This window comes from Calliphora vicina, chromosome 3 (genome assembly GCF_958450345.1).
Source record: "Calliphora vicina chromosome 3, idCalVici1.1, whole genome shotgun sequence".
Classification (NCBI taxonomy): domain Eukaryota; kingdom Metazoa; phylum Arthropoda; class Insecta; order Diptera; family Calliphoridae; genus Calliphora; species Calliphora vicina.
In genome coordinates this window covers 79,802,554-80,379,269 of record NC_088782.1, presented here as the reverse complement: position 1 = coordinate 80,379,269, position 576,716 = coordinate 79,802,554, and the positions used below count along the sequence as shown (strand labels likewise).

General features: G+C 31.2%; 7 protein-coding genes and 1 long non-coding RNA gene across 10 annotated transcripts; 3 read left to right on the top strand and 5 right to left on the bottom strand.

Moving 5' to 3' along the window:
- Window positions 1-2,164: 2,164 nt before the first annotated feature.
- On the bottom strand, window positions 2,165-2,677 carry LOC135953087 (myb-like protein D; the record flags this gene model as incomplete). The annotated part of the gene is made up of 1 exon (XM_065502754.1): window positions 2,165-2,677. A coding segment is annotated over one exon (513 nt), but the record flags the coding sequence as incomplete, so codon positions are not given.
- A 26,900-nt stretch (window positions 2,678-29,577) lies between these two features.
- On the bottom strand, window positions 29,578-39,175 carry LOC135955564 (uncharacterized). The gene is made up of 3 exons (XM_065505916.1): window positions 34,908-39,175; window positions 32,482-32,696; window positions 29,578-30,143 (listed from the first exon to the last, which is right to left on the bottom strand). The coding sequence occupies exons 1-3, from the start codon at window positions 39,173-39,175 to the stop codon at window positions 29,578-29,580; spliced, it is 5,049 nt and encodes a 1,682-aa protein (XP_065361988.1).
- A 181-nt stretch (window positions 39,176-39,356) lies between these two features.
- Window positions 39,357-40,300, top strand: LOC135955563 (protein no-on-transient A-like). The gene is made up of 3 exons (XM_065505915.1): window positions 39,357-39,362; window positions 39,413-39,475; window positions 39,533-40,300. Exons 1-3 carry the CDS (start codon window positions 39,357-39,359, stop codon window positions 40,283-40,285), a joined length of 822 nt encoding a protein of 273 aa, XP_065361987.1. The 3' UTR covers window positions 40,286-40,300.
- A 49,261-nt stretch (window positions 40,301-89,561) lies between these two features.
- Window positions 89,562-371,994, bottom strand: DIP2 (disco-interacting protein 2). 2 transcript variants are annotated; one of them, XM_065505424.1, is made up of 17 exons: window positions 371,618-371,994; window positions 314,236-314,310; window positions 313,877-314,161; window positions 313,624-313,752; window positions 294,747-294,940; window positions 283,084-283,177; window positions 223,578-224,127; window positions 195,806-196,143; window positions 193,139-194,452; window positions 182,492-182,601; window positions 175,071-175,152; window positions 113,381-113,485; window positions 112,936-113,305; window positions 112,210-112,870; window positions 93,862-94,286; window positions 93,642-93,790; window positions 89,562-89,835 (listed from the first exon to the last, which is right to left on the bottom strand). In XM_065505424.1, exons 1-17 carry the CDS (start codon window positions 371,706-371,708, stop codon window positions 89,732-89,734), a joined length of 5,076 nt encoding a protein of 1,691 aa, XP_065361496.1. In that variant the 5' UTR covers window positions 371,709-371,994; the 3' UTR covers window positions 89,562-89,731. The 2 variants fall into 2 exon arrangements, with proteins under 2 accessions (XP_065361496.1, XP_065361494.1); XM_065505422.1 differs by having other exon boundaries at window positions 182,492-182,649; window positions 371,618-371,992.
- Window positions 371,995-422,023: 50,029 nt separating this feature from the next.
- LOC135955562 (ABC transporter G family member 7-like) lies at window positions 422,024-424,140 on the bottom strand. The gene is made up of 2 exons (XM_065505914.1): window positions 422,709-424,140; window positions 422,024-422,588 (listed from the first exon to the last, which is right to left on the bottom strand). Exons 1-2 carry the CDS (start codon window positions 423,365-423,367, stop codon window positions 422,024-422,026), a joined length of 1,224 nt encoding a protein of 407 aa, XP_065361986.1. The 5' UTR covers window positions 423,368-424,140.
- A 12,261-nt stretch (window positions 424,141-436,401) lies between these two features.
- Window positions 436,402-473,910, top strand: fax (failed axon connections). 2 transcript variants are annotated; one of them, XM_065503799.1, is made up of 5 exons: window positions 436,402-436,867; window positions 444,281-444,619; window positions 450,871-451,214; window positions 461,753-461,849; window positions 472,985-473,910. In XM_065503799.1, the coding sequence occupies exons 1-5, from the start codon at window positions 436,502-436,504 to the stop codon at window positions 473,036-473,038; spliced, it is 1,200 nt and encodes a 399-aa protein (XP_065359871.1). In that variant the 5' UTR covers window positions 436,402-436,501; the 3' UTR covers window positions 473,039-473,910. The 2 variants fall into 2 exon arrangements, with proteins under 2 accessions (XP_065359871.1, XP_065359872.1); XM_065503800.1 differs by having other exon boundaries at window positions 436,408-436,867; window positions 450,880-451,214.
- Window positions 473,911-510,504: 36,594 nt separating this feature from the next.
- Window positions 510,505-557,058, top strand: LOC135955561 (uncharacterized). Its single transcript, XM_065505912.1, has 5 exons — window positions 510,505-511,292; window positions 555,896-556,215; window positions 556,268-556,368; window positions 556,427-556,571; window positions 556,652-557,058. The coding sequence occupies exons 1-5, from the start codon at window positions 510,505-510,507 to the stop codon at window positions 557,035-557,037; spliced, it is 1,740 nt and encodes a 579-aa protein (XP_065361984.1). The 3' UTR covers window positions 557,038-557,058.
- Window positions 557,059-557,093: 35 nt separating this feature from the next.
- Window positions 557,094-558,020, bottom strand: LOC135954768 (uncharacterized). The gene is made up of 2 exons (XR_010576268.1): window positions 557,859-558,020; window positions 557,094-557,800 (listed from the first exon to the last, which is right to left on the bottom strand). It is a non-coding gene; the product is annotated as an uncharacterized LOC135954768 (long non-coding RNA).
- Window positions 558,021-576,716: the final 18,696 nt, after the last annotated feature.

Below are 576,716 nucleotides of genomic sequence, written 5' to 3'. Positions count from 1 at the left end.
TATTATTATTATTATTATTATTATTATTATTATTATTATTATTATTATTATTATTATTATTATTATTATTATTATTATTATTATTATTATTATTATTATTATTATTATTATTATTATTATTATTATTATTATTATTATTATTATTATTATTATTATTATTATTATTATTATTATTATTATTATTATTATTATTATTATTATTATTATTATTATTATTATTATTATTATTATTATTATTATTATTATTATTATTATTATTATTATTATTATTATTATTATTATTATTATTATTATTATTATTATTATTATTATTATTATTATTATTATTATTATTATTATTATTATTATTATTATTATTATTATTATTATTATTATTATTATTATTATTATTATTATTATTATTATTATTATTATTATTATTATTATTATTATTATTATTATTATTATTATTATTATTATTATTATTATTATTATTATTATTATTATTATTATTATTATTATTATTATTATTATTATTATTATTATTATTATTATTATTATTATTATTATTATTATTATTATTATTATTATTATTATTATTATTATTATTATTATTATTATTATTATTATTATTATTATTATTATTATTATTATTATTATTATTATTATTATTATTATTATTATTATTATTATTATTATTATTATTATTATTATTATTATTATTATTATTATTATTATTATTATTATTATTATTATTATTATTATTATTATTATTATTATTATTATTATTATTATTATTATTATTATTATTATTATTATTATTATTATTATTATTATTATTATTATTATTATTATTATTATTATTATTATTATTATTATTATTATTATTATTATTATTATTATTATTATTATTATTATTATTATTATTATTATTATTATTATTATTATTATTATTATTATTATTATTATTATTATTATTATTATTATTATTATTATTATTATTATTATTATTATTATTATTATTATTATTATTATTATTATTATTATTATTATTATTATTATTATTATTATTATTATTATTATTATTATTATTATTATTATTATTATTATTATTATTATTATTATTATTATTATTATTATTATTATTATTATTATTATTATTATTATTATTATTATTATTATTATTATTATTATTATTATTATTATTATTATTATTATTATTATTATTATTATTATTATTATTATTATTATTATTATTATTATTATTATTATTATTATTATTATTATTATTATTATTATTATTATTATTATTATTATTATTATTATTATTATTATTATTATTATTATTATTATTATTATTATTATTATTATTATTATTATTATTATTATTATTATTATTATTATTATTATTATTATTATTATTATTATTATTATTATTATTATTATTATTATTATTATTATTATTATTATTATTATTATTATTATTATTATTATTATTATTATTATTATTATTATTATTATTATTATTATTATTATTATTATTATTATTATTATTATTATTATTATTATTATTATTATTATTATTATTATTATTATTATTATTATTATTATTATTATTATTATTATTATTATTATTATTATTATTATTATTATTATTATTATTATTATTATTATTATTATTATTATTATTATTATTATTATTATTATTATTATTATTATTATTATTATTATTATTATTATTATTATTATTATTATTATTATTATTATTATTATTATTATTATTATTATTATTATTATTATTATTATTATTATTATTATTATTATTATTATTATTATTATTATTATTATTATTATTATTATTATTATTATTATTATTATTATTATTATTATTATTATTATTATTATTATTATTATTATTATTATTATTATTATTATTATTATTATTATTATTATTATTATTATTATTATTATTATTATTATTATTATTATTATTATTATTATTATTATTATTATTATTATTATTATTATTATTATTATTATTATTATTATTATTATTATTATTATTATTATTATTATTATTATTATTATTATTATTATTATTATTATTATTATTATTATTATTATTATTATTATTATTATTATTATTATTATTATTATTATTATTATTATTATTATTATTATTATTATTATTATTATTATTATTATTATTATTATTATTATTATTATTATTATTATTATTATTATTATTATTATTATTATTATTATTATTATTATTATTATTATTATTATTATTATTATTATTATTATTATTATTATTATTATTATTATTATTATTATTATTATTATTATTATTATTATTATTATTATTATTATTATTATTATTATTATTATTATTATTATTATTATTATTATTATTATTATTATTATTATTATTATTATTATTATTATTATTATTATTATTATTATTATTATTATTATTATTATTATTATTATTATTATTATTATTATTATTATTATTATTATTATTATTATTATTATTATTATTATTATTATTATTATTATTATTATTATTATTATTATTATTATTATTATTATTATTATTATTATTATTATTATTATTATTATTATTATTATTATTATTATTATTATTATTATTATTATTATTATTATTATTATTATTATTATTATTATTATTATTATTATTATTATTATTATTATTATTATTATTATTATTATTATTATTATTATTATTATTATTATTATTATTATTATTATTATTATTATTATTATTATTATTATTATTATTATTATTATTATTATTATTATTATTATTATTATTATTATTATTATTATTATTATTATTATTATTATTATTATTATTATTATTATTATTATTATTATTATTATTATTATTATTATTATTATTATTATTATTATTATTATTATTATTATTATTATTATTATTATTATTATTATTATTATTATTATTATTATTATTATTATTATTATTATTATTATTATTATTATTATTATTATTATTATTATTATTATTATTATTATTATTATTATTATTATTATTATTATTATTATTATTATTATTATTATTATTATTATTATTATTATTATTATTATTATTATTATTATTATTATTATTATTATTATTATTATTATTATTATTATTATTATTATTATTATTATTATTATTATTATTATTATTATTATTATTATTATTATTATTATTATTATTATTATTATTATTATTATTATTATTATTATTATTATTATTATTATTATTATTATTATTATTATTATTATTATTATTATTATTATTATTATTATTATTATTATTATTATTATTATTATTATTATTATTATTATTATTATTATTATTATTATTATTATTATTATTATTATTATTATTATTATTATTATTATTATTATTATTATTATTATTATTATTATTATTATTATTATTATTATTATTATTATTATTATTATTATTATTATTATTATTATTATATATATTAAATTAATTATTATTACAAATGAATAACAAAATTAAATTATTCAACATTTCCATAGAAAAAAAAGTGATTTTTATTCCTGAGGTTAACATATTATGGGTATTACAGTATCGAGGCTATGAAATTTTAGTTGGGTATGTTACATACCATCGGAAAGGCTAATGTGTCTAGTTTCTCTGCGTAAGTTTAATTTTTAAGGTTTACACACAAATATGAAAAAAATTAAAATAGTGCAAATTTAAAAACCTTTGTCTTGAGTTACAAAACATTTATTTTGATAGATATCCCACTCGCATCCCACTAAGCGACCAAAAAGGTTTTAAAGGAAAAGACCTAAGCTTTCTTTTGAGAAAAAAAAATTAATAAAAAAAGAGTCCATTTTGGAAAAAAAAAGTCAAAAATTTTAAATCTTGAGTTACAAAATATTTTTTTTGATAGATATCCCACTCGCATCCCACTAAGCGACCATATAGGTCGCTTAGGAAAAGACCTAAGCTTTCTTAAAAAAATAAAAAAAAAATAAAAAGGGCCCATTTTGAAAAAAAAAGTCAAAAATATTTTTGATTTAAAAAAAATCAAAAATATTTTATTAAATTTTTTTAATTTTTTTTTTCGAAAGATTGCATAAATAGCTATCTAAACTATTTGAGACACATTTTGCTAAGAATAATAGGTAATAAGTTATATGGATAAGAACTCAGAGAGTTCTTGACCGATCTTGTTGAAAAATGGTGTCCGAATTACTATCCAATAGAACTAACATTGGTGCAAATTTCATCGCGATCGGAAGACATCGATTTCAAAAGTTGGTTCACTTGACGTGAAATGCCGCATATATAGATTTACATATATTAGCATACACTACAAAAAATGCAAGTGCAATATTTTTTTTAACAATCTAAAAAGTCGACTTTTATCGACTATTCGACTTTTTTCGACTTTTATCGACTATTGAGATAACATAATCGATTGTTCGACTTTTTTCCGACCAAAAAGTCGATTTCGACTTTTCGACTTTATTCAGGAAATAATCGATTGTTCGAACAATCGACTTATAGAACCCTACCAAAAAGGCGATCTCGACTTTTCGACTTTTTTCAGCAAAAAGTCGATTGTTCGAACAATCGACTTATAGAACCCTAATTCTTACTGTTACATTTTAGCAGAACACGTATTTACATATTAATTTTTTTATACAAATACCCTAAAAATTGTTTAATTGAGTTTTCTACATATTTCGATAAATTAGGGAAAAAGTGCTATTAATTATTTATTTGATTTTCATAATCTGAGAAATGGAACGTAACAGGAATAGTTGGAAGTGTCCCTTATTTTTTGTTTTGTGTGATTCGAAATACATATAATATATTGCCAACCTATGCAGATCTGAGTGGACCAGTCATTGCCTTACATATGAGAGGGAAACTAAAAAAGAGCCAACATATAAAGAAATGGAAGCCAAACAAGTAACAGAGCTATATTCGGCTGTGCCGAATCTAATAATCACCAAAGTATACCATAATATAAATAATAAACACAAGCCCATATTTCAAAACCCGATATATCGATTCATCGATTTTTATTTACGAGTATCGTTTTGGTTACTTTTTTCGATACTTTTAAGAGCTCTATAAATTTTAGCCGTTTTTCAATTGTACTGGCATCACTGCATGCGTCATATGTTTTATAACGGGATTTTTCAATATTTTAGTGTGGTTTTGGTATGTATGAAAGAAGTTTGTTTAAATAAAAAATATGTCGTCTGTGTGGAAATTTTTCAAAAAAAAAGAAAATAACGAATTTGCTTCCTGTAATTTGTGTGGTAAAATATATAAAACGTGTGGAAACACCACAAATTTGGCTACACACCTTAAAAGGAAACATTATTTTGCTTATTTGAAACTTACGAAAACAAAAAAATCGGACAATGAGACGGAAAAAGATGCGCCGATAAATATAGATGAAAGTAGTGGTGAAGTAAGTTTTAAAAATTACACTTTTGGACTTGTCTTATGCTTTTTTATTTTCTTAATTTAAAGGCTACCTCTTCGAACTTGATAAGCAAAGATTCCCAGCTGATGCAAGAAGTTGTGGTTGTTTCTACAGATTCAGCTGGTGGCCAAGAAACCAAAAAAAGAAAGCAGCCCATCCTAGTTAGTTGTTTAGAGCGAAGTTCAAGCTTTGAAGGTAAGTTGTTGCTGCAGTTGCAAAATAATTTCTTTTACCATAAATTTTCTAAATATTTATCTTTTGGTTTTTTTCAGATGGTGGACAAAAGCATATCGAAATTACAAAGGTATTGATTTACATGATATGTAAGGATAATATGCCAATATCATGTGTTGAAAAAAGGGTTTCAAAAATTTGTTCGTGTGGCTTGTCCCCTCTTTAAAATACCTTCCAGAAAAACAGTGCGTTTTTACAAATTATTATTCATTATTCCTTTATGGTCTTATTCATAAACAAATTTAGTTTATAAAAAACTCATTAAACGATTAATATATTATAATTTGACTTATTAAATTTTAATAAACAAGAAATATTTTTTATGAATAAGGCCTTAAAGGCAGTCTTTCAGGGGTGCCCACAAGTTCCTTATGGAAGAGTAAACACCAATACATTTAAAGAAAAACTACTTTTTATTCAATATTTTTTGTTGTTAAAACCAATTCATACAAAGAAAAAAGAAAAAAAAACTCACTTTCAAAACACACATTTTTAAAATATCATACGATAAACAAAAACAAAATCTACATTGATTATCGCAGTCGTCAATGTTTACCAGCAAAGCATACGAAAGTGTTGTTGCTTTGAAGAACGACAAAAAAATAATAAGGCAAAGTTGTTTGTGTATTTTGTATTGCTAGTGCTGAGTGCTCTAGTGAGTATACAAAAAACACAGCCTATAGCTAAGAGCATTTACAAAAACAAATGAGCACCAAGAGTATAGGGCTTGGGCATGACTGGTGTAAATAAAGAAAATTTAATGATATTAAAATTCTGAATACAATTTCTATAAAATTAAATCCAGAGTTTAACAACTGATATTTTTAGGTAACCCGATTAGTGGAAGGTAGATATGACACTACAAAGCAAATTTTCATAAAATCTTTAACTCAAGCTCTCCTGCTGTGGGTAGTCACCTTGAGTCTTCGGGCACGGTGCAGGGGCTTAAGCATCCTAAGGATGTGATCTAAGAACTACCCTCCCCATACCTCATAGCGTCTGTCCTCTATGTTAAGAGCGGCTGTAGGGTAAATGACCATCTTCGGTCGCCTAGCGATCACGACTTCAATTGGTAGCGTCTGTTCCCTTAGTTAGGGCGGATACCAATTTTCTCTGTCTGCATTTTTGATGTCGGTCCGGGACTGTGGTTGGGTTACCTAGGCAACATAACCGTACCATCTGGCGTCTGTTCCCTATGTTAAGGGCGGCTGGAAAGTACGATCTGGTTCTGTCAGTCCGAATGATTTTGGTAAAAAAAACTCAAATCCAGGATGCGTCTGACTCACATTGAGCGGCATCCTGGTCTGCGTCTGACTCCTGCGGCAGTGTCTTTTTTCTTACCTATGGTAGAGGTATAAACTGCCAAAACACCCCCCCCCCATTAAATGTCAAACAATAAAGACGGCCTTATGTCCTTGGTCGAGGGTGCTAAAATCTCCAAGGGTAACGTGAGTACTCAGGCGGAAGCCACAGGTCTGAGTGCCACTGGAGCTACTGTGACTGCGACGAATCAGACGAATATCTCGGGTCTGGTAGTCGGTGATGCTACTGGGATTAACGACAGACCGAACAGTTTTTTGACAAGACAGGAAAGAGTGGCTTTCGACGACAGTGACGACAACCTCTCAGGTCTGAAAGGATTAAACCTTTATGGGACTGATGAGGAGGACTTACTCATGGTGTCCTCCGAGCCGCTAAAAGCGAAGGACGACGTACACAATCCGGAGGCCCATGACCCTGCAAAGGGAGACACAGAACAGAAAAACAAGAAACAGGACTCAGAACAGGACGAACGGAAAAGGTTGGCGGGCTACAAACGCTCTCTCCGGTATGTCAGGACGTTGAACTCACGAGATCCCGCGTCCTTGACCACCAGAGAAAAGCGTTTACGGCGTAAACATACCTACCACATACAGAAGTATGAGGCTATGCTAAATACTACTGTTGTGGAGGTCAGGCCAGTCAAGACTACGACCGAACCAAACCAGAGCAGGCAGGTGATCACATCTAAGCATGTGCCCCATGCCAGCACTGGACCGAACACGATCACTGTCTCGGAGGATCTTGACGTACGCCCATCTACATCAAAGAGGGCCACGTCGGGACCAAAGAGAGGTGATGACCAATGCGGCACGACGAAGTCTGCTAGCACAATACCCAAGGTGACGATTACCAAAGGTCCAGCTAGCAGGCCTAGTATTAAGCGGCAAAGGTCAGGTGAAACGCAGGTGTCTGAGGGTAAGCGGCTGAAACCATCAACTAGCTTATCATCAGCACCTGAGCTACAAGTAGCCATCATTGATCGTAGTCAACCTGATGGGAAAATGACTACGGACAGATGGCTGCTTCTGGAGGAGAAGATCTTGCGGGCACACTAGTTGACGAACTCGCATGCAGTGAGGATGATTCCTTCACTGCATTCGACGGCGCCAAATGGTTAATGGGTGTCAAGATCATCGGGTGTGGTAACGAGAAGGCTCTAGGCTTTCTCAGAAACTGTATCTGATGAGGTGAACTCTGGTCCAATGCAAGAATCGAAATCGTCCCACTGGATCAAGTACCTTTTCGTACGACGGTGAGAGTGTGGGTTCCTCCTCCTCTTTTGGAGGACGAAGACACGCTAACACTTATAAAGCACAGATGACTGGACAATCGAACGAGGACGCTCGAGGGACAAAGGAGAAGGCAAGGATCTCTGGATCAAAATCGGTTCAGATTCCCTCCGACTCCTGCGTTCTTCGCAAGGCGTCATTAAGTACGGGCTAAACCAACTCCGGTTAATCTTGCCCGCGGTGAAGCGCAGTGATGAACCCAAGCGGCCTGAGAATGGTACAGATTAATCTGCACCACTCCGAAGCAGCATCGGACGTGGAAGCTATCCACGTGGCCTTAATCCAAGAACCCTGGCTTGTAGCCAGTAAAGTTCGAGGCGTCCGGTGACGAAACTATGTGCTCCTCTCTCCGACCCCTGAAGGTTAAGTAAGGAACTGTATTTTGGTCAGGAAAGACATTAAGGTTTTCCTTCTATCTAATTACAGTTCTGGTGATTTAACGGTAGTTGCACTAGAGCGACAAGGGTTACCAACCCTAATCATATCATCTGCGTACCTACCATACGAGGAAGTTAATCCGCCCTCACGTGCCGTACGCACACTTGTAGACTGGTGTAACACAAGGGGCCATGATCTCATCATAGGATGCGATGCAAATGCCCATCATACTCTGTGGGGGAGCTCGGATATAAATGACAGGGGTGAGTGTTTACTTCAATACCTTCTATCTACTAACCTAAGTGTTTGCAATAGGGGTAATAGACCAACGTTCTTCAATAGGATCAGGGAGCAGGTCATTGATATTACTTTGGTAGGGAACACTGACTCAGTTAGAATTCTTGATTGGAGAGTTTCACTCGAGTGCTCATTCTACTACTATGCTTCGTGTAGGGAGCGGCAGGGACCTAGGAAATTCCGGCTACCATGGTGGAATCCTAGACTAATGCAGCTAAGGAAGGAATGTAGAAAACTTTTTAATAAAGCGAAGAGGGACCAAGACTTGTTGAGCTGTGACACCATACCACTTAGTGACACCATACCACCTACAGCAATGGATGGGCTAAATGGTACACGGGACTTGGACGACTCGGTAGAGTTTCTATCCAGGTCATTAAGGGAAGCCTACTATGCTTCGTGTAGGGAGCGGCAGGGACCTAGGAAATTCCGGCTACCATGGTGGAATCCTAGACTAATGCAGCTAAGGAAGGAATGTAGAAAACTTTTTAATAAAGCGAAGAGGGACCAAGACTTGTTGAGCTGGGACGATTATCGTCAAAGCTTCAACACTTTCAAAAGGGCAACCAGACGGGCAAAGAAGGAATCTTGGGAGCGTTTCTGTGAGGAACTGGAGAATACCACGGAGGCATCGCGTCTACGAAAGGTACTATCCAAAGATCCAGGTACGCCTGGATTCCTGATGAAACCAGATGGTAACTTTACTGAAAGTAGTACCGAAACTATGGAAATACTTATGGAGACACACTTTCCGGGTTGCAGGAATGATGAAAATGAGGGCTCCGTTTCGGAGCACCTTGCAGCTTCTCAAATCCACATAAGTGAATAAGTGAATTAGTTAGCTCCATTGTTAGCGTGGAGAAAATTTCGTGGGCGGTGTCATCTTTTATGCCCTATAAATCTCCAGGGCCAGATGGAATATTCCCAGGGTTACTCCAAAAATCGATTTTAACCATCATGCCATGGCTTATAATAATATTTAGGTACAGCCTGGAAACAGGATACATTCCTAAAGAATGGAGAGAGGTTACAGTGGTATTTATCCCCAAAGCGGGAAAGGTAAACCACAGTACCGTCAAGGACTATAGACCGATCAGTCTGTCATCGTTTTTATTGAAAACACTGGAAAGATTGGTCGATATCCATGTCAGGAACATCCTCTCCTCTGATAATTTCTGTAGGGCACAGCACGCATATCTTAAGGGAGGTCGGTGGAGACTGCCTTGCACGACGTTGTCGGAACTATAGAGGGGACACTTGACAAAAAGGAGTATGTTATAGCATCTTTCTTGGATATAGAGGGTGCGTTTAATAATGTGAACATATCCGCAATAGTTGATGCATTGTGTGACCTAGGTGTTGATCAGCGGATAAGAAATTGGACAGAAAATATGCTTAGGAGCAGGGCCATTAACTCTAATATGGGCATTGGTAGGACAAGGAAAGTTGTGACAAGAGGCAAACCACAAGGTGGTGTCATCTCTCCACTTCTGTGGAATCTTGTCGTAAATAAAATCCTTTTCAGGCTCAGCAGGATAGGTACCAAAGTAGTCGCATATGCTGACGACGTTGTGCTTCTTATTCAGGGTAAGTTTCTTCCCACAATAAGTGAACTTATGGAATCAGCTCTCAGCGTTCTGCTATCATGGGCCAAGGAAAACGGTCTAGGTGTTAATCCTGCCAAGACCGAACTGGTTCTTTTCACCAGGAGATATAAAACTCCAGAATTCAGACCTCCACGACTGGATGGTACTTTTCTGAAGATTTCAAGCGAATCCAAATATCTTGGCGTAATTTTGGACTCTAAGCTCTCGTGGAAACGTAATGCTGAGAGTCGAATGAAGAAGGCTTTATGTGCCTTCTATATATGTAAGAAAATCTTTGGGAAGAGATGGGGTCTTAAACCATACATTGTACACTGGAGGTACACCGCAGACATAAGACCTATTTTGACCTATGGGGCTCTTGTTTGGTGGACATTGGTAGTCACTAAGACTCACCTTTCTATTCTAAACAATGTGCAAAGATTAGCATGTCTTTCAATTACTGGCTCTATGAATTCTACCCCTCAGGCCAGTCTAGAGACGATGCTAAATATAACTCCCCTTGATATATATATCAAATGCATTTCTGCTAAGTCTGCTCTATGACTTAAACAGTCGAGCGGACTAAAGCATGATCGTATTGGTCATGGCACCATCCTACAAAAGATAGGCAGGCCAATCATAGGGCGGGAAACGGACTACATAATACCTACACCGAATTTTGACAGAACTTTTAAGACCAGAATACCGACAAGGGATGATTGGGCCGCGAACTCTGTCCTAAGGGATGACGTGATCTCAATCTACACTGATGGTTCAAAGACAGAAAGAGGCACGGGCTCGGGAATCTTCTCAGATGAACTGGACCTTTTGATGTCTATGCGATTACCCGATACCTGCACGGTTTTCCAGGCAGAGATTTATGCCATCGATACAGCCGCGAGAAGAATCCGGGAACTGAATCTCGAAAATTCGACTATACATATCTACTTGGACAGCCTTGCAGCAATCAAGCCTCTTAAATCCAACGTGATCAGGTCGAAATGTCTTCTCAATTGTATCAAATCACTGGCACAACGGACACAACATCACGTCGAGTTGATATGGGTTCCAGGACACGAGGGCATCCGGGGAAATGAAGTATCTGATGAATGCGCAACCAACGGGTCGTCCCTGGACGTATCTCTAGCGCAAAGGGATATTCACACTCCCCTGGTGACATTATCGAGATTGATAGATGAATGGGCTTTGAGCGAGACGGAACTAAGGTGGGCAAATATCATCACTTGTAGAATATTCAGAATGCTCTGGCCCAATCTGACAGAGGATAGAACTAGGACTCTTTTGTATCTTAGCAGGAATTCGATTAGGCTTCTTACGGGTATAATTACTGGGCACTGTATATTGGACATATGTCGGCAAATATGGGTTACCCACGTTATAGCTACTGTAGAAGTTGTTTAGACGAAGAGGAGGAGGAATCGGTACAGCACCTTCTATGTGAATGCCCAGCCTTACAAGAGCATAGACTACTTGGTAGAGCTCTTTTTCATGATCTGGACTGTCTCAGAGATGTGTCACTAGTAAATATGATCAGGTTTATTAGAAGTACCGGTTGGTTCCCACGGGGACCACAGGAATTACATAGTCAACGAAATTAGGAAGGGAAACTATTCTCACTTTATGTACGAATTTTCAGCATAAGGGAATAGTATTTCTAAGGGTATCACAATGGGCTATAAGTCCTCCGAGTGAACTCGTTTTTTAGTGTTAATGGTTCACTTTATTGACACCATAAACGGATCGCCTGTTCTTCAGAGCGTAAGCCTATGTGCTCAAAAACTATCTAAGGTACATACTAGGGTATTCGAATTATTCGATTTTTCTCTTGTTCGAATAAAACGAATAATTCGAATAAGAGATTTTAACTTGTTCGAATAATTCGATCACATGTTTAAAATTAATCGAATTATTCGAATAATTATTTTTTTTTTAAAAAAAGTAAAGAATGAAGTTTTGATGTAGGTTTTTAAATATTTTATTGTTAAACGAAAACAAAAAATAACGTTAAAGTTAAAAATTCAAGTACTGATAATGTTAAAAAACATTCAAAAACAATGCCCATTATTAAATTTTCATCAGAAATATTTTGATCAGATTCCCTCCCGAAAAATCTAGAAAACAATTGACTAGCAAACATTTTAGTTTCCGTTTTGTAGCTATGCTTTAAAAAATTTTAGCTAGTTGGACATGATCCTGAATTCAAATACAATATAAAAGTATTAAGAACTTTTTTATGTCGTCCATTAATTCGGGTTTTAAATTGAGTAACTAATTCTTTAGTAAACAAATCATTCACTATTTCTAAATTATTTATAAAAAATTGTATTATACATCAAGCTCTATCAACGTTGCCGAATCTTTGCTTAATAAAGTGGTGTTGGGGAATTACATAATAAAGGGAATCTGTCCTAAGTTTGATATCATTGTCAGTGAACGTGGCTAATTTGAAGTCAGGCAGTGCATGATTGACGCATTTACAAATACGCAAAAAGTTTATTACCATGTTAGACAAAGATGTTCAAAATCATGTATAAGACGAACTAACGTTTTGTTGCAAGAAAATCATGGATTCTTGCAACAAAACGTTAGTTTGCAACATTTGTGTTTATGATTCAATTTATGAAATATTTTGCAACACTTACGTACGAGGTTAATAACATCACTTATAAACATATATTTTAAGATCATGGTATTCATCTATTTCAATTTAATCATTATAAATGTCATTCTCAATATCACTTTCGACGGCCGTTTCAAAATCACATTCTCCATCACATTCAACTCCACTTTAATCTAAGTTAAAATTTTGATTATTAATTGCGAATCTTTTAATATTTCGCCAGCTAAATAACAAATATTTTATTCCGTACCTTTTATTTTCATTGGTTCAAGTCCTAAGTTAAAAATTTTGAAAGATTTGTTTTAAGAATTGTAACTTCTTGCAGTAATATTTATATATTTATAGAAGGAGCTATCGGAACACTCATCTACAGTGATCAAAAGTCCCTTTGTCTTTAGTTATTTGTCGAATTTCAGAAACAATAAAATTTTTGAGAGTCATTATTACTTATTTAAATTTGGAATTATGAAAAATTTTAAGCAATTTTATAAATTTAAATATATATGAACATTTATTCGTTTTATTCGATTATTCTACATAAAATTGTTCGAATTATTCGTTATTCGAAAATGGCCATTTTTAAGTTGTTCGGATAATTATTCGTAAGAAATTATTCGATTAATCGAACGATCATTATTCGAATGAATACCCTAGTACATACATATATAATTAACTTTGAAATGCATATATTTTTAATATAAACCTTTTATTTCAGTCACATTCATCACAGTACATCAAAGAAAGTTGGACAGAAGTTTGTGAAGAATTTAAAATTGACCAAAACAAAATCGTTTCTATAACCACTGATGGGGGCGCAAATATGGTAGCGGCAGTGCGATTGTTTTTAGGTGATGATCGTAGGATTCCCTGTATGGCTCACTGCATGAATCTTGTAGTTGACGGGTACTGATTGAAGTTCTGGAATTTTCTGTAATTTGTGATCGCGTCAAAAGCATTGTGACGTTTTTTAAACAATCGGTTAATGCTATGGATCAATTGCGATCGGAACAAGAAGCATCTGGAAAAAAAGAAGGCGATGTATTGACGTTAATATAAGCTGTCAGCACTAGATGGAACTCGTGCTTTGATATGTTGGAGCGATTTGTAAAATTGTATTCAATTGTAGCTAAAATTTTAGCTACAAGAAGCCAGACAAACAAGAATACGCCAGATATGATAACAACTTCACAGCTTAATGTTATACGCGACCTAATTGCTCTCCTTGGTCCTTTTAAAGAAGCAACTGAAGATATAAGTGGTTCAGACTATGTGACGTCAAGCTTAGCAATTCCTGTTTTAAATTTTAAACGTTAGGGATTATTGTAAAAGACGCTTTGCTGAAAAAAAGTTGAAGAAAAACTGGCGCCTTTAGAAAATAACTGTCTATAGCCACCATATTGGACCCAGGTTCAAGCGTATTCACTTTACTTCTATAACAGCTGCCTCAAATGCTATATTGAAAATAAGCGATATTATTCGCTCGGAACATAGCAGCAGGGAACAAATTTCTACCGCTTCAAGGTCTACTCAAAGAACACTAGAAGAAAGTAGTGTCTCTTCTATCTGGTGTAGACACGAACAACTATTAACCTCCAATACAAGTATGCCACAGTTCCAAGTTCTGGTTCTGTTCCCAATGAGCTTAAGCAGTATTTGGACCAACCACTTTTAGAAAGGAAATCAGATCCTGTTAATTTTTGGATAAATTGCAAACATTTCACGCCTGTTCTTTCCAAAGTTGCTTTAAAATTTTTGATCTGTTAGGCATCTTCAGTATCATCCGAAAGAGTTGCTTCTACTGTAAATTTAGTAGTCCGTGTTAAAAGAAGCAGATTGACAGGGGAACACATAAAGCAATGAGTACTCCTGATGTCCATATCCGATGAGTACTGGCTTGACTAAGATATAAGGGTAAAATTAAGCTCTTGTAACTTATTTAATGTCATTTAAAACTTAGTCATTTATTTTTTATAGCTTTAATATGAACTGACAATTTTTGTGTTCCTACTTTGTTTTTATTGATTTTTTTATTTTTATTGTTTTTATTGAATAATTTATTTTGAATTAAAAATTCATATAACATGTTTCTACACATGTTGGTATGTGTATTTAATTTTGGAATATTTGAACAAAATTTTTAGGTAACTACGTTTCGATATAACGAAATATCGATGTTTTTAAAAAATATATATCGATACTGTTCAAAAGTATCGATACGATATATATCGATACATTTGCCCATCTCTACTGCTCAGTGAAAACTAACCAAATAAACAAAACAAGTCTTGCACAATTGCATGTTGAAAAAAAATAAAAACAACAAAAATAATAAAAATAAACGAAACACACTCAAATATGTACATACATATTATGCATTCGTGTGTTTGATTTGTAATTCTCATTTCATCTCTTCCACATCGTAGAATGTTGTTGTTGTGTGTTTGTTCTCATATGAGAACTCATTATAAACAACTCTCTCTAGTTGGATGTTTATATTTCATAAAAACTTGTGTTTTCTTTTTATGTTATTATATATGTTATTATATACATGATTTCATGAAACACTAACAAAATATATGGTCTATTTGGTTTTTTGCTTATATCTCAGCCATTTGTGGACCGATTTTCTCGATTTCAAATAGCAACGGAGCCGGAAGAATTCTGGAGATATTGATGTATCAATCATGTTTGTAAGTTATTTAGGGGATTTGGAAAGTTGATTTCAACATACAGACGGACAGGCGGACATGGCTATATCGACTCCGCTATCTATAACGATCCAGAATATACACAAAAAGAAAAAAACACTTCTAAATTTAAGTTTATTTTACTCAAATTTAGCCAGAATTGTACTTAAAAATTTAAGTACTATTCATACTCATTTGTATAAACGGGATTGATTACAAAAATCAAGCGGAAATTTTCTTAAAACAAGAACGAAATTCTTGAATTAAGTAAGAAAATCTTGTTTTAAGTACAAGTGAGAAGTTGAATCAAGTAGTTAATTCTTAAACTTCAAATTAAGAGTAAGATAACTGGAAATAAGAAAAAAATTCTTATATTGATCCATAATAGAAAAAGAACGGTATAAAATTTACTCTCTGAGCTGTTCTCAAAGTAATTTTCTACTCGCGCTACTACACTTAATTTTTCTAAACAAGCAATTTCATCAGTCTGTTTTGTGCGCTCCGAGTTCCGTGTTGTTCTGTATTGTTTTCGGTCTTTTGTGTTTTTTTGTGTTGTGTGAAAAAAATAAGTGGTTCCGGACAAAGAAGACACCCTCCTGCTCCAGCTTCTCCAGGAGTTTAGTTTCATCAGCACAGTGTTTATGGTTATTTAAAAGGTAAGCCTATAATTTATTTATTATTGTGATTTATTATACCCTTCAGCTTCTTGAGAAGGGTATATATAAGTTTGTCATTCCGTTTGTAATTTCTACATTTTTCATTTCCGACCCTATAAAGTATATATCTTCTGGATCCTTATAGATAGCGGAGTCGATTAAGCCATGTCCGTCTGTCTGTCTGTTGAAATCAATTTTCTGAAGGCCCCAGATATCTCCGGGATCCAAATCTTCAACAATTCTGTCAGTCATACTTTCGAGAATTTTTCTATTTAAAATCAGCAAAATCCGTCCATAAATAACGGAGATATGAGCAAAAATCCGAGACAACCTCTGAAAATTTCATCAAAAAACACAATGTATTGCATGCTTTGACAAAAAAGCAACAAAACGTATGTTTTTGGATGTGCATGCTTTGCGTATTTTGTTTTTTTGTGCTTTGTTTCTTTTGGCGTTGTTGTTGTTTTTTATACAACTAAACGTTTGTTTGGTTGTGTGTTGGTTTTTTTGACAAAAAAGCAAAAAAACGTATGTTTTTGGATGTGCATGCTTTGCGTATTTTGTTTTTTTTGTGTTTTGTTTCTTTTGGCGTTGTTGTTGTTTTTTATACAACTAAACGTTTGTTTGGTTGTGTGTTGGTGTTTTTGACAAAACAGCAACAAATCGTATGTTTGGATGTGCATGCTTTGCGTATTTTGTTTTTCTTTTGTGTTTTGTTTCTTTTGGCGTTGTTGTTTTTTATACAATTAAACGTATGTTTGGATGTGTTGGTTGTTGGATGTTGGTTTCATTGGCTTGCGTATTTTGTTTTTGTTTTTTCTTTTGGTGTTTTGTTTCGTTTGGCGTTGTTGTTTTTTATGTTCTTGATAAATTTAGGATGCTGTACGCTGAAAGTGGGCAATGTACATACATATATACTAATTATAAAAAATAATAATGCATCCACAACAAAGGTGAAGGGTATATAAGATTCGGCATAGCCGAATATAGCACTCTTACTTGTTTTTAAATAATACAGTTACTCTATTTATAAAACATAATACAGCAAGTCAATCGAAAACTTTGGATAAGTTTCTTTTTACATGTTTTCTTTTGGCTTACTATATTATCTATATATATAAAAGAGTAACGTTACTGACTGACTGATTCATCATCCCACAGCCCAAACGGCTGAAGCTAGAATCACGAAATAAGAAGGGATTTTTGGAAATTCGAACGTTTAGGGGGTAAAAAAGGGTAACCTTATATCTTCAAAACTAATAAAGCTACAAAAAAACTTAAAATAGCATGTTACTCCATTTAAAAAATAAGCTGACAGGTGTTTCGTACTTTTTGGAAATTCGAAACTTTTAGGGGAGAAAACGGGTAAAAACTGTATTTTGGTACTTTTTTGCACCCTATATATATTTTAAACCAATAAACATAGAAACAAATTTTAAATCATTTTCTTTAATTAACAAAAAATAAAAAAATACAAGTTTGGTACTTTTTGGAAATTCGAACCTTTAAGGGATAAAAATTGTGTTTATTTTTGGTACTTTTTCATAAAATATGTTTTTCTATAATTTGACATAGACATACGAATATTTTATTCGCACCACGATACAGAAATTTATTTGAATTAAATTTTACCAAAGCAATGGGGATAAAAAAGGTACCAAAAAGGGGATAAAATCGGGAAAATACATTTTATTGAAATTATTAAGCCAATTTTGATAATTTTTTAACATTGGTTCCTGGATTCGTACAAAAATTAACTAACAGGGTGTTATTTGAAACTCGAATGCCAAGGTGTATATTGGGCCAAATCCGGGTAAACAGTTTGGTACTTTTTTTAAAACTTATTTTTTCTTGGGCACATTAACACAGATTTTAATATTTTGAGACATGTCTGTAGCATAAACAATTTTGGCAAAATGGAATATTTTTAAAGTTCGAACTTGATTGTTTCAAGGAAGAAAAGGGAAATTGGTACTTTTCTCCTAATGGTACTTTTTTTAATATTTTAAATGATTTCACTTATCGACATTACAGTTAGCTGATATGTATCTGAGTGAAGTTTGTGTTAGGAATAGGGTACAATATTTAGGTACCAAAATGTGAAAACTAAACTATAGGTACTTTTTTATTCATCTAATGGTAATTTTTGAATTTTATATGACAATGGACTTAGAAACATGAAATTAAGCATATATGGTCCTAAGTGAGTGAGAATTATAGGGGGAGACTTTTTGGTACTTTTTCTTTATTCGAATGGTACTTTTTGTAATTTCTTCACCAATGAACCTAAAAACATGAAATTAAGCTTATATGGACCGGAGTGAGTGGGAATCTACAAGTGACTGCTTTTTGGATTTTTTTTTTTGTATATTCGAATGGTACTTTTTTGAATTTTCTATAACAATGAACTTAGAAACATGAAATTAGACTTTTTGGTACTTTTTCTTTATTGGAATGGTACTTTTTGTAATTTTTTCACCAATGAACCTAGAAATATGAAATAAAGCTTATATGGAACCGAGTGAGTGGGAAACTACAAATGGGTGCATTTTGGTACTTTTTCTATATTCGAATGGTACTTTTTGAATTTTCTATAATAATGGACCTAGAAACATGAAATTAAGCGTATATGGTCCTATGTGAGTGAAAATTCAAGCGGATACTTCATGGTACTTTTTTATTATAATGGTCATTTTTTTAATTTTCTAGAACAATGGACTTAGACACATGAAATTAAGCATACACGGTCCTATGTCAGTGAGAATTCTAGGGGGAGACTTTTTGGTACTTTTTCTTTAATCGAATGGTACTTTTTGTAATTTCTTCACCAATGAACCTAGAAACATGAAATAAAGCTTACATGGGCCAGAGTTGGTGGACATCTACAAGTGACTGCTTTTTGGTACTTTTTCTATATTCGAATGGTACTTTTTGAATTTTCTATAATAATGGACCTAGAAATATGTAATTAAGCGTATATGGTCCTATGTGAGTAAAAATTCAAGCGGATACTTCATGGTACTTTTTCTTTATTATAATGGTACTTTTTTTAATATTGTATAACAATGGACTTAGAAACATGAAATTAAGCATACTCGGTCCTAAGTCAGTGAGAATTGTAGGGGAGACTTTTTGGTACTTTTTCTTTAATCGAATGGTACTTTTTGTAATTTCTTCACCAATGAACCTAGAAACATGAAATAAAGCTTATATGGACCGGAGTGAGTGGGAATCCACAAGTGTCTGCTATTTGGTACTTTTTATATATTGTAGCGGTACTTTTTTGAATTTTCTGTAATAATGGACATAAAATATGAAATTAATCGTATATGTTCTAAAGTGAGTGAGAATTCTAGGGGGAGACTTTTTGGTACTTTTTCTTTATTCGACTTTTTGTAATTTCTTCACCAATTAACCTAAAACCATGAAATTAAGCTTATATGGGAGTGAGTGGGAAACCACAAGTGGGGGCTTTTTGGTACTTTTTATATATTCTAATGGTACTTTTTTTCTGCAATAATGTACATAGAAATATGAAATTAGGCGTCTATGGTCCCAAGTGAGTGAAAATTCAAGGCCATACTTCTTGGTACTTATTCTTTGTTCTCATAGGTACTTTTTTGAATTTACTATAATAACGGACCTAGAGTTTCCAAAAAACCGGTTTTGTGATAATTTGTAAATATTAATTGTTATAAAAACAAAATTAGTTGATAATATAGGAAAGGCTATACAAATTTAAAATTCAAACTTGACGGGTTATGGTTTAGTGAGTGCGAATTCAAAAGTGATAATCAATGGTACTATTTGTTTTTGTTGCAATGGTACTTTTTGAATATTTTATAATAATAAACCTAAAAATTTAAAATTAGGCACACATGATTCTGAATGAATTTGAATTCACAAAAGGTGTCTTTAGTGGTAACTTTCTTTTGCATTTTTTATAATAATGGACCCAGAAATATGAAATTAGACATTTACAATCAGATACACAAAGGGAAACTTAATAGTACTATTTCACTCTTCTAATTGGGGTGGCGAAGCGCACCGGGTCAGCTAGTGTTTTATAGACTGTTGGTTTTGCAACAAATTACAAATACAAATTTTTTCATTTGTACTAACACATACATATGTAGTTGCGCATATCGTTTAGAAACAGGTTTTTTAAGACGCAAACAAAAAAATTGCACTTGTAAACAAATAATACAAGCATTTTGTTCTTAGTTTAAGAATTCTCGTGTTTGATGTTTGTGTGTCTATAATATAGACTCTATATTATAGGCACACAAACACCTATATATGTATTTACATGTGCACAATTTGTTAACATACAACAGCTTGTAATGGTGAAAACATTAAGGAAGCAATACCTCGTCTTGGTCTTCGAATCGAATTTAGGAAGAAGCTTTTAAGTGGACAAAATTCAGGTAAGAATTTAATAATACAGATTTTTGCAAATATAACTTAACAAATCTTATTCTATAGTTTGGCGTCGATGACGACACAATTTCTGTTGAATCCAAAGTTGACAACTGGCTAATTGAAGAAGATGACTTCCGTGGCAAACGAGTTTTAACCAAGGTAATAATTGTTAAATTGTATTAAATTTAAATTAAAAGAAAACAAAATAAAATTCATTAAAAATAAAAAAATAATGTGTTTATCTTAAATCAATTTTAGTTTGGCTTACATCAAGTACGAATTCGGGCTTAAAACAATCCTATTTTTGGATTATTTCAAGTACGAATTCGTGCTTAAATCTAGTTCAGAATTCTTGAAACAAGCTCATTTTGTGATTAATTCAATCTCGGACATTCTTAAATCAATCCGATTTTTGAATTATATCAAGTATGAATTCGTGCTTAAAACAAGTTTAGAATTCTTGAAGCAAGCTCATTTTAAGATTAATTCAATCTCGGCCGTACTTAGGGAGAGCTAAAATTAAGATTTTTGGGCTCGATGAATCCGTACTTGAATCAAGTATTATGTACTCGGTTTAAGAAAATCCGTACTTACCGTACTATTGACACCGCTCCGGATTGATTTAAGTACTGATTACTCAATTTTTTTCATGAGTGTATATACTTTATGGGGTCGCAAATGAAAAATGTAGAAATTACAAACGGAATGACAAACTTATATATACCGTTGCCACTCATGGCGAAGGGTATAAAAATACCTGCTGGAGAACGAATTTTGATAATATACCAGAGAACGGTTACACAAATGGCTATAAGTAGCCAGATATATTGAGCAGTGCATCTGAACTTGAATATGATCAGTCGGATTGTGAAAAAACAATTACGAACATTACAAACTTTTGCTTGGGTACGGGTATATCACTATATTTTTTAATTACATATTTGTTTACTAGAAAAACGATTGGGTAGACCCTAATTGTATATCATATGTATGTTGCATATGAATGAACTGACATTCAGATAGCTGTTTAAACATATTGATGGTGGCAAATCAAGATCACAGACATTTTTAGGAAAAATTGCAAAGAACTTGAAAACTTTGAAAAAAGACCAATACTGAAGTTTAAATCAATTCCCACGAACTTACCAGAGCTTTGCGTTGAATATATAAGTGCAGATCTTCCTCTATATATTTCAGTTGAGTACAAATCTAACAACTCTTGCAATATATATTGTAAATGTTTACGCTCCAGTTTGGTTTTCTATAAAAACTCATCCCAGCTGTAAAGAAGGACCTCGACAATTTTTGTAACTAATCAAACTTAGCAGATATTAACAACTTTGAAGGTTTGTGGGCCCAGTGATTCAAAGAAACAGCACATCCTGAAAACTTATTAATTGTAATGTTAACAGATTCCCAACAACATATTCGTGAATTAGCTGTCCATCAATTTTTAAAAATTGATCCACAACGTCAAATACATTACGGCTGTTTCAGATTTTGAAATTGTATGAAAATATTACTGAATCACCTATATAAAATCTGTAGATGAAAAAAATCTTCTTCTGTTTATTGAAGAAGGAAAACATACTCAAGCGGTAAAGAGAGCAGTCAAGAAGAGAAAGATTCATCAAAGCTCCGATAGAATCGAGAAAATCAATACCAAAATGTTATAGCCATGGTAAGCGTTCATATTGTTCAGGTTACGATGATTTTCGTCAAACAACCCGAATGTGAACAAAAGAGCGTAATAGAGCGTAAAAATGCACACATTTCATTCATTTGCTTGATGTTGCGAATATTTTATTTTTTACCCAAATTAAATGCCTCTATTTGCCTACCAATGTTTTATAGCAATAAGAATTTTGTTGATAAATGAACACTTCATTATTATTTTGATTATCATTTTTTTCACTTCTGTAAACATTTGTGTAATACTTTTTTCTCTAAATATTTAATATATTAAGGTATTTATAGACGGCAATACTGAGTATTAATATTTGTCAAAAACTCAAGTATAAATGATACTTGAGTGTTGCCAAAACTTTAAGACCATATCCCACCAGATTGCACTTAAAATAACGCCAAAAACCACTAAATCTTTAAATAAAACCGCTAAATTTGTATTAAAAGAGTTATCAAGCAAAACTATTTTAAAAACAAAAATAATTAAATTTTAAATTAAAATGTGTGCCAAAAACGTTATATACTAAAATTAATTAATTAAGATCAATCCATTAGAAATTATCATTTTGAGTATATTTCTGAGGTACCAACCAAATTTAAAAACTTTCATGAGACTTCATAATCGTAGCAGCACTTTTCATTTCAACGAAGGCAATTTTTAATAAAAATTAATTTGATTAAATTAAAATACTTATACTTTACTTTCAAAATTCCATTAACCATCTGAGATTGCAAACAATTCTTAAGTTTGATTTTTCAATATTAAGCTGACTAAAAACTCGCTCTACTTCCGCATTTGACCTTGGCATACAAATAATTTGTAAAGTAAAATCAGCTAGTTCTTTGAAAATATTATTTTCTGCGGAATCCTGAAACTGCAAAAGCTTAAACCAAAACGATGTAGTATTTGAGCACCTAATAATGTAGATGTTACTGAAAATTGTCTGGACAACCAAATTGTTCCAAATATAGAATAACATCTTTTTTTCATTGGAATACATTATTTATTAAAAAACTATCTATTTTGACAAAATGTCTCGGTTTTTAGAAGCAAAAAGTAAAAAAATTACCTTAGAATCAATTGCTTCAGCAGCGATATACAAAAATGTACAACACATCGTTGTTTTATTTCTGATTCCTTTTCAGACATATTTCCATTCCATTTGTATTTTCGTATTTCAGTTTCAAACTGATAACCTAAATAACTATTAAGCTTAATGTAATTTTCAAAACTTTCGATTTGGATTATACCTATCCAACTCTATCAGTGTCCCGCCAGCTTTCAGTATTGGCCATAAGGCCGTGGACACTTTGCAATCTGATCTACTGCCCCAGGATTGATTTGTATAGTCATGGAATTTTTAGTAAATTAACCTATAGTAGTAACAAATGGGTGGTTTAACATTCCGTTCCCTAGTATCATGATCCATATCAGAACAATGTCTAGCCAGTTCATCTGCTACCTCATTTCCCTGTATATCACAGTGCCCTGGTACCCAACACAATCTTACTGAGTAGTGTACCAATAGCTCCTCTAGAGCTCTCCTACAGTCCCCTACTAGGGACATGCACACCTTTGAGCTTTATTGAGTATAGCCCTGTAGCTACGTTTCCTCATTGCCTCCCACCACACTGTGCAACCATAAGTAATAACACTATGCAACAAATGAAGACTTTTGGAAAAACACAAGATCATGACAGTATAGGTTCGACTCTACTACCAAAGGGTAGTAAAACCCTATACTCAGTTTGTCCATTTTGGTGACAGATTTTTTTTATGGGCCCCCAAAGTTTCTGAAAATCAGCGGGGCCTCTAAAAAAGGTGTCATCATTTTTTGGTTAACAGCTAATTCAGACTTTGTGATACGGCTTAACTTTATATGGCAATAATACAGCTAAGAGTCCACCAAATAAATTTTGTTAAAATTTTTTTCCAAAAAATAGCTTTTTCGTGCACTTTTGATGAAAAAATATAGGAAGAAAAATTGTTTTTTTACTTTTTTTTTAAAATAACTTCCAGGGACTCCTAATTTTTCAATAACAATATTTTGCAAAGTTGTAGCAACGGTAAATCTAAATAACTCTTGTCAACATATCAATGCAATCCGAACATATCTAGACATTCTAAATAGCTGTCAAAAATCACTTTGTAGCTTAACAATTTTAGTTTTTTACTATTTTTTACTATTTTTTGACTCTAAAACAAACATTTTTTGTTAAAAATGTATGTTGGAGTGTATACTTCTCTATTGTGCTGGAATAACGAAGAATGGCCAAATCATTATCGGTATGATCCGCGCGCATCACTTTATCCAATCTTGATCACGCAAGACCGGCTTGATGCAAGATATGAAAAAACATAAAAATTTTATAAAGTGGCAAAGTGTGGAGCTCCTGAAGAGAAAATATAAGCTTTTTATATAAGTTTTTGATATCGGTGGAAACCTTATGACTTGAAGATTGACATTTTAGTGAAATGAATTAATTTTGTGTTCCTTCGTACGTATTTTACCTTAAAAACTAACAATATTATAAAATGGTGATTTTTCATCAAGAAAAATAAAAACTTTGAATTAATGTAAAATTTGAACAGTTACAGATATCACAATAAAATTTGGAAGTAATATAGATCTAAATGTTCTTAAGTCAATGGCATCTCTAATGTTGCCATTCTTTGTTTTCAAACATCGAAATTCCTAAAACGGGGAAAATGTGTTCCAAAAACTGAGTTTATTTTAGAAAATATCCCACTTTGACGTTATTCACAGTATGATAGTAAAAATGTTTTGTATGTATATAAACAACTTATAGGGCTATACAAATATGACAAGTTTTTGAGGATCGGTGCTTTGCGTTTTTAGAATTTTTTACTCAAACCTAAAATTTTGTTTCAAAATTGGTCAAGTTTGGATAGGGCTGGGGGGTACAATGTCCGCTTAAGTTAGTAAAATTTTTCTTTATACGTTTTTGCATTAAGTTCTCTTTCCAGATCATAAAAAAATTTATATAGCCACGAAGAAAATTAGTTTTTTATAAAACTGACTCACTGATCCCCATTCCGAACACCTCAGCCGAGAAAATAATACAGCACAACATAGAAGTGTGGACTTGATCATACTATTTTAACAAAAAATCTTTGTTTTAGCGTCGAAAAATAGTAAAAACGAAAATTGTTAACGTTCAAAGTGATCTTTATGTCCTATTTAGAGTGACTAGACACGTTTAGAATGCATTGATATGTTCTCAAGAGTTGTTCAACTTTACCGTAGTTACAACTTTGCTAAATATTGTTAGTGAAAAATTAGGAGACTCTGGAAGTTATTCTAAAAAAAGTAAAAAAAAAAATTTTCTTCCTATATTTTTTCAACAAAAGTGCACGAAAAAGCTATTTTTTGAAAAAAACATTTTAACAAAAATTATTTGGCGGACTCTTAACTATATTATTGCCATATAAAGTTAAGCGGTATCACAAAGTCTGAATTAGCTGTTAACCAAAAACTAATGACACCTTTTTTAGAGGCCCCGCTGATTTTCAGAAACTTTGGAGGCCCATAAAAAAAAATCTGTCACCAAAATGGACAAACTGAGTATAGGGTTTTACTACCCTTTGGTAGTAGAGTCGAACCTATGTAGTCATGATCGTGTGTTTTTTTCACAGTTGCACTGTGTAATAGGTCTAACAACAGAAGTGTAGATGCAATTTATCATATTAGGTCGCAAGCCCCAGTTCTTACCAATTGAGTTCCTGCATGTATAGTAGGCATTGAGGCCCTTTTTTAATCTCTCCTGTGTATTTATTTTCCACGACAGTTTATTGTCAAGGAAGGTTCCTAAATACTTGGCTCCCCCTGATAAACTCAGCTCAACACCTTGTATTTCCTAGTAAATAACACCAATTCCGTCTTTGTTGGGTTTACCCCCAGCCCGTTAGTTTTCACCCAGGACGAGAGATCGCCAAACGATTCCTGCATGATGTCACTGATAGTTGAGAGAAATTTTCCCTTGATCAGGATCACCACATCATCCGCATAGGCGACTATCTTCCTACCCTTAGATTCGAAGGTCCTAAGAATATAATTAACCGCCAGTAACCACAAAAGAGGAGAAAGCACTCCACCTTGTGGTGTTGCTCTGGTAACCCGTTTTGTAATCACATCGTCCCCTAGGGTTGAGTTAATAATTCTGCTTTCCAGCATTAAGATTATCCAACTCACTAGGAAGTCGTTAACCCTAAGTTCTACTAACGAGTCCCTAATTGCCTCTGTCCTAATGTTATTAAAGGCGCCTTCTATATCAAGAAACGCAGCTAAAGTATATTCCCTATGCTTCAGACTGTGCTCTATACAACCGACCACCTCATGAAGACAGACTTACCCTTGAGGTAGGCATGCTGAGCGTTGCTAATGAGGTGAGTATCTATATTGCTCCTTATATGTAGATCTATCAGTCGTTCTAATGTCTTCAGAAGAAAAGACGATATGCTAATAGGTCTAAAATCCTTCGGTTTCGAGTGGCTGGCCTTACCGGCCTTAGTTATGAAGACAACCTTGACCTCCCTCCAACCGTACGGTAGATACTTCCTACTGAGACAACTCTTGAAGATATCCGCCAAAAGGAATAGTGCTGTGTCCGGGATATTACATACCATCGCCGGAAATACTCCATCCGGACCCGATTATTTGTACGGGTCAAAAGTTTTTACCGCCCAGGCTAGTTTTTCCCTAGTGACTATTTCCTCAATTTGAATAGAGTCATGACTAGTACCCTCAGGCATATTAACCCAATGATCGTCAGCCCTAGTGCCTATACCTTCACAACCAGGAAAATGCGTTTCCATAAGCAGGGAGAGTGTTTCCGAGCTGCATTCCGTCCATGAGTTGTCAGCTCTTTGAATGTACCTATGACCTTTGGGTCTTTGGATAAAATTCTCCGAAACCTTGACAGCTCATTGACGCTATCAACAGATTCACAATAATTCCTACATGAACTCCGCTTCTCTCTTTTCAGATCTCCCTTGTATTTATTGAAGCACACCTTGTAGTTGTTCCAGTCTCCCTGTAATCCAGTGAGCTTCGCCCTATTGGCTGTTTACGCCTCCCGGGAAATTTTAGTGGGCATTATGATTCATAGCTCTCATTTAGTAAACGAGTGAAATTGTTCACCGTATGTTTCAAATTGGATGGTATCAGTTCACATGAAGTAGACTGTTCCAACCCAATACGAACCTTGTCATGAAAGGTTCCCCAATTTGTCCGCCTAGGATCCCTAAATGGTACCCTTGCAGACGAGTTAAAGTACAAGGCGAAGGTAATCCTACTATGATCCGAAAAGGAACAGTCCGTGGATACCCTCCAATCTCTAACGAAATTATCATTATGGTTCGTCAATGTAATATCTATAACCGCCTGCCTATCCTTGTTCCTAAACGTGGGCATGTTGCCTTTGTTACAAATAACTAGATTATTGACAGTTATGAAATCATAGACGCACTCACCTCTTTTATTAATATCAGCACTGCCCCACTGACTATCATGAGCATTTGCATCACATCCCATCACCAGGATAGCACCTCTCCTTTTTGCATACGCCGTTAGCTCCAGCACCTCGTTGCCTGGTGGATCTGCTGCCTCATACGGCATATAAACCGAAGCCAATGTCAGCGTCCGCTCATCCCTGGTTTCTCTGTTGACGACAGTGATGTCACCGCACCTAAAAGAATGAGAAATTATTAGTTTCAGTTCTCTCCTTGCCAGGATACACGTTCTTACCTTGTACTCAGTGGACGGGATAAATAACGTGTATCTCGCTATCCCCAACCCGCAAACCTTATTTTGATTGATCCAAGGTTCTTGGATCAGGGCCACGTCGGTTTGGGATTTGGTGAGAAAGTTTGTCAATTCTGTCGAGGCCGCTTCACAATGATGCAGGTTTATCTGCACTACTCAGCCTCTTTGGTAGTGTCATGTTTTGAGTACCGAAACCTGACAGTGCCAAATCCAAAATTGACAACCCCTTTCACCTTATCCAGAATCTCGAGGGATTTGCGATCCACTGCGAAGCGGATCGCGGTTGTTCACCTTGCACACCATCGAGGCTACAGCCTTCCATTGGTCTATAGGGAGATCAACGTTCTGTTTCTTCAATAATGCCAGTATGGTTTCCACCGGTCTTACGGGTGGAGGAATCCATACTGTCACTATTGACCTTAATGGTAGCTCCGAAGCGCTACCAAAACTTCTAGTTTTAAAGCTGGATTTAGGTCGCCAAGTTTCCCAACCACGGTCCTTAAAAACTCAAAGGAGTTTTTATTTCCGCAGTTTATTACTGTTGGGCAAGGGTTTTTGTCCAAATCGAAAATAATAGCCAAAAGAAATCGTTGTTTTTTCGATAATAAAATTCCTTGAATTTTATTTATTTATTTGTACAAATATTAAATACAATTCAAAGGTATGTAAATTCAAGTTCAAAAATACAAATACTTGTTGTTTGCAAATTATTTAAATACGCGGGTTATAAAAAATGAGATCCTTGCTCGATGGTTGTTAAAAAACGAATTAATAAAAAAGTGTATGTATTTGATTTATGCTAATTCTTCTTCATTCTCTAGAAAAGAAGTCAAAAGAAAATTAGCATAAGTCAAATCATAAAGATGGCTAATTCAGCACTATTAGCGCGAAAATTTAAATTTACACTGATCAAAATTTGCGACCACAAGTATAAACGTATAAATTTATACAATTAAAAATTTATAAAAAATACTAAATACTAAATATATATAATATTACAAAATTTCATAAAAAAAATCAAAAAAATACATGAAATTAAAGATTTCATTTAACACCGGCCCCCTTGCACGGCTGCTGATACAGGCTGCAACAATTCATTAGCACGACAATTCATTTTCATCCAGCACTGGTAAGGGAGCAAGTTTATGAATGGGCCTTCTAAAAACGCCGTTTTTGGTTTTGACCTGAACAACCCGACTCTTGCCGTCCGTGCCCGTTTCTACAGCAACAACTCTGCCCAGTAGCCACGTTTGCGGTGGAAGATTGTCGTCGTGTACGGTTACGACGGTTCCGACCTCGACGTTTTTTTCTGCTTTGTCCCACTTCACCTTCTGTTGCTGCTGGAGCACGTAGTCCGTTTGCCATGCAGACCAGAAACGTTCCTTCAGGCACGATAGCGCTCGAAACCGCTTCAAGCAGTTGAGCTTGCCTGTCGTCGAGCTGGGATCGGGCAGTGCCTTGATAGAGGACCCTATTATCAAGTGGCCCCGTCGCACGGGTCGCTCGACAGCGGTGCTAGTGGTCGGGAGTTCAGCATTGCCTCTACGTTCACTAGAACGGTATCTAGCTCTTCGAGAGTCAGTCCAGCGCTTCCGACGGTTCTTAGCAAGTGGTGCTTGGCACTTTTCACAGCAGCCTCCCACAGCCCCCGAAGTGAGGAGCTCTGGGAGGTATGAACTGGAACTCTACTCCTTTCTCGGCCATGGCTGCTTCTATTTTCCGTCGCTCTTTCTCTACGGCGGCCTTCGGACTCAGGCGATTTGCGGCACCGACGAAATTTGTGCCGTTGTCGCACCACATCTTGCTCGGCAGTCCTCTCCTCCCCACGAACCTGGACAAGGAAGATAAAAAAGAATCTGTCATTAAATCAGAAACAGCTTCTAAATGAACAGCCTTTGTGGCGAAGCACACAAAGACCACAATGTAGGTTTTTACTGGGGGCCTACCCCGAATTCTAGTGGAAGTATAAACCGGTCCACAAAGATCTACACCACACACCCAAAATGGCCTAACCGCAGTTAGTCGATCTTTCGGCAAATTACCCATAATTTGGGTTAGAAGCTTCGGTTTATACCTACAACACACAATACAATTGCGAACTGTCCTTCTGGCTACTTCTCGAGCATTTACTAACCAAACTCTCTCTCTCATAAGAGCAACTAGCATTTTTGGGCCAGCATGAGAGTTAGTTTTATGTAAGTGTTCCAAATACACTTTCACAAAATGCGAGCCTTTCCCCAGAAGCAATGGATATTTCGTATCCTCCTTTATAGGAGCATTCAACAAGCGTCCACCTACGCGAAGCAAATTGAACGAAACACCGTGTTTTTCATATTCTTGAATAAACGGACTCAAAGAGCGAATATAAGATTTTGGAACAAGTCCCTTTCGAATTAATTTCAATTCATCAGAAAATTCATATTTCTGTAACAGCTCAGCAATTTTTAGAAATGAGGAATTTAACTCTTTAACAGATAATGTAACCTGACTTTGATTAAAACTCTTCCCTTTAAATTTCCTTATTGCTCTCAGCACATAAGCGAACACTCTCAAAATTTTAGATTCGAAGGTCCTAAGAATATAATTAACCGCCAGTAACCACAAAAGAGGAGAAAGCACTCCACCTTGTGGTGTTGCTCTGGTAACCCGTTTTGTAATCACATCGTCCCCTAGGGTTGAGTTAATAATTCTGCTTTCCAGCATTAAGATTATCCAACTCACTAGGAAGTCGTTAACCCTAAGTTCTACTAACGAGTCCCTAATTGCCTCTGTCCTAATGTTATTAAAGGCGCCTTCTATATCAAGAAACGCAGCTAAAGTATATTCCCTATGCTTCAGACTGTGCTCTATACAACCGACCACCTCATGAAGACAGACTTACCCTTGAGGTAGGCATGCTGAGCGTTGCTAATGAGGTGAGTATCTATATTGCTCCTTATATGTAGATCTATCAGTCGTTCTAATGTCTTCAGAAGAAAAGACGATATGCTAATAGGTCTAAAATCCTTCGGTTTCGAGTGGCTGGCCTTACCGGCCTTAGTTATGAAGACAACCTTGACCTCCCTCCAACCGTACGGTAGATACTTCCTACTGAGACAACTCTTGAAGATATCCGCCAAAAGGAATAGTGCTGTGTCCGGGATATTACATACCATCGCCGGAAATACTCCATCCGGACCCGATTATTTGTACGGGTCAAAAGTTTTTACCGCCCAGGCTAGTTTTTCCCTAGTGACTATTTCCTCAATTTGAATAGAGTCATGACTAGTACCCTCAGGCATATTAACCCAATGATCGTCAGCCCTAGTGCCTATACCTTCACAACCAGGAAAATGCGTTTCCATAAGCAGGGAGAGTGTTTCCGAGCTGCATTCCGTCCATGAGTTGTCAGCTCTTTGAATGTACCTATGACCTTTGGGTCTTTGGATAAAATTCTCCGAAACCTTGACAGCTCATTGACGCTATCAACAGATTCACAATAATTCCTACATGAACTCCGCTTCTCTCTTTTCAGATCTCCCTTGTATTTATTGAAGCACACCTTGTAGTTGTTCCAGTCTCCCTGTAATCCAGTGAGCTTCGCCCTATTGGCTGTTTACGCCTCCCGGGAAATTTTAGTGGGCATTATGATTCATAGCTCTCATTTAGTAAACGAGTGAAATTGTTCACCGTATGTTTCAAATTGGATGGTATCAGTTCACATGAAGTAGACTGTTCCAACCCAATACGAACCTTGTCATGAAAGGTTCCCCAATTTGTCCGCCTAGGATCCCTAAATGGTACCCTTGCAGACGAGTTAAAGTACAAGGCGAAGGTAATCCTACTATGATCCGAAAAGGAACAGTCCGTGGATACCCTCCAATCTCTAACGAAATTATCATTATGGTTCGTCAATGTAATATCTATAACCGCCTGCCTATCCTTGTTCCTAAACGTGGGCATGTTGCCTTTGTTACAAATAACTAGATTATTGACAGTTATGAAATCATAGACGCACTCACCTCTTTTATTAATATCAGCACTGCCCCACTGACTATCATGAGCATTTGCATCACATCCCATCACCAGGATAGCACCTCTCCTTTTTGCATACGCCGTTAGCTCCAGCACCTCGTTGCCTGGTGGATCTGCTGCCTCATACGGCATATAAACCGAAGCCAATGTCAGCGTCCGCTCATCCCTGGTTTCTCTGTTGACGACAGTGATGTCACCGCACCTAAAAGAATGAGAAATTATTAGTTTCAGTTCTCTCCTTGCCAGGATACACGTTCTTACCTTGTACTCAGTGGACGGGATAAATAACGTGTATCTCGCTATCCCCAACCCGCAAACCTTATTTTGATTGATCCAAGGTTCTTGGATCAGGGCCACGTCGGTTTGGGATTTGGTGAGAAAGTTTGTCAATTCTGTCGAGGCCGCTTCACAATGATGCAGGTTTATCTGCACTACTCAGCCTCTTTGGTAGTGTCATGTTTTGAGTACCGAAACCTGACAGTGCCAAATCCAAAATTGACAACCCCTTTCACCTTATCCAGAATCTCGAGGGATTTGCGATCCACTGCGAAGCGGATCGCGGTTGTTCACCTTGCACACCATCGAGGCTACAGCCTTCCATTGGTCTATAGGGAGATCAACGTTCTGTTTCTTCAATAATGCCAGTATGGTTTCCACCGGTCTTACGGGTGGAGGAATCCATACTGTCACTATTGACCTTAATGGTAGCTCCGAAGCGCTACCAAAACTTCTAGTTTTAAAGCTGGATTTAGGTCGCCAAGTTTCCCAACCACGGTCCTTAAAAACTCAAAGGAGTTTTTATTTCCGCAGTTTATTACTGTTGGGCAAGGGTTTTTGTCCAAATCGAAAATAATAGCCAAAAGAAATCGTTGTTTTTTCGATAATAAAATTCCTTGAATTTTATTTATTTATTTGTACAAATATTAAATACAATTCAAAGGTATGTAAATTCAAGTTCAAAAATACAAATACTTGTTGTTTGCAAATTATTTAAATACGCGGGTTATAAAAAATGAGATCCTTGCTCGATGGTTGTTAAAAAACGAATTAATAAAAAAGTGTATGTATTTGATTTATGCTAATTCTTCTTCATTCTCTAGAAAAGAAGTCAAAAGAAAATTAGCATAAGTCAAATCATAAAGATGGCTAATTCAGCACTATTAGCGCGAAAATTTAAATTTACACTGATCAAAATTTGCGACCACAAGTATAAACGTATAAATTTATACAATTAAAAATTTATAAAAAATACTAAATACTAAATATATATAATATTACAAAATTTCATAAAAAAAATCAAAAAAATACATGAAATTAAAGATTTCATTTAACACCGGCCCCCTTGCACGGCTGCTGATACAGGCTGCAACAATTCATTAGCACGACAATTCATTTTCATCCAGCACTGGTAAGGGAGCAAGTTTATGAATGGGCCTTCTAAAAACGCCGTTTTTGGTTTTGACCTGAACAACCCGACTCTTGCCGTCCGTGCCCGTTTCTACAGCAACAACTCTGCCCAGTAGCCACGTTTGCGGTGGAAGATTGTCGTCGTGTACGGTTACGACGGTTCCGACCTCGACGTTTTTTTCTGCTTTGTCCCACTTCACCTTCTGTTGCTGCTGGAGCACGTAGTCCGTTTGCCATGCAGACCAGAAACGTTCCTTCAGGCACGATAGCGCTCGAAACCGCTTCAAGCAGTTGAGCTTGCCTGTCGTCGAGCTGGGATCGGGCAGTGCCTTGATAGAGGACCCTATTATCAAGTGGCCCCGTCGCACGGGTCGCTCGACAGCGGTGCTAGTGGTCGGGAGTTCAGCATTGCCTCTACGTTCACTAGAACGGTATCTAGCTCTTCGAGAGTCAGTCCAGCGCTTCCGACGGTTCTTAGCAAGTGGTGCTTGGCACTTTTCACAGCAGCCTCCCACAGCCCCCGAAGTGAGGAGCTCTGGGAGGTATGAACTGGAACTCTACTCCTTTCTCGGCCATGGCTGCTTCTATTTTCCGTCGCTCTTTCTCTACGGCGGCCTTCGGACTCAGGCGATTTGCGGCACCGACGAAATTTGTGCCGTTGTCGCACCACATCTTGCTCGGCAGTCCTCTCCTCCCCACGAACCTGGACAAGGAAGATAAAAAAGAATCTGTCATTAAATCAGAAACAGCTTCTAAATGAACAGCCTTTGTGGCGAAGCACACAAAGACCACAATGTAGGTTTTTACTGGGGGCCTACCCCGAATTCTAGTGGAAGTATAAACCGGTCCACAAAGATCTACACCACACACCCAAAATGGCCTAACCGCAGTTAGTCGATCTTTCGGCAAATTACCCATAATTTGGGTTAGAAGCTTCGGTTTATACCTACAACACACAATACAATTGCGAACTGTCCTTCTGGCTACTTCTCGAGCATTTACTAACCAAACTCTCTCTCTCATAAGAGCAACTAGCATTTTTGGGCCAGCATGAGAGTTAGTTTTATGTAAGTGTTCCAAATACACTTTCACAAAATGCGAGCCTTTCCCCAGAAGCAATGGATATTTCGTATCCTCCTTTATAGGAGCATTCAACAAGCGTCCACCTACGCGAAGCAAATTGAACGAAACACCGTGTTTTTCATATTCTTGAATAAACGGACTCAAAGAGCGAATATAAGATTTTGGAACAAGTCCCTTTCGAATTAATTTCAATTCATCAGAAAATTCATATTTCTGTAACAGCTCAGCAATTTTTAGAAATGAGGAATTTAACTCTTTAACAGATAATGTAACCTGACTTTGATTAAAACTCTTCCCTTTAAATTTCCTTATTGCTCTCAGCACATAAGCGAACACTCTCAAAATTTTCGTGTATGAAGAGAAACGATTCAGAAACTGTATCAAACCATTTTCAACTGTTTCAGTTACCACCATGGCAATTTTTGATTTTCTCTTCTCTAAGGATGCTAACTCAGGGGTTAAATCAAAATGTAAATTTTTTGGCCATTTATCTGGCGGAAGGTACAAAAAACTTGGGCCTGTAAACCAAATAGATTCCGTCAAACCATCAACATCACTCCCACGTGACACAATGTCAGCAGGATTATCTTTAGAAGGCACATGCTGCCAAAAACGAGCATCTGTCCATTCTTGGATTTCACTTATTCGATTTCCAACAAATGTGGATAGTGATGACGGATGGCTTTGCAACCAATGCAGAACTATCTCGGAATCTGACCAAAACATTACATTTTTAATGAAATGTGGTAGCAGAGGTTTTACAGTACGCCAAAGCTTCGCCAGTAGATGTGCAGCACAAAGTTCAAGTCGTGGCAGTGACTTTACTTTTAATGGGGCAACTTTAGATTTAGCTGTCAACAATCTACACGTTATACCGTCAGGGTGCTCGGTTCTTATATAAATGCAACAACCATATGCATTATTAGAAGCATCCGAAAAACCATGCACTTCACAATTGACTGTAGAACATGAGTCTACAAACCGTGGTATAACTATTTTATGGCTATCTGCTAAAGAATTCTTTATCTGTGACCATGTGGTGTCTACAGACTGGGGCACAGATTCATCCCAGTCGAGCTTTCTTTTCCACAATTCTTGTAGAAGAATTTTAGCTCTTATTATTATCGGAGATAACAGTCCCAAAGGGTCAAAAAGTCTGGACGAAATCGACAAAATATTTCGCTTTGTAGTTGGCAAGTGACCAAAATTGTCCTCCAACTTAAATGTAAATAAATCTCTCCCGGTACTCCAAATAAGTCCAAGAGCTCTTCTGACATCCCAATCGTCGAAGTCAAGATTCATCTCCGATAATCCATCGGTATACGAAGGGTGGTTGGAGAACCACTTCGCTAAATCAAAACCACATGATTTCAAAATTTCAGTTACTTCGAAACGTAACTTTTCCAATTCCTCAAAATTATCAGCGCCTGATAATAAATCGTCAACGTAAAAATCATTTATAATCGTGGAGGACCCCAAAGGATACACAGACTCAAAAAGTGTACCTATTTCCTTTAAACATCTAACCGCTGCAAAAGGAGCCGAAGACGTACCATACGTCACCGTATTCAACTTATATATTTGAATCGGTTGCTCAATACTTTCGCGCCATAGAACAAGTTGAAACTTGGCATCACTTTCATGGACCAATACCTGTCGGTACATTTTTGTGACATTGGCGGTTATAGCGTATCTGTGAAGGCGAAATCTCAAAAGAGTGGAAAACAGATCGCTTTGTATTGTGGGTCCTACCATCAGAATATCATTTAAAGAGATTTGTGTGGAGGTCTTACATGAAGCATCGAACACCACTCTCAACTTCGTAGTTGAACTGTGGGGCCTCAACACACACTGATGGGGAATTACATAATGAGGTCCAAACAAGACCTCATCATTTACTGGGGACATATGTCCAAGATGCAAATATTCCCTCATAAATTCATTATACATCTCTTTAATGTTTAGATTTTTACCTAACTTGCGCTCAAGGGCTAAAAATCTTCTCCGAGCCGTGTCATACGATAACCCCAATTTGGACGGGTTTGACTTAAATGGTAATTTTACTTGAAATCTACCATTTGGCAATCGGAGGGTATTTGCATTATAGTGCTCCTCACAATTTTTCTGCTCCTCCGTTAAAAGAGAGCGCTGAGGAATCTCTTCTAGTTCCCAGAACCGGCGAACTACCGAATCCAAAGTGTCATCCGAATAATGACTTTCAGTAACTACGTTACAAATTTTCGAAACATTTTCCGGGGAGTCACTTTCGCACTTCCCAGAAACTATCCACCCTAACAGCGTTTTTTGTAGGGTAGGCAATGATGGACCTAACTTTATTTGACCCACCGATAAAAGGTCCAAAAAGTATTCACATCCCAACAACAAATCTATTTTTTCAGGTCTATCAAAGGAAGGGTCAGCTAGCTGAATATTCGATGGAATAGAGAACTTATCTCTCGAAATAGCATATTCAGGCTGATTACCCGAGACTGTATGTACAACACAGAAATCTACAAAAAATTCAAAGTTGGCAACTCTTGATTTCACAAAAGTGCCTATTTTGTGTTTAACTGGGGTATTTGTACCACCAACACCAATTATATTAAGAGAACAACGTTCTCGTTTCAAATTTAATTTCTGAGCAAAATCTTCAGTCATTAAATTAACTTGCGAACACGAATCTAACAAAGCTCTAGCTAGGTAATACTGACTGAATTTGTTCTTTACTAAAACCACAGCAGTGGCAAGAACCATTTGGTGGGAGTGCAAACTCATATGCATACTCTGGGCATTGCCGACAATAGAATGCGATAAGACAGGCGCTACTGAGTTTGCTGCAGCATGACTGCAGTGTGGTCCATCATTTGCAGAAACATAATCACCTCTATTTGTGTTTCTATTATTTCCCATATCTTGTTGTCCATTTTGAACAACGGATTGAGGAGCACTGTTTGCATGCAAACTAGGCTGACTAGCTTCATACCGATGCAAAAGCTCATGATGTGCTCTACTACAAATTTTACATTTGGGCCCATTACACCTTGACACCATGTGTCCCTTTTTTAGACAATTTATGCAAATACCTGATTTTTTGACATGGGAAAATCTTCGTGGCACTGGTAAAGCGCAAAATTCCCTACAATTTTCCAAAGTGTGTCCATTTTTTGAACAATATAAACAACCTTCGGTTTTAGCCCGAGTGCAAGAAAACGACGATCGAGTATTACGTTTCTCATTCTTATGTACGTTACTCGTGACTTCTTGACTGCCTTTTTTATCATCATTCAACTCTAAAAATTGGCATCTGCGAATGAGAACAGACGCACATGCATCCCACTTGGGCAACTCTTTCAAATCTTGCCCCTCGTCCCATTTGGTCCTAGAGGTATTGTCAACTTTTGACATAACCAAGTGAATGACCAGGGCATGCATTATGTCCTTGTCTGAACCCAGATGAGACAATGAATCAAGAATAGCCGATACATTGTCAACTACTTGACGAAGAGCCGCAGCACTCGGTTTGACAATTTTTTCCATATTGAAAAGTGCATTGATATGGTCTTGAAAAATCAAACACTTATTGTCAAACCGGTCTGCTAGCCTGTCTAAAGCACTCTGGTAATTTTCCTCTGTTACCTGGAAGGCCTTTACCGTCCTAAGTGCATCATCTGTAAGACAAGCTATGAGGTGGTTAAATTTCTCTATAGTTGCTTTCGTTATGTTGCTTTCGTTATGTACTAAACTGTTGAAAGACGAAATGAAATTTTTATATTCCGCATATTTTCCACTAAACTTCGGAATTTTCAAGGCAGGAAGTCTATGCGGATTTGTGGTGAAACCACCGAGGGTCTGGTTGGCAAAACTTTCACGCCTAGTACCGCCCAACATTGATTTTAACAAGGAATTTGTACTTATACAAAGTTTTTCCAAGTCACCGCGTTTGTCATCGGTAGGGTCTAACCTTTCAATGTCCGTCTGGAATGTCATTAAATTCTTTATATATGAATTAACCAGCTCTAACCAACCCTCTATATCTAATCCTGAAAGAGTGCCCCTCTTTTTCTCAAGATTGGATTTAATCTTTAAAATATTAGCCTCTGTGGTCGTTCGTTGTTGCCTATAGGTTTCCAACAAACTTGAGCTTTCATTAGTAGCAGTAGCTGCAGCAGCTGGCACATTTTTAGGAGGCATGGTGAATTTTCAAAATAAATTCCACCGACAAAAAATTTAATTTAGTTATAAAAACTAAACTGAAACCCAACTAGTGTTTTCCCGTAAAAAAAAAAGCAAATTAAATTCAATTATTTAATGAATTTAATAAGTTGCAACCAACTAAAACAATTGGAAAAGTGTTTTTTCCGTACCCAACAAAATGCAAGTTGAGTCAACTATTGAATTTTTTGATAATTTGTTGTATAAATTGTATAGGATACAATACAATGGGATCCTCCCACACGAAAAACACAATTTCATTATCAGATTCGCGCTTGCGTAATTCTTGTCTGAGAAGTTCTGTCTCGTGCTCATACCGAGCATATTCCATTTGAGTTTGCCAAAAAATCATCGGCCAATGTCTGCTTGCGTTTCTGCAGTGAAAAGTGTTTCTTCCTCACTGCCTCCCTGAGGCCATGTGTGGTTGAGCCGTTGGAAGCAAATGAAGATACTGACGGGTTACCCGATAAGTCTTTAAATAAAAAATTACCAGAATTCAACCACGAACGTAATGTTGGTCCACGGTTTGCTGAAGTCGGTAGTTTTGAACACGAATACGGCACCAGGTGGAAGCAATTGCATGAATTGTTCAAGACCAAACAGGAGGCATTGAAACGCGAATTAAAAATGGAGGAAGAAAAATTGGAAGCTCAAATGGAATATGCTCGGTATGAGCACGAGACAGAACTTCTCAGACAAGAATTACGCAAGCGCGAATCTGATAATGAACGCAAGAAAATGGAATGGGAAATGCGTGAGAAACAAGCCGAGGAATTACGCAAACGTGATGAAGAGCAAATGCATCGCCAGCAAACTGAAATGCAAACCCGCATGTTGCGCCAAGAGGAGGAAATGCGTCGCCGCCAACAAGAAAATACTTTGTTTATGCAAGCCCAACAATTGAATTCGTTGTTGGATCAACAAGAGGGTGGCTTCAGTGGAAATTGTAGCAATTTCGATAACTTTGGCGGTGGCAACAACTCGCCTTTCGATTTCCGCGGCAACAATGCTGGTAATAGCGGCAATAATGGTCCCAACGGACCTAATAACCAACAGAGGGTTACTTCAAAACATCAACTGCGGTGCTGACTGTCTGAAACATGAAAAATGCTGTTCAAATGAAAACACTGAAATAATGATATCAAAGGGTTTTAAGGCCTTTGACCATGTGACAAAAAAACTGCTTTATCACAAAAGTTTCTTCATCTTGCCATAGACGATTATCAGAGAACAAAACACTTGGATACATTATATTTTAAATGTATCGTATGCAGCTACATTTCAATAAGAATTGGGACAACTGCATTTAAATATCAGATGAAAGCTGTTTGAATGCGGTTTATTACATTTCAAAGCCTACAATTGAATAGAGCAACGATATTGTACTTTACATCTATATAAAAATATTCAGATGAAAACGATTTGAATGTGGTTTATTAAATCCAAAGCCCACAATTATGTTTTACTTGTCATCTGCATTAAAATACTCAGATAATTTGTTGTATAAATTGTATAGGATACAATACAATGGGATCCTCCCACACGAAAAACACAATTTTTTCAAAAAACACAATAAATTTTAATAAAATATAGCAAATTTTAGACAAATCGCCTGATTTGTCTAAAATTTGATGAAACAGTCTGATTTTCCCACACGAAAACCCACAATTTTCTAAAATTGCAATTAAAATTCAAATGAAATATTGAAAGTTTGAAATAAGTTGCATAAACAACAAAAAAAAATGATTTTTCAAAAAAAAGAAACTAAATTTTAGCAAAAAATTCAATTAAATTCAATAAAATTGAAAACTTAAAATATTTGCTTACAAAACGGAAATAAGGTTTCCACGTACTAATTTTTCATAGGGGATGATATGATACACAAAATTTTATTTTGAACACAAAAATCTTACCTCCTTGTAACGACCTCAACTAAAGCTTGCCAATGTGGTTTTCATACACACAAAAATCTCCAGGCGTTCAAAACCAAGTCACTACCAATTTCAAAGAGCCGGGCTGGGCTGTTGTATAATAAAGTACAGATTAAACAATCAGATTGTACTATCAGCACACTAATTCCAATACTGCAAATAAAATTAATTGTGTATTCAAATTTTGTGTATATCTGAAAAATCTCATAAGATACACGGTTCACAGTACAAACCAGTTTTCCACAGATCTTGTGGCAATTTCCAAAAGGTTTCCCTTTTGACGAAATCGTTTTATGAAAAATTTTTTCACTTTTTTAAAAGAAAATTTCACCGGTTTTGTGAACTGCGTACTCTTCCTTGTCCAAAATATAGTACCAACCACCAAGGTTTTCCGCTTAATAATTATAAATTAATTATTAACACAATTTGTAAATTAATTTGAATTTTATTCACAATTTATTTGCACAGAAAATTCTAATAAGAATTTTAATAAAAATCGCTCTTAATTTTTTCACTGCAAAATGTAAACAAACCGTGTAAAGAAAACTAATAATTTGACAGTTTCTTTTACTCAATGCATACATTAGCTGGGTGCTATGAAAAAATAAACATATAAATGTTTTCTGATTGCTCTGAAATTACAGCAAATGGGATCGTGACTTAGCTAGAATCCTACAAATCATTCACAATAGTCAACGAAATTTAGAAAAACCACAAACCAATATGAAAATACTACACTACTGAAGAGCTTCCACTACTGTGCACCAGAGGGCAGATTATCAATCATATGACAAGAAACATATGAAAGAAAATTTGATAAACAAACAAATTTGACAATTGGTTGCAAACAAATTCGTGTAAAATTTATAAATTTTGTAAAATTAATTAAAATTTGTAAGATTTGTTAATTTTCTTTCAATAAATTAAACTTGTACCAATTGTTCACTTTTAAATCTCAATCATTACTTCACCTGTGAGTTTCCAGTGTTGGTGTTAGACATTTACACAAAAAATGTCAATCACTGAGTTTCTAAATACCATGTGTACAAAATCCACCGCACAGATGAGACTTCACAAGCAAACGAATTTTCTTCCGGCTGGCCAGGAGTACGTGTGCTGGATGACAACGGATGGAAGTCCAATTTCCTCAGTAGAACCACTTCCAAGTCACTGTTGTATGACTACAGCATATATTACTTCCAGGTAACAACTATTGGGACTACCAACTTCCACACTTAAACTAATGGGGAACAGCAATTATTTCTCCTTCGACACGGCTGGTAAGTTACCAATTATGTTTAGCAGCTAGTCCCTGCTCGGGCGCCAAAATGTTGGGCAAGGGTTTTTGTCCAAATCGAAAATGTAATAGCCAAAAGAAATCGTTGTTTTTTCGATAATAAAATTCCTTGAATTTTATTTATTTATTTGTACAAATATTAAATACAATTCAAAGGTATGTAAATTCTAGTTCAAAAATACAAATACTTGTTGTTTGCAAATTATTTAAATACGCGGGTTATGAAAAATGAGATCCTTGCTCGATGGTTGTTAAAAAACGAATTAATAAAAAAGTGTATGTATTTGATTTATGCTAATTCTTCTTCATTCTCTAGAAAAGAAGTCAAAAGAAAATTAGCATAAGTAAAATCATAAAGATGGCTAATTCAGCACTATTAGCGCGAAAATTTAAATTTACACTGATCAAAATTTGCGACCACAAGTATAAACGTATAAATTTATACAATTAAAAATTTATAAAAAATACTAAATACTAAATATATATAATATTACAAAATTTCATAAAAAAATCAAAAAAATACATGAAATTAAAGATTTCATTTAACAATTACCTTGACTCCCTTAGCCCAGTCAGCACCTTTGAAAGATACGTCTTCAGAGCTACCACTATAGAAGGCCATCTCGTCAAGGTGTCTAGCTTCAAGCAGCTACCATTGGTCGGTACTGATCTTCCCATCCGGATCATTCCGATCAATTATGGCTGCCTGAAGATATACATCCTGACTCAAGGACTTCTTAACCTTCTTTGTTGACGAGGTAGGCTGGTCGTCACCAGATCTAGCCCTCTTAATGGTCTCCTTTTGGGTGCTCTTAAGAGTTCTAAATGGGGTTACACCAGCATTTCCCGCAACCTTGATGTTTCCTGTTGTCTTTGATGACGAGGGTTGAGGACCACCGGATCCGTTTCCCTTAATGTTACCCATACGGGCACCCTTAGGTGGATCGGCCGGAGGATTTTTCACTCCCTTCGCACCTGACACCTTTATGGGTGGTTTCTTGCCACTATCCACAGATATATCCGAGGCACCGATTTGTAGGATAGTGGAAGAGCCCCCCTCCTTAGAATTTACCGCACTGCTAGTGGTTGGAGCTGTCGACCTTATACCCTTTTGAGTATCAGCCAGATCGACAGTAGCTACCACATGCTGCTCAACAGGAGAAGACTCTCCCAAGAGTACACTTACAGGGCCGTAGATTCTTTCAAATCTGGCGACGTCCTGTCTGTGCTTCTTGAGAAGGTACTTCTCCTTTGCAGTTAATGACCCAGGATCCCTCTTTCCCATCTTTGTCAGAAAGGCTAGAGATTTCCTGGTGCCATTTTTTGCCCTATTTTCATGTCACCAAACTTAGTGACATGAAAATATTTATAATTTGGCACATTTTTGTCACCGTGCCCATAAAAAAACTTAAACAAAATTTTTCTTCATACACGGGTGACCCACCCTAGTGTGCACCAATGATATTTTTAGAAATAAAGCTTGAGTGTCTGTAATTCTCAAACACTCTATAGTTTTATTTGTATAATATCTTTGGTTTTTCTAAAGCCTTTTGTGAAAAGGTTTCCTGATGATCTGGCCTAAGCAAGCAGTGAAATGCGCATAGGAACTAGCTTATCTCCCAACAATAAATTTCAGTGAATTTATCAAATTAAAAATTGGGAATTTAGCATAAAACAATTTTACTAAAATACTAATTTTGTATTCCCGAATTACCTTTTAACGATAAATTAGCAAGTTGCTTGTGCATTAAGACTAAACTGGCAACTCGCTTTATTTTGATTTTCTTGTGAAAACTATAAAGCAAGTTGTTTTTATTTTTTTGTTTTTTCTTTACTCACATATACACTACAGTTTTTGTCAGCAAGAAACCAACCAATTGTAGTAAGGAAATGTAAGAAAAGATAAATCACGGTTTTTTACAAATAATGCTTGAGTGTCTGTAATTCTCAAACACTCTATAGTTTTATTTGTATAATATCTATAGTTTTTCTAAAGCCTTCTGTGAAAAGGTTTCCTGATGATCTGGCCTAAGCAACCAGTGAAATGCGCATAGGAACAAGCTTATCTCCCAACAATAAATTTCAGTGAATTTATCAAATTAAAAATTGGGAATTTAGCATAAAACAATTTTACTAAAATACTAATTTTATATTCCCGAATAACATTTTAACGAAAGCGTTTGTCACTTCCACAAGAAGTTCTAGAACTTTTAAGCTGTGAAATTTCTCCAGAGGCTACAATATATGAAGATAATGAAAATATTGATTACTAAAGCTGATGACATTGAAGCAGAAACAGAAGAAATTGATCTTCTGTTATTATTAATTAAAAATTTTGTTTTCAAAATTTTTATTGGTCACAAAAGGGTTAACAAGTGCTAAAATATATTTCAACCTCTCACTTATTAGCATTCAATTAATTTTCAAAGTTAAAAATAAAGTATATGGTTTTGGCCAAAAAATCTCTACTTCAGACCTATATGCACCTATATGTGTGAAAAAGGAGTAATTTGTCCCCTCTCCTTCCGTTCCATGCCCAAGGCGAATTTATATACAAGGTGGTGTCGGTGGCGAATTCAGGAAAATACAAGCGAATTCATTAATTTTTATGTATGGAGTTTGACATTTGAAACCACTCTCTTATTGTTTCGAATGTCAAACTCAATATATAAAAAATTAATGAATTCGCCTTGTATATAAATTCACCTTGTTCCATGCCTTTATTTCAGGCAGTGTGACCATTTTGCAGCTAGATTTAGCATTTTTTATTTTGATTTAGCTGCAAATTTTCGATTTAGCATTTGGCATTTTTTAATAATTTTTTTAGCTTTTTCTAACTTCAATTTATTTTTCATTTGTACCCCTGTTACAATTAAAATTTGATTGATAGTACATAGTGTAATGCAAGGCGTATTAACAGGTGAGTGCGTCCCGGCAACAAATACAACAATGCAAAAACAACAGGCAATTTGTTTTTGTTAAAATGTACGGTAAATGTCAAAATCAAGGCGAATTTAAATATTACTATGTTATTTACAATAACAAATGTAAACATAAACAAAGTTTGACATATAGTGTACATAAAACCACAGCTAATTAAGAAACAGCTGATTTTATGCACTCACCTTGTTAATACGCCTTAGTTTAATGGTAACCACGAAAACGATGAAAAGATAAAAAATAAAACAGAAATCTGGCATCATAGTAACAAACCGCCACAAGGGAATAATTATAACAAGATTATAACATAAACACACTGACCCCTATTTTCTCAATCTCTGGTTATTTTTTATCGTGACGATAACTGACAGTTCTCATACACAAAATGTAAATTGGAGGTTTATCGTTACGAAAAACGATAACCAGATATTGAGAAAATGGGGGTGAGTTTTCGATTTTGAATGTTTTAAAGAAATTTAATTTAAATATTTCGTACATGGTGGGTTTAGGTACAGACTAGGGTTCTATAGCTGACACAAAAAGTCGACTTTTCGATCTTTCGACTTTTTCCGATTTTTAAAAAGTCGACTTTTCGAACTTTCGACTTTTAGTAGTTTATGAAAAGTCGACTTTTCGAACTTTCGCGTTTTTAGTTAATCGACTTTTTTCGACTTTTTTCGACTTTTTTCGACTATTTTCGACTTTCCGACTATTTTCAACTTTTTACCATTTCTTGTAAAAAATACATGAGCGGTATTCACTGTTAAATGCGAATGGTCTAGCATCATTGCAAAATTTTACCGTAATCCAATAACAAAATACACACAAAAACCTTTACAATTTTGCAATGATGCAATACCATTCGCACTTAACAGTGAATACCGCCACGGTTTCTACATTTATTGATGCGCCTTTTGTAATGTTAAGCAATAAAAATGAAATTTATCAAGGCGATAATAGTTAGAATAATGTTGTAAGAATTTTGTGTAGAAAAAGCTTTATTTTATAAACATTTATTTATTTATTTGGTCAATTCACAAGGTCTCTTATCATGTCATATTGTGTTAATGTTCTAATATTTCACAATGGTTTAAAAATGTTATTGTTGCCATTCAAGCAAAAAATGTCCTAAACTATTACTACTCTGTTAGCTATGTTTATTGTGCTGTCGTAACCAACCAGCAGAGACCTGCGCCGAACCCTAATAGCCGCATACGCCGAGCCGCCGAGTCGCTGATAATATTCGGGAGCCGACACTGAGAATCGCAGTCAAAAAGTTATAGTCTGGAAAAATTATGCAAAGCCGCCATACCATTTTTCACAAGCCGCCGCCACCGATAAAAGTGTTCGACACAGGTCTCTGATAATCAGCTGTTTTTGTTTACAATTATTTTTTGAACAAAATTTGTTTTCGTAAAAGTGTAAAAGTGGTTGCAGAATAATATGCAAACAAATTTAAGATAATCTTTATTTACTTGAGTCAGCCATTACCACCTCGAAAATGTATTTTTCGCACAAACCGGATATTATTTTAGATTTCTCACTTGGCATTGTTAAAGAAAATTTTTGTTATTGTTTTATTTTGTATCTGTCTTTTATATCAGCTGATTTAGATTTGAAATAGCACACTTAGTTATGAGGGGTTGTTCACAACAGTCGTATTTTTTCTTGTTATTATTTTAGTACTTCTGAAATTAGGACACCTTGTGAATTAGCTTATTATTTACATATATTAGCATACACTACAAAAAATGCAAGTGCAATATTTTTTTTAACAATCTATAAAGTCGACTTTTATCGACTATTCGACTTTTGAGATAACATAATCGATTGTTCGACTTTTTTCCGACCAAAAAGTCGATTTCGACTTTTCGAAATTTTTCAGGAAATAGTCGATTGTTCGAACAATCGACTTATAGAACCCTAGTACAGACAATGACAGGTATTAATCGTTGTGTTATCGCCAATTTAAAAGAAAAACATTGTATTAGTACTAGGGTGATCGATTCTTCGACATTTTTTAGAAACCGATTTTCGGTTTCTTCGAAAAATTGCAATTTAATATAAACCGGTTTCGGTTTTTTAATAATAACCGGTTAACCGTTTTTTAGAAAAAAAATTAAAACGCCAAAATATAAGAAGAATAAAAGTTTTATTTATTAAAATAATAGTTATTAAAACAAAAACAGTTCATGAAAAAACATAACAGAACAAAAAAGAGATCATATAATTGGTGCCGTGAAATAAGGCCATAGGTAATAATATGGCCTTATTGCACATTGCGTTGAGAAATAAGACCATATGGCTTTATTACCACCGAGGTAGTGAAATAAAGCCATTATGGCATTATTGCATCATAGAAAATTTCAGTGTAAAATTGCCTGTTACAATTACATAAATATGTATAGTTATTTCAGTGTGACAGGCAGTGCAGCAATAAAAAAAATATTTTATAATCATTTGCAAGAAAGGCTTCATTTAGCGAAGCCGCCTGCCGCGTTCTATGGAGGAGAAAACCCCTAAGAGCCATATTCAATTATTGGTCGAAGTGGAAATAAAGCCATATCAGTGTAAAATTGCCTGTTACAATTACATAAATATGTATAGTTATTTCAGCGTGACAGGCAGTGCAGCAATAAAAAAAATATTTTATAATCATTTGCAAGAAAGGCTTCATTTAGCGAAGCCGCCTGCCGCGTTCTATGGAGGAGAAAACCCCTAAGAGCGGCCGCAGGCCGCCAAGAAGAAAAACCTTTTTTTGCGAAGACATGTAGCGTGATGAGCAACTATTCGGTATCGCAGAAAAAGGTTTTTCTTCTTGGCGGCCTGCGGCCGCTCTTAGGGGTTTTCTCCTCCATAGAACGCGGCAGGCGGCTTCGCTAAATGAAGCCTTTCTTGCAAATGATTATAAAATATTTTTTTATTGCTGCACTGCCTGTCACGCTGAAATAACTATACATATTTATGTAATTGTAACAGGCAATTTTACACTGATATGGCTTTATTTCCACTTCGACCAATAATTGAATATGGCTTTATTTCACTACCTCGGTGGTAATAAAGCCATATGGTCTTATTTCTCAACGCAATGTGTAATAAGGCCATATGGTCTTATTGCCTATGGCATTATTTCACTGCACCCATATAATTATTATAAAGAATATACATGTATTTTAATAAAAAAAATAAGCATTTTTAAAACGCTTAAATACTTTTTAAATCTAATTTTGATTACTTCTTTTAACGTTCACAAGTCTTCGTGTCAAATTTGACCCATTTTGAAAATAAAATTGAATTTTTTCTAAAAGTGCGTGGTTGATATTTTCGATATTTTATGAATTTAATTTCAAATGTCAACAACTACGTTAGGTTTTTTTTTAATAAAAAATTGGCAAAAAAATATATATTTTCTATTTGAGTTAAATTTGACCCGAAGATAGTTAACCTTATGAAAGTTAAAATAATCTCTTAGGAATAATACACAGTTTAAATGCTTTGGAGTATATGGATTTTTTTCTTTTGGGTTTATAAAGCTAAACATTGAAAATGATCTTTCACTCAGTCTACTTGCAGGATATTGCAAGCATTGAGTAAGTTTTCAAGCTTTCCAGATCGCTTGTGACATTTGTCTAAATATAAAAAGTCTTATAAAATAGTAAGAGTATTTGTTTTAAAAAAGTTTTATGGATTTTGAATATTTTTTAAAGTTTTTATTTTATTATTTCAAAATAACCGAAACCGACTTAACCAAAAAAACCGGTTATTAAAAACCGGGCCGATCACCATAATTAGTACCCTGTGTTTGCCACTCGATACAATTGTCAGTGTCTTCCGCATCGAAACCTCTACCAGAAGAGATAGATTATTTGGTGCCGGAAACCTACAACTGGTTTTCAAAATCAACAATTAGACAAACAAAAATTATAAACGCATTTACGCTGCAATAAATGACGTATTCAACCATTAAAAATAGTAATAGCTTGTGGCACCAGGTGGATGTCAATTGAAACAGCTGTAAATCGTATAGAAACTCAATGGCTGGAGCTAAAAACCCATTTTGAAATTGCTGCCTCTTCCGAAGCTTGTCATAAAGCTAAAAGAGTTATATACAGATACAAATTTATTGTATTTATTATACGATTATCAGATATACAAAAAGTAAATAAAATGTTTGAAAGTAACGACGCCGATCCAATACTCTTATTCTCAGACTTACACATTCTTTTAAAATAGTTTTTCTCAAATAGTTTTCATCTCAAATAGTTTTAAAATCTGAATATTTTGATCCTTTTACTTCATCTTTAGACAATTTTTATATACCTACACCATATTTTAATTATGATTTTGAAAATTTTTTGAAAACAAGAACAAATATAAATTCTGAAACTGAAAAAGAAATTAGAATAATATGTAGAAATTGCATAGCAAAAATTTGTTAAGTTTAAAAAATATTAACTTTTTTGCTGTTGACAATATGTAGTTTAAAAATAAATCAAAGTAAATTATATGAAAATTTCAAAGAAGAAATGATAAATTTTTCAAATGATGAAATTACAACTTTAGAATTACAATGGCAAAATCAGAAGACAACTATTGAGTTTTGGATACAAGTTTATGAATACAGGAATGCAGTGCATGAAAATCATTTCAAGGAATTGTCCGATTTTGTTATGAAATTTTTAGTTTTGCCATTTAGTTATGCAGAAGTTGAACGTGTATTTAGCGGAATGAATCTTTTAAAAAATAAAATAAGAAATAGAATGATATTAAATACAATAAATTCACTCCTCTATATAAGATGTGAATTGAAAAGAATGAATAAATGCTGCCAAAGTTTTCAAATAACTAAAGAATTAATCCAAAAATGTGATACAAATACTGTGAGCGTCAAAACAAACTGTACACCTTAAAATATTATATTTACAACTTTTTTTCCTAATGTTACGTCGCACAGTGGCTCATTTTCGTTTTTCATCGGCCAAAACTCTGTAACTTTTGAACCGATAGAGATATTTCAGAAAATTTTCTGACGGACAGATATCTTCTTGAATTTTCTTCAGTTTTAATTTCATGATAATCGGTTCAACAGTTGTTGAGAAATTTAAAGCTAAAGTTGAACTTTTAATTTTATATAGCATTTAGTATGAAAATGCGGATTTTTTTATTTTTTGCATCAGTTTTACTTATAAAAAAAAGTTGTAAGCTGATAAAAACAAGTAAGGAAGTATGTTCGGTCAAGCTTGACCATATAATACCCTACATTATAATTTATTTTCGTGAATGATTTTCGGAAGAGGGCATTATATGGGAGCTATGACTAATTATGGACCGATCGCCATGAAATTAAGTCGTGTGATTTATGTCTATTTTTGTTGAATTTTATGTTTATAACAACATTTTTAAGAGATTTATGCTCGTTAAAGTGATTTTCGGAAGCGGGCCTTATATGGGAGCTATGACTAAATATGGACCGATCGAAATGAAACTAGGTTGTGTGATCTACGTTCATATGAAGTTTATTTCTGTTGAATTTTATGTTTAAACCAACATTTTTAAGAGATTTATGCTCGTTAGAGTGATTTTTGAAAGCGGGCATTATATGGGAGCTATGACTACTTATGGACAGATCATCATAAAATTAGGTGAAATTAATTCAGTTTATATAAAACGTATTCGGAGCAAAGTTTGTGTAGATACGGGTATTCATTCGACTAATGATCGTTCGATTAATCGAATAATTTCTTACGAATAATTATTCGAACAATTTAAAAATGGCCATTTTCGAATAAAGAATAATTCGGACAATTTTATGTAGAATAATCGAATAAAACGAATAAATGTTCATATATAATAATAAATTTATTAAATTGCTTAAAATTGTTCATAATTTCAAATTTAAATAAGTAATAATGACTCACAAAAATTGTATTGTTTCTGAAATTCGACAAATAACTAAAGACAAAAGGGACTTTCGATCACTGTAGATAAGTGTTCCGATAGCCCCTTCTATAAATATATAAATATTACTACAAGAAGTTACAATTCTAAAAACAAATCTTTCAAAATGTTTAACTTAGGACTTGAACCAATGAAAATAAAAGGTACGGAATAAAATATTTGTTATTTAGCTGGCGAAATATTAGAAGAATCGCAATTAATAATCAAATTTTAAATTAGATTAAAGTGGAGTTGAATGTGATGTATAATGTGATTTTGAAACGGTCGTCGAATGTGATATTAAGGATGACATTTTTAATGATTACATTGAAATAGACGAAGGCCATGATCTTAAAATATATGTACAGTGCCGGACTTAAATATTCACACAGCATACAGATTAATCTTTAATCTTCCATATTTTTTAAACGAAGGCCACAACTTTCGTACGGCTTTCAAAAAAAATATTTATTTACGTATAAATTATTGAAATATATGGAAAAACTAAACATAAGTTGGCACATTTCAGAATAAAAATGTATCTAATGTTTCGAAGTTCGATTTTAAGGGGACAAAAATATTCACACAGTTTCTAATTTTTAATAGGAAAATAGTTTTTTTTAATAGTTTAATATTTTGTGGAGTAGCCTATCTTTTTAATGACTTCTTTTAATCGTATTGGCATTGAATCGACCAATTGTTGGTGACGTCAGCTCCAATATTTTGCCATTCTTGTAACAGGACTTCTTTAAGTTGGGTCTTACTAATAATATGGTTGGCAATGTTTTTACGTAATTTTAATACAGTGTTGTAATTTCATTCAAAACTATTCGAAAAAAGATAATTATTTAAAAAAGTAAAATTATGAATGAAATTACGATACGTATTAAATTTTATGCGAGCCTGGTGGAATAAAAAGTCTGAATATAGTGTATAGGACCGGAAGATGAGATATAGGGGGAATTTCTTTTAAATTTTGTATTATTAATATATATGTATACTAGTTGTCCCTGCAAACGTTGTTCTGCCATAGCTCACACAAAGTTTGAAGACTCCCACTATAATAGTATCCCAGATATGTAATAATAATTTTTTACTTTGTATGGGAGGTGCCATGCCCATTGTTCCTATATAGGTCAATTGTGAATCTAAACCATCCAGGGACCCACTCAAACACACACAAAAAAAATTCATCGAAATCGGCCCAGCCGTTAAGGAGGAGTTCAGTTACTAACACACGTACAGAAGAATTATATATATAAAAAATATTAAATTTAATGGCGGATTGTGGAAATGTTTTTAAATATATATATTTACTTTTCGATTTCGCGGTAAGAAAATTGGCAACAAGCGATATTCCAATATATGGTAGTTAACCCGCGAAAAAAGTAAATGAGACAAAAATAATTATTTAAAGGATGAAGAATTGGAAAATGAGAGAAGAAGCGAAATTTAAGTTCAATAGTGTGGTTATAGTGATGGTGCGAAGTTGATTTATTGAAACTTTATTAAATTTTCCAAGTTTATTTTTTTATCAAACATAAGGCATTGATCAGGCTAAGAAAAAGACATGGAAATATCAGAATTTAAAAATGAAAACAAAGAAAATATAAACTTCTTAAATAATAAAAAGATTGAAAATATGAAATTAAAAAACAAGAATATATTAAGTTTAAGTTAAGATTAAGTGTAGGTGTGATTGTGTGATTAACATTTATAAGTGTAACATTAGTCCCTCGATCGCCGTAAATACAAATATTAATGAAAAATTTACAAATGTTAAATATTATCTAGAGCTCAAGTATAGAGCGGGAATTAGAAATAAGACTGTGTAATGGCAGTCCAATAGTATACAATTCAGTTCGCGAAAACTTCAGAAATAAATCAAAATTTTTGAGCACTAGAATAAAAGAAAAGAGATATAGTAACATTTATAAAATAGATAATAAAAGTAAAGAGAAACATCTAAAAATAAAAGTAACGGCTAAAGGAAAATTTGAAGAGGTGATGTTAAATAAAATATTTGTGTTTATTGATTACATATGTTTATTTTATATATTCTTGTTTAGGGTTAAGAAAATTATTAATAAAAATATGTACATAGTAACTTTATAATTAATTTCTTTGGATTTAGCAAGGTACAGGCAGTGATGGAGAGGTAAGTGGTCATGTGGTCAATTGTAGAAATATGTGAGCGGATGCTCCTACGACATGGTTGGGAGGGCTAGAGAGACGAACAGCTTGTCTCTGGACATTCTTCGTGTGGTATAGTGAGTGTAGTGTCAGTTTTGTGTAGTTTAGTGTTTATCATTTTTTGTTTACTGTGCGGATTCGCGGCTGGTGAGAGGTTGGGACCTCCCTGAGGTCAACACATGCCAGGAGCTAGTTGGAAACCTCGCCAGTCCAACCGGACCGTAACAAAGTGGCTTAAGTTTCGAACAGTAATATATTGAGTTAATTTTGTTTTGGTTTTAATATTGCTTTCCATGAAATGGAATTCAACTTTTGTTCTTATTATTAGAATGTAGGTACATTGTACAATATACATTAAATATCTTATATTAAATAAAACAATTTAAAAATAATACATACAACTTTGATTGTTTTATACGGAAAAGTTGCTTAGGTTTCGAACAATACTGTATCTTTAACGCGAATGGACGCGAAAAGATATTTAAATAGATAAAACAAATATTGAAGTGCAATTAAAACTTCTTCTGTGCTGGTGTTTGTTTTTCTCCACCTATAAAGAGTGCAAGTGCAATAAGATAAACAGAGATTACTCTTTATGAGTTTCTCAAATACAAATTGTACTGAGCAGAGGCTTAGTTTAAACGGCGTATGTGTCTGTGAATGTATCAAAAAAACAAATAAGAGTGCTATATTCGGCTATGCCGAATCTTATATACTGTAACGACACGTTTTCCGCTGGTTGCTGGGGTAAGTTCAGCGGAGTCCAGGGTCGTCTAAATAAAACACTTTATTTCACACAACGTTATAAAGCGTACTTTTATTTAAAACAAAACACTTAACATTAAACTTGACACTATAAAACTGCTGTTGATAAGGTTGGCGAAGAACTATTTTGTTCTAAGATTGAGTATTTGGAGATTTAATCTCCGTATACACAACCAGGCGCAGTTTAAAGAACAATTTAGAGATGCCACAATCTTTGAAGGTTAACTTCATTGAATTTTTAAGCTAGGTACTCTGTTCATATTTGCGAAAAATCATGGTTTTTTCATGCGAAAAATTGTATATGCTGTTTGACAGCTAGCTGTTGCTTTTAATTTCGTGCGAAAGAAGTGCTGCGTATGTTATTTCGTGTGGAAAAATAAGGTTGCCAGATGTATTTCACATGTTTTCCACAATAAAAACAGAGTACAACTTTTGCGAAATTATTTCGCATATATTTCATTCCAAATATTTTATATGTAGTTTGACAGCATTTCGCACGAAATTTTGAACAGAGTACCTAGCTTTAGGCAGAAATATAGTGAACAAATTAGAAGTTTAACTTCTGTATGCATCACTACTCTCTCACTATTTGTCTTTAAGCACCCAATAAGAAAATATTTGGGGAGAGTTAATCTCCTCACCAAAATTTGTTCTTACCGCTTGGTCACTTCCTTACAGACTGATCGATGTTCAGCAAATGCACGCCTTTTATACCCTAGAAGCAAGGCGAATTCATACAAGTTGGTGTCAGTTCTACAAAAACAACAATTGGTCTTAACAAATGTCAAAAAACCAAAATGAAAAATTAAACGAATAAGTACAAAGTAAATTAATAAAGTAGCGACAGTACTACAACAAATACAACATTTACAAAAACCACAAGCAATTTTGTTTTTGGTTTAAGGTCTGAGCTGTCAAAGTTGCATGTTGTTGTTTTTGCTTTTGGGCTTGTTGTATTTTTCGCCACAACAACCACAAGTGAATTGACAGTTCAGACCAAAGTAAAAAAAATAGTCAGCTGTTCTACTGAGTCTACTTTATTAATTTACTTTGAATAAGTATTTAAACTTAATGTTATCGCTGGCTGCGATGGTTGTCCATAACACCCCGTCTACAACAGGCATGAAATGCTAAACATTAACACTAACATGATGTTAGTGTTAGGTATAGAGCCATCATGTTAGTGTTTTTCTCATGTTTTAACATGGTTGTTAAAACATGTGTTTTAACAACTCTATTATAACATGAAATGACGTTTAAGCTTGACAACAGCCATTGTGTTGCTTTTTTTTCATTTACAATTTTCATTCGACAAACAAACAAATAAAAGCTGTAAAATAATGTGGAAAATTGTGTAATAATTGATTGGCTTTGTAATACTTTGTAATACACACACGATTTTATAGAATTTGCTTCGCTGACAATCAAAAAATAATGAAATATCTTAACATTGACATGAGTACGATACTCCACCATTAACATATTAATAATTTAACATGAAGTCTTAACATCATGTTTTAACAGCATTTCATGCCTGTTGTAGACGGGGTGTAAGGGGCGAATTTAACTACACCAATAAGACACAAACAATTTTAAATTATTTGCAGTAATGTGCGATACGATGCGTACAACACTGTGTGCGTTTATTTCTATTAAAATTAAATAAAAGAAATACAAATAATGTTCAACTACAACCCGCAGTGCTTTTCCCTTATGAACTGACTTTACTTTAAATTATTATTTTATTTGGACCACTAGTTATTTATGTGTATAACACATTAAAAATAACGGTACCAACTTAACGAAACAAAAGCACTGCAGTGAGATCAATGTAAAAAAGAACAATAACTAATACATAATCTTCACTAACAAATAGGTAAATAAGACAAATAAACGTAACATTAAGGTGCTCACAGGACGCCATATAACTTCAAATAAATATTTTAAATGAATTACAAAATTATACAAAGACAAATAATAAAGTCGAATAAATAAAAACAATTAATAACATTTCTGCTCGATTATGAGCCATTCGGCGACACTTAATATAGTCTCGATAATTGAATAGTGAGGGCTTTACTTATTTATGTAAACAATAAATATTTTGTTAATAAGCTTAGAATATATAGATATTTAAATATAAAAACAAGCTCTGACAATTGTTAGAACCAAAAAGCGAAACAAAATGATCAGCTGTTTGACTGACTCCACCTTGTATAAATTCGCCTTGCCCTAGAACACTATTAGTGTTTATAAAAAACCGACTTTTTAAAAAACCGGTTTGTCGGTTAACCGAAAATTGGGCTTTTTTAGAAAACCGGGTTTTCGGTTAACCGACATCGAAAAAACCGGTTAAACCGGTTAACCGTCATATATATGTAGAAAACATAAAATGTCCAATAAAGTATATACAATTTTAAAATTTGTAGTTTTTAGTAGTCAGGAATGGTTAATATTACTATGAATATACAAAAGTGCTAAGTCCATTTTATTTTGTAAAAATTTCAAAATTACTATCTCAGTCAAATGGAATTGAGTCTAAATATGTTACTAAATATATAATATACTTGTTTTAATTATTGGTTTATTCATTAAATTTTTCTGATATGGAACAGAAAATGTAGCAAGTCCCAAAAAAGGACCTATAAGATGCAAACGCACTTCTTCTTAGCTGTGATTATTTGTCATTATAAATCATACCAAATAATTAATAAAACTCCATATCAGATTTCAGAATATTTCAAATTATGGATTTTGGAACGTTGTTATTTCTGAAAAGGAATTTGTACACTAAGCGAAATGAATAATAAAATAAAATTTTAAGAACAAAACACACTAATGAAGTCAAATTGTAAGTATGCACATCAATGCTTAACTTCTAGAATTCTGCGGAATTTAATTTTTATATTTTGATTATGTGCAATTTATTCTGAAAAAGTTTTTAAATAAACTCATCGTCCTCTACTATTTAGAATCATTGTAATTCTTAAAATATCAATCTAAATAGGTTTATATTGTAAATCAGCAGTTTAGGTTTCAAATCAGACCAATAATGTTTGTACAATGAATATAAAAAATGCACAAAACCATGAGATTTCTTAATTTTAAACCTAAATTTTAAAAACCGGTTAACCGTGTGATAAAAACCGGTTAACCGAAAATCAACATTTTCAATTAACCGGTTCTCAAAAAACCGAGATTTCGAAGAAAAACCGGTTTTTCGGTTAACCGGTTTATAAACACTATACACCAGAGATGCGCAAAACTACTTACTCTCACCAACACATTCAATTCATTATTTTATTCAGTGCACCTACAAACACAAATACAAAAACTGAAAAAATAAAGAAAAAGTCATACACCAGTCCTCATGCTTATTCCTAGTTGTCTCGATGAGTGGACAACGACTACTAAAATGTAAGAGCATAAAGGCTCTGAATGCTGTTATATTGTAGCAGTGATGTTAACCGTACGTAATTACCGTATTGTACGGTAATTTAGACCTTCGTACGGTAGGCAGGTAATTTCTACATTTGTACGGTAATTTTAAAAAGTTTAAATTTTTAAGAATTATATCCCAAAAGTAATATTTCCATAATGGGTCTACATATGATATACATACATATTTCTCATTAAAATAATCATAAAATTTTGAGGATGATGATAACCAACTACCGCTATACAAAATATATCTAGGCGGTAAAGTAATCGCAAGTTTTCCAGGAATGGATATTTCAACATACAAATTAGTATTAAAAACTGATTGCAAACATTTATTTGAATCAAATGCAATCATTAAAAACATTGACGTAATAAATCCCCAATTGTTCGATACCAATATTTCTGTAATTCAATTAGTTTTGCTTTTCCCAGAAGATGTTCAAATGAATAAATTTAATGAAATTGATAAGGAATTTATGCTTATAAGGCAAATAAAAGATGATAAAAATGGGATTCTGCTGTTTTACAAACTTGGTCCTATATTCAAAAACCTCTATCTTTGATATTCACGAAAATTACTTTTTGATGGTAAAATGTTCAATAAAACAGCCCTCATCTATGGTGTGAATTTCTTACAAACATACTGTGTTTTGCTTTGTGTCTACTTTTAAAGTGTTATTTATCTTATGTTGTATAATTAGCCATTATCTTAAATAAATCACGTTAATAACTGACAGATGGTATAAATGAAATCAAAATAATTTAATTCTATTAAAATGCAAAACCCTTTATCTTATCATTTGTATACATACACATTATATGTGAGATTCAGTAGTTGCTTTAAAATAATAATTGTAGCATACCGAATTTTAATAACTCAAGTAATACGCGAAAAAAACAGTTTTTTGGCTTTCCTGAAAAGTTGTGTTTTTTAAGATAGAGAGTTTTGAATATAGGCCCTCGATATATTGAATTATAAAAATACACCTGTTTCAATAAGAAAATATTATTATTTCTGTACAAAACTTTGGATACGGTAATTTTAAAAAGTTAACATCACTGTATTGTAGTTAGTTTTTCCGTAAGATCGTATCAGCTGTTTTTAAAATAATAACCAAAAAACCATCTTGGTGATTTTGTTACTATTTTTAGTATTTTTTGTATTTAGACCTTCAACATATTATTGTGAAGATTTTTATAAATACATACATATATTTTTTGTTAATGATTTAATTTAAACTCATTTTTTTACATACATAGTACATACATTAAAAGAAATTTATATTTATTTTATTAAATTTCAATGTTTTTTTGAAAATATTATATTTTTTATTCTTTTGTTAATTGAAATTTAATAAAATAAATATAAATTTCTTTTAATGTATGTACTATGTATGTAAAAAAATTAGTTTAAATTAAATCATTAACAAAAATCGATTTTTTGTATAAAAACTCACAATATCTAAAATCGCTAATATCTTGGCCAATAAGCGTTTAATCAAGAAAAGCTGCTTGATCTGTGATCACTCATATTTCTAAACAAAAATCGATTTTTTATATAAAAACTCAAAATATCTAAATTCGCTAATAATTTGCGCAAGAAGTGTTTAATCAAGAAAAAGGGCTCGATCTGTGATCACATCTATAAAATATTCTCTTTGATTGGTGTGAGGAGAACCCCATAACAAAGAATGCGAATTAACATCTCCTAATATTAATTCCGCAGTAGGTAATCTTTCTGAAGGATTTAAATAGAGTGAATAGATTTTTAGTTTAAATCCTAAGAATAAATCAATAGCCGTATGAAAATTGCTCGTTGATGATATATTGTATTTTAAATTGTTTTTAAAAAACAGAGCTGCACCTCCATTTCTGTTGGATCTAGAGTTAGATAACGAAGCTTTATATCCATTTAACTGTATATAGGGATGCCAATCCCGATCCCGAAAATCCCGGGATTTTTCAGGATCGGGATTTCCCGAATCCCGGGATTTGTGAAAAACAATCCCGGGATTTTTCGGGAACAAATCCCGAAAATTACGAGATTTTTTAATATTTTAATTTTAGTACTCTGTTCATATTTGCGAAAAATTATGGTTTTTTCATGCGAAAAATTTTACATGCTGTTTGACAGCTAGCTTTTCATGCGAAAGAAGTGCAGCGTATGTTATTTCGTGTGGAAAAATAAGGTTGCCAGATGTATTTCACATGTTTTCCACAATAAAAACAGAGTACTGCTTTTGCGAAATTATTTCGCATATATTTCATTCCAACTATTTTATATGTAGTTTGACAGCATTTCGCACGAAATTTTGAACAGAGATTTACATTTCTAAAATCCCGAATCCCGGGATTTGTAAAACCCAGTCCCGTTTGGCATCCCTAACTGTATATGATTAAGCCCATGGTGGGTTTTCTGAAGAGCTATTATATCAGGAGAATTGATTTGAATTAAAATTTGTAATTCACGTAGATTATTGTATAAACCATTAATATTCCGCTGTAGAATTTGAATAGCCATATTGTTTTTCATGCGAAAGAAGTGCAGCGTATGTTATTTCGTGTGGAAAAATAAGGTTGCCAGATGTATTTCACATGTTTTCCACAATAAAAACAGAGTACTGCTTTTGCGAAATTATTTCGCATATATTTCATTCCAACTATTTTATATGTAGTTTGACAGCATTTCGCACGAAATTTTGAACAGAGAAAAATCCCGGGATCCCGGGATTTACATTTCTAAAATCCCGAATCCCGGGATTTGTAAAACCCAGTCCCGTTTGGCATCCCTAACTGTATATGATTAAGCCCATGGTGGGTTTTCTGAAGAGCTATTATATCAGGAGAATTGATTTGAATTAAAATTTGTAATTCACGTAGATTATTGTATAAACCATTAATATTCCGCTGTAGAATTTGAATAGCCATATTGTTTGGTAAATAATATATTTAAATCTCCATATCTGAGAGTGAGGAGTCTAATTCAGGTCTATTATCAGTAATTTTACATGGGTTATATGAATTTTGCATATGTAAAGATATTGTCTTTGGTAAATTAGTAGATCTTTCGGATAAATTATCTATCGAAGGTTTATCTTCAATTTGTTGTTTATTGCTTTTGATGGTAAGTATTGTTGTATTTTTGTTATTGTTTTGGTTCAATGTAGTTGGTGCTTGTGTTTGATGTTGGTTTGTAGATGTTGTAGGTTTGACATTAGTACGATTTAAAATTGTATCAATATTTGTAAGAGGAGTTTTTGTTGATGTTTCTTGTGTTTTTGTTAAATCTATTTGAGTCATTTTTTCAGTGCTGATGTTTGTTTTTGTTAAATTTGATTCTGCTGAGGAATTTTTGTTAACGGGTATGTTTGAATTTGTTATTTTTTATTTATTTTTTCTTTCTTCAATAACTTTTTTTAGGTCCTCTGTTGGAATGTCGTATGAATGCGTGTTGTTTATTTGTTGTGAAGCTTCTTTGTATGAGCAATTGTTCAGTGTTTTTATTTTTAGTATTTCTGGACAGTTTTTATTTGTAGAGCGGTGAGGGTTATTGCAGTTAACGCATTGTATTTTTGTGCAAGGTGTTGGATCATGTATGACTGCGGCACAGATGTCACAGTTTTCAATCCCATTACAATACTTCCTGGTATGACCTAATTTGAAACATTTGATAGGGTTTGGAATATAGGGTTCCATTTTGCAATTTAAAAATCCTATTTTAATTTCATTTGGTAATTTATAAAGATTAAAGTTTAGTATATGTAGGTTAGAGTGTCCCTTAGAATTAAATTTTTTGAAATGTTGAAACGGTACCCGCTGAAAACTTTCGTAATGACCTAAAATACCACCAAACAAATTTTTAGGTTGTTCTAAGAAGGGCAACCCGTGCTGACTTTCGATTTAGTTTTGAGGTGCATATACAAGGGGAAAAATGCATTTTTTTTAATTTTGCCATTAAATAATTACTTCTGCAATTTAATTTAAAAGAATCGAAATGTGTACGTAATTGTCGTTCTAATAAGATATAAAATGCAAAAATTGGTTAAAAAATGTTAAATTGGTTAAAAAATGTTATATATTAAAAATATGAAAAAAGTATGTCAATACCTCTTATAGTTTTTCCGTACCTGCGATATAAATTTTGCGATTTTCGAGAAAAACGAATTTTTTGGCCATATTTTGGCGAATAAGCCCTATTTCCTTACTGCTATTAATTTTAAGTAAAATCTGTTCAGAATATTATAGTCCAGGTAATTTAAAATATAGTCTGAAAGTTTTACTAAAATCGGAAAACGTTTACCCTTAAACCGTGAAGGTCAAAATTTTCAATATTTGGAATTTCTAATGGAAAGATAGCGAAATGTTATATATTTTTTGAAACTTTGATGAAACTTAAGAAAAATATAAAATGAAGTCTAGTATTTACAATAACAGCACAAAAATGGAAATTAACCCTTAAGAGCACTTAAACAGTACTTTTAGCTTACACATACTTTTTCATATTTTTATTCCCTATTATGTTGTAAATAAATCCCCATGTGATGATCAAAAAATTCTGAAATTTGTTTAACAAAATTTTTAAAAATTTGAAATTGGTTATACCTGCGAATAGGTTAACTGTATCCTATGAAGATAAAAACTCATATACAAGTAAATATGGATATATTAAAAGTAAGAATAAACTTTTGTTTTAATATTTCTCAAAAACTGAAAAAATGCATTTTTTCCCCTGGTAAATTCACCTCAAAACTAAATCGAAAGTCGGCAGGGGATGCCCTTCTTAGAACAAACTAAAAATTTTTTTGGTGGTATTTTAGGTCATTACGAAAGTTTTCAGCGGGTACCGTTTCTACATTTTAGTGTTAGTGAATGAATATTGTTATTTTTTTGCATTCGAAGACACCTTGATCTTTTAAACCTTCAACGATTTCATCCTCCTGCAGATTTTTCAGGGTTGGTGCAAAAATCACTCCTTTGATAATATTAAGTGTAGGGTGTAAAAAAGTTTCAATTTGACAAACACCAGGTAAGTTAGTAGTTTTTAGAAATTTGTTTGTTTGGGCTTAATTTTTAGTGAGTATTAGCAATTTACCATCTTTGGTAAAAGTAGTTTTTTGGGGTGGCTCGTTGGATATGCCCTCCAAAGCCTTTGAAACAAGAAATTTTGGGCACTGTTGTTTTGAAATGTTATTGTTTTTTCTCCTATTTTAGGGAAATCTATAGTATTGTTAATGTTAATTTGATTAATTTTTTTTGGCGTTTTGGTGATAGAGTTCTTTTTTGTTTATCCGGGTCCAGTATCGAAAAAGGATTTCCTCCCGAGCAGGACGACATGTATAACACAATTCAAATTCGAATAACTTATAAAATTCGCGAAAAGTAAAAGCGTCAAAAAAACAAATTTAAATGTATTAGAGAATCAAACACAAGTGTTTTATCTTTTACAAAAGTTTATTAAAGCAAGCGAGAGTATTAAAGTCAACCGTATTCAATGAGAACTTGATGTCAACTGGCCATCTTAAATAAACCATGAACTGTATGAAAATATGTTTCTGGAATGCAAACGGCATACGCCAACACAAAAACGAACTCGAATATTTTTTAAGAAACCAACAAATTGATGTATTGCAGGTTTCCGAAACTCATTTGACGTCCAGAAGTTCATTTCGAATAAATGGATACGTATTACGTAATATATGATACCAAAAATCCCAGAGGTAGAGCATGTGAAGGCTCTGCAATTTTAATACATTCTGGGGATAGCGACTGATTACCCCTAAAGATAGTGTTTTGTTTGATACAATTTCTAAAATGGGTTTGAATGTGATTTCGAGCGGCCAGCCTACTGATCCACGAAAAATACCGGATGTTATTGATTTTTGCGCGACAAAAAATATCCCTAGTGTAAGCGCAAAAGCCGGCAACACTGGTCAAATAGGAAAATTAAAGGAAAAGGAGAAAAAGTAAAAGAAAAACCAAAAACGACAGTTGATGCTGAGCAAATATTAAACAACTAAAAGATCTAATAAATTATATGAGTGAATTATGTTGAATAAATGAAATAATTAATAAAATGAATTAAATAAAATCGTTGTATCATAAATTTATTATTCCTTATAGTTCAGAAGTGGGATAAACGCTCGCCAAATGCGTGATTAAAAAAACAAGTGCCAAATATAAAAAATATGTGTATAAAAAATAATACCGTTCGATTTTAAATTAAAAAAATTAAAGCATTCCAAAAGAAATTCTATTTTACATGCGTTTATAATTGCAGTCGAGATTAATGATCATTATTAGTATTGATCATGAAGTTTGCGTATGCGTGACGGTGAAAACGAAACTAATGATCATTGAAAGCAGGGTTGACAGATTTTTTTACCTCCATTGCCAAAAGCTAAACGAAAAATCGCCAAAAGTCGCCAAAAATATTTTGTTTGAGTTCTTTATTGTAACATACATACTTATTTTATGTATTATAAAGTCAATTTATTTCGGTTTAAATCTAGTGCATTAGTTATTTATATTAAATTGATATCAAAAGTATTTTTTTTTCTTTTCAAAAATTAATTGCATAAATCAATAATATACCGCATTCTCTGAAGTTTCATTATCACTACTTTGTATATCATACATTGTATTATAATTAAACTTTTTTAACATTTGATCTGTAGGCTGAAATGAATTGCAACAAAATTTATTAAGATTCCTATAACTTATTTTTCTTATCAATGAATCTTAAAGTTCATATTGAATTTTATTACACAAGATATTGGTATAAGCCTTAATAGATAAGTCTTAATATCTTTTCTACGCAAGCATTGCTGGTTGGTAAAATTTACATATTGAGAACGGTCAATGCCAAGTCTTTAAAATTAAATGTTCCTGCTGCATAGCAATAATTGTAAACTGCTGGCTAAAAATCTAAAAATTTTTTTGGAATTTCACCTTTAAATATCTAAGTCCAATTGATATATGCTAATTTTGACCATTGCAATTCATATTCCACCCCAGATGAAGCCATCCAACCCCAAACAATAACGTTACCTCCTCCATGCTTTACGGTTAGCGTCAAATGCTTCGGATTCGTTTCAGTATTTGGCTTTCTCCATAACATTTCTCTTCCATCAGAACCAAAAACATTCAATTTACTTTCATCGCTAAAAATAACTCGATCCCAAAATAAACAAGTAAGAAAGTATGGTCGGTCAAGCCCGACCATATAATACCCTACACTAAGTAAAAGAGCAAAACATTTTTCATTTAAAATTTCAATAATTTATATTTTTGAGTGATTTTCGGAAGTGGGCCTTATATGGGGGCTATGACCAATTATGGACCGATCACCATAAAATTAGGTAGTGTGATTTATGTCTATATGAAAGTTTACTATGTTGAATTTTGTGAGTATACCAACATTTTTAAGCGATTTATGCACGTTAAAGTGATTTTCGGAAGCGGGTCTATATGGGAGCTATGACGAATTATGGACCGATTGTAACAAAATTTGGTGACATGAATTTTGTGTATATAAAACTTAGTTGGAGCTCAATTTGTGGAGATACACTTATAAATTAAACATTTATGACCGATAAAGTACAATTTGATCGAAATATCTTGAAAATTGCGATCTGTACTCTGCGCATGGACAGCCAGCCAAACAAACGGACGGACATCGTTTAATCGACTCAGAAAGTGATTCCAAGTCGATCGGTATAATTTAAGGTGGGTGTTAGACTAATATTTTTGGGCGTTACAAACATCTGCACAAACGCATAATACCCTCTCCACTATGGTGGCGTAATCCAATCTCTTTTTCATGTTCACTTTTCGAACAAGGGGCTTCTTACGGCTTACTCGACCATTGTATCCATTTAGTTTAAGAGCGTTTCTTCCAGTTTGGGGGTTTGCCGTCATCACTAGTTTTCAAGTTTCCTTCAATTACATATGCATCAATTTTTGGATTACCTTCTACAAATCGTACAATTCTTCTCTCTAAGTGGTGGTCTATTTTTCTTGGATGGTCAGTTCTTTGTTTATTTGCCATTGTTCCGCTTTTTTTTAACTGTTGAATAACGTACTGAATAGAAGAGCGTGGTCTTTTTATATCCTTGATTTCGGTTAGATTTTTTCCTTCATTTTGCAAGTTAATAATAATTTTTTTCTATCCATTAAAATTTGCTTATTTTTAGATTCCCTGACAACAACAAAGCTGGTCCATTCCATGCACATCCATTAAAATGAAGCAATTGCTCAGAATGCAATTGAGTTTAATATTGGTATTCCTTGCCTTAAAATAGTTAACTGTACGGAGACTTTTTTGGTAATACTTTTCGTACAATTATTGAATTTATGTAAATTTTTATGATTTTAAAGAAAATGTTTGTATTTTTTTATGTTGATTTCTAGTTTATAAGATTTTTTTTAAATGAATTGAAAAAAGGTTTAAATATGTATTGATATTGAAAAGTGACCATAAATTACTGGTTTATATTATGTGTATATCTGTACGGAGACTTAATTGATTCAGTGTAAGTACTTTGAAAAGAGTTATATTTTCTGGTAACCATTTAGCATTTGTTTTAAAGGCTTTTTAAGTACAAAAAACTAATTTCTTTTAAAATTTCCTGTGCCTAAATAGAGGAGGTGTCGATAAGTTTAAGTTTTGAATTTGGGCTTAAACAACCAAGGGGGGGCCGAGCCACAATGCCCCAAAGTGGGGCACCTCGGGTATATCAAAAATTAAAAATGATGCCAAATTTTTGTTTGCGATCCGATTTGAAAGATTTTTATATATATAGAATGTACTAGACGAGATCTACAAAAAACATTGCTTTAGCCATATATTATCTCTTATAGTTTACGAGTTATTCGCATTTGAAAAGTAAAATTTTATTTTTTTGCCTACCTTGGTCTGCCATTTTGCTAATAACGGATCCAATTCTTTCCCGATTTTATTGAAGTATCTTTTTTTGAATTAACAACAAATTTATTAATAATCTTAAGAAAGAATTGTTAAAAAATATCTACTGAGTCAAAAGTTATGTGCATCCAAACTTAAAAAAAATAAAAAAGTCGTTTTTTCGCCATTTTTTTTCGAAAAAAGTACCTACATTAATTTTAAATTATACAGAAAATGAGAAAAAGATAAATAATGTGTTTATATTTTTCTGAAAGATAACATTTCGGGAAATATTATAAAAGCAAAATAATATCAAAATTCATATTATTGCGTGGTCCAGAGCCTTCCGAAGCAGACCTATTTTTTATGTAAATTTCAACTTTAGACAACATATTCTAAAATCGCATACATAGCTGCTTTCAAAAAATTAAGACCAGTTTTGTATGTCCCAATCTGTTCTTCAATATCATGCAAAGGGATTTCATAGCCCCGAGCTTGGTACCTTCAATAGATCCAAAAATCAAAAAAATCCCAATTTTGGGATTTTTGGAAAGTTTTTTGGGAATTGTGGGATTGTCATTAACAATTCACAAATATCTTTTTCACTTTTGGATTTGCATCGAACGTTTCTATATAAGTGTAAAATTTCATTAAAAACGAGTCATAAACAAAACTTTTATTGCATTTTAAAGTTTTAAATTTTCCAAAAAAATCAGCTATAATTTTTTATTCGCATATTTTTGAAAAAAGTCTTCAATATTTTTTTTAATTCTTAAAATTTAAATTTTCCAAAAAAATCAGCTATAATTTTTTATTCGCATATTTTTGAAAAAAGTCTTCAATATTTTTTTTAATTCTTAAAAATTTTGTACATTTTTGAAAAGAGGACATAATTTCCTACACGCTGATATATAATATGATATAATAAAATCGTTTTTTCGCCATTTTTTTTTCGAAAAAAGTACCTACATTAATTTTAAATTATACAGAAAATGAGAAAAAGATAAATAATGTGTTTATATTTTTCTGAAAGATAACATTTCGGGAAATATTATAAAAGCAAAATAATATCAAAATTCATATTATTGCGTGGTCCAGAGCCTTCCGAAGCAGACCTATTTTTTATGTAAATTTCAACTTTAGACAACATATTCTAAAATCGCATACATAGCTGCTTTCAAAAAATTAAGACCAGTTTTGTATGTCCCAATCTGTTCTTCAATATCATGCAAAGGGATTTCATAGCCCAGAGCTTGGTACCTTCAATAGATCCAAAAATCTAAAAAATCCCAATTTTGGGATTTTTGGAAAGTTTTTTGGGAATTGTGGGATTGTCATTAACAATTCACAAATATCTTTTTCACTTTTGGATTTGCATCGAACGTTTCTATATAAGTGTAAAATTTCATTAAAAACGAGTCATAAACAAAACTTTTATTGCATTTTAAAGTTTTAAATTTTCCAAAAAAATCAGCTATAATTTTTTATTCGCATATTTTTGAAAAAAGTCTTCAATATTTTTTTTAATTCTTAAAAATTTTGTACATTTTTGAAAAGAGGACATAATTTCCTACACGCTGATATACACGCTGATATATAATATGTATATCTTTTCTTTTCCGCTAGTCAAATTTATGGATTCAAAATCAACAATAAACAGAAAATTATAAAATCTTGCCGTTTTGTAATACAATTTATTGCACTGCCTTGCCGACTGCTGCATAACCAAATACCGGTGAACACTACAAGATGAAGCTAATTACTGTGAGTTATCTATTTTGAAGCCATTAATGAGACTAGCGGAAAAGAAAAGATTTTCCTCTAAAAAAGAGGACGTATGGTCACCTTATATTAGATAACTTTTTTAGACTAACACGCAATTTACATGATGATTTTTTTTCATGTTTGCCCAGACGTCTGTTTTCATGTTTGTCGATGATTGGTGGTGCGCGGGGTAGACAAGAATGGGGGGTAAGAAAACAAACATGATTTCGGTTTTTCATGTTTCTTTTTGACATTCCTCTTTACACTCATTCGTATTATTCTTATTATGTTTTATAATTTTTCGTTTGTTGAAGTGAAAACATCATTTATATTAAAAGAGCATTTTTTTTTAAAGTTAAATCAAACATTTCTTCAATTATTTCATCACATATTTTGAATTTACTTTTAAAAAACAATTTAAAAAATTGTCCTATTTATTTTCCACAATCAAATAAGATGTTTTCGTTTAAAACAAATATTACGAATAAACAACTAAAGAGAATCAATAATTAAATGTCAAAAACAATGAACCTAGAAACATGAAATAATGGTTATATGGACCAGAGTGAGTGGGAATGCACAAGTGACAGCTTTTTGATACTTTTTCTATATTCTAATGGTACTTTTTTGAATTTTCTATAATATAATGGACCTAGAAATATGAAATTAAACATATATGGTCCTAAGTGAGTGAGAATTCTAAGGGGAGACTTTTTGGTACTTTTTGAATTTTCTATAATATAATGGACCTAGAAATATGAAATTAAGTGTATATGGTCCTAAGAGATTGAAAATTCAAGCGGATACCTCATGGTACTTTTTGTTTATTCTAATGGTACTTTTTTAATTTTCTATAGCAATGAACTTAAAAACATGAAATTAAGCATACATGGTCCTAAGTGAGTTAGAATTCTAGGGGGATACTTTTTCTTTATTCGAATGGTACTTTTTGTAATTTCTTCACCAATGAACCTAAAGCCATGAAATTAAGCTTATATGGACCCAAGTGAGTGGGAAACCACAAGTGGGGGATTTTTGGTACTTTTTATATATTCTAATGGTACTTTTTTGAATTTCCTATAATAATGGACCTAGAGTTTCCAAAAAATCGAAGAATTTCAAAACCGCGGTTTCGGTTTTAAAAAATTAAAAACCGATCGGTTTCGGTTTTGTGATAATTTATTAAATATTAAGTATTATAGAAACAAAATTAATTGATAATATAGGAAATGATATACAAATCTAAAATTCAAACTTGACGGGTTATGGTTTAGTGAATGCGAATTTAAAAGTGATAATCAATGATACTATTTCCTTATTGCAATGGTACTTTTTGAATATTTTATAATAATAAACCTAAAAATTTTAAGTTATTAACACATTTTGCATTTTCTATAATAATGGACCCAGAAATATGAAATTAGACATTTACAATTAGATTCATAAAGTGAGACTTGATAGTACTATTTCTTTCTTCTAATTGGCGTGGCGAAGCGCACCGGTTCAGCTAGTATTTCATAAAATCTTTAAATCTGAGCCCCAAAAATTGGTATAAAATCTTTTATTATTGAGTCGTGTAAACGCTTGACCCCAGAGTGGTTTGCCGACGTTTGTTCTCAACACAGAATAGAAGTTTTGGACTTTCTACTATTAGTACTCCTCCGAAAGAATTGCTCTTGGTCTTTAGAAAAAGGAAGTTCCAAGAAAAGAAAAATACAAATTTTATCAAACGAATGATTTAATTTACTAAAATATAATAACTTTTTTAATTTTACTAATTAATTTTACATATAATTTATAAAACTCTGCTGCCTGTAGAAAATTTAAAAGTTACCAACACATGTGTAATTTTGTTACTCACACATGTTTAGAGTTAGGTACTTTTTCACTAACACATGTATAGAGTTAGGTACTGTTGTCAAAGAGTTGGACTACTTGTTATACTTTGGTACATACATTAAAAGAAATTTATATTTATTTTATTAAATTTCAATGTTCTTTTGAAAATATTATATTTTTTATTATTTTGTTAATAATAAATATTTCCCTTTCAAAAATGTTGGCACCACTGCTTTCATATTGTTGGCATTTTTGTGTATATATAATATCAGCTGTTTTAGCTGTCACTTAACGTTGCGGACAAAATTCTGTTTTCAACAGATTCATCCGCAACAGAACGGCAACGTTACAGAAAAACTAACGACATACACAACTTTCCCTATGCTAAAAACAAAACAGCTGATTCGGAACGGAACGCACAACCTAACTAGGCCTTAAGTGACAGCTAAAACAGCTGATATCATATATACACAAAAATGCCAACAATATGAAAGCAGTGGTGCCAACATTTTTGAAAGGGAAATATTTATTATTAACAAAAGAATAAAAAATATAATATTTAAAAAAAAAACATTGAAATTTAATAAAATAAATATAAATTTCTTTTAATGTATGTAAAAAAATTAGTTTAAATTAAATCATTAACAAAAATATATGTATTGTTACGAAATGGTATTGAATTCAAATATAACGATTTTAAGGGCTGATTTAAAAGTAGCATAATGCTTTCAAATAACAGTGCTGTAATGGCAGACTGTAACATATCTGTGGGCATTGTTAAATAAAAGCATTCAGTTGATTTGATCATAAGTTGGCAACGCTGTATTCGAATATTCAGTTAAAGAACATTGTAGAAAGTACACCACAGATGGCGTATGATCTAGAATATTCGAACTTTGACAGTTAAACAGCTTTCTAGATGGTAATGCAGTGTTATAAATAGTGGCAGAGGTTGCAGTCGTGAGTGAGTTTATCAGAGACGTTTTTCGAATAAACATCATCTAAGTGCCTTAAAGTGTGTTGTGTTTTTCAAGTAAACGTGTATAAAAAAACATTGAGTGGCTATTTAATTGTGTTGTTGTTGTACATTTTAAAGAAATAAAGAGTTGTTACAATTTTTAAACTACTAAACGGCTTTTATTTGCAATCAAAAGTATCCGGTTTATTTAAAGGAAATAAACCAGCGTTTTGAAAAGGTTAAAACGTAACAATTGGTGCCAGAAGTGGGATTGCAAAATAATAAGCATGAAGTTTGAGGAACTAAAAGTTGAACAACTCAAGAAAGAATTGAGTAAGTTGGAGTTACCAACAGCAGGTAATAAGGCGGAATTGCAGAAGAGGCTGATAGACGAATTCAAGCGGCGTGATATTGACATCGGTGCTAACGAATTCGATTATAAGGAAGAAATGGAAGTTTCTACACGTTCAGCAACAAGCAGCATGGATTTAAGCACTATGTTTGCTGCTAATGGATGCTAAATTTGATGGAAAAATTCAAAGAAACAAATGAGAAATTTGCTGAAGTTCAAGAAACTTCTAAAGTAAACAACGAGAACCTAGAAGCGAAATTGAACGAAAATTCTAGAACCATCTTAGAAACTTCTAAGGTAAACAACGAGAAACTTCTTGCTGAAGTTAAAGAATAAAATAAAATAATTGAAATGAAATTTGTAGAAACTTCTAGAGTCAACAATGAAAGATTATTAGCTGAAGTTCAAGTCAACAACGAGAAACTCCTAGCTGAAATGGAAGCGAAATTTCAAGAATCATCTAGAGTCACAGATGAGAAAATTCAGGAAATGTCTGAAGCTTTTAACAGCAGAGTGGATGGTATTGACAAGAAGGTGTCAGATTTAGAAAATGGTGTTGATCAAAAACTGCATGACCTAGAAACAAAGGTTAATAATCTTCAATGCCAAGATGGACCGGTGCGAGTTATTTCAGAAACATCGAGTAGAATAAAGGCCCCTAGTTTTGATGGCAGCACACCATTTAATGTTTTCAAGTTCCAGTTTGATACAGTTGCCATTAGAAACATGTGGAACAATGAAGAAAAAGCCATAGAATTGATATTGGCCTTAAAAGGGAATGCAGCAGTAGTTCTTGAAAGCGTGCCAGCAAGCAACAGAAATTGTTATGATGACATAATGGATGCGCTACAACGTAAGTACGGTCATAAAAAAGAATTATACCGAATGGAATTGCGTGGCAGAGTACAGAAGGCTAATGAGACACTACAAGATTTTGCGTTGGAAATCGAGCGTTTGCTACAGCTCACTTATCCAGGGGAAAACAATCCATTTTTGGACCATATCAAGATAGAGGCATTCGTTAATGGCATTCGCGATCCTGAAATAAAACATGCGGTTTGTGCTACACATAAACCATCATTTGCTGAAACAGTCTCATTTGCACTGGCGCAAGAAACGGCGAAAATAATTTAAAAGCCGCAGATATGCAGGGTGCGCAATATCGAGGTTGTTGCTGAAGACGAGAGAAATATAGTCGATGAGTTAAAAAAGGTCTTGGAGGCGTTTAATGATAAGAATAGCAAAGCCAGAGTAAAATGTTATAATTGCGGTAAATCTGGTCATATTCAACGAAACTGCAAAGCACCGAGAAAACGAACCAGATCTGTTTCGCCTCCAAGAAACAACCAGCCGTCAAATCATCAATCGTCACAAGAATCACCTTTAAACTAAAACGAGCTAGCACTATGGGGCAAGAGCTAGCTCCCACATATGAGGGCCCCACAATCTCCATATCAGTAATGCAGCAGAAAAATAGCAATCTTACGGCTAGTGGATACATCAACGGTCAGAAGCACATTTTTACTATAGACACAGGAGCGTCGCAGTCCATAGTCAAGCCCGATTTAGTCAAAAACACAATTGAACCATTACGTGGGGTAAGTCTGCGCACAGCTACTGGGGAACCAGCCACTGTCTATGGTAAAGTAAATGTGAAAGTAACCATTGCCAATGTTAGCGTCAATCATGTATTTATTGTTGCCGATATTGTGGACAAAGTAATCATTGGTGCTGATTTCATGATTACTCACGGCATTACTTTGGATATGGGACAAAAACTTATGATTTGGCGAAATGTGGAAATACCCCTTGACGTCGGATATGAAAATAGGACTCAAATAAGAAAGCTAGTTACCGTCGAGCATCAGAGACTACCACCACAGTCAGAAACTTTAGTATGGGCCTGTATGGAGGGAGATTGTGAGGACAACAGTTTGTGGGTGGTAGAACCAGCAGAAATAAAAAGTGATCTTATAACAGCAAAAGCCCTCGTTAAACCCTGCAACAACAAAATAGTTCCTGTAAGAGTGCTTAACCTGTCCAGCTCTGTAAAAATCGTTAAGCCAAATTCCGAAATAGGTCGATGCACTTCAGCAGAGGCAGTAATCAATTGCGAGAAAAACCCGGAACATGCCAATAAATCCACCAAGGAACACGAGCTACTAGCGGAATATGTGGGGAAATGGGTAGGAGGATTAGCGCCGCCCGATAGAAATAAGGCCAAACAGCTTCTGAAGAAACATACCTCGGTCTTCGCCTTAAAAAGTCAAAACCAAGGTAGAACGGCAATTGTAAAGCATCAAATAAATACTGGCAAAGCGAGGCCCATAAAGCAGGCGCCCAGAAGTATTCCTCTAACAAAACGAAGTGAGGTGAAGGAGTTGGTTAACGAAATGGAGCGGGATGGAGTAATCGAACCATCTTCAAGTCCTTGGAGCTCGCCTGTTGTGTTAGTTAAAAAGAAAGACGGCAGCACTAGGTTTTGCGTCGATTATAGAAAGCTGAACGACGTTACCAAAAAAGACAGCTACCCGCTACCAAGAATTGACGACACCCTGGACACATTAGCTGGAACAAAATGGTTCTCCACATTGGACTTGCAAAGTGGTTATTGGCAGGTAGAGATTGCAGAAAAAGACAAAGAGAAAACTGCGTTTAGTGCTAGTGATGGATTATGGCAGTTTAATGTGATGCCCTTTGGACTCTGCAATGCTCCAGCCACATTCGAGCGTTTAATGGAACATGTGTTGAAAGGACTTCACTGGAAGACATGTTTGGTGTACCTCGATGACATAATTGTCATGGGGAAGTCTTTCGATGAACACTTGAAAAACCTTGAAGAAGTCCTTAAACGAATAGCTGCGGCTGGATTAAAACTTAGCGTAAAGAAATGTGCATTGTTCCAGAAAGAAGTTAAGTATTTAGGGCATCGCGTAACAGCAGACGGCATATCAACAGATGAGGATAAAATACGAGCCGTAAAGGACTGGCCGCGTCCGAGAAATCTTCACGAATTGCGCAGTTTTCTAGGCCTTTGCACGTACTACCGACGATTTGTACCGAATTTTGCCAGTGTTGCCGCAAGCCTACATGAGCTAACGCAGAAGTCGCGAGCGTTCCTGTTGAGTGAATCTCAAGAACAGGCATTCCTTCAGTTAAAGGAATTGTTGTGTACAGCCCCAATTTTGGCATATCCCATCCCAGGGGCGAAGTTTGTGCTAGACAGCGATGCGAGTGGATACGGAATAGGCGGTGTGCTTTCGCAGGTGATCAACGGGACGGAAAAGGTCATAGGCTACTACAGCCGAATACTTTCCAAGCCTGAGAGAAATTACTGCGTAACGCGACGTGAACTCCTGGCAGTATTGGAGTGTGTGAAGCATTTCCACAAGTATTTTTATGGTCAGCACTTCCAACTGAGAACCGATCATTCTGCCCTCAGGTGGTTGTTGCAATTTAAACAACCTGAAGGGCAACTGGCTCGTTGGATTGAGCGGCTTCAGAGCTATGACTTTAGCATCGAGCACCGGAAGGCTTTGAAACACGGCAATGCGGACGCGCTCTCAAGACGGCCTTGCAACGTGGAATGCAAGCATTGCGCAAAAGCCGAGAGAAAGGAATGTGTCATTGACGTTCGACTAATGCATATAGAGTCCAGTGCAGATTGGTCTGTATCGCACAGAAATGACCCCATTCTGTCAAAAATAATATCGGCAAAAGAAGAAGGCAGAAGGCCAACTCGCAATGAAATATCGGCCGAAAGTTCACTGATGAAATCATATTGGGCCCTATGGAATAGTCTACAATTGTTAAATGGCTGCTTATACCGCATATGGGAAAGTGCTGACGGTAAAACAGTGACAAATCTAATTGTTGTAAGATCCTCTAAAATAAACGAAGTAATGAAAGGGTTTCATGACGGTACCAGTGATGGTCATCTTGGTGTGACAAAAACCTTAGAGAAGCTAAAACAACGTTTTTATTGGGTGGGTTGTCAGCAAGCAGTAGCCGATTGGGTAGCCAATTGTCCACAATGTATAGCAGCGAAGGGCCCAGTAAGAAGAAGTCGTGGACAACTTCAGCAGTATAACTCAGGTGCGCCATTCGAGCGGATTGCGATGAATGTAGCAGGCCCTTTCCCTGTCAGTGATGCTGGAAACCGTTACGTTCTAGTGGTTATGGATTATTTCAGCAAATGGCCAGAGGTATATGCAATACCCAATCAAGTAGCTAAAACGGTTATAAGCGTATTTGTGAACAACTGGGTGTGTCGATATGGTGTTCCACTGGAGTTGCACTCGGATCAGGGTAGAAATTTTGAATCCGCCGTATTCAAGGAAATGTGCAATTTATACGGAATAAGAAAAACTAGAACAACGCCACTGCATCCTCAATCTGATGGCATGGTCGAAAGATTCAATCGCACCCTGGAGGAATATTTAAGAAAAGTGGTCAGTGCACACCAGAAGGACTGGGATGAACACATACCAAAATTTCTATTGGCATACAGGTCAGCTGTTCATGACTCGACCTCTCGAACACCTGCAAAAATTGTCTTCGGGGCAGAACTCAAGTTGCCTGGCGATTTAGAATTCGGTATTAAGCCCTCATCAAATAATGAAAACACTTCCCAAGAGCAAGATGACCTTAACGAACTTCACGAATTCGTACGCAGACGAATAAAAATGACCAGCGACAAAATGAAAGCCAGATACGATCGAGCAGCGAATTCTGAGGGATTTAATGAAGGCCAACTTGTACTGCTGTATAACCCACAACGCAAGAAAGGACTGTCTCCCAAACTACAAACCCATTGGGATGGACCATACAAGGTGATTAAGAAATTAAACGATGTGGTGTACAGAATACAGAAAGAAAAGAGCCCGAGATCTAAAATGAAGGTCGTACATCTAGAACGACTAGCTGCCTATGGGAGAAGTGAATCTATGCCTATTCGGGACGAACAGGCTTAAGCGGGGGGCAGTGTTACGAAATGGTACTTGAATTCAAATATAACGATTTTAAGGGCTGATTTAAAAGTAGCATAATGCTTTCAAATAACAGTGCTGTAATGGCAGACTGTAACATATCTGTGGGCATTGTTAAATAAAAGCTTTCAGTTGATTTGATCGTAAGTTGGCAACGCTGTATTCGAATATTCAGTTAAAGAACATTGTAGAAAGTACACCACAGATGGCGTATGATCTAGAATATTCGAACTTTGACAGTTAAAGAGCTTTCTAGATGGTAATGCAGTGTTATAAATAGTGGCAGAGGTTGCAGTCGTGAGTGAGTTTATCAGAGACGCTTTTCGAATAAACATCATCTAAGTGCCTTAAAGTGTGTTGTGTTTTTCAAGTAAATTCGTGTACATTATAAATTGTGTCTGTAATTCTGAGAATTTATAAACGTGTATAAAAAACATTGAGTGGCTATTTAATTCTGTTGTTGTTGTACATTTTAAAGAAATAAATAGTTGTTACAATTTTCAAACTACTAAACGGCTTTTATTTGCAATCAAAAGTATCCGGTTTATTTAAAGGAAATAAACCAGCGTTTTGAAAAGGTTAAAACGTAACACTATGTATTTATAAAAATGTTCACAATAATATGTTGAAGGTCTAAATACAAAAAACACTAAAAATAGTAACAAAATCACCAAGATGGTTTTTTGGTTATTATTTTAAAAACAGCTGATACGATCTTACGGAAAAACTAACTACAATATAACAGCATTCAGAACGGCACAGAACAGAAACGTTACAGAACGCAAAGACTAATGGAGCCTTTAGTGTAAATTGCGCCTAAAGCTAGGTACTCTGTTCAAAATTTCGTGCGAAATGCTGTCAAACTACATATAAAATATTTGGAATGAAATATATGCGAAATAATTTCGCAAAAGTAGTACTCTGTTTTTATGTGAAATAAATCTGGCAACCTTATTTTTCCACACGAAATAACATATGCAGCACTTCTTTCGCACGAAATTAAAACCAACAGCTAGCTGTCAAACAGCATGTAAAATTTTTCGCATGAAAAAACCATAATTTTTCGCAAATATGAACAGAGTACTAGGCTTAACTATAAGCTAACTACAGTGCTGCCAACTTTTTTTTGGAGAAATCATCAATTTAAAAAAAAATCGTCAAAAAGAAAAAAATCGTCAAGACAAAAATACGTTAAAAATACCAAAAACATATTTTTATTAACTTTTTATTTTTATTTTATTAAAGTTTTTATTTAATAAAAAAAATAATATAATTTTGGTATTATGTGACTTTACTCTGGTACATTTCTGTGTGACATTTTTTAATAAGTCATTTTTAATTGCTATATTAAAACACTCAGAATAATTTAACTTAAGATAATCTTTTGAAAACAATATTCCTTGTAATGTTGAAGAATCCAAAGCATTTCAGATTTTTGTTTTATTCAAATTTACAATATTAAAAATTCTTTCAACGTTGACCGACGAATGTGGTAGTGCCACTAAACTCGAAATAAATTGTGTAGGCCTTTGCATTATTGACTCTCTTTAAATTAGAAACATTTTTCCAATGTTTCGAGTTCGGTGAATTTCATATTACGTAATTATACATTTTCTTTTGTTAAATAAACCACCTGGACGCTTTTATTTTAATAATATTATTAAATAAAAAAATCAAAACAACAACTAAAAGACAAATAAGTAAAGAAAATTCTTTATATTTTTTTTTAACCTTTTTTGTGCATTGACTATTAAATAAAGATCAAGAGTGTTAACGAAAGTAATTACAAATACTCTTTAATGAGTCTCTTTAACGAAAACAGTGAGCGAAGGCTAAGTGTAAACTAGGGTTCTATAAGTCGATTGTTCGAACAGTCGATAAAAGTCGAAAAAAGTCGAATAGTCGATAAAAGTCGAAAAAGTCGAATAGTCGATAAAAGTCGACTTTTTAGAATGTTAAAAAAATATTTAATTGCAACATTATACTAAAACTATTGCAATTTGGTACACTTGCATTTTTTGTAGTGTATGCTAATATAAATAATAAATAAATGTTTATAAATTAAAGCTTTTTTCTACACAACATTCTTTTAACTATTATCGCCTTGATAAATTTCATTTTTATTGCTAAACATTACAAAAGGCGCATCAATAAATGTAGAAACTATGTATTTGTTACAAGAAATGGTAAAAAGTTGAAAATAGTGGAAAAGTCGAAAATAGTCTAAAAAAGTCGAAAATAGTCTAAAAAAGTCGAAAATAGTCTAAAAAAGTCGAAAAAAGTCGATTTAACTAAAAAGTCGAAAGTTCGAAAAGTCGACTTTTATAAATTACTAAAAGTCGAAAGTTCGAAAAGTCGACTTTTTAAAAAACGGAAAAAGTCGAAATGTCGAAAAGTCGACTTTTTGTTTCAGCTATAGAACCCTAGTGTAAACGGCAGAAATGCATACGTTACAGTTAATGTAGATGAAAAAAATATAAACAAAACAAACAGAAGAATAGATGACAGCTTGTTTTTAACCGCCAAGCCTGTTAACCGTGCTCGTTCTTGTTCCCCCACATTGTCAACAACTAATGTTTGTCAAACAAAAGAAAACCCAACAGCTGTTAATCTGGAGTTACCAAAAAATACAAATACTTTATTTACGCCTGAAAGTATGCTAGCAATATCAGCTTTAGAAACGAAATCCACCACACCGACAACAATTAAAATTAACCCATTAAGCGGCGCTATACCCAAGATTAGTCAACCATTAAATAAAGATAATAAATCCCAAATACAGGTTGGAATGGACCGTTTGAATCGTTTTTCTATTCTGGAATGTGAAACAGATGAACCAGTAAATAAAATTACCTCTACAAAACCACCCCCCAACCAGAGAAAATAATTCAAATTCACTGGTTCAGAGCCTGATCTCATTAATAGGAGACAACTCTTTTTACGTTATCCCGATCAAGAAAGGCACGATTCAAGAAACTAAAATACAGGTCAATAGTGAAAACGATTATATACTACGTTTATACGCACGACTTATTCGCAAACAAATATATCGAAAGTAGACAAATTAGCCGTATAAACAGTGAATTAATTTTTTATTTGCAAATAGCTAACTCACGACAACAATTTCTGATTAACGACACTATTTGCAAATAAGATTTTAAACATTGACCTATTTTTAAACGTTTTTAGTTTTTCTTTCGTTTTTTAAATATTTCATTGCGTTTTTGCATTAATTGGATTGCAAGACAAACAAGAATTATTAATTCTTTAATTTTTGCATTTAAAAAAATAAGAATTTTCAGTAACCAAAGTGACATATAAACAGAGGTTAGTTAATTGCAAATTATTTTTATTTGCGAATAGGCTACGTATAAACGTAGTAATAGAAAGGTTGTAACATATTTTGAAACTCAAAATAAAAGTTTTTACACTTATCAGCTGAAAGGAAGCAAGGATCTACAAGTTGTAATAAAGGCTATTGACTGTAATGTTGAACCACTCGAAATATTTTTTTTTTTTTTTATTTCATATTTTATTTATTGTATCTTCACAAAATAATGTGAACTATCAATAATTTGTTCAAATCTTAAATCTAAATATTATTTTTTATTTACGTCCCACCACAGTTGGACGAAAAATTTTGTTTAATTTATAGATCCTATCATTATCGCAGGTCTGTTGGATTCCTTCTTCTTAGTCGGATGTAGCCATTACTTCTCATTAATGTTCGTGCAAGTGGGTTTGGGTGAACTTCTAACTTTTTAAAATATGACTCCGCTTGTTTTTTTATTTAATTTTTCACCAGGGAGACACCTAGGTCCTTATGAATGTTAATATTTCTCACATACCAAGGCGCTGCTGTTATCATTCGTAATATTTTATTTTGGAATCTTTGAATTTTTTCAATATTAGAAGCTGAGGCCGTGCCCCATAATTGAATTCCATAGCGCCATATGGGTTTTATTATTGAGCTGTACAGCAAAAGTTTGCAATCTAAACTCAATCTCGAGTTTTTACCAATTAGCCAGTAAATTTGTAGTAATTTTAACTTCATTTGAGTCAATTTCGTATCTATATGCTTTTTCCAGGTAAGACGTCGGTCTAGATGCAGACCTAGATATTTAACTTCAGTTTGTTGAGGTATTATATGATTATTTATTAGGATTGGAGGGCACGATTCTCTACGCAATGTGAATGTAAGATGTATACATTTTTGCTCGTTTACTTTAATTCTCCATTGCACGATGGGGCCAATGACAGGTTTTGAGGCAAAAAGTCCATTTTTCAAGTCAACCATTTAAAAAAAATAATAACGGTATTTTATATTTAACACTTTGAAATACTCAAATATTAAAAAATTAAAGTCAGGTGGCAACTCATGGCGTCATGCCGAGCTGCCAAAGTTGCCAAGTTTTGCTTTGCTACATTTTTCGACATTCAATCATAATGAAACAACAAAGAAATTTTAGTCGTCAAACAAAAACTTTTAAGATTATAAAAATTTTGTAAAATGGAAAACACTTGTAAAGGTGTGTAAATTAAAATGTCATTAAAAATTTCAAAAAAAAGTTAGATGTAGTAAATAATTTTTTGTGTCAACTTGTGTTGTCTTTTTTGTGAAGCTTTTGCTGTCGTCCATATATTCTTTGGAATAGAACTTTGTTTATCCGAGCGTATCCGTGAAAAAATATATGTGTGGGGAAAGGTAATAATGTGTACTATAATTTCTTGGAAAAATCATCTGCCGCCATTTGCCGCTGTTTATAATTTTTATAAAATTTATTTCCAGATAGCGTATAACTTAAAAATTTGGATATTTATACCCTAAACCTCCATAGTGGGGAGGGTATATTGGGTTAGTGCTGATGTTTATAACGAGCAAAAATATTGTTCCAACACCCACCTTATGGTGTACCAATCTGCTCAGGATCACTTTCTGAGTCGATTAACCGATGTCCGTCCGTCCGTCTGTCATTCTGTCAATATAAACCTTTTAATCAAACTACAGGTTCCAATTTTAAAGAAAATTCTACACAATTTGGTACAAGCTTTTCTCTTGTCCCAGGGACAAAGCCTGTTGAATTTTGTTAGAATCGGTCCATTATTTCTCCTAGCCCCCATACGATTGCCCTATCTGAAAATAGTTAAGCTCTCATAAAAATCTTATTTATATAGATATCCGAACCAAATTCAGCACAAATAAGTTTTATATAAGCCGAAATCGCACCACCAAATTTTGTGTCGATCGGTCTTTAATTAGACATAGCTCCCATATAAAGCCCACTTCCGAAAATCACTTTTATAACGATCCACGATGGGGTCAATTACAGGTTTTTGAGGCAAAAATTACTTTTTTAAAGTCAACCATTTAAGAAAAAAATAATAAAATAAGTAATTTTCTTAAATGTATTAATATGAATTATTTTGTTTATTTAAAGTAAGTTTCTAAATAAATGTATCTTGAACAGACTGATGCAATTATCGTTTAATTTCAAGATCCGCCTATAGCCATGCATATATTTCCTGTCACTAGAGGTGGGTATGACAGTAGGCGGATTGACTTGAAATGATTACTAAAGTCTTAGGTGAGCATTTATGTGACCTATTTGAAACTCAGAAACTTATTATTTCCCGGTGATCATCAACCGCAGTAGTACTTTAATCCACCTACTGGAAATGGGCGTGGCACTGCCCGATTGACTTGATTTTTTTTACTGAAGACTTAAAAGCTCATTATTATCATCTGTACGGAATTTGAAAGGTCTAGCTGTTTCCTGTGATTTATTGCCTCAAAAACTGGTCATTGGCCCCATCGTGCATTGTTTTAACCACCTTTCTATGTCGAGTATATGGTCTTGTAACAGTACAGATGCTTCTTGGGGGTTTTCATGAATGGCTAGTATAGCTGTGTCATCAGCAAAAGTAGATATGTGGGTTCGACTGTTTGTAGGCATATCACAAGTATATAGCAAATATAGGAAGGGACCCAGTATACTTCCTTGGGGTACGCCTGCTTCAATAGGCTGTGGTGAACTTATGAAGTCTCCCTCTTTAAGAACGAACTTTCGATGACTTAAATAACTTTCTAGAAGCTTGTGTGTGTTCACTGGTAAATATTGTTTTATTTTTATCGATAATCCTTCATGCCATACTTTGTCGAAGGCTTGCGAAACGTCGATGAAGAGTGCAGAACAATATTGTTTTTCTTCAAATGTCTTGGATATGATTTTTACCAACCTGTGAGTTTGTTCTATGGTGTTATGTTTTTCCGAATTGATGAGTTGGAATACAATCAAAATGATTCACTATCGGATTTAACTTGTGCATTAACAGTTTTTCGAATAGCTTTGATATATTTGACAATAGGCTAATGGGTCTATATGATTCTACTTTACTGTGATCTTTTCACGGCTTAGGTATCATTGTAACTAAAGAAACCTTCCATTCTGGTGGATAATATTCAAGGCGTAATATAGCATTAAAAATAAATAGGATTATTCTTAATGCAATTTGGGGTAGCTCGAGGAGCATCTTGTTACTGATTTTATCAATACCAGGTGATTTTTTGGAGTTTAAATCAACAATAGCCTTGTTAATCTCTGAAATCTCAAAACGAAGTGGTTCAGCTGCAGTAATATGAGATAATGTAGGTGGTAACTCTATTATGTCGTTTGACTCGTTTGGGGAAAATACATTCATAACAAACAGGTTTCCTTTTTCGCCCAGCCTCCACTAGAATTACGTAGAGGAGGTCTGCTCATAACAGGTCTTTTTATTTTTTTTGTAGCTCGCCATAGAGAGTAGTTTGAGTACTGGGTGGCATCTAAGTTCTCCAGATATTTATTAATCGATTCAGTTTTGCGTTTGTGAAGAAGCATACTGAGGCGTTTGCGACATTTTCTAAGCTCCGTTTTAAGTTGTGGGGATCTATAGAGTTGCCACTCTCGACGAACTCTTCTTTTTTCAGCTAATAACTGTTCAATGTCTGCAGAATAGAGTCTATTGTATCTTATTTGTTGGGTTATTTGAGTGGCGTGTTCAACAGCAAGTTTTAAGTTTTGTTCAAAATTTTTGAGTGAGATATCGATATCTTCTGGTGTTCTTAGAGATATATTTTCTGTACTGTGTGTGCTAATATATTTTCTATATTTCAACCAATTTATTTTCGTGCTTGATATTGCAGAGTGACCAGTCGGGGATACTATTTCTAGGGGGTTCAATAGAGTAACGAAGGTGGGTGAGTGATCCGAGGATAATTCTAATGAAGATTTAACCTGCATTAGTTCCATTGGTCCGCATTCCGCTCGACAGCACATTCAAATTCAATTTAGAAATTGTATTAAACAAAGCGCGACCTTTCGGGGTTACAAGTCTTGATCCCCAGTGACTATGCTTAGCATTATAATCGCCAGCTGCCAGGAATCGCGGTCCTAGTGATTCGTAAAAATGTTCATATTTGTTTTCAGTAATCGAAAACCTTGGAGGTGAATATATCGACGAAATTAATAGGTTTCTGTAGCAATCTTCCAAACAGATTGTCGTAGGTTGAAGATAATCTTCACAAATATCACACATTGAATGGTGTTTAATACGGGTTTTAATTAAAATTCCAGAGCCTCCACATGCTCTATCTCTTGGATCATTTGTGCCATAAAAAACATATCCATTTATCTTAAATAAACTTCTAGACGTCAAATGGGTTTCCGAAACTAACATTATATCAACTTCATGACTTTTTAGAAAATACTCGAGTTCGTTTTTATGTTGGCGAATGCCGTTTGCTTTCCAAAAACATATTCTTAGGCAGTTCATGGTCTGTTAAGCACAGCCTGCAATAACATTGATTAAGCATTTCTTGCATCATGTTACTCATTGAGTTTGTAAAGTTATTTACCGATTGCACAAGAGTTTCTATTGTAGATTCTAGTCTGGTAAAATTGAAAATTGGCGTTTGCTCTCTTACCTCTGGGTTCATATTTTGGTTTTGTGGTTGACGGACTTGCGTCTGAGTTTGGTTGTTTCTTAGTACATTTGCATATGTTTCTTTGTTGTCATATGTCTGTTGCAACGGGGGGTATTTAAAATTGATTGATTTTAACTACCCCCCGTTGCAACAGACATATGACAACAAAGTAACATATTGTTACGTTTTAACCTTTTCAAAACGTTAGTTTATTTCCTTTAAATAAACCGGATACTTTTGATTGCAAATAAAAGCCGTTTAGTAGTTTGAAAATTGTAACAACTCTTTATTTATTTAAAATGTACAACAACAGAATTAAATAGTCATTCAATATTTTTTTTATACACGTTTATAAATTCTCAGAAATACAGACACTTTATGATGTATACGAACAGAGTATGAAAACAAACAAAACATTTCGCAAACGTTTGCAAAATGTACAAAACAAATCAAAATTTGTATATTGTATTGTACATGAGCAAAAACCAAACAAAAACTTTTCAAGTGACAAAGAGAAAACGAAACGATTAGCTTTTCACTCATCTTCATTATTTAATTTACCGTTACAATCGTACATTTGAGTACAAAACAGATAGAGAAACGTTTTTGTTATTCGTTTTGTTTCTTATTGTACTGTGTTCTTTATTATAATGAGTAAATCAATTACCAAACGTTTGTTAAACATTTTTTATCAGAATGTTTCAATATTGTTCTTACTCTTTTCTTTTATAGCTGCGTACGTTTATATCAGGGATTGTCATTTCATAGCACAATTGTGCAGACGAACAACACATATATTCTTATTCTCTTTAAAAGAGCATAACAAATGCCTCATTTTTTCAGAAATTCATTAAGCATTGTTGTTGGTTGGTTTTTGGACGAAGCATAGCAAACACACGCGTTTCAATTACAATTGAACACAAAACAACAAAGTCAGAAATAAATAAAAAAAATTGAGAGAATTTCGGCCGTAGAATGTATATTTTTTTATTTCCTTAAAATTTAAATTACATTCATTTAATAAATTGGTTATATCTGGCAAAAATTCTAAATCTAAACATTCTTTATTTTGTTCTTATTTTAAGTGTATGACATTATGTTTGCTGGGTAGCTCTCTCACCAATACAATGACAGTTTTAGTTTTGGTAATCCCTGGTTTATATTAATGTACAGTTTGCGCTCATGAGCAAAAACAATACAAAACAAAAAGGGGATCATTCTCATTGTTTTTGTTTTATTCACTGCAAAGAACAAAACAAAACGATAGAAAAGTTCCGATTTGTTTATTTCGGTACTCTGTATACGAATTCACTTGAAAAATACAGCACACTTTAAGGCACTCAGTTGATGTTTATTCAAATAGCGTCTCTGATAAACTGACTCACGACTGCAACCTCTGCCACGACTGCAACCACTGCCATCTGCACTCGAATATTCTAGATCTTACTAATCTGCACTCGTATATTCTAGATCTTACTAATACATACGCCATCTGTGGTGTACTTTCTACAATGTTCTTTAACTGAATATTCGAATTCGAATACAGCGTTGCCAACTTACGATCAAATCAACTGAAAGCTTTTATTTAATAATGCCCACAGATATGTTACAGTTTGCTATTACAGCACTGTTATTTGAAAGCATTATGCTACTTTTAAATCAGCCCTTAAAATCGTTATATTTGAATTCAAGTACAATTTCGTAACAATATGCAAATGTATTTAGAAACAACCAAACTCAGACGCAAGTCCGTCAACTCCAAAACGAAAATGTGAACCCAGAGGTAAGAGAGCAAACACCAATTTTCAATTTTACCCGACTAGAATCTACAATAGAAACTCTTGCGGAGTTCACTATTAAGAGCGAATGGTCTTGCATCATTGCAAATGCAAAATTTTACCGTAATCCAATAACAAAATATACACGAAAACCTATAAAATTTTGCATTTGCAGTGATGCAAGACCATTCGTACTTAATATTGAACTCCGCTAATGAGTAACATGATGCAAGAAATGCTTAAGATGCAATCAATGTTATTGCTGGCTGTTCTTAACAGACCATGAACTGCCTAAGAATATGTTTTTGGAATGCAAACGGCATACGCCAACACAAAAACGAACTCGAATATTTTTTAAGAAACCTACAAATTGATGTAATGCTGGTTTCTGAAACTCATTTGACGTCCAGAAGTTCATTTCGAATAAATGGATATGTAATATATGACATTGATTTCATCGGTATACTCACCCCCTAGATTTTCAATTACAGAATGTCAATATAATAGATGTTTTAAATCACTAGGCCCCCGTTTTCTGACTGCTGGCGATTATAATGCTAAACACACATTCTGGGGATCACGACTGATTTCTAAAATGGATTTGAATGTGCTTTCGAGCGGCCAACCTACTTACTGGCCTACTGACCCACGAAAAATACCGGATGTTATAGATTTTAGCGTGATGAAAAATATCCCTAGAGAAATGATTCAAATTGAATCCTCGCTGGAACTATCTTCAGATCACTCACCCACTATTGTTACTTTATTGAGCCCCCTAGAAATTGTGTCCCCGATGGCAGGCACAATAATAAATTGGCTCAAATATAAAAAATACCTCAGTATACATTGCTCGGAAAACATACTGCTAAGAACACCAGAAAACATCGATCACTCTCTTATCAATTTCGATAAAAATCTCAAACTGGTATGGACAAGATCAGCAACAAGATGCTTATGGTGCTACCCCGGATAGCAATAAAAATAATTCTTTTTATTTTTAATGCTATATTACGACTTGAATATTATCCTCCAGAATGGAAAGTTTCACTGGTTACCATGATACCCAAGCCGGGAAAAGATCACACAAAGGTGGAATCATACAGACCCATCAGCCTATTGTCTAATATATCAAAGCTATTTGAGAAGATACTTATGAACAAGTTGTACCCGATGTTAACTGAAAACAATTGTATTCCGAATCATCAATTACAAACCCAACGAACAAACCCATATACTTGTAAATATGGTGAGAAAAGCGTTTGAAGAAAAGAAATACTGTTCCGCACTCTTCATCGATATCGCTCAAGCGTTTGATAAGGTATGGCATGCTGGATTAATATACAAACTGAGTCAAAATTTACCCGAAATGAAATTGAAATCAATTCAAATTAATTGGCTCATTGGCAGAAACTCTACGCTTAGTTTAGATTGTAAACTTCTACTTTATAACATGATCATGATATGGCATACAGTTATGGGGCACGGCCACAGCGTCAAATGTAGAAAAGATCCAAAGACGCCAAAACAAGTTTCTAAGAATGATTACAGTTGCCCCCTGGTATATCAAAAACGCGAATATACACAATGATCTAATACATTGTAAAAACTGAAATCTCGAAAAATGTACAAAAATATTTAAAAAAAACTTGAAGTTCACCCAAACCCGCTGGCCCACAGCATATTAGATAACCGTGGCCACACTCGATTAAGAAGGAGGGACACAGCAGACCTAATATAGAAGGAAGAATGCCAATTTAACCAAAACAACCATTAATACAAAATTTTTTCGTCCGGCACTGGCTGGACTAATTAAATAATAATTATTAGATATAAGATTTGAACCACTTATTGTTAGTTCATTAAATAATGAAGATACAATAAATAAATGATGAGAAAAAAAAACGTAATTGTCGAACTTCATTATCAAGTTCTTGATATTCTTTTCCATTTAATACATTTGGAATAAGTTTGGCCAATTGTAAAATTGAATAATTTTTTTTGTTCATAAAACGTTTTAAAATTTGTGAAACCAATTCAATATAAAATTGAACGTTATCTGCTTTTCAATTTGTACATTGCAAAAGGGGACTTACAAAATTTTAATTTTAGGAAAAAAGGTTACCATATGTTTTGCTTTTAAATAATCGTAATTTTTGCTCGCGGGAAAAATGAAAAATCGTTAATCGTCATTTTAATAAATTTGACTTAAAAAATTGTCAAAATGACGATAAATCATCAAAGTTGGCAGCGCTGGCTAACTACAATGTTATGCAGAACTCCCCCAAATACAATATGTGTATATATTGTTGAGAGCTTGTTGTTTGTAAGATTTGTTCTCTCTCTGTTCTCTCTTTTACAAGATCTGACTTTTGATGATTTTTTTTCGGCTAATTATAAACTAACTACAATGTTATGCAGAATTTCCCCAAACTTTTAAACGTTTTTGCTTTATGTTGATAAAATGGTTTTTACAATTGCACATTTTGTGAACTATTTTTAGATTAACTATAAGCTAATTGCAATGTTATGCAGAATTTATTTAAAATGAAACCGTTAGTTTTTTATTCTCTATTTTTACTATTTGCAATTTTGTGTTACATTATGAAATTAAAATCAGTCCTGTGCCTGATTTTAAGTGATATCGTGTTTATAAGAATTTATATATTGTTTTATTTTTTAAAATGTACCACTCATAAAAGTAAAAGAAATTTAAAAATACTTTTGTAATTTACTAACAGTTTAATTCAAAAGTGGACATATTGCTAATAAAATTATAATTCTTCTATAAATAACTATAGACCTGTTAAAAATTATCAACCTTTAAGTTAACTTTTAAATAACTAACTTTAAGTTAGCTAAAAATTAGTCAACTTAAAGTTAACATTTAAATAACTAACTTTAAGTTACATGACAATTAGCCAACTGTAAGCTAACCTTTGAATAACCAACTTTAAATTAGTTAAAAAATAGCTAACTTTAAGCTAACTATTACATAACTAACTTTAAGTTAGTTGAAAAGTTATGCAGAGTCGGACAATTGACTACTGCCAATGACACCCCATGTTAAAATAGTCAGTTGGCTTCATTGAAAATAATCTAAGAGTCAACCACAACTAGCTGAGAAAAAGCTAACTTATAATGCATTAAAAGTTACTTGAGTTGCTTGCAGGGTAACGATAGAAGCTTTGAAAATTATTAGGAAAACTGAAGTTTAGTTACGGACCCCCATTTGGTAATGCTTTATGGGATCGCAAATGAATATTTTATAAATTACAAACGGAATAACAAACAAACTTAAAGGGTATAAAAATACGACGTTTTTAAACTAAGTTTTTCTTTTAATTTTTATTGCATCGTATAAATATGCTGGCATATTTAATAATTTATAATTTGTTAATTTATTAGTACGTATATATGTATGTATGCATTTTTTGTTGTAAATTATATAAATAATGGAATTACAATATAAATGTATAAGAAATTTTATTTACATATTATAAGCAACATATATAGGATCTAATTGATCTGCTAAAAATCCGTCCCGTAGGTGCATTCGTTGCTTTTCTCCCCTGCTGTTTATTGGTACAACACCTAAAATTAGAAACAGAAATACATAATTAATATAGGCACTTTAAATGTATACTTATTTAACCATGTAAATCTTATCTTATAAGCAGGGCATGTTTTTCAAGCAAGTTTTTAGGAAAAAAACACATCGACTATAATTTCATTAAAGAAAATATTGGTTTTGAGTATTTTACCCACAACCAAACCTCGAATATTGGTTTCGAGAATCCTTATAAAACTTAAAGACGATCTATTAATGTCCGTCGGTTTGATTTTTTTTAATAATTTTTTTTATGTAACAAATAAAGATAACTTAAACAATTTGTAAAAAATGGCTATTACAATAAAATTAATTTATACTCTTATTTTTGATTTTTCCTGCAAGAATTCAGCATATTTTTATGTTTTTTGAGCTATTTTGCTTGCTTATATTAATTTTTTGTCATATTTAATCTTACCCAGCTTATAAGTATTTTAATGTTAAAAACAAGTATTAATGTCCTTTTTTTAATTTTCGTACTAGTTTGCATTACAGATCAGAGATCAGCAATGGGTAGTGAAAAAGTGAATAGAGTTGAATCATGACTCAAAATGTCTTGTACTTATACGCATTCATATTTATTACAATCACAGAAAAAAGAAATTCATAAATGGAATGAATTTTGTAATAAATATTATTAATCGAACATGACTTTTTTTTCCCAAACTTTTTTCATTCAGAATACGAACATGTTCATAAATATTAAAAAATTGTTCTTGATGGACGGAAAAATATGTACCATTAAACATAATAAATCATCCACAAACATAAAGCATATCATCCTCTTAAAGAAATTGAATAAATTTCGGGCATATTTTCTCATTTTGTAGCTAAAAATTATAAACAAATAAAAAAATTTCCAAGGAAAATTTTAAACATTTTTGAACAACATAAAAATATAAATGAAATTATATTTGTCAAGCCTTCTAGATTTGATTTGAAAACATTGAATATGAACAAAATCATACTATTTAAGAAATTTTTTATAAATGTTATGAAATAAAATCAATGAAATCAAATCATAATATTTACATATGTTGAAACTTTTTTCTGTGATGTTGTCGAGACTCATATCTACTCGTAAAGTTTGAGGTAATCATCATACTCATACTTAACAATATTTATGACGTTGTTGATTTCGACTCTACTTAACTCAATTTGTATAGACGATGCAAAATAAGTATGATTCAAATGCGAACATTAAAATGCTCATTATGAGGTTGTGTGTTTCAATGTTGCCGAATTCTGTATAATTACACAAAAATGGGTTAAAATAAACAAGAAACAAATATTTATGGTAATACTGTTTTAACACTAAAATTAAACATGCATGAGTTGAATCAATAGTAAGTAACTTGAGTATTTTCCTAAAATTATAAGTCAGGCTGAGGTTAATTATGAATCAAACAGATTTGAGTTCGTATGATGTCGACGTGCGTATACTTTTTTTGTTTAAACTGGTTTTGTTGTTAGGTAGTTGTAGTATAACTTTTTAACTGAATCACTAAAAAAGAGTGTTTAGCGAGCGACACTAATCTAGCTCGCGTATTTCCATGCTGGTAAACAAAATTTTTGTTTTCACAATCATTAACTGTTATGGAAAAAATTTGTATTTATTATATATTAATACTTTTTCCATGATGCTATTGAGTAAAATTTGGAGTTAATCTAGTAAGAAATTATAAAGAGCTAGTTTTAGGGATTAAGTTTTGTTTGGCTTTATTAATATCAATAAAATAAAATTTTTAATATCCATTTTATTTACTTTACTTTTTTTACAAAGTTTAAATTAACAAACGGTAAGTGATATACCTCGCATACCGAGATTAATCCCAGTCATTCCGGAGGAACCGCATGACCCTGAGGAGGTCCTTGCGCACATTCAGAGTGGGAATCCTGACTTACCGACCCATAACTGGAAAGTGGTCAAGCTCCTGAAGGAACAATTACGAAGGTGCTCGTTGTCCTGAATAATGAAGCATTGGCGCCACTGCGAGAGAAGCAAAGCCGAATTTGCTACGGCTTTGATAGTATTAAAAGCTTTACTCCTCCACATTCCAATAAGGAAACCACTTCTAATTATTTAGAAAGTATAATGGCCCATAATCATAGTAAAAAATAAAGTACATTTTAAGAGAATTAAACTCGACTTTACTTAAGAGTGGACTTTAGGTCTATCATAGACAAGTTAAAGTATACTCATATACTTCTGACGCTGAAGTCGACTCTAAATCAGTGATGTTCAAAAATATAAATGAAGATGTATTGGTGAGAGAGCTACCCAGTAAACATAATGTCAAACACTTAAAATAAGAACAAAATAAAGAATGTTTAGATTTAGAATTTTTGCCAGATATAACCGATTTATTAAATGAATGTAATTTAAATTTTAAGGAAATAAAAGAATACACATTATACGACCGAAATTCTCTAAAATTTTTTATTTATTTCTGACTTTGTTGTTTTGTGTTCATTTGTAATTGAAACGCGTGTGTTTGCTTTGCTTCGTCCAAAAACCAACCAACAACAATGCTTAATGAATTTCTGAAAAAATGAGACATTTGTTACGCTCTTTTAAAGAGAACAAGAATATGTGTGTTGTTACTCAGCGCGAAAGCACAATGAAATGAACATCATTCGTCACAAAGCAAAAAATGTTTAAGTTACAAGATATTGGTAGAGATTTTGCAATTATTGAACAGTTATCAATAAAATTATCGTAATTATGATATTAATCTTATCTTTTCTATTTTTCCACAACAAACAACATTCTTTCTTTAGATGTCCCGGTTACTTTTATTGTTTACGTTTTTTTGGATTTTTTTTTTAATTTTGTATGTCAGCTGTTCAGCGTTGCCACTTTTGTTGTATATTGTATGAAAACCAGAGTACGGAAATAAACAAATCGAAACGTTTGCTATCGTTTTGTTTTGTTCTTTGCAGTGAGTAAAACAAAAACCAAACATAAACAATGAGAATGATTGTCCCATTTTGTTTTGTATTGTTTTTGCTCATGATCGCAAACTGTACATTAATATAAACGTACGCAGCTAGAAAAGAAAAGAGTAAGAACAATATTGAAACATTCTGATAAAAAACGTTTAACAAACGTTTGGTAAATGATTTACGCATTATAATAGAGAACACAGTACAAAAAAAAACAAAACGAATAAAAAATACGTTTCTCTATCTGTTTTGTACTCAAATGTACGATTGTAACGGTAAATTAAATAATGCAGATGAGTGAAAAGCCAATCGTTTCGTTTTCTCTCTTTGTCACTTGAAAAGTTTTTGTTTTGTTTTTGCTCATGTACAATGCAATATAAAAATTTTGATTTGTTTTGTACAATTTGCAAACGTTTGCGAAATATTTTGTTTGTTTTCATACTCTGATGAAAACATTTTCTACATTTGGGAGGCACCCAGTTAAAGTCAGTTCAACTTGAAATATACTTTAATTTTGACTATAGTTGCAAATTAATAAAAAACAGGTTTTTATTTTAAAGTTGTTTTTAAAAAGAACCGACTTTAGTGTTTGACTATGATTATGGGCCAATATTTCTAAACTAAAGTATATTTTATAATTCTCGAAAAATTACGCCGTCGAAAAAAGGCCGACATGTATTAGCTTCAAATTTTACTCCATTGCACAATGTAAATTGTTATCATTTTGCAAAATACCAAATATTTTTCACACAATAACTATTTGCTTTTTATTTCCCGACACAATCAGCAAATAAGTAAAAAGTGACATTATAGGACTGTGTTAATATGATAATTTTATGATTACCAGGATCTACGACAACTACTACTCCAACTATTAATTGATGCTCTTCTAATACAGTATTTGTGACAAGAGGAACTAGATCTAGAGCTTCTGATTCATTTCCATCCAGTTCCACGACAACTACCAGTAAATTTGTCCATGTAAACACAGCGCTAAAATTATGATGAGATAATAATAAATTTTTATAAAAAAGAAAAAAATTAGAAAAAATTGTTTATAATACCATTCTGCTATTTTTTTGTGGCATCTTAAAACTGAATTCTCAACGTCAATGGGATGATAATTCATTCCACGCAATGCTATAACTTCATCTAGTGCTCCCACTACATATACTGCATCATGTTGTTCTTGATCATTTGATTGCTGATCTCCTAATTGAATCGCATTTGATGCCAAATTAACATGTGACTGATTTAAAGAATTCAGTGAATCATTATCACTATCGCGACTTGCTATGCTTGGAGTAGTTTCATCTAAAATAGAAGCAGATTGCGAACACTCGGTTCGTCTTAAAAATCCCAAATATCCAGTCCTCGCATAAACTTCAGTTGTTGCTCCAGTCACAAGTTTCGCATTGAAGTGGTCGTTGTAATCTGTCTCATCGCCATATATAGTGTAGTAGCCATTAGCATTATGAGGTGATTGCACCTAAAAATATAAAATTTTTAACAATTTTTATTCACTAAATAAAAAATAAAATTATTAAAATAATTCAGTAAACCGTACAAGCAATATTCCTTGAACATTTTTTTTTTTTTAATTCAGTAAACCGTACAAGCAATATTCCTTGAACATTTTTTTTTTTTATTTTCATAAATTTTTTATTTTCATAAATTCAAAACCAAGCCAAATTCTTTCTATTCTATATTCTACTCAATAATAATGATATCTACCTACAAATATTTTCTATTTTTGTATCAAAACGTTAGTGCGTAATGGAAAAAATAAGTATAATTTTTATTGAATTGAATTTTACTCTAATGCTATCATCTTTATCTATCTCTATTGAAGGGAATCACAATGGACCTCAAGGTCTCTGGGTGGAAGTACACTCAATGTACACCCTTCCTAACCTAACCTTTATTGAATGAAATCGTAAAACCAAAGAAAAATTTAGTAATGTATATAATATATAAATATGTATGTGCACAGAAAAGATCACATAATAGTGGTTTTACTACAGTGATCACCATACTCTCTTTTCAATCTCTCTTATACATTTCTCATTATGTATCAACTCAGTGTAAAACAACTGGAGAAATAAAGTAACTGTTTTTTGAATTTGTTCTTACTAAATAAGCTAGGCATATTTACATAGGGCTGTCAACTCAGCAATCACTGCTGCTACAACAACAACAACGAAACTACTACAATAAGTGTGTTCGCGTACTTTCCAGTAAAAATTATCCAGTAACTTTAATTTAGAGCGTAAAAATACATTTACTCTCAATCTAAAAAAATATCAAAAAAGTACGCGAACAACAATTTGTAAAAATAAGTTGTATTTTACTATAAATTAATTTAAAACGTTTGTTTTGTGTTATTTTACTTCTTTTTTTTGCAAGACTTTTAAATTATGTTAATTTTCAACTTGATTGTTTTGTTTACATTTGCAACAATTTGTTTTAAACATATTTTTCATGTTGATATTTTTTACTGGACAAAAATTGTCCAGTAAAAAATATCATGTTCTCTATCTGTCACCTTTAACTCTCTCGTTGCAAGTTTTTTAAAGTAAACGAACGGAATCTTGTAACATTCAGTGATAATTTGCAAATTATTACAAATTATCAAGTACGCGGACACAACTAATGAATACAACAGAAATTGGAGATTCCCCTACTACGTTGACGACCTTTGGCACACGAAAACGGATAAAAATTGGACAATGGAACGTAAGAACGCTTAAAGAAACATTAAGGCCCTAATTTTATAAAACGCAACGCCTCCATTTTCTTTGCGTTGCATTAAATTACAGTTTGCAAATCACTGCGTTCAAGCAAGTGACGGCTCGCGTTGTAAAATCTGATTCTTACGTTATTGTGATTGCAGTTGTTTGAAATTGTACATTTTATACAACGCAACGCTTACTTTTTTTGTCACTTTGATTGTCAAATTTAACGCTTCAATTTTCTTGGCGCTAGTTTAAAAAGTGGTCAAATATTCTTAAAAAAATAACAAATATTTAAACATTTTTAAATATAATTGTTTCTGAAATAAACATACTTATGTAACTACTTTAGGTTTGGACTAGCATCAAATGTCTGCCCAGTACCGCAATTATGTAAGTTTTTATATATATTCCTACCGATGTCGTTAAGTAACGAAAAATATCGGTTGCTCTAACGAATTTAATATTCAGTATTTGAAGTTAACGATTTTTCTCGGTAATACATATTAACGACGAATATAGTTAAAAATATAAATTTCAATATTTTTAAAATTAAAAAAATCATTTTTATTTATTAAATTGTTCACTGTATTTTCGTGTTCGTAGAAAAAATTGTAGTCGTGTGAATAAATAATCGCATTTATATTTAAAAATCAAACACCAGCTCCCCCAAATACATACATACATACATATATTCGCGAAACCTACTGAAAACAGAAGAACAAGAGTTTTTTTCTAAAAATCAAACTAACCCAGTGTAATCCATATGTCTATGCCACCACAAGTGATCATTGATTCAGAATTTAGATATTTGTTGTTGTTGGACCGTCGAAAAATTCAGATGAATTTCCTTCTAAGAAAATGGTCTTAAAAACGATTTTTTAGCTTTTATATAATTTTATGCTCGTATCACATCGCTAAATAAATTGCTCACTAGGAAATTTGAATATAGGGATAAACATTATACACTCCAGAAATGTGTTAAATAAGGATATTATGCCCCATATAAAAGTTGCTCTTACAATTCGAATACTATTTTTTAAAAGCAAATGATAATTAAGGCAAGTTAATTTGTATATTTAAAACTCAAATCAGTCTGTATCTAACAAACACAAAAAGGTTGACCAATCGTACTTTCAAAGAACGGCTTATTTCAAATATTTATGTTACAAAACTAACTTCTTAACAATTATCGTTATGGCTTAACTGGAACATTTTATTTGTTGTTAACCTGACAAATGTGGTTATTTACCGACTATTTTTAACGAAAATAATCCGTATAATTCAATTCGGAGTATCTCTTAACGATAAGTATTGTTAACTTATAAATTTTGTCGTTAAAAAGTTACAGAATTCCGGTACTGAGCTTCCACAAGTATCGTTCTCTACCCCAGCAGAAAACTTCACTTTTATGTTTTTAATATTTATTTTTACTACGTTTATACGCACGGCTTATTCGCAAATAAAAATATTGCAATTAGAAAAAAATGCCACATAAACAGTGAATTAATTTTTTATTTGCGAATAGCTAACTCACGAAAACAATTCCTGATTAACGACACTATTTGCAAATAAGATTTTAAGCATTGCCATATGTTTTAACGCTTTTAGTTTATTAAGACGTTTTTTAAATATTTCATTGCGTTTTTGAATTACTTGGATTGCAAGACGGACAAGAATTTTTGATTCTATAATTTTTACATTTAAAAAAATAAAAAAATGTATCATATTTTATTCAATAAAAGAGCTACCAAATAATTAAATTTTACCATCCGGCATCTCATAAAAACAAGAATTTTCCGTAACCAATGTGACATATAAATAGTGAGTTAATTGCAAATAATTTTTATTTGTGAATAGGCTACGTATAAACGTAGTATTTGTTATATTTTTGTGTCTTCTTGAACAAATATTTTATGGACTCAAAAGTAAATAAACGCCATACAGCTGTTTGGCTTACAGCATTGCCAACACGATATAAGTACATCTTTTTGTATGTTTTTATTTTAAATTTTAGTATCAACTTATACAATGGCAACCACGGCTACGTAGAGATTTGACAATAGAAGTGACATCGTAATATTTCGCCGTTGGCTAAACGCAATGCCATATTGATTTATAAAATTTTATATTTTTTGTTACGCGTTCACAACAGCGTTGGTGAAGCGTTTAACGCAAGTGATTTACACAATTAGGGCCTAAGACTCGCACAATTAGAGTCACAAGTGGTTAAATTTAATGTTTCTGGCTTGGGTATAAGTTAAATGCGGTGGTGTGGTAGTGGTGAAATAATATCTGCAAAATGTAACGTTGTGATATACAGTGGGAAAGAAAACAGGAGCGAAAGTGGAGTAGCTTTTATAATCTCGAACCATATACGAAAATTCCTAAACTCATGGAGTCCTATCTCCGATCGTATAATAACTGCCCGTTTCTCCAGTAAGGTCGGAAAATACATCACAGTCGTCCAATGCTACACACCAACGGAGGATGCTGAGGCAAAATACCAAATCGTGATATTCTCTTGATGACGAGATTTTAACGCAAAGATTGGTAGTGGCAACCATGGTCTATCTCACATCATGGGAACACATGGCTGTATTCCTCGAAAGTGGAGAGGAACATTAGTGAACGTGCGCTATAAAAGAGGCGCTGATATGGACAGCGACCACGAGCTAGTGGTAGCCACAATGAAAATTAAACTTAAAAGTATATACAGGAAAAATACACAGCAAACACATATACGCTTAAGGCTGGGTTAGCCGACCGTTGATGTAATGTAACCGTAATGTTGACTTAACGTAACACTTTAGTGCGATTATAGAACATTAAAAAAGTGTCATATGTTTTTGACATAAACAAATAAATTTAAACAGCTGTTTGAAAGTGTTATCAACACAATTGTTTTAAATACTGTTCAAGCGATTTTATAATTTTTTTCTGCGATTTTAGAAAAAAATTATTAAACTTTTTTGGTAATAGTACTTACATATAAACCGTATATTTTTACACATAATGTATTCATCATCATTGTGAAGTGCTTCGAAGTGACTTCATATATGTTTATATTAACCCATTAGGAGACAATTATAAATATTATTTATTATTGTCATACAGACTTTATTTATTAAAGGTCCGATAACTTAAAAATTAATTAATATTGTATTGTACTTTATACTAAGGGCCATTATTACAACTTGCCTTTATGTTCGCAATAGTAATAGTTAACTTTAAGGGTACCTTTTCCTATTGCTTAAATTTTCACCTTTCACTATTTCGAACATAAAGGCAAGTTGTAATAATGGCCCTAATTTGTTAATTTAATTTGTCTATACAAAATATTAATTTAATATTTTCAAACTTATTACTTTCGACTATTATTAGTATACATTTTATAAATGCTTGTGCAGTGTTGCCATTTTAGCACTTTCAGTGGTAGATTTAGCATTTTGTTTCTTGAAAATGCATTGAAATTTTTAAAAATTATGCTAAATGCTTTTTAGCATAATTTGCTTGATAAAAAAAAATTTTCTCGAACAAATTTTTACTTCCAAAAAATATTTTACTCCATAAAATGCTTTTGGAGAAATAAAAAATAAGTTTTATTAATATTTCAACTAAATGAAATATTAATAAATGAACACAACGCACAAATTTACTTCCTTTTTTTATAACTATGTAATGTGTTACGCATTTTTACAACTGTTTTATATCAGTAGTTTAAAGAAATTAAAAACAAAAGTGAAAATAATAACAGTTATTTTTTTTGAAACATTAATAGTAAGATTCTTCTCATGAATTTTTACTTCCATCGCCGTATTTAGGATATGAATTTGTAAATTTAATAAAGCAAGCGATTAGCTTAAAAAAAATTCAATTGAATATTAGAAGAAAATTCGAAATATTTGCATTTTATTTTTAAAAGAACCTGTTAATTAACTAAGAAATCTTTTGCTTTACAATATTAAAAAATATTTCCATGTTTTCTATACAAAATACCCTAAATCATGTAAAGAGCCCAATAACAAACATTTTAGAAGAGTTCAAGTATAGTTTAACTGATATAAATATTATTCAAAATCAGTGTTCTTATATCTCAAAAAAAGATTGGGATGAAAAATCTGATAAAATGATTTTTTGGATTCAAGTATATAATTTTAAAAATTCTGTCGGTGAAAATGTACTTAAAGAATTGTCTATTTTTCTATTGTCATTACTCATTTCACCATTTTCTAATGCCGAAGTTGAAAGACTTTTTAGTTTAATGGCTTTAATTAAAAATAAAATTCGTAATCGAATTAAACCAGAATTGTTAAGTTCAATAATACAAATTCGAGAAGGATTAAAAATCGAAAATGCATGTTGTTACACTTACAATATAACTAATGATATTGCAAATAAAATAAGATCATCATTCAATTAATTATTTTGTATAATCAGTAGGTATTCTAATAGCTTTTGTATCGAATAATATTGATAAATGTATTAATAAATTAAAAATCTTATTTCATTAAAACATGGAAGTTATAAAAAATATTTGTTATTTTATTCTTTAAAACAAAAACAGAAATTCAATATAAAAGTATATTTAAAAAAACTATATATGTATATTTAATGTGAAATACATATATAAAAGAATATTAAATTCTGAATATAATATATTTTTTAAAAATTAAAATATTTATTTAAATATGTTTGTACTACATTTTATAAAATAACCTACAATTTCTTATTCCCAATTTATTTTCAGAAAAATGTTTGAATTAATAATTCGATACCTTAATATAGAAACGCCCTAACTCGTTTTTTTTCCAAAATTTAGTTTTTTGCATACTTCGATAGATAATCCCGTAATACACCATTAATAAAATAAAGTGTCACAACATTAAATTGGATGAAGACCTTCATAAAATTTTGTGTTAAAAAAAATCGTAACTACAGAAATTTAAGTTTTATTAAGTTGTTTTCTTCTCCTGTACATTAATGAAAATGTTAGTTAGGGCCTTTCTATATTAAGGTAGCGATATGAAATGTAATCTATTAAAACAAGTCAACAATTGTTATGAACAAAATTAGAAAAAACTTTAATTTATATTTGTAACATTTGAAATAAAAATGGTATTGTTACATTGAAAAAATTTAGCACTTTTTTTTCATCTGTAGAACATTTTAGCACTTAGTTTTTCAAGTTTTAGCATATTTTGAAATTCATTTTCTGGCAACACTGTGCTTGTGTGAACTAATTTGTATAATAAGTAAATATCACTGACATTTATTGTTGTGGGATATGCTAGTTCCTTTGTCCCCTTTTACAATGCAGAAATTGAAAGGCAGACATTTTTCTCATTCTCTTTTGAACTAACCTAAACCTTTGTAATACACACTGTACCTCTTCAACACCTCGACTTCAAACTTCGTCTGTCTACCTTTCAATTTCTGCATTGTAACTATGCGCATGTCACTGGTTGCTTAGGCCAGATCATCAGGAAACCTTTTCCCAAAAGGCTTTAGAAAAACTAAAGATATTATACAAATCAAACTATAGAGTGAATGAGAATTACAGACACTCAAGCTTTATTTGTAAAAATATCAAAGCTTAAACAAAAAATCAACAATAAACAGTGAGTTTATTTTTTCTTACATTTTGTTTTTTATTTATGTATTTATATTATTGAAATATTTACAACATTTTTAGAACATTGAAAATATTGTTAAGCGTTCTGAGCATAAGTATTTTTTATACAAGACTTTTAAAATCAACAAGTTGACAACACCGTTAGTAAATGTCACGTTGAAACGTAAAGAAATTCTGTTTTTAACAGGTTCAGACGCTACAGTTACGTTACATTTTGTCACTATAACTGCTTTAACTACTTTACACACAATAGAAACGATCAGCTGTTCCGTTCCGTTAAGGTTACATTACATTACAGTCGGCTAATCCACCCTTTAGATGTCACCAAGCTACGTGATAAAACTAAGAATGATAGAGTTGGAGAATTGTTAAGATATGTAACGGAACATGCGAGGAAACAAGCAACCTGCTTAGAAATTTAGCAAAGGACGTAATAGAATACAAATGTAAGCAAAATAGAAAGTATGGAAATCGGACAAAACCTGGAATTTAATACAGGAAATAAATCGCTTAAAACAACAGAAATTGGATGACCCAACTCTAAAACCACGATACAACACCGTAGCAAAGGCCGTAAAGACAACAGTCCGAAGAGACAAAAGAAAATACCTCGAAAACACAGCCATTGAAGCAGAAGCAGCTGCAGGAGCGAATAATATGAAAGAGCTCCACCAACTAATATGCCGACTTTCGAATCAAAATATGAGCCGTAAAAGATACAAATGGTCAGCTACTTACCAACCTAGAAGATCAAACTCGTCGATGGAAACAACATTTCGAAAGAATTAGTAACATTAGACAACAGTGTAGAAAACCCCTCATCTTCTTTCGTAGCAACTACAATCTGATGATGATCCCAGCTTCGATGAAATTAGTCATCATTAAGCTTCCAAAGAAAAACGATTTGACGAATTGCGATAATTGCTCTAATAATAAATAGTAGACTGCAGTGTCTTAAGCAGACATTGAGAGACGAACAGGCAGGTTTTCGGCCACATCGGAATTGTTTAGATCAGACAAATACTCTTCGTGTCATAACACTATACAACAAAATCAATTTTTTTCCAAAATTACAAGGTCCGACCAATAAATTTTGATAGAGGAGACAAAAAAAAAGACATGTGCGTTTTGAAAGTTTACATCTGAATTTCATTTGAGGGTAACCCCCCCCCAACTCTGGGACTTATTGTTAATCGTCATAAGAAACCATGTGATCCTTACATTTTAGGTATATAATGTGTTCAGCAAAGCTATGTAAAATGTTACGGAGAATATTTTTGTAGAATATGTTAACCCACTAAATCCTCATGGGATGGGTCTTTTTTGTCCTTCTTTTAAAAAAGTGCAAAAATCACCATTAAAACAGGGATTTAAGGGGTTTAAATGTTCTGGAAAAAAATTATACGTGAAATTTTACTATAAGTCCCTGAATACATCAAAACGGAAAATTCAACCAGAAAGTCAGAAATAAGACATAACAAAAGAGAGCCTCGGGTTAATTTCGCATTTATTAAGAATTTTATTTTAAAGAACATTTTAGGTATAAAATGTATTCAGCAAATTTATGTAAAATTTCATCGAAATATCTTCAAATAGCGACCTGCACTTTGCGAACAAGGTTTACATTAGGGTTGCCAGATAACAAAAGTCAAATAACTGGACAATAAGAAAAATTTACATGGACTTTTTAAAAATAACTGGACAATTTAAAAATGCGCTTACAGTTCAAAAAGTTAAATTTTTTTTACAAAAATAAAAAAATAACAACATTAAAAATAAAGAAACGTTAAATACAGTTTGATTTGTTTTTTATCATTTACAAAATGATTTGAAACACATTGACTCAATCCTATTCGCAATAAATTTAAATTGAAGACAATTTTAATCATTCAAAATATTTTATGAAGCTAATTTGTAATGAATTTGAATTAATGAAAACTTGAATGATTCAATACGAAATGAATCAATAACACTGTACAACACCAAAAAAATTAAGAGGTCCGACCAATAAATTTTGATAGATGAGACAAAAAAAAGACACGTGTATCGGCGTTTTGAAAGTTTAAATCTGAATCTGAATTTCATTTGAATTTTCATTAAAGTTTCCTAAATCTGGCACATTCTTATTGTTAATCGTCATAAGAAACCATGTGATCCTTACATTTTAGGTATAAAATGTGTTCAGCAATGTTATGTAAAATGTTAAGGAGAATATTTTTATGGAATATGTTAACCCTCTAAATCCTCAAGGCATGGGTCTTTTTTGTCCTTCTATTAAAAATAGTATCCGTAAAATTTTACTATAAGTCCCTAAATACACCAAAATGGAAAATTCAACCAGAAAGTCAGAAATAAGACATAACAAAAGAGAACATAGGGTTAATTTCGCATTTATTAAGAACTAGCTGACCCGACAGACGTTGTCCTGTCCAAGCAACAACAGCATACATGTAAATCAATGAACATATTTTGAGTTTTTATATAAGTAATAGAATTTTGGTCTGAAATATGAGTGATCACAGATCTAGCACTTTTTCTTGATTAAACGCTTATTGGACAAGTTATTAGCGAATTTAGATATTTTGAGTTTTTATATAAAAATTTGAGTTTTGTTCAGAAATATGAGTGATCATCACAGATCGACTTGCTTTTCTTCAGTAAACGCTTATTGGCCAAGTTATTAGCGATTAGAAATATTGCGATAGAAAATATCTAAATTCGCTATTAACTTGGCCAATAAGCGTTTAATCAAGAAAAGGAACTCGATCTGTGATCACTCATATTTCAGAACAAAAATGGATTTTTTATATAAAAACTCACAATATTTCTAATCGCTAATAACTTGGCCAATAAGCGTTTAATCAAGAAAAGCTGCTCGATCTGTGATCACTCATATTTCTGAACAAAAATCGATTATATAAAACTCAAAATATCTAATTTCGCTAATAACTTGGCCAATAAGCGTTTAATCAAGAAAATGAACTCGATCTGTGATCACTCATATTTCTGAACAAAAATCGATTTTTTATATAAAAACTCACCATATCTTAAATCGCTAATAATATCGCCAATAAGGGTTTAATCAAGAAAAGCTTCTCGATCTGTGATCACTCATAATTCTTAACAAAAATCGATTTTTTATATAAAACTCAAAATATCAAAATTCGCTAATAACTTGGCCAATAAGCGTTTAATCAAGAAAAGGAGCTTCATCTGTGATCACTCTATTTCTGTGCCAATAATGGTTTAATCAAGAAAAGCTACTCGATCTGTGATCAAGCATATTTCTGGCCAAAAATCGATTTTTTATATAAAACTCAAAATATCAAAATTCGCTAATAACTTGGCCAATAAGCGTTTAATCAAGAAGAGGAGCTTCATCTGTGATCACTCATATTTCTGAACAAAAATCGATTTTTTATATAAAACTCAAAATTCGCTAATAACTTGGCGTTTAATCAAGAAAAGGAGCACGATCTGTGATCACTCATATTTCAGACCAAAATTCGATTACTTATATAAAAACTCAAAATATGTACATTGGTATATATGTATGCTGTTGGTGCTTCGACAAGACAACGCACAGTGGGGGATCTGAAAAAAAAAGTGGAAATAAATCTGTAACTTCTAAACGAATAGCCCGATTTTAATAAAATTTCCCATGGCTATAGAGGAGGTGTCGATAAGTTTAAGTTTTGAATTTGGGCTTAAACAACCAAGGGGGGGCCGAGCCACAATGCCCCAAAGTGGGGCACCTCGGGTATATCAAAAATTAAAAATGATGCCAAATTTTTGTTTGCGATCCGATTTGAAAGATTTTTATATATATGGAATGTACTAGACGAGATCTACAAAAATTTTGCTTTAGCCATATATTATCTCTTATAGTTTACGAGTTATTCGCATTTGAAAAGTAAAATTTTATTTTTTTGCCTACCTTGGTCTGCCATTTTGCTAATAACGGATCCAATTCTTTCCCGATTTTCTTGAAGTATCTTTTTTTGAATTAACAACAAATTTATTAATAATCTTAAGAAAGAATTGTTAAAAAATATCTACTGAGTCAAAAGTTATGTGCATTCAAACTCGAAAAAAGTACCTACATTAATTTTAAATTATACAGAAAATGAGAAAAAATAAATAATGTGTTTATATTTTTCTGAAAGATAACATTTCGGGAAATATTATAAAAGCAAAATAATATCAAAATTCGTGGTCCATTGCGTGGTCCAGAGCCTTCCGAAGTAGACCTATTTTTTATGTAAATTTCAACTTTAGTAACATATTCTAAAATCGCATACATAGCTGCTTTCAAAAAATTAAGACCAGTTTTGTATGTCCCAATCTGTTCTTCAATATCATGCAAAGGGATTTCATAGCCCCGAGCTTGGTACCTTCAATAGATCCAAAAATCAAAAAAAAAAACAATTTTGGGATTTTTGGAAAGTTTTTTGGGAATTGTGGGATTATCATTAACAATTCACAAATATCTTTTTCACTTTTGGATTTGCATCGAACGTTTCTATATAAGTGTAAAATTTCATTAAAAACAAAACTTTTATTGCATTTTAAAATTTTAAATTTTCCAAAAAAATCAGCTATAATTTTTTATTCGCATATTTTTGAAAAAAGTCTTCAATAATTTTTTTAATTCTTAAAAATTTTGTACATTTTTGAAAAGAGGACATAATTTCCTACACGCTGATATATAATATGTATATATTTTCTTTTCCGCTAGTCAAATTTATGGATTCAAAATCAACAACAAACAGAAAATTATAAAATCTTGCCGTTTTGTAATACAATTTATTGCACTGCCTTGCCGACTGCTGCATAACCAAATACCGGTGAACACTACAAGATGAAGCTAATTACTGTGAGTTATCTATTTTGAAGCCATTAATGAGACTAGCGGAAAAGAAAAGATATACATATTCTTAATCTGTGATCACTCATAATTCTTAACAAAAATCGATTTTTTATATAAAACTCAAAATATCAAAATTCGCTAATAACTTGACCAATAAGCGTTTAATCAAGAAAAGGAGCTTCATCTGTGATCACTCATATTTCTGAACAAAAATCGATTTTTTATATAAAACTCAAAATATCAAAATTCGCTAATAACTTATTGGCCAAGTTATTAGCGAAATCAGATATTTGGAGTTTTTATATAATCAATTTTTGTTCAGAAATATGAGTGATCACAGATCGAGTTACTTTTCTTGATTAAACGCTTATTGGCCAAGTTAATAGCGATTTTAGATATTTTGAGTTTATATATAAAAAATACATTTTTGTTCTGAAATATGAGAGATCACAGATCGCGCTCCATTTCTTGATTAAACGCTTATTGGCCAAGTTATTAACGAATTTAGATATTTTGCGTTTTTATATAAAAAATCCATTTTTGTTCAGAAATATGAGTGATCACAGATCGAGTTCCTTTTCTTGATTAAAAGCTTATTGGCCAAGTTATTAACGATTTTAGATATATTGTGTTTTTATATAAAAAAATCGATTTTTGTTCAGAAATATGAGTGATTACAGATCGAGCTCCTTTTCTTGATTAAACGCTAATTGGCAGAGTTATTAACGAATTTAGATATTTTGAGTTTTTATATAAAAAATCGAATATTGGCCAGAAATATGAGTCATTACAGATCGAGCTCCTTTTCTTGATTAAAAGCTTATTGGCCAAGATATTAACGATTTTAGATATATTGAGTTTTTATATAAAAAATCGATTTTTGTTCAGAAATATGAGTGATCACAGATCGAGTTCCTTTTCCTGATTAAACGCTTATTGACCAAGTTAGTATTTAGATATTTTGAGTTTTTATATAAGCGATTTTTGTTCAGAAATATGAGTGATCACAGATCGATGTATTTAATAAGTGGACGTAGACAAATTTTATTTCTGTAAAAACTATTGTGGACTATTGTGAACATTAAAAAAAATTTACCAAATCGGTATATAATCGATTTTTGTTCAGAAATATGAGTGATCACAGATCGATGTATTTTGCAGATGTACTTAATAAGTGGACGTAGACAAATTTTATTTCTGTAATAACTTTTGCGGACTATTGTGAACATTAAAAAAAAATTTACCCAATCGGTCCAGCCGTACTGCGATTTTGGATACACCGAAAAAAATTGGCGTGGTCAATTTTTCTTTCAGTAAAAACTTACTATGAACATTTAAACAAAAAATTAGCCAAATCGGTACAGCCGTTTTCCGATTTTGGATAAATCGAAAAAAGAAAGAAATTTCAAATGATGCAATTACCAACGAACGACATTTGATTTTTATTTATATAGATAGATTTCAGATATCGCTTATTGGCGAAGTTATTAGCGATTTTAGATATGGTGAGTTTTTATATAAAAAATCGTTTTTTGTTCAGAAATATGAGCAGCTTTTCTTAATTAAACGCTTATTGGCCAAGTTATTAGCGATTTTAGATATTGTGAGTTTTTATATAAAAAATCGATTTTTGGACAACGCAAATACTTAGAAGCACTCATCGTTTCTCGGATGGACCTAATGCGTGGTTGGAAAATAAATGGGGGAAACCTCACATATTTAAAACATTTGATAAGTGGTCCTACTATTTGGCGTAAAAAACTTGCGAACATTTAAAAAAACAGCCAAATCGGTCCAGGCGTTCTGCAATTTTAGATATATCGAAAGATTTTAGATAAATCGAAAAAAGTGGGCGTAAAAGTGGGCATTGTCAATTTTTCGTTCCGTAAAAACCTAAAAACCTACTATGACCAACATTTACGAAAAAAAATTGTCTAAATCGGTCCGGCCGTTCTCAACTGATGCAATTACAGCCGAACGACAAATGATTTTTATTTATATAGATTTTATTTTAAAGAACATTTTAGGTATAAAATGTATTCAGCAAATTTATGTAAAATGTTACGAAGAACATTTTTGTATATGTTAACACTCTAAATAAATACGAAATTAACCGTAAGCTTTCTTTTGTTGTGTCTTATTTCTGACTTTCTGGTTTAATTTTCCATTTTGGTGTATTTAGGGACTTTGACGGATAATATTTTTGCGGAACAGTTTAACCCCTTAAATCCCTGTTTTAATGGTGTTTGTTGCTCTTTTTTAAAAGAAGGACAAAAAAGACCCATGCCTTGGAGATTTAGAGGGTTAACATATCGACCCCTTATTTTTATCGTATGTGAAATTTAATTTAATAAATCGGTTATTGTATCGGATTTAAAATTTGGTATTGATGATACCAGCCAAAGCAAAGAAATTCAATAATAATGACGCTCTCCTGTAAAATTTGGTTTTTGTAACATACGATAATTTCGCGCAAAGGGGTTGATATTATACAAAAATGTTCTTCGTAATATTTTACATAAATTTGCTGAATACATTTTATACCTAAAATGTTCTTTAAAATAAAATTCTTAATAAATGCGAAATTAACCCTATGCTCTCTTTATTTATGTCTTATTTCTGACTTTCTGGTTGAATTTTCCATTTTGATGTATTCAGATACTTATAGTAAAATTTCACGTATAATTTTTTTGCAGAATATTTTAACCCCTTAAATCCCTGTTTTAATGGTGGTTTTTGCACTTTTTTAAAAGAAGGACAAAAAAGACCCATGCCTTGAGTATTTAGAATGTTAACATATTCTATAAAAATATTCTCCGTAACATTTTACATAACATTGCTGAACATATTTTATACCTAAAATGTAAGCATCATATGGTTTCTTATGAAGATTAACAATAAGAATGTGCCAGCGTTGGGAAAATTTAACCCCCTCTCAAATGAAATTCAGATGTAAACTTTCAAAACGCCGATACACGTGTCTTTTTTTTTGTCTCCTCTATCAAAATTTATTGGTCAGACCTTGTAATTTTGGAAAAAATTTGATTTTGTTGTATAGTGTAATTTGGTATAATATGCGCCAGAAAGAATCATCTATATATAGATGATATAAAAGAGTAACGTTACTGACTCACTGACTGACTGACTGATTCATCATCGCACAGCCCAAACGACTGAAGCTAGAATCATGAAATTTTAACTGTGGGTTCCTCCCTCCCCAAAACGATCCGATAAGAAGGGATTTTTGGAAATTCGAACGTTTAGGGGGTAAAAAAGGGTAAAAACGGGTAAATTCGGTAACCTTATATCTTAAAAACTAATAAAGATACAAAAAAACTTAAAATTGCATGTTACTCCATTTAAAAAATAAGCTGACAGGTGTTTCGTACTTTTTGGAAATTCGAAACTTTTAGGGGAGAAAACGGGTAAAAACTGTATATTGGTACTTTTTTGGCACCATATGTATCTTTTAAACCAATAAACATAGAATCAAATTTTAAATTGTATTCTTTACTTATCAAAAAAATAAAAATATAAGTTTGGTACTTTTTGGAAATTCTTAAGGGATAAAAATTGTGTTTATTTTTGGTACTTTTTCATAAAATATGTTTTTCTATAATTTGACATAGACATACGAATATTTTATTATGAGCTCCCACCACGTTACAGAAATTTATTTGAATAAAATTGTACCACCTCAATGGGGATAAAAAAGGTACCAAAAAGGGTATAAAATCGGGAAAATACATTATATTTGAAATTATTAAGCCAATTTTGATAATTTTTTTAACGTTGGTTCCTGGATTCATACAAAAATTAACTAACAGGGTGTTATTTGGAACTCGAGTACCATGGTGTATATTGGGCCAAATCCGGGTAAACAGTTTGGTACTTTTTTTAAACCATATTTATTCTTAGGCACATTAACACAGATTTTAATATTTTGAGACATGACTGTGGCATAAACAATTTTGGCAAAATGGAATATTTTTAAATTTCAAACTTGAGGGGTGTTCAAGGAAGAAAAGGGAAATTGGTTCTTTTCTCCTAATGGTACTTTTTTAACATTTTAAATTATTTCAGTTATCGACATTAAAGTTAGCTGATATGTATCTGAGTGAAGTTAGTGTTAGGAATAGGGGATAATAATTAGGTACCAAAATGTGTGAACTGAACTATAGGTACTTTTTTGTTCTTCTAATGGTACTTTTTTGAAATTTCTTCACCAATGAACCTAGAAACATGAAATAAAGCTTATATATAAACCGTGTGAGTGGGAAACCACAAGTGTGGGTTTTTTGGTACTTTTTCTATATTCTAATGGTACTTTTTTGAATTTTCTTTAACAATGGACTTAGAGACATGAAATTAAGCATATATGGTCCTAAGTGAGTGAGAATTCTAGGGGGAGACTTTTTGGTACTTTATCTTTATTCGAATGGTACTTTTTGTAATTTCTTCACCAATGAACCTAAAAACATGAAATTAAGCTTATATGGACCGGAGTGAGTGGGAATCTACAAGTGACTGCTTTTTGGAATTTTTTTGTATATTCTAATGGTACTTTTTGAATTTTCTGTAATAATGGACATAGAAATATGAAGTTAAGCATATATGGTCCTAAGTGAGTGAGAATTCTACTGGGAGACTTTTTGGTACTTTTTGTTTATTCTAATGGTACTTTTTTGAATTTTCTATAACAATGAACTTAGAAACATGCAATTAGACTTTTTGGTACTTTTTCTTTATTGGAATGGTACTTTTTGTAATTTCTTCACCAATGAACCTAGAAATATGAAATAAAGCTTAACCGAGTGAGTGGGAAACTACAAATGGGTGCATTTTGGTACTTTTTCTATACTCGAATGGTACTTTTTGAATTTTCTATAATATAATGGACCTAGAAATATGAAATTAAGTGTTATAATCCTATGTGATTGAAAATTCAAGCGGATGGTACTTTTTGTTTATTCTAATGGTACTTTTTTTAATTTTCTATAGCAATGGACTTAAAAACATGAAATTAAGCATACATGGTCCTAAGTGAGTTAGAATTCTTAGGGCGACTTTTTGGTACTTTTTCTTTATTCGAATGGTACTTTTTTGAATTTTCTATAACAATGAACTTAGAAACATGAAATTAAGCATATATGGTCCTAAGTAAGTGAGAATTCTAGGGGGAGACTTTGTGGTACTTTTTCTTTATTCGATTGGTACTTTTTGTAATTTCTTCACCAATGAACCTAGAAACATGAAATAAAGCTTATATGGAACCGAGTGAGTGGGAAACTACAAGTGGTTGCTTTTTGGTACTTTTTCTTTATTCGATTGGTACTTTTTGTAATTTCTTCACCAAACCTAGAATCATGAAATAAAGCTTATATGAACCCGAGTGAGTGGGAAACCACAAGTGGGGGATTTTTGGTACTTTTTATATATTCTAATGGTACTTTTTTGAATTTCCTATAATAATGGACCTAGAGTTTTCAAAAAATCGAAGAATTTCAAAACTGCGGTTTCGGTTTTAAAAAATTAAAAACTGATCGGTTTCGGTTTTGTGATAATTTATTAAATATTAAGTATTATAGAAACAAAATTAGTTGATAATATAGGAAATGATATACAAATCTAAAATTCAAACTTGACGGGTTATGGTTTAGTGAATGCGAATTTAAAAGTGATAATCAATGGTACTATTTCCTTATTGCAATGATACTTTTTGAATATTTTATAATAATAAACCTAAAAATTTAAAATTAGGATCACATTTTGCATTTTCTATAATAATGGACCCAGAAATATGAAATTAGATTCACAAAGTGAGACTTGATAGTGCTATTTCTTTCTTCTAATTGGCGTGGCGAAGCGCACCGGGTCAGCTAGTCATTAATAAAAATAAAAAGTCGAACACACAACGAATTACGTCTAACATGATATTTGTATCAAAATTCACATATCTGCGTAATAATGTCTTTATTTTAATTTATGTGTTCAATTATTTTCATTATAAATTCGGTTTTTGGCGGGACTCTGTAGGCTGTAGTTGGTAAACATAGTGGAAAGAATTCCACAGATTTGGATAATGTTTTTGAATTTTGCCTACATATATTTAAGGTCTATTCAGGAAAATATTTCAATGATTCCGATTACGAGGATAGTGTTTTTATAAACTTACCCAAATTTCGCCCAAATGAGAATCGCCACAATGCCCTTTTGTTTCAGGATTTGCAATAATTACTTTTACTCCAGGTAGTAACTTCCCAGATTCTATAAGACAAAGTGAGTTTGGAGCTCCACGTTCCACAAGTGCAACTCTGTTGTTTCTAAGAGCTCGTAAGTCAACATAAACCTGTGCGCTTTCTGCTGAACTAGCTCCTTGTACACATATGGCTGGGTTAACTCGACAACCAAATGAGGTTGATACACATCGTGTGTTCAAACCCAAGGCCTGAAACAATTTGCAAAACTGTTGAGTTAATTGTACACGGGGTCTTTCCTCTGCTACGACTACGCAAGTACGAACACATCTTAAGTCAATATTTCTCTGCTTCAATAGTGGAATGGAATTACTTAGAGCTTTTGTACACAACTCTATTACACCATAAGAACAAAAGGTATCGCGCACTCTGTGCTGTGAAAGAGTTGAGAGCCAAAGACTAGGATTAGATTCCACTTCATAAGGGGCGATTAGTATGGAATGATGGCCACTGTAAACTCCGATTAGTGTCCACATTGCAAACCCTAGCCCACAGTATGGATCTAAACATAGAGCTACATGTCGCGATGGATATAGCTCACACGCCAATTTTAAACTGGCGCAAAGGCTAGAAAGAGATCTTTAAAAAACGTTTATTGGAAATCAATAAAATAAATAATGTAATTGTAATGTTCTGCGTAATACCGATGACTGATATTCACTCCACTCAATCTGCCACAAGTAGATACACTAAAATCCAAATACGCCGTAGAATCCAAAGGAGAATTTGCAATACATGATAACTTTCGCTTTGGATTATCATCAATGTCTAGAATTGGAGGCCATGTTTTAGGATCTATGGAAACTGCAGCTTCTCGAGATTTTAAAAGCTTAATAATGGATTGAATAGAGAGAACAATGACACTTTTTGAAACATCGACTATCATTCTAACAGTTGGAAGAGTCGTAATCAGATTTTGAGGATGTGGTGGTCTAATGGTAATTGGTACAGCACCTAAATAAAGACATCCATAAAACGCGCACAGTAAATCCAATCCTGGAGGAAAAATCAGTGCTGCGTGAAAAAAAAAATATATTTATTACATATTTATGGACGAATTCGCCTTATTATGTATGTTAACGTCCTTACCAACATGATCATTTGGTTCAATTTTCCCTTTTTCTTGCAAAAGAGCTGCTATTTTTTCTGCCCGCTTATGCAATTCTGAACATGTAAGCGTTTTTGCGATTGAACCTTAAAAAGAAAACATAAGTTTTATAAAGTTTATATCATATTTAAATTAACGATTAAATACGAACAAAATAAAAACAACAAATTTTTCAGATTCTTAAGAAAAATAAATAACGTCCCCTTAATAAAACAATAGTGTATAATTTTTTTGCCATTTCGAAATAATTGAGTTTAAAATTTTTGTGTTAGTAGACATCTAGAACAAAAGTAATATTTCAATTGATCTTTTGACCCACATTGTGGAGGTATAATTTCACCAAATTTTGACCACATATAGAATCAGTTATGTAGATTCTTATTATGCAATAAAAAAAATAATGGTGTATATTATTATTATTATTAATTCCTTTAGTTCCTATAAGGAACATAGCGATTTCCAATCGTTTCTGTTTGATGCTAGGTTCTTGATTTCATTCCAGCTTTTTCCTGCTCGCGAAGCCTCTATGTCTAACTGTCTTCTCCAAGTGTGGGCAGGCCGTCCTCTCCTTCTACTACCTTGCTGATTCCAGTCAATGACATTGCGGGTTGCATCTCCGGGTGGTCTTCGTAGTGCGTCGCCTATCCATCGCCATTTACTTCTCAAAACTTCGGAATGTATTTGCCTTTGATTTGTGACTGTCCAGAGGTGTGTGTTTGATATTCTGTTAGGCCAGTAGATTTTTAGTATTCTTCTTAAAGGGGGGTCACACCGCATGTATTGCTTGTGTTTTGTGCCATGTATTGGGACATTTTTCCACATGTAAACATACACATACCGTGTGATCCATATGAAACTTTGTGTATGTAAAATACATGTGTATTACTCGTGACATTTTTGGCAATTAGAGCATGTTCTATTTTCGTGTGTATAACAGTGTTGTATTTTGAAATACATCACTGTGTGAGTGCAAAATAATAAAAAAACAAAACAAAAATAGTAAAGAAAAATCATAACAAAATAAGTTTCATTGCTTTAAATATATTTATTGTGATTAAAAAATGTTTTAAATAAATATATTGTTAAAAACAACAAACATATAAACTAATAGAGGTTATGCCACATGCAATTACATATGTACGTTTAAACGAGGAAATTATGAATCGTAGGTATAACGGATATTTTGACATACACATGGAATTTCATATGTATCGAATACATGTCCAAATACACATGCAATACATGCCGTCTGACCCCCCTATTAGGCATTTGTTGGTGAAAACTTGCAAAGTGTTTATGTTTCTAGCCGCCATATTCCACGTTTCACAGCCATAAAGGAGCACAGACTTAACACACGAATTGAAAATTGTTAGCTTAGTGCGGGTGGAGATTGATGGTGATTTCCAAACTGTGCTTAGTTGTCCGAAAGCTTGCCGAGCTCTCATGGTGCGATTTGAGACATCATCAGAAGAGCCTCCAGTCGATGTTATGATGCTACCCAAGTAGCAAAAGTGGTGCACGTCCTGTAGTTGGATGTCTTGGATAGAATGGTGTATATTAGAGTGGATAAATTTTTTTCTGGACAAAGCGGTTATCAAAATCGTAATCTACGATGAATTCTAAGAAGTTTTGCCGAAGAAACCATGGGTCAAAAATCAAAATGGAGCTTCCCATTTTTAACGCGAAAATTGCTTTCGTATTTTATATTTTTGTTTAAATATACTAACATTTTATTGAACCTTTTAAGAAACTTGACTATGTTTGGGCTTTTTTAAAAGAAAATAAAGTCAAAAAGGATGAATCTTTGCAAATGGAGAAGATTAACAATAAACTTCACCCGAGGATGGTTACAAGATCTCATATTGTGGTTGTGCGAGAACCAAAAACCGATATTTTGGGCCACAGTGGGGGAAATGAAAAATAAAAAAGGTGCAAATAAATTTGTAAGTTCCAAACCGATAATCCGATTTTAACAAAATTTCTCACGACTATAGAGGAGTTGTAACTGAGCTTAAGTTTTAAATTCGGACTATCAACATTAAATTAGGGTGTCTCGGGTATATTAAAAATTAAAAATGATGCCAAATTTTTGTTCTCTATCCGATTTAAAAGATTTGTACATATGTAGAATCTACAAGAAGAGAGCTACAAAACATAACTATATTATAGTATATATTTTATAGTTTACGAGATATTCACCATAGAAATCTAAAATTTTATGTTTTTTACTAACCTTGGTCTGTATTTTTGCAAATAGCGGATCGAAATCTCTCCCAATTTTTTTCAAATATATATTTTTTAATTAACAACTAATTTATTAGTATTATAAGGAAAAAAATATTTCAAAATCGATACCAAGTCAATAGTTATTGACGATATTCAGATTTTGTTTGCATCGAATAACCGTGATGTGTTGGAGAATAATGTTAATTTTTACTTAGGACTGATCAATAAATAATCCGACTATTTTCAAAGATTACTTTTGATTATTTTAGATTATTTTCCACAATTTTTGCATTTACATAATTTTTCATAAAAAATATACGTATATTAATTTTAATAATAACACAAACAATAACAATTTTTGTAATTCCCGACTCAACATAAAGGGAAAAATACATGAATAAAATAATAAAGAAAAACAAATACATTCAGTGTACATTAAATCATTTTACAAAAAAGGGATATAATTTACAAATAATTTGCAAATATGTATTGCAATTGGCCTTCATAACAATTAATTTTTCAAATGAAAAATCAGTCAATGATTACCACCTTGCACTGTTGACGATCCCGGCAAAAGAAAACAGTGGTTCAACTGGAGCTGAAGATGTTAAGGGCGTGTTAAAAAAATAAATGCATCCCTTAGCAAATCATATTTTTGCCAAATCTCATCAGTACTTGAATTATTTTTTAAATAACTGAAGAACCCTCAAATTCAGAAGTTATTCTAAAATAACCGTTTTCAGCAGTGTTGCCAATTTAGCCCTTTTTGGGCTAAATTTAGCCCTTTTCAATCTTGTTTAGCCACAAAAAAATTAATTTAGCCATTAGCCATTTTTTTTTAGCCTTTTTTATTTTCATTTAGCCATATATATTTACTCTAATGAAAATTATATATTTACTCTAATGATCTGAAATTTTTGCTGTTGAAAATTAGTAAAATCAGTTCAAAAAATTTGGCAGGGATATTATGACAAAAATTAACTAAAAATATTGAACCAGTAAACAATTTAGCACATACAAATTGTTGGGCCTTCCATACATTAAAAAAATGTCATAACTAATATAGAGAAAATGGACGTTATTTGAATAAAAATTGTTAATAAATATGTTAATATAATATATAGGGTTAAAGAGAATACTTTTAACTTTATCTGGGCGATAAATACTTTAACAAATATTTTATAACACATGCCATGTAGTATACCGTTTTCAAAGACTACAATCCAACCAATTTAGAAAGAAAAATTCAGTTCATTATCGATAATAATTTAGCTATGATCATTTTTATCTGATCAAATATAGAAAATTAACTTTTTTCCAAAATTAAATTAAATATTTATGTTTACATATTTTGGCTATCTTAGTTTTGATATGTTTACTAACTAATGCCAAAATTTATGTTTTTGCCAATGAAAATCAATTCTGTCCGGCGATGTGTATAATTTTTAGAATATTTTTTTTCTGCATTACATGAGAGGCATATTTGCCATATTCTCTTATCAAAATATTCTCCATCGAAGTTATCACAAAGGATTACTTTATACATAATTTGTCTTTCATATAAAAAAATTTGCCTAGGAGCATTTTGCAGGCCAGGTGACAAATACGAGGCTTTAAAAACATCGGCTTATGATATACGTGTGGCCCCATATTACGTTATTTTTAAAGTTAAGGATCAATATACAGGAATAAATATTCTTATTTTCTTGCATTTGAACGTGTGTTATATTCATACATTTTTGTTTTTCTATTCGGCTTAGCCAAATGTAACATTCTAAGTTGTTTTTTGTGTCAAATGTATGTATTTTTTTAATTAAAAATGTTAGACATTTTTTAGCCACTTTTTAGCCCTTTTTTAGTCTTTTTTTTCTAAGTATTTAGCCCTTTTTGTTCACCATGAATTGGCAACACTGGTTTTCAGTGATGTTCGTCAACTTATCGACCTGTAACTCAGTCAGTTTTTTTTTCGGCTTCAAATTTGTTTACGGGTTTGGAAAGAAACCTGATCACTCTTTCAAATGTCTCTTTAAAATTTAAAGTTTAAATGATACATTTGTATGTTATGAATATTGTTTTTGTTCAGGTTGTAAAAGTTATTAAACTTTTCATTAACACCATTTTTAGTATTTCTCCGCAGCGGATATGAATAATAAACAAATAACAGAGAATGAATTGTACTCGGCTATAAGGTAAAGATTTTTGTTGGAAAAAATTTTTGTTTGAAAAAAATTTATTTGAAAAAATCTTGTGTATCATAATATTTTGATTTTCTTATCTGTCCGTGTGTAAAACACGCCCACGTGTTTTACTATTGTCCTAAGAAGTTTGGTGTTGAAAATCAGCTAAATTAATAGTACCAAATTTATGAACCAAAATGTGATACAACTTAAAAAAACTAATTTTAATTTTCACATATTTCTCGTTATTTGTGTAAATATATTGCAGATAATACCAATACATTTTACACTCGTTACTTTTATGATAAATGGACTAACTCTGCTGAAAATGATAAGAATCGCTCCATGATTTCTCATAGCCCCCATACTAATATGGTTCTATGGTCTATAAATGCCTACAGAATTGCAGTATCCACACAAAATTCAGGAAAAATAAGTTTCGTGCTAAAAGAAATCACAACACTAAATTTTTCGTGAATCCGCCCATATTTGACCACTGCCCCCATATAAAGTTCATTTCTGAAAATCACCTAAACATGCATAAATTTCTTAAAAATATAGCTATCAAGTTGAAATTAGAAACAAAAAATTTCAATATATGTATTTATATAAAATCGCTGTACCAAATTTTTGATGATCGGCCCATAATTGGTCATAGCCTGCATGTAAAAACCACATTAACCTACACAAATATCCAAAAAAAAAAAATATGTACTGAACCAAAATTTTACACCGATCTGTAATTTGTATTCAAGAATCATACTACAGACTTTTTAAATATCGGTCCATAATTCCATAACTCCCATATATGGTCCACTCTTGATAATACCGTTGTTTAAATTAAATTCCACAAAATTAGCCCTCAAATACTTAGAAATCACGTTCCACTTGCGATAATATCTAGAATACTCATGTTTTATTGTAAAGATTATAAAGATTAAATTATTAAAATAAATACACATCACGTAAAAATATTTTATGACAATCGAATCACAATAGCTCCCATATAGTGCCACGATGCAGAAATATATTAACTATATGCGTTAATAATATCGATAAAAAATTCCACAGAAATTAGTTTCAAGTAGACAGAAATCATATGGCTTGATTTTTTGACTATGGGTTCATAATCTATATATATAAAAATGGATGTTTGTATGTGGGTTTGTATGTATGTATGTATGTATGTATGTATGTATGTATGTATGTATGTATGTATGTATGTATGTATGTATGTATGTATGTATGTATGTATGTATGTATGTATGTATGTATGTATGTATGTATGTATGTATGTATGTATGTATGTATGTATGTATGTATGTATGTATGTATGTATGTATGTATGTATGTATGTATGTATGTATGTATGTATGTATGTATGTATGTATGTATGTATGTATGTATGTATGTATGTATGTATGTATGTATGTATGTATGTATGTATGTATGTATGTATGTATGTATGTATGTATGTATGTATGTATGTATGTATGTATGTATGTATGTATGTATGTATGTATGTATGTATGTATGTATGGATGTATGTATGTATGTATGTATGTATGTATGTATGTATGTATGTATGTAAAAAACTTCTGGACCGATTTTGATGAAATTTTCAGGGAATCTTAAGAATAACCCAGCGGGTAACATTGTAAAGTCAGATTTTTGATATTCGGTCTGTGGGCGGAGAGGTGTGTAAAAATCTAATTTTTACATTATACCGTTAATGCCATTATATATAAAAACAGATGAAACGGCTAGACCGATTTTGATAAAATGTTCACGGAATCTTCAGAAAAGCATAGCGGGTAACCCTGTAAAGTCATATACATAAATACTTTTTTTTATTTCCAACGTTCAAACAATGACAATTTTCATTTTGTTGCTTAACATCATTCTAAAAATTAATGGTTTGGTGTAAGCGAAAAAAGGAACACATTCCAACACATGTCCGGTACTATAGAAGTTCTATTATATTATCAATCGATGATAAACAATTTTGTTTACTCTTGCAAATTAGGTGCATGATTAAAAAAATTCCATATGAAATCTATTAAAAAAATAATATTTTGAATAACTCTTAGCGTATCACTTTTAATAAAAAATAACGGTTTTATTCAAATAAAATTTGTTTTCAAAAGGGCATCTACGTCTAGAGTCGTAGAAACGAAAAGAGAACGAGAATCAGGGCTTCAGCAAATGCGTCGCAGTGCTTCTTCATCGAATGCTGCAGAAACACCTCAACAGCATATAGTTGTTCGCTCCCCAATGGCTCGACCAAGAGAAATAATCGATTTAAAGTTGCCCGGATTTTATTACAATAAGTATGATGACTGCAGGAATCACAAGGATGTACTAATTGGCGCAATGAACAAACATTACTTATATTGCAGCATTTTGAAGTTCCCTAAGGAATCCCCGGGAATGTGCTGTTCGAACGGTAAAGTTATTCTGCCACCAGTTATTGAGCCGTCTGAGCTTCTACTAAGTTACATTTCCGGCACCAATCCTATTTCCAAAACTACCTTCAAAATATCCAAAAGTACAACACATGCTTTGAAATGACGTCGGCTTCACCTTTAAATTTCAAGGCCAAATGTACCACAGATTTGGATCATTGCTCACGCTTCCCAATGACGATACGAAAAATTCCAATTGATCCCTCCACAAATGAGATTTCATTTCCGGACTTCTGCCAAATGCAAATGAATATTCAAGACGTTGTCGACAAAGTATTCCCAAGTCTTACAACGAACTACAACAATTCGGATTGTCTGTGGGAACATGCAATTTTGTTACCAACAAATTATGATCTTAACAAGATCAATAAGCAATTGCAATTGAAACTGCCTGGCAAAACAATAAAATACAAATAGATTGACACAGTAATGAACGAAGAACAAGCCTTTGATTATCCTACTGAATTCATTGGATCACCGACTTTGAAACTGTATATTTAAATCGAGATGTAATATAAAACAGATGTTTTCTAAGGGCCAGCAACGCGGACCGGGTTCAGCTAGTAATATATAAGGCTCATATCAGGAAAATTCATTAGTCTCGAATAGATATTAAAATTGTATGATATAACTCATTTCCATATGCAAAATTTTTGGAAAATAATCTAAAATAATTAAAAGTAATCTTTGAAAATAGTCAAAGACCGGGTTCAGCTAGTAATATATAAGGCTCATATCAGGAAAATTCATTAGTCTCGAATAGATATTAAAATTGTATGATATAACTCATTTCCATATGCAAAATTTTTGGAAAATAATCTAAAATAATTAAAAGTAATCTTTGAAAATAGTCAGATTAGTTTTTGATTACTTTTTATTATTTACTCGTAATCGCAAGTAATCTTGATTATTTTTTGATTATTTGTAATCGTAATCAATTAGTAATTGTGCTAATCTGAATATAATCGTAATTTAATCATTACATCACCTTTCGAAAAAAAAGAAATCTAATTACTAATTATTATGATTAGTAATCATTATTTAACAGCTATGTTGTGGATGAAATGAAGTGCTTGGGGGTTCATTTAGACCGAGGACGGAACTTTTCGAAACATATTGATTATGTTTGTGCCATCAGAACCATCAGAAGATTATATTCACTTGATCGGTACCTTCCATTTCGTATTAGGAGGGTTGTTGCAAATGCTCTCCTAATGTCACAATTGATGTATGCCTTGGAGATATATTCAGGCACCAACAGTACTAGGGTATTCATTCGACTAATGATCGTTTGATTAATCGAATAATTTCTTACGAATAATTATTCGAACAATTTAAAAATGGCCATTTTCGAATACCGAATAATTCGTTATAATTAAATTTATTAAATTGCTTAAAATTTTTCATAACTCCAAATTTAAATAAGTAATAATGACTCTCAAAAATTGTATTGTTTCTGAAATTCGACAAATAACTAAACACAAAGGGACTTTCGATCACTGTAGATGAGTGTACCGATAGCCCCTTCTATAAATATATAAATATTACTGCAAGAAGTTACAATTCTAAAAACAAATATTTCAAAATTTTAACTTAAACTTGAACCAATGAAAATAAAAAGTACGGAATAAAATATTTGTTATTTAGCTGGCGAAATAGTAGAAGAATCGCAATTAATAATCAAAATATTAACTTAGATTAAAGTGGAGTTGAATTTGATTTTGAAACGGTCGACGAAAGTGATATTGCGGATGACATTTATAATGATTACATTGAAATAGATGAAGGTCATGATCTTAAAATATATGTATATAAGTGATGTTATTAACCGCGTACGTAAGTGTTGCAAAATATTTAATAAATCGAATGATAAACACAAATATTGCAAAATAACGTTTTGTTGCAAGAAAAGCATGGAGTTCGTCTTATACATAATTTGAACATCGTTGAACATCTTTGTCTAACATGATAATAAACTTTTTGAGTATTTGTAAATGCGTCAATCATGCACTGTCTGACTTGACAGATTAGCCACGTTCACTGACAATGATATCAAACTTTGGATATCTTTGTGTAATTTCCCAAGACCACTTTATTAAACAAAGATTCGGCAACGCACAGTGGCATGAGAATAAAAATAGAGGGAAATAAATCTGTAACTTAAACCCTTACGCCGTTTTGAGTGAAATTTCACATGCGCAAAGAGGAAGTGTAGTCGAGTTTAAGTTTTGAATTTGGACCTCATGACCCCACCAGGAACGGAACCAGGGGTTCCCAAAGTAGGACACCTCGGGTATGTTCAATTTTTAAAATTATCCTATTTCTTCGTTTGTGTTCCGATTTAAAAAAAATTACACATACAGAATCTCCTCGTCGAGCACTACATAAAACCTATCAATTATCTCTTATAGCTTAGGAGATATTCGCATTTGAAAATTTAATTTTCAACATTTTTACCCACCCTACACCAGTTTTTTGGTGACCGCGGTTCCAAATATTCTCCGATTTTATCCATTTTTCTTTTATAGGATTAACAATAGATCTGTATATCAAATAGAGAAAGAAGTGTTTAAAAATCATGACTGAGTCCAAAGTTACATGCATTTGAATATAAAAAAATTAAAAAAGCCGATTTTTCGCAATTTTTTTGGGAAAAAAGTACTTTTATTCTTTTTAAGTCATCTAAAAATTTTCTAAGAGGATGTATAATGAATTTGTACTTTTTGAAAAGCTAACTTTACGCCAAATATTTTAAATGAAAAAAACATTTATAATTTTTGATACCGAAGGGATCAGGACCATTCAAAAAATGACTATTTTTTATGTAAAATTCAACTTTAGGGCAAAAATTCTCAAATCGCATACTCGATATCAAAATATAGTAACCTATTTTAGATGGCCCAATAAGTTCTTAATTATCTTGTAAAGGGTTCCGATAACCCTGCCCCTATTATGGATATTATAATAATAAAAATAAAAACAAAAAATAAAGTTAAAGTTAACAATTCACGTATTGATAATGTTTAAAAACATTCGAAAACAAAGTCCATCATTAAATTTTCAACATAAATATTCTGATCAGATTAACTCCCGAACAATCTACAAAACAATTGACTAGTTTCCGTTTTAGAGCGATGCTTTAAAAAATTTGAGCTAGTTGGGCATGATTCTGAAGTATTAAGTACTTTTTTATGTCGTTCATTAATTCGGGTTTTAATTGAGTAACTAATTCTTTAGTAAATTAATTATTCACTATTTCTAAATTATTTATAACAAATTGTATTATACATCAAGCTCTATCAACGTTGCACAGTGCACTATAGGTTAAACGGCTACCAAAACTGTGCTAAAGTCCAATTTTTCAAATGCAAATATTGCACTTTTTTTAATGCCATTTTGTAACCAATACTCCAAATTAACTAAGTCAGCTTTTTGTTTTTGGTAAATATTAAATTCCATTTGACAACACGCAGTCAAAGACATTGCATCGTAATTACTTAATAAATTTTGTTGAAAAGCCTATATTGCTTTCAAATTTTCAATTGCATGTTTAAATAATTTCGCGAGTTATAAATAAGAAAGTGAAAATGGAGAACAATAAACTAAGTAAGTAAGTAATGTTTTTTGTTAAACAATGTGATAAAATTGTTTAACGTGCTTGAAATAAATCCACTTTTTTTAACATCTTATATATAAATAGGCCACACGTTTTTTTGCGGTACACTTTTTAGTATGTTATTGTCCACCAATATTGATGAAACATAAATGGTTTAAAAGGTTTTTTTCTCTAGATGTGCACAATATAAAAAAATATTTAAAAATTCTTTCCATAAAAGTGGTAAAAAGCGTTTTAAAAGTGGTCGAATTTCGGCCACCAGGCGATCCTAGTAACCTTAAAAGTGCTGCGATTGTTTTCAAAATGTAACTTCGTGAAAGCTTTTAAAATTTCGGCAAAGTTCGGCCGATTAAATGAAATCAGAAATGAATATATTGAAATGTTATAAACCAATTTTCATTTACATATAGAGTAACTTCGGGTATTGTGGACTATGCGTCTAATGTGGACCAGTGTCTTTTTTCAGAAACTATTGAAGGTATGATAAAACTGATTTGTCGTACATTTTACAATTTGTTTGAAACGACAATTGCACATTTGCTTTCATGAGTTATTGATATGTTGACTTTTTATTATTGTATTGAAATTAATGCGCCTGCTCAATATTTTTTTCGGCTCAAGTAAGAAACAAAATTTGGTACAGTTACTTGGTAGAATTTAATGTTTGGTTGTTTTATATAGTTAAAGTGGACACGTAGTTTTGCATATATTTGGTAAGAATTTAAGCACATTTAGATTATTAGGTAAAAATAACTTTTTACCACTGTAACCCAAGTTCGTGTAATGTGGACCACTTAAATTACTTGATTATGTACTACTGGTCCATATTACCCGACAATAACTATGTACTTTGTAAGCTATCTATCTAAGCCAAGAACGCGACTTTTTAGTTTGTATTAATAAAAATATATTGAAATTAAATTTTTTAATCATTCATGATTAGCTGGTTCATGAATTTTATGTATTAAATACTAGTCCACATTACCCTCATATAGTGGTCCATATTACCCTCCAATTTTTTTAATGCTGATTTTTGGGTTCCTTACAATATTTTCACATAAATTTTTTATCCTTTAACGGAAAAAATTTTCAACTGCAAAAACCATTAGAGAATACATTAGCTAATTTATTGCTTCACAACTCTTTTAATATCCATATATATTGTAACCAAAATTTAGAAAAAACAAAACGGTAGTCCACATTACCCGAAGTTACTCTAATAGCCATTTTTAGCCGTTTTCGAATAATACTATATTTTTTAGGTTATTGTTTGAAATTTGGCTTAACGAAAATTCAAAAAAAAAAAATTGTATGCCGTTTTCAAACATGCAGTGGACAAAATTGAAGTAAACATATTTTCAGATGAAGTGGAGAAGCATATAACGAAAACAATAAATTTGTTATACCCTACACCACCATAGTGGGGGAGGGTATAATGCGTTTGTGCAGATGTTTGTAATGTCCAATAATATTAGTCTAACACCCACCTTAATATGGTACATATAATTTTTTTGGCCCAAGGACGAAGCCTATTTAAATTGGGTGAAATCGGTCCATTATACCACCTAGCCCTCATACAAATTTCCTCCCGTAATTGGACTTTACCGGTCATTAATGTATAATTTATATAGGTATCTACTAGGGTATTCAATTAATCGGGTTTCTGGTTTAATCGGTTAATCGAGCAAATAATTAATCGAGGTCTAGATTTATTCGGTTAATAATCGGTTAATTTAAAATTATTCGATTAACCGAATAATTTCTATTTTCATTTTAAATTGAAAATACAACAATGAATTTTGTGTACAAAAACATTAAAAACAGCAAATAAGGTATTTGAGATAATTTTTGTAAACATATCGCCTATTTGCTGCAACAACGTTATAACTCAAAATCCGTGTTTTATGAACTGAGTACTACAAAATACGCGCTGTTCTTAATTTAATTTTTTGTATGAGTGTTTTTTTTATAGTTGTAAACATCAAAATTAAAATTCATGTTTTCTCGTATATTTGATAAGTAAAAATTTGGCTTAAATACAGATTAGAAAGATATTAACATCTACTATTTATATTTCTGAAATCGCATGATTTGTTGGAAATTTATTTAAGAAATAGTAAAATGTCATAAAATATTCAAAAAGGTTTTTCTCGAAACGAATTTTTTTTTAAATTATGACGTTGTTGCAGCAAATGAGCGATGTGTGAGTTTTTTAGGGTCTTAGTGAGATCTTCTGAAATAATCTTTTATAAAAAGAATATAATTTAAACGATTTTTTTCTTTAGATTTAATAAAACTTTTCATGGAAAAAACTCTCGCTGATTGTATATGTATGTTGAAGAAATCAAAAGCATGATAAATAATATTCCTTTTTGGATTGTTTTAGATTTTGATTAATTTAATACTATTAAATTAAATTAATAGTTTCGTTTAGTTATGATAAAAGACTAATTTAAAAAAAAGTTTCGTCTATACATGTAAATACAAAGTTTCAAATACATGTACATTAAATATGTCAGTTATTATACATACTCACTAATCATATATATTGGATGTTCAAAAAAAATCCAATTTTAATTTGAATTGAAATGGCAAAATAAATACAAAAAAATGTTTAAAGTGCAAAAAAAAAGAATTTCGGTTAATCGGTTAATCGACGCAAATTAATCGGTTTATTTGTTATTTGAAAATCGGCAATTTCAAATTATTCGAACAGTTAACCGTACAAAATTAATCGGTTAACCGATTAACGGTTAATCGATTGAATACCCTAGTATCTACACAAATTTTGCTCCAAATAAGTTTTATATATACGAATTCATGTCAGCTAATTTTATGGTGATCGGTCCTTAATTAGTCATAGCTCCCATATAATACCCGCTTCCGAAAAATTCAACAGAAAATTCAACTCTCATAAATAAAATAATCACACGACCTAATTTCATGACGATCGGTCCATAATTGGTCATAACACCCATATAACCCACTTCCGAAAATCACTCACGAATGTAAATTATTGAAATTTTAAAAGTAAATGAGACTCTTGACAAAGTTTCTTTGCAATCTATTTTACTTCATATTGCTGATAAATTTTTGAGATGCAAAAAGACGCTGTAATGGAAGCGGAAAAGACATATTTTTTAAGCTCCGAATTAATATCAATATTAAGCTGTACCTCAGATCCATTAATTTCCACATCATTTTTAGATATGCGCTTACAAAACCGGAAACGTTCCTCACTTCAACCAGAAGTAATTCAACTGTTATGTTGCAGTGAACCCATGGAAGAATTTCACTTTAGCCATCAAGACAATGAAATTAATGAAAGCGAAGAGGACCTTTTTGATTTAAATTTACAAAATGAATTAGATTAAAGCTATTACTAAAAGATTTAGTATAATTAAAATAAATTAATGTATTAAGTTTGCATTAATGATTGTAAATGGGTTAATTTTTGGTCATTAGTGGGTTAAATTCCATTTTTTTAATAGAATTATTCTTACTTTCGAAATTCCTTAAGGTTTTGGTTTGAATACCATGATTTTGTAGTCGTTATTAATTTAGCACAGAAAAAGTAGTCATTTAACCTATAGTGCAGTGGTATGAGAATAAAAAAAGAGGGAAATAAATCTGTAACTTCTAAACCCTTACGCCGATTTGAATGAAATTTCACATGCGCAAAGAGGAAGTGTAGTCGAGTTTAATTTGGACCTCAGTAGGTTCCCAAAGTAGGACACTTCGGGTATGTTCAATTTTTAAAATGATCCTATTTCTTCGTTTGTGTTCCGATTTAAAAAAATTGCACATACAGAATGTCCTCGTCGAGCACTCCACTGACTCCACCTTGTATAAATTCGCTTTGCCCTAGAACACTATACACCAGAGATGCGCAAAACTACTTACTCTCACCAACACATTCAATTCTTTATTTTATTCAGTGCACCTACAAACACAAATACAACAACTGAAAAAATAAAGAAAAAGTCATACACCAGTGCTCATGCGTATTCCTAGTAGTCTCGTTGAGTGGACAACGACTACTAAAATGTAAGAGCATAAAGGCTCTGAATGCTGTTATATTGTTAGTTTTTCCGTAAGATCGTATCAGCTGTTTTTAAAATAATAACCAAAAAACCATCTTGGTGATTTTGTTACTATTTTTTGTGTTTTTTGTATTTAGACCTTCAACATATTATTGTGAACATTTTTATAAATACATACATATATTTTTTGTTAATGATTTAATTTAAACTAATTTTTTTACATACATAGTACATACATTAAAAGAAATTTATATTTATTTTATTAAATTTCAATGTTTTTTTGAAAATATTATATTTTTTATTCTTTTGTTAATAATCAATATTTCCCTTTCAAAAATGTTGGCACCACTGCTTTCATATTGTTGGCACTTTTGTGTATATATGATATCAGCTGTTTTAGCTGTCACTTAACGTTGCGGACAAAATTCTGTTTTCCACAGATTCATCCGCGACAGAACGGCAACGTTACAGAAAAACTAACGACATACACAACTTTCCTTATGCTAAAATCAAAACAGCTGATTCGGAACGGAAGTACAAACTAACTAGGCCTTAAGAATACGTGTGATTTGATCTTACACAATTGTGCTATGGGCTGCGCATGAATGTAATTAGTCCAAAAAACAATTCATCAAAAGTCTAATGTTATAAAATAGAGAACAGAGAGAGATAAAATCTTACAAACAACAATCTCTCAGCAATAAATACACGTTTTGTATTTGGGGGAATTCTGCATAACATTGTAGTCAGCTTATAGTTAGTCTAAAAAAGTTATCTAATAGTGTGTTATTTTCGTAGTCGAACACCAAATTTTTCGGCAGTGCTGCATTATATTGCAGTCAGCTTATAGTCAGTCTAAAAAAGTTAACTAAAAGTGGATTATTTTAGTAGTCGACTACAAAATTGCTTGCAGGGTGGTTAGACCATATTTTATAGTTGACAGGATGACACTGCGAAAAATATTTATTGATGTATTGGGATGAGAGTTACCAATTTTACCAACTATGCATATTAATATATATTAATTCGTTTTGTTAGCGTTTTTTTAATATGATCTAAATGCGAAGACCAGGTGAAACTGCAGTTGAAAATTAAACCAAGAATTTTTAATGTCTTGGGGATAATGGGGACCCTTGAGGGTCTGTCATGTATGTCAGTACCTCCTATAGTTTTTCCGTACCTGCGATTTAAATTTTGCGATTTTCGAGAAAAACTAATTTGTTGGCCATATTTTGGCGAATGAACCCAATTTCCTTACTGTTATTAATTTTAAGTAAAATCTGTTCAGAATATAATAGTCCAGATAATTTTAAATATAGTCTGAAAGTTTTCCTAAAATCGGAAAACGTTAACCTTTAAATCGTAAAGGTCAAAATTTTCAATATTTGGATAACTCATGGAAAGATAGCGAAATGTTATATATTTTTGGGCCGATTTTAATCAAACTTAAGAAAAATATAACATGAAGTCTAGTATTTATAATAACAGCACAAAAAATAAAATTAACCCTTAATATCACTTGGGGTTAAAATGACCCCAAACTTCTAAAACCATAAAATAATTGTTAATTTCAATAGTGCTAATAAAAATTTGATTTTTATAGGAAACAAACTTTAAAATATTATATTATGTATTAGAAAATAGCATTACTAATCCATTCTGAAAAATTTTGTTCAATTTTGACCATACATTTATCAAACGGCAAAATATTGTATTTATACCTGATTTTTGCTTTAATAACGTAATTAATATTTTATTGCGGATTTTTGAATAATAAAATTAATTTTAACCCTTTAGTGCACTTTCGATTTATTAAATTTAAAAAATAACTTAAATGATTCAGTTTATTTAATTCTGAAAAACATTAAAGTTAGCACCATTGATATTGAATGTGTTTTTCGTGATTTTAAAAGATCAGAGTCATTTGGACCCCAAGAGCTATTAAGGGTTAATTTCCATTTTGTGCTGTTATTGTAAATACTAGACTTCATGTTATATTTTTCTAAAGTTTCATCAAAATCGGCACAAAAATATATAACATTTCGCTATCTTTCCATTAGAAATTCCAAATATTGAAAAATTTGACCTTTGACCTTCACGATTTAAGGGTTAACGTTTTCCGATTTTAGGAAAACTTTCAGACTATATTTAAAATTATTATATTCTGAACAGATTTTACTTAAAATTAATAACAGTAAGGAAATTGGGATCATTCGCCAAAATATGGCCAAAAAATTAGTTTTTATCGAAAATCGCAAAATTTAAATCGCAGGTACGGAAAAACTATAGGAGGTATTGACATACTTTTTTCAAATTTTTATTCCCTATTATGTTCTCAATAAATCCCAATGTGATGATCAGCTAATTCTGAAATTTGTTTAACAAAATTTTTAAAAATTTGAAATTGGAGTTTTGAAACTGCCGTTTGGTCATACCTGCGAATAGGTTAACGGTATCCTATGAGGACAAAAACTCATTTACAAGTAAATATGGATATATTTTAAGTAAAAACAAGCTTTTATTTTAATATTTCTCAAAATATGTTAATTTTGTTCATAAATGTCTTGTTCTAGAGGCCTGAGACACGTTAATGGCCTGGCGATTTTTTAATAACTTTAACATTTTTTAACCGATTTTTGTCTTTTATATCTTATTATAACGACAATTACGTGCACATTTCGATTCTTTTAAATTAAATTGTAAAAGTCATTATTTAATGGCAAAATTTTTACAAAAACTGAAGAAATTGCATTTTTTCCCCTGGTAAATGCACCTCAAAACTTCAGCGTCGTTGCGCCACCAGTTAACATTATCCTATCATCCTAATATTTTACACAACGTGTTTCTACAATACATAGAACAATTCTAGAGGGGGGGTCTTCCTGTACCTAGAAATTTTTTTTCGCCCATACAATCTTGGACCATTTTGTGCTGTTATTGTAAATACTAGACTTCATGTTATATTTTTCTAAAGTTTCATCAAAATCGGCACAAAAATATATAACATTTCGCTATCTTTCCATTAGAAATTCCAAATATTGAAAAATTTTACCTTTGACCTTCACGATTTAAGGGTTAACGTTTTCCGATTTTAGGAAAACTTTCAGACTATATTTAAAATTATTATATTCTGAACAGATTTTACTTAAAATTAATATCAGTAAGGAAATTGGGCTCATTCGCCAAAATAGTGCCAAAAAATTAGTTTTTTATCGAAAATCGCAAAATTTAAATCGCAGGTACGGAAAAACTATAGGAGGTATTGACATACTTTTTTCAAATTTTTATTCCCTATTATGTTCTCAATAAATCCCAATGTGATGATCAGCTAATTCTGAAATTTGTTTAACAAAATTTTTAAAAATTTGAAATTGGAGTTTTGAAACTGCCGTTTGGTCATACCTGCGAATAGGTTAACGGTATCCTATGACGACAAAAACTCATTTACAAGTAAATATGGATATATTTTAAGTAAAACCAAGCTTTTATTTTAATATTTCTCAAAATATGTTAATTTTGTTCATAAATGTCTTGTTCTAGAGGCCTGAGACACGTTAATGGCCTGGCGATTTTTTAATAACTTTAACATTTTTTAACCGATTTTTGTCTTTTATATCTTATTATAATGACAATTACGTGCACATTTAGATTCTTTTAAATTAAATTGTAAAAGTCATTATTTAATGGCAAAATTTTTACAAAAACTGAAAAAATTGCATTTTTTCCCCTTGTAAATGCACCTCAAAACTTCAGCGTCGTTGCGCCACCAGTTAACATTATCCTATCATCCTAATATTTTACACAACGTGTTTCTACAATACATAGAACAATTCTAGAGGGGGGGGGGGCTTCCTGTACCTAGAAATTTTTTTTCGCCCATACAATCTTGGACCACTCTAGTGACTATGATGTGTAAGCGCGGAAGCTGTTAAATGGTCAATATAAATACTAGACTTCATGTTATATTTCTCTTAAGTTTCATCAAAATCGACCCAAAAATAAATAACATTCCGCTATCTTAAAATTAGAAATTCCAAATATTGAAAAATTTGACCTTTGACCTTCACGACTTAAGGTTTAATGTTTTCCAATTCTAATAAAACTTTCAGAGTCTATTTATAATTATTTGGGCTATAATATTCTGAATAGGTTTTCTTAAAATTCATAACAGTAATGAAATAGAGCACATTCGCCAAAAAATGGCCATATAATTGGTTTTTCTCCAAAAATTACAACATTTAAATCGCAGGTACGGAAAAACTGTAAGAGATATTTTCATAATTTTTTCATATTTTTATTCCCTTTATGTTCTCAATAAATCCCAATGAAATCAAAAAATTCTGAAATTTGTTTAACAAAATTTTTAAAAATTTGAAAATGGAGTTTTGAAACTGCCGTTTAAAAATTTTTATTTTTTTGGCCAGATCTGCGAATAGGTTAACGGTATCCTACGAAGATAAAAACTCATATACAAGTAAATATGTACATATTTTAAGTAAAAATAAGCTTTTATTTTAATATTTATCTAAATATGTTAATTTTGTTCCTACATTTCTGGTTCTAGTTGCCTGAGACACGTTAATGGCCTGGCGAATTTTTAATAACTTTAACATTTTTTGACCAATTTCGGTTTTTTATGTCTCATTAGAACGACAATTACGTACACATTTCTATTCTTTTAAATTAAATTGCAAAAGTAATTTTTTAATGGCAAAATTTTTACAAAAACTGAAAAAAATGCATTTTTCCCCTTGTAGATGCATCTCAAAAATTTTTTCAGGATGATTTTTTTATTCACCAAACTAGGGGGTGAGAATGGCCAAAATCCAACTTTCGTTTATTAAGGGCCACCCTAATGTACATTAGGCCGCGTCGATTTGTATGGACGATCAAAAATCGTATAGCAGAAACGCAATCTACGGAAGAAAGAAAGTTACCCCAAGAAACCATAGGTCTAAAATCAATCTATCTTGCTCATTTCGTCTTTTATCCAATAAAAAAAATTTATACTGAAATATCATTTGATAAAAGACGAAATGCGCAAGATAAGATTTGATTTCAGGCCTCTGGTTTCTTGGGGAAAATTTCTTAGAACTTTCCGTAGATTGCGTTTCTGCTATATGATTTTTCGTGAAAAAAATTCGACCCACCCTTATGTATACTGTTAAAAAACAGTACCTTAGTAAAACAAATAGTGTTTATTTTAAATAGCATCTTAAGAATACTATTCCATCTATGGTTTCATCTGCCATTCTGGAACGAATTTTGTTTCCGACATATGCTGCTGCCGAAAAACATCTATCACATTCCATCTTTCACATTGGGAAACCCATTTGCAAATACTTTTATATTTATCAATAATGGCCCATAATCATAGTCAAAAATAAAGAATACTTTAAGAGAATTAAACTCGACTTTACTTAAGAGTGGACTTTAGGTCTATCATAGACAAGTTAAAGTATACTACCGCAAGGTTCCGTTCTTTCTCCTACTCTATTTCTTATCTTTATAAACGACCTTCTACGTCAAACTTCCAATCCTATCTACTCTTTTGCAGATGACAGCAACATTTGCCATTCATATGCATTCAATTATAGACCAAGCCTGTCGGAGATTGGGGCAATGAGGCAAAACATGAATGATACGCTTAACCAAGATCTTGTGACAATCTCTGAATGGGGTTGTGCGAATAGAGTCGATTTCAACGCACGCAAGACTCAATGTTGTATGTTAACACAGAAACGCACAACAGATCATGTTGCTCCATCTGTTTTCATGGGTGGTGTAAATATTAAGGAATCAGAAGCTCTTGATGTTCTAGGCATGAGTATTCAATGCGATGTCCGCTGGACAAAACACATTTTTCGAGTGAAAAAAGCAGGAGAGGGCGAAGGTGCTTATCGGTGACAGTAGGGTATCCAGCTCTATTGACTCACTGGAACATCGTCGCAATGTGAGTTGTGTTTCACTGTTCTACCGATACTACAATGGTATGTGCTCTGCAGAAATTAGGGAACTTGTTTCCGAAACCCGTAGTTTTTTACGCAACACACGTTCTTCGGCAAGGGCTCACCAATTCGTTGTCGACTGGACAGTGGATCGCACAACACATTACAGAGAAAATTCGCTCTTTAGCCGTACTGTCCGTATGTGGAATAATCTTCCTCCTGAAGTCTTTCCTGCCACTTTCAATATAGGAAAATTCAAATATAATGTCCACAAACACTACTCCCTCTATCCTCCCTCCCATAACCTATTTTCCTAGTTCCAACACAATGCTTTGCATGAGTAGGGGTCATCCCCTGAGTGCTGGTCCAAGAAAAAAAAAACAAAAATACCGTTTTCCTTCATTAACTATATTGTAGCAGGAGTTGAGCTTAACAACTTTGCTGAACATCACTTTGCGATATTCGGTCATGTAGAATGTCAAAATGCATGAAAAAGGCACACAAAAATGACAATTTCCCCTATTTATTTATAAAAAACGGGATTTGGAAAATCCCGAAAACCCCGGGATTTTCGGGAACGGGATTCCCCGTTTGGCATATCTAGTTACTATATTTTGATATCGAGTATGCGATTTGAGAATTTTTTCCCTAAAGTTGAATTTTAGATCAAAAATAGGCGTTTTTTGGATGGACCAGGTCCCCTCGGTATCAACATTTTTAAATTTTTTTCATTTAAAAAATTTAATGTAAAGTTAGCTTTTCAAAAAGTATAAATTCCTAATACACCCTTTTAGAAATTTTTTAGATAACTTAAAAAGAAAAAAGTACTTTTTTCCTAAAAACTGGCGAAAAATCGCAATTTTTTAAATTCAAATGTATATAACTTCAGTCAGTCACTTCTTTTTTTGTTTCACATAAACATTTGTTGTTAGTCCAATAAAAGAAAAAATGGAGAAAATCGGGAAATTTTTGGACCGGCTGTTATTAAAAAACTGGAGTAGGGTGGGTAAAAATTTTGAAAATTTAATTTTCAAATGCGAATATCTCCTAAGTTATAAGAGATAATTGATAGCTACGACGAGGTTTTTTGTAGTGCTCGATGAGGAGATTCTATAAATCGGAATACAGCCGAAGAAATAGGATCGTTTTAAAAATTGAACATACCCGAGGTGTCCTACTTTGGGGAACCCTGACCGCTCCCTTGGTGGGCCCATGCGGTCGAAATTCAAAACTTAAACTCAACTACCCTTCTTCTGTGCGCATGTCAAATTTTATTCCAATCGGACTAAGGGTTCAGAAGTTACAGATTTATTTCCGTCTTTTTTTTCTCATACCACTGTGCGTAACTATTTGCAGAATTTATTTAATTTAGCCATTCATTTAATTAGCCATAAAAATATCACAATTAATTTTTTACTGGCTAAATAAGATTGTAAAGGTTAAATTTAGGCACAAAATGATTTTTAGACTAACTATACATTTCAAATTAAAATAGAGAAAATCCAAATATATATTGAGAAAAATATAAATTGGGAATATACAAATTTAATATGAGAAATCCAATTTAATATTGTGGATAATTCATCACAAAGCGGACAAAAAACAGCACTTTTCGAATTCCTAATCTCCGATTTGAAGTATTTATCAAATCATAGACTTTTTGACTCGAAATCCTTTCCGCTTCAAAAATATGACGTTTTGAAAATTTAAAACTTTTACAAATGTGTACATATCGTCCCTTCAATCAAACATATTGAAGATATGGCAACCCCATACAATGTGTACGTTGTTCTGTTTTTTGCTTTTGACACTTTGCAATTGCGTATTGTGTAAGAGTCAATCACTCTCATTTTAGAATTCCTTTAGTTAATACAAAAAATATTCTTTAATAATAAACTGAACATTGAATTTAATAAGTAAATAAAAGTGCTTTCATTCCAATTAGGATTATCAGGTTATAGGCCCAGGTGCCTAAATTGTGTGAATTAGTGTGTTCTTTATTTTTGCAATAAAACGAAATTTAAAGATTAACAATGAGTGCACCAGTGATGCAAATAGAGAAGTTGGATGACAACAACTACGACAGTTGGTCCATTCACATGAAGCGTGCTCATCCACAGGCATCAATATGTTTGGGAGTGAAACCAACATAGTTGGGTTACATAAAAAAATGTAAATCTTCCCATGAGGCTTGGATGAAGTTGCAACAGGTTCATATGCCTAGGGGACCGTTGCAGAAAGTTGCTTTATACAAGAGATTAGTGAATCTATCCATGACTGACGATGGAAATGTGCTGCAACACTTGAATGAGTTTGCTGAAGTTTCAGAGAAACTAGCAGGAAGTGGCATTCAAATTCAGGAGGAGCTCTTGGTGATCATGCTGTTGTCCAGTCGAGGGAAACGAGGGATGAATTGGCAAATTTTCCGTTACTGAAGCAGAAACTTCTAGAAGAGGACAAAAGGAGAAAGGAAAAATACAACAGTAATGAGCAAGCATCATCAATTTCACAACAACAATCATTTAAGCAAAAACAACGAACACAAAGAAGAACAGAAAATTCAACGACAAGAAATTCAAAGGCAAGTGTTTTTTGTGTGGTGTAGCAGGTCACTATGCCAATAAATGTGAAGGAAAAAACAAAAACAACAGGGCACAAGCAATGACAATGTTGGCGGCAGCGGAAACAAATTTGTTAAATACCATGAATTGGTATGTCGACAGCGGCGCTACATCGCATATCCCAGCAGTTCTAGCAGACAGTACCGAGCTAGTGATTTTACCCATCATTTAGGGTGGGAGCTAGTTACTTCAATAGCCACGTGACTAGTCATTTTAACACGGGCATGTCCTAAGCAGGGGGTCAATTGTCCCTTTATGATTACAATGGGACTGTCTAATAGCTGGTCCAAAGTAGGCAACGCATTGGCTTCACATACTGGTTACATAGCGTCAGTTACCTTACTAGCTTTGTAACTGGTTAGTTATTTTAACACGTGCATGTCCTAAGCTGGATAGCTGATTGTAAGTAGTAAACGCTTCTGGTGGGTAAAATAAAGTGCAGTACAAAAAAAAGTTGGAAGTGACTTCACCATAGGCTACTAAGAGACACTAAAGTGACTATTGACTTCATGCTATGTTACATGGGATATCAGTATACTTAAGCAAAAATAAAAATAAACTGTATGAGAATTATGGGTGTGTTCGTAAATTCAGTATGATTGCATCACTGCAGCAAATTAAAAGTTTAGCGTTCGAAAAAGCATATTTGCGATTATTGCATTTTTAATGCAAATTGTTGGCAGTGATGCCTCAAATTTGTGCAAGCAATGCATCATTAAGTTATATGTTGCAAAAGTTTGCAGGTCGTGGCATCCGTGATGCACAAATTTACTGCATTTAAGAACACACCCTATATCACCACAATTTGTATAAAACGAGCTTGTACGAATTACTCACAAAACGTTTAGTAGTCACTTACATTCCAGATTACTTAGAGACACTTAACCCTTAATAGCCTGATTTTTTTTTGAGCTGAAAAAAATTAATGTTATAAAACTCGCGTTTCTGAACAACTTTTGTTCTACGACTTTGTTCATAGGTGTTTTTTACCTGAGCTAGGTAAGAAAAACCTGGTTGGTTCTTTGCGGAACCTCTAGGCACCCGGAGATAACAAATTTTGAAGGTGCAATTTCTATCAGAGACATTTTTTTAAACAAAAATAAACATATTTTATTCAGGTAATTCAAAAAAGTTACAAAAACAATAAAGATTTAATAACATTATGATATCAGCAATGGCATTTAGTTTTGGTGAAACTCATCAAAACGTCGAAAAACACAAATGTTTACCACATTTTTGGCATCGAACTTTTGCTCGTGATGTACATTTCGGATTTTTGCATCGCGGTTACCCTTCCTTGACATATTCTGGTAAATGGCCAACGTTATCAAGGCGAATGTCACGCGGCGGCATCGGAGCAGACATTGGGCGATGACGTTTCGCAACAATTTCAACTTCGAGACCTTTCGTCGTGACTTTATGCGGATATGACTACGGCGGAGTGACGAATCTAAAAGGTCAACACCTGCCATGTATTTGTTATGTTCCTGAAGTATGTTTGGACATGGAATGCATTCCATTACCTTTTTCTTTTTATTATATCGCTCAATGGTTGCTGCATTATCAGGCGTTTGACTATCGGCCAAAATATATGGCTTCATTCCAACCATTGTTTATGCCATATTTACAATCTTATTGTCACTCCATGAAACTGTTGTGACGTCGATTTCATGAAACGTTCCCACGTATTCTTCGCAGTCACCTCTATTGGCGGATTTCTGTGGTAATTTGCATAATGGATGTCGTTAACGGCGATCTGTTTCAAGCGAATAGATGCCTTGTGTAAGCAAATATGCATGCCATCAAGGGAATCGATGTGTAGTAATTATGGAGTGATTTATGAATCGAGGAACACAGCGAGGCAATCGCACCACAACTTTCGCAGATGCACCCAAATTCGGTTAATTTTCCTCACGATGGTCGTCGTCGCCGGAATAAATTTCAAACGAATAGCAAAATCCGGAATCATCGCACATAAGAAACAATTTGTCAACCCATGGGTTCAGTGTATTGTTTCATATAGTGTTTAGTAGGGTATTCAATTAATCGGGTTTCTGATTTAATCGGTTAATCGAGCAAATAATTAATCGGGGTTTAGATTTAATCGGTTAATAATCGGATAATTTTAAATTATTCGATTAACCGAATAATTTCTATTTAAATATTAAACTGAAACTAAATCATGAATTTTGTGTACTTATTGAAGTATTTTATTAATAAAAAGAACAAAAACATAAAAAATAAACCAAAACAACAATTCAACCAAAAAGTAAATAATTTTCTTTAGTTTTAATAAAACTCGACTTGGAAAAAACTCTCTCGCTAATTGTAGATGTTGGAGAAATCGAAAGTAAGACGTGATAAATAATATCCAATTTGTCAGTTATTTTTTTAGATTTTTCTAAGCATATAAAATCTTCCATTATACCATAGGAGTCCTTTTAGATTTTAAATACTTTTAATAATTTCGATAAGTTCTGATAAAAACTCGTTTCAGTAGTGTCTCCAGTTTCGCCTATTATCATGTTCTCATCCGACAATTACAAGTAAATTAAATATATGTATCAGTTATTAAGGTACGGTCAGACACAGCTAATATTTGAAGTTTTTCGTCAAATATTTCATTGCTTGAATCCGACCACAAATAAAATTTAGAGCAAACAACAAAACAGATGATTTTAGTCAAACAAAATTATTTGTCGGCAAACCAAATATTTTCTTAATGTGAACATAGTGTGACCACTAGGTATATAAATACCTAAAAAATTTATAATTTGATCTTGCACATCTTTTTAAAGTTAAAGCACTTATCTCAAATTGTAAAACAATTATTTGAATAAAGTTTGGTTTGGTTCTTTGCGGAACCTCTAGGCACCCGGAGATAACAAATTTTGAAGGTGCGGATATGACTACGGCGGAGTGACGAATCTAAAAGGTCAACACCTGCCATGTATTTGTTATGTTCCTGAAGTATGTTTGGACATGGAATGCATTCCATTACCTTTTTCTTTTTATTATATCGCTCAATGGTTGCTGCATTATCAGGCGTTTGACTATCGGCCAAAATATATGGCTTCATTCCAACCATTGTTTATGCCATATTTACAATCTTATTGTCACTCCATGAAATTGTTGTGACGTCGATTTCATGAAACGTTCCCACGTATTCTTCGCAGTCACCTCTATTGGCGGATTTCTGTGGTAATTTGCATAATGGATGTCGTTAACGGCGATCTGTTTCAAGCGAATAGATGCCTTGTGTAAGCAAATATGCATGCCATCAAGGGAATCGATGTGTAGTAATTATGGAGTGATTTATGAATCGAGGAACACAGCGAGGCAATCGCACCACAACTTTCGCAGATGCACCCAAATTCGGTTAATTTTCCTCACGATGGTCGTCGTCGCCGGAATAAATTTCAAACGAATAGCAAAATCCGGAATCATCGCACATAAGAAACAATTTGTCAACCCATGGGTTCAGTGTATTGTTTCATATAGTGTTTAGTAGGGTATTCAATTAATCGGGTTTCTGATTTAATCGGTTAATCGAGCAAATAATTAATCGGGGTTTAGATTTAATCGGTTAATAATCGGATAATTTTAAATTATTCGATTAACCGAATAATTTCTATTTAAATATTAAACTGAAACTAAATCATGAATTTTGTGTACTTATTGAAGTATTTTATTAATAAAAAGAACAAAAACATAAAAAATAAACCAAAACAACAATTCAACCAAAAAGTAAATAATTTTCTTTAGTTTTAATAAAACTCGACTTGGAAAAAACTCTCTCGCTAATTGTAGATGTTGGAGAAATCGAAAGTAAGACGTGATAAATAATATCCAATTTGTCAGTTATTTTTTTAGATTTTTCTAAGCATATAAAATCTTCCATTATACCATAGGAGTCCTTTTAGATTTTAAATACTTTTAATAATTTCGATAAGTTCTGATAAAAACTCGTTTCAGTAGTGTCTCCAGTTTCGCCTATTATCATGTTCTCATCCGACAATTACAAGTAAATTAAATATATGTATCAGTTATTAAGGTACGGTCAGACACAGCTAATATTTGAAGTTTTTCGTCAAATATTTCATTGCTTGAATCCGACCACAAATAAAATTTAGAGCAAACAACAAAACAGATGATTTTAGTCAAACAAAATTATTTGTCGGCAAACCAAATATTTTCTTAATGTGAACATAGTGTGACCACTAGGTATATAAATACCTAAAAAATTTATAATTTGATCTTGCACATCTTTTTAAAGTTAAAGCACTTATCTCAAATTGTAAAACAATTATTTGAATAAAGTTTTGTTGAATTTTGTTGTCATATACTGAATTTAATTTTTCACTTTTTGTTTGACCAAACTGCTGCGAAAAAGAATCATTAAATGTATTTGCCGTGTGGTCACACTATATCAAATATTTTCATCAAATAATTGTTTGATCAAATAGAGAAAAAACAGAAATTATTTGCTCAGCATGGCAGAAAAATAAATGGAGAATATTTAAGTATTTTTGGTACTAAATTAAAGAGACAATTTCACTATTTTTTTTTAAACATAAATACATATTCAATATTTCTTGAACAATTGTTATTTAAACAATTTTCACTAAAAAATGCATCAATAAATGAAGTCTTCTTCTTCACATAAAAGTCATTCAGCCTACAATGACATACTGGGAGAAAAACTAATTGAAGACATGTAGTCTATGTTGCGATTTTTGTATTTTTAAGCGATTTATATTTTTATACGTTTCACATAGTCTGCTCAAATGTATTGAATATTTATTGTATTTGTACAGATTGAATTTAAAATCAAAGAAAATAGTTTAAACATACATAAATAGTATGATTTGATTGTTAATTGTTAAACAGTATGATCTGTTTATTTTTTTTACTGCAGAAGAATATAAAAATTGTTATTCTAAATCTTAAGATAATACAATTGAATTGCAATTAATTAAAAATTTTTGTAAAAAAGGTAAACATTTCGTAAAATTTTATAATATTTGTGAACATGTTCCTATTCTGAATGAATAATGTTTGGAAAAACTCATGTTCGATTAATATTATTAAAAAAAAACTCATTTCAATTATGATTTTCTTTTTAATACTTTAACACACAGAATTTTATAATTTTGTTTTACACTTCTAGTACATTTTCATTTCTGAAACACGTCCAATTTGCAGAATCTAAAAAAACATTTTTTTATTAATTTTATTGTGTTTGTGGTAGAATTTTAACTATTTAACAGAGTTTCAATTTTCCGTATTGAAAATCATATAAAATTCAAACAAATTACAATTTAAAACATTTCTATGAAGCTCTGTGTGGCTGGTAAAAATATACATCTTTGTTACAAACACAAATATAGAGTTAGGTACTGCTGTCAAAGAGCCTGACTATTTGTATATACTTTGGTTTCAACATTTTAAAAATATTTTTTTCTTTTTCACAGTTCACTTATTTGATTATTGTTAGTTTTGAATAAAGCGATTTTTAGTTCAAAACCCAAAGCCAAAACAAATACAATAAAATTCCAAAATAGTTTATTATATGTATTAGGGATATTTTGCATACTTTAAGTAAAATTATACCTACATATGCACTAATTTTATTACGTTGATAGTTATATAATTTAATAAATAAACATTTAATAATTATATTATTAAATTTTTCAAGCTTGAGTTCTTTTCCACGATTTTTTTTCATTATGTAGCGATTTTTAATTTAAGATATAGCAACACTTGCAAATGAATTGCAAGATCAAATAAAAAATTACCCAAAATGCAGGGAAATATTTGCTGATTAGTGGTCACACATTGGTCACATTACAAGATAGTTTTGTTGTCGGCAAATAAATTTGTTTGACCAAATTCAGATGTTTTCTTGTTTGCCGTGAAAAATATTTTCTGTTCAAACTAGAAACATAAAATATTTGACGTTTAAATAAAAGTACTGAAATTTCACAATTTTTTTAATTGCAAAGAAAAATCTAGTAATATTTTAATTTCTAGAAATGTCTTCTTTATTGATGAAAGGAATTAAAGTTTTTTTGAAGCTTTATTTAATAATTATTTAGAAAAAATATTACCATTAATGTGACCACAAGACAAATATATTTTCCCCTTCGTGTGTTTGATAGTATTTTTGTGTAGTTTGATTAAACAAATATGGCAAATAAATGTGTACAGTGTGACCACAAAATCAACCCATGGATTATATGATGTAGTTTTGATCAAACACATGAAACATTTTGTGTCAAATAATTTGCGTAATCTGACCTTACCTTTATACTCCCTAAACATATTTCTTGAATGTTCGAAAAAATATGAAATTTTACTTTGACATTTGTATTTGAATTAAAATGGAAAATTAAAAACAAAAAAAATATGTTAAAGTGCAAAAAAAAATAATTTCGGTTAATCGGTTAACCGACACAAATTAATCGGTTTATTCGTTATTTGAAAATCGGCAATTTTGAATTATTCGAACAGTTAACCGACCAAAATTAATCGGTTAACCGATTGAATACCCTAGTGTTTAGTCTTTGTCTCACAAATTTGTTCATCAACACACAATCTTGCTCGCTTTGCTACTTTTTGAAAGTAGCGGTTCAATGCGGCAATTATCGGACGTATTTTGTACAGACGATCGTAGCCTGGATCGTATAGCTGAATCAATATCGAAATATGGGTCATAATCACTGTCGTCACGTTCCGACCATGCAACCGAATTAACAAACTCGCAAAGCTCTCCTTCTGTTCTAAAATCACGAATTCTAATCGACATTTCTAATCAACAAACTGAAAAAAAAACGTTACAAAAACTTTGATATATAATTTTATATTTGGTAAATTTCGAAGTCCCGGTTCTTGACGGTTCCGTAAGGGACCAACCAAAAATTTTAAAAAATCCACTAAAATAAAAATTATTATTTTAAACACTAACAATAGCTTCTAGGCACTATAAGGATCTCGCAAATATTTTTTTAAGCTTAAATTTTTACGTATTTAACACCAATTACGCAATTTAGCAAAAGTTGTTTTTTCGAGGTTTCGACACCTTATTGAACATACGTGAGTCAAATAAAGTCGGTTTCAAGTGGCAATCGGCGCAAACTGTGGCGCTCGTATCAAGAAATATCCTTAAAGTCGCAGCGGGAAGTTTAAACAAAAATCGTTGAACAAAATTTTAATTTTTTTGGTTGGTTCCTGGCGGTACCAGTGGGATATTAAGGGTTAAGTGTCAATTGTCTTCACGCTAGATTACTTGGGATGTATAAAGTAACCAATTGTCTTCTCTCTGCACTACAAAGTGCACACACGTGTCAAATGACCAAAATATATAAATTGGAGTCAGGCAGGTGATAAGACATTTATGACAATTACTGTCTTTAAGGGATACATTGACTACTTGCTTAACTGGTGAAATGTGAAACGACAGAGAGATGTTTATTACTTCTGAAGATCATAATGAAGTTATTGCGTTGGCTGGCAATAAACACATAGACGCCAGTGGAAAAGGTGATGTATCAATTTACAATAAAAATTTTGAGATTTTACTTCAAAATGTTTTGTTCTGCAGGCAAATTTTATCTCAGAAGGCAGTTATAAAAAGAGCAGATGGTACCGTTGTTCTGAAAGCAGAACGCAGAGACAACATGTTTGTTGCAAAAAATGACCACACAGAACAAAGAGTTTGTGCAGTTAGTAACATGAATTCTGTTTGGCACAACAGGTACGGCCAGATTTGTCAAACAGGCAAATGGTAAGGGAAATGAATGTTGACAACATGAATGATCAGAGAAGCTTACCATTTCCCAAGGAGAGTAGTACACAGACGAAAGAGCTATTGGAAGTTATACATTCTGATGTTTGCGGTCCGTTTAGAGTGAAGTCTGTTAGTTGCGCCAGATATTTTGTAACATTTATTGACGACAGATCACGCAGAATTTTTGTTTACTCCATAAGGATGAATTCTTTGAGAGATTTAAGACGTTTAAGGCGCACGTTGAAAAGCAGACTGGTTTTAAAATATAAACATTGAGAACAGACAACGGTGGCGAATTTGTAAACTCGCAATTTAATTCTTTTCTGTCGAATGCCACACCGCAGAATGGTGTGGCAGAAAGAGATAATCGTACTCTCATTGAAATGGCGAGACCTATGGTGAGAGGCTGTAAATACGGCAGCATACATAAGAAACCGATGTCCTACGAAACTATTAAAGAATGAAACACCATATGAATTGTGGTTCGGTAGGAAACCAAGTGTACAGCATTTTAAGACATTTGGTGCCTATGCTGTAAGTCTTGATAAATCAACACGTAAATCGAAGTTTGGGGCCAAAGGCACACCTTATATTATGGTTGGATACTCGATGACGTCGCAATCTTATCGTGTTTTTGATACGACATCTCGTAATGTAGTAGAGCAACGAGATGTTCTCTTTGATGAAGATTTGTTTAATGTTAAGAACTTTGACAACAACAATGATGATGTAACACCTAATGCCGAAGATTATTTGACATTTTGTTTTGGTGATAATGGTGACAGTGCAGATGTTGTTGACAACGATTGCCAACCTTCTGTGCAAGTAGCTGATTGTGAGGAACATTTTGACACGGCTGATGATGATAGCGATTCTGAGATATCAGCGAACAACAAGTAGCGGTAAACCTGGTCGGCCGAGGAAACAATATAATACAATTAAGGAGGATGATAATGAATTGTGTATGGCAGTTGCAGAAAATATACCACAATCTATTGAGCATCTTCGCTTGAAAGCGTCTAATGCTTGTAACTGGAAAAAGGCTATGAAGGAAGAGTTTCTAGCTTTGAGGAAAAATGAAACATGGTCTTTAGCAGATTTACCTGATGGTCACAGGGCCATTCCTTGTAAATGGGTTTTTACATTAAAACGAAATGTTTCTGGTGAAATCGAACGGTTCAAAGTACGGCTAGTTGCCAAGGGCTGCAATCAACAATTTGGTGTCAATTATAAGGACACATTTTCTCCGGTTGTGCGGTATTCGACTATACGTTTAGTTCTGGCATTGGCGGTTCAGGAGAAAATGCACCTACACCAAGTCGATGTCAGCACTGCATATTTAAATAGTAATCTTCAACATGAAATTTATATGCAACAACCAACACATTTTATCGATGGAAGTTCGCCTACGATTGCACAAGGCAATTTATGGACTGAAGCAAAGCGGCAGAGAGTGGAACAGTAAGTTAGACAGTGTTTTACGGGAGATGAATTTTGTTCCCTGCAACAACGAACCATGTTTATATAAGGCGAAAATGAAAAACAATCTTGTGTTGATAGCGGTATATGTAGACGACTTGATCATTGGTTGCAAGGACATATCAGTTGTTCGAGAAGTCAAGAAACTAATTTTCGAGCATTTTGAGCTGATTGATAATGGTGTTTTAAACCATTTTCTGGGAATGAAGGTGGAACGTGAAGGCGAAACGGACAGTATTAAATTAAGCCAGACCCAATAAATACGTGATATTTTGGAGCAATATGGTATGGAAAAGTGTAAATCAGTGGCGGTACTTTTGGAAGCTAATCAACATGATTACTAATCGCTTATTGGTATACTTATGTATCTCGCAATATCTACTCGTCCAGATATATTGCACTCGGTGACCAAGATGGCTCAGCGTAACTCCGACCCACACATTGAACATATGACGAAACTGAAGCACATATTAAGATACCTTTCTGGTACAAGAAATTTGAAGATGATTTATGAATCTGGTGATAGTGGTCTCAAAGGGTTCGTAGATGCTGACTGGGGTGGTAACGTGTTGGATAGAAAATCTTATACTGGTTTTGTGTTTTTCTATAACGGTTGTCCAGTTTCTTGGCTGTCAAGAAAGCAGTCTTCAGTCGCTCTTAGCAGCACAGAGGCTGAATATATGGCAGCTTCAGATGCTCAAAAGAGGCTATTTATTTGAAGAGATTATTGATGGAAGTCAACGCATGTGGTGTAGAACCCATCTTATTGACCATCTATAATCAAGGAGCTCAGAAGTTAGCTGAAAATCCAGTTTTCCATAAACGCAGCAAGCATATTGATATAAGATTTCATCACATCAGGGAGCTGGTACAGAAGGAGGTGGAACTTTTATATTGTCCAACGGCCGATATGATTGCTGATATTTTGACAAAGAATTTGCCAAAGATTAAACATTGTAGTTTTGTAGAATAAATCAGATTAAATTAGTTTTAATAACTTAAAGGTTGGACACATTAATGCACAGAGTCTTTGTCCCTCTGAAAGATCATGCAAGCTTGATGAATTATCCTTGATTATGGGAAATACACCTTTAGATATTATTTGCGTTTCAGAGACATGGTTAGACAATACTGTTCATGACTGTGCTGTATTAATTCCGGGATATACAGTATGTAGAAGCGAACGTCCTTATGGTTGTAGAGGTGGTGGCGTGGCTATGTATATTAAAAATAATATAAAGTTCAAACCTGTTTATAGATGCGATGTGTATTTCATATTTGAGGGTTTATTTGTTGAGATTTATCTTGGAGCTGTCAATATATTGATTGGTGTTACTTACCTTCCTAGAGGGAATTTGGACATATTTGATCAATATTTTGGAGATATTTTTGTTCGTCATGATAACATTATTTTAGTAGGTAACTTTAACAATGATCTTTTTAATTTATCTAAGTCTGAAGATATTCACATACTTTGCTCAAGATATGGTCTTATATGTTGGCATAATTCAATTCCCACCCATTATGACTCTTATCATCAATCAACTTCTCTCATTGATTACTTTCTTGTTAGTCAAAATATGTCTGTTGGTACCTCAGCTCAATTTCAGCTACCCTTCATTTCTCATCATTCATTGATATGTGCTTACTTTCACACTCCTGTAATATATATGATTGATACAACCTATTTTAGGGACTATAAGCATATTGACGTTGCACATTGGGGCATACCTATATGGATCTTGGCGATAATTAAACGGCTGAGGTTTGGTATGAATTATTGGTATCACTGAAAAGGTAATTTTGTATAGATTTTCAATATATAAAAAAAATTAGTTTTACCTACCAAAAAATCGTAAAATTACAAAAATATTTTATACACAAGTAAATAATTATACATTTTTTTATATAATAGTAAATATTTTATGTTTTTAAGCAAAAAATATTTATTAAGTAAAATTAAAATTGCTAATATAATGTAAATAAAAAAATTAATTTAAAAATTTTGGATGTAAATTGTAGTTTATTATTTAGGAGGAATTTTCATCAGAGCTATTATCATCATTTGCTGAATCACACGAGGCACTTTCAAAATCAGATGTTATTTCACTTGGTATTGCTATAAACTCTTTCACTTCTTGGGGTAGTTCCAACAATTAAAACATAATTTCTAAAAAAAATCGACCTTGAAATACGAATATATTACCTACAAAATATTTTTTATTATTTACTTTTAACGAATTGTATATTTTTGTTGAGCACTATTGGTGCATTATTTCGATTATTATTTAAATATTTAAAGAAAATATATCAATAAACTGAATGGTATCTTTGTTTAATTTTAAAATTGAATTCAAAAATCCAAAATCTAAGTGATTTTGCTAGACATTCCAATAGTTTTTATTTGCAAATTTGGCAACTCTGGCGAAAAGAAAATGTTTAATCTTTATTCTGAATAACTTCAAAGGTTTTTATTTATAAAGAACTTTCTTATATGATATAATACCTCCATTTGTTTATTTTATACAAACTATTAAATTTTATGTAATTCAATTTCAGTATGGAATGACGTATTTTTTGGTCCGCCTGTGTCCCAATAGGCAACTTGTGGCAACCTTTAAAACCATAATCTATTTGAAAACATTTCACCCAGTATTTTGTATAAGAAATTTATGGAGAATTCGGGAAAATTTCATACTTTTTTTACATCTAAACTTTTAAATAATAATACAAAATCCAAAAATATATAAATTTTCTTTAAATTATGATTCTGGCCAAGTATTCTTCTGAATTAAGTCTAAAATGTTATCTGTTTATTCGCGACATATTTTTGTATTGGAATAGAAACAAATTTTATTTTTTTCCTGGTTTTAATACATAAATTTGCATTAATTTCTGGTGTATGAAAAAAGTATATTAATAAAAACTATTTCATGACAATTTTTTTCTTAACTTTGAGAAGACATAGCGGTTCATTGAAATCCGACTGAAAAAATCAGATTACGGTTTCATATAGAGAAAAATATCAGCTTACCGCCGATATAATTTTTTCGCAGAAAAAACAGTTTTCGTTTTCGAATTATCGCCAAATGTCTCCATATGCCTGCCCCAACGTGCATTGCTTCTATTGAAGAACATTTACTTCATGTGGATTTTACTGAGTTATATCGAACTAATGATATTAATGAGCAACTTGATTTCTTTAATTCCCTTCTTAATGATCTATTAAGTCATGTGCCTTTAAGGAAAAATTCGCATATTATGAGCAAAGAGTTTAAATTTTCTCATGAAATTAAATACTTAAGATACTTTAAGGGATATGGCTTTAATAAACTGTTTTAATGACAAGAGTGATTTAAGATGGGAAACTTATAAAAGATTTCGTAATCGGACTAAGGCAGAAATTACGAAATTTAAAGTAAATTATGGCAAACGAATTTTTAATTTGAGTAATACCAGGCAGATGTGGAATGTTTTGCGTAATGCTGGAGCGTTAAATGATCGCTCTGTGCATTCAGATATTGATGTCAACAGTATCAAAAAAATTTTAAAGTTATTAAGAATTCGCCAGGCCATTAACGTGTCCCAGGCAACTAGAACAAGAGATGTAGGAACAAAATTAACATATTTTGATAAATATTAAAATAAAATCTAATTTTTACTTAAAATATATCCATATTTACTTGTATATGAGTTTTTGTCTTCGTAGGATACCGTTAACCTATTCGCAGATATGACCAAAAAAATAATATTTTTTAACGGCAGTTTCGAAGCTCCATTTTCAAAATTTTAAAAATTTTGTTAAACAAATTTAAGAATTTTTTGATCATCTCATTGGGATTTATTGAGACTATAATAAGGAATAAAAATATGAAAAAATTATATCTTTTATAGTTTTTCCGTACCTGCGATTTAAATTTTGATATTTGAAATGAGCTTTTTACAAAAACTGAAAAAAATGCATTTTTCCCCCTTGTAAATGCATCTCAAAACTTCAGAGGCTTGCGGCACGTCTTAACCCCAACCGATTTACCTAAAATTTTTTTCAGGATGATTTTTTTTACTAATGTTCACCAAACTGAGGGGGTGAGAATGGCCAAAATCCAACTTTCGTTTATTAAGGGACACCCTAATGTGACTATGTCTAGGGGTTATAATTGATGACAGGTTATCATTTGGACCACACATTGATGTCTGTACTAGTGTCTGTCTGACATTACGTAGGCTATATCACCTGAATCTGTCCCTACATTTACAAGTCAAGCGGACTGTTGCACATTCCTTGCTTATATCACAAGATAATTATTGTGTTGAGGTTTATTCGGGTTGTAATATGACGAATAAAAAGAAGATAAAATTTATTGTGCACAAAATTGTAAGATTTTATGGGCTTAGGTTTAGGGCTCATGTCTCCATTCATCTAAAAAATTATTTGAATCTAAATTTTGATGATTACCCTAAATTTCGATTGTTAATTTATCTTTATAAAATTGTAAAATTTCAAAAACCGGCGCATTTTGTACAACAATTGTCATTTACAAGATCTCTTAGAAATCCCCAAATTATTATATCTTGTATACATAACTCAATATATGAACAATCATTTGTTTAGAGTGATCAAATATTCGACATATACAAAAAACCGGTTTTCGAATAATTCGAAAAAGCGTAAATTTTAAAAACCGGCTTACAGTTCTTTCTCTCAAAAACCGGTTCGAATAACCGGGTTTTTCAATTCAATTTTTATTAATTCAGGTATAAATTAAGCTTAAATACCTTTATTTATTAAAACTAATTAAAAAATCGTTCATTCAGTCTTTTAAAAATTAATTTAACATAACCTTAATTTATTTAACATAACTTTAAATTTGTTTTTGATTAAAAAATAAACAGAAATAACACGTTCAGTTTAAGTGGGATAAACTGTTAAAATTGTATTGTATAAAGATTTAATTTATTTTAACTTTTTGAAAATTTTTCCAAATAATCAAAATCTTTTTTTAAGTAGGTAGTGGTTGCAATATTAGATCTTTTATGTGGATTTTAAACATCTTAATGTTAAACTGAGCTGAGCTTCTAAATTTTGCGAGTCACTTTCAACATATTCCAAATCAGATGAACTTTCATTTAGTTCTGACTGTTTAAAATTTTCAAAAACTCTATTAAAAAGTTTTTCTGCATACTGTATAACAAGGCGAATTCATTACATAACTCGAAAACCGGCCTTTTGAAAAAACCGGTTTAAAAAAACCGGAAAATTGGAAAAAACCGGTTTTTCGAATAATTCGAAAACCGTTTGACCACTCTACATTTGTTGTACAAGCTGCGCGTTTTTGGAATTTATTGTCTAGAAATATGCGCTCTTTTACAATGGCAGTTGTTACTTTTAAGCGTAAACTTATTGGTTTTTTTTTAATTTGAATGATATTTGACTTTATACTGATAATTAGGGTTATTAAAATCTTATCTCATTTTTTTTAATTGAACATATATTTGTAGGAGTCGTCAGGATGTATGGATGTTCTCATAGATAATAAGAGTACCTGTAATATAATTTGTTATTGGCCAAATGGATACTTATATTACAATTGAATAAATAAAAATAAAAAATGAAATAAATATAGTACAAGCGTGAGTGCGTGAGAGTTAAATTGTTAAAATCCAGCGTGCTATTCATTCACGATTAGAAACTCAACGTATGAAAAACTATGCTAAACTGAAATAAAGAAAAGTAATTGGTAAAAGTTTATTATTGTTTATCTCATTATAATACAAGAATATAGCCACGTCCAGGCTTGTCTCACACGAGACTCTCGTATTATTAATAACAACATTTGAACATCTATCTATATATATATAAATGAATGTGTGTCTGTATGTATGTTTATTAATATTAGTTTAGGTTCTATAGACGCTAAACGGCTGAACCGATTTGCTTGAAATTTTGACAGTATATTACTGTATATCTGGAAGGAGATATAGGCTACTTTACAAATATTTAGGAAACTATATATACCTATAGTCCTCAAATTTAGCTTGAGCAATTCCACCGTTTGTATAAATTTTTGAGGCAAAAAGTAGTAGCCACAGTGGGCGTGGCACTTCCCATATGATGATTATTTTATAAAAATCTAATATATGGGATACAATAAGATATACATAAAATCCATTAATTTTGTACGGTTATTCTACCATCAATATTTAGGACAAGAATTGGCGGACTAAAATAGTGGGCTTGCCACCTCCCAAACAATCTAAATACTAAAATTCATATCCATCTGTATAATTGTAGTATGTAAAGCGTTAAAATTTTGTATGAACTGCTTATTTAGGCCAAAATTGGGCAAAATAGCAATAGTGGGCGTGGCACCTCCCATAGATGTGATGAAAAATTATATATAGGGAAAGCTATATCAGCTATCAATATTAATATTTAGTACAGAAATGCGCGGACTACCAAAAATATTAAGTAAATGTTATAATTTGTATGTATACATTTGAAACCCTTATACAAGGTGCCGCAAAAATAATCCTGCTATCAGAAAATGCTATAAATTTTGCGATTGACCCCTAATGTCAGTTCTGTTTTGACATTTGTGTAGTAAAGACATGCGAAATACACGTTAATAAACAATGTTACGCTACACTGCTCCAGAACGCGAAATATTGCTGACTATTTATTTGACCAATAATCGGTCGGTTTTTTCATCAAAAATAATCATGAGTGATGGGGCCCATTTCCATCTAAGCGGGTACGTAAATAAGCAAAATTTACGCTTCTGGGGCACTGAAAATCCGCGTGTAACCCACGAAGAGCCATTACACCCGCTCAAAGTCACTGTATGGTGTGCTGTTTTCGCTGGAGGAATCATCGGACCTTTTTTCTTCGAAGACGTCGCGGGCCAAAAGGTTAGTGTGAATGGTGAGCGCTACAGAGCAATGATCAACGAGTTCTTTTTGCCGCAACTTGATGAATTGGGATTGGAAAACATATGGTTCCAACAGGACGGTGCAACGCCACACACTGCACGTGGCACAACCGATATGCTGAAGGATGCATTTCCCGGGTGCCTAATCTCTTGTTTTGGCGATTTGCACTGGCCAGCAAGATCGCCTGATTTGAACGCTCCAGACTTCTTTTTGTGGGGCTTTTTGAAGTCGCGGGTTTATGTCAACAAGCCTCAGACTCTTGCAGCTCTTAAAGACAATATCCGTCAAGAATGAGAGGACCTATCGCCGGAAGTTTTGGCCAAAGTGATGAAAATTGCCATAAAAACGACTCAAATGACAATCAACTGTGGCGGCGGCCATTTACATGACATCATATTCTGGACTTGATGTAAAAAAATTAAAAGACCAAGTAAAAATAATCCACAAGAAGAATCAAAGTTTTCATACTTTTTTTTAATTACAGCCCAAAAAACATCGGAAGTTTACTTTTGCGTCACCTTGAATATATATATAAAAGTCAATGTGTGTTTGTTTGTATGATTTTTTGCGTATTTGTAATGACAGTGACATACAGTAAGGAAATTAATGAACAATCTAATCGGGGCGACTTTTATAAGTGGGAAGTATAAATCGACAGATGTATTGCTGCACGTATTCCGATTATAACTTCGAAAATGCCGTTGATTTTAATCAATTGCAGTTTCCTATTTGCTTAGCATTTGCAATGTCAATTGATAAAGCTCAAGGTCAGTCTTTGCAAGTTTGCGCACTAAGTCTAGAAAATCCATGTTTTTCACATGAACAGTTTTCAGTTGCATGTTCGCGAGTAAGAAAACCCAAAGACTTATAGGTCTATGAACCAGATGGAGAAACCAAAAATATTGTATATCCTAAGGCATTGGAACAATAAATAATTAATACAAAATTGTATATACTACTGTATATATTTTTTTTATCATTTATTTATTGTATCTTCATTATTTAATGAACTAACAATAAGTGGTTAAAATCTTATATCTAATAATTATTATTTAATTAGTCCAGCCAGTGCCGGACGAAAAAAAATTGTATTCATGGTTGTTTTGGTTAAATTGACATTCTTCCTTCTAGATTAGGTCTGCTGTGTTCCTCGGGTTTAGGTGAACTTCAAGTTTTTTTAAATATTTTTGTACATTTTTCGAGATTTCAGTTTTTACAATGGGCACGTTTAGATCTTTGTGTGTATTCGCGTTTTTGATATACCAGGGGGCAACTGTGATCATTCTTAGAAACTTGTTTTGGCGTCTTTGGATCTTTTCTACATTTGACGCTGAGGCCGTGCCCCATAACTGTATGCCATAACACCATATCGGTTTTATGATCATGTTATAAAGAAGAAGTTTACAATCTAAACTAAGCATGGAGTTTCTGCCATGCCAATTAATTTGAATTGATTTCAATTTCATTTGAGTCAACTTTGCATCTATATGACTTTTCCATGAAAAGGCGACGATCGAGATGTATTCCTAGGTATTTGACTTCCGATTGTTGAATTATTGTTTGGTTATTGATATGAATAGGGGGCATAATTTTCTACGCAATGTAAATGTTATGTGTGTACATTTTTGCTCGTTGACTTTAATATTCCATTGTTTTAACCATTTTTCTAATTCAAATATGTGGTTTTGTAAGTAAAGCCTAGTACTCTGTTCATATCTGCGAAAAACTATGGTTTTTTCATGCGAAAAATTTTACATGCTGTTTGACAGCTAGCTGTTCGTGCGAAAGAAGTGCTGCGTATGTTATTTCGTGTGGAAAAATAAGGTTGCCAGATGTATTTCACATGTTTTCCACAATAAAAACAGATTACTGCTTTTGCGAAATTATTTCGCATATATTTAATTCCAAATATTTTATATGTAGTTTGACAGCATTTCGCACGAAATTTTGAACAGAGTACCTAGCTTACGGAGACGCTTCTTGAGGGTTTTCATGAATGCTTAGAATAGCAGTATCATCAGCAAATGTTGATGTATGAGTGCGATTGTTAGTTGGCATATCAGACGAATACATCAAATATAAAAAAGGTCCCAGGATACTGCCTTGGTGGACTCCAGCTTCAATGGGTTGTGCAGTACTTACAAAGTTTCCTCTTTAACCTTAAATGTTCGACCAGTTAAATAGCTTTCCAACAGCTTATGTGTGTTTGCCGGTAAATTTTGACTCAATTTGTATATTAATCCAGCATGCCATACCTTATCAAACGCTTGAGAGATGTCGATGAAGAGTGCGGAACAGTATTTCTTTTCTTCAAACGCTTTTCTCACCATATTTACAAGTCTATGGGTTTGTTCGATAGTACTGTGTTTTCTTCTAAATCCAAATTGATGATTCGGAATACAATTGTTTTCAGTTAACATCGGGTACAACTTGTTCATAAGTATCTTTTCAAATAGCTTTGATATATTAGACAATAGGCTGATGGGTCTGTATGATTCCACCTTTGTGTGATCTTTTCCCGGCTTGGGTATCATGGTAACCAGTGAAACTTTCCATTCTGGAGGATAATATTCAAGTCGTAATATAGCATTAAAAATAAAAAGAATTATTTTAATTGCTATGCGGGGTAGCTCCATAAGCATCTTGTTGCTGATCTTGTCCATACCAGGCGCTTTCTTGGGATTTAAATCAACAATAGCATTTTCGATCTCTCGAATCTCAAAACGTAGGGGTACGGCTGCTCCAAAATGGGGTGCACCAGGTGGCAACTCAATTGCTTCGTTTGATGTGTTCGGTGTAAATACTTTTTTTAAATGATTAACAAACAGATTCCCTTTTTCAGTATCATTTCTTGCCCAACCGCCACTTCAATTTCGCAAGGGGGACTTACATATAACGGGTCTTTTAAGACTTTTTGTTGCTCGCCATAATGAGTAATCCGATTGCGGGGTTGCGTCCAGGCTTTCTAAATATTTATTCAATGATTCCATTTTTCGAAATTCCAAGAGCTTTTTAAGTCAGCCAGGAAACGGGGGCCTAGTGATTTAAAAAATCTATTATATTGACTTTCTGTAATTGAGAATCTAGGGGGTGAGTATATCGATGAAATCACTAAGTTTCGATGAAAATCTTCAAGACTTGAAGATAATCTTCGCAAAAATCACACATTAAGTAGTGTTTGATTCGAGCTTTTATTAAAATTGCCGAGCCTCCGCATGCTCTACCTCTGGGATCTTTCATGTCATATATTACATATCCATTTATTCGAAAGGAACTTCTGGACGTCAAATGAGTTTCAGAAACCAGCATTACATCAATTTGTTGGTTTCTTAAAAAATATTCGAGTTCGTTTTTGTGTTGGCGTATGCCGTTTGCATTATTACCAGGGCAACCAAAAATATGCTCTAAAAAAAGTGTTTTATGCGCATAAAATATGCACTTAAAAACGAAAAATATGCTCTTAAAATATAAAAAATATGCACTTAAAAATAGTTGATTATTGTTTGATTTCAATGTTTTATTAAAAATAATATAAGAAGTAAATAAAAATTTGTTTAGCAATTAGTTGCATAATATTGTAGGGAGAGAATATTAAGAATTTCTCGAAATGTTTCTATTCTACATAAAGCTTTAAAATCTACTTTTTTATCATTTGAATTATGTTTCCAAATCGCTATAGAGAGCGTTTGTATTTGTTTGGTAAAAAATTGCAGTGGATTTTGGAGCATTTTTTTTTTTTTTTTTTCTTGGACCAGCACTCAGGGGATGACCCCTACTCATGCAAAGCATTGTGTTGGAACTAGGAAAATAGGTTATGGGTGGGAGGATAGAGGGAGTAGTGTTTGTGGACATTAGATTTGAATTTTCCTATATTGAAAGTGACAGGAAAGACTTCAGGAGGAAGATTATTCCACATACGGACAGTACGGCTAAAGAACGAATTTTCTCTGTAATGTGTTGTGCGATCCACTGTCCAGTCGACAACGAATTGGTGAGCCCTTGCCGAAGAACGTGTGTTGCGTAAAAAACTACGGGTTTCGGGAACAAGTTCCCTAATTTCTGCAGAGCACATACCATTGTAGTATCGGTAGAACAGTGAAACACAACCCACATTGCGACGATGTTCCAGTGAGTCAATAGAGCTGGATACCCTACTGTCACCGATAAGCACCTTCGCCCTCTCCTGTACGCGGTCGAGTAACTCCAAAATAGACTTCGAAGCACCGGCCCACACATGAGAGTTGTATTCCATTTTAGGTCGGATATAAGTGGTGTAAATAGTAAGGAGATCAGTTGGAGTGAAGTAATTCTTACACCGTTTAAGGAAACCAAGGCACTTGAATGCTTCTTTCGACACTCGAAAAATGTGTTTTGTCCAGCGGACATCGCACTGAATACTCATGCCTAGAACATCAAGAGCTTCTGATTCCTTAATATTTACACCACCCATGAAAACAGATGGAGCAACATGATCTGTTGTGCGTTTGTGTGTTAACATACAACATTGAGTCTTGCGTGCGTTGAAATCGACTCTATTCGCACAACCCCATTCAGAGATTGTCACAAGATCTTGGTTAAGCGTGTCATTCATGTTTTGCCTCATTTTTATTATTGGAACTCAAAATACCGTGACATTTCCTATGTTTCTTCCTTTCTCATCAATTGATTATTTTTTAATGATTTCCTAATATCTTTGTTACAATTTGTAATAAACGTGATATTTTCGATATTTTTGAACATGATATTTTCGATGGATCTTAATATTCTGAACATTTGCTGAAAAGTTGTTTAATTTTACATTAGTGGTAAACTGTTAATGCCCAACCATAACTGTCTCAAGCAACCTTAAGTTTTTTTTTTTAAATGTATCCAAGAAATGTATAAGAAGTTGCCCATTTTCTTTTCTTTTATTTTTTTTATGTATTTTTTACTATTTGTTAAATTTCGATATTTGTGTGTGAATATTTTTAATTTAATTCAAATATATGGAAACTAATATCCCTTAAGTCGATGAAAATTTAATGAAGATAAGTCGATTATGGATACTCTATTTTTTTCTTTAAGTAGCTTAGGCCTTAACAAAATTGTAAAATATAGAAATGAAAAATTACTATACAAGCAATAAAATTATATTTAGAAAACAAAATAATGGAAATAAAGAAAATATGCAACAAAAATATGCAGTTATGAGTTAAATATGCAAAAATATGCAGTAAAGACCAAAATATGCAAAAATATGCACTAACAAATCGATGCCAAAATTCTTATAATTGTCTGAAACGGATAAATAACTAACTCATATGTTTATACGACGCACAGCAAAAAATATGATATTGCATATTTTTGGTTGCCCTGATTATTACATTAAATACAAATATTTTTGGTTCTAAAATTTTCTATTTTATTACAATCCACATTAAGGTTAGAAAATTTGAAATAAATGTTAGATAGACTAAGTTATTGTAAATCATTACCATACGGGTAGCGAAGCACATCGGGTTTTAGCTAGTCTCTTATAAAACAAAAAAACAATGACAATGACAATAACAACGACAGCGATAAAACGTTTATCAGAATCGCAAAGTGCTTTTTGTTGGTAGACTTAACGGGAGAAGCTGTTACTAATTTACGTAAATATAATTTATGAGGCGCAGCGATGCGCAACCTAATTTTTTCTGAAACAACGCTTAACTGTCCAGGCTTTTAAATTATATTAAATTCTCTGCCCAGCTGAGCCCAGCTAATAACTTTATGTCCATTTGAACTGTTAATATCCATTTTTTTTTTGCACTTCCAATTTGAAACCTAATAACAAAGCCACTTTCGCAAATAATTCGAATTTAAATTTAACCAAAACATATCAATAAATACCTGTACTTGATGGTTGCATAATTAGATTTGTTAATTTTTTGAAATTACCTATTACAAATAGTATTTATTTCCGCAATTTTTTATTTTTTTTAGGTTTTTTCTCAAAACATGTAATTTCAACACTTGAAACATTGTTAAAACCGATGTCTTCCGATCGGGATGAAATATGCAGCAAGGTTATTCTAATTGGATAGTAATTTATATAAAAGTTTTCAACAGGATCGGCCAATAACTCCCAGAGTTGAAGGGGTCAAAATTTGATATTTTGGCCAAACAGGTTTTTACTATCCATGTAACTTATTACCTATTGCAAAATTTGTTCAAAATTGTTTAGATAGCTATTTCTTTAATCTTTCGAAAAAAAAATTGAGAATAAAAAAATTTTAGAAATTTTTTTGCAAATTTAAAAAAAGAAAAAAATTTTGATTTTGCAAAAAAAAAGTCAAATATTTTTTATTTTTATTTTTTTCGAATAATTAAAGAAAAAAAGCTATCTAAACTATTTGTGACAAATTTTGCTATATATAAAATTGAATAACGTTGATTAAACTCGTTTGATATTAATAAACTTAATTATAAAAAAACAGATTCGGTGTACTATTTATTACTTTTACGATTAATTCCTTATTTTTGTCAGAATTTTATCACAGATACCTCTTTTGAAAGGTTTTGAAATTATCTATTTTTCTGTTTCACCAATTCTTGTAAAAAATGGCAGCAAGGTGGTGGTAATGACATTTTTCTTATAAATTTAAGAAAATAACACTTATTTAGATTTTTTTCGATGTTGGTACATTCAGAAAAAATGTAGACCTAACACTGTTAATATCTGGATAAATTTGCGGAACAGTGTCAAGCCTAATTTTTTGGTTTTAAGGATCAAAAAGGCGATTTTCGGGGGTAACATAAAAATAACGGTATCTTTTCAAAAAATTCAGACATAAAAAAACTCGTGGGACAAACATTGTTTCTGATACCCAAAGATAAATTTTCTACAATAAAAAAGTTATTTTTCGCAAAAAGTCGATTTTGAGATATTGCTAGGTAGGTATATCACACAATTTTTTTATTGCATATTCGATTACTAGAAATGAATGATTGTGAATGAATTGACGTACATGTTAAAAGTTGTACTGTACACAAGTTTAACTTAACATATTGGTATTGTTTGGAAACAATCTGAAATGAAATTACGAAAATAGTTCATTTTCTTACAATTAGTTATAGAAATATAACTATGTAGATAGATAGCTTTTTCGTGCACTTTTGTTGAAAAAATATAGAAAGAAAAATTTTTTTTTTTACTTTTTTTAGAATTACTTCCATGGTCTTTTTTTTCACTAACAATGTTTAGCAAATTTGTAGCTACGGTAAAGTTGAACAACTCTTGAGAACATATCAATGCATTCTGAATGTGTCTAGTCACTCTAAATAGCACATAAAGATCACTTTGTACCTTAACAATTTTCGTTTTTACTATTTTTTGACGCTAAAACAAAGATTTTTTGTTAAAATAGTATGATCAAGTCCACACTTCTATGTTGTGCTGTATTATTTACTCGGCTGAGGTGTTCGGAATGGGGATCAGTGGGTGGACCCTCAATGTCACACATTTTAAAAAAAAATCGCCAAAAAGCGATTTATGCTCCGAATGAGCTGAAATTTAAAATATAGATAGTCCTTTATAAGGTCTACAAAAAATATGCTTTTATCTTTTAGTTGAAGAGCTATTTAGTTTTAATTTTTTTTTTAAATTTTGCTCGATCTATTTTCGTATTTTATATATGATGGGCCTACGAAAGGTCGAAATTTTTTTTATATATGACGTATATTCTAAAGAAAATAAAACAAACCAGATAACAATTATTTCGTCCCTATAAAAAGTTACACGTATCCAAAGTTGAAGCATCTTTTTAAATATTTCAACTTTGTATGCGTATGTTTTTTAAGTTTTTTCCCAAAAAAGTCCCCATATTTTTTATTTTATAAAAAACTAATTTTCTACGGGACTATATACATTTTTTTATGATCTGGAAAGAGAACTTAAGGCAAAAACGTATAAAGTAAAATTTGACTAACTTAAGCGGACATTGTACCCCGCAGCCCTATCCAAACTTGGCCAATTTTGAACAAAATTTTAGGTTTTAAATATTTCAACTTTGTATGCGTATGTTTTTTAAGTTTTTTCCCAAAAAAGTCCCCATATTTTTTATTTTATAAAAAATTAATTTTCTACGGGACTATATACATTTTTTTATGATCTGGAAAGAGAACTTAAGGCAGAAACGTATAAAGTAAAATTTGACTAACTTAAGCGGACATTGTACCCCGCAGCCCTATCCAAACTTGGCCAATTTTGAACAAAATTTTAGGTTTGAGTAAAAAATTCTAAAAACGCAAAGCACCGATCCTCAAAAACTCATCACATTTGTATAGCCCTATATGTTGTTTATATACATACAAAACGTTTTTACTATCATACTGTAAATAATGTCAAAGTGGGCTATTTTCTAAAAAAAAATCAGTTTTTGGAACACATTTTCCCCGTTTTATGAATTTCGGTGTTTGAAAACATAGAATGGCAAAATTAGTGATGCCATTGACTTAAGAACATTTATATCTATATTACTTTAAAATTTTATTCTGATGTCTGTAAGTGTTCAAATTTTACATTAATTCAAAGTTTTTATTGACTTAAGAACATTTATATCTATATTACTTTAAAATTTTATTCTGATGTCTGTAAGTGTTCAAATTTTACATTAATTCAAAGTTTTTATTTTTCTTGATGGAAAATCACCATCTTAAAATATTGTTAATTTTTAAGGTAAATGACGTCCGAAAAAACACAAAATAAATTCATTTCACTAAAATGACAATCTTCAAGTCATAAGGTTTCCACCGATATCAAAAACGTATATAAAAAGCTTATATTTACTCTTCAGAAGGTCTACAATCCTTGCCCACTTTCAAAATTTTTAAAGTTTTTTCATATCTTGCATCAAGCCGGTCTTGTGTGATCAATATTGGATAAAGTGATGCACCCGGATCATACCGATAATGATTTGCATTCTTCGTTATTGCAGCACAATAGAGAAGTATACACTCGAACATCAATTTTTAACAACAAATTTTTGTTTTAGAGTCAAAAAATAATAAAAAAAACTAACATTTGTATGCTACAAAGTGATTTTTGACAGCTATTTAGAGTGCCTAGATATGTTCAGATTGCATTGATATGTTCAGATTTTGGTTGTAACAGATTTTGAAACTCAAAAGAAAAGTTTTTACACTTATCAGCTGAAAGGAAGCAAGGGTCTACAGGTTGTAATAAAGGTATTGACTGTAATGTTGAACCACTCGAAATAAAGCAAACCTTAGAAGATAAAGGTTTTAAGACAAAAAATGTGATAACATTAGAAATCGCGAAAAAAAAAACCCAACCACTCTTCCGTGTTGAACTTGAACCTGACATAAACCTGAAAAAAATGAAACACATCCCATATATAACCTGAAGTACTTATTGCATCATAAAATTACGGTAGAGGAACCACATAAACGATTTGGCCCCGTCCAATGTATGAATTGCCAAGAATATGGACACACCAAGGCATATTGCAAATTGCCACCCGTATGTGTTATTTGTGGAGAGTTGCATAACACATCCCAATGTAACAAATCCAAGGATGATCCTAACATGAAAAAATGCAGCAATTGCGGAGGTAACCACACAGCGAACTACAGGGGTTGTCCTGTCTACTCAATTGTTAAAAAAATTACAAAGCCATAAACCGAAGATTTTCCCCGCTCAGCCATTAAATAACAATTTTAACTACCCCCCGTTGCAACAGACATATGACAACAAAGAAACATATGGAATTGTACTAAGAAACAACCAAACTCAGACGCAAGTCCGTCAACCACAAAACCAAAATATGAACCCAGAGGTAAGAGAGCAAACGCCAATTTTCAATTTTACCAGACTAGAATCTACAATAGAAACTCATGTGCAATCGGTAAATAACTTTACAAACTCAATGAGTAACATGATGCAAGAAATGCTTAAGATGCAATCAATGTTATTGCAGGCTGTGCTTAACAGACCATGAACTGCCGAAGAATATGTTTTTGGAACGCAAACGGCATTCGCCAACATAAAAACGAACTCGAGTATTTTCTAAAAAGTCATGAAGTTGATATAATGTTAGTTTCGGAAACCCATTTGACGTCTAGAAGTTTATTTAAGATAAATGGATATGTTTTTTATGGCACAAATGATCCAAGAGATAGAGCATTGGAGGCTCTGGCATTTTAATTAAAACTCGTATCAAACACCATTCAATGTGTGATATTTGTGAAGATTATCTTCAAGCTACGACAATCTGTTTGGATGATTGCTACATAAACCTATTAATTTCGTCGATATATTAGCCTCCAAGGTTTTCGATTACTGAAAACAAATATGAGCATTTTTACGAATCACTAGGACCCCGATTCCTGGCAGCTGGTGATTATAATGCTAAGCATACTCACTGGGGATCAAGACTTGTAACCCCGAAAGCTCGCGCTTTGTTTAATACAATTTCTAAATTGAATTTGAATGTGCTGTCGAGCGGAGAACGAACATACTGGCTTACTGACCCAAGCAAAATACCCGATGTCATTGATTTTGCAGTTACAAAAAATTTACCAATGGAACTAATGCAGGTTAAATCTTCATTAGAATTATCCTCGGATCACTCAACCACCTTCGTTACTCTATTGAACCCCCGAGAAATAGTATCCCCGACTGGTCACTCTGCAATATCAAGCGCGAAAATAAATTGGTTGAAATATAGAAAATATATTAGCACACACAGTACAGAAAATATATCGCTAAGAACACCAGAAGATATCGATATCTCACTCAAAAATTTTGAACAAAATATAAAACTTGCTGTTGAACACGCCACTCAAATAACCCAACAAATAAGATACAATAGACTCTGTTCTACAGACATTGAACAGTTATTAGCTGAAAAAAGAAGAGTTCGTCGAGAGTGGCAACTCTACAGATCCCCTCAACTTAAAACGGAGCTTAGAAAATGTCGCAAACGCCTCAGTATGCTTCTTCACAAACGCAAAACTGACTCAATTAATAAATATCTGGAGAACTTAGATGCCACCCAGTACTCAAATTACTCTCTATGGCGAGCTACAAAAAAATTAAAAAGACCTGTTATGATCAGACCCCCTCTACGTAATTCCAGTGGAGGCTGGGCGAGAAACGATACTGAAAAAGGAAACCTGATTGTTAGTCATCTAAAGAATGTATTTTCCCCAAACGAGTTAATCGACATAATAGAGTTACCATATACTTTACCCCATATTACTGCAGCTGAACCACTTCGTTTCAGAGATTGTCAAGGCTATTGTTGATTTAAACTCCAAAAAATCACCTGGTATTGATAAAATCAGTAACAAGATGCTCCTCGATCTACTCCAAATTGCATTAAGAATAATCCTATTTATTTTTAATGCTATATTACGCCTTGAATATTATCCACCAGAATGGAAGGTTTCTTTAGTTACAATGATACCTAAGCCGGGAAAAGATCACAGTAAAGTAGAATCATATAGACCCATTAGCCTATTGTCAAATATATCAAAGCTATTCGAAAAACTGTTATTGCACAAGTTAAAGCCGATATTGAATCATTTTGATTGTATTCCAACTCATCAATTCGGATTTCGAGAAAAACATAACACCATAGAACAAACTCACAGGTTGGTAGAAATCATATCCAAGACATTTGAAGAAAAAAATATTGTTCTGCACTCTCATCGACGTGTCGCAAGCCTTCGGAAAAAGCATATACATACGAAATTGACTCAAATGAAGTTAAAATTACTACAAATTTACTGGCTAATTGGTAAAAACTCGATATTGAGTTTAGATTGCAAAATTTTGCTGTACAGCTCAATAATAAAACCCATATGGTGCTATGGAATTCAATTATGGGGCACGGCCTCAGCTTCTAATATTGAAAAAATTCAAAGATTCCAAAATAAAATATTACGAATGATAACAGCAGCGCCTTGGTATGTAAGAAATATTAACATTCATAAGGACCTAGGTGTCTCCCTGGTGAAAAATGAAATAAAAAAACAAGCGGAGTCATATTTGAAAAAGTTAGAAGTTCATCCAAACCCTCTTGCACGAACATTAAGAAGTAATGGCTACATCCGACTAATGTCCGTAATTTCAACAAATACATATCTATTAGTGCTTAGTTACTTATGGAGTAAAAATATTTAGTAATTTTATCCAGTAGATATTGATTTGAAATCAATGTCAAGTTACCGTTTAGGTAAATTTGTCTACTGGTTATTTTACACCGTAGATACCTATGTGTTGAAATTACGGACATAAGAAGAAGGAATCCAAAAAACCTGCGCTAATGATAGGATCTATAAATTAAACATAATTTTTCGTCCAACTGTGGGGGGACGTAAATAAAAAATAATATTTAGATTTAAGATTTGAACAAATTACTGATAGTTCACATTATTTTGTGAAGATACAATAAATAAAATATGAAATAAAAAAATAAAAAATTTCATGTAAATTTACTCCATTTATAGTAGGTAACTTTTCATGCTTTAGACTACAATATGACAAAGATCTGATTTATTGTTAGATGACTTACATTCAGATACTGTATGATTTCCAGCAGTAATTTTTCGTAAATTTTGTTAACTTTTGCCAATTTTATTTTTTTAATTATTTGTTTGTTTGTAAAGAATTTCAAAGACTTTTCAAAAAATAAAATAATAAATTTTGACAATTTCTACATTATTGTTTTGAAATAATTACGATTACACACTTTATTAAATTTTTTGTATGAAATTATCTAATACATATTATAAGAAGTAATTTTACAGCCATCTATGCATCTGAAGTCATCCAATTTTACAATAAAACTAAAGGAGGCGTTGATACGGGAAAAACATGAGTCTCAATTAGGGTTTGGGGTCCGGGAATTCCCGCCCGGGAAATTTAAAATTAATTAAAAATACTTTAATAGATTTAAATATAACATCTCTGTTTGATGAATGGCTTGTTTCAAATATTAGTGGAGGCTTTAATTCCCATTAAGGATACAGTAGAATCATTAAGCCGATATTTTGGAATGATGAACACTCTTTATGAACAGCTGTTATCTAAAAATTCTACGATTTCTCAAAAAATGGTTCTTGCAATAAAATGTAAAGTTAATAAACAATATAACAGCAGACTTATGTAAATTTCCTTATAACTTCACAACATAATAAGCTAAATTATAATACAAAAATACAATGTTCATACATATGCCTATGTGACAGCAATGTTCCCTCATCAGTTCAAAGCGATGATGATGATGTTTCCGAAATACAAATGGAGCAAAATTTTAAAAACGAATTAGATTATTCCATCAATATTGAAAAAAAAAATCCTAAACATTTAAAATCAAATGCTGAAAGTCGAAAGTCGCAATCGGAGAAAAAATTTAGATTGTCTTTATAATGCTTTATTAACGATAAAACCACAACCTGTTTAAAGCGAAACAGTATTTACACTTTTTAAACTATGTATATGAGGTAATTTTTGTTTTGAAAATGAATTAAATTTTATTTTAAAATATATGTATTTTATAAAAAAAATATAATAAAAAATATAACAGAAAAATTAAAAGAAAGAAGCTAAAAACTGCATTACAAATGCAATTAACATATTGATCGACAGCGAATTATAAAGGTTCTTTTTCTCTATTACCAAGACAAGAGCTCTACATCATAAATATCGCTAATATTTAATTTTATAGTAACAAATGATCTCCAAATATTTTAACCAACTTTTTTTTGTTTTATGTTAGTAGAATTGTAATGTATTGTTTTTCGTTTTCTTTTAATAAAATTACACAATTTTGTAAAATAATTTTCTTTTTTACTTATTTTTCTAGTTGAAAAAAATACCGGGATTCCCGTTTCCCGGGAAATAAAATTATCCGGGAAACCCCAAACCCTAGTCTCAATATCCAACCAAAAGAGCAACAATACGTTGGCCTGTGGAGATTTTTTTCAATTCATTGGATTCTTCAGCTATAGCAGCTTAAAGTATATGACAATAACAACACACAAAGTACGGAAATACATTACTCTGGACGTAGATTACTCTTGAATTCCTTGGGTACAAATCTTTGCATCGCACAAATAAATCTCGAGCCGAAAATACGATGGTGTTTTTTAACAAGACAGCAATTGAATGTATTTAAGATAAGCTTTTGAATAATTTTTGATGATAGTATAAAGTAAAGCTAATTAAGTAATAAAACCAATATAAATTATCATTAATTTGAATATATCTACCACGGTATATCTTATATATAAATAGGCCACACGTTTTCTTGTGGTACACTTTTATGATGTTATTGTCCACCAATATTGATGAAACATATATGGTTTAAAAGGTTTTTTTCTGTAGATGTGCACAATATAAAAAAAATATTTAAAAATTCTTTCCATAAAGGTGGTAAAAAGCGTTTTAAAAGTGGTCGAATTTCGGCCACCAGGCGATCCTAGTATTCATAAACCCGTATACACAAAAATATAAAATATAAAAAAACTTCTATAATCTTACTTTAATTTTTTATATTTGTTTGTTTTCTAAAAATTCGGCAAATTTTGATAACTGAGCTGAAAGCAATTTCAAAGTGGATAAAAACTGTGTAAGTTATTAACAACTGAATATCCAAATATCTACCTCGGTAGATACTATGAAAGCGAAGGTTAAGCACAATATGTGTAATTATAAAGATAACATGTCTATTATATTATAAACATGTTGATCAATATTTAAAATACTTAATTTTGAATGTATTTTTGCATTCAAAAGTATGTAATAAATTTGTATAAGCATATTGTGCCTAAATTTAAGCACTTTCTGTAATTTTACATGAAAACTTACTCAATTCATTGTAGTAATTTTACATGCATTTTTTAGAGTGTATATGTAACTAAGATATTTATGAGAGCTTAACTATTTTCAGATACTGCAATCGTATGGGGGCTAGGAGAAATAATGGACCGATTCTAAGCAAATTCAAAAGGCTTCGTCCTTGAGTCCATACAAGAGCTTGTACCAAATTCTGTCGAATTATCTTTGAAATTGCGACCTGTAGTTTAGTTAGTTCAGGAGTTACAAAGAAAAGCGTTATTAAAAGTACACTTTTTCATATTCATACTTATGGGCAATTATGTGTATATACTTTCAGAAAATTTTAACATATTTTTCAGTTTTCAGATCGCGATATTTTTGAACTGGAATGGGATTCCAAAGAAAAATTCGTCGATTTCAGGAAGCCCTTTAAACCATAATATTTGTGGTAAATTCCATTAAAATCGAAGATGTCAAATCATTGGTAAAAAAATCATCCTGAACAAATTTTATGTAAAACGGTTGGGGTTAAGACGTGCCGCAAGCCCTCTGAAGTTTTGAGATGCATTTACAAGGGGAAAAAATATTTTTTTTTCAGTTTTTGTAAAAATTTTGCCATTAAAAAATTACTTTTGCAATTTAATTTAAAATAATCGAAATATGTACGTAATTGTCGTTCTAATGAGTCATAAAAAACACAAATTTGTCAAAAAATTTTAAAGTTATTAAAAATTCTCCAGGCCATTAACGTGTCTCAGGTAGAGATGCTAATCGGGACTGATTTTTGAAAATCCCGGGGTTCGGGATTTGGTAAAGAATCCCGAAATCATGACCCGAGGTAAATTTTTTATTTAACAATTAATTTTTCTTAGACACTAAAAAGCATAAAATACTTGCATGAGTACATTGTATAAAAAGAAATAACAATAAAGTATGTACATTAGGGTGGGTCGATTTGTTTCACGAAAAATCGTATATCAGAAACTCATTCTACGGAAAATTCTAAGAAATTTTCCCCAATTTCCTCAAGAAACCATAGGTTTAAAATCAAATCCTATCTTGCGCATTTCATTTTTTATCCAATGATATTTCGGTATATACATTAGGGTGGCCCTTAATAAACTTCTAAAACCATAAACAAATTATGATTTTAAAAGTTTGGGGTCATTTTAACACCAAGTGCTATATAGGGTTAATTTTTCTATTGTTTTTGTAAATATTAGGCTTTGTGTTATATTTTTGTTAAATTTCATCAAAATCGGGCCAAAATAATACAACATTTCGAACATTTCGAAATCTTTCCAAGAGAAATTCCAAATATTGAAAAATTTGACCTTTGACCTTCACGATTTAAGGGTTAGCATTTTCCGATTTCAGTAAAAGTTTCAGAATATATTTAGAATTATCTGGACTATAATATTCGGAATAAGTTTTGCTTAAAATTCACAAGAGTAAGGAAATAGAGCTCATTCGCCTAAAAATTGCCAAATAAATGGTTTTTCTCGAAAATTTCAAAATTTAAATCACAGGTACGGAAAAACTATAAGAGATATTTTCATAATTTTTTCACATTTTTATTCCCTATTATATTCTTAATAAATCCCAATGACATGATCAAAAATTTCTGAAATTTGTTTAACAAAATTTTTAAAAATTTGAAAATGGAGTTTTGAAACTGCCGTTAAAAAAATTTTATTTTTTTGTTCATTCCTAAGAATAGGTTAACGGTATCCTACGAAGACAAAAACTCATATACAAGTATATATGGACATATTTTAAGTAAAAATGAGCTTTTATTTTAATATTTATCAAAATATGTTAATTTTGTTCCTACATTTCTTGTTCTAGCGGCCTGAGACACGTTAATGGCCTGGCGAATTTTTAATAACTTTAACATTTTTTGACCGATTTCTGTTTTTTATGTCTCAATAGAACGACAATTACGTACACCTTTCGATTCTTTTAAATTAAATTAGAAAAGTAATTTTTTAATGGCAAAATTTTTACAAAAACTGAAAAAATGAATTTTTTTCCCCTTGTAAGGAGTGAGATCGAAAAATTCTTAACACACGTTTTTCATTACATTTTTTAACCCAAGTATTATTTGAATTTTTTTTTGATCAAGTTACCTTTGAAAAACATGTCAGTTATTATGTGTAATGTCAATTATATTAATTTTTTTGTTAATCTGATTAAAATGAGTGACCAGAAAAAAGTGCGTACTGAAATTATTAAATATTTTCAACAAAACCCAACTTGGTCTTACAAAAAGTTGGCCAAGCATACAAAGGTCTGCCGTCAAACTGTTTCCAATGTTATTAAACAGTACCGGGAGAACTTGTCAGTTGATAGAAAACCTGGTTCAGGTAGAAGGAATGGTCCACATGATGTTTCTAAAGCCAAAAAAATAGAACGCATTTTCAAAAGAGCTCCCAACACATCCGGTAGGAAAGCAGCCCGGTTAGCTCAGTGCTCGGACTATTTGGTACGAAAAGTTAAAGCTAATGCAGGTTTAAAAACATACAAGGCTCAAAAAGTTCCTGACAGGAACGCTACTAAAAATTTAGAGGCCAAAAACAGAGCACGGAAATTGAAGTCAAGTTTTATAAAAAAATATTCTTGCTGCATAATGGATGACGAAACGTATGTTCTGGCAGATTTTTCGCAACTTCCAGGTCAAAAATTTTATGTTGCTGATGCTCGAGGGAATGTTGAAGAAAAGTTTAGGACCCAAAAGCAGACAAAATTTCCCAGAAAGTTCTTGGTATGGCAAGCAATATGCAGTTGCGGCAAAAGAAGCCACTCATTTGTTACAACGGGCTCTATAAATACCGAAATTTACATCAAGGAATGTTTACAAAAAAGGCTGCTTCCATTCATAAGACTTCATAATGTGTCCACTTATTTTTGGCCTGACTTGGCATCCTGTCACTATGGCAAACAAGCCCTTGAGTGGTACAAGAACAATAATGTGGTATTTGTACCAAGAGAGGCAAATCCTCCAAACTGCCCGGAGCTAAGGCCAGTGGAGAGATATTGGGCTCTTGTTAAAAGAGAATTGAAGAGTACAAAAAAGGTGTCCAAAAGTGTGGTAGATTTTAAACGGAGATGGACTACATGTTCGAGCAAAGTGACAGAAAGCACTATAAAAACGTTAATGGAAGGGTTTCCGAAAAAGGTTCAAAATTTCATCACTAGTGATTAAAACTATAAAAATAATTTTTTTTGTAAATTGTAATAATAATTTCAATCAAATAAAAAAAAATTAAAGCTGTAAGTTTAGTGGTTTCTTTTTTATAAACATATATGTATGTTAAGAATTTTTCGATCTCACTCCTTAAATGCATCTCAAAACTTAACCCCAACCGATTTACCTAAAATTTTTTCAGGATGATTTTTTTTACTAATGTTCACCAAACTGGAGGGTGAGAATGGCCAAAATCCAACTTTCGTTTATTAAGGGCCACCCTAATATACATATTTTTTTATTTTAATAATTTATTGGATAAAAGTCGAAATGCACCAGATTTGATTTTAGACCTATGGTTTCTTGAGGAAACTTTCTTAGAATTTTCCGTAGATTTCGTTTCTTCTATACGATTTTTTACTTTTTGATCGTCCATACAAATCGACCCAGCCTAATGTACATACTAAACCTTTACATGAATGGATTTGTTGTTAAGTAGTACACGTGTACTTGTAAAGTTTGTACACTTACTCGAACTATACATATTTTTGAGAACAACAAAATTACCGAGTACATAAAGAAATAAACACAGATGGCGACATGGCTCTCTTAAAAAAATTCTCTTAAGTTCAGTGACGTCAACAGTGACCCAAACTGATTGCATTATATGAAAATTGTATGTGATTTAGAATGGAAAAGTCAATAATTATGTTTAAAAGGTATTTATGTTTAATAAAATAAAATGTAGTTTAGGTTTTATGTTATTAGACATATTTTACTTTATTAATTTTCAATATTTTTGCTATATTTTAGTTCACGACTTTGATTTTTTATTATTATCTTATATATAAATAGGCCACACGTTTTTTTGTGGTACACTTTTAAGTATGTTATTGTCCACCAATATTGATGAAACATATATGGTTTAAAATGTTATTTTCTCTAGATTTGCAGAACATAATAAAGAAAGAAATTCTTTCCATAAAAGTGGTAAAAAGCGTTTAAAAGTGGTCGAATTGCGGCCACCGGGCGATTCTAGTTATTATTATTGTAATTTTTGACTGCACACCACATTTTAATTTTTAATTAATTTTTTTATTTATTTTTCACTATTTGTTTTGAAATTTCATATAAAAAATAAGTATTTTACATTCAAAACATAAGAAAAGGGTCACTGTTGACGTCACGAAAAAAAAGAGTAAAAGAGTACACTAAAATAACGGAATTGTCGATGTCCCAATCTTGTTTATTTCATTCATGTACCGAGTATGTATTTGTTGTTACTCGTCTTTATGTTTACTAGTCAAGTATGTACAAGTTTGTTTTACGCTCGCACTCTCAACATACATGAAGAGAACATATCGAGTATCAAGCGACAACCAAAATTCAAGCGGTACTTGCAGTACTACGTGAAGTTTGGCAAAAACAATTTAAATTTAATATATTCTTCTTAATAAAAAAAGGAAATAAATGAGGCAAGTTTATAATATATTTTGTTATTTATTCACTTATGCATATTTTAAAATGGTTATTTATTAAAATTATAGAAATATATTCTTAAATCTGTATTATTTTTTATTTGCATATACTTGCAGTACAACATGAAGAGAACATGCATTTTTAGGTACTTCTTTTTTTCTTGTTCACATTTCATGTGTTCTTTTTTTTCGGTACTCTATTAACTTCGTCTACTTACTTGTTCGTATTTAATAGCAAACATTCTCTTCACTTCCCTACTTGTGCTCTGATTATGGGTACATGAGGAAAAAAAACTAAAGGCCCAACTATAATATGCATACACTAGCTTAAGTCAGCTTAAGCAACTGTGCGAATACATATAAAATGTATGTGACAAACTATAATGTACTTAAGAGAGTTTCGTCAAATTTTATTTGCTTAAGCAAAGTGCGAAGCTGGTCGCACATTCCGTACGGAATCAGCTTTTTAATAGCTTCTTAGGACTACTATTGCATCTATGGTTTCATTTGCCATTCTGGAAAAAATTTTGTTTCCGACATATGCTGCTGCCGAAAAACATCTTTCACATTGGCAAACCCGTTTGCAAATACTGCAAGTATTTTACTCTTGTTCCTTCAGAAATAAAATTATCTATTTCTTTTGCAAGTTGCAAATCTACATTATAATTTGGTTTCGTTATTTTTATTTGGGTTTTTTACATTTATAAATAATATCTTTTAGCCTTTTAGCAATCGAAATATTTTCATTTTGTTCGAGCTCCTCATCTAAGATAAAATAAATTTAGTTTGAAGAGGATTTAAATTCGGTTTTCGGGATTTAGGAAATCCCGAAAACCCCGGTATCATAGGATACCGTTAACCTATTCGCAGGTATGACCAAAAGAAATAAATTTTTTTAACGGTAGTTTGAAAACTCCATTTTCAAATTTTTAAAAGTTTTATTAAACAAATTTCAGAATTTGTTGATCATCTCATTGGGATTTATTGAGAATATAATAGGCAATAAAAATATGAAAACATCCATTATAGTTTTTCCGTACCTGCGATTTAAATTTTTAAATTTTCGAGATAAAAAAATAATTGGCCATTTTTTGGCGAATGAAAGTTTTACTAAAATTGGAAAACGTTAAACCTTAAATTGTGAAGGCAAAGGTAAATATTTCAATATTTGGAATTTCTAAATTAAAGATAGCGAAATGTTATATATTTTTGGGCCGATTTTGATGAAACTCATCATGCTCTATTGTTATTTTTAATTACATTTTTGAAAAATTCAACATGAAACCTGAGGCAGAAAATTATTTTAGACTGCAGCCAAACTTAGTGACATGAAAATATTTATAATTTGGCACATTTTTGTCACCGTGTCCATAAAAAAACTTCATTCACGGGTGACCCACCCTAATACATACTAAAATTAAACATGCATGAGTCGAATGAGTTGAATCAATAGTAAGTACCTAAAATTATAAGTCAGGCTGAGGTTATTTATGAATCAAACAGATTTAAGTTCGTATGAGTATTATGTCGACGTCGCGACGCTTCGGATTCATACTTAATGCTACGCATACTTATAAATCAATTTTATCGAGAGTATGAGTACGTCATAATAGTTTAATTTCAATGATGGCTACTCACTTATACTTATAATTTCATAAGTGCATATTAATAGCATCCATACGCATTATGCGTTAGATCCATTCAGATTATGACCGTTATGTGTATTTCCATAATTTTCATTTGCGACCCCATAAAGAAAATTAATATGTATATACTTTGAAGTCTTAGATAAACTTTTTCACAAACTTTTGCTGCTTACCTTTTAAGGGCAAAATCAATTCTAGAGCTTTTTCATCATTGTTCCATAAGTTCCTCTTGGCAACAGTATTAAAAAGGAACTTGAAAATACCAAATGGTGTGCTGCCATCAAAAGTAGGGGCCTTTGTTTCTAGAATTTTTTGCACCGGTTTGGCATATAAGATTATTCACCTCGTTTTCTGGATACTGCAATTTTCCGAATGTTTTTTTTTTTTTAAATATATAAGCGAAAAACTGTAAAACAATAGAGTTCTACCTACATATGTAGTTTCGTCAGCTTATAATTCCCGGAATTCCCGACTAAAACTGGCGAAAATCGGGTAGATGTCCTACTTTGGGGACCCTGGCCGCGCCCATGAAGTCCAAATTGAAAACATAAACTTAGCGCATGTCAAATTTCATTCAAATCGGTCTAACCGTTTAGAAGTTAAAAATTTATTTCCCACTTGTTTTGTCTATACCACTGTGCGATGGCGTTTTCATTAATCTTCCGATACCCTCGATAAGTTCAGACAACCCGTTAATTTTAAACATTTTGTAAAGTGGTGAAAAAAAATAAGGTATCGGAAATATAGCCATGTCAGTTCCAATATGACGTAAATATTTTGAATCTGAATAACACACAGTTAGAGCCTTCAAAATTTGTATTAGTTACTATTTAATATATAAGGACAAAATAATGGCTAGATCGGAACTATAACCACGCCTGAACAGTTTTATATTGCTGGGGTTAACATCGTGAAGAAGGTAGACATAGCTAGTTTTAAATAAAACTATGAATTTGTAATATTTTAAAAATTGTTATTCCCGAGAATTTCCAAACTCAAATATAGGTAATAAAGGTATTTATTTCAAAAAAAGGGAAAATTACGCTCTGATTTTTTTACACTTTTAAGCAACAAAAACATGAACAAAATACCACAAAAAAAAATATAACTTTTTTTGGGATTTTTTTATTGTGTTTGTTGTGTAAAAAAATAAGAGTGTAATTTTCCATTTTTTTGAAATGAATACCCTCAATATAGTTTTTAAAGTTTAAAAATAAAATTAGTAATTGTTATGCTTACCTTTGGAATTTAAGAGAGTGAACAAAACATGATCTGGTGAGGTAGTCGCTCTCCACCGTAAAACACTAGTAATCAGTTGATGCTAAAAATAAAAAAATAAATAAATAAAAAGCTTACATAATCATATTTGGCATCAAATTACGTTTTAAATATATATAAATACAAATGCTCCAGGGGGCTCGATATGGGGGCTCAAATTATGGTACCTTCGACATGTATAATTTTAAAACACGTGCCATTTTTTGTTTCCTATCCGATTTCAAAGATTTTAATATTTTTGAAAAGCGGTCGGCTAGGTCTTCAATATGCTTGCGTGTACTATTTATCTCTTCTAATTTTCGAGTTATACCCATTATCTTGGTTGGCGTAGGCGTATTTAGACGACTGCCGTATTTGTAGGCGTATTTAAAATTCAATTGTATCGTGAAAAATGTTCGACTACGCCAGCAAAGTAAAAGAATCATATTGTAACAGATTACCTAATTTTATTTGATTCTGAAGCAGCCTGTTATAACAACTGTCAAAAATCACAGCTGTTTACAAAAATTCATTTAAATTTTATTAATGCGGCATAAATAAAAATTAATTTATTTTTTAAATAAATATGTTGAGTGTGCGCTTTTATTCATCTTTAGAAGAAGATGACGATTTTTTAAAAGTAACACTAGAACTTATTTTACGCCTTTTAGCAGCAGTTTCATCGTTTTCTTCGATTAAAATAATATCGAACATTTGTATAAGCGAGATATTTTGCTTTGGAGAAACACGGTCGCTTAAAACCTAATGGTGATAATATAAACTGTTTCAAATTTCCACTACCTGTTGCATGACTTTCGTTTTCCATTATTTTAACCATTATTTTAACCAACTTAAAATATTGTGCTTTCGTCGAAATTTTTAATCTAAAACGTTTGAAAATCATCTGAAAAAAAATTGATGTAAAATTTATTACTTGTTTCTACTCTTGTCGTGAGTAAATTTTCTAACGACAGTTTTTTTCTGTTTTGGCAGGCAAATACGCCAAACACGATACCGTTTTAACGGGTAGTTTGTAATAGATTTGTATACAGAGTCGTATTTACTGGCGTTTTCGCCAACCACGATACCATTTTATAAAAACGCTCAAAAAACGACACAAAAACGCCAACTACGATAAGGGTGATAGCCACTTAAAAATTTTAATTTTAAAATTTGGCCATACCTTGGCCCATTCTTTTAAAAATATAGGGCATAATTTTGGACCGAATGGAATTTTTTTTGTTAGTTAGAAAACTAAATTAGTAATAATATACAAAATATTTGAGGTCAATATCTATTATGGATCCAAACATAAACGATTTTCAATTTAAATATTAAAAAATTGTAGATTTTTGCTGTTTTTTGGGCGAAAAGGTGACTTAACTCTTTTTTTATTAAAAAAACTTTCTTTAAGAACATATAACAATTTTATGTTTTTCTGTAAGGTATCTTTACGGAGAACATTTCGGTATAAAAAACATGTAAAATTTTTCAAATATGTCGCCCCTACGGCTTTCGGAATTTGACCTATTTTTTATCAAAAATTCAAATTTGGGCCACATTTTCTAAAATCCCAAAGCTGAGATCAGAAAACAAAAAGCAGCTTTGGAAACCTTGATATGTTCCCTATTCATCACCAAAGTATTTTCCCAGCCCCGAAGGAAATGTGGACCCTAAAGCAAAATTGTAAAAATACCATTTTTGAGAGCTTTCCAAAAATATAAAAAATCATTGAAATCTGATAGGAAACAAAAAAATGGCACGTGTTTAAAAATTTTACTTGTCGAAGGTACCCTACTGTGAGCCCCAATAACGCCGCCCTGGATCATTTGTATGGCCCATTTTAATATCTTAAACTCGAATAATCCTTGGCTACACCCACGTAAAATTTTAGCCGTTTAGAAATGCCAGATTTATTGCCAAAAAAATTTGATTCTGCCTCACTGTGGAGACCTTGAAATTTGATTTAGCATGCCCCAAATTAAAATTGAACGCTATATAGAAAATCATTTTTGCACCGAATCGTACATGAAGCCCGACCCACCAGCCGAATCCACACCAATGCAAATGGCGCTTTGGCGGGTATGACAAAACTTCAAGACCACTTCATTCTTTCAGAGCATTATTTGGTGGGAGCAAAAGGGCAATTATGAGCTGCTGAAATCTTTCCAAACCATATCATGGTAATTGTACGGAACACCACTGATTTGTTTGAATCGAACATTTGCCGAAAAACTCCCAGAATATGCGGCCAGAAATGAAATCGTAATATTCCATCATGACAATGCTCGGCCATATTATGCAATACATGTTAAAAACTATTTAGAATGAAGTGGTCTTGAAGTTTTGTCATACCCGCCAGACCTTCCCCCGTCAGACTACTATTTGTTTCGATAGATGCAGATCGCTCACTCTGGGACACGCTGCACTTTGGAACAGAGTATCCGATATTGGCTTGATCCCTTCTTGGCCTCAAAAGATGAACAATCCTTTTGCCTCGGATTCCATATGTTGCCAGAAAGATGGGAAAAGGTCATAGCCAACAATGACCAATACTTTGCATAAATTTATTTTGTAAAAATTTTTCAAAATAAAAGCTAAAAATTTTAAAAAATCTCGCATTTTTAAGCCAACTTGTGTCTAAATTTTCAGTATTTTTTAAATAATGGAAACAATATTACGGAGACTTCCACTAAAATTAAATCGTTTGAATTTTCTAATCACACAATTATTTCTGTTCATACAGAATCTATCGTCTATTACGAAATCATTTACAAAACCTAAAATTTCCTTTTTTTTGTTTTACTTTTTATTAAATTAATATTTAAAATCATATATATTGTTTTTACTAATTGTGTTTTGGACATAATTCTCTATATCTTTCTTATATATGATCAGTCAAGCTATTATTAAATGAGCAAAAAACATTTTTCATTTAAAATTTCAACAATTTATTTATGTAGGTGATTTTCTGAAATAGTCTTATATGCGAGCTATGAGCAATTATGTACCGATCGGTATGAAATTAGGCCGTGTGATATCTATTTGAAAACATTTCTATTTGAAACATTTGGATTCCAAAATTTTTAAGAGATTTATGTTCGATAAAGTGATTTAGGAAGTGGGCCTTATATGGAGTCTATGACCAATTATGGACCCATCGTCTATACGAAAGTTATTTCGGCTGAACGCCTATGTGGATACCAACATTTTTAAGAAATTTATTTAAATTAAAAAAGGATTTTTGTACTTGTATTCTACACAAAATTATATTTTCTTTGACATCAACTTTGTTGATCTAAATTCCAGGTGAGATCGCAAAGATGTTGAACATTTTATAAAAAGGAATCTAACCGTATTGAACGGATCCAAAAAAAATTTGTAAATTTAGCTTTTACATTATTATATTGGCCTCTGGTCCTTCTTATGTATGATGTGTGTTCTTATGTGTCGAAATTTGTGAACATTTTACATTATTTAATCCACCAAGTGATATGAAGAGAAACCGCATTTTTGAGGATACTTTGCATAGGGCAAATTATGCTTTAAATGAGCCTATTACAAGATGCCTGAAATTATGTAATAGTATTTCTCCTTTATTAAATTTGAATGTCAGCTTGAATAGATTTAAATTAAACTTATTTATGTTGTACAATTATTTAATTAAATTGAAGTAATCTGTAAGAGTTATCTGTAGATGAAATAAATAAAATTAACTTTTTTCAGATTTATCCTTTCAACATTTTTTCACGATATACAATAAAAACATATCATAATTTATATAAACAAATTTAAAATTCGCTGAAAATATACTAAACTATTTGGCACATAACTCGAAGTTTTACAATATTATGCATATGTTTTTCGTATTAAAAACATTATACAAATGTTCGTAACTTGAATGTTTAACTCTTACATGATTATGCTTAAACTAAAGATTTATTTTTTTTTAGCGTGATCATAAAATAAATATAATTTCTTCCTAATATGTTTTGTTACATTTGTGGCGAATATATGTTAAAAGCCAATTGTATTTAACTTACTTTGGTATTAAAATTCGCAACTTAGACAATTCCTGGATATATAATGTAGAAATAAATCTATATGTATGTTATAAAATAACATAGTGTTTATGATAAAAGGATTAAGAAATTTTCACCAAAAACGCTGTTTCATTTTGGCCACTATCGAAAAAAGGCCCTTGAGTGGTATTCAAACAGTAATGTCACCCAACTGTTCGGAACTTCGGCCTATAGAAAGGTATTGTGCTCTTGTAAAAAAGAAGAATTCATGAACACAGCAAAGATATCCTAGGTCATGTCCGATTTTAATCGTAAGTGAACCTCCTCGCCTAAAAAGGTAACGCAAGCAACTATAAAAATTCTAATGGGATGATTTCCGGAAAAAGTGAATAAATTTAGAAATACCGAGTAATATGCCAATATTTCAATGTTTAATGAATATATACAATCTTCTATATAAATTGTCAAATGATCGTCATAGTTCAACTTAGGTTTTTACGGAAAGAAAAATTAACCATGCCCATTTTTACGCCCACTTTTTTCAATTTATATATAATCGGAAAACGGCTGCACCTATATGGCTAACAAAAGTGTTTTACAGAAAGAAAAATTGTCCACGCCCACTAATACGCCAACTTATCAAATACATCTGCAAATGTGTAACCAAAGGCAGTGACATGGCTGAGTTAGCGTGGATAATTCCGCCATCTACAACATTGACCAGATGTTTTGAAATGCGCCGAAATGATGAATTTGCCCGAACGCTGGTATACTTCGAATGCCAAGATATTACTTGGAATCAATCGTCAAAGAAATTTCAATGGCGGAAACAAGAAAATCCAATTCCAGGTTCCCCCTATTTATTTTCAAACGATGCATTAGGTCTCTTTTACACAGTCCATCCAAGAAACGATGAGTGTTTCTATTTGCGTTTGCTATTAGTCAACGTTCGTGGCATTTTCGTGATATTTTGCATCAGATGCGTATTAGAACATCAAATCCAAATTTGCAACTGAGCGAGAAAATTTACAACGAGGCTTTGATATTAATTGAGGGCATGTGCTTGATGATATCGAACAAGGTATTATCCGATGCACGAAGTATTTAACCAAGATTTGCGACGAGAAAGACTATGTGATTTAGGGAATCAGTTCAAACAAACGTACCACTGTTGAATTGACAAAAAAAAAATATGCGTACGACACTCTTTTGAATGTTGTGAAAGATGGAATGAATGAAATCAATGAAAATCCAACAGTGCGATGGCCAAACTTTGGGATGAGTGTACAATGGCGAATATAAAAGTCTTGAGAGGCATTAGATTCTGATAGCAGGTGATATTCGGCAAACATTGCCAGTGATTCCACGGTCAACACCAGCCGGTGAACGGACAAGTTCAACCGTTTTGTGGAAAAACGTCAAGAAACTCAAATTGACTGTGAACATGCGTGTCGAGCTGCAGAACGATCAATCTGGAGAAATATTTTCCAAACAGTTGCTGGACATTGACAACTGAAAAATCCCGGTTGATATTTCGACCGGCTGCATTCAATTTCCCGTCGCTTTCTGCCAGTTCACCGAATCAAAATCCTAACTCATCCGAAAGGTATTTCCAAACGTTGCAAAAAATTACAAAAATCCTGATTGGTTGAGCGAAAGTGCTATATTGGCTGCGAAAAACATTGATGTTGACGAATTGAATTTTAAGATTCAACGTGAAATTGGTGACGTACAAATCGGTGGATTCCGTTACTTCCCAAAATGATGTCGTCAAATATTAAACCGAGTTTTTAAACTCACTAGAATTACCCGCATTACCACCTCACAATATCCAACTGAAAGTCGGATTGGCAATCATAATGTTACGAAACATAAACCAACCACGTCTTTGTAATGGCACCCGAATTGCGGTACAAAACCTGATGCATAAGCAACAATACATAAAGGAATGTACAAAGGAGAAGACGCTTTGATACCAATGGCCTGTTTCCGTTTCGGAACACCATCAGCATTATTTGTTTACGCCCCAGACAACAAAACAAAAACATCGTCTGTCTGGTCAGCTAGTATTTGAATAAATTAACATATTGTTACGAAATTGTACTTGAATTCAAATATAACGATTTTAACGGCTGATTTAAAAGTAGCATAATGCTTTCAAATAGCAGTGCTGTAATAACAAACTGTAACATATCTGTGGGCATTATTAAATAAAAGCTTTCAGTTGACCATTGATAGTAAGTTGGCAACGCTGTTTGAATTCGAATATTCAGTTAAAGAACATTGTAGAAAGTACACCACAGATGGCGTATGATCTAGAATATTCGAACTTTGACAGTTAAAGAGCAATCTAGAGTGGAGATGGCAGTGTTATAAATAGTGGCAGAGGTTGCAGTCGTTAGTTGAGTTTATCAGAGACGCTTTTCGAATAAACATCAAATGAGTGTGCTGTATTTTTCAAGTGAATTCGTGTACATTATAAAGTGTGTATGTATTTCTGCGAATTTATAAACGTGTATAAAAAACATTGAGTGACTATTTAATTCTGTTGTTGTACATTTTAAATAAATAAAGAGTTGTTACAATTTTCAAACTACTAAACGGCTTTTATTTGCAATCAAAAGTATCCGGTTTATTTAAAGGAAATAAACCAACGTTTTGAAAAGGTTAAAACGTAACAATATTTTTGAGAAATTTTTATTTGAACGGATTAAGGCCCTAATTTTGTAAATCACGTCACAAAGTGATATTTATATGGAAAGCAAAAACAAAATTTCAAAAATTTTAAAAATATGTTTTTGTTTTATATACAAATTCTTAACAGAACAAACGCACCAAATTTCAAGCGTTCATTTGCCTTTCATAATTTGAAAATTTTGTATATAAAACAAAAACAAATTTTTAAAATTTTGTTTTTGCTTTCCATATAAATATCACTTTGGTGACGTGATTTACAAAATTAGGACCTAAGTTTTATTTTACTTAATACAAGTATACGTTTTTGTTTTTTGGCTCACTCTTTATAAAAAACTTATTACCTATAAAGTCTTATTTTGGGAGAACATTTGTATGGGGGTTTGGTGAAATAATGAACCGATTTCAGCCAGTTTCAATAGACTTCGTCCTTCAAGACGTCATAAAAAATGGTGAAGTAATTACCTTAATATATGTGGTCAATTTCATTGAAATCGAAAATGACAAATCAGAAATTAGAGATTTTCTGTTCGGTTTGGAATGTGATTTTTTAACCACATTGTTATTTAAGAATATTGGATAAGAATAATCTTTTTTCAATCAGACCTCGCGTTAACAAAAAAAATAAATAAAAAATTGATAGTAAATTTAGTGCAAACAGTGTTAAATGATGTATGTCATAAATACCTTTCTTTCGTTATCCTCTGATAATCCAAGATCACGTCCATGAGCAATAGCAAGTCGGTTTCCTTGCACTAAATTTCCAACCATGACTGAAGCAGGTCCCACGGAAGTGTCTGTAATACCACATCCAGATGAACTTAGTTTTGCGGTAGATTGCACACCTTTTTATGATGTTAGTATTAGAATGTAAATTTCCAACCAATTAAGCACATTATGATACAGAGTAGGTGTTATTATGGTAGTAGAATATGTATGAAATATGTAAGTGTGAATAAATAAATTAGGATGCTAAGTGATAAATATTATGTCTTAAATAAATATGTTATATGTAGATACGTACTAGATTGTTCGATGTAAAGCAAAATGGATTACGGAGGTTGTACATAAACTTATGTATGTACTAGGGTATTCAATAGATTAACCGTTAATCGGTTAACCGATTAATTTTGGTCGGTTAACTGTACGAATGATTTAAAATTGACGATTTTCAAATAACAAATAAACCGATTAATTTGTGTCGATTAACGGATTAACCGAAATTTAATTTTTTTTGCACTTTATATAGAAATATAGTTTAATACACACAAATTTTATTTCTGAACTCGAACATTTCCTTCTAGCAATAGTTTATTTGAAGTATTGTACGAAAACTGAAACTAAAGAATTTGGAAATGACCTTTTTTCTAGAATGTTTCTATGATGAACTTTGTCCTAATGAGTCCGACGGCGACATGGTATTAGACGAAACAGAAGACATTACTGAAACGAGTCTTTTATCAGAACTTGGCGTAACTAATAAAGTATTCGTAATCTACAAAAATCCAAAAAGAACTCCAATGGAATGATGGAGGATTTTATATGCTTAGAGAAAACTTGAAACATAACTGAGAAATTGGATATTCTTTATCATGCCTTACTTTCGATTTCTACAATCAGTGGGAAAGTTTTGTCAAGTCAAGTTTTATTAAAAAGTAAAAAAAAATCGTTTCAAAGGATAGCATTTAAATTATATTCTTTTTTTAAAAGTTTTTTTCAGAAGATTCCCTATTTATTGTTTTATTGAATTGTTATATTTTGTTTGGTTTTTATGTTTTTTTTTTATTAACAAAATACTTATTAATGTACAAAAAATTAAAATACAAATTATTCGGTTAATCGAATAATTTAAAATTAAATATAAACCCCGATTAATTATTTGCTCGATTAACCGATTAAACCAGGAATCCGATTAATTGAATACCCTAGTATGTACATTAGGGCTATAAGCAAATTTTGGCCCTAGCATCACGCGATGTCAAATGTTGTGTTATTTACGATAACATTTTTTAGGGTCATTTTGGAATAAAAACCTCACCCACATAATCGATTTTTTAAAGTCATAATTTTCTCAAATTTTTATTACTTTTTTTTATTTTTTTATAGTAAAACAGCAGATTTTTTCCCGTAACCGCAAATTTTAAATATAGAGCAAGGTTGATAAAAAAAACAATTTTCGTTTTTTGGACAAAAAAAAAAATAAAACAAATTATCTCCAAACTTTAGCGCGTTTTGTGGTGACAACCGCGAAAAAGTAATACCATTTTTTAAAATAACTTTCAATGGTCTAATCGACTATGCTAGGGCCATTTTGATATTGCCCTAATGTACATTAGACAAGCCCCTAAAAAAATGGATTTGCTTTGGATGGGTCTTATTTTGTTCATTAGTAGCTAAAACTAACTACTGAAAAATTTATAACTGCAATCGGATAACTAGAACACGTGCCGGAAAACGATTGAAAGTAGTAAAATTGGGTAAATAATGGTACTTTTTTCGATATCTTAAAAAAATTCCATATCGAAATACTGTTTTTTAAATATTTGCAATAAACCTAAACTTCTTGAAAAAATTATCTTTCTAACAAGGTAAACAACTGTCCGCTAAAAAACACAAGTCAACCACGTAAAAGAGGTGCTCTGGTAAATCATGGTATAAAATTAAGATAATTCAATTATTTCAGAAATTGCTAGTACATTAAAAAAAAATTCGGTTTGTTTGGATTTGCCGAAACATAATTTTTGGTATCGGTCCGATTTCAATAATATTATCGTTTGGGGCTGTTTTTCAGTACAAGGTATTCCATTTCATATCATAAAATATACGATGACTAGAATCGAATACAAATTAATTTTAGACGATGTTTCGAGTATGTATCTAAGAAAATTCACCCACCAAACACAATAAAGTTTTTCATTAAATATTTTGAAATACAATCGATTTTATTCCTTCCTTAAGGTATTTTTATAAATAATAATAAAAAATTGCAATTATTTATAAAAATGTTCATAGAAGTTTATACATATTTTAAAGAAATTTATACTTAAAAAATAAAATATGTAATAATAAAATGACTTTAGAAACTTTTCAATTAGAACGAATTTGTAATTTTTTTTTAAAACAAACACAAACTGCGAAGCGTTTTGCTTGTCTGCAGTTACTTCATCACTTTCTGTATTTGTAATGAGTATCCGATAAACAATTCCTTTTTGCCATTTCGTAGGACTCGTAGGACACACTGTCCTCACGACACAGTGCATATATTTAATTGTCCCAACTATCGATATCGTAATTATAACAAAATGTACTAAATTTCATGCTCGAATGCCGTAATCTCAAATCAAAAAATTACGATCGAATTTACTCGATATCTAATGCGGTAATTCGGCCCCAGATCTACAAATTTGCGCCTCATAGACCTATGGTTAAGACCAACTGAGGTGGCGCTACTTCTCCAGCTCCCACTACCACCTACAGACATCAACACAAATAATTAAAACTATATATTTTTATAATTTCAGGAAAGAACAGTCAGTCAAAATCGAACTGTCACAACAACTGGCAGCATCGTAAATTCCAATATTGACGTTTTAGAAGATATTACGCAAAATAATGATGTGACCCCAGCATCTTATTTGCTCAAAGTGCCTTGGCAGTCAATGTGTTAAAAAAAATAAAAAGTTTGCACTTGACTGATTTCTGAACAAACAACTAGAGTTGGGTTGTTCTAGAACAAGTTCAAGTGAACAGTGCCAAGTTTTTCGCTTTTAATCACTTTATTCTTTTTGATCGTTTGACATTTCTGTAGATGTTTGAAACATATATTTTGAAATTATTTTAAATGACATTTGATTTGTTTGAATTTTATTAAATCATCTTTTTGTTTTTTTCATTATTAAAATTCCTGCCAAATTTGTTTCCAAAAGCAGTTGTCAGCTGTTCGTTTTGTACACTATCTGCAAATCGTTCAATCACTTAGTTCAGTCAAACGCCGCAGAATAAAAATGAACAACTGAACAAAAAGAACAAACTTGTCAATTTATTTGTTCTGAACAGAAACTAATTCTGCAAACAACCATCACTATTGTAAATATCATATGAAATATTCTAATTCTATTAAGCATTACAAAAGTAAAATGAGAAATGAACTTTTTAAAGAGTTTAACATCAAATTCATATATACATATTTGTTCTGAAATAACTTTCGAACTTTCCGAATGCGAATGGGATAAAACCAATTGCAAATGAATTATCCATAACAAAACCTTCAAGGTTTTTTTTAGTTCAGTGCGAGATTTTTTTTACACGCATTTGAAGTTGGTGATTTTGGAACCCTAACAAGATAAGATCATTGAAAATTTGATAAAATAATGCTTATTTATTTGTATTATCCTGGAAAATCGTGGCATCTTACTGTTTTTTGGGGTCGAGGAATTAATTTTTGTTTTTTTTTTATCTTAAACTCACGATAGATGATGATGATTAACGCTTTCGGGGCGGAGTTTTATTTTGAGAACCAAAATATATATGGTAGAAATGTTTGCATATTCTAAAAGATGAGGAAAAAATATTTTTTATTCTGGGACATATAATCCCAATAAGCATTTTGCGTGGGACATATAATCCCATGAATTCTGATGAATTAATAAATCATCAGAATATTATTAAATTTAGATTTGCTTATTTGCAGCATTTTATAAATGTAATTAGGAATTTAATTTGTAGAATGGTCCAAAACACTTCTAACACAAAGCGTTGTTGCAGCCTGAGCATATCATCTTTGTAGACTTTTCGATACCAAGTGAATACCAGTATGCTCTACTGGCATACTGGTCTAATAAAATAAAAATGGAGAAATTTGGGAAATATTTGGACCCTCTGATATTAAAAACTGGAGCAAGGTGGGTAAAAATGTTGAAAAATTAATTTTCAAATACGAAATCCTAAGCTATAAGAGATAATTGATAGATACGATAGGATTTTTATAGTGCTTGACGAGGAGATTGTTTATTTGTAATTTTTTTGAAATCGGAATCCAAACGAGGGGATCCCAAAGTGACCTGACTCAAAACTTGAACTGGACAAGACTTCCTCTTTCCACATGTCAAATTTCATTATAATTGGACCAAGTGTTTAGAAGTTATAGATTTATTTCCCTCTGCTAAAATTTCAACAATGTTGTGAAATTTATTTTCAAGCTGCATGAATGCGCTGATGTTCCGTTATGTTTTTATTCAATTATTATAATGAACTCTTAAACATGGTTTAGATGAGAAATTGCATTTGAAAATTGCTGGGATGTATTATCCCAATAGTCCCGAAAGGGTTAAGCGGATACAAATAAGATAAAATCTTTTCAATAAAAAAGTTTTTGTAATAAAAAAAAAATAATTATTTCCAATAAAAAACACTATTTTTCCATAAAAATTGCATGTATGTAATGAGAATAATAAAATGTACTTCGTACAATGAAGCCAACATCAACCGTTTTTTCTATGAAAATCTACAAGAAATAGTACCATTTGTATGACAGCGGCATAAAATATAGAAAGTGATGCATAAAAAGTTGTCAACAAATAAATAATATGGCTCACAATCAATCTGCTGTAACTTTCTAATTTGAAATTTGTTGAATTAGATTAGACCGCCAATTCTAATTAAAATATAAAATAATGTGTACAGTAGGGTGGCCCTTAATAAACGAAAGTTGGATTTTGGCCATTCTCACCCTCCAGTTTGGTGAACATTAGCAAAAAAATCATCCTGAAAAAATTTTAGGTAAATCGGTTGGGGTTAAGACGTGCCGCAAGCCCTCTGAAGTTTTGAGATGCATTTACAAGGGGAAAAAATGTATTTTTTTCAGTTTTTGTAAAAATTTTGCCATTAAAAAATTACTTTTGTAATTTAATTTAAAAGAATCGAAATGTGTACGTAATTGTCGTTCTAATGAGACATAAAAAACAGAAATCGGTCAAAAAATGTTAAAGTTATTAAAAATTCGCCAGGCCATTAACGTGTCTCAGGCCACTAGAACATGAAATGTAGGAACAAAATTAACATATTTTGAGAAATATTAAAATAAAAGCTCATTTTTACTTAAAATATGTCCATATTTACTTGTATATGAGTTTTTGTCTTCGTAGGATACCGTTAACCTATTCTTAGGTATGAACAAAAAAATTTAATTTTTTTAACGGCAGTTTCAAAACTCCATTTTCAAATTTTTAAAAATTTTGTTAAACAAATTTCAGAATTTTTTGATCATCTCATTGGGATTTATTAAGAGTATAATAGGGAATAAAAATGTGAAAAAATTATGAAAATATCTCTTATAGTTTTTCCGTACCTGCGATTTAAATTTTGAAATTTTCGAGAAAAACCAATTATTTGGCAATTTTTAGGCCAATGAGCTCTATTTCCTTACTCTTATGAATTTTAAGTAAAACCTATTCAGAATATTATAGTCCAGATAATTCAAAATATACTCTGAAACTTCTACTAAAATCGGAAGACGTTAACCCTTAAATCGTGAAGGTCAAAGGTAAAATTTTTCAATATTTGGAATTTCTCTTGGAAAGATTTCGAAATGATCGAAATGTTGTATATTTTTGGGCCGATTTTGATGAAATTTAACAAAAATATAACATAAACTCTAGGGTTTATAATAACAGCACAAGAATGGAAATTAACGCTTAATGGCACTTGGGGTTAAAATGACACCAAACTTTTAAAATCATAATTTTTTATGGTTTTAGAAGTTTGGGGTCATTTTAACACCAAGTGCTATATAGGGTTAATTTTAATTTTTCTGCTGCTTTTGTAAATACTAGGCTTTGTGTTATATTTTTGTTAAATTTCATCAAAATCGGCCCAAAAATATACAACATTTCGAACATTTCAAAATCTTTCCAAGAGAAATTCCAAATATTGAAAAATTTGACCTTTGACCTTCACGATTAAAGGGTTAACGTTTTTTGATTTCAGTAAAAGTTTCAGAGTATATTTAGAATTATCTGGACTATAATATTCTAATTAAGTTTTGCTTAAAATTCATAAGAGTAAGAAAATAGAGCTCATTGGCCTAAAAATTGCCAAATAATTGTTTTTTCTCGAAAATTTCAAAATTTAAATCGCAGGTACGGAAAAACTATAAGAGATATTTTCATAATTTTTTCACGATTTAATTCCCTATTATACTCTTAATAAATCCCAATGAGATGATCAAAAAATTCTGAAATTTGTTTAACAAAATTTTTAAAAATTTGAAAATGGAGTTTTGAAACTGCCGTTAAAAAAATTAATTTTTTTTGTTCATACCTAAGAATAGGTTAACGGTGTCCTACGAAGACAAAAACTCATATACAAGTAAATATGGACATATTTTAAGTAAAAATGAGCTTTTATTTTAATATTTCTCAAAATATGTTAATTTTGTTCCAACATTTCTTGTTCTAGTGGCCTGAGACACGTTAATGGCCTGGCGAATTTTTAATAACTTTAAAATTTTTTAACCGATTTCTGTTTTTTATGTCTCATTAGAACGACAATTACGTACACATTTCGATTCTTTTAAATTGAATTACAAAAGTAATTTTTTAATGGCAAAATTTTTACAAAAACTGAAAAAAATGAATTTTTTCCCCTTGTAAATGCATCTCAAAACTTCAGAGGGCTTGCGGCACGTCTTAACCCCAATCGATTTACCTAAAATTTTTTCAGGATGATTTTTTTACTAATGTTCACCAAACTGGGGGGTGAGAATGGCCAAAATCCAACTTTCGTTTATTAAGGGCCACCCTAGTGTACAGACGTGAATAATTTCATAAAAACAAACATTAAAGATTATTTTTTTTTAAAGAAAGTCCTTCTTAAATGTTCGATAATCCAACTGTCACGCCCTGACGATTTTGGTCTTTCAATAGCCTTCATATTTCAATCATTTATAAAGTGAAAGAAAGTCTCAATATTTTTTAATTGAGACGAATTACTGAAAAAAGTGCAAACATCGGAATTTTAAACTAAGTCCTGTGGATTTATGGACTCATCCAGTCGAAGTAGCACAATTCCTTGGACATGAACAACATGTAAAACCCCCTAATTAAATATTGTAAAATTGTTTATGCTGATACAACAACATACATACATAGGTGGTGTATGATATAAACATGTGTTCACTAATAATGGCAGTTAATGGCCACAGGACGTTAAGCTAAAATAGAATCAGTCATTCGAGATATAATATGTTTTATGTATTTATATACAGTCAAGGACTAAAATCTACATACAACCTACAATTTAATCATAAAAAGATAATGGTAAGAGCTAAGCTAACTTTTTTTCTTCTGTGGTAAGGACATTTTTGATTAATATTAATTACAGCAAAAAAAATTATCTGGTGGTATAAAATTGAAATTATTAGCACTAACATCAGTCAATAGTCAGTAATTGAAGGGACAAAAGTTTACTGAAGCCATTAATGGCTACAGATGCAACAGAGTCCTAAACGAACACCCCCCTGCGATATCGGATTGTGAGAGACAATTACCAAGGCATACAAGAACTATATTAGCACAATTAAGAGCCGGTTGGTGCAGTTTCCTCAACTGCTACCGAGAACGTATCGTTCCTGGCACTTTAAACCGTTGCCCCGCCTGTCATCAAAGTCCTCACGATACAATGCACTTATTTAATTGTCCCACCAGGTCTACAAATGTGCGATCCATAGACCTGTGGTTAAGACCAACTGAGGTGGCGGAGTTTCTCCAGCTCCCACTACCACCTACTGACATCAACACAAATAATTAAAATATTTACTCTTATAATTTCAGGAAAGAACAATCGGTCACAGTCGAACTGTTACAACAACAACAGAAGTTTACATACAACACAAAACTAGTTTTATAGTGCAATCAATAACATAGGAACCTTTGAAGCTTTTCTTATTATTTTACGTAAACTTGCATAAGAGATGCACAAAGAATCTATGTTAATTTAAAAATGTGTATTTTTATGTAATTGGTTGCAATAATAATGCAAAATAGAAAGGAGATTGAAGTTTCAATTAGAAACCTTGTAATAAATCTCAGAAATGAGCAGAAGTCCTAGGGAGAAATTTCAAAAATAGTAAAACTAAGCCGTAGTACTATCCAAACACTACATGAAAACGGATTCAAGAGTTGAGTGGCACTAAAGAAAACTGATTTCAGGAAAAAACTGTAAATTGCGGTTAGAATTCGTAAAAACTCACTTGGGAAAAAGAATTGACTTTTAGAAACGGGTCCTCTTACTGATGAAGGTGAGTACAATATTTTCGTTAGTGTTGGTCAGTCCAAAGTTTGGAGAAAAGCAAATACAGCATTAGATCCCAAAAATATTGTACCAACTGTAAAATATGTTTTTTTTTTCGTTATGGTTTAGGGGGCAATGGCGTCATCGGGTATGTGTCGTTTAGTTTTCATTGACGAAAATATGGACCGCCATATGTATAAGAGTATACTGGAAGATAATTTGATGACATTTGTAGAAAGCTTGGGTCTTGTAAATGACTGTAGAATAACGACCCTAAGCATACAGCTCATACAGTTCGAGATTGGCTACTATAACGTATGGTGAATAAAATACGAACAAGTAAAACACTCTATTTAAAAATGACACATGACATTAACAAAAAAAATTACATACGGTAAATTCAAGAGTACTGTCTTTTTATTTATCGGATCAATTTAATATTTGTTTCGAAAATGGCACTAAACGAACTGAACGGCCGAAAATTAATTGTTAAATTTTGTGAAAAAAACCCAAATAAAACCAAAAATGAAATTTTTTGCACTTTAAGGACATGGGAATCAAAAAAACCTTTATCTACAAGACAAAACTTATATGAGAACAATATGCCAATTGAAAGAAAAAGTGGATCTGGTCGAAAATGCAGTTAACAAGACTCCAAACTACGCTCTAAATTAAAAAATGAAGTATTAGGTGCCAGTGCAAAATCGTATCGCCAATTGGGTAGGAAATATAATTGTGACAAAAACGCAATTAAGAGATATTTAGAATCCATGGGAGTACAGAAAATGAAGAAAAGAACAGCAGCACCGAAGCTCAACAAAAGGTTATTAAACATAGACTACGGGAGCTTTCCAGAAATTACTTTTCTTGCTCATCGGAGTACAAATGTGTAATGGACGACGAGACATATTTTACCGTTGAAGGAAATGAATGGCAACCAAAACATTATTTTGAGTCTTCTAGTCACACCGCCACCGAAAAAGTTAAATTTATTCGTAAGACAAAGTTCCCAGGAAAAGTTTTGTTATGGTTAGCCATAAGTGAAAGTGGTATCAGTGAACCAGTTTTTTTAAAGGTGGATTAGCTGTAAAGGCCCAAGTTTACAATGAAAAATGTGTGCCAGTATTGGCGCTCTCTCACTATGCGAAATCCACAATAGAAAACCTGAAAAATAAAAAAAAAGAATTTGTCCCAAAGGAAATGAACCCTCCAAATGTTCCACAATTGCGACCTATTGAAACTTTTTGGGCTAATTTGAAACGAAAAGTTTATGAAAGAGGATACAGAGCCAAAAATGTTGATTCCCTAATTCTGAAAATAAAAAAGGAACTGAAAAGTATAAATACAGAAGGAATTCAGGCTTCAATGAGTAATCTTCCCAAAAAAATAAGAAAAGAAGCTTAAACATTAATTACAATTTGAATTTTAATAATTTTTTTTTCAACTGTTTTCGTTAATTTTATATTTGTTCGTATTTCTTTCACCATACGTTATTATGGTACCAGGCAGTTCAAAACGTCTCCTCAATCCCCCGACATAAATCCAATTCTGCATATCTGGGATGTTTTGGAAAAAAAATTAAGAAAATATGAAATCAGTAGACGTGAAAGCCTTAAAACTGCAATTTATAGTGGTTGGGCCGAAATTACATCCGCGATGACGAAAACGTCACGTCGACTACAAGCAGTCCTTGATGCTAAGTAGTGACCAATAAAATATTAATATCGTATTTTAAGCAAAGACTTTTGATTATTTATCTCTTTAATACAGGTGTATGTTAACTTTTGTCCTTTGTATTTTACACTTTTTGTTGTTGTTGTTGTTTTTGTTAATTATACTATCAATATCCTTTTGTACCAAATAAACTTTATTGAATTCCGTTACACATTGTAATATTTTTTTTTCATATCCTTATATCTTTGCTAATATTAGCAAATTATATAGTGTATGTAAATTTTAGTCCTTGACTGTATATATTTGTATGTATCCATGTGTGCCATAATATAGTTATTTAAAATATACAATGGTCAATAATATATAATTTACCTTGATGAATTTCTCTAGGTTTGGGCAAATTTGTTACACACGTATGTGGGCACATCAGAACGTTTGCGGGATGCAAAGTACCATCTAAAAACCTTCGTCGTGCCTCACAAAGATTTATTCCGCCTAGTGGGGTCTTAGGCAAGTGATTGGGAGGAACCAGTGCTAAACAATATATGCCAACTTGATGTATTGAGTCCACTGCCTGTAAAACTCTAGACATCCATTGAAAACTTTCCTCTTCTGAACAGTCGGGTCGTTGTTCTGCTATTACGCAAACTCGTTCATCTCTTAATACTTTGATGCTAAACACTGCTATTCTTCCTCTATATATAAAGCGCATTGGTTCTACAGCCAAAACAGTTGCAATTATATCGTCAGCATTGTGCTTACGTCCAGTTACCGTCATCAACCCATCACGAGATCCACAAACGAACACAAGACCACCCGGTCCCAAAAATCCTAAGAGACCCGAACGAACATAATAATCTTCACTGATTGGTTTAATTTTACCAACGACACCATCCTTTTCGGGTTCAGGTTCATCTATAAGTGGCTGCACCTTGAATGTGGCATTTGTTAATCCTTCTAAACCGAAGTAGCTAGTGCCTGTTGATCCGCTCGTAACACATATTTCCCCAACCTGATCTGTTTTACAAAGAACAGGATTTCCATCAGATCGCACCACTACCATAGTTGCTGTAGGCATTACTTGTCCACAATCCTGCAGTGTTAGAGATGTCAAGGAATCCTCACTATCCACTCGGACCACTCCGTGCGACAAAGCTGCCATAGAAAGTACACCCCTTCCAGTTGCCGACTGATTAAATCCACTTGAAGACCTCCCAGGCCGACGAAGAGACACCGTAAATACTTCTGAACTACTAGCACAAGGACAAATGGCATCTGCTCTCAAACCTTTTGTTTGGAAAACATTTAAAAACTGATCACACGACGACAGAGACCAAGGGTTTGCCCCATCAGCAACAAGAAGCATTCGCAGTGATGATAGCGATATATCCTTGTGATCTTTCGTTGCCAAGAGACCCCAATGTAAATCTCTGCTTTTGACTAGACAGCATGAGGCTCTATGCTTTGTAATTAATTGCATCCACGAGGATGGTCTAAGTTTCATTAATGCGTACGGTATAAACAATACATGCATTCCATTTAAAACTGATGTAAAAACAGCATGCCAAAGACCAACTTCACGTTTAAAATCTAAAACACATACCATTGTTTCACCTTCTGTGTAATGACATGCCATGGTGAGAGCTCGGCAGTGATTCATCATCGCCAATCTTGTAACGCTTACGCCTGCAATTAAAAATAATACAAATAAATATTTTTTTTAATATTTTAACACCATTTTTTGACACTTGATATTTTACAATATAGATAATTAATTCTTCTGCAATATAAAAGAATATTGAAAAGATATTAGTTATTTATCAGGTTTAAAAGAATAAATTCCTCAAACTTAATCAAATTACCAAAAAATCTTTAATGAAAACTTCTAATCTTAATGTTTGATATTGTAGTAGAACAAAATGTCCGACGTTTATAGACATTTAAAACACAATAGGGCCTAAACGAGGAGACCTAGAGAACTAAAATTTGACACAAGCAGTTATGAAAAACTTTTCTCGTAATAGAAAATTATCTCTTTAAACTCCATTAACACGAAGTCTGGTTGTGCCTTAACTAATAGCTATACTGTCGGTTAAAATTAGTTTTGTATGAAAACTGTCAGTATAACTATTATAAATCATATGATTTATATTCTTTGCTATTAGTTTACCCTTTGACGACCACGGGGACACCGGTGTCCCAAAACGAAAATATTGAATAACTAAACAACGAAAAAAAGAATGGGTGCCATTTTAATTTCAATAAGTTCGTAAAAGTGTCTCTAATTAATGTGTTTAGATTAAAACAAGTTCGGTTATAGCATTTATTTTTTATTGACTTTGAAAATTGACAGTTTTATTTTGGTACTGTGTTCAAGTATATGGTACTGTGTCAAAGATTTTTTAAATTTTATATTGCGATATATATGTATTTGTCTTGGTAAGTGCGTTGTTGTTACAAAAAGTTATAAAATCATTATTCATGTTGCGTGCATTGATATATAGTCAATAAATATGAGTATGGGGAACGAAAATTTCCACTTTACGGCCAAAATTCCAGTAAATCCGTTAAACATTTTTTTGTTTTAATTTCAAAATATGTTTTTAAATAGTCAAAATGATTACTTTTATCCAAATAGTCCTATGGTCATGAAAGGGTTAAAACATAACCAGGCTTCGTGTTAGTCGTTAGCATAATAAACATAAGAATATTGAGAAATTAACTATTGACGTTTTATATAGTAGATGCACGTTGACATGTCCTTAAACAATAGATTTGCTTTGGATGGTTTGCAGTTTGTTCTTTAGTATATATAACTAACTGATGGCAATCGGTTAACGAGAACACGTGCTGGAAATCGATTGAAAGTTCTCAAATTAAACTACTGATTTACACATATTTTGCGGGTTCTTGTTATCCGATTACCCCAAACTTTTCATTAGTTAGTTTTAGATACTAAAGAATAAAATAAGTCCGATTCAAGATAAATCGTTTTTTAATGACTGGTCTAATGTACATATGTATGTAAGTAGTATTTACCCATAACACTCCCTTCCTTATCAGTGGTATACTCTATGTATGCAGTCGCAGTGTCTTCTACACGCATGTTTCCAACAGTAAAATCTTTTGGCGGCTTCGGTAAATGCTCTGTAACAAACCACTGCAAACGAGGCCATCCTTTAAGTTTAGCTATTTCTCCGGTACTTGATTTGGGTAGACCTTTTAAGCATGCTTCCGAAGTTAGGGCCACAGTAATACCACATGAACTTAAAAGAAATCCGACTTGTTGCGGTGGGGTATCTGAACTTGATAATGGTAGTTCAATGGGAAGTGGAACTAGTCCCCGAAACATGCAACCGTACCATGCTGTTATAAAACTGGAATGAAAGAATATTGTATATATCAGAACTAAACAGTTCATTTGTCAACGTTTTCAAAGAATATTTTATAGGAAACATATTTTCAGTGTTGATAAAAATACCTTTCGAAAAAAATTAATGCTTACAAAACTATATCTACTAAAACTAATAATTTGGTAAATACATTTCCATAAACCTTAAAAAAAATTATGAAAATCGTGTCAGTTTTTCCGTGTGGCTCCGATATAAACTTACCTTTTGCAAAAACAGCATTAAAGGTTAACTATCACTATAGAACTTACTGTATAGCCTTTTATGAATTAAGAAAATATTAAAAAATTTCCTTTTTATTGACCCCCATTTAAAAAACATTTAATGAGACTAATAATTATTATTTTTAACCCTCCGCAACTGATCTAGTTGATACAGCAACATTTTTTTTATTGTAAATTTGTTTAAACACCCTAAGTTTTAAGCTATTTTTTGATAAAAATATATTTATTAGAGTGGGTCAATTTGTATGGAGCCAAAAAAATGTAACAAGCGGTTATATATTTGCCGAAGAAACCATGGGTCTAAAATCAAAACCGAGCTTCCCATTTTTAACGCAAAAATTTTCCTTTTGTATTTTATATTTTTGTTTAAATATACAAACATTTTATTAAGCCTTTTAAGAAACTTGACTATGTTTGGGATTGTTCGAAAGGAAAGAATGGCAAAAAAGATGAATCTTTGCAAATGGAGGAGATTAACAATATACTACACACGAGTATGGTTACAAAATCTCAAATTGTGGTTGTGCGAGAATCTAAAACCGATATTTTGGGTCACAGTGGGGGAAATGAAAAATAAAAAAAGGTGCAAATAAACTTGTAAGTTCTAAACCGATAATCCGATGTTAATAAAATTTCCCACGACTATAGAGGAGGTGTTGCTAAGCTTATCCGATTTGAAATGTTTGTATATATGTGGAATCTACTAGAAGAGAGCTACACAAAATATTACCATATTATTATTTTATCTTTTATAGTTTACGATATATTCACCATTGAAAATTAAAATTTTATGTTTTTTACTTACCTTGGTCTGTATTTTTGCAAATTACGGATCCAAATCTCTCCCGATTTTTTGAAATATATATCCTTTAATTAACAATAAATTTATTAGTATTATAAAGAAAGAATTATTTCAAAATCGATACCAAGTCAAAAGTTATGTGTACTTAAATTAAAAAAAATTAAAAAGTTGTTTTTTCGCGATTTATTTTACGAAAAAAGTACCTACATTAACCTTTAGTTATACAGAAAATAAAAACAAAATAAATAATGCGTTTATATTTTTCTCAACGGTAAGATTTTGGGAACATGACACATAACTTTTGACTTGGTATCGATTTTGAAATAATTGTTTCCTTATAATACTAATAAATTAGTTGTTAATTAAAAAATATATATATATATTCAAATATATTTGAAAAAAATCAGGAGAGATTTAGATTCGCTATTTGCAAAAATACAGACCAATGTGGGTAAAACACATAAAATTTTAAATTTCAATGGCGAATATCTCGTAAACTTTAAAAGATAAAATATAGTTATAGTAATATGTTTTGTAGCTCTCTTCTTTTAGATTTTACACATGTACAAATCTTTCAAATCGGATAGAGGACAAAAATTTGTCATGATTTTTAATTTTTAATATACCCGAGACACCCCAATTTGGGGCCTTGAGGCTCCGCCCCACCTTAGTGCTGAAATTTAAAACTTAAGCTCAGTAACAACTCCTGAGAAATCGTGAGAAATTTTATTAAAATCGGATTATCTGTTTGGAACTTACAAATTTATTTGCACCTTTTTTATTTTTCGTTTCCCCCACTGTGACCCAAAAGATCGGTTTTAGGTTCTCGCACAACCACAATATGAGATTTTGTAACCATCCTCGGGTGAAATTTATTGTTAATCTTCTCCATTTGCAAAGATTCATCTTTTTTGCCTTTCTTTCCTTTTGAAAAAGCCTAAACATAGTCAAGTTTCTTAAAAGGCTCAATAAAATGTTAGCATATTTAAACAAAAATATGAAATACGAAAGGAAAAGTTTCGCGTTAAAAATATTTTTATGAATGATTATCTTTTGTCCCCTGTAAACTCGTCATTCCCCTGTAAAATCGTATATTTGATAAAATTTAAATTTTCAAAGCATTCTTGCAATAATTCTACTGCGTATAAACATGGCAGGATTTAAATGTTTAAAAATATATTTGTTTTAGGTAAACAAAATTTAAATTTTCTTTTTTTCAAAATTGTTTTTTTCGAAATTGTTTTTTAATTTTTTTAAAAAAGGTTTTTCCAATTTTTTTTTTTAATTTTTTCGAAATTTTTTTTTTTGGAAGAGAATTTAGACAACAAATTTTTTTCGATGAAAAAAATTCGGGTTAAATATTTTTCGCATTTTTGGCCCAATATACTATAGCCTTATATACATCGTTGCAATGGATTCTGAAATATCTATCATTAGATATCCATATTGTCTATATTAATGACTTAGTAATCCAGATATACAGTGGTGGCCAACAATTTAAGACAAATACTTGAATTTTTGTCTATATTAATGACTTAGTAATCCAGATATACATAGATAAAAAATAGGTAAAAATCGAGGTTGTTCCCGTTTTTTCTTCGTATGAGTGGGTCGATTTTAAATAGCAACCAAGCGGTAGAATTCTCGATATATTGATGTATGAATCATGTATGCAAGTTATTTGGGAGCTACGGAAAGTTGATTTCAAAATACAGACGGACATGGCTATATCGCCTTCGCTATCTATAACGATCCAGAATATATTTTATGGATCGCAAATGAAAAATGTAGAAATTACAAACGGAATGACAAACTTATATATCGTCTAGGGTATTCAATCGATTAACGGTTAATCGATTAACCGATTAATTTTGGACGGTTAACTGTTCGAATAATTTGAAATTGCCGATTTTCAAATAACAAATAAACCGATTAATTTCTGTCGATTAACCGAAATTAATTTTTTTTGCACTTTAAACAATTTTTTTGTATTTATTTTTCCCTTTCAATTCAAATACAAATTTCAAATTAAAAATAGATATTTTTTGAACATGATTAGTGAGTATGTATAACAACTGACATATTTAATTTACATGTATTTGAAACTTTGTTTGTATTTACATGGTATAGGCGAAACTTTTTTTGAAATGAGTTTTTTATCATAAATAAACGAAACTATTAAATTAATCAAAATCTAAAACATTCCAATATTCGATATTGTCAGTTTTTATAAAAAAATCGAGTTTTTGTCAGAAATATGAGTGATCACAGATCGAGCTGCTTTTCTTGATTAAACGCTTATTGGCCAAGATATTAGCGATTTTAGATATGGTGAGTTTTTATATAAAAAATCTATTTTTGTTCAGAAATATGAGTGATCACAGATCGAGCAGCTTTTCTTGATTAAATGCTTATTGGCCAAGATATTAGCATTTTAGATATTGTGTGTTTTTATATAAAAAATATATTTTTGGCCAGAAATGTGAGTGATCACAGATCGAGTCGAGCTGCTTTTCTTGATTAAACGCTTATTGGCCAAGTTATTAGCAAATTTTGATATTTTGAGTTTTTATATAAAAAAATCGATTTTTGTTAAGAAATATGAGTAATCACTAGAGTGCTCCAAAAAAATAAAATTGCGAATTTTGACCGTCCCCCCCTCTAGAATTGTTCTATGTATTGTAGAAACACGTTGTGTAAAATATTAGGATGATAGGATAACGTTAACTGGTGGCGCAACGACGCTGAAGTTTTGAGGTGCATTTACAAGGGGAAAATATGCAATTTTTTCAGTTTTTGTAAAAATTTTGCCATTAAATAATGACTTTTACAATTTAATTTAAAAGAATCGAAATGTGTACGTAATTGTCGTTATAATAAGATATAAAATACAATTCAATTTTTTCAATATTTGGAATTTCTCATGGAAAGATAGCGAAATGTTATATATTTTTGGGCCGATTTTGATGAAACTTAAGAAAAATATAAAATGAAGTCTAGTATTCACAATAACAGTATAAAAATGGAAATTAACCCTTAAGAGTACTTGGGGTCAAAATGAATCTGTTATTCGTGATTTTAAAAGTTGAGGGTCATTTGGACCCCAAGTGCTATTAAGGGTTAATTTCCATTTTTGTACTGTTATTGTGAATACTAGACTTCATTTTATATTTTTCTTAAGTTTCATCAAAATCGGCCCAAAAATATATAACATTTCGCTATCTTTCCATGAGAAATTCCAAATATTGAAAAAATTGACCTTTGACCTTCACGATTTAAGGGTTAAAGTTTTCCGATTTTAGTAAAACTTTCAGACTATATTTAAAATTACCTGGACTATATTATTCTGAATAGCTTTTACTTAAAAATCATTACAGTAAGGAAATTCTGGTCATTCCCAAAAATATGGCCAACAAATTAGTTTTTCTCGAAAATCGCACAATTTATATCGCAGGTACGGAAAAACTATAGGAGGTATTAACATACTTTTTTCACATTTTTATTCCCTATTATGTTGTCAATAAATCCCCATGTGATGATCAAATAATTCTGAAATTTGTTTAACAAAATTTTTAAAAATTTTAAATTGGAGTTTTGAAACTGCCGTTAAAAAAAATTAATTTTTTTGGTCATACCTGCGAATAGGTTAACGGTATCCTACGAGGACAAAAACTCATATAGAAGTAAATATGGATATATTTTAAGTAAAAATAAGCTTTTATTTTAATATTTCTCAAAATATGTTAATTTTGTTCATAAATTTCTTATTCTAGTGGCCTGAGACACGTTAATGGCCTGGCGATTTTTTAATAACTTTAACATTCGTTGCGCCACCAGTTATCGTTATCCTATCATCCTAATATTTTACACAACGTGTTTCTACAATACATAGAACAATTCTAGAGGGGGGGACGGCCTGTACCTAGAAAGTTTTTTTCGTCCATACAATATTGGAGCGCTCTAGTGATCACAGATCGAGCAGCTTTTCTTGATTAAAAAATCGATTTTTCTTAAGAAATATGAGTGATCACAGATCGAGCTCCTTTTATTGATTGGCCAAGTTATTAGCGATTTTAGATATTGTGAGTTTTTATACAAAAAATCGATTTTTGGCCAACGCAAATAGAAACACTCATCGTTTCTTGGATGGACCTAATGTGTCGTTAGAAAATAAATGGGGGAAACCTGGAACTGGAATGCCTTGTTTTCGTCGTTGAAATTTCTTTAACGATTGATTCCAAGTACATATTCCAAGGATTATAGCAGCGTTCGGCCAAATTTATCATTCCGGCACATATCAAAAAATCTGGTCAATGTTGTAGATGGCGGTCGATCAACCATTTTTCAGATGCCATATTACTACCTTTGGCCACATATTTACAGCATTTGATAAGTGGGCGTATTATTGGGCGTAAAAAACTTTTGTGGACTATTGCGAACATTTAAAAGAAAATAGCCAAATCGGTCCAGGTGTTCTGCGATTTTAGATATATCGAAAAAAAGTGCGCGTGGTAAATTTTTCTTACGAATTTTACTACGAACATTTAAAAACAAATTAGCCAAATAGTCGTTTTCCGATTTTAGATAAATCGAAAAAAGTGGGCGTCAGTAAAAACTTAAGTTGGATAACTACGAACATTTAAACTAAAAATTAGCCAAATCGGTGTAGCCGTTTTCCGATTTTAGATAAATAGAAAAACGTGGGCGTAGTCAATTTTTCATTCCGTAAAAACCTAAGTTGGACTATGACCAACATTTAAAAAAAAAATAAAAGAATCCTTCCAGACGTTAGGAAAATTACAACTCTTTATTGATTTGTTAAATAAATACGTAAGAGGGATAGCAATATTGTCAGCACAATTGATTAAAATACTGCTGGGGATTTTATCAGGACCAAAATTATGCGAAAATTTTAGTTTCTTTAATTCCATGGTTATATTACAAACATCGATAAAGTGTATAGATACTGATTGATTTGAAGATATCGTATATGGGTAGTCAGCAGAATCATTATAAGTTGCATTTGAATAAGTTGTTGAGAAAAAATCCGCAAATAGATTGCTTATAACTGCATCATCACTAGATTCATTTTGGTTAAACTTCATAGATGAGGGGAAGCCAGTTGATTTTCTTTTGGAGTTGACAAATTTGAAAAACGATTTAGGATTACGTTTAAAATTGTATTTAACTTTGTTTATATAATTATTGTAACACGATTTACTGAGCAGAGTGTACTCAGCTCGACAAACGGAGTACTTGAGGTAAAAAAGATGAGAACCAGTTTGTTTAAATTTTTTGTAAAATTTATTTTTCTTATTTTTAACTTGAACCAGCTGTTTATTATTCCACGGTGGACCAGACAGATTTGTATATATTTGTTTTGGAACACATAAATCCAAGAATGAATTTAATTTATTGTAAAAAGCTTCAGTCATTTGCTCAACATCTGTATAGTACGAAAATATATTGTACCAGTTTGTATTGTTAAGGAGTTCATTCAACATATTATAATTGGTACGATTGAACGAAAAAACCTTTTTACTTTCATCAGGTGAAGTCAAGAGCGATTTATATATTACTAGCAGACCCGGTGCGCTTCGCCACCCCAATTAGAAGAATGAAATAGTACTATTAAGTCTCCCTTTGTGAATCTAATTGTAAATGTCTAATTTCATATTTCTGGGTCCATTATTATAGAAAATGCAAAAGAAAGTTACCACTAAAGTCACCTTTTGTGAATTCAAATTCATTTAAAATCATGTGTGCCTAAAATTATTATAAAATATTCAAAAAGTATCATTGCAATAAACAAATAGTACCATTGATTATCACTTCTGAATTCGCATTCACTAAACCATAACCCGTCAATTTTGAATTTAAAATTTGTATAGCCTTTCCTATATTATCAACTAATTTTGTTTCTATAACAATTAATATTTAAAAATTATCACAAAACCCAAAAATAAAACGAAACCGCGGTAAAGTACCATTAGAATATATAAAAAGTACCAAAAAGCCCCCACTTGTGGTTTCCCACTCACTCCCATATAAGCTTAATTTCATGGTTTTAGGTTAATTGGTGAAGAAATTACAAAAAGTACCATTCGAATAAAGAAAAAGTACCAAAAAGTCTATCCCTAGAATTCTCACTTACTTTAGAACATATACGATTAATATCATGTTTCTAAGTTCATTGTTATAAAAAATTCAAAAAAGTACCATTAGAATAAAGAAAAAGTACCAAAAAGTCTCCCCCTGGAATTCTCACTCACTTTAGAACATATACGATTAATTTCATATTTTTATGGCCATTATTACAGAAAATTCAAAAAGTACCGCTACAATATACAAAAAGTACCAAAAATCAGGCACTTGTGGATTCCCACTCACTCCGGTCCATATAAGGTTCATTGGTGAAGAAATTACAAAAAGTACCATTCGAATAGAGAAAAAGTACCAAAAAGTCTCCCCCTAGAATTCTCATTGACTTAGGACCGTGTATGCTTAATTTCATGTTTCTAAGTCCATTGTTATACAAAATTAAAAAAAGTACCATTATAATAAAGAAAAAGTACCATGAAGTATCCGCTAAATTTTCAATCACATAGGACCATATACGCTTAATTACATATTTCTAGGTCCAAGTACCATTATAATATAGAAAAAGTACCAAAAAGTCCAAGTACCATTATAATATAGAAAAAGTACCAAAAAGCAGTCACTTGTAGATGCCCACCCACTCTGGCCCATGTAAGCTTTATTTCATGTTTCTAGGTTCATTGGTGAAGAAATTACAAAAAGTACCATTCGATTAAAAAAAAGTACCAAAAATCTCTCCCTAGAATTCTCACTGACTTAGGACCGTGTATGCTTAATTTCATGTTTCTAAGTCCATTATTATAGAAATTTCAAAAAAGTACCATTATAATAAAAAAAAGTACCATGAAGTATCCGCTTGAATTTTCACTCACATAGGACCATATACGCTTAATTTCATGTTTCTAGGTCCTTTATTGTAGAAAATTCAAAAAGTACCATTATAATATAGAAAAAGTACCAAAAAGCAACCACGTGTGGATTCCCACCCACTCGGGCCCATGTAAGCTTTATTTCATGTTACTAGGTTCATTGGTGAAGAAATTACAAAAAGTACCATTCGATTAAAGAAAAAGTACCAAAAAGTCTCCCCCTAGAATTCCCACTTACTTAGGACCATATATGCTTAGTTTCATGTTTCTAAGTTCATTGTTATAGAAAATTCAAAAAAGTACCATTAGAATAAACAAAAAGTACCAAAAACCCCACAATTGTGGTTTCCCACTCACTCGGTTCCATATAAGCTTTATTTCATGTTTCTAGGTTCATTGGTGAAAAAATTACAAAAAGTACCAATCGAATAAAGAAAAAGTACCAAAAAGTCTCCCCCTAGAATTCTCACTTACTTGGGACCATATATGCTTAATTTCATGTTCGAATTTCCAAAAAGTACCAAACTTATATTTTTTATTTTTTGTTAATTAAAGAATACGATTTAAAATTTGTTTCTATGTTTATTGGTTTAAAAGATACATAGGGTGCAAAAAAAGTACCAAAATACAGTTTTTACCCGTTTTCTCCCCTAAAAGTTTCGAATATCCAAAAAGTACGAAACACCTGTCAGCTTATTTTTTAAATGGAGTAACATGCTATTTTAAGTTTTTTTGTATCTTTATTAGTTTTGAAGATATAAGGTTACCGAATTTACCCGTTTTTACCCTTTTTTACCCCCTAAACGTTCGAATTTCCAAAAATCCCTTCTTATCGGATCGTTTTGGGGAGGGAGGAACCCACAGATAAAATTTCGTGATTCTAGCTTCAGCCGTTTGGGCTGTGCGATGATGAATCAGTCAGTCAGTCAGTCAGTCAGTCAGTAACGTTACTCTTTTATATATATAGATTGGCGTTCTTAGCTCAATTGTAGGATGGTAGCAATCTTCTGGAGTTGTAATTGGGGATGAGCGATTGATGAATGAATTAGTCACATCGTTTACGAATATTAGGTCCAACATTTTTGAATATTTATTTGTAATGCCATTAATTTGAAATAGACTTGAGTCATATAATATATTAAACAACTCATCAAACTTCGAATTTTGCCTTGTTTGGACAAAATATTTATCATCTGGCAAATAATTCCAAGCTACTGATGGCAGATTAAAGTCTCCAAAGACAAAAATAGCGTCGTTATTATGAAGGGAGCGGCCAATAGAACTAATAATTTCAGCATGTTTGATGTATGTTATTTGTGGAGAAGATGGCGGAATGTAGGAACATGTAATAAATATTTTATATCCATTTACTTTTACTGATACTGATATAAATTCTATGTCTTGTGGAAATTCGAAATCTACAAGTTCAGATGAAAAATTAGAAGAAACTGCGATAAGGACACCACCACCTGTGGACTTGCTGCCACGATCACGACGAAAAATATTAAATTTGTTACAAAGTATTTCGGTATTTAAAAAATTTTTATTGAGCCATGTTTCTGTTAATACTAAAATATGTTGATCAATGTTAAAGCTTTCTATATAAAGGGATGATAGTTTTGTTCTCAAACCACGAACATTTTGATAAACGATAGACATGAAGTCATTAGTTGGAATTAGTTTTTTGGAGCAACAAATTTACGTTGTGGAAGTACCGCGATATTTTGTGGCCTAGGTCTGTAAATATATTCACGAACAAGTGTATTTATAGGCCAGAAATTCGGATCAACTAAGGTTTTAAAAATATCAATGGAAACAGTAATTTTAAATGATGAGATAGATATGGGTTGGGGAAAGTTAAACTTTTGTATTGAAATATCAGCTTCATTTCCAATTATATTTTTCACGTAGTAGTCAACAGATTCAGTTGTAGTATCGTTTGCCAAGCGGGAAATAAATATTGTTTTTTTTAGGAGGCATTGCTCGTAGAGCAATACGGACGTTTTCATTATTTAGCAGTTGTGGAGGATTGTAAGAAGTATTATTGTTGTTGCAATTACCAACGAACGACAATTAATTTTTATTTATATAGAAGATAGATAGATAGGTAGATAGATAGATAGAGCCCGCAAGGGTATTCTCAGGAGAGGATAACGGGAGTAACGACCCCGCGGACCCTAGTTTTGGCAGGTATGGAGGGCGTACTAAAAAGGTGCTTGTGCCCAATGAAGTACTGTGACAGGGCGAGTGGATACCGCCCTTAAATAGGTAGCCGACCACAGGGGTGCCCTCTAGAGAGGCGTAGTTAGAAGGATGACGACTTCGTGGTTTCCCCAGTCCTTACCCATGGAATATGACAATTTTATGGGTATATTTTCCCGCCGAAAGGCATTAAGATCAAGCCCAGTACGGTCTTAATTATGGTATTTCTGGACAAATGGATATGAATGTGATATAACCCCGAGACGACTTCCGCCGTAAGGTATTAAGACCAAGCCCAGTACGGTTTTAATTATGGTATTCCTGGAAACATATTTGATTCTGACGCTCCCTTTGGCTGACAGCTGTGGTATTCTAGGACTTCAGTAGGTGGAAGTGAAATTCCACTGAAATGGCTCCTAGGTTAATGTCTCAGCTGCCTCCGTCTCGTTAAAATTTAGCGAGTCTTGGAGTACGTTCGATGTTTGTCACCATTGAGTTGGTGGTGTAGGTTCAGATGCATTTTCCTGATTAGCACGGATCTGGCTCTGACATAGGACCCCATAAGGTTTCTATGTCAACCCTCGCATGGCCTCCCTGCTTGCATAGATAACCATGGGATCTATACGTGACTACACTTCAAATGGAGATAGCGGCTTCGAGTTGAGACCCAATAAAGACATGGCAAGTAATTACAGCAACCAAAAGCAAACAACCGCAAACAAGGATGAAAATCCCTTTAAAAGAAGCCTTGTGATAGTAAGATCACCAGAAGAAACTGTGATGGAAGAATTACTAAACCGGAATAGTTTGAGTGATAATAATGTGGATACAATAAGAGATGCTATGAACACACCGGTGAATGCACTTAAATCAAATAGATTCGCAGAGGAGGTGAGACATCTTAATCACCTCAGACAATCGGAGGAGAGAGCATTTATTGAATTAGGCAGTAAACTAAGTGCGGCAAATGTTGTTCTTTCCAGTGCAAAGAATATACACAAGTCACTACGAGATAATATTAACTGTGCTCTTGCACTGTACCAGCAGTTAAGGGAATACAAGGAAGCGATAGGCATTAATCCAGTTGTTGTGAATGACACATGCAAGCAAATGGAGACGAAGGCCACTCAAGTAGACCCAACTTCACCGCCCCAAGAAAGAAAACGGAAGATCGCGAAAACACCCGCAACGGTCAAAGCCCTACAAGCCAATGATGAAATAAATAAACAAGAGAAGCACAAGACCTTATGATACAAAAGACGACAGAAGATAATACTGACATATTGTTGATAAGCGAACCATTTAGAAACCCACCATCCCATGTTTGGTATGAGGACAAAAATCAACGTGCGGCCATCATGGTGAGAAACAGGAGACTAATTGTGAGCGAAGTTGATGAAACTAACACTGGCTTTGTATATGCAACAATTGGGAAAATTAGAGTATATAGTTGCTACTATTCACCAAATATGGACTATAATGGTGATGCAGAGGTTCTTAACAAACTCGATGATTCTATCAGATCCTCAAAATATAAAGTGGTCATTGTTGGTGATTTTAATAGTAAATCCCCAGAATGGTTCTCGAATACACTTGATCGTAGAGGTAATTCAGTGTGTGAGATGATTGCTAGTATAGGTCTAACAGTATTCAATATCGGAGACAAATTTACCTTTAGGAGAGGAGCTAGTGGTAGTATTATTGATATTACCTTTGGAACACCAAATTTTTGTAATGAGAAAATGAATTGGAAAGAGCTGGAAGATCTTACGTTAAGTGACCATCAGTATATTTCGTTTAATATAGATAACCATCCAAATTTAGATCAGGTTCAGGTAGACCTTCCAAGATGGAATGTCAGAAAACGTAATGATGAGAAACTGCTTCAATATATCACACGGGCTAAGGAAAGAAATATGAGAAATCAAACCGAAATTACAAATGTAGAGAATGCAGCTGAAATACTGACGAGAACACTCACAAGAGCTTGTAATGTTGCAATGCCAAAAATACAAGGATACAACAACAAACGACCCGTCTACTGGTGGAATAATGAAATACGTGAGCTGAGAGCGAAATGCCTCGCAGCACGCCGAGCATCGACGTAATCATGATAATGAAATCTTATAATGAAATGAGTACAAGAAATCACGTAAAACTCTAAGAAAGGCCATAAAAGAGAGTAAGAGATGTTGGACGGAGCTATGCAATGAAATAGATTCGGACCCTTGGGGAAAGCCATACCGAATTGCGATGAAAAAGCTGGGTGGAACCAAACCTATACCTGGTATTAAAGAACCAATGTGGGCAACAAGAATTGTGGAAACATTATTTCCATATGATGAAGATGGGCTGACTAGTGCACCAAGGCTACATGTCGACAATTTCATCCCAATAAACGTAGATGAGGTTAAACGTGCAGGCAATAAACTGAGTATTGGAAAGAGCCCAGGACCAGACGGTATACCAAACGAACTCATAAAACTGGTATGTGACATATGGCCTGAATCCTTAGTTAAAGTCTTCAACTTATGTCTAGAGACCGGGATTTTCCCCGCTAAATGGAAGATACAAAAATTAGTTTTATTACGAAAGGTAAATAAACCATTGAGCGAACCTAGTTCATATAGACCACTGTGCATGCTGGACTCACTGGGAAAACTCTTAGAATGTGTACTATTAAAACGCCTAGAAGATTGTATAGATGACCTTGGAGGTTTGTCTCCTATGCAACATGGTTTCCGTAAAGGGAAAAGTACAGTAGATGCCATTAGTAAAGTTTACAATAAAGCGATACAAGCCAAAACAACAGGAGAATACTGCGCAATAATAACACTCGATGTGAAAAATGCATTTAACACAGTAAAGTGGAAAGTAGTACTAGACGCATTCAAAAACAGGGGAGTAGACAACTATCTCTACAACATAGTATCAGACTATCTGGACAATAGAATACTATTATACGAGACGGAAAATGGTATACACGAATACCAAATAACAGCCGGAGTACCTCAAGGATCCGTACTAGGACCATTCCTCTGGAATGTGATGTACGATGGCTTATTGAACTTCGACCTACCAGAAGGAGCAAAATAATAGGTTATGCGGATGACATCGCTCTCGTCATAAACCAACAAACTGCCGAATTGATCGAGATACTTGCAAATGATAGCTTATGTCGTTGTAACAGATGGTTATGGAGAAACGACTGCAGCTGGCAGTGCCAAAAACGGAGCTTTTACTAGTGACTGATCGAAGAGTCCCGCAGATTAGACTTCAAGCTAGTGAAATATCCTTAAAACGCAACTTATGCTATTTAGGTGTACAATTGGATGACAATCTCAGCTTCAAACAACACGTGCTAAACATTCGTAACAAAGCCATGCGAACAGCAACCTCACTGGCCAGAATAATGCCCAACTGTGGCGGCCCAAAACCGCAAATAAGGAAATTAATAAATAGCGTAGTGCACTCCCAACTTCTATATGCTGCCCCTACATTTACCAGAGCATTGCAGTTAAAGTATAACATAAAGGAATTACAGAAACCACAGAGAGTTAGTGCTCTCCGCATCACATCAGCGTACCGTACAGTATCCACAAGTGCGGCTTTAGTGCTTGCAGGTCTACCTCCCATAGACCTATTAATACTGGAAAGAGAGGAAATATATATCCAAACAAGACACATATATAGGAACAATACTAGTCCAGCAGAGCGGACGAAAAAATGTCTGAAATGAGGAAAGGCGCTAGGGATAATATAATAAGCAAATGGTAAGAACGTTGGAACCAAGAAGAGAATGGAAGATGGACATATAACCTGATTCCAAATATAAGAGTCTGGATCGAAAGAAAACATGGAAACGCAAGTGATGACCAACCACGGCAGTTTTAATAAATATCTACATAGATTTAAATTGAAGGACATAAGCAGTTGTGACGCATGCGGAGCAGCAGAGGAAGATGCAAGGCATATACTTTTTGAATGTGAAAAATGGCTGGAACAGAGAGAAACTTTGCAAAATAACCTAGGTGTGACCTTAACAACCGAAAATATTGTGAACATAATGTTACATTCTGCAAATCAATGGAAATAGGATAATGAAGGAAAGGTGCTCAGCAGTTCCGAACCTCCTTACATAGAATGTAAGGAAGACGTAGGAATGATACTGAAATTAAACTACCCGCCCTGATGAAATGCTGACGTAGTCCCAGGGTGGAGTTGGTGGAGTTATCGTAGGGCCACTAGTTGATAGCACGCTATCACTACGTCCAACAAAAAAAAAAAGATAGATAGATAGATGTCATTTCCATTATCGTTTAACCTTCGCTTTACCAAAGGTTTTTTATATACATGGTTTACCAATACCCACCCGGTGGTACAGTGAGACTTAATTTCATTTAAATCGAAACAAAATTAAAAAACTTATTAAACTAGTATAAACGAAGAGGTCACCAGGCCGTAATTTTTTCGCTGTATTCGAGGATTGCGTTTCATTCGCATTGGTTAATGGTTATCGTCGTCTAACTGTACAGCGTTACGGTTTCTCGAAGTTTTTCACAATCGTGTTGTTTATAATTTATAACCTAAAATTTGTTTTGCATATTTATTTTTTCCTGTTTTATATGTAAACATACTTTTAAAATTCTGCATAATACGGTTAAATAATAAGAAATTTATGTGTACCTTAGGGTGGCCCTTAATAAACGAAAGTTGGATTTTGGCCATTCTCACCCCCCAAGTTTGTTGAAAATTAGTAAAAAAATCATCCTGAAAAATTTTTAGGTAAATCGGTTGGGGTTAAGACGTGCCGCAAGCCCTCTGAAGTTTTGAGATGCATTTACAAGGGGAAAAAAGGCATTTTTTTCAGTTTTTGTAAAAATTTTGCCATTAAAAAATTACTTTTGTAATTTAATTTCAAAGAATCGAAATGTGTACGTAATTGTCGTTCTGCCAGGCCATTAACGTGTCTCAGGCAACTAGAACAAGAAATGTAGGAACAAAATTAACATATTTTGATAAATATTAAAATAAAAGCTCATTTTTACTTAAAATATGCCCATATATACTTGTATATGAGTTTTTGTCTTCGTAGGATACCGTTAACCTATTCTTCGGTATGAATAAAAAAATAACGGCAGTTTCAAAACTCCAATTTCAAATTTTTAAAAATTTTGTTAAACAAATTTCAGAATTTTTTGATCATCTCATTGGGATTTATTAAGAATATAATAGGGAATTAAATCGTGAAAAAATTATGAAAATATCTCTTATAGTTTTTCCGTACCTGTGATTTAAATTTTGAAATTTTCGAGAAAAACCATTTATTTGGCAATTTTTAGGCGCATGAGCTCTATTTCCTTACTCTTGTGAATTTTAAGCAAAACTTATTTCGAATATTATAGTCCAGATAATTCTAAATATATTCTGAAACTTTTACTGAAATCGGAAAATGCTAACCCTTAAATCGTGAAGGTCAAAGGTCAAATTTTTCAATATTTGGAATTTCTCTTGGAAAGATTTCGAAATCTTGTATATTTTTGGGCCGATTTTGATGAAATTGAACAAAAATATAACACAAAGCCTAGTATTTACAAAAACAGCAGAATTTTTAATAACTTTAACATTTTTTGACCGATTTCTGTTTTTTATGTTTCATTAGAAAGACAATTACGTACATATTTCGAATCTTTTAAATTAAATTGCAAAAGTAATTTTTTAATGGCAAAATTTGTACAAAAACTGAAAAAAATGCATTTTTTCCCCTTGTAAATGCATCTCAAAACTTCAGAGGGCTTGCGGCACGTCTTATCCCCAACCGATTTACCTAAAATTTTTTCAGGATGATTTTTTTACTAATGTTCACCAAACTGGAGGGTGAGAATGGCCAAAATCCAACTTTCGTTTATTAAGGGCCACCCTAGTGTACCTACGATAATTGATTAACTATTATTATTATTATTTTTTTTTTTCATTTTCATTTATTTGTTGTATCTTCATTATTTAATGAACTAACAATAAGTGCTACAAATCATATATCTAATAATTATTATTTAATAAGTCCAGCCAGTGCCGGACGAAAAATTTTGTATTCATGGTTGTTTTGGTTAAATTGACATTCTTCCTTCTAGATTAGGTCTGTTGTGTCCCTCCTTCTTAATCGAGTGTGGCCACGGTTAACTACTATGTTGCGTGCCAATGGGTTTGGCTGAACTTCAAGTTTTTTAAATATTTTTGTACATTTTTCGAGATTTCAGTTTTTACAATGGGCACGTTAAGATCTATGTGTATATTCGCGTTTTTTATATACCAGGGGACAACTGTGAGCATTCTTAGAAACTTGTTTTGGCGTCTTTGGATATTTTCTACATTTGACGCTGAGGCCGTGCCCCATTACTGTATGCCATAACACCATATCGGTTTTATGATCATGCTATGAAGTAGAAGTTTACAATCTAAACTAAGCGTAGAGTTTCTGCCAATAAGCCAATTAATTTGAATTGAATTGATTTCAATTTCAATTGAGTCAACTTTGCATCTATATGACTTTTCCATGTAAGGCGACGATCGAGATGTATTCCGAGGTATTTCACTTCCGATTGTTGAATTATTGTTTGGTTATTGATGTGAATAGGGGGCATGATTCTCTACGCAATGTAAATGTTATGTGTGTACATTTACATCTAATTCAAATATGTGATTTTGTAAGTAACGAGACGCTTCTTGAGGGTTTTCATGAATGCTTAGAATAGCAGTATCATCAGCAAATGTTGATGTATGAGTGTGATTGTTAGTTGGCATATCAGACGAATATATCAAATATAAAAAAAGTCCCATGCTACTGCCTTGGGGGACTCCAGCTTCAATGGGTTGTGCAGTACTTAAAAAGTTTCCCTCTTTAACCTTAAATGTTCGACCAGTTAAATAGCTTTCCAACAGCTTATGTGTGTTTGCGGGTAAATTTTGACTCAATTTGTATATTAATCCAGCATACTATACCTTATCAAACGCTTGAGAGATGTCGATGAAGAGTGCGGAACAGTATTTCTTTTCTTCAAACGCTTTTCTCACCTTATTTCCAAGTCTATGGGTTTGTTCGATAGTATTGTGTTTTCTTCTAATCTCGAATCTCAAAACGTAGGGGTACGGCTGCTCCAAAATGGGGTGCAACAGGTGGCAACTCAATTGCTTCGTTTGATGTGTTCGGTGTAAATACTTTTTGTAAATGATTAACAAACAGATTCCCTTTTTCAGTATCATTTCTTGCCCAACCGCCACTTGAATTTCGCAAGGGGGACTTACATATAACGGGTCTTTTAAGACTTTTTGTTGCTCGCCAGTAATCCGATTGCGGGGTTGCGTCCAGGCTTTCTAAATATTTATTCAATTTTATACAATCTTTAAGCTTCGATTTTAGTTGGGGGATCTGTGCAATTGCCACTCTCTTCGAAATCTTCTTTTTTCATTTAAGAGCCGTTCGACATCTGCAGAATTAATTCTATTATATCTGAATTGTCGGGGGTTTGGGCAGCATGTTGAGCAGCCAATTTGAGATTTTTATCGAAATTGATAAGAGAGTGATCGATGTTTTCTGGTGTTCTCAGCGGTATGTTTTCCGAGCAATGTGTACTGAGGTATTTTTTATATTTGAGCCAATTTATTCTTGTGCCTGCCATCGCTAAATTACCAGTCGGGGATACAATTTCTAGGGGCTCGATAAAGTAATAATAGTGGGTGAGTGATCTGAAGATAGTTCCAGCGAGGATTCAATTTGAATCATTTCTCTAGGGATATTTTTCATCACGCTAAAATCAATAACATCCGGTATTTTTCGTGGGTCAGTAGGCCAGTAAGTAGGTTGGCCGCTCGAAAGCACATGCAAACCCATTTTAGAAATTGAGTCGAACAAAACACGACCTTTAGGGGTAATCAGTCGTGATCCCCAGAATGTGTGCTTAGCATTATAATCGCCAGCAGCCAGGAAACGGGGGCCTAGTGATTTAAAAAATCTATTATATTGACTTTCTGTAATTGAGAATCTAGGGGTTCAGTATATCGATGAAATCACTAAGTTTCGATGATAATCTTCAAGACAGATTGTAGTAGCTTGAAGATAATCTTCGCAAAAATCACACATTAAGTAGTGTTTTATTCGAGCTTTTATTAAAATTGCCGAGCCTCCGCATGCTCTACCTCTGGGATCTTTGGTGTCATATATTACATATCCATTTATTCGAAATGATCTTCTGGACGTCAAATGAGTTTCAGAAACCAGCATTACATCAATTTGTTGGTTTCTTAAAAAATATTCGAGTTCGTTTTTGTGTTGGCGTATGCCGTTTGCATTCCAAAAACATATTCTTAGGCAGTTCATGGTCTGTTAAGCACAGCCTGCAATAACATTGATTGCATCTTAAGCATTTCTTGCATCATGTTACTCATTGAGTTTGTAAAGTTATTTACCGATTGCACAAGAGTTTCTATTGTAGATTCTAGTCGGGTAAAATTGAAAATTGGCGTTTGTTCTCTTACCTCTGGGTTCACATTTTCGTTTTGGAGTTGACGGACTTGCGTCTGAGTTTGGTTGTTTCTAAGTACATTTGCATATGTTACTTTGTTGTCATATGTCTGTTGCAACGGGGGGTAGTTAAAATTGATGTTATTTAATGGCTGAGCGGGGAAAATCTTTGGTTTGCTGCGTGGTTACCTCCGGATCATCTTTGGATTTGTTACATTGGGATGTGTTATGCAACTCCCCGCAAATAACACATACTGGTGGCAATTTGCAATATGCCTTGGTATGTCCATATTCTTGGCAATTCATACATTGGACGGGGCCAAATCGTTTGTGTGGTTCTTCTACCGTAATTTTACGATGCAATAAGTACATCAGGTTATATATGGAATGTGTTTCATTTTTTTCAGGTTTATGTCACCTGGTTCAAGTTCAACACGGAAGAGTGGTTGGGTTTTTTTTTTGGCGATTTCTAATATTTATCACATTCTTTGTCCTAAAGCCTTTATCTTCTAAGCTTTGCTTTATTTCGAGTGGTTTAACATTACAGTCAATACCCTTTATTACAACTTGTAGACCCTTACTTTCTTTCAGCTGATAAGTGTAAAAACTTTTCTTTTGAGTTTCAAAATATGTTACAACCTTTCTATAATCATTTTCGCTATTGACCTGTATTTTAGTTTCGTGAATCGTGCGTTTCTTGATTGGGATAACGTAAAAAGAGTTCTCTCCTATTAATGAGATCACGCTCTGAACCAGTGAATTCGAATTATTTTCTCTTTAGTAAATGGGGGGTGGTTTTGTAGAGTGGATTTTATTTACTGGTTCGTCTGTTTCACATTCCAGAATAGAAAAACGATTTTCATTGTTTAGTCTATCAGGTTCACTATCCTTATATAATTTAGCCAAGGGTGCCGCTTTCGAAGACTTGGGACTTCGTGCCCGTTTCAATACTGTTTCCATTCAAACCTGTATTTGGGATTTATTATCTTTATTTAATGGTTGACCAATCTTGGGTATAGCGCCGCTTAATGGGTTAATATTATATGTAGTCAGTGTGTTGGATTTCGTATCTGAAGCTGATATAGCCAGCATACTTTCAGTCATAAGTAAAAGATTGTTATTTTCTGGAACAGCTGTTGAATTTTCTTTTGTTTGACAATTATTTGTTGTTGTCGAACGAAGGATTAAAGTTACATATTACAAATACTTAATTCTGCAAAAAAACTTCAATGCCAAAAATCATGTCGAAATTAGCCTGTAATCTCAGAATCACCCATATACATATGGGGCAATGTTAGTTCTATTGGATAGTAATTCGGACACCATTTTTCAACAAGATCGGTCAAGAACTCTCTGAGTTATAGGAGGTCAAAATTTGACATTTTGGCCAAACAGGTGTTTTTTCGAAAAAAAAAAATTAAAAAAATTTAATAAAATATTTTTTATTTTTTTTTTTTAAATCAAAAATATTTTTGACTTTTTTTTTAAGAAAGCTTAGGTCTTTTCATAAGCGACCTATATGGTCGCTTAGTGGGATGCGAGTGGGATATCTATCAAAAAAAATATTTTGTAACTCAAGATTTAAAATTTTTGAATTTTTTTGCAAAATCAAAAACTTTGTTGACTTTTTTTAAAAAAATGGACCCATTTTTTAATTTTTTTTTTTGCTCAGAAGAAAGCTTATGTGTTTTCCTTTAACACCCTTTTTGTCGCTTAGTGGGATGCGAGTGGGATATCTATAAAAAAAATGTTTTGTAACTCAAGACATACAATTTTTTACTTTTTTTTGAAAAATCAAAAACCTTTTTGACTTTTTTTTCCAAAATGGACTCTTTTTTATTAATTTTTTTTCTCAAAAGAAAGCTTAGGTCTTTTCCTTTAAAACCTTTTTGGTCGCTTAGTGGGATGCGAGTGGGATATCTATCAAAATAAATGTTTTGTAACTCAAGACAAAGGTTTTTAAATTTGCACTATTTTTTCATATTTGTGTGTAAACCTTAAAAATTAAACTTACGCAGAGAAACTAGACACATTAGCTTTTCCGATGGTATGTAACATACCCAACTAAAATTTCATAGCCTCGATACTGTAATACCCATAATATGTTAACCTCAGGAATAAAAATCACTTTTTTTGTCAATCCTTTCTTGGCGTTATTAGATTCATCTACTGATTTCGCTGTTGGCTTCTTTTTTGGCTTTGGAAAGAAATCGCATTGAGTAGATGCAGAAAACTTTTTTAATTTGAGTCTTCCATCGACAAGCGGTATGAAAGCATGGTATTGAGCAGTGCCATCGATTGTTACCGCAGCATCGAATCTGCTCTTTAGTGTTTTCAATGTTTCCTCATGATCCTCTTTGCTACTAAAAACTATTTTAGTTTCTTTACAATAATTCTTTGCCCAATGGAATAAAGCAGTCGCATCTAAGATGCGATCTTGATGAGAGCACTGGAGGCTATACTTCGCTGCATTTCTTTTGAGGTTTGCTCCAATACCATCACATGCTCCTTTACCATGAGCAGTATGATGAAAATGCCACTCAGCTGGCATTCCAAAATCTTTTTCATGAGCTGTAAGATTTGCGAAGCTACTTTTGTTTTTAAAATGTTGACGAGCTCCGTCCGAAACGTAGTATACCTTTTCTACTGTAAATTTTGATTTTAGATAATTTAGTATTATCTTCTGGTACTCATAAACTGCAACGGTGTCATGTTTTAAATCGTCGGATATGATTGCCATACTTTTGTGTTCCAGGTTTTCTTCTTTCATGTAGTAAATAACTACTGTGAATATAGTTGCTTGGTCGTTATTGAAGTGGAATGCTTGTATGGAATCCTGAAGAACATATTTATAGTTCTCTGCGAAATCAAATGAAATAATGAATTCACCAGACTTCAAATGTGTTTTCAAGTCCTTAAAGAATGACCACTGCTCTTTGACTAAAAAGTCATGGGTTCTCAAATTTAGCAATCCTCTACACAGTTCTTCCACAAAATCATCCACATTTAAAATTATGGTTTTCAGTGTGCATCTTTCAGTCTGAAGCCAAGATTCAAATTTTAACTCCTCAATACATTCTCGATCAAAAGAGTTGATTAAATTTTCTTTGATGGATGTGGTTTCCGGGCAATTCGAACATTCACCTAAGTGGCAAGAAGTTGTAGCATTAGGGCACATAGTCAATTTAAGGCAATCGCGGTAATGGTGTAAATCTTCTGATGAATCATCTTTTAAGTAATTTAAGTTGATTTCCTTCAACATCAATTTAACATTTTCATGGTAAATACAAACACATACTGTGTGAGTTCCGCTGCTTCCTGCCAAAACGCAATGTTTTGGCCTCAGTTGTGTAAATTTTGTGAATCCAATTTTGACATCCTCGTATTCAGATTTAAATGTTGCGAATAATTCATTCAGGTTACAGAGAACCATTCTCTTCTGCATTTGAACTTTCTTGCCATCGATTCGTACATACATCCAGTCTTTCATGCCTGCCATCAGGCGACTCATATCATCTCGCTGATATAACTGAGTTATTAGAGATTTAGTATCGCACTCCAAAGTTTTTCCCTTCTTTTTGTTTGGGAGTGTGAGAATCCCATGCTCAGCAACCAATTGTTTATCAATTCTTGCTTTTCGTTGAGACGTTCCAAACTCAGTCATTGTTTTTGCAGAACTCCATGTTCTTGGAGCAAGCGTGAGAAGTTGAATTCTTTCAGCTTCACTCTGTGACGTTTTGTATTTCTCTTTTATTTGTTCAAGAACTTCTACTGCATCCTTATGGTATTGGTTTCGACACTCATTCGTTGAATTTGAAAAGTTAGAATAACCATCATCATCAACAGTTCTGTCTTCATTCTCGGAATTACTTTTGTCTTCATCTGGAATAACTTCAACGCAAGGCTCATTACTATTCAAATTCGGAAATTCGTTCAACTTTCCGAGCTCTTTCCTGCATGATCCACAAATTTTCAATCGTTTTGACAGCGTAGGGAATTTTTTTAATAAGCCGTCGGAAATATTTCGCATATCTGATGATCTGTGCTTCATTTTGTTAAAGGGATTAAAACAAAAAGACGAATAAATTTCATTTTCAACCTTAGCCTTTTTAGAAGTCGTAGACATTTTGAATTTTGTAAGTATTTATGTAAATAACACACGTCTTAACTTTAACGCTGTTTCTAAAAAACTGATATGTCTTCAGAATGACAATAAATAGTTTTTTAGGATCATATAGGTAGTACGTTTTAATGAATGAGTCTAAAATCTTTTATTAGGGTCAAGAAGGGCTTACATACTAAAGTACCTAGTTTAACCAAATGTTACAAATAATAATAAAAATAAACCACCATATAAATAACCTACCTGTCAACTTCTACCTCTCCACCCACTTCTTAAAGTCAAATGTCATAAAATAATAAATAAACTGGTACTTCGGAGAAGGGCCATAAAATATTTCCACTTGATTCCAAAAATTTGTTTCTGGGGCACCTGATATTTTAACAATGAAAATCACGTGTGCTGAAAACTACCTCTAGGATTGACTAAAAAAGCCGCAAGATACAAAACTCAGACAAATTTTGGGGGTGGAAAATTAATAGCGGTCGGCCTCATATTGCACCCCTCCAGTGGCTATTATCGGTCAGTTGTTGTGGTTTTTATTTTTAAGGTTTTAGAAACACTTACACACAAATATGAAAAAAAACAATTTAAAAACATTTGTCTTGAGTTACAAAACATTTATTTTGATAGATATCCCACTCGCATCCCACTAAGCGACCAAAAAGGTTTTAAAGGAAAAGACCTAAGCATTCTTTTGAGAAAAAAAAATTAATAAAAAAAGAGTCCATTTTGGAAAAAAAAAAGTCAAAAAGGTTTTTGATTTTTCAAAAAAAAGTAAAAAATTGTATGTCTTGAGTTACAAAACATTTTTTTTATAGATATCCCACTCGCATCCCACTAAGCGACAAAAAGGGTGTTAAAGGAAAACACATAAACTTTCTTCTGAGCAAAAAAAAAATTAAAAAATGGGTCCATTTTTTTTAAAAAAAGTCAACAAAGTTTTTGATTTTGCAAAAGGAAAAGACCTAAGCTTTCTTAAAAAAAAATAAAAAAAATAAATAAAAGGGCCCATTTTGAAAAAAAAGTCAAAAATATTTTTGATTTAAAAAAAAAACATCAAAAATATTTTATTAAATTTTTTTAATTTTTTTTTTCCAAAGATTGCATAAATAGCTATCTAAACTATTTGGGACACATTTTGCTAAGAACAATAGGTAATATGTTATATGGATAAAAAAAAACACCTGTTTGGCCAAAATGTCAAATTTTGACCTCCTATAACTCAGAGAGTTCTTGACCGATCTTGTTGAAAAATGGTGTCCGAATTACTATCCGATAGAACTAACATTGGTGCAAATTTCATCGCGATCGGAAGACATCGATTTCAAAAGTTGGTTCACTTGACGTGAAATGCCCCATATATATTTAGCATGAAACATCGGAAATTACCAAATTATTTAATTAGCAAATAAAGAATTTTGCATTTAAAATCCGGTCGCACTTAAACTTTAATATCTGCTTAAAGAAAAATGCGATTTCATAATGTTCAACCATAAATTTTATATTATTTATTAACAGATATGAATATGCAAAAAACTAGTAATAAAAATTCTAGCTTTTGACTTGATGGTACCCATTAACTTTTGCACAACTTTTCGGTCCACCTGTGCTGCATATTTATTCCAAGCAGATTACATTTTTTATTGTCGATAATAGCGCTTCCATTCTTCTTTAATTTAGCTTTGTTGACAATAGCCCAATATTTTTCATATGTTTTGGTATTACATAGACAGCTTTGGAATAGTGACAGGAGGTCAAATCGGGCCAAAACTTTAATGAAAAATGGTGTTGTCTAATAAAGGGTAGCAAACGTTTTTAAAGACATTCTTTGATGGAAATATCCGAAGTCATAGTTGTAGAGGTTACAAACGGAGCACTCTTACGACCGCAACTGAAAATACCTTGCCACAACATTACCTTCTTCTTAAATTTATCCATTTTTGTATATTTATATTTTTGATTGACACTCCCGCAGGGTTGGGGGTAGTGCATTAAATATTTAGTGCACTAAGGTTTCCACTAAATCCCACTATAGTGACAACATTGTGATTTTCCACTATTTTTCATCACTATAGTCGTAGTGAAAAATATTTTAACTACCACTAAAAAAATTAGTGGTAGTGAAAATTTTTCCACTAATTTATAAACAGGTGTAATTTATATTTATTTTCCGAAAGAATCGTTAAAATAACAAATTAACTCGGAGTAAAAATAAAACACGTCCAGTTTCAATCACGAACAATTTAACAATTTTTTTCAATTTGAATCAATAAATTTCATCACTTTTAAAGATGTCCAAGGGAACTTTTTTGTCCGATCAAGAAAAGATTCCAATTAAATTTTTTCACGACCAAGGATGTTCCAATAGAGAAATTGGACGTAAAATCGATCGTTCGGAAAGTGTGATGCGAAATTTCTTCAAGAAAGGTCAAAATTATGGAGTTCGCAGACCTACAAAGGGAAATACAAAACTAACAAGAAGACAACATTATCTAATAAAACAAGAAGCAACCCGCAACAAATTGAATTCCACACAAATAAAGAATAAATTGAATCTTCCAGTGACTTCCAAACACGTTGCACACATTTTACGAAACGATGAAAACATAAAATGGAAAAAGCCGAAATGTAAACCAATGCTAAAAAGCTCCATAAAGAAAATCGTCTAAAATTCGCAAGAAAATATATGAAATGGACAGATGAGTGCAAAAAAAGTAATTTTCTCAGACGAAAAAAAAAATAATTTAGACGATCCTGACTCATACTCATGATTTTGGCACGATTTGAGATCAAACGATGTTCGGATGTCAAAACGTAATTTCGGTGGTGGCAGTGTTATGGTTTGGGCAGCGTTTTCTGCAGTTGGCAAGTCGAAAATATGTTTTGTTCCGACAAAAATGAATAGTGCGATTTATAATGAACTGTTGGAAGATGCTCTTCTTTCATTTATGGATGAAAAAATGGATGAAGATTGTATATTCCAACAAGATAATGCTGCAATCCAGGTTTCTAAGCAATCTAAATCTTGGTTTAATGAACATAACATTGCTCTGTTGGACTGGCCGGCTTGTAGTCCGGACTTAAACCCAATGGAGAACTTGTGGGGATACATGGCCGTAAAGTTTATGCAAATAATGCCCAGAATGAAAGCATAATGACTGTGACAGAGCTGAAACAAAGAATTAAACAAGTCTGGTAGGAAATTGATTCCGATCTGCTTAAAAAATTAGTGGAATCAATGCCAGACCGTATTTTTGAAACAATCCATAACAAAGGATCATCCACACATTATTAATAATGCTACAGTGGACCATAAATTAAAGTGCGTTTGTAGGAAAATACCCTTAAAAGCTGTTAATCTCGAAAATTAAGTAAAAAAATAAAGTACAAATGAATTTTTTTTGTAAACAATATTTTAAGTAAAGTCTTAACTAATTTAATAAAAAAATTTGTAGCCCCCTAAATATGTTCTTGTTTAATTATTAAAATTTTTTTTAAAAAAAGTATTGTGCGTTTATAGGAATATGCACCAGTGTATTATTATTGATTTTATAAAGTTTTTTGCTTCTCCTGTAAAAAAAATAAAAGTGTAATTACGTCCGTTTGCATTTAAGGTGACGATATGTGGATTCGATTTACAGAACACATAAATATGTGAATTCATTTAAAGGAGCAATTAAAAAAAATGCATTTGATAAATTTAAAAATGCAACTTTTATAAGGTTTTGTAAATCAATAACAACTTTTGGATAATGGTTTATTTATATTTGAAAGAGGACGTTTTCTTAAGTAAATGGTTTTTTGTATGAAGAAAAGTGTTGGTGTTAAATATAAAAATATATTGGCTAAACAATTTTGTTGTTTAGCCAATTTAACATTTTTGAAGATTATTTGAAACAATTTAAGGACATTTCAGATGCATGTGCATCATGAATGGATTTTTTTAATTATGTAGTCTGTATTATCTAATAATTATCTTTCAAATGCATCTTAAATCAATAAAACCTAACGTCAGCTTCATAAGATACGAATTTATAATTATACACATTTATACTCATTATACTCAATTTTTTTAATTTTTCCAAAAATTAAAATTGCAAGTTCTTCGAAATTAAAATAAATAAAAATGGAAATGTCCGAATATGATCAAAATAGGAAGGTGAATTTGTTTGTGGTTTCTTATGGAATTGATGATATATAACAATGTATAATGACACTACTGAACAGTAAAAAAGGGCTTCGCTTGCAAAACATATATTTTATTTTAATACGACTTTGGTACGCTGATCAAAAATATATGTGAACAGTTTTAAAACCGCAATAACGTGGAATTTTAATGTCAAGTGTTAAAAACTGAACATGATTTTAAAATCTGCGGAAGGTAAACAATTAATTGAGTACAATTTGTTATAAGCAATTGAAAAATTCTTATTTTTCAATACGATTTTTAAATTTTTGGCACGAGGAGCTCTTATCAAAAAATTGTATTTGTGCAGTAGTGTCATTGGGATAAAATTAAGAATAACAACCTTATTAGCTTAAAAAAGGTGTAATTTATATTTACCTTAATGGATCATTATTAGGATACACCAGAGCAACTCTGTCACCGGGCTTTAAAGTCACTTGTTCAGGACCTTTACTGAATATTTTCGTCGACAAAGCATATGCAATCTTTTGAGCTCTAGATAAAAGTTTGCCATATGTTAATGTAGTCGTTATCTTTCCATTGGGATCAACAACGGTAGCCATAGGAGACTTAAAGGAGTTTATGCCAAAGCGTTGGACTGCTGCCTCTAGAGAACGAGGCAAACTTGCTGACACTGATAACTGTTCGCCTTGGACAGAACTCATTGTACTACCTTCTGGTTTTGGGGCATTTGGATCTTTAGGATTTGCGGCTATTTCAAGTTCGATGTCATTGTCTTCATAAAATTCAGGAAGTGGCCGTCGTTTGGGTCGTTTAAGTGTGTTGAGCAATTGTTGAATTTTAGCTGAAACTTTCCATTTCCCATTGCCGTCTTCATTGACATCAGTTTGAGATATATTGACATATCGAGTTACCCGATCCGCAGCTCGACGAGTATTGTTAAACTGTGTTATATCTGGAGCAGCATCTGTAACAAAGAAATTAACGATATTTATAATTGTTTTATATCCTACAAGTATTGCTTTTGACTAGGTTTTAAGATTTTTCGGACTTTTCAACATTATTTAAATGTATACCATCTAAATAACTAGTTTTATTTCTAATATTATTGTTTTATTAAAAACTTTAATGGTCTTAATCTTTACATATCGAGCTTACTGCTTTTATTTATACATTCATTCGATTCAATGAAACTCCTTTTCACTTCTGTATTAATCAATAAGATGTTAATGTACATATACAGTAGAAGACAAAATCGTTCACCAAAAGTCCATAAAATTTTGTATTACAGAAGAATTTTATTATTCACTATTTATATGAAAAATATTAATTAATTTTAAAAGAGGATCAATTTACTAGCATAAACAATACACAAAAACTAAATTAAATACAATATACTACTTTAAAAACAAAAGTCGGTGTGAACAGTTTTGTCCCTTGTTTCAAAAACAGAGTAATTGTAAAATTGTTATTTTGTATGACCGCCACGTGACTTTGATTTGACAAACTATTTACAAGATTTTCGGAAATGTTTGGGCTTATATTTCGCCCAAATTTCCATTTCAAATGGTGTTATGGCATACAGCTATGGGGCACGGCCTCAGCGTCAAATGTAGAAAAGATCCAAAGACGTCAAAACAAGTTTTTAAGAATGATCATAGTTGCCCCATGGTATATCAAAAACGCGAATATACACAAAGATCTAAACGTGCCCCTTGTAAAAACTGAGATCACGAAGAATGCAGAAAAATATTTAAAAAAGCTTTAAATTCACCCAAACCCATTGGCCCGCAACATATTAGTTAACCGTGGCCACACTCGATTAAGAAGGAGGGACACAGACCTAATCAAAAGACTAGAAGGAAGAATGTCAATTTAATAAAAGCTAAATGAATAAACAATTTTTCGTCCGGCTCTGGATGGACTAATTAAATTATAATTATTAGATATACGATTTGAAATACTTGTTGTTAGTTCATTAAGTAATGAAGATTCAATAAATAAAAAATGAAATAAAAAAAATTGTCCTAATATTCGCGATAGGGTTTAAATGAGTGGACTGGGAAGGCAATTCGAGCAGTTTGATTTCGTTATCAACAAACCATTTTTTTTTTTTGGTATTTTCGCTGTGTTCTTAGGATCATTGTCCTGCATAATTATTTCTTGTTGACTATGTTCAACACCGAAAATATCCAGACTCGGGAGATAAAAGTTCTCCAATATGGTAATATAGTCTGTGGCACTTATACTACACTTATACTGATACGCAGTACAGTGTTGCTAATTTTGAGATAGCGGCCAAGTCTTTTGTTTTGCCGCCAATTTTTAATTTTAAATACTCATATTAAAGCTAACACCTGAGAACCTCAGAAGCCAAAAATTCAGGTCTCTATGTAAACATTTAAACAGGGTGATTCAATATGCACCTTTTTATTATCTGACTGAAAAGTAGGATTTTGTAATAAATTTTGAAAATTCAATCACTTATAACTTTTTATTTACAAAAGGAGTTTTTATGAAATAAACGGTTTTCGTTAAAATCGTTTCATAGCTTTAATATCAATGCAGATGTATGTATGTTTCCACCAATTTTGAAATCGCTTTTATAATATTTTTAAAGATGTGTTAAATTTTACATAAATTTAAGGTTTGATGGAATAGAACCTTAGGGAATTCCTAATATTTCGTAAAGAAACCTAGTACCATTTTAAAGTACGTACTCTCTCCTTTATTCACATACCCATTTCGTTTTGTGTTTTTTTGCTCTTTTTGAGCTTGATAAATTTTTTTGACTTAAGTCTGATGTTTGTACTCTATACCACCATACATGTTGTATAGTATAAATGCATCCTTGTAAACAAAGTACAAAAGCAATTTTGAAGATATTTCGACAGAATTTGATACATACAATTTTTTTGGACCAAGGACGAAGCCTATTGAAACTGGCTGAAATCGGTCCATTATTTTACCTAGCCTACCTAATTAGGGTTCTATAGCTGAAAGAAAAAGTCGACTTTTCGACTTTTTCCGTTTTTTAAAAAGTCGACTCCTCGAACTTTCGACTTTTGGTAGTTTATGAAAAGTCGACTTTTCGAACTTTCGACTTTTTAGTTAATCGACTTTTTTCGACTATTTTCGACTTTCCGACTATTTTCGACTTTTTCGACTATTTTCAACTTTTTACCATTTTTTGTAAAAAAATACATGGTTTCTACATTTATTGATGCGCCTTTTGTAATATTTAGCAATAAAAATAAAATTTATCAGGCGATAATAGTTAGAATAATGTTGTAAGAATTTTGTGTGGAAAAAAAGCTTTATTTTATAAACATTTATTTATTTATTATTTACATATACTAGCATACACTACAAAAAATGCAAGTGCAATATTTTGTTTAACAATCTAAAAAGTCGACTTTTATCGACTATTCGACTTTTATCGACTATTTTCGACTTTTATCGACTATTTTCGAATATTCGACTTTTGAGATAACATAATCGATTTTTCGACTTTTTTCCGACCAAAAAGTCGATTTCGACTTTTCGACTTTTTTCAGGAAATAGTCGATTGTTCGAACAATCGACTTATAGAACCCTAATACAAATGCCTCCCGAAATTGGACTTTATCCGTCATAAATGTAAATATAGGTATCTACACAGAAAAAAAATTCATAATTGGAATGAATTTTGTAATAAATATTATTAATCGAACTTGACTTTTTTTTCCCAAACTTATTTCATTCAAAATAAGAACATGTTCATAAATATTATAAAATTTTACATGACGGAAATTTTTGCTTTTTTTACTTAATTTTTTTAATAAATTGCATTATAATTGTATTATATAATGAATTAGTGCAAGAATATTTGCATAATAGCCATATATTGGCCAATATTTTAAGATAAAAAGGAGAATATCTGAAATTTAAAAATTATCATTAAACATAATAAAACATTCATAAATATAAAAGCATTTCATCCTCTTAAATCAATTTAATCATTTTCGCGCTTTTTATATCATTTTGCATCTGAAAATCATAAAAAAACTAAAAATTTTCCATGAAAAATTTCAAACATTTTTGAACAACATAAAAATAAAAATGAAATTGAAATTATATTTTTCCAGCCTTCTAGATTTTATTTCAAAACATAAAATATTAAAAAAATCATACTATTTAAGAAATTATTTATAAATGTTATGAATTGAAATCAATGAATTCGAATCATAATATTTATGTTGAAACTTTTTTCTGTGTACACAAAATTCCGAAAATCATTCATGAAAATAAATTATTGAAATTTTAAAGAAAAATGATTTTGCTCATTTTCTTAGTTTAGGTTATTATATCGTCGGGCATGACCGACCATACTTTCATACTTGTTATTATTATAACTCCTTACTACTATTATTCAATTTTATTGGAAAATAAAATATTTCTAATAATAAACTTTTCTAAAAAATTCAACATTTTATTTAAATTTTTTTTAATTATTCGACAAAAAGATACAATACAATAAATACTCAATTTTTTGTAATATATTTTATATGCAAATTGCAAAAAAAATTGCTTACTTAAATTATGGCTAATAATTCTTAAGAAAATAACTATAAATTTTCTAGACATCGTAACTACGTTCCGCCACAACAAAATATACAAACTAAGTCACCTATCAAACAAAAAAAAACCGCATTAAAGAATTCCGCCTGTGTCAAAAGTTATACAGTTTTTGCCGCCTATTTTAAATTTGCCACACTGTGCGCCGAAGTACACTTAGCTCATTGCCACGAAAACATCCCCAAACTATGATTGATCCAACCCCCAAATTTCATAGTTTGACATATGTTGAGATCTTGTACCTCAACGCGTTTAACAACCCATGTCCATGTGTGTCCATCTGACACCACCCGATTAATTTTAGTTTCATCAGACAAATTAACTTGTTTTCAATCGTCAATGGTGAAGTTTCCATACGATTTAGAGAACTTTAATCGAGCCTTATAAAGTTAAACACCTAAAGTTAAAACCTGGTTTTAATGTTAAAACCTTAATTAGCTAATTCTGCGTTCACACTGTTAGTTTTTATATATCTGGTTTTAACATTTATTGGAGAAACTGTATAACAGCTGTTTTTTTTATCAGCTGTTTTCAACATTTTGATGTTGGTAGCTCTGTTTTTTTTGTCACGGACGTTGACCCTATTGGCCTCTCTAAGCACTTAATTAGTTTCCACCGCAGTATCTGTGACTCCAGAAATGATTAAGATTATTTTGTTTTTTTTATCTTATTAGCCAGAATTGTACTTCAAAATTTAAGTACGATTCATACTCATTTGTACTTAGAAAAAGTATAAACGGGATTGATAAAAAAAATCAAGCGGAAATTTTCTTAAAACTGGAACGAAATTCTTGAATTAAGTAAGAAAATCTTGTTTTAAGTACAAGTGAGAAGTTAAATTAGTTAATTCTTAAACTTCAAATTAAGAATAAGATAACTAGAAATAGGAAAAAAATGATATTGATTCATACTAGAAAAAGAGCGGTATAAAATTTACTCTCTGAGCTGTTCTCAAAGTAATTTTCTACTCGCGCTGTCGCACAGTGGGAGAAAACCCTAATTTAGTGGAATTAAATTCGTATCTTCTAAACGCTTGGCCAAATTAATTTCATTTATATGGAAATATTGCAGGCAAGGGGGTAAGCTAATAAAGTAATGCAAAGTGGGTACTGTTACTTAAGTAGAATGAGCGGGAGAGGCTGCTAAACTACACTACCTCGGAAGAAATTCTATACTATTTTTAATTGTATGAAATTGTTTTAATATATCTTTCAAAAAATTTAAATTTTATAAGTAATTTTTTTTATAGCAAGTAACTATTTAAATCTATAGATTTTGGACATTTACCCTATTGTCGGCATAGGTCGAAATATTCATATGAAATTAAACTTTTTTTAATTTTATAAATAAGTTTATTTTTAAAAACGAATAACAATTACACTGTGCAACAACCAAAATCGGAATGGAGAAAATCGGGAAATATTAGGACCCGCTGTTATCAAAAAACTGGAGTCTGATGAATCACTAGGAAGTAATGGATCCAACAAAAGATGCATAACATCTTTCGATAACGGTTCCACTTTTGAATAACTTACAGAAGAAGTTCTGGACAATGTGGATATAACACAGCGTTAAAACAAATATATTAATATTGACATAAAACGCTTTGCAAATGTTATATTTTTATACCCTTCAGCTTCGTGAGAAGGGTATATATACAGTCAGCGTCAAAAGAAAGTGTACAACTTGTTTTTACATTTAAAACGTTTTATTTACATATTAAAAAACATTTTTTTCGCCAGTTCTAGTATATTTAACAAAACACTTAATTGTTCTCTTGCAATATATAAACAAAAAACTAAACTATTTCAACTGCAACAAAAACAGTAACAACAAAACCAAAAATACTCCATTGTTAACGCGTCAGAAAAAAGTGTACACATTTAGAATTGCAATAAGATTTTTCTAGCTACATAAAAAAATATATTGTTATTCTTTATTTTTGCCTAGATTATAATTTTTTGTGGATCTTGCTGCTAGTCTCATGAGATTTTAAGATAGTAGCTTTTCTTGTTTGATCGCGAGAACTTTAAAACCAAAATGGGAAAACAAACTGCAATTGAAACAAGAAATTAAGTCATAAAATTTAAAAATGAAGGCAAATCGTCACGTGAAATCTCCTCTATAATAGGAAGAAGCCATAATACTGTAAACAAATTATAGACAAACAAAAAAACAAAACGCCTTAACAACCTTGAAATACGATCGATTGTGAGAGCAGTGAAGAAAGTATTCACAGTAAGTGCAGTAAAATTATGCGAAGAATTAACAGATTCGTCTGGAGTGAGAGTTAGTAACAGTACGGTTCGCCGATCGCTACACCCAAATGCTCTATATGGTGGAGTTCCGAGAGAATAACCCCACATTTCCAAACGAAATAAAGAGCGACTTCGAGAATTCGCAAACAGGTATAAAAACCAAGAAAATTGTTTTGGAATAATGTGCTGTTTACGGACGAAAGCAAGTTTGAGATTTTCGGGAGTAAAAAAAAGAGTAAAATTTGGAGAAGCAAAAATCAAGAGTTCGACCAAAAAATGTACTATCCACCGTAAAGCATGGTGGTGGTTAGGTGATGGTGTGGGGGTGTATGGCGGCAAGTGGCATGGGAAAACTCATATTTATTGATGTTTGATGGACAAAACCGATTACCTAAACATTCTTATAGAAAATATGGAACCCATCATTAGAAAATAAAATCTAGACCGAACCTGGATCTTCCAACAGGACAACTATCCGAAACATACTTCTTAACTTGTTAAAGAATGGTTGTTGTATCATACACCGAAACAACTGGAACAACCCCCACAGTCACCGAACATTAATCCCATTGAACATCTGTGGTAGCATTTGGACAGACAGATCAGAAAATGAAATATTACCAGCAATGACTCTCTACACGAAATCCTGCAGGAAGAGTGGTTCAACATTCCAACATCGGTGACATCAAAATTGGTAGAAACAATGCCAAGGAGGCTTGAAACTGTTTTAAAACCCAAAAGATGTCAAATAAAATACTAAACACGTTTTTTCTTCTAATTCCCCTAAACTGTACACTTTCTTTTGACGCGTTAAAAATGGAGTATTTTTGGTTTTGTTGTTACTGTTTTTGTTGCAGTTGAACTAGTTTAGTTTTTTGTTTATATATTGCAAGAGAACAATTAAATGTTTTGTTAAATATACTAGAACTGGAGAACAAATAGTTTTTTAATATGTAAATAAAATGTTTTAAATGTAAAAACAAGTTGTACACTTTCTTTAGACGCTGACTGTAAGTTTGTCATTCCGTTTGTAATTTCTACATTTTTCATTTCCGACCCTATAAAGTATATATATTCTGGATCCTTATAGATAGCGGAGTCGATTAAGCCATGTCCGTCTGTCTGTCTGTCTGTCTATTGAAATCAATTTTCTGAAGGCCCCAGATATCTCCGGGATCCAAATCTTCAACAATTCTGTCAGACATACTTTCGAGAATTTTGCTATTTAAAATCAGCAAAATCCGTCCATAAATAACGGAGATATGAGCAAAAATCCGAGACAACCTCTGAAAATTTCATCAAAAAACACAATGTATTGCATGCTTTGACAAAAAAGCAACAAAATGTATGGTTGGATATGCAAGCTTTGCGTATTTTGTTTTTTTTTGTGTTTTGTTTCTTTTGGCGTTGTTGTTGTTTTTATACAACTAAACGTTTGTTTGGTTGTGTGTTGGTTTTTTGACAAAAAAACAACAAAACGTATGTTTGGATGTGCAAGCTTTGCGTATTTTGTTTTTTTTTGTGTTTTGTTTCTTTTGGCGTTGTTGTTGTTTTTTTTTTTATACAACTACACTTTTGTTTGGTTGTGTGTTGGTTTTTTTGACAAAAAATCAACAAATCGTATGTATTTTGTTTTTCTTTTCTTTTGTGTTTTGTTTCTTTTGGCGTTGTTGTTGTTTTTTATACAATTAAACGTATGTTTGGATGTGTGTTGGTTTCATTGCCTTGCGTATTTTGTTTTTTCTTTTGGTGTTCTGTTTCGTTTGGCGTTGTTGTTGTTTTTTGTGTTCTTGATAAAATTAGGATGCTGTACGCTGAAAGTGGGCAATGTACATACATACCTACATATATACTAATTATAAAAAATAATAATGCATCCACAACAAAGGTGAAGGGTATATAAGATTCGGCATAGCCGAATATAGCACTCTTACTTGTTTTTAAATAATACAGTTACTCTATTTATAAAACATAATACAGCAAGTCAATCGAAAACTTTGGATAAGTTTCTTTTTACATGTTTTCTTTTACTATATTATCTATATATAGATAATATAGTTGGTTCACTTGACGTGAAATGCCCCATATATATAAAAGAGTAACGTTACTGACTGACTGATTCATCATCCCACAGCCCAAACGGCTGAAGCTAGAATCACGAAATAAGAAGGGATTTTTGGAAATACGAACGTTTAGGGGGTAAAAAAGCCGAATATAGCTCTCTTACTTGTTAATCTAAATAAAGCACTACCATATTTAAAAGGACTCATAATTTTATGACAAATTTGGTATATTGGCATTTGTTTTTAGCAACTTCTAAGTAGTTAGAATTACATAAATTTCATTTTTCTATAATGTAATTACCAATAGCACTTCTTATATACAATCTTAAAAAAATAAGGAACAATTTAGTACGAGATTTTACATTTTACGTAGATGATTCCATCTACATAAAAAAAAGTAAAAATAAAACTTAAAGAAAACCTTGTACTATCCTGCTTAATAACAACTTTGAAAACAATTCTTCATAAAAAAAATTTCTGAAACATTTTTTACATTGTTGTCAATACCATACCACTGAAGTTATTAATAAATGTTAAATAGTTTTAAGTACAGCAACAACTATAGATTGAAACTACATAACAATAAATCAAATATGTCAAAGTTTTTTTTTATTTATTTTGCGCCACTAAATTGTTGATTTCTCCTACAGTGTGTCGGTTAGTTACATGAATAAACAAGCAATTTGCATCAGTCTGTTTTGTACGTTCCGTGTTGTTCTGTATTGTTTTCGGTCTTTTGTGTTGTATGAAAAAAATATGAGCGAGGCAGAAGTGGTTCCGGACAAAGAAGACACCCTCCTGCTTCTCAGGTAAGACCCCTTTCACACTAGGCAATTTAGTTGCGCAATTCTCTTGCCCAACAACAAAATAGCATTAAAAATTTTCGTCTCTTTAACCCGACATTACCTCTGGCATCGACAAACACAAGAGACTTGCGCAACTAAATTGCCTAGTGTGAAAGGGGTCTAACATACAATAGCTTGCAATATATGAAAGGTGAAAACATTAAGGAAGCAATACCTCCTCTTGGTCTTCGAATCGAATTTAGGAAGAAGCTTTTAAGTGGAAATAATTCAGGTAAGCATTTCGTGATTTTTGCAAATATAATTTAACATATCTTAATCTATAGTTTGGCATGACGACACAATTTCTGTCCAATCCAAAGTTGATAACTGGATAATTGAAGAAAATGACTTCCGTGGCAAACGAGTTTTAAGTAAGGTAATACTATAGATAAATTGTATATGTATTTCTTTTTTATCTCATATTGCAAGTATTATTATATATTAAATTAGCTTACATAAATAAATTAGCTTACATCAAGTACGAATTCGAGCTTAAATCAATCCTATTTTTGGATTATATCAAGTGCGAATTCGAGCTTAAATCTAGTTCAGAATTCTTGAAACAAGCTCATTTTGGGATTAATTCAATCTCGGACATTCTTAAATCAATCCGATTTTTGGATTATATCAAGTATGAATTCGTGCTTAAATCAAGTTTAGAATTCTTGAAACAAGCTCATTTTAAGATTAATTCAATCTCGGCCGTACTTAGGGAGAGCTAAAATTAAGATATTTGGACTTGATGAATAAGTACTTGAATCAAGTATTTTGTACTCGGTTTAAGAAAATCCGTACTTACCCTACTATTGACACCTCTCCGGATTGATTTAAGTACGGATTACTCAATTTTTTTATGAGTGTAGAAACTTTGTATTTTTCGCAATTAATCGGTACGAAACGCAATTTTTTTATATCTTCTAGGGTGTTTTTCCTTTAAAACATAATTTATAGCTTTACACATTATAAAGTAACTGAAAAGTTATTGAAGTGCTTTATTTTCAGTTTTTTTTTGTAATAAAGAAATATTCACTTAATTTCTTCCATGTAATATCAGAATTTAACATAATTTTTCACAACATCTATTAGGGGACAATACTGTTCACATGTAACTTTGTTCAGCTATGATTTAAAAAACGTATAAAAGTTTCATTAGTTTCAGAGTGAGATACCAGATAATAGTAAATAGAGTGCTTAACATTTTACAAAAGGAAAATGTTATCGGACCTGTTGTTATGTACAAGAAATAATCTGTAAACTAAAATTTCATGTAATCGTGAACATTTTTGTCTTCTACTGTATAAGTCTTCTTTTTGTCTTCTACAGTAGAAGACAAAACTGTGGTCGTATTTGAGAAAATTTAGATAGCTCCAAAAATAGAAAGTGCGTTTCATTTACTATCACTCTGTCAGATCGAAATTTTGATATAGTTTCTCATTTAAAAGTAATTTTAATGTAGAAACTAGTTAACTCCATGCATTTTTTGACAAAAACAAGGTAACACCATAGTTTCTTAAAAACATAAAAATTATAACTTTAAAACGACGTTGTTTCAAAAACTAAGAGAGAAAGAGCTAAATAGAACAAATTCGGGCAGTGATGTTAACCGTACGGTAATTACCGTATTGTACGGTAATTTAGACCTCCGTACGGTAGGCAGGTAATTTCTACATTTGTACGGTAATTTTAAAAAAATTTGAATTTTTAAAAATTATATCCTAAACGTTATATTTCCATAATGTGTCTACATATAATGTACATATTTCTCATTAAAATAATCATAAAACTTTGAGGATGATGATTACCAATTACCACTAGACAAAATATATCTACGCGGTAAAATAATCGCAAGTCTTTCAAGTATGAATATTTCAACATACAAATTAGTATTAAAAACTGATCGTAATAAATCCCCAATTGTTTTGCATTTCCCAGAAGCTGTTGAAATGGATGAATTTAAATAAATAGATACGGAATTTATATTATAAGGCAAATAAATGATGTTGATAAAAATGGCATTCTGCTGTTTTACAAACATGGTCCTATATTCAAAACCCACTATCTTTGATATTCACGAAAATTACTTTTTGATAGTAAAATGTTCAGTAAAACAGCCCTCATCTATGGTGTGAATTCCTTACAACCTATTGTCTTTTGCTGTTTTATTTGCATTTTTGTTATTTCTCTATGTTATACAATTATTTTTTTCCGAATGCAAAAGCCTCTATCTTTTCAAATAATTTTCAAATATTTTTTTGGAATAATTTCTTCTTGCAATTCATGTTTTCCTACTAATTTTTGAATGCTGAACATGAATTTTACATTTTTCAATCATTTAAAAAAATGAATTACCATGAAAATATTTTACCATTTTGTTTTTGGAAAATATAATTTCCATGGCATAACAATTAATGGTTAAAGTTGGAGTTTGCTTAAAAAGTGTCTACTTTTAAAGTTTTTTTTATCTTATGTTGTATTATTAGCCGTTATCTTAAATAAATCACGTTAAAAACTGACAGATGGCATAAATGAAATCAAAATAATTTAATTCTATTAAAATGCAAAATCCTCTATCTTTTCATTTTAATATACACATTGAATATTTTGAGAAGAAAAACCCTCTAGCATACCGAATTTTAATAACTCAAGTAATACGCGACAAAAAACATTTTTTTTGGCTTTCCTGAAAAGTTGTTTTTTAAGATAGAGAGTTTTGAATATAGACCCTCGATATATTGAATTATAAAAATAAACCTGTTTCAATAAGAAAATATTATTATTTTTGTACTAAACTTTGGATACGGTAATTTTACTTAAAAAACGGTAATTTTTTTAGGGCTGTACGGTAATCGAAATTAAAAAGTTAACATCACTGAATTCGGGTCACAAGCTCTTTGCGTCAAAATTTTGAACCTAAAAAAGAAAAAACGGCAAATTATTGAGTGACAATCAGTTGTATGGAAAAAAATTTTTGTTAAAATTTTGAAGAGTGCCGGGTGGAATATTGTGACACTAGGCCTAAAAGTTAAGTGCTGAAAATTTTAAGCCAATCGGACAACGATTTCTGGACGCGCATCGAGGTCAGAGTTCAGATATATGCTAAATTTTACTATTTATATGGAATAAATAGGTGAAACTCGTTAACTTTCTGCATTGTTTTCTAGAAATATGTAGATTTATTTATATTAATGAATATTACATTAAAAAAGATTTTGTAAATTAACCCTGTATCTCCTTTGTGTCAAAATGACCTTTTTCAGTTTTTGTAAAAATTTTGCTACTAAATAACTACTTTTGCAATTGAATGCAAAAGAGTCGAAATGTGTACTTAAGTATCGTTGTAATGAGATATAAATGACAAAATTTGGTTAAAAAATGATAAAGTTATTACAAATTCGCCAGACCATTAACATGTCTCAGGCCACATGAACAAGAAATTTAAGAAAAAAAAAATTAACATATTTCGAGAAAAATTAATGTAAAAGCTAATTTTTATTTAAAACTAGTTGACCGCACCGGCTTCGCCCGGTAGCATTTATTAATATTAGTTCGTCAAGTTTCTCCAACCCTGCCTGTTCTTATTTATTTGCAAATAAAATATCTAAATTTGTACTGCATTACAGTTGACTGTACTCAAAAAAGCCGGTGTTAGCCGCAATTTTTTTATTTTTTTTTTTCTTTACAAACCATCTCCTGAAAATTTCGAATCGAAAAAAAAACAAGTAAGAGTGCTATATTCGGCTGTGCCGAATCTTAAATACCCTTCACCAAATTATACTTCAAAATTTTAAATATTTTTAGGTAAACAAAATTTAATTTTTTTTCCAGTTGTTTTTTGAATTTTTTGGAAAAAAAAAATTTTTCGATTGTTATTTTAATTTTTTTTTTTTTTAAATTAAAATTTTTTTTTTTAAATTTTAAATTTTTTTTTTTTTAAATTTTAAAAAATTTTTTTTTGTTTTTTAATTTTTCTTTTTTTTAAAAAAAAAAAAATCTGGTTCAAAATTTTTTTTCCCGATTTTGACCCATTATAGGTCCAACTTTCTATGGTCTTATATACGTCGTTGCAAATGTCTTTGAAATATCTATCATTAGATATCCATATTGTCTATATTAATGTCTTAGTAATCCAGATATAGGTAAAAAAATAGGTCAAAAATCGAGGTTGTCTTGGTTTTTTCCTCATATCTCAGCCATTTGTGGACCGATTTTGCTGATTTTAAATAGCAAAATTCTCGAAAGCATGTCTGACAGAATTATTGAAGATTTGGATCCCGAAGATATCTGGGGTCTTCAGAAAACTGATTTCAACAGACAGACAGACAGACAGACAGACGGACAGACAGACAGACAGACAGACAGACAGACAGACAGACAGACAGACAGACAGACAGACAGACGGACATGGCTTAATCGACTCCGCTATCTATAAGGATCCAGAATATATATACTTTATAGGGTCGGAAATGAAAAATGTAGAAATTACAAACGGAATGACAAACTTATATATACCCTTCTCACGAAGGTGAAGGGTATAAAAATCAGCCAAATCGCTCCAGCCGTTCTCACGTGATGACATTACATACATGGACCATTTCATTTTTATATATATAGATATATCAGTATTTACTTGTGTATGAGTTTTTGTCTTCGTAGGATACCGTTAACCTATTCGCAGGTATGGTCAAAAAAAATATTTTTTTAACGGCTGTTGCGAATCTCCATTTTCAAAATTTTAAAAATTTTGTTAAACAAATTTCAGAATTTTTAGATCATCACATTGGGATTTATTGAGATCATAATAGGGAATAAAAATATGAAAAAATTATGTCAATACCTCTTACAGTTTTTCCGTACCTGCGATTTAAATTTTGCGATTTTCAAGAAAAACGAATTTTTTGACCATATATTGGCGAATGAGCCCAATTTCCTTATTATAGTCCGGGTAATTTTTCAATATTTGGAACTTCTAATGAAAGTATAGCGAAATGTTTATTATTTTTGGGCAGATTTTGGTGAAACTTAAGAAAAATATAACATGAAGTGTAGTATTTATATCAACAGCACAAAAATGGAAATTGACCTTAATGGCACTTGGGGTTAAAATGACACTCAACTTTTAAAATCACGAAAAACACAGCCATTTTGACCCCAAGTGCTCTTAAAGGTTAAAATCCATTTTTGCACTGTTGTTGTAAATGTTAGATCCCAATGCATATTTACCTCAAGTTTCATTAAAATCGGCTCAAAATATATAACATTTCGCTATTGAAATATTATTTCGCTATTAATATTAGGTATGGCCAAAAATATTTTTTTTTGGCCATACCTGTCTAAGAAGACAAAAACTCATAGACAAGTAAATACGGATATATTTTAAATAAAAATTAGCTTTTATTTTAATTTTTCTTCCAATATGATAAGTAGGGGGCGGATTTTCAGGCATTTATTATTCGAATATATGCGCCTAAAAGATGCCCTAAAAAATTAAAAATATACCCTAAAAAATAAAAAAATATGCACTTATTTTTTTCAAAAATATTTATTAAAACAAAAAATAAAATAAAAATCAGTTCATTGTAAACATAAAAAACATATTTGTATTTTATCATTAAAGTAAAGCTATTAAAAGTTAAATATTACTATTATTTTTGTACTTGAAAAGGTATATACTACGTAGAAATCTATTCGATCAATTTTAAGACAGGCTATTATTTATGTAAACAAACATATTTTTGACTAAGTTGTCAAACGTAAATGATTGCCTATTTTGTCTCAAAAAGTGTTTATACATAGAAAATGACCGCTCCACATCAACAGATGTTATAGGAGCATACTTAAATGACTGTAATTCGTCAGCAGAATATTGATCTTCAACATCATTCGAATTTAAATTAATTGTATTTGTAATATTTTTCATTTTCTCGTATCCTCTATTTTTTTTAATCACCGCTTGCAACTTTAATTTTATTTTATCGGCAATGGGACCTTCCGCGGCTTCGACTCTTTCAATTGCACTATTAACTAAACATATTTGAGTGTTCAAAGAACCAAATCCCTCTAATTTAGTAATAGTTTCACTAAGAAATCCATAATTCGAACAAATAAACGACAATTTAATTTTAATATTTTTTGATGTTAACACTTGTTTAACTTTTCTAATTGCTTTAGAGTCTCGTTCATCCAACTCATCCACAGCATTTTTAAAATCATCAAAATATTTATCGTAATATTTTACAGCATCCAACCAAGATCCCCATCTCGTAATAACCGGTTGAGGAGGAAGAGGTAACTGAGGATAATTTTCCTTTAACATTGTTACACGCGTAGGAGCCTTTAAATATATTTGTTTTCCATTTGAAACCAACGAGTCAATTTTATCGAAATTATTTCGTACTTCCTCAGCTACTCGATGTAATGCATGGGCTAGACAGGTGACATGTATAATCTTTGGATAAAAAATTTTAATGGATTTCGCCGATTTTACCATATATGGAGCAGCATCAGATAAAAATAAAAGTATTTGGTTTTTATTAAAATTCTCTCCTAATAATTTTACGGACTCATGAAAAGTACGAGCAATTGTTTCGTGGTTTACTCTTTTCAATTCCACAATATTTATCAAAAATTTTCGTTTGCTCGCTTCAACTTCATGATCCAAAACGCCAACAATTACATTAACAACAAATCGACCTACAATATCCGTGGTTTCATCCATACTAATCCATACAAACTTATTTTTTAAATAGGATCGTATTTCACTTAGTTGAGTATTGTATACTCTTTCCACGTAATTTTTTCGGAGGGTAGATTCAGATGGAATGGTCTCATTTGTGTAGGTTTTTAAGAAATTCACTAAAATTGGATTTTCCAACTTCTTTAATGGAATATCTGCAGATACGAAGGCTTTACATAGATCCAAGTTAAAATTTGTTGTTCGTGAAGATATTGTTAACAGCGATTGTGATGTTTTCTCTACACATTTCCATTCTAATTCTTTATGTTTTTTGCTACTCAAGTGCTGTTCAACAAGGAACTTTTTATCGAAATTGATAGCTTTATTGCAAATTTTGCAAAAAAGTATTTTACCATCTGTTTTAAATACTCCTTTGAAATCCAATACATATTTCTTTAAAAATGAAGTCTTTGGTGTTCTTACTTTTGGCATTTTACCTAAAACAAAATAGTGAAATAAAATTTGTATTTTTCTTATATTTGTTGCAATATTCTTACCAAATTTTAAATGAAAAACTTTACTATTAGAATATGAATTAAATTTTTTTGTAGAACAAATATTGCAAATATTTTAGTCGTTTTTTCACTTTTTAAATTGTGTTTGATCATATGGTGTGGAGTTCGAAGCAGGTACAAAATTGTCGACGTCGCTGTATTTATTTAATTTAGCAACAGTGTTGGTAACTTTTTCATCAAATACCACTGAGAGAGTTATAAAAAATCGCTGGAATACTCTTTTAACTGTGATATATATTTCAAAACCAACGGCGGAATACACAAGAATGTAAATTTTTGTTTTTGATTTATTTTTGTTTTGGCCAAAAATAACATTTCATAAAAAAGTTGTAAAATATGCAAATAAATATGCATTTTTAAGTAAAATATAATAAAACATGCATTATCAGTAAAATATGCAAAAATATGCATTAACAAATCGATGCCATTTTACAGCAAAATGTGTGATTCGGATAAATAAATAGTCTACATAGTATTTGGACGTTCGAGAAAAAACATGCATTTGCATATAAATCCGCCCCCTAATGATAAGCAATAAAAATTTTATTGTATACCACAAAGATACAAAAAGCAGCAAAATTTATAAAATATTTAACGGTTTACAGTAAGGAACTGTAAATTCTCCTATTCTTTTTAATTTATATATATTGGATCTGATGAACCAAGTTGATAAGATTATCTCATTTGCAGATGATATTATTATTTATCATGCCGATGATAAAATCAAAAATATAAATTCAAATCTTCAAAAATATTACAACTCAGTTGAACAATACGCAATTAATTGGAACTACAACATAAGAACACATAGGAAACAGTTTGTAATCAAATCCAATAATTCTAATTGTGACATTCCCACCAAAGAAGTTGTAAAATATTTAGGAATATATTTAGACAAATTCTTATATTTTAATCTCATGTTAATGAAATGCTTACAAAATCAAGAAAAGCCTTTTTCATATATAGACCACTATTTCATTCCAAATTTATTAAAATTAGAATCAAAATAATAATGTACCAATCACTGATAATACCAGTGATAACATACGGTTGCCCCATTTGATTCAATATATCGCCATAATATATGGAAAAGATCAGGATTTTTGAGAGAAAATGTTTAAGAGCATGTACATCATTATATAGATCGCATGAAAGCAATTATATAAAATACATATCAAACAAAAAATTTTATAATAAGGCTAATGTAATAAGAATAGAAAATTTTATAATCAATGTATAGAAAATAGTTTAATTATGGGTTTAATATAGACGTGCCAATATAAAAGCAGTGAACTGCAACTTACTTCATTTAAATATCAAATATGATACAAGTTTATCATCAAAAGATTTAAGTTTGCTGAAAAAATCTAAAACCCAAAAATTTTGGTGGCTATGGGAATAAACTTTATACAATTTTCCCCGTTTTTATCGCTTGACACTATACTTTTATAACTTTTTATAAATATACGCGATGTTTTTCAAAAACAAGTTTTTCATTGCAAAAAAAAATATCTCATTATATATTTTTCATTTATAGTAAGAACCCCATTTCAAATTTGTTAAAACCAATTATTATATTAGTAATACTAGATAGCCCGAATATGGGACGTTGTATATATTAAAAATTATTATTGTTAACTAGTGTTTATTTTAGTGTAAATATCCTTGTTTTCTATTCAATAAACGATTCAAAAAAAAAATTAATTTTTCTCGAAATATGTTAATTTTTTTTTCCTAAATTTCTTGTTCAAGTTGCCTGAGACACGTTAATGGTCTGGCGAATTTGTAATAATTTTAAAATTTTTAACCAAATTTTATTATTTATATCTCATTACAACGATAATTACGTACATATTTCGATTATTTTGCATTCAATTGCAAAAGTATTTATTTAGTAGCAAAATATTTGCAAAAACTGAAATATTTGCATTTTTTTCGAATTTTGGCGATAATACAGTTTTTGGGTCATTTTGACCCAAAGGAGATACAGGGTTAATTTCCAAAATTTCTTTTAATGTAATATTCATTAATATAAATAAATCTACATATTTGTGGAAAACAATGCAGAAAGTTAACGAGTTTCACCCATTTATTTCATATAAATAGTAAAATTTTGCATATATCTGAACTTTAACCTCGATGCGCGTCCAGAAATCGTTGTCCGATTTGGCTCAAATTTTCAGCACTTAACTTTTAGGCCTAGTGTCACAATATTCCACCCGGCACACTTTGAAATCTAAAAAAACAAATCGGCTGTCACTCTAATGCATTGGTACGCATTCATATTGTTGAGATTACGAACATTTTCGTGAATTTACACGTACAGTAAGCAAAACACACAGCAAGAGCGTAAAAAATACAAATAACTCATTTAGTTTCAAACAATAGAGCGTAATAATACAAATATTTTATTCTGTTGCTTGATGTTGTTGCGGATTTTTTATTTTTAACCCATACATGCATACAAACTACAATTTCTCTTTTTGCGCTTCCCTGCTCTAATGCATAGACCGGCGCACAGTGGCTCATTATCGTTTTTCATCGGCCAAAAGTCTGTAACTTTTGCACCGATAGAGATATTTTAGAATTTTTTTTGGATGGACAGATAACTTCATGGATTTCTCTCCAGTTTTAATTTCATTAAAATCTGTTCAGCAGCTGTTAAGCAATTTACGGTTAAAGTTACATTTTTAATTTTTTGTAGCAGTTAGTATGAAAAAGCGGATTTTTTTATTTTATGTATCAGCTTTACTTATAAAAAAGTTGTAAGCAGATAAAAACAAGTAAGGAAGTTGTTCGGTAAAGCTCGACCATATAATACCCTACACTAGAATTTATTTTCGGAAGAGGGCATTATATGGGAGCTATTACTAATTATGGACCGATCGCCATGAAATTATGTCGTGTGATTTATGTCTATATGGAAGTTATTTCTGTTGAATTTTGTGTTTATACCAACAAGAAATTTATGCTCGTTAAAGGGATTTTCGGAAGAGGGCATTATATGGGAGTTATGACTAATTATGTACCGATCATCATAAAATTAGGTGACATTAATACAGTTTATATAAAATTTATTTAGAGCAAAATTTGTGTAGATACCTATATAAATTAACCATTTACGATCGATAAAGTATAATTTCGGGAGAACATTTGTATGGGTGCTAAGTGAAAGAATGGACCGATTTCAGTAACTTTCAATAGGCTTTGTCCTCAGACCAAAAAAAATGTATGTACCAAATTTTATCGGAATATCTTTAAAATTGCGACTTGTACTTGTTCATCACACTGTGATTGAAATTGGACGTGTTTTATTTTTACTCCGAGTTAATTTGTTATTTCAATGATTCTTTCGGAAAATAAATATAAATTACACCTGTTTATAAATTACGCGAAGGGACGCTTTTATTTTAATAATATTATTAAATAAAAAAAATCAAAACAAGAACTAAAGGACAAATAAGTGAAAATTCTTTTTTTTTTTAACCTTTTTTGTGCATTGACTATTAAATAAAGATCAAGAGTGTTAACGAAAGTAATTACAAATACTCTTTAATGAGTATCTTTAACGAAAACAGTGAGCGAAGGTTAAGTGTAAACGGCAGAAATGCATACGTTACAGTTAATGCAGATGAAAAAAATACAAACAAAACAAACAGAAGAATAGATGACAGCTTGTTTTTAACCGCCAAGCCTGTTAACCGTGCTCGTTCTTGTTCCCCCGCATTGTCAACAACTAATGATTGTCAAACAAAAGAAAACACAGCAGCTGTTAATCTGGAGTTGCCAAAAAATACAAATACTTTATTTACGCCTGAAAGTATGCTAGCAATATCAGCTTCAGAAACGAAATCCACCACACCGACTAAAATTAAAATTAACCCATTAAGCGGCGCTATACCCAAGATTAGTCAACCATTAAATAAAGATAATAAATCCCAAATACAGGTTGGAATGGACCGGTATGTTACAGTATTAAAACGGGCACGAAGTCCCAAGTCTTCGAAAGCGGCACCCTTGGCTAAATTATATAAGGATAGTGAACCTGCTAGACTAAACAATGAAAATCGTTTTTCTATTCTGGAATGTTAAACAGATGAACCAGTAAATAAAATTAACTCTACAAAACCACCCCCTATTTACTTGAGAGAAAATAATTCAAGAGTTCTCTCATTAATAGGAGAGAACTCTTTTTACGTTATCCCAATCAAGAAAGGCACGATTCATGAAACTAAAATACAGGTCAGTAGTGAAAACGATTATAGAAAGGTTGTAACAGATTTTGAAACTCAAAAGAAAAGTTTTTACACTTATCAGTGAAAGGAAGTAATGGTCTACAAGTTGTAATAAAGGGTATTGACTGTAATGTTGAACCACTCGAAATAAAGCAAAGCTTAGAAGATAAAGGCTGTAGGACAAAGAATGTGATAAATATTAGAAAACGCGAAAAAAAACCCCAACCACTCTTCCGTGTTGAACTTGAACCCGGTGACATAAACCTGAAAAAAAATGAAACACATCCCATATATAACCTGAAGTACTTATTGCATCGTAAAATTACGGTAGAAGAACCACACAAACGATTTGGCACCGTCCAATGTATGAATTGCCAAGAATATGGACATACCAATGCATATTGCAAATTGCCACCAGTTGTGTTATTTGTGGAGAGTTGCATAACACATCCCAATGTAATAAATCCAAGGATGATCCTAAAATGAAAAAATGCAGCAATTGCGGAGGTAACCACACAGCGAACTACAGGGGTTGTCCTGTCTACTCAATTGTTAAAAAATCACAAAGCCATAAACCGAAGATTTTCCCCGCTCAGCCATTAAATAACATAAATTTTAACTAACCACCCCCCCCCCCCCCCCGTTGCAACAGACATATGATAACAAAGAAACATATGCAAATGTACTAAGAAACAACCAAACTCAGACGCAAGTCCGTCAACCACAAAACCAAAATATGAACCCAGAGGTAAGAGAGCAAACGCCAAATTTCAATTTTACCAGACTAGAATCTACAATAGAAACTCTTGTGCAATCGGTAAATAACTTTACAAACTCAATGAGTAACATGATGCAAGAAATGCTTAAGATGCAATCAATGCAGTGTTGCCACTTCATGTGTAATTACACATATTGTGTGTAATTTTAACTTGGATGTGTAGCCCATGTGTAATTGAGTGAATGTGTAATTCATGTGTAATTTTAAATTCCAATTATATCCAAAATATATTGTCAATGTATGTCTTTTATCTACATTTTGGATTTTAATTGAATGAATGAATTATGGATTGTTCAGATTTTAAAACCGACTGAAATAAATATGTACTTTATATGAGGGAAAGTAGCTACATATATCCTCTATTTTAGTTGATAAATAAAAAATCCAGTATCTCTAAATGTATTCATATTTATTATATTGTACTCGTTTGTTACTCAGTATAATGGAATTATTGTATGAGGATATGACTCAAGTTTTAACAAAATTAACATTAAGGTTTGCAGAAAAATATGATAAGTAATTTGGAGATTGCTATGTTTGGTTTTCCAAGTGGACATTTCGCCGTTAGTGATAGTTTTGTTTGCGTAATATTGGTAATAGAAACTAAATTTTAGTTTATATTAAAGACTTTTAATTCCAACATAAAAAAATATAAAACAACATATATTATTCAATAACTTATACATTTTTACAAGTTATTACAAATTTTTATTGGAAAAAACTTAATTTTCAATTATAATTTTAAATTGTTTATAGAATAAGGGTAAAGGTATTTACAGATAACGGTATAAACTATTATATCGGTAACGGTAATTGCAGTTATTTCGGGGTAACTTTAGCCAATCTTAAGAGAAAACAAGTAAGAGTGCTATATTCGGATATGCCGAATCTTATATACCCTTCACCTTTGTTGTGGATGCATTATTATTTTTTATAATAATTAGTATATATGTATGTATATTGCCCACTCCAGTACAGCATCCTAAATATATCAAGAACACTTTTAAAAATTGTAGAAGTCACAAACGAAACAAAACAAAAAAAAACAAAAACAAAACACGCAAAGCAATGAAACCAACACACATGTCTTTTTTTGATGAAATTTTCAGAGGTTGTCTCAGATTTTTGCTCATATCTCCGTTATTTATGGACGGATTTTAAATAGCAAACTTCTCGAAAGCATGTCTGACAGAATTATTCAAGATTTGGATCCCGAATATATCTGGGGTCTTCACAAAATTGATTTCAACAGACAGACGGACATGGCTTAATCGACTCCGCTATCTATAAGGATCCAGAATATTCACGAAGGTGAAGGGTATAAAAACAAGAACGTAGGAATTTGTGTGAGAAGAATTTATTTACAAATTGTTACTAGTTATTTTTTATACCCGTAAGAACTGTTTTGTGTTTATGCTATTGTCTGTCTGGTTTCTGGTGTGTGTTTTAAATAACAAACAATAAAATTGACTTACGATTTACTATTTTGGAAGCTTTATTTCAAATTTATAACTACAAATTTTAAAAATATAAACGTTACAAGATTTTACTGGTAAAGTATTTACTGGGAAGGAAAATGATCAGAGCTATAATTTTTAAACAAATAGTAAAAAATATTTATCTTTGAAACGGAAAACAAAACTGATTTCAAAGCACTTAAATTAGGAATAAATTCAAATTCGAAAGCAAACAGAGTGCTATTTTTTAAATATTGTTAAATTTTAATAGAAATGTAACAATTTCCAATGGAACAATCTCCGAATGAACATTGATTAATATTTGTTAAAAGAGTATTTGGAATTGATATATTTGACCGATCTCAAGAATTCATTAAATTAGAAAAGTTCACTAAAAAACAGAGACCTTGCTTTAATATCCCTCTTCCAATATCCAATTCCTGGATAAATTAAAATCACCGCAAGTGAAAATTGTCCATTAACAATAAAGTGATCGTATTTGGTCCAAACATCCCAGAGTCCACTATGACAAACCTTTTATATTTATGACAATTTTAGACAATTTCTCCTATTGAAATCACGAACATTTATTTACATGTGTAATTTTTTCTCGTATGTGTAATTTAGCTATGAGACATGTGTAGTTTTTAATTTTCTTGGTGGCAACACTGAATCAATGTTATTGCAGGCTGTGCTTAACAGACCATGAACTGCCTAAGAATTTGTTTTTGGAACGCAAACGGCATTCGCCAACATAAAAACGAAACCGAGTATTTTCTTAAAAGTCATGAAGTTTATATAATGTTAGTTTCGGAAACCCATTTGACGTCTAGAAGTTTATTTAAGATAAATGGATATGTTTTTTATGGCACAAATGATCCAAGAGATAGAGCATGTGGAGGCTGTGGAATTTTAATTAAAACCCGTATCAAACACCATTCAATGTGTGATATTTGTGAAAATTATCTTCAAGCTACGATAATCTGTTTGGATGATTGCTACAGAAACCTATTAATTTCGTCGATATATTCACCTCCAAGGTTTTCGATTACTGAAAACAAATATGAACATTTTTACGAATCACTAGGACCCCGATTCCTGGCAGCTGGCGATTATAATGCTAAGCATACTCACTGGGGAGCAAGACTTGTAACCCCGAAAGGTCGCGCTTTGTTTAATACAATTTCTAAATTGAATTTGAATGTGCTGTCGAGCGGAGAACCAACATACTGGCCTACTGACCCAAGAAAAATACCCGATGTCATTGATTTTGCAGTTACAAAAAATTTACCAATGGAACTAATGCAGGTTAAATCTTCATTAGAATTATCCTCGGATCACTCACCCACCTTCGTTACTCTATTGAACCCCCTAGAAATAGTATCCTCGACTGGTCACTCTGCAATATCAAGCACGAAAATAAATTGGTTGAAATATAGAAAATATATTAGCACACACAGTACAGAAAATATATCGCTAAGAACACCAGAAGATATCGATATCTCACTCAAAAATTTTGAACAAAACTTAAAACTTGCTGTTGAACACGCCACTTAAAAACCCCAACAAACAAGATACAATAGACTCTATTCTGCAGACATTGAACAGTCATTAGCTGAAAGTGGCAACTCTACAGATCCCCTCAACTTAAAACGGAGCTTAGAAAATGTCGCAAACGCCTCAGTATGCTTCTTCACAAACGCAAAACTGACTCAATTAATAAATATCTGGAGAACCTAGATGCCACCCAGTACTCAAATTACTCTCTATGGCGAGCTTCAAAAAAAATTAAAAATACCTGGGAGAGAAACGATACTGAAAAAGGAAACCTGTTTGTTAGTCATCTAAAGAATGTATTTTCCCCAATCGAGTCAAACGACATAATAGAGTTACCACCTACTTTACCCCATATTACTGCAGCTGAACCACTTCGTTTTGAGATTTCAGAGATTGACAAGGCTATTGTTGATTTAAACTCCAAAAAATCACCTGGTATTGATAAAATCAGTAACAAGATGCTCCTCGAGCTACCCCAAATTGCATTAAGAATAATCCTATTTATTTTTAATGCTATGTTACGCCTTGAATATTATCCACCAGAATGGAAAAGATCAGAGTAAAGTAGAATCATATAGACCCATTAGCCTATTGTCAAATATATCAAAGCTATTCGAAAAACTGTTAATGCACAAAAAAATATTGTTCTGCTCTATTCATCGATGTTTCGCAAGCCATCGACAAAGTATGGCATGAAGGATTATCGATAAAAATAAAACAATATTTACCAGTGAACACACACAAGCTTCTAGAAAGTTATTTAAGTCATCGAAAGTTCGTTCTTAAAGAGGGAGACTTTATAAGTTCACCACAGCCTATTGAAGCAGGCGTACCCCAATGAAGTATACTGAGTCCCTTCCTATATTTGATATATACTTGTGATATTCCTACAAACAGTCGAACCCACATATCAACTTTTGCTATATATGTGTCATCAGCTAGTCATCAGTGTCATCATGGCTAGTATATATCAGTGTCATCATGGCTAGTATATATACTAGCCATTCATGAAACCCCCCAAGAAGCATCTGTACTTTTACAAGACCATATACTCGACATAGAAAGGTGATTAAAACAATGGAGAATAAAAGTAAACGAGCAAAAATGTATACATCTCACTTTCACATTGCGTAGAGAATCGTGTCCTCCAATCCTAATAAATAATCATATAATACCTCAACAAGCTGAAGTTAAATATCTAGGTCTGCATCTAGACCGACGTCTTACCTGGAAAAAGCATATAGATAAGAAATTTACTCAAATGAAGTTAAAATTACTACAAATTTACTGGCTAATTAGTAAAAACTCGAGATTGAGTTTAGATTGCAAACTTTTGCTCTACAGCTCAATAATAAAACCCATATGGTGCTATGGAATTCAATTATGGAACACGGCCTCAGCTTCTAATATTGAAAAAATTCAAAGATTCCAAAATAAAATATTACGAATGATAACAGCAGCGCCTTGGTATGTAAGAAATATTAACATTCATAAGGACCTAGGTGTCTCCCTGGTGTAAAATGAAATAAAAAAACAAGCGGAGTCATATTTGAAAAAGTTAGAAGTTCACCCAAACCCACTTGCACGAACATTAATGAGAAGTAATGGCTACATCCGACTAAGAAGAAGGAATCCAAAAGACGTGGATCTATAAATTAAACATAATTTTTCGTCCAACTGTGGTGGACGTAAATAAAAATTAATATTTAGATTTAAGATTTGAACAAATTATTGATAGTTCACATTATTTTTGTGAAGATACAATAAATAAAATATTAAAAAAAAACTTGTACTTTGCGCCAGTCATATGAACAGGTAAAATAGAGAAAAATTTGAGAGTGATTTCATTCAAATGAAAAAAGTGTTCAACAAACAGGTCAACAAGTATATATGGGCTTAAAGAGGACACTTTGGCATTTCTCCTGGTAGTAACATTTGTTTAACCCCTTTTGACCCTAAGCACTTATATTCATGTTGGGGGTAGTGCACTAATTGTTGATTGAAATCAGCATTGCACTATCACTCACTAAAATTGCAAAAAATTTAGTTTGCACTATTTTTTATCAGCTTTAGTGATAATGCATATTTCTTAACTAGCACTAAAAAAAATAGTGATAGTGATAATTTTTTAACTATCACTAAACGAAGATTTAGTGCAAAAATCTGCACTACAATTAATTAGTGCAAAATTTTAACCTGCAATCAAAAAAAGGCTGCATTAAACATACTATCACTAAATTTTCAAAAATGAAAATGTTGAATCCAAATTCGAAAAATAAAAATTTTAAATATTTTTTGTTATTTTTAATGAAATATTAGTCTTAAGTTTTAAATTAGTGTACAGGAGTAAACTTAAACCATTTTGAACTTAAAAATTTAGTGCACAATTTGAAGTTGCACTCAAATTAGTGCATACAAAAAAGTTGCAATAAACTAATGATTGCATTTTTGTAAATCAACTAATTTAATTTTGAGTGCAAAATTTTTTAACTCACTATCACTAATGTTTAGTGAGGCTGCTAATTTTCAACTCAGCACTAAATATGAACAAACTGATTGCACTAATTTTGCACTATCACTAAGTATTAGTGCAAACTGCAAAATTAGTGCACTACCCCCATCTATGCTTTTATTCCACTGAAATTCAAATTTGACTAAATTATAGTACCTGTGAAAAAATTTAGTAACACAGCAGGTGTAAACGGTACAGTAACAAATCATACCAGTTCTTAAAGACTATCATTAAAAATTTTTTGTTATTTTTAATGAAATATTAGTCTTAAGTTTTAAATTAGTGTACAGGAGTAAACTTAAACCATTTTGAACTTAAAAATTTAGTGCACAATTTGAAGTTGCACTCAAATTAGTGCATACAAAAAAGTTGCAATAAACTAATGATTGCATTTTTGTAAATCAACTAATTTAATTTTGAGTGCAAAATTTTTTAACTCACTATCACTAATGTTTAGTGAGGCTGCTAATTTTCAACTCAGCACTAAATATGAACAAACTGATTGCACTAATTTTGCACTATCACTAAGTATTAGTGCAAACTGCAAAATTAGTGCACTACCCCCATCTATGCTTTTATTCCACTGAAATTCAAATTTGACTAAATTATAGTACCTGTGAAAAAATTTAGTAACACAGCAGGTGTAAACGGTACAGTAACAAATCATACCAGTTCTTAAAGACTATCCCCCATATGCATAAACAATACTTAAATTAATAAAAGGTTTATCAATCAAAATTTCCATACGAAATTTGTTTTATAAACCTTTGATAAATTTATAAACTGTTTATGCATATGGGGGTATTATCTTACCAACATAACAAAAAAAATCATGCAATTATCGATAATAGTTTGCGAGTAATGATAATTTACTTCAGATCAAATTTTGAAACCATCAAAATCTTTCTAAAATATCTCTATCGGTTCAAAAGTTACAGAGTTTTGGCCGATGAAAATCGATAATGAGCCACTGCGCGCCGGTCTATGCTCTAATGTATACATATAAGAATAAAAGGAAAAAATATTTTTTGAAAAAACTAGGTAACTCCGTGCTGAGCCAAATAGTTAAGGTTTTTTTCACAAATGATTACTAAAGTTGCCTTAATTTCGTAAAATATATAAATAAATTTAAAAAAAAAGTTATTTCTCATGTTAAAAATAGAGCTAAATAAAAGTTTTCATGAACATTAAAATACATAATATCGAAGACGTCTTAATATAAGTTAGAAAAGGCGTATCCCGACTTATTGTTATTCTACAGGAGAAACCGGGAAAAACTTTACATATGTATCTATATATATAAAAATAGATGTTTGTATGTGAGAATGTATGTATGTATATATGTATGTTCCGGATGAACTCAAAAACGGCTGGACCGATTTCAGGAAACTTTCAGATTAGCCTGGCGGGTAACACTGTAAAGTCAGATTTATCATTTTTTGTCTATGGGCGGAGCATAATCAAATAGTTACATTATACCGCTAATGCCATATATATATATATATATAAAAATCTGCTTGACCGATTTTGATGAAATTTTCAGGGAATCTTCATAATAGCCCAGCGGGTAACACTGTATAGTAAGATTTTTTGTATAAAAATCAAATTTTTACATAATACCGCCAATGCCCTATTTATATATATAAAAATGGATGTGTGTATGTATGTTCCGTATTAAAGGCCTGCACAAGACAACATTTTGTAGAAAAATGTCTTACTTCAAAAGTTGATGCTTTGTTTTGCTGTGTCGACGCGCACATCATGTTGTTCAATGTCATCGCGCCGCAAAAATCATGTTGTACCATGTCATCGCGCCGCGAAAACCGTGTTGTGCCATGTCATGTATATAACTATTGATGATGCTGTTGTTATGTGTGGTAGCTTGAGTTGAATTGATGTTAACAAGTGTCGCATTGTTAGGCAGAATAAAATTGCATAACAGAATGAAATTGTACACAACTGCTGAACTGTGAAAATCTGAGAACTATTATTATTTAGCATTATATTTTTTTTTAAATATTTAGAACAAATAATATAAGGATTTTTAAAAAATATAAATAATAAAGTGTAACACAGGAAAAAGAAATTCATAATTGGAATGAATTTTTTAATAAATATTATTAATCGAATATGAATTTTTTCCAAACTTTTTTCATTCAGAATAAGAACATGTTCATAAATATTATAAAATTGTACATGAAGGAAATTTTTGCTGTTTTTACACAAATTTGTTGCTATTTTATAATAAATTGCATTATGTAGTTCAAATATTTTTGTATAATATCCCAATATTGGTCAATATTTCTACATGTATCGAAAAGTCTGAAACGTAAATAATATAATTAAATTTAAAAAATGCAGTCAATTTAGCCCATATTTTCTCATTGTATAGCTGAAAATCATAAAAAAATTAAATATTTTCCATGAAAAATTTAAAAAATTTTTGAATGACATAAAAATATACTAGAAAATTTAAATAATTTTGTTCAAGCATCCTAGATTTTATTTGAAAACAAAAAATAGGAAAAAATTTCTGTGAAGTTACGCAATAAATGCCCTACACTTTATCTTCAAATCGTTGGGCAGTTGCATTTGTTCCATTGGAACATTTTCGTAGATTTATATTTCAGTAGCAATTATGTATTTATATTTTAGTAGCAATTATTCACAGACACTTCATTAAATTTAAACACGTTTTTACAACGAGTATAATAAACACCTTTGTCTTTAATATCATTAAATATATTATAAACTTCACCGTTAAGTATTTATACATTAATTTAATTTTCTTTAATTAAACACCGTCTAATAGGCCAATTGGCTTTGTTCATGGAGTTTTATTTTGCAATGTAATTATTAAATGTCCCGTTAATAATATTCGAGCGGTTGTACCTAAGTCAGGTAGTATTTAAAATACATATGTATGTATGTGAAAAACATTACATTTTTAATTCCATGAAAATTATTGGCATTTTATGGCTTATATTCCACGTATTCCTTTTTAAGTAATAATATAACAGGTAATATTACTAAATATTGTAAAATTTTCCAAAACAACATTGAAAAATCCATTGGTGTACTTTCGTATTTTTATTTTGACCTACTATATAATATAAATATAAATTTCAGTTGTATTTTTATAGTCAATTTTTTCTTATTGCACACAATAAATACTACAAATGAATTGAAATCATCTCATACAAAAAATGCCTCATACATGATTTAAATGACTTGAAATTATTTTCCATGTCATCCATGCATCTGTTAATTTTTTTAATGTTGTGTGTGTTATGATGTTGTTAAAATGATGCTGCATTTGTTTTTGGTTTTGATATACATTGCCTTTGCGTGTTGCTGTTAAGTAGGTAAAAGAACATAACATGACAAAAGCATCATGTGTAGGGGCGCTTGTAGTCAAAATCTATGATTTTTATTATTTCATCTTATTTACTCAAAATTTTATTTATTTTTAAACAACTTTTTGTTTCAGAAGAGTTTTGTTTAAATTTAACGGTTTTTGGAGACTTTTTTTTGACATTTAAATTTTTTTTGACAGCCTGTATTTAATGATAATACAGTGCTTTTGGTCAAAAGATAAACGGAAGACATTTTCGATTTTTGGTTTTTCTTATTTTGTGTGTGTTAGTTTATGCTGAAAAAACATTAGTTTTCCAAAATTTTCCAAAATTTTCTCTCGAATATTGGGTATAAAAAGGCGGCCATTGGCTAAAATCGTTCCTTTTTGCATACCGCTGCCTACAAGTTTTTCTTAAAATACGTCGTTACTCTGCCGAAAAAAAATAAGTTTTTTTAAACTGAAATTGTAAGTAATTTTTTTTTAAAACTTTGAACAAAATTCAAAAAAAATCAGTGTTAAATTGATTTAAAATATCTTTGTTTTTATTATTAACGTTTGTTTTTTTTTAAATTTTGTTTTTATTAAAGAAATTTTGCTGTAATTCAATTTGAAAAAGAGCGTTTTTGGATTTAATATCCACCATTTACCTACAACAATCTAATAAAGAAATGTAAGTTTTGTTTTCTAAAATAAAACTAATAAAAAAAATCAAATAAGAAATTTAAATATTTCTTTTCTTGATATTTCTTTTTTATATACAGTAACGTAAATTTGAACAATTTCTAATAAAAATTAGGCAGATTACGTTTTTGTTACACTCCCGGCAGCAGCAAAAAGTGATCAAAAATCGTTTGTTTCATATCAAAAAGGTAATAAATACAAAATAAAAAAGAAACAAAAATCAAAATATCTTTACAGCACACACACACCTACATCAGAAAAGAAAAATCACCAGGCACAAAAACGTTGCCTGGGAAGGCTTCGTCCAAATTCGTGCCTTCGTCACTTTCACGGAAAGCCTCGTCTCCTCCGTGAAAAGTGTACAAATCAAGGAAAAAGTGAGGAAAAGTGTGAAAAGTGCGGGGAAAATGTCAGGTTTTTAAAATCCCAATTGAAATTTTAAAACAATTATCGATTTATTGAACTAAAATATTAAAATCTGTGCGAAAATTTAAAAAATGTTTTAATTTTCATAAAAAAATATAAAATCAAAAACATTTAATTTCTAGAAAAAAGTAAAAAAAATCACAAAACCTAAAAGGAAAAAAAACCAAACAACAAGAACAAGTGGAAAAAAAATTAGACAAAAGAAACAATGATTTAATCAAAAATAAATTTATTTAAAATTTTCTTTTATTAATATATATATATACAATTTATAATTTCATTTAAAAATTTAAAAATTATTTTTTTTTGCTTAAATTCACTTTTTATTCCATTTTTTTTTTTGTTTTTCAAATGTGTAAATAGTTCACTTATTTTTTTTATTCACTCGCGTTGTAAAAATCAAAACAAACTAAAATGTAATGCAAAAATCAATATGATAGTGGTGAAAAGTTAACAATAAAAATGTAAAAATCTTTTAAAACAAGTGTCAAAAAGAACCAAAAATATTTGTAAACATTATTAAAAGTCAACACAGAATAATTATTTGAGTAAAAATGTTAATAACATAAAATGTTACAGAAACATAAACTCAGCAATTTCTAAAAATTCCATATATACAGCTACAGGAAGCAGCCGAAAGATCTTTCGACGTGGGATCCTGTTAATGTAAGTCAAAACCTTTATTTATTTTTATCTTATTTTAATTTTTTTATACAAACAAAAATATTAACATAAACATTAGAGTGACAGCCGATTTTTTTTTTTAGATTTCAAAGAGTGCCGGGTGGAATATTGTGACACTAGGCCTAAATGTTAAGTGCTGAAAATTTGAGCCAAATCGGGCAACGATTTCTGGACGCGCATCGAGGTCACAGTTCAGATATATGCAAAATTATACTATTTATATGGGATAAATAGGTGAAACTCATTAAATTTCTGCATTGTTTTCTAGAAATGTATAGATTTATTTATATTAATGAATATTACATTAAAAAATTTTTTTTGGAAGTTAACCCTGCATCTCCTTTGTGTCAAAATGACCCAAAAACTGTATTATCGCCAAAATTCGGAAAAAATGCAAATTTTTCAGATATTTTAAAAATTTTGCTACTAAATAAATACTTTTGCAATTGAATGCAAAAGAATCGAAATGTGTACGTAATTATCGTTGTAATGAGATATAAGTGACAAAATTTGGTTAAAAAATGTTAAAGTTATTACAAATTCGCCAGACCATTAACGTGTTTCAGGCCACTTGAACAAAAAATTTAGGAAAAAAAATTAATATATTTCGAGAAAAATTAAAATAAATGCTAATTTTTACTTAAAATATGTCCATATTTACTTGTATATAAGTTTTTGTCTTCGTAGGATACCGTTAACCTATTCGCAGGTATGGCCAAAAAAAATTATTTTTTTTAACGGCTGTTTCAAAACTCTATTTTCAAATTTTTAAAAATTTTGTTAAACAAATTTCAGATTTTTTCGATCATCACATTGGGGTTTATTGAGATTAAAATAGGGAATAAAAATATGAAAAAATTATGTCAATACCTCTTACAGTTTTTCCGTACCTGCGATTGAAATTTTGCGTTTTTCAAGAAAAACTAATTTTTTGTCCATATTTAGGCGAATGAGTCCAATTTCCTTACTGTTATAAATTTTAAGTAAAACCTATTCATAATATTATAGTCCTTGTAATTTTAAATATGTTCTGAAAGTTTTACTGAAATCGGAAAACGATAACCTTTGAATCGTGAAGGTCAAAGGTCAAATTTTTCAATATTTGGAATTTCTAATGAAAAGATAGCGAAATGTTACATATTTTTGGGCCGATTTTCATGAAACTTGCGGAAAATATAACATAAAGTCCAGAATTTAAAATAACAGCACAAAAATGGAAATTAACCCTTAGCAGCACTTGGGGTCCAAATTATTCTCAACTTTTAAAATCAAGAAAAACACAACAATTTTGACCCCAAGTCCTCTTAAAGGTTAAAATTCATTTTTGCACTGTTGTTGTAAATGCTAGACCCCAATATATATTTTCCTAAAGTTTCATGAAAATCGGCCCAAAAATATGTAACATTTCGCTATCTTTTCATTAGAAATTCCAAATATTGAAAAATTTGACCTTTGACCTTCACGATTCAAAGGTTATCGTTTTCCGATTTCAGTAAAACTTTCAGAACATATTTAAAATTACAAGGACTATAATATTATGAATAGGTTTTACTTAAAATTTATAACAGTAAGGAAATTGGACTCATTCGCCTAAATATGGACAAAAAATTAGTTTTTCTTGAAAAACGCAAAATTTCAATCGCAGGTACGGAAAAACTGTAAGAGGTATTGACATAATTTTTTCATATTTTTATTTCCTATTTTGATCTCAATAAACCCCAATGTGATGATCGAAAAAATCTGAAATTTGTTTAACAAAATGTTTAAAAATTTGAAAATGGAGTTTTGAAACAGCCGTTAAAAAAAATATTTTTTTTTGGCCATACCTGCGAATAGGTTAACGGTATCCTACGAAGACAAAAACTTATATACAAGTAAATATGGACATATTTTAAGTAAAAATGAGCTTTTATTTTAATTTTTCTCGAAATATCTAAATTTTTTTTCTAAATTTTTTGTTCAATTGGCCTGAAACACGGTAATGGTCTGGCGAATTTGTAATAACTTTAACATTTTTTAACCAAATTTTGTCACTTATATCTCATTACAACGATAATTACGTAAACATTTCGATTCTTTTGCATTCAATTGCAAAAGTATTTATTTAGTAGCAAAATTTTTAAAATATCTGAAAAATTTGCATTTTTTCCGAATTTTGGCGATAATACAGTTTTTGGGTCATTTTGACACAAAGGAGATGCAGGGTTAACTTCCAAAACAAATTTTTGAATGTAATATTCATTAATATAAATAAATCTACCTATTTCTAGAAAACAATGCAGAAAGTTAACGAGTTTCACCTATTTATTCCATATTAACAGTAAAATTTTGCATATATCTGAACTTTGACCTCGATGCGCGTCCAGAAATCGTTGCCCGATTTGGCTCAAATTTTCAGCACTTAACATTTAGGCCTAGTGTCACAATATTCCACCCGGCACTCTTCAAAATTTTAACAAAATTTTTTTTCCATACAACTGATTGTCACTCTAATAAACATATAACACTCACTGATTCTTACAGCAAAATATGTCTGTTAAATATTGTTAACATGAGTAAAACTGCTAAAATGAGCAGACATCAGTGTATGTAATGTTTTATGTTTTGTTCAAATTCAATTAAATATTCGAATTTTAAATTTAAAATCCTTCAAAATAAGGGGTAATTTAATTATATTTATTAATAAAATAATGAAATTATTTAAATAAAACAATTTAATTATTTTATTAAGTTGAAAATAACTAACTGGAAAAAAAAAAGAAATCCATAAACAAAATTTCATGTAATAACATGTAATATTGAGTTTTAACATTTTATTTTGTCCAATATAATACATGAATATTTAATTAAATAATTAACCGGTAATTTTTGAAAACTCACCATAGCCTATTGGTATGAGTCATAATCTACCACTCATTAAGCCCAGGTTCAAATCCCGGTGAAGCCAAATATTTTTGATTTTTTTTTATTTATTTTTTTTAAACCCGAGTTCAAATCCCGGTAGAACCAGAATTTTTTTTGCTATTTTTTTTGCATGAAAAACATTTTTTTTATAAATTTATATTGATTTTTGCAATAATATTTAAAACACGCGATAATTTTTTTTCTTTAATTTTTAATATGTTCAATATTAGTTGATTTTATTTGCTTATTTTAACAATATGTTTAAGGATACATTTTTGTTAATAAATATCATGAATTTAAAAATGCAGTTCTAAGCTGTTTTTAATTGGTTCCTGGTGAACTGATCTGGTTAGGGTAAATATCATTGGGATCATACTAAATATTTGACGCTTTTCCTTGTATGATCATGGTTGGGAGGGGAATAATACTGTGTTACCATCAACACACAGTGCAGTTCAATATGTTTAATGTTCGTTTCCGTTTTCTTTTATATTTGTCTCTCTTTGTTATCTGTTACTGTTCCTTTTCTAAAGAAATTTAGCACGCACAAAAATAATTTTGTGCATGTCAACGCTTACTCTACTTAAAGTAGCAACGAATCCTCCCGATTGCCGACGAGATAGAAGCCGGAAACTAGTTGCGTGCTAGCTACTTTAGTAGACGTAGAACAACATCCAACACCAGTGTAAAAACACATTTCAGTTACATGCTACACAATAATTATATGGCGCCCAACGTGGGGCCCACACAGTTCTATCAAATCTCAAAATAACATCTTTTGAATTTATTAAATTCATGTTTTTGTGTGGTCCTCCTTATTTATGTAAATTTTCTACTCTTTTTATATGTTCTTTCTCAAACTATTTTCTAAAATTTAAATTTTTATAGTTTGATTATCGAATTGTCTGGAATTTACATGTATTCTCTTTTTATGCTGTTAACCGACATTAATGTTAATCATACGTTCTCTATATTTGTTGTCGAATATGTAGTGTCATCGACTTAGTACATAATTTCCTGGAATTGCTGATTTCTGGAGCTCGATCTAGAAACTGACCGGAAATTTAAGTATTAAGATTGATAATATTCCCTTTTGTGTTTGTATGGTGTGGAAATGACTACTTGAAAAAAATTCAAGCTAGTACCTGCCATTCTCTGTTTTTCCCTTATTCTTTTTCTTCTCTTTAATTTCTTGGATACGAATTTTAATCATTATTGAACATTTTTTTTATTACCATCCGACAGTTTAACCAGGAATCAAACAATTCATGATTGTTATATATTTTTTTAAGCATTTAATAATTTTTTTTTATTTTAATTAAATTAAATATTTCTTAACACACTTGCTTGGCTCTGAATTTTTTTTAAAAAAAAAAAAAAAAGGCCATTGCGGTGTTAATTTTTTTTATATAATCTCCTATTACAAATTGGCGATTGTTTCAACACTCATTGTTGATATTTTTTTTTTAGTTTAAAATTTTTATTTCAATATATTTTATTACCATGTCTCAAACTCAAAGCACCAGTGGTGTTCTTCCCAATTGTGTCTCATGTAAGGATGTCATTTTGGAATCTGGATCTATGTATATCCCTCCTTGTGGTCATCCCTTACATTCATCCTGTTTTGGTAAAATTCCATTAAACAAACAAATTTGTCCAGTTTGCAATGGCAAACTAAAGGCAACCAAACCAACGAAACCGACAACCATCGTTAATGTCAATGTACCACCACCACCAATTGTGACTCGTGCCCAGTCTCAAAGAGCTTTGGAATTTGACAATAATCGGTCAAATACCGTTCCACCTACACCAGTAAATGTCCCACCGACAGATCAAAACGTTTCCTTTATGTCTATTAGCTCTCCCCTAGGTCAACTTGACCAATTACAGTCAATTGTTTCAGCTACGGTTAACGCGCAACAAGCCGCCATGCTGACAACACTCACCCAACATTTAACGAAATTAATCGAATCCAATATAGAAGCTGGATTCCAACGACTAAATTTGAGTTCTCAATACATAGGTAATACCCCTACACGAACGCAACCTTCAGTATCAGGACAAAATCCGCAAGTTTTAACATTGCCATCTGTAGAGCAACAAACCTTAGAACAGTTGTTAGGTTTACCAACAAGTAGAAATTCCTCTGTTCAAAATACTACAGTTAGTAATGCGTCGACAGCTAACATGTCGCTGAGTTCGGACAAGGTAGGGCATATCATCCATAACTGGAAAATACGATTTACCGGAGATTCAAAAGGTATGCCAGTCGAAAATTTTATTTATAGGGTCGAGGCATTGACGAAACAGACTTTGGGTGGAAATTTTGACATCCTTTGCGACCACATTTCGACTCTTTTTGAGTCCAAAGCTTCAGATTGGTTCTGGCGCTATCACAAAGCTTCTCGTAGAATCGTGTGGTCAGAACTTTGTACTGCTCTTCGCGAACAGTATAATGATTCCCGCACGGACGTTGATTTCCGCGAAATGATTCGCGACAGAAAACAAAAACCAGGAGAGGGTTTCGATTTGTTTTATGAGGCCATAATAGATATTTCTGATCGCCTTACGATTCCTCTCCCAGAAAGGGTTCTAGTGGAAATTCTACGCCGTAATCTATTACCGGAAATCCAACATGAATTGTTGAATTTGGAAATCGATTCAATTTCCCAACTCCGCGACATATGTCGAAAACGTGAATTTTTCATGCAGGATGTAGGGAAGAGACATGGTCTTTCAAAACCGTTAGTTCCACGTAGACAAGTGAATGAATTGTACGAACATGATTCTGAATCATGTGACGAAGAAATTTCTGCAATTTCTCTTGTCTGCTGGAATTGTCAGAAATCGGGTCATCGTTTTCAAGATTGCCTTGATGAAAGACGTGTGTTTTGCTATGGTTGCGGAACAGCAAATGCCTATAAGCCAACGTGCACGACCTGTAACGGTTCAAAAAACTTGCGGGCCAGTGCACAGAAAAGTGCACGCAAACAGACCCGGTCAACTTACACCAATACCGACTAGAACCAAAAACATCACCAATTATGACATACCCAAGTTTAGATAACGATTTATCTAAACCAATAAACCACCCTGACTTACAAAATATAGAGGATCATGAATGTGAATCTAATACACCTGATGTGACCATTTACAAATCCATTTCCGAACCCAATACTATAATACCTGTTACGAACTCGAAAGTTCATCCACCAACGTATTTCAAACCTTTTCACGTTCGTTTGGCCGAATACAATGCCATTAGAAAAAGAATTTTTAGTGAATCTTCTCCAAGCTTAAGACAATTAAGATCTTCCAAGCGTCTGAAAACATTTTGGGGAAAAATTAACCATACGCGTCGTAAACTCCTAAGTTCCATATATGACAAACCAAACGACATTCGTCCATATGCTGAAGTTCAGCTATTTAACACAACATTAATGGGTTTATTGGATACCGGAGCTTCGATTAGTTGCCTAGGTGCTAAAGCTGCGACAGAATTTCTTGATTCTGGTCGCGAATTTAGAAAAATACGATCCGTCGTTAAAACAGCCGACGGAAAATCCCAAAATGTTGCAGGTTTTGTTACCACCAACATAACTTTTAGAGGTAGAACAGAATCCATTATTTTATATATTGTGCCAACGTTAGCCCAAAACCTATATCTAGGTGTAGATTTTTGGCATAGTTTTGATTTGTTGCCACCAGATATAGTTTCCGAATTGAGTTCGACTTCATTATCAATAGATTCGTCTAAAATTTCGGACCAGAGATCCTTGTCTGAAATACAGAAACACCAACTCCAAATCGTGATTAACTCGTTTCCATCGTTTTCCAAAGAGGGTTTAGGTAGGACCAGTGTTATTTCGCACGTCATCGACGTTGGTTCTGCCACCCCGATAAAACAACGTCATTTTCCGGTATCTCCAGCAATGGAGAAACTGATATACACCGAACTCGACCGGATGTTGGAAAACGATGTAATCGAGGAATCTGACAGCTCGTGGTCTTCTCCCATAGTTCTCGTCCGAAAACCAGGGAAGGTTAGGTTATGTTTAGATAGCCGCAAGGTAAATTCGGTAACCATTAAGGATGCTTATCCTTTGCCTAATATCGACGGCATCCTCAGTCGTTTGCCTAAGGCGGAGTATATCACAAGTTTGGATTTGAAGGACGCGTTCTGGCAAATCCCGTTGGATAAATCGTCGAAAGATAAGACAGCATTTACGGTTCCTGGCCGCCCCTTGTACTATTACAAGGTCATGCCTTTTGGGCTATGCAATGCGCCCCAGACGATGTCGAGGCTAATGGACAAGGTGGTACCAGTGAATTTGCGAACCGAAGTGTTTGTCTATCTGGACGATTTGTTGATCGTGTCAGACACGTTTGTCAGACATTTAGAGGTCTTACGGGAAATTTCAAAACAATTTCGTTCTGCAGGACTGACAATAAATGTAGAAAAGTCTAAATTTTGCGTACAGGAAGTCCGCTATCTTGGCCATTTAGTGGGTAATGGGGTGATTCAGACAGACCCGGAGAAAATATCGGCTATTGTTGAATTCCCGACACCGAGGTCTGTAAAACAACTCAGACGATTTTTAGGGATGTCCGGTTGGTACCGGAAGTTCATCAAGAATTACGCTGCGGTTACTTCACCTTTAACCGATTTGTTAAGGACAAGTAGGAAGTTTGTATGGAGCGAAGAGGCTCAAAGATCTTTTGATGAATTGAAGCACATCTTGACAATTGCGCCAGTGTTGCATAGTCCAGATTTCACACAGCCGTTTTTCATACACTGTGATGCTAGCCACACTGGAATAGGAAGTGTATTGGTACAAAAGAATGCGGAGGGTGAAGAGTTTCCGATAGCATATATGTCTAAGAAGCTCAACCAAGCCCAACGTAACTACTCTGTTACCGAACAGGAATGTTTAGCAGCAATGCTAAGCATTAAAAAGTTTAGAGCATATGTGGAAGGGCAGGAGTTCACAGTGATCACTGACCATGCATCACTAAAGTGGCTCATGTCCCAAACAGATCTCAATTCGCGATTGGCAAGATGGGCTTTAAAGCTTCAAGGATTTAGATTTAAAATTGAACATCGGAAAGGTAGCCAAAACGTAGTTCCTGATGCACTTTCGCGTACTAACACTGAAGATTTGTCTGAAATAAACTGCTTAAGTTTGTCCGCTTTAGATGACTCTGGGGTCTTCGTGGATTTACAATCCGAAAAATTCAAGAGTACTAACTATATTCAACTTTTGGACAGAGTTAGGGAAACTATTGTCAAAACTCCAGACCTAAAAATTGTTGACGGATACCTGTACAGACGTACTGAACACTGTTCTGGGGAACAACTGCAGGACGATCTTGCGTGGAAATTGTGGATACCTAAGGATATGGTAAGGGAAGTTTTAGAAAAGGCACATGACAGTCATTTATCATCTCACGGGGGAATCAATAAAACGTTAGAACGGATTCGTAGGTTCTATTTCTGGCCAAATTTAGTTAACGATGTAAGATCTTACATTAACTCTTGCGACGTTTGTAAGGGAACTAAACACCCGAATTTCGTTATGCGTCCACCTATGGGTAAAACCTCTGAAACGTATAGATTCTTCCAGAAACTCTACGTTGACTTTCTTGGTCCCTATCCTCGGTCTAAAACCGGTAACATCGGAATCTTTATCGTATTAGATAATTTTTCCAAATTTTGTTTTTTGAAAGCTGTGAAGAAGTTTACAGCAGACGTCGTGGTAAAATATATGGAAGAGGAACTATTCCACACATTTGGTACGCCTGAGATTATCGTTTCCGACAACGGTTCACAGTTTAAGTCTGCTCAATTTAACAAACTTTTAACTAATTACGCGATAAATCACGTTTATACAGCGGTACACTCGCCCCAAGCAAATGCATCAGAACGCGTCAATCGTTCAGTGCTATCAGCAATCAGGGCATATATTAAACACGATCAAAGTAATTGGGATGAGTATCTCAGCAGCATTAGTTGTTCGCTACGGTCAGCAGTGCATGCTTCTATAGGTACATCACCTTATTACATGGCGTTCGGACAGCATATGATTACCAACGGTAACACTTATGCACTTCTTCGAAAACTTGAAATGCTTGATGATAGGGAAGTTAAATTTAACCGCGAAGATTCGTTTAACGTCATACGTGATAGAGCCGCTAAGAATATGAGTCGTCAACAGGAGCGTAATGAAAGATCTTACAATTTGCGATCGCGGGAGGTAAACTACGATGTAGGACAAGAAGTTTTCCGAAGAAACTTTAGTCAAAGTAACTTCGAAAAGGGTTACAATGCCAAACTATCACCACCGTTTCTTAAAGCACGCATTAAGGCGAAAACCGGAAATTGCTATTACGAATTGGAAGATCTAAATGGTCGATCTCTAGGTGTATACCACGCAAAGGACATACGTCAATAACCTTATTTTTCTTTTGTTTAACTATTCTTGTTTGATTCTAATTACTACAAGCGGTATCAGCTTTGTGCTGCTTTTAGCTCCCAAATCTGATTTTGGTTGGGGGGTTATGTAGGGGCGCTTGTAGTCAAAATCTATAATTTTTATTATTTCTTCTTATTTACTCAAAATTTTATTTATTTTTAAACAACTTTTTGTTTCAGAAGAGTTTTGTTTAAATTTAACGGTTTTTGGAGACTTTTTTTTGACATTTAAATTTTTTTTGACAGCCTGTATTTAATGATAATACAGTGCTTTTGGTCAAAAGATAAACGGAAGACATTTTCGATTTTTGGTTTTTCTTATTTTGTGTGTGTTAGTTTATGCTGAAAAAACATTAGTTTTCCAAAATTTTCCAAAATTTTCTCTCGAATATTGGGTATAAAAAGGCGGCCATTGGCTAAAATCGTTCCTTTTTGCATACCGCTGCCTACAAGTTTTTCTTAAAATACGTCGTTACTCTGCCGAAAAAAAATAAGTTTTTTTAAACTGAAATTGTAAGTAATTTTTTTTTAAAACTTTGAACAAAATTCAAAAAAAATCAGTGTTAAATTGATTTAAAATATCTTTGTTTTTATTATTAACGTTTGTTTTTTTTTAAATTTTGTTTTTATTAAAGAAATTTTGCTGTAATTCAATTTGAAAAAGAGCGTTTTTGGATTTAATATCCACCATTTACCTACAACAATCTAATAAAGAAATGTAAGTTTTGTTTTCTAAAATAAAACTAATAAAAAAAATCAAATAAGAAATTTAAATATTTCTTTTCTTGATATTTCTTTTTTATATACAGTAACGTAAATTTGAACAATTTCTAATAAAAATTAGGCAGATTACGTTTTTGTTACACTCCCGGCAGCAGCAAAAAGTGATCAAAAATCGTTTGTTTCATATCAAAAAGGTAATAAATACAAAATAAAAAAGAAACAAAAATCAAAATATCTTTACAACACACACACCAGGCACAAAAACGTTGCCTGGGAAGGCTTCGTCCAAATTCGTGCCTTCGTCACTTTCACGGAAAGCCTCGTCTCCTCCGTGAAAAGTGTACAAATCAAGGAAAAAGTGAGGAAAAGTGTGAAAAGTGCGGGGAAAATGTCAGGTTTTTAAAATCCCAATTGAAATTTTAAAACAATTATCGATTTATTGAACTAAAATATTAAAATCTGTGCGAAAATTTAAAAAATGTTTTAATTTTCATAAAAAAATATAAAATCAAAAACATTTAATTTCTAGAAAAAAGTAAAAAAAATCACAAAACCTAAAAGGAAAAAAAACCAAACAACAAGAACAAGTGGAAAAAAAAATTAGACAAAAGAAACAATGATTTAATCAAAAATAAATTTATTTAAAATTTTCTTTTATTTATATATACAATTTATAATTTCTTTTAAAAATTTAAAAATTAATATTTTTTGCTTAAATTCACTTTTTATTCCTTTTTTTTTTTTTGTTTTTCAAATGTGTAAATAGTTCACTTATTTTTTTTATTCACTCGCGTTGTAAAAATCAAAACAAACTAAAATGTAATGCAAAAATCAATATGATAGTGGTGAAAAGTTAACAATAAAAATGTAAAAATCTTTTAAAACAAGTGTCAAAAAGAACCAAAAATATTTGTAAACATTATTAAAAGTCAACACAGAATAATTATTTGAGTAAAAATGTTAATAACATAAAATGTTACAGAAACATAAACTCAGCAATTTCTAAAAATTCCATATATACTGCTACAGGAAGCAGCCGAAAGATCTTTCGACGTGGGATCCTGTTAATGTAAGTCAAAACCTTTATTTATTTTTATCTTATTTTAATTTTTTTATACAAACAAAAATATTAACATAAACATATAACACTCACTGATTCTTACAGCAAAATATGTCTGTTAAATATTGTTAACATGAGTAAAACTGCTAAAATGAGCAGACATCAGTGTATGTAATGTTTTATGTTTTGTTCAAATTCAATTAAATATTCGAATTTTAAATTTAAAATCCTTCAAAATAAGGGGTAATTTAATTATATTTATTAATAAAATAATGAAATTATTTAAATAAAACAATTTAATTATTTTATTAAGTTGAAAATAACTAACTGGAAAAAAAAAGAAATCCATAAACAAAATTTCATGTAATAACATGTAATATTGAGTTTTAACATTTTATTTTGTCCAATATTACATGAATATTTAATTAAATAATTAACCGGTAATTTTTGAAAACTCACCATAGCCTATTGGTATGAGTCATAATCTACCACTCATTAAGCCCAGGTTCAAATCCCGGTGAAGCCAAATATTTTTTATTTTTTTTTATTTATTTTTTTTAAACCCGAGTTCAAATCCCGGTAGAACCAGAATTTTTTTTGCTATTTTTTTTTATTTTTTTTTGCATGAAAAACATTTTTTTTATAAATTTATATTAATTTTTGCAATAATATTTAAACACGCGATAATTTTTTTTCTTTAATTTTTAATATGTTCAATATTAGTTGATTTTATTTGCTTATTTTAACAATATGTTTAAGGATACATTTTTGTTAATAAATATCATGAATTTAAAAATGCAGTTCTAAGCTGTTTTTAATTGGTTCCTGGTGAACTGATCTGGTTAGGGTAAATATCATTGGGATCATACTAAATATTTGACGCTTTTCCTTGTATGATCATGGTTGGGAGGGGAATAATACTGTGTTACCATCAACACACAGTGCAGTTCAATATGTTTAATGTTCGTTTCCGTTTTCTTTTATATTTGTCTCTCTTTGTTATCTGTTACTGTTCCTTTTCTAAAGAAATTTAGCACGCACAAAAATAATTTTGTGCATGTCAACGCTTACTCTACTTAAAGTAGCAACGAATCCTCCCGATTGCCGACGAGATAGAAGCCGGAAACTAGTTGCGTGCTAGCTACTTTAGTAGACGTAGAACAACATCCAACACCAGTGTAAAAACACATTTCAGTTACATGCTACACATGTGGCAATTGTCTTCATGTTAAACAATGCAGCTTGTGCAGGTCTTTATTCCGTATAGACTCAAAAATGGCTGGACCGATTTTGATGAAATTTTCCTGGAATCTTCAGAAAAGCCTTTTGGGTAACAGTGTAAAGTCAGATTTTTGATTTTCTGTCAGTGATAAACAATTTTGTTTACTCTTGCATATTAGGTGCACGAATAAGAAATTTCCATACTGAATTTTTGAGCTCATTGGAACCAGCCGAAATGCCACTACATGTATTAACATTGAAGGTTGGTTCACGACTTTGTCCGAAACTGTACATTAAAATCGAGATCGAGATGCAATATATAACAGATATTTTCTAAAGGCCAGCAACGCGGACCGGGTTCAGCTACAAATACTTGAATTTTTTCATCAACTGAATTTTAAGTGCGTTAGAGCCAAATAAAAGGACCTCTAAGGGTATGCAATCTATTATTAATGTTTCTAGTTTCTCAAAAATGTTTGGAAAAATCGGTAAAACATATATGGACAAATATATGTGGAAATACGTTGACCCACCTCAGCGAACATCTGCTGTTAATAACATGATATGACCGAAACTAATGGAACTAAAAATACGAAATTTAGTCCGAATATTTTATAATAATAAAAATATAATGATATAAATATGAGAAAATATGTTTATTTAAAAAAAAAAATTTTGGTCAAGTTGTAGAAAAATCTTATGAGTTCGTGGTGAATATGTATGAATTGATACAGTCGAATAAAACACACTTGTGTGTTAAAGCTGTCCTCATGCATACATATTTGTGGAAATAATTGACAATTACATGGAATTTAGCAAACAATTCCTTAATTACTTGGCCACCACTGTATATTTTGTAAGCAATTTTTCAAGGTTGGCTATAATTTTCAAAGTTGACTATAATTAGCTAATGCCGCACAGTGGTATGAGAATAAATTATAATTCAAAATTTTAAATATTTTAAGATGAACAAAATTTAATTTATTTCCAGTGGTTTTTTTAATTTTTTGTCTTTGAAATATCTATCATTAGATATCCATATTGTCTATATTAATGTCTTAGTAATCCAGATATAGGTAAAAAATCGAGGTTGTCTTGGTTTTTTCCTCAAATAGCAAAATAGCAAAATTCTCGAAAGCATGTCTGACAGAATTATTGAAGATTTGGATCCCGACAGACAGACAGACAGACAGACAGAATATATACTTTATAGGGTCGGAAATGAAAAATGTAGAAATTACAAACGGAATGACAAACTTATATATACCCTTCTCGCGAAGGAGAATCCTAACCTATCTTGAGCATTTTTTTTTTCCGAAATATAATGCTGCCAAAAATCATCTTTCATATTCCATCTTTCACATTGGCAAAACTGTTTACAAATACTTATATCAAATCTGCAAGTATTTTCCTCTTGTTCCTTCAGAAATAAAATGATCTATTTCTTTTGCAAGTGCAAATCTACATTATAATTTGGTTTCGATATAGTTATTTGTGTTTTTTACATTTATTAATAATATCTTTTAGCCTTTGAGCAATCGAAATATTTTCATCTGAGATGAAATCAATTTTCTTTTGAAGAGGATTTAAATTGAGTTTTTTTTACATAACTTACAAAAAGAGGTGAAGAATTGATTTTCCAGAGCCCCACTCAAGGAATGCCAAAAATACCGCTTTCCTTTATTAACTATGTTTTCGCAGGCGTTGAGCTTAACAACTTTGCAGAAATTCACTTTGCGATATTCGGGCATGTAGAATGTCAAAATACATGAAAATGGCACACAAAAATTACAATTTCCCCTATTTATTTATGAAAAACGGGATTTCGAAAATCCCGGGATTAAAAATTAAAAAATCCAGGCGTTTAAGAAATCCCGAAAACCCCGGGATTTTCGGGCATCTCTAAGTACGACCTACCCTAAAACAGATTTTAAAAAGAATTCAAATTAACTATTATTCAAACACTATTACGATAAGAAAGCGATATCATATTCGATGAGTTTCAACTTCAAGATGATACGTTTGGGACACTTTTTGGATAGTAATTGTTGGCAGGGTTAAGTGTATTTTTATACCCTCCATCACCATAAGTGGTGAATGAGGGTATATATAAGTTTGTCATTCCGTGTGTAACATTGAGAAATATTCATCTGAGACCCAATAAAGTATATATATTATTGATCCTTATGAAATTCTAAGTCGATTGAGCTATGTCCGTCTGTCTGTCTGTCTGTCGAAAATAGACATCGAAAATTGGTAAACTTGCAAGAAAAATGTTTATTGTTCTCCTAAGCAGTTTGGTATGGATCAGCAAAATCGGTTCAGTGAAACCAGAGTTATGAACCAAAATGTGTGACAACCTAAAAAAACAAGTAAGAGTGCTATATTCGGCTATGCCGAATCGTAAATACCCTTCACCTTTGTTGTGGATGCATTATTATTTTTTATAATTAGTATATATGTATGTACATTGCCCACTTTCAGCGTACAGCTTCCTAAATTTATCAAGAACACTTTTAAAAATTGTAGAAGTTACAAACGAAACAAAACACCAAAAAACAATTGCTTCGAAAGAGTTGTTCGACATCTTTTGATATTGGTAATATCTGTCAGACCTTTTACTGATCCAGGTTTTCTTTAAATGTTCAAGTCATCCTTTTACTGATTAACGGATTTTTAAACAGTGTGACGATGAACCTTCAGGTCTTTTGCTATTATGGACTTTCAAACAAATAGCAGAAGATCTGAAAGTTCATCGTCACACTGTTTCGTTACTTTTTTCGCCGCTACACACTTTAACCACCTTTCACTAGAACTTTAAAAACTCAACTGAATATCTATACGTCCCTTCCTGCGTTAGTTTGTTTTCTTATTTTCTGATAAAGTCTCGCTATTTTACATTTTTAAATGCAGAAGTTTAAATGAAAAAGTGTTAAAGACTTCGTCGCTCATCTGGTCGTCAATATAGTTCGAAAGACGTCAAAATGCATGCAATTGTCGATAATTTTGTCTTCACAACAGCTTTACTGACGGGTCATAGACGAAATTTTCGTCGACATTTTACATTTTTCAGGACATTTTATAATTTGTCGCCTATACAAAGCAATTGAGGACAAGTATAAAACAAAGTCGCATATGTTGTCGTGTTTTAAGCTCCATTGTTGATTAGCTAACGACAATTTCATGAACTTGTCTTGAATAAAATAATATTGAGGACAAAGTGAACGACAAGTGCATGTATTTTGTCCTGTATCGAGCCACATACACGACAAGATGTTAACTTTTTAATTTCGATTACCGTACAGCCCTAAAAAAATTACCGTTTTTTTAGGTAAAATTACCGTATCCAAAGTTTAGTACAAAAATAATAATATTTTCTTATTGAAACAGGTTTATTTTTAAAATTCAATATATCGAGGGCCTATATTCAAAACTCTCTATCTTAAAAAACAACTTTTCAGGAATGCCAAAAAACTGTTTTTTGTCGCGTATTACTTGAGTTATTAAAATTCGGTATGCTAGAGGGTTTTTCTTCGCAAAATATTCAATGTGTATATAAAAATGAAAAGATAGAGGATTTTTCATTTTAATAGAATTATTTTATTGATTTCATTATTATTTTGATTTCATTTATGCCATCTGTCAGTTTTTAACGTGATTTATTTAAGATAACGGCTAATAATACAACATAAGATAAAAAAAAAACTGTAAAAGTAGACACTTTTTAAGCAAACTCCAACTTTAAGCATTTATTTTTATGCCATGGAAATTATATTTTCCAAAAACAAAATGGTAAATTATTTTCATGGTAATTAATTTTTTTTAAATGATTGAAAAATGTAAAATTCATGTTCAGCATTCAAAAATTAGTAGGAAAACATGAATTGCAAGAAGAAATTATTCCAAAAAAATATTTGAAAATTATTTGAAAAGATAGAGGCTTTTGCATTCGGAAAAAAATAATTGTATATCATAGAGAAATAACAAAAATGCAAATAAAACAGCAAAAGACAATAGGTTGTAAGAAATTCACACCATAGATGAGGGCTGTTTTACTGAACATTTTACTATCAAAAAGTAATTTTCGTGAATATCAAAGATAGTGGGTTTTGAATATAGGACCATGTTTGTAAAACAGCAGAATGCCATTTTTATCAACATCATTTATTTGCCTTATAATATAAATTCCGTATCTATTAATTTAAATTCATCCATTTCAACAGCTTCTGGGAAACGCAAAACTAAAGGAATTATAGAAATATTGGTATCGAACAATTGGGGATTTATTACGATCAGTTTTTAATACTAATTTGTATGTTGAAATATTCATACTTGAAAGACTTGCGATTACTTTACCGCGTAGATATATTTTGTCTAGTGGTAGTTGGTTATCATCATCCTCAAAGTTTTATGATTATTTTAATGAGAAATATGTACATTATATGTAGACACATTATGGAAATATAAGGTTTAGGATATAATTTTTAAAAATTTAAACTTTTTAAAATTACCGTACAAATGTAGAAATTACCTGCCTACCATACGGAGGTCTAAATTACCGTACAATACGGTAATTACCGTACGGTTAACATCACTGCGACAAGATGAGCGACAATGTCTTCATCTGATCGTCAGTAAAACGGTTGTGAGGACAAAATTAACGACAATTGCATGCACTTTGACGTCTTTGAAACTATATTGACGACCAGAAGGGCGACGAAGTATTTAACATTTCCTGATCGCAATGCGTTAAAGAACTCAGAGCAAACGAACGAGCGAAATAATTGAGGACAAATTTTATAAAAAAAAATACACCTGTTGTATGATGGATGATGATACTTATGTACTGGCAGACATATTACATCTTCCGGGTCAAGATTTTAATGTAGCTGATGGACGGTAATGTTCAAAAAAAACCAACAAAATCCCCCATATAATTTTAGTTACTTACAATTTTTATTTGTATAAATAAATATATTTAGCAATAATAAAATGAAAATATCTATTTCTATAAAAAAACAAGTAAGAAAGTATGGTCGGTCAAGCCCGACCATATAATACCCTACACCAAGTAAATGAGTAAAAATATTTTTCTTTTAAAATATCAATAATTTATATATTTGAGTGATTTTCGGAAGTGGGCCTTATATGGGAGCTATGACCAATTATGGACCGATCACCATAAAATTAGGTCGTGTGATTTATGTCTATATTAAAGTTAACTATGTTGAATTTTGTGTGTATACCAACATTATTAAGCGATTTATGCACGTTAAAGTGATTTTCGGAAGCGGGTCTATATGGGAGCTATGACTAATTATGGACCGATCGTAACAAAATTTGGTGACATGAATTTTGCATATATAAAACTTTTTTGGAGCGAAATTTGTGTAGATACATAGATAAATTAAACATTTATGACCGATAAAGTCCAATTTCGAGGGGACATTTGTATGGGGGCTAGGTGAAATAATGGACCGATTTCAGCCAGTTTCAATAGGCTTGGTCCTTGGGCCGAAAAAGTAATATGTACCAAATTTTATCGAAATATCTTCAAAATTGCGACCTGTACTCTGCGCACAAGGTTTACATGGACAGCCAGCCGGCCAGCCAACCAGACGGAAGGACGGACATCGTTTAATCGACTCAGAAAATGATTCTAAGTCGATCGGTATACTTTAAGGTGGGTGTTAGACTAATATTTTTGGGCGTTACAAACATCTGCACAAACGCATAATACCCTCCCCACTATGGTGGTGTAGGGTATAAATATGGTGACAAAGTGGGAATATTGTCGCTTATACTGTCGTCAATGACAATATGGAAGATACAGTCGATAACTGTCATCAACGACGACATGAGAGAAAAGTCGTGTATATAGTCGTCGATGACAACTTTAACCACTCCTATTGTCACCATTGTCACTCATATGATCGGCAGCGACAATGTGCATGATAATGTCGCTCACATTTTCGTGTACTATTTGAGTGCCCTTTGTTCGAAAAAGTCGTCAACGATTTGTATGGGCTGTCGCCTAGGATTTAACATTGTCGTGTACGCATCGTCGACGTTGTCTTGAAGACATGGCCAACTGGGTATACTACTACATTTTGCACTTGTATAAGTGTAAGAGCGAAAAAACAAGAAATGATAAATAGTTGTACTCTCATCTTCACTAAAAGACAGGCATGGAAAAGTGAACATGTTAACTAACCTATTTGTTTAGCAATTATCGTGTATTAAAAAATAATAATTTACAAGAAACTTCTAAAAACCCATTTAAGCATCTAAAGGTGAGAGAAAAAACATTTAAAATAGTTAATAATTCTAAAAACTACTTAATATGTAGTGTAGATGTTAAAAAAAGGTACAACAATAATATAAATTATCCACCTCTGCTTTAACATTTATTCATAAACATGAATGAAATAAACAAGACTGCGCCTTCGCTCTATTAAAAAAATTCTCTTAAGCTCAGTGACGTCAACATTGACCTAAACTGCTTGTATTATATGAAAATTGTATGTGATTTATAATGGAAAAGTCAATAATTATGTTTAAAAGTTATTTATGTTTAATAAAATAAAATGTAGTTTAGGTTTTATGTTATTATACATATTTTACTTTATTAATTTTCAATATTTTTGCTATATTTTAGTTCACGATTTTGATTTTTTATTATTATCTTATATATAAATAGGCCACACGTTTTTTTGTGGTACACTTTTAAGTATGTTACTGTCCACCAATATTGATGAAACATATATGGTTTAAAATTTCGAATTTCGGCCACCGGGCGATCCTAGTTATTATTATTATTGCAATTTTTGACTGCACACCACATTTTAATTTTTAATAATTTTTTTTAATAATTTTTTTTATTTATTTTTCACTATTTGTTTTGAAATTTCATATAAAAAGTAAGTATTTTACATTCAAAACATAAGAAAACAATCATTGCTGACGTCACGAAAAAAGAGTACACTAAAATAACGGAATTGTCGATGGCGCAATCTTGTTTATTTTATTCATGATCAGTGTTGCCACAACCTCAAAATATTTGTAACCAAGTTTGTTTAAAAAAATAACCAAAATGCTAAAAAAGTAACCAAAAAAAAAAATTATTGGAAACGTCATGTTTCTAACTTTTTTTTAAAAAAAAACATGAACACAGTATGAAATTTTATTTTTTTCTTAATACGCAGGTTTTTATACTTCAAGAGGTGAATAACATTTCATTAGCTCATAGGGCTACACAAATTTTTGACAAATTATTTTATTTTATGTTTATTTAATTTGTAAATCCTAAATAAAATGCAAACATATTTACGGCCATTTTCACAATGTACGATTATTTCATTGTTAACGTAAAATTAACTAACTACCGATTTACGTTTCACCATCATTTGATTACTTAACGAAAGCAATGTGTAGAAATATTTGTTTACGAAAAGTAATGTAATGAAAGATTGAAACATAAAAATTTTCTAAAAATTTGTGTTTTATTAGTTGTATAATAAAATAAAAAACTCAAAAATATTAAGGTAACTAACTGTAAAATTTCAAGTATACATATTGCGCATTTATAGGAAGAAACAAACTGAACAACAATTAAAAATGAACATTTGTTTGGTTTGTATTTTTTACTGAAGTGCATTATCTGGATCACGCCTGCAAAATTTCTTTACATTTTTAAAAATTACAAATATTACAAAAATATAAATGTTGCTTTTCCATGTAATTTTTTATATTTCTTACAATTAAGATGCTAACCGGCGAAGCAACTTTGTTGTTAAATAGTGTCAGTTAAGAATTAATCGTACATTGTGAAATTCAGATTAGCATATCTTGCGGTTAAAGTTCACGTTAACTTATAATCGTACATTGGGAAAATGGCCGTTAAACAGACTGGAAATCGTATAAATTCTTGGTATGTATTTTGAATTTTCTAGACAGTTATCAGAATTTATCAGAGTCAAAAGATATTTGATTTCGCACAGCACAATTATAAAATGTTCTCACCATAGGAAAATTATAATTTACCATAGTACTTTGCTACCGTTTGGTACATGCACTTAGAATATTATGAAAATTAGTTCTTAATCACAAAATATTCTGCAAAATTTTTCCTCATGACAAAAGTTTTTTTTTTTTTTTAGAATTTTCGGAATACATTTTAATGAGGATAAAGCTAAAAGAGTCAAATTTCAACATTCTGGACGGATCAGACAAATATCCACTAGCATTATTATACTCAAAAGAAACATAGATATAAGTAGACCAGTTGCATGTTAAAAAAATTCACATCTCAGCTGCATTACTCAAAATTTAAAAAAACCGCGATATTTCGAAAACGAGAGTTGACTGGAAAAAAACAAGTTTAACATAGTACTGAGGGTTCATCAACGCGTACAAAACGCTGTTGAAATTTTCGGCACTAAAATGTCTGTTCCGCTGTGTAAATTAAACCAATATTGAGAACTCATTTACACAGAAAAAAGAAATTCATAATTGGAATTGGCCCCGTTCAATGTATGAATTGCCAAGAATATGGACACACCAAGGCATATTGCAAATTGCCACCAGTATGTGTCATTTGCGGGGAGTTGCATAACACATCCCAATGTAACAAATCTAAAGATGATCCTAAAATAATTGCGGAGGTAACCACACAGCAAACTACAGGGGTTGTCCTGTCTACTCAATTGTTAAAAAATCACAAAGCCAGAAATCAAAGATTTTCCCCGCTCAGCCATTAAATAACATCAATTTGAACTACCCCCCGTTGCAACAGACATATGACAACAAAGTAACTTATGCAAATGTACTTAGAAACAACCAAACTCAGCCGCAAGTCCGTCAACTCCGAAACGAAAATATGAACCCAGAGGTAAGAGAGCAAACGCCAATTTTCAATTTTACCCTAGAATCTACAATAGAAACTCTTGTGCAATCGGTAAATAACTTTACAAACTCAATGAGTAACATGATGCAAGAAATGCTTAAGATGCAATCAATGTTATTGCAGGCAGTGCTTAATAGACCATGAACTGCTTAAGAATATGTTTTTGGAATGCAAACGGCATACGCCAACACAAAAACGAACTCGAATATTTTTTAAGAAACCAACAAATTGATGTAATGCTGGTTTCTGAAACTCATTTGACGTCCAGAAGTTCCTTTCGAATAAATGGATATGTAATATATGACACCAAAGATCCCAGAGGTAGAGCATGCGGAGGCTCGGCAATTTTAATAAAAGCTCGAATAAAACACTACTTAATGTGTGATTTTTGCGAAGATTATCTTCAAGCTACTACAATCTGTCTTGAAGATTTTCATCGAAACTTAGTGATTTCATCGATATACTCACCCCCAAGATTCTCAATTACAGAAAGTCAATATAATAGATTTTTTAAATCACTAGGCCCCCGTTTCCTGGCTGCTGGCGATTATAATGCTAAGCACACATTCTGGGGATCACGACTGATTACCCCTAAAGGTCGTGTTTTGTTCGACTCAATTTCTAAAATGGGTTTGCATGTGCTTTCGAGCGGCCAACCTACTTACTGGCCTACTGACCTGGAACTATCTTCAGATCACTCACCCACTATTATTACTTTATTGAGCCCCCTAGAAATTGTATCCCCGACTGGTAATTTAGCGATGGAAGGCACAAGAATAAATTGGCTCAAATATAAAAAATACCTCAGTACACATTGCTCGGAAAACATACCGCTAAGAACACCAGAAAACATAGATCACTCTCTTATCAATTTCGATAAAAATCTCAGAATGGCTGCTCAACATGCTACCCAAACCCCCCGACAACTCAGATATAATAGAATTAATTCTGCAGATGTCGAACGGCTCTTAAATGAAAAAAGAAGATTTCGAAGAGAGTGGCAATTGCACAGATCCCCCAACTAAAATCGAAGCTTAAAGATTGTATAAAAAGAATTAAAAAGCTCTTGGAATTTCGAAAAATGGAATCATTGAATAAATATTTAGAAAGCCTGGACATAACCCCGCAATCGGATCACTATCCTTATATAATTTGGCCAAGGGTGCCGCTTTCGAGGACTTGGGACTTCGTGCCCGTTTTAATACTGTAATATACCGGTCCATTCCAACCTGTATTTGGGATTTATTTTCATTATTTAATTGTTGACTAATCTTGGGTACAGCGCCGCTTAATGGGTTAATTTTATTTGTAGTTAGTGTGGTGGATTTCGTATCTGAAGCTGATATAGCTAGCATACTTTCAGGCATAGATAAAATATTTTTATTTTCTGATTGAGTTGAATTTTCTTTTGTTTGACAATCATTAGTTGTTGTCAATGCGGGGGAACAAGAACGAGCGCGGTTAACAGGTTTGGCGGTTAAAAACAAGTTGTCATCTATTCTTCTGTTTGTTTTGTTTATATTTTTTTCGTCTACATTAACTGTAACGTATGCATTTCTGCCGTTTACACTTAACCTTCGCTCACTGTTTTCGTTGAAGAGACTCATTTAAGAGTATTTGTAATTACTTTCGTTAACACTCTTGATCTTTATTTAATAGTCAATGCACAAAAAAGGTTCAAAAAAAGAAAAAAAAAAATGTAAAGAATTTTTTTTTTACTTATTTGTCTTTTAGTTGTTGTTTTGATTTTTTTATTTAATAATATTATTAAAAAAAGCGTCCTTTCGCGTAAATAATAAACAGGTGATATTTATATTTATTTTCCGATAGATACATTAAAATAACGAGTTAACTCGGAGTAAAAATAAACACGTCCGAACTGAACTGTGAATGGAAAATGGAATCGGATTACTCATTATGGCGAGCAACAAAAAATCTTAAAAGACCCGTTATATGTAAGTCCCCCTTGCGAAATTCAAGTGGTGGTTGGGCAAGAAATGATACTGAAAAAGGGAATCTGTTTGTTAATCATTTAAAAAAAGTATTTACACCGAACACATCAAACGAAGCAATTGAGTTGCCACCTGTTGCACCCTATTTTGGAGCAGCCGTACCCCTACGTTTTGAGATTCGAGAGATCGAAAATGCTATTGCTGATTTAAATCCCAAGAAAGCGCCTGGTATGGACAAGATCAGCAACAAGATGCTTATGGAGCTACCCCGGATAGCAATAAAAATAATTCTTTTTATTTTTAATGCTATATTACGACTTGAATATTATCCTCCAGAATGGAAGGTTTCACTGGTTACCATGATACCCAAGCCGGGAAAAGATCACACAAAAGTAGAATCATACAGACCCATCAGCCTATTGTCTAATATATCAAAGCTATTTCAGAAGATACTTATGAACAAGTTGTACCCGATGTTAACTGAAAACAATTGTATTCCGAATCATCAATTTGGATTTAGAAGAAAACACAGTACTATCGAACAAACCCATAGACTTGTAAATATGGTGAGAAAAGCGTTTGAAGAAAAGAAATACTGTTCTGCACTCTTCATCGACATCTCTCAAGCGTTTGATAAGGTATGGCATGCTGGATTAATATACAAATTGAGTCAAAATTTACCGGCAAACACACATAAGCTGTTGGAAAGCTATTTAACTGGTCGAACATTTAAGGTTAAAGAGGGAAACTTTTTAAGTACTGCACAACCCATTAAAGCTGGAGTCCCCCAAGGCAGTATCCTGGGACCTTTCTTATATTTGATGTATTCGTCTGATATGCCAACTAACAATCGCACTCATACATCAACATTTGCTGATGATACTGCTATTCTAAGCATTCATGAAAACCCTCGAGAAGCGTCTCGTTACTTACAAAACCACATATTTGAATTACAAAAATGGTTAAAACAATGGAAAATTAAAGTCAACGAGCAAAAATCTACACACATTACATTTACATTGCGTAGAGAATCATGCCCCCCTATTCATATCAATAACCAAACAATAATTCAACAATCGGAAGTGAAATACCTCGGAATACATCTCGATCGTCGCCTTACATGGAAAAGTCATATAGATGCAAAGTTGACTCAAATGAAATTGAAATGAATTCAAATTAATTGGCTTATTGGCAGAAACTCCACGCTTAGTTTAAATTGTAAACTTCTACTTTATAACAAGATCATAAAACCGATATGGTGTTATGGCATACAGTTATGGGGCACGGCCTCAGCGTCAAATGTAGAAAAGATCCAAAGACGCCAAAACGAGTTTCTAAGAATGATCACAGTTGCCCCCTGGTATATCAAAAACGCGAATATACACAAAGATCTAAACGTGCCCATTGTAAAAACTGAAATCTCGAAAAACGTACAAAAATATTTAAAAAAACTTGAAGTTCACCCAAACCCGCTGGCCCGCAACATATTAGATAACCGTGGCCACACTCGATTAACCTTCGCTTTACCAATACCCACCCGGGTGACCACATCGTTTTTATTGGTTTAATATTTTTTTTAATTTTGTTTCGATTTAAATGAAATTTATACTCACTGATCAAATTTTAGAGTTCTATAGAATTTAATAGAAAGATTTTAAACTTTTTATAAGGTTTTTTCAATTTTTTAAAATTTCGTTCGTCGCATATATTTATAGAAGTGTAGTGTCACCCGGGTGGGTATTGGTAAACCATGTACATAAAAAACCTTTGGTAAAGCGAAGGTTAAGAAGGAGGGACCACAGCAGACCTAATCTAGAAGGAAGAATGTCAATTTAACCAAAACAACCATGAACACAAAATTTTTTCGTCCGGCACTGGCTGGACTAATTAAATAATAATATTAGATATAAGATTTGAACCACTTATTGTTAGTTCATTAAATAATGAAGATACAATAAATAAATGATGAAAAAAAAAAAATAATTGGAATGAATTTTGTAATAAATATTATTAATCGAACTTGATTTTTTTTTCCCAAACTTTTTTCATTCAGAATAAGAACATGTTCATAAATATTATTAATTTGTACATGACGGAAATTTTTGCTTTTTTTGCATAAATTTAATAATATTTTATAATAAATTGAATTATAATTGCATTATCTAATGAATTAATTCAAAACTATTTGCATAATAGCCATATACTAGCCAATATTTTAAGATGAATCAACAATATCTGAAAATTAAAAATATCATTAAACATAATAAAATATAAATAAACATAAAGCATATCATCCCCTTAAAAAAATTTAATCATTTTCGCGCATATTGGCTCATTTTGTAGCTGAAAATCATAAAAATAAATAAAAAATTTTCCAAGAAAAATTTCAAACATTTTTCAACAACATAAAAATATAAATGAAATTGAAATTATATTTTTCAAGCCTTCTAGATTTAATTTGAAAACATAAAATATGAACAAAATCTTAATATTTAAGAAATTATTTATAAATGTTATGAATTGAAATCAATGAAATCAAATCATAATATTTATGTTGAAACTTTTTTCTGTGTACATCCCTAAAACGTAAATATCTTTTAAAATAATTATTCGTTCTCAAAAATTTTTATATATTTTAAATTTTTTTGGTCGTTAGGATCGTATATTTTAATATTGAAAAATCCGACTATAACAAAATGTTTGAAAAAAGTAACCAAAATGAAAAATAAATACACATCTACACATCATGATAATAAATAACCAAAACGGCAACGCTGTTCATGATTCATAAACATTCATGTGCTAAACCAAGAAAAGAGCGACAACACAACCTTCTTCAATAACAATTCATAAGAGACTGAATTGTGTTTTCTATGCGTGTGAGTAGTCTGTGTAAATTTAGTAACGCCCACAATGCACTGTGCATAGGAGTTGCCGATCCCGGGATTAGAGAATCATAGGTAGGGAGGGTGACACAAGAAAACAGGGCGTGCAACATCTGGCCCTTGGACATCAGTTTATTTATCATTTTTAGTTTCAGTATGGGTGATGTAGTGTAAATAGTTAGGTGCTTTTGGTTATAGGGTTCAATGTTTTGTAGGCACGTATTTTTTTGTTTACGGTTGTGAATGAAGGATTGCAAAGACTCACCCCGGTTGCCGACGAGCTAGACCTTATCCCCTACGTGCCGATAGCAATCTTAAAATTCGTTAGACAGCAGGAGGGCCGTAACAAGACGACTCTGTTAAATTCGGCTTTTCCACAAATAAATGACATTTTTGGAACATTTACATTAATTCTGCAACAATATAAGGAGTATACATCCTCTTCATCTAAACCTAATTGAAGATGGTTGTGGCTGACTTTCCCAGATAGTATATGAGGGGAGGAAAGCCATTTAACTATAAACAGTCTCTTTTTCCAGTCGTTAAAGATTTTTGGAAAGAAATATCACTGATTATTTAAAGTCACTTTATGACCCAATAAAAGATCATATGTTAAGTATTATTTTTCAAAATATTTTTGGAAAAATAATACTTAATATCCATTACTTTAACTTTCTAATTAATTCTTGTTATCTTTGTAATTAAAATTAACTAAAGATAAAATGTTTGTGTTCGCTAATTTTAAATATACTAAAAAAAATAATTATCTTGGTATAATCTATTGAACAAGGGTGATGTACATTTTTAAATAAATCCGATTTTTGGATTAATTCAAGTACGAAATCGTGCTTAAATCAAGTTTAGAATTCTTGAAACAAGAGAGCTAAAATTAAGATTTTTGGGCTTGATGAATCCGTACTTGAATCAAGTTTTTTGTACTCGGTATAAGAAAATCCGTACTTACCGTACTATTGACACAGCTCCGGATTGATTTAAGAACGGATTACTCAATTTTTTTTTAATGAGTGTATGTACTCGTATACTAATTAATTTGTATTTACTTAATTTAAATGTGTACTTACAAGACTTTGGAGGGTCCATGTTGTCCAAGTAGTCACAATTATCTTTCCGAAATCCGGACATTGAAGTTTCCATACATGTTACATCCGATGTGGGCTACAATGAATAAAAATATAATTAAATTATAAAAAATTAAATTTTTGGAACGTGAGCCTTCACACTTTGTTCAGATTTGGCACCCATAAACCCTATGGAGCCATTTTGACATTTAAATTTTTATAAATTCAACAAAGTTTGTAAATTTGTGTTAATTTGTAAAGCTGTGGTCCAATTTGGATTTTGGAACCATATGAAAAGTTATTATGTCATTTTTAAATTATATAAATACATAGGAATATTTTAAAATCAAAGTGTATTGATAATACTAATGCAATTTTCTGATGCAGTTTTGACAAAATTCTATGCGTTTGATATTTACTTTTTATACCCTTCACCATGAGTGGCAAGGGTATATATAAGTTTGTCATTCCGTTTGTAATTTCTACATTTTTCATTTGCGACCCCATAAAGTATATATATTCAGGATCGTTATAGATAGCGGAGTCGATATAGCCATATCCGTCTGTCCGTCTGTGTGTTGAAATCAACTTTCCAAATCCCCTAAATAACTTACAAACATGATTGATACATCAAAATCACCGGAATTCTTCCAGCTCGGTTGCTATTTAAAATCGAGAAAATTGGTCCAACAATAAATGGCCGAGATATAAGCAAAAAACCCAAAAACCCATGTATTTTGTTAGTGTTTCATGAAATCATGTACATATATAATAGCATAATAAAAAGAAAACAAAAGTTTAGTTGTGTGTATATATGTATATTAGAGTGACAATCAGTTGTATGGAAAAAATTTTTTGTTAAAATTTTGAAGAGTGCCGGGTGGAATATTGTGACACTATGCCTAAAAGTTAAGTGCTGAAAATTTGAGCCAAATCGGTCAACGATTTCTGGACGCGCATCGAGGTCAAAGTTCAGATATATGCAAAATTATACTATTTATATGGAATAAATAGGTGAAACTCGTTAAATTTCTGCATTGCTTTCTAGAAATGTATAGATTTATTTATATTAATGAATATTACATTAAAAAATTTTTTTTGGAAGTTAACCCTGCATCTCCTTTGGGTCAAAATGACCCAAAAACTGTATTATTGCCAAAATTGAGGAAAAATGCAAATTTTTCAGATATTTTAAAAATTTTGCTACTAAATAAATACTTTTGCAATTGAATGCAAAATAATCGAAATGTGTACGTAATTATCGTTGTAATGAGATATAAATGACAAAATTTGGTTAAAAAATTTTAAAGTTATTACAAATTCGCCAGACCATTAACGTGTTTCAGGCCACTTGAACAAAAAATTTAGGAAAAAAATTAACATATTTCGAGAAAAATTAAAATAAAAGCTAATTTTTATTTAAAATATGTCCGTATTTACTTGTGTATGAGTTTTTGTCTTCGTAGGATACCGTTAACCTATTCGCAGGTATGGCCAAAAAAAAATATTTTTTTTAACGGCTGTTTCAAATCTCCATTTTCAAATTTTTAAAAATTTTGTTAAACAAATTTCAGAATTTTTTGATCATCACATAGGGATTTATTGAGATCAAAATAGGGAATAAAAATATGAAAAAATTATGTCAATACCTCTTCCAGTTTTTCCGTACCTGCGATTTAAATTTTGCGATTTTCAAGAAAAACTATTTTTTTGTCCATATTTAGGCGAATGAGCCCAATTTCCTTAATGTTATAAATTATAATTAAAACCTATTCATAATATTATAGTCCCTGTAATTTTAAATATGGTCTGAAAGTTTTACTAAAATCGGAAAACGATAACCTTAAATCGTGAAGGTCAAAGGTCAAATTTTTCAATATTTTGAATTTCTAAAGAAAAGATGGCGAAATGTTATATATTTTTGGGCCGATTTTAATGAGACTTGAGGAAAGTATAACTTAAAGTCCAGAATTTAAAATAACGGCACAAAAATGGAATTTAACTCTTAGCAGCACTTGGGGTCCAAATTACCCTCAACATTTAAAATCACGAAAAACACAGCCATTTTGACCCCAAGTGCTCTTAAAGGACTAAATCCATTTTTGCACTGTTGTTGTAAATGTTAGACCCCAATGTATATTTTGCTCAAGTTTCATTAGAATCGGCCCAAAAATATATAACATTTCGCTATCTTTTCTTTAGAAATTCCAAATATTGAAAAATTTGACCTTTGACCTTCACGATTTAAGGTTATCGTTTTCCGATTTTAGTAAAACTTTCAGACCATATTTAAAATTACAAGGACTATAATATTATGAATAGGTTTTAGTTAAAGTTTATAACATTAAGGAAATTGGGCTCATTCGCCTAAATACGGACAAAAAGTTTGTTTTTCTTGAAAATCGCAAAATTTAAATCGCAGGTACGGAAAAACTGGAAGAGGTATTGACATAATTTTTTCATATTTTTATTCCCTATTTTGATCTCAATAAATCCCAATGTGATGATCAAAAAATTCTGAAATTTCTTTAACAAAATTTTTAAAAATTTGAAAATGGAGATTCGAAACGGCCGTTAAAAAAAATATTTTTTTTTGGCCATACCAGCGAATAGGTTAACGATATCCTACGAAGACAAAAACTCGTACACAAGTAAATTCGGATATATTTTAAATAAAAATTAGCTTTTATTTTAAATTTTCTCGAAATATGTTAATTTTTTTTCTAAATTTTATGTTCAAGTGGCCTGAAACACGTTAATGGTCTGGCGAATTTGTAATAACTTCAAAATTTTTTAACCAAATTTTGTCATTTATATCTCATTACAACGATAATTACGTACACATTTCGATTATTTTGCATTCAATTGCAAAAGTATTTATTTAGTAGCAAAATTTTTAAAATATCTGAAAAATTTGCATTTTTCCCGAATTTTGGCGATAATACAGTTTTTGGGTCATTTTGACCCAAAGGAGATGCAGGGTTAACTTCCAAAAAATTTTTTTTAATGTAATATTCATTAATATAAATAAATCTATACATTTCTAGAAAACCATGCAGAAATTTAACGAGTTTCACCTATTTATTCCATATAAATAGTATAATTTTGCATATATCTGAACTTTGACCTCGATGCGCGTCCAGAAATCGTTGCCCGATTTGGCTCAAATTTTCAGCACTTAACATTTAGGTCTAGTGTCACTATATTCCACCCGGCACTCTTTGAAATCTAAGAAAAAAAAATCGGCTGTCACTCTAATGTATATAGATGTGTGTAATACACATTGAGTATATTCACCAAAACAAAATAGAGAGAGTTGTTTATAATGAGTTCTCATATGAGCAACTCTATCATACGTAAACAGTACAAACACCCAACAACAACATTCTACAATGTAGAATCTACAAAGTGGAATGAAATGAGAATTACAAATCAAACACACGCGTGCATAATTTGTATGTATTTGCGTGCTTTTGGTTTATTTTTTTTTTATTTTTGTTGTTATTTTTTTTCAACATACAATTAAGGTATACTTTGGTGAAGGGTATATAAGATTCGGCACAGCTGAATATAGCCCTGTTACTTGTTTTAATACATATATAAAAATGAGAAATGTTACGTAAACATCGCTATAAAAATGATTGTGAGACAAGCTTTTTCTCATACAAAAACGTTTTTTTTAAATAAATAAAAAATTAATTGAATCTTTATGTTTCTATGAAGAACTGGGTTGAACTGTTTTTCAAAATGTTGAAATAAAAGTAGTGCCTAGTAGTAGCCCCAGAATAATTTTTATTGCGCTGTTTTATTACGGTAATAGAGTAAAAAATCAGAAGGCTTATAAATTTATCAAAAACACATCAGAAAATTTTATTTTCATTATGAATGTCCGCCATATCTAAAAAAAACAAAAATATATCGAGCAGAATTTAAAAAAAAACAAGTAAGAGTGCTATATTCGGCTGTGCCGAATCTTATATACCCTTCACCAAATTATACTTAAAAATTTTAAATATTTTAAGGTAAACAAAATTTATTTTTTTTGCAGTTGTTTTTTTAATTTTTTTAAAAAAAAAATTTTTCGATTGTTATTTAAAATTTTTTTTTTTTGTTAAATTTTCAATTTTTTTTTTTTAAATTTTTAATTTTTTGGTTTTTTCAATTTTTTTTTTGTGAAAAATTCGGGTGAAATTTTTTTTTCGATTTTGACCCATTGTAGGTCCAACTTACCATGGTCTTATATACGTCGTTGCAAATGTCTTTGAAATATCTATCATTAGATATCCATATTGTCTATATTAATGTCTTAGTAATCCAGATATAGGTCAAAAATCTAGGTTGTCTTGGTTTTTTCCTCATATCTCAGCCATTTGTGGACCGATTTTGCTGATTTTAAATAGCAAAATTCTCGAAAGCATGTCTGACAGAATTATTGAAGATTTGGATCCCGAAGATATCTGGGGTCCTCAGAAAATTGATTTCAACAGACAGACGGACATGGCTTAATCGACTCCGCTATCTATAAGGATCCAGAATATATATACTTTATAGGGTCGGAAATGAAAAATGTAGAAATTACAAACGGAATGACAAACTTATATATACCCTTCTCACGAAGGTGAAGGGTATAATAAATAAACCTAAATATCTCTTGAACTAAAAGTGATAATTTACATATGTATGCATGTTTTTTGTAGATCTCCTTAAGTACTTATTTAAAATTTCAGCTCATTCGGATCATACTTGGATTTTTGGAGATAGTTTTAAAAATGTGAGACCTAATATGGCGTGTTATTTTGCCAATAAAGCGCTCTATTTACAACAATTGTATCTTTGGTGACCCCCACTTAAATTTTCCGACATAGCAACCAGTTGCTATGCATGCATCGTCTAAATCGGTCAAAATTCTGTATCACCAAGACCCCAACTCCAGATCGTAGGACAGAATTTACAGGAATGACTAGAGCAAGTGATGTTACTTATGAAGGTCCATTTGATACCGATTATAAGCCCCAACAGGGCTTAAGAGGGCAACTTAAGAGAGTGCGATTTGCAAGTCCAGGGCCATCAACATTATAAACATAATAAGAATATTTTTTTTATTATTTCTGTAATAGATATCATAGTATCAGAATATTGAAGTAAAGAAAAATCAAATGAAATTAAAACAAGTAAGAGTGCTATATTCGGCTATGCCGAATCTTATATACCCTTCACCTTTGTTGTGGATGCATTATTATTTTTTATAATTAGTATATATTAGTAGCGTCTAAAGAAAGTGTACAACTTGTTTGTACATTTAAAATATTTTATTTACATATTAAAAAACTATTTGTTCTCCAGTTCTAGTATATTTAACAAAACATTTAATGGTTCTCTTGCAATATATAAACAAAAAACTAAACTAGTTCAACTGCAACAAAAACAGTAACAACAAAACCAAAAATACTCCATTTTTAACTCGTCAAAAGAAAGTGTACAGGTTAGGGAAATTAGAAGAAAAAACGTGTTTAGTATTTTATTTGACATCTTTTGGGTTTTAAAACAGTTTCAAGCCTCCTTGGCATTGTTTCTACCAATTTTGATGTCACCGATGTTGGGATGTTGAACCACTCTCCTGCAGGATTTCGTGTAGAGAGCTGGTAATATTTTATTTTCTGATCTGTCTGTCCAAATGCTACCACAGATGTTCAATGGAATTAATGTTCGGTGACTGTGGGGGTTGTTCCAGTTGTTTCGGTGTATGATACAACAACCATTCTTTAACAAGTTAAGAAGTATGCTTCGGATAGTTGTCCTGTTGGAAGATCCAGGTTCGGTCTAGATTTAATTTTCTAATGATGGGTTCCATATTTTCTATAAGAATGTTTAGGTAATCGGTTTTGCTCATCAAACTATCAATAAATATGAGTTTTCCCATGCCACTTGCCGCCATACACCCCCACACCATCACCTAACCACCACCATGCTTTACGGTGGATAGTACATTTTTTGGTCGAACTCTTGATTTTTGCTTCTCCAAATTTTACTCTTTTTTTTACTCCCGAAAATCTCAAACTTGCTTTCGTCCGTAAACAGCACATTATTCCAAAACAATTTTCTTGGTTTTTATACCTGTTTGCGAATTCTCGAAGTCGCTCTTTATTTCGTGTGGAAATGTGGGGTTATTCTCTCGGAACTCCACCATATAGAGCATTTGGGTGTAGCGCTCGGCGAACCGTACTGTTACTAACTCTCAATCCAGACGAATCTGTTAATTCTTCGCATAATTTTACTGCACTTACTGTGAATACTTTCTTCACTGCTCTCACAATCGATCGTATTTCAAGGTTGTTAAGGCGTTTTGGTGTTCCGGCACGTTGCTGATCTTCTAAAATTCTAAATTTTTTTGTTTGTCTATAATTTTTTTTACAGTATTATGGCTTCTTCCTATTATAGAGGAGATTTCAAACAAGAAAAGCTACTATCTTAAAATCTCATGAGACTAGCAGCAAGATCCACAAAAAATTATAATCTAGGCAAAAATAAAGAATAACAATATATTTTTTTATGTAGCTAGAAAAATCTTATTGCAATTCTAAATGTGTACACTTTTTTCTGACGCGTTAAAAATGGAGTATTTTTGGTTTTGTTGTTACTGTTTTTGTTGCAGTTGAAATAGTTTAGTTTTTTGTTTATATATTGCAAGAGAACAATTAAGTGTTTTGTTAAATATACTAGAACTGGAGAAAAAATTGTTTTTTAATATGTAAATAAAACGTTTTAAATGTAAAAACAAGTTGTACACTTTCTTTTGACGCTGACTGTATGTATGTACATTGCCCACTTTCAGCGTACAGCATCCTAAATTTATCAAGAACACAAAAAACAACAACAACGCCAAACGAAACAAAACACCAAAAGAAAAAACAAAATACGCAAGGCAATGAAACCAACACACATCCAAACATACGTTTAATTGTATAAAAAACAACAACAACGCCAAAAGAAACAAAACACAAAAAAAAAAACAAAATACGCCAAGCATGCACATCCAAGCATACGTTTTCTTGCTTTTTTGTCAAAAAAACCAATACACAACCAAACAAACGTTTAGTTGTATAAAAAACAACAACAACGCCAAAAGAAACAAAACACAAAAAAAAAAACAAAATACGCAAAGCATGCACATCCAAAAACATACGTTTTGTTGCTTTTTTGTCAAAGCATGTAATACATTGTGTTTTTTGATGAAATTTACAGGGGTTGTCTCGGATTTTTACTCATATTTCCGTTATTTATGGACGGATTTTGCTGATTTTAAATAGCAAAATTCTCGAAAGTATGTCTGACAGAATTGTTGAAGATTTGGATCCCGGAGATAAAATTTATTAAAATTTGCCTTCAGAAAATTGATTTCAACAGACAGACGGACAGACAGACAGACAGACAGACAGACAGACAGACAGACAGACAGACAGACAGACAGACAGACAGACAGACAGACAGACAGACAGACAGACAGACAGACAGACAGACAGACAGACAGACAGACAGACAGACAGACAGACAGACAGACAGACAGACAGACAGACAGACAGACAGACAGACAGACAGACAGACAGACAGACAGACAGACAGACAGACAGACAGACAGACAGACAGACAGACAGACAGACATGGCTTAATCGACTCCGCTATCTATAAGGATCCAGAAAGATATACTTTATAGGGTCGGAAATGAAAAATGTAGAAATTACAAACGGAATGACAAACTTATATATACCCTTCTCACGAAGGTGAAGGGTATAAAAATTTTCAGTAAATTTTACACTTTGCGACTACCTAGGCGCTACTTAAACGGTGTTCACATGTTCTAGAAAATTGTTTATTGAGATCTTAGGTTCATTTTTGTAGTTGATTGTTGCACTGTGTATATGAGCCAAAAGCCAATTTTTTGTTAACACCTATTTCAAAAATTTTAATGCCATTCAATAGTAAACATACTGACACTAAGGTAGCCAACAAATTAGATAAACATATTTGCAATTGTGGTAGTTGCATGCTGTTAAAGACAAATATTTTATATTATTTTATAAAAAATGTGTTTCTGTAAATTTTAATCGCATAATATATAAATAATCGCATTTATATATAAAAATCAAGCATCAGCTCACCCAAATATGTTCGCGAAACCTACTGAAAACAAAAGAACAAGAGTTTTTTTCTAAAAATAAAAGTAACCCAGTGTAATACATATGTCTATGCCACCACAAGTTATCATTAATTCAGAATTTTGATATGTGTTGTTATAAGGACAGTCGACAAATTCAGATGAATTTCCTTCTTAGAATACTGTCTTAAAAACGATTTTATAACTTTTATATAAGTTTATAATCGTATCACATCGCCAAAAATGGAAATTGAATATAGGAAATGTGTTAATTATGGATATTATGTCCCAAATAAAAGTTGCTCTTAAAATTCGAATATTATTTTCTAAAATTAATATAATTGGTCAATTTACAACGTATCTTATCATGTTATATTGTCCTAATATTTCACAGTAGTTTGTATTGCTTTTCAAGCTAAAAAAAGTCCTAAAATAATACTACTATGTATGCTATGTTTATTGTGTTATCGTAACCAGCCTGCGCCGAATGCCTAAGAGTCGGTTAAGCCGAGCCGCCGAGACGAGATATGTTAGGACATTATGACAATATGACTGATAAGAGACCTTGTGAATTGACCAAATATATGTCCAAATTTATCTTAAAAAGATAATTAAAGCATGTTAATCAGTCCGTATCTAACAAACACAAAAAAGTTGACCAACCGTACTTTCAAAAAACAACTTATTTCGAATATTTAAAAATTTTGTCGTTAAAAAGTTACAGAATTGCGGTACAGAAGTAAATTATAATTACTCGCAACTATTATCGATAAATGGTTGACTTTTTTTGTTATGTTAGTAGGATAATAGTCTTTAAGATCTGGTATGATGTGTCACTGTACCGTTTATACCTGGGGCCTATTTCACTAAGCTACAAGTTCACAATTACAAGTGTGATTGCCTGTGAAATTGTGAACTTGTGAATAATTGTGTTTCATCAAAATACAATTACAAGTTTGTAGCTACAAGTGAATTTTACAAGTCACAAGTCTACAAGTCATACTTCTACAAGTGGTTTTGTTTCACTAAACTAAATTTGCACTTGTACACTTGTAGAATTGTAGAAAAAAAGCTTAGGGTCGACGGAGACCCTCAGAAAAATTTTACAAGTTACAAGTGAATGATAAATTGAAATAAAATTTGATTTTTAACTATTTTTTAATAAAAATTAGTTAAAATAAACACAAAATCCAAAAATTTTAATACTAATTAGGATGTGGTTACATTAATATAGAAAGGCCCTAACTCGTGTTTTTTTTAAGTCGATTTCTTTTTTTTTGCTAAATATGATATATGAGTGGACCATTTATCGAAATAATCGAAAATCTGGGCTTATAAAAATAGGTTTTTTTTAAATAGGTTTCATATATACAGAAGTCCACCTTATTTTAAGGCGATTAATGTAGGGTATCATATGGTCGGGCTTCAACGACTATACTTTTTTACTTGTTTTTTTTTGCTTTTGGGAATAGCCACTTTGGAAATCTAAACATATATAGACAATTCTAAATTAGTACCCAAAATTGCAAAAGTATTTATTTTTATCAGTCCCCGCATATTTTCCGATTGATTGGGTATAAACAAGTAAGAGAGCTATATTCGGCTGCGCCGAATCTTATATACCCTTCACCAAATTATACTTCAAAGTACAAATTTTAAATATTTTTAGGTAAACAAAATTTCTTGTTTTATTTAATTTTTTGGGAAAAAATATTTTTAAAATTTTTTTGTTTTTAAAATTTTAAAAAAAATTTTTGGTTTTTTGATGAAAAAAAAATTCGGGTTAAAAACTATTTTTTATATAAGAAATATTATTGAAATATGTTATATATATTGCGTTTTTATAGGATATTTTAGCATTTTGAGTAATAATAAATAAGAATTTTAAAATTAATATCACAATATATACAGTGGTGGCCACCAATTAAGACAAATACTTGAATTTTTTTCATAATTTTTATTAAAAAATAGTTAAAAATCAAATTTTATTTCAATTTATCATTCACTTGTAACTTGTAAAATTTTTCTGAGGGTCTCCGTCGACCCTAAGCTTTTTTTCTACAATTCTACAAGTGTACAAGTGCAAATTTAGTTTAGTGAAACAAAACCACTTGTTAAATTCACTTGTAGCTACAAACTTGTAATTGTATTTTGATGAAACACAATTATTCACAATTTTACAAGCAAAAACACTTGTAATTGTGAACTTGTAGCTTAGTGAAATAGGCCCCTGCTGTGTTATTAAATTATTTCTCAGTTACTATATTTAAGTCAAATATTAATTTTAGTGGATTAGAACTCCTTAGGGTCAAAAGGGGTTAAACAAATTTTACTACCAGAAGAAAGGCGAAAGTGTCCTCTTTAACCCCATATATACTTGCTGACCTGTTTTGACCTGTTAGTAGAACACTTTTTTTCGCTTGAATGAAATTACTCCCAACATTTTCTCTATTTTTATTTTACCCGTTCATATGACTGGAATTGGACTTTATCGGTCGTAAATGATTAATTTATATAGGTATCTACACAAATTTCGCTCCAAATAAGTTTTATATTGACTGAATTCAGTCACCTAATTTTATGATAATCGCTCCACCGAACATTCTTGACCGAACATACTTTCTTACTTGTTTTTATCAGCTTATAACTTTTTTATAAGTAAAGCTTATACAAAAAACAAACAAAAAACGTCTTTTGAATATATTCTCATTATGTATATGACTGTTTCTTTTACTATGTCCCTTAAATATGTTCACCAGATGCATTTTGTAGTTTTGTAGCTGTTGATATTTACGTTTATGTTACTTATTTTTGTGACCTACATTGTAATAACATGTATATTAAAAAAATCCCGTTTTATTTTTCTTTTTCCATTTTTTCTCCTTTTCTTAATGATCTACACGCAGAGAAAAAATATAATTGGGCATGGTTACTATAACCATTTAAATAGTGTTACAAGATTTTTAACAATATTATAGTCACAGTAACTATTTACATGATTGTGGTAACCATAATATGGTTAATTTATGATTCACATGATTGTATCAACCATATATATGGTTACAGTAAACAAATATATGTTTGTGGCAACCATATTTATGATGAATAATTTTATCATAATATGTTGTTCTCAGATTATGATAAGCCTTAAGCCGAGTGCAACATAATATGATAAGTCCTTCATCATATGAATGGTTGTCACAAACATATATTTGTTTACTGTAACCATATATATGGTTGATACAATCATGTGAATCGTAAATTAACCATATTATGGTTACCACAATCATGTAAATGATTACTGTGACTATAATATAGTTAAAAAACTTGTAACAATATTGAAATGGTTACAGTAACCATGACCAACTATATTTTTTCTCTGCGTGTAAGATTTAAATGAAATAATATAAATAAATAAATAACTACTTCTAGTAAAACTGCTAGAAATAGGCTACGCTATTTTCATCGGTTTAAATACTGCAGTTTAGTCGTAGCAACAAAGGGGTATACTCACCAATGGTGGCAAGGCCTGTTTTTGTCTACGTTCATGTTGACTATTTTTACTGGAAGCTATTCCTTTTGAAGATTCCCGTACTGGTGGTCGTATATTTTGTTCAACCATGTTTCCAACATGATCTCGAGGATAATTATATTCTTTATCTGGAGATATTACCTCTTCTGGAATAGATTCATCGCCAGTAGAAGACTCTAAACACGAAGAAAAAATAGATATGAAGTTAAAATAAGTTTATAATAGGAATGACAATTCCAAAAATCTCTGAATTTATCGGAACAAAGAAATATATAATGTCGGGATTTAGAAAAAAAAAATTCCTTAGAAGATAACACAACTAAACAGAAGGTCTCATTTTGCAAAACATATTTTTTATGAATGTTATATACCGGACCTATCAGCATCCAGATGTGAGCGACCAAGGCACTTCTGAGCATGACACATATCACATCTAGAGTTGTTAAACCCTGCATATTACACTCAGTTCATAAAACTCCTCGCGGACCAAATAAAAATAAGCTAGGATGTACTCAAATACATATATGCCAACATGAAAGTAACTAATAATAAAATGACGGTTCAGTGAAGGTGTACAAACTCTTTTACGCTGTCTTCGATTCCAATTGCGCAAGACTTTTTTTTAGCCAGCACGGCCATTTTCTTCCAGTTGTAAAGACGTCCATAGGATGCACGCCATACCCGGTCGAGAAGTAAAATCCCGAAAACGAGGCAAAGAGGAGTTCTCAGATTACTCCGTCACAAGAAGAATATCTAACAACCGAAAAATTATACTGCTACTGCAGATCAACCTTCATTGGAGTAAAAGGGCAACATTATCTCTGATGGGAAATTAAAAAAAGTAGGATACATGTTGTTCTTATCCAGCTGACGCCACCACAATAATACCGACGCAACATTTTGCTGATATCGTTGCATCTGCATTCGGACAGCCCGACATTACTACACACGCTATAAGTTTCATCTGCCAGGAGCACAGGTGGGAATATTTCAATAGACTGTGCTTACTCGCACCACCTCTCTTGGGGTAGTTCTAACTGCAACAATAGAAGGAATGCTCAATTAGAATTTCTACATGAAAACTTATAAACATTAAACAATGGAAATAAACCAACATACAAATGTATATAAAAGCATTAGGCATCTAATCGATACAAGTATTGATTTTCAGGCAAGATAACAGATGAAATCTGCGACCTTACCACTAGACTACCCATTATGTATAGGAATAAGGCCAAAATAGACTGGCAAAAATTTATGTTAGATCTTAAACACAGACTCGATAAATATTATGAACACTTTTGAGGAGTGTTTCCCACGCCGAAATAGACGATCCCGAGCAAAAAACCTCGGATGGCAGAGGAATTAATAAATCTCAGGAAATATACTAGGAGGATTTTCATTAGAGACCACTGGTAGTTTTTACCACTTGTTTAAAATATTCCTCAACACCAATAGCCTGGAGTGAAGCAAGAGGTTGTCTACATACCAAAACCATATAGACCCATAAGCTTAACCTCATTCTTATTGAAAACCCTGGAGCGCATTGTGGACTATGAATGCTCTGTCTTTTAAATTAAGACAATACAAATAACAAATAAATTCAAGGACCACATTGATAGCATAGCGATAGGCTCGAAGTGGAGCATAAGCCCAAAGATGACATACCGGCAAAATACGAGTATACAATAGATACAACACTAACAAAAAGTACAGAGACTGTGCTGCATATGCTATAGCTATTAAACATATTTAATTAATACTATCGACAGAAGTTCAGGTGAAATATGAAGCAGTCCTGGCTGCAACTAGAATTATGGTAATGGGAGAATGGCTGATAACTGACCACATAACCAATCACCAAAGGATAATAACCATTTTATCAGAAGGCAATATTACTACTGAAGGATGTACAGAATTCAAAGAAAATACGTTAATATTAACTGGAAGGTGAAGGTAAATGGCATGAAGTAACAGGAGTATAAACAGATAGTTAAAAAATTGATGACTGGACGGGAATGCGCTTCTATGAACTAATCTGAAACATTGTTAAATACTTTCGTCTCCCTGACCATAATACTGTTATCCACGCTGAGATAATGGCGGTTACGGAGGGAATGAAAAGGTTGAAGATTAATAACAAAACTCCAACTCGTACTTTTATGGTTTTAAGCCTCGGAACGCTTTACAATACTAAAATGAAATAAATTCTTACTCAAATTGCGAATATCCTAATGCAAAATTTGTCGCAGGAAACGAAAAGGGAAACAAACTATCTAAGATGTGTTCATGAATGGATACCATCACCCTTGAAAACTTCAAACCCTACCCAAATCTTAAGAACGAACTGATATAGTGGGTAATAAGTGCACATGTGAGAAACTGGCAGAACACTGCAGTCGACAGATAGTCCGACATTATATGAGGAAACCCAAACCAAGGAGATACTGAACCTAGATAGATATATTATTTGATAACGATACGATATGAAGCACGTGCGAAGATGAAACGATGGAACATTATCTGTGACAATGTCCAGCATTTAGTCGAATTAGAGACTAAAGTTTGTCACAAACGTTTTATATGTATTCGCACAGTTGTTTATGCTGACTTAAGCTAGTGTATGTATATTATAGTTGGACCTTTAGTTATCTGTTGCAAAAGTTTACAGGTCGTGGCATCATTAATGCATAAATTTACCCATTGTGATAAGAAAGATTGAAATTATTTAGGAATATTTTAATTAAGTTTAATACTTTTGAAGTAAAATATAATTATATAATAAGGTTGTTCACGGTAGCTTGGTTATCGGGTTATGTGGTTATTTCAACAACAAAAAAAAATCATGGATACATAAAAACAACTCTGCGCTCCCCAGCAAAAAAAGACATGCAAAATAAGTAGTAATGCATGGGTGCCACCAGTTCATTATCAGTGGCATGGGGGCCACTAATACGTATTTTCATTGGTGCACAATATTAATTTTAATATGCATTCTTGTAGTTATTATGAATTATGGCCAGATTCAGAAACACGACCGTAAAACAATTTTCAAGTTTTTATGAATGCACCGTGCTACATAATGGTGAAATGTCTAACCCATTTAAAACAACGTCTGGAGTTAGACAAGGTTGTTTACTGTCACCGCTTCTGTTCCTAATTGTATTAGATGCGGTTGTTAAACGCTCAACTACAAATAGACCGAGGGGAATTATATGGGATCCCTTAAACCCGAAAATTCGATTAGAGTCGCTGGACTATCCAGATGATAAATGTGAGCTTTCCCACAAACGTGCTGATATACAAGCAAAAATTAATGATCTTACCAGAGAATCAAAGAATGTTGGGTAGAAAATCAATATCAATAAGACAAAGGAAATACGCATTAAAGCGAGTTTCAATACCTAGAAAGTATGATAGATGCAAATGGGGGTGCTCTTCTTGATGTCACGACAAGAATTCGAAAAGCAAGAGGTGCTTTCGCCATATTATCAAAAACTTGGAAGTCAAAAAAAAACTAAAGTTAAACATATGTTCAGCATGTGTGATGTCCGACTATTATATGGATGCGAAACATGGCTTGTAACTGAGGAAATTAAGCGTAAAATGCGGAGGCATAATACTCTGAATTTACTGGCCTACTACAATTACAAATACTCAACTGCTCGCCATAACAAATATGAGTAACATAAACTGTGAAATCCGAAGACGTAAACTTGGCTGGATAGGGCACACACTTAGAAGAGAAGACGACAACATATGCCAAATAGCTCTAACATATAACCCCCAGGGTGCAAGAATACGAGTGTTGGTGCGTGAAATAAAAAAAGAAATAAAACTCTGTGTTTTTATTTTGTTTATATTAAAAAATTGTTTTCTTTATTACATTACCTTTATGTGTGAGAAAACGTTGTATGGGTCTTAGCGATCAAGCTACGATTAGATTAGTATAGGCAAAACAAAAGTGGCGAACAATGCTTAAGAAAAGTACCGTTAACGGTTTTACTCGTTACAATTTAGAAAAAAATATCCCCACCCAAGGGTGAACAAAAGGGAGTATACACATACACCTTGGAACAACAAAGAACGTTGTAACAAATCTTAAATTAAATAGGTAATACTAATAAAGAATGTAAACTTAAATCACATATATTTTTTTTTTCAATTCATTTATTTTTTCAAATAACAAGTTGGTCATACGATGTTTTTACCTTTACCGTCAACGAAATTTGTCGCGATGCCTCATAAAGAGAACATATATTGACTTTGCAAAAATTTTCTTCATTAACGGTGCACAGTGGTTTAGAAACTTTTTTTTTTGGAAATAATTCGGTATCTCGGGAACTATTGGAGATATTATTACAAAATTTCACATGGTTAGAGCTGAGGTGTTTTTCAGTTGAATTACATTTGTTCAGCTTCCTAGGGGTAATACGGGCCAGTTTGTGCCCCCTCAAAGTTGGCCACCTCGGGTCTCAAAATTTTTAAAAAAATCCCCAAAAATTCATTTATGATCCGAATGAGCTGAAATTTAAAATATAAATAGTCCTAGAGAAGATCTACTTACATGTGTAGGTTATCTCCTTTAGTTGAAGAGATATTTAGGTTTTTTTTTTTAATTTTGCTCGATTTTTTTTTTTGTTTTTTAGATATGGCGGCATTATATGAAAAAATGTACAAATTTGTCAAAGCGGACAAGGTTTGTGGAACTTCTGAGGAGTAAATAAAGGCTTTTTATATAAGTATTTGATACTGTTGAAAACATTATGACCTGAGGATTGATATTTTAGTAAAATTAAATAATTTTATAAAATTTTGGGACTTCATTTACCTTAAAAACTAAAAAAACTTTCATATGGTGATTTTCCACGAATAAAAATATAAAATTTGATTTAATGTAAAATTTTAACGGTTAAAGATATCATAACAAAATTGGGAACTAATTTAGATCCAAATGTCCTTAAATTAATGACATTATAATTTTTGACATTTTTTATTTTCAAATACCGAAATTCCTAAAACGGGGAAAATGTGTTCCAAAAACTGAGTTTTTTTAGAAAAGTGCCTACTGTGACGCTATTTACCGTGTGATAGTAAAACAACTTTCTAAGTATTTAAACAACATATAGGGTTATACAAATACGGAACATTTTCGAGGATCGGTGCTTTGCCTTTTTAGAATTTTTTACTGAAACCTAAATATTTTTTTTTAAATTGTCCAAGTTTGGATAGGTCTGGGGGATACTGTGTCCGCTTAAGTGAGCCCAATTTTACTTTACATGCTTTTGCATTAAGTTTTCTTTCCGGAACATATAAAAATTGTATATAGTCCCAAAGAAAATTTGTTTCTACAAAAGAAAAAATATAGGGACTTTTTTAGGAAAAATCGTAAAAAATTAGGCCCATTTTACATGTTCCAACTTTGGATGCGTGTAACTTTTTACACGGACGAGATAACTGTTACCAAGTTTTTTTTATTTTATTTAGAATTTTATTGCCAATATAGCTGATATTTTGAAAAAAAAATTCGACCCTCCGTAGGGCCGCCATATATAAAAAACAAAAAAAAATCTAGCAAAATTAAAAAAAAAATAAACCTAAATATCTCTTCAACTAAAGGAGATAACCTACACATGTAAGCGTATTTTTTGTAGATCTTCTCAAGGACTATTTATATTTTAAATTTCAGCTCATTCGGATCATAAATTTTTGGGGATTTTTTTAAAAATTTTGAGACCCGAGGTGACCAACTTTGAGGGGGCACAAACTGGCCCGTATTACCCCTAGGAAGCTGAACAAATGTAATTCAGCTCAAAAACACCTCAGCTCTAACCATGTGAAATTTTGTAATAATATCTCCAATAGTTCTCGAGATACCGAATTATTTCCAAAAAAAAAGTTTCTAAACCACTGTGCGGTGGAGACGGCAGCTTTAGGTTTGCCACTAAACTTGAGCAAATATAGCTCATGCTACAGCAAAGGTCTAAAACTGCCCGTACCCGAATGCTCTTGTTCGAAATGAGCAGCAAAACAGTAGCCGTTGGAGAAAACGACACGGGGTGAAACAATGGCATTGACGGAAGTTGATTCGAAACAGCAGGTCGAGGATCGCTAGTTCGCGAGCGTTTTTTAGATTTCATTTGTTTCGCTGCGACGTTATTGTCATAGTGTAGCATCAAATGATGCTTTCCTTTACACGTTTTACAACATCCTTCACTTGAGCAATCGCGGGAAATATGATATGCGGAAAAACAACGCGAGCAATAATGGTGTAGTAGCACTATCCTAATTCTCTTTGCACAAGTCATATTTATGAATTTACGACACGAAGACAATTGATGCCTACGATCACAAATGCGATAATTTTTAGGAACGTTTCGCGAATTCCCGACCGGATTCGAACCAGAGGCTTCCACGGCACCTGATACTGGATCAGGATTTGTAGTTACGTTGGCGTCAGGAGCCGGTACCACTGCAGGGGCAGAGGATTTTTCAGGTGAGGTCAAAGGGACTCAGATGACAGCGACAACTTCAGACTTGCTGGTAGAACCTGTAGTATTAGTAGTCGTGGCTGCTGAGTCCACCTCCATTGTCTCATCGTAATCCTCAAGTAAAGCTTCTTCCAATAAGTGAGTTAGAGGATCCATGAAACAATGAAGGTTAACAAAATATTTTTTAAAGAGTTTCACTGGTTAAAACAACCAGTTTTGTAGTTGGTCGCTTTATTATCCCATTTTCTGTACGTATGTCCGCGACGCGTACGTTATGTTACTTCTAAGTGTACGGCTTTGGTGGCGAAACATACAAAAATACAGACATAGGCCTTTAAGATCTTGTATTCCTCCACGAAATTAACTTTTTGGGCTACAATGGCCAAACGTAGTTTCACATGTCTCACTTAATTTAAAGACGTTATGGTGTCATACGAATATCGGTTTCTATAAAGCGAATGAGTTCTATGGGAAAATCTAAAAACGTAAGATAAAACTCGGATAGCACGATCAAGCGACGAAAATCTATCCAAAACGTCCTCGTAATTCGTGAAAAAAAAGAAATGAGATTTTACATTTCGAACCTCAAGATCGGTATCAAGTAGTGACAGATTCTCGAGATTCCAAGTAGACTTTTCGTCCCGAAGCCATTGCGGACCATTCCACCAAAGAGAGCTCTGAGCCAAAAGAGAAGGTGTAACTCCTCTACTTCCTATCCAATTATGTTTGCCTACAATTTCCTGTATCTTGCAAACTCGATTTGCAACAAAGGTTGCCCAAGAAGAGGGGAGTAGTATAAATATGGGGTTTCTGGCTTGATTTAGAGGAATTTTTTCCTCTAAACTGGCAGAGAAGAGGAATATTGAAAATTTTTATTTGGAATATTGAAGTCCATGGACATTATGTCACTCCAAAAGATGACATTAAGTCCATGGACATTATGTAATTTTGGTAATGTCATAATGTTCATGTGTAAAGTGTCGTAAAGTCCATGGACATAATGCACTTTTGGAGTGACATAATGTCCACGATATTTAAAAAATAATTTAAGTATTTATGTTTTAATTTAACTTCTATCGAATTTACCGATGTAAATTTAAAGTAGTAATAAGACGATAGCTGCGATTTTTAGTTATCTGTTATCTGAATTTTCAGACGTCACAAATTTAAAGTTTAAAAAAGTAAAAGTGTTAAAGTGTTAAAATGGGTAATGTAAAACATAAATATGAATTTAGGAATAAATTTGACAAAAAAAGAGAGTTCAATAAAAAATTTAAGAACTTTCACTTCAAAAAAATACTTTTTAATAATTTATTTACAAGAAAGGCTTTATTTAGCGAAGTCGCCTGCCGCGATATATGGAGAAGAAAGTCCCTAAGAGCGGCCCTAGGCCGCCACGCAAAAAACTTTATTTACAAAGACAAGTTTATTTACAAAGACAAGTAGCATGGCGAGCAACTATTCGGTATCGCAGAAAAAGATATTTCTTATTGTATTGTATTGTGTGGAATTGATTTTGTTTTTTTGTTTCACTTTTATTCAAAGGGATAATTAATTTTTTGTTGAGTATGGTCATGAATAATTTTGAATATTGTAATAATAAATTAATGGGAGTATTTTTTTATTCACATTAAACAATATGGAACCTAAATTAAGATTTTCACAATTTGAAATATTAAAGAGAAATTTGTACAATATTTGAATAAATTTACTATTTTTGTGAAAAGTTTGTTCACCAGAAACCTCAATGAAACAAAAGAGGAAACAAAATATTTAATAGGAATCCAATATCATCTTCTTATCAAACTAAAGTTCTAAATTGTATAACCTACGTGTTAATGAAACACAAACAAGGAAAATATATAAGAAACATATTGAAACTCAAACAATGCAACCAGAGTCAAGTAGTGTAAGTCTTCACTAAATATATAAAAACGAAAATAAATATTTTAATCCAAATTTCATCCAAAAGTTAAGTAACAAAAAATTCAGGTTATTGAAATTACTTTTTAAACCCTAAACCACTTATTATAACTCCACTAAAACATAATTTTAACAATCAATGAAATACCCTATAAAGTAAATAAAATTATCAATAAATGAAATGAAGAATAATAAAAATAGATTAATAATTTTTAATTCAAAATCAAACAAAGGTTTCAAAATACAAAAATATAAATTTTAATATTAAACTGCCTCAAGAGAATTAATGATCGTAATAATAATAAGGATTCAAAAAGAATTAGAATTGTGGTTTTAAAGTAGCCCAGCTTCTCCAAGTCTCCAGAATTTTCAACACAACATCCATTATAAAATTCTCCACTCAAATCTAACTTTGTCAAACAAATAAAAACCACCCATTTAAATCTCACATTTCTAACACAATATTTTAGATTCAAAAATCTAATTAAGCAGATAGTCAAATTTATCATTTTTAAAACATAAAATTAAATCAACAACAACTCTAACCACAACATCAAAAATCCAATATCAGAGTCTGCAAAATTTAAAATATTTACATCAGAGTCTACATCAAATAATATTTTCTTCAACTATTTCAATCTATAAACATAAACAATTGCTACAATAAAATATTCAATTAAAGTTTCAAACCTTTTTGATTTTAATTATATTTCTCCATCCACATTTTTTCTGACATACAAACAACTCAAGCCCAACTCCTCCAAGACTCCAGAATTTCCAACGTTGACATCAAAGTCTATATCAAATAATATGGTCTAAATACAAAATATTTCAAACTATAAATATTAAAAATTGCTACAATTGTATAACAATTAATGAATAAAATAATATATTCAATTCAAGTTTCAAATCTTTATGATTTTTAAATTAAATATATTTCTTTTGCGTTTTATTTCTTGAATTTATTCGAATAATTTTAATTAGAAACTTTCCGCTATAAAATACAATTATCAAACCATAATGAACTAAAATTAATCAGCCTGACTACAAAAGACTTAAAGTCGATTTTAAGTCCATAATGGTGACTATTATTTTAAATTTCGCACCATAAAACAAATTTAAAAGATAATTTAAAATGTTGTTTTATTATTTCAAAAAAAAGCTTTTTGTTTTGAACTTTTGTGTACATTTTGTTTCTTTAATTTTTTTTAAATTTTGTTTTTATATTTACATTCATTGAAAAATATTTTCATTTATTTGAATGTATATGTTGGAAAATGTTTTGAAGCTTTTTTCAAATAAAAGCAAACAAATTTACTTCAAAATTTCTTTCATAGTTATGATATTTTCAAATAATTTAAATAATTGATGTTTAAGAAATTATTAATTTTTTTCTTTGAAGACAAATTAAATAAATTTTCAAAAAATTATTAAATAAATTATATAAATTTACCTGATTTTAAAAATCGAGTGTATGTGAATGGCATATTATTTTGAAATTTGATGTATGATTTATTTAAGAAAATTTTAAAAATTCTTTAAAGAGTTATATTTGTCGATAAGAAATATATTTGATAATAGTTATTGTTATTGTAATAATATAAATATTTGTTAAACAATAATATTCAAAAGAAAAGAAATTTTAGGGTTAATTTTTGAAAATAAATATTTGAAAAAACTTTCTTAACTTTTTCAACACAAATTCAAATAATTGAAAATATTTTTCAAATAATAATAAATAAATAAAAAAAAAAAAAATAATAAACAAAAATTTAAAAAACTTAAAAAAAAACAAAAAGTACATAAAGATTCAAAACAAAAAGCTTATTTTAAAATAATAAATCAAAATTTTCAAAAAGTAAAAAAGTAGAAAATTACCTATCAGAAAATTGGGTATAATTTTAATTGCCCTTATCCACAAATAAAAAAATTGGGTAAGACTGTCAGTGCCCAGAATATCAACGCTTCATTTAAAATCGTAAAGGCACTAAAAAATAGCAAATGATACCCTACGAAGTATTAGGATTATTTAATATTAACATTTTTTTTAATTTTTAAAGTTTTAATTATAATTTAATTTTGTGATGTTCTTTAATTTTCATCAATATTTTTTTAACGAATTGAGGTTTTGTTAACTTTTTTGTTGAAATACATATTTTTTGTTCCAATTAATAAAATTACTTTTAATTTTTTACATAATCACCTATTATTGCCGGTATAATTTCATAATATTTAAAAAAAAAATATGTTTTACGATTTTGAGTGACACTCACTGTAATTTAAAAATCATAAAGATTTGAAACTTGAATTGAATATATTATTTTATTCATTAATTGTTATACAATTGTAGCAATTTTTAATATTTATAGTTTGAAATATTTTGTATTTAGACCATATTATTTGATGTAGACTTTGATGTCAACGTTGGAAATTCTGGAGTCTTGGAGGAGTTGGGCTTGAGTTGTTTGTATGTCAGAAAAAATGTGGATGGAGACTTCGCAAAAAGAAATATAATTAAAATCAAAAAGGTTTGAAACTTTAATTGCATATTTTATTGTAGCAATTGTTTATGTTTATAGTTTGAAATAGTTGAAGAAAATATTATTTGATGTAGACTCTGATGTAAATATTTTAAATTTTGCAGACTCTGATATTGGATTATTGATGTTGTGGTTAGAGTTGTTGTTGATTTAATTTTATGTTTTAAAAATGATAAATTTGATTATCTGCTTAATTAGATTTTTGAATCTAAAATATTGTGTTAGAAATGTGAGATTTAAATGGGTGGTTTTTATTTGTTTGACAAAGTTAGATTTGAGTGGAGAATTTTATAATGGATGTTGTGTTGAAAATTCTGGAGACTTGGAGAAGCTGGGCTACTTTAAAACCACAATTCTAATTCTTTTTGAATCATTATTATTACGATCATTAATTCTCAGTTTAAGAGGCAGTTTAATATTAAAATTTATATTTTTGTATTTTGAAATCTTTGTTTGATTTTGAATTAAAAATTATTAATCTATTTTTATTATTCTTCATTTCATTAATTGATAATTTTATTTACTTTATAGGGTATTTCATTGATAAGTGGTTTAGGGTTTAAAAAGTAATTTCAATAACCAGAATTTTTTGTTGCTTAACTTTTGGATGAAATTTGGATTAAAATATTTATTTTCGTATTTATATATTTAGTGAAGACTTACACTACTTGACTCTGGTTGCATTGTTTGAGTTTCAATATGTTTCTTATATATTTTCCTTGTTTGTGTTTCATTATCACGTAGGTTATACAATTTAGAACTTTTAGTTTGATGAGAAGATGATATTGGGTTCCTATTAAATATTTTGTTTCCTCTTTTGTTTCATTGAGGTTTCTGGTAAACAAACTTTTCACAAAAATAGTAAATTTATTCAAATATTGTACAAATTTCTCTTTAATATTTCAAATTGTGAAAATCTTAATTTAGGTTCCATATTGTTTAATGTGAATAAAAAAATACTCCCATTAATTTATTATTACAATATTCAAAATTATTCATGACCATACTCAACAAAACATTAATTATCCCTTTGAATAAAAGTATATACCCTAATGCAGACTAATTAAAAGAAAATAAACCCTCCTATTAAAACTGCATTAAAAGCCTCTACACAATAGTACAACAAAACTAATGAAATAAAAAAACAAAATCAATTCCACGCAATACAACACACAAATAATGAAATAAAAAAACAAAATCAATTCCACACAATACAACACACAAAGCATTTTTTCTACATTACTCAAATTACCTGAAGCAAGAAAACAAAAATTTACAAATTGTCGCTGCCTTTTTCTCTGCCAAAAATTCCTCGTCATCAAATTTTCGCTGCCTTTTCCTCTGCCAACAATTCCTCGTCATCAAATTGTCGCTGCCTTAATTTCAGAAAATGCTCTTCAATATTCCTCATAAAAATTTTCTATATTCCTCTTCTCTGCCAGTTTAGAGGAAAAAATTCCTCTAAATCAAGCCAGATATTTATACTACTCAGGGGTCTTTCCTTAACCAGGAAAGGACGATCGTAGAATCAGTCCAACAATAAACCTGGTGCAATGGAATGTCAATTTCACACAACACGGCCTTCAAAAGGTCTGCCGCTAACACAGCACCACAAAGTTCAAGACGAGGTAAAGTAACCGATTTAATAGGGGCCACTTTCGTCTTGTATGTTAGCAAATGTGTGAAAATTTCTACTCTAGGTGTTTCCACCCGAATATATAAAGGCATATGCGGGGGTAAGCATATGCCTTTTCCGAGGCATCAGAAAAAACATGAAGTTCTACTGAGGATTCTGGTTCATAATGAACCCATCGAGGAATTTGTATACAATTGACTTCATGATACGAAGCCATAAATTTCTCCCATTCGGCTTGCGTTGACATTTTTAGATCCTCATCCCAATCTATCTGATCCTGCCAAACTTTTTGCAATAGCATTTTTGCTACTACTATGACTGGACCTAACCAACCTACCGGATCAAATAATTTCGCGATCGTTGACAGAACTTCCCTCTTAGTGTAGTGAGAACGACGCGCTGTAGGATTCACCTTAAAATAGAATGCGTCCAAATGAGCATTCCATTGGAGTCCCAGCGATTTCCTTGATTCGACAAAAACCAAAAGTTTCTCATCTATCAAATATTCTGGGGGAAACCCGGCTAAAATTGCCTTATCGTTCGAAGTCCATTTGCGAAGATTAAACATTGCAGATGATAATGCCGCTATAAGTTGATCACGACCGATCAAAGCGGTTTCAACATCATGAGTCCCCGTGAGTACGTCGTCAACGTACATACCTTTACGAAGAATTTTCGATGTAAGTGGATATTGACTCTCAGAAACATCTGCCAACTGTAATAAAGTACGGATGGCCAGACAAAGTGCACAGTTGACGCCAAAGGTCACAGTCTGTAATTCATACTGCTTTAAATCCTCCGTAGGAGAATCGCGAAACAAAATACGCTGAAAAGGAGTATGAGACTGGTCAAGCCTTATCTGTTTATACATTTGAGTAATATCACAATTAAAAACAAAGCGAAAAAATATCCAACGTAAAATCAATAGGACTAAATCTTCCTGAAGGGTAGGACCGACAAACAAACAATCGTTAAGACTAAGTCCACTAGAAGTTTTATTTGACGCATTAAATACTACTCTCAATTTAGTAGTTTTACGATCCAGTTTTATCACAGGATGATGTGACAAATAACATGAAGAAATGGAAGACGATGTCTCCACTATTGGCCTCATGTGACCCAAAACCAAATATTCTTTAACTACTTCGTCATACATTTCCTTAATTTGTGGTTTCCTCAATAGTGAAGCTTCTGTTCTCAAAAATTGCGCCCTAACATTTTGTCTTGAAGAACCTAACGAAAGCTTTTCCGGAAATTCAGTCTTGAAAGGAAGTGTCAATATATATCGCCCATCAGTTCCTATGCGAGTTGTGCGCTTGTAGTTCTCTTCACAAATCCTATCATAAAAGGACATTATTTTCCTGCTGCTGTTTAAATTGTCTTCCTTGGAAAACTCAACTCTGGTATTAAATACCTGAACAGAAGATGATGGCACAGGACCAGTAATAATCCAACCGAATATCGTGTTTTGAGCTAATAACGAACGACCCTAAAAAGTTTGTACGAATTTCCTTTAATATAATTTCAGGATACAAATCTGCACCTAGAAGCAGATCAACCGGTCTGCAATTGAAAAACTGAGAATCAGCCAATTGGAGATTCGGTACATTCCTACAAAGTTCATCCGTCATAACAAACGATGGTAAATTACCAGATATATTTGGTAAAACAAGAGCTGTAGTCCTTAAATTAATAAAAGCGTCCAAAGGAGAGCCTATTTCTATTGAGCAAAGTTTAGTAGAGGTTGCAGTAATCGTCTGGTTGACACCAGAGATTTGAGCCGAAATCTTTAAACGATTCTGCACGCGTTCAGAAATAAACGACGTTTCCGAACCAGGGTCAATGAGGGCTCGAGCCGGGTATGTCATACCTTGGTGACGTATATTCACCATAGCAGTCCCTGTAGAAAATCTTTCCGAAACTGAAAGATTCTTGAAACGCTTACAATCGAATCTTTTTGAATCCTTTCTGTTAGAAAAGCATCCATGTCTTTCCAACATGATAACGCAAATTTATCCTTAATGCTCTGTTCAAATAAAGTTACAGAGCAGTCAGGAAGTCGCTGTACACATAAAAAGACTAGAATCGGATCCCAATTCTCTGTCGGATCTTTATACACCGACAACACGGCAAGACAACTATTAATTCCTCTTTGCAAATTTTTGAGGCCGGTAAAAGACTCTTTTTCCAGTATTGGAATATTAAAAAGCGTCTTTAGTTGATTATTAACCAACATACGCGGATTCTCATATGCGTCTTTTAAATTTCGCCATGCCATTTCAAACCCTATCAGAAAGCGGACTTTTCGAAACAATTTCCTTCGCGTCGGCACTAGTTTTACGCAGTAAGTGGCATAATTTTTCAATATTTGTAAGACGCGAACTATTTATATATAAGGCCGTAAACAAATCCCTAAAGGCAGGCCATGAAAGATAATCACCCTCAAACATATCTACGTCACAAGGCGGTAAAGTCAAATTATGATGACCGACACAAATATTGACTTAGTCACTGAAGCAAACTGATGGATTTTCTCAGCAATTTTACCCGAACAGTTAATAAACGATCTATACGTATTCTGATATTTCGAGCTAGTCACCTCAGTATCACCAGGTTCAGTGTCCTCAGAGGTCGTCAAATAATCTAGACATTGTTCATATGTCGACTTAACAAGGTCCCACAACTTATTCAATTCATCTCTGTGAAACCCTATTGTGAACGCAGTATGTACTTCTTCGCGAGTATTATTAAATTCGGCTTCAAAACGGATAAGAGCTTCCGATGCTCTAATAAAACGGTCAAGTGGGGTAATAGACATGTTTATTACTTTTTCTTTTATATAAATTACAAGTTTAAAAATAATTATTAATAATAATTTCCAAAATTTTTACTTTTAAAATTAAAAAATCTTTAACTGATTTTTTCAAATAATATTTAATAAATTAAATTGTAATTAATTTTCACAAAATTGATCAATATTACACAAAAATTAATTTTGTCAAATTTAATGAAACGCGATAATAGTCAAACTGACCGACAGTAGAGTGACCACTTTTATATGAAGAAGAAGAAGTAAACACTAATGTGAATGTATTTATTTAATAACAACAAAAAACACAAAACTATTTAGTAGAGGTTGCAGTAATAATTTTAATTAATTTCTTTTCGTTTGAAACGCGAAAGATCTTTATGTTGTCACAAAAAATTAGCAAATTATCAAAATAAATTTAGTTTCTATAATTCTGTCCGTCCACGAAAACAAACCCGCAGTTGATATTTTCTAGTAGTAGAAAACACAAAGCAAGTGTCAAATAAAGTGAGGGTTGGAAAAGCGACCAACTACAACAAACACACAGTAATATTTTAACTAATGTGTATATGCGAGTGTTTGTTTAAACACTTTTATTTGTAATAAACAAAATAAATAAACACTTTTCTTTTACAAAATTCACTGCACTTTTTTTTATTAAGAAATATAAGTACGCACCTTATTATTTTGTAAATATGTTTTCCAAAAATAAGAAAAATTACGATAATTGGAGAAAGTGTCCAAAAAATGGCGATCCTTTTGTGATGATAAAAGAAAGAAAGGAGATACAAATTAATTTTTGTTCTTCGTACTTATTTATGTGCGGCAAAAAATCAGGCTCGATTGGACCAAATCCGGTTCGAAGGACCAAATGTTGGTGCGTGAAATAAAAAAGAAATAAAACTCTGTGTTTTTATTTTGTTTATATAAAAAAATTATTTTCTTTATTCTATTACCTTTATGTGTGAGAATACGTTGTATGGGTCTTAGCGATCAAGATACGATTAGATTAGTATAGGCAAAACAAAAGTGGTGAACAATGCTTAAGAAAAGTACCGTTAACGGTTTTACTCGTTACAATTTAGAAAAAAATATGCCCACCCAAGGGTGAACAAGTGGGAGTATACACAAAAACTATAAAAAAAATAACTTAAACAACGAGGAAGGCCGAACAACTCTTGGCGACGTTCAACATTAAACGAAATTAACAAGTTGCTTGTTTTCAACGATAGAAGGATAATTAACTTGATAAAACTAAGAAGTATTGCAAATATACGCTCCTGTTGGAGCCTATGCCCACAATGAGGTAGCTCTAAAATAATTTTAGAGCAAGGCTTATTATTTTATGAAAATCACACAGATTTCAAATAATTTCTGAGTTTTTTTCATACAAAAAATTTAAAATTGTTTTACGGTCGTGTTTCTGAATCAGGACCTAAATTAAAAAAATACATGAAAATACTAAAGGCCTTATTCATAATCAATTTTTAAATTTATTACAGGTTTATAAAACAAATTTTGTATGGAAATTCTGTTTTATAACCCTATTATAAAATTAAAAATTGATTATGAATAAGAGGGTAATTAAAAATTTTTTTTTTGTATTATTCATAAAGTTTTTTTTGTATTAAGCTGGCCACACACGGAATGATTTGTTCGCCTGATTTGTGTTTGAAAATTTTCAATTACTTGTGATTTTGTTCGCGCACAGCCCCATTAACAAGTAACAAGACGTCGAACACGAACAAATCATACTCACAAATCAACCGTGTGTGGCCACAGCTTTATTCAAAAAGTTTTTTTTTTGTATTATTCAAAAAGTTTTTTTGTATTATTTTTAAGTTTTTTCTATATTCTCATTAAACAATCTTATGCTTTATATACTTTAATTTATGTTGAATATAAATATTTTTATGTATTGTTAGGTCAATATAAATACATCCAATAATTAAAAAAAAAATAAATTTTTACTTAAAAAATTAAATTCACCCATATATGCCGAAGTAGGCATTTTTATACCCAATTCACAAAATCGTACTTGTAGCTTAGGGAAGTGGGTCTAATCACTTGGTTATTTTTTTACTGATAGAGGACATTCAATACTACTAGACATAAGGAGCGCATTGGAGACTTCCACTCCCCCGGCTTCTAGAGACATTTATTTTTTTATTATTATTATAACATCAACCAAATGAAATTTTTTGTGTATATTTAGGAGTTAAAAAGGCAACTTTTATCAGGTATTACTAAGCGATTGCGAAAAAAAAAGAAAATTCGCCTCACCCTAACCGAATCCTGATCTGTTCAGTGGTATAGGATTCACCCTCCTTGCTTTTCCGAACGGCTTGTGGTTGGAGCCGCCAACCTTACACCCTTACAAGTTTTTGCTAGGTCGACTGCAGCAACCACCTTCTGCTTCCCAGAAGAAGACACTCAAAATTACACTTACGGGCCCGTAGATTCTTTCGAATCTAGCAAAGTCCATTTTTGGCTAAACCAAAAAATGTTAATAAAGCGAATAGAAATATTAAAACCTAAAATGGAAGATTTAGCTCTACCCAAAGCTTTAATAACCTCCAACTCACTCACACAATTGAACGAAACAACAATCGTCAGTTTCAGCAAAGTCATCAAAGGCAAAATCTTCAACAACAAAGTCATTACTCCTAACTGTTACTATGATATTTCGGTTGTTTTCGATTTCCCAAAAATTTATACGAAACAAAAATTATTATCATAGTTATTTTTAATTCCTAACTTCCTTAATTAAACTAACTTATACACAAAAATCAGACATATTGCAATTGAAATCACCAACCACAATAGTATCAGAGTATTTTAGAAACAATTCACTATGAAGATTTTCAAATGCAACAAGATCACGATAGTTTAAGTATACAACCCCAACAAGAAATTTAAAACCATTAGAACTGAGCTCAATAAAGAGAGATTCACAGGCACCAAATACAGAAACTTGATAAACTATATTTTATTCAAGACCACTGGTAAAATACATACCTACACCACCACCTCTAGAGCTCAAACGATCATTACGACAAAATTTGTATCCAAATATCTCAATAGCTCGATTTGACATGTAAATTTTAACCAAGTTTTAGTAACAGCAAAAACATTAATGAAAGATCCAACTAATACAGAAATTAATTCATCCACCTTCGAGAAATTTGACAGAAGGTTTAATCCTTTGGTAATTAATATGAGCTACATTCAGTTTATCTTCATCAGATTGGTATAAAAAGATAAACTATCATAACATAATGCTATTTGGATCCCTTCCCACCGATAATAAATACGGGTTAACTTCATTGATGTTTCACACAAATTTGAACTCATTCGGGTTCAATAGTAGTAGTGATTTTGCTAATATTTGGTATTCACTTTTTTGCTGGGTATTAATAATCCTAAATTATAAGCTTTGATTTAATAAAATTGAAAATACCTGTATCCTCATTGGGTCGTTCAGGGCTTTTATTAAGAACTGAACTTCTTTTAGATGGCATTGGTAAATTTGGCTTAGATCTAGATTTCAATGCAGCGAGTGCTTGTTGAACTGCTTCCTGGCGAACTTCTACAATATAAATTTGTTTATAAATAATTAATTTTTTTTTCAATTGTTATATGCAAAAATAAAAATAAGCTAAAAATTAAACATTTAAAATTCATTTCTAAATATATAGTACGCATATATGTACCTGAATGATATCTCTTTTCATTGTGCGTTATTTTTCGATGAGTTCTACGTATGCGACTATTTTCATAGCCATGTTCAGCCTCATTGTCATCCGGCTGATAGTAATCCGATTTTTTTGACAAATTGGAATGTCTTTGGTGAGAAGATGGAAGAGATGGCACCTCTGACACATAACTGTAACCTTCATTTGAAATTAAAGCACCATCGCGAACAACCTTATTATTTTCCAAATTTGTTTCTTTAAGATTATAATAAGGTGGTGATGCCTTATTTGGATTTTCATCGACTGTTGTTAGTTTCAGAAGAAAAAATAAATATGAATACACTTTAAGATCACCATAATAAATTACATCACTTTACCTTCACTTAACTTGGACAAAAAGGGTTGTAGCAATTTTGCCCTTTTCTTTTCATATCCTTTTTGGGTAATATCTCCTAAAAAAGTAAAAACAAAAACAATTCTTAATACTTACATTCATTTAAAGCAGATTAAATAAATAAAACGTTAACAAAAATATAATGTATGTATTTGAAAACAACGTATGGGAAAGAAAAAATACTTGAGCTATTGGAATACGTTATGTTTTGTCATAATACAATGTTAACAATAAAATAACTACCTTGAAAAAGTATTTATAATTTTTTTGATAATTTTTCTATTTGCATGATTTTTTTGGAATGAAATAAACTATTACTAATAAGCAGGGCAACCATAAAATATGCACTTATAAACGAAGAATATGATTTCAAAGTTTTTTTAAAAAAATATATAAGCAGTAAATAAAATAGTGAGCTCATAAATTAAAATTGGTTATAATAGTATTAAAAATCGAATTTCGTGCTATTAAGTGTTCATTTCCATTTTTGTGTTATTATAAATACTAGACTTCATGTTATATTTTTCTTATGTTTCATCAAAATTTATAACATTTCGCTATCTTTTTTATGAGAAATTCCAAATATTGAAAATTTTTATATTTGACCTTCACGATGCACTATAGTTCAAAGTATCACTTTTTCCGTGCGAAATTAATAACTATTAAAGTATTCTACTGTTTGATACTAAAATTGGACCATAGGTAGAAATACTTATATTTTCAACAAATTTAAGAAAAAATTAACCCTCTGTCGACCCTTCAGGAGAAAAATAGAGTAAATTCATTGCTTTTGATCAGAAAAAAAATTATTTCATTTTAGTTTTCAGTCAATTTAGTTGAATCAGTAATTCATTTTGTAAACACATTTGATTCAAAATATTAATTGAAGAATCAAATAAAACTTCGCACAGTGGTATATAAAAAAAGAGGGAAATAAATCTGTAATTTCTAAGTCCTTAGTCCTTAGTTAGATTTTAATAAAATTCGACATGCGCAAAGAAGAAGTGTTGACGAGTTTAAATTTTGAATTTTGACCGCGACCAGGGGTCCCCATAGTAGGACACCTCGGGTATGTTCAATTTTTAAAACGATCCTGTTTCTTCGTCTGTGTTTTCTATCATCTGCTTCGAATGTATTAATAGCTTGTGTGCTGTGGATGTCATTGGTAACCTAAGATACAAATCTGAACGCATATATCACCATTAAGCCATATAGTGTTTTCATTTCGAAAATTATCTTCCTTTCTTCTTCATTTTTGACATTTTACTTTTAAGTAATCGTAGACAAAATGGCGGACTTTTTCATCCAATAATTTCTTACAGCCCTTAGGAATAACAGGAGCACTAATTTTCTTCACAATATATTTAATAATAGCATCATACTTTGTGTCTTTTGGGCGTTATTTTAGCCAAATTTCAAAAAGTTAATTTTTTTTATAGCACAGTAACCTAGAAAAAATTAAATTACTCAGAAAGCGCAAAAATGCGCAGTATGAAATAAAGTGAAATGAATTCACAACATTTCAGTATATTTACTTATTTTAATTTCAAGTTTAACAAACGTTAACATTTTTTTAAAAGCTTCTATAAAGTTAAAGTTTTGTAATCAAAACAAATTACTTTAAGGTTATGTTTAAAAATTGTAATTTTTAATATAAAGGGAAATAGTATCCAAATATTTAGGAAAGCAAAATTAAGTACTTAGACGTCTCGTTGTTTTCCATTTTAAACATTATTTAAATTATTCACACACTTTCCACAATTAACGGTTAAAAGTTACAATATAATATTGATACTATTCAAAATTTTTTAAAAATGTATCGAAACTTTGACTTTGAAGGCATGCTGTCAAGCCGTATTTTGTATTTTACAAGAACCAATTGCGATTTTGTTTGCATTGGAGTTTTAGTAACAGGTTGACAATAAAAAATAATGAATAATAACAACTTCGAAATTGGAATTTCGCACGGAAAAAGTGATACTTTGAACTATAGTGCGATGGAAGGATTGGCGTAAAATTTGTAAAATTTTCAGACAATATTTAGAATTACCTGGTCTATAATATTCTGAAAAGGTTTTAATAATATTCATAACAGTAAGGAAATTGAGCTCATATAGCCAAATAATTAAATTTTCTCATAAATCCCAATGTGATGTTAAAAAATTCTGATATTTGTTTAACAAAATTTATAAAAATTTGAAAATGGAGTTTTGAAACTGACGTTAAAAAAATAAAACTTTGTTGGTCATTCCTGCGAATAGGTTAACGGTATCCTACGAAGTCAAAAACTTATATATGTACAAGTAAATATGGATATTTTTTATGTAAAAATTAGCTTTTATTTTAATATATCTTGAAATATGTTAATTTTGTTCATACATTCCTTGTTCTAGTGGCCTAAGACATGTTAATGGCCTGGGGAATTTTTAATAACTTTAACATTTTTTAACCAATTTTATATCCATTAGAAGGACAATTACGTACACATTTCTATTCTTTAAAATTTAATTGCAAAATTAATTTTTTAATGGCAAAATTTTTACAAAAACTGAAAAATTTAATTTTTTCCACCTCAAAACTTCAGCGGACTTGAAGCACGGCACGTCTTAACCGCAACCGATTCAATAAAATTTTTTTTCAGGATGATTTTTTAACAAAATCCACCAAACTGTCCCACGCTAATGCTACATATGGGCTATTCCATAGATGGAATAGATTTTGCAAAAATAAGAGTATCTATATTTTAAAATAATAAAAAGTTTTTTCGAAATATTGTTGTCCAAAATATTGAGCGAAATAAGGGTATATCGTACGTGACCAGGGCTGTCAGATGTGGCGATTTCTCGCCAAACGTGGCGATTTTTCATTGCCTTTGGCGACCAAAATTTCCAATTGACGACATTGCGATTTTTTAACAAATTATTTGTTATTCTTGAAATATTTTTTTTGATATTTATTAACCCAATAGTTAATAAAATTAATCATTTATACTCTGATCATATGATGCAGCTAGCATACATGATCAAATAGTTTCAACAATATTATTTTTTTCTTCTAAAATGTTTAAGACGTAATTTTTAAATAATAATGGAAATATTGATAACTTAATATGCTCATTAAAATTGGCTATTGGTTCGACGGATTCTTTGGAATTAGGAATCTATCGATTTTGGCACAGAATTTGAAATGGAATTACAAAATATAAAAATGGAGGAATATGATGTATACATTTTAAAAGAAAATAGTTTTTTGTACTTAAGAAGCTTTTAAAATAAATTAAAGTATATATGTAATGAATTTTCAAAATTGAAATGAAATGGAAATTTTCGGTAGTTCAAAATGCATTAAATATGTTAGATTTTTGGCCACAAGTTTACAATTATTGAGATGCAGTTTTGACATTTCATTTTAAAGACTTAGAGCCAGTTTTTGACTTCGTATTTAAATATGAATTATATTTAAGTTCTATTTAAATACGAAAATGAGTTTCTCAGTGCTTTTTTAAATGATACTTAAATGGCCAACGTTGGCCATTTAAATTCTATTTAAGTTTCATAAACTACCATATGTTTTTGACAGCTGACTTTTGTTGTTTAGTTTTTTTTTCGACTCTATTGTAGTGAAAAAAAACCAAACAGCAGCGCGCTGCAGCGTTTTGCTAAAAAAAAGCGTCTTGCAAAAACTACAATTCCGATGCGGGGCAATTGGAGCTTCTTTTGTGCATTTTCCTACCAATAATTTTATTGTTTAATAAACTTTCATTTCTTATTGGGCAAAATGTAACAATTTTTGTTTTGGTTGAACAGCTGTTTTAAGCAAAACTATCGATAATTTTTTGATATTTAGTAGTGCTGACATACTTTTATCTTATTTAAATAAGACAAATTATGTAGCACTGAAAAACTCAAACTGTATTTAAATACAACTTAATTTTAAGTAAAAATTAAGTAAATACGTATTTAAATAACAAGTCAAAAACTGGGCATTAGCATTGGCCGTTCTTAATATTGTTACGTTTTAACCTTTTCAAAACGTTTGGTTTATTTCCTTATAATAAATAAACCGGATACTTTTGATTGCAAATAAAAGCCGTTTAGTAGTTTGAAAATTGTAACAACTCTTTATTTATTTAAAAATGTACAACAACAACAGAATTAAATAGTCACTCAATTGTTTTTATACACGTTTGCAAATTCGCAGAAATATAGACACAATTTAAAATGTACACGAATTTACTTGAAAAACACAACACACTTTAAGGCACTCAGTTGATGTTTATTCGAAAAGCATCTCTGATAAACTGACTCACGACTGTAACCTCTGCCACTATTTATAACAATGCCATCTGCACTCTAGATTGCTCTTTAACTGTCAAAGTTCGAATATTCTAGATCATACGCCATCTGTGGTGTACTTTCTACAATGTTCTTTAACTGAATATTCGAATTCACAGATATGTTACAGTTTGCAATTACAGCACTGTTATTTGAAAGCATTATGCTACTTTTAAATCAGCCCTTAAAATCGTTATATTTTAATTCAAGTACAATTTCGTAACAATATATTAATTTTACCAACCAGCAACGCTTGCGTAGAAAGGGAATTTCAATATGAACTTTTAGATTCATTGATAAGAATAGTAAGTTATATGAATGTTAATAAATTTTGTTGCAATTCATTTCAGCCTATTCTAATACAAGGTATACTTTTGATATCAATTTAATATAAATAAATAATGCACTAGATTTAAACCGAAATAAATTTGAATTTATAACACTGTGCAACAAGAAAATCTTTCCCGAATGAGACCAAATGAAAGTAGATAATTAGTATACCAAAACCCCCAAAGGGTTTTTAAAAGTTAGCTCGTGTTTTAAAGTTATTCGCCTTTAAAGTTCAGCTTTTTTGAGTAAAAATGTTTCATATATATTTTATGAATAATCTATTGAAGTAAGTCAATATTTATATAAAGTAATTTTAGTTGAATGTTCTAGTCCTAATATACTTAAAATTCATTAATTTTAACACTTTTTGCAGATTTATTTTTTTTATTTTTATAGTTTTTGGTACTTAGATACGCAATTACCAATTTTTGGAGAATTGCTGAATATTGCTGTAAAAGTATTGAGTAGTGGGTATCGAGTATTTGCCATATTGTTTGAGTACTCAATACTCAAAAGTAGTTACTCAATACTTTTAGACTTGTATTTTTACAATTTAATTTATTTAAATTTAACGGTTATGGTGCAAAAAATGCATCTCTACTATAAATACAGAAGAATTTATATCTGCTTATGAGACATATTTCAACCATCCAGTTATATCAAATGTGCCATGGGCTCCAAAGATTGTTTGCAAAAAGTTTTATACTAATCTAATGAGTTGGATGAGCGAAAGGATTACAAAGTTGCCGTTTGGTGTGCCGATGATCTGGTTAGATCCTAATGGGCATAAGACTTCAAATTGCTACGCATGTGCGAATTCCGTAACTGGTATGAACAGAAGAAAAACGAGGAGTAAAATATATAAAAGTGTTTTAAGTGCTCAAATCCCAATACAACACTCGGAAAATGTTCCAGTTCCAAAACCTCCGAGCCCGGACGTGACGTCAGGGATTACCATACAAACTGCTTTAAATGAAGCTTTTTCTTTATTTGCGCCAGATCCCTCAAAGTCAAATGATCCCATTTTGATTACACAAACCAAGCTAGACTGCATTATTGCAAAGCTTGGACTTTCACAACGTAAGTCCGAAGAACTGGCTAGATTTTTAAATTCAAATAATCTCTTGGCCCCTGGAACCAAAATATCAGCCTACAGACATCGCCAAGCAACACTGCAAGAATGTTTTTTTGCAAATAACGAGCAAACATCTGCTTACTGCAAGGATGTGGACAAACTAATGAGCCAAATGGACATTGGTTACAATGCGGCTGAGTGGAGACTTTTTATTGATAGCTCCAAAACCAGTTTAAAAGCAGTGTTGCTCCATCAAACAAACTCAAAACCATCGGTACCAATTGCCTATAGTGTAGAAACGAAAGAGACGTATGACTCATTAAAAACTATTCTTCAAGAAGTAAACTACAATAAACATCAATGGAAAATATGCTGTGACTTGAAGGTGGTAGCAATTCTTCGGGGATTGCAATCTGGATACATTCAATACATGTGCTTTCTATGTGACTGGGACTCCAGATATAAGGGTGATCAATATGCAAATAGGGAATTAAGCAAACATGCGAATGCCAACGTCATTGAAGATCCCCTGGTACCTCAAGACAAAGTTTTATTACCACCATTACATATAAAACTCGGTATAGTAAAAAGTTTTCTGAAAACTGTGGTTAAGAGGGATGAAGTTTACACTACTTTAGCAAAAATTTTCCCCCGACTCACTGAAAGTAAATTAAAAGAAGGTAAAACATTTAAAATAAGTATATTTTTCTTGATTAAAATATATATTTTTTTATAACTATTCTTTGAATTTGATAATATTTTAAATAAAAACGAATTGATTGCTTGGTAATCAATCAAAGAGGTTATTGGCGGGTTGTTGGGTAAAAATAGGTCTGACAACTATCAGAGATCTGTTAACGCAATGATGAATGCTATTTCTAAAATAGGCGTTAATATGTCGCTCAAAATTCATTACCTACATCATCATCTAGACTACTTCGGTCAGCAACTAACGACCGAATCAGATGAACAAGGTGAACAGTACCACCAAATTGCAATGCCATTTGAAATGAGGTAATTTTTAATATACATATATTTTTTTTCCCCAATACATTTTAACACAAATTTTGCAGATATCGAGGAAAAAAGTCTCCCGATGCTGTATTAGCGGAAATTTGTTGGTGGAGCAAGAACTTGCATTACGATGATGAAGGAGAAGAAAACACAGGAAGTGAACTACAAAATTTGTCTACTTCAAATTCTGGTTCTACAGAGCATCCACCAGAGCAGAAAAGACCTCGAACTATATAATGTAGTTCATTATACCCTGCACCACCATAGTGGGGAGGGTACTATGCGTTTGTGCAGATGTTTGTAACGCCCAAAAATATAGTCTAACACCCACCTTAAAGTATACCGATTGACTTATAATCACTTTCTGAGTCGATTAAACGATGTCCGCCCGTCTGGTCGGCTGGCTGGCTGGCTGTCCATGTAAACCTTGTGCGCAGAGTACAGGTCGCAATTTTGAAGATATTTCGATCAAATTTGGTACATATTATTTTTTCGGCCCAATAAAAATACAAATTAAATTTTAAAAATTAAATATATGGGGCATTTCATGTCAAGTGAACCAACTTTTGAAATCGATGTCTTCCGATCGGGATGAAATTTGCACCAAGGTTAGCTCTATTGGATAGTAACTCAGACACAATTTTTCAACAACATCGGTCGAGAACTCTCTGAGTTATAGGGGGTAAAATTTTGACAATTTGGTCAAACAGGGGTTTTTTCTTATCCATGTAACTTATTACCTATTGTTCTTAGCAAAATGTGTCCCAAATAGTATAGATAGCTATTTCTTCGATCTTTCGAAAAAAAATATTTAAAAAAAAAAATAAAAAATTTTTAATATTTTTTTTCCGAAATCAAAAACTTTTTTGACTTTTTTTAAAATTTTTTCTCTTTTTTTTTTTTTTTTTTTTTTTCTTAAAATAAAGTTTAGATATTTTCCTTGAACACCTACTTGGTCGCTTAGTGGGATGCGAGTGGGATATCTATCAAAATAAATATTTTGTAACTCAAAACATAAAATTTTTGACTTTTTTTGCAAAATCAAAAACTTTGTTGACTTTTTTTTCAAAATGGACCCTTTTTTAATCTTTTTTTTTAGGTCAAACAAAAGCTTAGATATTATCCTTGAAGACCCTTTTGGTCGCTTAGTGGGATGCGAGTGGGATATCTATCAAAATAAATATTTTTTAACTCAAGACTTACAATTTTTGACTTTTTTTTTTGCAAATACGATTTTTTTTCCAAATGGGCCCTTTTTTTAAAATTTTTTTTGTAGTCAAAAGAAAGCTTAGGTCCATTCCTTTAAGATATTTTTAGTCCCTTAGTGGGATGCGAGTGGGATATCTATCAAAATAAATATTTTGTAACGCAAGACATACAATTTTTTAATTTTTTTTTGCAAAATCAAAATTTTTTTCCAATATGGGCCCTTTTTTAATTTTTTTTTTGCTCAAAAGAAAGCCTAGGTCCATTCCTTTAAGATATTTTTAGTCCCTTAGTGGGATGCGAGTGGGATATCTATCAAAATAAATGTTTTAACACAAAAATTGTATGTCTTGAGTTACAAAACATTTATTTTGATATATATCCCACTCGCATCCCACTAAGCGATCAAAACCATCTTAAAGGAATAGGCCTAAGCTTTCTTTATAGCAAAAAAAAAATTACAAAAAGGGCCCATTTTAAAAAAAAGTCAAAAAAGTTTTTGATTTTGCCAAAAAATCAAAAATTGTATATCTTGAGTTACAAAATATTTATTTTGATAGATATCCCACTCGCATCCCACTAAGGGACTAAAAATATCTTAAAGGAATGGACCTAAGCTTTCTTTTGACTACAAAAAAAATTTTAAAAAAAAGGGCCCATTTGGAAAAAAAATCGTATTTGCAAAAAAAAAAGTCAAAAATTGTAAGTCTTGAGTTAAAAAATATTTATTTTGATAGATATCCCACTCGCATCCCACTAAGCGACCAAAAGGGTCTTCAAGGATAATATCTAAGCTTTTGTTTGACCTAAAAAAAAGATTAAAAAAGGGTCCATTTTGAAAAAAAAAAGTCAACAAAGTTTTTGATTTTGCAAAAAAAGTCAAAAATTTTATGTTTTGAGTTACAAAATATTTATTTTGTTTTGATAGATATCCCACTCGCATCCCACTAAGCGACCAAGTAGGTGTTCAAGGAAAATATCTAAACTTTATTTTAAGAAAAAAAAAAAAAAAAGAGAAAAAATTTAAAAAAAAAAGTCAAAAAAGTTTTTGATTTCGGAAAAAAAATATTAAAAATTTTTTATTTTTTTTTTTAAATATTTTTTTTTCGAAAGATCGAAGAAATAGCTATCTATACTATTTGGGACACATTTTGCTAAGAACAATAGGTAATAAGTTACATGGATAAGAAAAAACCCCTGTTTGACCAAATTGTCAAAATTTTACCCCCTATAACTCAGAGAGTTCTCGACCGATGTTGTTGAAAAATTGTGTCTGAGTTACTATCCAATAGAGCTAACCTTGGTGCAAATTTCATCCCGATCGGAAGACATCGATTTCAAAAGTTGGTTCACTTGACATGAAATTCCCCATATGTATATGAAAAATTTTTACTCAAAAAAGCTGAACTTTAAAGGCGCATAACTTTAAAATACGAGCTAACTTTTTAAAACCCTTTGGGGGTTTTGGTCTACTGATGGTCTACTATCACTTCCCGTTGGACTCATTCGGGAAAGATTTAATGACCCGAAATTTGATGGACAGTGTAATATGTACATAAAATTAGTATGTATGTATTTTACTTTTTTTTGGTTTTTAATAAAAAGAGCTGATGGCAAAGCAATACGCAAAATGCCAGGGTATCCCACACGAAGGAAAAAAACACTGGGGAAAATGTTGGGCATTGAAAAATGCCTACTTCCTCTAGTATGACGCTGTTAGTGACTAAAGGTTGATTATTTCCTAAAACTTAAAAACGATCTCGTATGTTAGCTTCCTTAATGAAACTAATTAACTGAGTGTATATACCAGGGTTTAAAATTAGTTAAACGTTTTTTTACATTTGACTACCGACTGCGCAATAAATATGAATCGTTTTCATATTAATGTGCACAAATACTGAAAATATACAAACTATAAACCAATGCCATATATGCACAAGCTTCATGGTAGAAATATTTGTCGCAGTTTTTCCAAAAATATTTTGCCTTACAAAATATTTTACGTTGCAGCTAGAAGACAAAATGAAAATTTTTAATTTTTAAAACTTTTGCTGCCTAAATATATGTATATTTTTGGTTAGCAAAAACAAATGAAATTGCTTGTGTATAATATACAAACAAATTACTACAAAAACATCATACATGCAAACAAATTGCAGCGTGAAAACCATAAACTGCAAATGATATGCGCAGTGAAAAATTCAAACAATGAAAATATGGAAGATGCTAAAAGTAGACTGCCAAACCATACGAAGTTGAAAAATGTAAAGCGAGAATGTTTATTTTTAAAATATTTCCGCCGCATATATGGTTTTGTTTTGCCGCATAGTCATTGAGTAGATAAATGTGAAAAAAAACTATGAAGTTGATTTGGGTGTACAAAATAAAAAATTGTATTGAAATGTGTGTTAATAAATAATTTTAGTGCAATAAAATAGAAGTTTTATTTTTTGAGGTATGTATTGTGAAAGATAGCAATGCAGTGACAATTAAATTAAATAAGATTCTGGACAAAGGATAGCTAGCGGAGGATATTATTATTGAATTTTTTGATTGATTGGCTTTTTTAATACGAATTCAAATGTATTCATGCTGGTGGTAATAGGAGTCCAGAAAAATTAGTAAGAAAAAATAATTTTGTACGTAAAGCGGTTAAAAAAGGATATATAATGCAACAACAAAATGTGACAACAATAGCCAAATACCATAAATAACAGGATCATTCATTTTATGAATAAAATCTATCATAATAAAGTGTTGTACATTCAAATGTTTCCTTTCGTAAAATTTGTAACAGGAGAACAAGCAAAAAAATAAGCAGCATAGAAAATAATTGTGGAAGAACAATTTTATGTGTAAGATATAATGCAAAAAAGGCACAGGTATAAGTACAACAGGAGCAAAAGGAAATTAACTGCAACAACATCAACTTATACACACAAGTAGGTAATTATGATATAAAATTGCTGTATGTGTGTACATTAGGGTGGCCCTTAATAAACGAAAATTGGATTTTGGCCATTCTCACCCCCCAGTTTGGTGAACATTAGTAAAAAAATCATCCTGAAAAAATTTTAGGTAAATCGGTTGGGGTTAAGACGTGCCGCAAGCCTTCTGAAGTTTTGAGATGCATTTACAAGGGGATAAAATGCATTTTTTTCAGTTTTTGTAAAAATTTTTCCATTAAAAAATTACTTTTGTAATTTAATTTAAAAGAATCGAAATGTGTACGTAATTGTCGTTCTAATGAGATATAAAAAACAGAAATCGGTCAAAAAATGTTAAAGTTATTAAAAATTCGCCAGGCCATTAATGTGTCTCAGGCCACTAGAACAAGAAATGTAGGAACAAAATGAACATATTTTGATAAATATTAAAATAAAAGCTCATTTTTACTTAAAATATGCCCATATATACTTGTATATGAGTTTTTGTCTTCGTAGGATACCGTTAACCTATTCTTAGGTATGAACAAAAAAATAAAATTTTTTTAACGGCAGTTTCAAAACTCTATTTTCAAATTTTTAAAAATTTTGTTAAACAAATTTCACAATTTTTTGATCATCTCATTGGGATTTATTAAGAATATAATAGGGAATAAAAATGTGAAAAAATTATGAAAATATCCCTTATAGTTTTTCCGTACCTGCGATTTACATTTTGAAATTATCGAGAAAAACCAATTATTTGGCAATTTTTAGGCCAATGAGCTCTATTTCCTTATTCTTATGAATTTTAAGCCAAACTTTTTCAGAATATTATAGTCCAGATAATTCTAAATATACTCTGAAACTTTTACTTAAATCGGAAAACGTTAACCCTTAAATCGTGAAGGTCAAAAGTCAAATTTTTCAATATTTGGAATTTCTCTTGGAAAGATTTCGAAATGTTCGAAATGTTGTATATTTTTGGGCCGATTTTGATGAAATTTAACAAAAATATAACATAAACTCTATGGTTCATAGTAACAGCACAAGAATGGAAATTAACGCTTAATGGCACTTGGGGTTAAAATGACACCAAACTTTTAAAATCATAATTTTTTTTATGGTTTTAGAAGTTTCGGGTCATTTTAACCCCAAGTGCTATATAGGGTTAATTTAAATTGTTCTGCTGTTTTTGTATATACTAGGCTTTGTGTTATATTTTTGTTAAATTTCATCAAAATCGGAAATAAGGAAAAAAAATTTCCACTACGACATATCAAAAAAATAATTTTGAGGCTTTTTCTCAACTTTTATTCTTTAAGGTTTTTTTAGTAGGTAATAAAACTTCATTTTATTCTAAACCCATTAAAAAATTAAAATCGGACAAAAACTGATTGACTTACTGTTCGTTATGTTGACGAACATCACTGAAACGGTTTCTTCGAATAACTTCTGAATTAGAGGGTGTTTCTTAACAAGACCCACGCTAGTCGTTTTCCACGTTTTTTTTCCACTGCCGCACAGTGTAATACATATATATTTTGATTACAATATGTTGTTAAAAATTTTATTAAAAAAAATTATTTACACAAAACCAAAATTAACATTTTCTCAGTCATTTATGTCCAGATTTTTTTTTTTGATTGTCCAGCTTTTTAAAGCCAAATGTCTAGCTATTTGCGAATCTGAATCTGCTATCCCTAGTTCCTGCCCATGTTGGAGTTTGGTTCAATGAGAGGGTAGATTACCTGGCCAAACAGGCGGTTTCTCTTGGCGCTCCCTTAGAGGTAAGACTTCCATATGGGGATGCACTTGTGAGGATAAGGAATTCTCTTAATCAGGAGTGGCTGGATTTATACAGGATCAGATCTCAAGTGTCTGGACGTTTCTTCTTCTCTCTTTTAAATGAAATACATATAAGACCTTGGCACAGGGGTGTTGTTTGGGATCCAATTGACATCAATATTATTAATAGGCTCTTATGTGGCCACTGTTATAGTGGCGTTTACCTTCACATGATACGTAAGAGATCGTCTGATGTTTGTGATTTTTGTAACATGATCGACAATTCTGAATTCAATGATATTAGAATTAAACACAAATTTTTTCGTAAATTTGCTAATCTTTTTGACTTATTAAATTCTCATGACATCGGTATATACCAGAGTTTAAAATTACTACTATATTAGTCAAAAAATTGCAAAAAAAATCATAATTTTACATGAAAACTGCAACAAATATTTAACAAGATAATATTTCATTGTATACATACTAAAAATATAAATACTATTTACGAATTCCATATATGCACAAGCCTCATGGTAGAAATATTTGTCGCAGTTTTTCCAAAAATATTTTGCCTTACAAAATATTTTACGTTGCAGCTAGAAGACAAAATGAAAATGTTTAATTTTAAAAACATTTGCTGCCTAAATATATGTATATTTTTGGTTAGCAAAAACAAATGAAATTGCTTGTGTATAATATACAAACAAATTACTACAAAAACATCATACATGCAAACAAATTGCAGCGTGAAAACCATAAACTGCAAATGATATGCGCAGTGAAAAATTCAAACAATGAAAATATGGAAGATGCTAAAAGTAGACTGCCAAACCATACGAAGTTGAAAAATGTAAAATACGAAATTGTGCAAAGTTAAAAATGTTTATTTTTAAAATATTTCCGCCGCATATATGGTTTTGTTTTGCCGCATATAGTCATTGAGTAGAAAAATGTGAAAAAAAACTATGAAGTTGATTTGGGTGTACAAAATAAAAAATTGTATTGAAATGTGTGTTAATAAATAATTTTAGTGCAATAAAATAGAAGTTTTATTTTTTGAGGTATGTAATTGTATGTATTGTGAAAGATAGCAATACAGTGAAAATTAAATTAAATAAGATTCTGGACAAAGGATAGCTAGGATAAAAAAAATTATGATTTTAAAAGTTTGGTGTCATTTTAACCCCAAGTGCCATTAAGCGTTAATTTCCATTCTTGTGCTGTTACTATGAACCATAGAGTTTATGTTATATTTTTGTTAAATTTCATCAAAATCGGCCCAAAAATATACAACATTTCGAACATTTCGAAATCTTTTCAAGAGAAATTCCAAATATTGAAAAATTTGACTTTTGACCTTCACGATTTAAGGGTTAACGTTTTCCGATTTTAGTAAAAGTTTCAGAGTATATTTAGAATTATCTGGACTATAATATTCTGAATAAGTTTGGCTTAAAATTCATAAGACTAAGGAAATAGAGCTCATTGGCCTAAAAATTGCCAAATAATTGGTTTTTCTCGAAAATTTCAAAATTTAAATCGCAGGTACGGAAAAACTATAAGGGATATTTTCATAATTTTTTCACATTTTTATTCCCTATTATATTCTTAATAAATCCCAATGAGATGATCAAAAAATTGTGAAATTTGTTTAACAAAATTTTTAAAAATTTGAAAATTGAGTTTTGAAACTGCCGTTAAAAAATTTTTATTTTTTTGTTCATACCTAAGAATAGGTTAACGGTATCCTACGAAGACAAAAACTCATATACAAGTATATATGGACATATTTTAAGTAAAAATGAGCTTTTATTTTAATATTTATCAAAATATGTTCATTTTGTTCCTACATTTCTTGTTCTAGTGACCTGAGACACGTTAATGGCCTGGCGAATTTTTAATAACTTTAACATTTTTTGACCGATTTCTGTTTTTTATGTCTCATTAGAACGACAATTACGTACACATTTCGATTCTTTTAAATTAAATTACAAAAGTAATTTTTTAATGGCAAAATTTTTACAAAAACTGAAAAAAATGCATTTTATCCCCTTGTAAATGCATCTCAAAACTTCAGAAGGCTTGCGGCACGTCTTAACCCCAACCGATTTACCTAAAATTTTTTCAGGATGATTTTTTTACTAATGTTCACCAAACTGGGGGGTGAGAATGGCCAAAATCCAACTTTCGTTTATTAAGGGCCACCCTAGTGTACATACAACAACAATTTATGCAAAAATCATAAACAAATATATAAATAGGTTCAATCGTGATCGTGAATGATTTTGTAGCAGGAGAAAAAAGGATAAAGAGGAATGATAGAAAATGTAAGCATCAACAAAAGAAAGGAAAAGAGTTAAAAAGGGATAGAAAATGCAACAACCAGATTATGGAAGGACACATGCATGAAAGCAAGAATAATTTATCACTACAAATGAATACAAAGAGGTTATAAATAACAGGAGATACGAAATTTAAGAAAGTTCCTGAAAATATAATTCTGCAATGAAGAAAATTTTACTGTACCGCTAGCTATCCTTTGTCCAGAATCTTATTTAATTTAATTTTCACTGTATTGCTATCTTTCACAATACATACAATTACATACCTCAAAAAATAAAACTTCTATTTTATTGCACTAAAATTATTTATTAACACACATTTCAATACAATTTTTTATTTTGTACACCCAAATCAACTTCATAGTTTTTTTCACATTTTTCTACTCAATGACTATATGCGGCAAAACAAAACCATATATGCGGCGGAAATATTTTAAAAATAAACATTTTTAACTTTGCACAATTTCGTATTTTACATTTTTCAACTTCGTATGGTTTGGCAGTCTACTTTTAGCATCTTCCATATTTTCATTGTTTGAATTTTTCACTGCGCATATCATTTGCAGTTTATGGTTTTCACGCTGCAATTTGTTTGCATGTATGATGTTTTTGTAGTAATTTGTTTGTATATTATACACAAGCAATTTCATTTGTTTTTGCTAACCAAAAATATACATATGGGGGATTTCATGTCAAGTGAACCAACTTTTGAAATCGATGTCTTCCGATCGGGATGAAATTTGCACCAAGGTTAGCTCTATTGGATAGTAACTCAGACACAATTTTTCAACAACATCGGTCGAGAACTCTCTGAGTTATAGGGGGTAAAATTTTGACAATTTGGTCAAACAGGGGTTTTTTCTTATCCATGTAACTTATTACCTATTGTTCTTAGCAAAATGTGTTCCAAATAGTATAGATAGCTATTTCTTCGATCTTTCGAAAAAAAATATTTAAAAAAAAAAATAAAAAATGTTTAATATTTTTTTTCCGAAATCAAAAACTTTTTTGACTTTTTTTTAAAATACGCTATTTTTTTTTATTTTTTTTTTTTTCTTAAAATAAAGTTTAGATATTTTCCTTGAACACCTACTTGGTCGCTTAGTGGGATGCGAGTGGGATATCTATCAAAATAAATATTTTGTAACTCAAAACATAAAATTTTTGACTTTTTTTGCAAAATCAAAAACTTTGTTGACTTTTTTTTTTCAAAATGGACCCTTTTTTAATCTTTTTTTTTAGGTCAAACAAAAGCTTAGATATTATCCTTGAAGACCCTTTTGGTCGCTTAGTGGGATGCGAGTGGGATATCTATCAAAATAAATATTTTTTAACTCAAGACTTACAATTTTTGACTTTTTTTTTTGCAAATACGATTTTTTTTCCAAATGGGCCCTTTTTTTAAAATTTTTTTTGTAGTCAAAAGAAAGCTTAGGTCCATTCCTTTAAGATATTTTTAGTCCCTTAGTGGGATGCGAGTGGGATATCTATCAAAATAAATATTTTGTAACGCAAGACATACAATTTTTTAATTTTTTTTTGCAAAATCAAAATTTTTTTCCAATATGGGCCCTTTTTTAATTTTTTTTTTTGCTCAAAAGAAAGCCTAGGTCCATTCCTTTAAGATATTTTTAGTCCCTTAGTGGGATGCGAGTGGGACATCTCGACCGATGTTGTTGAAAAATTGTGTCTGAGTTACTATCCAATAGAGCTAACCTTGGTGCAAATTTCATCCCGATCGGAAGACATCGATTTCAAAAGTTGGTTCACTTGACATGAAATCCCCCATATATTTAGGCAGCAAATGTTTTTAAAATTAAACATTTTCATTTTGTCTTCTAGCTGCAACGTAAAATATTTTGTAAGGCAAAATATTTTTGGAAAAACTGCGACAAATATTTCTACCATGAGGCTTGTGCATATATGGAATTCGTAAATAGTATTTATATTTTTAGTATGTATACAATGAAATATTATCTTGTTAAATATTTGTTGCAGTTTTCATGTAAAATTATGATTTTTTTTGCAATTTTTTGACTAATATAGTAGTAATTTTAAACTCTGGTATATACCGATGTCATGAGAATTTAATAAGTCAAAAAGATTAGCAAATTTACGAAAAAATTTGTGTTTAATTCTAATATCATTGAATTCAGAATTGTCGATCATGTTACAAAAATCACAAACATCAGACGATCTCTTACGTATCATGTGAAGGTAAACGCCACTATAACAGTGGCCACATAAGAGCCTATTAATAATATTGATGTCAATTGGATCCCAAACAACACCCCTGTGCCAAGGTCTTATATGTATTTCATTTAAAAGAGAGAAGAAGAAACGTCCAGACACTTGAGATCTGATCCTGTATAAATCCAGCCACTCCTGATTAAGAGAATTCCTTATCCTCACAAGTGCATCCCCATATGGAAGTCTTACCTCTAAGGGAGCGCCAAGAGAAACCGCCTGTTTGGCCAGGTAATCTACCCTCTCATTGAACCAAACTCCAACATGGGCAGGAACTAGGGATAGCAGATTCAGATTCGCAAATAGCTAGACATTTGGCTTTAAAAAGCTGGACAATCAAAAAAAAAAATCTGGACATAAATGACTGAGAAAATGTTAATTTTGGTTTTGTGTAAATAATTTTTTTTAATAAAATTTTTAACAACATATTGTAATCAAAATATATATGTATTACACTGTGCGGCAGTGGAAAAAAAACGTGGAAAACGACTAGCGTGGGTCTTGTTAAGAAACACCCTCTAATTCAGAAGTTATTCGAAGAAACCGTTTCAGTGATGTTCGTCAACATAACGAACAGTAAGTCAATCAGTTTTTGTCCGATTTTAATTTTTTAATGGGTTTAGAATAAAATGAAGTTTTATTACCTACTAAAAAAACCTTAAAGAATAAAAGTTGAGAAAAAGCATCAAAATTATTTTTTTGATATGTCGTAGTGGAAATTTTTTTTCCTTATGTCAAAAACTATCGAAAAATCGATGGCGCAATATGATTACAAAATCGAAAGAATTAAAAGTAATAAATTAAATTTTTTCTTCATGTCAAAAGCTATTGAAAAATCGATGGGACAATATCAATTGCTAAATCGACAATATCAATTGCAAATTCGAAAGAATTAAAAGTAATAAATTAAATTTGTTTCTGCATGTCAATAGCTATTGAAAAATCGATGGCACAATATCAATTGCTAAATCGACCCACCCTAATATACATATTTACATACATGTATGTAAGTAAAGAAAGTATTAAAAGTAGTAAATTAAAATTAAATACTAAAAACACTGCCACTTTATTTCGTTTTTGAGCTTACGGATTTGGCCAATTCCAAACCTTTAGAGATTTGTAAACAACTTTGAAAATATGTACAAGATTCCTCTAAATTTGTTCGTATTAACATTTCAGCTCAAACTAGGTCCAATGACATTCGGTTCTTTCTTTAGTATATAGATTGTTTAAAACATGAAAAACTCTTTTACAAAAAGCGTTGCTTACTGGTATTGAAATTACGAAACATACAACTTTTCCAAATTTCTCGAATTCATTATTTTCACCTTTGATAAACAAAATAGAACCATATCATTTGACATATCTCTTGGTATTTGTTTATAAGCTTCACGAAAGGGTTCTTCAGATATTTCAAGCTTTTTGTAAATCTTCCCAAGAAAATAAGACATTTTATAAATTTAAAAATGCTACTTTTTAAAAAAGAGGAGTCATCACCAAAGTCGTAACGATTTTCTAAATAGCTAACTGCTGTTTTTAAAAAGTCTTCTAATTCCGTCTTAAAAGTTTTATGTTCATTAAGCAAATTTTTTTTTTCTCAAAATGCTGTTAACTTTGATCCCAAAAAATGTGTTATGTATTCTACATTTGAGGCTATTCATAAGTACGGTCATTATATCGTGCAAATCTAAAACTGTACAAGAGTCATTCTCAAGAGTTGTAAATTCCTTCATTAGGTTTTGCATAAAATATAAAAATGCTTCTGATAATCCTTCACGTTTACATTCTTCTTCTTGATTGGCATCAATATCAGAAATTCCATGTGACACGTATTCCCATAAAACTTTTTGGCATTTGTTTTATTCCTTTCTTCAAGAAATACACACACGTTTTTGCATACGTTATTACTGTGTACTAATTAGTAGTAAGTAAATTTTAATTTATGGATATTATTGTCCAAAATTTCTATTTAGCTGGACAAATTAAATTTTAGCTTGAAACTGGACAGGCATCAAAAAAGCAGGACAATCCAGCCAAGTCCAGCCCAGCTGGCAACCCTAGCAGGAACCCATACTATATGTACCTCAAGGATATAAGAATCAACTATAGAATTAACAATATCCGATACTATAAAGTTCCTCGAACTAGCACGTCCCAACAAAATACACTCATTTCTACTATCAGTGTAAATAACAAGATGCGAGTTATTATCCTCAATGGCTATATCAACAGCCCTTTTAATGGCAATTAATTCTCCAGACAATGATGAAAGTCTCTCACGTGTACTGTACAAAAAGAAACGTCCAGTAAGAAGATTAAAAACAGCACATCCAGTGCCATTGTTCATTATCGAGGAGACAGTAGCAACCAAAGTAAAATTCCTCATTTTATAGAAATCAACCGACGAACGATAGTGAGCTTCAAGGACCTCCTTCGACATACCTCTGTTCCTGTTAAAAGATGACTCAATAATAATCCTAATCTTGTCACTAGTGCCACATACACCAAGTGATGGAATCGAGTCAAAAATATCCTTGTATTTCCCGTAGACAAAAGAGTAACTGTTATTAAGATATGAGGTGAGGGTGCCGCTCTAATCAAATCCATAAGAGACGGGTTATAACACGTAACCTTTAAAAGCTCCTTGGAAGCAAAATAGACCGATCTAAGATGAGGTGGCAGTTCGTTGGCCAATACATAAATGGCCTGTATCGGCGTGGAGGGACACAGTCCTAGACAACGTCTTAGACTGGAGTTCTGAAAGGTCTGAATCTTCCTGTCAACATACCTAGGGGCGTGGGCAGAAGTAGATCTCGCATACTCAACCTTACTCCTTATAAAAGCACGATAAAATCTCAATCCAATCTGAGGCCTTAGACCTCCTCTGATGCCCGATAACTTCTTGAGAAGATTGGTAGCTGAAGAGGATTACCTCAAAACACGATCATAATGATCATTAACAGTCAAAGTATTTCTGATGGTCAGACCAAGAAACTTAAGCGGTAACTTAAGGGTAATAGGACAACCATCCACAGTGAGTCCCATATCAAAATTAGCCCGCCTGCCAAAAAACATACATTTGGCCTTTGATGAATTAATACGCAAATTAAGGGAGGAACAGATCGATCGAAATTGACCAACTATATAATCAAGGTTAGATACCACCTGGTCAAAAAAAGAATCAAAGGAGAGAATCAGAAAATCATCCGCATACTGAAAAACCAGCAGTGTATAGGTGAAAAAGTATCGGACTGAGGCAACCTCCCTGAGGAAGTCCATTAAAAACACTGACGGACATATTTCCCATACACAGATGCCTTTCAGAGAAAAAACATGGGGGTAGTGCATTAAATATTTAGTGCACGAAGGTTTCCACTAAATCCCACTATAGTGACATTTTGATTTTCCACTATTTTTCATCACTATAGTGGTAGTGAAAAATATTTTAACTACCACTAAAAAAATGAGTGGTAGTGAAACATATTTTAACTACCATTAAAAAAAAAAGTGGAAACATTTTCACTACCACTAAACATTAGTGGTAGTGAAATTTTGCACTACAATAAAATAGTGCAAATTTTTAACAGTCACTACATGAATGCTTTAATTATATTATATGCACTAAAATCTCAAAAAATAGTGTTTATAGAAATATTCCAAACAGATTGAAAATATAGTCAAAATATTTCCATTTTATTATTTTTTATTGTATGAAAAAAATAAAATAAAAACTTTAAATTTTTAAGTAAAGTAAATTTCAGTAATTAAAATTTGTATTAATAAAATTTAACAACGTATATCTTTGAATGCAAATAATTGCTAAGGTTTTTATGTACGAATATATATTTAATTTAAATTGATTTCGTATATTAATATATTGATGAAACTTCCTTATTTTTTCGTATTGCTATTTCCTTTTGTTTTTTTAATTTTGTTACTTCTTTAATATTAGTATTAATTAATTTAATAAATAATAAAAATATATAAAATAATTCAATATAATGGTATGTATTTGAGTTCCATTAACATTAGTGAATGATTATCAGGGAAACCGGAAATATGCTCTAAAAAAGCGTTTTAGGCGCTTTAAATATGCAGTAAAAACTTTAAAATATGCTCTTAAAATTTAAAAAATATGCTCTTAAAAAAACAAACTTTTACATAATTTTTAACCAAAAAAAGATTTACTTAAATTTTCAAATAAAAATCGTTGTCTATTGGATCTGAAAACATTTTTAAACATAGAAAATATTCTTTCGACATCAACTGATGTTACAGGAGCAAATTTAAAAGACAATATTTCTTTAACACTTAGAACGGTTAAGTTTGAATTAGAACTAAAATTTGATATTTAGATGGAGCTATTATTAAAATAGTGCTTATTTTATATTAAAACAAGAGAGCTATATTCGGCTGTGCCGAATCTTATATACCCTTCATCTAATTATACTTCAAAATAAAAAATTTAAATATTTTTAGGTGAACAAAATTTTTTTTTTCAGTTTTTTTCATTTTTTGGATAAAAAATTTTTCGAATTGTTTTTTAAATTTTTTTTTTTTTGGTGAAAAGCCATCTATTTTTCAATTTTGAATTTTAAACAAAGGAAGTAAAAACCTGTAACACAACAGCGAAAAATAAGTAAGACAAAATTTGTTTTTGATAAACTCAAAATATGCTATTAAACAGTAAAATATGCTCTAAAAACGCAAAATATGACATAAATATGCTCTTAAAACAAATATATGCAAAAATAGGTATTTAAGGGTAAAATATGCAAAAATATGCACTAACAAATCCATGCCAAAATTCTTAAATAGTTCTGAAACGTGTAAATATCTTATCCATGTGCTCATTAGACTCACCAGAAAAAACATGCATTTGCATATTTTGGTTTCCCTGATGATTATATTTTTCTACTATCCTTTTTTGTTGAAAAAAAAAAATTTTCACTAAGCTGTAAAAAAAGGTTTTTCACTACCACTAAATTAATTTTAGTGAAAAACTTTCTTGTACCACTACCACTATTGCTTAGTGAATCTGTTATTTTTCAACTCACCACTAAATAGCTATTAGTGATAGTGAAAAATGTTGCACTATCAGTAACTTTTAGTGGAAACTGCAAATTTAGTGCACTACCCCCAACTCTGTATCCAATCAATCAAATCCAACGAAATAGCCTGACTGAGTAGAATGTTTCTTAGTATGAAAACATTCACACAGTCGTAGGCATTGCTGATATCGATACATGCCAACACAACGTGTAAAAGAGACTCCTTAGATGCAACAGACAAGGACTTAACCATATCATAAGTGACTCGATCCAGACGAGCAGATGCTCGTTTCCTACAGTTAAGAACATCATTGAACTCCTTAAATGAGAATGGTGTAATATTCATATCCGATGGCCTAGAAGTAGAGAAAACAAAACGATCCCTAGATGAAACTTGATCCGCCAAATGTCTCAAGAAAGAACCATTAGCATCATCGTCCCACATCGAGGGTCCATTGGAGTTGTAATCTTTCAAACTATTGACAAAACGCAATGCAGCAGCAGTATTTGGTTGATTATTCACTTCCTCTATTCTTTTTTTGTAATCATCACTTCTAGTTTTCCGAGCCGCCAATTTCCAGGCTTCCGAAGCATTTACAGAATCCTCAAGATTATCCTGTGTTGGATACTTAAGAGCCTTACTCCTTGCTGCAATATGTTTCCTGAAGAGACATGAAAGACCACCATTCCACCAAGACTTGGGCACTAATTTATCGGACTTGAATGTTGCATTAGAAATTTCATTCCTAAGGGAGTTCATAATACAATCCATATCTGGTTTCAGTTCTATTGTCGACAGATTCTGCAAGAGTCTGCGTTTAGAAAGAAATTTGGTCGGTGAAACCGCAACAGCACTGTGGAAATCTGGCAACGCCCCTGACTGAGTTAGTTGTAAGGTAGCATTAAAAAGGAACAACAGATGTTTTGATAGTTAATAGAAACAGTGAAATTTAATAAAATAGTATTTTGTCTAATAGAAAATATAAAATGTTGTTTTGGATTGTTTTATCGGGTTATTACAAGCACCAATCTGAATAATAATAGGAAAATTATGGGAACCGCCAGACCACATGGGACAAGTTCGCCATTGAACTGACAGATAGATACGCTATCTAAATGAGGAAGAAAATTGATGGAACCATCATTCAAACATACAAAATCTGATCGACTGGAAATGTCTCTAAAACAACATCCTCGGGAAGAGTCCAGCCTGTCACCCCAAAGGGAATGACGAGCGATGAAATCTCCTCCCATTATGACATTGTGCATGCCCTCAAGAAATGACAATAACCGCGACAATTCAGCTGCACAAGTAGCAGTGGATAGACTGGGTGGAAAGTAGATCGATACAAACATTTTCGTCCAGGAATGGGAAATTCCCATCATATTCATTAAATATATCAAACTGATTAGTCGAATATGATTTTATCACCTCAGTTCTAAAGAGGCGTTTAATGGTCATAATTTTCAAAAAATCATCTTCCTCGCGCCATTTGGGACACAATTTCCTACCTCTGCTAGAATGAGATAGACACACACAAAAGACACTTCTTAATGCAATTGCCATCACAAATTTCATTAGAACAATTCAAACATCTCTTCTTGGAACGACAACCTTTAGATGTGTGACCAAGGCGACCACAATTGTGGCATTGTCTGAGTGGGGGATAGTATATATTAACTTTAATACGAGAAAAATCCAAAATAATTTGCTCCGGAATGTTGCCTGAGCGAAAACCAATATTCACAGAGTACGTTGGCGTTTCCTTACAAACCTCTTAGCAGACACAATATCAACGTCAGAAGTTGCAGACTCACAAATATAGTGTGTGTTCGTAAATGCAGTAAATGTGTGCATCACTGATGCCACGACCTGCAAACTTTTGCAACATATAACTTAATGATGCTTGCACAAATTTGCGCCATCACTGCCAACAATTTGCATTAAAAAACGTTTGACGTAAAGCAATAATCGCAAATATGCTTTTTCGAACGCTAAACTTTTAATTTTCTGCAGTGATGCAATCATACTGAATTTACCCATAATCTTCCGACAACGCTAAAGGAATGCCATGAATCACCCCATAAGAATAAACAAAGGTATCTGGAATAAAAGCCTTCAAACCAATCTGACTCAAATCCTTACCAACAAATTCATTAGCAGCAGAATCAAGCTTAATGCGGTACAAAGTTCTACCTACAGGAGTGATAAGACGAATGCCATTAACTTTTACCATCCTAATCTTCTGATGAGAAAAAGAGAATTACGAATCTTCTCATTGCCAGGGTCAGCATTAGAGGATTCAACCAAAACTAAGAAATCACCCTCATGATCCCCGGGTAAAAATTTTGTCTAGAAATTATAGTGTCACCCAGAGATACTCCAGATTGTCCATTGGGTACAACCTCAACTTCATTACATACCTCCGGAACTACATCCATTCCAGCGCATCTTGAAGCCGCCATTTTAGATCTCAAATTACTCAAAAACTGAGGTACAGTGTCATCTAAGTCCGTCAGGGATGAACTGAGATCAGATGGAATTGACGATTTTAATGAGGTTACCTTGTTGTTCTTGGCCAAAGGTGCCGAGAGATCAGGATTAGAATTTGTCCTCTTCACATTACCACACGACTTTCTAAAATCAGTAATCAAATTCGATTGAAAGATATTTTCGAAATTCGGCTGTGGTGATGTATGAGCAACAGGGGACGCAACGTCGTCCCCCATCCTCGAGATTTTTTAACACGCAACTAAGATATTAATAATCATGTAAAAATTGGGAAAATAAACACCAATTCAAATCGAAATTACAGATCTTTATTATTTTGTAGGAAAATTCCACAGTAAAAAGTAACTGTAAACACTAACACGCTTTTTTTTCTTTCTCTTAAAAATCAACCGTACGCCACAAGCGAATAGAGAGAAGTGTATGTATGTTGGCGATATTTGGCGATTTTTCTTTTAGCTTTTGGCGATGGAGGTAAAAAAAATCTGACAACATAAAACGGAACTCATTTTGAGGTACATGTAGAAATATGCAAAAATATTATAATCGTGAGAGGCGTTGTGTTTTCTTTTAATTTCTTACACTAAACGAAATATTTATCCTTTACAATCAGTCATATTTAAATAAAAACAATCTTTGGATGATTTTATAATAAATACGTCTCGTGACAGATTTTTCTCTTATAATAAAACAACATATATTCTGTAAATATATGTATACAAAAACTAAAAAAATGAAGAGAAAATATACATTCGGTTTCAATAAACAATTTGACAATAGCAAAAAAACAATCAGAGTCAAATTCATTTCATACTACAAGCAATTTTAGCCTAAAACATTAAACAATTAAATATAATCAGTTTAAACTATTATTTTTGTCTTTAAAATTTTGTAATATGATCTAAATACTTTCACATAGTAACATTTTATTATTTTCTTCTATTCAAATCATCTTGAAAAAAAATTTCAAGGGTTTTTGTTTTTTCAGTCGTGATAGCGATTCTCGTGGAATTGCCCATATGTGTTTTCGGCTTTTGCGATATTATATTTTATTATTTTTTTAATTTTTTAAATGTTATTTACTATTTTCATTTGCTGTCTTCCTTATTGAGTTGTCAATAGTTTCATCAATAATATTTACATTATTGTTCTAATCTTGGCTTGTTCTAATCAAAATTTATTTCATTAACTTCTCTTTGAAATCTACGTTTGTTGTATTTAAAAATCTATATTTTTATTTTATTCGATTGCTTACTTTTCTCATCTTTTATTGCAAATGTCAATTATTTCGTGATCAGTCAATGTTTAGATTACATTCTTTTGGTAACACAGAAATTTCAACAACGTTTTGTACGACTTGATAAAACCGCGATAATTTAAAAACAAGAGCTGCCCAAAAAAAAAGTTTTATCAATACCATTTTTCGCAGCACCAAACCAAAATGTAAATTTTGTTCCCCCGTGTAATAAAAACATGTAAATGAATTATACCATGGCAGAATCTACCAGATACAATTATTAGGGATAGTTGTCAATATTTACCCCTACAACGTCAAACTATGGATGTTATCACTTTATATTTTCATTTGCGTTTTTAGAAATTTTTAGCTTTAAACTTTAATTTTTATTTCATAAAATATATTTTTCTTATTTTTTTTTCACACATAAATTTTCAAAATTGATTTTTTCAACAAAACTGGAATTTAATTTTTTTTAACATTCCATTTTGATATGTTTCTTTATTTTTTGTTTGACATTTTAGTAATTGTCAAATTTCATTCAAATCGGACTAAGGGTTTAGAAGTCTCTTTTTTTCTATACCACTTTGCAGTGCCTTAAATATTGTTTACCACCAAGTTATGCTTGTTCTTTTAGCATTATTAAAACACTCTTCATTTTGCCTTCGACATGAGCACCACGTGCATCTTATTTAAATAGGCAACGTATTCCTTCTATGAAGTAATATTTATCCGCAACTAATTGACCGCCCCGGCTTCGCCCGGTAGCTATTTACTAATGTTAGTTCTTCAAGTTTCTCCAACCCACATACACACCAGCCTGTTCTTATTTATTTGCGAATAAAATACCTAAATTTGTACTGCATACTTTAGGGAGCTTTTTTATTACAGTTGACTGGACTAAAAAAAATTTCCGAGTATTACCCGGAATTTTTGAATTTTTTTTCTTTACAAACCATCTCCTGAAAATTTCGAATAGAATAAAAAAATCAGACAAATCGCTCACGTGATGCCATTACATACATGGACCATTTAATTTTATATATGTATGTATATAAAAAGAGATCTTCGTGTAAAGCCTTCAGGGCCAAACCTTATGACAAGTTGCCTGTATGTTCATAATAGTAAAGGTTAACTTTACGAACATAAAGGCCCTAAAATCGGGTGAGTAGCAGTGATATTGAATCCTCAAAGGTCCAATGGATGACCAAAATAACTTATTTATTTTATTTACATGATATTAAAATTATATAAATACAACATTAATATATTAAAAGTAATTGCACTGGCTGCCTAGGCCATCAGCTAACATTGATATTTAGAATTACATTATTAATTTTTATTGTTGTTTATTGTAGGATCTTTGAGTAGGTTTGTTCCATTGTTATTCAAATATTTAGCATACTGACTTCTCAAATTCGGACAGGAAGAGAGTATATGGTGTACATTGTTGATTAATCCACATCGAATGCAGGTATTCGAAAAACTGTTATTTATATTAGAGTGACAATCAGTTGTATGGAAAAAATGTTTTGTTAAAATTTTGAAGAGTGTCGGGTGGAATATTGTGACACTAGGCCTAAAAGTTAAATGCTGAAAATTTGAGCCAAATCGGACAACGATTTCTGGACGTGCATCGAGGTCAAAGTTCAGATATGTATATGCAAAATTCTACTATTTATATGGAATAAATAGGTGAAACTCGTTAACTTTCTGCATCGTTGTCCAGAAATATGTAGATTTATTTATATTAATGAATATTACAAATTTTTCAGTTCTTGAAAAACATTTTGCTACTAAATAAGTACTTTTGCAATTGAATGCAAAATAATCGAAATGTGTACGTAATTATCGTTGTAATGAGATATAAATGACGAAATTTGGTTAAAATATGTTAAAGTTATTACAAATTCGCCAGACCATTAACGTGTTTCAGGCAACTTGAACAAAAAATTTAGGAAAAAAATTAATATATTTCGAGAAAAATTAAAATAAAAGCTAATTTGTATTTAAAATATATACCTATTTACTTGTGTATGAGTTTTTGTCTTCGTAGGATACCGTTAACCTATTCGCAGGTATGGCCGTTTCGAATCTCCATTTTCAAATTTTTAAAAATTTTGTTAAACAAATTTCAGAATTTTTTGATCATCATATTGGTATTTATTGAGATCATAATAGGGAATAAAAATATGAAAAAATTATGTCAATACCTCTTACAGTTTTTCCGTACCTGCGATTTAAATTTTCGATTTTCAAGAAAAACTAATTTGTTGTCCATATGTTGGCGAATGAGCGCAATTTCCTTACTGTTATAAATTTTGAGTAAAACCTATTCATAATATTACAGTCCTATTAATTTTAAATATGGTCTGAAAGTTTTACTAAAATCGGAAAACGTTAACCTTTAAATCGTGAAGGTCAAAGGTAAAATTTTTCAATATTTGGAATTTCTATGAAAATATAGCGAAATGTTATATATTTTTGGGCCGATTTTAATGCTAGCAACCTTCTTTTGCAGCCGAGTCAGCAAAGTTATTACCACTTATGCCTGCATGACCTGGGATCCATGCTATTTTTATTTTATTGTTATAGCTGATTAAGAGGTCTCTGATTTTATTCACTGAACGCCATTTATTGTTGGATTTTAAGTAAATTTTTTAAATTGCTTGAAGGATTCCAGCTGATTCAGCTGTTTAATGATTTGATTACCATTTTGATTTGGTTATCTTTTGATGCATCTGTGAAAAGGTATTGGCAATTGGTTCCACCAAATGATGTTTTGAGTTCGTGGTATACACTCTAATAAATTTTCATGTAAATTTCCTACATTAATAGTAGGAAACTTTTCTCCTTCTATAATTAGGGTAAAAATACACGTTGTGTGTAAATTCAAATATTTTTTTTGATAACAAATGGTTTTTGTTTTTTTTTTAGAAATAAAATGTTGACAATTTGTATATTAATCATTTCAATTAGTTTACACACTTTATGTGTAAAACTTCAATTTATGCACAATATATGTAATTTTAAACATAAAATGCCTATTATTTTATAAAAATTTAAAATACAACATTTTGTTTGTATTTTTGTTTAAAAAAATATGTAATTGATTTTGATAAGCATATTGTGCTTAAATTTACGCATATTGTGTAATTTTACATGAAAACTTACTTACTTTATAGTAGTAGATTCACATGCATATTTTAGAGTGTAGTTGTAAATACATTTCATTTGATGTATTTTGTTTTTTGAAAGATGAAAGTGAAATATCACAAGAATTGTCATCAAACAGCCATACAGGATGTTTTATATTGTATGTTGGAAGTTTATCTCTATAGTTGATTATGTTGTTGTTGATAATTTAATATATTAATGATTGAACTTTTGGATTTTTTTTAGATTGCACATAACTGAAGTAACATCGGAGTCTATAACGGAATTGTTGTACGAAAGAATTTTAGGAAGAAGTCTGTTAAATGATTCAACAATTTTTTGTTCTAACGATGGAAGTCCAGATTCAATTAATAATATTTGTATAGGTGTAGTTCTAAATACATATGTACCAGCTCTAATAGTCTGATGATATATCGTTTTTATACTATTCGATTTCGAGCAATTACCGAACAGAAAAATACCATACTCAATTTTGCTTAATATAAGAGTTTTAACAAGATAAATAAGTGTATTTATATGTGTAAAACTTCTATCTATATATCTTAAGAAGTAGCAATATATCTTAAGAAGTTAGCTTTGGGAATGAGAGATTTTTTAAGTATATTAATTTGTTCATGCCAGCGATAACTTTTTTCTAACACAATGCCCAGTATTTTTTGCCTTGTTACATTTGGTATTATAATATTGTTAATTGTCAGATTATCTGGATGGCAGTTGTGCTTCCTACACACATGGAGTGTTGATGATTTTTCAAGAGAAATTTTTGCACCTGATTTGTTAGTCCAAGATTCGATAACTACATTCTTAAGCATGTCATTGATTTTTTAGGTATCATTATTTTTGCATAAAATATAAAGGTCATCGGCATATAGACAGTGATCAATATATGTGCTTTTTGATTATGTTGCTGATTTGATTGGATGCAATTTGAAAAAGAACGACTGATAGCGGTGAACCTTGCGGAATTCCGTTTTTTAATGGATATTTTTTAGATATATGTTGATTTATTTTTACTTTAATTGTTCTCCCAGTTAGGAATGATTTAACATAATTAAACATATTATGGCGGATACACTCAATGTGTCTTTTATTATGTGTATTGCTACGCGGTCGCAGGCTTTTTCGAAAATTGATGTGTGGTTTCGTGATGAAAGTCAATGTGTAACAAAGCATCTGCACAGCCTCTATTTTGTTTAAAAGTAACTTAGTTTACAGCGACAAGTCTTTTTTCTCAACATAATTCTGTTAGCGATAATGGTTTCCATAACTTTAGCCATGGAAGTTAAGAGGCCTATATCCAGAAAATGTTGTTAAACCTTTGTTGGGTTTAGGTAAAGCTACGATAGTTGCTGTTTTCCAGGAATGTGGAATTGTGTGATTTTCAAAAACTTTGTTGTATAATTTGAGTAAAAATAGTTTGCTGTGGTTTGTTAGTTCCTTAATCATTTGATAAGGTATGCGATCATGTCCAGGGCTTGTTCCCTTAACTTTATTAAGGACTTTTGTTAGTTCACTTAAAGTGAGTGTTGATTCTATATTGGAAGCGTCTGAATTTTGTGCTTGTATATTTAGTTGTTTTAGAGAATTATTTTTGGCTGTGTTAAATTCTGCTGAAAAACTCTCATCAAAGGAATATTCTGACCACTTTTTTCCAAAAAAAATAGCTATGGCTCTTGCGTCGGTGATGGTCACTGGTTTAAAAGTTTTGTGGATTGAAATCATGTTAATTTTTTTCCACATGTATGATAACGGGGAGTCCCTAGATATGGTTTTACTGAAGTTTTCAAAGCATATAGCTTTGGCTTTTTTGGATTCTAATCGGAATTTTGCATTTGCTTTTTTATATATAACTAGCTGTCCCGGCAAACGTTGTTCTGCCATAGCTCACACAAAGTTTGAAGACACCCACTATAATACTACTCCAGATATGCATTAATCATTTTTTATGCCCATGCCCATTGTACCTACAGTGGTGGCCACGAATTTAAGACAAAAATAGTTTGCTAAATTCCACGTGATTGTCAATTATTTGTTCAAATATTTCCACACATATGTATGCATGAGGACTGTTTTAACACACAAGTGTATTTTATTCGACTGTGTTAATTCATACATATTCACCACGAACACATAAACTTTTTCTACAGCTTGACCAAAAAATTTTTTTTTAAATAAACATATTTTCTCACATTTATATCATTATATTTTTATTATTATAAAATATTCAGACCAAATTTCGTATTTTTAGTTCCATTAGTTTCGGTCATATCATGTTATTAACAGCGGATGTTCGCTGAGGTGGGTCAACGTATTTCCACATATCTTTGTCCATATATGTTTTACCGATTTTTCCAAACATTTTCCAGAAACTAGAAACATTAATAATAAATTTCATACCCTTAGATGTCCTTTTATTTTGGCTCTATCGCACTTAAAATTCAGTTGATGAAAAAAATGCAAGTATTTGTCTTAAATTGGTGGCCACCACTGTATATAGTTCAATTGTGAATTTAAACCATCCAGGGACCCATTTAAACACACACAATAAATTTCATCGAAATCGGCCCAGCCGTTAAGGAGGAGTTCAGTTACTAACACACGTACAGAAGAATTATATATATAAAGATTAGATTATCTTTTTTTTTCAATTTCAATTTTTATTTTATTTTCATGATATAACAACTTCAATTATAATAATATGTACATATTTACAAAGAGTTTAAGGATTTTTCCTTTTTCTGCTTAAATATAATATTTCATTTTATAGTATAGTTATTAGTAATTTATTATAATGAATGAAGGTGAAAATTTCCAAAAAATCTATATGAAATTGTTTATTTTTATGATAAAACTTAAATCTACTTACTATTCTAAAGGAGGGGCTAGCTCAGCAATATGATCGTATTCTGAATAGGAACATTTGGAATTAAAATTTGTAGTCAATCTATCTATCTTGACTGCAACCAAATCAACATCCGCAAGTTGATGAAGTCTATCCGTAGGATAACGTCTTGGAAGATTAAAAATTAATTTAAGCAATTTATTTTGGAGAATCTGGAGTCTTTTTAAGTGACAATTTAAAGATTAACATTTTGTTCCCAGAGTTTAAAAAGGAGGTTCTATTTATCAAAGGATAAAGTATTCTAATTAGTACGTTACATTTATTGACAATATACGATACGTGATCACTATATGTTAATTCCATTTCGTGAAATATTTTAATAATTTTCCAAGGGCTAGCTGCAGATTTGAGAGTATTTCAGAAGATAAATTACCTGAACACAATACTGCTGTGTCGTCAGCGAAGATGAACATGAAACAGTGATCCATAGTTGGAATATCAGCTGTATATATATTATATAATATTGGAGATAAACAGGATCCCTGAGGGCAACCAGCAGTTATCCGGAAAACGTTAGAAGATTTGGAACCAATATGAACTCTGAAAGTCCTGGAGGTTAAAAAACTTTGGATTATTTTAACTATACTTGGGGGAAAGTTAAAATTTATTAACTTATGAATTAAACCGTCGTGCCATACAGAATCAAACGCAGCTTTTATGTCGAATAATATTTCTTATTCGGACTAGTGGATGTACGGTATTGTGTTCCCTACGAAATCCAAACTGTTGTGGTGGCAAAATGCTATTCGCGTCCAAAAAGTCTGTAATTTTACCCTTAATAACTCTTTCTGATGGGGCGGTAAGAAGTTGGAATATCAGACGGTTTATTGGGTTTTTTATGGCAATAACTTTAGCCGTTTTAAAATCATCTGGAAAATAGCCAAGTTTTAGACAGCTATTAATGAAAATTGTCAAAAACTTAATACCCTTTTTAGGAAGAGCTTTAAAAATCCTATTACAAATGCCATTTATACCAGGTGACTTACCAGGTTTCAAAGCGTTTACTATAACTGAAACCTTTTCATACGTTACAGAAAAATTGTCAATTGTGTTGAAGTTTGAATTAAAGTCATTGATGCTATTTCTAACTAGGTTTTCTGTGGCTGAGTCGCTCATATTAGAAGAATATAAATGATTATCACAAAATATTCGAGCTAATAATTCACATTTCTCTTCCGTTGTAGCGAAGCGTGAAGAATTATGCTTCAGAATTGGAATGTTCTTAGACCTCTTCCTTAAAATTTTTGTTAAGTTCCAAAAAGGAGAAGAATTTGTATCTAAAGTGGATAGTAAGTAATTTCCATTCCACTGTTTTTGAACTTATCAATCTCCCATTTGATTGAAGAATTTAAAATTTTGAATTCATAATAATCATATACATCCCTATAACGAAGCCAATTCTTACGATGATAATTTCGCCGAATCAATAATTTAATGTTTTCTGGAAACTTTTTGTTGCTAATTTTCTTAAGTTTCCTTGGAACGCTATATGCAACAGCATCGTTCAAAGTACATATGAAATTATTAAGTGCTGAGTCAATGTACTCCTTATTTGTAATTATGTTAAGAGGAAAAACAAGACTTCTGTTTATAAATTGCAAAAAAAAAAGTTTCCAATTAGCGTTTTTAAAGTCAAAATAACTGAAATCTAACAGGAAGATGGTCAGAACTTAATCCGTTGATTACTTCTGGGGATGATACATTCATTGTATTATTCGTTATGAAAAGATTAAGTGTAGAACACTGACGATTTAACTGATGTGGTATGTAAGTAGCTTCATTCGGAAATAAAATATTCATGTTGTAAGAATCTTGCTTTTCGTATAATACCCAGCAAAAACTTTACTTACAAATAAGCCGAAAAATAAGGGGAATTTGACGATTCGACTACTTATTTTTCTACTGAAAGAAGTCATTATTTTTGTTCGCGATGTCCCAAAAGTCATCCTCTATATTTTGGCCGGAAATAAGTTGTTTTGTTAGTATAGTTATTTATAGAATTTTGTATTTGCAAACAAGAAATAAAAAAAATATGTCGCAGCCACGAGTCGAACCAACAACCATCCGTTTGCTAGTCTGTTGTTGTACTCACTACACCACTGCTTAGTTATTTCATTGTGCGTCAAATAATGGTTTTCACACAGTAATGCAATATTCTTTTGTAGCACTTCATACTTATTTTATATACTTTTATTTAATCATTTTATTATTTTGAACCATATTTGAATTTAACGTTTATTTTAAAATACAACTCTGTATAAATTTATGTCACTTTATTTTATCTTTTATTTTTAAATGCAACTCTGTGTAAAGACATACTAATATTTGAATTTAACGTTTACTTTACATGCAACTCTATGTTTATTTAAGTACTATTCAAAATCAACTCTGTATATAATTATTATTATTTGAATTTAGTACATATTTTGACAACAATGTAAATGTAGAGAATTGCTATAAAAGCAGCATCACTTGTGTGAATAAGTGGAGTAGCATTCTTACCTTCAACCAGTAAAGAACATTGTCCGACTTATTAAAGTACCGGGCGTGCCTTTACTGTTGACCAAGAAATAAATCTACTTGTTTTTTTGAAATTATATAAATAAATTGTGTTTTCTTTAGCTAAAAGTGTGTTGTTTTCATGAACACATACAATCTTAGAAACAAGATTGTTTCACTTTTCTGTTTTTCTAAAACTAAACATGCAATAAAAAAAATGGGCAAATTGAAAAAAAGTAACAGTTGTTTATTTTGTTTTTTTAGACTTTACTACTTAAAAAGTAAGTTATTAAAAAAGACATTGTAGCTTTGTAAGCGAAGTTTTTGCTGGGTATATTGCCCCAACAGTTTGGTTTTGCGCAACCCCATGATTGATGTCGGCTATTGAAGTCGCCACCAATGATAAATCTTTCACCCCTACTGAGTTTGTGAAGATCAGACGCAAAATGTCTCTTCTTAGTATTGTCAGAGCCAGCACGGCCCACATTCATTTTTTGGCAAAAATTATAAGGAGTGGTCGTAGAGCGCTGAAATTTGATAACGATAATTATATGGACCAAACTAAGAAAAAAAATTAATTTTATCAAAATCGACCACGCCCACTGCCCATACAATCCAAATAGATTTTTTCGCATAAAATTTTTTCTATCCAAGTAAAAGTCTAGAAATTTGGAACATATATTTTCTGAAACAAAAGAAGAACGTATGCTAAGTTTTATTAAAATCGGACATGTCCACCGCATGCCGCCCATGCAATCTAAATGCAATACATTTTTGTGCAAAAATTATAAACAGGGGTCGTAGAGCATTGAAATTTGGCACCGAGAATTATATGGACTAAATTAAGAAAAAAATTAAATTTTATCAAAATCGCCCACTGCCCATACAATCCAAATTGATTTTTTCGCATAAAATGTTTTATATCCAAGCAAAAGTCTAGAAATTTGGTACATACATTTATTGATACAAAAAAGGAACGCATGCCGAGTTTCAATTAAATCGGTCACGCCCACCGCCCACGAAACCCCTACATAGATAAGAATTTTTTTGATATTTCGTTTATTATTCGACAAAAAATGTGAAGTTTTCATCCTGTTCCGAAAACTTCCGAAAACTATTTTTTCTTATAATCGAAACAAGACAATCCCACCTTTCATTTTATTATAAAAACAGCTTGGGGGAAAGTGGGGCAACATTTTTTTTCTCCATGGAAAATCAAAAATAAAATAATTTTTAGAGGCTTATAAATATGGCCATATCTTCATAACGGTTTATGATATCCCCATAATTTTTTTTTGTATTTATGGAGAAATGCTATATTTTTCGAATATCTTAAAGTTAAATGGTATTATTAGGAAAATTATACATAAATAAACCACTGAATTGCTTGAAAATATAAGTAAATTTTTGCTTAACACCCTTGCATGGAATTTACTTCAATTTTTTAAAAAAAATAAAAAAATTTCTTAAAACTATCAGTGTACATCTTTAAATATTTATCTACAAAACTGCATCATTTGATTATTGAAATTAAGTGTTTGAAAAATTGACTTTTTGACACCAAAATCCCTCTGTGCGGCCACCTGGAAAATAACACGAAAATATGTTTACAGTACCTGTATTTGTGTAGATTTTAATACCGATATTCTCAATAAGGAATGTATTAACAATGGGTATTACTGAATGGGAGATATCTTTCTTAATAACTATGGCCACGGCTCCTCCTCTCTTTGATTCCCCCTGTCATTTCTGTGAATATAAAAACCTTGGTGACTAAGTGAAATATTTGGCTTAAGCCATGTTTCAGATATCAAACATATGTGGATGTTATTAGTTAATAGAATCTGAAACAATTCTATGTTTTTATTTTTAATGCCATGTGCATTCCAAGTTATTATATTGATATAATTTGCCATTATGCTAAAAATTTAGATGCAAGGTTTGTTATCACCTCGAACTGATCTAACTTATTACTACAATTTCTGAGGTTAGTAATTAATTCTATAGTAAGCGCTTGTATTTCTTGAATAGAAAACAGTTCTCCAGTGTTGTTGGAATGTTTACAACATTTGCTGGATGATTATTGTTATTGTCATTAAAGTTGTTTTGGTGGTTTTTGGAAAATTGCCATATGCCTGATGGATGCGGAACATTTTGTTGGAGTGTATTTGGAAAATGATGATTGTTTACCATATAAGGATTACTTATCTTTGATGGTTTGTTTATTTGTTTATTTTGCTGCTTCAACTGCAGGTAATGTATTTTACTGGGGCAATTATCATCAGTTGATTTGTGGGGCCCATTGCAGTTTGCACATTTAACTACATTTTCATTGCAGTCAGTGGTGATATGATTACCGGCGCATTTTGGACAGAAGGTTTTCACCTTGCAGTGATTTGAGCCATGTCCATACATTTGGCAGTTATGACACTGTGTTATTCGGGTTCTGTTTGTCTTTTGAAAATCCCATTTGATCTTAACATAATCCAGGACAGAGTAGTTTTGTCTTAAATCTTTAATGGAGATTGTTTTACGTTTAAAATAAACTACATAGATTACAAATGTTCCATATTGCGATTTCTTATGAACTATTTTAACATCGAGACATTGATTAATTTTTTTGGTGATTTTTTTTTATTAAGGCTGGGTCTTGAGTGTCCAGACCAAATAATAATGCTTTGTAAGGTTTCTCATCCTTCGTTGCGTAGGTGAAAAATTCGTATTTTTCGCTAAGTGACTTACAAATAAGATCAAAATCATGTTTTGTGTTACAGAACAATTTATGTCCTACTTATATTTTTCTTATAGCGTAGTCTTTTATATTTGTAAGTTTACAGATCTCATGAATTTCTTCGATCTGACATTTAAGAATTGTTATTGGTAGACATGTATTCAGTACCTCGTTTCTGTATTGTATATGAGAAACTTTTCATTCGAAACATTTATAAACTTCCTGTTAAACACAGGGCGAGTATTAGTAAATCGTTAACTGTGTCTGTACTTTTAATGTATTCAGTTTAAACATTACCTAAGTCATCCTGTTAAAAACTGAATGACTACAAGAATTTTTAAATTTTTTTCGATGCGAAAACTTCTCACAAGTTACAGAAACGCGGTACTGATTTCACTTGGATTTGTATCATCATCAATATCATCGTCATCAATGGTTTGTAACGGTGAAAAATAGTTAAAATTTTCTGCATTGGTTGCAGTGTTATTGTTTTTGGTTTTTTTCATTGTTAAGGAGTGAGATCGAAAAATTCTTAACACACGTTTTTCATTACATTTTTTAACCCAAGTATTATTTGAATTTTTTTTTGATCAAGTTACCTTTGAAAAACATGTCAGTTATTATGTGTAATGTCAATTATATTAATTTTTTTGTTAATCTGATTAAAATGAGTGACCAGAAAAAAGTGCGTACTGAAATTATTAAATATTTTCAACAAAACCCAACTTGGTCTTACAAAAAGTTGGCCAAGCATACAAAGGTCTGCCGTCAAACTGTTTCCAATGTTATTAAACAGTACCGGGAGAACTTGTCAGTTGATAGAAAACCTGGTTCAGGTAGAAGGAATGGTCCACATGATGTTTCTAAAGCCAAAAAAATAGAACGCATTTTCAAAAGAGCTCCCAACACATCCGGTAGGAAAGCAGCCCGGTTAGCTCAGTGCTCGGACTATTTGGTACGAAAAGTTAAAGCTAATGCAGGTTTAAAAACATACAAGGCTCAAAAAGTTCCTGACAGGAACGCTACTAAAAATTTAGAGGCCAAAAACAGAGCACGGAAATTGAAGTCAAGTTTTATAAAAAAATATTCTTGCTGCATAATGGATGACGAAACGTATGTTCTGGCAGATTTTTCGCAACTTCCAGGTCAAAAATTTTATGTTGCTGATGCTCGAGGGAATGTTGAAGAAAAGTTTAGGACCCAAAAGCAGACAAAATTTCCCAGAAAGTTCTTGGTATGGCAAGCAATATGCAGTTGCGGCAAAAGAAGCCACTCATTTGTTACAACGGGCTCTATAAATACCGAAATTTACATCAAGGAATGTTTACAAAAAAGGCTGCTTCCATTCATAAGACTTCATAATGTGTCCACTTATTTTTGGCCTGACTTGGCATCCTGTCACTATGGCAAACAAGCCCTTGAGTGGTACAAGAACAATAATGTGGTATTTGTACCAAGAGAGGCAAATCCTCCAAACTGCCCGGAGCTAAGGCCAGTGGAGAGATATTGGGCTCTTGTTAAAAGAGAATTGAAGAGTACAAAAAAGGTGTCCAAAAGTGTGGTAGATTTTAAACGGAGATGGACTACATGTTCGAGCAAAGTGACAGAAAGCACTATAAAAACGTTAATGGAAGGGTTTCCGAAAAAGGTTCAAAATTTCATCACTAGTGATTAAAACTATAAAAATAATTTTTTTTGTAAATTGTAATAATAATTTCAATCAAATAAAAAAAAAATTAAAGCTGTAAGTTTAGTGGTTTCTTTTTTATAAACATATATGTATGTTAAGAATTTTTCGATCTCACTCCTTACTTATTAGGGTATTCAATTAATCGGGTTTCTGGTTTAATCGGTTAATCGAGCAAATAATTAATCGGGGTATAGATTTAATCGGTTAATAATCGGTTAATTTTAAATTATTCGATTAACCGAATAATTTCTATTTAGATTTAAAACTGATAATAAAACTATGGATTTTGTGTTCTTATTTAAGTATTTTATTAATAAAATGAACAAAAACATAGAAAACAAGTAAAAGAGCTATACTCGGCTGTGCCGAATCTTATTAATTTAAAAAAAATTAAAAAAACGACATTGGAAAAAAATTTTGTTTACCTAAAAATATTTAAAATTTGTATTTTGAAATAAAATTTGGTGTAGTGTATATAATTCGTTTTTTTAATTTTTTCTAAAATTTTAGAAAAAAAATTTTGTTTTTAAATTTTTTGGTGAAAAAAAATTCGGGTTAAAAAATATTTTTTACCGATTTTGACCCATTGTAGGTCCAACTTACTATGGTCTTATATCCGTCGTTGCAAAGGTCTTTGGGTTATCTATCATTAGTTATCCATATTGTCTATATTAATGACTTAGTAATCCAGATATATGTCAAAAATCGAGGTTGTCCTAATTTTTTCCTCATATCTCAGCCATTTGTGGACCGATTTTGCTGATTTTAAATAGGAAACTTCTTGAAAGCATGTCTGACAGAATTATTGAAGATTTGGATCCCGAAGATATCTGGGGTCTTCAGCAAATTGATTTCACAATTGGATTCCTTTTTGAATTTTTTTAGATTTTTAATACTTTTACTAATTTCGATAAGTTCTGGTAAAAGACTCGTTTCAGTAGTGTTTCCAGTTTCGTCTATTATCATGTTCTCATCCGTCAAATACATGCAAATTAAATATGTCAGTTGTTATACTCACTAAACATGTTTCTTGGATGTTCGAAAAAATATGAAATTTTACTTTGACATTTGCATTTAAATTAAAACGGAAAAATAAATCAAAAAAAAATATGTTAAACTGCAAAAATAAGAAATTTCGGTTAATCGGTTAACCGACACAAATTAATCGGTTTATTTGTTATTTGAAAATCGGCATTTTTGAATTATTCGAACAGTTAACCGACAAAAATTAATCGGTTAATCGTTTGAATACCCTATTACTTATACATCTATATATCTGTGGTCATAAGCAATAACCACCTAAGTCGACTTAAGAAAGATTTGAGTTATATATGCTACATTATTCTCTTCATAGAACTGTATGTATACGTGAAATTCCTACCTTCCTAACTTTCTTATTTAAAAAGTTATTAATTAGAAACATATTGGCTTAAGTCCTAAGGAAGACTATCGCATTTACAATAAGCGCCAAAATATACTTAAGAAAACATTCAATTATATTTTATTTTGTTTAAATAGCTTATAATGACTTTAGTTGTTATTGTTATTTTTCACAAAATAAATTTTCATAAATATGAGTGCTGTTATAACAGCCAAACTATGGATAAGCGATTATTGCAAATTGGCTTAATTACTTGACATGTAATATTTAAATATGTAATAACAGCTTAACTCAATATATGCCAAGCAACAATCAAAACACTTATTTTCAACAAATGCCTAATCAGACATTAGCACTTTCAATTTAGTATTTCTGAGTTGCATTAAGCGATGATATTTGTTTTTATTAAATATTTCTCTAATAAATAAAGCTTTTGTTATAATTTTTCATTTTAGCATTGTGGGGGTAAGAATCTTTGATTCTGCATTCTACTTTTTCTAATGCAATCTTTTATTTTTTTCAGAATAGCTTTTATAACTATAAATAGCTTTTTCTCAAAAACATGTTTTTTGAATTAGGCGGTTATTGCTTGTGACCACAGATATATAAAAGAGTAACGTTACTGACTCACTGACTCACTGACTGACTGACTAACTGATTCATCATCGCACAGCCCAAACGACTGAAGCTAGAATCATGAAATATTAACTGTGGGTTCCTCCCTCCCCAAAACGATCCGATAAGAAGGGATTTTTGGAAATTCGAACGTTTAGGTGGTAAAAACGGGTAAATTCGGTAACCTTATATCTTAAAAACTAATAAAGATACAAAAAAACTTAAAATTGCATGATACTCCATTTAAAAAAAAGCTGACAGGTGTTTCGTACTTTTTCGAAATTCGAACCGTTTATGGGAGAAAACGAGTAAAAACTGTATTTTGGTACTTTTTTGGCACCCTAGTATCTTTTAAACCAATAAACATATAAACAAATTTTAAATCGCATTCTTTACTTATCAAAAAATAAAAATATAAGTTTGGTACTTTTTGGAAATTCGAACCCTTAAGGGATAAAAATTGTGTTTATTTTTGGTACTTTTTCATAAAATATGTTTTTCTATAATTTGACATAGACATACGAATATTTTATTATGAACTCCCACCACGATGCAGATTTTTATTTGAATAAAATTTTACCACCGCAATGGGGATAAAAAAGGTACAAAAAGGGGATAAAATCGGGAAAATACATTTTATTTGAAATTATTAAGCCAATTTTGATAATTGTTTAAACATTGGCTCCTGGATTCATACAAAAATTAACTAACAGGATGTTATTTGGAACTCGAGTGAATAGTAGGGATATAACTTTTGACATTTTTTGCAAATATGCAAATTGGCATAGCATAGTCGAAGAGAGCATTAAAAAATATGAAAAACCACGGTATTATTTTTTAGCGGTTGTTAAAAAAGTTCACGCACCAAACGCAATAGTTTTTCATTAAATTTTTTCAATTATTTTGAAAAACAACATATTTTATTTTAATAATAACTGCGGACATACTTCAAAAGATAATTTTTAAATAAGGGAAGTATCCCTCACACTTGCAAAAAAAAATTAAATTATTTATATAATTTTTCAGAGAAAAACAAATTTGGTTTATTTTACAAATTGGTGTTGGTGCGTGATGTTTTTGATTCCAAATGACCAACAAAAATTATTTTCATTACTTATAAAACATTGGTGGTATGCCAAAAATATCGCCAAAATTAGTTACATGCCTAGTGAATAGGTGTACTTTTTTTAAAACATATTTTTTCTTGGGATCATTAACATTAGATTTCAATCGTTTGAGACATGTCTGTAGCATAAACAATTTTGGCAAAATGGAGTATTTTTAAATTTCAAGCTTTAGGGGTGTTCAAGAAGGAAAAGGGAAATTGGTACTTTTTTAAAAGTAAAGTTAGCTGATATGCATCTTAGTGAAGTTAGTGTTAGGAATAGGGGATAATATTTAGGTACCAAAATGTGTGAACTGAACTATAGGTACTTTTTTGTTCTTCTAATGGTACTTTTTTGAAATTTCTATAACAATGGTCATAGAAATATGAAGTTATGCATATATGGTCCTAAGTGAGTGAGAATTCTAGGGGGAGACTTTTTGGTACTTTTTCTTTATTCGAATGGTACTTTCTGTAATTTCTTCACCAATGAACCTAGAAACATGAAATTAAGCTTATATGGACCGGAGTGAGTGGGAATCTACAAGTGACTGCTTTTTGGTACTGTTTCAATATTCTAATGGTACTTTTTGAAATTTCTATAACAATGGTCATAGAAATATGAAGTTATGCATATATGGTCCTAAGTGAGTGAGAATTCTAGGGGGAGACTTTTTGGTACTTTTTCTTTATTCGAATGGTACTTTTTGTAATTTCTTCACCAATGAACTTAGAAACATGCAATAAAGCTTATATGGACCCGAGTGAGTGGGAATCCACAAGTGGCTGCTTTTTGGTACTTTTTCTATATTCTAATGGTACTTTTTGAACTTTCTGTAATAATGGACATAAAAATATGAAATTATTAAGCGTATATGGTCCTAAGTGAGGGAGAATTATAGGGGGAGATTTTTTGGTAATTTTTTTTATTTCTAATGGTACTTTTTTGAATTTTCTATAACAATGAACTTAGAAACATGAAATTAAGCATGTATTAAGTGAGAATTCTAGGGATAGACTTTTTGGTACTTTTTCTTTATTCGAATGGTACTTTTTAAATTTTTTGTAATAATGGACATAGAAATATGAAATTAGGCGTATATGGTCCCAAGTGAGTGAAAATTCAAGGGCATACTTCGTGGTACTTTTTCTTTATTCTCATGGGTACTTTTTTGAATTTCCTATAATAATGGACTAGAGTTTCCAAAAAATCGAAGAATTTCAAAACCGCGGTTTTGGTTTTAAAAAATTAAAAACCGATCGGTTTCGGTTTTGTGATAATTTATTAAATATTAAGTATTATAGAAACAAAATTAGTTGATAATATAGGAAATGATATACAAATCTAAAATTCAAACTTGACAGATTCAATGTTAATAATGCCCACAGATATGTTAAAGTTTGGGCACTCACTAACGACTGCAACCTCTGCCACTATTTATAACACTGCCTTCTGCACTCTAGATTGCTCTTTACCTATCTAGAGCTTTCTAATACATACGCCATCTGTGGTGTACTTTCTACAATGTTCTTTAACAGAATATTCGAATTCGAATATACGGTCGCAGCAAACAGCGACCGTATATTACGATCAGTGGTCAACTGAAAGCTTTTATTCAATGTTAATAATGCCCACAGATATGTTAAAGTTTGGGTAGTGCTATTTGAAAGCATTATTGCAACTTTAAATCAGCCGTTAAAATCGTTATATTTGAATATTCGAATTCGAATATACGGTCGCAGTAAACAGCGTTGCCATACTTACGATCAGTAGTCAACTGAAAGCTTTTATTCAATGTTAATAATGCCCACAGATATGTTAAAGTTTGGGTAGTGCTGGGTATTTGATTATAAAGAGAATATATGAAACATATTTGTGTTGAATTTTGTTTGGATACTGACATATTTCAGAGATTTATGTATACTAGGATCGCCTGGTGGTCAAAATTCGACCACTAATAACAAAATTATACAGTTACTTTGAGTATACGCAAAAATATTGTTCACGTTTGTGTACAAATACACGTGTATTTAGATGTGCATAAACATGTTGTTGTTGTTTTTCAAGCAAATTTAAAACGCTTTTTAACACTTTTATGGAAAGAATTTTTAAAAAAAATTATATTGTGCACATCTAGAGAAAATAATCTTTTAAACCATATAGATTTCATCAATATTGGTGGACAATAACATACTTAAAAGTAATAATCATCTGCAATTCTTATGAGAAGCAGACGTGTTTTTTATTCGCTCCGCGATTTAAGTGGTTTCAGTGAAAATTTAAATAAAAAGGAAAAATTTAGCGATTGGACGCAAAAAAAAAAATATTTCTCAAAGTGTTTAATATAAACAAACAAAAAAAATATACAATATAACAAAAAAAATAGAAATTTGTTTAAAAGTGCTTTGTTTATTTTCTTTTTTCAAATTTCGTTAAATTACTGTGAGCATATGAACTCTCACAATGAGAGTAGACTCAGTTTAAACGGTAGAAATGCCTACATATTTTTGAACGGGGAGGGTGAAAATAGAAGTGCTAACAAAAATATAAGAGATCCAGACTTTAACAAAAATTATTTAACCGCCAAACCGATTGAGAGAGCGCGCTCTTGTTCCCCCGTGATACAAATACATGAGAACAATATTGCACACACATCATCACCTAGTAATGCTTGTTTAGAACAAAGCATAAAAGAAAATAAAAAGTGTTCTGGTACAACAACAAATACTGCAGTAGATATAACAGAGTCGACAATGATAAATACACAAGCTTATGATAATCCACTAACAACACCTAGTGAGAGTTTTAATGTATTTAACACTGAAAATACCGTGATGGAAGATAATGGAACATCAAGTGGTGCTATACCTAAGGTTGGAAATAAGATAAGTAAAACTAAATCTCCAGTTCAAACAGGTATGCTTAGATATATAAGAATTAATAAGCGAAATTTAAGTCCCCAGAAAAGTCTGCCTTCTGAGAAAAAGCAAAAAATTACTGATAACCCCTTGAAAAGTAACCGTTTTGCTCTCTTGAGTGAGGAAGATTCTAATCGTCAAAAAAATGATGATAAATCCATCCGTAAACCGTTAAAACCACCACCAATATTCCTTCGTGAAACTAGCTCTAATAGCTTAGTGAAATCATTTATTGAACTCATTGGAAAAAATAATTTTCATATTGTTCCAATAAGAAAAGGAGGTGTGCAAGAGACAAAAATAGTTGTATACACTGAGGATTGTTATAGAAAAATTTCTCAACACCTAAATGACAGTAAGAAAAACTTTTATACATATCAACTTAAGAGTTGCAAGGGCTTGATAGTGGTCATAAAAGGTATAGAGTCCAGTGTAGATACAAACGAAATCAAGGAGGCCCTGGAAGAATTGGGCTATCAGACAAAGAATGTAGTCAATATCTTTAATAGAGACAAGGTTCCTCAGCCAATGTTTAGGGTTGAGTTAGAGCCTGATGATAGGAAATTAAAAAATAATGAAACTCACCCTATATACACTCTAAGATATTTGTTGAATCGTAGAGTAAATATAGAGGAACCTCTTAAGCGTAATCGTCCAGTTCAGTGTAGTAATTGTCAGGAATTTGGACATACACGTAATTATTGTACCCTACGCACAGTATGTGTTGCATGCGGAGGCCTGCACTCTTCGTCACAATGTGATATAGTTGAGAATGGTCTCAGTAGGAAATGTGGTAACTGCGGTGGAGATCATTCCGCTAATTATCGCGGATGCCCGGTCTACAAGGAGTTACTAAAAAGATTAAGAGAGAGGCAAAAGCTGTTGAGAGGTGAAATAGTTGAATCAACACCTACAAATTCGGTATCTACATCTAGACCACTAAGCTCTGGAGTAGATTTTTCAAATGATAAAATAAATGCGGCTCATCCAGTATCACAGGAAAATGGCCAGGGAGCTACAATTAATGCTGGAGCCAGCTCATACGCCAGTATTTTAAAAACGGGTTATCAAAAGCCAAAAGTCCCCCAAAATATGGGAGGGTTGGAAAACCTTATGCAAACACTTACTGAGAATATTTCCTCTCTTAATCAAAATATGACTAACTTCATGTCATCCATGCAAAACACAATACAAGAGCTTCTGAGAGCACAGAACCAAATGATTCAAATTCTATTAACAAGAAAATGAATTTTTTGAAGATATGTTTCTGGAATGCAAATGGTTTAAACCAGCACAAATCGGAAATTTCCCATTTTATGTTAAATAAAAGCATCGATGTGATGTTAATTTCGGAGACACATCTTACAAATAGATATAACTTTAATATATCAGGATACTCATTTTATTACACAAACCATCCGGATGGTAAGGCACATGGCGGTACCGGTATCATAATTAGAAACCGATTGAGACACTATGCCCTAGAAGCGTTTTCAAAGGATTATATGCAAGCAACATCTATTCGCTTGAATACCCAGCTGGAGACCTAACTCTGAGCTCTATATATTGCCCACCACGTTTTTCGATGACCAAGGAAAAATTTGAAGAATTCTTTATAACACTAGGAGATCGGTTTCTGGCATGTGGAGACTACAATGCCAAACATACATATTGGGGTTCGCGATTGGTAAATCCCAGAGGTAGACAGCTGTATAAAGCTCTAGTTGATCGCAAAAATTGCTTAGATTTTGTGTCTCCTGGACACCCAACTTATTGGCCAACTGATCCTAGAAAAATTCCTGATCTAATAGACTTCGCCATATGCAGAAATATTATTCGGAATGCAATATCCACAGAAATATCATATGATCTATCTTCTGACCACTCTCCTGTAATTATTAATTATTGTGAGAGACCCAACACCCCAAGATTTCCTAAGGACTCTTTGTATTTTAAGACAAATTGGCTAAAATATAGGAAATATATCAGCAGTCATATCCACACAAATCCTAATTTACAGTGTGAGGAAGACATAGATAGGACCGTTAATGACTTCACGTCATTGATTGTTTCGGCTCTGGAACACTCTAGGTGCCAGATCCCTCCAAAAACTAATACGCCTATTTCAAGTTCGGATATTGAAAGACTTCTTCTCGAAAAGAGAAGACTCAGAAGAGAATGGCAACATAATAGATCACCTGCTGCAAAGCAGAGACTGTCCGCAGCAGTACGAAAACTGAAAAGAGCCCTTCATTTAGAGGAGGATCGCATAAACGAAAAATATATTAAAAGTTTGACGAGTACAAAATACACAAATTTCTCTCTTTGGAAGGCAATGAGGAACATTAAGCCACCGGTAGAGGCACAAAGCGCTTTAAGAAAAGCTGACGGAACCTGGGCACGAAGTGCTATAGAAAAAGCCTCAGTATTTGCTGAACATTTAAGTGAAGTATTTCAACCCAACTCCACGGCAAATGAGTTTGAACTAGAAGAACTGCCAGCCTCAACAATGGCTAATGCAGCCCAATTCGATATTAGTCCTGAGGATGTTAATAGAGTAATTAAAAATAAATTAGACTTGAAAAAATCACCGGGATATGATTTAATAACGCCATCAATGATTAAGAACCTACCAAATGTGGCAATAATTGTGATATCTATATTGTTTAATGCGATCTTGAAACTAGGAATTTATCCAAAAAATTGGAAAATTTCTCAAATAATAATGATACCTAAACCGGGTAAAGATTTAACCCTGCCATCTTCTTATAGACCTATTAGCCTACTCCCTTGTTTGTCGAAGTTATTCGAAAAAATATTCCAGGAAAAGATAATACCTTTTTTGAATGATGGAAACATTATCCCAGTACACCAATTTGGTTTCCGTGAACATCATGGCACCATTGAACAGGTCAATCGTTTAACTGGAGAGATTCGAAAATCTTTTGAATTAAAGAAATATTGTTCTGCCATCTTTTTAGACGTTGCTCAGGCTTTTGACAAGGTATGGCATAAGGGTCTAATACATAAAATCAAATGTTTACTACCACTATGTACTCATAAATTGCTGGAGTCTTATTTATCGAATAGACTTTTCAGAGTTAAGTACAATGATTATTTGACGAGAGAATGCAAGATTGGAGCTGGCGTTCCACAGGGAAGTGTACTAGGACCTACGCTATATTTGATTTACACCTCCGACCTCCCTACGTGCGATAAACTAACAATTTCAACATTTGCTGATGATACCGCCATTATTAGCTCAGACGAAAACCCACTCATGGCATCTAGTCAACTACAGAATTACCTCGTACGTGTGGAGTCATGGTTGAAAAACTGGCGAATAAAGGTAAATGAGCTGAAAAGTAAACATGTTACGTTCGCTCTAAGGAGAGGAAATTGCCCACCTGTCACACTCAACAACATTAATATACCGCAGTCTGATTATGTCACCTACCTTGGTATTCATCTAGATAGACGGCTTACTTGGCGCCGACACATAGAAACCAAGAGACTTCACATGAAGTTAAAAGCCTCTAGCTTTCATTGGTTAATCAGTGACCAATCAAAATTAAGCCTTGAATATAAAGTCATCCTGTATAAGACCGTTTTAAAACCAATTTGGACATATGGAATTCAATTATGGGGAATGGCTAGCAACACCAGTATTGATCTTATACAGAGGGCCCAATCTAAAATTCTTAGGACCATGACGGGAGCACCATGGTACATAAGAAATGAAAACATCCACAGAGACTTAGAAGTGACATTGGTAAAGGAAGAGTTCGAGAAAGTCCGTGAGAAATATATTGTGAAGCTGCGAAACCATCCCAATACGCTTGCAAGACAACTTGTGCAGACCCAAACCCGATCCAGGCTCCGTAGAGCAGATCTACCACCCCGCTAAGATGAGTGACAGTTTACCATAATGGCTCTCTTGCTGAAGAGCAAATAGTTTTAATTTTAGTTATAAGATTTAAATACTTATTGTAAGGTCAAAATAGACAGATTCAATAAATCAATAAAACGTTAAAAAAAAAAAAAAAAGTGTACCACAAAAAAACGTGTGGCCTATTTATATATAAGATTAATGACATTTTCGAGTATGTTGCTTATATGGGAGCTATGGAATATTGTTGACCGATTGTCACGAAATTTGGTCGTGAGAGTTCGGCTTATATAAAACTTAATTGTGATGAATTTGGTTTGAATATGTTTATAATTAAGATATTTATGAGAGCTTAACTATTTTCAAATAAGCCAATTGTATTGGGGCTGGGATAAATAATGGACTGATTCTAACCAAATTCAATAGCCTTTGTCCTTGGGGTAATATAAAGGTTTGTGCCAAATTTTGTGGAATTATCTTTAAACCTGCGACCTGTAGTTTGATTACAAGGTTTACATGGATGGACGGACAGACATCGCTTAAGGTAGGGTCACACATGGCAAATATTTGCTCAAAAAAGCGTAACCACTTTTTTAGCACAAATTTGTTTGACGTGTTTACTGTTACAATTGTTTTGTAAGATCAAACAGCATCAAATAAATTAAAACTAAATTTTTGGTTTTGAATCATCCTAACCCCCAGTAACACGAAGTCTGGTTATGTGTTAACTAATTGTTATACTGACAGTTTTCATACAAAAATAATTTTAACCGACTGTATAACTATTAGTTAAGGAATAACCAGGCTTCGTGTTAATGGGGGTAAGTAATATAAGTTTTTGAAATAAATAAAAGAATTCAAATATATTTTATTTAGTGGTTACGTCTTTTTCGTCAAATATTTGTCATGTGTGACCCTACTATTAGTCGACTCAGAAAGTGATCCTGAGCAGATTGGTATACTTTAAGGTGGGTGTTGGGACAATATTTTTGTATGTTGCAAACAACAGCCCTAACCCACTATACCTCCCCCACTATGGTGGTGTAGTTTAAAAACATTCACTTTTCTTAATAAAACTTTTTTGTATACTAATAAATTTTTTTTTTATATTTTAATTTGATATATAAAGGATGAAATTTTGACATTTAGTATAGAATATTTGGGTCTTTAACGCACTATTTTTTTAAAAGGAATTTATTGGCAATCTTAAAGGATATTAAAGGATAAAAATTTTAAAGGACATTTTTGACATCTTTTGATCCTTACAGGATAAAATAAAGATAATACAAAATATTTTACAACTCTTCTTGTTCTTTTGACATACAATTTGTCATTGTTGGAATAGCAGGAGTATTTTGAAACATTTTTTGAAAAATGTACTTCTTTGAAACTTTGAAGTCCTTAAAAAAGGACACAAGATCACGAAATGAAAAACTGAAAACACAGTTTTTCTCCATTAAATTTATAGTTTCAGACGTATATCATCCGGTTCGTGTCTAACGAATTTTTTCTCTATTTGTCGGACGGTGTAATACATATATTATTTTGGTTGAGAGAATGTTCAATAATAGATCCGCGGTTATTATTTGTATGTGATCCCCCTATTACATTCCAGCTGTTTACATCTCCTACTAAAATTATTGGAGTTTGTATGTTGTTAAAGATATCATTAAAGTCCTGTAGAGAAAAGGTTTCATTATGTGGTATATATACAGATGTTATTGTAACTTTTATATTCAATGTAATTTCAATTGCGATGTTGAGTAATTTTGATGTATTGGTAATGTGTTTATGTGGAATATGATAGCGGATTAGGACTCCTAGTCCGCTTTTTGACGTAATATTTGATGCATCATTTTGGAAATAGCAACAAAATTTGTTTGGAGGAATTGGAGTCGTGCTTACTGAACAGTGGGTTTCTTGTAATGAAACAAAATGTGGATTATGCTCATTTAAAATAAGCTGTAAATCTATGTAGTTACTAACTGACCGGAAAGAAATAGTCTCCCATTGTGAACCTAATTGTAAATTTCTAATTTCATATTTCTGGGTCCATTATTATAGAAAATGCAAAAGAATGTTACAACTAAAGTCACCTTTTGTGAATTCAAATTCATTCAGAATCATGTGTGCCTAATTTTAAGTTTTTAGGTTTATTATTATAAAATTGCAATAAAGAAATAGTACCATTGATTATCACTTGTGAATTCGCATTTCCTAAACCATAACCCGTCAAGTTTGAATTTAAAATTTGTATAGCATTTCCTATATTATCAACTAATTTTGTTTCTATAACACTTAATATTTAATAAGTTATCAGAAACCCGGTTTCTATATTAGAATATAGAAAACTTACCAAAAAGCAGTCACTTGTGATTTCCCACTTACTCGGGTCCATATAAGCTTTATTTCATGTTTCTAAGTTCATTGGTGAAGAAATTAAAAAAAGTACAATTCGAATAAAGAAAAAGTACCCCTAGAATTCTCACGCACTTAGGAACATGTTTCTAAGTCCATTGTTATAGAAAATTCAAAAAGTACCATTAGAAGAATAAAAAAGTACCTATAGTTCAGTTCTCACATTTTGGTACCTAAATATAATCCCCTATTTCTAACACTAACTTCACTCAAATACATATCAGCTAACTTTAATGTCGATAAGTGAAAGATTTTAAAATATTAAAAAAGTACCATTAGGAGAAAAGTACCAATTTCCCTTTTCCTCCATGAACACCCCTCAAGTTTGAAATTTAAAAATATTCCATTTTGCAAAAAATTGTTTATGCTACAGAAATGTCTCAAACAATTAAAATATGTGTTAATGTGTCCAAGAATAAATATGTTTTAAAAAAAGTACCAAACTGTTTACCCGGATTTGGCCTAAAATACACCTTGGCACTCGAGTTCCAAATAACAACCTTTTTATTTAATTTTTCCATGAATCCAGGCTTAATAATTTGCAATAAAATGTATTTTCCTGATTTTATCCCCTTATTGGTACCTTTTTTATTGCGGTGGTAAAATTTTATTCAAATAAATTTCTGTATCGTGGTGGGATCTCATAGTAAAATATTCGTATGTCTATGTCAATTTATAGAAAACATATTTTATGAAAAAGTACCAAAAATAAACACAATTTTTATCCCTTAAGAGTTCGAATTTCAAAAAAGTACCAAACTTATATTTTTTGATAAGTAAAGAATACGATTTAAATTTTGTTTCTATGTTTATTGGTTTAAAAGATACATAGGTTGCCAAAAAAAGTAACAAAATACAGTTTTTACCAATTTTCTACCCCTAAAAGGTTCGAATTTCGAAAAAGTACGAAACCTTATTTTTTTAATGGAGTAACATGCAATTTTAAGTTTTTTTGTATCTTTATTAGTTTTGAAGATATAAGGTTACCGAATTTACCCGTTTTTACCCTTTTTTACCCCCTAAACGTTCGAATTTTCAAAAATCCCTTATTAGTGGATCGTTTTGGGGAGGGAGGAACCCACAGTTAAAATTTCATGATTCTAGCTTCAGTCGTTTGGGCTGTGCGATGATGAATCAGTCAGTCATTCAGTCAGTCAGTAACGTTACTCTTTTATATATATAGATTAAAGTATCCTTTAATATTCCATTGTATAATATTTAATTTTGACATATTTGTAGTAAGGGTGCAACTACAATAAGCTTATTACTCCATTTCGTCTCTTCCATCAATAGTGTAACGTCTGTTAGTAATTCTTACAGGCGTATCTTGAGATAAAGTGCTTATTTCTGAATCTCTTGAGTGTGTTGAGATATTTGAATCTCTTGAGGTATTTATGTTATTTGGCGTTTTTATATTGTTTGAGTTTGTTGATAAATTTAGGTTTGAGTTGTCGGTGTGACTGTTTGTTGTAGTTAATTTATTTGATCTTTAGGTGGTTTATGGTTTGATGTGGTATTATTTGTTGTTGTTGTGTTGTTGGTGGTAGGTTGGTTGTTAATATTGTTATTTTTTTGCATATTTGTTCTTTTTTTCTTTCTTCGATTGCTTTATCGAGATCTTCTGATCGAATTTCAAGTGTAGTCATTGGTGGTATTTTTGTTGTCGCTTCATTATAAGTGCATTTATTTATTGTTTTGTATTTTAAAATGTTTTGAAGATGTTGAAAAACGGGACATTTCTTGTTGTTGGATCGTTGTGGATGTGTGTAATTAACACATTGCACTTTAGTGCATAGTTCAGGGTCGTGAATAGATGAAGAGCAGACTTCGCATATCGAATTGCTTTTGCAAAACTTTTTAGTATGTCCTAACTTAAAACAATTTTTACATTGAATTGGGCTTGGAATAAATGGTTCCACTTTACACATTAGAAATCCAATTTCTTTTGGTAGACAATATTGATTGAAGTGTAGGATGTGAAGAGGTGTGTTTAATATTTTGCCTTCTTGAAATTTGGTGATCTTCCTGCAATCAACAACTCCTTGGTTTTTTAATCCGTCTTTAATTTCTTGTTCCGATAAGTCTCTTAGGGATGGAGAAAATACCACACCTTTTATAATATTTAATGAGGGATGTAAAAAGCTTTCAACTGCACATAATCCGGGCAAATACACAGTTTTTAAAAATTTATTTGCTTGCATTTCATTTTGTGTGAGTATTAATAGATTTCCATCTCTAGTGAAACTAATATTTTGTACAGGATCTGTTGTTACCGATTCTAACGCTTTGGATACCAAAAATATGTTAAAGTTTTGAATTGGTTTGTCTGCTATTTTACTTTTTATAACTATATATTTTGGGCATTGTTTTTTGTTATTTATTTTGTCACCCATTTTAGGAAAATCAAATGTATTGTTACATTATTATTTTTCGTTTGGGTAGCGGATCCGGATCTAAGATCGAGTAAAAGTTTCCTCCCGAGGAGGACTCCATTGTTTAAACGATTAGATTATTTTACTATAAGAACTTTTCTAAAAGAAATTAAAAGTAAAAAAAAACGCGGCGATAAAAAGAAAAACGGAATGCTCAAAGTATGTTTAATGTAAACACGTCTGAATACAATGAAAACTGGTGTTAAACTGCAAAATAACTTAGGTGTGTTCGCGTTCTTTCCAGTAAAAAATATCCAGTAACTTTATTTTAGAGAGTAAAAATAAATTAGTCTCAATCTGAAAAATTACAACAAAAAAAAGTACGCGAACAACAATTTGTTATAATAAGTTGTATTTCATTATAAATCAATTCAAAACGTTTGTTTTGTGTTATTTTACTTCTTTTCTTTACAGACTTGTAAATTGTATTAATTTTCAACTCTTTAGTTTTGTTTATAATTGCAACCATATGTTTTAAACATATTTTATGTTGATATTTTTTACTGCACAAAAAATGTCCAGTAAAAAATATCATGTTCTCTATCTATGAACTGTCATTTTTAACACTCTCTTGCTCTCTCGTTACAAGTTTTTAAAAGTAAACGAACAGAATCCAGTAACTTCCAGTGATAATTTGTACAAATTATCATGTGTGTGAAGTTAAATTCGAATTTAACTAGCACAGACAAAAACCACATTTTTTAACATTGATCATTTTACAGTCAACATAGCACTGTTAAGCACTTAACAGTCATCATAAATAAATATAGAAATGTTGGTGCAATGAGCACTTGTTGCAACTGTTATAGTGAGATATCTGAAATAATACTGGGATTTGAGAAAATTAAGTTTTTTGAAAAAAAAAAAACTCGAGATGATTTGTGACCATTTGGAAACTGGGTGAATGGTTCGCATACTATACTATTGTCGCCAATGGCTCATATATTTATTTATTTAAATTTATTACGATTTTTATTTTTATTAATTTTGAATTATTTTGGTTTGTTTATATTTATTGTTTGTGAGCTACCTTAATGTTTACTTAAATTGTCTTATTTACCAATTGTATGATCATTGTTGTTTGGTTCATTTGTCCGTTAGGATTTTATATATTGTTTTGTATTCCCTTTTGTTCATATTTGTTTACGAACTAATCGCACTTTTTCTCAACATATAGGCTCAGGTCGCAGCCAGCGACAACTATATGGAAGTGTTGGTGCAAGGGGCACTTGTTGGAACTGTTATAGTGGGATATCTGAAATAATCTTGGGATTTGAGAAAATTTGATTTGAAAAATAGTATTTTTTTGAAAAATTTTCTGGAGAGAATTTGTGACCATTTTTGGAATTGTGTGAAAGGTTCGTATATTACTCTATATAGATGTGGTGGTCCAAGAGGTACTTGTTGGAACAGTATTAGTGGGATATCTGAAATAATCTTGGGATTTGAGAAATTTCGACTTGAAAAATGTATCCCAAAATAATTTGCTAAAGATAATATTTAGACTACCGCGGAACTATTCGACGCGACGTCTGTATACAATCTTTATGAGATTTGCGCCCCCTGTAGTGGGTTTGTGGAACTATTTTTAAGGATTCAAAAAACATCAATTATATTAATTTTTGATGCAGAATCCATTGGTAAAATCTGATTTGCAATATATTCAACCGTTTTTGCTCTACAGAAAAATGTGCTCAAAATCCGCGTCTTTAGGTTCCTTGAATTACCACAAGGAGTGAAAATTTTCCAAAAAAAAAAAGGACGCCATTATTTTTATTTACGCAAAAACCTTCAGAAAAAAACAGAACTTAGGGGGAATAATTTTCCGGGTATCTATCAACATACGGCCAAGTAAATAAAGTAACAGATTTGTGAGGATAAAATCTAGTTTGCACCATTGATAGTTTTCCCTTTTTTTTCATTTTCATATATTTATTTTATCTTCATTATTTAATGAACTAACAATAAGTGGTACAAATCTTATATATAATAATTATTATTTAATAAGTCCAGCCAGTGCCGGACGAACAATTTTGTATTCATGGTTGTTTTGGTTAAACTGGCATTCATTCTTCTAGATTAGGTCTACTGTATCCCTCCTTCTTAATCGAGTGTGGCCACGGTTAACTAATATGTTGCGGGCCAATGGGTTTGGGTGAATTTCAAGCTTTTTTAAATATTTTTCTGCATTCTTCGCGATCTCAGTTTTTACAAGGGGCACGTTTAGATCTTTGTATATATTCGCATTTTTTATATACCAGAGGGTAACTGTGATCATTCTTAGAAACTTGTTTTGGCGTCTTTGGATCTTTTCTACATTTGACGCTGAGGCCGTGCCCCATAACTGTATGCCATAACACCATATCGGTTTTATGATCATGTTATGAAGTAGAAGTTTACAATCTAAACTAAGCGTAGAGTTTCTGCCAATTAGCCAATTAATTTGAATTGATTTCAATTTCATTTGACTCAACTTTGCATCTATATGACTTTTCCATGTAAGGCGACGATCGAGATGTATTCCGAGGTATATCACTTCCGATTGTTGAATTATTGTTTGGTTATTGATATGAATAGGAGGGCATGATTCTCTACGCAATGTAAATGTTATGTGTGTACATTTTTGCTCGTTGACTTTAATTTTCCATTGTTTTAACCATTTTTCTAATTCAAATATGTGATTTTATAAGTAATATCGAGAATTTATAACAAGGACGTATGTAAGTAATCAATAGCATAACTTAAAAACAATAATTTATGTTTTTCATGGACAGAAATCTAGATGGCTTGAAATTATAATAAGGTATTGAATGACGTCATGTATCAATTTCTTCGATAAAATTTTTTTCAAAAAATGTTTTCATGTCAAATATTTTTTTTTTTAATTTTTCACCTTTTTCCCGAGTAACTGACTTTCGGCCGGGCATATCTTCGAGATATGTCGCAAAGCTACTAATAGCAGGTGTTTGGTCGGACGAAGGCGTTTTTTTCCCCTATACATGAAAAATGGCAATTTTTATTACTGTATAACTTATAAGACAAAAAGAGCAAGAAAACTAATTTACTTATTTGTCTAAGAACCTGAAACACAAATAATAGTGACAGCCTTTAAGATAAACAATTTGTCTAATTTGTTTACCAATATTCTTTTTTTCACACTGATGTTACATTTTGTTTCTTTGTTGGTAACTTTGTAGGCAATGCCGGTTGTCATATATCCAGAATTAAAAACCATTTAGCCCGGGAGAAGCCCAGTCATTAAAATAATGTTGTTGCTAAACCAAATTTGTGAATAAGATACGTCAAATTAAGAAACTTATTTACTAGACCTTTTAAATTGTGTGCATATTTATTTATTCAGTATAGCAATGCAAAGTCATTGAGGCCAAAATATAAATGTATTACTTAGCAATAAAAATCCTGAGTTTATAAAAATGTAGGTATATCAATAAAAATCATGTCAATTAATATTTGATATTTTAAGCATTCGAGTTTTCTAAACTTCAAATAAAGACGAATAATTATATTTTGCATGAAATTTTGTTACCTTCTGATAATTCCAAATCAAGTTCAGCCAACTTCTCCCTGATCTCAGAGGGAAGAGACATATCAGCACCACCCAAAGAATTCGCAGACATTTTTTATGGAATAATTACACACGTACCACTCCTTTTATGAACACTGAACTCCAAATTCTCAACGTTGTTATATTTCGAATAGCTCACTGTTTGTTCACAAGTATACACACGCACTTAACCATTATTAAAATGTACAATTATTAATAAATAATGCAATTGATTTGTATTTAATGTTTTTTTTAAATATTATAAATGTATGTATATGTATTTATATATTTTATGTATACGAGAGATTTGTTATATATGTGATTGTCACTAGGATAATTTTATCCTAAGTTAATTTAAACACAAACACTAATCGAGTATATGTTTGCCTTAATATTTCAATTGTTTTAGTAGACACACAATTGCTACATATGAAATTATTATATTATTAAAAAAGCAATACAAAAATGCAGACAAAATACAACAAATTTATTTCAATGCAAAAAAATTATATTTGACACACACATTTACATGTGTTGCCAAATAGAATCTAATTATTCGCAGCGTTGCCAATCATAAAATATTTTTCCCAGCAAATTTATTATTAAAAACTACAGAAACCAAAAAAAAATTTATATTTGAGAAATGTTTCAAAATTAATAGTTACGTAGTTTAAAATTATGGCATAAATCAAGATCGTCGAAACAGCTTGCATTTTACTAATTTTTTTTTTGATGTTGATAGCTGTCATAATTATATGCACAAAATAACTTGTAATTTGTTCCTGCTCTCACGAAATTAACTTAATTTGGAAGTAACCACAATGTATGGGAAATTTCTTATTTTAATTCATTTCGACCGAAATCACAAAAAATCCTTATTTTGGACCGATCTGAATGGGCTAATTCGCAGTCAGACTGCAAAAAAAAAACTTGGAAGACGACCTAGCGCAGGGATGGCAAATAGAATTTAAAAATTGTACCAATCAGCAACAGAAATTGTACTTTTCCGACTGTAATTGTATCAAAACTAGGGTTCCTCCACGGAAACATTTTTCCCGGTAATATTTTTTTGAAATTCCAGTGAAATTTCGGGATTTTTTGAAGTTACAATGAACAAATGAAAAGTTGTAATGAATAAATTTGGATCGATTCCATTACATCCATTCATTCGTTTGGTTCTAGCAACATATCGCATACCCAGTTCAAAAGTGACACAACTCGAAATTTTAATTTTTAGAAATCGAAAATAAATATACACCAATTGAAACATAATGAAAGACATTAGTGTTTTTTTAGCCACAGTTAACAACAACAGAATACACTGATATCTTTTGTATAGATAAACAAGTGTATTGTGCATAGTTTAAGCGTAAAATTAATTTTCGGGTTTATATAACCCGACAAATTAATTTTGAGTTGTGTCACTTTTGAACTGGGTGTGCGATATATTCAGTTGATAATGAAGCATCGTAGTTTAAATTATCGATTTTTTGTCACCCATCTAACATTTTTTAGCCACAGCAGAAAAATTAAGAAATACAAATTCTATGGATATTCATATTCAACAGAAAATACTGGCTTAAATTTGGTTAATACTTTTTGGTTTGAAAAACACTTAAAATTACGAGTGTGACAAGACTAGTCAAATTACGCTATTTTTACTTTATTTCAAAAACTCATAAGTATAATTTTAAAAAGTTTATTGTTAGTATTTTGGTATAATTGATAGAGAACATAAATTCGTAAATTGGTTTTGATATATTAACTCTGAAATAAATTTTCAAATTGTACCGAATGAGTCATTGGTATACCATTGTACTTTTTAAGATCAAATTGTACCAAAAAAAGTACAATTGTACCAATTTTGCCATCCCTGACCTAGCGTCTTGCTGAGTACATTACAAATTGTGTCAAACAATTTCAGATATCATCAGTGTTGCCATAAATTTTTTGAAGAAAACTTTTTATTTCTAAAAAAAAAACTTTTTTTTCAACAAAAAAACTTTTTTTAACTACATACATACTAAAATTACAAAACCCAATTCGTATATATAATTAGACTGAGATAATTTATGTGAATTTAGCGGTGGAGATACTTCAGCTCCTAAATAAATCAATTACCATATTTAGTAAATGAATTTGGGAACATCATTTTGAAATAAACGGTTCAACTTATTGATATCATAAATTTACAATTTTCCAAAAAAAACTTTTTTTTTAAAAAATAAAACTTTTTGCATCTCAAAAACCTTGCAAAAAAGGGAAAACTTGACATATGGTAACGTCATGTCATTCTATTCTATTAAATTTTTTTATTAATTCTTCATTTACATAACCGAGCCCTTAAGGGCCTTATATGGTTAATAAAAGCTACTAGCTTTCTTAATGATGGGTACAACTCTAGCTATTTTCCAGTTACAAGGGAAAGATGACGTAGTGATTATTGTGTTCACAAGATGAAGCAGGTGTGATGAAATGAACGAAAAAATAATCCTTAAAAATTTTAATGGCATGGCATCATGTCCAATAGCATTCGATTTAATTCTGAGAAATGCTTGATACAACACATCAGGACCAATACCTGAGAAGGAAAATCCTCTAACAGACAGAATATCTATGTAGTCATCATAACATCTAACATCTTGTATTTGGCAAGCTGCAAAATAATCATTCACACCATCTGGGTCAGACAACGATAAATGTTCCCTAGACTCAAGACAGCCATTTTTTTAAGAAGAGCCACATATTATCCGGACTACAATCTTGAAAAATTTGTTCGTGAGCACGCCTCCTGATCACAGAAATCTCTTAATGAAATATGATAGCAAATTTCCCTATCATTGAACCAATCATCCGTATTCAAACATACCCAGCGTCGAACCATCGGAACTAAAGCATGCAAGGTTTTTATGTTCGACATAAAAATCGAGAGTTGCAAATTAACATCATTGGTCAAGTACATGCCACTGAAATCACAGTCGTAACTAGCAGACTCCAAATCCTTAACTGCTACTGCCCTATAATCTGGGTATGATACAAATTTGGACAAAATGGATTTGGAATGTCAACAGCCATAAAAATTAGAGAATGCCGAGATACTCCTGGACATTGCATTTGATTTATTGTTATGTAGTTTCAATCTATAGTTGTTGCTGTACTTAAAAATATTTAACATTTATTAATAACTTCAGTGTTTTGGTATTGACAACTATTTAAATGTAAAAAATATTTCCAAAAATTTGTTTATGAAGAATTGGTTTCAAAGTTGTTATTAAGCTGGATAGTACAAGGTTTTCTTTAAGTTGTATTTTTATTTTTTTTTATGTAGATCGAATATGAGGCTTGGTAAATCAGAAAAATAAAAATATATTTTCCGCTATTTGTGATAACCAATGGCCATATTCTTATAGAATTTAATTTTTTTTACTTTTTGAATTTTCGGAAGGTTGTCAGTTACTAATGCTGTGAGATGCAGTCCTAATTTTTTTACCAATATCAAGGCCATATTACAGACTACATATGGCGAAAAAGTGCGAGGTGAATTTATATAATATTTTTAAGAAATTATTATGGTTGGGACTATGTAAAATCTCGTACTAAATTTGTTCCTTATTTTTTTAAGATTGTATATAAGAAGTGTTATTGATAATTACATTATATAAAAATGAAATTTATGTAATTCTAACTACTTACAAGTTGCTAAAAACAAATGCCCATATACCAAATTTGCCTTAAAATTATGAGTCCTTTTAAATATGGTACTGCTTTATTTAGATTAAAAATATAACATTTGCGTATTTCGCCTTTTATCAAATAAAAAAATACTGAAATATCATTGGATAAAAGACGAAATGCGCAAAATAAGATTTGATTTTAGACCTATCGTTTCTTGGTTTTTTTTCGTCAAAAAAATCGACCCACCGTAATGTACATACTTTATTGTTATTTGTTCTTATATAATGTACTCATGCAAGTATCTTAAGCTTTTTGGTGTCTAATAAAAATTAATTGCTAAATAAAAAATTTTCTTTCAATTGTAAAGACATAATTATGTACGTTTCTTTCTTATAATTTTCGACTTTTGTTGGATCCATTACTTCCTAGTGATTCATCAGACTCTGAAGTCGACTAATTTAAATAAATTTTAAAAATCTCATATTAAAAATTCACAAAATTGTAACAAGTATTAGTTATCTTAATTACTCTTTATTTCATTGTTTAATTATATCTAAATTATTTATAATAATGAAATAAAATCATGTCATAACTAATAATTGTTAATTTTTAAAAATAAACTTAATAAAACTAAAAAAAGTTTAATTTTATATGAATATTTCGACCTATGCCGGCAATAGGGTAAATGTCCAAAATCTATAGATTTAAATAGTTACTTGCTATAAATAAAATTACTTATATAATTTAAATTTTTTGAAAGATATATTAAAATAATTTCTTACAATTGAAAATAGTATAGAATTTCTTCCGAGGTAGTGTAGTTTAGCAGCCTCTCCCGCTCATTCTACTGAAGTAGCAGTACCCATTTTGTATTACTTTATTAGCTTACCTCCTTGCCTGCAATATTTCCATATAAATGAAATTAATTTGGCCAAGCATTTAGAAGATACGAATTTAGTTCCACTAAATTAGGGTTTTCTCCCACTGTGCGATATACCGAAAGAAATTGTGCTACTAAAGAGGAAAAAGTCTATTAATGTAGTCGTATCGCAACCAACGTGATAATTTGTATCGCAACACATAGAACGGACCAAAAGTGAATCAATTGGACAAAATAAATTCGTGTTGAAATCACCCATCACGACACAGTGAGAATATCTGACAAATAAATCACCCACAGAGCTCTCAAACGAACTCTCCAGCAAAAAATATTTCGGATTTGGAAGCAATAAATATGATTACTGCATCTTCTACTGCTACATTAATTGCATCCTAAAATTATTGCCTTACAAAAATGATTTTGGAAGGCATACATTGTATGGAACCTCCGGTTACTCCGGGTTTGAAGCTGGGGTAGCGCTCAGCCTAGTCCAGGGTCCTTAACATAAAACTTTAAACACACTTTCTTTGTTTATTTTCTCACTTCAGTTTATTTTGTTATTTTTTCTTAATTATATTTATTGAGCCACAAATGATTCTTTATTGAGAACAATTTGCTGTTGCACACGTACCGATGCCCTATCACTCCTGTCCACTAGTTCCTACTCTCAAAATATTCTAGAATCTACACTCGTCCCTGATTTTTCCGAGTGTTACTTCCAAGAAAAATATCTACCACTCTTGCCCTGAGCCAGTGCCCTAATCTCCTCCCTCCACGGATGTAAATCTGTTTTGGGTAAGGTAGGATGTAATCCGCCTTGTTTTGCTGATTGTAAACCAGCGCCCTGTTCTCATTATACAAAGGATCGGTGTTACCAAATCCGAATTTTATTACTCCCTAGCACTGCTCTGTAACTTGTTTATTCTTTATCTTACCGGCTTGTCACGTCTTACCCGTTCACTTGTGCAACACAAAAGAGATCGATTGCTCTGTTACATTAGTTTAAATACATATTACTGTTTTCTACAACTATTGTAGCTTTGTAGCTAATGCAGTAAAAAAGGTTTGAACCGGTAGCGGTTGTAACAAAATTCATCTCAGTTGTTTGATCCTCTGTGTGTGTTACTCTATTTGTTTGTGATGCGGACTGCCTGTGTGTGTTGTATTGCTGGTATATATTGTGTTTGTTGTATTTCTTGGCTACTTCTTTCTTTGTCTTGTGTCCTCTTTAATACGTCTGAATATCTTCTCTCTCTCTTGACTACCCTCTCTTGACTCCTCTCTGTGACTCCTCTCTGTTGACTTCTCTCTGTTGACTTCTCTCTCTGTTGACTCCTCTCTGCTGTTGATATTCTACTGTAGACACTCTGTTGTTGATTTTCTCAGCCAGTATTGTACCCACCACCTGCCCCTGACTGTACGGCTCGTATGACCTCCTTTACCCCATCGTCCTCCGGATCTCTGAAAGTTAATTAAACCCAAATATTGGCGGATGTAATCCGCCCCACTATGATGGATGTCATCCATCATCTGCCCAATAAAACAATAATAGTTTCTTTATTTGGCTTATTCCTAAGTTTTGTACAAATTAATTTATGTGGGTCTAAATTCCAAGAATTTAGGTCCTCACATTTCCTCCTTTATTCCCGTAAAAATTTACATCTGAACTTACTATAAATGTGCACCGTTCTTCATTCACTTATCCATCAATCCATGTCCAAAAGGGTCGATTCACAATAAACTTCATTGTATTATATATTTTTTTTTTATAAAATTTTACCTTCTTGTTTTCTACTTAAAATTCACTGTTTATATTTGTTTCAAGTTCTTACCCAATATCACATATTTTCTCTATTAAACTCATTATTTTGTTTATTCGCTGTTGTTGTTGATCACCGTTGTTTATTTATTATTTTTTTTAAACACTAGCGTATTGTTATTACTTGCCAATCGTTTGTTTTGTTGTTGTTTTGATTTTTTATTTATTTATTATCCGCGACATGATCGTTCATGCCCAGCTTGTAATAAACTGTCTCGAAGTGTAATCAGTATGTGTGAAGGGTATGCGTTGTAATATTTCTCTTCGATCATTTAGCTTATGTTCGATCGAACCATCGAACATGTTGCCTATGTAGCGTTTTTTTTCATAATTCATTTTTTTTTAGCGATTTTTTTTTTTATATATTTTTATTGTTTTTTTTTTAAGGGTTTGATAATTTTTCTATTACTTTTTTTTAAGGGTTTTTTTTTTGATTTTTATTGTTTTTTTCACTTTTTTTTTATTTTTTTTTCTTTAATTATTATAATTCATTCTTATTAACTTATTCGGTTGTGGCCGACGGACCATTGTACGTTTTTAATTCACTCACGTGAGCCGTGCGTGAGCTCTTTTCACCATCTTTGCGTACTTCTACAATGACTGGAGATACTAACCGGCGGATGCGATATGGACCTGCAAACTTTGGAGCTAGTTTAGCTGCAAAATTTTCGGCTGCGTTGGACAAATGGTGTTCCTTAACCCATACCAATTCTCCAACCTTAGGGTTCCACTTTCTGCGTCGCAGATTATAGTAACGTGCTTGGTCTTTGGCTGCTTTAACTAAATTTTTCCTGACTAGGCTAAAAATGTGTTTTAGCATATCTGCTCTTTCTTGTGGGTTGCGATCTGCAGTACCTGTTCCTGGTGTGACTTCATCATACAGCGCGGTGGGGAGTCTCGGTTCTCTTCCTTGAACTAAAAAGGCGGCGCTATACTGCGTTGTGTCGGATTTTGCCGTGTTTATGGCCAATTGTATCTCTGGAAGTACCTCGTCCCATGTCTTTTGATCATGCGATCATGGTCTTAACTGTACGATTTACGCGCTCTGTGGGGTTCTCTTGGGGCGTATACGGTGCAGTCAACTGGTGATGAACACCAATCTCTTTAAGATATTCTCGGAACATTTTGCTTCTGAACTGGGAGCCGTTGTCGGTTATTAACATCTTCGGTACACCAAAATTTGCCAAGATTCTTTCTCTAAAGGCTTTTCGTAAGGTCTAGCCTGTTGCTCTGCGTTATTTTAAGTAAAAATTAGCTCTTATTTTAAAATTTCTCAAAATATGTTTATTATACCCTTCAGCTTCGTGAGAAGGGTATATATAAGTTTGTCATTCCGTTTGTAATTTCTACATTTTTCATTTCCGACCCTATAAAGTATATATATTCTGGATCCTTATAGATAGCGGAGTCGATTAAGCCATGTCCGTCCGTCTGTCTGTCTGTCTGTCTGTCTGTTGAAATCAATTTTCTGAAGGCCCCAGATATCTCCGGGATCCAAATCTTCAACAATTCTGTCAGACATACTTTCAAGAATTTTGTTATTTAAAATCAGCAAAATCCGTCCATAAATAACGGAGATATAAGCAAAAATCCGAGACAACCTCTGAAAATTTCATCAAAAAACACAATGTATTGCATGCTTTGACAAAAAAGCAACAAAACGTATGTTTGGATGTGCAAGCTTTGCGTATTTTGTTTTTTTTGTGTTTTGTTTCTTTTGGCGTTGTTGTTGTTTTTTATACAACTAAACGTTTGTTTGGTTGTGTGTTGGTTTTTTTGACAAAAAAACAACAAATCGTATGTTTGGATGTGCATGCTTTGAGTATTTTGTTTTTCTTTTGTGTTTTGTTTCTTTTGGCGTTGTTGTTGTTTTTTATACAATTAAACGTATGTTTGGATGTGTATTGGTTTCATTGCCTTGCGTATTTTGTTTTTGTTTTTTCTTTTGGTGTTTTGTTTCGTTTGACGCTGTTGTTGGTTTTTATGTTCTTGATAAATTTAGGATGCTGTACGCTGAAAGTGGGCAATGTGCATACATATATACTAATTATAAAAAATAATAATGCATCCACAACAAAGGTGAAGGGTATATAAGATTCGGCATAGCCGAATATAGCACTCTTACTTGTTTTGTTCCTACGTTTTTTGTTCTAGTGGCCTGAGACGCGTTAATGGCCTGGCGATTTTATAATAACTTTAACATTTTTTAACCAATTTTTGTGTTTTATATCTTTTAGAACGACAATTACGTACACATATCGATTCTTTTAAATTAAACTGCAAAAGTAATTATTTAATGGCAAAATTTTTACAAAAACTGAAAATGCACCACAAAACTAAATCGCAAGTCGGCACAGGTTGCAATCATGATAGAAAGACAAAATTTCATATTTAACTATAGTTTTATATATGGGGCATTTCACGTCAAGTGAACCAACTTTTGAAATCGATGTCTTCCGATCGCGATGAAATTTGCACCAATGTTAGTTCTATTGGATAGTAATTCGGACACCATTTTTCAACAAGATCGGTCAAGAACTCTCTGAGTTATAGGAGGTCAAAATATGACATTTTGGCCAAACAGGTGTTTTTTTATCCATATAACTTATTACCTATTGTTCTTAGCAAAATGTGTCCCAAATAGTTTAGATCAGGGTTTAAAATTAGTTAAACGTTTTTTACATTTGACTACCGACTGCGCAATAAATATGAATCGTTTTCATATTAATGTGCACAAATACTGAAAATATACAAACTATAAACCAATGCCATATATGCACAAGCTTCATGGTAGAAATATTTGTCGCAGTTTCTCCAAAAATATTTTGCCTTACAAAATATTTTACGTTGCAGCTAGAAGACAAAATGAAAATTTTTCATTTTTAAAACTTTGGCTGCCTAAATATATGTATATTTTTGGTTAGCTAAAACAAATGAAATTGCTTGTGTATAATATACAAAAAAATTACTACAAAAACATCATACATGCAAACAAATTGCAGCGTGAAAACCATAAACTGCAAACGATATGCGCAGTGAAAAATTCAAACAATGAAAATATGGAAGACGCTAAAAGTAGACTGCCAAACCATACGAAGTTGAAAAATGTAAAATACGAAATTGTGCAAAGTTAAAAATGTTTAAAGCGAAAATGTTTATTTTTAAAATATTTCCGCCGCATATATGGTTTTGTTTTGCCGCATATAGTCATTGAGCAGAAAAATGTGAAAAAAACTATGAAGTTGATTTGGGTGTACAAAATAAAAAATTGTATTGAAATGTGTGTTAATAAAGAATTTTAGTGCAATAAAATAGAAGTTTTATTTTTTGAGGTATGTAATTGTATGTATTGTGAAAGATAAATTAAATTAAATAAGATTCTGGACAAAGGATAGCTAGCGGAGGATATTATTATTGAATTTTTTGATTGATTGGCTTTTTTAATACGAATTCAAATGTATTCATGCTGGTGGTAATAGGAGTCCAGAAAAATTAGTAAGAAAAAAAATAATTTTGTATGTAAAGCGGTTAAAAAAAGATATTTAATGCAACAACAAAATGTGACAACAACAGCCAAATACCATAAATAACAGGATCAGTCATTTTATGAATAAAATCTAAAAAAGTGTTGTTCAAATGTTTCATTTCGTAAAATTTGTAACAGGAGAACAAACAAAAAAATAAGCAAATAGAAAATAATTGTGGAAGATCAATTTTATGTGTAAGATATAATGCAAAAAAGGCACAGGTATAATTACAACAGGAGCAAAAGGAAATTAACTGCAACAACATCAACTTATACACACAAGTAGGTAATTATGATATAAAATTGCTGTATGTGTGTACATACAACAACAATTTATGCAAAAATCATAAACAAATACATAAATAGGTTCAATCGTGATCGTGAGTGATTTTGTAGCAGGAGAAAAAAGGATAAAGAGGAATGATAGAAAATGTAAGCATCAACAAAAGAAAGGAAAAGAGTTAAAAAGGGATAGAAAATGCAACAACCAGATTATGGAAGGACACATGCATGAAAGCAAGAATAATTTATCACTACAAATGAATACAAAGAGGTTATAAATAACAGGAGATACGAAATTTAAGAAAGTTCCTGAAAATATAATCCTTTTTTAACCGCTTTACATACAAAATTATTTTTTTTCTTACTAATTTTTCTGGACTCCTATTACCACCAGCATGAATACATTTGAATTCGTATTAAAAAAGCCAATCAATCAAAAAATTCAATAATAATATCCTCCGCTAGCTATCCTTTGTCCAGAATCTTATTTAATTTAATTTATCTTTCACAATACATACAATTACATATCTCAAAAAATAAAACTGCTATTTTATTGCACTAAAATTCTTTATTAACACACATTTCAATACAATTTTTTATTTTGTACACCCAAATCAACTTCATAGTTTTTTTCACATTTTTCTACTCAATGACTATATGCGGCAAAACAAAACCATATATGCGGCGGAAATATTTTAAAAATAAACATTTTCGCTTTAAACATTTTTTACTTTGCACAATTTCGTATTTTACATTTTCAACTTCGTATGGTTTGGCAGTCTACTTTTAGCATCTTCCATATTTTCATTGTTTGAATTTTTCACTGCGCATATCGTTTGCAGTTTATGGTTTTCACGCTGCAATTTGTTTGCATGTATGATGTTTTTGTAGTAATTTTTTTGTATATTATACACAAGCAATTTCATTTGTTTTTGCTAACCAAAAATATACATATATTTAGGCAGCAAAAGTTTTAAAAATGAAAAATTTTCATTTTGTCTTCTAGCTGCAACGTAAAATATTTTGTAAGGCAAAATATTTTTGGAAAAACTGCGACAAATATTTCTACCATGAAGCTTGTGCATATATGGAATTGGAAAATAGTATTTATATTTTTAGTATGTATACAATGAAATATTATCTTGTTAAATATTTGTTGCAGTTTTCATGTAAAATTATGAATTTTTTTGCAATTTTTTGACTAATATAGTAGTAATTTTAAACTCTGGTTTAGATAGCTATTTATGCAATCTTTCGAAAAAAAAAAATTAAAAAAATTTAATAAAATATTTTTGATTTTTTTTTTATATCAAAAATATTTTTGACTTTTTTTTTCAAAATGGGCCCTTTTTATTTTTTTATTTTTTTTAAGAAAGCTTAGGCCTTTTCCTAAGCGACCTATATGGTCGCTTAGTGGGATGTCTATCTATCAAAAAAAATATTTTGTAACTCAAGATTTAAAATTTTTGAATTTTTTTGCAAAATCAAAAACTTTGTTGACTTTTTTTAAAAAAATTGAGCCATTTTTTAATTTTTTTTTTTGCTCAGAAGAAAGCTTATGTGTTTTCCTTTAACACCCGTTTGTCGCTTAGTGGGATGCGAGTGGGATATCTATAAAAAAAATGTTTTGTAACTCAAGACATACAATTTTTTACTTTTTTTGAAAAATCAAAAACCTTTTTGACTTTTTTTTCCAAAATGGACTCTTTTTTTTATTAATTTTTTTTTCTCAAAAGAAAGCTTAGGTCTTTTCCTTTAAAACCTTTTTGGTCGCTTAGTGGGATGCGAGTGGGATATCTATCAAAATAAATGTTTTGTAACTCAAGACAAAGGTTTTTAAATTTGCACTATTTTAATTCTTTTCATATTTGTGTGTAAACCTTAAAAGTCATAAAAGACTGGCTGCTTCCATGACTTCCGAAGAAGTCATGGAAGCAGCCTCACTCACATTGACTTTCGAGCACCAACATTGAAGAGTAGACACGGAAGGTAGCGGAAATCCCTTCTGGTAGAGGTGATTGTATGCCCTCGGACCAGAAGCATGTAAAACAATCGCGTTTGAGATATCTGGCCATTTCCAATTAATTGTCCCTGGTGACATAATTTTTCTTATTTGCCCTTCTGAAAATATTTTACGCATGGCTTCAACTGACAAGTTGGCCTGTGCAATTTGTAACTTTAGGTCTTTATTCTCGGATTCTAGTGCGCGAATCCAATTGTTTTTTCCATCTTCGCCAATGGCAAAATCTGAGGGACTAGGCAATTTTATATTTACATTTTCTAAGCACTAACATAATATTTTGTAGAACGTATAGACTAGTCTATAGTCTAGTCTGTATTCTTGTCTATAGTCTAGTCTCTACTCTAGCGTATAGTCTAGTTTAATGTCTAGTTCTATAGTTATGTATATAGTCTATAGTATTCTCTAATCTATAGGCTAGTCTATTGTAGACCAAAGGTCTAGTAGATGCCTTTGAAAATATTTTTAAACAAAACAATTTACATAGAGATATCAAGGGAAGGAAGGACGAGATTCAATCGATTCTAAATATGTATTTTTACTTACTCAGTTTGTGTGTCTTGATGCTTGAAGTTTTCTTCAGGGAGCTTTGCTGTTTTTGAAAGTTCTTACCAAGTAAAACAATGGGTATCTTCGCCTCCAGTTGGATATGGCATGTTTTGATCTTCTGGTTGTACGATGCTTCTTTAAAAATATATAAAATTCTAATAAAGAATCTAATGACTAATATATTCAGTAAAGTACTTACCCAGCAAATAGAGATTTGTTTTCAAAATTTTTGAACTCCTGAGCTTTCCGAACAGAAGGATCAGCATTTGGTAAATGTAATACTTTATTACCAGATCTTATTATGCTGGTAGGCAAGAAATGTTCCTCACATATAAGTGCCGTTGCCGAAAAGTTTTTGCCGCAAATTTGGCTCCACAATATTCTTTTTTCTTGATATTTTGGCATTCTAAACAATGTGCCATCACCTTTTCCAAACCGTTTTTTGCACAGAGTACAGCAACGCATTTTTATTTTTAATAATATTTATAAATGTTCACTTTTTAAAAATTTCGATTTAACCGAAAACAATTTTCAATTTAAATAAAAAAGATTTGACAGTTAGAAAACGGAAAATAATTTTATATATAATTAAATAAACTTTGACAGTTAGAAAACAGAAAACAAATAGAACAAAAAATAATCTGCTGACTTATTGACTTCACCTGTAAATTAATACATCTTGGTCATTCCGTTTGCAATTTCTATAAAATTTTATGAAATTTCAACAGATTATGTAAACGATTCTATATTGGATTTGCTGTTACGGTTCCATATGTGTTCTCCTATTTTAAGATTTTCTTTTCTTTAAATCTTATATACAGGGATGGAAAATTATATTATATTAGATTTTCTAAAGAAAATATTGTTATATTTTCCACAGAAAATATTGTTATACTCAAGATTTTCTACAGAAAATATTGTTATACACAAGATGTCCTATTCTACAGAAAATATAGTTATAGACAAGATTTTCTATAGAAAATTATTTTATTTCCTAGAGAAAAATGTTACACTCAAGATTTTCAACAGAAAATATAGTTATACACAAGATTTTCTATAGAAAATATTGTTATACACAACATGTCCTATTCCACAGAAAATATAGTTATAGACAAGATTTTCTAAAGAAAATTATAATACCCTTCACCATGAGTGGCAAGGGTATATATAAGTTTGTCATTCCGTTTGTATTTTCTACATTTTTCATTTGCGACCCCACAAAGTATATAGTATATTCTGGATCGTTATAGATAGCGGAGTCGATATAGCCATGTCCGTCAGTGGGTTGAAATCAACTTTCCGAAGAAATCGGTCCACAAATGGCTGAGATATATTTTTGACCTATATCTCTATTACTAAGTCATTAATATAGACAATATGAATATCTAACGATAGATATTTCAAAGACCTTTACAACGACATATATAAGACCATAGTAAGTTTGACCTACAATGGGTCAAAATCGAAAAAAAATATTTTTTAACCCGAGTTGGTTTTTTCACTATGTTTAAAAAAAAATTAAAAAACAATTTCGATAAAAAAAAATTGGAAAAATAAAATTTAATTTTTGTTTACCTAAAAATATTTTAAATTTTTATTTTAAAGTATAATTTGGTGAAGGGTATTTAAGATTCGGCACAGTCGAATATAGCTCTCCTACTTTTTTTAAATAGGTTTCATATATACTAGGGTTCTATAGTTGCAACAAAAAGTCGACTTTTCGACTTTTTCCGTGTTTTAAAAGTCGTCTTTTCGAACTTTTGGTAGTTTATGAAAAGTCGACTTTTCGAACTTTCGATTTTTTAGTTAATCGACTTTGTTCGACTATTTCCGACTTTTTTCAACTTTTTACCATTTCTTGTAAAAAATACATGGTTTCTACATTTATTGATGCGCCTTTTGTAATGTTTAGCAATTAAAATGAATTTTATCAAGGCGATAATAGTTAGAAAAATGTTGTAAGAATTTTGTGTAGAAAAATGCTTTATTTTATAAACATTTATTTATTATTTACATATATTAGCATACACTACAAAAAATCCAAGTGCAATATTTTTTTAACAATCTAAAAAGTCGACTTTTATCGACTTTATCGACTATTTTCGACCTTTATCGACTATTCGACTTTTGAGATAACATAATCGATTGTTCGACTTTTTGCCGACCAAAAAGTTGATTTCGACTTTTTTCAGGAAATAGTCGATTGTTCGAAGAATCTAATAGGGTTTTTACACTTATAGCCTTTTTACACTAAGCGTCATCTTAGAGGAATGAGTGGAAGATGATGAAAATGAAAAAAGTTGTTTACACTTGTATCATCTCTCATCTTTCATCTTTCATTTTAAATACATAAAATCTGCTTATAATTAATGAAAAAAAAAATAAAATGGAAAATTCTTCAATTATCGGATTAATAATTGCACTTGAAGAGCAAAATCAATTATTAAAACAATATATAGATCTGCTTGATGTTATTATGGACAATTTTATTTTTTTCTTGTCTGGAAAAAGGTTTATATGAAATGTTGGTTATGAATGTTGCATACAATTTCTATACTTATATTTGCGGGTGAGGTTGTCCACTTTGGTTCTAACATCGCTCCAGCTCCCACAAAAGCCGGCTTCCTTGAACTTTTCTGCCATTTGTTGAAAAATATGGGATTTTTTTTTCGCACCTCTTAATTTTTCTATATTTTCCTGCCATAGATCTAGCAGCATGTTCTCCTCAGTAACTGACCAAACTATTCGTGGGCTTTTTTTGCTATAAAATATTATTAAAATATTTATTTCATTAATTTATATATATTCAAAAATTTACTTACTTTGTTCAGTCCCGCTCATTTTGTGACGTTTAATTTTTTTATACATATAAACAAATGTCATTTTTTTTAGTGATGACACTAAAATTATCGAAAGATGATGATTGGAACAAAATGAGATAGGAACATCTTGTGAAGATGATGAAAGATGAAGCTTTTTTGCTCTGTATATTTCTTATGGGAAGATGTGTCATCTTGCCAATTGATGAGAGATGAAAGATGAAGCTCAGTGTAAAAAGCCTATAACACATACGAGAAAATATTACACGTGTAAATAAATTTTCATGATTTCAATACGAGAAATTGTGTAAAACTGTGATGAATAAAAAATGTTTGTCACAGTGGACTCTGGGATGTTTGGACCAAATACGATCACTTTATTGTCAATGGACAATTTTCACTTGCTGTGATTTTAATTTATCCAGGAATTGGATATATGAGGGGTATTAAAGCAAAGTTAGCAATCTCTTTTTTTGTGAATTTTTCTAATTTAATGAATTCTTGAGATAAGTCAAATATGTTAATTCCAAATACGCTTTTAACAAATATTAATCAATGTCCATTCGGAGATTGTTCCATTGGAAATTTTTACATTTCTATTAAAAATTTAACAAAATTTAAAAAATAACACACTGTTTGCTTTCGAATTTTAATTTATTCCTAATTTATATTAAATGCTTGGAAATTAGTTTTGTTTTCAGTTTAAAAATTATAGTTCTGATCATTTTCCTTCCCAGTAAATACTTTAGCAATAAAATCTTGTAACGTTTATATTTTTAAAATTTGTAGTTATAAATTTGAAATAAAGTTTCCTAAATAGTAAGTCAATTTTATTGTTTATTATTTAAAACACAAACCAGACAGACAATAGCATAAACAGAAAACAGTTCTTAAGGGTATAAAAAATAACTAGTAACAATTTGTAAATAAATTTTTCTCACACAAATTCCTACGTTCTTGTTTTTTTCTCTTAAGATTGGCTAACGTTACCCCGAAATAACTGCAATTACCGTTACCGATATAATAGTTTATACCGTTATCTGTAAATACATTTACCCTTATTCTATAAACAATTTAAAATTATAAAAATACAAATTTTCGATTTTGGGTTATTTTGAAAATTAAACGAAATGAAATTAACGTTTTTCCAATAACAATTTGTAATAACTTGTAAAAATGTATAGTTATTGAATGGTATTTGTTGTTTTATATTTTTTTCATGTTGGAATTAAATGTCTTATATATAAACTAAAATTTAGTTTCTATTACCAATATTACGCAAACAAAACTGTCACAAAAGGCGAAATGTCCACTTGGAAAACCAAACATACACAGAAAAAACTGGAGCTCTAAAATTGCCAACAATTTTATTTTGTAGTAAATAAAAAATTTATTGATTAAAAATTTTGTCAAGTTGATAAAATAATTAGTCAAAAGTTGACTTAGGCAAAATAGTAACCGATAAATTCATTTAATAAAATAATCAACGTTAAATTTTGTCATTGGATGTATTTTCTTGTACTTTTCGTTGTTGTTGCCATGCAGTTTGTGTTACTATGCTTTGAAAAGACGTTACAAAAACATTTTTTTTGGTAAATCATATTTTAGCTTAAGATATTTGTTGTTTAACGTCTGTATGAAAGATCATGTCTAAACAAGACACTTATAAAAATATCAACGTCTTTTTTGTTTTTGTGTTTAATTTTATTTTGCATTTCAATGTGGACGGACGTATTTTATAAAGAGTGATTTATTAACAAACAAATAAATATATGTATATTAAGAAAGTGAAAAGTGATTTTAAACAAATATACATAATTCTTGAATTTATTTATTAATTACATCTATTATTTTTCTTCGGGAGCCGGATAAAGATGGTAAGTTTAATTAAGTGTTCTTTTTGTGATGAGGCAACGCAGAAATATATTTTGTGCATTTAAGAAACCATAAACCTTTTGGAATCAATTTTGTTTGTAATTTTGGGGAATGTTACCAAAGTTTTTCACCTAAAGACAGTTTTAAGAGACACGTTTTGAATCATTTTAAAAAATTTAAATTGTCTAGAAATTTAAATAATACTGTTACGAAATTGTACTTTTTTTTTTAATTTAATTTTATTTAATGATTTTCAAAGAGTACATTTCATTATTAATATAACCTCGCGAAGCCAGTACGGCTTGTCTGCAGGTAAGGGTAATACTAAAATGTTGCAAATTCATGGTTATGTAAATTAAAGTGAAAAATTATAAAATTTGATTTTAAAGATATAAGGAGTATTCATTGCTGGCTAATGAAGTGGGATTTGAGAATTTTCTTCCTTCTGTTGTTATTGTTGGCTTCTGTTAGTACCGCAATTGGAATGTTATAAAATATTGTTGGCATGAGAACTGATAAAGTATTTTTTCCATATTCATTCCTGTATTGTGGAACTATGTATCTTCCTTCTACGTTTCTTCTGGTTTGGTAGTTGTGGTTGATTTTATGCAGGAATCTCGACGCGTTAAAAAATTCAATTGCCAAAGTAGTTTTGTATATATTTTTAATATTGAGCACATTTATACTTTTAGCAAGGTTAATGTTTGAGATGATCGATGTGATATTGTTTGTGCTGTAGTTGTGTTGATGATTTGAGTTGTGGTTTTGTTGCTGATTATTTTTGTTTAATATTTTTAAGAGTTGGTTTTGGGTGTTTTGAAGCTTTGCGCAATGTGTAGAATTGCCCCAAGCTGTGATTCCATGACGGATCTGCGATTCGGCCAGAGAAAAATAGACTTGTCTCAATACAAGATTGTTTGAGCAGTAACTTAACCTATGTAAAATATATGCTACTTTCGTAGTTTTTGCGAATTTCTTCTATGTGAAATTTCCATTTGAAGTTCTGGTCGACAATAACGCCCAGGTATTTGTAAGTGTTTACAATTTCGATCGTAGTTGAGCAGTTATCTGAGCTATAATCGAAGTTTCTGAGCTTGTTATTGTGGAGACATTCGGTACTGTGGAATCTAATTTGAATATCGGTATATCGAAAATGACGAGGTTTGAAGTGCATTAATTTAGTTTTGGATGCATTTATAATTAGACCATAATCATGGCACCATCGTATTGCAGTATCTAGTTGACGTTGTAGTATTATAGTAGCGTCATTTATGTTTTTATGAGCAACTACAATAGCTGTGTCATCTGCATATGCAAATGTGTTGGCTGTTTTTAGCACGTTGATTAATTCATTAGAATATATTAGAGTAACTTCGGGTATTGTGGACTATGCGTCTAATGTGGACCAGTGTCTTTTTTCAGAAACTATTGAAGGTATGATAAAACTGATTTGTCGTACATTTTACAATTTGCTTGAAACGACAATTGCACATTTGCTTTCATGAGTAATTGATATGTTGGCTTTTTATTCTTGTATTGAAATTAATGCGCGTGCTCAACATTTTTTTCGGCTCAAGTAAGAAACAAAATTTGGTACAGTTACTTGGTAGAATTTAATGTTTGGTTGTTTTATATAGTTAAAGTGGACACATAGTTTTGCATATATTTGGTAAGAATTTAAGCACATTTAGATTCTTAGGTAAAAATAATTTTTTACCACTGTAACCCAAGTTCGTGTAATGTGGACCACTTAAATTACTTGATTATGTACTACTGGTCCATATTACCCTACAATAACTATGTACTTTGTAAGCAATTTATCTAAGACAAGAACGCGACTTTTTAGTTTATATTAATACAAATATATTGAAAATACATTTTTTAATCATTCATGATTAGCTGGTTCATGAATTTTATCTATTAAATACTAGTCCACATTACCCTCATATAATGGTCCATATTACCCTCCAATTTTTTTAATGCTGGTTTTTGGGTTCCTTACAATATTTTCACATAAATTTTTTATCCTTTGACGGAAAAAATTTTCAACTGCAAAAACAATTAGAGAATACATTAGCTAATTTATTGCTTCACATCTTTTTTAATATCCATATATATTGTGGCCAAAATTTAGAAAAAACAAAATGGTAGTCCACATTACCCGAAGTTACTCTATGTACAACATTGGACCTAATTTTGAGTCTTGCGGAACACCGTGTTCTACATTTGTCTCGTCACTGAGACTACTGGAGATCTTAACGCAGTATTTTCGTAGTTTTTAAGTAGCTCCTGACTATGTCCACTAAAACCAATCCTCTCTAACATCATAAGTAGTTTTGTATGACAAAGAGTATCGAACGCTTTGCTAAAATCAATAATATAAAATCAAAATGTTAAACAATAGTGGTTTTTGCTCAAATGTTCGTTGATGTAGTGTGTACTGACCAGGTATTGAAAATGAGAATAAACCAACAGAATCATCTGCTGTGATGTCGGTGTTACCAGATGTTGGCGGCGCTGGTATGATGGCGTATGCCAGGCTGAGGCTCGCCGGATGGGGTGGTTCTTGCCAACACTGGTATCATTATTCTGGCGTACAAAAAAAATACATACCAGCATTTATGGGGGAATATAAAGAAATTGAAGGAACCCGAAGTGAGTGATGAACGCAAAACAACACAGAAACACAAACTCAATATAACGATTTCTGTCAAAACTAATCATCATGTCGGCTGATGGACCGCCGACATATTGTTCCCACCCTCAGGACCCTACTGTCCTTTCCATGGCAACTTAATGGGTTCAGTAGTTGCCCCTAACTAACCCTACACATACATCACTAGTTCATTTTACCCCAATCACTTACCTTTTACTTTATTCTTCCATTTTTTTAAATAATTTTTTTTATCTTTTAGTTTTAACTTTTAGTTTTAGCTTTTTATTTTAGATTAATTAGACTTAAATTGGAATTTTATTTAGTTTTATCTTTAGGTTTATTATTTAAATATTTATTTTTTTATATTTATTTGTCTTCATTTTCATATTTAAATTTGTTTTAGCTTCAGTTTTTAGTTATTTTCTTTATTTTTAAGTTCTTTAGTTTTATTTAGATAGTTCTATATTTTATTTAGCTTTATTTTTATATTTAGTTTTAGTTCTATTTTCAATTCAGTTTTTAAATTTATTTATGTTTGTATTATCACTTTTATTTAGTTTTTTTGTTTATTATTTAGTTTTATTTTTTTAAATTTCATTTTATTTTTAGGTTTATTATTTAAATTTTTATTTAGTTTTAGTTCTATATTTAAGTTTTCTTTTATTTCTTTCAAAAAAAAATATTTTGTTTTTGTCTTTAATAAATTAATTTAAATAAAATTTTTTCACAAAAACTTTCACATCAATTTGTTCTTCCAACGGTGCGCCAATCAACCACTTACCAAACCAATCCAATCGCAAAGAGATAGATCCACAGGTCACACACCAGCTCATCCCCTCGGTGTCATATTCTTTGTTCCAGGCAAAATAGATTGTCAGCAATCTACTTTGCCTGGCGCCTGTATTTTGTTTGTTTTTGTCCATCCTTGTAGTCTGTTTCCTTTTTTTTGCATCTGTCAAAACCTCTTTGACATCTGTCATCATTTTCCGCGTTGCCAACCTCTTCTCCAATATCTACAGGGTGCACACGACAAGTGAGAAAAGTTACCAAGCAGTTTATTGATATTTTTTCCTTTTTGGAATCCGTATTGGTTGTCACTAATGATGTTGTGTTTATTATAGTATTCATTTATTCTTCTACATAATATTTCCTCCATAATTTTTTCAATCACCGGTAAAATTGCTATTGGTCTATAGTTATTGAAGTCAGATTGGGAGCCATTTTTATATATTGGACGAATGTATGAGATTTTAAGAGTCTCTGGTACTATTGTTGTGTTAATAATAGCATTAATAAGTGTGGTTATAACAGGTGTTAAGGTTTCAGAGTTATTTTTTAGATCTATTGCCCTTATTCCATCATAGCCCGCACTTTTTTTATACCCTTCACCTTCGTGAGAAGGGTATATATAAGTTTGTCATTCCGTTTGTAATTTCTACATTTTTCATTTCCGACCCTATAAAGTATATATATTCTGGATCCTTATAGATAGCGGAGTCGATTAAGCCATGTCTGTCTGTCTGTCTGTCTGTCTGTCTGTCTGTCTGTCTGTCTGTCTGTCTGTCTGTCTGTCTGTCTGTCTGTCTGTCTGTCTGTCTGTCTGTCTGTCTGTCTGTCTGTCTGTCTGTCTGTCTGTCTGTCTGTCTGTCTGTCTGTCTGTCTGTCTGTCTGTCTGTCTGTCTGTCTGTCTGTCTGTCTGTCTGTCTGTCTGTCTGTCTGTCTGTCTGTCTGTCTGTCTGTCTGTCTGTCTGTCTGTCTGTCTGTCTGTCTGTCTGTCTGTCTGTCTGTCTGTCTGTCTGTCTGTCTGTCTGTCTGTCTGTCTGTCTGTCTGTCTGTCTGTCTGTCTGTCTGTCTGTCTGTCTGTCTGTCTGTCTGTCTGTCTGTCTGTCTGTCTGTCTGTCTGTCTGTCTGTCTGTATGTCTGTCTGTCTGTCTGTCTGTCTGTCTGTCTGTCTGTCTGTCTGTCTGTCTGTCTGTCTGTCTGTCTGTCTGTCTGTCTGTCTGTCTGTCTGTCTGTCTGTCTGTCTGTCTGTCTGTCTGTCTGTCTGTCTGTCTGTCTGTCTGTCTGTCTGTCTGTCTGTCTGTCTGTCTGTCTGTCTGTCTGTCTGTCTGTCTGTCTGTCTGTCTGTCTGTCTGTCTGTCTGTCTGTCTGTCTGTCTGTCTGTCTGTCTGTCTGTCTGTCTGTCTGTCTGTCTGTCTGTCTGTCTGTCTGTCTGTCTGTCTGTCTGTCTGTCTGTCTGTCTGTCTGTCTGTCTGTCTGTCTGTCTGTCTGTCTGTCTGTCTGTCTGTCTGTCTGTCTGTCTGTCTGTCTGTCTGTCTGTCTGTCTGTCTGTCTGTCTGTCTGTCTGTCTGTCTGTCTGTCTGTCTGTCTGTCTGTCTGTCTGTCTGTCTGTCTGTCTGTATGTATGTATGTATGTATGTATGTCTGTCTGTCTGTCTGTCTGTCTGTCTGTTGAAATCAGTTTTCTGAAGACCCCAGATATCATCGGGATCCAAATCTTCAATAATTCTGTCAGACATGCTTTCGAGAATTTTGCTATTTAAAATCAGCAAAATCAGTCCACAAATGGCTGAGATATGAGGAAAAAACCAAGACAACCTCGATTTTTGACCTATTTTTGACCTATATCTGGATTACTAAGACATTAATATAGACAATATAGATATTTCAAAGACATTTGCAACGACGTATATAAGACCATAGTAAGTTGGATCTACAATAGGTCAAAATCGGGAAAAAAAATTTTAACCCGAATTTTTTTTTTAAAAAAAAAAAATTTAAAAAAACAAAAAAAAATTTAAATTGAAAAAAAAAAAAAAAATTTAAATTTAAAAAAAAAAAATTTAAATTTAAAAAAAAAAATTTAAATTTAAAAAAAAAAAAAAATAACAATCGAAATATTTTTTTCCAAAAAATGAAAAAAACAACTAAAAAAAAATTAAATTTTATTTACCTAAAAATATTTAAAATTTTGAAGTATAATTTGGTGAAGGGTATATAAGATTCGGCACAGCCGAATATATCACTCTTACTTGTTTATATTAAGTATATTAATTATATTGAAAATTTCTTCATTGTAAGTATTTCTTAGATAAAAAGAATTCATAAGTTCAATATGTGAGTAATTTATTGTTTTTATTTCACATTCATGTAAAATATTTTTAACGTTTTGTTTAAAATTTTGAGCAAAATTATTGCAAATTTCGTTAGAGTTCATATTCTTGAAGTTTTTTATTAAAGTTTCATCGATATTATTTGATCTTTTTCCTATGATCTCATTTATAAATTGCCACGTAACACGAATATTATTTCTGTTCTCAACAAATTTCGATATGTAGTATTGATTTTTTGCATAGTTTAATTTTTTGTTTAATGAGTTTCTAAATTTTTTGTACTCGTATTCGTAGTTTTTATTATTTTTGTTATTGGACCATTTCTTATAAAGTTTATCCCTAGTCTCACAATATTTTTTTAATGTTTCATTAATCCACGGATTAGATACTCTTTTTTGCTTTTTACTTGTTATTAATTTACAATTTTTGTATATATTGTTGAATTTATCATGCATTGCATTAAACATTGCATTTGGATCTGAAAGTTTTACTATATCTTGCCAATTTGTATTTCTTATTTGATGATTAACTTTAGTATTACATATTTTTGTTTGCTGGGTAGTATCATTATTTACATTTATTATTTCTTTAAACTCTGAGAGGCTAAACATGAGAGCATAATGATCGGAAATTTTCGTTTTGATTGTCGATGCATATGCGTGTGTGTATATTTGTTCGCACCTAATCAAGGCGAATGTATACAAGGTCTGACTCCACCTTGTACAAAAACAACAATTGGTCTTAAGAAATGTCAAAAAACAAAAATGAAAAATTATACAAATACTAGCTGAACCCGGTCCGCTTTGCTGGCCCTTAGAAAACATCTGTTTTATATTGCATCTCGATTTTAATATACAGTTTTGGACAAAGTCGGTGATCCAATGAATTCAATTACTGTGTCAGTCTATTTGTATTTTATTGTTTTGCCAGGCAGTTTCAATTGTATTTGCTTATTGATCTTGTTAACATCATAATTTGTTGGTGCCAAAATTGCATGTTCCCACAGACAATCCGAATTGTTGTAGTTCGTTGTAAGACTTGGGAATACTTTGTCGACAACGTCTTGAATATTCATTTGCATTTGGCAGAAGTCCGGAAATGAAATCTCATTTGTGGAGGGATCAATTGGAATTTTTCATATCGTCATTGGGAAGCGTGAGCAATGATCCAAATCTATGGTATATTTGGCCTTTAACTTTAAAGGTGGGCATGAAGCCGACGTCATTTGAAAGCATGTGTTGTACTTTTGGATATTTTGAAGGAAGTGTTTGGAAATAGGATTGGTGCCGGAAATGTAACTTTGTAGCAGCTCAGACACATTCCCGGGGATTCCTTATTGAACTTCAAAATCTGCAATGTAAGTAATGTTTGTTCATTGCGCCAATTTGTATATCCTTGTAATTCCTGTAGTTATCATACTTATTATAATAAAATCCGGGCAACATTAAATCGATTCTTTCTCTTGATCGAGACATTCGGGAGCGAACAACTATATGCTGTTGAGGTGTTTCTGCAGCACACGATGAAGATGCACTGCTGAAGCCGTGATTCTCGTTCTCTTCCCGTTTCCGCGACTCTAGACGTAGATGCCCTTTCGAAAACAAATTTTATTTGAATAAAACCGTTATTTTTTATTAAAAGTGATATGCGGAGAGTTATTCAAAATATTATTTTTTTAATAGATTTCATATGGAATTTTTTTAATCATGCACCTAATTTGCAAGAGTAAACAAAATTGATAATATAAAATAACTTCTATAGTACCGGACATGCGTTGAAATGTATTCCTTTTTTCGCTTACACCAAATCATTAATTTTTAGAATGATGTTAAGCAACAAAATGAAAATTGTCATTGTTTGAACGTTGGAAATAAAAAAAGTATTTATTTATACGACTTTACGGTGTTACACGCTATGCTTTTCTGAAGATTCCGTGAAAATTTTATCAAAACCGGTCCAGCCGTTTTTGAGTCCATATGGAACATACATACACACATCTGTTTTTATATATAATGGCATTAACGGTATAATGTAAAAAATAGATTTTTACACACCTCTCCGCCCACAGACCGAATATCAAAAATCTGACTTTACAGTGCTACGCGCTGGGTTATTCTGAACATTCCCTGAAAATTTCATCAAAATCGGTGCAGAAGTTTTGTATATATATAGATGGTTTCAGCGGTATAATGTAAAAATTTGATAATGTCACGCCCCTCCGCCCACAGAACGAAAATCAAAAATCTGACTTTACAGTGTTACCCGCCAGGCTATTCTGAAGATTCCCTGAAAATTTCATCAAAATCGGTTGAGCCGTTTTTGAGTTCATTCGGAACATACATACATACACACATACATACCCACATACAAACATCCATTTTTATATATATATATAATATATACAAATATGTATTAAAACATAATATAAGGTAGATAATTGAATAGTGGGGCCAAGGCGAATTTATAGAAGGTGACGACAGAACTACAACAAATACAACATATACAAAAACAACAGGTACTTTGTTTTTGTAAAAAGATAAGTGAACTGTCAAAGTTGCCTGTGGTTGTTTTTGCTTTTGGGTTTGTTGTATTTTTCGCCACAACAAACACAAGTGAATTGACAGTTCACTTGTCTAAACAACTGAATAAAAAAAATAATCAGCTGTTCTTCTGTCGTCACCTTCTATAGATTCGCCTTGAGTGGGGCTTTACTTATTTATGTAAAAAATAAACATTTTGCTAATAAGCTTAGAATATGTAGATATTTAAATATAAAAACAAGCTTTGACATCTGTTATGCATTGAACACATTGAAGACAGCAGGCTACACGACTACACGAACACAAATTCTGCTGGCTGGAGTTGTAGTCGTGTGGCACTACTGAATTATTTTAAAGACTACAGCTACAATGTAAACAGCTGATTTATAATTCAGTGGTGCCACTTTAATAAAAAATAACCGTACAAAATTCCAAAGTAATTAAGATTTAAACAATTATTTTGAGTAAACATATATACATATATGGTTATAATTAATTATGTACCTGTTATTAATTTACATCAATATGGTTATCAAAAACTTCTCTTAATTAAGTAAAAAAAAATATATTTTTTTAAGCACTCATTTGATTTACATTTTTTATTATATTAGCAACACTATTTCTGCTTTGTAGTTGACAGAAATAGAAATTAGTTTAATTCGGCTACAGCGGCAAAAGCAATCGTGTAGCTGTGCTGTCGTCAAAAGAATCGTCTTCATATAAACGTGTGTATTCTAATTTTGACAGATTGCAGTTGGTAGCCTGCTGTCTTCAATGTGTTCCATGCATTAGAACCAAAAAGCGAAAAAAAAAGTAATCAGCTGATTGACTGACTCCACCTTGTATAAATTCGCCTTGCACCTAATGAGGAGATGATCAATGCATGTTTTTGAGTTTATATTTAAATCTTCTCTTGTGCAAGAGTTTATCATACTTTGTATACCATTGGATGCAAGCATATCAAGATAATGATTTGATGATGAATTCTCTTTCAGTATATCAATGTTAACGTCACCAACAACAATAATATTTTTTTGTTTATTTTTTGTTTTTACAATGTCATTTAACTCTTGTATAACCTAGCGTTTACACATGCAAGTAACAGTTCGAAAAACACAATACATACATACTTTTGCACTAACACAATCACACATGCAGCCACTTGCAGCTCACTGCCTACTGAATTTAGGTGGACAGTGATTTTCGACACTTTCATACAAGTGATGACAAATAGAGTTGCCAATAAATAGCTTTTAAAAAATTTATCAGAAGGTGGTGAAATAATAATTATATTTTTAACTTATTTTATGTATTTTTGTAAAAGAAAATAGTACAAATGACCACTAATGCTTATCGTTTTCGTAAAAATAGCAATTTCATTAGTTTTAATAAATAAAATTGTTACTAATATCTATAAAAATTGTTAACCTAACATTTTCCCCAGAAATTTTTATATTTGAATATCATGGTAACACTTTATTGTTATGAATAAAAATAATAAAATTTGGTTTCAAGCCGCAAATGGACTTAAAAATAACAAATGCTGATATATAAAAGGTTTATTTATCGAATTAGCTGTAATATTCTTATATTTGTGGCATTTTGAAGACATCATTCTCCTTCGCTAACATTTACAAAATGAACTTTTACTTGCATGTGTAAACGCTCAAGCAACTTGTAGACATTTCGATGTATTTTCGACATTTTCGATAATAATACGTATTATCAACTTTCATCAATCTACTTGCATGTGTAAACGCAGCGTAAGGGAGCTTACATTTAATGAAGGTGGTCTATAAATGGCAAAGAGTGAGAAGTTTATCATTGTTTCTATCAAAGTAAATTAATAAAGTAGCGACAGTACTACAACAAATACAACATTTACAAAAACCACAAGCAATTTTGTTTTTGGTTTAAGGTCTGAGCTGTCAAAGTTGCCTGTTGTTGTTTTTGCTTTTGGGCTTGTTGTATTTTTCGCCACAACAACCACAAGTGAATTGACAGTTCAGACCAAAGTAAAAAAAATAGTCAGCTGTTCTACTGAGTCTACTTTATTAATATACTTTGGTTTCTATGTTTATGTGTATTGCTTCGAAAGAGATTGTGTTAATTTGAATCTCAGTAAATTCAATATTGTCTTTAATATAAAGTTTATATTATAAACAGCAATACCCCCGCCGCATCTTCCTTCTCTGTTCAGAAAAGTTGCGTTAAATCCATTTATATTGTAAAAAGAGCATTCGTTATCATTTATGTTTGTTTCTACTAGTACAATAATTTTAATGTTGTTTAGTATGTTATTAGTTGTTGCCAAAAAAGAGTTGAAATTTGTGCGCATGGAACGAATATTTAAAAAAATCAATGAAAGAGGATAACTTATTATTTTTGATTGAATTTGGTTGAAGCTTTCAAGTGTTTCTGATGTGATGTTATTCATTTTTATATAATAATATGTAGTTTGTTTGGTTTATTTGGTAGAGAATTTATTTTTTATTTTCAAATTAAGTAGGTAAAAAAAGACAAAGAAAATCAAGCAATAAGTTCAATATCACTTGAGTTTAATATTAGAATTGATGTAGAGTTTTCGGTTTTCTTAGCAAATATATGTCCATTACGGACCCATACAAATTTCCATCCTGATTCCATGGCTTTAGTTTTAGCTAGCCATAGAAGCCGACGGTTGTTAGGAGTCAATTGGTCATTTATATATATGGTGTTGTTGTTTTGGGTGGTTTGGTTCACTAGTTCGTTGGTACATGAGTTAGGTTTACCAAAGGTATTGTGAAATAAGTCTCCTTTTACTCTGTGACCACGCAGCTTCGACATTAGCTCTTGTTTTTTATTAAGAGAGCAGAATTCAACAATAATTTTTTCATTATGCTTGAATTCAAATATAACGATTTTAAGGGCTGATTTAAAAGTAGCATTATGCTTTCAAATAACAATGCTGTAATAGCAAACTGTAACATATCTGTGAGCATTATTAAATAAAAGCTTTCAGTTGACCATTGGTCGTAAGTTGGCAACGCTGTTTGAATTCGAATATTCAGTTAAAGAACATTGTAGAAAGTACACCACAGATGGCGTATGTATTAGTAAGATCTAGAATATTCGAACTTTGACAGTTAAAGAGCAATCTAGAGTGCAGATGGCAGTGTTATAAATAGTGGCAGATGTTGCAGTCGTTAGTGAGTTTATCAGAGACGCTTTTCGAATAAACATCAACTGAGTGCCTTAAAGTGTGTTGTGTTTTTCAAGTAAATTCGTGTACATTATAAATTGTGTCTGTATTTCTGCGAATTTACAAACGTGTATAAAAACAAGTAAGAGAGCTATATTCGGCTGTGCCGAATCTTAAATACCCTTCACCAAATTATACTTTAAAATAAAAATTTTAAATATTTTTAGATAAACACAAATACAATTTTATTTTTCCAATTTTTTGGAATTTTTTTTTCGAAATTGTTTTATAATTTTTTTTTTAAATTTAGTTAAAGAAAAAAATTTGGGTTAAAAAATATTTTTTCGATTTTTGACCTATTGTAGGTCCAACTTACTATGGTCTGATATACGTCGTTGCAAAGGTCTTTGAAATATCTATCATTAGATATCCATAATACAGATATAGGTCAAATTCTTGTGTAGAACAACATTTTCTGTAGAAAATCTTGTGTAGAACAACATTTTCTGTAGAAAATCTTGTGTAGAACAACATTTTCTGTAGAAAATCTTGTGTAGAACAACATTTTCTATAGAAAATCTTGTGTAGAACAATATTTTGTATAGAAAATCTTGTGTAGAACAATATTTTGTATAGAAAATCTTGTGTAGAACAATATTTTGTATAGAAAATCTTGTGTAGAACAATATTTTCTATAGAAAATATTTTCTGTAGAAAATCTTGAGTATAACAATATTTTCTATAGAAAATCTTGTGTATGACGACATTTTCTATAGAAAATCTTGTGTATGACGACATTTTCTATAGAAAATCTTGTGTATGACGACATTTTCTATAGAAAATCTTGTGTAGATCAACATTTTCTATAGAAAATCTTGTGTATGACGACATTTTCTATAGAAAATCTTGTGTATGACGACATTTTCTATAGAAAATCTTGTGTATGACGACATTTTCTATAGAAAATCTTGTGTAGATCAACATTTTCTATAGAAAATCTTGTGTAGATCAACATTTTCTATAGAAAATCTTGTGTAGATCAACATTTTCTATAGAAAATCTTGTGTAGATCAACATTTTCTATAGAAAATCTTGTGTAGAACAATATTTTCTATAGAAAATCTTGTGTAGAACAATATTTTCTATAGAAAATCTTGTGTAGAACAATATTTTCTATAGAAAATCTTGTGTAGAACAATATTTTCTATAGAAAATCTTGTGTAGAACAATATTTTCTATAGAAAATCTTGTGTAGAACAATATTTTCTATAGAAAATCTTGTGTAGAACAATATTTTCTATAGAAAATCTTGTGTAGAACAATATTTTCTATAGAAAATCTTGTGTAGAACAATATTTTCTATAGAAAATCTTGTGTAGAACAATATTTTCTATAGAAAATCTTGTGTAGAACAATATTTTCTATAGAAAATCTTGTGTAGAACAATATTTTCTATAGAAAATCTTGTGTAGAACAATATTTTCTATAGAAAATCTTGTGTAGAACAATATTTTCTATAGAAAATCTTGTGTAGAACAATATTTTCTATAGAAAATCTTGTGTAGAACAATATTTTCTATAGAAAATCTTGTGTAGAACAATATTTTCTATAGAAAATCTTGTGTAGAACAATATTTTCTATAGAAAATCTTGTGTAGAACAATATTTTCTATAGAAAATCTTGTGTAGAACAATATTTTCTATAGAAAATCTTGTGTAGAACAATATTTTCTATAGAAAATCTTGTGTAGAACAATATTTTCTATAGAAAATCTTGTGTAGAACAATATTTTCTACAGAATATCTTGTGTAGATCAACATTTTCTATAGAAAATCTTGTGGAGAACAATATTTTCTATAGAAAATCTTGTGGAGAACAATATTTTCTATAGAAAATCTTGTGGAGAACAATATTTTCTATAGAAAATCTTGTGGAGAACAATATTTTCTATAGAAAATCTTGTGGAGAACAATATTTTCTATAGAAAATCTTGTGTAGAACAATATTTTCTATAGAAAATATTGTTCTACACAAGATTTTCTATAGAAAATATAGTTCTACACAAGATTTTCTATAGAAAATATTGTTCTACACAAGATTTTCTATAGAAAATATTGTTCTCCACAAGATTTTCTATAGAAAATATTGTTCTCCACAAGATTTTCTATAGAAAATATTGTTCTCCACAAGATTTTCTATAGAAAATATTGTTCTCCACAAGATTTTCTATAGAAAATATTGTTCTCCACAAGATTTTCTATAGAAAATGTTGATCTACACAAGATATTCTGTAGAAAATATTGTTCTACACAAGATTTTCTATAGAAAATATTGTTCTACACAAGATTTTCTATAGAAAATATTGTTCTACACAAGAACAATTTTTTCTATAGAACAATATTTTCTATAGAAAATCTTGTGTAGAACAATATTTTCTATAGAAAATCTTGTGTAGAACAATATTTTCTATAGAAAATCTTGTGTAGAACAATATTTTCTATAGAAAATCTTGTGTAGAACAATATTTTCTATAGAAAATCTTGTGTAGAACAATATTTTCTATAGAAAATCTTGTGTAGAACAATATTTTCTATAGAAAATCTTGTGTAGAACAATATTTTCTATAGAAAATCTTGTGTAGAACAATATTTTCTATAGAAAATCTTGTGTAGATCAACATTTTCTATAGAAAATCTTGTGTAGATCAACATTTTCTATAGAAAATCTTGTGTAGAACAATATTTTCTATAGAAAATCTTGTGTAGAACAATATTTTCTATAGAAAATCTTGTGTAGAACAATATTTTCTATAGAAAATCTTGTGTAGAACAATATTTTCTATAGAAAATCTTGTGTAGAACAATATTTTCTATAGAAAATCTTGTGTAGAACAATATTTTCTATAGAAAATCTTGTGTAGAACAATATTTTCTATAGAAAATCTTGTGTAGAACAATATTTTCTATAGAAAATCTTGTGTAGAACAATATTTTCTATAGAAAATCTTGTGTAGAACAATATTTTCTATAGAAAATCTTGTGTAGAACAATATTTTCTATAGAAAATCTTGTGTAGAACAATATTTTCTATAGAAAATCTTGTGTAGAACAATATTTTCTATAGAAAATCTTGTGTAGAACAATATTTTCTATAGAAAATCTTGTGTAGAACAATATTTTCTATAGAAAATCTTGTGTAGAACAATATTTTCTATAGAAAATCTTGTGTAGAACAATATTTTCTATAGAAAATCTTGTGTAGAACAATATTTTCTATAGAAAATCTTGTGTAGAACAATATTTTCTATAGAAAATCTTGTGTAGAACAATATTTTCTATAGAAAATCTTGTGTAGAACAATATTTTCTATAGAAAATCTTGTGTAGAACAATATTTTCTATAGAAAATCTTGTGTAGAACAATATTTTCTATAGAAAATCTTGTGTAGAACAATATTTTCTATAGAAAATCTTGTGTAGAACAATATTTTCTATAGAAAATCTTGTGTAGAACAATATTTTCTATAGAAAATCTTGTGTAGAACAATATTTTCTATAGAAAATCTTGTGTAGAACAATATTTTCTATAGAAAATCTTGTGTAGAACAATATTTTCTATAGAAAATCTTGTGTAGAACAATATTTTCTATAGAAAATCTTGTGTAGATCAACATTTTCTATAGAAAATCTTGTGGAGAACAATATTTTCTATAGAAAATCTTGTGTAGAACAATATTTTCTACAGAATATCTTGTGTAGATCAACATTTTCTATAGAAAATCTTGTGGAGAACAATATTTTCTATAGAAAATCTTGTGGAGAACAATATTTTCTATAGAAAATCTTGTGGAGAACAATATTTTCTATAGAAAATCTTGTGGAGAACAATATTTTCTATAGAAAATCTTGTGGAGAACAATATTTTCTATAGAAAATCTTGTGGAGAACAATATTTTCTATAGAAAATCTTGTGTAGAACAATATTTTCTATAGAAAATCTTGTGTAGAACAATATTTTCTATAGAAAATCTTGTGTAGAACAATATTTTCTATAGAAAATCTTGTGTAGAACAATATTTTCTATAGAAAATCTTGTGTAGAACAATATTTTCTATAGAAAATCTTGTGTAGAACAATATTTTCTATAGAAAATCTTGTGTAGAACAATATTTTCTATAGAAAATCTTGTGTAGAACAATATTTTCTATAGAAAATCTTGTGTAGAACTATATTTTCTATAGAAAATCTTGTGTAGAACTATATTTTCTATAGAAAATCTTGTGTAGAACTATATTTTCTATAGAAAATCTTGTGTAGAACAATATTTTCTATAGAAAATCTTGTGTAGAACAATATTTTCTATAGAAAATCTTGTGTAGAATTATATTTTCTATAGAAAATCTTGTGTAGAACAATATTTTCTATAGAAAATCTTGTGTAGAACTATATTTTCTATAGAAAATCTTGTGTAGAACAATATTTTCTATAGAAAATCTTGTGTAGAACTATATTTTCTATAGAAAATCTTGTGTAGAACAAGATTTTCTATAGAAAATCTTGTGTAGAACAAGATTTTCTATAGAAAATCTTGTGTAGAACAATATTTTCTATAGAAAATCTTTTTTTTTTTTTTTTTTTTTTTCATCATTTATTTATTGTATCTTCATTATTTAATGAACTAACAATAAGTGGTTCAAATCTTATATCTAATATTATTATTTAATTAGTCCAGCCAGTGCCGGACGAAAAAATTTTGTGTTCATGGTTGTTTTGGTTAAATTGGCATTCTTCCTTCTAGATTAGGTCTGCTGTGTCCCTCCTTCTTAATCGAGTGTGGCCACGGTTATCTAATATGTTGCGGGCCAGCGGGTTTGGGTGAACTTCAAGTTTTTTTAAATATTTTTGTACGTTTTTCGAGATTTCAGTTTTTACAATGGGCACGTTTAGATCTTTGTGTATATTCGCGTTTTTGATATACCAGGGGGCAACTGTGATCATTCTTAGAAACTTGTTTTGGCGTCTTTGGATCTTTTCTACATTTGACGCTGAGGCCGTGCCCCATAACTGTATGCCATAACACCATATCGGTTTTATGATCATGTTATAAAGTAGAAGTTTACAATCTAAACTAAGCATGGAGTTTCTGCCAATAAGCCAATTAATTTGAATTGATTTCAATTTCATTTGAGTCAACTTTGCATCTATATGACTTTTCCATGTAAGGCGACGATCGAGATGTATTCCGAGGTATTTCACTTCCGATTGTTGAATTATTGTTTGGTTATTGATATGAATAGGGGGGCATGTTTCTCTACGCAATGTAAATGTAATGTGTGTACATTTTTGCTCGTTGACTTTAATTTTCCATTGTTTTAACCATTTTTCTAATTCAAATATGTGGTTTTGTAAGTGACGAGACGCTTCTTGAGGGTTTTCATGAATGCTTAGAATAGCAGTATCATCAGCAAATGTTGATGTATGAGTGCGATTGTTAGTTGGCATATCAGACGAATACATCAAATATAAAAAAGGTCCCAGGATACTGCCTTGGGGGACTCCAGCTTCAATGGGTTGTGCAGTACTTAAAAAGTTTCCCTCTTTAACCTTAAATGTTCGACCAGTTAAATAGCTTTCCAACAGCTTATGTGTGTTTGCCGGTAAATTTTGACTCAATTTGTATATTAATCCAGCATGCCATACCTTATCAAACGCTTGAGAGATGTCGATGAAGAGTGCAGAACAGTATTTCTTTTCTTCAAACGCTTTTCTCACCATATTTACAAGTCTATGGGTTTGTTCGATAGTACTGTGTTTTCTTCTAAATCCAAATTGATGATTCGGAATACAATTGTTTTCAGTTAACATCGGGTACAACTTGTTCATAAGTATCTTCTCAAATAGCTTTGATATATTAGACAATAGGCTGATGGGTCTGTATGATTCTACTTTTGTGTGATCTTTTCCCGGCTTGGGTATCATGGTAACCAGTGAAACCTTCCATTCTGGAGGATAATATTCAAGTCGTAATATAGCATTAAAAATAAAAAGAATTATTTTTATTGCTATCCGGGGTAGCTCCATAAGCATCTTGTTGCTGATCTTATCCATACCAGGCGCTTTCTTGGGATTTAAATCAGCAATAGCATTTTCGATCTCTCGAATCTCAAAACGTAGGGGTACGGCTGCTGCAAAATAGGGTGCAACAGGTGGCAACTCAATTGCTTCGTTTGTTGTGTTCGGTGTAAATACTTTTTTTAAATGATTGACAAACAGATTCCCTTTTTCAGTATCATTTCTTGCCCAACCACCACTTGAATTTCGCAAGGGGGACTTACATATAACGGGTCTTTTAAGATTTTTTGTTGCTCGCCATAATGAGTAATCCGATTGTGGGGTTGCGTCCAGGCTTTCTAAATATTTATTCAATGATTCCATTTTTCGAAATTCCAAGAGCTTTTTAAGTCTTTTTATACAATCTTTAAGCTTCGATTTTAGTTGGGGGGATCTGTGTAATTGCCACTCTCTTCGAAATCTTCTTTTTTCATTTAAGAGCCGTTCGACATCTGCAGAATTAATTCTATTATATCTGAATTTTCGGGGTGTTTGGGTAGCATGTTGAGCAGCCATTCTGAGATTTTTATCGAAATTGATAAGAGAGTGATCGATGTTTTCTGGTGTTCTTAGCGGTATGTTTTCCGAGCAATGTGTACTGAGGTATTTTTTATATTTGAGCCAATTTATTCTTGTGCCTGCCATCGCTAAATTACCAGTCGGGGATACAATTTCTAGGGGGCTCAATAAAGTAATAATAGTGGGTGAGTGATCTGAAGATAGTTCCAGCGAGGATTCAATTTGAATCATTTCTCTAGGGATATTTTTCATCACGCTAAAATCAATAACATCCGGTATTTTTCGTGGGTCAGTAGGCCAGTAAGTAGGTTGGCCGCTCGAAAGCACATGCAAACCCATTTTAGAAATTGAGTCGAACAAAACACGACCTTTAGGGGTAATCAGTCTTGTGTAGAACAATATTTTCTATAGAAAATCTTGTGTAGATCAACATTTTCTATAGAAAATCTTGTGTAGAACAATATTTTCTATAGAAAATCTTGTGTAGAACAATATTTTCTATAGAATATCTTGTGTAGATCAACATTTTCTATAGAAAATCTTGTGGAGAACAATATTTTCTATAGAAAATCTTGTGTAGAACAATATTTTCTATAGAAAATCTTGTGTAGAACAATATTTTCTATAGAAAATCTTGTGTAGAACAATATTTTCTATAGAAAATCTTGTGTAGAACAATATTTTCTATAGAAAATCTTGTGTAGAACTATATTTTCTATAGAAAATCTTGTGTAGAACAATATTTTCTATAGAAAATCTTGTGTAGAACTATATTTTCTATAGAAAATCTTGTGTAGAACAATATTTTCTATAGAAAATCTTGTGTAGAACAATATTTTCTATAGAAAATCTTGTGTAGAACAATATTTTCTATAGAAAATCTTGTGTAGAACAATATTTTCTATAGAAAATCTTGTGTAGAACAATATTTTCTATAGAAAATCTTGTGTAGAACAATATTTTCTATAGAAAATCTTGTGTAGAACAATATTTTCTATAGAAAATCTTGTGTAGAACAATATTTTCTATAGAAAATCTTGTGTAGAACAATATTTTCTATAGAAAATCTTGTGTAGAACAATATTTTCTATAGAAAATCTTGTGTAGAACAATATTTTCTATAGAAAATCTTGTGTAGAACAATATTTTCTATAGAAAATCTTGTGTAGAACAATATTTTCTATAGAAAATCTTGTGTAGAACAATATTTTCTATAGAAAATCTTGTGTAGAACAATATTTTCTATAGAAAATCTTGTGTAGAACAATATTTTCTATAGAAAATCTTGTGTAGAACAATATTTTCTATAGAAAATCTTGTGTAGAACAATATTTTCTATAGAAAATCTTGTGTAGAACAATATTTTCTATAGAAAATCTTGTGTAGAACAATATTTTCTATAGAAAATCTTGTGTAGAACAATATTTTCTATAGAAAATCTTGTGTAGAACAATATTTTCTATAGAAAATCTTGTGTAGAACAATATTTTCTATAGAAAATCTTGTGTAGAACAATATTTTGTATAGAAAATCTTGTGTAGAACAATATTTTCTATAGAAAATATTTTCTGTAGAAAATCTTGAGTATAACAATATTTTCTATAGAAAATCTTGTGTATGACGACATTTTCTATAGAAAATCTTGTGTAGATCAACATTTTCTATAGAAAATCTTGTGTAGATCAACATTTTCTATAGAAAATCTTGTGTAGATCAACATTTTCTATAGAAAATCTTGTGTAGATCAACATTCTCTATAGAAAATCTTGTGTAGAACAATATTTTCTATAGAAAATCTTGTGTAGAACAATATTTTCTATAGAAAATCTTGTGTAGAACAATATTTTCTATAGAAAATCTTGTGTAGAACAATATTTTCTATAGAAAATCTTGTGTAGAACAATATTTTCTATAGAAAATCTTGTGTAGAACAATATTTTCTATAGAAAATCTTGTGTAGAACAATATTTTCTATAGAAAATCTTGTGTAGAACAATATTTTCTATAGAAAATCTTGTGTAGAACAATATTTTCTATAGAATATCTTGTGTAGATCAACATTTTCTATAGAAAATCTTGTGGAAAACAATATTTTCTATAGAAAATCTTGTGTAGAACAATATTTTCTATAGAAAATCTTGTGTAGAACAATATTTTCTATAGAAAATCTTGTGTAGATCAACATTTTCTATAGAAAATCGTGTGTAGAACAACATTTTCTATAGAAAATCTTATGTAGAACAACATTTTCTATAGAAAATCTTATGTAGAACAACATTTTCTATAGAAAATCTTGTGTAGAACAACATTTTCTATAGAAAATCTTATATAGAACAACATTTTCTATAGAAAATCTTGTGTAGAACAACATTTTCTATAGAAAATCTTATGTAGAACAACATTTTCTATAGAAAATCTTATGTAGAACAACATTTTCTATAGAAAATCTTATGTAGAACAACATTTTCTATAGAAAATCTTATGTAGAACAACATTTTCTATAGAAAATCTTGTGTAGAACAACATTTTCTATAGAAAATCTTGTGTAGAACAACATTTTCTATAGAAAATCTTGTGTAGAACAACATTTTCTATAGAAAATCTTGTGTAGAACAACATTTTCTATAGAAAATCTTGTGTAGAACAACATTTTCTATAGAAAATCTTGTGTAGAACAATATTTTCTATAGAAAATCTTGTGTAGAACAATATTTTCTATAGAAAATCTTGTGTAGAACAATATTTTCTATAGAAAATCTTGTGTAGAACAACATTTTCTATAGAAAATCTTGTGTAGAACAACATTTTCTATAGAAAATCTTGTGTAGAACAATATTTTCTATAGAAAATCATGTGTAGAACAACATTTTCTATAGAAAATCTTGTGTAGAACAATATTTTCTATAGAAAATCTTGTGTATAACAATATTTTCTATAGAAAATCTTGTGTATAACAATATTTTCTATAGGAAATCTTGCGTAGAACAATATTTTCTATAGGAAATCTTGCGTAGAACAATATTTTCTATAAACAATCTTGTGTAGAAAATCTTAAGTATAACTATATTTTCTGTTGAAAATCTTGAGTGTAACATTTTTCTATAGAAAATAAAATAATTTTCTATAGAAAATCTTGTCTATAACTATATTTTTTGGACATGTGTGTATAACAGTATTTTCTATAGAAAATCGTATGAAAAACAGCATTTTCATTAAAAATCTTGTCTATTATAAATCATTTTCTATAGAAAATCTCGTATTCAACAGCACTTTCTATAGACAATTTTGTGATAACAGACGACAGTTTACAGCATAAAGCTACAGTAATATTAAAATTTTAAGTACTTTTTTAATACTATTTTAATACGGAACAAAAATATAATTTTCCAACCCTGTATATAAGATTAAAAGTAAATCTTAAAATAGGAGAACACATATGGAACCGTAACAGCAAATCCAATATGGAATCGTTTACATAATCTGTTGAAATTTCAAAAATTTTATAGAAATTGCAAACGGAATGACAAACTTACTATACATATGTATATAGCCTTGCCACTTATGATGAAGGGTATTAAAAGAATTAAACACAACAATCGAACAAAAAGCTTTTTCTGAATTGTTTGTTACATGGTGTAATGATATACAAGGTGACATTAATCAAACAGCTGATTATTTTTTTGCTCGAGTTTGTTTACAACTTCAATCTTGTCAAAATTTTTTTTGCTGTAGTTTGTATACATTATGTCAGTTGTTTTTGACACTATAAAAGTTATTTGTTTTTGTATTGTTGTATTTGTTGCCGTAACGCATACACCTTATAATCATTACGCCATGGTTTGTTATTTACTTTCATGTTTAAAAACGGCTAAAAAAATAGAATAACAATATGGGAGTCAAGGCGAATTGTTTAGACAAGTGAACTGTCAATTCACTTGTGATTGTTGTGGCGAAAAATACAACAAACCCAAAAGCAAAAACAATAACAGGCAACTTCGACAGTTCGACTATCTTTTAACAAAAAGATTTGTTGTTTTTGTACATGTTGTAGTTCTTTCGTCACCTTCTATAGATTCGCCTTGCTGGGAGTCAAAGTAAATTAATAAAGTAGCGACAGTACTACAACAAATACAACATTTACAAAAACCACAAGCAATTTTGTTTTTGGTTTAAGGTCTGAGCTGTCAAAGTTGCCTGTTGTTGTTTTTGCTTTTGGGCTTGTTGTATTTTTCGCCACAACAACCACAAGTGAATTGACAGTTCAGACCAAAGTAAAAAAAATAGTCAGCTCAAGGCGAATTTATACAAGGTGGAGTCAGTCAATCAGCTGATTACTCTTTTTTCGCTTGTTTGGTTCTAACATCTGTCAAAGCTTGTTATTATACTTCAATATCTATATATTCTAAGCAAATTAACAAAATATTTATATTTTGCATAAATAAGTAAAGGCCTAACTATTCAATTATCTACACTATATTTAGTTTTAATACATATTGCTTTAATTTTTAATTTCTGTTTTTTGACATTTGTTAAGAGCATTTGTTGTTTTTGTAGAACTACCACCACCTTGTATGAATTCGCCTTGAGTCAGCTGTTCTACTGAGTCTACTTTATTAATTTACTTTGCTGGGAGTGGTACGTTGCTCAATTATTTGTTGACAATAGTAACATACAACAACAAAAATGAAATAAGCGCAAAAGCAACGTACTCAAACAACGTGGTTGTTGTTTTTGTACAATATGTGTCAAGGCGTATTTAACAAGGTGACAGCAGTGGCGAATTGAAATAAATACAGGCGAATTCACTTATTTTTTATATATAGTGTTTGACATACGGGCGTACGGGCGGATATTTTTTATATATGTAGTTTGACATTTGTGCGTACTATTTCTATAATCAGCTGTGCTGCCGATGGCACCTTATTAAATGCACCTTGATATGTGTTCTGTGCAGTGTTACCATATGTCAAGTTTTCCCTTTTTAGCAAGGTTTTTGAGACGCAAAAAGTTTTATTTTTAAAAAAAAAAGTTTTTTTGGAAAATTGATATCAATAAGTTGAACCGATGATTTCAAAATGATAGTCCCCAAATTCATTCACTAAATGGGGAGATTGATTTGAATATATTGAAAGTGTCTCCAGCACTAAATTCACATAAATTATCTCAGTTTGATTACATATATGTACTAATTGGGTTTTGTAATTTTAGTATGTACTTAGAAATAAAAAGTTTTTTTCAAAAAATATATAGCAACACTGGTTCTGTGTACGCGTGAGAGAGTTGCTCTTTTGAGAACACATTATAAAAAGCTCTCTCTCAAGGCGAATTTATATACCAGGTGCAAGGTTGCCAATTTAGCCATTTTCCGGCTAGATCTAGCGATTTTATTTTCATTTAGCCATAAAAAAATGGCTAGATTTTATCTAGCCGGAAGATCTAGCCATTTTATTTTGTCTTAGCCTTTTTTATTTTATACTTTTCTTGAACATTTTTGGAATTTTTTAAAAATAAAACAGTATTTTTTATGAAATGACAAAGATTTGATGAGAATATTATTGCTTTTTGGAAACAGGCTTCGAAATTGTTTCCAAAGCAAACACATCAGGCATATTCAAAAATCAATTTTGCATTTCCTCAATGGATCCCATTTTGAATGTAAGTGCCCAGAAATTTGTTTAATTTATCAAAAAGGAATAAAAAATTATTGATATTACAATATTTATCCCCATTTTCTCAATCTCTGATTATTTTTTATCGTGACGACATCCTGACAGTTCTCATCAGCGTTGCCAGTATTTTTTTCAAAAAAACTTTTTATTTCAAAAAAAAAACTTTTTTTTCCTAAAAAAAACTTTTTTTTATAAATTATACAAAAACAAAATTTGTACATATAATTTTAATTCAATTTTATTAAACATATTACATAAAACAAAATAACATAACATAAAACATTTTACAATAATATATACAAAATATATAAAAAGGAAGTTAAAAAAAATATAACAAATAAAATTCATATTTTGAGATCATGGTATAAAAAAAATTATAAATATCTTATTTGTACATTGTATTATTAAATTTCAATGACATTTCTGTTGATTGCACGAAGTTTGTACAATTTCTGTTATTTTTTTTTAAAAAGTCTTTTGTCCGTAAAATACCACATAAAGTTGGTATTTCTAATTTATTTCTTATTTTAGTTTTATTTAAATTTATTTGAGAAAATATTCGCTCTACATTGGCTGTAGATATAGGTACTGATAAAATTGCATAGACCAATTTTTTTAAACACGGAAAAATTTCAGACCCATCACAACGTTTTACTTTAAATACGGTCTCCCAAAACTTTTCAATATTTTGTTCTTCAAATAAATTTAATTCCTTAAAATCAAAATGAAGTAGCTCACGCCATTCATCATCAGTTGGTTGTATATTATTAATATCAACTACATTTGGTACAAAAGCACACAAATGGGAAATAGACTTTTTGTTGCCCTTTATTATATTGAGAGGTGCCAAATCCTCAACACCTTTAAGGAAATTGTTGTCGAAATCGAACTTTTTTAAAAGGCCATTACAAAGCTCAACATAGAATTTTAAACAATGAGTTCTGAAATCCATTTCATCAGACTCAGATATTTTTTGTGAACTTAATGCTAAAGATACTTCAGCTCCTAAATATATGTCTTTGTGGTCTTTTAGATATGTGCTATTGTTTACATCTATTTTTTTGAACCTTCCAAAACTGATAAACTCATCCTTTACAACATATTCAAATATTTTGCAGTACAAACGATTTATTTCCCCATTTAGTAAATGAATTTGTGGACTTTCATTTTGAAATAAACGGTTCAACTTATTGATATCATTTAAAATAAATTTCAAAAATAGCAAATACAATTCAAATTCGGGTTTTTGTAAAATGTTAATTATTCTTTCGGTAGAATCAAATTGTTCTAAGTCTTCATGTAAAAAAAACAATTTTAATACATCTAATCGGCTCAAAAGTTGGTTTACAGTAGCTTCGAGTGAAAGCCATCGTGTTTGCGAAGGATGCAACATTTTCCGGGGCTTATAATCTAATAATATTTGCAGGTCTCCAAATAAACCCACTCTCTTTGGGCTATTTTGAATAAAATTATATATATCCCTGGCTCCACCTTCAACAAATTTGGGCAAAAAACTACATGCATAGTTAGCACATAGCGCAAATGAATGGCAAGTGCATTTAAATATAATTAAGTTTGGACAATCTTTTTTTAAAAGAATAGCAACTGAATGGTTAGCACCTGTCATTACATTAGCGCCATCCGCTGCAAATCCTATTAAATTTTTTTTGTAATCAATGTAATTTTGGTTGAAAACGTTAACAATATCTTCATAAATGCCTACGGCATTGCAATTATTAACTTTAACAATTTCAAAAAAAAAATCACAAATCTTGCCTTCATATTCCACACGCACAACTAACGATAACAGCTTTGTTGTTGATATGTCTGTAGATTCGTCGACACATAGTGAAAACCATTTATTTCGAAGAATATTACAAAGTTCTTCTTGATGCGTTTCTCCAATGACATTCTTCACTAATGCTGTTGTTTTTGTTCTTGCGCATGACATTTTTTTTATGGTCTCCGAATCTTCGACAGTTCTTTGTAGCAGTGGAATTAAGTGATCCATTGCCAAAAATGGAACATTATGCTCCGCGCAGAAAGCAGCTAAGTGGAGTTCAACGTTTGACACTTTCTCATTAAATCTGCCCATATTACTAAATACTAAACTGCTGCCTGCACAGACTTCAACGGCTTTTGCTCTTTCGTTGTGCTTCGTTGTTTTTGCATGTGCTTTTAAATCTGAAATTCCGGCCATGGCTTTTATTTGGCAATTACAAAGTTTACAAAAAGGCAAATTGTCTTCGCTTTTCTTGATCCATGTTTTCAATAATGGATGGTCTTCCCACGATTTTATATAGTTTCCAAGTTTACGTTTTTTTGGTTTTGTTGCACAATGTGGAGACTCTATTATTTCTACCACATCTTCTGGGAGGTCGTTGTTTTTTTCATTTGAAACTAATAATGTAAATAATTCGTTATTTGAAATATAATAATTATATTATTTCTCAAACTTACCGTTTTTTGTTAAATATTTGTCCATGTTTTTTTTTTTTAAAAACTTATTAACAATGTCAAAGAAATAGTAAACAAACTAGTGTAAAACAAAATAACCAAAGCAAAATAAAATAACGTCTTTTTCATCGCTATAAACAAGATGTAGTCAGTAGTACTGCTTTTTATTTGTACATATGAACTTCAGTACTCCTAACTGTCAAACTCCATATATACATATATACATATTGCTTTTATTTGTTGTTGTAAACATGGTACCATTTCATAAATATATGACATTGTTGCACTTAAGAAGGAGTAAAAATAAATTAAACACTGTTGCAATAACAAGGGCGTAACATGTTACAATATCGTTATATTAGTGAAGCTGTGCTGAATAGTATAGAAACATTGTTTTGTTAATGGCAATAATAGTTTTTTTTTAATAAACTAAAATTGGTGAAGCCTTTTTGTACAATTATTATAACAAACTTGAGAAAAATGTATAAATTTCTAAAAAACTTTTTTTTTTAGAATAAAACTTGAAAACTTGTTTGCATCTCAAAAAACTTGCAAAAAAAGGGAAAACTTGATATCTGGTAACACTGGTTCTCATACAAAAATTCTATTAATTGAGAAAATGGGGGTTAATCTGCTAAATCCCATTAACACGAAGTCGGCAAAAATTATTTTTGAAAACTGTCAGTAATACATAACCAGACTTCGTGGTAATTGAGGCAAGAAATGTAATATTTATGAATTTGTATTCAGTTATTTTTGGGTTTTAGCCATTTCTAGCCATTTTTAATTCAAAATCTAGCCATTTTCAGAGCTAAAGAGTTGGCAACCTTGTTGTTTTGATGTTTGAGCTGTCAATTATCCTATGATTGTTGCGGCGAATGCTACAACAAACGTAAAAGTAACAAAAACAACAGGCAAACTTTGACAGCTTAAACCACATAAACAAAAACAAATTGCAAGTGGTTTTTGTAAATGTTGTACTTGTTGTAGAATCGACACCACCTGGTATATAAATTCGCATTGCTGAAGATTGACAAAAAAACACATACATACATACATACAAATAAACCCAGTTGGGCACGTCTTCAAGACATCCTCAATGATAGGTGCACGACAATGTATATTCGTCGACGACATATGAGGGACATCCAGAACAAATCGTCAAAGACTTTTTCGAACAAATGTCGCGAAAATCGTGGACGACTAAAAGAGAGACAATGTCGTTCAGTTTGTCGTTTACATCATAGCCATGAAATGTTCGGCTATAAGTTAATAGAAGACCACATTGAAGATAATGTCGCTCAACGTTTCGTCAACATTCAAGACATTGTCGCTAATCTAGTCATCAATTGTCTTTGATATAAGACATGTCTTACATAAATCGTCAAAGACAATGTCGTCTACGACGATTTTTCCTACTGGGAAGCTTTGTTTGTTATTATACATCAGTCATGGGCAAACACATACCACCATGAGTATATTTGTGTGCGTTAAGCAGCAGAGAGATGACTGACTGCACTGACTGTAATAAAAGAGAGAAAATCATAAACATAAAAAAATCCGCAACATAACCTTGCTTCTACAAATGCTAAACAGCAACTGATTTGATTTTGATCTCTGAGATCGTAACAAAGCAACAAACAATTGGTCATTTCAGTAAAACACAGACACACTAATACACATAAGCTTATAGTGTAGGTGTGTCAACAAAGCGTCAGCAGAATTTTTTGGCCTATGCACGCGAATTTTATATTGATTTTATTTAACCGATTTTTTTTTTTAAAAATTAAACACAAGTTTTTTTTGGAGGAGAACCGTTCTTGGCCTTGGATTAATACCAACTGACTTTATTCAATTTATTTTGTTAAAATGAAACTTATATAATTATGCTTATTTAACATTTTTCTTTTAATATTGCTTATTGATTAATTTAACATTTTTCTTTTAATATTGCTTATTGATTAGTTTTAATTTATTTCAATTGTAATTTTAATTCTAGGAATTGCGACCGAAAAATAATTTATTTTAACGGACCGGAAATGAAATGAATTTATGCTAAAGTTTTACTTATTTATAATGCTACTTATAAATTCGTCTATTAGGTCCGTATTCTTATATGTAACTTCTCCCCCCTTTAGATTAGAATTCTCCTGAATTCTGTTATTCAACTTTATCTTAATATGTTTATGTTTGGTTATGATTATAATAAGTAAAGTAAGTATTACAATTATGATTAAAATGTTACAGCTATATGTGATTCTCTTGTGGAAATTTAATTCTTTGATATTTCTTACATTTACTTTATGTTCTTCTTTAATTTGTTCAAATGTTATCTTATTAGTAAAATTCCTTATACTATCAATATTATTAAATATTTGTTTTTGTTCTATAGTTTCTACAACGTTTGAAAGGAGATAATCCTTTATTTTTACTGAACAATTATTATAATTAATTAAATAGTTTCCATTTAAGATAATTTTTTCAGAATTACAAGTTTGATTTATATTTATATTAATTGAATTTTTAATTATAATTGTATCTATATCTAATTCAATTATTTCAAATTCGTTATGTTTTATTAGTTGACAATTATTTTTGATTATACAATGTGTGCTTATTTTTAAATCTTTTAGATGTTTGTGTTCTTCAAATTTATAAATTTTATTATCAAATTCAAAAATCTTTTCAATATTATAATCTATTTTATTACTTTCATTATTTGGTATGGGTACAATTGATCTTAATTTTACTATTTCAAAGGTTTTAGGTATTTTTATGCCAAAAACTAAGTGAGAATCACTTAAAAACGTTGTTCCAATTTGTATATATTTTAATTTATTATAGTCTATTTTATATTTCTCTATTTCGTTAAAAGTTAAAATACTAGGATGTATCATACCATATTTTGCGGAAATAACATTATCCTGCAAATGTTCTATCTTATTTTTTATAAGTTGTATATTTGATAATTGTTCTAAATATATGTGCTTATTATTTTCTATATCTAGAATTTTATCAATAGAATTTATTTTTGTCTCTATTATTTTTCTATCATTTTCGACAATTATTTTAAAATGGTTTATAGTTTCATTAAAATAGTTATTAATTACAATTTGTTGATCATTATTGTTAATTATTTCATTAATATTAAATAGATGTTTTTGAATATTCTGTCTGTCTTCGTCGTCCATAGTGCCAAATAACCATTTTGACATACTACCTATGCCGTTAATTAGTCCTCTACGTTGTCTGATTTGTTTTGGTTTTAAAGTAGTTAATTTATTTCTGGCATCTAATAATTCAAGTTGAAGTATTTCCTTATTGTTTGTCCTCATTAAAATAACGTTTTCCGTCATTTGGTCCAGAATATGTTCTATTTCTTTTAGGTTTATTATATGTAGTATTATGTCGGATTCCTTGACAATCTCCTGATTTTTTATAAAAATGTCTATAAATCCTGATTGTTCCGTAAGTCGTTTAGTTGTTATTATTCCCTTACTCGATGGTGTCAGCATGATCATCATTAGTATTATCATCATCCAAATCTGAAAATTTTAAGGGTCTTTTAATATTACACAGGTGTATTTTCTCCAATCTAGCTTTTTTATATTTTGGTTGTTCCTTATGTCTAACTGCCTTGTAGTTTTTTATAAATCCTTCTTTTCTTGCTTCTCTATAGTCCTCTCTAGATTTATTCAGTTTTTCTATTACCTTTCTTTTATTTTCCTCCAAATTTTGTTTAACCGTGCTGTTTTCTATTTTCCCTAAATGTACATCCTTAGGTGTGCATTTAATGCTTGAATGGTAACGTTCATTATAATTTCTTATTGCCTTCTGAATCAATTGTCTTATTGGAACATTCTTTTCCATTTTATATAATATCCTGAATTTTTCTGCTATTGTATTGTGAAAACGTTCTATGTCCGCATTACCTGTATGACTGTTGGGTTTAGTCAAATGTAATTCAATATTTTCATTCTGTAAAAATTCCTTTATTCGTACTGCTTTGAATTCATTGTCCGCTACTATTTTCTTTGGTTTTCCTATTTTTGAAAAGTGGTCTTCTAATTGCTCGATAATAGTCAAATGGTTTTTATCATTTAATGGGTAAGCCGCTCCGAATTTAGAAAAACTATCTATTACTGTTAAAAAATTATTTCTTTTTATTACATAGGTGTCCAGGTGAACAATCTCATTTTGTTCCGATGGTGTTTCTGTAAATAAAAATTTAGGTCTGATCGGATTCCTGTCATATTTTACCTCTTGACATATCTCACATTGGTTAATTACCAATTGAATTAATTCCATCAGTTTTGGATAGTAAATTTTGTTCCTAAGTTGGTTATAAGTTTCGATTATACCTGAATGCATACTCTCCTTAACGTGGTACAATGATATTTGCTTAACTGTTTCCACTTCTGTATCTATATCCTGTGCCCTTTTAGTACATTTAATAAACTTTATCTGACTGTCGTTTGAATACATCTCTATTAGCTTTTCCTGTACTATATTATACTTCCTTTCGTGTAGTTCTGAATAAATTCCAATTTGGCCTTTAGAGATATATCTCCTAAAAATTTCTCCCATATGCTCAAAATCGTTTTCAGCAATAAAAATAATTCGTTTACCATTTATCTCCTTGAACTCTTCTACTTTATTATTTGTCAAAATTATCTGAGTTTTATATTTATTAACTATCTCGTCCTTAATGAAAAAATAATCTCCTAATTCTTCATCGGCTGAATGTACAGTTGCCATGGATACATCGTCTTCTATGTGATTAATAGGGAAAGAAATTTCGCTATTACTGTTCTCACCCCCCTCGTTTTCCAAAATAGTGTCCTCACTTTTCTCAATTCTGCTTAGAAAGTCTGCCACCTTATTTTCCTTTCCTTTTAAGTATTCGATCTCAAATTGGTATTCACCTAATTTTAACAACCATCTCTGGTGTCTGGGAGACATATCCTTCCCCCTGTACTTGGAATGTAAATATTTAATTGGTTGGTGATCGGTAAGGATTTTAAATTTTCTATCGTAAAGGTAAGGTCTGAAATAATTGACACTCCACATTATGGCCAGAAACTCTTTATCCGTTGCAGAATAGTTTCTTTCATGGTTATTCAGAGTTCTTGAGGCGTAACATACTGGATGTCCTTCTTGTGACAATACGGCACCGATCGCATAATTGGATGCGTCTGTTGTCAATGTAAACTGTTTTTCAAAGTCAGGGAAACGTAATATCGGATGTATACTAATTAGGTTCTTTAATTTCTCAAAGGCTTCAATATAAGTAGGATCTTTCGTATTTATTCTCACCCCTTTCTTCAAATACTTAGTAATTGGTTGTGCTACTTTGGCATAATCTTTTATAAACTTTCTGTAATATCCTGTAATTCCCAAAAAACTTTTGATCTGCCTTTCCGTTCTAGGTAATTCTAATTTTTCTATTACCTTAATTTTATCCGGATTAGGTTTCATTCCATGTTTCGTTAAAACATGTCCTAAGAATTCCGTCTCTCTCCTTAAGAAATTACATTTATCTATTTGAATTTTTAAATTTTTTTCTTCCAGCACATCAAAGATCTCGCGTATTGCATTTAAGTGTTCCTGTAGCGAAGTGCTAAATATTAGGATATCATCCAAATACACGACACAAGTTTTGTTAATATAATCCCTTAAGATTTCATTCATTAGCCGTTGGAATGTGGCTGGCGCATTTTTCAAGCCAAATGGCATCCTAATAAATTCATATAATCCATGTGGTGTTACAAACGCAGTTTTCTCTCTGTCCTCTTTCTTTACTAAAATCTGATGATAACCTTTTGCTAAATCTAACGTGGTAAAATATTGAGCTCTACCTAACTTATCTAATATTGACTCAATATTTGGTAATGGAAACTTATCGTCTATTGTATGTAACCTCATTTAACTTCCTATAATCTATTACTATGCGGTATTTTTTCTCACCAGAATTGTCCATTTTCTTAGGTACAACTATAAGTGGACTTGAATACCTAGAGTGGCTTTTCTGAATAATACCCTGTTCTTCCATTTCCTTAAATTGTTTTCTAACCTCCATTTCATGTTGTGGTGGATATCTATACATTTTCGAATTAATTTGCTGTTGTGTTGTCGTCCTTATTTCGTGCTGAATTTCTGTTGTGTTAGTTAATAAATCACCCTCTTTAAAAAATAATTTCCTATATTGTCTTAACAACTTTATAACTTCCCTATGCTCCTCCTCGTTTAAATGACCTAATGCAAGTCTTTCAAATTTTGGATCACTAATTTCAAGTGTGCATATGTGACTAAAATCGTAAGGCTTATTCAAAAATTAGCATGTTCTCCTATTAAGCGTTATTTCTCCTTTTTCTATATTTATCTGAGCATTCAGCGAATTTAATGTATCAATACCTATAATGAAATCATAAAGTCTTCCCCTTAATGATGTGACTTTCCAACGTATTCTTGCATTGTCTGGTAAGTTAAATTCGTCTGGTCCTTTTGTATGTACTTCATAATCTATTGTATCCTTATTCGTTATTGTACTAAATGTTATTGGTCTTTTTAATTTAATTTTCATAAAGTCATCTATTCCACTGTCAATTAAACTTAAACTTGCTCCTGTATCTATTAATGCTACGTATCTTTTATTTTCAATATTCAATTCTATTTTAGGCCAACATTCCGAGGCTGCCTCATAAAAACATGTTATTATCTTCTTCTTCATAACTTCCTCTTGGTCCCTCTGGGCTTTGCCTATCAACAATTAAGCGATCTTGGCTAACTGTGTGATTAGGGTGTCCTGCCACTCGAGAGTTACCATAGTTAATATCTAATCCTTCCCGGCTTTGCCTATCGAGGTTTAAGCGATCTTGGCCAAACCTACGATTAGGGTGTCCTGCTACTTGAGGATTACAATAATTAACTTCCAATCCTTCCTGGCTTTGCCTATCGAGGTTTAAGCGATCTTGGCCAAACCTACGATTAGGGTGTCCCGCTACTTGAGGATTACAAACATTCACTTCTATATTATCTATTTCCATGGGTTCTATTCGTTTCTGTCTATTCGGGTTCCAACGAACTTGGTTAGAATAAGGCCTGGGATATCCCGCTTGTCGGAATTGTCCCACGATATTGTTGTTTCCCAGTTCATTTTGGATCCTGTATCGTCCCGAAATGTTATTATTCCCATTATCGTTATTATTATTCATATTACCATTAGTATTCCTATTATTATCATTATTCATATTATTATTGTATCTATAATTGGTGTTGAATTGGTTTCTATTATTATTATTATTCCTATACCTGTTTACCTGTGAACGATTTAAAGTCCCTCGAAACTTTCTAAATTCTGGCCTAATGCAACTGTCCTCGTACCTTCTTTTCGTCATTGTATCTATTATGGTCCCTAAATCCCGTTCATCGTATATCTTATCTAATAATATTCCCTGTGTCATTTCCTTTGCTATGTTCGTTAATAAACTATCCACATTAGTCAAGTCTATGCAATGATCGTCCTGATAATAAATACTTAATTCATCACTCTTATACTTAAGATTCTGTAATTCTACAGCTAGCTCACTTACATTATTTACTCTTAGTTCATTTATCCTTCTGTAGATTTGGTGTGGCTCCACGTCTGGTCTATACCTTAGCTTCAGTGTTTTCTTTATAATAATCCAATTATCAGGTTGATGTACGTTGATTACGACGTTCTTTGCTTCTCCTTGGATATTGCGGTAGTAGATAGCCTTTATAGCTTCCTTCTTTAGGCCTTCCTCTCCTATCGTTGATAACAAGTACTCCACACTGCTCAAAAATGAATTTATGGTGATGTCCCCAACACCCGTAAATATTGGTAAGTATGACACATTCTTTAAAATGCGATCCAACTGATTATGTTGTTGTGGCAATTGTTGTGGCTGCTGTTGTTGTTGTTGTAGTTCTAGGTATGCACTACGCAGCTGTTCTAATTGCTGCTCCCGTCTTGCAAGTTGTTCTAGCACTGACGTGTCTATTGCTTGAGTTGGTTCCATCCTTCTTTGGTCGAACGCAGAGTTCCTTTTTATCTTGTGTTTATGTATGATTTTGCTGGTTAAAGTTTCTTACTATTATTAGTGGTGTCAACTGGCTTGAGTGTTCACTGCACTATTTGTTTCTTCTAGTGGTGTCGACTTGCCTTAATGTTCACTGCACTGTTTATTTTAGTGGTGTTTAATAAAGATTTATTATTCACTGCACTTTTTATTTTAGTGGTGTCTAATTTTTTTATTATTCACTGCACTTTTTATTTTTATTACTTTATAATCCTGGAGGGTCCCGTGGGATTCGCAGGATTTAAATTTTATTTTTTTTTATTATATTTTCGTTTAGGTACGTATCACTGGATCCTGTTCACTAACACTTGGATCCTACCGACTGCGCCAATTTTATATTGATTTTATTTAACCGATTTTTTTTTTAAAAATTAAACACAAGTTTTTTTTGGAGGAGAACCGTTCTTGGCCTTGGATTAATACCAACTGACTTTATTCAATTTATTTTGTTAAAATGAAACTTATATAATTATGCTTATTTAACATTTTTCTTTTAATATTGCTTATTGATTAATTTAACATTTTTCTTTTAATATTGCTTATTGATTAGTTTTAATTTATTTCAATTGTAATTTTAATTCTAGGAATTGCGACCGAAAAATAATTTATTTTAACGGACCGGAAATGAAATGAATTTATGCTAAAGTTTTACTTATTTATAATGCTACTTATAAATTCGTCTATTGGGTCCGTATTCTTATATGTAACTCGCGTGCATTAGAATCCCAATTTTGCTCGTGACTGTTATACATATATTTGCATGACATCATTGAAAACAATAACAAATTACATTGTGTTTTGGTTTTATGGTTATTTCTCAGCCCAGGTCCAACTTACTATGGTCTTATATACGTCGATGCAAAGGTCTATGAAATATCTATCATTAGATATCCATATTGTCTATATTAATGACTTAGTAATCCAGATATAGGTCAAAAATAGGTAAAAAATCGAGGTTGTCCTGGTTTTTTCCTTATATCTCAGCCATTTGTGGACCGATTTTCTCGATTTTAAATAGCAACCGAGCCGGAAGAATTCGGAGATATTGATATATGAATCATGTATGTATGTTATTTGGGGGCTTCGGGAAGTTGATTTCAACACACAGACGGACAGACGGACATGGCTATATCGATTCCGCTATCTATAACGATCCAGAATATATATACTTTATGGGGTCGCAAATGAAAAATGTGGAAATTACAAACGGAATGACAAACTTATACCCTTGCCACTCATGGTGAAGGGTATAAAAACATTGAGTGACTATTTAATTCTGTTGTTGTTGTACATTTGAATAAATAAAGAGTTGTTACAATTTTCAAACTACTAAACGGCTTTTATTTGCAATCAAAAGTATCCGGTTTATTTAAAGGAAATAAACTAACGTTTTAAAAAGGTTAAAACATAACAATACGTTAGAAGAAGAAACATGTAATCATTACATCGATTCTGAGAATTTAAAGGTGAATAGTTCTTTTTGTAATGAGCCATCTTCGATCCCACCTTTTTGTTATGCAAAATGTTTTGAAACTGTTGTGGAATTCAAATTTGTAATACAATTACATTCCAATAATAATTACGGTCGTTCAGACATAATTTCTTTACAAAAATCAATTCAATCTTTCATAATAGAACCCATTTGTAATTTTCTAGAAAGTTGTGTTGAAAATGAATCTTTCGAAGAAATACCTCCAACAACAATAGTAAACGACTTAAAAAGTTTATTTAAAAATGTAATTACAAACTATATGTTAGAAAAACAGGTATTTTCAATTGACAAATCCTTAAATGCTAAAGGCACTTTAATGCCTTTACGTTTTCAGTTTGAACAGATGTTTACAAAAGATGGTTTCATTGACAAAGTTCTTACCCATATAGAAGCAACTGAAAAAAACTGAAAATACTAATTATGTATACAATTTCAGGAATATTATAATACTGGCAAAAGAGGTAAACTTTACAACAAGATATTTAATTTAAAACGACTATCAAAAGGCATTTTCAAGTCCGAAGAAGAATATGACACTGACTTACGAGAGGAAATAGGTAAGATTAATTTTTCCAAAATCTTGATTTGTGTAAAATACTGTTATACTATGTTTATTTTTAAGTTCCAGAAAAAGATTCCAGTTTTGCAATCCAAATTCTTCGAAGTGGAAGCTATAGTAATGATGAAATGGATTTATATTGGAGAAAATGTTATAAATATAGATTTCAGCAAATCAGGGAATCAAACTCTACATCCGTGATCTTAAAATTGTGGCCTGAATATATCAAACCTTCCGGATACACATTAGTAAGCTAACTCTTTTTATAAATATTTACACGATAAATTAGATTATTTTGAACTGAATTAAATATTTTCAGATTGACATTGATTTTGGTCTTAAGTATCCACAAGCTAAAGATATGAAAACCAAGTGGGTTTTTACAGAAAATAAATTGTTACATATGCTTCGGACTAAAGTAACCAACGTTTCGGTTTCAACGATGCTGAACAACTTAAAATCATGCGATGATGGTAAGTTATTATTTTATTATTTATTCACTCATTCAACTTTTAATTACATTTTTTATTTATTTCAGAATCAAAGATTTTTTCAATTTTATATTTCCCACATTATTTGTTTCACCACAGCAGAAAGTTGTTACTGACAAAGCCGGGGCTAAAATCAGAAAAAAAATTACCGTAATGGATTCCCAAGATTCGTTTGCCATAGTTGCAGAAACCAAAGAAAAAATGGATATGAAATTAAAACTCCTAAAACTTCAAAAATGTAACATCCAACCAAGGTTGTTAATTCTTGGTGAAATAGCAAATATTAAAGAAATGTATGTTTATTTTGATGAAATAAAATATCCAATGGTACAAATAATCACTGCTGTAAATATTCTATTTAAAACTTTCTTCGTTTTTAACTTGGAGTTTCCTATAGAATCCGATTTATTTTATAATTTTATGCAACAATTTTTTTATGAAATTAATTCAGAAAAGAAATATTCAAAAGTCTTCACTGTAATTAATGAAATTTTAAATTTAAAAGAATAATGTAAAACTATTTAAAATTATTAAAAACTTAAAAATTATTTCTCAAATAATATGTTATTTTAAGTATAATTAAAATATATTTAAAAATGAAATCTTTATGTTCCTAAAATTTATTATTAATTATCTAGAATTAACAACAGTATTTTTGAAAGATCATTTTCAGTACGATCCTCTAGAATTTGGAATAATTCTAAAAATAAGTATTTAGAACATTTAAGAAATGCAACCTAAAAAAAATATTATTTTTAAGAACAAGCTAAAAAATCAAATAAAAAATATATATATTAAATATATTAAATATTATTATTATACATATAAAAAACTATTGTAATTTTGATCATTACATTATTTTACTAATGTATTAATCATACATGGCCCTATGGGATCGATTAAATAAATAAAAATGAAATGAAAATTTACAATTATAAAATATAATTATATTTTTATGTAATAGCTTAAATATTTTTTTTAAAAATAAATTTTTGTACAAAATTTTTTATTTTTTTTTAATATTTTGAGTGAAAAAAAACATTTTTGATAAAAAAAATTGTCAAATCAATGAAATTTTTTATTTAAATTAGCGTAAAATCCGACAAAATAAATGTTTGGTTTAATAAAATTTTTAATCAATTTTTAACAAATTATTTTATCAACTAATAAGTCAAAAATTCAACAAAAATGTTTATTAGTTTCACAAAAAATTTTGTTGGAGATTAAAAAATTGTCCGATTAATTTTTTAGTTGACTTCGAGCCCTAACCGCGAAAATAACGTAAGCGCCAAAAATCATATTTTATAGGAGAGAGTTTTTTTCGTTTTTTTTTAAGTTGTGCGAAGGATTTCTTTGAAACTTAAAATGTAGTCTATTAATGGTATCATACATGCGATAAGTGTATTTTTAAGTTAATTTTGTGAGCAACAAATTTGTTTTGGAGCTTACGTTATTTTTACCGTTTCTATTAAAGGCAGCTGAGACTAAATTGTGGCGCATACGATAAATGCTTTACAAAGAAAAAATATTTTCTTAAGTTTCGAAAAAATATATTTTGGGAATGTTTTAGGCCAATATATTCGTTATGAAAACATTGAGGAATACTATTTTTATTGCAAAGAGCTTTTATATCATTGAATTTATGTGACGAAATTTTTAATTCTGTGTTGTATAGCGGATGAGGTCCATGGAACGTAGAAGTATTTAAATCAATGTTAATAGTCTCTTCCTCGCTATTGTCTAAATTGCTGTATTTAATTGTAATCACGGTTGTATCAAAAATTGCAGACCACATCGGGCTTAATTTTTTTTGGAAGAAGCAGACTAGAAAACATTTTCCAGTTTTGAAAATCAGAGTGCTTTAACGATATACACTCATAACCGTAACAGTTTGTTCTTGCACTTCGAATAACTGAAGGCCACTCACTAGGAGTCCATACAGTTCGGTTTCGAGTAAATGATTCTATTGTGCTGTGAATAGAATCAACAAGCATCATGGTAAGACCTGGTAGTAAGTAAGTAATTTTAGTAGATTTAATGTATTTGGATGATATAATGAAATAAGCTATCATGGTTAACATGGCTTTTTTATGATTTTGTCAGGCACAGCTATAGCAATACAAACTTAAATCCTTCACAGTTTTCCGTTCATCTAAAATAAGGAGATATTTGTACATTGCAGTACAAATTTCTATACAACATCGTTTGCCGTCTTTTTCACCCCATAAAAAACACAATCCATAAACATTGTAATACTAGTATTTTCTTGAATAAAACAGTATAATATTTATACCCTACACCACCATAGTGGGGAGATGTTTGCAGATGTTTGTAACGCCCAAAAATATTAGTCTAGCACCCACCTTAAAGTATACCGATCGACTCAGAATCACTTTCTGAGTCGATTTAACGATGTCCGTCCGTCCGTCTGGCTAACTGTCCATGTAAAACTTGTGCGCAGAGTACAGGTCGCAATTTTGTACATATAATTTTTTCGGCCCAAGGACGGATCCTATTGAAATTTTCTGAAATCGGTCCATTATTTTACCTAGCCCCATACAATTGTCCTACCGAAATTGGACTTTATCGGTCATAAATGTTTAATTTATATGGATATATCCACAAATTTTGCTCCACATAAGTTTTATATATACGGAATTCATGTCACCAAATGTTATTGTGATCGGCCCATAATTAGTTATAGCTCCCATATAAGACCCGCTTCCAAAAATCACTGTAACGTGCATAAATCTCTTAAAAATTTCGGTCCATAATTGGTCATAGCGAAAATCGAAAATCACTCAAAAATATAAATTATTGAAAATTTAAATTTTTATTAGTGTAGGGTATTATATGGTCGGGCTTGACCAACCATACTTTCTTACTTGTTTTACTATGAGGCATATTCAAAACTTGTTGAAGGTCGAAACTAGCACATAAAAACAAAACATTTTCCCTCCTTTGTTTTGTTCCTTCAAAAAAATTCTTAAACTTAAATTCTTCTGTTTGGATGTGACTGCTGTCTGAATTTTTTCCTTGATCACATTTAGTACATCTATCCTTTTGTATTTAAATTTTTTTGGATTTTCCCTCTAGTTCTTCGGCAACTCTTACTTTCATTTACTGCCCCTTTTTGCTTTTATGTCGCTTACGTTATTTTTGCGGTAAAGCAAAAAGGTGAGTGTCGCTTACGATATAATTGAAATTGCGATATCTCTGTATTTATAAACACTTTTTTGTGGTACACTTTTAAGTATGTTATTGTCCACCAATATTAATAAAACATATATGGTTTTCGAATTTCGGCCACCGGGCGATCCTAGTACATATAATTCCAGGTGCAGTGAAATAAGGCCGTAGGCAATAAGGTCATATGGCCTTATTACACATTGTGTTGAGAAATAAGACCATATGACCTTATTTCCATGGAAGAAGTGAAATAAAGCCATTATGACATTATTGCATCTTAGACAATTTTTTGTTTGCTAAAATGATTTATTTAATTTGCCAAGAAAAGAAAGGTCAATCAAAAATTAAAGAACATCCACTCCAAAAAGAAGTATTTTTTAATAATTTATTTACAAGAAAGGTTTTATTTAACGAAGCCGCCTGCCGCGTTCCATGGAGGAGAAAGTCCCTAAGAACGGAAAAACTTTATTTGCGAAGACAAGTTTTTTTGCACGCATTAGTATGGCCAGCAACTATTCGGTTTCGCAGGAAAAGGTTTTTTTATTGGGGGACTGCGGCCGCTCTTAGGGACTTTTTCCTCCATGGAACGCGGCAGGCGGCTTCGCTATATGAAGCCTTTCTTGCAAATGATTATAAAATATATTTTTGTCGCGACACTGTCTTTCACTCTAAAATAACTATACATATGTATGTAATTATAACAAGCAATTTTACACTGATATGGCTTTATATCAGGGAAAGGCAACCTATACTATTGCATTTTACGATTGTATTAGTTGTATGAGTTCTCAAGCTAGACCAGTGATGTTCAAAAATAAAAATGAAGATATTTGGGGAGAGAGCTACCCAGCAAACTTAATGTCAAACACTTAAAATAACAACAAAATGAAGAAAGTTTGAATTTAGAATTTTTGTCAAATAAAACCAATTTATTAAATGAATATAATTTAAATTTTATGGAAATGAAAGAATATACATTATACGGCCGAAATACTCTAAAATTTTTTATTTATTTTTAACTTTGTTTTTTTGTGTTCAATTGTAATTGAAACGCGTGTGTTTGCTATGCTTCATCCAAAAACCAACCAACAACAATGCTTATTGAATTTCTGAAAAAATGAGACATTTATTACGCTCTTTAAAAGAGCGTAACAAATGTGTTTAAATTTTTTAAACAATTGTTGTATGGGATGAACATCACTGAGCTAGACTGATTAAAAGTTGTTTATTTCTCTACAATGCGTGTGCACACGTACGTAAGAGAAGAGTTAATGAAAAACGCGGCGCCCATGTTTTGCCTTTCCCTGATCTAGATCAGTGATGTTCAAAAATGAAGATGTATTGGTGAGAGTGCTACCCAGCAAACATAATGTCAAACACTTAAAATAAGAACAAAATAAAGAATGTTTAGATTTAAAATTTTTCCCAGATATAACCAATTTATTAAATGAATGTAATATAAATTTTAAGGAAATGAAAGAATATACATTATACGGCCTAAATTCTCTCAAATTGTTTATTTATTTTTGACTTTGTCTTTTCTGTGTTCAATCGTAATTGAAACGCGTGTGTTTGCTATGCTTCATCCAAAAACCAACCAACAACAATGCTTAATGAATTTCTTTAAAAAAAAGAGGCATTTGTTACGCTCTTTAAAAGAGCACAACAAATGTGTGTACATTTTTTAAACAATTGTTGTATGGGGTGAACATCACTGCTTTATATCCACTTTGTCCAATAATTGATTATGACTTTATTTCACTCCCACGGTGGTAATAAAGTCATATGGTCTTATTTCTCAACAAAATGTGTAATAAGGCCATATGACCTTATTACCTCTGGCCTTATTTCTCGTCACCATAATTCCATTATACTGAGTAACAAACGAGTACAATATAATAAATATGAATACATTTAGAGATACTGGATTTTTATTTATCAACTAAAATAGAGGATATAGCTACTTTTCCTCATATACATAAATGTACATATTTATTTCAGTCGGTTTTGAAATCTGAACAATCCATAATTCATGAATTACACATTCACTCAATTACACATGGGCTACACATCCAAGTTAAAATTACATACAATATGTGTAATTACACATGAAGTGGCAACACTGGTGCTGACACAAAGTATTCAGAAGCGTCACGAGACAGAAAATAATCTCGTTTTCTATTTGTCTCTTTCTTTATAAACTGCCCTTTTCATCGTTTTGTTTATTTATTTGTTTTGATTACTTTGTCTACCATATTCGCATTGTGTATAGTGTTTTGCTTTAACACATCACTGATATTGTAGTACAAAATATTTGCTATCCCTTTTTAAGAGAACTGCCCTATCATCTGATTTTGAATTTTTAAAACGTAAAATTTGACATCTCTGTATTCCAAGGCGAATTTATATACAAGGTGGTGTCGGTGGCTAATTCAGGAAAATACGAGCGAATTCATAAATTTTTTATATATGGAGTTTGACATTCAAAACCACTCTCTCATTGTTTCGAATGTCAACCTCCATATATAAAAAATGCATGAATTCGCTCGTATTTGCCTGACTTCGCCACCGACACCACCTAGTATATAAATTCGCCATTCTGTATACCAAGGTGCATTTAATAAGGTGCCATCGGCAGCACAGCTGATTATAGAAATAGCACGCACAAATGTCAAACTACATATATAAAAAATATTCGCCCGTACGCCCGTACGTCAAATGCATTAAACACATTCAAGACAACAGGCTACACGACTACACGAACACAAATTCTGCTGGTTACAGTTGTAGTCGTGTGTCAGCTACTGAATTATTTTAAAGACGACAGCTACAATTAAACAGCTGATTTATAATTCAGTGGTGCCACTTTAATAAAAAATAACCGTACTAAATTCCAAAGTAATTAAGATTGAAACAATTATTTTGAGTAAAAATATATTATGGATATAATCAATTATGTACTTGTTATTAATTTATTTCAATATGGTTATCAGAAACTTCTCTTAATTAAGTAAAAAAATATATTTTTTTAAGCACTAATTTGATTTACATTTTTTTTATTATATTAGCAACACTATTTCTGTTTTGTAGTTGACAAAAATAGAAATTAGCCTAATTCGGCTACATCGGCATGAGTAGTCGTGTGGCCGTGTAGCTGTGCTGTCGTTAAAATAATCGTCTCCATATAAACGTGTGAATTTTATTTTTGACAGATTGAAGTTGGTAGCCTGCAGTCTTGAATGTGTTTAATGCAAAACTCTATATATAAAAAATAAGTGAATTCGCCTGTATTTATTTCAATTTGCCACTGCTGTCACCTTGTTAAATACGCCTTGCTGTATACCAAAGTAAATTAATAAAGTAGACTCAGTAGAACAGCTGACTATTTTTTTTATTCAGTCTGAACTGTCAATTCACTTGTGGTTGTTGTGGCGAAAAATACAGCAAGCCCAAAAGCAAAAACAACAACAGGCAACTTTGACAGCTCAGACCTTAAACCAAAAACAAAATTGCTTGTGGTTTTTGTAAATGTTGTATTTGTTGTAGTACTGTCGCTACTTTATTAATTTACTTTGCTGTATACTTTGTGTTGCTGAGCAATGCGAATTCATATAAGGTGTACGCATCCAAGGCGAATTTATATACAAGGTGGTGTCGGTGGCGAATTCAGGAAATTACGAGCGAATTCATTAATTTTTTATATATGAAGCAAGGTGCATTTAATAAGGTGCCATCGGCAGCACAGCTGATTATAGAAATATCACGCACAAATGTCAAACTACATATATAAAAAATATTCGCCCATACGTCCGTATGTCAAACTCTATATATAAAAAATAACTGAATTCGCCTGTATTTATTTCAATTCGCCACTGCTGTCACCTTGTTAACCTTCGCTTTACCAAAGGTTTTTTATGTACATGGTTTACCAATACCCACCTGGGTGACACTACACTTCTATAAATATATGCGACGAACGAAATTTTAAAAAATTTAAAAAACCTTATAAAATGTATAAAATGGTTCTATTAAATTCTATAGAACTCTAGAATTTGTTCAGTGAGTACAAATTTCATTTAAATCGAAACAAAATTAAAAAAAATATTAAACCAATAAAATCGATGTGGTCACCCGGGTGGGTATTGGTAAAGCGAAGGTTAAATACGCCTTGCTGGGGCCGAATTATCGCATTCGAGCTATCGTTTTGAGTAAAGATTTTGATATCGAAATTATAATAAAATGTACTAGATTTCTTATTCTATATCTATTGCCATAATCTCGAATAAGAAAATTACGATCAGTTTTACTCGATATCGAATGCGGTAATTCGGCTTCTGATTAAAGTAACCGGTTGAATACGGATAAAATTATTATTTTTTTGTTAAAATTATATATCGTCCCCTCAATAAAAAATAGTTTATAAATAGAATCTACATAATCTACATAATAAGAATCTACATAACTGATTCTATATGTGGTCAAAATTTGGTGAAATTCTACTTCCACAAAGTGGGTCAAAAGATCAATTGAAATATTACTTTTGTTCTAGATGTCTACTAACACAAAAATTTTAAACTCAATTATTTCGAAATGGCAAAAAACGTACACACTATTGTTTTATTAAGGGGACGATATAGTAGTTATTTGGGAAGAATTTCTAAATGTAATGCATTAAACACATTGAAGACAGCAGGCTTCACGAACACATGAAAACAAATGCTGCTGGCTACAGTTGCAGTCATTCGGCAGCTGCTGAATTCTTTTAAAGACGACAGCTTCAAAGTAAACAGCTGAATAATAATTCAGTAGTGTCACTTTGATTTTTTACTTTAATAAAAAATAAACGTACAAAATTCCAAAGTAATTAAGATTTAAACAATTATTTTGAGTAAAAATATATATGTGGTAATAATTTATGTACCTGTTATTAATTTATTTCAATATGGTTATCAGAAACTTCTCTAAATTAAGTAAAAAAATATGTATTTTTTAAGCACTAATTTGATTTACATTTTTTATTATATTAGCAACACTATTTCTGTTTTGCAGTTGACAAAAATAGAAATTAGCCTAATTAGGCAGCAGCGGCAAAAGAAGTCGTGTTGTCGTCAAAAGAATCGTCTTCATATAAACGTGTGTATTTTATTTTTGACAGATTGCAGTCGGAAGCCTGCTGTCTTCAATGTGTTAATGCATACATTTTTATGAAAAACGGCAATGTAATGAGAAAAGTTATAACTTTTTCCAAGTTACCCCTGGCAACACTGAAACCTTGTGTGAATACGCCTTGAATGCACTGTTGCCGGATTTGCCGATTTATCGGCATTTTGGCGATTTTTGATTGTAAATATGGTAAAGTGCGATTTTGTCCTCATGGATTAAACACATTCAAGACAGCAGGCTACCAACTGCAATCTGTCAAAATTAGAATACACACGTTTATATGAAGACGATTCTTTTGACGACAGCACAGCTACACGACCACACGATTGCTTTTGCCGCTGTAGCCGAATTAAACTAATTTATATTTCTGTCAACTACAAAGCAGAAATAGTGTTGCTAATATAATAAAAAATGTAAATCAAATGAGTGCTTAAAAAAATATATTTTTTTTACTTAATTAAGAGAAGTTTTTGATAACCATATTGAAATAAATTAATAACAGGTACATAATTAATTATAACCATATATATATTTTTACTCAAAATAATTGTTTCAGTCTTAAATACTTTGGAATGTTGTACGGTTATTTTTTATTAAAGTGGCACCACTGAATTATTAATCAGCTGTTTACTTTGTAGCTGTCGTCTTTAAAATAATTCAGTAGCTGCCACACGACTACAACTGTAACCAGCAGAATTTGTGTTCGTGTAGCCTGTTGTCTTGAATGTGTTTAATGCATCAAAATTACGTTTTTGTAAAAATTCTATATTTACATAAAGGTTTTCATATAATCATTTAATTAACAAAAAAAATAATACAAACTGAACCGTAATTGTTTTTGTAACTTGGGGGTTACACGATCAAGTTTTGCCTTTCAAGTTTTAATACACTCACACTTTTTTACTAATACACTCACACTTTTAAGAATTGAAACGAACTTGCATTCAATTTCACATTCAAGTTGGTGTTCAATTTTTCATTCAAGAAAACAGCTGATTACATTTTTATGTCCAATTTGTACTAAAATTGTTTTCAAGTTGCGTGCTGCCTACGTCACCGCTTTCAATTTTTATAAATTTTGACAAACAGTATATGTAAAAGACTATCAAGAAAATCTTGATCGTGTGGCTGCAGTGTAAGATAGAAGATGATATATAAAAATATATTCCAAATTTAAAGAACTTAAATTACACGATATTAATAATTTAATGAATCAAGATTTTTTAATGAATGGTTAAGATTTTGGAAAAAAAAACTTGTGAACATTTAGCGTAACGAATTTTTAACCAATATTAATACAAAATTTAAATCGTTTGTACAAACAGTCACTTGAAGGATTTCTTTAAACCTATACTAAAGACTTTTTAAAATCAATAAAGCTTGATTTTTCCGATATTGACATATTGTTGGTCCGAATTTCGTATACGTCGTGGAAATGTCTTTTAAATACCTTTCATATGATATCTTAATTGTTTATGTACATGACTTGTATTCGAGATATAGGTAAGTCGTGTGGAAAAATGAGAAATACAAACGGAATGATAAACTTATATATACCCTTACCACTCATGGTGAAATAATTAACTAATTCTTATTATATAACACATATTTTACAACATTAATTCATTAAATATGTGAATTCTTTATTGGATTATTAGTTTTTTTCTAAAAAAATCAACAAATTTCAGAAAAAAACTAGGTATTTTTATTTCTCCGTTTTTTTACGATTTCAAAAATATTTTGCCGATTTTAATGATTTTTTGTCCAATTTTGACGATTTTAAACCAAAATTATCTGGCAACAGTGCTTGAATGTCCGTTTTAATTTCAATATACAGTTGTGTTTTCTATTTCAGTTGTATTTGTGATTTCAGGGTGTATTGTTCGTGTTTATATTGTCGGTCTACAGTTGCATTCTTCTTTTGTTTGATATTGCAAATATATAAGGATAAAACATATTTTATGTATACATATGCAGATAGATAGTGTGGTGCATATTCGTATACTTTGAGTGTCGTTTTCTATGCTTTGAGTGTTGAACATCTTGTAGAGTGAATTTTTTTGTTTGGATTTTACTTGTATTCAAATAATTCGAGATTTATTAAAAAAATACCTAGTTAAACTTCGTAAAAAGGGTGCAGTATATTTTTTTTCATTAAAAGAAAATATTAAAAATTAGTAATGTCTGAAGTTGCTAATAATCCAGTGGCGGAAAATAAGCCGGAAGAGGCTCAGCCAGTGGACAACACAGCAAGTGAAGAAAAAATTGAAAACACTGGAAATTCTGGAGAAAATTGTGCTAACGCCCAAGAGAATTCTGCTTCTGAAAAACCTCCAGCAACATCCGAAGACACAAAGAAAGAAAATGAAAACTCGGCCTCGACAAACAAGTCGGAGGCTACAGCTAAATATAGTGTACATAAGACAAATTTTGAAAAGGATATAATTTATTTGTACCAGTTTTCGAGAACTCCACTTTTACCATCATTATCTCCATATTGCCTTAAAGTGGAAACTTGGCTGCGCCTAGCCGGATTGAAATATGAGGTATGTATGTAAAACAGATAAGAGAAAATGTCAGTATAGAAATGTACATCAACATTTGGTCGCCATGTTGCTTTTTCCTAATGTACACCTCCCTTTTTTGTATTTGCCTTTGTCGTACACTTCCTTTTAAAGAATGTATTTCCAGTAAACTTTCCAGTATACACTACTTAAGCCTCTACTTGATTTGATTTCAAGTTTTAAGTACATACAATATTTTTTTTTTGCTGTAATATAAAAACATCAAATACATATTTATATGTATATACATATGTATATCTATATATACATACCCGTACATAAATATGTAATGTGGATATGTGTAAATATTTATATGCATATGCATGTATATAAATTATTGCATTAAACTATTTAAAACTAAAAAAGAACACAATATGTACCTAGTATATAGTATGTGTATTTTATTTAGATAATCTGAACTAATTTCTAAGATCGGAAACAACATATAAGATATAATAGTATTAGGATATTGGGCGTGATGCTAAATACCTACCAAATCAATAAAAATTGATCACACAAAGTGAAGGAAGATCCAATAAATCTTGAATACATACATATTTTAAAATGTTAAATTATGATGTACATATGCATACATACATTAATTACAAATTATAACACTTCTATCTACATATATGTACATATAATTATGTATGTAGGTATAAAAATGGCAAAACAGAGCAAATGTTCGAATAAAATATTCCATTGGAAAATCTGTTATATACACTAGTAGCAGACATATTTACAATATTCTCTTAGGTTTATTATAAAAATAAACTACGCTTTTAATTGTTTGAGTGTATTGTAAAATAATGTAATAAATCATAAGAAAACAAAAGTTAGGGTGTGGATCAGAGATGGACAACTGAGACTAAAATGGTAGTACTAAACAAAATCAGTACTACTCTCATATAGTAAATACAATATTATCAAATGCAACACCTTTTTGTATTTAATGGAACAAATCAAGATCCGCGTAACAGTTTATATTTTCATAATTTTTTTCTGTTAATATTCACATTTTCTGTATTGCCGGCCTTTGGCCGGGTGAAGGGACTTTTAAAATATATGAGAAATGTACTATTATATGTATTGACTTTATATTCATATAACTCTTAAACTAAGAGCAAAATAAGGGGAAAATATTAACGTTTTGGTGCTTCTAATTATGAGAGCTATCAACACCAAAGAAATTATAAAAATGCAAGCTGTTTCGCTGATCTTGATTTATACCATAATTGTAAATAATAATAATTATCTGAAAAGTATAGGTATTATTGCTTCAAAATCCTACAATTTAGTAACATTGTGAACGAAAAATAGTAAGCCATTTCGTTAATAAATTGTATTAATTATCAAACAAAAATTTATATTGTATGGAATATATTTAAATTTGCAGTTTCCTCAATTATATACTGACTTATATATACGTGTTGTATTCTATTTTCGGTGATACAATTCGGTTTCTGAAAAGAGAAAAATTACATTTGTTAATAAATATGAATAAAATATAATAAATCATGGCGGAATAAACCAGGTACAAATAATAGAAAGTATGTTCTCAAATATAATTTCCATAAAATGTCAAACAAAAGAAAATTAAAAATATCAGAATGGAATATCTGAAAAAAAATAAATTAAATTTCAGTTTTGTTGAAAAAAAATAATTTTACGAAATAAAAATGTAAAAAATTAAAGTTTTACGCAAAAAATTTCTAAAAACGCGCACATATCAAATGCAAACATAAAATGATAATATCCATAGTTTGACGTTGTAGGGGTAAATATTGACAACTCGCCCTAATAATTGTACCTTGTTGATGCTGCCATGATAATAAATAATATGAAAAAAACTGTAGAAAATGTTCCATAAGTCTAACTCTAGATTATTTTGAACTCGTTTCACTAGCGAAGAGGTGTGTAACTTAAACACAATCAGCCCAATTATGAATAAAAATTCCCCGGGAGTTTTTTTTTTCCTTTTTCCTATTCAAATTCAAAGGGAAAAACTCTCCCTGGGAACAAACTCCCAGGGAATTTTTTATTCATAATTGGGCTGAATATGGAATATATTATGTAATAATTGAATGTTTAACAACTGTTGTAAATATGTAACAAAGAACTACATTGATCTTGGGGCTATCACGGTAATTGCAAAAGTTAAAAAAGTACTTCAAAAATACATATTTCTGAATTTTCCATGCCTGGCCTTGATTTTTTTCTTTGTAGCATCTCTTTAACAACAATAAGAGATAATTGCGCACTGGAAGAGAACACATACACATATATTTGTGTATTTATGCACGCATAAATTCAATGCTTTAATATGCATACACATTTCTGCTATTATTATTTTTTTCATTTGTATTCTATTAATTTTTGCAACTAATTGTTGCAATAAATGCTCAATGTATTTATGAAATGAAAGTAGTAAAATTTCATAAAACTTAATTAAACCTATGTAAACTAAAATACAGTAACGAATAAGTTATTCGTCGTAAGAAGGAGCCCCACCCTTTTAAAAGCTATTCCTTCTGGAATAAACAAATAACCACTCCCTTTGAAATTGAAAAAGCAACATGTAGTGAGTCCACTGTTGCCAGATTTTCCGATGTATTGGCATTTTGGCGATTTTATGAAAAGTCTATATTTACATTAACACATAAAATGAAAACAATTTAACCGTAATTATTTTTGTAAGGTAAAAAGATGATGGTATATAAAAATAGATTCCGAATTTAAAGTTACTTGATTTTAATAATTTAATGAATCAAAATAAAAACTTTTTAATTTTTTTTTTGAAAAATTTTTAATATTTATCCCATAAAGTTCCGGATTGGCGCATTCGTAAATAAAAAAATTGGAAAATACAAATGGAATGACAAACTTATACATATACTTATACCCTTATCATTTGTGTATAAAAAGTAGCTAATATTTAATTTTTGTACAAAAATATATAATAATTCTTATTTAACAATAATAATTCTTTAAATACAAAAGCGAATTCTTTGGATTGCTAGTTTTTGAAAAAAAACAAGTATGTATTTTTATTTTTTTTTTCTACTTTTTTAACGATTTCAAAAACATTTTGCCAATTTTTTAGTCCAATTTTGAAGATTTTATACTAAAATTAGCTGACAACAAATATATACACTAGGGTGGCCCTTAATAAATGAAAGTTGGATTTTGGCCATTCTCACCCCCCCAGTTTGGTGAACATTAGTAAAAAAATCATCCTGAAAAAATTTTAGGTAAATCGGTTGGGGTTAAGACGTGCCGCAAGCCCTCTGAAGTTTTGAGATGCATTTACAAGGGGAAAAAATGCACTTTTTTCAGTTTTTGTAAAACTTTTGCCATTCAAAAATTACTTTTGCAATTTAATTTAAAAGAATCGAAATGTGAACGCAATTGTCGTTCTAATGAGACATAAAAAACAGAAATTGGTCAAAAAATGTTAAAGTTATTAAAATATCGCCAGGCCATTAACGTGTCTCAGGCAACTAGAACAAGAAAGGTAGTAGGGTATTTAATTAATCGGGTTTCTGGTTTAATCGGTTAACCGAGCAAATAATTAATCGGGGTTTAGATTTATTCGGTTAATAATCGGTTAATTTAAAATTATTCGATTAACCGAATAATATCTATTTTAATTTTAAATTGATAATACAACCACGAATTTTGTGTACAAAAACATAAAAAAAACGAAACATAACAATTCAACCAAAAAATAATACCAAATATAGTATTTGAGATCCTTTTTGTATACACCTTTGAGTTTTTTTATTATTTTAGTGAGATCTTCTGAAATAATCTTTTATAAAAATAAAATAATATAATTTAATTTTTTTCCTTTTAAACGATTTTTTTCTTTAGATTTAATAAAACTTGAGAGAGTTTATTCCAAACTCTCTCGCTGAATGTAGATGTTGGAGAAATCGAAAGCATGATGAAGAATATTCAATATCTCAGTTTTTTTTAGTTTTTTCTAAGCATATCATTGGTGTCCTTTTTGGATTGTTTTAGATTAAATAGTTTTGCTAGTTTCGTTTAGTTTCGTTAAGTTCTGTACATGTAAATGAAAACAAAATTTTAAATACATGTAAATTAAATATGTCAGTTGTTATTTCACTAAACATTTTTCTTGGATGTTCGAAAAAATATATAATTTTAATTTGAAATTTGTAATTGATTTGGAAAAAAAATTATAAAAAAAAGGAATTTCGGTTAATCGGTTAATCGAAACAAATTAATCGGTTTATTTGTTATTTGAAATTCGGCAATTTTAATTTATTCGAACAGTTAACCGTCCAAAATTAATCGGTTAACCGATTAACGGTTAATCGATTGAATACCCTAAAAGGTAGGAACAAAATTAACATATTTTGATAAATATTAAAATAAAAGCTCATTTTTACTTAAAATATGCCCATATTTACTTGTATATGAGTTTTTGTCTCCGTAGGATACCGTTAACCTATTCTTAGTTATGAATGAAAAAATAAAATTTTTTTAACGGCAGTTTCAAAACTACATTTTCAAATTTGTAAAAAATTTGTTAAACAAATTTCAGAATTTTTTGATCATCTCATTGGGATTTATTAAGAATATAATAGGGAATAAAAATGTGAAAAAATTATGAAAATATCTCTTATAGTTTTTCCATACCTGCGATTTAAATTTTGAAATTTTCGAGAAAAACCAATTATTTGGCAATTTTTACTCGAATGAACTCTATTTCCTTACTCTTCTGAATTTTAAGCAAAACTTATTCAGAATATTATAGTCTAGATAATTCTAAATACACTCACTTTTACTAAAATCGGAAAACGTTAATCCTTAAATCTTGAAGGTCAAAGGTCAAATTTTTCAATATTTGGAATTTTTCATGGAGAGATAGCGAATTTAAAAAAATTTTCACAAATACAATTCAGCATTCTCCCTTATATGTGTAGATAGCCTTATTACTTGCCTCCATTTTCCATATAGTGGGATGGAATAATTTGGCCATATTTCACAAAATCCCTCAAAGAACTCTAAAATTTTCAAAGTGGAATTTTCAAATTTTCACAAATACAATTCAGATAGAGTGGTTCATTGCCTTCATTTTTTATATGATCAATATGAGTGACAAAGAAGCATTTGCCCTAATACCCAAAAAATCTTTCAGTTATATTCAATTATAATTAAATTTTAAAAATTTACCAATTTTACATTATTTGTATTAATATCTTTATATTTGAAATAATTCTTTCATTATTTTAAAATATTATTTTTTTAAATTGTGCCAAATATTTCTCAAAAAAATAGTTCACATATTTAAATATGTGTGTAATAGTTAAATATGTCGTTACGTCATAATATATTTAACTTTGGAGTCAAATATGTAATAACGTAAGCTCTTACGTCGAAACATATTTAACTCGGCATATTTATCTTCACACACATGTTTAATTGTATAAAAAACAACAACGCCAAAAGAAACAAAACACACAAAAAAAAAAACAAAATACGCAAGCATGCACATCCAAACATACGTTTTGTTGCTTTTTTGTCAAAGAATGCAATACATTGTGTTTTTTGATGAAATTTTCAGAGGTTGTCTCGGATTTTTGCTCATATCTCCGTTATTTATGGACGGATTTTGCTGATTTTAAATAGCAAAATTCTCGAAAGTATGTCTGACAGAGTTGTTGAAGATTTGGATCCCGGAGATATCTGGGGCCTTCAGAAAATTGATTTCAACAGACAGACAGACAGAATATATATACTTTATAGGGTCGGAAAATTATATTGTGGAAATTACAAACGGAATGACAAACTTATATATACCCTTCTCACGAAGGTGAAGGGTATAAAAATGGCAATGTTGCTTTAAGAAACATTTAGGAAATTTAATTAGCTTTCTAATGCATTTAATTGGGTTCAAATCCGTTAAGAACTGCTTGAGTTAGAGGCAAATTACTAAAGCAAGATTTTTTAATTTTTTGGAAAAAATGCATTTTGCCTAATAAAACGAAAAATCGATTTGAAAGACCACTTCCCGTTCATCAATATTTAAGTGTTATACACCAAAATTCTTAGTTTTTAGAGTATATTAAGAAAATGTCAACATCGATTTTCTTGAATTTCGAAAAAAGTGTAAAAACTGAGACGGTCTAATACATATATATTATGTTGATTCTTATTATGCAAAAAAAAAAAAATAATGGTGTATATGCTTATACACTATTGTTTTATTGAGTGGACGATATACTTTTATAAATTTCAGAATACATTGTATAAAAGTTTTATTATACCCTTCAGCATAAGTAAGGTTTTACATAAGTTTGCTATTCGCTTTGTAATTTTATAATACATATTAAATTGTCTGGATAAGGCGCCTCCCCTAGTCCGTCAGAGAGCTTGTCCGTCCGTCTGTAGAAATAAAAGTTTATTTCTACAGTGAAAACGGGATTTCACCGAATCTTGCTGTCAGCTTTTTTGAGCGAAGTATTCTTGATGAATTCGCAGACGAACTTTATGATGGGGCATTCCTCAGTCTTCGATGTGTTTAACAATTGATACATGTCCATATTAATGAATAGAGACTATTGTTTATTTGGTTGCAAAACAAAAAATTCAAATTCTTAACGATTTTTGTTTTTTTTTCTTTCTTCTAGTCTGTCAAGGGATATTTTCCTTTCCAATGGCACAAATAGTTTTTTCTTTTTATTTTAAAATTATTTAAAAAACGAATTGCTTTAGTTTAAATTTTTTGTTTCTGTTTTATTTTTTTATTTTTAAATAATCAAAAAATGGGATTTTATAAATGAATACGGTAGCACGATTTTTCATACGTCAGAACGTTAATATGGCGACAAAAAGAGAAAGTGGAACTACCTTGTATTTTTGTATCTTGGGTGATACTACCTTATATCATTGTATCATGAGCTCTACTATTTTTTTTTGCATTTTCTTTTTACTTTTTCGTTTTTCTTTCTGTTTGTTTACAAATTAATTTTGAAAAATTTTAATAACAAAAGTAAAAATAACAATTTGAAAAATCTGTTTTTGTTCATTGTGCAAAAAAATGTACCAGTGGCAGTGGTGACTTATTATATATGCGAATAGATTGTAATATGTTGTAATTTGTGGCAAAAATTGTCAACTGTTTTTGACAATCTCCAATTTTTTTCACAAACAAAATGAATGTTGTTTTTTATGTTGATTTGTTGTAGAGTTGCATGTACTTGTATAAATATAAAATTAAATAAATCGGCACTGACAATGTATGTATATTTCATACTTCTGGACGTCCTCTATGATTCTATTTGGAATATACACAATTGCAAAATTGGTTTATATTTACATAATAAAATCAAATTATTTAAATAATAATTGTCACTTTTATTTCAGAATGTTGATCACAAGATGCGTTTCCGGTCCAAAAAAGGCCAATTACCATTTATTGAGCTCAATGGAGAAGAAATTGCTGATTCTGCTATCATTATTAAAGAACTTTCTGCAAAACATAATAAGGACCTTGACGCTGGATTAACTACAGAACAACGTAATGTTTCGTATGCGATGATTGCAATGTTGGAAAATCATTTGATTTGGATCTTATTTTACTGGCGTGCCAAATATCCCGACAATGTACTCAAAGGATACAAAGTTAATTTGCAGCATGCCTTAGGTTTGCGATTACCAAACTCAATTTTAAATTTCTTCTTTAAAATAACATTCGGAAGAAAGGTAAGTTAATGAACATGTAATTTGAATTTGAATGACTTGAAAGTATTAGTTTTGCTTATTCATAATAGATAAAAAGATAACAGAATTTTAATAGACAATTTATATACTACTTACTTTTATAGTAAATTGCATGATATCAAAATGGCAAATTAATTAATTACATTTAATTATATTGTTGTGTTTACCCTTAAATCCCAAATTACGATTACGCGTAGTAAATAAAAATTATCAGCTGTTCAATGCCAGTAAGTAGGATATAAATCTAATGTCGCTGCAAACTGCCACTGCCGTATTGTAACTGACTCAATAAAGCTCAATCACATACATACAAGGTGTCGCAAAAGTAATCCTATCAGAAAATGCTATAAATTTTGCGATTGGCCCCTAATGTCAGTTCTGTTTTGACATTTGTGTAGTAAACACATGCGAAATACACGTTAATAAACAATGTTACGCTACGCTGCTCCAGAACGCGGAATATTGGTGACCATTTAAAGTTTTTCATTTTTTTTAATTACAGCCAAAAAACATCGGAAGTTTACATTTGCGCCACCTTGTACAATACTTTTGCTTTAACTGCGACTGACAGCTGCAGTTAAATATTTGTATATATGTATGTCCCCGTTTACACAGTAAGATTTTTCTCGCATGAAAACTTCCCAGCGGGAAAAAGATGCAGTAAAGAGGACTTCCTAAACGCCTTCTTTTGCAGGCACAAGGACTTCTAGCCGCATTGCAAAATCATTTCAGTTTTACACGGCGTGTCATTGCGAGCCAAGGCCTTGCACACTCGCTGCTGTTAGAGGGCTGAGAGAAGGCCTACTTAGGAAGGGCTACTAGAAGGCCTACTTTGCAAGGGCTTCTAGAAGGCCTAATTGGGAAGAGCTATTAGAAGGTCTACTTTGGAAGGGCTATTAGTAGGTCTACTTTGGAAGGGCTATTCGCAGGGTTGCTATATGGTCTTATGCCTGTACAAAAACCTGTTATTACTGATATAATGAAAGGCCTGTAGGGGAATGTCATATGGAATGCCTAGAATGGTAGGACTACTGCAAAGCCTGGAAGGACTACATGAGAGGCCTAATAAAGTGCCTAAAAGAGAAAAACAGCATTAGAATAAGGCATCAGAGGACGGCCTATGAAAAGTCGTGCATTTTCAAGTTTTATAGAACGTCTACAATGGAAGAACTATTTAAAGTCTTATTAGGAGATCTAAAATAAAAATAAGAATTAAAATGAAGTTGTTTGTTTAATTTTTTGAAACATGATAATTTCTGATTACATACTTAAAAACAACAAAAATAAATAAGAAGCCACATCAAGCAATTTATTGTTGTAAATTTTGTAAAGAGAGTTAATCAAAGAGATGCAGAGTATTTTATTTTTTGATGTAGACTATTTTTATTTAACCACTTGTTATTAGAAGGGGATTCATAGGCGTTCTTGAACACCTTCTAAGAGCAGGCAGTGTGGAATGAGTATCGGTTATTTTAGAATGTGTAAGTAGAAGGCCTACAAACTGAAGTCCTATCATTTTTTCCCGCTGGGTTACTTTATAGGCAAGTAAGGGCAAGGCGAATCTATAGAAGGTGACGGCAGAAGAACAGCTGATTATTTTTTTATTCAGTTGTTTAGACAAGTGAACTGTCAATTCACTTGTGTTTGTTGTGGCGAAAAATACAACAAACCCAAAAGCAAAAACAACCACAGGTAACATTGACAGTTCACTTATCTTTTTACAAAAACAAAGTACCTGTTGTTTTTGTATATAAATTCGCCTTTCTATAAATTCGCCTTGAGTAAGTGGTATATACTCTGATGTACATGCAATTCGTTTTGTGTTTTCTTTCGTAATACCTACATACACACAAACAGGCACATTTGTATGTATAAAAATAAAACAATCTGCAATAAAAATCTTTGTGTGTAAACGCGAATGCAAGTTTAAAGAAGAAAAATAAAATCAAGGTATATTAATTATCATAGTTTTGGGTAGTGCACTAAATGTTGATTGAAATCAGCATTGCACTATCACTCACTAAAATTGCAAAAAATTTAGTTTGCACTATTTTTTATCAGCTTTAGTGATAATGCTTATTTCTTAACTAGCACTAAAAAAAATAGTGATAGTGATAATTTTTTAACTATCACTAAATGAAGATTTAGTGCAAAAATCTGCACTACAATTAATTAGTGCAAAATTTTAACCTGCAATCAACAAAAGGCTGCATTAAACATACTATCACTAAATTTTCAAAAATGAGTAGTCATGAAATTGTTGAATCCAAATTCGAAAAATAAAAATTTTAAATATTTTTTGTTATTTTTAATGAAACATTAGTTTTAAATTAGTGCACAGAAATAAACTTAAACCATTTTGAACTTAAAAATTTAGTGCACAATTTGAAGTTGCACTCAAATTAGTGCATACAAAAAAGTTGCAATAAACTGATGATTGCATTTTTTTAAATCAACTAATTTAATTTTGAGTGCAAAATTTTTTAACTCACTATCACTAATGTTTAGTGAGGCTGCTAATTTTCAACTCATCACTAAATATGAACAAAATGATTGCACTAATTTTGCACTATCACTAAGTATTAGTGCAAACTGCAAAATTAGTGCACTACCCCCATCTATGTTAATTATAAGGTAGTGTTATCAGAACAGCTGATCGTTTTTTGCTACTATGTTAATTTTTCGCCGTAGTGCAGTATAAATGTCAAACTTTGTTTACATTTTGTAAATGTCAAACTTTCTTTTGCTGTTAAATTCGTTTATGTTTTAAAAACAATAATAATACTACACGAGATTAGTTTTATTTCTTAAAAACATCAAATTAAATTACAAACAGATTCAAATTTATAAACATTTTTTGTTTATCAAAAATTCGCTTTGATTTATTTGCGCTGTTTTTGACATTTTTACCTGGCAGCCAATTCGCCTTCAAATGCAGGCACAATGTCAAACTCAGTATTTTGAATTCGCCGATGACACTACCTTATAATTAATATACCTTGAATAAAATCTTATGTGTGAAAAATCTTACTGTTGAAATGGAACTATATTCACAGTAGTTCAATAAGTACCGCAAACTTCAGCGCAAAGAAAAAAGTTGTGTTGTTTTTAACTTTGAAGTATGTAAAATACGAATGAATGTATGGCAAACATGTGTTGCTAACGGAGAGATTGAGTTACATTTGTCGTGTCAATTGAAGCAAAAGTATTGTATGTGTTTGGGCCTTTACCAACAAATAAATATCAGCTGATTTGGAAAACTGCAACTGTCTACACACAATTGTAATTTGGGCTTAACAACTACATTTTCGGCGACAGCCTTAATTATAGCATTGTAATATATCCCAACAAATGTTACTTATTTATAAAATGTTGGGACCGTAGGCACTTATGACTTTTATCATAAGTTTTAAAATAACAGTTATTTTATGATTTCTATTTTTTAAGAAAAAATTACATTTTCGAGTACAAATTACGAAAGGTATTCATTTTTTTTTTTTGGTTGGAAAATTTTTTTTTTTGTTAAAAATCCAATTTTTTTTGTTCTTGCCAAAAACTTCTAAATTACCACTATATACAATTTTAATTATACAGGACTGTCACAGAATTCCACTCTGATCAAAAGTGGAATTCCGTATCTCGCTTCATCAGAAAAAGTAAAACTGATATTTCTTTCGGAATGAAATCACTTTCAGTGGAATTGATATTTCTTTGTAATTATTTGTTTTTGTAAAATTTTTAATCAATTCCTTTGCCAAAAAATTAACTTTTGTTTTAATATAAAAACGCTGTCAAATTAAAATAAGAATTCTGAACAACGCAAACCGAAATCGATCGGAATAAAAACTACGGAATGGAAACCATTCCGAACAAAATGTGTGACTGAAAAATACTGATATTGAAAATAAATAGCCAAAATAATTTGTGTTACTGCATTTTGGAGAAGTCTTTGATTTGTAACAATTTTTTTTAATTGTGGTGATATATTTTTTTAAACTTGCGATTTTTTTTAATTTTGGCAAATACGAAAATATACACATATGGCCAAAATAATAAGTACATGAAATTTTTCCGCATCTTTTGATGAATTAAAAATCTATATTTATTTTAAATGAATTATTATTTATATATTTAGTTAGTTTTTTTATGTTTAACATAAACAACAATCACTTATACCCTAATAACATAAACTAAATTTTTTATGAAATGAAAAATAAAAAAACTTCATAAAATTGGTGGCCAAAATAATAAGTACATTGTGTAAATCCTTAAATTAAATGTTACGGTTAAATTTTATTTGTTTTATATTTATTAGTTTTATTAATATCTAGTGTATCCTTCATTATTTTTAATAATTTAGTGGACTCTTCTTGGCAAACTGCTAATTAGTTTACGGTAGGTATCCGAAGTGATTTCATACCACGTTTTTTTTAACTAAATCACTAAATTGACCTTTATTGACCTTTGTTTTGAAATGTTTGCTTACTTATTCTGTGTTTTAACTCCCCCTAAAGGTTTTCAATTTCATTTAAATCCGGTGACTGACTTGATCAGACTAGGAGACTTATACTATTTTCACGGAACTAATCTTCAATATAGCAGGATGTGTGTTTTGGGTCATTATCCTACTGGAAAAATCACACGTACTTATTATTTTGGCCATATGTGTATATAAAAAATAACATTTATTTGTGATTGCAAAAATGAAAATTTATAACGATCAGCATGTTATACACGTTTTATTATTTAAAAATTAAAAAATAACTGTTATTTTTTAAGTCCATGCTTAAATATTAACGTAATTAACGTCACCATTTTTTATCCAACATCATACATGATACGTATGGTTGTTGTGATTGTGAGAACGTCAGAACGTTCTGATCTATTATTTTGCCTGAGGAATTCTAAAAAATCGCGTTAAATTTTAAGTTTTCTTCGAATATTTCCTAAAATTCCTCAATCATTTGTCCCATACTACTTTTTATTTCATCGTAGGATGATTTTTATATTTTATTTGAAAAAAAATAAAACTGATTTTTATTTTAAAAATCATTTTCTGATTTTTGTTATAAAAAATCCTCAATAATTTTTACGAACGAAATAAAAAATAAAAATTATTTTTTTCTAAGAAATTTTTAATTTTTAAAATTTGATTTATTTTACAAAAGCTGAAGAAGCAAAACCAGATCAATACGAATTAGAACATGCGATTATTTAAATTTTCGCACAAATTCTGTGACATCGAAAAATAATTTCGACATCGAAAAATAATTTCGATATCGAAATTAAAAAAAAATACTAAATACGTTGCTAGTTAGTCTCTGGTTTTTACAAAAGCTGAAGAAGCAAAACCAAATCGATATGAATTAGAACATGCGATTATTTAAATTTTAGCACAAATTCTGTGACATCGAAAAATAATTCTGTGATATCGAAATTAAAAAAAAATACTAAATATGTTGCTAGTTATCGAATGTCATAATCTGAAATAAGGAAATTACGATAAATTTTACTTGATATCGAATGCAGTAATTCGGTCTCAGTATTTCACAATGTTATTTAACAACAATTTTGTTTATATTAATATATCGCTACCTTAATATAGAAAGGCCCTAAGTAACATTTCCTTACTTTACAGGAGGAAGAAACAAATTAATAAAACTTAAAGTTCTGTAGTTGCGATTTTTTTTAACACAGATTTTTATGAAGGTCTTCAACCAATTTAATGTTGTGACATTTTATTTTATTAATGGTGACATTTTATTTTATTAATGGTGTATTAGGGGTATGCAAGTATGCAAGGGGGTATCGAAGTATGCAAAAAAATTAATTTTGGAAAAAAACGAGTTAGGGCGTTTCTATATTAAGGTAACTATATGTAATTATTTATATAAATTATCAAATTCGAAGGGGTTGAATGAGCCCATTGTACTGACACCAGCAATCTTCAAATTATTGGCTGTAGATGGGTCTTAAGATAAAACTTTTATGGAGATTTATCGTCAAGGATCCTAACGAAATAATTGGTAGTCTTTTTAGTGCCTTTTAAAAAGCTAAATACTCTGAAAAGCTGTATTGTGTGCTGAAGAGAATTAAATAAAATGCTTCAACTACATTATTTGATGGCTATCATCTGCTTCGCTGCTGCTTGTTTGTGTGTGCTTTCAAGTTTTAGTTCATTCAACACTTTTACTTTTTTCTATAATTGTATTGTGCAAATTTTTCATAATTAGTGGTTCCAGGGTACAAAAAAACTTAAGGCTCATGGGATTGGTGTACACAGTGCAGAGGAGATTGAGGAGTTTGGCAAAAACGATTTGAAGGTTCTTAGTGAAATGCTGGATTGCAAGCCATTCTTCTTTGGAGATGAACCTACGACATTGGATGTTGTCGCATTTGCAGTTTTATCACAATTGCACTTTTTATCGAAGGATGTTCCGTATACTCTAAGGGACTTTATGACTGAAAAGTGTCCTAATTTGGTTGGACATGTATCTCGAATGAAAGACAGGTGTTTCCCCGACTGGGATGAAATATGTACGAAACTGGATCTTAACGCCCATATTCAAAAACCAGAGTAAGTATTGGAAGTATAATGAAAAAATTATAGCGAAACATTTTTATTAATTAATTTTTTACAATACAAAAAATGCTTTGTAGCTAAAAAGTAAAAAATCTGACAATTCCACTTTTGGATTAATGTTTTTATCATAGGTTAGAACTAGAGGCGCAATTGAAAGTAGGCAGCGAGTAATTCTATTACTCTCCCAAATTTTAAAGCTGACACAACAACAAAATACATTGATTTACATAAGAGATGTCCAAAGCTAAAACTGTATTTGTGTTGATGAGCGATACAGAGCTCCACTGAAAGAAAAGTTTAGTGAACTAAATAATTGCTTTATTTGTTAACAAAAATCAAGTCAACAATCCTAATCATGTTGTCTGCGTCATATTATCATAGCTCATTAATTGAGAGTTCAATATTAATCATTTTCGACAAATTTGTAAATATTTAAAATATGTAAAATTTTTTTGCTTATTTTTTACGTTGTTTTGATTAAAATCATTTCAAATCTGAAAAAATATCAATTTCGCGATTGAAAAAGGTTTAGGCAAGTTCAAAAGACAATGAGAAATATTAAAAAAAAAAATCAAAAAAATAATAATTAAAATGTGTAAATTCAACAATCTTGAGAAAGATAGAAGTAAACAAAAGAATTTAACCAAATTGTATGTTTAAATTTTAAAGATAAAATTTTAAACTTTAAAAACTACACAAAATAACGAATAAAACATATGCATCGAAGATTGCATGTTAAATAATCACTTTTAGATTTTTTTTGAAAACATAAATGAAATCTATATATATAAAAGAGTGACTGAATGCCAAACGCTAGAAGAATGAAATTTTAACTGTGGGTACTCCTTAATTAAATAGATTCACTAAGAAAGATTTTGGGAAATTGGAACATTTACGGGTTAAAAATGCTAAAAACTGATAAATTCGGTAATCCAATATAAAAACAAGTAACAGAGCTATATTCGGCTGTGCCGAATCTTATATACCCTTCACCAAAGTATACCTTAATTATATGTTGAAAAAAAAATAACAACAAAAATACAGTAATTATACCCTTCACCATGAGTGGCAAGGGTATATATAAGTTTGTAATTCCGTTTGTAATTTCTACATTTTTCATTTGCGACCCCATAAAGTATATATATTCTGGATCGTTATAGATAGCGGAGTCGATATAGCCATGTCCGTCTGTGTGTTGAAATCAACTTTACAAATCCCCTAAATAACTTACAAACATGATTGATACATCAAAATCTCCGGAATTCTTCCAGCTCGGTTGCTATTTAAAATCGTGAAAATTGGTCCACAAATGGCCGAGATATAAGCAAAAAACCCAAAAACCCATGTATTTTGTTAGTGTTTCATGAAATCATGTACATTAGAGTGCTCCAAGATTATATGGACAGGCCATTGGTACAGGCCGTCCCCCCCTCTAGAATGGTTCTATGTATTATAGAAACTCGTTGTGTAAAATATTAGGATGATAGGATAACGCTAACTGGTGCCGCAACGACGCTGAAGTTTTGAGGTGCATTTACAAGGGCAAAAAATTCAATTTTGGCATTAAATAATTACTTTTGCAATTTAATTTAAAAGAATCGAAATGTACACGTAATTGTCGTTCTAATAAGATACAAAAGACAAAAATTGGTTAAAAAATGTTAAAGTTATTAAAAAATCGCCAGGCCATTAACGTGTTTCAGGCCACTTGAACAAGAAATGTAGAAACAAAATTAACATATTTTGATCAGTCTTGCACTATCAACTGATGTGTAAAGTCATATTATTCTTGTTACTTTTGATCTACAGACAAAAGTGTACGGTATTTTTTTTTCTACTCCCCCGTGTTTTGTTTATCACTTCAAATAAATAAAAAATAAAAACAAAATTAAGCGCAGAAACGTTGAAGATGTTATTGTTGCCTCACATGGGCACAACATGAGTAAGAGACAAGCAACTGTAAGTAGCTCTCAGAGAACTACAAACCACAATTTTTATACACCACTACAAACTCTCGATGATGACGATAATGACGAAGTTGTTATCGAACCAGCTGTTAAGGTGACCATACCACCTATAACAATTTTAAAATGTCAAATGGAGCAAGTACATGAAATATGTAGAATATTAAATGTAAAAGACTACTCTATACGTAAAATTTCAATTGGTTTGAAATTATTTTGCACCAATATAGAAGAGTATGATAAAGTATGTGATGCACTTACTAAAAAATTTGATTTGGAGTATTTTACTTATGCCCAAAAAAATGAAAAGCCCTATAAGGCCGTCCTTTTGGGACTGGATAAAACTGACCCATCTGTTGTGAAGACTCGATTGCTACAATTGGGTCTTAAATGTACTAATGTCAAAATTGTTACTAAGTCTATGGACAATAGCAGAGAACATATTATTTTCATAGTATATTTTGAAAGAAAATCAATCACACTAAAGGAACTGAGGCAAAAATATTCCGTAATTAATTATATAAAGGTGAGGTGGGAATACCAAAAACCAAACAAATCAAAACTGAAGCAATGTTACAACTGCCAAATGTATGGACATGGTTCCAGTAGGTGCAAGGTGAAACCGTTTTGTGCAAATTGTGCTGGAAATCATAAAACGGAAGAATGTTCTACAACGGTCATTAAGTGTGCCAATTGTAAAGGTCCCCATAAGGCTATGTCTCCTGATTGTCCCAGTAGGGAAGTGTACAAACAAATCAGACAACGCGCTCAACCAAAGAGCAATAGACAAATCAATCAAGGCTATAATAGCAGGTCTAATTATAATAATAATTTCCCAAACTCTCTAAATCAGAGCGGAAGTCTTCCAAATTCGCCACCAATGAGTCATCCATTCACTCAATCTAGCAATGCTGCTAATAATAATGCTAACAGCAACAACAATCTGTTCTCATTTGAAGAACTAAAAAATATTACTTTTGAATTAATAGCTAATCTTAAAAGTTGTAAATCTCGAGAAGAGCAATTTCAGGTTGTTACCAACCTAGCATTTAAATTTTTGTATCAATGAACAACAATATTAAGCTGTCATCATGGAACGCACGTAGTATTCGTACAAAAAAAGAAGAACTATTTAATTTCTTGGATAAATATAATGTTGATATATGCCTAATTTGTGAAACCTGGTTGAATATCAAATTATCAATTAGACATAATAGTTACTACTGTTATAGATATGATCGACAAACTGGTACTGGAGGAGGTGTAGCTGTTTTAATAAAAAAAACATTCAACATCAATTGATACCACCAAAAACAACTGAAATTATAGAAAATATCGGAGTTAGAGTTAATTGTGGGAGCGAATTTATAGACATTTATTCGTGTTATTTTCCAGGAGGCACAGTTGGATCTGACATTTCCAAGAAACTCAAATTTAAATCTGACCTTCGTAAATTAACAGATACGAATAATAAATACATTTTAGGTGGAGATCTAAACTGTAGACACAACTATTGGGGATGTTTAAGAAATAACACATGGGGTAACATTCTATATGAAAACATACAACTAAACAAATTCCAAATTGCTTTTCCCCATGAAAATACATATATTCCATCAGATCCAAACAAACAACCATCTACATTAGATCTCATTTTAACCAATATGTTAACAAACATGTCAGCAGTTAAAGTAATTAACGACCTAAGTTCGTACCATTTACCTATTATGTATAATATAAATTTAATCTACAAGTCGACAGACAATTTAGTCTATGCGTTCAATAAGGCTAATTGGCCACGTTTTTCCAAATTCATAAGTAGAAATCTCCCTACGGTAGAAGATCACAGAACAGTAACTGATACCAATGAAATTGACATTATGATTAATGTTTTAAGCAATGTTGTAAAAACTGCAATAGATAAATCGGTTCCAAAACAACTTATATCACCAACGACTAGACCATTACCTAAAAACATAATAATGATGCAAATGAGGAATATTTTCAGAAGAAACTGGAAAAGGTTCAGAGACAGAAGTGACCACGAAGCAATGTCACGTTTAAACAAAAATATTAAAGATGAAATAACAAAATTCAGAAACCATTCTTGGAATTCCACCTTGTCAAAACTGGATAAGGCCTCTCCCCCTTTTTGGAAAGTATCTAAACTTTTAAGGAAGAGATCTGCTAATATACCAATTTTAAAATTTAACAACAATGTATATTACACCCAGTTAGAAAAAGCTGAAATTTTGGCTGAAACTTTTAATTTGAATCATTGCTCTTCAGCACATCTAAGCGACAACACAACTGCTTCTGAGGTTAATGATGCCGCAAACCAAGTCAGAAATACAGATGTTACTCCACCTAATTCACACTTCACTTCTCGCGAAAAAGTGGCTGCCATCATAAAAAAATTAAAAAACAATAAATCACCTGGTGCAGATGGGATAAATAACAAATGTTTAAAACAATTACCAAATAAAGGTCTAAATTATCTTACCACAATATTAAATGCTTGCCTAAATTTATGTTATTTTCCTTCTGATTGGAAAATCTCTAAAACTATTCCAATTCTTAAACCAAACAAGTCTCCTGACTCTCCTCTTTCATATAGACCTATAAGCTTACTCTCATCATTAAGTAAAATTTTGGAAAGAATTTTAAAGGAAAAGATTATTGTATATATCGATGCAAATAATATTCTACCCCCTCAACAATTTGGATTCAGAAGTGAACATAATACTTTATTACTAAAAATCAGGAAAATGGTCAAAAGTAATTTCAATATTGGTAAATCAACTGGTATGGTTCTACTAGATATAAAAGCTGCTTTTGATTCAGTCTGGCACAATGGCTTAATCTTCAAATTGAAAAAATTTAATTTTCCTATCGAAATTATTAAAATTTTACAAAATTTCCTTGAAAACAGATTCTTCAATGTTTTCTTGGGGAATACTTCGTCACATAGGATCAATATTAACGCTGGCTGTCCTCAAGGGTCATGTCTGTCACCAATCCTTTACAACATTTTTACAGCTGATGTTCCTGAACTTTCAAATTGCACAATGTCAATATTTGCTGACGATACATCAATTCTCTGCTCCGACATTCATTCAGTGGATATAATTCATAATTTGCAGTTTGCTCTAAATAGCTTGAATAATTATTTAAAAAAATGGAAAATTATGATAAATCCCGAAAAAACAAAAGCTATTTATTTTACGAGAAAGCGGAAAGCATGTTTTATTCCCCAAAGTTCGTTGCGATTTTTAAACTTCGACATACCTTGGAACAACGATGTCAAATATTTGGGTGTTATACTTGATACCAAAGTTAACTTCAATAACCATATACCATATATAGTTAATAAAATCAACAAATTAATAAGAGTATTGTACCCTCTAATAAATAGAAAATCTCAACTAAATATTGACAACAAGAAATTAATTGTTAAATCCATATTTCATCCCGTTATGTTCTACTGTGCACCAGTATGGTTCTCGTCCGCTAAATGTCATATAATGAAGCTTCAAGTAGCACAAAATAAACTACTCAAGATGGTATTCAATCTACCATGGCATTATTCCACTCGTCGTCTACATGATCTTGCTGGCTTCGAACTTGTCCAAGATAGACTAGTCAGATTAACCACAAACTTCAACAGCAGATGTTCAACTTCTCAGTACCCACATATTAATGAACTTTATTCAACGTAATTTTACCAGTAGTATAGTTTTTTTTTATCTTAATTTGTTTCAAATAGGTTTTTGAACATTTTTTTCCTTCAATTCAATAATAAATCATCTGTATATATGTATATATTATAATTCACATCTTATTATTAAGTAGAAAAGGAGCATAAGCCCTAACTCTTTACCTTCTAAGACAAATGTATATAAATTTAATATTATCGAAATGAAAAAAAAAACATATTTTGATAAATATTATATTTCTTGAAAATCTCAAAATTTAAATCGCAGGTACGGAAAAACTATAGGAGGTATTTTCATACTTTTTTCATATTTTTATTCCCTATTATGTTCTCAATAAATCCCAATGTGATGATCAAAAAATTTTGAAATTTGTTTAACAAAATTTTTAAAAATTTGAAATTGGAGTTTTGAAACTGCTTTTAAAAAAATTAAATTTGTTTGGTCATACCTGCGAATAGGTTAACGGTATCCAACGAAGAAAAAAACTCATATACAAGTAAATATGGATATATTTTAAGTAAAAATGTACTTTTATTATAATATTTATCAAAATATGTTAATTTTGTTTCTACATTTCTTGTTCAAGTGGCCTGAGACACGTTAATGGCCTGGCGATTTTTTAATAACTTTAACATTTTTTAACCAATTTTCTTCTTTTATATCTTATTAGAACAACAATTATGTGTACATTTCGATTCTTTTAAATTAAATTGCAAAAGTAATTATTTAATGCCAAAATTTTTACAAAAACTGAAAAATTGCATTTTTCCCCTTGTAAATGCACCTCAAAACTTCAGCGTCGTTGCGGCACCAGTTAACGTTATCCTATCATCCTAATATTTTTCAAAACGAGTTTTTACGATACATAGAACAATTCTAGAGGGGGGGACGGTCAAAATTCGCAATTTTATTTTTTTGGAGCACTCTAATGTACATATATACCCAGCAGTTCTAGGAGACAGTACCGAACTAGTGATTTTACCCATCATTTAGGGTGGGAGCTAGTTACTTCAATAGCCATGTGACTAGTCATTTTAACACGGGCATGTCCTAGGCAGGGGGTCAATTGTCTCTTTTTGATTACAATGGGACTGTCTAATAGCTGGTCCAAAGTAGGCAACGCATTGGATTCACAAACTGGTTACATAGCGTCAGTTACATTGCTAGCTTTGTAACTAGTTACTTGATCAGCTACTTGACTAGTTATTTTAACACGTGCATGTCCTAAGCAGGGGGTCAATTGACCCTTTTGATTACAATGTGACTATCGGATAGCTGATCGAAGGTAGTCAACGCTTCTGGTGGGTAAAATAAACTGCAGTACAAAAAAAAGTTTAAAGTGACTTCACCATAGGTTACTAAGAGACACTAAAGTGACTATTGACTTCATGCTATGTTACATGCGATATCAGTATACTTAAGCAAAAATAAAAATAAACTGTATGAGATTTATATTAACACAATCTGTAAAAAAACAGTTTGTACGAATTAGTGCACACACGTGTCAAATGACCAAAATATATAAAATGGAGTCAGCCAAGTGATAAGACATTTGTGACAATTAGAGCTAGTTTCTTACTTGTCAGTTAAACTCAGCTTAACACGATGTTATATTAATCCTGAAACATATTTTGCCGGAATTTAACCAATGATTGTGTTTCTCACTAGTGGATTAATTTTGTTAGCATTGCCATACTTTTCAGTCAAATCACATGTTTATTCTTCAAATTTTTTCATATAAATATGGCAATACTATACATTTTACAAGAAAAAGCAACCGCGTTACATAACTTTTTTTGTAAATTTTAACTTTCTAAAAGAAAAAGCGACATAAAAGTATATAAAATGTATATTACAAATTATATTGATGTTAATAAAGCAAATAAAAACAAAGAGCTGCTGTGCTGAATTGTTTATTTTATTTTCCATCTGTTTGTGCTTCGGCATTTTATACTTAGGTTTAACTCACCAATGATGCTCAGTTAAACCTAGATTATATAGCATATAAACAATAAGTGAGAAACACAATTTTTAGTTTAATTTAGGTTTAAGCGAAGAATGTAGATTATCTCTATCCCAGAAACTAGCTCTTACTGTCTTTAAGGGATACATTGACTACTTGCTTAACTGCTGGGTAATAGCATAATAAAAAGAAAACAAATGTTTAGTTGTGTGTATATATGTATGTAGATGTGTGTAATACACATTGAGTATATTCACCAATTCTATTTTGTTACTTTGTAAATCTTATTCTCTAACAAAATAGAGAGAGTTGTTTATAATGACCCAGCGGATTTTTTTCCCCATACATCTTCCAACTGAGACCAATGTAGATGCGACTAATCCAAAGTCTGTATTCAGTTTCCACTTACAAAAAAAGGTCGGATGGGTCCAACTCCACTGACTTTTTTTAATCGTCTTAAATTTCTTTTACTGAAGCCGAACATTTCTTTTAATATAAAAAACACACAACAACACTTACTATTTTTAATTTGTACTTATTTATTTTATTTAATTAATTAATTATTTTTAATGCCACAACAACGGTTAAACCACTTGTACTTTCAAAAACACTTTACAATATGAAATTTTTCATTGAAAGGAGAGAAAAAACAAAGAAACAACAAAAAATAAATAACGGGACAACGGCTGAACCAAAACAAACAATCCAATTCAGATGCAAGTACGATAACAACATTTTATTCGATTTTGTCTTGTTGTTTAATTCTAATATGTATTTCATTTTACAATGGAATAGCAATAGGACTCATCTGAATCGGATGCTAGTTGTATACTCTTAACCAATTTTATTTTATGTTTTCCTATTGACATAATAGTATACATTAGGATGTGTTTTAAATTGTAATAACCTGCGGACTGCTGGGGAGTTCTCATATGAGCAACTCTATCATACGTAAACAGCACAAACACCCAACAACAACATTCTACATTGTAGATTCTACAATGTTGAATGTTGTTGTTGGGTAGAATATACAATGTGGAATGAAATGAGAATTACAAATCAAACACACGCGTGCATAATTTGTATATATTTGAGTGCGTTTGGTTTTTTTTTTTGTTATTTTTTTCAACATACAATTAAGGTATACTTTGGTGAAGGGTATATAAGATTCGGTACAGCCGAATATAGCTCTGTTACTTCTTTTAATTCATTTTATAAAAAATCTTATAAACTAGAAATCAACATAAAAAAACTACAAACATTTTCATTAAAAACATAAAAATTTCACCAAAAAAGTCTCCGTACAGTTAACCGTTTTAAGGCACGGAATCCCAATATTAATCTTAATTGAATTTAATATGTGGTAGGTCATCCTTTCTGAGCAATTGCTTCATTTTAATGGCTGTGCATGTAATGGACCGGCTTTGTTGTTGTCAGGGAATCCAAAAATAAGCAAATTTTAATGGATAGAAAGAAAATTATTATTAACTTGCGAAATGAAGGAAAAAATCTAACCGAAATCAAGGATATTGTAAAAAGACCACACTCTTACACTCAGTACGTTATTCAACAGTTCAAAAAAACCGGAACAATGGCAAATAAACAAAGAACTGACCATCCAAGAAAAATAGACCACCACTTAGAGAGAAGAATTGTACGATCTGTAGAAGGTAATCCAAAAATTAACGCATGTGTAATTGCGGGAAACTTGAAAACTAGTGATGAATTAACGTTAAACCCCCAAACTGTAAGAAACGCTCTTAAACTAAATGGATACAATGGTCGAGTAAGCCCTAAGAAGCCCCTTGTTCGAAAAGTGAACATGAAAAAGAGATTGGATTTCGCTATCGAGCATATTGATAAAGATTTTTTATTTTGGGATCGAGTTATTTTTAACGATGAAAGTAAATTGAATGTTTTTGGTTCTGATGGAAGAGAAATGTTATGGAGAAAGCCAAATACTGAAATGAATCCGAAGCATTTGACGCTAACAGTAAAGCATGTAGGAGGTAACGTTATTGTTTGGCTTCATCTGGGGTGGGAAATCTTATTTTTTGTTGAAAATACGATGGATAAATATGCATACCTTAATATATTAAAAGAAAACTTAAAACAAAGTTCTGAAAAATTAGGCTTGGGACGTTTGTACTGCTTCCAACAAGACAGCGATCCCAAACACACCTCTAGATTAGTAAAGGAATGTCTTATTTATAATGTTCCTAAGCACTTAAATCGCTCAGATCTCAACCCGATTGAGCATCTATGGGATCACTTGGAAAGAAAGATTCGGCAGCACAATATAACGAGTAAATATCAGCTAAAAGCCGTTATAATGGAAGAGTGGTATAAAATAGATTCCCTGACAACAACAAAGCTGGTCCATTCGATGCACAGCCATTAAAATGCTGCAATTGCTCAGAAAGGAGGACCTACCACATATTAAATTCAATTAAGATTAATATTGGGATTCCTTGCCTTAAAACGGTTAACTGTACGGAGACTTTTTTGGTGATACTTTTCGTACAATTATTGTATTTATGTAAATTTTTATGTTTTTAATGAAAATGTTTGTAAACATAAAACGGGATAATACATTTGATTCGAAATTATTAAGCCAATTTTGATACCACTTTTATTAACATTTGTTCTTAGGTCATGCAAACTTTAAATAGCAGGGTGATATTTCGAACTCGAGTGCCATGATGTATTTTGGTCCAAATCGGGTACTTTTATATTCTTCACCAATGAACATAAAAACATGATACATACATAAATAAAAATAAAAAAAAAAATATGAATTTCAGTTAAATTCCCACAAAATTTTCAATCAGTGTAATTATTGTAAGCAAGTTTTTAATGTCACATTAATCGTTTATTTTCCAATTGTAGGCCCGAAAACAAGGAAGGAAAAGAAGGAGATTTGGAAAAATCAAAAGAACAGGAAAACGAAACCGACAAAAATGATAAGGAATTGGAGAAAGATAAGGTAAGTGAGAATCGTTAAAATATATATTTAATTAATAATTACACTGTTACGGCCATTTTCACCAATTTTAGTTATAATTTAACTGTTAGCATATTTTTCATTTAATAAAGTTAAAATTTAACTAAGAAATTTAACGGTCATTTAAGTAAATATATCGATTATTATCTTCTTAACTGGGAAAAATAAAAAATATTCAATAGTAAAAATTAGTAAGTATGAGTATTTTCGCACGTTGTACAAGCCTAGCTACTAAATGCATTTTCAGAAGATCCATTTCACATTGGGATTGTATTTATTTTCTTGCATTTTTTGATACACAATTATTTGTTTCAAACACAATTTCCAACATTTAGTAAAAATGGAAAAAAAAACTCCCGCAGATTTCACAGTATTCTGGATAAAAAAGATCCAGCGGCAGAATCTCTTCCAATGGTGCACCAAATCTAGATTTTGGAAATTCGGCAATTAAAAGTATGATATCACAGTGAGTACATTTAGTACTTGTTTTCTGTTAAAAGCGGCGTTACGCATTGGTGTAATCAGTCTGCAGCCATTTAAAATGATTCATTATAGCTGTAGGAAAATACAGAATTTCCATGTGTGTTTACTATATATAAATATATTTAGTGCCTTTAATAAATTGTCATGTTAATTTCCTACATTAATTGTAGGAAACTTTTCTCCTTCTATAATTGGGGTAAAATATACATACATCCATATGAACATATTCAGTAATTTTCTTTTGTAATATATATTTATTGGCCTATTGAGGCTTTTTTATATTACTTGAATTTAAATAAATAAAAATACATGTGTGTAAATTCAAATATTTTTTTTTGATAAATGGGTTTTGTTTTTTTTTTAGAAATAAAATGTTGAGAATTTGTATATTAAACTTTCAAATTAGTTTACACACTTTATGTGTAAAACATTAATTTATGCACAATATATGTAATTTTAAACATAAAATGCCTATTATATTATAAAAATTGGAAATACAACATTTTGTTTGTATTTTTGCTGAAAAAAGTATGTAATCGTTTTCGATAAACATATTATGCTAAAATTTTAATTTTACATGAAAACTTACTTTATAGTAGTAGATTTACATGCATTTTTTAGAATGTATATGGGCATGCTCATTACCGTGTATCCCAATATAGTGCTGATACTATAGCAGCGATTTCTGCTGTGAATTCCTGTATAATTTCATACAGTTTACACATATGTAGCTGCTTAAGAGCTAGTTTCCGGGATAAAGATAATATACATCCTTCGTTTAAACCTAGATTAAACTAAAAATTGTGTTTCTCACTTATTGTTTATTTACTATATAATCTAGGTTTAACTGGTTTAGAGCTAGTTTCTTACTTGTCAGTTAAACTCAGCTTAACACGCTGTTATATTAATCCTGAAACATATTTTGCCGGAATTTAACCAATGAGTGTGTTTCTCACTAGTGGATTAATTTTGTTAGCATTGCCATACTTTTCAGTCAAATCACATGTTTATTCTTCAAATTTTTTCATATAAATATGGCAATACTATACATTTTATAAGAAAAAGCTACATAACTTTTTTTGTAAATTTTAACTTTCTAAAAGAAAAAGCGACATAAAAGTATATAAAATGTATATTCAAAATTATATTGATGTTAATAAAGCAAATAAAAACAAAGAGCTGCTGTGCTGAATTGTTTATTTTATTTTCCATCTGTTTGTGCTTTGGCATTTTATACTTAGGTTTAACTCACCAATGATGCTCAGTTAAACCTAGATTATATAGCATATAAACAATAAGTGAGAAACACAATTTTTAGTTTAATTTAGGTTTAAGCGAAGAATGTAGATTATCTCTATCCCAGAAACTAGCTCTTAATTAGGTTTAACATCATTGGTGAGTTAAACCTAAGTATAAAATGGCAAAGCACAAAACGAAGAAAAAAAAAAGAAAAAATTCACCACATGTGATTTGACTGAAAAGTATGACAATGCTAACAAAATTAATCCATTAGTGAGAAACAGTCATTGGTTAAATCCCGGCAAAATACATATGTTTCACGTTTAATATAACAGCGTGTTAAGCTACGTTTATCTGAGAAGTAAGAAACTAGCTCTAAGAAGTTGAAAATTTTGAAATGATAAACTGGGTTTAAAAAAAATGTATTAAACTTATTTGCTTAATTCACAAAAATTTGTATCGTGTATCTTGTATTAAATACACTTTTTGTTTATTAGTTTGTTAACACTCATTGTATATTGTATGAATGTTTTTGAAAGAGTAGTGTGTGTATCATGATACAATAATTGTAGAAGGTAGAATTACTAGGGAGAGTTTTCAATATTTACCCCTATAACGTCAAACTTTGATTTTAATTTTGTTCATATTTTCTTTTGTTTGACGTTACAAGAATTGTATAATTGAGAATTTATTTTCTACTAAGTGTACCTTGTGTAATGGTCAAGGTTGCCAATTTAGCCATTTTCCGGCTAGATCTAGCGATTTTATTATCATTTAGCCATAAAAAAATGGCTAGAATTAATCTAGCCGGAAGATCTAGCCATTTTATTTTGTCTTAGCCTTTTTTATTTTATACTTATCTTGAGCATTTTTGGAATTTTTTAAAAATAAAACAGTATTTTTTATCAAATGACAAAGAAACAGTCTTTTTAAACAAATTCGTCTGTTGATGATTTGATGAGAATATTATTGGTTTTATGAAAACAGGCTTCCAAATTGTTTCCAAAGCAAACACATGAGGCATATTCAAAAATCAATTTTACATTTCTTCAATGGATCCAATTTTGAATGTAAGTGCCCAGAAATATGTTTAATTTATCAAAAAGGAAAAAAAAATATTGATATTACAATATTTATCCGCATTTTCTCAATCTCTGGTTATTTTTCATCGTGACGATATACTGACAGTTCTCATACAAAAATTCTATTTATTGAAAGTATATCGTTACGAAATACGATAACCGGAGATGGAGAAAGTGGGGGTTAATCTGCTAAACCCCATTAATACGAAGTCGGTAAAAATTATTTTTCAAAACTGTCAGTATAACTATTAGTTAACACATAACCAGACTCCGTGGTAATGGGGGCAAGAAATGTAATATTTATGAATTTGTATATTTGTATTATTTTTGGGTTTTAGCCATTTCTAGCCATTTATAATTCAAAATCTAGCCATTTTCTGAGCTGAAGAGTTGGCAACCTTGGTCATGGTGTGTATAACAAGCAGTGTTGCCAGAAAATGAATTTCAAAATATGCTAAAACTTGAAAAACTAAGTGCTAAAATGTTCTACAGAAGAAAAAAAAAAGTGCTAAATTTTTTCAATGTAACAATACAATTTTTATTTCAAATTTTACAAATATAAATTAAAGTTTTTTCTAATTTTGTTCATAACAATTGTTGACTTGTTTTAATAGATTACATTTCATATCGCTACCTTAATATAGAAAGGCCCTAACTAACATTTTCATTACTGTGCAGGAGAAGAAAATATTGATATTTTATCCAGGAGAATTAAAAGACGATGTTTCACGTTTGAATAGTTTATTACGACTAAAGAACAAATTGGTTTACAATGTTTAAAGAATAAAAATAACTGTCACATTCAAAAGACAAAAGTAGAAAAGAACATTAAAAATAAAAATGAATAAACCTTATAAGAAAAGGAAAAATATTAGTGTTGTAAGCAGGGTTGTATTTAAAATTAAATATCATAACACTCCTCCTCAACACATTATTTTAAATAAAAATTATACATAAATTCATAAATTTATAAAGCCCAAGGCCTCTACTAATTTCATATGATTATTCTTAGATAAATTCTTCGTCAAAACATCAGAAATATTAGAGTTACTACTACAATATTCCAAATCAATTAATCCTTCTACAAAAACATTTCTAATATGGTGATACTTTATATCTATATGTTTACTCCTACTATGATAAATAGGGTTCTTAACTAAATGTAAAGCACCAAGGTTATCTCCATATATCAAAATCTTCTCTGGACAATGGATTTGCGCCTCACTTAGAATTTTTCTCAAGAATACTGCTTCTTTTGCTGCTGATGAAAGCGCCATATATTCGGTCTCCGTGCTACTCAAAGCTACTGTAGCTTGCTTCTTAGATTCCCATGAGAATGCACTGCCAGCGAGGATAAAGACATATCCCGTATATGATTTTCGATTTGTTGCATCACCGCCCCAATCAGCATCGGCGTAGCATACTACTGGTTGTCCAGTTTTGCGATATCTTAATTGATAATTTGCACTCTTATTCAAGTACTTCAAAAGTCTTCTTGCCGCTGCCATGTGTTCCTGGTGTGGATCCTTGTTCCTTTGGGATAATTTACATACTGAATGTAATATGTCAGGACGCGTACAAATTGCCAAATACATTAGGGAACCTATGAGTGATTGATAACTTGTTGTGTCGATCTTCTCGCAGTTATCGTTATCACAAACAACTTGATATTTGGGCTCTAATGGAGTGGATACTGGACGGCACTCTTCCATCTGGTATTCACGTAGAAGCTCTCTAATATATCCATTTTGATGAATTGTAATTTGTCCAGTGACACCATCTCTCTCAATTTCGATGCTAAGAAAATGTTTAGCGGGACCTTTATCAACTACAGATACTCTTTCTGAAATTTGAGATTTAATTAGATTCAATTCATTCAAATCAGAACATGCTATAAGCAAATCATCTACATATACGGCGATTAAATTAATATTACTGCATTTCCCATTCGGTATAGACATGGTTCACTTTCACAAGGATGGAAACCAATTCCCCTTAATATTTCATCCAATTTCGGATTCCATTGGCGGCCGGATTGCTTAAGTCCATATAAAGCCTTCTTCAATTTCAAAACCTTGTCCGGAAATCTTTCGCCTGTGAACTTCTCAGGCTGCGCCATATAGACTTCATCAGTCAATTCGCTATTTAGGTAAGCCGTGGATACATCCATTTGATGTAGATGGACCCCTTACTCTGCTGCAAGGGCAATTACCATTCTAATAGTTTCGTAGCGCACAACAGGTGAGAAAGTCTCTGTATAATTTATACCATACGTTTGGGCGTAACCCTTAGCAACTAATCTTGCCTTAAATCGTTCGATATGGCCTTCCTTATTCCTCTTCACGGCAAACACCCATTTACATCCTACGATCTTCTGGCCATGTGGCAACTCCGATAATTCCCAGGTATCATTCCCAAGAAGAGCTTTATACTCCTCCTGCATCGCATTTAACCATTAATGAGAGTACTCACCCGATAAGGCCTCGTCCACAGTTTCAGGAACCTTAATATTGTCCGCACACATCAAATTTACAGTATTGTACTGCTTTTTCGGTCTTCCTGGTTGACCAGTTCGCACCAATTTTGGTCTTCCTGGCCCTTTCCTATCTTCACTTTTTGTACGAAAACCAACAAGTGCTGTACCACTCATTACAGCATCCGGATCAGGGTATTCCTCTTCAGCAGACTCGAATTCACTGTCACTTTGATCTTGGACTTCTTCTTCAACAATATTCCCTTCAAGCGGTTTCATTTGCATGCTGAGGATTTCCTTATCTAATTTAGCTTGCTGTGCCGGTTTATTACCCTTCTCATCACCATCTTCAATAAAGTAAACATCTCGACTAATTGTTATCTTTCCCGTAGCCCTTTCAAATAGACGATATGCTTTCGATGTTTCCGAATAACCAACCATGATGTATTCCCTTCCCTTTGGACGGAACTTGTGATGATGTGTCTTGTCAAATGCAATGGCCAGGGAACCAAAAATTTTAAGATGTCGGACGCTTGGTTTCCTATTGTACCAAACTTCATATGGTGTGCATTCATTCAATGCTTTTGTTGGCGATCGATTTCTCAAATAAGCGGCAGTGTTCACAGCTTCAACCCACAAAGACTCATCAACCTCAGAATATACTAACATTGCTCTGGCCATTTCAACTAACGTCCTATTAAAACGTTCAGCTACCCCGTTCTGTTGCGGTGTGTGAGGTACAGTTAGTTGTCGCTTAATGCCATTCAATCTCAAAAAATCATCAAAAGCCTTGTTAACGAACTCCGTACCATTGTCAGATCTAAGCATCTTCATCTTCTTTCATGTCTGACATTCAACCATAGCTTTAAATTCCTTAAATGTATCAAATGTCTGGCTCTTGTTCTTTAAAAAATAAACAAAGACATACCGAGAATGATCATCGATGAACGTCAATATGTAGCGTGCACCACCAGAGGAATTTTTGTTTATCGGACCACAAATGTCCGTATGAATTATTTCCAATAATTCTGTTGCTCTGTTTTCGGAACTAAAGAATGGGTTCGTTGTGCATTTACTCTTCAAACAAGTAGTACAATTAATTTCCTTAGGAAATTGTAAATTCAGGCCATTAACTAAATTATTGCGTGATAGTTAACCTAGGCCAGAAACATTCAAATGTCCGTAACGATTGTGCCATTTCATAACTTCACTCATATTCGCCGTCGTCATGAACAATGTGTTCTTCATCGCCGTATACAAAAACAAATCTCCTATCTTACTTGCACATAATATTGTCTTCCCTTCTTCATCTATTATATTGGCCTCTCTGCTGTTAAATTTCACAACGTCTTTTACCGCTACTCTGCCCACAGAAATGAAATTGCACTGCAGATTTGGTACAAACAACACATCATTTAACACAATGTTACATTCGTCAATACGAACTGTACCTCTGCCCTCTGCTTCAATTTTACTTTGGCCTGCAAGAGTGAACAATTCTTTATGTGCTTCAAAAGTTTCAAAAAAGTCTCGGTTACAGCATAAATGAGCAGACGCACCGCTGTCTAAACACCAAAAATCCCTACTCAACACGTTGTTGTTGTTTGTTGCTGCAAATATAGAGTATGCGTGTGTGTCCCTCTTTTCCTGTTGTACTGTTCTGTTGCCTGTTTCTGTTTTGCTGTTTCTGCATTGCGCTACGTAGTGGCCTCTGCGACCGCATTTAAAAAAGTTGAAATTTTGTTTTTGCTTGCTAGCTTCACGACTGTTTTTTCCGTTCTTATTGTTATTCGCGTTCATACTGTTGCTACTTACGTTGTTGTTGTTCCTCTTGTTGCTTAACTGCGACATGAACACTTGTGACCCTCCTTCAAGTTGTGTAATTTGTTCACCAGCCTTTCTTCTTTCACCCTCTTCTGTCAATTTCAATGCACTGAGTTTTGGTAGCACATCTCTCGTCTCCAAGGCAATGACAAAATTCTCATACGATGTAGGTAAATTTGCCAAAAGCATTATGGCAAATAACTCATCTTGAAGCTCTATTCCAGTTTCGGCTAGCTTCTCCACAGTTGACGAAAAATTACATACGTATTGTTGGACGCAGTCCGCTTCACCCATTCTCATATTAAGAAGTTTCTTAAAAAGTGTAACTTTCCTTACCGGACCCTTAGGTCTATGTACTTCACGTAATGCGTTCCATGCTGCACTGGCGGATGGACAACTCTTGTCCATGCTGCAATTTGATCTGCTGCCGTTGGTTTATCATCACTAATGGTTGACCACAAATCTTGATGAATTAATACAGCCTTAATTTGTAGGCTCCACGAGTCGTAATTTGTCTCATCTAACATCTCAATGTTGTACATTAAATATTATAATATTCACTCGAGCCCTCCTGGGCCCATAACCTATTGATATTTTATCCAGGAGAATTAAAAGACGATGTTTCACGTTCGAATAGTTTATTACGACTAAAGAACAAATTGGTTTACAATGTTTAAAGAATAAAAATAACTGTCACATTCAACAGACAAAAGTAGAAAAGAACATTAAAAATGAATAAACCTTATAAGAAAAGGAAAAATATTAGTGTTGTAAGCAGGGTTGTATTCAAAATTCAATATCATAACAGAAAACAACTTAATAAAACTTAAATTTCTGTAGTTGTGATTTTTTTTTAACACAAAATTTTATGAAGGTCTCCATCCAATTTAATGTCGTCACATTTTATTTCATTAATGGTGTATTACGGGATTATCTATCGAAGTATGCAAAAAACTAAATTTTGGAAAAAAAACGAGTTAGGGCGTTTCTATATTAAGGTAACGAATTATTAATTCAAAAATTTTTCTGAAAATAAATTGGGAATAAGAAAATGTAGTACAAAAATATTTTAATAAATATTTTAATTTTTAAAAATATATTATATTCAGAATTGAATATCAATATATAAAAATCTCGTGTCACAATGTTAGTGTTTGAACTCCTCCGAAACGGCTTAACCGATTTTTATGAAATTTTGTATATATGTTTGGTAGGTATGAGAATAGGTCGTAAAGTATATTTCATACCGCTAGGTCATTAGGGTGACCCTATCCAGAATTTATTTTTACCATTTTTTGACCAAAAGCTTTTTTTCGCATTTTATTTATTTGGCATTAAAAAATACTTATAACCCCAAATTTTCATCAACCGACCCTCACCCACCCGTTTTTTATCCGAGATTTTAGTATTTTGTATGAGCAATATCCAAATATCAATATTTAACAATTTTTATGAAATTTTGTATATATTTTTGGTACGTACGAGAATATTATATATCATACCGCTAGGACATTAGGATGTCCCTATCCACCCATTTTTTAAAATATATTTCGCCAAAAAATTTTGTTTTTATTTCTCTTCATTTGGCATCAAAAATACCTATAATGCCAACTTCACTTAGAATACATTCGCTATTTTTTATTTAACAACCAAAATATTCACTAGAAATAATTTTAATGGCAGAACAACGTTTGCCGGATCAGCTAGTTCTTTTATATATGTATTTTACATTAAATATACATATATAGTTTTTTTTAAATATACTTTTATATTGAATTTCTGTTTTTGTTTTAAAGAATAAAATAACAAATATTTTTTATAACTTCCATGTTTTAATGAAATAAGATTTTTAATTATTAACACATTTATCAATATTATTCGATACAAAAGCTACTACTGATTATACAAAATAATTAATTGAATGATGATCTTATTTTATTTGCAATATAATTAGTTATATTGTAAGTGTAACAACATGCATTTTCGAATTTTAATCCTTCTCGAATTTGTATTATTGAACTTAACAATTCTGGTTTAATTCGATTACGAATTTTATTTTTATTTAAAGCCATTAAACTAAAAAGTCTTTCAACTTCGGCATTAGAAAATGGTGAAATGAGTAATGACAATAGAAAAATAGACAATTCTTTAAGTACATTTTCACCGACAGAATTTTTAAAATTATATTCTTGAATCCAAAAAATCATTGTATCAGATTTTTCATCCCAATCTTTTTTTGAGATATAAAACACTGATTTTGAATAATATTTATATCAGTTAAACTATACTTGAACTCTTCTAAAATGTTTGTTATTGGGCTCTTTACATGATTTAGGGTATTTTGTATAGAAAACATGTAAATATTTTTTAATATTTTTAGGCAAAAGATTTCTTAGTTAATTAACAAGTTCTTTTAAAAATAAAATGCAAATATTTCGAATTTTCTTCTCATATTCAATTGAATTTTTTTTAAGCTAATCGCTTGCTTTATTAAATTTTCAAATTCATATCCTAAATACGGCGATGGAAGTAAACATTCATCAAAAGAATCTTACTATTAATGTTTCAAAAAAATAACTGTTATTATTTTCCCTTTTGTTTTTAATTTCTTTAAACTACTGATATAAAACAGTTTTAAAAATGCGTAACACATTACATAGTTATAAAAAAAGGAAGTAAATTTGTGCGTTGTGTTCATTTACTTACCACACCGAAAGAAATTTAGTTGAAATATTAATAAAAGTTATTTTTTATTTCTCCAAAAGCATTTTATGGAGTAAAATATTTTTTGGAAGTAAAAATTTTTTCGAGAAATTTTTTTTTTATCAAGCAAATTATGCTAAATAAATGCTTTTTATAATTTTTAAAAATTTCAATGCAATTTCAAGAAACAAAATGCTAAATCTAGCACTGAACGTGCTAAAATGACAACACTGATAACAAGTATTCCGATTCTCAATTTTTTCAAATTACTCTCACGTATTCGGGTACTATGTGAGCTCAGAGAAATGTAAACAAATTTATAGCTGAAAACCAATACAACTTTTTAAAAACATATAAGGTCAATTCAGTCATATTGTCTTAATGTCCTAATATATCACGACTCTTAGGCATTCGGCGCAGGTCTGTGCTGGTTGGTTACGATAACACAAAAAACATAGCATACAGAGTAGTATTATTTTAGGACATTTTTTGCTTGAAAAACAATAAAAACCATTGTGAAATATTAGGACATTATGACAATATGACATGATAAGGGACCTTGTGAATTGACCAATAAAATAAAAGTGTATATTTTATTGTATTATACAAGGGATTTTGTGAATTCAGCAATTATGTTTCTAACCTACACAGAAAAAAGAAATTCATAATTGGAATGAATTTTGTAATAAATATTATTAATCGAACTTGATTTTTTTTCCCAAACTTTTTTCATTCAGTTTAATAACATGTTCATAAATATTATAAAATTGTTCATGACGGAAATTTTTGCTTTTTTTCATAAATTTAATAATATTTTATAATAAATTGCATTATAATTGGATTATCTAATGAATTAATGTAAAAATATTTGTTTAGTAGCCATATATTGGCCAATATTTTAAGATGAATCAACAATATCTGAAACTTAAAAAATATCATTGAACATAATAAAATATCCATAAACATTAAGCATATCATCCCCTTAAAAAAATTTAATCAATTTCGCGCATATTTGCTCATTTTGTGGCTGAAAATCATAAAAATAAATAAAATATTTTCCAAGAAAAATTTCAAACATTTTTCAAAAACAAAAAAATATAAATGAAAATGAAATTATATTTTTCAAGCCTTCTAGATTTATTTTGAAAACATAAAATATGAAAAAAATCTTAATATTTAAGAAATTATTTATAAATGTTATGAATTGAAATCAATGAAATCAAATCATACTATTTATGTTGAAACTTTTTTCTGTGTAAGCTTTTTAAATATTGATATTATAATAATAATATTTTATATATATTTTTTTTTAGACAAATGAAAAGGAGATATCTGAAGAAAATAAGGACAAAGATGAATCAAAGTGAACATAAAATTAAACTTATGACTTCTGTAAAGAACAGCATTTATTATACATTTACCTATTGCATTAAATAATTGGAACATTATATATACAAATATAAATGTATATATATATATACCCTATATATATATTATAATATATATATATATATTAAATTAGCCTAAAATTATAAAATATACACATAAGAAACATAATTAGTAAAAAGAAAACTTCTGACGATTGAAGATGATTCATAATTTATCGATTTCGTTAAAATTATATGTTATCAATAATTATCACAAATTACGAGATTATTCAAATGAATGTATTTATTTCATAAAAATAAACATAATCGTGTGCAAATATTAAATTTAATTTTTTGTTTAACGTTAAGATATATTATTATACAATATTAATTTTAACAAAAATCTTTTTTTATTATTTTCGATGTTTGTGTCTTTTTAAATATAATTATTTAAGTATTAATATACATAAACATTATAAATTTCACCTGTAATTTTTAAATTTCATTCCGCACGAACAACATATATTAAAATGCTCAAACTGCTACATTCATTATAAAACATACAAATAATTAAGATATTTGCAGATATTATACATATATGTATCACACTAGATCGTTAATAAGTTTTCATACATAAATAGAAATAAAAGTACACCGACAAACATACATATATTTCATCATCACATTACGGACATGTAGATTTATACAAGTTTGTTTATGAATTAAAAGAGAAAAAAGAAAAAGTTAAGTTGTAAGATTTTTTATTATAAATATTTGTATTGTAGTTCAGTGTTTTATATAAAAAAAAAACATAAAAAATATACCTTATATATAATGATAAATACAAACAGCTTTCTAATAAATATATTAAACTTGTTTTTGAATTTATTATACATTTTGGATTGCCCAAGGTAAGGTCAAGACAAGTTATACAGGCAGCCAACTCAAATTTTTTAGTCGTTATCTAAAATTCAAATGTTGAACATTTTAGCAAAATTTAATAAAGTTTAGAGGTGAATAGTTTTAGTATTTTGATTTATAGAGTCACGAAATCTTTCGAAGACCAACCTATAGTAGTGATAACCATCAAACAAGAATCACAAAAATGGATGATGAATTGTCTGCACATCAGCATCAGCTGATTTTCATCAACATCGAAAACTAATAACACATGCCGTCAGCATCAAGATGTATTAAAAAGGTGGCAGCGTAACTACAACAATTACAACAATACTGTCAAAAAAAAAAAATCACAAAATCGCACTTTATGAATGAAATAGTTTCTTTTAACAATTTTAAATATTTTATGCACATAAAGCGGTAATAAATACTCACTTTTTTAAATATAAAATAATCTTATAACAAATTTAAAAATGTTTGTAAACAGGTTTTTGACATTTCACAAGGCAAAACATGAGTAGAGCAAAAAATAGTCAGCTGCCGTTACGCATTCCACCTGGTTGAATATGCCTTGGTCAGTATATTATTGGTTTGACCCATACGCCAAACACTTGTTATTGAGAAAAACGACAAAGAAGGTTTAGATTGTACAAATTGCATTTATTCAAAAACTTTTAAATTTATTAAAAACTAGCTGACCCGGTGCGCTTCGCCACCCCAATTAGAAGAAAGAAATATTACTATCAAGTCTCACTTTGTGAATCTAATTGTAAATGTCTAATTTCATATTTCTGGGTCCATTATTATAGAAAATGCAAAATGTGTTCCTAATTTTAAATTTTTATGTTTATTATTATAAAATATTCAAAAAGTACCATTGCAATAAGGAAATAGTACCATTGATTATCACTTTTAAATTCGCATTCACTAAACCATAACCCGTCAAGCTTGAATTTTAGATTTGTATATCATTTCCTATATTATCAACTAATTTTGTTTCTATAATACTTAAGATTTAATAAATTATCACAAAACCGAAACCGATCGGTTTTTAATTTTTTAAAACCGAAACCGCGGTTTTGAAATTCTTCGATTTTTTGGAAAGTCTAGGTCCATTATTATAGGAAATTCAAAAAAGTACCATTAGAATATATAAAAAGTACCAAAAATCCCCCACTTGTGGTTTTCCACTCACTCGGGTCCATATAAGCTTAATTTCATGGCTTTATGTTCATTGGTGTAGAAATTACAAAAAGTACCATTCGAATAAAGAAAAAGTACCAAAAAGTCTCCCCTAGAATTCTAACTCACTTAGGACCATGTATGCTTAATTTCATGTTTTTAAGTCCATTGCTATAGAAAATTAAAAAAAAGTACCATTAGAATAAACAAAAGGTACCATGAGGTATCCGCTTGAATTTTCAATCACTTAGGACCACATACGCTTAATTTCATATTTCTAGGTCCATTATGTTATAGAAAATTCAAAAAGTACCATTAGAATATAGAAAAAGTACCAAAAAGCACCCACTTGTAGTTGCTCACCCACTCGGGTCCGTATAACCTTTATTTAATGTTTCTAGGTTCATTGGTGAAGAAATTACAAAAAGTACCATTTGAATAAAGAATAAGTACCAAAAATTCTCCCCCTAGACTTCTCACTCACTTAGGACCATATATGTTTAATTTCGTGTTTCTAAGTCCATTGTTATAGAAAATTCAAAAAAGTACCATTATAATATAGAAAAATGACCAAAAAGCCCACACTTGTTGTTTCCCACTCACTCGGTTCCATATAAGCTTTATTTCATGTTTCTAGGTTCATTGGTGAAGAAATTACAAAAAGTACCAATCGAATAAAGAAAAAGTACCAAAAAGTCTCCCCCTAGAATTATCACTTACTTAGGACCATATATGCTTAATTTCATGTTTCTAAGTCCATAGTTATAGAAAATTCAAAAAGTACCATTAGAATAAAGAAAAAGTACCAAAAAGTCTCCCCCTAGAATTCTCACTCACTTATGACCATATATGCTTAATTTCATGTTTCAAGTCCATAGTTATAGAAAATTAAAAAAAGTACCATTAGAATATAGAAAAAGTACCAAAAAACCCACACTTGTGGTTTTCCACTCACTCGGTTTATATATAAGCTTTATTTCATGTTTCTAGGTTCATTGGTGAAGAAATTACAAAAAGTACCATTCCAATAAAGAAAATGTACCAAAAAGTCTCCCGCTAGAATTCTCACTCACTTAGGACCATATATGTTTAATTTCATGTTTCTAAGTCCATTATTATAGAAATTTCAAAAAAGTACCATTAGATGAACAAAAAAGTACCTATAGTACAGGTCACACATTTTGGTACCTAAATATTATACCCTATTCCTAACACTAACTTCACTCAAATACATATCAGCTAACTTTAATGTCGATAACTGAAATAATTTTAAATTTTAAAAAAGTACCATTAGGAGAAAAGTACCAATTTCCCTTTTCTTACTTGAACACCCCTCAAGTTTGAAATTTAAAAATATTCCATTTTGCCAAAATTGTTTATGCTATAGGCATGTATCAAAATATTAAAATCTGTGTTAATGTGCCCAAGAATAAATATGTTTTAAAAAAAGTACCAAACTGTTTACCCGGATTTGGCCCAATATACACCTTGGTACTCGAGTTCCAAATAACACGCTGTTAGTTAATTTTTGTATGAATCCAGGAACCAACGTTAAAAAAAATTATCAAAATTGGCTTAATAATTTCAAATATAATGTATTTTCCCGATTTTATCCCCTTTTTGGTACCTTTTTTATCCCCATTGAGGTGGTACAATTTCATTCAAATTTCTGTAACGTGGTGGGAGCTCATAATAAAATATTCGTATGTCTATGTCAAATTATAGAAAAACATATTTTATGAAAAAGTACCAAAAATTAACACAATTTTTATCCCTTAAAGGTTCGAATTTCCAAAAAGTACCAAACTTATATTTTTTATTTTTTGTTAATTAAAGAATACGATTTAAAATTTGTTTCTATGTTTATTGGTTTAAAAGATACATAGGGTGCAAAAAAAGTACCAAAATACAGTTTTTACCCGTTTTCTCCCCTAAAAGTTTCGAATTTCCAAAAAGTACGAAACACCTGTCAGCTTATTTTTTAAATGGAGTAACATGCTATTTTAAGTTTTTTTGTATCTTTATTAGTTTTGAAGATATAAGGTTACCGAATTTACCCGTTTTTACCCTTTTTTACCCCCTAAACGTTCGAATTTCCAAAAATCCCTTCTTATCGGATCGTTTTGGGGAGGGAGGAACCCACAGTTAAAATTTCGTGATTCTAGCTTCAGCCGTTTGGGCTGTGCGATGATGAATCAGTCAGTCAGTCAGTAACGTTACTCTTTTATATATATAGGTTTGCGCGTTGACACTTTTGCAAAAAATTTAGAATGAATGTTTAACTTCTAAAATGGCGATCAGCAAAAGATGGAGTGAAGTCACTACTAACTATAACAACCGTGTGCCGTGTTGCCAGACGAGATCATAACGATTGCAGTACAAGACCCACTTCAATCCATCCCTTCCTTCCATCTTCTAAATACTCATAATCGCTACACTCGTCAGTGTTGTCTTCTAAGCGCAAGTCATAATTATTCACATTTACAGTGGTTTCCAGCCATCTCTTTAGGCGTGTCGAATCAATTATGCCCCTATAAAACATCTGGGTTACTTGACAATTCTCTACATCAGTTACTTCATAACATAGGTGGCCAAACATGCCCTTGAGAGCATTGTGTTATTCTCACTAATACACACGCAATACGAATGTTCTCAGCAAAAACTCAAAATAAACACAAAACAATTTAATTTAATTTTCGGTGCAAAGTACACATATATTCATTTGTGTTCTCTTTTATATTTTACACTACACCATATGCATTTTAAACACTCTCTTTCTGGCCACCTCTGCTTCATAACGATCGTTGCAAAAATACGTGGCTCTGTAAACACGATGGAGGCCATGTCATGGTGTGGAGATGCATGTCGTCAACTGGGGTCGGGAATTTAGTATTTATCAATGACACTATGGACAAAAATGTATATTTTAACTTATTGAAAAATAATTTATTGCAATGTGCTGAGAAATTGGGTATATGAGACGATTTTAGGATTTAACAGGAAAATGACTCAAAGCATACGTCGCAAATTCTACGAACATGGCTTATTTTTAACTGTCCTAACATCTTTAAAACTCCAGCTTAACCACCAAATATCAATGTTATTGAGAATTTGTGGAGTTTTCTTGAGAGAAATATTGGAAAACATCAGAAAAATAATACGCAGGACTTAAAAAATGCACTCCGACATGAATGGCAGAAGATAACGTCGGAATATACACAAAAACTGGTTAACTCTATGCAATCTAGAATTAAATCAGTTTTAAAACAAAAGGGATATCCCACAAAATATTAGTTTTCTTTAAAATATGAATAAAATTGTTTTAATTTATTGTTTGTAATAAATTAATTTAGTAATTTAATATGTGCACGACATAAGCTGTGAGGTTATTTTTCTAGAAATTTCGTTTTTATGTTAAATATTTTTAGTAAATGAATAGTTTTTAATTTTTTTTTGTTAATACAATAAATAATACCATATTTTCAAATATTTGTCCGGTTTTCTTTTTTCAATATGTAAGATAATTATAAAAATATAACGAAATCTTTTATAAAAAACCATATGCACGAAATAAGCTATGAGCCACTGTACATCCTTAGTACCCGGCGTGTTCACTGCATAAAGCCTTACAAATTTGGTAAAATAATCGACCACCACTCCTTTTGGAACCAACAGAAGGTAAATGACCGAAATGGTCAACATGCTGCGTGTCAAAAGGAACAGTTATTATATAATTGTCTCTCATTTACCGGATGAGGAGCCGAATAATAGATGCACTTCAGACAGTTACGAATAAATCGATTAAGCTTCTCCCTCATCCCAGGAAACCAGTAATGTTTCTTAATTTGGTTAATACACTTTTCCACCCAAACGTGACCATACTTCTCATGCGTAAGTCTAATTATACTCTCTTCCATTTCCCTGGGCACATACAACTGACCCATTTTCCGGGGAGTAACCCTCAACCTCCCCGTCCTCTAGACATTCCCTAATCTTCACCATGTCATAGTCCCTACCCTGAACGATCTGAATATTCCTATCAACATCAGCTGCATCCATTATTTTTTTTTTCATCATTTATTTATTGTATCTTCATTATTTAATGAACTAACAATAAGTGGTTCAAATCTTATATCTAATATTATTATTTAATTAGTCCAGCCAGTGCCGGACGAAAAAATTTTCTGCTGCATCCATTATAACTCCAATTGTAATACGACTGAGTGCATCCACATAGTCGTAATTCTCAAGCTCCAATGCCCATCTCGCGATACGAGGATTTATCAGTTTCTTCCCCATAGTAAGCGTCAGGGAATCACAATCAGTAACTATGGTGAATTTCCTGCCCTCCAAAAACATTCTAAACCTTCTCAATTCATATATCACCGCCAACGTCTCCAACTCAAAACTGTGGTACCTAGACTCAGCCTCCGACATTGATTGCGAATAATATGCAACGGGATGGAATTTTCCATCATTCTGCTTTTGAAGCAGTACCGACCCAAAGTCCTTTGAACTAGCATCAGTATGCAATTCAGTATCCCATAACGGGCTATACACTGCCAGAATAGGCGCGTTAATCAGACGATCCTTTAACTCGCAAAATGCTTTGGTACAGGACTCAGTCCACTCAAACTTGCAATCTTTCTTGGTGAGATCCGTAAGGGGCCTCGCGATTCTAGAAAAATTCAATACAAAACGTCGAAAATAAGAAAACAGCCCTAAGCACCGCTGAGTCTCTTTTGAATTCGTAGGAGCCGGGTAGTTCTGAATTGACCTTATATGATCATCATTCGGACGGATTCCCAATCCATTCACTCGATATCCCAAATAGTCAAGCTCACCATAGCAAAATTTACATTTTGCCAAATTCAACTCCAACCCATGTCCTTTCAACAGCAGTAGGACATCTCGCAATACCTCAACATGTTCATCAATGGTCTTAGTGGCGATAACTTTATCATCTATATACACTACAATTCTCCCCACATCGATAAGTGACCGCAGCACCATAGTTATAAACCGCTGAAACACCGCAGGTGCATTCCGTAATCCGTACGGCATGTAGCAATACTCATATTGTCCAAAAGGTGTGACAAACGCAGTGTACCTGATAGAGTCGGGATGAACTCTGACCTGGTGAAAGCCCTCCCAAAGGTCAAGGGCGCTAAAATATTTCTTACACCCCAAATACTCTAGATAATCGGTAATGGGAAATTGTCCCTCAGGGCCACCTTATTAAGAGCACGATAGTCCACACACATACGCAACGTGCCATTCTTTTTCCTAACCAGAACCAGTGGAGAAGCATACGGGGATTCACTATGCCTGTCTATACCCTCATGTAGTAAATGGTCGATGGTCTTTCTAACCTCCTCACGTTCCCGATAAGACAGTCGCCGAGGGGCACTGAACACCGGTGTGTCACTAGTAAGGTTTATCCTCATGAAATAATTCAATTTCCCACGCTCACCCCATTAATATAACAGTCAGATATCGTATCCTAATAATACCGACCTCACCCTGAACTAAACCAGGATCAATATCGATCATCCGTCCCAACTCACTCTCACCCTTTCCCACCATACTCTCTAAAATCATACCTTGTAACCTCCAACAGCCTATCATCCAAAGTGGTGGCACCGACGTCATCCGTATCCAAACTATCGACATTACTCATATTCGAAAAAGGTAACTTTAAAATCCCATGCCTATCTTCAATAACTGGAACCCCCTTTACATTTTCCTTCGGGCTTTTATAAATATTTAAAGACATAAGCGCACATGAAACCAATTTATTTAATTCATTTTTATTTTCTTTCAAATTCATTTATTGTTTAAAATTATATTTCCTTATTATATGGCACAGCTGAATATTAAATTTACGTAACAAATCTCGGCCGATCAATAATGGTATAACCGCTTCTTCATCAGGCAATACAAAAAAATCATGTAGTACCTCAGAATTTCTAAAATTTATTTTACATTTAACCTTTCCTAAAATGTTTATCTTATTGGGGACAACCCCACGAAATGATGGAACGGTTTCCCCATTATTGATGACATACGGTACCATTGATTGTTTAATACAGCTAACCGGACTACCAGAATCAAAAAGAGAAATGCTATGTTTTAGTTTAGTGCACTTATTTCTTTTACAGAAGGCAACACTTACCATTTGGAAGGCATCAACCGGATCTGCATCACCGGCACAGTCCTCAGTAATGGAAGCTACGGCCCGCACTCTTTTTTGGCAATCCTGGCGGTAATGGCCCACCGATCCACACTGGAAGCACGAATTGGGTGGGCGCATGGGTTTGGAGCACTTACTTTGGTAGTGCCCGAAATGGGAACAGTTATAACGCCGTAGGGAGTCCTCAGTCGTCTTGACAGTGTTCGGCTGTACCGCCAAACCTGGTTTGTTGCTCGTCTTCGATACCCCTGCCACTTTCTTCAGGCCCGCTGCAGCATAACGGCGTCGTTGCTCGAACCGGTCGAGGCGACGGATCAACTAGTCCATCGAATGAGCTCCATACAATAAAGTGACGTGGCTGCCTACATCTCACAGTGGTCCCAATGACGAATTTAGCGCGAAAAAAGTCATAACTCTTGTTTAAAAGCACTTAGAGGGATAAAAATTTCTACGAATAAGTAATTTAGTACGGTGCGAGCTCACGCCAAAAATGGGCGGATTCGATTGAGGGGCGTGGCACTTTTCATACGAAACAAGTTGACATAATGACTGCGTTAATTTGTATATTTAAATATTTTCACTAAGAGCATAATCATTAATAAAAGATAGGAATATTGTGTTTTAAAGGTTTTATTAAAAATAAGTAAGGTTTTGTTTATTAAAAATAATTAACATAATTGTGTATTTTAAATATATATGTACATAAATGTTTATTCATCTGAATGGGTTTCCGCTTCATCCGATTCATCTCCTGAAAGGTTTTCGTCATTTAAAATAGAAGTATCTAAAAGTAAAGCAATTGACTCCCGACACAATGGTTCTGGATTTCTATTCGGCAGCTTTGTAGAAAGAGACGATATGTAAGGATCCGATGAAAATAAAAGATTGTTAAAAAGATCTTCGATGTTATTCTCCCGTGACATTTTTCGAGCATGATGTTCTCTAACATATCTAAAATCCTTGTTGCGGGATTCAAGCGCCTCCTCGGATAACATTCCAATAGGCAGAGCAGCATTTTGAATGATGTCTGCACCATGTATAAGTATTTTATGAACGCTAGATGGCATATAATACCAAGGATAAAATTCCACGTATAATTCCGCAGTTTCGAAAGCATAAGCTCGAAAGGCTTCTGCATTAATTGCGTAGCCAGATGCCATAGTTCGTAAAATAATGCCAAGTCTCCTAATTAAATTTTCGTTCACGCCAGTTATTTGTGACGCTAAACAAGGTTGCTGAAAAAACCGTCTGGCAGTGTTGCCATCATTAGTGGTTCCGTGGCCTGGCTTTGGTATATCGACTAACAAGTTCATCTCTTTTTTCATCTTATCAATTATCATTTGCTTCCTTGTTTCAATTAAAGCCTTTTCCGAGTCTCCCCGAGCTTGCCATTTTTTTAAATCAAGTTTATATGCAATATGCAAAATACATTCAAATATCCTTATCCAAGCATGTAAAGTCGATAGACCGTACTCGTAAAGGCTTTCATTCGGTTTCAATACTTTAACTTTGTTTATGTCATTCATTGCAGATATTTCTGAAATTTTTATACCATTGATTGGATAGCATTCTTTTTTGGCAACCAAAAGGTTTTTATAAGAGGGGTATATATCCGCATTACGCTTTTTGGCACCCGTACGCATAGAAAGATACGAACTTTTTGTGTATTTTCCGTCAATATACATCGCTAGCGCTTCTTCACTGCTATAAGGTATTGGTTCTTTAGATGGCGTGCTTAAGAACGTTTTTATTTTAAATGGCCTTTTTGGAGAATTATCTATAGTTCTAATAACGTCTGAAGCAGTCCTTTTGCCTGATTTATAAAGGCTACTTGCAGCAGCAAATGTTAGCTCTTCAGGGGAACAAGAGTTAACCAAATGTTTTGTTTTAGATTGTTTAGATCTTTCTCCTATTTCTAAAAACGGTTTAGAAGGTCGTCCATATTTTGATGTTGACGGCCCGTCAATGGTATTTTCGTCCGAGTTTTCCTTACTAGGAAGAACGAAATATTCATCCAACCAACTTTTAAATGAAGACTCGAACACACTCTTTGTTCGATGTACCATGGACCATTTTCTCGACAATTGTGTGATGAAATTTCTACCAGCTTGCTTTAATTTATTTGTATAGCTATCATTTTCATCATTTTTTATACCAATTTTCATAAAAATGTAATATATAACAGCATTAAATTTTTTTTCTTGCACCTTTTCAAGGAACCAAACATTAAACAATTCCCTTTTGGTGATAGACATCGCAACTTAATGATTTGATATGAAAGCTTTCAGGCAGAAATCGGCAGGAAATTTTTTTACCGTTTAACTGGCCACATATCATAGATGATTACAATATAAAACATTTTGCTAAATCGGGTTAACTTCACAATTAAAACTCTAACACAAGTTAAATGCAATTAAAATTGCACAATTAACGAATACATCTCAGTTTTCACGTATTTTTTTCTGAACGAAATGCAAAATCGCCTGCATATTAGGAATTATAAAAATACACACCCCAATTGTATAAATAAAACCCCAAAATAATAAGGAATATACTTTCGCTTTATTTGACAAGATCTCCAAACCAAACTAAAATATTGTCTAGTCTGTTATTAGGAAAAACTAAATATATTGTTTGTGTTTAAAACAGTACTGCAGTTTTAATATTGGTGATATAATAAAAATTTGTATACCATAATGTAGGTTGAAGACTTGTCATTATAAAACCAAACAAAAAATTCACATATGTACGATCCGACAAAACGACTTTTTTCGGGCTAAACTCGTCATTGGGACCACCGTGCATCTGGAACACCATCAATGATGAAGTCTACCAGCTCCTGCTCATCAATACTGGATTGGCTAGCAATCGTTTGCATTGCTATTACATAACTTAACGCAGTATCCGTGGGCAGCAGTTTACGTGCTTGCAGCTGGCGATAAACTTCTAGTCGCGTGACCGTGCGCTTGAACAGTTTCACCAACTTGGATTTCAGCTCGTTGTTACTTATCGGACCCAAATTAAACACATAACTTTTCGCCGCTCCAGTCAGCCGACGTCGCAGTCCAAGGTACTTTTCTTTTTCGCCATAACCACACATTTCGGCATAATCTTCATATTGATTGAACCACTTGGCCACATCATAGTGGTCCTCGCCACTAAACGGTGGAATGACAGCGTCAATTTCGCTCAAGTCAATATGACGCCGCTGACTTGTCGACAATTTAACCTCACCTGATTCGAATGTACGAATTTCCTCTTGAGCCCGCAATATTTCGAGGCGCAACTGTAGAGCTCTAAGTTCGGCCTCCAACGTATCAGTAATATCGGCACTATTGGTCACAACCGTATCTGGCTTCGCTTTACCCTTTGGTATGTCCTCAACATTTACCGAAGTGGCAATATTAGCATCAGTCTCCTGTAGTTCAGTACTTTCTGGCTCAGTTTCACGGCATACGTACATCATGGCGGCAGACAGCAGGGGTTCATCAGGTTTGGCTTCAGAAGTATAGCTTAAGGCGGCAGGTGTCTCATTCTCAGGCCCAATGGCAGCAGATTTGTTTGCGGCAGACTCCATTACAGCAGGTGGCTCCAAAGTCGATCGTCCACTGTTTGACGATACATTTGTTTCGCTCGTTTTAGCACCCAAGCGCGTCACAGCCGCGCTCTTGTTTGTGGCTGGCGTGAGTGTACCCCACACCTGAATTGTATGGATATACATACAGATTTTTATACCCTTCAGCTTCGTGAGAAGGGTATATATAAGTTTGTCATTCCGTTTGTAATTTCTACATTTTTCATTTCCGACCCTATAAAGTATATATATTCTGGATCCTTATAGATAGCGGAGTCGATTAAGCCATGTCCGTCTGTCTGTCTGTCTGTCTGTCTGTCTGTCTGTCTGTCTGTCTGTCTGTCTGTCTGTCTGTCTGTCTGTCTGTCTGTCTGTCTGTCTGTCTGTCTGTCTGTCTGTCTGTCTGTCTGTCTGTCTGTCTGTCTGTCCGTCTGTCTGTCTGTTGAAATCAATTTTCTGAAGGCCCCAGATATCTCCGGGATCCAAATCTTCAACAATTCTGTCAGACATACTTTCGAGAATTTTGCTATTTAAAATCAGCAAAATCCGTCCATAAATAACGGAGATATGAGCAAAAATCCGAGACAACCTCTGAAAATTTCATCAAAAAACACAATGTATTGCATGCTTTGACAAAAACACAACAAAACGTATGCTTGGGTGTGCAAGCTTTGTGTATTTGGTTTTTTTTTTGTTTCTTCTGGCGTTGTTGTTGTTTTTTATACAACTAAACGTTTGTTTGGTTGTGTGTTGGTTTTTTTGACAAAAAAGCAACAAAACGTATGTTTTTGGATGTGCATGCTTTGCGTATTTTGTTTTTTTTTTGTGTTTTGTTTCTTTTGGCATTGTTGTTGTTTTTTATACAACTAAACGTTTGTTTGGTTGTGTGTTGGTTTTTTTGACAAAAAATCAACAAATCGTATGTTTGAATGTGCATGCTTTGCGTATTTTGTTTCTTTTGGCGTTGTTGTTGTTTTTTATACAATTAAACGTATGTTTGGATGTGTGTTGGTTTCATTGCCTTGCGTATTTTGTTTTTTCTTTTGGTGTTTTGTTTCGTTTGGCGTTGTTGTTGTTTTTTGTGTTCTTGATAAATTTAGGATGCTGTACGCTGAAAGTGGGCAATGTACATACATATATACTAATTATAAAAAATAATAATGCATCCACAACAAAGGTGAAGGGTATATAAGATTCGGCATAGCCGAATATAGCACTCTTACTTGTTTTTTTTTTGGTTTTTCTTTGTATTAAGTATTTTTCTGTGGATATCCCCTTGAATATGGAATAAAAATCTTTGTTAATTAAATTTTGTATTTATATTTATTAAAATTAAAAATAAAACATCAGTCCCACTGTTTTTATATAAAACTAAAAAAACTTTTCTAGAGTATTAATATAACATTTTTAAGAGAATATAACAGGCCTACCACCACTCTTTAAGCAGCTCACTTGGGTCCATTCAAAACTGATCCCATTGTGATACCCAAGGGGTAAACATCTGGAGGGTTACTGTGTAATTCGATTCGAAAATCTTTCGAATGGCATATTCGAAACGAAAATTAAATTGCACTGTCTAACACTTTCCAATACCTTGCAGCGAAGTATTAATATCTATTCGGGTAAAAGTAACAAATACTTAGGAGCACTTGATCTTAAATGTCAAAATGAATCAAGATAAAACTTGACAGCGATTTTTACGTGACAAATTTAAAAAAAAATTATTCTGTAGTAAAAACGTTTAAATAAATTAAAACTTTTTAGTTTGTATTAAAAACGTTTAAATAAAAGGGTTTAATCTATCTATATATATAAAAGAGTAACGTTACTGACTGACTGACTGACTGATTCATCATCGCACAGCCCAAACGGCTGAAGCTAGAATCACGAAATTTTAACTGTGGGTTCATCCCTCCCAAAACGATCCGATAAGAAGGGATTTTTGGAAATTCGAACGTTTAGGGGGTAAAAAAGGGTAAAAACGGGTAAATTCGGTAACCTTATATCTTCAAAACTAATAAAGATACAAAAAAACTTAAAATTGCATGTTACTTCATCTAAAAAATAAGCTGACAGGTGTTTCGTACTTTTTCGAAATTCGAACATTTTAGGGGAGAAAACGGGTAAAAACTGTATTTTGGTACTTTTTTGGCACCCTATGTATCTTTTAAACCAATAAACATAGAAACAAATTATAAATAGTATTCTTTACTTATCAAAAAATAAACAATATAAGTTTGGTACTTTTTGGAAATTCGAACCCTTAAGGGATAAAAATTGTGTTTATTTTTGGTACTTTTTCATAAAATATTTTTTTCTATAATTTGACATAGACATATGAATATTTTATTTATTTAGCTCCCACCACGATACAGAAATTTATTTGAAAAAAATTTTACCACCGCAATGGGGATAGAAAAGGTACCAAAAAGGGGATAAAATCGAGAAAATACATTTTATTTGAAATTATTAAGCCAATTTTGATAATTTTTTTAACATTGGTTCCTGGATTCATACAAAAATTAACTAACAGGGTGTTATTTGGAACTCGAGTGAATAGGTGTATATTGGGCCAAATCCGGGTAAACATTTTGGTACTTTTTTTAAAATATATTTTTTCTTGGGCACATTAACACAGATTTCAATCGTTTGAGACATGTCGGTAGCATAAACAATTTTGGCAAAATGGAGTATTTTTAAATTTCAAGCTTTAGGGGTGTTCAAGGAGGAAAAGGGAAATTGGTACTTCTTTCCTAATGGTACTTTTTTAATATTTTAATTATTACACTTATAGACATTATAAAGTTAGCTGATATGCATCTTAGTGAAGTTAGTGTTAGGAATAGGGGATAAGATTTAGGTACCAAAATGTGTGAACTGAACTATAGGTACTTTTTTGTTCTTCTAATGGTACTTTTTTGAAATTTCTATAACAATGGACTTAGAAACATGAAATTAAGCATATATGGTCCTAGGTGATTGAGAATTCTAGGGGGAGACTTTTTGGTATTTTTTCTTTATTCTAATGGTACTTTTTTGAATTTTCTATAACAATGAACTTAGAAACATGAAATTAAGCATATATGGTCCTAAGTGAGTGAGAATTCTAGGGGAGACTTTTTGGTACTTTTTCTTTATTCGATTGGTACTTTTTGTAATTTCTTCGCCAATGAACCTAGAAACATGAAATAAAGCTTATATGGAACCGAGTGAGTGGGAAACCACAAGTGTGGGCTTTTTGGTACTTTTTCTATATTCTATTGTACTTTTTGTAATTTCTTCACCAATGTACCTAAAAACATGAAATTAAGCTTATATGGCCCGGAGTGAGTGGGAATCTACAAGTGACTGCTTTTTGGTACTTTTTCTATATTCTAATGGTACTTTTTGAATTTTCTGTAATAATGGACATAGAAATATGAAGTTAAGCATATATGGTCCTAAGTGAGTGAGAATTCTAGGGGGAGACTTTTTGGTACTATTTGTTTATTCTGATTTGAATTTTCTATAACAATGAACTTAGAAACATGAAATTAAGCATATATGGTCCTAAGTGAGTGGGAATTCTAGGGGGAGACTTCTTGGTACTTTTTCTTTATTGGAATGGTACTTTTTGTAATTTCTTCACCAATGAACCTAGAAACATGAAATAAAGCTTATATATAAACCGAGTGAGTGGGAAACCACAAGTGTGGGTTTTTTGGTACTTTTTCTATATTCTATTGGTACTTTTTTGAATTTTCTATAACTATGGACTTAAGGTAGGATCACACGATTGCCGCAATGCACCAATTATTGGTCTATTTTATACGTCAATCGTGTGATTTCACAACTTATTGGCTCATATGTCAAACCACAACAATATTGTGCTTATTTGGCCCAATCAAATGCAACCCTGGTACGGCAATCATGTGAATGCTTGATAGGCAACATGCACCAATAAAAAAGTTAAAAATACACCAATATTTATTGTGTTCTAGTGCGGCAATCAAAGAAGACAATTAGCGCCAATATTAATTTTTGTAAATGAAATATTGTTTTTGTGAGCCACTCTCTGACCCACATACATCTTTTAACATTTCTTTATTAATTTTTTTATATGATAATTAAGGCCGACGCAATTTTCTTTTTTTATTTAACAAATATTTTTTTCAAAAATAGATTGTTTTTACATTTATGTAAACAAAACAAAATTTAAAATCTAGCACAACAGCTGTTTCTCTGAGTTGCCGTAAACTAGAACAATCGTGTGACTGAAATGCGACAATTATTGCCACTAAATCGCTTTGCGCCAATTTACGACAATCAAATTTATATAAAACTAGCTGACCCGGTGCGCTTCGCCACCCCAATTAGAAGAAAGAAATAGTGCTATCAAGTCTCACTTTGTGAATCTAATTGTAAATGTCTAATTTCATATTTCTGGGTTCATTATTATAGAAAATGCAAAATGTGTTCCTAATTTTAAATTTTTAGGTTTATTATTTAAAATATTCAAAAAGTACCATTGCAATAAGGAAATAGTACCATCGATTATCACTTTTAAATTCGAATTCACTAAACCATAACCCGTCAAGTTTGAATTTTAGATTTGTAAATCATTTCCTATATTATCAACTAATTATGTTTCTATAATACTTCATATTTAATAAATTGTCACAAAACCGAAACCGTGGTTTTGAAATTCTTCGATTTTTTGGAAACTCTAGGTCCATTATTATAGGAAATTCAAAGAAGTACCATTAGAATATATAAAAAGTACCAAAAATCCCCCACATGTGGTTTCCGACTCACTCGGGTCCATATAAGCTTAATTTCATGGCTTTAGGTTCATTGGTGAAGAAATTACAAAAAGTACCATTCGAATAAAGAAAAAGTACCAAAAAGTCTCCCCCTAGAATTCTAACTCACTTAGGACCATGTATGCTTAATTTCATGTTTTTAAGTCCATTGCTATAGAAAATTCAAAAAAGTACCATTAGAATAAACAAAAAGTACTACGGGGTATCCGTTTGAATTTTCAATCACTTAGGACCATATATGCTTAATTTCATATTTCTAGGTCCATTATATTATAGAAAATTCAAAAAGTACCATTAGAATATAGAAAAAGTACCAAAAAGCACCCACTTGTAGTTGCCCACCCACTCGGGTCCATATAACCTTTATTTCATGTTTCTATGTTCATTGGTGAAGAAATTACAAAAAGTACCATTTGAATAAAAAAAAAGTACCAAAAAGTCTCCCCCTAGACTTCTCACTCACTTAGGACCATATATGTTTAATTTCGTGTTTCTAAGTCCATTGTTATAGAAAATTCAAAAAAGTACCATTAGAATAAACAAAAAGTATCAAAAAATCTCCCCCTAGAATTCACACTCACTTAGGACCATATATGCTTAACTTCATATTTCTATGTCCATTATTACAGAAAATTCAAAAAGTACCATTCGAATATAGAAAAAGTACCATTGCAATAAGGAAATAGTACCATTGATTATCACTTTTAAATTCGCATTCACTAAACCATAACCCGTCAAGTTTGAATTTTAGATTTGTATATCATTTCCTATATTATCAACTAATTTTGTTTCTATAATACTTAAGTTTTAATAAATTATCACAAAACCGAAACCGATCGGTTTTTAATTTTTTAAAACCGAAACCGCGGTTTTGAAATTCTTCGATTTTTTGGAAACTCTAGGTCCATTATTATAGGAAATTCAAAAAAGTACCATTAGAATATATAAAAAGTACCAAAAATACCCCACTTGTGGTTTCCCACTCACTCGGGTCCATATAAGCTTAATTTCATGGCTTTAGGTTCATTGGTGTAGAAATTATAAAAAGTACCATTCGAATAAAGAAAAAGTACCAAAAAGTCTCCCCTAGAATTCTAACTCACTTAGGACCATGTATGCTTAATTTCATGTTTTTAAGTCCATTGCTATAGAAAATTAAAAAAAAAGTACCATTAGAATAAACAAAAGGTACCATGAGGTATCCGCTTGAATTTTCAATCACTTAGGACCATATACGCTTAATTTCATATTTCTAGGTCCATTATGCTATAGAAAATTCAAAAAGTACCATTCGAATATAGAAAAAGTACCAAAAAGCACCCACTTGTAGTTGCTCACCCACTCGGGTCCGTATAACCTTTATTTAATGTTTCTAGGTTCATTGGTGAAGAAATTACAAAAAGTACCATTTGAATAAAGAATAAGTACCAAAAAGTCTCCCCCTAGACTTCTCACTCACTTAGGACCATATATGTTTAATTTCGTGTTTCTAAGTCCATTGTTATAGAAAATTCAAAAAAGTACCATTATAATATAGAAAAAGTACTAAAAAGTATACACTTGTGGTTTTCCAGTCACTCGGGTTCACATAAGCTTTATTTCATGATTCTAGGTTCATTGGTGAAGAAATTACAAAAAGTACCATTCGAATAAAGAAAAAGTACCAAAAAGTCTAACCTAGAATTCTAACTCACTTAGGACCATGTATGCTTAATTTCATGTTTTTAAGTCCATTGCTATAGAAAATTAAAAAAAGTACCATTAGAATAAACAAAAGGTACCATGAGGTATCCGCTTGAATTTTCAATCACTTAGGACCATATACGCTTAATTTCATATTTAGGTCCATTATATTATAGAAAATTCAAAAAGTACCATTAGAATATAGAAAAAGTACCAAAAAGCACCCACTTGTAGTTTCCCACTCACTCGGTTCCATATAAGCTTTATTTCATGTTTCTAGGTTCATTGGTGAAAAAATTACAAAAAGTACCAATCGAATAAAGAAAAAGTACCACAAAGTCTCCCCATAGAATTCTCACTTACTTAGGACCATATATGCTTAATTTCATATTTCTAAGTTCATTGTTATAGAAAATTCAAAAAAGTACTATTAGAATAAACAAAAAGTACCAAAAAGTCTCCCCCTAGAATTCTCACTCACTTAGGACCATATATGCTTAACTTCATATTTCTATGTCCATTATTACAGAAAATTCAAAAAGTACCATTCGAATATAGAAAAAGTACCAAATAGCAGTCACTTGTAGATTCCCACTCACTCCGGTCTTAATTTCATGTTTTTAGGTTCATTGGTGAAGAAATTACAAAAAGTACCATTCGAATAAAGAAAAAGTACCAAAAAGTCTCCCCCTAGAATTCTCACTCACTTAGGACCATATATGCTTAATTTCATGTCTCTAAGTCCATTGTTATAGAAAATTCAAAAAAGTACCATATATAGAAAAGGGACCAAAAAGCCCACACTTGTGGTTTCTCACTCGGTTCCATATAAGCTTTATTTCATGTTTCTAGGTTCATTGGTGAAGAAATTACAAAAAGTACCAATCGAATAAAGAAAAAGTACCAAAAAGTCTCCCCCTAGAATTATCACTCACTTATGACCATATATGCTTAATTTCATGTTTCTAAGTCCATAGTTATAGAAAATTCAAAAAAGTACCATTAGAATATAGAAAAAGTACCAAAAAACCCACACTTGTGGTTTTCCACTCACTCGGTTTATATATAAGCTTTATTTCATGTTTCTAGGTTCATTGGTGAAGAAATTACAAAAAGTACCATTCCAATAAAGAAAAAGTACCAAAAAGTCTCCCGCTAGAATTCTCACTCACTTAGGACCATATATGTTTAATTTCATGTTTCTAAGTCCATTATTATAGAAATTTCAAAAAAGTACCATTAGATGAACAAAAAAGTACCTATAGTACAGTTCACACATTTTGGTACCTAAATATTATCCCCTATTCCTAACACTAACTTCACTCAAATACATATCAGCTAACTTTAATGTCGATAACTGAAATAATTTAAAATTTTAAAAAAGTACCATTAGGAGAAAAGTACCAATTTCCCTTTTCTTACTTGAACACCCCTCAAGTTTGAAATTTAAAAATATTCCATTTTGCCAAAATTGTTTATGCTATAGGCATGTATCAAAATATTAAAATCTGTGTTAATGTGCCCAAGAATAAATATGTTTTAAAAAAAGTACCAAACTGTTTACCCGGATTTGGCCCAATATACACCTTGGTACTCGAGTTCCAAATAACACCCTGTTAGTTATTTTTTGTATGAATCCAGGAACCAATGTTAAAAAAAATTATCAAAATTGGCTTAATAATTTCAAATATAATGTATTTTCCCGATTTTATCCCCTTTTTGGTACCTTTTTTATCCCCATTGAGGTGGTACAATTTCATTCAAATAAATTTCTGTAACGTGGTGGGAGCTCATAATAAAATATTCGTATGTCTATGTCAAATTATAGAAAAACATATTTTATGAAAAAGTACCAAAAATTAACACAATTTTTATCCCTTAAAGGTTCGAATTTCCAAAAAGTACCAAACTTTTGTTTTTTATTTTTTGTTAATTAAAGAATACGATTTAAAATTTGTTTCTATGTTTATTGGTTTAAAAGATACATAGGGTGCAAAAAAAGTACCAAAATACAGTTTTTACCCGTTTTCTCCCCTAAAAGTTTCGAATTTCCAAAAAGTACGAAACACCTGTCAGCTTATTTTTTAAATGGAGTAACATGCAATTTTAAGTTTTTTTGTATCTTTATTAGTTTTGAAGATATAAGGTTACCGAATTTACCCGTTTTTACCCTTTTTTACCCCCTAAACGTTCGAATTTCCAAAAATCCCTTCTTATCGGATCGTTTTGGGGAGGGAGGAACCCACAGTTAAAATTTCGTGATGCTAGCTTCAGCCGTTTGGGCTGTGCGATGATGAATCAGTCAGTCAGTCAGTCAGTCAGTCAGTAACGTTACTCTTTTATATATATAGATGAAGCAATCATGTGACTGCAGAGAATTTGATTGGGACAATTTCTTTATTGGGCCCCAATTCAGCACAATAAAAATTGTATTAAATTGGTTCATTGCGGCAATCGTGTGATCCTACCTTTAGAAACATGAAATTAAGCATATATGGTCCTAGGTGAATAGGAATTCTAGGGGGAGACTTTTTGGTACTTTTTCTTTATTCTAATGGTACTTTTTTGAATTTTCTATAACAATGAACTTAGAAACATGAAATTAAGCACATATGGTCCTAAGTGAGTGAGAATTCTAGGGTTAGACTTTTTGGTACTTTTTCTTTATTCGATTGGTACTTTTTGTAATTTCTTCACCAATGAACCTAGAAACATGAAATAAAGCTTATATGGAACCGAGTGAGTGGGAAACCACAAGTGTGGGCTTTTTGGTACTTTTTCTATATTCTAATGGTACTTTTTTGAATTTTCTATAACAATTTACTTAGAGACATGAAATTAAGTGAGTGAGAATTCTAGGGGGAGACTTTTTGGTACTTTTTCTTTATTCGAATGGTACTTTTTGTAATTTCTTCAACAATGAACCTAAAGCCGTGAAATTAAGCTTATATGGACCCGAGTGAGTGGGAAACCACAAGTGGGGAATTTTTGGTACTTTTTCTTTATTCGAATGGTACTTTTTTAATTTTTTGTAATAATGGACATAGAAATATGAAATTAGGCGTATATGGTCCCAAGTGAGTGAAAATTCAAGGGCATACTTCGTGGTACTTTTTCTTTATTCTCATGGGTACTTTTTTGAATTTCCTATAATAATGGACCTAGAGTTTCCAAAAAATCGAAGAATTTCAAAAACGCGGTTTCGGTTTTAAAAAATTAAAAACCGATCGGTTTCGGTTTTGTGATAATTTATTAAATACTAGCAGACCCGGTGCGCTTCGCCACCCCAATTAGAAGAATGAAATAGTACTATTAAGTCTCCCTTTGTGAATCTAATTGTAAATGTCTAATTTCATATTTCTGGGTCCATTATTATAGAAAATGCAAAAGAAAGTTACCACTAAAGTCACCTTTTGTGAATTCAAATTCATTTAAAATCATGTGTGCCTAAAATTATTATAAAATATTCAAAAAGTACCATTGCAATAAACAAATAGTACCATTGATTATCACTTCTGAATTCGCATTCACTAAACCATAACCCGTCAATTTTGAATTTTAAATTTGTATAGCCTTTCCTATATTATCAACTAATTTTGTTTCTATAACAATTAATATTTAAAAATTATCACAAAACCCAAAAAAAAACGAAACCGCGGTTTTGAAATTCTTTGGTTTTTTGGAAACGCTAGGTCCATTATTATAGTAAATTCACAAAAGTACGTATGAGAACAAAGAAAAAGTACCAAGCGCCTTGAATTTCCACTCACTTGGGACCATAGACGCCTAATTTCATATTTCTATGTCCATTATTACAGAAAATTCATAAAGTACCATTAGAATATATAAAAAGTCCCAAAAAGCCCCCACTTGTGGTTTCCCACTCACTCCCATATAAGCTTAATTTCATGGTTTTAGGTTAATTGGTGAAGAAATTACAAAAAGTACCATTCGAATAAAGAAAAAGTACCAAAAAGTCTATCCCTAGAATTCTCACTCACTTTAGAACATATACGATTAATATCATGTTTCTAAGTTCATTGTTATAAAAAATTCAAAAAAGTACCATTAGAATAAAGAAAAAGTACCAAAAAGTCTCCCCCTGGAATTCGCACTCACTTTAGAACATATACGATTAATTTCATATTTTTATGGCCATTATTACAGAAAATTCAAAAAGTACCGCTAAAATATACAAAAAGTACCAAAAATCAGGCACTTGTGGATTCCCACTCATTCCGGTCCATATAAGCTTTACTTCATGTTTCTAGGTTCATTGGTGAAGAAATTACAAAAAGTACCATTCGAATAGAGAAAAAGTACCAAAAAGTCTCCCCCTAGAATTCTCACTGACTTAGGACCGTGTATGCTTAATTTCATGTTTCTAAGTCCATTGTTATACAAAATTAAAAAAAGTACCATTATAATAAAGAAAAAGTACCATGAAGTATCCGCTCAATTTTCAATCACATAGGATCAAGTACCATTATAATATAGAAAAAGTACCAAAAAGCAGTCACTTGTAGATGCCCACCCACTCTGGCCCATTAAGCTTTATTTCATGTTTCTAGGTTCATTGGTGAAGAAATTACAAAAAGTACCATTCGATTAAAAAAAAGTACCAAAAATCTCTCCCTAGAATTCTCACTGACTTAGGACCGTGTATGCTTAATTTCATGTTTCTAAGTCCATTGTTATAGAAAATTAAAAAAAAGTACCATTATAATAAAAAAAAGTACCATGAAGTATCCGCTTGAATTTTCACTCACATCGGACCATATACGCTTAATTTCATGTTTCTAGGTCCTTTATTGTAGAAAATTCAAAAAGTACCATTATAATATAGAAAATGTACCAAAAAGCAACCACGTGTGGATTCCCACCCACTCGGGCCCATGTAAGCTTTATTTCATGTTTCTAGGTTCATTGGTGAAGAAATTACAAAAAGTACCATTCGATTAAAGAAAAAGTACCAAAAAGTCTCCCCCTAGAATTCTCACTTACTTAGGACCATATATGCTTAATTTCATGTTTATAAGTTCATTGTTATAGAAAATTCAAAAAATTACCATTCGAATAAACAAAAAGTACCAAAAACTCTCCCCTTAGAATTCTCACTCACTTAGAACCATATATGCTTAACTTCATATTTCTATGTCCATTATTACAGAAAATTCAAAAAGTACCATTAGAATATAGAAAAAGTACCAAAAAGCAGTCACTTGTAGATTCCCACTCACTCCGGTCCGTATAAGCTTAATTTCATGTTTTTAGGTTCATTGGCGAAGAAATTACAAAAAGTACCAATCGAATAAAGAAAAAGTACCAAAAAGTCTCCCCCTAGAATTCTCACTCACTTAGGGCCATATATGCTTAATTTCATATTTCTAAGTCCATAGTTATAGAAAATTCAAAAAAGTACCATTAGAATATAGAAAAAGTACCAAAAAACCCACACTTGTGGTTTCCTACTCACTCGGTTTATATATAAGCTTTATTTTATGTTTCTAGGTTCATTGGTGAAGAAATTACAAAAAGTACCATTCCAATAAAGAAAAAGTACCAAAAAGTCTCCCCCTAGAATTCTCACTCACTTAGGACCATATATGTTTAATTTCATGTTTCTAAGTCCATTGTTATAGAAATTTCAAAAAAGTACCATTAGAAGAACAAAAAAGTACCTATAGTTCTGTTCACATATTTTGGTACCTAAATATTATACCCTATGCCTAACACAAACTTCACTCAGATACAAATCAGCTAACTTTAATGTCGATAAGTGCAATAATTTAAAATATTAAAAAAGTACCGTTAGGAGAAAAGTACCAATTTCCCTTTTCTTCCTCGAACACCCCTCAAGTTCGACCTTTAAAAATATTCCATTTTGCCAAAATTGTTTATGCTACAGACATGTCTCAAAATATTAAAATCTGTGCGATGATGAATCAGTCAGTCAGTCAGTCAGTAACGTTACTCTTTTATATATAGATTAAGTATTATAGAAACATAATTATTTGATAATATAGGAAATGATATACAAATCTAAATTTCAAACTTGACGGGTTATGGTTTAGTGAATGCGAATTTAAAAGTGATAATCAATGGTACTATTTCCTTATTGCAATGGTACTCTTTGAATATTTTATAATAATAAACCTACAAATTTAAAATTAGGAACATATTTAGCATTTTCTATAATAATATACCCAGAAATATGAAATTAGATATTTACAATTAGATTCACAAAGTGAGACTTGATAGTACTATTTCTTCCTTCTACTTGGGGTGGCGAAGCGCACCGGGTCAGCTAGTATATACAGTGGTGGCCAGGAATTTAAGACAAAAATTGTTTGCTAAATTCTACGTGATTGTCAATTATTTTTTCAAATATTTCCACAAATATGTATGCATGAGGACTGTTTTAACACACAAGTGTGTTTTATTCGACTGTGTCAATTCACAAATATTCACCACGAACATATAAAATTTTTCTACAACTTGACCAAAAAAATTTTTTTTTAAATAACCGTATTTTCTCACATTTATATCATTATAATTTTATTATTATAAAATATTCGGACCAAATTTCGTATTTTTAGTTCCATTAGTTTCGGTCATATCATGTTATTAACAGCGGATGTTCGCTGAGGTGGGTCAACGTATTTCCACATATCTTTGTCCATATATGTTTTACCGATTTTTCCAAACATTTTTCAGAAACTAGAAACATTAATAATAAATTTCATACCTTAGAGGTCCTTTTATTTTGGCTCAATCGCACTTCAAATTCAGTTGATGAAAAAAATTCAAGTATTTGTCTTAAATTGGTGGCCACCACTGTATATAAAAATGGATGTTTGTATGTGGGTATGTATGTATGTGTATATGTTCCGAATGAACTCAAAAACAGCTCCACCGATTTTGATGAAATTTTCAGGGAATCTTCAGAATAGCCTGGTTGGTAACACTGTAAAGTCAGATTTTTGATTTTCGGTCTGCGGGCGGAGAGGTGTAAAAAAATCTAAAAATTTTATATTATACCGTTAATGCCATCTATATATGGGGAATTTCATGTCAAGTGAACCAACTTTTGAAATCAAATTTTTACATTATACCGCTAATACCATCTATATATATAAAAAACTTCTGGACCGATTTTGATGAAATTTTCAGGGAATCTTCAGAATAACCCAGCGGTTAACACTGTAAAGTCAGATTTTTGATATTCGGTCTGCGGGCGGAGAGGTGTAAAAAAATCTAAAAATTTTATATTATACCGTTAATGCCATCTATATATGGGGAATTTCATGTCAAGTGAACCAACTTTTGAAATCGATGTCTTCCGATTTGCACCAAGGTTAGCTCTATTGGATAGTAACTCAGACACAATTTTTCAACAACATCGGTCGAGAACTCTCTGAGTTATAGGGGGTAAAATTTTGACAATTTGGTCAAACAGGGGTTTTTTCTTATCCATGTAACTTATTACCTATTGTTCTTAGCAAAATGTGTCCCAAATAGTATAGATAGCTATTTCTTCGATCTTTCGAAAAAAAATATTTAAAAAAAAAAATAAAAAATTTTTAATATTTTTTTTCCGAAATCAAAAACTTTTTTGACTTTTTTTTAAAATACGCCCTTTTTTTTTTTTTTTTTTTTTTTCTTAAAATAAAGTTTAGATATTTTCCTTGAACACCTACTTGGTCGCTTAGTGGGATGCGAGTGGGATATCTATCAAAATAAATATTTTGTAACTCAAAACATAAAATTTTTGACTTTTTTTGCAAAATCAAAAACTTTGTTGACTTTTTTTTTTCAAAATGGACCCTTTTTTAATCTTTTTTTTTAGGTCAAACAAAAGCTTAGATATTATCCTTGAAGACCCTTTTGGTCGCTTAGTGGGATGCGAGTGGGATATCTATCAAAATAAATATTTTTTAACTCAAGACTTACAATTTTTGACTTTTTTTTTTGCAAATACGATTTTTTTTCCAAATGGGCCCTTTTTTTAAAATTTTTTTTGTAGTCAAAAGAAAGCTTAGGTCCATTCCTTTAAGATATTTTTAGTCCCTTAGTGGGATGCGAGTGGGATATCTATCAAAATAAATATTTTGTAACGCAAGACATACAATTTTTTAATTTTTTTTTGCAAAATCAAAATTTTTTTCCAATATGGGCCCTTTTTTAATTTTTTTTTTTGCTCAAAAGAAAGCCTAGGTCCATTCCTTTAAGATATTTTTAGTCCCTTAGTGGGATGCGAGTGGGATATCTATCAAAATAAATGTTTTAACACAAAAATTTTATGTCTTGAGTTACAAAACATTTATTTTGATATATATCCCACTCGCATCCCACTAAGCGATCAAAACCATCTTAAAGGAATAGGCCTAAGCTTTCTTTATAGCAAAAAAAAAAATTACAAAAAGGGCCCATTTTAAAAAAAAGTCAAAAAAGTTTTTGATTTTGCCAAAAAATCAAAAATTGTATATCTTGAGTTACAAAATATTTATTTTGATAGATATCCCACTCGTATCCCACTAAGGGACCTAAAATATCTTAAAGGAATGGACCTAAGCTTTCTTTTGACTAAAAAAAAATTTTTAAAAAAGGGCCCATTTTGAAAAAAAATTCGAATTTGCCAAAAAAAAGTCAATAATTGAATGTCTTGAGTTACAACATTTTTATTTTAATAGATATCCTACTCACATCTTCCTAAGTGACAAAATAGGTCTTAAAGGAAAAGACCTAAGCTTTCTTTTGAGCAAAAAAAAATTTTTAAAAAAAAGTCCCATATTGGAAAAAAATTTCGATTTTGCAAAAAAAAATTAAAAAATTGTTACAAAATATTTATTTTGATAGATATCCCACTCGCATCCCACTAAGGGACTAAAAATATCTTAAAGGAATGGACCTAGGCTTTCTTTTGAGCAAAAAAAAAAAATTAAAAAAGGGCCCATATTGGAAAAAAATTTTGATTTTGCAAAAAAAAATTAAAAAATTGTATATCTTGAGTTACAAAATATTTATTTTGATAGATATCCCACTCGCATCCCACTAAGGGACTAAAAATATCTTAAAGGAATGGACCTAAGCTTTCTTTTGACTACAAAAAAAATTTTAAAAAAAGGGCCCATTTGGAAAAAAAATCGTATTTGCAAAAAAAAAAGTCAAAAATTGTAAGTCTTGAGTTAAAAAATATTTATTTTGATAGATATCCCACTCGCATCCCACTAAGCTATACTATTTGGGACACATTTTGCTAAGAACAATAGGTAATAAGTTACATGGATAAGAAAAAACCCCTGTTTGACCAAATTGTCAAAATTTTACCCCCTATAACTCAGAGAGTTCTCGACCGATGTTGTTGAAAAATTGTGTCTGAGTTACTATCCAATAGAGCTAACCTTGGTGCAAATTTCATCCCGATCGGAAGACATCGATTTCAAAAGTTGGTTCACTTGACATGAAATATATAGAGTAACTTCGGGTATTGTGGACTATGCGTCTAATGTGGACCAGTGTCTTTTTTCAGAAACTATTGAAGGTATGATAAAACTGATTTGACGTACATTTTACAATTTGTTTGAAACGACAATTGCACATTTGCTTTCATGAGTAATTGATATGTTGGCTTTTTATTCTTGTATTGAAATTAATGCGCGTGCTCAACATTTTTTTCGGCTCAAGTAAGAAACAAAATTTGGTACAGTTACTTGGCAGAATTTAATGTTTGGTTGTTTTATATAGTTAAAGTGGACACGTAGTTTTGCATATATTTGGTAAGAATTTAAGCACATTTAGATTATTAGGTAAAAATAATTGTTTACCACTGTAGCCCAAGTTCGTGTAATGTGGACCACTTAAATTACTTGATTATGTACTACTGGTCCACATTACCCGACAATAACTATGTACTTTGTATGCCATCTATCTAAGCCAAATAATATATTAAAATTAAATTTTTTAATCATTCATGATTAGCTGATTCATGAATTTTATGTATCAAATACTAGTCCACATTACCCTCATATAGTGGTCCATATTACCCTCCAATTTTTTTAATGCTGGTTTTTGGGTTCCTTACAATATTTTCACATAAATTTTTTATCCTTTGACGTAAAAAATTTTCAACCGCAAAAACAATTAGAGAATACATTAGCTAATTTATTGCTTCACAACTTTTTTAATATCCATATATATTGTGGCCAAAATTTAGAAAAAACAAAACGGTAGTCCACATTACCCGATGTTACTCTATAAAAGAGTAACGTTACTGACTGACTGACTGACTGACTGATTCATCATCGCACAGCCCAAACGGCTGAAGCTAGAATCACGAAATTTTAACTGTGGGTTCCTCCCTCCCCAAAACGATCCGATAAGAAGGGATTTTTGGAAATTCGAACGTTTAGGGGGTAAAAAAGGGTAAAAACGGGTAAATTCGGTAACCTTATATCTTCAAAACTAATAAAGATACAAAAAAACTTAAAGTTGCATGTTACTCCATTTAAAAAATAAGCTGACAGGTGTTTCGTACTTTTTCGAAATTCGAAACATTTAGGGGAGAAAACGGGTAAAAACTGTATTTTGGTACTTTTTTTGCACCCTATGTATCTTTTAAACCAATAAACATATAAACAAATTTTAAATCGCATTCTTTACTTTTCAAAAAATAAAAAATATAAGTTTGGTACTTTTTGGAAATTCGAACCCTTAAGGGATAAAAATTGTGTTTATTTTTGGTACTTTTTCATAAAATATGTTTTTCTATAATTTGACATAGGCATACGAATATTTTATTATGAGCTCCCACCACGATACAGAAATTTATTTGAATTAAATTTTACCAAAGCAATGGGGATAAAAAAGGTACCAAAAAGGGGATAAAATCGGAAAAATACATTTTATTGAAATTATTAAGCCAATTTTGATAATTTTTTTAACACTGGTTCCTGGATTCATACAAAAATTAACTAACAGGGTGTTATTTGGAACTCGAGTGCCAAGGTGTATATTGGGCCAAATCCGGGTAAACAGTTTGGTACTTTTTTAAAACATATTTTTTCTTGGGCACATTAACACAGATTTTAATATTTTGAGACATGTCTGTAGCATAAACAATTTTGGCAAAATGGAATATTTTTAAAGGTCGAACTTGAGGGGTGTTCGAGGAAGAAAAGGGAAATTGGTACTTTTCTCCTAACGGTACTTTTTTAATATTTTAAATTATTGCACTTATCGACATTAAAGTTAGCTGATTTGTATCTGAGTGAAGTTTGTGTTAGGCATAGGGTATAATATTTAGGTACCAAAATATGTGAACAGAACTATAGGTACTTTTTTGTTCTTCTAATGGTACTTTTTTGAAATTTCTATAACAATGGACTTAGAAACATGAAATTAAATATATATGGTCCTAAGTGAGTGAGAATTCTAGGGGGAGACTTTTTGGTACTTTTTCTTTATTGGAATGGTACTTTTTGTAATTTCTTCACCAATGAACCTAGAAACATAAAATAAAGCTTATATATAAACCGAGTGAGTAGGAAACCACAAGTGTGGGTTTTTTGGTACTTTTTCTATATTCTAATGGTACTTTTTTGAATTTTCTATAACTATGGACTTAGAAATATGAAATTAAGCATATATGGTCCTAAGTAAGTGAGAATTCTAGGGGGAGACTTTTTGGTACTTTTTCTTTATTCGATTGGTACTTTTTGTAATTTTTTTCACCAATGAACCTAGAAACATGAAATAAAGCTTATATGGAACCGAGTGAGTGGAAAACCACAATTGTGGGGTTTTTGGTACTTTTTCTATATTCTAATGGTACTTTTTTGAATTTTCTATAACAATGGACTTAGAGACATGAAATTAAGCATATATGGCCCTAAGTGAGTGAGAATTCTAGGGGGAGACTTTTTGGTACTTTTTCTTTATTCGAATGGTACTTTTTGTAATTTCTTCGCCAATGAACCTAAAAACATGAAATTAAGCTTATACGGACCGGAGTGAGTGGGAATCTACAAGTGACTGCTTTTTGGTACTTTTTCTATATTCTAATGGTACTTTTTGAATTTTCTGTAATAATGGACATAGAAATATGAAGTTAAGCATATATGGTTCTAAGTGAGTGAGAATTCTAAGGGGAGAGTTTTTGGTACTTTTTGTTTATTCTAATGGTAATTTTTTGAATTTTCTATAACAATGAACTTAGAAACATGAAATTAAGCATATATGGTCCTAAGTAAGTGAGAATTCTAGGGGGAGACTTTTTGGTACTTTTTCTTTAATCGAATGGTACTTTTTGTAATTTCTTCACCAATGAACCTAGAAACATGAAATAAAGCTTACATGGGCCCGAGTGGGTGGGAATCCACACGTGGTTGCTTTTTGGTACATTTTCTATATTATAATGGTACTTTTTGAATTTTCTACAATAAAGGACCTAGAAACATGAAATTAAGCGTATATGGTCCTATGTGAGTGAAAATTCAAGCGGATACTTCATGGTACTTTTTTTTATTATAATGGTACTTTTTTTTAATTTTCTATAACAATGGACTTAGAAACATGAAATTAAGCATACACGGTCCTAAGTCAGTGAGAATTCTAGGGAGAGATTTTTGGTACTTTTTTTTAATCGAAAGGTACTTTTTGTAATTTCTTCACCAATGAACCTAGAAACATGAAATAAAGCTTAATGGGCCAGAGTGGGTGGGCATCTACAAGTGACTGCTTTTTGGTACTTTTTCTATATTATAATGGTACTTGATCCTATGTGATTGAAAATTGAGCGGATACTTCATGGTACTTTTTCTTTATTATAATGGTACTTTTTTTAATTTTGTATAACAATGGACTTAGAAACATGAAATTAAGCATACACGGTCCTAAGTCAGTGAGAATTCTAGGGGGAGACTTTTTGGTACTTTTTCTCTATTCGAATGGTACTTTTTGTAATTTCTTCACCAATGAACCTAGAAACATGAAGTAAAGCTTATATGGACCGGAATGAGTGGGAATCCACAAGTGCCTGATTTTTGGTACTTTTTGTATATTTTAGCGGTACTTTTTGAATTTTCTGTAATAATGGCCATAAAAATATGAAATTAATCGTATATGTTCTAAAGTGAGTGCGAATTCCAGGGGGAGACTTTTTGGTACTTTTTCTTTATTCTAATGGTACTTTTTTGAATTTTTTATAACAATGAACTTAGAAACATGATATTAATCGTATATGTTCTAAAGTGAGTGAGAATTCTAGGGATAGACTTTTTGGTACTTTTTCTTTATTCGAATGGTACTTTTTGTAATTTCTTCACCAATTAACCTAAAACCATGAAATTAAGCTTATATGGGAGTGAGTGGGAAACCACAAGTGGGGGCTTTTTGGGACTTTTTATATATTCTAATGGTACTTTATGAATTTTCTGTAATAATGGACATAGAAATATGAAATTAGGCGTCTATGGTCCCAAGTGAGTGGAAATTCAAGGCGCTTGGTACTTTGTACTATAATAATGGACCTAGCGTTTCCAAAAAACCAAAGAATTTCAAAACCGCGGTTTCGTTTTTTTTTGGGTTTTGTGATAATTTTTAAATATTAATTGTTATAGAAACAAAATTAGTTGATAATATAGGAAAGGCTATACAAATTTAAAATTCAAAATTGACGGGTTATGGTTTAGTGAATGCGAATTCAGAAGTGATAATCAATGGTACTATTTGTTTATTGCAATGGTACTTTTTGAATATTTTATAATAATTTTAGGCACACATGATTTTAAATGAATTTGAATTCACAAAAGGTGACTTTAGTGGTAACTTTCTTTTGCATTTTCTATAATAATGGACCCAGAAATATGAAATTAGACATTTACAATTAGATTCACAAAGGGAGACTTAATAGTACTATTTCATTCTTCTAATTGGGGTGGCGAAGCGCACCGGGTCTGCTAGTTATATATAAAAACAGATGTGTGTATATATGTTACATATGGACTCAAAAACGGCTGGACCGATTTTGATAAAATTTTCACGGAATCTTCAGAAAAGCATAGCACTGTAAAGTCATATACATAAATACTTTTTTTTTTATTTTCAACGTTCAAACAATGACAATTTGCATTTTGTTGCTTAACATCATTCTAAAAATTAATGGTTTGGTGTAAGCGAAAAAAGGAATACATTCCAACACATGTCCGTTACTATAGAAGTTCTTTTATATTATCAATCGATGATAAACAATTTTGTTTACTCTTGCAAATTAGGTGCATGATTAAAAAAATTCCATATGAAATCTATTAAAAAAATAATATTTTGAATAACTCTCCGCGTATCACTTTTAATAAAAAATAACGGTTTTATTCAAATAAAATTTGTTTTCAAAAGGGCATCTACGTATAGAGTCGCAGAAACGAAAAGAGAACGAGAATTAGGGCTTCAGCAAATGCGTCGCAGTGCTTCTTCACCTCAAAAACACCTCAACAGCATATAGTTGTTCGCTCCCGAATGGCTCGACCAAGAGAAATAATCGATTTAAAGTTGCCCGGATTTTATTACAATAAGTATGATGACTGCAGGAATCACAAGGGTGTACTAATTGGCGCAATGAAAAAACATTACTTATATTGCAGCATTTTGAAGTTCCCTAAGGAATCCCCGGGAATGTGCTGTTCGAACGGTAAAGTTATTCTGCCACCAATTATTGAGCCGTCTGAGCTTCTACTAAGTTACATTTCCGGCACCAATCCTATTTCCAAACACTTCCTTCAAAATATCCAAAAGTACAACACATGCTTTGAAATGACGTCGGCTTCATGCCCATCTTTAAAGTTCAAGGCCAAATGTACCACAGATTTGGATCATTGCTCACGCTTCCCAATGACGATACGAAAAATTCCAATTGATCCCTCCACAAATGAGATTTCATTTCCGGAATTCTGCGAAATGCAAATGAATACTCAAGACGTTGTCGACAAAGTATTCCCAAGTCTTACAACGAACTACAACAATTCGGATTGTCTGTGGGAACATGCAATTTTGGCACAAACAAATTATGATGTTAATAAGATCAATAAGCAAATGCAATTGAAACTGCCTGGCAAAACAATAAAATACAAATAGATTGACACAGTAATGAACGAAGAACAAGCCTTTGATTATCCTACTGAATTCTTTGGATCACAGACTTTGTCCGAAACTGTATATTAAAATCGAGATGCAATGTTTTCTAAGGGCCAGCAACGCGGACCGGGTTCAGCTAGTATACCATAAAATGGATGGATGACAGTGACGACGATGCTCTACCAGAAAGAGTCCAACGGAAGTTGATAGGAGTCAATTCCAATATATTGGCACTTAATGAAAAAAAGTAAGTAAATATTATGCAGATATTCTAAGAAATTATAAGAATTACATATACATCTTAGCTTTATTAAAAATTTTAGACTCAACAAAGATGCCTTTCTGTATGTCTTTAATTCCATTGAGGACCATTTAAATTTTCCTCAAAGGTCCACAGCGATTCCACCTTTGCTGAAATTAGCCGCTACACTGAAAATTTTAGGTCAAGGTGGATACCAACATCAAATTAGCCAAGATCGTCTCCTAGGAATATCACAACAGTCAATTTCTAGTTGTATTGCAGAAGTGTGTCAAGCGATAGAAGATATTCTCTGTCCAAAACACATAATTTTTGAAATGACAGATGAAAATAACGGGATGCCAAATTACATTTCTATAATAAGTGTGGAATACCAGGCGTTATTGGTGCAGTTGATGGTACCCACCAAAGTATAGCAAGTAGTCCAACTCTTTGACAGCAGTACCTAACTCTATACATGTGTTAGTGAAAAAGTACCTAAGTCTAAATATGTGTTAGTAACAAAAATGTATATGTGTTGGTGCCTTTTGAATTTTCACCAGACACACAGAGTTCTAAAAAAATATTTAAATTTCAATTTATTTAAATTTTGTTCTATTTTCAATACCAAAAATTGAAACTCTGTTCTATATTTTAAAACCTACCACAAACAAAATAAAACGTCAAAATTAATAAAAAAATATTTTTTAGTTTGTGCGAAATGGACGTGCTTCGGAAAATAAAAAGTGTTAAATGTGTTGAAAAAAATTATAAAATAATGTGAGTTATTGAATCCGTGTGGAGTTCTCAGTCTCCCATCGGACGCGTCCCAGGTGGCGGATAGGGGGAGCAACTGCCTAGTCTAGTGATACTGTTTTGACAACAGGTCACTAGCCTTGACAAATGCTCAAGCGATGTCAATATCTTAAGATGCATTTTTAACAAATGGTCTGAACTTCTTGACATAGCTAGGTCGGTAAACGGAACTGTGTCAGCCGACTATCATAATACTGTGATGCATTTTATAACAAATGGTCACAGTAGGATGTAATTGGTGTTAGGATACTGTTATTACTGGTGATACATTTTTGACAAATGGTTACCTAGTGCTAACACATTCTCTCTCTCTTCTAGTGTTACTACCCGCGGACCAAAACTGTTCTTTCTCTCTCTACTCTTTCTTTCCCCCCCACTTGTAAGGTCAAGGTGATGGTAGCAGTGCCGAAGACCTGAATGGCTAGCAAGTGGTTAAAGATAACTAGTCGCTAACAGCTCCCCTCCGACGCCAGGGCACGGGTCGGTTGTAATACAGTTTTTGCCTAATCCATGTACGCCGTCCCTGCATGGAGTGTCCATCCCCTTACGCGCTCACTCGTGGGAACAAAAATGAATAACATAACACAAAACAATAATAATAACAAAAAACAAACAGCAAAAGGCCAGCAGGGGAAACCTATGCTGGCTGATTGCAAACAGTCGACTGTCCAACCTTCTGGTGACAGTTTGACTAAAAGCAGCGAGGTAGCCTTGGACTTTAAGCCAAGCACCTCAAAAGCTGCATTAGCCCTCGCTGGTAATATACCAGCAACAGCCCCTGCATTGGACACTGTCGAGAAGACAGTTGTCCCTGCGAAAACGCTACAGGTTGGATCGTCGAACCAGAAGTCGGGTCCAACCACCGTAGCCCCACCCGCCACTACGGCAGAACCGAACGCCCCCATTCGCAAAGAACCATCCAGGAGGGCTTTCGTGCAAAGGCGTGCCGCCATGCGCATTATCGACCGGCTTGGATCCAAGTTCGACGAATTGTCGAAACTAAGTTGGGCTAAGGCTCAACTGGTTGAGCTGGACAGCTCAAACACTCCTCTAAGCGCAGATGCAGCGAACCAAGGCGCATCTGCTGGGCCCAAACGGCAACGCTCAGAGGAGGAGCTGCTCCAGCAGCAAAACACACAGCCGAAGACTAAACGTCCGAAGCAAGAGGCTCGTGTGATAAGAAGGCCTTACAGAGAAGTTGCTCGCAATCCACTTGTAAGGGCTATTATCGACAGGAGTGTTGATGACGGAGCTATCTCCCAGGAGAAATGGCTGAAAATCCGTCAGGGTATGCTGGGGGTATACTGGAAGATTCTCAAGGAGAATCCCGGTCCATCCCCGCAAAACGACGATGCTGGCTGGTATCAAGGCCATGTAAAACTGCTAGCGTGTACCAATGACCGCTCAGCTCTACTGCTAAAATTAGCAATTGCGTCCCTAGGGGAATTGTGGCCTGGCGCGAAACTGGACGTGATCCCGGTAAACGAGATACCTCGTAGACCGAGATCAGTCACAGTTATTCCGGCGGAACCACATGAACCTAGGAGATTCTGGCATACATTCAGAGCGGTAATCCCGATCTACCAACCCATAACTGGAAGGTGGTTAAGGTTTCCGCTCCTGAAGGTGCGCATAGAAAGGTGGTCGTAGTCCTTAACAAGGAATCCTTGGCGCCACTACGTGAGAGGCAAAGCAAGATTTACTATGGTTTCGATAGTATCAAGCTGCGCATCTACCGTGGTGACGACAAGCTCGACCCCGAAACTTCTGGTGTTAAATTGGAAGCTCCGCAGGATATGGACTGCAAAATTAAACTGGACGACCCCGCAAGCTCTGAGGACAAAATGGAGACCCAATCACACTCCAGTATGGTTGGGGACCTATTCTGCGCTCTGGGTGATGTGGAGGATGAAGATGTTCTTCTGGAATCAGACCCAGAAGACATCGACGTTACGGTCATATATGATCCAGACCATGGTGAAGGCGATCCAAGTGAACCTTCACCACTCTAAGGCAGCTTCGGCTGCCCTGCTCCTCCACATTGCTAGATATGGGGAGGACATTGCGTTGGTCCAGGAGCCGTGGATACACAATGGCGAAATTCGTGGACTCAACGCCAAAAAGTACAAACTTTTGTACATAAGACGCACAGGTAAAATAAGATCTTGCATTTTGGTTAAGAACCATCTTAATATCTTCATTCTTCCTGATTACAGCGATGAAGATACAGTAGCTGCTGCTTGGGAGACAGGTGCAGGTAAGGTGTGGCTGCTCTCGAGCTATATGGCGCACGACCAGGTTGAACCACCACCGAATAACCTGGTATCTAATATGATGCGTGCCGCAAATAGGGCCAGAACTCCGGTAATTATCGGAGCTGATGCAAATGCTCACCACACAATCTGGGGTAGCTCAGATATAAACGAACGAGGTGAGTACATTCTAGACTTTAATCTGGTAGTTGTCAATCGAGGTTCAGAACCTACTTTTGTGGTAGCAAATAGGCAAGAAGTTCTGGACATTACGCTTGTCAGTGCAAGCCACTCGCAACTCATAAGGAATTGGAAGGTTTCAGAGGATTGCTCTCTGTCTGATCACAGGTATCTGACATTCTTAATAGAATTGGAAGTTGAGAAGGAAAAGCCTTTTCTAAATAGGAGGAAAACCAATTGGGATGATCACAGGCGGATCCTTGATGGTTTACTTCCCTCACCCCCTCTTATAGGTGACACTAGGGACATTGAAAGCGCTGTGGAAAAGCTCACACTTTCTCTCAGTGAGGCCACAAGACGTACATGCACTCCCTCTGCTCGCAGAGGAAAGGTAAGACCTCCATGGTGGTCTTTAGACATAGCGAACACTAGGCGTAATTGTCGTAAACTATTCAACGAGGCGAAAAGATCAGGCAACTGGTCAATGTATAAGTCTATGTTGAACAAATTTAAGAATATGGTCAGGAGCGCGAAACGTAAGTCCTGGAGGAATTTCTGCAGCGGCGTCGAAAGTTCCTCTGAGACAAATCGTCTGCGCAAGATCTTATCGAAAACACCAACTGTTCAAGGTTATATTCAGAAACAGGATGGTAGGTGGACTACTGATGGACGTGAGACACTAGAAGTACTCATGGACACTCATTTTCCGGGGAACTTGCCTCCAGATATTGCTAGTGCATCCCAACCGAACAATCGGACAACTTCGTCAATTATACTTGACGAACATTTGATAAAATGGGCCATACGGAGTTTTGACTCTTACAAGTCTCCGGGCCCAGATGGCATAATACCCGCTGATCTACAGAATAATATAGATCTAGTCACTCCTTGGCTGATAACTATCTATCATGCCTGTCTTGCATGGTCCTACATACCAAAACGGTGGACCGAATGCACTGTGACATTCATTCCGAAAGGGGGGAAAGCGTCACACACCAAAGCAAAAGATTTCAGACCGATAAGTCTATCATCATTCTTGCTGAAAACCCTTGAAAGAATCATCGACATCCACATACGAGTGTCTTTGAAACAAGGATCAGTATCTCCCTCTCAACACGCCTACATGAAAGGCAAATCCGTTGAGACAGCACTTCACTCCTTAGTGGGATATATTGAGAAATCCCTTGAATTTGGTAATTTCTCGTTAGTGGCCTTTCTGGATATAGAAGGAGCCTTCAATAACGTAGAATCTGCAACTATCGTTTCAGCTCTACAGGATCTTGGTTTAGACCAATCAACTGTAAGGTTCATCACAAACCTTCTACGATACAGGATCATTCGCTCCGAAAAGGGAACGGCAGTGATCACGAGAATGGCCACTAGGGGTACACCTCAGGGAGGTGTCTTATCACCACTTCTGTGGAATTTGGCCATAAATTGTCTGCTCAGGAAATTGGATCTCTTAGGTTATAAAACTGTCGCCTACGCGGATGACGTCGCGGTGGCAGTCTCTGGGATCCACTTGGACACGATATCACAACGCCTGGAACATGCACTCAGTATACTGAGTCGGTGGAGTACGGACAGTGGATTGAGTGTAAACCCAGGCAAAACTGAACTTGTACTGTTCACAAGGAGGTACAAGATTCCTCATTTCTCGCTTCCCCGATTAAATGGTGTTGAACTAACACTATCGGACAGTGCAAAATACTTAGGAGTTATTCTGGATAGTAAACTATCCTGGAAACCCAATACCCTTTCAAGGACGTCAAAAGCCTTGACGGCTATGTATGTCTGTAAGAGGGCGATAGGTACGCAATGGGGTATTAGACCCCAGTTTGTCAACTGGCTATGTGATGCGGTCATTAAGCCGACACTATTTTATGGAGTTTCTGTCTGGTGGAAGGCACTAGACAGTGGCTCGACGTGTATGCTATTCGAGAGAGTGTTAAGGAGAATGGCAATCCTGATAACAGGAGCTTTAAGAACGACCGCAACAAAGTCGCTCTTTACTATATTGAACTGGATCCCTGTGGATCTTATGGCAAGAAAAATGGCATTTACTTCTGCCTTTAGGCTAAACGCGATTGGTGCGTGGAAACACGCTCCATATGGTCACGCCAGCATAATAGGTAGTATTCAGACTCTTCCGGAGAATATCGATTACTGCATTTCTAGGCCCTTCATAGCGAGGAATTTCGATTTCTCAATTCCGTGTGGTACGGAAGCAATGAACGGGCCCTTACATGACACAACGGGTCTCTCAGTCTATACGGACGGTTCTGTGAAGGGAGATCGAGTTGGCGTAGGTGTCTATATTCGGGAACTCGATATTAGGTTATCTTTCAGACTTCCGAATGAATGTAGCATTATTCAGGCTGAATTATCGGCCATCAAAAGGGCGGCTAACTGGCTTAGTTATAACAAGATATCTGACAGGGATATTTGTATATATACTGACAGTCAGGCAGCTATAAAATCCCTGACAGGTGTATACACAACATCTAACTTAGTCCAGGAATGCCGGGCATCCTTAAACAGGATGGCGAGACATTCAATAGTCGTACTCAAGTGGGTACGGGGACACGGGGATATTACTATTACGGGCAACTGTGTTGCCGATGATCTGGCGAGAAAAGGCGCCATGTTACCTGACGGAGACATAGATTTCCTATGTGGGATTCCGTTATCCAAATGCAAGCTACAAATTAGTAACTTCTACTATGAGCTCGCTCAGGCAAGATGGGACTGTGAACCCACATGCACTATGACCAGGACGATATGGCCCCGACTAAATCGGGGACGGACAATTCATCTTCTTGGCTTTACACGCTCACAATTGAGTGGTGTAGTGGCGGTCATAACTGGACACTGCACCTTTGGTAACCACGCTAGGAGACTTGGTTTGCCGTACCACGACTTCTGCAGAAGTTGTCAAAATGAGGAGGAGGATGAAACTATTTTTCATCTTCTTTGTCATTGTCCGGCATTAGGAGATCTACGCCTAAGGTTTCTGGGGCATCGTTCCCTTGATAGTCTCTCTGAGCTCTCGAATATGAGGCTTGAGGGCATTAGTGCCTTTATAGGTAGAAGTAATTGGTTGAAAAGACCAGACACGGGGATCACTTTAGAGTGACCCAATGATCGCCGACTCATTGGCACGTAAATTCTCCAAGATCTCCTCCCTCTCTTTTTCTTCTTACATCTCCTCCCTAACTTCTTCAATCTTCTTCTTCTCCCTTTTTCACTTATATCTGTCCCTCTTTCTTCTTCTTTCTTCTACTTTCAGGTAACACAAAAGGACCATTGATGGACCCATGTGAGCTGCTCTTTCTCTCTTCCTTATTTCGTGGCTGCCTGGAAAACCTAACCTAACCTAACCTTGTTAACATCATAATTTTTTGATTAAAAGTAGATTTCATATGGAAATTTCTTATTCATGCACTTAATGTGCAAGAGTAAACAAAATTGTTTATCACAGACCGAAAATCAAAAATCTGACTATACACTGTTACTAGGGTATTCATTCGATTAACCGTTAATCGGTTAACCGATTAATTTTGGACGGTTAACTGTTCGAATAATTTAAAATTGCCGATTTTCAAATAACAAACCGATTAACCGAAATTACTATTTTTGCACTTTAAACAATTTTTTTGTATTCATTCCCTTTAAATTCAAATACAAATTTCAAATTAAAATTATATATTTTTTGAACATCCAATAAACATGATTAGTGAGTATGTACAAGGTGGCGCAAAAGTAAACTTCCGATGTTTTTTGGCTGTAATTAAAAAAAAATGAAAAACTTTGATTCTTCTTGTGGATTATTTTTATTTGGTATTTGAATTTTTTTTACATCAAGTCGAGAATATGATGTCATGTAAATGGCCGTCGCCACAGTTGATAGTCATTTGAGCCCTTTTTATGTCATTTCTATCACTTTGGCCAAAACATCCGGCGATAGGTCCTCACATTCTTGACGGATATTGTCTTTAAGAGCTGCAAGAGTCTGAGGCTTGTTGACTTAAACCCTCCACTTCAAAAAGCCCCACAAAAAGAAGTCTGAAGCGGTCAAATCAGGCGATCTTGCTAGCCAGTGCAAATTGCCAAAACGGGAGATTAGGCGCCCGGGAAATGCATCCTTCAGCATATCGGTTGTGGCACGTGCAGTGTGTGCCGTTGCACCGTCCTGTTGGAACCACATGTTTTCCAATCCCAATTCATCAAGTTGCGGCAAAAAGAACTCGTTGATCATTGCTCTGTAGCGCTTACCATTCACGGTAACCATTTGGCCCGCGACGTCTTCGAAGAAAAAATGTCCGATGATTCCTCCAGCGAAAACAGCACACCATACAGTGACTTTGAGCGGGTGTAATGACTCTTCGTGGGTTACACGCGGATTTTCAGTGCCCCAGAAGCGTAAATTTTGCTTATTTACATGATTAATTTTGATGAAAAATCATCTTCCTCTTGGTGGTGATTAAGGCCAAATAAATAGTCAGCAATATTCCGCGTTCTGGAGCAGTGTATCGTAACATTGTTTATTAACGTGTATTTCGCATGTGTTTACTACACATATGTCAAAACAGAACTGACATTAGGGGCCAATCGCAAAATTTATAGCATTTTCTGATAGGAGGATTACTTTTGCGTCACCTTGTATAACAACTGACATATTTAATTTACATGTCTTTGAAACTTTGTATTTACATTTATAGACGAAACTTTTCTTTGAAATTAGTCTTTTATCATAACTAAACGAAACTATTTAACTAATCAAAATCTAAAACAATCCAAAAAGGAATATTCTTTATCATGGGTGGCATTTACACTTTGATTTAAAGTCATGTCGTTTTTTTTTGTTTTTCTTTTAAAACCCCTACGAAAATCCCCTTGCATTTATACGATGCCTTTTTTGTCAACCACGTTTGCCTTTTTTGGCATATAATCGTAACAACAACCAATCAGAAAAGAGCTCAAAGCAGAATATCAAAAAAAGTCTTGAAAAACAGAAAACTTGCCTTTTGTTTAGACGTCACAATTTGTTAGTACAAAAAATAAAACATGATTTTTAGTCATGACTTAAAGTCATAATGTAAATGCCCCCATGCTTTTGATTTCAAAAAAAACACTTGCAGCAAATAGGCGATATGTTTACAAAAATTATCTCAAATACCTTATTTGCTGTTTTTTATGCTTTGTACACAAAATTCGTTGTTGTATTTTCAATTTAAAATTAAAATAGAAATTATTCGGTTAATCGAACAATTTTAAATTAACCGAATAAATCTTAACCTCGATTAATTATTTGCTCGATTAACCGATTAAACCAAAAACCCGATTAATTGAATACCCTAACTGTTACCCAAAAGGCTTGTCTGAAGATTCAGTGAAAATTTTATCAAAATCGGTCCAGCCATTTTTGAGTCCATACCGAACATACATACACACATCCATTTTTATGAAATATATGGCATTAGCGGTATAATGTAAAAATTGGATTTTGCCACACCCATCCGCACACAGCACAGTGGGGGATCTGAAAAAAAAAGTGGAAATAAATCTGTAACTTCTAAACGAATATCCCGATAAAAATTTCCCATGGCTATAGAGGAGGTGTCGATAAGTTTAAGTTTTGAATTTGGGCTTAAACAACCAAGGGGGGGCCGAGCCACAATGCCCAAAGTGGGGCACCTCGGGTATATCAAAAATTAAAAATGATGCCAAATTTTTGTTTGCGATCCGAAAAGATATGCGAATAACTCGTAAACTATAAGAGATAATATATGGCTAAAGCAAAGTTTTTTGTAGATCTCGTCTAGTACATTCCATATATATAAAAATCTTTCAAATCGGATCGCAAACAAAAATTTGGCATAATTTTTAATTTTTGATATACCCGAGGTGCCCCACTTTGGGGCATTGTGGCTCGCCCCCCCCCCCTTGGTTGTTTAAGCCCAAATTCAAAACTTAAACTTATCGACACCTCCTCTATAGCCATGGGAAATTTTTATCGGGCTATTCGTTTAGAAGTTACAGATTTATTTCCACTTTTTTTTCAGATCCAGATTTTATCTGACTTTAAAGTGTTACCCGCTAGGATATTCTGAAGATTCTCTGAAAATTTCATTAAAATCGGTCCAGCCTTTTTTGAGTTCATTCGTAACATACATCCATTTTTATATATATGGACGAAAAATGTTTGTATGAGAAAATTCGAAAATCTTTACGAAAGCACCGAATGGACCTAATGTAGTATTTTAGGTGTCTAAAACCATATTCAGAAAATTTCCTTTCCAGTGATACCAGTTTGGAACTAATCGGTTGGATGGTCTCAGAGTCTATAACGGACATAGGTAGAAGCATTTTTTGTATTTTATATATCATAATATTAATAGGCAAGTCGATTTCTTTAGACCCCTTTTACGCTCACATTATACATTGAATTTCGGCAAGATATATACCATTTTAAAGGGATTTATTCACAGAAGTGCAGAATATATATTTTATTGAAATCGGTTTAGTTTTTTTAGGAGTTATAAGCGTTTAAAGATGTTACTAATACATATGCAAAAACGTGTACATGTGAACCTTAAGCTAAAAAGTAAACAAAGCAATGCATGTTTGTCCAATTTGTTGTTGTAAATAAATAAGAGAAACAATTAAACTGTATTGATTTCGCTCTGTTTTAAGTGAGAGTTGTTATAGCAAACAAAGAAGAAGACCTTAGTAATTTAAAGTCGCCTTAAAAAATATATTTTGAAGGTGTTTTTTGTATTTTCTAACTATCAAAGGTTTATATAACAAAATTTCCATTCAAAATTTGTTTTATAAACCTTTGACAAATTTAAAAACTGTTTATGCATATGGGGTTAAATATGTAATTGTACATACAAGTAAATAGTTATTTTATAAAATGTGCAGAACTATATATTAAATTGTGACGGTTTTCAATCTTTATACGAATCAATTACTTCTCACTGCATGAATTTTAATCCAAAATAACACGGGTCGGAAAAAATGGTGAGTGGTCTCCCATACAAAGTACATAGTAGTTATTTCTAAATATTTTGTGAACTATAATTGCAAGATTCTTCAAACTTAGTCTAAATGGCTATTTTATAATTTTGCATAGTTTCGCTGAAATTGTTCGGGATTGGAATAGTGGGCGTGGCACACCCTATACAAAGTATATAATTACTTTCGAATATCTGTAGAACTATAATTGTAAAAGTGTTTAAACTTTTAGCGAATTAATTGTTTATTACTGTGCGGAGTTTAGCTGAATATAGACGGAATTAGATTAGAGGGCATATCACCCAAAATAGGAGGGATCGGAAAAGGATAATTAAATACAAAGTAATAATTGCAAAGTTATTCAAACTTTGTCCGCATAGCTCTCTTACCATTTTACACAGATTGGCTGAAAATGGTCGGGATTGCATTAGTGGTTGTGGCACAAAGTAAATAATTAATTTTGAATATCTGGAGAACTATTTATAATTCTAAAAGAATTTAAACTCTGTATCAATCAATTTATTCATTCTTCGGAGGTTAGCTAAAAACGAATTTATTCCCTGTTCGAAGTTTAGCTAATCTTGATATTTACATAAAAGGTTTAAAAATCGGTGCGATCAGAGCAGTGGAGTGGTATCTCCCATACAAAATTAGTTAGTTATTTTCAAATATCAAGTGAACTGTAATTGAGAGATTCTTATTTTCGTATTTCCATTCATATTTTTTTTTTAATTTTACTAGGTTAGGGGTAGCGAAGTGCACCGGGTTATGCTAGTAATTTATATATTATATACAGTTTGTCAAAAATATCTTTGCACAGTAAACTAATTTTAAAAATTTAATTTTCATTTAAGAATTCCAAGAATAAATTCTTGTTTTTGTTTTTTTTTTCACACATTCCGTTATTGGACCTCTTACGACTATCTGACTCCACCAACATATTTAAAATTGACAAACGCGTTACAACACCAACAACAAAAATATATGTTTTTTCAATATGAATGGTGTCAAAAAAATCTTTGCATACTGAGTGAAGAAAACAAAAAATTGGTAAAATATACTCGAATTTTGTGCAAATTTTTATTATTATATTATTATAAAGAAAAATCTGCAAGTGGAAAATGATTATGGGCTAAGAGTATCAAATGAAACACTCCAAAATGTGCTACTAAAACACAAATATTCTTCATCTAAATCAAAAATATTGAGAAACATTAAGATTTTCTATAGAGCACATTTCACTCCCTCCAGAGTGCTGGGACGACTAAATTTTTTCTGATGAGACAAAAATATTGTTGTACTATCATGATGGAATCCAAAAAGTTTGGCGAAAACCTCTGACAGCTCTAGAAAACAAAAATTTAATTCCTATAGTTAAGTTTGGAAAGCTTTCAGTTATGGTATGGGGTTGTATATCCAGTAAGGGAGTAGGGGTAATCAGGATTTTGGATAAAATATTGACGAAATAAGTTTATCTTGATGTTTTAAAAACCGATTTAACAGCTATCATTCTGAAATTCGTTTTTGTTGACCCGGTAAATTCCAACAAGTTTTAATACAAATATTACTAGACAATGATCCCAAACATAACTCTTATTTATTTGGTCTGGTTACCATATAACGGTACAAAAGTTATTGATACCCCTGCCCGAAGTCCTGATATTAACCATATCAAAAATTTGTGGGTACATTTTAAGAAAAAAGTGTGAAAAATATCGCCAAAGAATCAAAACGAATAAATTAAAGAAGAGTGGGACAAAATACCCTTGGAATATCCCTAAGCTAATTAACTCAATGGGCAGCCGTAATTGATGCTCAAGTTGGACACACAATATATTAGCAGCTAAAACCCTGGAAATGTATCACAAACTTAATATTTTATCGAATGTGCAAACATTTATTTGACAGTATAGTGGTGGCCAGGAATTTAAGACAAAAATTGTTTTGCTAAATTCCACGTGATTGTCAATTATTTTTTCAAATATTTCCACAAATATGTATGCATGAGGACTGTTTTAACACACAAGTGTGTTTTATTCGACTGTGTCAATTCATACATATTCACCATGAACACATAAAATGTTTCTACAACTTGACCAAATTTTTTTTTTTAAATAAACATATTTTCTCACATTTATATCATTATAATTTTATTATTATAACATATTCCGACCGAATTTCGTATTTTTAGTTCCATTAGTTTCGGTCATATCATGTTATTAACAGCGGATGTTCGCTGAGGTGGGTCAACGTAATTCCACATATCTTTGTCCATATATGTTTTACCGATTTTTCCAAACATTTTTCAGAAACTAGAAACATTGGTCCATAATCATAGTCAAACACAAAAGTCGGTTCTTTTTAAAAACAACTTTAAAATAAAAACCAGCTTTTTATTAATTTGCAACCATAGTCAAAATTAAAGTATGTTTTAAATTGAACCGACTTTAACTGGGTGCCATCGCAAATGTAGAAAATTTTTTCATACAATATACAACAAAAAACAGACAAGTGGCAACGCTGAACAGCTGACATACAAAATTAAAACAAGTAAGAGTGCTATATTCGGCTGTGCCGAATCTTATATACCCTTCACCAAATTATACTTCAAAATTTTAAATATTTTTAGGTAAACAAAATTTATTTTTTTTTCCTGTTGTTTTTTGAAAAAAAAATTTTCGATTGTTATTTAAAATTTTTTTTTTTAAATTTAAAATTTTTTTTTTTTAAATTTTAAAAAAATTTTTTTTTTTAAATTTTAAAACATTTTTAGTTTTTTCAATTTTTTTTTTTTTTTTTTAAAAAAATTCGGGTTCAAAATTTTTTTTCCCGATTTTGACCCATTGTAGGTCCAACTTACTATGGTCTTATATACGTCGTTGCAAATGTCTTTGAAATATCTATCATTAGATATCCATATTGTCTATATTAATGTCTTAGTAATCCAGATATAGGTAAAAAATAGGTTAAAAATCGAGGTTGTCTTGGTTTTTTCCTCATATCTCAGCCATTTGTGGACCGATTTTGCTGATTTTAAATAGCAAAATTCTCGAAAGCATGTCTGACAGAATTATTGAAGATTTGGATCCCGAAGATATCTGGGGTCTTCAGAAAACTGATTTCAACAGACAGACAGACAGACAGACAGACGGACAGACAGACAGACAGACAGACAGACGGACATGGCTTAATCGACTCCGCTATCTATAAGGATCCAGAATATATATACTTTATAGGGTCGGAAATGAAAAATGTAGAAATTACAAACGGAATGACAAACTTATATATACCCTTCTCACGAAGGTGAAGGGTATAAAAAATCAAAAAAACGTAAACAATAAAAGTAAAGGCTGGGTTAGCCGACCGTTGATGTCATGGTGTAATGATATACAAGGTGACATTAATCAAACAGCTGATTATTTTTTTGCTCGAGTTTGTTTACAACTTCAATCTTGTCAAAATTTTTTTTTGCTGTAGTTTGTATACATTATGTCAGTTGTTTTTGACACTATAAAAGTTATTTGTTTTTGTATTTGTTGCCGTAACGCATACACCTTATAATCATTACGCCATGGTTGATGTAATGTAACCGTAATGTTGACTTAACGTAACACTTTAGTGCAATTATAGAACATTAAAAACGTGTCATATGTTTTTGACATAAACAAACAAATTTAAACAGCTGTTTGAAAGTGTTATCAACACATTTAAATACTGTTCAAGCGATTTTATAATTTTTTTCTGCGATTTTAAAAAAAAAATTATTAAACTTTTTTGGTAATAGTATTAAAAAACCGTATGTTTTTACACATAATGTATTCATCATCATTGTGAAGTGCTTCGAAGTGACTTCATATATGTTTATATTAACCCATTAGGAGACAATAATAAATATTATTATTTATAAATTCACTGATATTTATTGTTGTGGGATATGCTAGTTCCTTTGTCTAAAGATATTATACAAATCAAACTATAGAGTGAATGAGAATTACAGACACTCAAGCTTTATTTGTAAAAATATCAAAGCTTAAACAAAACATCAACAATAAACAGTGAGTTTATCTTTTCTTACATTTTGTTTTTTATTTATGTATTTATATCATGGAAATATTTAAAACATTGAAAATATTGTTAAGCGTTCTGAGCATAAGTATTTTTTATACAAGACTTTTAAAATCAACAAGTTGGCAACACCGTTAGTAAATGTCACGTAGAAACGTAAAGATATTCTGTTTTTAACAGGTTCAGACGTTACAGTTAAGTTACATTTTGTCACTATAACTGCTTTAACTACTTTACACACAATAGAAAGGATCAGCTGTTCCGTTCCGTTAAGGTTACATTACATTACAGTCGGCTAATCCACCCTTAACCGGGACATCTAAAGAAAGTAAGTTGTTTGTTGTGGAAAAATGGAAAAGATAAGATTAATATCATAATTACGATATTTTGGTACTAATTTTATTGATAACTGTTCAATAATTGCAAAATCTCTAGCAATATCTTGTAACTTAAACATTTTTTACTTTGTGACGAACTTTTTTACTCGGCGAAGAACAGCCGATGCTGTTGTTAAACGAGTTAAAAACAACTTTAGCTAGTTTTATATTTAGAGTCGACTTCAGCGTCAGAAGTATACTTTAACTTGTCTATGATAGACCTAAAGTCCACTCTTAAGTAAAGTCGAGTTTAATTCTCTTAAAATGTACTTTATTTTTGACTATGATTATGGGCCATTAATAATAAATTTCATACCCTTAGAGGTCCTTTTATTTTGGCTCTATCGCACTTAAAATTCAGTTGATGAAAAAAATTCAAGTATTTGTCTTAAATTGGTGGCCACCACTGTATGTTTATAAAAAATGTGTTGAAAATAATAAAGAAGATGATTATTTATATTAGTAATCAATGTTTTCTTTGAAATTTTAATATTTTTTCTCTATGTGCAAAGAATTTTTTGACAAACTGTACATATATAAATAATTTCTTATATGTATAAATGTTAAACATACATATCGTTAGGTTCAATGGAAAACCATGCTCCTGTAAAATTATAGTTTATACATGGATTTTTATTAATGGTAACAATATATATGCAAATTATTTGAGGTTTGTGATCATCAAATGTATATAAGGGCTGTTAATGGACGTTTTGGTGGAGCAAATCATGATTCCCATATTTGGAGTTTATGCAATGAGAGGCAATTTTTAATAGAAAAGTATCAAAATGGTGATACAGAAACAAGAATTCTTGCTAAGATAAAAGTTTTGATTATTTGTTGTGTAAGTTTTAACAACTCAAGCATTTTACAACACAGGCGATTCAGGATATCCACTTGAGCCATGGATTATAACACCATACAGAAATGTTTCTGAAAATTCAGCAGAGTCGGTATTTAACGAACAACATTCGAAAGGGAGATCTATCATTGAAAGGACTTTCGGTATTTTAAAAGGAAGATTTCGTTGTTTATTGGCGGCAAGAGAATTACATTATACACCAGGGAAGGCTGTTCAAATTCTTAATGTATGTTGCGGATTGCATAACATATGTTTGGATTTTAAAGTGGAGACTTCAAGTATTGAAAGGGATTATGAAAATGAAAGTGCTCAACCATGAAATATAAGTAATAATGAAGACAATCTAAATTATTCCAATTTAGCTAAAAGTATTAGAAAAACAATAAGAAACAATTTGCAACGAAACCAATAAAAACAAGACTTATTCATTACAGTGCTATTTTATTTGAAAAAACTAAAAAATTCATTAAGGTAAGTTAAAACTAAAATTCATGTTGTAAAGGAAATTAACTTCAATTCAAAATAAAAATAAGATAAAAAAGATAAATTAAAAATAGATTTACATATGTACATAATTAGATAGAAAAACTTATTTTGACATTTTATTATATTTTGCAGATTCTAAGTCAAACATTTGTTTTTTTTAATTCAAGGTGAGCTATTTTCCTCTTAGTTTTTTCCAATTCAATTTTCTTTTTGAATTCAAACTTTTCTTTTGCAAGCTTCAGCTTGCGTTCTTCTATGTCACATTTTCTCTTTGAATATCTTTTAATATCAGCTATGTCCAGTCTAATTTCTTCTAGAAATTGATTATTATTTTGTTGGTTGATATCAATTATCCTTGGAAGTAATACAAGTAAAATAAAAGTTAATAATATTTTTGATGATTTTTATAAAAAAAATACTTACATTTTCTATTTTTGTACTCTTTCACTAACAAAATGTCTTTCGAATGAAATACGAACAGTTGTAACGTTTTTGGCATTCGTATTCGTATTACACAGTTGCATTTCCGAAAGGGATATTCACGAATACGAAAAGGTCAAACAAATGTACGAACGTTCGGAAATAAATTTGCGATAATCGTATTACACAGTACGTTTTGTTCGAATTCGTACAATTTTTGTTTCGAATCGAATTACACAGTAACCCCCTGGGTATTAACTATACGTCCGGTGTTTCCATGCTAAATCAACCAAATTCTCTGATGAAAGAATAGATTCGTCTAAAGGTACGGTCAGACACAGCTAATATTTGAAGTTTTTCGTCAAATATTTCATTGCTTGAATCTGACCACAAATAAAAATTAGAGCAAACAACAAAACAGATGATTTTAGTCAAACAAAATTATTTGTCGGTAAACAAAATATTTTCTTAATGTGAACATAGTGTGACCACTAGCAATATAAATACCTAAACAATATATAATTTGATCTTGCAAATCTTTTTAGGGTTAAATACTTATTTCGAATTATAAAGCAATTATTTGAATAAAGTTTTGTTGAATTTTGTTATCATATATTGAATTTAATTTTTCACATTTTGTTTGACCAAGCTGTTGCGTAAAAGAATCATTAAATATATTTGCCGTGTGGTCACACTATATCAAATATTTTCATGAAATAATTGTTTGATCAAATAGAGCGAAAACAAAAATTATTTGCTCAGCATGGCGAAAAATAAAAGGAGAATATTTAAGTATTTTAGGCACTAAATTATATACACAATTTCATTATTTTTTTTTTTAAACATAAATACATATTCAATATTTCTTGAACATTTGTTATTTAAATTATTTTCATTAAAAAAATTGCATCAATAAATTAAGTCTTCTTCTTCACATAAAAGTCATTCAGCATAGAATGAAATACTGGGAGAAAAACTAATTGAAGACATGAAGTCTATGTTGCGATTTTTGCTTTTTATGCGATATTTTTTTACGTTTCACATAGTCTGATGTTTGATTAGTTTTTATACATAGTACATTGAATTTTTCTATTCACAAAATTTAAAATTGCACAAATGTATTGAATATTTATTGTATTTGTACAGATTGAATTTCAAATCAAAGAAAATAGTTTAGACATACTTACATAAATAGTATGATTTGATTGCAATTAAAAATTAATTCTTAAACAGTATGATCTGTTTAATTTTTTTACTGCAGAAGAAGAATATGTATAATAATATTTTTTACTTTTCCGATTTTGTTATCATAAAAAAATGGTTATTCTAAATCTTTAGATAATACAATTGAATTGCAATTATTTAAAAATTTATGTAAAAAAGATAAAAATTTCCGTAAAATTTTATAATATTTGTGAATATTTGGACAAACTCGTGTTCGATAAATAATATTTAATAAAAACAATCATTTCAATTATGAATTTCCTTTTTCAACCAAAGTATAACAAGTAGTCTTACTTCTCTATTTTTCAATTGTCAATTAAATATAGTTCAATTCACGTTAATAAACACACAGAATTGTATAATTTCATTATAGACTTCTAGCTCATTTTAATTTCCGATTATTGTTAATTTTACCATAGTAATATTCGTTTTGTTTGAATAAAAACATTTGTAGTTCAAAATCCAAACAAAGCCAAAACAAATACAATAAAATTCCAAAATTGTTTATTAATTGTTTATTATTATACCTACAAATTTTAATATAATTTAATAAATAAACATTTAATAATTATATTATTAAATTCTTGAAACTTGAATTCTTTTCGCGATTTGTTTTCATTATTTAGCGATTTTTAATTTAAGATATAGCAACATTACTTTTACGATAACACATGATGCAGCAGCTGTTATTTGACGCTGTTTGATCTTGCAAATGAATTGCAAGATCAAATAAAAAATTACCCAAAATGGATGAAAATATTTGCAGTTTAGTGGTCACACATTGGTCACATTACAAGAATGTTTTCTTATCGGCAAATAAATTTGTTTGACCAAATTCAGCAGTTTTCTTGTTTGCCATGCAAAAATATTTTATGTTCAAACTAGAAACATAAAATATTTGACGTTTAAATAAAAGTACTGAAATTTCACAATTCTTTTAATTGTAAAGCAAAATCTAGTAATATTTTAATTTCTAGAAATGTCTTCTATATTGATGAAAGAAATTAATGTGTTTTTGCAGCTTTATTTAATAATTATTTAGAAAAAATATTACCATAAATGTGACCACAAGGCAAATATATTTTCCCCTTAGTGTGTTTGATAGTATTTCGGTGTAGTTTGATTAAAGAAATATGGCAAAGAAATGTGTACAGTGTGACCACAAAATCAACCCATGAATTATTTGATGTAGTTTTGATCAAACACATGAAACATCTTGTGTCAAATAATTTGCGTAGTCTGACCCTACCTTAAGACTCATCCTTGATAGCTCATCAAAGCATGATAGGAATGGTATTCCGAGGATGCATTCCCTAAGGTTTATCAGAGCCGGGCATTGGTAGAATAGGTGTGACACAGTCTCATCCTCTTCTTCATTATGACAGCTCCTACAGTAATCATTACCGTAGGCCCAATCTCCTAGCATGTGTCCCAATTATACAGTGTCCTGTAATGAAGGAAACAATTAGCCTTATTTGCTCACGACGAAATTCCATAAGTAGATTCGTCCTGCTGGCATCATATATGGGCCAAGTAGGCCTTGTTATAACACAGGAAGACTCATTGGTCCACCTGCTTTGTGCAGATTCATATAGTATCCTCTGAACAGCCATCTTGCATTTGGTAATACCAGAAAAGGGGTCGATCTCCTCATCATCCATCATCGCACCCCTTTTGACCAATTCGTCTGCTATACAATTACTCTGATTTCCATCGTGACCAGGGACCCATATAAGCGTTATCCTATAATGTCTCGCTATCTCATTAAGGGATACTCGGCATTCCTCGATTAACTTAGATGTCGTGAAGACACCCGCTATTCCGCTAACGGCGTCCTTGCTGTCAGTAAATATACATATAACACCAGATATTCGATAAAACCTCAGCCAGTTGGATGCACGTTTAATGGCCGTAACTTCTGCCTGAAGAGCCGTGCAAAAGTTAGATAGCCTGAAGTAGGATTTAATCCCATAGTTCTTAAAAATGAAACCACCACCGACCCTACTGCCCCTTTTTGAGCCATCAGTATATATCCGCATGACATCAGCAGGGGGAAGTGTCCTGTAATGAAGGAAACAACTAGCCTTATTTCCTCACGACGAAATTCCATAAGTAGATTCGTCCTGCTGGCATCATATACGGGTCAAGTAGACCTCGTTACCTCCACCTGCTCTGTGCAGTATCTTGCATTTAACAAGGGAAATACCATAAATGGAATCCATCATCGCACCCCTTTTGGTCGTACAGAAGTTAGGTAGCCTGAAGTAGGATTTAATCCCCTTATGACATTGTCAAGGGGTAAGAGTCCGCGCTGCCATAAGTCCCTATTCGGGATCCTAATATGGAAATGCCTATCGAAAGAAGGTTTTGCGATGCAGTAATCGACATTACTATGTACAGTGAATGTCACTTAAAATCGTACACCATCGAGTCAAATTTTATTCATTAGTTTTAGAAAGTTGATGTTATGGAAATATTTTAAAATGCTATTTTTATATTGTGTGTGCTATTACCTATCAGAAAATTGGGTATAATTTTAATTTCTCTTATCCACAAATAAAAAAATTGGGTAAGACTGTCAGTGACCAGAATATCAACGCTTCATTTAAAATCGTAAAGGCACTAAAAAATAGCAAATGATACCCTACAAAGTATTAGGATTATTTAATATTAACATTTTTTTAATTTTTAAAGTTTTAATTATAATTTAATATAATTTTGTGATGTTCTTTAATTTTCATCAATATTTTTTTAACGAATTGAGGTTTTGTTAACTTTTTTGTTGAAATACATATTTTTTGTTCCAATTAATAAAATGACTTTTAATTTTTTATATAATCACCTATTATTGCCTGTATAATTTTATAATATTTAAAAAAAAATATGTTGTACGATTTTGAGTGACACTCACTGTAAGTGCCCATATAGGGTTTTTAATTTCCCGACCTTTTTTGATTACCGGGAATGGGGAAATTTTTTTCTACATTCCCGGGTACCCGGCTATTCCCGAAATATATAATGATACTATAGATTAGGAATATTAAAGCCAAATTTGATATAAAAACTTATTGTTATAATTATTAAATATTAGAGCTTCGAATTAATTAATAAAATTTGAGCTTAATTCACTAAAATCTTAATCCGTAATTAAAGAATGTCAGCCTTTCATTCCATAAATCCATTCCTAGTATTTAATTTTTTAGATTCATTCCAAAGCCTTTGTTTAAACTGAATTAATTTTAAAGATAATTAATAACTTTCAAAGATTCAATTTTTGTTAAATCAAATCATTTACAAAATTAATTGAAAAAATTGTCTTAAGCTTTTTTGTACTAGATTTGAATTGAAGAAAAATTTAAACACAATAAATTTTTGAAGCTATTTTGTTATGGATTTGAAGAAGAAATTTAAAGAAATTAGAATGATTCAATAAGAAATAAATTCTATAAATAATAAATTCACTTTTTAAATTTTCATACGAAAAACCCCAAATAAATAATAATAAACGGCCTATTAATGCCGAGATATAAGCAAAAACTATAAAAAACGTTTCACTGTTTTTTGGTGAAAAAAATAGAGTTCTAACTTTTTTTCTATGCATTTTCGTCAGATTTTAATTCCCGGGATTCCCGACTAAAAATCCCGGGAATCGGGTAGTGAAAAATTGGCAAAATTCTCGGGAAATTTGTACCGGGAATTCCCGGGATAAAAACCCTATGCCCATAGTAGTTCAGTATCTTAGAGTGTCCATGATCCTTACCAGACCATGAACATCCAGCATTCAGTCTCACAGCAGAGTTGAGAGCCATTTGTATCACCATCAAATCGACTGGTAACCAGTGTAATGAATAAAGCGAGGTTTTGTATTTGGTGTTTGATTAATAATTAAGACTTTATTTAATTTTTCTATTGCTTATATACTAACAATGAAAATATAGCTTAGCCTAAATTTACAAATATTCTTAAAAATATACTTATTTCTATTTAGCCCTTTGCACACTTGTAACAGGTTCTCAGCATTTTTAGAAAGTCATTTAATATTATTTTCATTGAGTGCATTTCGTTTATTGAGTGCATTCTCAAGTGTTCAATGTGCACATTCTTTGTTAGTAAATTCTTGAGTGTTAAATTTCACTGTCGCTTAAAGAACAATGAACCGTCTGTCTTTAATAATTTTAATTACTGACCTGCGACAAATATGCATGACTAATATGTTTAAACTGGAGTACCCTTTAAATGTTTGTTTAGATTTTGTTTGTTTGTTTACATTAGGTGGGTACAACAATATGAATACATTACACACACTACACCCCCAATCTTTCAGTAAAAATTTTAGGGTTTTTATTTTTAGAAATCTTAAAATTTTACTTTGGTATTCAATTACATGTGTATAATGTATTTGTGGTACAATATATAAATCTTAAATTTTATAGTCTTATTTTAAGTACATACTTATTAGTTTTGATATTTTTGTTTGTTTATTAACATGTATATCTTATTACTTAGGTATTATACATATATTTTTTTTTTTATAAATTTTTATGTAAAATTTTTGTTTTTATTAACATATGTATGTCTCTTGTTACTTATTATATTTTTTTAATAAATTTTTATGTAAAATTTTTGTTTTTCCTTTTATTTTTAGTTCTACATTTACATTGTCTATATTTGTAACTTCGTATGGACCATGATAATATGGTGGTTCATTTTTTCTTCTACTTTCTAGTTTGACTAAAACTAAGTCTCCTATATTAAGATGTATCCTATTAGTTTTATTGTAAGATTCTAAACCTCTATTTTTCTTTGTTACTTCAATAAGTTTTCTAGCGTTGTCTAATGAATATTTTAATCTAAGTTTTAGTTCATTTGCGTAATTGTCTAAATTATAAATTCCATTGTTATTTTCTATTTCTTCACCTGGTAATGTAGGAAGTTTGCCAAATATTAACTCAAATGGTGAGTAATTAGTGTCTACGTGAGGAGTTATATTATATGCACTCCAATTATCTTCATTAACAAAAGACAAAAAATGCTCATTTAGGACTCTATGGTTTCTTTCTATAGTACCAAGGGTCTCATGATGGTATGGTGTTGAAATCTTGTGTTCTAATTTTAGTAGAGTACATATTTCCTTCATCAATTCATTTACAAATTCGGTACCTCTGTCTGATTTTAGAACTTTAAATATGAAATATTTTAGTATCAAATTCTCAATTAAACATTTTGCAATTGATTTGGCTTCTTTTGTTTCCAATGGTGCTGCTATTACGTATTTGGTTAATTCACATTGCATCGTTAATATATAACGATAGCTTCCAGAAGGTCGCAACGGTCCAACTGTGTCGATAACTATAGTGTTAAAACCATCTTTTGGTGTATCGGTGATGCATAAGGGTTCTTTGGTGTTTCTTATTTGCTTGTTTCTTTGACATAAATCACATTCCAAAACATATTTTTTAACCATTTTACACATATTTTTCCATATATATTTTTGTTTAATTTTTATTAACGTTTTCCTGACTCCAAAATGTCCTCCGCATGGTGTGTTGTGATATAATTTAATTAATCCATTTTTCATCTTTTCATCGGTTATTCTCTGAGGATTACTGTATATCATTATTCTGACGTCTTTTTCTTTACTTTTATTTATTTTCTCTTTAAACTTTTCTATACTTATTATTTTAAATATTTCGTCACCTTTTTCTAGAGCGAACTCAACACAATTTAATCTGTCTAAAACAGTAGGTAGTTTCTCCAGCATATCTAAATAATAGGGATTATCGCTACATCTGAAGGCCGTTTGATTTAGAACAGTATGGTTTTCTATTACAAATTCTTTAGTCGACTTTTCTAACTCCAAAATGTCCTCCGCATGGTGTGTTGTGATATAATTTAATTAATTCATGTTTCATCTTTTCATCGGTTATTCTCTGAGGATTACTGTATATCATTATTCTGACCTCTTTTTCTTTACTTTTATTTATTTTCTCTTTAAACTTTTCTATACTTATTATTTTAAATATTTCGTCACCTTTTTCTAGTGCGAACTCAACACAATTTAATCTGTCTAAAACAGTAGGTAGTTTCTCCAGCATATCTAAAATACATCTGAAGGCCGTTTGATTTAGAACAGTATTGTTTTCTATTACAAATTCTTTAGTCGACTTTTCTAATACAAATTTTAACTTTCTTGCAAGTTCTGTATCTTTTATGGATGTACATTCCCATACTTTGAGTTGATCAGGCTCTATAGGGTCTGCATTACCTTGTTTTTTGTTACGTTGTTCATTCTTTTCCTCATTTTGTATCACTTTTTTCTTCATGCTTCTTGTTATCACCATCGATTTCTTTACAGTTTCATCAATTTTGTCAGGAATCATTGCTTTTAGTTTATCGGAGTCTATTAGTATTCTTGATAATGCGTCAGCATTAGTGTTGTTAATACCTTTTTTATAAATAATCTCAAAATCATAATCTGATAATTCCAATCGAATTCGGGTCAATTTGGAACTTGGGTTCTTATGCGAGAACAATGCAATTAGTGGTCTATGGTCTGTTACAACAATGAATTTTCTTCCATATAGGTAAGGTCTAAAAAATTGTATACCCCAATGTATACCCAATAGTTATTTTTCGATTACTGGTTTATTTACCTCATGCTTATTTAGTGAACGACTTGCATAGGATATTGGTCTATCTTGTCCAATTTCTCTTTGAGATAAGACAGCTCCTAATGCATAGTTCGATGCATCTGTTGTCAAAATTAAAGGCTCATCGAAATTTGGATATTGCAGGATTGGTGGGTTTATTAATTTCTTTTTCATTGTTTCAAAAACGTTTTGACATTGTTCTGTCCAAACAAATTTCTTATCTTTCTTTAACAAAGCGTTTAAACAACATGTTATTTCTGCAAAGTCTTTAACAAAACGTCTATAATAATTACAAAATGCAACGAATCTTCTGGTTTCATCTGCGTTCTTTGGTACAGGATATTTTGTTATTGCCTCAAACTTTTCAGGATCTGGTTTTATTCCATCTGTTGTTATCAAGTGTCCAAGGTATACAACTTCTGATTTCAAAAAACAGCACTTGGTAGCATTGAGTTTCAAGTTATAATGTTGCAATCTATTAAGTACTTTTATGAGATTTGCATTGTGGTGATTTATACTACAACCAAAGACTATTATGTCGTCAACATATAAGAAAGCTTCACATTCCAAGCCTGATAAAGCTATTGTTAACATTCGTTGAAAACTATTTGATGATATTTTTAAACCAAATGGTAGTCTTGTATATTGATAATGTCCATTAGTTGTTGAGAATGCTGTATATGGACGCGACTAATGATCAAGTTCTATTTGGTGAAAAGAGCTTGTCATGTCCAATATTGAAAAATACTTAGCTCTACCCAATTTGTCAAGTATATCGTCCAAACGTGTTAATGGAAATTTGTCATTTACAATCTTGTCATTTAATTTTCTGAAATCGACAACTAATCTCCATTTTTTTAAATCCGTATGACCTTTTTTGGCACTAGTAGGAGTGGTGCATTGTATGGGCTTACTGATGATTTGATAATTTTATTTTTCAGGAGCTCTTGTATCTGCGAATTTATTTCAGTTGTGTGTGCTTGTGGTAAACGGTAATTTTTTATATATACTGGACTATTATCATGCAGTTCTATTTTCTGTTCATAGAAGTTATTTGTTGTTAATTTTTCACCATCCATATGAAATACGTCTTGGTATTTCTTAAGCACTGCTGTAAGATTTTCTCTATTTTCTTCATCTAAATCTTTTAAGTCCAAATTTTTCAATAGATTGTTAAATCTTTCTGAAGAAAATTTTTCTTTGGATTTTTGCTTGTTAATCGAACAAATTTCATAGTTTTTTAATGGTATAGTTTCTATTCTTAATTTCTGTATTGTTGCTATTTTATCAGTAACATTTAGTAATTTTATATGTTTGTGACCATTTTTAGGAATTATTGTATTTGCTAAATACACGCCTTTAACAATTTCTTCTTCTATCTCGATGTCAAAAGGTATGATTACTTCACTTCTATGTGGTACTGTTATTTTTGATAATCTAAAAGTATTATCATATATTGGAATGGTAATTGTTTCATTGTCCTTCTCGAATGTAAGTACATAAGTATTGTAGTCAATGTTGCATCTGTAAGTTGTCAAGAAATCTCTTCCCAAAATTCCGTCTGTGTTTATTGGAAAATTATCTTCTACTAATTGAATTTTGTGTTTTATAATTGCATCATTGATATTTATATTAATGACTGTAGAACCAAGAGACTTGATTGTGTCTTTTGATATTCCAGTCAACGAGCAATAATCATTTTCATCTTTCTCATGATTTCTTAAAAAAATTTTCTTTACATAAAGAAATGTCTGCACCTGTATCTATTAAAAATGTAAGTTAATTTTTTGCGTTCAAAGACTTTGGTTGTTGTTTCTTTGGTAATTATTGTTTGTTCTATTATTATTGTTGTTTGTCCCATTATAATTGTTGTTAGTTGCATTATAATTGTTGTTGTTACTATTGCTTTGATGTACTCTTGAAAAACAGAAATGAGAAATGGTACAATTTTCCACATTTATGGCACTTCATGCCTTGAGCAGGACATCTGTTTCCATGGTTTCCACCACATTTGTCACATCTTTGCCGTTGAGTACTTGCATTGTTGTGTTGTATTTGTTGATGAAATTTTTGTTTTTGCGCTGTTCTTGATGATACTCGTTCCGCAATTTCAACAGCTTCAGAAAATGTTTCTACCTGACTTGCGTATATTGTAGATATTATCTGTGGATCAGTTAGTCCATTCATGAACGCGTTAAATGCTACTTTTTTTTTTTTGGTTAATTATGGCTTTTCTACTTGTTTCGCCTTCTTCTAATATCTGGATTTCGTTTAATTCAGTAATTAAGTTTTCTATTTTGGTAGCAAAACCAGTTAAGTTATTATCCCTTTGTAATATATCAGTAATTTCATTTAGTATAGTGTTAGAAGTTTTAATTGGTTTGTACACAGACAAAAGTTTCAACATAAATATTATGATTTGATTTCATTGATTTATTTATAAATCATTTATAAATAATTTCTTAAATATTAAGATTTTTTTCATATTTTATGTTTTGAATTTAAATCTAGAAGGCTTGAAAAATATAATTTCAATTTCATTTATATTTTTATGTTATTGAAAAATGTTAGAAATTTTCCTTGGAAATTTTTTTATTTATTTTTATGATTTTCAGATACAAACTGAGAAAATATGCGCGAAATTTATTACATTTGTTTAAGGGGATGTATGCTTAATGTTTATGAATATTTTTTTATGTTTAATGATATTTTTTTAAGTTTCAGATATTGTTGATTCATCTTAAAATATTGGACAATATATGGCTATTATGTAAATAGTTTTGAATTAATTTATTAGGTAATGCAAATATAATGCAATTTATTATAAAATATTATTAAATTTATGGAAAAAAAGCAAAAAATTTCCGTCATGAACAATTTTATAATATTTATGAACATGTTCTTATTCTGAATGAAAAAGTTTGGGAAAAAAATGTCATGTTCGATTAATAATATTTATTACAAAATTCATTCCAATTATGAATTTCTTTTTTCTGTGTATGTAGCTTTAAGTATTATTATTAATTCTTCAATAGTTGTTGGTATACTTTTCTGCTTGATTCTGTTTTGTAAAGTTGAAAAACGAATTTTGCTTCTCTACCGCTATAGTCGGAGATACCATTTCCAAATTTGATAAAAATTCATATAATTCATTGGTTCTACCAGAAAATTTTGGTACCAACTTGGTAATGATTGATAGTTCATTTATATCAAGATTAGCCATGATTATTCCTTGTCTTTTCTTAACAGTAGATACTTTTTTCTCTGTGTGAATGTCTAACAATTCTATAGCTTCTTCTTTCAAAGTTCTAAATCTTGATAAAAGTTGTGATCCCTCACCTTTTGAATTTTCTAAACTATTTATAAATACTTTTTCTAGTCTTTGGATTTCTATCTTTTTTCATTAATTGTTTCTAAAGTGTAAGGTCTTCCTATCAATTCCTTTGCGTTCGTCACTATCTGGTTCAACAATTCAATGTAATCCATTTAGAAGTTACAACTTTTTGTTTTCATTTTAAATTTATTTTTTTTTGTCTTCAGATGTATGTTGATAATATTTTCTACTTCGTCTTTTCTAAAATTGGTTATTTTGTACTTAATATATGTTGTTACAAGTATAATAATTAAAAGTAATAATACAAATGTTATACAATTTTTTTTGTTGTTCTGTTTTTATATTCTGCAATGGTTAAGGGTTTCGGCCCTACCTTGCTCATATTTTTTTTTATATAAATTATAAAAATTCTAAAAATTTCGGAACATGGGCGAAGTCGCCTCCGATCCTTAGGTTCTCTTTTTATTTAGAGCACTCTATATGTATTTATTTATTTTATTTATTATTTTTTTTTTTAATATCCTTCGTTGTCTTCGTCCTTGCTGTACGTATTTATTATTTTTGGGAATTATTCATCTTCGTCCTCTGTTGCCTTTATCCTGACTGGTTCTTTGGCCGAACGCAGTCCATCTAATCTTGGTCTTAGATTAGGTTCCAAGGTTCCAGTGATCAATCTTGGAGCACTGGCAGGATCGCCATGTAATGAAAAAAGCGAGTTTTTGTATTTGGTGTTTGATTAATAATTAAGACTTTATTTAATTTTTCTATTGCTTATATACTAACAATGAAAATATAGCTTAGCCTAGAATTGAGTAACTTTGTAAAGTCACTCAATTGTTTAAATTTACAAATATTCTTAAAAATATACTTATTTCTATTTAGCCCTTTACACACTTGTAACAGGTTCTCAGCATTTTTAGGAAGTCATTTAATATTATTTTCATTGAGTGCATTTCGTTTATTGAGTGCATTCTCAAGTGTTCAATGTCCACATTCTTTGTTAGTAAATTCTTGAGTGTTAAATTTCACTGTCGCTTAAAGAACAATGAACCGTCTATCTTTAATAATTTTAATTACTGACCTGCGACAAATATGCATGACTAATATGTTTAAACTGGAGTACCCTTTAAATGTTTGTTTAGATTTTGTTTGTTTGTTTACATTAGGTGGGTACAACAATATGAATACATTACACACACTACACCAGTTTAGGATAGTAAAATATTCCTTAGAGGGGGTAGTCTTTATAGCGCCTGTAATCAGTATCGCAATAGTCCTGAGAACTCGTTCCACAGCCTTCCGATGTGTAGCATTATCCAAGGCGTGCCACCACTCCAACACTCCATAGATGGGTTTAACAACTGCTTTGAAGATCCAATTGATACCCTTCGGCATAATACCTCAGTTTGTACCAATTGCTCTTTTACAGGAGTAGATGGCTACATAAGCCTTGTTAATCCTGTTTTGAATATTCAAATTCCAGGGCAATCTTTTATCTAGAATGATGCCAAGATACTTCGTATTATCCCAAATCTCAAGACTGATTCCATTCAGTCTAGGTGGTCTAAAGTCATCGGTCTTATACCTCCTAGTGAAGAGAACCAATTCCTTTTTTTGTGGGTTCACACTAAGTTCACTCGCAATAATCCACTCACTCAGTGTACTTAATGCTGATTCCATACAACTAGATATTGTAGGTCTTGATCCTTCTGTTGTCCATCCTGATCAACAGGGTATTCATAGCTAAATTCCACAGAAGTGGTGATAATACACCCCTCTTCGGGATACCACGATTGGCCACTTTTAAAACACTTCTTTGCGACTAGCCGGCGAACACATAAATCAATTCCCAGTTCGTCCATCGCAGATATGATGGCTTCGGGCCTGACATTGTTAAAAGCAACAATATCGAGAAAGGCAACAAGTGAATACTCCTTATGCAGTAGCGACTCTTCAATGGAGCCAACTAACGAATGTTGAGCTGTTTCCACCGATCTACCTTTGGTGTAGGCATGTTGGGATTTAGAGATGAGTTCCGACGGAATGGTCACTCTCAAATGTACGTCAATCACCCTTTCTAGGGTTTTCAGCAGGAAGGATGCAATACTGATTGGCCTATAGTCCTTTAGTTTAGTATGAGTCGCTTTACCACCTTTAGGAATGAAGACCACTCTACATCTCGTCCATCATGTAGGGTAATAGGTCCATCTTATACACGCTGTGTATATACTAATGAGCCATGCTACAACTACGGAATAATGACATCCGGCCCAGGAGATTTAAACGGGTCGAAGCTTTTGATTGCCCACTGGATTCTTTCTCTGTTCATCGGAACAGAGTTATCACCTGGTGCAACAGAATCAGCAGCCCTATTCACAGTCTCATCATCGACTGGGAGGCAACCTGGAAAATGAGTATCTAGTAGGACCTCAAGTGTTTCTTTACTATTCAGAGGCCATCTACCACAGGGCTTCTGAATATAGCTTGGTACAACCGGTGTGGTTAACAAAATTTTACGTAAGTCTCAGAGGATCCTTCCACGCCGCTACAGAAGTCCCTCCAGGCTTTCCTTTTCGCGTTCCTCGTAAGGTTATTAAAGCGATTCACTGAGGACTTATATGCCGGCCAGTTACCCAGCCCCTTTGCCTCGTTGAACAATTTACGACATGTCCTTCTGGCGTGTGCAATCTTAGGTTCTACCAGGGAGGCTTTTTCCTACCCCTGTAGATGTTCGGCTTACAGGTCAAGTTAGTAGCCGATTTGAACACTTCTGTAAGTTTCTCAACTGCTACCTCAATATCTTCCCTACTTTCAATAGGGGGCGGGTCTGGTAGAGACCGAGAGAGTACTTCACTCTGCATCTCCCAATAGGCCTTTCTCCTATTTAGAATGGTATTATCACTCCTATAAGTTACACTAATATTGAAATCAAAATATTGGTGATTGGAAAAAGAGCAGCCCTTTTCAATCTTGTTTAGCCACTTTTTTTTTGCCTTTTTTATTTTCATTTAGCCATTTTTGTGACTAAATCAAAACTTATATACATATTTACTCTAATGATATAAAATCTGTTCAAAAAAATTGGCAGGAATATTATGACAAAAATTAACTAAAAATTTTGAACCAGTAAACAAATTAAGCACATACAAATTGTTGGAACCTTCCATAAATTCTTCAAAAATGCTCTAGTTCTCAAATTATATCTTTAAATTTTGTCCAAAAATACATGTTGTATTATTGCATGGTTGCAGAATTGTGTGTTCAACGGCCAGAACTCTGTTACTTTTGAAAAGATTGCGATATTTTTGTATTTTTTTAATGTACAGATAACTTCTTGAACACCCATAGTTAAATGGTCATAAAATCATATATTAGACTCATAAATATAAGCAGGTAAAATAAAAACGACTACAAAGATTTAAATGAAAATGCCATAATTATTATAAAGAAAATTGGCGTTATTTGAATAAAAATTGTTAATATTAAGGTTTTACGCGCGGGTCCGGGCGTTTATAAAATCAACTTTATTTGGGCGATGTATTTTTTGATTCTTAAAAGTTAGGTTCCTCTAAAATTTAAATTTGACATGCACACCGTTACAAAAGTATACATACGATCGACTTATTGAGCTTTTTTGTAAACATCTATTATATTAAAATACAAGGCTTGACTCATTCATTCACTCACTCACCCACTCACTAATGACTCAGTGAATGTGTGATTGACTGAGTGAATGCAAGAGTCAGACCTTGTATTTTTAAATATATATATGTTTAAAAAAAGCCCAATAAGTTTATCGTATGTATACATTTGTAAATGTGTTTAAATATAGTACTTTAAAAAATATTTTATAACGCCTTATACATGCCATGTATACCGTTTTCAAAGATTACAATCCAACCAATTTAGAAAGAAAAATTCAGTTCATTATCTGTAATAGTTTAGCTATGATCATTATATCTGATCAAATATAAAAAACTAACTTTTTGCCACACCCGTAATTTCTAATATTTTGATCAAATATTTTGGCTACCGTAGTTTTGATATGTTTACTAACTAATGGCAAAATTTATGCTTTTGCCAATTCTGTCCGACGAAGTGTATAATTTTTAGAATATTTTTATCCGGCATTACATGAGAGTCATATTTGCCATATATTCACTTATCAAAATATTCTCCATCGATTTCGTAGTTATCACAAAGGATTACTTTGTAATAATTTGTCTTTCATATAAAAAATTTGCCATTACGTTATTAAAATTAAATTACGTTATTTTAAAGTTAAGGATCAACATACAGGAATAAATATTCTTATTTTCTTCCATTTGAACGTGTGTTATATTCATACATTTATGTATTCAGCCCTTTTAGTTCACCAAGAATTGGCAACACTGCTGCTATCCCATATAAAGCCTAGTACTCTGTTCATATTTGCGAAAAATTATGGTTTTTTCATGCGACAAAATTTTATATGCTGTTTGACAGTTTTAATTTCGTGCGAAAGAAGTGCTGCTTATGTTATTTCGTGTGGAAAAATAAGGTTGCCAGATGTATTTCACATGTTTTCCACAATTAAAACAGAGTACTGCTTTTGCGAAATTATTTCGCATATATTTCATTCCAAATATTTTATATGTAGTTTGACAGCATTTCGCACGGAATTTTGAACAGAGTACCTAGCTTAATGTGGCGCGAGTTAAGGCCCAACTATAATATGCATAAGCTAGCTTAAGGTAATGTCAAAACCGAACGAAAAGTCTTTCAAATGCTTAAGAAAATCCGAAGAAACTTTTAGGTGGCTATAATGTACTTACGTGCATTCAAAACAATTTAGCTCCATTTGCACATTTATGTGCAACATGCAATTAAGAAAATACGTATTTCTTATTATTTTATCTAAATAAACAAACAGCTGATTCCGTACGGAATGTGCGACCAGCTTCGCACTTTGCTTAAGCAAATAAAATTTGACGAAACTTAACGAAACTCTCTTAAGTACATTATAGTTTGTTACATACATTTTATATGTATTCGCACAGTTGCTTAAGCTGACTTAAGCAAGTGTATGCATATTATAGTTGGTCCTTTACCCTCCGTTGCCGCATGTAAGTGCAAGTTCGAAAAACTCAATACACTCACAGTTTTTTACTAACACAATCGCATCTTTCTTACTTACAGCTCAGCTTACAAGAGAATTTGCTTGTAAGTCCCCTTTTACAATGCAGAAATTGAAAGGTAGTGGAAGAGGTAGAGTGTGTTTTACACAGGTTTAGGTTAGTTCAAAAGAGAATGAGAAAAACGTCTGCCTTTCAATTTCTGCATTGTAAAAGGGGACTAGTAAATTTTTGTCACTTGTCGCAAGCAAAATGACAAATGAAGAAACAGTGTTACCAAGAATGAGTTTTATATCAATTTACTAAAACTTTATAAAAGAAATTAGCAGATTTTCTATGTATTTAAAAAAAAATAAAATAAAACACAAATATACAACAACACATATTAATGATATTTTTAAAAATAAATTTAATTAATTTAAAAAAAAATTAACAAAAATATTTTTTTCAGTAATTTTATAATTTTGACAACACGGCAATACTGGCTTTCCCTTAATATTTTCTTTTAATTCGTTCAATATAGCAATTTTAGCAAGAACATTCGTTGTTGGCGACATTTTTAAAATGAACTTGCAACGCATTGTAGACACACAAAAAATTTTGTGGTTTTTCGGTGTTTTTCGATGATAATACATGAAACATGTGGTAACGGGGAGTTAGCGTCAGCACAGATGACTAACCCCCCGTTGCCACATGTAAGTGCAAGTTCGAAAAACTCAATACACTCACAGTTTTTTACTAACACAATCGCATCTTTCTTACTTACAGCTCAGCTTACAAGAGAATTTGCTTGTAAGTAAATTTTTGTCACTTGTCGCAAGCAAAATGACAAATGAAGGAACAGTGTTACCAAGGAGTTTTATATCAATTTACTAGAACCAAGGCGAATTCATATAAGGTGACCTCATCCCTACAACAAGTACAACAATACAAAAACAACATACATTTTGTTTTTGCCTTTTGCCCAATCTGTCAAAAAAACAGCTGTGTATAAAGCAAGGCGAATTTAATAATAAACTGGAATTTAACAACAAACCAGTGAAAGATTTATATTAATTTTTATTTATTGTTTTATTTCTTGTGGAGAATGGTAATATTATCGATGAAGAGTTCAAACGCGTGGTGAACAAAAGAAATTTAATATTAAACAGCGGAAACAAAGTGTTTGGAACAAATACGGGAGTGTGGCGAGAGATTTACTCGGCAAATTTCACTCCACTTCTTCCGACTTAGTTCATCTTTAGGTACGCGGAACAAAGTTCCACTTCCCTTTGGATATTTAAATTTACAATAAGTGCACACACGCATATTTTAAAATTGATTTTATTATTATTAATATCACTTTTTAAACTTTATGCTTTTTCTCACTTTTTTTTGGCGCGCACTAGAAAGTAAACAACAAGCCAACAATTTTGACAGTTTGGGCAAAACAGCTGATGATCAGCTGGGCTAATGAGGTCACCTTATATGAATTCGCCTTGACTAGAACTTAGTAAAAGAAATTAGCAGATTTTCTATGTATTTAAAAAAAATAAAATAAAACACAAATATACAACAACAGAATTAATGATATTTTTAAAAATAAATTTAATTAATTTAAAAAAAATTAACGAAAATATTTTTTTCAGTAATTTCATAATATTGACAACACGGCAATACTGGCTTTCCCTTAATATTTTCTTTTAATTCGTTCAACATATCAATTTTTGCAAGAACATTCGTTGTTGGCGACATTTTTAAAATGAACTTGCAACGCATAGTGTAGACACACAAAAAAATTTGTGGTTTTTCGATGATAATACGTATTCATAACTTACAAGTAATTACTTGCATGTGGCAACTGGGGGTAAAGGTATCCTGTATCCCTTTTCTGTATTTATCGAATCGAAAAACTTTCCGCATGAAACGATTGAATTGCTACAAAAACAGTGTAAAGGAAACAAAATATTTTTTTTTCGCACAAGTGTTTCTGTATCTTGAGTTTGCGAGAATTATCTGTAATTTAAATAGTGTTTTTGTAACAATATTTTGCGAAAAGTTTCTCAAAACAAGTCACATTTGAAATTGGTATGAGAAAAACTAAATTTTAAAAAATATAGATATTTTTAACTTCGTATAAATTGGAACCCAAATTAGCCGAAAATGTAAGTAGCACAGAGTTTGAATAAAATAATTATATATACACATGTAAGTACACAAAAATGTGTTTCTAAATTATTTTTTTAAATTCAGCAGTTATAGGCGCCACACTTTACTTTTTGTTTTATATTTAAATGATGACAATCAATAAAACACAATTGTTATATTTTGGCATTTTAAATTTTTTTAGCCTTTCACTGTTTTGGTTTTATTATAGTTTCTGTCTTTCGTTGACGTTTGTCTTGCATTCGACACTTAATTACTGGAAATATTCCAGTAAGAACAGAATCTGTGTTGTCTGTTTTCGCATTGATTTTTGTTTTGCGATTTGAAATCAAAAATTTTATAAAAAACTAAATATTAAAGTTTAAAAAATTGGTTTCTTGCTTATATGTTTTTCCTTTTGTATGTATGTTACTACGTTTATACGCAAGGCTTATTCGCAAATAAAAATATTGTAATTAGAAAAATTTGCCGTGAATTAATTTTTTATTTGCAAATAGCTAACTCACGAAAACAATTCCTGATTAACGACACTATTTGCAAATAAGATTTTAAACATTGCCATATTTTTTAACGTTTTAAGTTTTTCTTTCGTTTTTTAAATATTTCATTGCGTTTTTGCATTAATTGAATTGTAAGATAAACAAGAATTTTTAATTCATTCATTTTTGCATTTAAAAAAATAAGAATTTTCCGTAACCAAAGTGACATATAAACAGAGAGTTAGTTAATTGCAAATTATTTTTATTTGCGAATAGGCTACGTATAAATGTAGTATGAGTTTACATTTATTGTGTTTTGCAACTAACTTCACTATTAAACGCGCTGTCAAAATTGGATTTTCCAATTGCAAAGCGTTGCCGCCGCGTTATTTCGGTATGCTGCATAAAAATTTTATGGGCATGAGATATAATGACAACTAGAAAACGCTTGCCGCTTTTGTTTAGGTATGCGTGTAAGGTACGTTTTTGTTATGGCAGTGAAGCAACTTAATAGTGATTAATTTGCTTTAAAATTTTTGTATGAAAATTCTGGTCTATACGCCAAACAGTGGCGTATGGAGCAAAACAATATTTATTTAGTCTTAACATTATGGATATAGACCAAAGTTAACACCCGATATCTAGGAAATCGTACCAGGTCGTCTCTAAATAAGTACGGATTAGTTGTTATTAAGAATCAAATCATAGTTAAAACAAATAACGCAAAAAGTATTGATATTGTAATTGTCATCTGTTTTTTATTGAACTCGAGCGTGTGACTTGCTGTGATTGCAGTCCTGCTATGGCCCCGGGGGCCAAATTAAACAATATAAACTTAAAAAAACAAAAATGAAGAGACAGAAATTGTCTCGACCACTTCCTATTGGCTTGATTTCCGATCTGCCTTCAACTTCAAGTAATCGGTTCAGTGTTTTAGCTGAACGAAATGACATGGAATTAGATCAGTGATGTTCAAAAATGAAGATGTATGGGTGAGAGAGCTACCCAGCAAACATAATGTCAAACACTTAAAATAACAAAATAAATAATGTTTAGATTTAGAATTTTTGCCAGATACAACCAATTTATTAAATGAATGTAATTTAAATTTTAAGGAAATAAAAGAATATACATTATACGGCCGAAATTCTCTCAAATTTTTTATTTATTTCTGACTTTGTTGTTTTGTGTTCAATTGTAATTGAAACGCGTGTGTTTGCTATGCTTCGTCCAAAAACCAACCAACAACAATGCCTAATGAATTTCTTAAAAAAATGAGACATTTGTTATGCTCTTTTAAAGAGAATAAGAATATGTGTGTTCTTACTCAGCGCGAAAGCACAATGAAATGAACATCATTGAATTAGATCAGGGAAAGGCAACCTATACTATTGCATTTTACGATTGTATTAGTTATACACTCTATCCGCTCTCACCACGAATCGGTGTTGCCAGAAAACTTTCGTCTCTTTTCCCCAATTAAAAATGTAAAATCTCATATTGTTCATCATACATCTTCAAAAGTTGGGAAATTTTTTTTTCACTGGCAACGCTGATTCTTAAATTGTGCGATAAAAAACTATACACAACCTGCTTGTTTGAGTTCTCAAGCTAGACTGATTAAAAGTTGTTTATTTCTCTACAATGCGTGTGCACACGTACGTAAGAGAAGAGTAAATGAAAAACGCGGCGCCCATGTTTTGCCTTTCCCTGAATTAGATCCAGTATCTAATATAAATGCAGAGAAAAGTGTTAAACCTCCTCCATTGGTAGCCGATGAAAAAATTCCTCTCAAGGAACTTCAAGATTTACTGGGAAAAGATTCAATTTATAAACGCACATCTATCGGAACCAAAGTGTTTCCGAAAAATACTGAAAGCTATGAAAAATGCAAACAGATTTTACTGGATAAGAAAATTGAATATATATATATATATATATATATATATATATATATATATATATATGATCGTATATATATATATATATATATATATATATATATATGATCGTATATATATATATATATTCAATTTTCTTATCCAGTAAAATCTGTTTGCATTTTTCGTAGCTTTCAGTATATATATATATGATCGTATATATATATATATATTCAATTTTCTTATCCAGTAAAATCTGTTTGCATTTTTCGTAGCTTTCAGTATTTTTCGGAAACACTTTGGTTCCGATAGATGTGCGTTTATAAATTGAATCTTTTCCCAGTAAATCTTGAAGTTCCTTGAGAGGAATTTTTTCATCGGCTATATATATATATATATATATATATATATATATATATATATATATATATTTATATATATATATATAATATATATATATATATATATATATATATATATATATATATATATATATATATAAACCACCATATAAATATATATTAGAGTGATATATATATATATATATATATATATATATATATATATAAATCGTTTTTACCTTATTTTAGGTAGTATCCTATTTTTATACCCTTCAGCTTCGTGAGAAGGGTGTATATAGTTTGTCCATAATATATATATATATTTGATATATATATATATAAATCGTTTTTACCTTATTTTAGGTAGTATCCTATTTTTTATACCCTTCAGCTTCGTGAGAAGGGTATATATAAGTTTGTCACTCCGTTTGTAATTTCTACATTTTTCATTTCCGACCCTATAAAGTATATATTCTGGATCCTTATAGATAGCGGAGTCGATTAAGCCATGTCCGTCTGTCTGTCTGCCTGTCTGTCTGTCTGTCTGTCTGTCTGTCTGTCTGTCTGTCTGTCTGTCTGTCTGTCTGTCTGTCTGTCTGTCTGTCTGTCTGTCTGTCTGTCTGTCTGTCCGTCTGTCTGTTGAAATCAATTTTCTGAAGGTCCCAGATATCTCCGGGATCCAAATCTTCAACAATTCTGTCAGACATACTTTCGAGAATTTTGCTATTTAAAATCAGCAAAATCCGTCCATAAATAACGGAGATATGAGCAAAAATCCGAGACAACCTCTGAAAATTTCATCAAAAAACACAATGTATTGCATGCTTTGACAAAAAAGCAACAAAACGTATGGTTGGATGTGCAAGATTTGCGTATTTTGTTTTTTTTTTGTGTTTTGTTTCTTTTGGCGTTGTTGTTGTTTTTTATACAACTAAACGTTTGTTTGGTTGTGTGTTGGTTTTTTTTGACAAAAAAACAACAAATCGTATGTTTGAATGTGCATGCTTTGCGTATTTTGTTTTGCTTTTGTGTTTTGTTTCTTTTGGCGTTGATGTTGTTTTTTATACAATTAAACGTATGTTTGGATGTGTGTTGGTTTCATTGCCTTGCGTATTTTGTTTTTGTTTTTTCTTTTGGTGTTCTGTTTCGTTTGGCGTTGTTGTTGTTTTTTGTGTTCTTGATAAATTTAGGATGCTGTAAACTGAAAGTGGGCAATGTACATACATACCTATATACTAATTATAAAAAATAATAATGCATCCACAACAAAGGTGAAGGGTATATAAGATTCGGCATAGCCGAATATACCACTCTTACTTGTTTTTTAATAAATTTGTTGCAATTGAATATTTTTTGCAGTCTTAATGAAAATTTAATGAAGAAATTTTTTAGTTTAAAAAAGTAGTCGTTAGTAATTAAAATAAAAAAATAGTAAAAATATATATATGGGGCATTTCATGTCAAGTGAACCAACTTTTGAAATCGATGTCTTCCGATCGGGATGAAATTTGCACCAAGGTTAGCTCTATTGGATAGTAACTCAGACACAATTTTTCAACAACATCGGTCGAGAACTCTCTGAGTTATAGGGGGTAAAATTTTGACAATTTGGTCAAACAGGGGTTTTTTCTTATCCATGTAACATATTACCTATTGTTCTTAGCAAAATGTGTCCCAAATAGTATAGATAGCTATTTCTTCGATCTTTCGAAAAAAAATATTTAAAAAAAAAAATAAAAAATTTTTAATATTTTTTTTCCGAAATCAAAAACTTTTTTGACTTTTTTTTAAAATACGTCCTTTTTTTTTTTTTTCTTAAAATAAAGTTTAGATATTTTCCTTGAACACCTACTTGGTCGCTTAGTGGGATGCGAGTGGGATATCTATCAAAATAAATATTTTGTAACTCAAAACATAAAATTTTTGACTTTTTTTGCAAAATCAAAAACTTTGTTGACTTTTTTTTTTCAAAATGGACCCTTTTTTAATCTTTTTTTTTTGGTCAAACAAAAGCTTAGATATTATCCTTGAAGACCCTTTTGGTCGCTTAGTGGGATGCGAGTGGGATATCTATCAAAATAAATATTTTTTAACTCAAGACTTACAATTTTTGACTTTTTTTTTTGCAAATACGATTTTTTTTCCAATGGGCCCTTTTTTAAAAATTTTTTTTGTAGGCAAAAGAAAGCTTAGGTCCATTCCTTTAAGATATTTTTAGTCCCTTAGTGGGATGCGAGTGGGATATCTATCAAAATAAATATTTTGTAACGCAAGACATACAATTTTTTAATTTTTTTTTGCAAAATCAAAATTTTTTCCAATATGGGCCCTTTTTTAATTTTTTTTTTTACTCAAAAGAAAGCCTAGGTCCATTCCTTTAAGATATTTTTAGTCCCTTAGTGGGATGCGAGTGGGATATCTATCAAATCCGATCGGAAGACATCGATTTCAAAAGTTGGTTCACTTGACATGAAATGCCCCATATATATATGCAAAAAAACCATAATACTGTAGTATAAAAAATATATAGATTAAGTGAAAAAATGAGCAACAGATGATTACAATGAAAGGCCACTAAGACGATTTTCAACTTTTTATTTATTTATTGAATCTGCCTATGTCGTTAGGCCTAACAATAAGTGACCTTATAACTAAAATTAAAACTAATTGCTCTCTAAAGAGAGCATTGCTTGATGCATGGACCTCATCCTCTACAAAGCCTTGATCTGGTTTGGCTCTGTGCGAGTTTCATTTATATTGCAGTTTCAGTATATAGTTATCGCGGACTTTCTTAAACTCATCTTTCACTAGTGGCACTTCCAAGTCCCTGTGGATGTTTTCATTTCTTATGTACCATGGTGCACTCGTCATGGTCCTAAGAATTTTCGACTGGGCCCTCTGTATAAGCTCAATACTGGAATTACTGGCCGTTCCCCACAATTGGATTCGATATGTCCAAATTGGTTTTAAAATGATTTTATACAGGGTGACTTTATAGTCCAGGCTTAACTTTGATTGGTCACTTATTAACCAGTGAAGGCTAGATGCTTTTAACTTCATGTGAAGTCTCTTGGTTTCTATTCGACGGCGCCAAGTAAGTATTCTATCTAAGTGAATACCAAGGTATATAACATAATCGGACTGAGGTATATTAACATTGTTAAGTGTGACAGGTGGACAGCATCCCCTCCTCAGTGTGAACGTAACATGAGTAGTATAAATATGGGGTTTCTGGCGTGATTTAGAGGAATTTTTTTCCTCTAAACTGGCAGTGAAGAGGAATATTGAAAAGTTGTTATGAGGAATATTGAAGAGCATTTTCTGAAATTAAGGCAGCTACAATTTGATGACGAGGAATTGTTGGCAGAGAAAAAGGTAGCGACAATTTGATGACAAGGAATTGTTGGCAGAGAAAAAGGCAGCGACAATTTGTAAATTTTTGTTTTCTTGCTTCAGGTAATTTGAGTAATGTATAAAAATGCTTTGTGTGTTGTATTGTGTGGAATTGATTTTGTTTTTTTATTTCATTAGTTTTGTTGTACTATTGTGTAGAGGCTTTTAATGCAGTTTTAATAGGAGGGTTTATTTTCTTTTAATTAGTCTACATTAGGGTACACAATTTTTAATGGGATAATTTTTTTTGTTTTTATTCACATTTAACATATTCATATCTAGAATACTTTTAAAATTAGTATATGGCTCAATATTTACACAACGAACGTAAATTAACATTCTTCTCAATTTGAAATTACAAAATGAAAATAGAATTTTAAAGCATACGCCACTTAAATTGTACATCATAATGGAAAATATAACCACAAAAATTAAAAATCTCCTCAGTATAACATAAAATCTAAACAATTTTCATAGAAGCAAATATAACCACGAAAAATCTCTTTATTCAAATAAAAATTTAAATAACTATAACAGGTCTCACTAAGCCTTTAATTCACAAGTCTCCACTAAATATAACTTTAAAACGAAAATAAAATGTTAATAAAAGTCTTTACTTTAACCAAATTTTAAGAAAAAAATATGAATTACCTACTTTAAACAATATAAAATAAATCCCTACACCAGTTTTACAAATTTCAAACATTTTAATTTCAGAACAAGGTCTCAGATATAAAAATAAATTCACAAAATAAATATTTTAATCCAAATTTCATCTAAAATTTAAGAAACAATTACCAATTATTTAACTGCTACAAATCAATAATAAATTATATTCAAACTTAGTTTTCAGTCTTTATTTGGGAATTGAACTTTCAACCTCCTAATTGATAGATTAGCTCATTACCAAATAGCCTGTCGAGTCATCTCAACTATATAATAATAACTTAATAATAAAATAATAAAATTCTGGTTATTGAAATTACTTTTTAAACCCTAAACAACAATACTAGATGTATAACAAGGTCTCATTAAAAAATCGAGTTTATTTGAATAAAATTTATTTTTACACTCGATTTTTTAAAATCGACTCGATAATCCACAAATCATGTAATTATCATGAGATTTCACATACTTGTTTTCAAACAAAATCAAGTAAATTTACTGGTTGTTGTTGTTGGTTTTGCTTTCTTGAAAGTAAAATTATGTTTTTTTTTTTACAAATTTTTTCATTTCCGTTGAATTTAACCTTGAACATATTTTCAAATATGAATCTTTAATGCATTTCCACCATGTTGGTTATTGACCCGCATTGTGTTGTTACTTCACTTATGCGATTCAGTTTTCATTTCATAATTTTTTTGCAATCCCAAATTATTTAAATACAAAAAAATAAATGAATTTATAAAAATGTTAAATTGTGGCGTAAGCAAAATGTATTTTCCCATAGAATGCATAGTTTTTTTGTTTGTCGCGTATTAAGTTGTAATTTAAAACACATTAATATTTAAAATAAAATAAAAATTTCTTCGAATTTAACCTTGAACATAGTATCTGATAACGAATTTTCAATGCATTTTTACAGAGTTGGGTTGTTGACCCTCTTTGTGTTGTTGATTCATTTATTGAATTCAGTTTTCATGGCTGGCTGGCTATCCATGTAAACCTTGTGCGAAAAGTACAGGTCGCAATTTTGAAGATATTTCCAATGACGAATCCTATTGAAACTAGCTGAAATCGGTCCATTATTTTACCTAGCCCCCATACAAATGTCCACCAGAAATTGGACTTTATCGATCATAAATGTTTAATTTTTATAGGTATCTACACAAATTTCTCTGCAAATAAGTTTTATATATACGGAAGTCATGTTACCCAATTTTTTTGGTCATTTACTTAGTGTAGGGTATTATATGGTCGGGCTTGACCGAGTTTTCTAAAATAAAAAAATTATTTCAATTCAAATAAGTACATACATATGTAATATAGAAATTGTTAAGCAATATGTATTATAAAAACCCATGTTTTTATATGTAAATTTATATGTAAAACCTAATTTTTCATGTAATCGAAGTGTCTGGATTATTTCATTATGGTTAATGTGTTCTGAAATGTAAAAAAGTAGAAAAGCAAAAAATTATAAAAGTAGAAATGTAGAAATGTAAAAAGTAAAAAATTATAAAAGTAGAAATTATAAAAGTAAAAAGTAGAAAACTAAAAATTATAAAAGTAGAAATGTAAAAAAGTAAAAAGTAGAAAAGCAAAAAATTATAAAAGTAGAAATGTAAAAAGTAGAAAAGAATACAGTAAAAATTATAAAAGTAGAAAAGTAAAAAAAAGTAGAAAAGTAAAAAAGTAGAAAATCAAAAAATTAGAAAAGTAGAAATGTAAAAAATTATAAAAGTAAAAAAGTAAAAATTATAAAAGTAGAAATGTAAAAAAAAGTTGAAAAGCAAAAAATTATAAAAGTAGAAATGTAAAAAAGTAGAAAAGAAAAAAGTAAAAAAAGTAGAAAAGCAAAAAATTATAAAAGTAGAAATGTAAAAAGTAAAAAATTATAAAAGTAGAAATGTAAAAAATTATAAAAGTAAAAAGTAGAAAACTAAAAATTATAAAAGTAGAAATGTAAAAAAAGTAAAAAGTAGAAAAGCAAAAAATTATAAAAGTAGAAATGTAAAAAATTATAACAGTAAAAATTATAAAAGTAGAAGTAGAAAATTAAAAAAAAGTAGAAAAGCAAAAAATTATAAAAGTAGAAATGTAAAAAAGTAGAAAAGTAAAAAAAGTAAAAAATTATAAAAGTAGAAATTATAAAAGTAAAAATGTAAAAAAGTAAAAAGTAGAAAAGCAAAAAATTATAAAAGTAGAAATGTAAAAAAGTAAAAATTAGAAAAGTAGACATGTAAAAAAAGTAGAAAAGCAAAAAATTATAAAAGTAGAAAATTAGAAAAGTAGAAATGTAAAAAAAGTAGAAAAGTAAAAAATTATAAAAGTAGAAATGTAAAAAATTATAAAAGTAAAAATGTAAAAAAGTAAAAATTATAAAAGTAGAAGTAGAAATGTAAAAAAAAAGTTGAAAAGCAAAAAATTATAAAAGTAGAAATGTAAAAAAGTAGAAAAGCAAAAAATTATAAAAGTAGAAATGTAAAAAGTAAAAAATTATAAAAGTAGAAATTTAAAAAATTATAAAAGTAAAAATGCAAAAAGTAGAAAACTAAAAATTATAAAAGTAGAAATGTAAAAAAAGTAAAAAGTAGAAAAGCAAAAAATTATAAAAGTAGAAATGTAAAAAGTAGAAAAGAAAACAGTAAAAATTATAAAAGTAGAAAAGTAAAAAAAAGTAGAAAAGTAAAAAAGTAGAAAATCAAAAAATTATAAAAGTAGAAATGTAAAAAATTATAAAAATAAAAAAGTAAAAATTATAAAAGTAGAAGTAGAAATGTAAAAAAAAGTTGAAAAGAAAAAAATAAAAAAAGTAGAAATGTAAAAAAGTAGAAAAGCAAAAAATTATAAAAGTAGAAATGTAAAAAGTAAAAAATTATAAAAGTAGAAATGTAAAAAATTATAAAAGTAGAAAACTAAAAATTATAAAAGTAGAAATGTAAAAAAAGTAAAAAGTAGGAAAGCAAAAAATTATAAAAGTAGAAATTTAAAAAATTATAACAGTAAAAATGTAAAAATTATAAAAGTAGAAGTAGAAAATTAAAAAAAAGTAGAAAAGCAAAAAATTATAAAAGTAGAAATTATAAAAGTAAAAATGTAAAAAAGTAAAAAGTAGAAAAGCAAAAAATTATAAAAGTAGAAATGTAAAAAAGTAAAAATTAGAAAAGTAGACATGTAAAAAAGTAGAAAAGCAAAAAATTATAAAAGTAGAAAATTAGAAAAGTAGAAATGTAAAAAAAGTAGAAAAGTAAAAATTATAAAAGTAGAAATGTAGAAATGTAAAAAATTATAAAAGTAAAAATGTAAAAAAGTAAAAAGTAAAAATTATAAAAGTAGAAGTAGAAATGTAAAAAAAAAAAGTTGAAAAGCAAAAAATTATAAAAGTAGAAATGTAAAAAAGTAGAAAAGCAAAAAATTATAAAAGTAGAAATGTAAAAAGTAAAAAATTATTAAAGTAGAAATTTAAAAAATTATAAAAGTAAAAATGCAAAAAGTAGAAAACTAAAAATTATAAAAGTAGAAATGTAAAAAAAGTAAAAAGTAGAAAAGCAAAAAATTATAAAAGTAGAAATGTAAAAAATTATAACAGTAAAAATGTAAAAAGTAAAAATTATAAAAGTAGAAGTAGAAAATTAAAAAAAGTAGAAAAGCAAAAAATTATAAAAGTAGAAATTATAAAAGTAAAAATGTAAAAAGTAGAAAAGTAAAAATTATAAAAGTAGAAGTAGAAAAGCAAAAAATTATAAAAGTAGAAATTATAAAAGTAAAAATGTAAAAAGTAGAAAAGCAAAAAATTATAAAAGTAGAAATGTAAAAAAGTAAAAATTAGAAAAGTAGAAATGTAAAAAAAGTAGAAAAGCAAAAAATTATAAAAGTAGAAAAGTAAAAAATTATAAAAGTAAAAAAGTAGAAAAGCAAAAAATTATAAAAGTAGAAATATAAAAAATTATAAAAGTAAAAAGTAGAAAACTAAAAATTATAAAAGTAGAAATGTAAAAAAAGTAAAAAGTAGGAAAGCAAAAAATTATAAAAGTAGAAATGTAAAAAATTATAACAGTAAAAATGTAAAAATTATAAAAGTAGAAGTAGAAAATTAAAAAAAAGTAGAAAAGCAAAAAATTATAAAAGTAGAAATGTAAAAAAGTAGAAAAGTAAAAAATTATAAAAGTAGAAATTATAAAAGTAAAAATGTAAAAAAGTAAAAAGTAGAAAAGCAAAAAATTATAAAAGTAGAAATGTAAAAAAGTAAAAATTAGAAAAGTAGACATGTAAAAAAGTAGAAAAGCAAAAAATTATAAAAGTAGAAAATTAGAAAAGTAGAAAAGTAAAAATTATAAAAGTAGAAATGTAGAAATGTAAAAAATTATAAAAGTAAAAATGTAAAAAAGTAAAAAGTAAAAATTAAAAATTATAAAAGTAGAAGTAGAAATGTAAAAAAAAAAGTTGAAAAGCAAAAAATTATAAAAGTAGAAATGTAAAAAGTAAAAAATTATTAAAGTAGAAATGTAAAAAAAGTAGAAAAGCAAAAAATTATAAAAGTAGAAAAGTAAAAAATTATAAAAGTAGAAAAGCAAAAAATTATAAAAGTAGAAATGTAAAAAATTATAAAAGTAAAAATGTAAAAAGTAGAAAAGTAAAAATTATAAAAGTAGAAGTAGAAAAGTAAAAAAAAGTAGAAAAGCAAAAAATTGTGAAAGTAGAAATGTAAAAAGTAGAAAAGAAAAAAAGTAGAAAAGTAAAAAATTATAAAAGTAGAAATGTAAAAAAATATAAAAGTAAAAATGTAAAAAAGTAGAAAAATAAAAAAAGTAGAGAAGCAAAAAATTATAAAAGTAGAAATGTAAAAAAATAGTAAAAAATTATAAAAGTAAAAAAGTAGAAAAGCAAAAAATTATAAAAGTAGAAATGTAAAAAAGTAGAAAAGTAAAAAATTATAAAAGTAGAAATGTAAAAAATTATAAAAGTAAAAAGTAGAAAACTAAAAATTATAAAAGTAGAAATGTAAAAAAGTAAAAAGTAGAAAAGCAAAAAATTATAAAAGCAGAAATGTAAAAAATTATAAAAGTAAAAATTACAAAAGTAGAAATGTAAAAAAAGTAGAAAAGTAAAAATTATAAAAGTAGAAAAGTAGAAAAGTAAAAAAAGTAGAAATGTAAAAAATAGAAAAGTAGAAAAAAAAAGTAAAAATTATAACAGTAGAAAAGTAAAAAAAGTAGAAAAGCAAAAAATTATAAAAGTAGAAATGTAAAAAATTATAAAAGTAAAAAGTAGAAAACTAAAAATTATAAAAGTAGAAATGTAAAAAAGTAAAAAGTAGAAAAGCAAAAAATTATAAAAGCAGAAATTTAAAAAATTATAAAAGTAGAAATGTAAAAAAGTAAAAAAAGTAGAAATGTAAAAAATAGAAAAGTAGAAAAGAAAAAAGTAAAAATTATAAAAGTAGAAAAGTAAAAAATGTAGAAAAGCAAAAAATTATAAAAGTAGAAATGTAAAAAAGTAAAAAGTAGAAAAGCAAAAAATTATAAAAGTAGAAATGTAAAAAATTATAAAAGTAAAAATGTAAAAAAGTAAAAAGTAGATAAGTAAAAAATTATAAAAGTAGAAATGTAAAAAAGTAGAAAATTTTTAAACTTGAATTGAATATATTATTCATTAGTTGTTATGCAATTGTAGAAATTTTTAATATTTATAGTTTGAAATATTTTGTAGACCATATTATTTGAAAATATTGGATTTTTGAAGTTGTGGTTAAAGTTGTTGTTGATTTAATTTTATGTTTTAAAAATGATAAATTTTATTATCTGCTTAATTAGCTTTTTGAATCTAAAATATTGTGTTAGAAATGTGAGATTAAAATTTGTTTGACAAAATTAGGTTTGAGTGGAGAATTTTATAATAGATGTTGTGTTGAAAATTCTGGAAAATTCTTTTTGAATGCTTATTATTATTTCGATCATTAATGCTCTTGAGGTAGTTTAATATTAAAATTTATATTTTTGTATTTTGAAATCTTTATTTGATTTTGAATTAAAAATTATTAATCGATTTTTATTATTCTTCATTTCATTAATTAATAATTTTATTTACTTTATAGGGGATTTCATTGATTGTTAAAATTATGTTTTAGTGGAGTTATAATAAGTGGAGACTTGTAATTATTTTTAATGAGACCTTGTTATACATCTAGTATTGTTGTTTAGGGTTTAAAAAGTAATTTCAATAACCAGAATTTTATTATTTTATTATAAAGTTATTATTATATAGTTGAGATGACTCGACAGGCTATTTGGTAATGAGCTAATCTATCAATTAGGAGGTTGAAAGTTCAATTCCCAAATAAAGACTGAAAACTAAGTTTGAATATAATTTATTATTGATTTGTAGCAGTTAAATAATTGGTAATTGTTTCTTAAATTTTGGATGAAATTTGGATTAAAATATTTATTTTGTGAATTTATTTTTATATCTGAGACCTTGTTCTGAAATTAAAATGTTTGAAATTTGTAAAACTGGTGTAGGGATTTATTTTATATTGTTTTAAGTAGGTAATTCATATTTTTTTCTTAAAATTTGGTTAAAGTAAAGACTTTTATTAACATTTTATTTTCGTTTTAAAGTTATATTTAGTGGAGACTTGTGAATTAAGGGCTTAGTGAGACCTGTTATAGTTATTTAAATTTTTATTTGAATAAAGAGATTTTTCGTGGTTATATTTAATAAACTTGGATTATATTTTTCTCATTTAAAAATGGTATGATTTTCTTTTGGAACACTTTTTCGAACAGTTTCGATAAGCAAGGAAGCAAGCTCATTGGTATATAGGAGGATGGTACGGTCAAGTCCTTAGCTGGCTTTGGTATCATTATTATCTGAGAAGTTTTCCAATTTGTCGGAAAAACTCCATGTTTAAAGATCGCATTAAATATTGTAGACAGCACAATTATTGCCACACTCGGTAGGTTTTTAATCATAGTAGGTGTAACAGAATCATTTCCAGGGGGCTAATTACGGAAGTCGTGATCGAAATAATTCAGCATCGAAATTAATTTCCATAGTTCGAATTTTTCTGATGATGTAACTCGATAAGAAACGAATCGATTTGTTGTTTAAGTGTTAGAAAGGAAAAATCTGAAAGAGTTATTCAACACTGGAAATATGTAAAAGATTAAAGAACAAAAGTAAACAAAAAACATATGTTTACTCTGCAAAAAATTCTAAGCGCAAATCTTATAAGAATTCAAATATAAGTTAATAAAAGAATTTTTTGTGTTTTATATATTTATATTACAAGAAAAATGGACCCAAATCTTTTTTTTTATTCTTCATCGTCCGAATCGGATCGTAAGTTTAATAAGGAAAGAAATTCGAAACACCAGTGACCCATTAAGTTTGCCAAACGCTGAGTAAGTTTTAATCTATTTGTTTATAAAATAAATAGTAATTTTTTTTTTACAGGTTTAAAAAACGCTTTAGGGTTACGAAGGAAGCTTTTAACTACATTCTTGCCGAGCTAGAATTTGTGGCACACTTGTCGACAGCAGTACCTCCAAAAATACAATTGGCCTCAACTTTATTGCTTTTGGCTTCAGGAGGGTTTCAAAACACCGTCGGAAATGATTTTCTGATTGGTGTAGGCCAAAGCACACTTTCCAAAATAATCAAAAGAGTGGTGAATGAAATGGAAAGCAAGCTATGTAGTAAATTTATTGAGTTTAATCTCGATAACTGCGACGATTCAAAGCAATTCTTTTTGCAAAAATACAAAATTCCTGGAGGTATGTGTTAAAGTCTTTATTGTATGACAATTTAATAATTAGTTTCTTATAGTAATCGGCTGTATAGACGGAACTCATTTTGGTTTGCAAAAGCCACCAAATGAGCATATGTTTTTTAATAGAAAGGGGTTCCATAGCCTTAATTCCATGATTGTGAGTAAATATTTTTACTAATAAATGTTCATTGTTTTTAAAAATATTTTTTTTGTAGATATGTGATCACAAATACAGAATTTTAGCAATAAATTCTAAGTATGGAGGTGCTGCCCATGATTCTTTTGTATGGAAACAGTCTGAGGAAAGAATTCTTTTAGAACAAAAATATAGCTCCAATTTACGAAATTTTTGGCTTTTAGGTGAGAATTGTTTTCTATCACAATGTTTGTCACATATATATACATATAATAGCGCTTTTATTCACATTTAATTCTTGAAGGTGATTCTGGCTACCCGCTTGAGCCGTGGTTGCTAACCCCATACCGAAGTCCTCAAGAAGGATCAATGGAGTCTCGTTTTAACGATATACATTCTAAAGCCAGATGCGTAGTAGAAAGGACCATCGGCATATTAAAAGCGAGATGGAAAATTTTATGCCATGACAAAAGAAGTAGGTATAGTCCTCAAAAAGTGGCAAAATTTTCAAATGTTTGTGCTGCACTGCATAATATATGCATTCACTTCAAAGTGCCTAATTACGAGGATGTCCAGCAAACTCCTGTTGAAAGTACAATGCTAGATATGGATAATGGAAACGAGACTCAAATAACTAAAATAGGAAAAAAAATCAGAGATAATATCAAAAATTCGTTGTGTTCCAATTAGAATAAAGATACATAAAGGTTTTTAAAAGTATATATTTTTATTAATAAAATAAAACGTTTGTTAAAATAAAAATGTGTATTTCATTGTGAGATTAAAAACTTGGTAGTGGTCCAAAAAAAAGTTTGTTAAAATAAAAATATGTAATTCATTTTAGATTAAAAACTTGGTAGTGGTCCAATTTTTTATTGTAAGCTTGGCCGTTAGTATTGTTGATTAATATTTTCTAATTCCTTTATCCGTATTTGAAGCTCATTTTTTTTTATTTCCATGTTGATGTCGTGTAATTGCGCATTCATTTTTAATTTTCTTTCTTTAATTTCTATTATTTTATCTAATCTTTTAAGAACTTCAGCATGGTATTTATCATTGGCACTAATATTATTTTTTAATAGACTCGTCTTCGTTTCTCTTGGCTCTTTTCTTGTAATGGGCAAGTGCAGTGATCTATCTTTTTTAGGCGTCTCTTCATTCTCCTCATTATCTACGATGTCCATTACTTCCGAAATGTATTCGTCGGCTTCATTTCCTTGGGATGTACTCGTACCTTCAGAAGAATTACATTGTTCTACTTCTTGATTTTTTTTCCCGAATGAACGGATCTCTTGCAAGCCTACTACAGATACTTCAATTCCTGCTGCTTCCAAAATTTGCTCCTCAGCTACGCTAAGGTGTTTATCCTCAAAAGGGCCTCCACCAGTTTTTTTTTGGAGGATTTGTTAAAAGAAACCTTTTTTTTAACCAACTGCTTTTGATCTGCATACACCTATTGAATAAATAATATTAAATGAATGAATATAACAATATTAAATGTTGTTATAAACCTTTCGCCACGTTTTAGCATCCTTCAATGGTGGACCAGAAGCATTTAGCATTAGGGCTAAGTTTTCCCATAGTCTATTGGCTGTTGCTTTTCCTTGTGATGTATTTGGTAGAACTCCTTTGGCCAAATCAGTGTGCTCTGACATAAACTCAGCAAGAATTTGCTTTTGTCTGAAGTTAATTTTTGTTGTATTCGACCTAATAATTAATAAAAATTAGTATTTTTTCAAAAGAAATAAAATAAAATTGTCCTTCATTTTCTTTTCTTCCAACGAATTCTTTGAAAAATATAATTTCGATTGGTAATTTGCTAACGACTGAAAACTCGCACGGTTGCATTCGAACACAAGGTTGTTATCGAGTAACATCATTAGAAATTTCGATACACTTTACTCGATAGCGAATGACAGAATCTCAAAAGTATAAAATCTCGCAAGTACGAATAAATTTCGATCGTGTTCGACTGCGGTAATTAGCCCCCAGGTGATTTTTTTAATATTATATTATCCTTGATTACTTCGTTAATGTCTTCTGGGCTTATAGCTAATATGTCATCATTAGATAATGTTGACACAGGTGGCTCTTTAAGTTCAAAAACAGTTGTTGGCGAGTTTGGTTGAAATACTTTACTTAAGTGATCGGCAAATATTTTAGCCTTTTCCTCCGTGCTGCGAGCCCAGGTACCGTCAGCTTTCCTTAAAGGGCTTTGCCCCTCTACCGGTGGCTTGATATTTTTCGTTGCCTTCCAAAGGGAAAAATTTGTGTGTTTGGTATTTGTCAAACTTTGAATGTAATTTCTATTTCTGCGATCCTCTTCTAATTGAAGGGCTTTTTTCCGATTTAGCAGCAGACAGCCTCTGCAGCAGGTGATCTATTTTGTTGCCATTCTCTTCTGAGTTTTCTCTTTTCTAAAAGAAGTCGTTCAATATCTGAGTTTGAAATGTGCATATAATTTTTAGGAAATATTTTACTCTTTGAATGATTTAGAGCCGATACAATTAATGACGTAAAGTCATTGACACTTTTATCTACATCTTCCTCACACGTAATACAAAGATCTGTGTGGATATGACTGCTTATATATTTTTTTATATTCAAGCCAATTTGTTTTAAAGTAATATGTTTCAGTATGAAATTTTGAAATGTTAGTCCTCCCGTAATTGGGGAATGATCAGAAGATAAATCATATGACATTTCTGTAGATATTGAATTTCGATTAATATTTTTTGTTATGGCAAAGTCTATGAGATCAGGAATTTTTTTAGGATCTGCAGGCCAGTATGTTGGTTGTCCAGGGGACACAATATCCAGGCCATTTTTACGATCAACTAATGCTTTATAAAGCTGTCTTCCTCTGGGATTCATTAGTCGAGAGCACCAGTAAGTATGTTTGGCATTATAGTCTCCACATGCCAGAAAGCGACCTCCTAGCGTGCTAAAGAATTCTTTAAACTTCTTCTTGGTCATTGAAAAGCGTGGTGGGCAATAGATCGCGCTTATATTTAAATCTCCAGCAAAGCTTACCAGATAAATGGATGTTGCCTGCATATAGTCTTTTGAGAATTCATCTAGGGGATAATGTTTTAAACGATTTCTAATTAAAATACCAATACCACCATGTGCCTTACCATCAGGATGATTTGTACAGTAGAAAGTATAACCCGAAATATAAAAGTTATACCTATTGGTAAGATGAGTTTCCGAAACCAATAGCACGTCGATGTTTTTATTCTGCATGAAGTGGGATACCTCTGATTTGTGTTGGTTTAAACCAGAGATCGAAAATAACTCGTCCATATACCAAAAAACCCATATTGTGATTTATATTTTTGTGATAAAAATAAAGCACTGAAAATAACAGTTATAAAATGATTTTTATTTAAATGGTTTGGTATGACCTTTATTCGTTTTTGTTGTTTTTTAATGGTTTGGTGTGAGATAAACAATTCATTTGTTCTTGTTCTTAATAACTGTTACTTTCTCTTTTATTTACATACAATAACATATTATTAGTAATTTTTAACAAATTATGGAAATAATATGATAAGTATGAAGTAATGAAGTCTGAGTAACAGAAATAAGATTATTTTTTTTAATTTGTTATAAATCTTTTGATAAATTTTGATTTACATCAAATGATTTTTTGCGATTTATTCTTCATATTCGCAAATAAAAGTCACAAGCTAACCTTTACGAAAAAAATAAATTATAAATCACTCATCTAGATTAGTTGTGTTTGTTTCTTTTCTGTTTCTCTCAACCCGTAACCTAAAATGTTCTATAATAAATCATTCTCTCAGTGATATATCAGAAAAAATTATTTTTAAATGGCTGGGAATGAGAATTTACTATTGAAATTAAAGTTAACCCGTTATTTTCGGTATCTGGTTTAAACCGCTTGCATTCCAGAAACATAGTCTCAAATAACTCATTTTCTTGTTAAGAGGATTTGTATCATTTGGTTCTGCGCTCTTAAAAGCTCTTGTATTGTGTTTTGCATGGATGACACAAAGTTTGTCATATTTTGATTAAGAGAGGTAATATTCTGGGTAAGAGCGTGCATAAGTGCTTCTAACCCTCCCGTATTTTGGGGAACACTAGGTTGCTGGCAACCCGTTCTCAAAACATTGGCATAAGAACACGCTACATTCTTAGGCTGATCAATTTGAGTGGATTGTGAATTTAATTGAGTTGAGGCTGCTAGTTTGTTCAATAGCGGAACTTCAGAATTGACTGGTGGATAGGTGTTTTCAACACCAGATGTTTTCCATCTTATTAGCCTTTCCCTCTCTCTTAATCTGTTCAATAACTCCTTATAAACTGGGCACCCGCGGTAGTTGGCTGAATGATCGCCACTACAGTTACCACATTTTCTTCTGAGACCATTCTTTAGGATATCACATTGTGATGAAGAATGAAGGTCTCCGCATGCCACACACACTGTTCGCAAGGTACAATCATTTTTAGTATGTCCAAACTCTTGACACATTGAACAGGACGATTTCTTTTAAGAGGCTCCTCAATGGTTATTCTACGATTCAACAGATATCGTGTTGAGTAAATTGGGTGAGTTTCATTTCCCCTCAATTTATTTTTGTCTGGCTTTAATGACAACTGTTAACCCTTTACTACTTTTCAGTTGATAGGTGTAAAAATTCTTTTTATTATCATTTAGGTATTGAGATATTTTTCTATAAAAATCCTCAGTGTATACGACTATTTTCGTCTCTTGCACATATATAATCATAACTAGTTCTTAACTTATTAACACGAAGTATACAGAGATGTCAAATTTGACGTTTCAAAAATTCAAAATCAGATGATAGGGCAGTTCTCTTAAAATGGGAAAGCAAATATTTTGTACTACAATGTGATGTGTTAAAGCAAAACGCTATACACAACGCGAATATGGTAGACAAAGTAATGTAATCAAAACAAAACGATGAAAAGGGCAGTTTATAAAGAAAGAGACAAATAGAAAAGGAGATTATTTTCTGTCTCGTGACGCCTCTGTATACTTTGTGCTTATTAATATTGACAAATAAGTCTCCATACTAACATAATTAGGTATATTAAATCAGTATAGAAGCCATATTACAAATTAGATAAGTCAAACACCAGTCACAAATAAAAAGTAATAATGATATTAGAAAAGGCAAAAATAAAAACATACTTAACAAGTAAGAGTGCTATATTCGGCTATGCCGAATCTTATATACCCTTCACCTAGGGTTGCCAGACAGCCTGGAATGGCCTGGATTGTCCAGTTTTTTGTGTATTGTCCAGTTTCCAGCTAAAACACAATTTGTCCAGTTAAAAAATAATTTCTTTCATTTTGCAAAATATTTTTTTTATTAATTATATTTTTTATCAATTAATATTTTGTACAGAAAAAATTTGTACAGTTATACAATTGTGATTGCAAATGTATAGTCAGTTGTATTTTTTCCTTACAGTGATTAGTACCTAGTCTATCTATATATATAAAAATGGATGTTTGTATGTGGGTATGTATGTATGTTCCGAATGAACTCAAAAACGGCTGGACCGATTTTGATGAAATTTTCAGGGAATCTTCAGAATAGTCTAGTGGGTAACACTGTATGGTCAGATTTTTGATTTTCGGTCTGTGGGCGGAGGGGCGTGGCATTTTTAATTTTATACATTATACCGCTAATACCATCTATATATATAAAAAACGGCTCTACCGATTTTGATGAAATTTTCAGGGAATCTTCAGAATAGCCCAGCGGGTAACACTGTATAGTCAGATTTTTGATATTCGGTCTGTGGGCGGAGGGGCGTGTAAAAATCTAATTTTTACATTATACCGATAATGCCCTATCTATATATGTATATAAAAATGGATGTTTGTATGTATGTTCCGAATGAACTCAAAAACGGCTGGTCCGATTTTGATGAAAATTTCAGGGAATCTTCAGAATAGCCTAGCGGGTAACTCTGAAAGTCAGATTTTTCAATATCAGTCTGTGGGCGGAGAGGCGTGGCAAAATCAAATTTTTACATTTTACCGCTAATGCCATCTATATATATAAAGAACGGCTGGACCGATTTTGATGCAATTTTCAAGGAATCTTCAGAAAAGCCCAGCGGTTATCACTGTACAGACAGATTTTTGATATTAGGTGTGTGGGCGGAGGGGTGTGTAAAAATCCAATTTTTACATTATACTGCTAATGCCCTATATTTCATAAAAATGGATGTGTGTATATATGTTCCGTATGGACTCAAAAATGGCTGGACCTATTTTGATGATATTTTTACGGTGTCTTCAGAAAAGCCTTTTAGGTAACAGTATAAAGTCAGATTTTAATTTTCTGTCTGTAATAAACAATTTGGTTTGCTTATACATAGGGTCATGAATAAGATATTTCCATACTGAATTTTTGAATTCATTGATTCATTAACATTGAAAGTTGATTCACCGACTTTGTCCGACACTGTATATTAAAATCGAGATCGATATGCAATATAAAACAAATGTTTTCTAAAGGCCAGCAACGCGGACAGGGTTCAGCTAGTATTATATAATTTCTTACGAATTATTATTCGAACTATTTAATAATGGCCATTTTCGAATTACGAATAATTCCAATAATTTTATGTAGAATAATCGAATAAAACGAATAAATGTTCATATATATTTAAGATTATTAAATTGCTTAAAATTTTTCATAATTTCAAATTTAAATAAGTAATAATGACTCACAAAAATTGTATTGTTTCTGAAATTCGACAAATAACTAAAGACAAAGGGACTTTCGATCACTGTAGATGAGTTTTCCGATAGCTCCTTCTATCAATATATAAATACTATAGCAAGAAGTTACAATTCTAAAAACAAGTCTTTCTAAGTGTTTAATTTAGGACTTGAACCAATGAAAATAAAATGTACGGAATAAAATATTTGTTATTTAGTTGGCAAAATATTAGAAGAATCGCAATTAATAATCAAAATATTAAGCTAGATTAAAGTGGAGTTGAATGTGATGAAGAATGTACGTAAGTTTTGCAAAATATTTAATAAATCGAATGATAAACACAAATATTGCAAACTAACGTTTAGTTGAAAGAAAAGCATGGAGTTCGTCATATACATGATTTTGAACACCGTTGAACATCTTTATCTAACATGGTCTATATTGTATTTGAATTCAGGATCATGTCCAACTAGCTTAAATTTTTTAAAGCATAGCTCCAAAACGGAAACTAAAGGGTTTGCTAGTCAATTGTTCCGGAGTTAATCTGATCAGTATATTTTTGATGGAAATTTAATGATGGACTTTGTTTTCGAATGTTTTTTAACATTATCAATACTTGAATTGTTAACTTTAACGTTATTTTTTGATTTTCTTCAACAATAAAATATTGAAAAACCCACATCAAAACTTCATTCTTTACTATTTAAAAAAAATTTAATTATTCGAGTAATTCGATTAATTTTAAACGTGTGATCGAATTATTCGAACAAGTTAAAATCTCTTATTCGAATTATTCGTTTTATTCAAACAAGAGAAAAATCGAATAATTCGATTACCCTAGTACCTAGCGAGCAACCGACCGATTAATATATCCTTGGTCAGCAGTAAAGAGGTAAAAATACCTCTTCAAAACGCTTGTCGAAAAGTCACATGGGAATTTGTTATAATGATGATGAAGAATATATGGATGAAGGTTTGTCAGAGGCGTATTTGTATTTTATGTATAACGTAATGCATGAATTTATATGTATATAATTGACGACATGTTGCTTTTGCCGCAAGATATTCCATGTTTTTTTTTGGAATTTTTAATATTGCGATCTTTGATATTTTTTACATTACTCCGAAAATTGACCTTTAACCTTTTGGAAGTGAACTATTTTATATACACAATTTTAAGGACAATATCTTTGCATTTAAAATGGAATCAAAAATCATGTTGGACTTTGAGTAGTTTCAATATTATGGGCAATTATGTGTATATGATTTTAGACAATTTTACAAATTTTTCAATTTTCAAATCGCGATATTTTGAAGTGGAAAGGGTTTCCGATGATGGATTTCAGGAACCATTTGGAACCGTAATATGTCTGGTAATTTTGATTAAAATCGAAGATGTCAAATCCAAAAATAGCAGTTTTCTGTCCGTTTTGATAAGGATTCTCCCACTTGTGATATTGAAACAAAATTTTAAAATTTGGATTACAATAAATCTAGAAATATATTCTACTAGCTGAACCCGGTCCGCGTTGCTGGCCTTTAGAAAACATCTGTTTTATATTGCATATCGATCTCGATTTTAATATACAGTGTCGAACAAAGTCGGTGAATCAACCTTCAATGTTAATACATGTAGTGGCATTTCGGCTGGTTCCAATGAATTCAAAAAATCAGTATGGAAATATCTTATTCATGACCCTATAAGCAAGAGTAAACCAAATTGTTTATTACAGACAGAAAATTAAAATCTGACTTTACACTGTTACCTAAAAGGCTTTTCTGAAGACACCGTGAAAATATCATCAAAATAGGTCCAGCCATTTTTGAGTCCATACGGAACATATATACACAGATCCATTTTTATGAAATATAGGGCATTAGCGGTATAATGTAAAAATTGGATTTTTATACACCCCTCCGCCCACACACCTAATATCAAAAATCTGTCTGTACAGTGATAACCGCTGGGCTTTTCTGAAGATTCCCTGAAAATTGTATCAAAATCGGTCCAGCCGTTTTTTATATATATAGATGGCATTAGCGGTAAAATGTAAAAATTTGATTTTGCCACGCCTCTCCGCCCACATACCGAAAACAAAAAATCTGACTCTACAGAGTTAACCGCTAGGCTTTTCTGAAGGTTCCCTGAAAATTTCATCAAAATCGGACCAGCCGTTTTTGAGTTCATTCGGAACATACATACATACATACATACATACATACATACATACCCACATACAAACATCCATTTTTATATATATAGATAGATAGGACATTAGCGGTATAATGTAAAAATTGGATTTTTACACACCCCTCCGCCCACACACCTAATATCAAAAATCTGTCTGTACAGTGATAACCGCTGGGCTTTTCTGAAGATTCCCTGAAAATTGTATCAAAATCGGTCCAGCCGTTTTTTATATATATAGATGGCATTAGCGGTAAAATGTAAAAATTTGATTTTGCCACGCCTCTCCGCCCACATACCGAAAATAAAAAATCTGACTCTACAGAGTTAACCGCTAGGCTTTTCTGAAGGTTCCCTGAAAATTTCATCAAAATCGGACCAGCCGTTTTTGAGTTCATTCGGAACATACATACATACATACATACATACATACATACATACATACATACATACATACATACATACATACCCACATACAAACATCCATTTTTATATATATAGATAGATTAAAAAGTACACTTTTCTTTTATGATATGCGTCTTACGTTATTTTGAATTAATGTTTTCTAAAACCAAAATAACGTATCATCAATATAAATTTGTATAAAATAATAAAAGGTGTGTTCGCGTACTTTCCAGTAAAAAATATCCAGTAACTTTATTTTAGAGAGTAAAAATTGCAAAAAAAAAGTACGCGAACAACAATTTGTAAAAATAAGTTGTAATATTATTATAAATCAATTCAAAACGTTTGTATTGTGTTATTTTACATCTTTTCTTTGCAAACTTGTAAATTGTATTAATTTTCAACATTTAAGTTTTGATTATATTTGAAACCATATGTTTTAAACATATTTTTATGTTGATATTTTTTACTGGACAAAAAATGTCCAGTAAAAAATATCATGTTCTTTATCTACGAACTGTCACTTTTAACACTCTCTTGCTCTCTCGTTACAAGTTTTTAAAAGTAAACGAACGGAATCCCGTAACTTCCAGTGATAATTTGTACAAATTATTACAAATTTGAACACTACTAAAATCTTAAATAAAAAGGGAGTTTTTAAAGATACTTATTTAAATTAAAAAAAATGTACTTATTAAATTTTTATAAAGATTGCCTAAAAAATTCTATAACAAATATAAGGAAACTAGCTAAAATAGGGTAAAATACTATTTATTAATTAACTACTCAAAGCGTTAACGTTATTTTGTTTAAGAAAATCATGCACTTGATGATACGTTGTTGAATTTTGGTTATAATTTGGTTATTTTTGAAAGTAAAAGTTTAAAATTGTTTACACATACAGATGTAGTAAATCGTAATCAATAATAAAATCAATTTCGAAGTTTTTTGATGATGCGTTGTTTTGCATTTTAGGTGGACTGACTGCAGGAATGAATTTAACTTTTCTTTATTTTTTTATTTATTTTTTAAAAAAAAAACAACTTAAATTTAACTTTTTTGAACTATAAGTGCATTTTTAAATTATCCAGCTATTTTTAAAAATCCAGGTAAAGTTTTCTTATGGTCCAGTTATTTGACTTTTGTTATCTGGCAACCCTACCTTCACCTTTGTTGTGGATACATTGGCCCTAATTTTGTAAATCACGTCACCAAAGTGATGTTTATGTGCAAAGCAACAAAAACATTTCACACATTTTAAAAATTTATGTTTGTTTGTGTACACAATTTTCAAATTATGAAAGGCAAATCAACGCTTGAATTTTTGTGCGTTTGTTTGGTTCACAATTTGTACATAAAACAAAAACAAATTTTTGAAATGTGTGAATTGTTGTTTTTGCTTTGCACATAAATATCACTTTGGTGACGTGATTTACAAAATTAGGGCCATTATTATTTTTATAATAATTAGTATATATGGGGGATTTCACGTCAAGTGAACCAACTTTTAAAATCGATGTCTTCCGATCGGGATACAATTTTTCAACAAGATCGGTCAAGAACTCTCGGAGTTAAAGGGGGTCAAAATTTGACATTTTGGCCAAACATGTGATTTTTCTCATCCATGTAACTTATTACCTATTGTTCTTAGCAAAATGTATCCCAAATAGTTTAGATAGCTATGTCTTCAATCTTTCGAAAAAAATATTTAAAAACAAATAAAAAAATTTTAATATTTTTTTTCCGAAATCAAAAACTTTTTTTCAAAATGGGCCCTTTTTTAAATAAAGCTTAGATATTTTCCTATTTGGTCGCTTAGTGGGATGTGAGTGGCATTCAATCAAAATAAATATTTTGTAACTCAAAACATACAATTTTTGACTTTTTTTGCAAAATCAAAAAATTTGTTGACTTTTTTTCAAAATGGGACCTTTTTTTAAATAAAGCTTAGATATTTTCCTTGATGACCTATTTGGTCGCTTAGTGGGATGCGAGTTCGATATCTATTAAAAAAAATGTTTTGTAACTCAAAACATGCTCAAAATATGCAATTTTTGATTTTTTTTTTCAAAATCTAACTTTTTTTTAAAATGGGCCATTTTATATTTTTTTTCCTCAAAAGAAAGCTTGGGTCAAATCCTTTGAGACCTAGTGGGATATATAGCAAAATAATATAAATAACACAAGATATACAATTTTTGATTTTTTTTTTTTGACAAAATCGATCTTTTTTCCAAAATGGGCCCTCTTTTTAAAATGTTTTTTACTCAAATGAAACGAGTTAAAAACAACTTCAGCTAGTTTTACATATATTTAGAGTCGACTTAAGCGTCAGAAGTATACTTTAACTTGTCTATGATAGACCTAAAGTCCTTTCTTAAGTAAAGTGAGTTTAATTCTCTTAAAATGTAATTTATTTTTGACTATGATTATGGGCCATCGATTTTAAAAGTTGGTTCACTTGACGTGAAATCCCCCATATATATATTGCCCACTTTCAGCGTATAGCATCCTAAATATGTATGTATATCAATAACACTTTTAAAAATTGTAGAAGTTACAAACGAAACAAGACACCAAAAAACAAAAACAAATTACGCAAAGCAATAAAACCAACACACATCTAAACATATGTTTTGTTGTATAAAAAAAAACAACAACGCCGCTACTATAATCTGTCTTGAAGATTTTCATCGAAACTTAGGCCCTAATAGGGCTTTTACACTAGCGCACATCTACCATCAATTTGCAAAGATGTTAACATCTTCCCATAAGAATTGCACAGCGCTGAGTGCCAACAGCTTTAAAAAATGTTCCTATCTCATTTCGTTCCACCTAACATCTTTCGATTATTTTAGTGTCACCACTAATAAAATGGCATTTATATTAAGAAAAAAATGTAAACAAATATAATATAATAATGAGGGGACATTTTATTTGTTTGAAATTTGCTTGTGAAATTATTTTCTTATTTAATTTGATAGTATAAAAAAGAAAACCAGTCTCAATTCATTTTGTTTTCATAAAAATGATTTTTAATATTTTTGCAATTTTACTGATGGTAGATGTTGCAAGTGTGAACAAATCTTTCAAGTTTTCAACATCTTCCATACGTTTCGCCAAAATGTACGTAAGTGTAAAAACCCTATAATTTTATAAATCACGTCACCAAAGTGATATTTATGTGCAAAGCAAAAACAACATTTAACACATTTCAAAAATTTGTTTTTGTTTTATATACAAATTCTGAACCAAACAAACGCACAAAAATTCAAGCGTTGATTTGCCTTTGATAATTTGAAAATTGTGTACACAAAACAAAAACAAATTTTTAAAATGTGTGAAATGTTGTTTTTGCTTTGCACATAAATATCACTTTTGTGACGTGATTTATAAAATTAGGGCCTTAGTGATTTCATCGATATACTCACCCCCTAGATTTTCAATTACAGAAAGTCAATATAATAGATTTTTTAAATCACTAGGCCCCCGTTTCCTGGCTGCTGGCGATTATAATGCTAAACACACATTCTGGGGATCACGACTGATTACCCCTAAAGGTCGTGTTTTGTTCGATACAATTTTTAAAATGGATTTGAATGTGCTTTCGAGAGGCCAACCTACTTACTGGTCTACTGACCCACGAAAAATACCGGATGTTATAGATTTTAGCGTGATGAAAAATATCCCTAGAGAAATGATTCAAATTGAATCCTCGCTGGAACTATCTTCAGATCACTCACCTACTATTGTTACTTTATTGAGCCACTTAGAAATTGTATCCCCGTCTGGTAATTTAGCGATGGCGGGCACAAGAATAAATTGGCTCAAATATAAAAAATACTCAGTACACATTGCTCGGAAAACATACCGCTAAGAACACCAGAAAACATCGATCACTCTCTTATCAATTTCGATAGAAATCTCAAACTGGCTGCTCAACATGCTGCCCAAACCCCCCGGCAAATCAGATATAATAGAATTAATTCTGCAGATGTCGAACGGCTCTTAAATGAAAAAAGAAGATTTCGCAGAGAGTGGCAATTGCACAGATCCCCCAACTAAAATCTAAGCTTAAAGATTGTATAAAAAGACTTAAAAAGCTCTTGGAATTTCGAAAAATGGAATCATTGAACAAATATTTAGAAAGCCTGGACGCAACCCCGCAATCGGATTACTCATTATGGCGAGCAACAAAATTCTTAAAAGACCTGTTATATGTAAGTCCCCCTTGCAAAATTCAAGTTGTGGTTGGGCAAGAAATGATCCTGAAAAAGGGAATCAGTTTGTTAATCATTTAAAAAAAAGTATTTACACCGAACACATCAAACGAAACAATTGAGTTGCCACCTGTTGCACCCCATTTTGGAGCAGCCGTACCCCTACGTTTTGAGATTCGAGAGATCGAAAATGTTATTGTTGATTTAAATCCCAAGAAAGCGCCTGGTATGGACAAGATCAGCAACAAGATGCTTATGGAGCTACCCCGGATAGCAATATAGCAAAAATAATTAATTTTATTTTTAATGCTATATTACGATTTGAATATTATCCTCCAGAATGGAAGGTTTCACTGGTTACCATGATACCCAAGCCGGGAAAAGATCACACAAAAGTAGAATCATACAGACCCATCAGCCTATTGTCTAATATATCAAAGCAATATGAGAAGATACTTATGAACAAGATGTTAACTGAAAACAATTGTATTCCGAATCATCAATTTGGATTTAGAAGAAAACGCAGTACTATCGAACAAACCCATAGACTTGTAAATATGGTGAGAAAAGCGTTTGAAGAAAAGAAATACTGTTCCGCACTCTTCATCGACATCTCTCAAGCGTTTGATAAGGTATGGCATGCTGGATTAATATACAAACTGAGTCAAAATTTACCCGCAAACACACATAAGCTGTTGGAAAGCTATTTAACTGGTCGAACATTTAAGGTTAAAGAGGGAAACTTTTTAATTACTGCACAACCCATTGAAGCTGGAGTACCCCAGGCAGTATCCCGGGGCGTTTTTTATATTTGATATATTCGTCTGATATGCCAACTAACAATCGCACTCATACATCAACATTTGCTGATGATACTGCTATTCTAAGTATTCATGAAAACCTTCAAGAAGCGTCTCGTTACTTACAAAATCACATATTTGAATTAGAAAAATGGTTAAAACAATGGAAAATTAAAGTCAATGAGCAAAAATGTACACACATAACATTTACATTGAGAATCATGCCCCCTATTCATATCAATAACCAAACAATAATTCAACAATCGGAAGTGAAATACCTCGGAATACATCTCGATCGTCGCCTTACATGGAAAAGTCATATAGATGCAAAGTTGACTCAAATGAAATTGAAATCAATTCAAATTAATTGGCTTATTGGCAGAAACTCTAGGCTTAGTTTAGATTGTAAACTTCTACTTTATAACATGATCATAAAACCGATATGGTGTTATGGCATACAGTTATGGGGCACGGCCTCAGCTTCAAATGTAGAAAAGATCCAAAGACGCTAAAACAAGTTTCTAAGAACAGTTGCCTCCTGGTATATCAAAAACGAGAATATACACAAAGATCTTAACGTACCCACTGTAAAAACTGAAATTTCGAAAAATGTACAAAAATATTTTAAAAAAAATTGAAGTTCACCCAAACCCGCCTGCCCGCAACATATTAGATAACCGTGGCCACACGGAAGAATGCCAATTTAACCAAAACAACCATGAATACAAAATTCTTTCGTCCGGCACTGGCTGGACTAATTAAATAATAATTATTAGATATAAGATTTGAACCACTTATTGTTTGTTCATTAAATAATGAAGATACAGTAAATAAATGAAAAAAAAATCTTGCAAATCTATTTAACATTAAAACACTTATTTCGAATTTTAAAGCAATTATTTGAATAGTTTTGTTGAATTTTGTTATTATATACTGAATTTTATTTTTCACATTTTGTTTGACCAAACTGCTGCGAAAAAGAATCATTAAATATATTAGCCTTGTGGTCACACTATATCAAATATTTTCATGAAATAATTGTTTCATCAAATAGAGAAAAAACAGAAATTATTTGCTCAGCATGGAGGAAAAATAAAAGGAGACTATAAGTATTTTAGGTACAAAAGTATATACACAAATTCATTTTTTTTTTAAAACATAAATACACATTCAATATTTTCATTAAATAAATTGCATCAATAAATGAAATCTTCTTCTTCACATAATAGTCATTCAGCCTAGAATGGCATACTGGGAGAAAAACTAATTGAAGTCTATGTTGCGATTTTTAGCATTTTTATGCGTTTTATATTTTTATACTGATATACATAGTCTGATGTTTGATTATTTTTTATATACATATGGAGTGTGTCTATTTACAAAATTTAAAATTGTTCAAATGTTTGAAATTATGTACAGATTGAATTTAAAATCAAAGAAAATAGTTTAAACATTAATAGCAATATTTGATTGCAATTAAAAATTAATTCCTAAACATTATGATCTGCTTCATTTTCTTTTACTGCAGAAGAAGTATATGTGTACATATTTTATATTTATTGTATAGTATTTTTTACTTTTCAGATTTTGTTATCATATAAATATTGTTATTCTAAATCTTAAGATAATGCAATTGAATTGCAATTAATTAAAAAATTATGTAAAAAAAGTAAACATTTCCGTTAAATATTATAATATTTGTGAACATGTTCTTATTCTGAATGAAAAAATTCAAAATATTTATTAAAAAAGATCATTTCAATTATGAATTTGTTTTTTCCATTTACATATAAGAATAGTTTAAACCAAAGTATAACAAGTAGTCAGACTACCTATTTTTCAATATTACTGTCTCACATATATGGGTACCGTGTGAATTCTCGAAATTTTAAGCAAAAATTGTCGATTAAATATAGTACAATTCACGTTAATTCTTTAACACACAGAATTTTTTAATTTTATTTTAGACTTCTACCATACATTACCATAGTAATATTCGTTTTGTTTGAATAAAACGATTTTTAGTTCAAAATCCAAACAAAGCCAAAGCAAATACAATAAAATTGTTTATTATAGTTATTAGAGATACTCTGTAGACTTTAAGTACAATTATACCTACAAATGTTAATATAATTTAATAATTATATTATTAAATTGTTCAAACTTGAGTTCCTTTCGCGATTTGTTATCATTACTTAGCGATTTTTAATTTAAGATATAGCAACACTACTTTTGCGATAACACATTATGTAACAGTTGGGCTGACTTCCAAAATGTATCAATGCAAAGTTTGTATGCAGTTCTCCTACGGTATTTTAATTATGTACATACAGTCAGCGTCTAAAGAAAGTGTAAAACTTGTTTTTACAATTCAAACATTTTATTTACATATTAAAAAACAATTTTTTCTCCAGTTCTAGTATATTTAACAAAACATTTAATTGTTCTCTTGCAATATATAAACAAAAAACTAAACTATTTCAACTGCAACAAAAACAGTAACAACAAAACCAAAAATACTCCATTTTTAACGCGTCAGAAAAAAGTGTACACATTTAGAATTGCAATAAGATTTTTCTAGCTACATAAAAAAATATATTGTTATTCTTTATTTTTGCCTAGATTATAATTTTTTGTGGATCTTGCTGTTAGTCTCATGAGATTTTAAGATAGTAGCTTTTCTTGTTTGATCGCGAGAACTTTAAAACCAAAATGGGAAAACAAACTGCAATTGAAACAAGAAAGTAAGTCATAAAATTTAAAAATGAAGGCAAATCGTCACGTGAAATCTCCTCTATAATAGGAAGAAGCCATAATACTGTAAAAAAATTATAGACAAACAAAAAAATTTAGAATTTTAGAAGATCAGCAACGTGCCGGAACACCAAAACGCCTTAACAACCTTGAAATACGATCGATTGTGAGAGCATTGAAGAAAGTATTCACAGTAAAATTATGCGAAGAATTAACAGATTCGTCTGGAGTGAGAGTTAGTAACAGTACGGTTCGCCGAGCGCTACACCCAAATGCTCTATATGGTGGAGTTCCGAGAGAATAACCCCACATTTCCAAACGAAATAAAGAGCGACTTCGAGAATTCGCAAACAGGTATAAAAACCAAGAAAATTGTTTTGGAATAATGTGCTGTTTACGGACGAAAGCAAGTTTGAGATTTTCCGAAGTAAAAAAAGGAGTAAAATTTGGAGAAGCAAAAATCAAGAGTTCGACGAAAAAAATGTACTATCCGCCGTAAAGCATGGTGGTGGATAGGTGATGGTGTGGGGGTGTATGGCGGCAAGTGGCATGGGAAAACCCATATTTATTGATAGTTTGATGAGCAAAACCGATTACCTAAACATTCTTATAGAAAATACGGAACCCATCATTAGAAAATTAAATCTAGACCGAATCTGGATCTTCCAACAGGACAACGATCATTCTTGTTAAAGAATGGTTGTTGTATCATACACCGAAACAACTGGAACACCCGCCACAGTCACCGAACATTAATCCCATTGAACATTTGTGGGAGCATTTTGACAGACAGATCAGAAAATGAAATATTACCAGCAATGACTCTCTACACGAAATCCAGCAGGAAGAGTGGTTCAAAATCCCAACATCGGTGACATCAAAATTGGTAGAAACAATGCCAAGGAGGCTTGAAACTGTTTTAAAACCCAAAAAATGTCAAATAAAATACTAAACACGTTTTTTCTTCTAATTTCCATAAACTGTACACTTTCTTTTGACGCGTTAAAAATGGAGTATTTTTGGTTTTGTTGTTACTGTTTTTGTTGCAGTTGAACTAGTTTAGTTTTTTGTTTATATGTTGCAAGAGAACAATTAAATGTTTTGTTAAATATACTAGAACTGGAGAAAAAATTGTTTTTTAATATGTAAATAAAATGTTTGAAATGTAAAAACAAGTTGTACACTTTCTTTAGACGCTGACTGTATTTAAACTTCCTAAACATTGCAACGAAATGAAATGAACATAATGCAAATTATCATTTTTTTCACTGAAAAATATATAAAAGTATTTATTTTGTGTTTATATTAAGTTTTTTTATCCAAAAAATGCGCCATACATTTTTAAAAAAGCGGACCAAGGTATGGCAAAATTTTAAAATTTCAAATTTTAAAATGCCTATAACTAGGAAATTATAAGAGAAAAATAGCACACGCAAGCATGTTTTTTCAAGATCTAGCCGAGCGCTTTCCAAAAATATAAAATTCTTTGAAATCGGATGGGAAACGTGTTTAAAAATTTTACATGTCGAAGGTACCCTACTTTGAGCCCCCATAGCGCCGCCCCTGGATCATTTGTAGGGCCCATTTTAATAACTTAAACTCAAATACTCCTTGGCAACGCCCGACTCAAATTTTATCCCGAATGGACCAGCCGTTTAGAAATGCCAGATTTATTTCCAAAAAATTTCGATTCTGCCCCACTGTGCATTACAAGAATGTTTTCTTATCGGTACAATAAATTTGTTTGACCAAATCAGCTGTTTTCTTGTTTGCCATGCAAAAATATTTTCTGTTCAAACTAGAAACATAAAATATTTGACGTTTAAATAAAAGTACTGAAATTTCACAATTCTTTTAATTGTAAAGCAAAATCTAGTAATATTTTAATTTCTAGAAATGTCTTCTTTATTGATGAATGAAATTAAAGTTTTTTGTGCTTTATTTAATAATTATTTAGAAAAAATATTACCATAAATGTGACCACAAGACAAATATATTTTCCCCTTCGTGTGTTTGATAGTATTTCGGTGTAGTTTGATTAAACAAATATGGCAAACAAACGTGTACAGTGTGACCACAAAATCAACCCATGGATTATTAGATATAGTTTTAATCAAACACATGAAACATCTTGTGTCAAATAATTTGCGTAGTCTGACCTTACCTTTAGGCATTACAGAGTTGCCAGAGTGCAACTATGCATATTACATTCTCAATAATAATATCCATAGGGATCTCAGTGACCCCGTAATACGCGAGGATATCAAATTCTCCAGTTTGAACTACCTTTCAATACTAATGGATCATCAAATTCTCCTTGCCAGTTGAATCTGGGCAGACAATCATTTTAACGAGCACTTATGTTGGACATTTAGTTTAGGTTGATATTTTAAACTTCTTAAAAGAAAGATTCAATAAAGAAAAATAAAATGAAATAAAAGGTTCATAGCTAGAAGAGGTCTTCCAGACTGCCTTATTTCCGATAATAGTACGAATTTCATCGTTGCTAGTCGATCTTTCCAGAATTTGTTGGAGTTGTACTCTGATCAGGGTAGAAATTCTGAATCCACCATATGTAAGTGCGTAGTATATGGAATAAGAAAACCCTGAACAACTCCGCTTCATCCTCAATCTGATGGCATAGTCGAAAGATTTAATCAGACTCTAGAGGAATATTCAAGAAAAATGTTGAGTACACATCAAAAGGACTGGGATGAACACATACCAAAATTTCTGCTCTACTTCTCGAACACCTGCAATAATTGTCTTTGAAACCACTTGAAATTTAGGAAACCAAATTCTAAATTTAAGGCCGCATGAAAATTTCATTATCAAGCGGCCTTAAGTAAAGATAATGAAAACTGCACCCAGGAACAAGAGTACCTAAACGAACTTCATGTATTCGTACGCAAACGAATTAAAATAACCAGTGAGAAAAATTAAAGCCAGGTATGATCGAACAGCGAATTCTAATGGATATGAAGCAGACCAACTTGTGCTATTGTTTAACTCACAAGGATAAAAAGGATTGTCACCCAAACTACAAACCTATTGGGATGGACCATGGACAAGGTGATTAAGAAATTAAAAGAATACAGAAAGAAAAGAGTCCGAGATTTAAAATGAAGGTCGTACACATAGAGCGATTCGGTCTAACAGGCTTAAATGGGGGACAGTGTTACGAAAAATTGCGAAAAATTATGGTTTTTTCATGCGAAAAATTTTACATGCTGTTTGACAGCTAGCTGTATGTATTTCGTGTGGAAAAATA

What these genes read in the sequence shown, in the direction of transcription:
- LOC135955561 (XM_065505912.1), top strand. Translation starts at nt 510,505, where the DNA reads ATGGTCAGGAGCGCGAAACGTAAGTCCTGGAGGAATTTCTGCAGCGGC. An exon ending in ATAGCCTTAATTCCATGATT is followed by an intron (nt 556,369 to 556,426) that starts GTGAGTAAATAT and finishes TTTTTTTTGTAG; the next exon opens with ATATGTGATCACAAATACAG. An exon ending in ACGAAATTTTTGGCTTTTAG is followed by an intron (nt 556,572 to 556,651) that starts GTGAGAATTGTT and finishes TAATTCTTGAAG; the next exon opens with GTGATTCTGGCTACCCGCTT.
- LOC135955562 (XM_065505914.1), bottom strand. Translation starts at nt 423,367, where the DNA reads ATGGAACCAACTCAAGCAATAGACACGTCAGTGCTAGAACAACTTGCA. An exon ending in GATACAATGACGAAAAGAAG is followed by an intron (nt 422,589 to 422,708) that starts GTACGAGGACAG and finishes CACCAATTATAG; the next exon opens with ATACAATAATAATATGAATA.
- LOC135955563 (XM_065505915.1), top strand. An exon ending in ATTATCAGATTCGCGCTTGC is followed by an intron (nt 39,476 to 39,532) that starts GTAATTCTTGTC and finishes ATTCCATTTGAG; the next exon opens with TTTGCCAAAAAATCATCGGC.
- fax (XM_065503799.1), top strand. Translation starts at nt 436,502, where the DNA reads ATGTCTGAAGTTGCTAATAATCCAGTGGCGGAAAATAAGCCGGAAGAG. An exon ending in TAGCCGGATTGAAATATGAG is followed by an intron (nt 436,868 to 444,280) that starts GTATGTATGTAA and finishes CTTTTATTTCAG; the next exon opens with AATGTTGATCACAAGATGCG. An exon ending in AGGAATTGGAGAAAGATAAG is followed by an intron (nt 461,850 to 472,984) that starts GTAAGTGAGAAT and finishes ATTTTTTTTTAG; the next exon opens with ACAAATGAAAAGGAGATATC.
- DIP2 (XM_065505422.1), bottom strand. Translation starts at nt 371,708, where the DNA reads ATGTCTGCGAATTCTTTGGGTGGTGCTGATATGTCTCTTCCCTCTGAG. An exon ending in CACTCTCTTAAATTCCAAAG is followed by an intron (nt 113,486 to 175,070) that starts GTAAGCATAACA and finishes TTTCTTTTTAAG; the next exon opens with GTTCAATCGCAAAAACGCTT. An exon ending in CACAAAAAAATAGCAGAATG is followed by an intron (nt 93,791 to 93,861) that starts GTATTATAAACA and finishes TCATAATTTTAG; the next exon opens with CGCTGTGTTTACATGGACAA.
- LOC135955564 (XM_065505916.1), bottom strand. Translation starts at nt 39,175, where the DNA reads ATGCCTCCTAAAAATGTGCCAGCTGCTGCAGCTACTGCTACTAATGAA. An exon ending in CTTATGAGAGAGAGAGTTTG is followed by an intron (nt 32,697 to 34,907) that starts GTTAGTAAATGC and finishes TCATTCTTTTAG; the next exon opens with GTGCGGTGACATCACTGTCG. An exon ending in TGCTGATATTAATAAAAGAG is followed by an intron (nt 30,144 to 32,481) that starts GTGAGTGCGTCT and finishes CATACCTCCCAG; the next exon opens with AGCTCCTCACTTCGGGGGCT.